The following is a 512,915-nucleotide window of genomic DNA, read 5'->3' as shown; positions in this document are numbered from 1 at the left end:
TGACCCGAAATGGCAAATCCATCTACCCTACACCACTAGAAATACCACGTTTATTTGTTTTTCTTTGGAAGCTCGTCGAGTAGGCAGCTTCGCGGTAGCTTCCATTCCTAACCTCTAGGCGTTGCTCGATACTATCGAGAGGAACATAAATATTTAGCGTGTGCTCCATATGACACAGCTGGAAGGGAAGAAAATTCTCGAGACTTCCCTATCATATAACATGTAACCTTGAACTTTGCATTACAAGTATCATAGCATTAATCATTTCGCTCTGTCCATGCAAGTGGCCGTAATGACCGATCTGTTCAAGAAATTGCTCCGCGTGAAACTCAATTACAATGTTGATCGTACATATGAACGTATAGTTGGTTAAATTACATCTTCCAAAGCAAAGGGGAAAATGTTTTCACGTATCGTGTAGGCGAAAGTTATAACGAGAATATAATGCTCTTTCTCGCTGTCGAGTCAGCTGGACGCTCGTTAGAATAGCATTTAAATAAGGACGGGTCCCGCGGTGATCAGGTATCGTGGTAATTGGTAGAAAAGCTGCCTGACCCGGAAGCCGCGATCTCTTATCTTGCTCGTCTTGACATTTCGAACGCCCCGTAAGCAGAAAATGCTTCACGAAAAGAAATGCATACGCCGCGCTTTGAGAGGGCCGACATGACGACCATTGTTCCGTTTTGCACACTCGTTCCCTCAAGCTCCTCTATGGTCAGTCGAGTATAGTCAATCTGGAGTAGCCCGAGGCTACCGAATTACAATGGAGAAAGAACCGCCTTTCTCCGGCCGTAGTCGACCACAAACAGACATCCAAGTCGGGCACAGGTGCATGCAGATAACCGAACCTGTACAATGTGCAGCACACAACCGCTAGAACTTATGTAGTTCCCCTTTTTCCTCAGCCACACACGTCGTTATCTTAAAAGCGTACTAGTTGTACGGCCAAACTTCCAGGAATCTAAGAAATTTCAAGCGGTAGAACATAAAACAAGTCGATAGGGTGTGAAGCAATGTTTTTTTTTTTTTTTTTTTTTTGGCAAATGAATCAACGCGTATTCACATGTACGTGTTTACGAGGCAAACGTGGCGTAAGTAGTAGTAACTTTACGGCAGGAAAATGTAATTAGGAAGTAACTCGGAGACATGAACGAATAACAAAGAATTAATAAATTCATCTAGCGCCCGCGGCTGTATGGAGCCATGCCGGGGAACAATAAACAGGAGCATATTTGCGCGGAAAAATATTTGCAATGTAAATTTCGCATGCGCAACGCTGTCCGCGGTAATATAGCTAAAAAATACGAGCTACGAGAAAAGTTGGACTAACAAAACGTGATGTTGAGCGCTTTTATTTTAAAGCAATACGCTGTAGGTGGTGGAGCGTTTTCCTCTTAACAAAAAATCGTTCTGTTTGTGCATGCACGTATTGGAAATTATTAACAATTGGCCCATATGCATTGAAAGATAAGTTGGTAATTATTCATTTGGGAAATATTCGGGACAAGCTGGGAAAATGCAATTCAGTTAAATATGAAAAAATGTATTGGGAACGGCATTTGAAAAGGATAGCCAATCAAATAAATAAAGGACGAAACTCGATGAAATTTCACATTTTCATTCTGATGTATTTTACATGACGTATGTAATAAAATATTAACAGTTCGTCAACGATGACAGAGACGCATTGCACTGGCCACCGGTTTACTCAACGGAAGTATCCTGTATCGGTTGTACCATTAAGCAAATATGATTCACAGACGAAATGAAGTTAAACGCGGTTGACGAACAATGTTGAAAGGATAACAACCGACGTCTGCTTTGTCGTTCGAATAACAATGTCCCCTTGTAAAATCCTGGTTATGTGGATGCGACGAGGAACGAAAATAAACGAGACCGAGGAATGGAGATCCTGTGTCGAGCGGACGTTGAGATGTGTGCAATGGTTCGATGTATGAAGGTGGTAGCCATGGCTACCTGTCGCCGAGAAATTGCACGTTTATGCAGATGTTCCAGACACCGGAAAAAAGAGCGACGTGGAAAGGATGCCGCGAATCGGAATGCGGCATGGTTTTATCGATTCCTTCCGACACCCGACAATCGACCAGTCCTGTCATGTAAAATGAAAACCACCCGACACCGGGTGAGGGAGGCAGCAGTAAAATATTTCTTTGCCTCTTCGCGATATCAAAGAACTCCTTTAAGTATGGATTTTAAAATATCTTTCGATACTGTTTGCTCTTTCGTATCTTTCCCTTCTCTTCTCTCTTCTTTTTCGTTTGATTTTCAGAAAAAAATTAGCTAAACCGATAAAACGTAAGAGCTAATCGTAAAACAAGCACGAGACCTTTTTTTATAGAAGTGCTCCCGAATGTAGTACGAAAATAGCGTTTTGTTTTTCCTCTTTGTGTACAAGTATAATTGACTCAAATTAACACAAACGAGTCGCTGGTATTGTTCGCCGATGCACGCCTACCGATTTGTTGTTCCGTGAAAAATTATCCGTTCAAAATAAAAAACAAAGAGTGGGCAATGAGAGGGAGAGAGAGAGAGAGAATGGTGAAGGATGAACAACGATAGGAACGGAGGGATGAGAAAATCAATCCGCGAACGCGGCCGAATTGTCCTCTACCGAGCGTGATTAGCGCGCGGTTTAGCCCTTGGCGTGGAACAGGCCAGATGAAACTCGCGACTAAAACACCCCCGACGTAACGAGCATTTATTTTTATTCGCCGTGACTAAGCGCGATGCGCGAGAAATACGTGCATTCTGTATGAATATTTACATTCCGCCGCCCCGTATAAATAGTACTCAGCGGAAAAAATGGGTTAAAATGGGAACACATCTCCCCGCAATAGATATCAACCGGAAGCGTCCATAAATCCACTCTCCGCGTTCCGCATTGCGTTTAATTCTTATCGATCCTAGCAGGCCACATCGCATATTTCTCCCTAGATCGGTGAATTTCGACGTGTTCACATTGAGAACAGCCTACTAATGGTTTAACACTGGTTTTCATTGCTCGGATGAACTTTGATCCCTTAGGATTTGCTTCCTCTGAAAACGATAGTGTCCGTTAGAAAGTACGTCGTATAATGATCGATCGATGCCTACTTTGTATTTGTTATAATTTTGCAATGATTCCTGAGATTTCTTCAACTCGTCTATTACGTATTTCGTGTCCTCTGCTTCCATTTGGGAATTTATACTGTCGCCGTACGTGCTGACGCATATCATCGCATGGGACTCGTTCTTTTCGGATCTCAGACTCGCCTAAATAGAATATTCATCGTGTACAAAGGAGAGACAGGATTTTATGAAATGTATTTCTATTACGTTCGATTGATCCGAGTTGGTAGGTTGATCAGAATATTCAGGTTTCTTGCAAGATAAATGAACCATCCCAAAGGGATAGATAAAGAAGAATGTCAAATTCAGAAAAAATTCTGCTGTCCTATGGAGAAACATGTCGCATTAGAATCTAATTTCCAAATGTGGAAAGTGTTTGAATTAAACTTAGGCTTCTTTGACTCACCTATTGCAAATCCTGACAGACTTTCGACCAGTGTCTGGATGCACAGGTTGCCTATATCGATTAAACACGACGCTCTTTGATTTTAGATCCTTTTCCAAATATTTTCTCATCTTGTGTGTCTCTAATAGAGTGTCCAATCCCCAACGACTTACGACTGGTATGCATAAGCCGATGATCCACTTAAAGAAACCTGATGAAAATTCTCGTTTGATTTTTGTAATCGAAAGATCAGATTGATCATTTATAATACCCAGTAACAGCAAAAGTAGCAGCAAAACGATCAAGACCAAGCAAACAAGCGTAATAACGTCAGGCCAAATTGAAGAAGGCTCGACTTCGCTGTCCGTTCGGTTTCGACTATTGATAAAAAGTGGGCCTGGAAAACCAGTAGTTTGATAATGTTCCTTTGACACAGGCCGACAATCTTTTTTATCGTGGGCGTCGGACAAGCATGAGCATTTGCAGTGTCCCACGCAAGAGCAACGATCCATTTTTCGTACTTTTATCTCCCTCCATGCTACTGGCTCGTCGTAACGACTCAAGAGTATTACTGAAGATGAAAAAGAAACGATTAAATAGATCTCTTTTTGTGATGATTTATTCATTTTGAACGAAAAAGATAATAAACCGTCAGAAAATTTCATAGACTAAGTCACGACATTTACCGGAGCAAGAGAATTCATTTAACGAGAGTCTGCCGGTGAGACTCAAAGCTACTTTACGATCACGATGGGACGAGATTGTCTTTGTCGCGCTCTCGGCGTTCAACCATGATACCGGAACTCCTTGTGGACAATCCGTAATCCGTGCTCGATAAGAGAACGAATAGGAGCCTTTGTTACTAATCAGCATCGTTATCACCGTGTAATTAATTGCGGTATTATCTACATGGACCTCGGTGAGTTGGACAGACGAGCTGAAATTTAATGAAAATTGTCTTCACCTTCATTAACCATGAAAATTAGTTTACTCGCGCTAAGCTCGAGATATTTTAAAGGTAATGTGACATGTGATACGACAGAAAATGGGGCCATTGTCATTCCGAGAAAATCTATATCCAAGTGGAAATGTTTCTGGGTCGTGTTCGACGCAAAGATTCGATCATTTTTTAAAAAATACTTGGGCAATAGGTGGCCAAAATTTCAGTGGAAACATCTCCTAAAAACGATCATCACCTCTGGAACTCACCCGACTTTGGGAAGGGCATTGTAGTCGTCCTTGAGTTCGATGTCGATCACAGACACGTGCAGCGAATGGTACTCCAGAGCGAGGAACTGGTGGCTTCCGGTTCCGTTCACCTTGTATTTGATGGCTTCTCTCGGCACCCGAGCGAAATTGCTCAAGAAGTAGCAACCAGCCCGCCCAGACTCCCGTGCTTCCTACCAGCACGTGACATTAGATCGAACGTGTACCTTTCGATAACACCCGACAGTTTACGGAAATGTTCCGGCACCTCGGGAAATATTCCACCCACCCTTCCGTTTCTAATCCGTTAATAAACGAGGCCGCTTACATTTCTCGAAATCCATCGTAATGCATACGTTTCAAAAATGTATGTATGTCTCGTTAGTTCCGTTATAACTCGAAAAATAATCTCGTGTGTAGTACGTAACCACATCGGCTGAAATGTTTCGCGTAACGCGGATAGTTTCACATAACGTTTCACGTGCAATAATATGAATCATGTTTATTTAGACGAAATTACGCGTACTTGGTATGCGCAGTTGCTACAATGAATTCACTCACGTACTGTCTCGCAGCTCATATAGTGTTTTATGAACGAATGCATTAAATTCGTGCATAATAAATTACATTAGCGCAGCAAATAATACGGTTTAAACTCCCCCTTACATGTCATAGTACAGTACATAATAGTGCATGTGAATTAGTCATTTGAAACAGTGCTGGTTAGATTTATTTCTCTTTTTCAACTCTATAACAGTTTAGTTATTCAACGATATTTGGATAGGACTGCAATAATAGGTACCCGAAGCATTCTAATTTTCAGTATTTTAATGAACTGGATGTGATGTATGTGTGTCATTTGTTAGATATCCAATCGAATATTTCGCAAGTACTACACAACAAACTAAGAATACGTAACGCTTAGGTATCTGTAAAATTGATATCGTAACTCTTTACGTGACAAGTAACTAGGGGCTAAAATTATTGGTAGAAAATAAAACGACAGTGGACAGGTTAATATTAATATTGCTTCGTTTATTGCGCTTGTCATACGTACGATGTCGTGTCTCCAGTAGTCCAATGGTTGATTTTTCAAACAGGTTCCACTGACACGTTCACACCGACCCGGTTGAGCAACGAATGCAGTGAATCCCACACCAGCTTTATCACACTCGTTTGCATCCTCGTTGATCTTGTCTGCCTGCACCACTAGGTACTCGCTTGACCATCCTGCACAATTTAACCAGGACTTTCTCTCGTACATTCTAATAACTAACCTGTTCGGTCTTTTTACGGTATTATTTTCAAAACCTTCAGCTTCTGAATACTTTGATCTTTTGCCAGAAAGCATAGACGGTATCAGCAAGCGATCTCTCGTGGGATTTAAATTGTATTCGATCTTCGAAGTCGCTCTCACATCGTTATAGGTAAAAGTCACCGTATTCTCTTTATTTCGATAGTATTTATCGAAGGTACCCAATCTGATGAGATAAACGTCCTGTGTAGCGTGAATTTAATGACTCCAATATCTCAAACGTACTTCATCTCATTGTCGTTGATTAAATTTACCTTATGATCGAACCGTTTGTCAAGTCTTTCCATAAAATCGATCCATCAGACATAGCACGTTTCATGTAAATTTGAAGATGTATCTTATGGACTACTATAGGTTCTTCCAACTGATACACAGAGTACCTGAAAAATTTCTCACGTCATTTTACTCTTTTATTTCGACGAGAAGAGGCTAGGCGTCGAGGAAGAAAGAACATTTTGAAACGAACCATAGATCACTGAAACGTAGACAGTGGGCGGATTCTAAATATTTTAATGGATCTACGTTAGGAGGATGTCTGTGATCCGAGCAATCCTGGCCGCCCCGAATTTGCGGTTCTTTCAACCCATTTTCGCCAGACGATTTTCTTGTAGATTCCGTGTTTTTCGTCTCTCCTTCCTTCGCTGAAAATTCATCATGATTCCTCCATTTGATTCTATAATCTACATTCGAAGGTTGAATCTGCTCCTCTTCCGATAGCATAAGTAAATTCCTCTTGAAAGGCCACTTGCTCTTCGCCTTTTTCCTATTCCTTTTGTTCTTCTCCCTCTTTCCCTTCTTCGTCTTCCTCTTTCGCTTTCCCCGACGTTTCTTTTTCAGATGCTTCGCATCCTTCTTTTTGCCACGATTCTCATGTTCCCGTTTCTGATTTGCCGAACGTGTATTACGTACAGCCGTATCCCTTTTTTCCTTTACACTCGATTTATTTCCGCAAACATCGTTGTCCTTTTTCGACGTCTTTTTCCCGCTCTCGAGATTCGATTCGAGGAATTGGTCATCGACGTTCTTACCCACGTTCTGCGGGAAAGATTCCTCCTTCGTTGGTGTTTCTTCTTGTATATTGGCCAAGTCGGCCGGGTTCTTATCAACCTCCAAATTCGTCTCGAATTCCTGTTCATTCGACCGATCTTTCCATTCGCTCGCCACCGGAGCATCTGCTGTACTCAGCAGATCCTTTTTATCACCTAACAATTTTCGATCATTCAGTTTGTCAGAACGTTTGAACGGTACCTCGCGTTTCAGGTCATCGCCTCTTATTACAGAATCGATTATTTCCTTTATTAAGTTACGATTCTCCCCTCTCGAGTTATCTTCAATCTCAGAGTACTCCGACTCATCGTTATCCTCCGAAGATCGTGTACTGTCTTTGATGCGAGTTCCTTCTCCCATCACTACCACCGTTTCGGTAGTTGCTGTTCCTTGTTTGCTGTCCGGGGCCGAGAATTCTTTCAAACTCCAAAACGTACGATTGTCAGGAACTATGATAAACTTCTTCAAATGTATCAAAGTACGACCAGTCGTGTTGCTCGAATTCCCCGTATCGGCCACAAGTTTCTCCAACTTCCTCACAAAGTCCGAAATCGCCAACATATTCTTCTTCTCGATCGACTCCTTGCTATCTTCGTTGGCAACTATACCTTGGGGTAAATTCGGCGAAGCCTGAAGCGCTGATTCCGCCTCTAATTTTGGTTTTGGATAGGACATCTGCGCCTCTATAACGGTTTCGTTGGAACTAGTGAGCTTCGTTGTCGTTGCTACCGTTGTTGTTGTCGTCGTCGTTGCCGATTCCGCTGCTATCACTATCGGTGGTTTTGGATAGGACATCTGCGCCTCTATCACTGTTTCGTTTAAACTCGAAATTATGGTTGTCGTTTCTATCGCTGGTGACGTCACTGCTGACTTTGGCGTTTCTGTCGCTGGCTCTGTCGTATTCGAAGAATCTTCGATTTTAAGATCCTGAATACTGAGAACCGTATTTTTCACCATGGATCCTTGATATTTGTCAGGAACGATGGTAGTCTCGGCTAAATCAAACTTCAGCGTGGTACTATTCAATACGTAACAGCCTACTTTCTCTACATCCGCAGCAGCGTCTGTGTCCTCATTTTCGAAATTATTTTCTGGCAAATTAGACTGGTCTAAGGAAACCTGAGACGAATCGTCCAGCAATTCATCGCTTATCTTCTTCGAATTGGCTTCGTTCGAAATCAAGGCGACTCGATTTCGATCTTCCACGTTCAAAGATTCGTCTTGCTCAGCGCCAGCAAACTTCTCGCGTTCCTCCACTTCAGTTTCCTTTGGAACGCACGTGGCTGATGCAAAGGATTCGGAATTCTTCTTCAAACGTTTAAGACTTCTCTTCCAGCTGCTGCTAACCTGCAACGATTGCTTCGACGATGTCGAGTCTTGTTTCGTTGGATCTTCGTTAGGTTCAATGGATTTCTTTTGCAAGTGGATCAGTTTTTGTCGAGGATCGTTTCTGTACCTGCCGGCATTTCGATTTCTAGCGCGCATCGTATCGAGGAAGTATTCTCTGGCTACCGATCGATCGTCGACTTGATCAAGAGGCGCGTTCAGAGACGATTCAACATCATAACCGTTGGGCAAAAAATTAGCATTGTCTGTTCCATCGGAAGCGAGTGTGTCCGACGCGTCAATAAAAGAATTCGCTGACTCTAATGGAAATCGATTGCCGTAGCTATTCGCTTTTCCATCGTAGATAAAGTCTTTCCTGAAAAATTCGGGGTCTGCGTTAAAACTGATGGACACCGGTCGACCGTACGCATCGCTCTCCAAATGAATTTTTCCAGTAAATGAAATGTCGAAATCTTTCCCATGTCCGTCCTCCTCGTTTTCAGCTTCGGCGTTCTCCAAATTTTCTTCTTCCATGGATCTCATCTGACCTTCGGTTCTTAGATCCTTCGGATATCTATCGAATTCATTGAGCAAACTGGAGCTATCGCTCACCTGATTGTAAGAATTATCGTTCTGCATATCGTCGGAAATCTTCGAATCATCGTCCGTTTCTTTTTCCAAAAGATCTCCCAATGCTGGATCTGAATCGTAATTTACACCTGCAGAACCTTCCACACTGTTATCGTCATCAGTCTGTTTTTCCTCCAAAAGTGTCCTGTCGTTTTCATCCATCTGTTCTCCGGGTAAGAAATAATCGTAATCACTCGACGACTCCTGCGAGGAAGGGAGCGATTGCTCCTTGTCGCCATCTTTATTTTTCTTCTCCCGTTTCAATGCAGACCTCGTGGCATCTCGTTTTTTCGTCTCCTTACGGTCTTTATCGCGAACCGATTTTAAACGCTTCCGGTGTTCAGACGCACCCTCATCGTACTCGATATCCGAATTATCATCCTTGATAAAATTGTCTTCGTCCTGCCGAATCTTCTTCTGATCCTTGTTAGATCTGTGACCAGCCTTGCTCTTGTCGTGCTTCAGCCCCTGAACGGAGAGCAAACGTCTGCCTCTTCGATTCGTTTCCGCCTCGCAAATGACGTTCTTTGTTCCACGATCCCCGACATGGCGGACTCTGCCCTTCGTGCAAGGCGGCAAGATCCTTCCTAGAACGCCATCAGTTGCTGGATTCAGAGAATCTTCCCTCAAGCTGTCTCCGTTCCTCGCGTTTTTATTCTTGCGCTGGCTGGAACTTTTACTGAAAAAAACACGGTCGTTGTTACTCTTCTGTTTGACAGTGTACTCCAGTGATTCAGTCGTGACGAACCATGGATGATGAATCCATTTGATGTCAGACGAATCAGGAATTTCACTATCGGACGCAGGTTCCCTGTTTCCCCTTACGTCTCTAGAACCGTCTACATTCTCGTTTGCAATTTTCACTTCATTTTGTCCAGCTGATGGATATTTCTTCGAGGACAGCCTATCTCTTATTCTTTCTCCAGCTTCACCCGGATCTTCGACTTGCACTTGTACGTAATTCCGCTGTTCACGAGAGAAGCTGCTAGTCACACCCAACCTTTCCTTCACGACGTTCATGTTGGCCGCCTTGAATGAAAATTTCATCGCGGAATCCGCTCGCGTCGATCGCTTTTTCCCGCCGTGATCGATCGGATTATCTTTGTACACTCTTCCGTCGAGCTTGTCTGTCTCGTGAAACGCCTTTAAATCCTGCTTTTTAATCATCGGAGCCGTAGTGCGTTTTACTTTCTTCTTTCGATCGTTTATCCACTTCTTTCTCATTTTGGACGGTTCCACGTTTCGGGAGATCGACTGCAGATCGACGAATGCCTGTTGAGGTGTCGGCACGGAAATCATTGGCGTCTCGTCGGGGAAGGTTACTCCCTCGATGGAAACCTCTTTATGAAACTCAGCGCCTCCAGGTGAAGTTGGCGGCGCGCTTTCTGTGGGTTTGACCACAGGTCGAAATGTTTGGTCCGTGATTTTGGTCATCCCGACTGAAGTGGTCGTTTCTTCGGTCGTATTTGTCGTCGTTGACTCCTTCAGCATGATCGTCGTGGTCTCATTGACCGTCGATGTCCTGTTAATCGTTGGTTTCAGCTGTTGAAATGCCTTCTCAATGTTTTTTTTTAGACCACCCAGTCTGTCGATTAATTTCGGAGACTTGGTGCCAAATTCGGGAGTTTCCGTAGAGATTGTACTTCGTAAAGATTCGGTAAGTGAGCCGGTAGCAATTTTGAAAAGGTCTACCACAATCAACGCTTGTGTCAAGTCGGATGTTTCGCTTGTAAATGACGTGGGATTCAATAGCAGCGTATCATCGTCGTTAGAGTCAATATTGTCAACGTACTCTGGCGCGAACATGTTGGATACAACTTGATTCTGTTCCTTCATCATGGATGAACCCATCGGTGGTGGGATCACAAGCTCGGGACTGGAAGTTGTACTCTTGTAATTGTCGAGCAACTGGTCAGGATTATTCGCAAACAGATTATCCTTTTGATTTGCTTGTACTAGTTCGTCCGATGCTTCGTCTTGAGAACCTACGTAAGAACCCTGATTCATGTTAAGTTTATTGTTGTAAGAAGAAGCCTTTTTGCGCAATTCATCCATTTTTTCATTCAGGATAGCTTGTACAATCTGCTTTCCGTTGACAGTTTGGTCAATTTGTAGAGGCGAGAGAGCATTTTTATTTTTATCGAAGTCATCTATTCTTTCATTGAGAATTATAGCCTCCGTTCGATCGGGAATTTCGTCAATTTGTCGATACGGAAGCGCATCCTCTACCTCTTCAATTTTATTTCCCTGTTCACCAACGTTAGTTGAAATCATCTCTTTCTCATGCACAGGATTAACGCTCACCGTGTTGCCTTTCTTCTCTGTTAGAATTGGTTTTGATCCCATCGTATCCTCTTTAAGGACGTCGCTTATGCGACTGAATTTGTCCTCGATCTGTTTATCCACGCTGTCCTGCTGACTAGTTTCGTCCCATGAAAACGAGTCGTCGCCCATCTTTTTCCCTTCTTTGCCCTTTCCATTTGTTATTTCTGACTTTTCATCGTTGGCCAATTTATCCGACCTTGATTTCCCGTCAGTGCCTCCCTTCAGGTCCCGGGCAACGTCTATATAGACTCGCACAACGTGACCGGGTTTCCGATTCGCCGTCACGAGTTCTTTGTCATCATCGGCCTTTTTGCTTCTCTTTCGTCGACCTCGGCTCCGGGACAAGTCATTGAATCTCTTCGATCTGTACCGCGCTGACCGCCAGTTTTTCCAATTTCGAAGCTGTCTGCGCGATCGTCGGAAATTTGTCCTGCTCCCATAACCCGTAACATCCTGTTTCTTCAGCTTTTTTCCTTCCCGATGGTCGTAGCTATTTCTGCACGATAAGTCCTTCAAGGTTCTCTTCTGCGGAGTGTAATTTTTTATCCTTTCCTCTTTCGGATGCTTCTTTTCACGCGCAGAAAAATCCTCCTTTCGCAAGGCGTTTCCACCTTTCGCGACCGTGTTCGAAATCAGCTTTCGCCTGTCTCCAGCAAAAGTTTCGCTGCAACTTGCGTCCTTCTTGTTACCGTTAGATTGAAAGGATCCGGACCTCTCTCGTTTCTTGTTAAAAGTCCCGAGTCTGGTCTCTCGCGACGTGGATGTATTTCCCATTACTCTATTTAAATTACCCTTCCCGATTTCCTTCGTTCGAGCTGGCCACGCCACAGGAGAACCATTGCTATTCAATACACCTGTCGACAAATTTTTTAAAGGCTCGTTTAAATGCATAGAAGGTCGAATCGCGAGCGAATCGATTGTCGACGTAACGGGAAACATTTTGTTCCTCTTCTTGCCCGACTTCAGAGGCGGACCTTTATTTCCATACGAGGATTGTGCCCGGCATTTCTTTCGTTCAGTCTTCTCAACGTCCTTCCCGCCATTAACCTCCATCGACTGCATTTCCGGCAGCAATTTTTTTCTCCACTCGTATTTCGTCGAAAGGCGAAATTGTGATCCCGAACAAGCTTCGTCGTGTATCGAATTTACACATTTATTTGGCTCGCTCACGAATGGATTTTTCGAACGTTCCCCTTCCTCTCGCGATAGCTTTTTGGCTTCCGCCTTCGAGCTGATCGAGTGGAATTCGCGATTGCTCGTTCCCTTTCCATCGCGCGAAACCTCGCACTGGTTCCTTCTATCTTCGCTCGTGGATTCTGAATTTTTTATACCTGTCGTCGATCCACCGCGTTTCGAGTTTCGCTCGCCCGCTACTCTTCCGCTTTTCGCCTCGAAGACTACGTTCGTCTGCGTCGACGCTCGATCTCGTTCAACGTCGACGCCCGACGCTACTTTATCTCTGCTTGGCGGCCTTCCAGCCACCATTTCCGGAGACAGGAACAAGCTCCACGTCGACGAAACTTCACCTTGCTTTCCTTTGTATCTTTCTCTCGCAATCGACTTGGTCGCGCCAGAATTCAAAGCCTCGTTCTTCCTCGACTCGCGCGATTCCTCGTGATTCTCTGTTCCCTTATTTACGCACGCCTCTTTCGATAAAACTTGATTGGATTTATGACAAGTTTCAGGTTCGAAAACGTAGGATTTGGGTGTCTGGTTGGCAAACAGATTCGCGTGTAGCGTGGCCGATTTCTTCCCGGACCGAGCTTCATCCCCTTTAGCCTGGCTTCGTGCCACCGAATTATCGTTCGAACTCGAGCACTTGCTTCCCGTCCGTAACCTGTTGCAAGGTTTGTTTATAGTATGGTTGTAGATTGACTTGGCCTTGCCATCCGAACTTTTGTTCCAGCCTCCGTATTGACGTCTGCCGCTTGCCTCCGAGTCGCAGGAACAACAGAAACCCTGCAATCGTTTCGTGTCGTTAGCTACGATCGTTGAATATTCCTTGAAGGAAACAATCTCCCTGCATCTTTACATTTAGTCCTCGATCATTGTTATTCGTGCATGGAAAACGTATAATATCTTTTTCGAATTTTAAGAAAAATTCTGAAACTTTCTAAGTGAAATAAAGTTGCGAAATTGGCAGTTCAAAGCGTAATCGACAGAGGCAATGCACAATTTTATTTTTGAATACAACGAGAAAGAATTTATGCATAAAGTTTACCTGACTAAATGGGACAGGTTTTCCACGCATAAAGCTTCGACCACAAGTTGGCTGCTCGGAATCTACATCGCACCCCGTGTAATTCGGGCTCCGGTTGTTAATCACTTCTTCTCTCGCCTCTGCGTTAACAACCTTGTTCAAAGTCGCGCGATCAATACGACTGTCCGCGAGATCTTGCCGACTACTCTGCTGGTATTTCTACCAACAATGGCTAAAAGGCTCCGCAGAACGTTGTTCAATTATTATTTATCATAATCTGATAAGAAATCGACAAGTTCTTCGCACGGCACGATAAATTACCAGCAGAGTTATCAGCCGTAAACTACGTTATCTTTGCGTGGAAAATTAGGCTACTCAACTCTCTTGATACTCACACTTTGGAATTTCAACCCGTACAATTGTAACACGGTTTCTTGACGAACTTTGATCACGTAGGGATTTTGCAGTGGAATTTTTTTCATCGTTATGGAGTCCAGCACGTGATCGATTACTATGAATTTCTCTTCAATTTCAGTCTAATAACAGTATTCCGTTATTAGAAAATGTTAATACGTAATTCGTGACATCGTATAATATTTCAATGTTTTAATATTTTAGAACACAGTAGTAAAAAGAAGAAAGTACTACTAAAAATGTAGTATCCTCAAAAATTCTATAAAGATCGATAAGCAGAACACCTTGCCGATATTGTTGAATCTCATGCTGATAACGATGTTCCTGATGCAGTTTGTTATCGTCCCTCGATCCTGTTCCTCGTCGTACCTACGTTTTCCACGAACGTGAAAATCATCCCCTAACGTTCTACGAAAGAAAAACCAAAAATCGATTCTGCCAGTCGCTTGAAATCCATCGAACTCTACTCTAATTATTCTATACTCTATTCTTTCCGTTCCGATAACTATATCACGCGACATTCACATTAATAATGCAAAAGTCAAGTAAAAACTTATTGTACTTCTCCTGTGTAAATGCGGAGCAACGGGAAACCGCGGCCCTGATCTCGATCGCCGGTCGATTCCATTCCTCCGAATCTTCGTCGATGTGTTCGCGACTTGTGAACCGAGACGGGCAGTCAGGATTTCTTGAGGGATGAAACCGAGGAACGTATTCGAATTGCGACACATAGGAGGAGCGGGTCGTGCTCATTCTGGGATAAGAGACGAGTGTCATCTGCACAGATCGATCGCGAAATGAATAAAGGAATTTCCCGGACGAGACTTCGGTTATCTATTCTCGAAAGTGTATTCGACAGTCGACGCGTTTATCGGATTACCCAAAGGATCAGGAGATGCCAGACAGCCAGTGACATGTTAGATTATCTGCCAGGGAACTCATCCTCGGCTACAGGCGCGCAGCCTCAAATTTCTCGTCATGTAAGAATTTTCCACGCGTGCAAGAATGAAACTGGATGGAAATTTCTTTCTACTTTTTTCTTCAAACAGCGATATCTCCTGACAGTTTCCGATTCGGATCGATTACGTTTTACTTGGATGTTCCGTGAGGTTAGAAGCAGAGGAACGTCGAGACACTCGTCTGTTTCCCGATCGATAGGGAAATCGAACGTTAACGTCACTTTGTTCTATATTCAGGAAATCATTATACTTGTAAATATATTACAATGTCAGTTGTATATAAACCATATTTATTTGCCATATCAGCTATCAGCCATTTACATTTACAACGGTGTTTGAATAACGTGACTTTATGCTTTCGATTCGACGAGGGACATCCGAGCGCCGTCCATGACAGCTCTTCTTCCTCTTACGATCCGTTAAATATCGTTGAACCAATAGAATTTTTCCTACGATCAAGATCATCGAGAAGACGCGCGTCGAACCGTCCCTCGAGTTGCTTAAGTACTGCTTAAGAATATCACAGATCGCGATTCTTGCGTAAACGCACTAAAATTGTAACAACCTTCGCTAGCCGTCGGCTCGCGACAATCGGATCTCCTTTCTGGAAATCCTTTTCGCCGCACGATTGGTTCTTTTCGCTCGAATGCGAACCATTGCGTCTCCGTTTCGACGACCAAGGGGAATTACGAGCACCACGACGAACAGCTCACCAATTTATGTTTCACAAGCTCGTTGATAAAACCAAGTGGGAAACCCACTGGGAAACAATCGCTCGACGAGAGTAAACGAAACCTGTGTACCTACCGTACGAGTATTTTGTGCAAGGAACATTTAGAAAGGGAAACGTGAAACGTGCGACGTTTCTCGAATTGTAAAGGAATCGTTGCAAATTTGTGGATATCTCTTATTTCTAAGGTGTTGATAAAAAAGTTCTGCAGATTCATAGGGATTAAAATGTGTAAGATAAGAAGATCGAAAGGAGAAAGTAGAGTTTGGTGTGTAGATGCTGTCGTCGATTCGCCGAGGGAAGAGTGAGCTGCTCGCCTGCAGCGACTAGACTCAACTGAAAGCTGAATTTCCATCGAGAACCGAGCGAAACGGTGTCACGAATAAAAAGCGAAGCGTTAATCGAAATTTGTGTCCGTACGGAGAAAAACCGAACGAAACAGGTGAATAGAAGCGCGCGCTAACCAGTTTGATCTCTCTAAGCCTTCGTAGAACCAGCGTAAGGCGAACTATCCGCGACGAGAGATTTTCCAGCCAATCTATTTTTGAAACGATACAACACGGACAGCTCCTTTACGCAAACTTCATTTACGTTAAGTTAACTAAACTAAACCGAAAAGGATCATCAGGGGATACGTTATTTACAGGCTTTACAGACTAACAAGAGCGAAGACAATCGGTGCGCGAGAAACTAAACGATTCGCTTCGTAAATGTTTTCAGTTTGCGTTTGTTAAGCCGTTTGCACGACACGGTCTGATCGACGAGATTTCTCTCGCAAAGTACTTGCACTTCGCGTTCCATCGAGGCCTAGTCTCGATCCTCCGAGAGTCACTTTCAACTATACTCGTTACTCGAGAGATTCTAGAAATTGTTCGTTAGCTTTTCTCAATTTTTAATTCGAATAGAGACGCGAGTCAGAGATATAGCTCGCCTTTCCTACAAAGTTGCGCGTTGATCACGTGTTCACGTGACTACAACGTGGCCGTATACTTTTATTCTTGTTTATCGAGAAACTCTGATCTCGCTAATAAACGACATGCTTTGTTAATTCCATTAGCAAACTTGCCGGTTCTCTACTCGCCTTGTCGCAAACTGAACGATCGAAGCGCTTTTTGTAAATTTACTTATTCTGCGTGTGTACGTGTACATCTTTATTAGTTTCCTTTTTATTCGTATTTTGCTCGTGTGTATCACACTCTCGTCTGTTCCGCCGTACAATTTATTGCTTTCACTATAATAAATCTAAGGTCCTCTAAAGCGTCATAGGGAGAGATATTAACATTAATGGCGCGTTTAAACGAGATTACTTTGACGACCGTACCGAAGATCGACATCTCCTCGGTTGGCCGTTCTTTAGACTCTGGAAACGCTGTAACAAGCTTATCTATCGGTCGATCCTCCGTCATCGCGAATCGCATCTTCCCAGCGTAATACTCGTCCAACTCTCGATGCATCCTTCTACTTCGATTCTTCAGTTTTCCGGATAGAATTCCTGCGAAATATCGATCCACGTAGTTGGCGATAAAACTCTAATCAAGATAAAAGTACGATATCTTGCAAGTATCGGTATTACCTGAACCGATTCCCTCCGACGCAAGATCGCTCGACAATTGCTGAAAAAATGATTAGCCCTTGTCGCTTAGAGTGTGTCCAACCACAGCACGCCATTTTCCGTATCGAATCCAAATGATCGAATATGTCGTAGATGAAATCTGTCGGTGCACGATTGTCCAAGCCTGATCATCACCATGTGGTACATTTGTTAGGGGGGTTCATTTTGGTTCCGATCGGACAACGGAACGCATCCGCGAATGCTTGAGAGTTCATCATTATACCGTTGACTCTAAACACATTTTAATGGGTGGTATTTATTTCTCAATAACGTTAAATTCTTCGAGGTACGACTGAACAGGAAGACGCTGGCTACCTTTCAGGCTGAGGTGTGTGATAATCGAGCTCAACGGAAAGAATGTAGGCCTCGGCAGTCATATTGGAACAGTAAGTCTGCAATATAATTCAGAAATAAGATTAGATTCCTACGATCCCTCTCGCATAGTTACAATTACACTAATTTCCATACGTTTCTGAGAAACTGAATGATTCAAAGAAGCGCAAAATGCAAAAATATATGTATTGAGATATGTATAATTTTGTATGCTAGACTAGATTAGCCGCGTGGTAGCGACACGCGTATGTGGGTATGAGTGTATGGAAGTATGTGTGTGCACAGCGTCTCGAAAAACAGATGAATGTAATTGTTCCATTAGTAGTGCGGTATAGAAGATGGTGAGACCAAGAGAGTGCTGAGACGCGTGCAAGTATCGACGAAGATCCTGGGAATCGTTTATTAAATAAATCTGAAACTATTTTAATATAAATCCTAACCCCAATCTAAGTATTCCTTTACTTTTATTTCGGCGATTAACCCTTTCCCTTCGGCAGTCCAGTCTGCCGAAGTACCGTCACTGAACGGAAACGCGCGCCAGAAATACGCATAGTGTGCGTGGTTGCTATATGTTGAGGTTATTAGATGTATGAACAGAGGAACGCGTGGATAAATTGTAAAGTAGAAAATATATTTTAATACAGAAGTGTAAGTACAAGTAGGAATATAATTTGAGCTGGTCCCGATCCGCACGCTAGCAGTGCTACCCTATAACTGAAAACCCCGAAGCCAACGTCGCCTGTCTACTATTTATGGTCTGCCTTCGTCCCAGTCTTTTGTCTATACGCTGACGATGGCTTCAGTGCTTGAGAAAACTAAAAAGACCAGATGTAGAGTTTTCTTAGAAGTGGTGACCATTTCAACACTGTATATACGTTTTCCTAAGTCTTAAATAACAATAATTCTTGTAAGAACCGTATATGAAATATCGTTTCACTATCAATGGATTTAATTGATTTTTTAGCATGAAACAGTATACGATCGTTTGGATGTTTGAAATATATTGCGCGAAACGTTTTAATGTCTCAACAATGAGTAACTTTAAGAAGTGATTAATCCAATATGTCAATAAAATCAACAGAAGATGTTCTGGCGATAACGAAAAAATATATTATCGACTACACTTGTATATGCATCATTTGGATGCTGGATATATGGGGTGCTGGACCCAGGAGTCGTCGCGTTAGATTAAGATCCACAATTCTCAACAATATGGAATATATAGAATGTATAACATTTAGCGCAATATATATGGCTACTTACGCTCTGAGCTCTGCTCTTCCAATTATATTCATAAAGATACGAATTCGTATAGTGGAAATCTTAAAATGTGGATGAAAGGCGTCGTATGTTTACCTGGGCGGCGCTTATGAAGAAAAGCTGGCTCGGCCGAAGTCCCTCTAATCCGGGAAGACTTCGATCCTTCCCGTTCGTCAGGGTGTGCCAGGTTTTATAAGAAATTTGCAAGGCTCCGATATCAGCGACATTCTCGTTCCTCGTCACGTTCCAGTCGAACTGAAAAACCATTCGAACGAGTCCCACCCAACTTTCGATATACTTACTCGAAGAAAATATGTGAAAAAATATTCTCTACCTGTACAGCAACGTCGTTCCCATAAAACTGAACCTTCCTCCAAAAGCTTCTGGCATAAAGCCTCGCGACGCATTCGATCCTCGCTTCCAACCTCTTCCAAGACTCTGGCGTGATCCAGAGCCACTGATCGACGTTCATATCGGGATCCAATGGCAGTCGACGTCGATGGAGGTCGAAAGCGTGGAGAATCTCGTGACCAATCACCGATCCTAGAGTCGCGTGCGCTGCATACGCTGGCCCAGCGTCCCAGGACCATGACCAAGCTGTCATCATCGCAAGTGGAATGCCTGAAATCGATGAATTCCCTCGTCACAATTCTTTGGACAAGCTTATAAAATGTTCAGAGATCCATTTTACCTATTGTGTTCGTCGAAGATTCGTAGTAAGCGGATACGCTATAGGGATGACGACGTCTGCAAAGATAAAATTAATTTTATCCCATTCTATTATCGATGGGTTTGCAGCAATAAGGAGACAGCCCCGATATCTAAAATCGTATTTATCGGAAAAGAAAGAGAGACATAGGTTCAAGAATGTAGAGATTTAGTACTACGAACATTAGCTGACTACGACGAATGCACAGTACGTTGCAAAGTGACTCGATTTGGATCGATCGCGAATTAGTTTGCTTTTAAATAAATTTTGTTGAGTCAGATTACTAAGAAAGTGGAGTAACCTCATTTATTTTCGATCCTATTGTTAGGATGTTCGAAGTAAGAAAATGCTCACTTTTCGGTGACGTTCCTGCGCAAAACCTTGTCGTCCACGGTGCGAACCTGTCGAAATCGTTTCAACACGGTGTGGAAGAAATCCGCCGGATCGATCTCCACCTACCGGAAGTGATAGATGGCAGTCACGAATAGCTGACGGAAGTATCGCTAGGAATACGTGCGCGTCGCATGCAAAGAAGCACGAGGAAGGCCTCACCTCGGCCATTTCGCGGGCCAGCAGGCTCTCATTGTGGAAACCAGGCCACACGTGAAATCTTCCCCGCAACGAGTTCAGCTTCAACAACGCCTGCGTCCTTGTCTCCTCGTCTAGCCAAGATTTCACCAAAATGCGCTCAGCTACTGTCTCTTTCACGCGTTCGAACAGCCCTCCCACCTGTTCGCGACACGACGCAATTTGTATCGCAACGTTTTCACCAAGACAAAGGAAAGAGAAGAGAGAAAGAGCAACGAGAGTAGAATAGAGAGAAGCAGATGCTATTTTTCATCGCCTTACCTTGTTAGCTAGGTTTTCTAAATACTGCGGCGTGTACTGCTGCACATACAGAGCACCCACGATTTCGCTGAAGACATCCTTCGTCAGCTTGAAACAGGACAGCTCCCAGTCCTTGCTCCCGGTCACGTTCACGATGTCGTGCAGGGTGTCCGTCGCGTACAACAGCAACAGTCCATTGTGAATAATCCTTCGTAAGGATATGCACTTGTGAGTATTGTTTGCGCGTTTAAAACATCGCTTTCTATCTTCGTTTTATTCGATCCACGACTTCGAAAATAGCTATAACTCTCGTACGAGTGTTCGTACGAAATAATAGCCTGTGAGGATATATATTTCAGTGGAAAAGAGAGGATAATGTCCTGGTGGCTATAATAATGAACAGCTGGCCCCGAAAGCATAACGAATTAGCGTTATCGATTCTATCGAACCTTGCCATTCCTCCGCCACAAGCGCGAGCTCGTTTCGACAAATTCGAGGATACGTATCTCTTTCTTGCCTCCTTGAGCTACGTGCATGTGACAGTATTAACGGAACTATAATTTCGATTGAAGTGAAATCATCGTTCCTATTAGTAGAAACTCGGTTCTGGTTGATATAGAGCGAACAGAGTAGCGCAGATGGGCGGAATTTTAGCAACGAAGGGTAATGGACGAATTAGGCACCGATTTACGATGCATGCTCGCTGTTGGTATCAAAATTTACGATCGTACCACGTTTATTAACCGCATACGGTACGCTGGCGTGCACTGCGTACGAACTTCTCTGCTCATAAATGTTACGCCAGACGCTGATAGCGTTCTCCGCGCTAACAACCTTCGCGACATTTAACCTACGCTACGCTTCCATTTTCATCTGCCCCCGAGCTCTCTACGAGATTAATTCTGGCGACGTTGCGACGGTTTAAGAGATGATTTGGAATATCATCTGGAAATTAACTGGCGCACACATTCCTACGAACTTGAAATAAAAGTTGCAAGTCGGACGTTGAAAATTTCAATTTCAAAGTAAACGATCGTAATTCGCGACGACTGATATTCAAAGCTGCAGCAAATGTGAAAAAAGCGTTCCGTATCCAAAGAACGCAACGAGTCCGAGTATTAAGGACGATAGATGGGCAGAAATTGGCGGTAGGATGCGAGCGTCTGGTTCTTTGTTGCGCGGAATACCTTCGGCAGTAATTATCGCGGTTTGCTGGCTGTATTCATCCTCCGGTTGTGTCTGTCTGTCTGCGAGAGATAATAGCGACGGACGAGCATAGGCTGCCAACTGTGACGTTTCGGAATCCCGAGTGTTTGCTTCGCCAACCAGTCCGTTCTGCTGATATTACCGTAAACTGGCAAAGTTCGAGTTTGATAATTTGTAGCTAGCCCGTGTCTTGCTCGTTACCCACTCGAGAAGAATGTGACAATCAACGATGAAACTACCCTCTTTAACTTTCCAAGACTAGTCGAATATTCGAAATAACTGTCCCCTTGTGGTGAGATATACAAAAGGCGAAACTATCAGTCAGCTTGACGTTATAACGTGCTCCGGAATCTGTTGCTTCGAATGTAAGCTTTACATCCGATCAGCAAAGAATTTCACCTTGGATTTGCTGGAAAGGCCGAATTCCACGTGTTCAACGACCGAATAACCCGAGTCAAGGTATCCGAACTTGATCCTCCGGCGAATACCGCATCCTGCTACCTCTTTTACAACGTGCAATTTTTTTCCTTCTCTCTCGATTCACTGAGCAGCAAACATCGTCGTGGGAACTCGACCGAACCGAGTAGCCAATTTACCCATCGAACTTTCTGCTTTCTAATTAAATTCGATGCTTCGTCGATTTTCTTGTTCCTTCGAGTCACTACCGTTTCCGATAGACGCTACGTAAGTCGAGTTACCGATATACTTTACGAATGAAAAGAAAGTTTCCACTTACCAGCAGTTCCACACTCGAGCGTTTTACGCGATTAAAAGTTAAACCTTTCTAATCGTTCAACAAGGATAATAAGCTTCGCAGGAATCACTTAAGGGTAGAGAACATCGTGTTGCCGTTTAACTACGTTGGTACGCGGCTAATACGCATGCATTATGCAAATTCATCGGCGGCCGCATCGTCAAAGCGAAGTCTGTCAACGTTTACGACGTTCCGCAATCGGTACGTGTAATCCAACCGGCATCCAGCGTGAAATTCAACCGAGCGTGGCGAGAACTTCGTTTAATGCAATCAGTACGATTTGCAATAATCGAGGCTTCTCCAAACTACTTGCAGCATGACTCGCTATATCCCCGCACATGGTTCAAACTATCCTAATAAAAACCGTCTACGGTCGTGTAACTACCATGGGAATCAGTTTGTAGGAATTCGCGATCTACGAAACTCATCGCGCTGAAATTTCGTATATTTCTTTGCATCTCCCGCTCTGCGCGAATATTCGGATGAATTGGCACACCGTTCACAAATTCCTCTTTCGATACGCTTTTCCTTTTTTTTTTTTCTTTTTTTTTTTTTTTTATTCGACGTTGAACCGAGAAATTATGGGAAGCAAAGTTTGCTAATTGACGCAACGAAAGGCGATTTAATCGCGTTTCGATTGCCGGTTGTTCCATAGCTTGTTTCGATTACCAACCGAACAAACACACATATCGACGATCTGGCAATTTGTACGTGCGGCTGGATATATTAATCCCCCTGACGAAGAATCCTCGTGGCGATGAAGCTTTCGACCGAATCGGTGGATCGCGCGGTGAAGATCGTTTTTCTCAAACCCCTTGATACGAGGATTAAACGATTGGCGAAACACAATCGCGAAACCGCATCTGCGTGACCGCCATTTCAATTGGCTAGCTCAGTCGTTTTTGAAATTACCACTGTTAATAAAACCTCCAACGAGCGTATCGTTCCTCTTTCACGAATTATTTTATAGATCATTCATCGAAACGATAATGTTATTCACGTTCTTGCTGGCGAATTCAAAATCAACAAGCTCTTCTAGCGTTTGCCCTCCGTTCAATGGATACTTCATTCGTGATCGAACGTATAAAATGTTAAGCAACTTGCAACAATTCCAATCGATCAGGTTGTCTGACGACAGCGTGAATTTGCAGCTCTCGATCCCAAAGGAGCAAGCTCGAAAACGGATGTATCGAAAGCGACGTAAATTTGAACGCGAAACGTTCTTCCGATCAACCAGTTGTAGCTCGTTCAATTAATATTCATTCGTTATGCAATTGTCGGATCGGCAGACCGATATTTACACGCGATCATCAACTTCCGCAACATCGACCACTCGTTATCGGCTTGTATTTCGAGCCAAAGATCAAAACAACATTTACATCGTATAACGTTATTTATGAGGAAAATCAAGGGAAACTGGGATAGCTGACAGTTGAGCTGAAACTTCCGCGTTCGTGAAATTATCATTAGCATACATTGAGTATTACCTTTGAATACATTCCGCTCGTTGACGAACAAACAATATACGAGGAAAGTGAAAATTACGTTTCAAACGAATGTTTTAATCGAATGAGTCCGCCTCGATAAACGAGTTTACGTCGAAAGGAGCCGTGGTATCGATAATTCATCCTATTTACGTCTGCTTTTACACTCGCCATAACAGTTCTGTTTAGCATCTATGGCACGACGAATCGATTGGTTCGGCTAAAAAATATCCGTACGGCTGCCATAAAGGGGAAAATTACGTTCAAAATGTGAATCTCGCAACGAAAAATGGTATGGCGATCGTAAAAATCACCGGCGCACCAACGATGCTCTCTGTCGTTATTTTTAATACCACGCCGGTAGTTTGGTTAATAAACAAGTCGCTATAATAATGGCGAGCGTGGTTTTACTCGTTTCTTTTTTTGAATGCGTTGCTTTTTGCCGCGGTAAACGCGCGTGCAGCTGCAAAACGGTAAACGTGTTCGCGTGCATCCGATCCGCGAACCATTTGCCCTTGTTTTAATTAACGCAATCGATCGACGAGTATTTTTGTTGTACAGAACATGATCCTAACGAGCAGGATTTATTCCCCAGACGCGGAAGCGTGATTATACGGCTGCACCCTAGAACCGTGAAATTGCAACTACAGCCACGGTGTTGTTATTTTCAATTTAGTTCATTTATTAGTCATTATGGGATCTATCAATCAACGTCCATGTAATTTATGGTATTTGTATTTCCTCTGCGTTTTCTCCATTTGATATTCTACTGGCTCACGTGTTTCATCGTTTACTATCATAATACTAATTATACATCTGTGAATCCTGTTATGTTAAAGTGTAGTTGATGAAACCATGAAGGTATGAAACCAACAGATGTCCTAAAGTCTATGAACCGGAGCGTACATTTTCTGCGTTTAAGGTTAAAGGAATGAGGGCCACGTACAAAGACGCGATAGATAGAACACGAACATTCCGCAGTTCTACGATCGATTTTGTTCTACGATTTGTGTAATCAGCTGTTAAGCCAGAAATCATGCGCCGCAGAGGTGTTCGATTAAGGTTCGCGGGTTCCACACGGCTAGGGCCTTTAATATTCCATGGGTCGGGCTTAATGTCGCGGAAAGACCAGCAGGAATCGAATTCGTACTTCCATGGAAGATACGAGCCTGCGAGATTGCGCTTGGCGCTGCATCTTTTCGCGAACGCGATAAATTATTTTCCAACCTTTTCACGGGGGATTTAAATTCCGCCTTATCAAAGCGGCGAGACCGCGAGGTTACGAGAATTTATGGCAGCTGTTTCGTTTCACTGCGATACCGACACCACCTCTTTTCAAATTTCAACGCTGAAAATACCACGCCAGCCCGCGAAAAATCCACCGCGCGTACGCTCTGATTGCCAGGTGCTAGTTACTCTCGAGGAAAGAAACTGGTAATCCTCGAATTTCGCGCGAGTGAGAAATTCTGACGGACTTTCCCAGACAATATATCGAGGCATAAAGTGGCGCTTACCTTCGGGAAAAACGATTCAGCAGTTTCCCAAGGCTGCGGAAGTAACGCGGAGCGGTAACATAAACGTAGACCAGTTGATCGTCGTAGCCGTAAGCAGGACGTTCCCGATTGCGGCTGTGATTGTAAAGATCGGCAGTGGCAGCGCCTAAAGTGGCGTTCAGCAGCGTCCCCCACCTTATCTAACCCAGGAACCAAGCACATCATTTTTCCTCTGCAAAATTGCCGATGATATCGCGGCACGCGTTAACGTCTACTCACATAACCGAAACTTTCTTGCAGATACGACATGTTGAAAGGAACGTACACCCTCTGATCCACGTCCACCCAATTGTATAGATCCTTGTGCTTCGGATAGATCTGCAGCGTCGAAGCGAAAACGTTATTCGATGGATGAAATGGCGTAAAAGGGAACAGGATTGAACGATGGACAAAGAATGAATGCGATTACAAAGTAAATTGTCAAAGGGTCAAAGTGAAAAACGCTTCAAAGATATTTAGAGAGCGATTCGTTATTGGGCTGTAAAAGATGTATCGACTCACCTTGCTGAGAGATAAACAGAACTGTAGCAGCAGATCGGTCTCCGAGGCGCGATCCTTCGGATCCATCGTCTTCGGCAGAAGGCCGTCAACGATCTTCTGAATCCTGCGTGACCTTTGCTCTTCCATTTTATTCTGAAAGCAATCGTCGACTGCGTGAGAACATCCGATTAATAGACTTCAGATCGGTGTGTATTTAATCGGCCACACGTGTAAAATCTGCTCGCCCACTCAACGAGGATAAGCCCGTGGATTCGTCAAAAAGATTCGAGTGTTCCTGCTCTGGTGGTCGTTAAAGGATCAGGATTGATGATCGTGAAAGGGAAACGACGAGATAGGCAGCCGGACAAATGCGTCATCCGTGACGATGGAGAAAGATCGATGGTTTGAACGTTTGTGAAAAGACGGCGGACTGATACTTGGAACGGCGAATCTCGAAAGAACTTGAAAGTTTCATCGCAAAAACTAAACCGCGATTGTCTTCGAAGATGCAAATCCAAGATCCTTCTTTAAAGTTGGAACATCTCAGACGTTTATTACTTGCTTCCATGATAACGACGAACCAACTTTTCCAACGCGGCTTTTCTCGAGGGGAAGGCCGGAATTACTCGAGTGTAAATAATTTCGCGGGAGATCGATGAGCGCTTCCGGCGCGACTCTGCTATCGGAGGGAACGCGTCAACGGGACGAAAAAAGAGAAATTGATCGAAGCTCACATTGATAGGGCCATTCAAGAACGAGGATGGCTGCTGGTTCTATCTTTGGCACGCATTTCGTCGGAATTTTTCCGCTCGAGGAAGGTTACAGCCCGTGCGCCGCGATTCGCCCCGGCGCCGGTTGTACTTCTCTGAATGTCCATGTATGTAGCATAATGGTACGACTATCGAACAGCTTCTTTTTTCCTGCTTCATTTCCTTCTTCTCCCCCGGCGAGCAAAGTTTCACGCGTTCCCCCGAGAACTGGAACAGCGCTCGCCGAAATGTCTTCCGGTAGCTTTCGTCGGGCCATTCTCGCCATCGTCGACACTTTCGTCGAGATGGTCTCAGAGAAGAGGTGTATTTAATAGACCGCGATTTCTTGGAATTCTCTTTGGACGTCTCCATGATCTCCATACACGATACCTAAATTTTACACGTATTCAAGACACGCGTTTAGAGAGAAATAATTTCCATTTGAATCGTCGGTCGACTGCAAGAGCGTAGATTTCACCGTAGAATTATTAGATTCTCTACGTTCTATCGTTTCTCTATTTCCGATATTTTAGCAAGTTCTCCATTAACGTTCTTCTCATTGAGACGAAGAACTACTTGAATTCTCATCGACGCTGGCGAGTAGCATCAGATCGGAGAACAAGACCAAGTTGATTGCTTGAAATCCTTTATGAACAGTTCACGGGCTGTACAAGTCCCGTTATTATTACCGGTTCGACGAATTAAAAGGAACACCGTGAAGTCGATGGGCATCGTTATCGAAGTCGTTAGCGTGGCACAAAGCTGCGGCTTCCATTTCCTTTCGCGACAGTGTGTCATCACGTGCGATCCACCCTCTGCTTTTCCTCCCTCTCTCTCTCCGGCTCTTCAGCTTGTTCGGTCGGCGTGCCCACTTTCCACCCCTGCGCCCCACAAAAATAACGCGACCCAATTTCTCCAAGTTTCCACGGGATCGAGCCATTGATTCCGTGGACGTGGGTTCGATGAGGCGAGATTCTCACCCAACTCCGTCTGTCCTCGAGTGTTCTCCAACGATCGTTTCCTATTCGCTGTGTTCCTCCTTCGGTAAATAAATGAAGTCACGGCGAAGAAGCTCGTCAGCCAAGCAGAGCCAGCGAATGGCATGGTAACTAAAGCAATATCCGTTGGTTCGTGTTTTATTCGCGCGGAACGAACGGCGGAATTGAATGCGCGGCGGGGGATTCCGGCGAAGAACCAAGCCGAAAACCGGTGGATGAAACGGAGAAGCCGAGGCTACCCGAAGGAAAAATTCATCTAACAGAAAGCAGGAACGTCCCAATTATGGGAAATTGGCGTTAGATATTCTGGAACCATTGGAAGATCGGTCGTTTTCTTCGTCGGGGGGAAATTTTACGGAAAGAATTTTCTAAAGAATTTTTACCTTTGCTAAATTTAATAAAGTTTCTGAGGATTGGTGTGGCAGAACTTGGTAGTTTGGTATCTTAGCTATAGCTAGCGTAAAGAGAAAGTAACAAGGGAGAAAGGAAAATGGACTGTAGCGATACAGAAAAGGATAGCAGCGATACAGAGACAGCGATTCTGCCTGGGGAATATTCGGAAAAAAAGTTCGATACAGCGACGCCGAAATCGAAACGACACCCAAGCGGTCAGGGCCGAATTAATGAGCTGGATTCGATTACTCGTCTCGATACCTGGCCAGATTTTTTTGTCCCGACCACGCGCTAAAGCGTCGTAGGGATTTTGAAAATTCAGCCCCAGGCTGCTCCGTGCTTCGGTGAATTTTTTTTTTTTTTTTTTTACAAAACCACGATTCGATTCTCTTCGTTAGTAAAAATTTCACTCAAATCGACAGAACGAAAGATAATTTGAAAAAATGATAATACCTGGAATTCCAAAGAAAACCTAATCTGTTGTTTTAGATTAAATTCGCGCTTAGTTTTGAAATTTAATTTATTTAAATTCTTTCTAGTTTCTGCAGACTAAATTTATTTAAATTTATTCTACTTGACTAGTATCCTTGCATGTTACGCGTTACACTGCGCATGTCGAGAACAGGTACGGAAATAGTAATAACTCGTGGAACAAGGAAGCGTTAATTAAGTAGACGCGTTGTCCAATTCTTTTAATAAACGTTTTAACGCTGCTGGGCTCGAGTAAATTAATAAGGTGAATCCGATAATTCCCGGCCAACGGTCGCGGTTTATTTGCACCGGTTAGAGCTTAACTACTTATATGTATTTTCAGGGTGACAGGGCAGCGCGGTGAAAAAGGTCCGACCGTCGCGTGGCGTTTTATTTCACAGGAGACCGTGCAAAACGCGGCCTGCAGATTAAGCGTCGGAATATAAAACGATGAAACGCGAATTTATTAAATCCGCGTTGCCGGCCAGTCTAACAAAACCAGTTACAAATGGCTGCTCGTCGTTTTCAGAAATTAAGCAAAATGATCCGTATCTCTCTGCCGTCATCTGTCCAATTGCCAAAAAAAGGAACTTGATGAAAGTGGCCGGTGTAATTAATTTCTGGGACGTAAGAATATTTTTAACCAGCGAGAGGACGCGATTAAAATTTTGTCATTCCGTCGGGAGTGCTGGTACGAGTAAACTAATCAAAATTATTCTTTATTGGAATTTTAAAATATCGAAGCTTAGTTGAGTCGCATAACCCAATCTTACTATGTATACGTGTCCTTTTCACTGTTCCACCGTACGAGACGAGATATTCTTCGAACAAAAGCCTTTTTCGCATGCAGATTATTAAAGATGTAGCACGACGTCGCATCGAGTCCCACAAGCAGAGCAACGAGGCCACCGACGAGCCCGGCAAAGTCATTAATTTAAATTTCAATTCGATTTCCATGTTACTCGTTCCCAGAAGCGACGGGGTCCGGCAAGAAATCGTACGGTCCAAACGAAGAACGGTGCAAAAGAGGAACGCGGATGACGTCGCCGTCCGCGTTCGTGATGATGCAAACGGTCACGGTGCATTTAGTCGAATTTCCAGCGTTAATTAAAGTGACGTAATCGTAGGACACGTGTCAGAGATGAAAGCGAGGAATCAGACATCGGGTCGGATATGGCTGGAAAATAAATTGAAGATGGATCGTGCTGAATGGTGCTTCTGTATGTTCTAATGCTCCTTGAAAGATGGAAAATAGAGAGCCGCCTCGGCAAAGGCTGACACGGACCAACCATAATGTCCTTTTCACGAGTCAATTTCGTTTCGAGATACGAGTCGCCCGTAGGTGAAAGTCGAGGAAGCATATTACGTTCAATCATTTGCTACGCATTTGTTACGCTTTAGATTAACACGCGCACTTTTCCACAAAACGAGCATGGAACTACTGTGTTATCGTGCTGAAAATTTTGGATCTTAATTGCCGAAATAATGGTATAGGACTACTACATTTACACTTAGAATTTATATTAGAATAGTTACATATTTATTTGATAAACGATTTCAAAGATATTCATCGATACACACTTGCACGCGTCTCACATTCTTCCATATCACACTGTTAACTGAACAGTTTACGTTCCTTTGTTTTCGAGACGCCGTGCATACACATACTTCCACACACTGATATTCACATACAAGTATCACTACTACGCAGCTAACCTAGTCTGGCACATAAAATCATATATATCTCAATATATCGTATTAATACTGTTTGCTCGTTTTGTTATTTGCGTATGGTAATAACTGGCGGGAAAAAGATCGCGCGCGAAAGTAATTGTTTCAGTGAGATTGTTTAACGAGTTTAATATCACCCTCGGAGTCTCTGGTCCCTCTATCAATTTTCCCAGTTCAAACATCATCGGCCGCGTAACATTTACTTTCCATTCGTTTTCTGACAGTAGAGCGAAACCGTGTCATTCGTAAAGTGGAGATTCGTCGAAAAGTCGCGGTCATATTTACCGCGATAAATCGCCGGGAAAAACTGCTTACGCAGATTCATACCGGATACGAATGTTTTTAATCCGTGGAATATCAGTGGTTTGCGAGAGCAAACGAGGCGACACGACCTCGCTGTGCATTTGCCCGGATATTCAGCCACTTTGACTGCGGATCGATGTTCTTTTGATTTCTCCTGACAATCAAGACACTGGTCTAGAAACGATCGATTCTAAAAACTTGGATCGAGAATGAAGCAAAATCATCGGCTAGAAACTAATTCTCAAGGTTTACAGAGGACCAGTCGTTTCACTGAACCACTGCAGAAGTGATAAAGATATCTTACCGAAAGAATTCTGCATTTCCACGATACATGACACATTTAATTACTGATAATTCGTCGTTCTGTAAACATTGGGTTGCGGGAAATTTCATTAAAAGCTGGCACGCGCGCCGGCAGATGTTAAACGAAACGGCGCGTAACTCGCCAAGCTTCATTAATCAAAATCGCCGTAACGTTCGTACGTCGATGCATCGAGGAAGCTGGTCGTCGCGTTCGATGGATTAATTCCACTGGATCGTTGTGTCCGGTGAATCAATTCGACGGTAGATGATACGAATAAATATAGATACGCTGGGAAAATAACGAAGTCGTATCTACTCTCGGAGGACGTTGCCGAAATTTATCGCGTTCGGTGGCAAAAAAATAGAACTTGGCAGATTAATTTTCAGCTCTCGGCCACCTTGCGATCTGCTCGTAAATTGCGAGGTGTGTTTCCTCGGAAAACGGAAGGTCCCTGGCGAGGTATCGCTGTTCGAATAACGTGCAATTTTTGAAGAGAAAATTCAGGCGCGAGAATACCCCCGGGAACGACTCGATATCGCCAAGTCAGAAAGCGTAACGATATTAATATTCATCGTGCGAATTAATATCAATGGCCACTACTCTGACCGGAATTCGAACGTGGCATTTATTAAATTTAATCGAACCCTTGTATCTGAATTAACGATCTCTCCGCCCGATGAAACGAGCGGCCAGAACGAGGACACTAAATATCGTTGCCGGTTACGTCTGCGCGTTTCGACCTCGTGATATAACCAACAGCCGATCTCTCGTGTTTCTTTCCTCCTTCCGTTGCGAACCGGCCAGCTCGATACAAAATTTATACGCGTTAATTGTTGGATTTATCGAATTCTCTATCTAAATCAAACAGATTTAGTGTGCTTATGTATACGTATACGTGTGTGTGTATGTATTAATATTTATGGATGAAATTTAGTGGTCGGTTATCGTAAATTATATAAAGGGCCACAATAAAATCCGTAAATTATTTAAGACCCACGAGAAGGATGTGCATACAATGTAAACCAAGTATCTGAAATATATGTGCTCGTAAAGATAGTCTATGTTTAATCAATAAACGAACCACTTTATACAATTTTTTAATCGTTTACGAAACGGACATTTCTCATTTATGCGAATAAGCCTGAGGATACCTATTAGAAGTTATAATAATTTCATTGATATATCTGCAGGGTTATTAGGCACATGTTTTATCGAGCGTCGTAAGATTAATAATGGTCTAATGCTTTCTCGGTATATAAATAAGCAAGAGGCATAAAACATGGAGGGAAGAGTAAAACAGACCCTTGAACTCTCCCTTCTTCCATGATAAATCACGCACCTGAGAATCATCAATCCATCCGAAACCACCATCGGTATCCTACGAAATTATACGGCATTGAAAAAGTGGTTTAGAAAATAAAGATGAAAGAAAGAAAAATAAAGACCGCGGAGAAGAAATATCGCAGAGAATGTCACGGAAAATTAAAAAAGTGGTGTTGTCAACGGGCTAAGGAAAACAATGAACAACCTACAATCAGATCTACGAGTATCTGGAAACATCGGTATGAATTGGGGTATTTTCTTTCGGTTAGAAATCAATCCCGAATCAATAAATTAATTTTCCAAAAACAACCGAAGGGTATCTTACTGCTCCAATCCCTAAACATCCATCTTCTCATTTCTTGTTCGATTCAAAGCGACAGATTAAGACGAATGGTAGAAATAACAGAAAAAACTACGCTCGCCAACTGCTTCACTTCCGAACTCGCAATGTACACCGAGTTTGATCTCCATTCGAGAATTTCGTACGAGTGGCCAGTTCGAGGGGATAGTTCGAGAGGATATCGGCGTAATTTCAACGGAAAGCTGCGATTTGCCGCGTGTACATGATAGCTGAAGCTAAATAGGCCAGCCAACGAGTCTGTCAGACTATTTATTCCATGGATGGACCTCTTTATTGCTATCTCGAGGAAATTTCACTGGATCACGACGTTGCTTGTCTGGCGTCGATGCTGCTTCAAACGATGTACTTTCACGAAATTTACCGATTCGTGGGAACAAAGGACGCTGGGATGCTTGTCGCTGCTGAAAAATTCGACCAGAACCGATAGAAAATTGCAAAAACGATATAATCGTTTATTAACGCCGACATATAGACTCTCTATGCTTCTATTCAGGTTCAATGGCTGATTAATGTCCCTAACTGCTTGTCATCAAAGACCGTGAAAAATGAGAACGATCCTCGAGCGGATTTGACTCGAGTTCGAACGACTTCGACATGGCAAAGTATCGTTCAATGGCGTGTTATCGTATGAATAGCTCGACAGGACTGTTGTTTCTTTGAAAAACGGTACTTGCTCAAACAATAGCCTGAATAGATGAACGTTATAAATTGTATTAAGATGAATTAGACAGTTCGCGTATTGTTCGTGCTGCTAATTTCCAGTTCACGTTGAAGGCACCTGTCGCTAGTTAATTAAAGCTACCTGTTTCCGCGTTATAATTTTCCCATGTTGGTTTTCTTTCCTTCGAGTATATTTTCCGAAACAAGCTGCTCGAGCGTGCTGAAAGGGAAACATCTTTTTAAGTATCTAACGAGCAGTTCTGGCCAGCCCCCACTTCATTTGCGCGGCCGCTGAATTCGCAATTTCGTTACCACTTTCGGTCCTTGTTTAATTGCAGTTGCAGAAAAGAAAGAATTTATCTCGTTCGCCGACTGAACTAGGCCGAGAGTTAAATTTGTTTTGCCGTGTACTGTTCCGTTCGTGTTGCATTTTCGAGGGAAACTCGCGTCACGAGCTGCGCTACGTTTGTTCCTCAGCGCGCGCCATTTGTCGGCCAACGTCGCCGGATGAATCAATTACGCAAATTAAATCCGACAGTTTCACCCGCGCGACGGTGGATACGTTTCTCCGGAGGATGTCGTTCGATTTTCATGAGTCGCATTGATTGATTTCCACGCATCCTCGATCCGGTCGCGTGCAAATTCCTCGGCCAGCCAACTCCGTCGCGATCTATTTAAAACTTCCATCAAATTAATTAACTGAAAACTACCGTTACAAGCATCGTCGCGTTGGCATCGTTAAAAATACAACGTTCCAAAGTTGAACGACCCCTTATCGTCGTAGACTCTTCAACCACGTCGCTTCTTAAGTGAAAGTCATGGCATCAAAATTAAAAGATCAATAAGATGCTCGTTATGATCTCTAGTCTTCTATAGTTCTTGGACGAAAGAGTGTTAAAATGAGGAAACGTGAATAAGCGATAAAATGGAAATTGCGTTGCTTCATTCCTGGAAGAATATTCGTAGGAACACGGTGGAACGAGAACGTGTCGAAGACAGCCAAAGTGGAAACGGTCAACGACTAACGCGACGCGGTAGACGGGACACGCGTTATCTGCGCTTTGTCACGACGATTTCCAAGAAAATTGATCTTCTCTCGAATTTTCATCGACTCGGGCTTATCGACCTTGCTCCCTTTCCCTTGTTCTTTTCACTCTGTTCGCATCGGATTCTCTATGAGATTGTTTGCCGTCCTCGTGTAGGCTTTCCCGTTCCATGCGCGCTGCTCTTCATTTACTGATTCATATTGCGAAATCGAGCGGAAGACCTCCCTTGGATTGCAGTCTCGCAATCTCGCAGATCGTTCCACCTTCTCTCTTTCTCGCCTTCGCCTGTAATCATGGAACGCGCGTTTCCTTCATTTTTACTCGACTAACTTCATGAAAATGCAGCACCCTGCTAATACAGTCGGAAAAGTCTCTGTTCTCTCGCTGCAGATTACGAGAGCCGGTCCTCCGTGTCTGGTTTGCATCTTTTCTGATTGTCCGATTTCTTCGTCGTCGATGTCCTGCAGAGAAGATGATACTGTAGTTATTTCTAAAGCATCGTCGCATCGCGCACCAGCAATTCGAACAGGATATCTGGCACACTCCGGTGCGCCTCTAGACGCTATATCCTCCCAGTAAGGAACGCGTGAACGTTGTCGCGTCGATGGTTCCAGGACAATGCGACTCAAAATATCCGATTACGCAAAGATTTCTTGACGACCGGTGAAAAATACGATTAACAAAGAGAATGATTTTACGCGAGAAAATAAATGGAAAATGTAGAGTTGAATTATTTGATACGGCGTTTCGTCCTCGATAAATTTGCAAACTTGATTAGTATATGTCGTAAATTGCTGTTGTTGTCCTGCATAAAATAAGTTTGACAGAGAGGAACGCGTGACGATTTGGGAAACAGAGTGGGAGCTAAAGCTCGACAGGATCGATGTAACGAAGTATAAATCGGCATGAAGTTATGCACCCTTCGAAAGAAGTGCAATTTTTTAAAGCTATGATTTAGTGCATTGATGCGCGAGACTGGGACGATCGTATTTCTGCGGTATGGCACGTCCTGAATTAAAGACACGGGGCTCAGCTTCATTCTATACAAAAGACATATATCTGAACGCGTTACACCGCGCCAACCTGTTCGTATGAAAGCTGCCGTACCGTGTGTTTTATTACGATATATTTTTCCGGACAGCGCAATAACTCTTGCGCGAATTTGTACGGCCGATCATCTCCCGGGAATCAGGTTGCCAGTAAAATTTTCTCCCAGCATCGGCGAATCTGCATGTTACACGATTCGAGCTTACCGAGAAATATTTGGCTTCTCTTTGTACAAACTGAGTGCAGTTAATTTGTGTGCGTTAATTTTAAGTTTGCCTCGGAGCAATAAAATCGTAGAAACTCGTGAGCTCAGATTTTTCGTTATTAAACGACACGGATGTTGAAAACCATGAGGAGTAAAAATTTGCAAGTTCTAATTAAAGGATGGTGACAGATCGCAAGCTCGGCTGTGATAACGAGTGAAATTGAAAAATATGACGTGCGAATATTACAAGCTCTAATTGAGAGTCGGGTAATAGTGGCAAGCAGCAACTTTTACCTACTGCAAATTACGAGATACCGATATGATATTAAAAAAGAAAAAAAAAGACGGGAAAGAATTGCGAATAAATGTAACAAGTTGAAGTGCTATCGGTGCAACCAAAGGAATTGTAAAGTCTGGCTAAAACACGATAGAACGTGGTCAATTGCATTTTTACATTCCATTACAGGAATTTTCAGAAACATTCTTCCTCCATCTGACATCCATACAAACGTAAACCGATCGTGAAACGACAAGGATAGCTTTCGCTGGCGGCATTAAGTATAATCTCGCGTGTATAACTATTCCAGGAGTCAAAAAGAAATGGGAACGCACACGCTCGTATATGGAACTATAAAATCTACACTCAGTGGAAACGTACGATCGCGAAAGGATTTTTATCTTTGGTCGCTATCGACGTCAATGGAACGTACATTACTGCAGTCTCCTAAATACGGGCTTCTAAGTGGTCGCAATTTCAACTGCTCTTTTCTCGCGACACGGTTAACTGACCGAAATCAAACGTTCGAATAGAATCGTCAGAGTCCCAAACAAGACAACTGGAATCACGATTTGTCTTAACTAACCAAATCGATGTCGTATCCTACATTCAAACAACACAAATTTCAATGTTCGCCAGTTCGGTACTTCTGGAAGGAAATTCCGATCGATTTACGAGAGACGGAGAATTTTTCAAACGGAGAAATTGAAATTTATCTCGACGTCGTCGCGTCGTGTTCCCAGCACTGATTTATAGTCGCTTTCCCGGAAGGATGGAAACAAGCGAGTGAATTAGGACAAAATGCAGAGCGAGATCTCGTTGTTGTGGAACTAAGAACTTTCCAGCCGAGTTGCTCGCCCCCTTTCCCTTCTCGTGTCAGTTTCCCGTTCTTCGTCGGACCAACGCTCCTCCGTACGGAGTTCCGTGTATCCAATACGATTTCAATGGAGGGTTCACGGTTCTTCGGCATTTCCCTGTGGGACATTCGAATTTTTGTAGCAGCGTCAACCTAGGGGGAAAGGTATACGACAAATCGTCTTGGAGGAAAGTTTCGGCAGCCTGGAGCGTGACGAGACGATGGATACATTTATTCGCCTGTCTCTGTAGGTCTTACGTTTCCTTAGAAATTGCCAGTTCAGTATAATTCATGAAAGCCTGACATTGGACAAAACGCTGTAACGGGATAAATATACCTAAGGTATTTGATGCGAAACGACCTTGCTGTATATTTTACTGGCAAACAAGAGGGTTAGTTCTACACCCGATATCGCGTCCAGCCGTTTTGTTGAACTTTGTGCTTCGTTGAGATAAGTAGGGTACATCTCGCGGATGATTCATGGACCCTAGTTTCTGGGAAAGTCTGCTTGGCGATCGCCAAGCAAAAGACGTCGTTGAACTTTCGGTCAACAATTTGAAATCGAGTCAACTTACAGTACATTCATGAGTCGTTTCGATAAAGATGGTTGCCCCTAATGCGCTTCGAGTACCGTTCGAGAATTCGACGTTATCAGCGAGTCACTTTACTGGCCAAGTTCGACGAAGAAGTTGGCACGAATTACGCGCATAGTTCACCGCGGTGCACCATAACTGTCTCGCGATACAACACACTTAGCTTAGAATTAATTCCGGTGGTGGAACCGTAATACTACGAGTGATTTGCTAAGATCGCTTCCGGTGGTGTTCGAGTTCGGATACCGTGAAACCTATGCCAAGGCATAATGCCAAATAACGCTATAACGAAGCGAATTATTGCAGGCGCGAGAGGATGCTGCAAATTTTGACGCCCACTCGATCGATGCTCGCGGAATTTTCTACCAAATTCGATTACACCTGCCGCATGAAAATTCCTATGACGTACTGCGCGATCGCTTGCATAACGATGAAACGTTCCGAATGACACGGCCTTCGTAAATGACGCTTTGACGAATATATTTTTCCACTAACAGGCTAACACGATGATTTGGATGAAATCCGCGCCCCATCAACATATCGAAGCAGTTCCTTTGGATTTATACGAAAAGCATCCGGACGCAAGTTTCCGAATTTAGTCGCGCTCGTTCCGATAAACCGAAGTAGAACAGATCGTTTCGTCTTTCCAATTTCTCCTCGATTTCTTCCTCTCTCGTTCCATTAGCACGGTAACTCTGTTTCACCGAAACAATCGTTACCTCCGGATAGATAACACGCGAAGTTTGAAGTTTCCAAACGTAATCTGATCCTGATACAGCGTTCGTTCCTGTTGCGCTTACGAATCCGCCTGAAAACTATTTTCAGTAACGTCGATCGAACGGAAGTTCGTCTGCAACTAGAGGAAGGGGTTGTCTTTGGCAGGAAAAAAGCGGCTCGGTAAACGTAACTGCTCCAGGCGAAAACTTCGATGCAGTTTATCTTTGGCCGAGAAGCGATTTCGTTATCGGGTCGGCGCTCGTACAGACGGCTGCTTTTTCCATGCGGGCAAACTTGTTTCGAATTTCTAAATTCCCTTTCGGTACAGCGGTTCGTCTCGCCAAAGACAGTTAATCGCTCCAAGTTCTACGAATAAATCTTACGCCCTTGTGTTTACCAGCGCTCGTTTTTTAAGATTTCTAACACTTATGCCACGTTCGTGTCGACCAAATCATTTCAGAGATCTTCACTGTTCGCTATTTGCAAAAGCCAGTAGCAAATATACTATCAATGAATATTTTTCACCACCTATTCATGCATTGCTTTCCAACAGCCACCAGGATACAGCATAGCGTTTCCTCTCGGAACCCTTACTTTCAACTCTCCCTTTGGATTTTCGCTCGTCACGCACTATTCACCCTCGAGAGATCCCATCCCCGTCTACGTACACTGTATATACACACACACACACATACAATGATCACGTATGTACGTCTCATAACGCTTGAAATATGCGCACACGTACTTGCACGGTTCTCAAGCGTCTTACAAATCCTCGCGACTCCACTCGCACGACATGACAGAGCTTTGTCGCGAATCATTTATAATCCTCCATCAACACTTGCCGGGCTTATGAATTCAAGCTTCTACTCTCGCGAATATTCTCGCGATCAATGAAACCGGCGAAACGATTCCACGCAACAGATATCGTTTCGCAGCGTTGGATATCGCGTTTCGATCCGATGATTTTCTTTCTTTTTATTTCTTTTATGTAAGTTCGCGTTTAAATAGCACGATATAACGGAGTACTCGACTAGGCTGGATTTATACGACGATACAGCCAACCTAATTAGGTTCCCGACGTTCGATCGATCATGCCAGGCCGCATACCATACCGCGAATACTTCTGGATCGGATCGGCACGGCGATCAGCGGTTAATATCGAGATTGAGATTTCGACAGCACTGACAAGTGGGTCACGTGTACCTGACGTCTCGAGTCACAGGCTTCTTCGCCACGCATTTACATTCCACGGAAAATGAGAAAAATCTGCATCCTCGGTCAGGTATTGTAAACTCCGTTGAGCGTCGATCTCGAGCATTGCAAGGTTACGTGTAAGACGAGTTACGTATTGCCACGAATGTTGGCTCGTCTCCTCCTTTTTACATTTCCTAATCTTATTGCTATATCGTACAGCACAATAGTACAGATAATTCTCTAATCAATTCTAAGCAATTCTGCAACAAATACAAAGATCGACACGCACAAATGTCGATTGAGATTCGTCGTTCAAGTTACCAACGAATATAAATCGACGCGTATTATGTGCTAGCCCTTAGCAAATGGGACGATTCGATTAATTTTTTCGTAATACAAGAAGCATCGATAGGTAGAACAGCGGAACAACGGTTTCGTTGAACTAAATACGTTTCAGGAAACTCGACCAATACGTCAGTCTTCCGAATGCAACCATAATTTGTACTCATCCATTACATCGAAGCAGAGAAACCGCAAGACCGGTCGATCAGTCATCGTAGCGAAACGCTCGATTGCTCTACTCCTACCCCCGGGCAAACTAGAACCAGTTCCCAACATATTAATTGATATTCGAGAGGGGTTCCAAGTGCCTGGCCATGGTTCTCGAAGACGAGAGCTGGAATCCGGGTAGCACGAAATTAATAATAATTTCGATCGCATTGGCGCGAGTTTAATTCGTATTGATCGGCTGCGTCCCAATTTCAAAAGGGTAGGGGGTGCAATTATCCGCCTCTATATGCTCACTGGCAGCCCACGATAAAGGAAATCGAAACAACAACGCAGTATACGCTGGAATCGTACACGAGCTCGTTTATTCGTAACGTTTGTTTAGTAACGTTTCGCTGCGTTCTACTCTCGCCGCGATCGAATCGCCATCGCGAGTAAATTTAGACGATGGAAAACGAATGACCGAGAGCACCTAACCGGCCACATTTTCGTTAAAACGTTGGAAGGTCGATGCTTCGCCGACCGAGATATAAAAGCGGATCGAATTAAAAAGACGAAGAACGCGAGGAAAAATAGCAGAGATTTCGTTTATTAGCAGCGAGAATTTACGACGGTCATGCCGTGGCCAAACTTGTTATCGAGTAATTCGGGAAAGTCGTAGAGCACGCAGACAACACGTCACGATCGTCCGGCCAAAACTGATAGCGTGATATATTGCTACCACGTTGCGTGGCACGGCTACCGAAATACGAACGTAAACGCGAGCAAAATACTCGCGCACATTTTGAAAAAACCTGTCCTTTCCTACAGAGGTAGACCCTATTTCATCATTTTGCTGTCGAGTTTCGAGGAAATATTTTTTCCATGCCGTCGACTGAAACGCATCGGTATTTTATTTGACGAAACGTCATATGTTCCGTAGGTTCGCGTGTAAAGATTGGCGTAGCGAAGGAAATTTGCTCGGCTGTCAGGATACAATTACTCACGTACCTTGATCATGGTGTAAGCTCGGCTTTCCTCGTGGACCGCCCTCTTTCGCTGCTTCTCCATCATCGAGTACGCCTTGGCCCATCGTAATCGTTCTTCCTGTGACACGACACAGTAGATTCAGCTAATCGTCGATTATCTACGCTAGTGGTTACTAAAACTATCTTCCATGATACATCGAGTCCATAACGGGAGGAAACGTAAACGTGGCGCGTTAAATTAATCGCGATATTCCTGGCCAATTTGTTTCCAGAACAAATATTTCCTTTCGTTTAAACGATCCGACGTTCGACTTCGTGCTAGGAATACGTTGCAGCGGAATCGACGGTGGAAAATTCACGCAGAGTCGCGCTAAAAGGCGTAAACGCTCAACGAATCGGCGGCAATGAAGCCTCGGCAGTTGTTTTTCTCGTATCGCTTTTCTCTCCACTATTTACACGCGGTGAGAAACACTAAACGCTTTAAACTCGAACCTCTTAAAATGGAACGGATTTCGCATTGCGCGGGGTTACGCGTCGTTGCCGTTTCAACGCCACGGCTGCAGCGCTTAATTGCCTGGCAAAAATTAGCTCAGCTAATTTCACCCTTTTATCGTGCACTTCCCAGTTTAACAGAGAGACACGGACGTTTTTATTGGTTGAAATTGCGCAAACATCCGACAGCAGAATGCTTTGACAACTCTTTCTTAATTCCTGTCTCAAGCTTATCGATTCGTTCGTTTCTTTATTTATCTTTTATTCAGTGCGCTGATTCGCAATATCTTCGAAACAGAGGATTCGTGTGAAAGCAATTATCGACAGCGGCGTGTACACGCCAACGTGTATTAAACACTTTGACAGCCACGCCGAAATCACATGTTTCGCTCAGGACACCACGGGAGTATTTTTATTATTCAAAGCATATAATGGCAAAATAATAATAAACTGATGACGTAAGACAACATTCTTTCCCAATGGACCGTTTATCTTATTGATGATCACGAGTGACCACTGTGGCGCCTTGGTAACAGCTGATAGCGACATATTATAACGAAGCTTCGTTTATTTCAACGAACCACTCGCATTCGTTGTTTTCTCATATGCAAAACGTCCAAAATATATCGTTGAAACGTGTAGAAGATATTGGTAAACAGTATTTGCTCATTCTACATACTAGGTTGTCCGAAAAGTTCCTTTCGTTATATGAGGAAATGATAGATGCACAGAATTTTTCCTTTTATATTATTTTATTGAATTGTATATGACCCACTTTGTTTTATTATTCCCAAATGGATCATACATAATTCAATAAAATAATATAAAACAAAACATGTTATGCATCCACTAATTCCGTATAAAGAGAAAGAAACTTTTGGGACAACCTGTTATAGTGATATAGTATGTGCACACTTCTGACTGTGCGACACGAAATGCAGAAGAAAGAAGGGCAAGCGTACCTGGCACGAAAATTTTGCAGAGAATGCTATAAAAAAATATTAAACAAGATCAAATATTGCTAAGAATCGGACCAAAAAGGTGACCACCTATTGTCCAGATTGTATTGATGACCCACACTTATGTTTAAAGTGTTTTAACACAATGCACCGTTAGATGCGACATTTGTTCTTTTTTTTTTTTTTATTGATGTTCTAATAAAAATGTTTAATTGTTCAATGAGGCACTTTTTATTTCAAAGTATCTTCTATTTATCGGTTATATTCAAAACACCCTAACTGCAAATTTTCATTCAATTTTTACAATTGTAAGAAGTTCAAGCGCTGCGGTTGTCAACGACCAACGTGGCAGTCAAAGTGTTAAAGAGACGAGACAAAGAAGTTTGTCTCCCTTGATCGGATAAGAAGCGTAAAACAACAAGGCTCGAACGATATAATCGCGGTATCAATTAATCGATTTTGTTAATGATTCGTAACGCGGATGAAATACGTCGACCGCAACACGAACGTTCCATTAATCATGGAGATCGAGCCGGTAAATCAGTGACAGTGCAGGAAATAGTTACTAACGAGGTGTTTTAATGGCACCGCTAGGAACACGATAGATCGTTCGCAGGTACCATCTTTATGGATAATACATGATCTTGCACGCGGTAGAACGCTTTAAAACGTAAATAAATAAAACGAGTAAAAAGTATCGTTTCTAATTGTCAGCCTGGATATTCAATTTTCGGACGTAGCTCGCTTAATAATGATTGATAAGCGAATTTCTTCAATTAGATGCCAGGTAAACCGATTAACTCGGCTCAAATAACTTTAACTCGTAGTATAATACAAACGAGATAGTCACGGTGCCAAAAATTGAATTTATTACGATTCGCGCTGTCGTCGATGGAATCGTAATATTTTTCACTTAGAACCGGTTTCACTTACCGATCGCATAATCTGGATATGAAAATGTTTAGGACAAACACGTTAACAGCGACTGCGACAAGGCCAGTCGCGTATCATGCTCATCGTAACAGTAATTCTACACAGTCGAATCGGACTCCGTGCATTATCATAATCGATATTTCGTTAGCATAATGAAACGATACTCTTGCTCGTTACGAAATGGAACGTCCGCACGAAACGCGACGCGGCACATCGATGTAATTTGCCCTCTGAAATGGCTACAATCGAAACAGGAACAGTCGCGCGATTAAAATTCTCCTCGCTTCCTGATACACGCGGTGTATCGTTTGTTTGTTTAAAGCAATTAATCGCATATGCAATTTCCCTCTACACGCATAACCTTTATCCGGTTATTGGCGTATTAAAAAACGATTAGAAACGGCGAAACAATTGTTCCCCGATCTGTCGTTTTATAATTTACCTTTTATACGCCTCTTCCGAGTACTCGTTAATTCCCGCGACTTCGACCAAACAGAATCGACGAACAGCATCAAAAATGGTCAAACAAAATGGGAAAAAGCATATTTTTACTGATGTTCGAGTTACAATGGTTCGACAAAAAATTTGCACTTTTATCACAGAAAACCTTTATCCACGTATTGTACGTGTTGCACGTACAAAACACTTTGTAGTTTCAGTATCACCGTAACGAGATACGACTGTCGCGATTAGATCGGTAAGATCAGAACGCACTCTGGAAATGTATATAGAAATTTCAGTAATTTCAGTCGACGTTCATAACCATGCTAATAAGATTGAAAAATGTTTCAATGACACGCGTGATGTATTCACAAAAGACTGCTACGAGCGCTCAGACATCTTCGCGGGCTACTTAGAATCTTGCGCAGGAAACTTTTCTTACGAAATAAAGTACGAACAAGACGACACTTTGACGAATAATCTCCAATTGCCAATCGTCCATCCAAGCGATCTTTTCGTGAATTTTCAAACGTTGTCGCTCAAATCGTTGAAAACCGACGATTTTGAAACTCGCGATGATAAGCAAATAATATGGAGAGGGAAGAAACGATGGGCGGTGATGCAGAAGGCGCCGGATCGGAAGGTCAAGCTGTGCGGGGAAGATGGAAAATTAGGAAGATAGTTGTTCGATGTGAGCCGAGGACTTTGGCGGTCGGCCAACCAGCTCCGACTATTTCGACGTACACCTCGCCGGTTGAAATTCCTGGCTCCAGTCTGTCCTACTCTTCTGTCTGCCCTAGCAGCCGCGTCTAGCGTAGTCCGCGTATCTGGCATCCAGCTAACGGAGCTACACGAACCCCGGCCGACTTCCTCTTCGTTTCCAGCCTTCCGGCTTCCCGATTCTGGCCGAGTTTCCGCACCCATTGCTCTCTTTGCTCCGCGATTTATGTTATTTTTCCAGCCACAGCTTATCACCTCTCGTATCGCGCTCGCTTCGTTCGCGCACCGCGGGACATTGACAGAATTATAGATAATCTGTTGGAAATTTCTGAACCTACGTTCGAGCTCGATCCTAACACTGCTACGTTCTTCCGGTAGCCTTCGACGTGCAATTCTACTTTCTCACATTTTCTACTTTTTTAACATTCAAAAGTATCTCAAGTTTGCACAAAATATGGAAAGATTCGTCTTATACGATAGAAATTGGTTTTATTTGAAAGCTTTGTTTAAGAGAAAGAGCAAGATCGAAATGTACAAATTCAACGAGGATTTTTCTTCTTCCTTCGGAAGGGAGCTGTTCCAAGATATTTCGACCGATCTTGTAAAAGATAGAGGGAATGCATCGATCGAGCATCGATCTGCAAATATGCTACATTTGCCGCGTCGATCAAGAATCGAGCCATTATTCATCCGCAACGAGCTCGTCACGAGCCGTAGCGTTTGATTGAAATTCAACGTGCTGATGGCTCCTTACCGACCGAAACGACGCCGATATTGAATTCGTGGCTCCAACATTATCGAACTCGTGCTTCCAGCCTGTGTTCATACGACAAGGATAATCTTAGCGATACAGGTGTAAGCGTAACAAGGACTCGCATAGACGGGACAAACTTTATCATCGTGAGAAGTTAATTACAAGTCGATTTCGTTTCATTCTCCGTGCTGAATCTACGTAATACCATGTTCATATTTCGAACTATTTCATTGTAAATCGCCAAAGATTAGTGGAAAAACTTGGCACACTTCCTACTATTATTAGCATAAAGGTAAACCCAATGGAATATGTTTACAGTAAAAGCAACTTTTATATATTTCCGATAAATATCTTGGAGCTTTCACGTGGCTTTCGAATTGGACCAAAATAATCGTCACAGACGTGTTTTGTTACAATTTTGTTTAGCACGTGCTTGTGTAATCTACGCGTGTGTATATAAAAATTGTTTGTGATAAATGTTCAGATACTTTTGCGAGCCAGTGTACGACAGAATTGTACGAAACAAGACACCGGTGAAACCGAACTCGATACCACAAACCCGCACCAACGAAAGCACGAGAAAGAGAAGAATATCAGAGTCCTGGGTTGATTTGTTTCGTCGGTGTGTCCGTCAGCCATTTTCTCTGCAACCGGTCTACTAACAGACAAGTTAAGTATCATCAGGGCTGGTACCCTTTCACGTCGAGGTTAAGTATTAAAATCCTCTCAGCCTTAAGCTCTTATCACAATCACAAGTAGGTTCGTCAGACAAAAGAGTCGACGCGTTGAGATGGGAACATCCAGCGGGAGCTGCGCCCCGATGCACCGTTTTATGCAGCGTGCCAAGCTTCCAGCGAATGTCCGAACGCCCCTTTTTCAACGTCTCCCTAGGCTTTTATTAAAAAAGTCCTGTCAGCCGCGGAAATTATCTGGCGGTTAATACGCCACCGTGCTTTAATTTATCATTCCGTAATTAATTCCCTGTGCGCGCGTTTTGTCCGACTAAGAATGGATATGACGTTCTTTGAAAGAGCGTTAACCAGAACGGAAATTCGACGAGAGAAGCTTCTTCCCTACGAGCGACAAAACGACGAATCTGCGCTTATGGTCTGCTGCTTTTAGGCTTTTCTATATTTCCCAGAAAAATAGAGAATCGACAGAGGGTTTTCGAGAGAGAACGAGTAAGAAAGACTCGTCGATCGAACATCACGATCTTGTTTAAGACGGTGAACAGCTGAAAACTACTCGAAAACCCTCGACTCAGCGAAGGAGCATCGAGAGACGCACTCGAAGCGTCTCGAGCCTCCGACTCCTCGTGCACGGACACCGTTTCCCGCAATATTCTCTTCATCCGTGCCACTCGTACTTACACTTCACCTTTTATAAAAAGCAAGCACTCGTTTTCTAAAAGATTCTTTGCAACAATTAAGCGGGGGAATCTGCAGCTCTGGCATAAGTCAAAGTTACAGGAAACAATGCGAGGGGCGAGATCGGTATCGCTAAACTTTAACGAGAAACTGAATCACATCGGGCTGCCGATCAACCAGTTTTCTTTAATCTGAAAAGGGTCGTCCCTCTTCTGGTCCAATGAGCCTCGCCGCTGTAATTTCCTCAGGCCTTGTAATTAGCATCTGAAATTCATGGGGTAATCCGATTCCGGCCAGACCTCCGCCGTTGACGAAAATTTTCTCGTCAAATTGGCCGGCGCCTGCTTTCTTCGTGACTCGTCTTCGAACCTCGCGCGCTTTTCGTTGGTTCGCTGTACTCGGGTCTGTCTTCAAGGGGATAGACTCGGAGGAAGATTTTCTACGCGACAAAACGAGAACTTACGGTCGACGCGTTTCTTTCTCGAGATCTTTTTTCAACGTCTTTTCCGTAGCCTTTCTTCCACGAATATCCTCGACGAGTACGCCGACCGATAAATTCTGGTTTCGTAGCACTCGACGGAAGTTGCCGGAAGGGACCTACCAGTTTACCGAACACGATCATCGCGCGAGACGTGATGACGATGGGAAACAGTTGAAAGAACCGGCCGAATAATTAATGCCTGGCACGTTCTCCGCCTTGGAACGCGGCTCGATACACGTAGCGCAGGATCGAACTGCCATCGTTCTCGGAAGCTTTGCGAACTTTCGCAGACACCATCATACACCGGAACCTTTTCCTGCCGTTAATTACAAATTAACTCACCAGAATTATTCGTAATCCCTGGCCTTGTCGCATAGAATATCGAGTATACTTAATATTTAGTTGATCGTTTTTAATATTAGGGGAGTGGAAGTACGATGCTTTAAAGGTGGACAAATTCTTTTAATCTGCAAACTTAATATAGAAGTGATACGATGGAAAGGAAATCAGTTGATCATCGTTAGTTAGGTACATCGTTGAGAGCGTTCGTTTTAGTCACGCTACAGTTACTTTCAATTCACTAGCTTGTACCCGTTGCGAAAAAGGGATCATCAATGATCGATTTTGAACGTTGCTTTTTCATAAAATCTCTATAGACCCATACGGTTCACTCTGCCCGACACACGTGTTAGACATTTTTATGGGTTGCTCCGCTCTTTTGAGATTCCAAGGTAAGTGCCTTGTGCGATCCCTCACAGTCCGCTTACCAAGAGGCATCAGTGTCTTTCGCACTCCGTGGCTAAATCCTTTAAAAACAAGGTCTCTGTTGCTTGGCTATGCAACGCCGTATCGCTCGCCATTAGCAAACTATCTGCCGCATCCTCTGAACAATCATATCGTCGACACCTTACACACTCGTAGCCCGCACGTAGCTCGGTGACTTTGAGTAGCCTGCTATCGACTTTCCAAACACTCGCTCAAGCTACCTGCCGCGTATGCCAAAGCTTTCACTGAGCCGTCATAAATTATGATAAGGTTAAATAACGGCGGACTAGCTGCCATCGCATCGTCAGGAAAATACGTTGCCGTTAACGAACGTGTAGCCAGTTCCACGTTCGATATAAAAAATACATACTGAAATTTGCAACCGCAGCTGCCTCGAGTACACGATGTTAACGAGCTTATGTTTCGATAATTAATTTATAGACGATTAAAGTACACTATTTAGTCACAGCTTTCATGCGCTCATTCGAGAAGAAACAACGCGAGAGCTTGGATCCAACCTTCGATCGATTTTCAAAGCCAAGCGCCATATGCACAGGCTTATGCTGTCAAATAGGCGATAAGCCTGGTATTAAACGGTTCCACCGTATAACGAAGACGTTTCTCCTGTATTTTTCACCCAAAACGTCGCGGGCACGTCGACTAAAATAATAAAAGTGTCGCAGCCGATCTCGGGCACGAACAATCGCATTTTCCGAAACCGTGAAGAGGATTTATGCTCGCGCCGGAACTCGCCACACATTTGCTTGAGGAATTAACCGACGTTCCTCCGCTTAATCGCGCAATCAATTAGCCCGACCGAGAAGTATTCGTCCCTGGAGTTTCGATAGCGCAAGCAAACGCGGCGATCCCGCTCGTTAATTTCCTGCGAAATCGATGGACGCTGCGAGATTAGGCAGATTACGCAGCGAAAATGTTGTTGCGCGGCTGAGAAAATGCAGGATAGGAATCCTGGTTGTAATGGCGGCGAGAACCACGTAGGAATAGCGAAGCTTGTTATGCGAGCGAGATATAGAAAAATAAGTTGGATAGAACACGTAGATAACGCAACGAGCATCGTGCGTAACTACGAGCTCGATAACTTTTGGATCGGCTCTCGATAGCGTCTTTAGACTAGAACGTTCCTTTGGTTAATAAATTAATTAGCCGATATTAATCGCCGAGCAGATTTTACGAGAATGCGTTTACCAACATTCTAATTTATCGCGTAATGTCGTCAAAGGAAAGCTTCCATGCACTAGAATTTACAATTAAGACTTATCTACGATCTTTGCAAGAAACAACGAGTTATCTACATCTGCTACTAAGAATTAAACAGCTACATCGCAGTACACGCTATAAATTCTAACATTATGAACTGCAACACTCACCGGGTTCTCCGCGAAGAACGCGTCTTCTTGATGTTTCGTAGGCAGGTCCAAGAAGACGGACGACCTAGATCGATCGTAAAGATCCACATCGACAAAGAAGTCGAAGAGGGGGGCGCCGTTCACCCTCAATAGCCTCGAAACTAGGGGCGTAATGTCGGCTGGTGCGATGCTCTTCGGGGGTAGATAGCCGCCGAGTTCGCGTAAAAGCTCGTAAACTGAAACAAGCGATCGTAAACAAGTTTTAACGAGGTTCGCGAAGCTGCAGCGTGTCGTAGAGTGGAATTCGTCGTGGGAATTCGGTGTCTCCGTAACAAAACGAACAGAGAAAGGAGGAGAAAATAGGAAGGAAAAAATAGACGCGACTAAAAAAACACGAGTTCCAGCGGTGGTTTCGTTTAAAAATCGATGCGTCGATTCGGCGAGCACGTACAATGAGAACACCGGTATTCAGCGGAGAATCAAGTTCGAATCTTGAAATATCGCTATGTCCTCCCTCCCTCTTTTTACGAGAGACTTTTCATCACCGACCTTCGTATCCCTTCTTTATCAACGTTACGCGGTCCAACATGAATGCAACGATAAACCATAAATGAAATCCCAGCACACGTCGCTTGACACGCGCGCCGGATCCGCGGTAAAGATCAACAGCGCCATTATCGAGTTTAACGATCTTCGTTTAACGCGAGAAAACCAACGACGACCTTCGGTTCACAGATACGCCGCTATCGAAAAGCTGTCAAGCTTCGGTGCAGTAATCCACGATCGTCGCGCACCTTTTTAACCAATATTTCCAGATATCTTTGCAATCGTGCTATAAAAAGAGAGAACGTTTCTAAATTGCCGTGGATTATATCGTTGAAGGTTGGTTGCCACTTTATTAGTTCTTGGTTACCACTTCCATCGGACTCTTATCGGTCGATTAACGTCGCGCTGAATTCCTCGTTACGTACAGTATAGCGACATATGACTCGAATTAACGCACGTCGGCCAAACGGAAGTCGGGTTCTAAGGGAATGAGAAAAGTGCCAGTAGCGTTAGGCTTGCGTGTGGCAAATGATACCGATCTCGGTATAATACAGCCGCTTATAATATCATTGGCTCGATTAATCTGACTGCGAGATCGCAATTCGTAATATAATTTATTTCGTAGCGTGCAAATCGAAAGGAACGTGTTTAGCGAAATCGTATTTCTCGTCTTGCAGTTTAACACCGTAAACTTAGGCTTCGATGCTACGTCCGCTGAAAATTGATTTCCATTTAAAGACATACGCTGCACGAGACCGATTCTATTCGTCCCAAGTCATCACGACAAACGAGAGACTTCTGCTCTTAGCTCCACCTTTTGCCAAGGACTCGTCCCTGTTCTCATTCTTCTTTTCTCTTCTCTTTTTATTATTATTATTATTATTTCGACGTTTCACATAGGGAAATCGTTATACGGCCGAATAACCGGTGAAGAATTTCGATCACAAACTCACCCCGTCCGCCTTCCTGGAGGAACCATTCGAAGCGCCATCAAGGGGCGAACCCGGGGCTCGGTGAATATATCCGAGCTCTCGAAATCTGCAAGTTCTCCGTTAAGTAAAGCTTCGCGTGATTTCAATCGCACCGAACAATCGCGCGCGCACCCCTCTTACATATACGAAATCGACATCAAGCACCGCGTCCTCCAGCCACAGCCCCTCTCTGTCCCCAAGCCCCCGACCATTCGGTTACATCTATATCTTTGCATGACGCAAGCTGCACACGCCGGCCAGATTGCTTTCGATCGACGCCCGAAATTCCTCCCTTTATTTTACACCCCGATACGCCCTCCAATCTCTTCTAGTCATTCATACTTTTCTCTGCTACGAAATAACTCAACATGTTCCGTTCTTACGCAACTTTTAATCTTTCAAGTGTTTCTTACTTTGCTACTTTGATTTCTCACACTCTGAAACCTATGGAATTGTGGTCATACGGAATGTCAACCCTTTGAGAATAACAAGAAACAGAATCTTGGTTATGTAAATGCAACCGAGAAATATAAATAAGGTCTCTTAAGAATAGAATGTAACAGAAATAAAATGTAGCAGAAACGAAATACGCTTCCTATAAAAGGAGTATCGTAACCTAATATCGTAACCTGGCAAATTTCAAATCGTTTTCCAGAAAGGAGCAAGAGACATTTTTATATGAAATTAGTTTCAAACGAAAGACACTTTGTTTCTTCCTTTGCATATCTAATTACAACTCCAATTTGCTGCCGATTTCTGCCAATACCTTTTTCCAAAATATTACGGATCCACGATATTAGCAGCATGTTTCCTATCGTTGAAATAATTATGGATGGACAAGTATAACATCTGTTATACATTCGTACAAGTATCTGCTCACGACTGTTGCTATTCACAACTATTCAGCTTTGAATACAACATACCCTTTCCAATTCTCTCGTCCCAAACAAGCATCGCTACAAACCATTCTACGCTGTATCCAATTTCAACTTTGTATCAAGCATCGCTCTATTTAGTATCTTTTCCCCACCCACGTAAAATCCTTGAACAGATATCAAACTCATTTCCCTAATTCCTTCGGATGAAAATGGATCTTTGCTCGATCGGTTTGCATTTAATTGTGACGCGACGAATTCCGAGGGTGGATGGCGCCATTGCGGATGGACGACTGAAGGATCGTCGGCGTGAATTAAGCCGGTCGGGCATGGATAATTTCCAAGCCATAGCTGGCCGTATCTCGATTGAATTCCCATGCCGAGGAAATCGGGGAAGACTGTGGGTTGCGGAAATGGAACTTCCGGATTGTTTCCATCGTGCGGCGGACTCGGCGTTCCGTGGCTGCCGCGTTTTCGATTCGGCTGCCGCGCGACGGCCAAGCCGAGTATACGTGCCACGATGTCTCGTTAAGATGCCTCTAATTACAACAGAACCCAGTGAGACCAACTGGCGACGTTGCGCAGCTGGAAATTAACTCGTTAACGGGGCTCGCACGAGGAAGGGAAAAAGTGGCAACATTAGAACCTACGAACAACCTACGAATTTCTAAATTAATTTCCTCGTACTTCGTCAACGTCGACGATGGAAAGCCGCTTTTCTCTGTCTTTCGACGTACAGAAGTCGTCGTCCGCATATTACAAACAGCAGGAAACTTTGAATTATTGAAAACAAAGGTTGAAAGCAGGTCATGGTGGAGGCATACTCTTGAGACTTTGTATGAAGCTTGAAAACTATTCTTAGTTCTGCAACATTATAGCGCAGCAATATTCATTGGTTTTTGATTCGATCAATCTAATAATATATCTAATATTCGATCAATCTAATAATATATCTAATATTCGATCAATCTAAAGATAATGTATTTCCAGTGCTTACATTATTTAGTTTCTTCTCTCCCTTGCTTAACTATTCTCTTAATTATTTCAAAGTAATCAACGTTACTAAACAGAAGGTAAACAGGCTTGAACAAACAACTAAACAGAAATTAAATGGGAACATTTCCGCTATGGCGAAGAGTAACGCGATCTATTAAAGCTGGTTCCCATAAAGAGGAAAATGCACGAAATCGATCGTGCAGCTGGAAACGAGGAAAGCGCGAAAAAGGATCGCACACGTACACAGAGGCGCGCGTCTAGCTTCGAGCTTTGCGCTTCTCAACCTTTCCATTCAGTTCTCCGGCAACGAGGAGACGCGAACTTGCCGCTTTCAGTGAAAAGTGTGCTCTTCCGCGTCAAGAGCGACTTTGACGAACACTCTCGCCCGGTTGCTATACGAACGTACGCGAAACATTCCATCCGTGTTGTCTCCTGTCGATGAAATATTTCGTAGAAACTTGTGCCAAACCCCCCTATCCACCGTCGCGGATGAAATTACGTCCTTTTCATACGTCCATCTTTCTTTCGTCGATCAAGAGGCGCTGAAACCTAAATACTCAGAACGACCGAATCGTGCTCGTTTCCAATGAGCCGAGAAAAGTCACGGCGGTGTCGACCGATCGAGATTGTCCTTGACACGATTCCGAGTCGAGCATTAACATCGCAGGGGGTTAAAAAAAGCTGCTCGTCGACTCTAACTCTCTAATGTACCTCGATGGCGTCTATATATAGAAGCACTTTGGTTCCTTGCTTTTTCTTCGCTCTGTCACGCTGCCAGTATTTCGCGCCCGATGCTTTTTCTCTTTCCGCAAACTACATTTCTTATATAATTTACTTGAACATCGATGGGATTGAATATTTTCATACACCGTACGTTTCACTGAATCAGGTCCAGATCCAGTTTCAGGTTGTCCACCGACGCTTTCGAAACTGACCTCGCATTAGCTAGATTTTGCAACTCTATTTGCAGAGCGTAATTAAACGAATACCATTAGTGAAACTATACAACTCGTACAAGCAGATAGTAAATGATCGTGCGAGCGACCCCAGGATATATAGTTTTGTGTATGGAACGAATCCATTCTCTGGCTGCGCCGTCAATTGCAGACAATCTGCTTCGAGAATAACTGGCTCTTGATATAATTCTCTATTCTGTATCGTGATACTCGGTTGAAACTGGTAAATAAAGCAAATAAACGAAATATAGTTGGACGAAGGAGGAAAAATTCGTAACCGCGTGGAACACGACACGGTGAAATAAATAATAAAATAAATCGTGTGAAAAAGTTGCAGACTCGTTCAGCCAAGTTCGACGGATAGGGAGAATAGCTAGGATTGAATGCAACAGAACAAAGTTCGAATCGGAGCATAGTTTCCTCGCGACATCCAACACCGAATAGTTTCTCGACCAGGCGGACAAGTAAATCATCCTGCGGACGTAGCCCGAGGCCAAATTGCCCAACCTTGACACCCTTGGCGACTTTCGACTCGCGACGCGCTCGTTTTCGTCCTTTTCTTATTCGCCAGCGGCTATCCTGCCGTTAACTATGCCTGTGCTGCGATTAATCTTCCCTCGTTAATTGGGTAATGGATCGTCTATCGTGCGCATGGAACGCAGGGTACAGGTGGCAAGCTAATAATCGATTTTTCGCGCTCCACCGTGCCGCGTATCCAGAACAGAGGAAACTACTCGATCGTCTGGCTCGGAATAATAACCGTGTCTATCTTAAAATAGAAAACGTTTCCTTCGAAACAATACCGCCGACGTACTACTTTCAAAGTTTGTAGCTCTCGCTATGGCAACTACTGCAACAGTGGCGTAAAGGGGAACGTTGCCGCCTATACAAAGTACGATAGAATTTGGCGTGCGTATTGCGAAAATATCGGAAACGTATGGAATACACGAGGCGAACTTTATTAACGCGAGCAAGAACCTTGACTGCGACCGCGAAAGACCCAAGTTCGAACTAATGGCAGCCTATTAGCCGCAATTGCTATAATGAGGCCACAGTTAAATCAACATCGAACGAACGGCGAACGTTTCTACGATGGAACTTGTTCCCTGAAAGTGCGCTACGATTACAAATTCTCCAAATAAGGAAATTTCTCTACTTGAACGTTCGAAACTCCGATGAAAGTTCGTAGAGTATCAAAGCTTGTTGCGAGCACTTGAGAATGAAATCCATGGAGAGACGAAAGCAAGGGGAAAGCTATCGTGTTACCGAGAGCCATTGTAACGTCCAAAACAGAGGCTGCTCCTATAGCAAAGGGCAGAGAGAAAGGGTGACTAAAGTCGTTGGCGATAGTGGCGCCTGGCTACAATCGTATAGAAAAGAGCAGAGGAACCATACGACCGCCTCCTAAAATAATGTCGGCAAAGGATGTGAAAGACATCTTCACGGAAAACGTTCGACTCTGCCGGTAATGCGAGTTCGCGCGAACACGAATATCGCGGCCTTCCTTCGAAGAGGATCGAATGTCGAGCACGCGGTCGACGCGGAGACGAAAGTGGGTCACAGATCGTGACCCCCGTTGGCAAGACGCACGCGAACTCGTGTTTTCGCCTCGTCGTTCCCCTTGGCTCCATAGCATGCGTGTACGCCTTTTTTCCTCGGGGTTCACCGTGTCGCCGTTATCGACGCCGTACGCACGCGATCGGCTCCGCTGCGCAAAAACCACCGCCGTCTTTTTACCATCTTTGCATCGCGGCTGAGAGCTTGAAAAACTACCTCAAGGACCCATCGCGCGGCCAATGACGTCATCAGATGCGCATTCGTCCGCATAATTACGCATCGGGGGTGTTTCCAACCCCTTGAGCGATTAAGCGCGTCAGCCACGTTTCGAGAGAGCGCACGCCAGTACCTGAACGTTTACAACGGTCGATGATTTTTACGCTCGTCCATCTCTAAAGAGTCTGGAAAGTCTCGTAGCAAGGTTTTCGTCGGAAGGATTATAGTTATTGCTTTATTATTCCGCTCGATTTTATTATTCCTTCGAGCTGATAGATACGACTGCTGCCGTTACCGACGCGACTTCAACTTTATGCTCTGAAAACTTTCAAGGTTCTGTAGAATTATTAAGACGGCCCGCGAGCGATATACTCGACGAAGCTCCGAACCGCTTTAAACGCACGGTTATTCCAAGAACACGTTCGCTGGATTTACGATTCATTTCCGCGAAACGAGCACCAGCTAATCATTCCACGTTGGAAAAAGTATTGGAAGCGTAGTGGAAGACGTTCGACGAACCAGCCTGGTTCCAGTAGTCGTTTCCGACTGTCGCGTGATCGATAGCCCGTCAACTATTTTTATCAATCGCTGCGGTATAAAAGGCAGTCGTCCAAGGTTGTGCTCGATACTACGGACTAATCATCGTTGTTTCCAACATCCGATAGTAGCGAGCAACCTGAACCGTTCTCCGTTGTCGGAGACTCGCAAACGAGCAGCGACCGCTCGCGTACACGTGCACACACGGGTACGCGCACACGCACCAACCAACCAGGCGTAATATCCACTAATTGTCTCGCGATTAATTACGCGCCCGTCCGCACATGGCCAACTGCGACCAAGCTAATCCGCCGCTGACATTATTATCCGGCTGATTGTCAGCCACGTTACCGAGCTTCGTGCCGGTGTCGTTTCGATCGTCTCGATTAGAAGTCATTTACACGAGCAATTTTCACGACGATACCAAGCTCGATTGCACCGTGGCCGAGTCGAACGAATGGCTGTACGTTACAGGAGTTGAGTTATTTAATAGCGACGGCCGAATCAGGAGATCTAATCTCATCAGTCAGGGTTGAAATTGATGTTAACTGGCAAAGCGCAAGCTACTTGGTCACGGAAAATAAAAATGCTTGCGGTATTTCGTAGGAATCGATAGCTTTTAGAAATTTATCCATCGTTCTCTGTTCGATATTAATAACCTCGTAATATCTTCGTTAAAACGCGTTTTAACGGTCGAAGAACGATAATGGAACGTGACGATCATCTTTCGCCTGGTCATTTGTTTTCATCCGAACAAAAATATCATCGGTGAAAACAAAAACAGAATAAACAGGAATCCAGTGTACCTCTCGAAACCTCGATAGATTCATATCAACGACGATCCACTGTATCTATATTAATTCGTGACAGCCACTTTTCTTCCGAGCCCGTGTCCACCATAAATAAGCGCAGCCGAACGAATGAATTTCTTTTTACTTTTGAAAAAATTCCACGCGATCCAGCGCATAAATCGCGGTCAGGTGGACGCGCCATCGATCAGAATTACCAAAAGCCACGGCGTCGAAGGGCTGGAAATCCCCGCGGCGAAGGGAAAAATTTGTTTCGACCGTTTCACGCGCGATGTCACTGAAATGCAAATCGCGGGGCGATAAAAAGGCAGCGTGCTGACCGCTGGCAAACTGTCCACCCCAAACGCCGCATACGCTCGGAGAATGCTCGCACGCGGAGCATAATCCTCGAATCAAGCCCGAAAACCAGCCGCGGGCGTCGCTAGAAAAAAAGGGATCGCCTCTGTACTGTTTCGCCGACAAGCTAATCGATCGCCATCAGTTCCATCTCTATCGCGCTGTACCTTTTTTCCCCCCACCTTCACCGTCTCTCTGTTTTTCCTCCTGCCGATGGCTTTTTTGCGCGAGTTTCAATTATGGTAAAGAATTTTTTGTCAGCGATCGCTGTCGACGCGTGGTCTGACGCCAGGTCCTCTCGAAACGAACCACAACCGAGCAGGCCGCAGCACTATAACCGCGGCCGGCACACAGCTGAAATTCTGGCGTTCAATTAAATCCGCGTTGACACGCGGTCAGAAATTAAAGCCGTACCTGGCCTCCAACGAAATATCGCGCTTCACGTCCCTGCCGTGATATATTTTTGCAATTTTCTGATAAGAAAACGCGCAGTGCGTTCGTGCAATGTGTGAAGCGCGGGTATTTATTCGTTTATGAGGAATTAAAAGATAGAGTAATCCACGGATATATACCTATGAAACAGCCGAACTAGATTTAGATTTCATTTTTTCAGCCACGTTCGCGAAGAGATGAAACCGCATGAACATTTATACTCTGCTAATAACTTACGGTTTTATATTTGCGGGGGATGGTTGGTTGAGTTGTTGTTTAAATGACGAGATTACTTGGTTTTGAAATCGTCAAATATATTTTCAAATATTATAAATATAATTCAGAACCAACTCTCGATACTAGAGCTCGATACTAAAATACCAATTTGCCAAAGACTGCGTATTGATCGCTAATAAAATTCGTTTATTTATACTGGTCAGGGATTTTGGTCAGCAGTTTGTTTATTATTACATTATGTATATCCTAACGATGTTGATACTCCGAGGCAAAGCAACAACATGATTCGAATTGTTCTCACGTGCCGCTACATATTTTTCTGAGACGTTTTATCTAGGATTTCGAAAGACTAGGATTTTGTAACGTTGCGAACAATTTGTCGATTAGAGAGACAACCACAAATAATTCACGGCGATCTAGTGAAACGGATGATCGTACGCGTACTCGTTTCAGAAGAACTCCCGAGTCGAGAGAGCAACGCGATTCATCGACGGCCGGCTTAACAGTCAATTAACGTTGAATGAACTCGATGCACCGCGGCGAGGATGGCGAACGAGTACATTTTTCCTACACAAAGCGAACCGCCGGCTTTTTGTTTCCCGCTTTAGACCAGCTCCACCAATTTCCAGGGTCCGCATTATCGCGGTGCACCGTGATGACAACGGCCTTGAAGCGTGTTTCCATGGGATATGCGAGACCGTGGTGAAACAAGCTCTGTTTCGATCGTCGTTCCGAATAATCAGAAGAGAGCAACGACTTTCAGAACGAAACGAGAACAAACGGAAGCCAAAGTCCTTCATCCAAGTTTTCGTGATACGCGAGTGCAAGTGGATAGGTAACGAGATTTCACGAGCGAAGCAATGGACAGAGACGCTGCGAATTCGTCCCTTGGTCTTTGTAAAAATCGCAGCTGCGATCGATTTCCAGCGGAAAGCCGGAAATGATCGGAGGGCTGTGTTTTTCAGGCAAACACGGTCACGAAGGGTATCAGGCATCGATTATATAACCGCTATCGATCCAGCTTTAAGAAGCTAACGTAGAATTGAATGATAGGTCGCTAGGGGATTCCCGGGAAGAAGCACGTGGCCATACGTTCCACGTTGCATTATGAAACGATAAGAGGATTCTCTCTACCTCTGTTCATCTGCCTCGTTCCTCGTTTCTTCCTTCGTTGTTCGATCGAAGCGATACGAGTACTGTTCCTAAAAGAGTCATGTCAATTTACCGTGGCTCACAGTTCCATGAAGATTTGCAACGCGATCGCTCCACAAATCTGATCGAAATAAGTGTAGTGTAAACGAGCGAAATCAGTTTCGTCGGAGTTTAACAGCGGTCGCTGCAATCACGTTTTAATCAAATATTCTACGCTAGCGATCGAATCGATCGCGTTCAACGACTGTCGGTATATTTTCGAGCAAACAATCGGTGCTATGGGACGGGTTCCCAGAGCGTAGCCAACAGGTTCTCGTCACGTCGCTTTGCGTACGCATCTCGCGTCACGTCACAATTATCCCATTCTAACCAAGAACCTCTCTTCGGCCGTAAATAGTGCGAATGTGTATCGCAGAAACTACCGTTACCGTAATACCGTAGCGTATGAAAGAATCGTCTCTGGACCATGGTTGACCATTCTAGCGTTATGTTTCCCTTTGAAGCTCGTAAATACCAGTACCATGAATCATACTGGAGCAAAAAGAAGTATTGTATTGTCGCGATCGCTTCGACAACAGCAACGATAGCGAGTATCGCCGTGATATTTCGACGAAACGAGGCTCCGTCGAATTCATCTCTGATTAATGCCGCTGGCCGCCGATTTGGCGCCGATACTGATTGATTAATCGCACTGTCGGCCGTACGGTATCGGCTCCACCGTACCCGACATTGCCTTGCTTCTATTCTTAGACCGCCTACATTGACTTTCTGGGTTAAAGCGTGCGGTCGTATCGCAGTGACGCGAGAGTCACGACCAACCTGCCTCTTCTCTTCTCTTCTCTTCTCCGAGTCGAATCGCCCACTTTTTACATCAGCGAAAAGTTTTCGATTGATCCTCGTGACCCCGAGACTTTGGTCGGGAGATAAATTTTATCTAAAACTCGACCCTATTCCGTGCTTACAATTAACCCTTTCTTCGGAGAAATGAATTTCCTTAGGGAAAAGAGGGAATCTGCTGGATTAGGGAAACTGCACGAAAATTTCAGCGTAAATAATAGCCAACCGCTTGGTCCATGGGAAACGCCCACTCAAAGATGTGGTAGCCGGAACCCTTAGTTTTACTAAATTACTGTATCGTTAACAAAGTAGATATAATTATCACGGTCAGATATTCGTTGGTTTCACTCGATTTAGTAACATCGTGATAATTCTAAAGTCACATATCCGACTATCTACATATACTTCTCGAGAATTATTTTATATCTTTGTTACACGATCATACGATTATACGATTTGCTATACAATTTCCAGACCCATTCTGTTTTAAATAATACGACAACGACAGTCGGCTCGTTTCTAATTCCTTTGCTAGAATGTAAAACTCCATCGACAGTACAATCGTTCATTGTCCGATGCAAAAGGGTAAAGTCAATTCTGGAGAGTCAACGAGATATGGTCTTCTGTTTCACCATTGTAACGTATGACCAAGTAATTCAATTATGACAGTCGGATCGTTCCTAATTCCTTCGGTAGAATGTAAAACTCCATCGACAGTACAATCGTTCATTGTCCGATGCAAAAGGGTAAAGTCAATTCTGGAGAGTCAACGAGATATGGTCTTCTGTTTTACCATTGTAACGTATGACCAAGTAATTCAATTATAACTGTCGGATCGTTCCTAATTCCTTCGGTAGAATGTAAAACTGCATCGACAGTACAATCGTTCATTGTCCGATGCTGTTGAGGTTATTAGATGTATGCATAGAGGAACGCGTGGATAAATTGTAAAGTAGAAAGTATATTTTAATACAGAAGTGTAAGTACAAGTAGGAATATAATTTGAGCTGGTCCCGATCCGCACGCTAGCAGTGCTACCCTATAACTGAAAATCCCGAAGCCATCGTCACCTGTCTATTGTCTATGGTCTGCCTTCGTCCCAGTCTATTGTCTATAAGCTGACGATGGCTTCAGTGCTTGAGAAAACTAAAAAGACCAGATGTAGAGTTTTCTTAGAAGTGGTGACCACTTCAACAGATACGAAAAGATAAAGTCAATTCTAAAGAGTCAACGAAATATGGTCTTCGAGGTTCGCTACGGAATAGTCTAGCACACGTCGCCCTTCTTCGCTTATTTTTCACGCATCGCATTCCCGTAATTCTTTGCTCTCACCACCGTTACAACTCGCTACCACCGCTAACTCTGTCTTCCGTCACCGAGTTATTTCTCCTTCCATCATACGATTTTTTCTTTCTCCGGCGTAATATCTTTCTCACCGCCGCATCATAATACGAGAAAAGATGAGAACGCGAGGAAGCATTAGCGACCGCCATCGGAAAATGCCCTCTTCCCTTTCACGGCGATCCCTCGCCGCACCAGCCTTTCTCGCGCGAACTGTTCCGACGAATTCTTCGTTATTGTTTGAGCGACGGAGTCGCGCGTGTCTCGCTGAATCCATTGTCGTCGACGAGTGAACGAAAAACCGGACGAACCGCGACGTCTCTCGATCCTCTCCGCCGCCGCGAGTTTTAAAGACGCGCGCGCGATTCAATGGAATTTAACAAACGCGGCCTGTCGTTCTGCAAGCTTCTAGGTATCATTTTGCCAAGTATTCGTATACTCGTAGCACAATGGAAAAGGCACGACGTGTCATCGCATTCGTATTTTATCGCCACTGTTTCGCTTTCAAGGTTTGACCAAGAATTGAGTAGTACGAGTCAATGATATCTGACGCTGACAAGGTAATGGCATGGTTGTACCGTTTCATTCAGTTTGTTTCCAATTGGAACACGGTCGAGCGTCTAATATACGCGTGTGCATTCATATTTTGTCACGATATTTTGCTTTTCGAACTTTGCATCAAGTAATACGAGTCAACGATATCGGACATCGTTGAATTAAGAACATAGTTGTGATGTTTCATTCAGTTTGTTTATACGCCGAACGTAGTGAAGAGGATACAACGTGCCAGTGAATTCGTATTTTGTTACGACATCTGCGCTTTTAGTTTGACAGGGGGGGGGGACAGTAGTACGAGTCAACGATATCTGACATTGTCCAGTTAATAGCATAGTTATGTACTGTTTTATTGGGTTTTATTGGGTTTGCTTTACTCTGAACACGGTGAAAGGGACACAACGTGTCACAGCATTCATATTTCGTTACAAACCTCTGATTATTGAAGTTCGACGTGGCATGAAGTACTCAATAACACGCAACACAGTGGAGTTAATATCGTACGTAGTACCGTTTTATCGAGCTTCATCCATCGCTGAATCGGAAACGACGTCTCGTAAAACGAAATACGTAATTTAATACTCGTCGATTCTAGTTGCTATTAATTCTATATCTATACATAAAAAGAGTCGGCAAGAAGGAAACGGCAGGAGTCAATAATATCCGGCGTCGATCGCTATCCAAGTGTCTACCGAAAGTTGCCGTCGCAATCGCCCACATCTGCGATTCCAATTTCCCTGTTTATTCGTACCGCTTCGTGGAAAAGGAACCCGGAGGCAAAAGCGAAACCTTCGCTATCGTACAAATTTCTGACAAATAATATTCCTTACGATGCGAAACCAACAAACGTATCGTTGAACATGCACTTTTCTTACGATGGAAAGTCGAGAACGTTACGGTACGAGCAAATAATTTCCGACGACGTAGCACGCCATCATCGTGCTTCTCGATAAAGACGAACGTTTCGAGTGTCGTATCGTTGGCGAGAAAGAAACTTCCAACGGGTAAAAATCGTCGTGGTCCGGGCGAACGGGAAACAAATGGCTGAGAAACGTTAACAAAACATTTATTTCGCGAGGAAGCCTCGATGTGACGTAAATCGCATAAAATATTCCCACCACGCCGTTCATAAATATTACGCGTTGCACGATACATCGGTGCATGTACACGCGTAATATTTGCAGAATCGGCGACGGTCGTTCGAGTTCGATCCGTGATCGAAAATGCTCGTTTTATTGGCCGCGAGAGTTTCGTGATTCCCGTGCGTATGAATAATCGATCAGCGTCGAACCGTGAAAGCTCGGCCTCGGGGATTCTCCGAAGAGAGAGTGAGAGAGAGAGGAAGGAAATAGAAGCGCGAGGAAAAGAGGCCAAAGAATGGAACATCTGTGTCGGCGATTGAATATATGAATGAACGTCGCGACAGATATATCATGGCTACGTTGCCGCACTACGTGTCGCGTACGATGCGGCACGAAACGCAACACGTGCACCTTTGCGCTAAAATTTATGGCGTCTTCCTCCGTTCTTTCTCTGAGATTTAATAAGATCTTGCGACGCGGGCTAGCTCGCAACTTACGATATCTTATATTTGCTACTGTAGTATCGTGGACGAATGGCCTAAGAAATATCTGCTGAACGGTAAACAATGTTGCGAGAAAGCCTAAGTGCCGATAGGCCCATCAATGTGTCGTCGGTTCTTCGGTAGAATAGTTACGCGGAAAAAAGATCTATGTGACCATGGCCATGGACGATTGCGGAACACGTACGTGGTGAGGCTATGAGACAAGACAAAGGGATGCTTAAGGGAGAAAGACGAATTAACAGACAGTGTGAGTTGAGAAGTCAGAGTGTTGTCGAGGAGGATGGTCCGCGTGAAAGAGAGCGTTGGGCCCGTGTTGACGAGAGTTGTGAATTAACTATTTAGTTGTCTTGGTTATACTGTATTGTAGTTCGCGTTAAATAACCATCGTTTCCTGTTTAATCCATTCTAAATAAATAAACAAATCCCACACTACTGTAATTGTATCGCGATTTGAAATTGCACTGAACGAAATGCGGATGATACGCAGAGATGTATAAGACATTTGAAGCAAAATATCTGCGTGTAGGTTCCATTTGGTCGCGTTTATAAAAACCTTAATTTGCATAGGTAATTACCGACGATTTGTCGAAAGCACGTGATAGTTGTACGTACATGGCGGAAGATGGAAAGCCAGAAAGATGCGTGACGAGCGATCGTTGGTGTAAATGCGATTCAGCGACGCGGACACACGGCGCACCGGTTTCATTCTCATCGCGTGAGGACGTCGCGAGCGAAGAGACGCGAATGTGACGCATCGTCCGCGGAAACGGCGTCGTTAACATGGACGCAACGACGCCTTGGCGTTATTTCCGGTAACGACACTGCATTTGTCTGTCACGCGTATCTCTTTCAAATGGAAAGTCGCCTCTACCGTCGCCGTATCGATCGACGGGTTCAGGATCCACTTACCGGGTGTAAAATTCACCGGTTTCTCCTTGAATTCCAAGCAACCGTTGTAAAACTGGCCCAGCTTCTCGAACACGCCCACCATGTGGCCCGTCCTGTTCCCCAGCAGCTCTGAGAAATGTTAAAAACGCGTTAATTATTAAATAGGTCGAATACGGGGCTGGAATTCGGTCGATCGCTGCGGGGCACTTTTCGTAAATTCACAATATAATTTTCGTTGGGAAATGTAAGACGTTTGGCGGTGCTACTCTACTTGAATGTTCATGTCCTAAAAGAATCTTAACGCAGTGAAAATATTTTTACGCGTAGAGTTGAAACACAAAATTATACACATCGACAGCGATTCTTATTTCGAAAGTTAACAAACTTCGTAATCCCGTAGAATGCTTCAAATTTTTATATCTCATCTGGTATTTGTTTCACCGAGCGAAAAGACACGATACTTTGAGGAAAAGTTCGATAGAAAATTGGAACAAAAGTTCTTCCCTATTTCCCTCGAACTTAAGGAAAGGTTAAGAAAGAAGTGAAAGAATCGATAGAGAAGATTGTAGGGTTAAAGGAAATACGAAATCGCGAGTAAATTCTTCGAAATGTTTCAAACGCACAGTAGGGTGAAACGATAAAAATGGTAGACAATCGTCGAGAAACGGAATATAGCATCGCGAAAGAACCGAATGTTTCCCGAGTGCACGCGAACTCTTTGTACCGAAATATTTTTCGTCGCTGCAGATGCACCGTGGCACGAGCAAATATAAATCACGGATTCATTGCTCTATAAAAAGATCGACGCAAACCTCGACCGACACTCCGGCCGAATATACCACGACTCGGCCATTCAAAGTTCGGAAATGGCAAAGGTTCGCTTGGATATCGCTAAAAGCGATTGAGGAGGTTGTCTCCGCCGAAATAGATCGAACGAGGATTCGTTCCGTTTTAAAAGCCGGCGTTACAGTAGTCGGAGCGGTTAATAAAACTAAAGAAAAATAGAGTCGCTGTAGGTTCGTGCTAAAAGCGTAAGTTCGCATTCTAACGAAGACAGACGCACACCGAAAGGATTCGGGAATCTGGCGAGCTGACATTTATGGAGATAAATTTTCAGTATTATACCAAGCTTTCCACCTATCGTTTTAATTAAAATCAACCGTCGATTCGAAATTCTTTCCTTTTCTTCGAATTCAACGATTTTTATACTTACAATTTTATACTTCTGCAGATCGATTTATGATAGCATTTCAGCCCGACTACTAGTAAATCACCGACAGCCGAACGTGCAATGGAGAAGAAAAGGAAGAAGAAACGGGAACGATGGCGAGCGACGAGGCGAACGTTCGACTTCCTCCGTTCGTCGAGGTCGTTCGACCAACGATCGTAGTCCGTATGTGGAGCATTGTGTCGAGTCATGGGACAACGTGCATGACACACTTCCGTGTGCACGTATATCGATTAACATGAAATATTTATAGTACGGCCAACCGAGTGGCCGATCCGGCCTTCCGTGAGGCCTTTGCTGACCTCCTACGGGACGTCCTCGACTTCCACGTCTTCTCTTCGTTCCCACTTTATTTCCACTTTATGAGCTTTTATTGCTTCGCGCTTTGCATTGCGCATATTCGCCGGTCAATCGTTACCGTCCTTGCGATCCTTGGCCATTTTTCAACTCGTTTCTATAAACTCCATCCATCTTTTCCGTTTCCACTTCTCCCTTCCTTTATTCTCTGTCTCGCGAGATTTTCCACGATCGAACAATGGACTTTGGCGGACGATAACGTCGTGAATCGAAGGAGGTGTCGCCAAAGACGATCTTTCGCCTTACTTTTACGAATCGAATTTACGAGTCGTTTATTCGACGATTACCACTTTTTCACAGACTCGGATACGCTTTTTCCATCCATTTGAAGTTTACAATGGTTAAACTCGACGATGATTGAATTTCTACAAGAAATGGGATGAAGATCCAAAGAAACTTTCGATTGATAATTCCTTCGAAACGTGTCAATTCCGCGGGAGATAAGACCGCGAATCGAGGAAAGCTTCGATTAATAATCTATGCGAAGACTCGTGACCGCGGCAACGTATATTGAAAATCGATATCACGTCTACGTTCTTGCAGTACATCCTCGCACTATGTGCCAGACTACGCGATCGTACAAGGAATTAGAATTTAATGCAATCAAGAGCGACGCAGTCCTGGGTATCCTGACCTGCTCAACAATTTAAGCGAAAGAAAAGCGCCGTTCCTCGATGCTTTATCGACTAAAATTTCGAATCGACTAAACTAAAAGCGAGAAACACCGAATAATGCCTCCTTAATCGATCATTATACACGACTAGGTATATGCTCGATATTCAAAGGTTCTCCAGAGAACCGTGTTTAATCGGCCAGTTCGATTGTACGAGCCTAGTCGGTTGAATTTTCACGGCAACGAGATTCCACGCGAGATTCCACGAGCAACAGTTATTTCCATGGAATCGCGCATAACCGTGAGCTATCCGGGAAACATGGTAAAACTGCGTTCGTTAATTCCTTCTGTATCGATGCTTTCCATTCGGAGCAGACCGCGGTTTTGGGATCGCTGATTGCGCCAAGTGAAAATCAGAGAGCCACGAGAAGGGAAAAAAGAAACGGAAGGAAACTGGAGAACAAAACGGGCAGCCGCACGAAATAGGTGAATCGCTATCTGCAAGCTCGTTACACGCCGTTTCGAGACGAGTTTCGCAGGCACTCGTCGCGACTTCGCGATTCCAAAGTACCAGCGGAAGTCCGCGCCCGGTTCTTTCGTTTCCAACTCTGTGCACGCTCGCGCCCTCCGCCCCTCCCTCCTTTTGTCGTCACTTTCTCGTGCCGCGGTTCCGTCTAAATGGAAACTCGAAATTTCGGCCCGCTAACCACGCGTACAGAAGCCTGGCCAGCTTTTGTCGACACTCCCGAGATAGCCCGGACCTGTTTTCATTTTCTCCATTTCGCCCAACCCCTCGTTTTCTTCAATTCATCCTTCTCTCCTACCTCTTCGTGCTACCGCGTTTTTGTTTCCCTACTCCATTCGTCCGCTATCCGTCCCTCTCTTGCGTGTTTCTAAAAATAAGAATAATAAAAAAAAAAGAAGAATAAAAGAGGAATAGGAAACGTTCAACCGCGTACGTGCTTCTATGAACGCACTACGAGGGCCAATGGGACGTTTGCGTCCGCGGAAAGATTTCCACTTGCCAAGTTGGAAAAGTATGTCGGTGAAGTTGTCCTGGCGCGAACGAAACCAAAGTTTCGACGATTGAATTGTCGTTAAGACGTTGCTTAAAAACCGCTAAACGCGAACGTGAATATTCAATCTACGGCAGTGAAAAGGGGCTGGAGAACAAAACGCGAGAACTCGAGTTCGCTGTAACTTTTTCTTTCCGGATGAATCGTGAAAGGTTTTGCGGAAGAAGTTTCCACGGCGATGGCAGTTTCCAGGCCATGCAACTTCCCGGCAAAGTCCACTGAATAGATTAAAACGCGACGTTTCAGGATCTTTGCGAAACATTTCTTTTTACAATTAAACGTTTGCTTTTCTTTTTCCTTTCTTCTTTTTTCTCCCTTTTTCTTTCGTTTGGCTTTTAAAATACATATTTACGAATAAAGGCACGAATCCAGGCGATGCATCGTGACAGCCACGATGCAAATTACGATCACATAATACGGGATTTTTTACGAGCAATCCGGTTAGAACGTTAACAGAGGCTGCTGCGTAGTATTTCAGCGTAACATCCCGGTAATGCGCCCGGACATAATGGCCGGCCCGTAATGTATTCCATAAAAAAAAAGAGACATTAAAAGCCGGCTGAACGCAAACTTCCCCACACCGACCGAATAATCTTCCATCTCCTCTCTTTATGGATTTCTTTGATAGTTAACAACCGCGCAATTAAGATCGCGATCGAAAATTATCTACTATCGAGTTCAGCTTAGAAAAGTCGATTGATCGTAGAAATTTTTTATAATCTTACAAAGCGATTGTTCATTTTTTCAAATTCATTTTTAAATGCGCTGGAAAATTATCACGGTCGATCCATAGGCCTCGTTGATCCTTTGCTTTAATAATATCGTATCATATTCGTACCGCCTGGTATAATCAATCGGACAGAGAATCTTAGCGCAGCTACGGGAATCGTTCTTATTTCAGCTACTAGAAAAATCGCGAGACAGAAGTTTAAACTGATGGTCTTAAAACTAGCTACATTCTCATGCTATTAGCTACATCTTTAAACGCTAGTAAACAGTAAGAAGTCTCGCGTTACAATACTTTCACAGCGCAGTTTCGCTTCGCTGCGGCAGCGTTTCGAAACGACCAAAGGAAAGCTACAGCCCCGCGGAATTTCAATTTCTCGCTTTATTACGTTTCGTTGCCCCAAAATAACCAAGCGGAAATCCTACGGATTCACGGATAGAAAAAAAAAAAAAGGAAAGAATATTCCAAGGCCACACGCAGTCCTGTTACCAACATTACAAAACGGTTTTGCTTTTCCTATCTCTTTCAACCTGCCTCTCCTCTGCCGGCCTATCTTTTCGTGAACAAATTACGAAAACGATCAACGATGCATCCAATTATCAGTGAATATTGCACGCAGTCAATCGACAGAGAATTACTCTGCCCAAGCTCATGCTCGATCGGATCCCATTGCCATTTTCAACAGGATCGATAACAATTACGGTTACGCACCATTAATAACATCCGCGCGTTAACAAACGGAAACACAAGACGGAGTATTCGACAGGGTGTCGAACTATTCCTTGACCAATCTCAGACACGCGTCACGACAATTTGCGAAACGACGAGGCGCTGGGATTCTCCGTGTCGCGTCGATCGAACACGCAATTCCCAGTTTAGTAGCTCTCCTAGCTCTGTCACTAGATACAGGTATATTGGAAAATATATTATTGGAAATTTTCGTTCAATGCTTTTGCCGGACACCCGGACACTTGAGGAGAAAATTATAGATTTCGGGAATTAAAGAATTCAAAGTTTCAGAAACGCAATTACGTTGGTAGCTCAGAGTTTGGAATCTCTCTTTGATTAAATCTATACCGAATTTACTATGGTAGTATAGCATGAAATTGATACTACGAATATCTATGGCAATATTCTTCAGCTGGAAAAATACTTTCTCAGAGCAACGGAATTCTAAGCTTTGGATTTTATAGAAAAATTCTTGGATTCTTGGATTCTACGGAGCGACAATTCCAATTTTCTATGTTGTAGATATTACGCCACCGTGTATAGTGCGGATATTCGCATTATCTCATAATGGAATCTTCGAAGTTGCTTCGTATCGTAGGGAATTAATTTTCTTGCATTGAACGAAAGAAGAACAAACAAAAGCGTCTATGTCGTGTTTCTCTAAACTAAACTTCGGCTACGAAGTTACCGTTTCCTGACAGATACACCGATTTGGTTGCACAGTCCCGTTCGTGGTTTCCTCGGCTCTCATAATCGTTTTAGGGTAATCGGTGTCCTCGGGTTATTCGCTACGGGTGGTACAAATGTTCGCGGGTCGTACGAGACGATTTATCGTGGAACTTGCAGCAGTTTGATCGCTTTAAATGGGGGCACCTTTTTCCGAATTACCAGTTCAAATTAATCGTTCGTACGTTTCCCGTAAGATCAGATTTCCACGTGCGTTCCACGTCCATTTCCTCGATTGAATCAATTCGAAAGTAACAGTGGTCGTTGCCAATTACACGGATGAAAAACACAAGGAAGTTTTGGCGAACACACGAAAAACGCGGATGAAAGTCGATACGGTGGCAGATTTTCGCGGCGCCAAATAAACGCGTATTCGAGAACGGTGCGAAAGAAAGGAGAATCTCGACAGAAGGTAATTTTCCTTGCGAAGAGAGAGAGAGAGAGAACTGAGAAAATTTATCGATGCAAACTATTAAGACTCGGCAGGGACGAGGCGAGTTTCAAGGACCATCGAACGAAAGGCTAATTAGAGGAGTTCTCTTCATTGCCCGGAGCTATGCCATCGAAACTGGGCTGTTTGCACCTCTAGCTCTGGTCGTTTCATCGTCTAAGAATAATTGATTCTCTCCTTCATGTCCCTTTCGAATCGAACGTTTGGTTACCTTCCGAATTTTTTGCGCCAACGAAACGCCAGCTATGTTGTTACGGTACTTGGCCATTTAATTATGAACACTGAAAATTTTCAGAATTTTTCACTTTTCTAACAAAGTAGAGGAAACCTGTGGCAATTCTAAAAGCAAAGATTACCAAGACGATGAGTATGTTTCTAACTTTTGCCTTTTTACAAATTACGAGTTCCATCGTTTTTAATACGCTCTGTATGCCATGCGTGCCATATATTTTCTGTCCTTGTTATTTTGCCAGGCATCCTGAATTTCCATCTTCGAATCTTTGAATAACGCGATGTTCTACGATTGATACAGAAAAAATAAAAATAGAAAGAATATAAAAAGAAAATCGCTAAACTTTGGGCGTGTTCAATGACGTTCGAATAGAATTGCCAGATCGCAGGAAATGTGAGGATATTCTTCTGGCCAGGGACAACGGTCGAAGAAAAATCGTACTGACAAAACTTCGCGTATCTAAATCATCTGGCGTACAAATAGAAAATAAACTGCGTCAAGCGTAAAGCAGTGTCACAGTTTGCGACCATGAGGTTTCTTTCCTGACACTCGGCTACGAAAATAATCTTCATAAATAGCGTGGCGTATGTAGAGAAGCAAAAGAACTGTATTCAAAGCTGGCGCGCGGTGTCTCGCCGTTTTTCACCAACTTTTTTTTCCGCCCAACTTTCGATAAGGGGGATTTATGAAGTACAGTTTGCCAGGAAATTCCCGTAACACCGAGTCGCCGTCGCTGCGGTCATAAACGGAACTTCCACGGAATATAGCGAGGCGCCGCTTAAGACCCTCTTGCGAGCCGCGTTCACGCGGATTACGATTAGCAGCGGAATTTCAAGCGACGACGATGTGCTACCGCGCGTCTCTACTTCCCCGATAACTTCAATTTGCATCCTGTTTCAACCGCCAACAGTCATCCAGGAGAAAAGTTCGCCGATAATTATTTGATACGTTGCTAACCTTTCCCGACATATTTTCCGCAAAATCAACCCGCTTGTAACTACATCGGTATATCTGTGTTCGATTTTACATCACGCTTGCGATGTTGATGAATGGTACAGTGGACAACAATGAGAAACGAAGAGAGTTCTTGCGGATGAAATTGGCGATTCAGATTGTAGCACAGACACTGTTAGGTCAGTGAAACCGGGGATAAAGAATATCCGACAGAGACGATGTTCGTAGTGATAAATATATCGCAAATGTATAAATTTCTATTTTTACGAACATAGTTAAAAAAATAAAACCTATGTAGAGGACTGTTTTATTTGCTAGATATCAAGAGTACCATGTGTTTTTAATATTTCGTGTATTTTTTCGTATTATGTGCGTTCGAATGATTTTACGAAAAAAAGGGAAACACGACGCTCATTTATAACTGCGTTCCGCACGGTAAAAAGACCAATCTGCGTTGCTTCTTTATTATCGAATATATTTTTTTCCGCGTAAAATGCAGGAAAATTAACACGTACCACAACTAGCATTTCGTTAAACAATTTCTCCGAAAAATCAGATATATAATATATATAAAATAACCCGCTATAATATATATAAAAGACCGACGACTCGCTCACCGCGAGTACAATGCGATTACAGGGATAAAAACGTACATACGTAATGAACTGTGGGGGAGGAGGGGGCAGCTGCTTGAATTTGAATTCCAACCGTATCCTTAATGCCTAAGAGCGTCTGAAACACGCCACGTTCGTGCCACCGGCATGTTCCAATTCGAGTCACCCTGTCGCGTCGTGTGTGCATACCGTGCACGGACGTTTGCGAATTCGTCGCGCGGAAAACGAGAAGAATACAGCGCCTCGTGGTCGAAACGCGTGCCCTCCGACTTAACGCGAAAGTAACGGTGAAAAAGGTGCATTGAGAAAACCGTTCCTCGTGCTTTTCCACGAAATCTTGGTAATCGTGCAACTGCCAAGGCTTAGCTTCTTAAGATTTCGACAGAAAATTAGAGCAAAGCTGGTGTAGTAAAATTAAACGATCCATTCTGCTCCGCCTCCGGGGATTCTCAGAATTGGCGAGATTTAGAAAGAAAATTATAGAAAAGGCAGGAGAATATAGGGCGGTAAGATTTAACAAACTCTGCTTTCGTCTACTTCTCATAAAATCTCCGAGTATCTCGATGGCTAGACTCGAAAAATCTCGGAGGAAAAATCAAAGGAGAGTTTCGTGGAATTAAATATGGACGACCCAATTTTTGCGCAAGATTCACGGTGGCTCGCTGCGCGGGCCAAGAAACAAATAGAGGTCAATTTATTTTCGTGGGGCGAAGCAAGTACATAAACTGCAGGCGAAAATACCATGTCTAGACGAGGTTGAAATAGATCGAGCAGGCCGCAGTGATAAAGCTAATTTCACCGGAGCCCGAGAGATTATCGAATTTGTGGTCAGAGTGTGTTGCCGCGCGTCAGGCTGGATCCGCCGCGTGCAATACGAAACCAACTTTCTCGCTTAATCAGTGAGCTTCCCTTCGAGGGAAGGAAAACCGAACAGTTCTACTGTCGGTTCGTTTAAACTTTCCCGGCAGTGGCGAACAATAGCGAATTAACTGAACTGTATCTTACGAAGAACTCTAAGAGGAAACAGCTTTCTGGGAAAAAGAAGAATTACCGTTGGCTGGATATTTTGGTTGAGACGCGACGTCGTCGTTAAGATTTTGCTATGCGATTCGGCAGGAATATGTTTTTAATGGCGCAATGTATACGACCGGTTGCTTCGCGTTATTGGGAATATAAAGCTGCTACGTCGTCGCGTCTCACCGATGACGCATCGCTTCTCTGTACCGAGCATGATATTTCCAAGCCGCAAGATGAGTGGCCAGAGTTACATTTTTAATGGTACAATGCACAGTCGGTCACTCGTCTGCATTGGGATTTAAAAATATAAATCTCGCAAATAGCGTGTCCTTAAAATCGCAACGACGTCGTGTAGCTCGTTTGCACCGTGCTTCGTATTTCCAAGACTCCGAACGATTTCACGGAATTAAATTATCGATTAAATTTTTAATAACGTAATGCACGAAAAATTGCCATTTCCCTGTTATAAATACAGGCGCAGTCACAATATCGCGAAGAGGTTGCATCGTTTGTTCGCATCGGCCTTTAACAATGTAAACCTAGCAAATCTACAACGTCATTCCTATGCATCAGGAAATCACAACGACGTCACACGACTCATCTATGTCGAAGTCCATTTTTCGAAGCTTATTTACGTTGCACGACGTTGAAAGATCGTAAATCGAACGAACCACGAGGAATTTCGACTCGTAACTCGTCTGGCTTATAGGGCGAACTTGACCCATTAAGCAGGTTGGATTAATCAAGTTTGTAACCCCCTTCTTTGTTCTTACGTAAATTTAGTAGCTAAGGCTTCGTCGCCGGGTTCCGGAAACTAAGACGAACGACGCGTACGCGACCATCAGCCTATTTCGCAGCGTCATAGGTTTCTATCGGTAGTACATTGAAAGACAAACAGGACGCTAGATTGCTCTATGCGTTTCTGTTATAATATAATTCGGCCATAAACGATTATCGATCTGAAACCGAGCATAAATGGAGCATATTGTTTGAACGAGATAGGGGCGAGCGAAAAATTACGCCGCGCACACCTGAAACATTCAAGCGGAAATCGATCGACCGAGACTCGCACAACGTGCACATACGGAAGACGATAACTGTCACGAGCTATAGATGTTTAAAGACGCGGCGATAAATATTTGGAGAGACCGCCCACGGAAACCGGGCTTACGGGCTAGGCACCGAGCAATCGGAAATTCGAGACGTCTGCCTTTCACAATCAGAATTTTGGTAATTGTTAGCATATCACATTTTAGGGGGCTAAAAAATCTCAAATCAAAGGAAAAATCTACGTCGTGATTATAAATAAAAATTGAACGATTGTCGCTATAGAAAAGAAGAGGTATAGTTGATCCATACTTTCAGCAACTTCCAAATACATTTTCAGATTTAAACTTCATCCATATATAGTCGTGGCAATCGCGTTTCGTCGCAGAGTTAATGAAATGTAAAAATCTTCTATATAACACACACACACACACATATACAAAAGAGTTTTCTATGATAAGCGTGCAGATACTTTGGCGAACTATCCGATCTCGTGGAAAGATCAAGGTGGAGAATCTGCAAAAGAAAATCTGCTGGAAGAAAAAAAATAGCCTAAACGAATCGTCGACTGGCATCGAGGCTGATCCGACGTGATCCCTCGCAAGACGGATCGGGCGAAAAAGACGTGTTTCCAAGGCGAGAACAGGCAGCCAGGGAGATTTCAGTTGATGAGAAAATTCGAAAAAATCCTGGCGCCAAGCGGTCGTATCCCGAACAAAAGAGGAGTTGATTTTTAACCCTTTGCCAAACCCCTCGTTTCGTTTCGTTTCGCTCTTCAGCGCGACAGTTTCTCCGCTTTTTGTTCGCCTCGCTTGAAAACGTCGGATAGTCCGAGATCCTTTTGGAGAAATAGGAACGATAAGTCACTGGGAACGATCGCGTGACGAGCGAGCAAATGCTCGGAGCACTCGTTTCTATTCCGAGCCGGAGACATTTTCCGGTCGAAAACAATTCCATAAATGCGAGGCGCCGTGATATGCTACGAACGAAAGATACACGACCCCGCGATCCGTTTCCTCGCATTAATCTCCATTCGAGCACGTTCTCGCCAGCGTAACTACGACTCGAAAATTTACAAGCCCGAGTGAGTGGCGTTCGCGCGAAAAAAATGAGCAGGAGAAGCGATGAATTATTACGCGGCGTGTCCATGTGTTATTCTTTGAGCACGCCGCGTGTTTTTTCATAGACTTCGTCCCTGTAAATCTTCATTTCCGTTGACCCTTTTTTTCCCTTCCATTCAGAACGTAAAGGGGAAAGGTAGTCCTGCACGGGTTACGAAAACATGTCCCCCTTAAAGGGAACAAACCGATAACCGAAACGCTAACTTAACGACATGACAAGAACTCGCTTAAAACACTGGAACAATTAATCTGTACCGTGTACATTACTGTACTGATTTTAATGAAGATGCTGCAACAAGAATAAATAGCTTGTTGATAAAAATCGCGGTAAGAAATACCTTCGCGGTGATAAAGCAAACTAGTTTGCAATTTGTTGATAATTCTGGCGTTAGGTTTCCGCTAAAATTATTACATCCAACGACGATTGAAATGGAAATAAACGTAGAAAGACAAAGTGGAAGGTATCTCCGTAAGAGAAGAAGAATGCGAAGCAAAGAGGGAAAGAGCGAAGTTCTGGCTTAAATTTTTGAAAGAGTTCGACAACTATCGTGCCTGCGGACTATTCGCCAACTTTCCAAGTAAAACAACGAGAAACAAAGTTACTTCGATTAAAAGACCAGCTGTTCGGCGCGTGAAAGTGTTTAACCATGTTCGCGGTACGCTCCACGGTAGAAAGAAATCGCGATTGCTCGCTGGAAATAAAAAAAAAAAAAGCGATCGGGTAAAACGTGTCGCGAAACTGGATATCAAAATTTCAGAGGGTGACTGGTCATTATCCAGGGTGAATTTAGGGAAAAGCAACGAAACTGGCCAACTTTTTTCTCTGTTTCCGTGGGTTGGACACTTAGCGGCTTGTTTTTCAACTCCTACGTCAGCGTACCGTGACGTATGCACGTCCAGCTCTTTTAATCGCGTGTGACCTACATAGCCGCGGCTCATCTTCTGTTTACTCGCATGTAGCCGCGCCGGATATATCGGTATCTCTGGATAATTCGCGTGCCGATTAATTCCAATTGTCGGAAACCTCGTTGACATTTTTCGCTCTATACGTCCGCCAGTTGATTTCAATTTGCAGCGACACGACCGCGTATCTCCGTGGCGTTCTGATTCATTCGAGTCGACGAGCGATCCAACTACGTTTGCCCGATAATTCCCGTGAAAAAATAGCCGACGAGCCCGATCAATCTCGGCTCGCTGAACCATTCGATTATCCTCGACGAGGAAGCCATAAGAAATAGGGTAGTGGAAGCAACAGATTACGAAAGGGATCGTCGCGGCTTGAAACGAGCGGCTATTCAAAGAAAACGTAGCAACGGAATTTTTAACGGCCACTTTTCGTCCACAAACTATTTCGTCCACTCTTTCTAAGGACACGGGCCCGAGCTGATTAAGGTCGGCCAAGTGGATGAAAAGAAGGAACCGAGGGAAAGATAACTCCGGCAGTCGCGATAAGACGGTGGGAAACGGACGATCGCGCGTCTCGGACAGCGTTTCGTATCGCCAGGATGCGAATTGATCCAAGCTCGCGCAAACAGCGACACGTTCAAGGCAGAAACTTTCGTACTGAATGGCTCGCGAGCATTTGGTTAATTGAAAGTTGAAATGACGGCGGGAAATTTGGCCGCGGTTCTGAATCAATTATCCATCCCTCGTCGTGCTTCGAGTTTCCCAACGATGGAAAGCCTCGGCATCCTCTCTCGTTTTTTCTCGGGTCGACGAGAAATTAATTCCAGCGCTCGAAATTCGGTTCCATCGATTGCCTCGGTGTAACGAGCTCGGCCGAACGTCACGGATAACGACGCTTCTCGGCGGAATTATTTTTATACGGGAAATATGTAAAAATACATTTATACGTGTAAAGTAGATTTTAATCGCAGGCAAGGACTCGCGTAAATATTTGCTGCTTCAAGTGAAACTTCCCCTGCGACTATCTTAGCCAGCGAATGGAGTTCCAAAGGTATCTTAATGGGAAAAAAACGAGCAACGAGGTTCACTCACTGTGAAGACGATCGTCGACCCTCGCCTGAAGCATGTTGAAGCTCGAGCTCGGCCGATACGGCTGCTGATCGCGAATGCCGCCGCACGCGAACTGATAAAAGTCCTTGCAAGGATCCACCCCCTTCTTCATGAACGCCACCATCCGCTTCGACGCTTCCTCGCAGGCTTTCGAGTCGCACAAGCCCTCCGGGCCATCCCTCTCCCTGATGCAGGCTTCGTCCTGGAATGGAAATTCTTTTCTTGTTTCTTTTTCTCGTGTTTCTACAATGCTTCCTATCTTCCTTTCTTTTCTTTCTTTTTTTTCCTCTTTTTTAATTGTACCGTAACTTGACAGCAGCGAAAAGCAATTCGAGCTAGTGTCAAGGATAGCATCAAAGATTAGACGGCATTACGAGGACAATTTTCCGTATTTCGAGACGGTAAATGAGGATACGAGAAACGACTGAAGAACAAAGTTTAAGGATTAACGAGAACATCTCGCCGAGAGACGAAGGATATATTTAATCGTATTATACGTTCAGACGTTTCATCGTAAAATTATTAACGCGTGCAGAGACGTCTTCGCGTTCTATTTCGCTAATTCGTTCGCGTTATGAACGTCTACTGTACTGGATCGTGAACGATCGAAGCAACGAACGTTTTTTTCCGAAAGTTGATTCGATTCCTCGGCGTGTAAAGGTGAACTGCTGTCTCCTTCCTCTTCTTGCTGGTTAACGCGTTGAAGTCGCGGAATATTTGCCAGCGAAATCTGGGATCATACGTCTTCCTCGAAAGAGACGAATGATGTGACACGAAGTTCGGGTCTCGCCGAAGATAAATAAGAAGAAAAGAGAAAGGGGAAGAAGGTGTGAAGAATCACTGGCGAGTTACGTCGCAAACCTATTCGACGAGTTGCTAAAAATTCGAGAACCTAACGAAAGGCCAGCCGTGGTTGCGTCCACGACTTTCATTGTCATCAATTGCTTTTCATCCGGACCGGATGGCCGTACGTCTTTTTGACAGAGACGGATGATCGTTCCGCCAATTGTGCCTTACTTCGCCAACAGACCGGATACGACCAAGTGAAATTAACGTCAACTCGACTCTCCAGAACTCTTCATTTATTTCCGTGGAAAGCAGCATCTAAGCGTAAGAAATCGTTCGAAATCGAATCCCCTAGTTGCGGTACTTTGATAACTCAATAGACAAGATTCGATATAAATTGAATCGGTCAGAGGGAAGGGAAATCTGACAAGTGCATGTTCCTTCGTCTTTTTGATTTTCGTATCATTTGCTAGTGAAAAACGTGTACTTTTCGTACAGTACGGAAAGAGGAATAATTTGTTGGAGGTGACGTAGGGACATGTAAATCGCCGTCGAAACATTTCACCCTTCAAGGAAACCTAATCTACATCGTCCAATTTAGCCCCCGCGAACCTCGTAAACATCATAGAAGCCATGTTATCAGGCAGTTATCTGCTATCGAGCCGCCAAAATAGGGCAAGTACGATCTCGACCCTCGATAAATTCTAGTATCACGACTTGTTTCACCACAACTCGTCGGCTTGTCTGCTCTACGATTACCTTTGATTCCCTATATCGATGTATCTCTTATTAATGTGTTCTCTGATTAATCGGAATTCCTCCGGACTAATCAGACATTCGTCTTGGGCGATCCGATAGGTTTGCCAGGCGCGACGTTTACTCGTCGAATTTCTCGACTCAAAGACGCGAAGCTTGTGAAATTCTTCGCAAAGTCGTCCGCGAAATTTCGGATTCTTCGACGCACGCGAAATGGAAGGAACCGCCGAAGAATATCCTCTCGACCGAAGGTTTCTTCGATACGAGGAGTCTCTTGATACGCGGGAAAAATGAATTCAGGATAAATAGAATGAAATTACGCTCGTAAGCTTTCAATTTATATTCCAGGCACGGCCTACCGCTCTCTATCTAAATCACATCTTGGAGAAGATGGCTGAGCTCGTTTCACCGTGCATTTACCTCGTCCCGACCTAACCCGCACGCACTCACCCCCGCTTAAGGAGCGAAATCGTAGCTACGACGAGCACGTTTCGTGGTTGAAGCTCGGTTACACGTAAGAAAGCGTTCCAGATGTTATGGAATGCAAACGGAATTTTCGCCCGCCTTTGATGCCACGCGTCGATCCTCGACGTGAATTCTAAAGTTGTGTGTAGGATATGCGTTTGCGACAAGGAATACGCTGTTCTCGTTAAACGTGTATTTCTCGTGGTTGTGATATTATGTTACAGCAACGTGGCACGAGGGATTTGTTCGCGTGGCATTTGGTATATTCGCGTTTCGTCAGTCATTGGTTAACTATTTTTAAATTTCTTACTTTTCCTCCTCTCGTTACCGACTATTTCTTTCTTAAGCAGTTGAATTTAAACTACCCCGTTAGAACCAGAAGACTTCTCGTTTTCATCTGCTGTGATATCCGTACGCGAAGTACCAGCAACATTTTTCCTCGATTTAGTGATTTTTAATTCGCGTTCAATTCGAGTAACACGTGTTACGTATAACCAAGCAGCACATATCGACTCTAACCCGAAATGTTTCGAAAGGATGGCAAATACGCTGGATTATCCAATGGACTAAATACCGTGAAAGAACAGGTAGTATAGAGTACCTGTTTTAATCAGACACTTCTGACTGTAGCAACTTTCGAGTTGGGAGTTAGAAAAGGAATGAAAAGAGGAAAGTTGCAAATGCACCGAACGAAGGAAACTTGAAAGAGTGAAAGAAGACGGGGCAAAAGGATGAGGGATTTCCTCGTCGATTCAAGAGTCCGGATGCGAAAAAATAAAGGTCAGGAAGAAGGGCGAGACCTTGATCCAGCGTAGGGTTGACATTTGCCTCGAAACCTTAGCTCGTAGTATGGCTTCGTCGCGATGCAGCACGTGCTGCTCTAACGACCCGGCTCGAACTTCCACCGGGAAAAGCATTCAACGACTCGAATCCATCATTTGTCGGCGACGCTGAATATTCGATATCGAATAAATCATCCACAGGATTCTCCATATATCCACCACAACGACGACTACGATCTTCTCGACGTTCTCGATTCTCGTTTACCTAATCCTCGTTACCTAGGATCGCGCAAACGTTTTCGAAGGTAAACTGCACGATATATATCCTATATATTCCGACGGCGTATAATTCACGTATTTGATTGCGATTTGAAACCAGTTTGATCAAATTAAGTTTGAAATTTTCATTTACATAAGGTGCCACCGCTTGAAAATCGTTTCAATTAGTTTAGCCTTACAGCTACGAATTCCAAAGATTCTCGCGATATTATACTTCGGCATCGTTTCTTGCAATTGGATTCTACAAGAAAATCGAGCTATTTATAAATCGTGGTCTGGTAATAACAAAGAACGCGTCTGTTGGCTTTTCATTTTTATACGAGCCAGCAAGAAGGTTTAAAAAGGCGAACAAAAATGAATACACAATGAGATTAAGATAAACATTGTTAGTTAAGCTGGAGATATTTAAGCGAGATATTCCTAGCGTGGAATAGCTGTATATAAGGCAAATGTGTTAAGTTAGGGGAACGTCAGCGGTATATTACGTCGATATAATCAATCCTCTGGCTACGTCCGGAAAATTCGAGCGGCAATCTGCTTCGAGTCCCCCTAACTACCACCGCAGACGTAATTGCTGCAAACTTATTAACAGGCTAAAACCGAGCGAAGACACGGCGAAAAAGAACCGTTTAATTGATCGTGGATTACCTGCAGGCTTTTCTTCTCCGTTTAATCCTCCAGAAACGGCGTTTAACGTCGCAAAGAAAATTTAACGACTATCATAGAACCGAGACGATTACGATATACGATATTTAATAAGATCTGATGCTGGAGAACGATTCGAACGAACGCGTCGGCCGAGCATCGACCGCGCTTTAAATAAAATAGAGCGTCAGCGAAAGGCGGCCTCGGTTCTGATAATTCCCCCGTAAAAGTGTCTGTAACGGGCGAAGGGATTTTTATACAGCTGGCCAGGCAAATTGAACCACTGTTTTATTGAAACGTATATATTGCGCGCGCCACGTCGAGTTTCGTACTATTCGCAATAAACTAGCCCCCGCGACGACTGCGTATAAATTCGTTTCTTGCTCGTCTATTTCGAAAGAAAGAGTCGGTGGAAATTCGCTTTCGAGTGAAAGTAAGCGCGAAATACTTTGCTGGTTTTTCCAACTTTTCGACGAAAGTGGAACGACAGGAATTTGACAAAAGAGAGACAAGCTGCGAATGAGATGGAAGCAATTACGGGGCTTGACTTTGCGGCTGATCGATGTATCAAATCCATTGAACAGAGTTCGAAATGCGATAGGTTTCCGATATATGTATGTATAACTCGAAATATGGATATTGGTATCGATTAATAGAAGTTTGTCGGGCATCTCGTAAATGCACGTTGATGACAGACTAACGCGTAACAGTCACTTCTGTCGGTGACAATGAAACCATAATTGATAACGTTATCCTGGAAATTTCGAGCGGCTGTTGATGATAAACTACTCTCCTTTCCGCGTACATCACTCGTTTATAATTTCTTTCCTTCTTTTTTTATATTTAGAATTTCTCAAACGGTGAAACACGTCGTTCGAGTAACTTTAAAGTTACAACGCCCCTTCGCCCCGCGGTAATATCTCATCGATAGAATTAATAAATTCTTGTCGAACAGACGGTCGTTCGAGGGAATCTATTTTTATATTGCACAGTTTATTCTCGCTTCTCCGCGAGACGATCGATCGATCGCGCGTTAACGATTACACCCCGGCCTTTAACCCCCTTTCGAATTTGCAAACAGCTCGTTTCGCGGCCGAGCGTCCAAGCTGGCAAATATTTTTTCGCTCGCTGTCCGCGAACGTACATTAACTGCCATCAAAGTAGCAACTCCTGGAGGCAACGAATCCGCGGGCAAAATTAATGTTGTCCGTAAAAGCAGCGCAATCTCAATAACCCAGCTCTGCTAACAATCAGTTGAAACTTGTAAACAGCTTCCTTCTATTAAAATCTCGTTCGTATTTCCTTGCGAAAGTATCTCGAATGCTCTGCTGCGAGTTGAAATAAACCGACTCATCTCGATAGATCGTTTAGGGAAGAGGAAACGCGATGAATCTGTTCGACGACGATCAACGTATAAACAGCTTGTCCAAGTGCATATTGAATTACGATCGCCGTATCCAAGGACCTTTAACTGAATTATAGCTTGCTTAATGTTAATTGAGAAGCCGCATAAGGATAACTGCGAACTGATACCAATTATACGGCCATTACTCATTCGAGAACAACAAGGGGTGCTACGCATTTAGCTCTGTTGAAGGTTTCCGGCAACGACCGTGTCAAATCCAATTGAGATTACATGCTCCGTGTATAATCGCGTTCTATGCTGTTGATAGCGACGGTTCGCATTCCAAGGAATCGCATTCAGATTCGAGATACTTGGTCGCAAAGACGCGAAAGAACGAAGATTCTACTCTGTTCGAGATTCCGATTTGTGTGTCGTGATCCCCGAGGGGCATACGTTTCAAAATATTTTCTGGATGATCGACGCGGTTATTGTATACGCGTATATTATTTTATATATTCCACAGTAACATTTTCTATAAATTGTCTTTCACAAATATACCGCGGATTTTTAGAATTTTAAATATACAAAAAATGCACATAATGCGTGTAACATGTACACAGAACGATTTAACCAAATCCTCCGTATTAGCCGAGGTGCTTTGAACTTTGTCATAATCTTATCTTCTGCGAAATTTCAACAACGAAAGCATAAGCACGGCCAGGTATCGTGAAAGCGTTTAATCAAACTTTCCTTCGATTAAATAATTAACTGAAGCTAAATGCATTACATCATGAAAACGTTTTCTACGAACGCCAATAGACTTTTCCGAGTATTTTCTTAGGCCCGATCCACATTACCTCTGACAATCAAAATAGGACACTTTCTGCGCTACCTGAGAGGTGGAACTATTTATTCATTACACGGTTGATAAGCAAAACGGTATGTTGTTGTTCCAATTATTTGCCTGTTACACGAGGATGAGCAATTTTAAAACAGATCGAGCAACGTTATCCCGAGTTGAAGGAAGATCGAGAGACACCAGCGCGTCTCAATAAAACACGTCTAGAAAATATTCGATCTCGTTTACATCTGGAGAAGGTCTCTTATATCGGAAGCGAATGGAGAGGAGAAAAACGCGAGGAATCAGCTAAAAGACGGAGTGCGACATTTTTCTCATTCCTTGGCGTGGCACGAGTTCGCGAAACCCTTCACGACAACTGATCGCCGAGATATATGGGCGAAATTTCCGTGGATAACCGCTCGTGTTTTGCTCGTGACGTCTCCAGCTTTGGCGACATGAAAGCGCGTGATATAACGCTTCAGGGAAACACTGCCGGTGAGGACATAAACTCTCACGGTCTGGCTCGCACGGACAAAACCTGTTACACCACGCTAACTAGCAAACAGCTTACAAATCGTCCTCCTTCATTGAGCCTCGACAGCAGCAAAGACAAATTTACAACGTACGTCGAAATTCGTGTGTTGCAGTTAAACGCGGAAATATCTTTACTTCATCGAAGTGATAAATCATCGCGAGCCAATGTACATTCATGGATAAGTGGTACGCGTATAATCGAACGTCACAATCTTTCAACAAGCTATTGGATAACGCTATGACGTTCGGTTAGTTACGTGGATCGCTTTCACGTGAAAAATCGAGCCTCTCAGAAGCCAAACTGATCGACTTCGCTTTTTATAAATCCCTTCGTTTCGTTACGATCGATACTCGAATTGCTCACTCCTCTAAGTTTATCCGTCGCGAGACGACAGCGGCGAATTCCACGGTAAAAAGTTTCCACGAAAGATGGTAAAATTAGAGACTGGATGAAAATTCGGATAGCGATCGTTCGACAAAATAAGCGAACCGATGCATCATGCAAAAGACCGGTGATAAAGGTACCGATATCCCAGCGATCGAAGCAGCCTATAGAACGCGAGACAAGACCGAGAAGCATCGGGTACATACGTCGCTTTATGGTACAACCTTCGTTTTACGAGGATACCAGCCGACGTCACGTTGAATCTCGTGGAAATATCGTTCGGAACGTCGATCGGTTTCCCCCGTGATTTCATTTTTCGGGAGAACGCGACACGTCGATGAAATTCTCTCGGCAACGTCTCGAAATTTCCATTTACTATCTCGTATGGCGCGTTTTATACCTCCTTAACAGACATTTAAACGCTGATTTATGCCTCTTCATCGCATTGAACAGCGTGGAAAAACATCAAGCCTCGAGTTGCTCTTAATTCGCTAGCAAGGAAACAACGATGCAGAAAGCACCGCGATATTCCATTGAATAGCGGAGAGGTCTCGCGCGGAATGGTAAAAACAATGGTGCGGATTTGAAAAGATGGCTGTCACTCACCACCGGTACGCATTCACGCGGCTGCTCTCCCTCCGGCAGCGTGGTGATGAGGAAGAGGACAGGACTGGTGACGAGCAAACTGGTGACAAGCAGCATCGCGAACGTGAGCAACGCCTTGTGCACGGCCTTACTTCGACGAAGCCAGTAACACGGCACGCAGCATATCCAAGTACCCTGTTGCGCGGCTCTCTCGACATGTACCTGAACAACCAACACGTTGCTTCGATTAACAAGAAAGTTGTAGTTGCGGAGTTTCTTGCTCGTTGCGGACAAAATTGCGCTTTGGATTAAATAGAGTTCGATACGAGGCAAGAGGGAGTAGAAGGTGTACTATAAAAGTTAGAAAACGAAAGACTTTGGAGAAAAGACGTTGGAGTACGTGAAATTGCGTTAACAAAAGACGGGTGAGAGCTTCTCTGCTGAATTCTTTTATTAGGACAGGAATCGTTTAAAAGGAAAACAGAGAAGGAATGGAAAAGAAATGTCGGGGAAATGGAATGTCAACACCGTACTGGATTATCGTGAAACGACGGATAAGTGACTGAGTGAAAAAGGAGGATCAAACACGCCGGAATGTCGTCATTTAACTTCCGTGTTATAGATCCTGCTAATTTCAACCGCTCGTAAACCGAGCAAACCACCAGCTACTCACAAACCAAACTGGCCAAATCCATTTTTCGTCAATTTTCTCCATTTCTTTACGTATCTACGTGCTACGATCGATGTCCAATCTTGATTATTTTCAAAAAATTCGCTCGTAAGCAAATACAGCGTAAATAAAAATAAATTTCAAGTTAAATTTAAAGACACCACGTTCATATTTCTCTGCCTTTCGATTGATAAAGTTGAACAAAAAATCGTAGGAAAAGTCGCGAAGAAAAATAATTACCATTGGCTCGTCTGGAAGGCCGGATCCCTCTTCCGTGCCAGGATTATTTCCGGTCCCAGGGGGACCGGTCGGCGCGGGCGTAGTCGCGCCGGGTCCGGTGCCCTGTGCGTGCACATGTGCGCCACCTCCGGCCCCAGGGGCGCACAAAGTGCGAGGACTCAGGGGTAGCCTCACGCTTGCCTCGCCACGGGATCTGCTCCCACCGCCACGGGCCCCGCGGCCCCCGTAACCCCGGCTCACCGTGCACAGAGCCACATTTGCCGGGTCCCGTGGAACTCCCTAGCTCTCTAAAGGCCGCCAATCTCGAACGACACTTCGTTCGCGATCACCAAACTTGCTCAGTACCCAACCCGTCACCGATACTGGCCCAGTAGATCAGTCGATCAGCACCCACGAGTCTCTCTCCCACTTCTGCATATTTCTTCGTTCCTCGTCGATCTGTCGAAATAAGAAAATGGAATCTTTTATATGTATAACTATTGATAGATTGTATGATATTGCTATAGCATGTTATGTAATATATTCAGTAACGAATAGACTGCGGATGTCTATGTATTTATGGGAAATTTAGAAAAATATTAGTACAAATATAGATAATACATAAGTAAGATGAACAAATGTGTAACTATGCTAAGATGGTCTATGAAATTTTCCTGCAATCTCACGATCCAGTAATTACAGCAACTATATAGACTCGTTAATTATTGGTATTTGGAATAATGTTTGAAGAATAAATTTGATATTTGGCTGGATAGCGAATAACGTTCGAACGATAGAGAACTTTTGTCTATTTAATGGTCGGTTTGATCCTCTTTCGAACACCGTGTAAAGATTAGATTCAGACCAGTAACCGCGACCAACTAAAGTACAGAGTTAAAAAGGAACCGCCGATAAGAATGGCTTTGCCAAATGTGCTCTCGGGTATCTTGGACACCTTTGGTTGTCTCCCTGGCATTGCAATTGTCGAGCTGATCTAGATAACGCGCTCTTTTGTCTACGTAACACTCTCTAACTTTATCTTGCATTAACGCTATTGTTTAATACGTGTAATCTTATCGTTATCCTGCCTTGACGAAGAAGAATCGTTTCAACTTGCGCGAATTATTACGTACTAATTAGCACATAGATAGATGGAATTCAATCCCTCAATGTCAAAACGTCAAGCACAATGGACACGAACAGATTACTATAATCGAGCTAGTGAACAATTAATTGTCTCGGACGTCAGGTTGACGTGCGTACCTTCGTGACGAAACGTAGGTCTCTCTGAACCGAAATTTCTGTCACATTGATCATTCGGTTCGTTTCTTCAAGATTTTGTACTAAGCTCGATTAATCGCGACGTTGATCTCGAAGATAAGATCGTTCAGCTAAGAATACGATGGAGCAGAGTGCGTGACACGGAATCATTTGCCCTGGAGAGTGTCGCGAGAGCAGAATTGTCCAGATTTGTCCATGCTTCTCTTTACGATGGAAATTCTTACGCGAAGCTGACTTCATAAATGCAACGTTCTTGCGTTGGTAACAAGCCACGTGCGATTTATTTTCATATCAAAGTACGATCGTACCGAAACGACTGCCGATTATATTTCATTATAAGGGAATTATGTTCGTGTTTAGCGGTGCGTAACACTGTGACTCATTTTAAATGGGACAAAAAATTAGTCCTCTGCTCGAACATAGATGTAGATAAAACAAGATTTATAAAAGCCAAGGTTACGCACGAATTAAGTCATTCTCCTATCGTAAGAAGCGATCTTAGGACTCTACTAAATCGCCTTTATAGAATCCTCCGTTTAATCTGGATTACTTCCAAGTTGTTTGCACCGTGGGATTTCTAATTTATGCGCATTTCTTTGTCGCAGCGAAACGCACCGCTTCATCGACCGAACGCGAATCGAGAGCATTCTCGAAAAAAAGAAAAAAAAAAGGAAGAAAAAAGAGGGAATAGAACGAACGAGTTAAACATCAAGATCCGCGTGATAAGCTACGACAATCTTAAAACGTCCACTTGCATGTACGCTTTGGTCACGACTAGACCGCCCTGCCTATCTCATTTATTTACAAGTAGCGTGATTGCCTTAACAATTCATTACGTTTCCTTCGTTGTTAACTTCTCAACTCTGAAATTTACATTCCAGTCGAAACCCGGCCAATGACGAGACCAGCCAACCTTTCCACCGACGTTGTCCTGTCCAACAACCTTTTCTGCTTCCTAAATAATTCCATTGGTCGGACCACGTGGTGAAGGTAAGAGAACAAATATGCTGGGAAACTTTGGCTGATTTTTCTTCCTACCGTTCAAATTACAAACAATACGAAAGTTTTAAGCTGGGCCAACAAGAAATCTGCCGGATAACTCGATAAACTAGAGACTTTGCGTATAGTATTTCCCGCACGAACGCTGAAATTTTCTCAACATCGCCGAGCTGTCTCTCGTTCCGCGAATAAGAAATAAGGTTTTGTCGTTGACTGAAAGTTGCAGCCGTCTGATAAGAAAAGTATAAGCTGTCCGACGTAAAACCGACCTCATTCTCTAACCAACACGCTGCAACTCGCCAGAGACGAATCGCTCTTACGCGGGGACAGGCTGTGTACGTTTGCTTTGCTCGATTGTTCGCAACTTTAATACGAAACATTCGATAGATCGTATCTATCAGAGGGAAAGCAGGTAAAAGGTAGTTTGTGTTTCGTGCATACGTATCATCGAGATGATTTCAAGAGTAGGTCGATCAGCAGTTGGTGGAGATTTGCCAGTCAGATCAACGTGTATCGAATAATTTGGAGCAGGGCTTACGCTAATATCGCGCGGCGCGATAAGGGATGGCCGATCGGTCGTCAGGATTTATGAAAATGACAGCAGACGCGTCGGCATAGTTTATTCATAGGAACGACAGCCACCGAGCTGATATATTCGCCGATTATTTTTTGCATCGGGATAAAAATATTCAGGGCCGATGCGAGATCACATTTTCCAGTCAATGGAGTACGTGATCGAGGCCTCGGAACCGCGGCGAAAAGAAAAATGTAAACGAACCGGCCGAGCCGAATCGAGCGTGAAACGTAAATGCAGAAAAGAATGGAAAGCGCACTTCCGCTTCGGGTCGCTGTTTCTCTTTTCGTATTTCACGCGAGCATAGAGAACGGCGGCTCTGTCTTCTTAAAGTTCGCCATCGAGTTACTACGCTTCGAATATCGCGTCTTTCGAAACGTTGATCTCGACCAACTTTTGCGCGGCCACCCAGAAAACTTTTCCAACGGAAGCGGATTTGCTTGTACGCAGTTTCAACGAGAACGCACCGATCGGCGGGACCCATTTCGGATTGAAAAAGTTTCGGCGCACCCACGTCCTCCGGTTAATCGAACCGATGCAAAGTTTCCAGTATTTTTAGGCTCCAGCATTTTCGTATCGAACGTGCTCTACCTTACGTGCAAATAAATTCCAAGGTCGAATCCCTGACTGATCCATGTTGGCGAATTTCACCAACATTTCGATCGACACCGATCGCTTCTTCGAAGAAACCTATACGTAGAGAAGCTACAGCAATTGTGTAAAGCTTAATCAATATCTGCGGAGTACAATACATCGAGCAAGGTATCGTATCGGAACATGTGGTCGTTTCAAGGGTAACGTATTTCTCTATTTCGCGTAGGACGCGTCGTCAAACTGTGGCAAGTTTGATACGCTGTGCATCTACGAACGTCATACGGTGCTATTTTCGCAACATCAAACGTTACATGTAAACAATTACATAAAGTCGCCGAGGCTCAGCTCATTAACAAGGTCGTTAGTGGGTACAAACTGGTGCGAGCTTGCTGGTTCGTGTAACAATTTTTTCCCAACCTAACGCGCTACGCTTACTATTTAGAACGTTATTTATACGACGCTATATAAGAAAAAGAAGAAACGAACGTATCAGCCAACTCTCAACAACAACGATTAATCTGCTATCTGATATTTCCAATTGTAAATTTCCATCTCGAGGAGAATCTGAACGTTTACCGAGTAACGAACTTGGTTATTTATTTATTGCAATTTCGGAGATCCGAGTTCGCTCGTTAACAACCACGAAGAAGATGAACGAAACCGACCGTCAATTTTCACTCTCGCCGTGTGTATCATTTCCATACTATCCTCTTTAAAACGGAGAAAGGGGAAAGAAAAAATGAAAACAATCGATCGTCTTACCTGTATAAAATCCAGCAACGTGTCGACGAAGCTTCGACGAAGATTATTTCCTGGCGATTTCACTGGTTCGAATGCCACTTCCGGTTCACTGGACGTCCGCGGGAACGAATGACCGAAGCGCGGTTCGCGTATTTCTGCGTCTAGTCGTGGCGGGTACGGGATAACCGGAAGTCGAGAAAACGCGGCCCTGCTTTACGGCTGGGGGTAACACGCGGACTGTCGGACCAGACTCAACCTGCAACCACCGTGCCGCCTCTCTCTCTCTCTTCCTCTCCCACTCTCCCTCTCTCTCTCTCTCTCTCTCGCTTCGCCCACCACCTCCCCATTCTATTTCTCCCTCTCTATCTGCCTCTCGCCCCTTCTCTTTCTCGTCTAGCGTCCTTCTTCAATTTTATCGTCTTCTTCCTTCCATCTGCCTTTCGAAATCCTATTCGCATTTCCTTTTTTCCTTTCTTCGATTCACTCGCTTCGTTCTCTCGCAACGAACGTCTTTCTCGCCCCATTTTCTCTATCTCGCTGTTTATTCCCTTGCCCTTTGTCTCCTCCCGTCTCTTATACAAATATTACCTTCTCTGTCTTTTCTTGCCGTTTCCCGTCTTGCTTCTGGCTTCGTCCACCCTCTCCTTCTCTCCAACATCCGCTATCAAAGCCCGGTCGCAACGCGCAAGCCCTCGATATTCAAACGTTGCGAGCATGGTCTACGAGCCACTACGAAAGCTCCGAGTGCGTTCCTTTTGTTCGCCGTGGAAACTTTGTCAGCCCGGTAACGCGGCTCTAAATAATGGCTTTTTTTTCACCGAGTACACACCCGCTACGAATACGCTGCCACGGGGAAATTACTCGTTGCTTTTTGCCAACCGGGAATCGTTGTTGCCGCACGTTTATCCGCTTAATCTCACCGACAGTCGAGATCGATTAGAAACTAGACGAGCTTCGATCGCCAATTGATCGCGTTGCCTGTCGTTGGATATAGTAGGATAAGGGCAGTCAAAAGTGTCCTTGAAGCGATTTCTCTCAAACTATGCACCATTCGATAGTTTAGCAAAAGAAATGATCGTCGACTTGTCTTCGACCCTTAACCGAAAGGCTAGTTTTTCAGGGAAAATTCGGATTTTCCCTATTTTTCCTATTTAATGGGATATAGAAATTCTGAGAAAATTCTAGGGCACGTTGATGTATGTCGGAGAATTCTTTTTGAATTTTTCGTTGCCTAATTTTTTAATGAATTATAAAGCATGTATACACATATGTTGAGAAAAAATTTGTACAATTATTTGCAAATTTTATTACTCGTAAATTTTGGCTCATAGATCATATGTCTTACTTTGCTCGATACTTTCTTTTTCTTTCTTGCGTTTGTTTCATGTTAGTCGGTACGGATCGTTCAAGCTCTTCCGAGTCCAAGTCCTCCTCAGAAGTCATACTTTTATCTACGTATCAATAAAAAGAAGGTAAGTAACGAAATAAAAAAGTAAATATTGTCTGTTACCATTTTCTGTTACCTTTCGCTGTTTCATAGGCTTGTCGCGAGCTTACGTCGTTTTAAACTATTACGAGCTGCTGTAATTGCCCGTTGCCTACTTTCCTCAACTTCTCCATTAAAGCCTGCATCAATGAAACAGTGATCAATGCAGTGCCGTTTTCTACGGAAAAAATAAACTTAAAAGAAAGTAAAGTAAAAACATTTCTACAATTAATGTGTCATCATTCGTAGAATTAGCTCTCTCTCTCTCTCTCTTTCTCTTGCCTCCAAATGTCCTTCCAATCTTTTTCCAAAATCGTTTGGTACTCAATCTTCCTCCTCGCTTGGTGCTTGAAATTTTGTCCAACGCGATTCAATTTTTTGCAAACAAAATATGTCACCAATAACTTAAACAAGCAATATAATAGAAAATTGAGCATATTGAAAATATCTCGAGCCGATGAGCCGGTCAGAATTTCCAAGGCTCCGGGTAATTTATGAAAAAACTCAGCAGCTCTCGGGTTATTTGTTTCTTTGTCAGAATGGCAACGCAAAGCTTTCTCCGATATGCTCTCTGAATCTGAAATGGTACGCTATATTGGACAAGTGTAACTTCAATTTCGGTCGAGTTTCATATCGCACATATTTGAAAATGATACATAGTTGATAAAATCAAAAAAAAATAATGCGCACCTCTTCCTCCTACTATCAATTAATTCACAAAGATCCATTTTTTAGTGATCGCTTCCGTAAAACGCCATAAACTATAAACAAACAGTGTACAGCGTACAATGGCTCTCGGCATAAAATCTATCACTCGTATCTGTACCACCGTTAGTGATAAAATAGCAAATGCTGCAGGCTGATATGCTATATATATGTAGCAGTTATCAGTGGCGCGAAGGAGGGTGAACAAGAGGGCACTGATATCAGTGAGCGCGAACAGAAGCGAAAATAGAGGGCATCGATATCAGTGGCGAAGGTAGAATTGGTAGGAAAGCACAAGATGCATGCGCGGAATACGACCGTGCGCGGATCCGATTCCTCGTGTTGTCGCCATATTGATCTTTCTGGCTTCACTCGGCGGACGCTGTCGAACTTTGAAAATCCCCTCGATCTTTCGACATTTTCCCGAATCGATCGCTGTTGCACGATAAAACGACGATATACGGGGCGAAAGTAACTTCTGCTCTGAAAAGCAGACAAAACGAAACGAAAGGCAACGAATCGCCGGCCAATTTACCAGCGATATACATTTTTCTGCCGAGAGTACGCACACGCACGGCCAACAGCGTGCGTGTGTATGTAGGTCGAGTTAATGAAACACCAACGAAATCTTATATTTCGCGTATCAATTTGCGCCGTACTCCTCTCTCCAACCGCGCGACCGTTTATTATCCTGATCCTGCCGGACGAGTGGCACTCGCGTATCCCTGAGTTTATGCGGCGAAACGAATGACATGCTCGAAACCGCGGTAAATGCTTTCATTTGTACGGAAGCAACAGCTCGAGAAACGAGTACATCGTTATTTCGAATATTCCATCGCGAATAATTGTTGCTGCGAAATTGCTCTCGATATGCTTCTGTAACTGACGTTTCAACCGTTCAGCCTTGAACCCGATAGGGATAGGTCGAGCTGTAAAGTGATTTGATCATTATATATACATATAATCTCTGTGAACATAAGCGTGTTACGTAGAATCTCCGTAAGTACAAATGTTTAACACATTTACCTACGAACACAAAATATCTAGCGCAATTTGATCGAAAGATTTTTTCTTCTATTTTCGATGATACCATTCACCAACGTTTCTCCATTGTTCATTCTTTGTAGACTTCTCGCTGTAACTGGGATCAATTTGTCTACTCCTAATATGAAACAGGGAATATGTACACACGTGTTGCAGATACTTATCTATTAACGAGATCCTGGTCACACGAGAGTTCCACGTTTATCTGTGATAAATAGCTTTCAAAATATGACTAGAAACGTGTAATTTAATCGTCCTGAGATCTCAAGATTGAACAGACTCGCGTTTAAAGTCACTTAGACCGGCATCAATTTTCATCAATTTTCAATTACTGTCGTTTTATTAATACAAACTAATAATAGCTACCTGTTACTTTTATCGATATCTTCCAACTGTATCGCACTTGCGTGAAATGAGATCAGAAGGCAAAATTAGGTTAAAGAGGGCCTCGTTTAAGGTATATGTTATAAATGTGCAATAATTTAAAAGTAGCCAAATACGTATGGCCGGTAGCGCACATTAACAGCCGTCTACCGAGGAAAAAATACTGCCACCTTCTATACCCAGAACGTTGTTATAATCTTGATATCGCGGTATTGTAATTTCGTGACGTTGAAGCATTATTACATTATGACGTTTCGACTTATATCACCGGAATGATGTAAAGTCTTTGTTAATTCAGGAGCTTGAAGTTTTCGAATATTTCTCCGCGTCTAGGCGAGCGGACTTGTACGACCGGAGCATTAATCGCGGAAGGGCTCGGTTGAATTTATGAAGCCGCGTAAATAACGTTTTAACAATGCCGACCCAATTATGCAAATTGGCAGTGCTCACGATCCGTTCTCGGAGCAGTTAATTACGCGGATCGATGGCAATCTGTCAAGCCTTGTGACTGGGAAAGCGCGAGCCATTTTACTCGTTACTCGTTACTTACAAAAAAAAAAAAAAAAAAAAAGAAATAAAAAGCAACCGACGTGACGCGGCGTAACGCGAGGAAGAAAGAAAGCCGCATTAACCAGCGGACCTGTCCGCGTCGCTAGAAACATTCGGATCTAGACTTCTAAACAATGGTTCCACGTCGTCAAAAGTTGGTCGTTTCTACCGTTAATTGGAGCACGGCGAGTTAACTGAAAATGATTTTTAGGTCAAGACTGAGTCGTGTTTAACTATCGATTTGAAAAAAGCAAAAAAAGGAAGGTGAGAAAGAGAAGGGAAAAAATGGTCGATGTTATCGCCATCGTCTTGGCGTCAACCAGCCGAAACAATCCATTAAAATATTCCATCTGGAACCAAATTCGGCGACGTTGTACAGTCGTCGTCGTCGTTCCCCTTTGGTCGTTCTATTTCTTTTTCTTTTTCTTTTTCTTTTTTTCAACGTTATTAGTGGAAACGTTCGTCGCGTTATCGATTGGATAGCTGTTTAGAGAGAAGGGGAAATTGATTTTGGCGAAAACAGAAGGAACGTTCGGTCGAACGGTGATTTTCAGATAGACAAGCCGAAACGAGAAATCGCCGTGTCATTATTTCACGGTTCTTGCTATTTTAATCTGTTCGCCATTCAATGGTGAACGAAACTCGATTAAAAGGAGAACGCGAGATAGCTTGTTCTTTTTGCCGCGAAGAATCGTTGTCGGAATGAGACAAAGGCACGGCCGATAAATGGCTCGTGATATTCCGTTCTTGATGCAGCTTTGTGCACGGCTGATCCGTTTTTCGACGGCCGATCGCTTTGTATTTTCTCTTTGTATTTTCGCATTGGTTCAATAAAATACATTAAACGCGTTACGAACGGAGCGCGACGTATGGAAGTTTTAATTTCGTTACAGGACACGTCGCTGCTTTCAGATTTTCCCGCCTGTTTCTATATTATTCCCTCTACGATGCAAATTTCCCCACCTTCCCCGGACAACCTGCTTGTATTCAGCGCTGTACCCGGATCAGGAAAGCCAAGTACCATTCCATTAGAAATTAAAAGTCATACGCGATTTTATTGCATACTGCACCCCAAACACCAAGTCAACATTTTTCCCCTTTACTTACGCTTTTGTGCCATCACATTTTTACATCTTTCTACTTTTATATCGATACCATACAAGAAATTCTGATTTTCCTAAAACCCGATAACTTTGGAAATCCATCGTTTAAGAGACTTGGGGTCCTTCTTGCTGGCTTTCCGTTCCCGTTATGCGTTGTCCGATTCGGAGTACTTCACAAAGCCTATCACTGGATAAAATCCGCGGAAATTCTCGTGTATATCATTCAAGAGTCAAAGTACACGCCATATCAGAGATTGGCGTTTGCTTGGCAGAGATCAACTCGTTTTCAAATCGATCACCGCCCCTGCAAATTCGACAAATATTTGGATACCCAATTTGTCTCGTGCAAAATGTCTCACGACAATTTTTTTCGTCACTCACTTTCTTATGTTCACGTCACTCGCATCGTTACTTTCAAACAACTCACTTCTCCGCTGTCAAACTTCCCTCATCTTGTTCAATCTCCGAACATAAGACAGACGTTCTCTACCATTCATATACCTTCATACTGCGATGGTGATTGCAGTTAGATTTTCACCTTGACCTAACCGTCCTGGCAGTTAGATTTTCACGTCGTTCCCCGATCTTCGTTTTCCCCAATATCAACGTGTCCAACAATAAATTTTTTCTTCAAGCGCATTCTTCGAAAAAATTGTAATATCAAAGATCTGTTTGATAAGATGAAAAACACAGATCTAGTTGCGCGTGTTTGCATATGCGGTAGGTGAAATCAGTTTTCTAAATTCTGTAACACTGTCGAAATCCAGTGTAAGTTTTTGTCCCAACAAAATGATACAAAGGAGACTCGGAGTTATTTCGACGACGATACAAACTATTACAAACGCGCAGTGTATCCCGTGTAATTGTTGTATTAAAGTTTAAATGTTTCGTGTTAATCGACGAGAGTCTCGTTCGTCTAAAATTACTATCCTTACCGTCTTAACGGGTCGTAGAGAACTTTAGCGCGAAACTTCGTCGATAGAAATTGTAACGGAGATTTACGACCTCCGTCGACTACGTCACACTGCGGACTTGTCTCGTCGCGGCGCGTTAAACAGCGCATAAAATAATATTATTCTTTGTACGCGCCGTCACTTTCTTTTCCATAAATTTGTATTTACGTATCAAGAGAAACACGCTATGACGATCTTTTTTTTTTTAAATCCTTTTCCTTTATTCACGCACCAATCTAATTATTTATAGTCTTTTCGCACAATTTGCAATGCTTGTTTTACCAGCATTCGCTCTGTCTATTTACTCGTTCCACTTATTCCTTCACATTCGTTCTCCTCGCTTTTACCAATGTTCCAGCCGACATTTGTCCAGTGGATGTGACCTGTGTAGTCGCCTTGGCAGTAGTAACACACAGTGTTTTACGTGTTGATTTTGACGTGGTATTTTTCAACAGTTACAAAAAAATAGTTTATTCTGTGTTTTCTACGTCGTTTTCTCTCGCCTACCATACTGCATCGAGCGTCACTCTCGATAATTTCGATCGTGCACTTTTAATTTCCTCTCGTAGCTGTACTCCAGATGTGCGCTCGATATCCACGTTGGTTTAATCTTCGTTGTGTCCTCAGATATCGTCATTTTATTTATTATCTTCGGTTTCGATTTCCCGCTGATTAGCCGATACAGTTGTCTTCTCAGCGTCTAAGCATTTCGTTTCTTTTGTCTATGGTACGATTATTTGCTTTTTTATATTGGATCACCCTGTAAGCAACGCAGAGTCGTTGATTTACGTATTACCAGATGAAAATGAAAAATTACCTGCTAATTGGCAATCGATCAACGATGAATTTTCTTGTATTTTTTTCTTATAATTCGCTGTCTTTTCCTGCGAAGTTTTCTATTGCAACTTTTTCAAACTCCGATAGTATACAACTACTCGCATTGTTTTGAACTTTACTCTGAGAAAAATCGTTTTACTTATGGAAGTACCCATTGTACGTACACCGCGCATTGATTTTTGCCGATTTAACGCGAAACATATATTCGTACTTTTCTATGGATTAATTGTAATTTTCTTTTGTATCGTCGATCAGTGCAGTAGCTTTACTTTATGCGTTAAATTTCGTACTATTGCGGAATCGTTGCCAATGTCGAGGACTATGGGATCTTCTGCAAGGGATTTTTGAATTGCTTGTTCAAGAATTGTGGAATTATCCTCAAAGAAGAAAAAATCTTCAAACCATCGGATTTCTTATTTCTTTAGATGATCATGAACACGCATGATACATGTCTATGTGTTAGATTGTCCGAAATGTTTCTTTCCTTTTATAAGGAAATAATAGACGCACAATGGTTTTTGTTTTATATTAGTTTATTGAATTATGCACGAACGTAACAATAAAAATGGATCATACCCAAGTCAATAAAATAATATAAAACAGAAATTGTTGTTCATCTATTATCACCTTATGAAACGAAAGAAACTTTTCAGACAATTTTACTTGCGATACAATCTACTTATTTCTTCCTCGATTGCCGCTAATTCAGAAAGTAGTAGGACACGGTTGGAACAAGTTTGCAGGAAGTGGACCTCGACGATGAATTATGCACGCGCGTGGACGTCACTGGCATTGGCTGAGGGCCGGGAGAACTTGCGAAACTCGAAACTGATCGATATAGATCCGAGCGGCGAAGCCGTACGTTTGAAAAGAAACGATTTTAACTGGGATCCGAAGCTTTGCTACGTCGATACGAGATATTCTACTTAGTTCTGATGCAATTAGAATCTGTTCTCCTCCTTCGGACAACGTCATCTTGTACGGTGTTTGTCTTGATTCGATGGTTTCTTGAAAACTGAAAGAAAATTCCTTCGTAGATCGACAGAGAACGGAAGAACGGTCCGAATCGATCGTAACGTTTTATTGGCTGATCCAAGTCTTCGTGATAAGAATAAAAATGAAGAGAAACGAAGCGGGCAAGAGTCACGATTATCCAGAAATCGTTCAACTTGGATGAGGAGGCGGCGACGTGAATGGATCGCGGGTACAGCATATAAAAACGATGCAGGCCAAAAAATAAAGATTTTATTCATCCACGTACCTACATCACGTACAGAATAAGATTAATTAAATTCACTTCAACTATATAATATGTATATTTCTGTTGATGTTCTTCCTCGGTGTTTATGCGCAACTTTCGAACTCTCTGATCTCTACGTATCTAGAGTATCTACTCGTCTTTTATCATTTCTTTTTTTCATATACTTTTTTTTTTTGTTTTTTGATTTCTATATAATATTCTTCTCTTTTCTATCCTTTCGTTTAACCTGCGCGTCGCCTTCCTTCGCGTTCGCAAGGTCGGGAATCCTAAAATTCTTCGGGCAAACGTTTATGTGCAGTGCGGCGAGCACCGGCGAGCAAGTTGACATTATATTTCGGCGTCATTATATAGTACAGCAGGTGCATGTTTCCTGTGGATAATTCGCTCGTTGTTAATTAACAGCTGTGCCTTCCACTCCGATTAGTCTCATTCTACGATCGTTACTGAATTACACGTTTCTTAAATAAAACAAGAGGCTCCTTTATATACGAGCACACACAGAGATCGTGTAAATATATAGAACGTTTCTGGAGGAAGAGTCTGCGGCGAGATTGGGAGCCCAACCTCGTGGCCACGGTCGCGAAAACGCGTAGAAACGTGAACGCACGCAATCCCAATCGCGCCATCGAGTCTTCCTTCTCATTGATATATATACGTAGATCTGAAACAATCTTACAATTATCCCCTAGCCGACAAGAGGCGTCGGTGTAGTTAATAATAACGAAACTTGCAAGAGTTTCCTCGATTGGTAATCAATCGTCGGCCGATCGTATAATACTGATGGATGTCCCTGGCGACGAGACTTTTTTGTTTTTCCCTCGTAAAGTCACGAAACGTCTGCCGATCTGGAGGGAGCATTTAGCGGATACGCGCCCTAGCGAAATAATCTCTTGTTCGTCTTACAAAAAGCACATGGAATAATGGAAAAATCACAAAACAGTATCAGCGAATAGCATAAGCAAACCGGCCAATCGCCTCCTAAAAAGTAGAACACCGTTTCACTTGGAACGTTCTCAGAGAAATACAATCGAACGCGATATAATAAATTAAGAAGAGCGTGCGACAAAGTGGATCGATTGCGTGCTTCGAATCAAACTGGTCCATGCGTGCGAACGTCGAACCGGCATTGTGTTCTTCTGCTTCTACGTATAGTTAAGAATTTTCTATACTAACGAGAAAGTCTCGAATTTCGACTCGCTACTGATATATATATTTATATAGTGTATCTCTTTCCGCGGTCATTGTTCGCGCGGTTGTTCCTCGTCTGGCGAATTATCGATAAATTTTGTAAAAAATTATCCTTATTATCGGAAGTACGCTGTGCGTCGTGTGGAGGATTCGACACTCGTGGATATGTAAGTTCAAGGGTGAATAAGTTACAGATAAGTACGCTTCGCGCAAATACTCGTTAGAAACTTGTTACTCGTCAGAAATGTCTGACGATCGGAATAGGAAATTTGTAGATGTAGTAACATCTGAAGCGCGCTAAAATCTTACCGATAAAAAGAACAGTCTGACGGGGTCGTTCATAAAAAAATCAGATCCAAGAAACGAAATGTTACGTAACCCTCTGTTCAAAGTTCTGCATGCAGATCGAGTAATTTAATGCTTGAGTCGCTTAATCGGTGTAATGTTTCGTTTCTTGAGAAATTCGCGTATATATAGTCGAAGATCTAACAATCTACGATTAGATATATCATCCAAAATATTCGTATCCTTGGAGAAACTTTCGAAATGCTCGTGAAATGCTTTCGAAAAAATCTTACAGGGAAAATCGCAAACGTTGACACGCGTGGACCGTCATTGTTCCTGTCTGCTCGTTTCCATGTTTCGTAATCCCTCCCAACTCGACACGCGCTAAAACACAGTTACGAATTCAATGGTTAATTGGTAATAAATGGATACGGACGGGCTCGTCGAGTTGCGAGGTCAATTCCAAATGATTATTGTTCCCAATTGAGACTCTTTGGCATAGCGTTCTTAAATTTGAGGATACCTTTCGTATATCAATACTGTTCGATATTTTGTTCGATATCTTGTTCAATATTCTGTTTGATAGTTTGCTCGATATTTTGTTCGATATTCAATGCTTCTTGCTTCTTTGCGTTAGCGAAAGGACATGCCTCGTGGAATGAAACTGAAATCGTCGGTTTCCCTAGCCGTCGAACTTCGTTTAGTCTCCTCGAATGCTCACGCAGCAGTGATTACTCGGAAATGAACAGTAAACGTAATTTATATAGATGTCAACTTCATAATTTCTAGATTAGTTTTTAATGTTGAACGAATCGTGTCAAATAAGATATCGACGAGAGATCATCGAAAGAAGTCGAACACGATATCGATAAACGCGCATGTTGTTCGCCTCTAATAAATACTCTAATTAATCACAAAGATAAAAACAACGATAATAAGTAGTACGACGAAAAATTATTCAGACATAAATAATACACGATATCACAACGATATCACAACAAGATAAATTACTCAGGCATAAATAATACACGATATCACAGGGATGCTCGCAAGGAACGTAACTGTTCAAACTTAAAATTCTAACGTAACTTGGCGATATCAGGGATCAGAATTGTCCATATACGAAGCTTCTTCATACAAGTAACCAACGAACGATTAAGAAAACGCAGCGTGATTGCGCTCGAATTTTGTTCCATCGCCTGTACAAATGAGATCCTTAAACAATAAGACTAGTCGCGTGAACATCTCTCGATATGAACGTATCTAGGGTCCTCAGGATCGTCGTTACATGGCTGACGATCGCTCCTCGTGGGCCTTTTTCACGATCGCCAATTTCGAGTGCGGATCAGCCGCCGGAAGCCCAGTGTAAGGGGGCTCTCTGGTGCCATGCAGCATCAGGGTCCATTCTTTGAACCAACCGTGTTGCGGAGTTTGAGTATTGAAGCTCACCTGAAAGAAATTTAGCTTTATCGACTGTTTAAAATATATTAACCTTTATAATTTCATTACCATTAATTAACTGAAACTTATTAACTGAAATTTTCATTTCGATACCTCCAACAACCAACTGCCTTGAGGATACTCTCCCCAGGTGTGAGTCGTCATGAAAGGCCATTTCGTAAAGCCATCTCTGTGATCGTCGTCGTTTATCCTTCGGCTAAGGATCATCGATCTGAAACCGATCTCTTCGTTAACTGTGACATTTCAGCTGGAAATCTTAGAACCATCTTAGGACATAACGTTCGACAGCCTGCACGAAACTGGTCGACGTACCTAGTTCCCATGGGAGAAGTTAGGAACAACTCCAGATCACCTCGGCGTGTGGCGTTCACGGAAATGACGGCCTGCACGTGTTCCAGATAGTTGACGGCGTACTCGGTACCGGCGCAGGCATCAGTCTTTATTTTCAACAAAATCGATCGATCGCTTGTCACTTCCCTGAAAAGGAAATTGACGGGCGTTCGTCGTCGAACTAGCGAAGGAGCTTAAACGCTACAGCAAATTCCCTGGGAAAAGGTTATCGAGGAAAACGTGTCCCGATGAGAAACGTCGATGCAGGAAAAACGCGTTAAACAGAAAAATAACATTAATGTACACTAAAGTAGACAGGGTGTAGCAGAATATAACGCCCTACAGGAGGAAATCAAGGAAGCCAAAATCGATACCTCGGTCATCCACGAATCATAATTTAGTAAGCGTTCACTGTTCAATCTACATGGTGTTTGACTCTCGAGCAGGGAAATAGAAAAGGACAAGGCATTCCACCCCTCTTAGTTACGAACCCCTGAGGCGGAATCGATAGCAGCACGAAAATACTCACTGACTTTCGAGCACCGAACCAGCCTCGCAGTGATACCGTGGCGGCACAGTTTTCCAATTTTTCGCCAAAGCGACCATCGCTCCAGCATCCAATACACCGTAACCGAAAAGATGATTGAATTCGAGACCAACTCCATTCATCGTCCAATGGAACCTTCCCTTGGCATCGAACAGCGAATTCCTCTTCGACGTTAGGACCGTCAAGTGTTGTACGTCACGCCAGGTCAACTGCGGACTGAAATTAGAATCAATGGTTCATTGTATGCCTCTCTTTTTTTACATAATTATATTCGATTCTATAAAATTTATTAAAAACTCTTTGATCTTCCATCGACAGATTCGTAACACTAATAAGCTTGTGGACATTGAACAAAAGAAAATCACACGTTCAATTAAATACGAATAGGTTGAACTGACTTGGTCCGATTAATTATCGAGCGCGCTGCTGTAGGAAATTCTTCGGAACTCGTTCGGTAAAAACGTCTGTAGCAAATTTAGGGGAAGGAAGAGAAACATTTTCGGTACATTTGCCGAGGAACCAACCATTTGCGAAGGAATCGATATTTGCCGGTATCAGTGGACGATCAAAGGAACTGCGACAAGAAAACACAGGACTCGGAAAGCACGCGAGTATCGAAGAGACAGCGTGGTGCATTAAACCTCGGCCTTTCAACGTCATATCCCCTGTTACTAGGTCACGTTTCACCGACTGCGTTCGACGAAACACGGAGCCCCCATTAGCGCAGCTTTTGCTCTCCGTAAGCTGCTGCTCTGTTTTTCAATTTTCACGACTCCCAACGACCAGCGCTCGGTTTGAATCGCGGCCCAATTACCCCTTTGAATAAGTTGGAATTTATCCTCGCTGTCGTTTCCAACAATCGTTTCTCGAAATTATCGCGATTCATTCATGCCTACAGGTACATTCTCACCCGGAGTATTTCGAAGCATTCCTTTCCTTTTAGTTGCTCTTATCGACTCGTGATTTCCCAGTAGAACGGATCAACGATATTTGATCCGAAATTTTCAAGAAATACGATACAACAAGATCTGGTCTAAATCTCGTACGTGGAAATGTGCGATAGCTATAATTCTGTAGAAAATTCTCTACAGATCTATAGTAGGGCGATTACATCAATTTTTATCGGTCGCGATGCTAAACATTTCATATCGAACGCGATACCTACGCAGCGTCGTTTACGTCACAATTTGCAATATCGTTCGTTACTGAACGAACGATAAAACTGTAAGCTGCATCGTATTTCAGGCAGATGGTACTTGCCGCTTTTTAGTGCTTTCGGATCACTCTCACGCTGATGCAGCTACAAAAAGTCTCAAAGCGTATAGCGTGATAATTTACAGCTGAATGGCTCTCTCCTAAATTGCAGTTTATTACGGGTGTTGCAGTGCGACGATAATATCACGAAATAATAAATTATTCCTTAAATTATCTTATCTTTCCTCATTTCGTTAAATCATTTCATTTCCTGCCGCGTTTTTATACAATATCGATTTCACCTCAAGTATAAGAACCAACTTCTCTTATCTTTAATCGATTTCTGTTTTTACCGCACTTTTTCCTCTCTATTTTATACTTTTAGTTTTGCAATCTACTTCTGTTTTTCTTTCATTTTCTTTTACTATACCTTTTACCTCTTCCATCGTTGTTTGACATCGGTTCTTCTTTTTTTTTTTTTTTTTTTTTTTACCCTTCCGTGCTTTCCTTTACATCACGCCCTTTTACCACTTTTTTCCCATCTTCTTTTACTCGACGCACTTTTTATCTCTCTGCCGTTTAACCTTCATATTTCGTTCGACCCTTTTCCTGTTTTCTTTCCTTCGCCATAAATTTCTTGTTATATTTTTTACAGTTCATTCACGTCGAGTATTTTCGATCCCTCGTGCGATTGCACGACAGTTGAACCTTAACGCGAGTTACGATCAAGGTACAAATTATAATAATATTATTTATTACGTATAATATTGTAGTAATATTAATATTACTTATTTTTCTCGCACTTTGTCGCTGCTCGTGCTTTCGAAATTTATATGACGTATATCATAATTTATTCGTATGTTGCATAGCAATTTTGCCCTCTACTTGCGAATTCTCTTTATACGCGTATAACAGAGTCACAATGATAGATACAAATTAACGTTATTGCTAATTATCTATCCACGTCACCATTGATGGAGAAGTATCTTCGGTATTTAACACCCATTGGTTAGCGTTCGCGTCGATGGCTATCGAAATTGCTAATTCACATCGCTTTATCGTCGATATTCGTGTAAAATTTATTTGCTCGACAGCGCGGTTAATCATTCATTTACCCTATTTCCCTTAATAGAAAAACGAGTATCGCGAAAATACCGAGCCCGTATCGTTCTCGTTCAGCCGTAAGCGCCTATCTATTTCCGTTCGCCAGCGAAATTTGAATATGCAAATTAAACGTTAAATATAAACGAGCAGAAAATGTTTTGCAATTAAGATTCGATCAATAATTCTAAATTTATTTCTAAAACATCGATCGAGCTTGCCAATTACCGTGAGTAGTTGTAAGCGTAAAGTACAAGCTCGAGAATGCTCGTGAATTGAATCGTGAAATCATCGAGAAAACGCTAACTATCAAAAATTAATCTCGTCGTTACAACGTCTCGTTATAAACACTTGCATAAATCATACGCCGCAAACGTCGAAATCATTGCTCTTTTATTCGCATTTATTTATTTTGCATTGTTCTTTTATTCGTAATTTTCTGACTGAATTACTTAATATCAAAGATAAGGAAAAAGTGTCCGGCTATGTTCGAACAGCAATGTAAATGCGTATTTAAAAACTTACGTCACACGATTGCTAATGAACGAATTTCCTTCGGATTAAAAGCAAGTTATCTGGTGGTACCAGTTGCAACCTTGTTGCAAGCTCTGTAAAATACGTAAGAATATATATCACTGTGTATATCATATCACTGCAAGGATATATAATACACAGGACAATCTGTGGCGAGAGGAGATCAAAGAATTCTTCGACATAATATTAAAATTGACTGGCGCACTTACTTGGCTTCGAGGGCAAGTGCAAACACTCCCGCAGCCTCGGGTGCAGCGGCTGAGGTTCCGCTGTGCGTCGTCGTGCATTTGCCGTAAAGGTCAGTGGTGGCCTGGAAAAAAGAAAAGGAAAATATATCGTCTAAATGCAATTGCAAGTCAGTAACCGCTTTCTCTCTCTCTTTCTTTTTCTCATTTACCGGCTGAAATTAGAACGTACTTTAACTGTTATTTGCATTTTAATGGTCCTACAGCACGTTTTAATTGTAATTACATTTTCAAAGCGTCCTCTGTATTCACGTACGTAGTTTGTCATGCGCCTGTTACCCCAAAGATTTTAAGCGATGGAATTTTGAATGCTCTTTTAGCGGGTTCCCTTCTCGACGCTCGGCTCGTCGTTCACAATGCAGCATACTATTTTTACGTTTCCAAGCGAGACCGGAGCACACGAGAACGTTGAATCGCGTACGAGCTAATCCGAGTATCGTACACTGCCATTATATGGGAATAGTTTCGACTCGGAACGATCGTAAAAAACGTGGATCGTTTTAGAAGATTGAACGTGGCAACTGGTACAGAAGGAATTAAACGTTCTATTTCCAAACGTTGTAATTTCCTCGAGTGCAATCGCGCGTGTTCCGCGTATATCGAGAAAGTTTCCGCGTTCAAAGTTCGCGTCCGATGGCGCTCATAACCGCGATAAAGTTGCTATAAATATCCGCCGATAATCGTTTCAGTGAACCTCCGCTTAAGACTAAGCACATCCTTGTTTGGTGGAGTAATTAAAAAATCAACCATTTCTAAATAGTCCTGCCAATTAATAGTTCCGGCAATTCCTTGTAAGAACTGAAATTTTATAAAATGTTTTTACAAGCGCGCGAAATACCTTCGCATGCTACGTTGAATTGTTTAAAATACAGCGATACAATTTGGAAGGAGAAGAAGAAAAAAGTAAATGTGAAAAGAATCGATTGAATCGAAATAAAAAAGTAATCCCTTTCTTTCACTTAACGCGCAGACGATCGGCATTGGAATAAATCTTATTTGAAAGTGGTCCGTGTAATCCGTGCCATGGGCGTCCACAACCGTTTTCTCTCCTTTATTTTCTCCTTCGCTCAACCGTGAAATTTTCATGGTACAGAGAGAGAGAGAGAGTGCAGGAAATCCGAGCGGCCGTGTTCATCCATAAAATCCCGGCTATCGAGCGCAAAAACGTTCAGGAACCAGGGCAAAATCTATTCAGGAACATGCTCACCGCTGATATGGGTGTTGTGAACGAAACGACGTAACACTTTGTTAACAACCAGTTTATACGAGATTATCGAAAACAGAGTCTTGTTATCATGGAACTCGCGTTTCGTCCTCGACCACGTCGGCGTAAACTTCCTTCGTTAACTTTCGCGTTTAAATATCGATTTCTCTCGAGTGTGCTTCATGAAGTGGTTGGCAACATCAAACAGTATCTTTTATTCGACTCAACGGTGCATTCGTTTCTCGAATCGCATCTGTTCTCTTCTTCTGCCTCTTTCCGTGCTTTTCATCTTTATGAAATGACGAGCTCGTTCGATTTTCCTGTTTCATAAATTCAAACGATCGATACATTTCTCCATTTGATTTAGCGATATACTCGGATCCTCGAATCACACCTGTTCGCTCCTTCTGCCATTCTACGTGGCTTCTTGTTACGGGATGACTGCTATTCACGAGGATCGCTCTCGTTGAGCCAATAAAAGAAAGGAACCACGAATAACAGCGGCAATCCTCCTTTTCACGAGAGGAAGCTTCCATACCAGAGGATCTATCAACGATGAGCGTCCATAAAGCAGCGGCATAAAGTTTACGAGCAGATCAAAAAAGCTTTCATGAGCTAAGGACAGGAATTTCTCGTCCACGTTAATCCCTGGCGATGAAAACGATCTTCTCGCGAGTTGCGCTTCCGCCAACAGCCTTTCTTTCAGCTGACATGTGCAAGTAGGCGAAGATATGGTTTAATATCCCATCTTGTTCGAGACGTTTTGCATATCGATCCAACGTCTCTGGAGGATAGTGTGTGTCCATGTCCTCGTATCGAATACCTATTCTCTCGTCCCAATTCCTAGAATACGTCAACCAGTCGCAAAAGCCCAGGTTGATCTATAATTTTCGAACATCCCATAAGCAAGATATCTCAGATTGAACGAGCGCAAAGTGTCTCGACACGACTAACCATCAGACTAACCATCTAATCTCGTCTTTGCTGCGCGAATAATAAGGACCGTGCCGGGGCAAAATTTCATTCCAGTTCGCGATCATCTTCCCTCTTCGTCGCTGTTCCTCGCCTCTGAAAGTAGGTAACCATCTAGGAGTTTTATACGATAGTTACTCTGGAGAGTACTTTCAAATTGTGTATACACTTAGGGCTAGCTTCGAGAATTCTTACTTTAAGATAGACGATGGAAAAACTTGCACCTTTTCTTATATGTTCTATAAGCAATTCTTCGTTCGCTGAAGCGAGTGATAAAACTGTAAAACAAAACACGCCTTCGCGCTCAGATGCGGTGTTCGCTTCACGATAAACACTTTCGTCGCCAACTGGTGATAATTTTTCTCTCAAATGGATGTCTATCACACAGAAAGACCCACGTAAAGCTAACAGGAAATTAAATTCAACCTTCGCATGCCTTTACGCACCGACGACATTTTTCCTGCCTTTTAAACGAAGACGCCTCTATTTATCAGGGGATACGTCGCGCTCCTGCTGAGCAACCGTGAGTTCTTCTATTTCCCCAGCCAGCATTTCGCCCATATTATTTCAGCAGGATGCTCCTCAATTCCCTGGACTAGCGTGATCTACTGCTGCGTTGAAAGTGGCCACGCTAAGCACCGTAATAACGCTGGAAAAATGCAGCGCAGGAGTTGAAACAGGTAATTCCCTCTGATCCTGCCATGATACATTCATAAACTTCTTATCTTAACTTCCTCCCACTTAATAGGTAAAACGAACCAGCCTTGTCGAGCCGTGGAATAAAATTTCGACGAGAGCCTTCTTACGATGTGACTTATACCCTTTATCGTGCGCCGAGTGAACTGTAAAAAATTGACGAGCTTTCTCCTCGTGTGTGCTTACGCCTACACGTTGCTCGACGGCAATTTATACCTCGTTATGCGATATTATACTTCCTACATAGATCTTTATCCCAATTTCGCAGCTCCTTCTTTCAATTCGCCAGTTCGTTTTTTCGTCCATCTCGCGAGCAGGAACAAGAAGGATCGTATTACGATCATCGATGGTTGTTGATATTTCCCAGCCGAAATACGATATTCGTCCTCGGTCAATTTATCTATTTCTTAGAAATAGATAAATTTCTTAGAAATAGATAAATTTCTGTGACCAAGGTCCGGTTTCGTCGACTTCCTTCTTCGTTTTCTTTTCTTCTTTTTTTCTTTAAATCTTAACATCATTCGCTGAAAGGAAGGTTCGTGAGATCGGAAGACGCAGATATATATATCGGGTGACCTGAGACCGAGGTAACACGAACTGCCACTGTTATCCACTCTAATTAGAGAGTGGCCTTTGTCTGGTCATTAACTAACAGACCGGGAACAAAGCAATTTTCCAAGTAGGTGCAAGCTGCGGTACGTCGAAAAATAAGAATCACTGAATCACTGTTTCTTCGTACAATGAACACGACTTTCAACGCTGTTTCGTCTTGCGTTGATTTACTACACGAGGGAACATATTAATATAATAAAGCAAGTGTGAAAATTGTAAGGTGTGTTTGATAAGAGAATATAGAAAGAAACGCGGGAAATGTCTGCGAGAAGTTAACATGGTTCATTCAAGTCGCACGTACCAGCGGAGCAACAAGATTCTTGGCTCGTGTTCACGAAATTAACTTATTTTTACTTGAGTTCTCGCGTATTTGCTCCGCGAAGCTGGAATTCTTTCTGCCGTGTTCCAGATACTTGCGAAATTGCGTTATCGTGACTTCGGCCGCAACTCGAATAGCAAATTCCACAAACATGGCTTGTAACTTCGTGTATGACGAGGTGGTGGCACGTTGCAAACGTTTCGCAAAAATATCGAAGATTCTAAGGAAACTTTATATCAGAAACATTGTCGAAAATTAATCGAAAGTTTGACACGTTTCGAAGGATAAATACAAACTTTCTATACAATAATCGCGCTGTTAAATTGTTAAAAAGAATATTGAACGTCGAATCTTCTAATGTTCTACAACGAATCAACGAATTCCGCAATACTTAAACCGATAATCCTCGAAACTCTTCAAAGTTCTCGTCTTATCCTCTGATTCTTATCCTAAGTCTATAAGACTTTCAAAATTCATAAATATTTGGAAAGTTCGAGGCATTAACGTCGTCTAAAGACCCTCCGTAATCCCAGTTCTATACATAATTTCCCATAAAATATCCCAGTTCTATACATATTTCCCGTAAAATACCCTAGTTCTATACGTATATCCCATAAAATCGTTAGAGCCCTCGAATCTCACGAATCCATTAAAAATCCCCTAAAATTCCGAGCAAGCTCGCACAGTCTGTGGTACGTTTCATGCCACTTACTACTCCAATATTAGGATCCTTAGCGCCGTTGCTGAACGTCGAGGCCAAAGTGCTCGAGCAGCTCTCATCGTAATGAGCGTTTTGCCCGTCGTTGATGGCGCTGTTAATACTAATAGTCCACATACTCGCTGCATAACCATCGCAATTGCAGTCGTCCTCTTCACCGCCGTCACCGGAAGCCCACACGTAAATGTTACCTAATCCTCTTCGACCCTGTGAAGCAGGTATATCCAGTTTACCAAACGTTAAACGTGTAAAATCTCTGTTAACTTATAGACAATTTAAATTCTCATTTAAATGACGCTCAAGTTGTTTTGCCAAAATTATAATGACTCGGCTCTGTTACTCCTCGTTACGCGGTTTCTCGGGCTCCGTATAAAGTTAAATTTAATTCTAACGACAAAGACACTTTGCGTTTAAAATTAAGTGAAAAAGTCAGCGAATAAAAATTAGTTTCATGCATCCATCCGTTACCATATCTTGACACGCGTGAAAGACTAATTCCACAAGCGTTATAAATTGTTTTAAAAGAAAAGCAAGAAAGATGTTAATTTTTGGGACATGCTGTTACGTCTTTTTCATTTTTCTTCGCAGATCTAATCCTTTCTTGACAAATATCTCGCAAGTAAAATTGCCATACGTTCCACTTCCGCGAGAACAACGATGAAGTTTCTCGATTTATTGGAATTTAAGAGACCAGTAGTATTTCCTCTTAAGAGTATTTCTCAAATATAACGAAGATCGAAGATCGTAGCGGAGAAACGCGTACACTTGGAGTTTATTTCTCGGTCGACAGCTACGTCCCCGAAGAACTTCCGCTCCCAATTGGCTGGCAGCGGGGCGTAACAACCTGTCAGAAATCGAATGTGTGACGACTGGTTGTTAAGGGGAAATTCCGAAACGGGAGACGTGGTCCCTGAAATATCCGTGAACAGAACGGATCTTGACACTTATCGATCGATGCTTCTGTCGTTCTCAGCGAAAGATCGTCATAGCGTGGCGTAATTGGAAAATGAAAGTTGCCGAGCAATTGGAAAAGTTCGATGGAAATTAATTAAGACTCGACGAGCGTGCTTTTTAATACGCGCTTGCTCGTTCGATATAATCCGAAAACACGAGAGCAAACTAATTTGCGACAAGAGAACGAGCGCAATACAAATAAACATACGAGATTCGATGAAATGAATTACTCGGCTAATTAGTAGTAGTCACGTTCACGCTACGAGTACGATAAACAGTTACGCGTCGATCGACGTTCCAGCTTCCAACGAGTCCTCGAACATCTCGTTCCGATTCTCGTAATTGCGTTCCAAATCTAATGATCGCCGCGAGCCATCGACGGCAATAAATACGAATCCAGATGCTTTTCTTCGAATCTGTCTAATCCTTGCCTCTAAATTACACAGTTAGAGTTATCGTGATGGAGAAAAGTGATCGCAAGCTACGTCCGTGGCTTTTACACGAATCGATTTCATTATCTCGGTAATTAAGTCTACTCGACTACGCCGTCTTTTGGATGAAAATTATCGACGCTTTCGTTCGCAATGACGTGGACACTGATTGGATTCGAAGCAATTATTGGCTACTCGTCCGTGGTTTATGGGAATTGCGGAAACACGAACAAGTCGGGTTTTCTCGGAAAAATCGAAGCACGTCTTCCGTGTTCTCCCTTCAGAGTTCGAAACACGTACTTATTACATGCTTGACAAATCCAATTCCACCTACGACGTGTATAACGCGACGTTCGAAAATTCTTTTGGATTCTCGATAACTTTGCTTGTAAGATAAATAGTACTGCCTTTATCCTGTGTGCCACCCACGATACAAACTTAAAATAGGACGATGATCTTGATAAAGAAGTGGTGAAAAAGATGGGAATGTCGCGAGTACGTTCTGTCGAGGAAAATTTTAATTACTCGATGGTATTAACGCTATACGCGAAACTCTGACGAATAGTAGCGAACCAAAGGATGTATTCATGAGCTTTCACGCAGAACGATCGATGGAGTCGAAGGATACTTTGTTTACAGACGGCTTGAAAGCACCGCTGAGCGACTTCCGTTGACGTGACGACCGTCAGAAATTCACGGCGCAATTACAAAGTTAATTAGGACACCGTTTCTCCAAAGACGAAGTTGGCGGATTAACTTTATTACCTCTTGACCTTTCTTTCCATGGAAAAACAAATTCTCTCGATTAAAGACGGAAGACGAAGAGAAAGATTTGGTAATTAAAAGAAACTTTGGCAGAAGTTGCATACGAACAGCGTTCAAACTTATTATAACTCGTGAAATATTGAAAATTGTGACAGGCCGAACAACGATAAAAATTATGCAATTAAATCGTCGTATAAAATTGTCAGGAGAGTGAACAGAGGAAAGCATGATAAGTAAATTAAACGTGGGAAATATAAATAGCGACGGAGGATGGAAATGCTAAGCATCAAAAAAATATCAAGGAAAATATGAAAGCTGAAATGTCGTAACGTTTTTAGCGAAAACACGGGAATCTCTGCGAACACGGTACACGCGTATCCTGGAAATTGCCGTATGTGTTGCTGGAGTACGTGATTCGAACTACAGAGGAAGCAACTTTGATAAAAGGGGGAGACACATATTCTTTACGAGAACAAATTTCACGGTGGAATTATCGTTAAATGAGAAACGTCGTAGAAACGTCTCGTAAATACTATGGCTTGCGTAAATTACATAAACCATAGCTTAAACTTGCGTCATATATACTTGTAAAATGGAGAAGCACTAAAGGTTGAACTTAGTCCCTCGAGTTTTGCCCGCGAAAGATTACTAGAATTCCAGAGTAAATCTATTAGGCACTTTAAGCCGTGTGGCTGAATCAATTTCGATTCATGCAGATATTTCACGTTTATTACTTTCCAAGTTATATTTCCTGTACTATTGCTCTGTCCAATCATATGAATGATTTTATCTCTTGTCTCTGTTTTTATAAGTACAATTATTTATCATACAGAGATAAAAGCTTTTTCGATCGACTCTTCCCTTTATTCAATAAAATAAAATATTCACTGTGCGAGAGTTAAATCAGATTAAGCAGAAATAATATAAAATAAAAGTTGTGTGCGATGCAACATTATTGAAAATATTAATAATACGTGTTTTATCAATTTAAAAAAAAAATATGTTGGAACAGCAGATGCATCGTAAAAGCTTATTACACAGATCGGAGGTAGAAAAAGAGTTCTCTATAATTCGAACGAAACATTTCATCGTACAGTGATGTGAAAGAAGATTCAATTTCATAAAATTTCGTAAAATCGTAGAATCCAGATGGGAGAAAAAATAATAAAGAATTAAATTGAATCGATTTTTGAAATTTCTCTTCGTGAATGCAGTGGAAATTCAGTAAAATTTAATAACGCGAATTGACTGAAAAATAAATCGCAAATGGAATATCACAAATTTCGTCCCCAAAAAATAGCAACGGATTAAATTGAATCGATTTTTGAAATTCCTTTTCGCGAATGCAGTGAAAATTCAGTAAAATTTAATAACGCGAATTGACTGAAAAATAAATCGCAAATGGAATATCACAAATTTCGTCCCCAAAAAATAGCAACGGATTAAATTGAATCGATTTTTGAAATTCCTTTTCGTGAATGCAGTGGAAATTCAGTAAAATTTAATAACGCGAATTGACTGAAAAATAAATTGCAAATGAAATATTGTAATTTTCGTACGCAAACTAAAAGTTCTAGGCGACAAGTTGGCAAAAGGCACCTTCGTTACAACAATTGCAATCGAAGTAACTGCAACATGATTTTCAGCGTATTCAGCCGGCAAAGAAAATTCAGTCGGTTAACTAACGACGACAAAACACATTAACTTCACCGTGGAAACCGATCCTGGTTTAATACCATTTGCCAACGTCTCGTTTTGTGCTCGAAACTAGCAACTAGATAACATTCGTCCTCACAAGATACAATATCAGAAACGGATTGCGTATCATAGAAACGAATCACGGCAATCGAAGTTTCTCTGTGTGTGCCCTGCTTGAATAGCGATACGTTACTGAAATATGGATGACACGTATCGTGGGTGGAGCGGCTGTCACAGTGTGTTTATCAACGTAAAAATTACATTCCGCTGTTTCCATAAAAGTTTCAAATGGAGCGCGCTGAAGTCCCCTCTCGTGAGAAATCAGAACGCTATGCGGTGATGGCTCGCGTAAAGGTCACCGCGGTTTCAACGTCAACCGTAGAATGAAATCCAAAACCAACTTCAAACCAACATCGAACAGTAAACGTGTCGAAACGACATCGAGCAGATCTATAATTTATTATATTCGAACAGAATTTCATCGGTGATACCAAACGGTTTTACCAATCATGTGATCGTTCTTTACCAAAATCTCATCGACAACGCAAATTAGTATATTCCATGGTGACGCGAATTCGTACAGCGATGAGCGATGTAATCACATGATGATTGCACAGGAAGAATGTAAAAGTTAAAAACAGACACGACCTATCGTTGTACTGTTTTCTTTTACGTGCTTTTACGCTCTGTGTCCCGACGATTAAAATTTCTTTAAAATTTATTTCGCAACATAAAATAACAGATCTGTTCAACCAGAAACTTTCCCATATTTCTCTATGTTCTATGGTTACAGAGTTTGGAAGGTAGCGATAAATAATTGAACAAGTTTCAAGGTACGGGGGTTAATCCCTCTTTCTCTCCCTCTCTCTGTGTGTCTCTCTCAAGACACTAAGAAGATCCTATGGGTGATGTAAAAGAGGGTAAAAAACGTGATACTAATACGCACCTCGTTAACGCCACGCACGATGGCCCTCATCGTCGCATTTCGCGGCCCATCCACAGTCTTTCCATCGTCCGTCGGTCCCCATGAGGCGCTATAAATGTCTATGAGGTCAGGTTCGTGTCCCATGCTGTTAGCTTCGATCAGGTCGGTCATGTAAGGCTGATCCAACATTCGGATCCCAGCGACTTTCGAGTCGTAAGCTACGCCCACGCCGCAGACGCCGTTGTCCCGGGCTGCTGCCACCTCGCCGGCGCATCTGGTTCCGTGGCTTTCAAGAAAAACAACACTTTAATTAGATCCACCGTGTCTGCTTGGCAGGGAAAATGTTTTTACTACAGATCCTCCGTGCTGGGAATCTGGGTATCGATTATCGAATAATTAACGGCGATTAGAGCGTGTAAATCGAATTGAAGAGACTCGATTAGTTCGTGGGTCTGGATTATCAAAGTTCGTAGAAACGTTAGAGCGAGGAATTTCATATCGTTTTCCTCCTTCGAATCGTCTACGCGGTAGTCCTCCTTCAGTTACTCGTTGCTTGTGCAACGCTGAAGGCAATAAACTGGTGAAGAAACAAGGCAGGTGAAATGAAAACAAACGATGCACGATATTTGAAAAGTTCTTTCCCTGTTCGTTCATCGCAATCATGAATAACGTATCGCCACGAAACGGATACAATCCTCTTAAATGAGAATTTATGAGCGATCGCGTCACAAGCGTACTCGCGTCGCGAACTCAAAAAGAGTCAAAGGAACGCCATCGTAGATACCTGAAAGAACGTTTAATGAAAATTTTATTGCGGCAAATTTGCCGCTGGAAAATTACCAAGAACGTTTACCGCTTAATAAGCTGCCTTTATTGCTCTGTACGTCGGGTCGAAACAGCTGCGAACTGAACAAGTGCATCTGGTGCCAGAGGTACCGCAAATGGGCCACGACAAATACGGTTTTATTATACAATCCGTGGCCAAGACAGTCTACAATTGCCTGTGATAACATGCCACTGCCGTTTATAACCTTTGCATTTTCTAATTAAAAGAAAATTAAATGAATATTCCCTATTCCATGGTATCCCTTCGATTCGAGCTATAGAACGATATTCATTCGAATCAAATTAATTCACATTTCAAAGGTTAAACGATCATTTGTCGTGTGACGTCTTCGCCATTAAATCTCAGCCAAGCGGGCTAAATTACACCCAAAGTAATTAACGAAAGGACGAGTGGAACAACAAGTCACGACGATCTTTGAATATACTGTGCGACTAAACTAAAAAGCAGGGAAGCCGAGACACGGCTATTTATCATAGAAATTAATCAAGCAAAATTCAAATTAATAATAATTACAGGGAACAGACAGCGTTCGTTAGAAGTTTGATGAAATTCATAATTTGATCAGGCTCGTCTTCTCGCGAGATTCTCGATTCTAAATACAACAATTTTAAGGATGCAGTACGTTCCTCAACTTACATTCTATCTTTGATTTTCTCTTCTAAAAGTCCATCTATCGTGAACACGGGCGGAACTACAAAACGTCCGATCAAATATTCCTCAAAGCAATACCGCGTGACTATCAGTTTCGCTGACGACAAACGGATAAAGCACGCGAAACGATATTGCATCGAGTAAGTGGAGGCGCAAACGAAGCGTTCAGAAGACAGAAAGCGAACTGCTGAAAGCTCCACGCGTACCACGATACAGCGGAGATATTGGGAAAGACGTGGAATCTCGCGATTCTCGAGTCCAAGTCGCGACGCAAACGTTCCAACGGATTTTATCGTTCGCTTTATCACGCCCACTCGATTCTCTTTCGTCACGTTCCTGAAAGTTTTAACGTCCAGCTTTATTACAGCGTTCTGATTGAGCCAATAAAATCGAGTAGTGCACGTCATAAAGAGGATATGAACGACTTTGTCGCAGACGTATCAACGTCCGAATCGAGGCGATTACCGTGAAACGCCCGTCTCATTTTCCATCAAGCTTTTCACACACGCGCGCACACAGAGTAAGAACGATGAATTACGTTAAGACGAGGTCATGGTGTAATGCCACATCGGATTGACAAATTTCTCGTAGAGACGGTGCAGAAAGCGTTTTAATCAATTCCTCGTTTATTCGCTGAATAAACTCGTTTCCTTCGATTAAACGAAGAATCGAATTATAGATACGCTCGCTGAATATACGAAACGAAGCGTGATTCGTTAAATTCTCCGCTCCGTTAGAAAATTCAGCGAACCATTAATAGAGTTGTGGACGATTGTCTAGAATTTCTTTCTTGATGAATTTGTTCGAACAGAGATCCATATTTCTCTGTCGAAACATGCAAAGCGGAAAGGTTAAAGGGGAAAGATTCGACAGAGAGATATTTGAGAAACGAAAAATGTTTCATCTCGAAGGACGAGTACCGATGGAAAATAGGCAACTCGTATGATAAATTCCCTTACTGAGATACTTTAAAGAACGCTGGGCGAGGAACGCTTTGAGTAGAACCGTTCGCTCGTCGTATTAGGCTTTTCACGGTATTTATTCGAGGTAGAAAGCTCTTGTCAACGGCAGGAACTCGCAGAAATTGCTGGAAAAAGATTGCGTAAGCCATCGCAGGAAATAAATGATGGGTTCATGGAAATATTTTTACGTAAGAGATACGACCGCTCGACAGCTATGCTAGGGAAATTATAGAAAATAATTCTCCAAGTGAAATTAAAATAACCAGTGGAATTGGAAAAGAAATACATTAGTCTCCCTCGTCGTGATATAGAAGGCGTTTGCGCGAAGCTACGCGATCAGTTTCTTTCCACCGTTTCACCGGATCCTCCTATGAACTTTAAATATAAAACCGAAGAAAGGACCGTTCTTTTCGATTGGCTAACCGGAAAGTCCATTTCTCGGTATCGAATAAAAAATTTCATCGATTTGTCCCGGCTGCAACATCGATATCCCGTTCCTTGCCTTCTTTCTCGGTGACCAGTGTCACCTTCAATCACCGTGGAAAAACAACATAGAGTTGAAATAAAAACTCGAAACAATTTCCCAACGTTAATAACCATCTACCCCAGCTTCCACGCTAATTGCTACCCGGTAATCATTAATTACGCGATCGTGCCGAGCTTTCGCGTTTCTCTCAAGTTATTATTAACCAAGGCCAACCCCTTTCTAATCTTGTTAGTAAAAATAGCCGGTTGTACTTTATATAGAAAATATTTAATCCCGTAAACTTCGTTAAAATTCCACTCTATAGATTGCAGCTTCACGGTAATACGGGTTTTGCATCATTTTACTCACCTATTGAACCAATCATCGGTATATCGTGGATACGGATAAGGATCGTTACTGCTGAAGTCGTAAGAAGCTTTGGCGTTCTAAAACATACGAAGGATTTTTCTTTAGTTTCGTTGAATCTTCCAACGAAAATGGTATCCTATTTCCTGATTACAAGGAGCATTCTAGGAATTTAAAATTGATAGAAGATCGACATCCTACGGATTTCCATCCCACGCCAATTCTTTTTTCTCTTTTTAAGAAGATGAAATAAAAATACGTTACGACGACAATTCGATCGGTAAGTATAACACGCCAGGGAATCAGTATTGGTCTGAGTAGCGATATTATTTAAGATGAAAGTTTCCTGGAGCTTTTCTAATGGATGAAAAGGTGAAGGAAATACGCTTATTTGCTCTTTCGTAACGTAACTTTCATTTGATCGCACTGCTGAAAGTTTCATTTTTGTAATTTCTATTTGTTATTTCTATGTACTTACTGCGCATTGTAAAAATTGTACTCTGGTGTTATCGACTGGAAATTATCCTTTTCTTACTGTCATCCATGTTGTCGATCAGATCATAACATTATTTTATTTTATCTGACTCAGAATCGAATTCTTGTTCTCCAGGTTGATAAGCAGTAGTTCTCTTAACATTGTCATTGCAATGTTCTTCATGTCAGCTCTTCCTTTTACACGGCTCTTGCAAGCTATGCCACTTCTATCATGATAAAAATATTACTAATATTTCATAGATAATCTCCTCGTTGTTCTTCACAAATATCACGTTGTCAAGGGAATTCTTCGCGCATAAAATATTTCGCAAATTTGTATAACGATAAATCAGAGTAAATCTCCGACAAAAATGACTAGACTTGTTGGCTTCATCAATTAATCGAACACAGAACCCACCAACATAATTTGCATAGCATGGAAATTCTTTCCTATTAATTTTACACCCCATAAATTTCTCGTATCCACAGAACGTCGCTCGACTATTAATCTTCGTCTTGAAAACTACCCCTTCAGTTCATCCCTTCGTTCTTCCCAATCCCCTCCCATGTTTCTCCTCTCGTTTTACCTCCATATCATCTCATTTTTTAACCTCTAATTGAATGACACTGATAAAAATTCCATAACCTTTAGATGTTTTAGTATAATGGCCCAACTTAATACTGACAAATTCATTGCCGTTCCTGTCATAAAAAGGACTCGAGCAAACTTTATTAAATTCGCTCCATCGAATTCCTTCTTTCTTATCTACGAATTTATTCCCCGACGACGTTGAACGACGCGATGAACATTGTATCAGGATGAAATGGTAATTAGTTTGCCGGTTTTTATGCTGGAAAATTCCATCCTTTGTCATTTAACGTCCAGCCAACTTTCTCCCTTATTGTCTCCTCCCTCATAAAGTTGACTACGAGCCTCTGTGACACGTGGGTGTTGCATTGTCCGTCCGCCTTTCAGCCTCCGATCTTTGGAAAACCCCTGAGAAACTTCACCCATTTATTATCTTTTCCCCCTTCACATGTTCACGACATCTCTGCTGTTTTTATTCATGAAACGTCTCCGCTGACTGTTTGCTTTAACCATATTCGACATCAACTCGACATTCCAGCACATAAGTCGAGCGTTCATCGTCGCCGCGAAACAAAATAATTCTACGTCGCTGTTATCCAAAGTACACCTGCCAAGTATTTGTTGTAATTTCCGTGCGTGAATTCTTCAACTTCTCCTTCAGCATCATTCGACACACGTTATCGTCTTCTTTAACTAACCGCGTTTAACGCGCTGACTTTCTTGTTCCTGCAAGACATCAAGTAGATCTCGAGGAGCTAGCTAAGCTACGTGATCTGAATCGAACGTACCAGACACTTCTTCACTCGGAAACTCGTGGCCGAGACAGCTCGTAAAACAGACTGTTCTTTCGCGAATAATAAAAATTATGTCCCTCCTCTGTCTTCGTTTATTCTCCGTAACACGTACGTCGTTGCCTTCGACGGACAATCTTTCAACTTTCAAGGCAACGACGTTTCTCTAGAGGCGCGTGCACGCCAGCAAACATGCTCGCTATCGATGCCTTCAAGATTCTTGTAAATGCTTCGTAATAAGACAGAGTTGTCGGAATCGGAAGGATATTTCAGTTCAGCTGAGCAATTTCGTCAGATTTCGACAAACGATCTACGTTTGAAAACAGACTGTCTAACATTCGTCATCAGTGGCGTGGCAAATGGTGAAATATATCGCGTGCGTTGAAGATTCAGCGGCTGTAACTTTCTACGACGATAGAATTTCCACTCGTTAAAACGGGAAAAATTGATATTCTCTCGTCAGTTGTAATATATCGCCGTAGTAATAATTGCATTTTAACTAACAAATCGCAACAGCCGAGAAGTTAAAACGTTCGAAACGTTCGTAATTGTCCCTGGTAGATCTGAAAGTGTGTTGTCCAAGCCGTGCGATACGTTTCCCTGTGATTTTCCATTGGGTCGGGTTTCATTTCCCAGGACAAAGACCGCTGATAAAGACACCTCGTCGCGTTGATTAACGACGTTATACCAGGGAACAATGGCCGTCTGCTCGAGTAGATCCTGGGTAGGACATCAGTGCGACGACTGCCACAAAATAGACGCTCCGCGGATTTTTATCGTCGCCCGTTCGTCGTGATAAAATGGTTACGAACTCGATTTGAATTTCAACGCGTGCAATTCAGTATATGCTAATGTACCTTATGAATGTGTTGCGGTTACAACAGAACGCCACCGAGATGTGGCAGCAAACGCGTTGAAAGGAAGGTAAACAGAATGGTCTTCCACGCAATTTTTCAACCTTTCAGACACCGACTTTATAACGAATTTCTATGTGTTCCGAGTATTTGCTTGGACCACGGTTACGTATAATAATCACCATACTTTCTTCTTTTACGTATAATGATCGTACTTACATAGTTGTATTTTAGATCCGGATGCATGTAGTCGACCCCTGGAACAAAAATAAAGAACCGACGTTTTCAAAATAGAATATGTAATCCGGTAGACCAAGGAATGAAAACACTAGAGATACCTCAAGATTACCCCAAGTCCATTAAAAGTTTCCGCGAGCTAATCATTCGAAGAGAGCTTTAAGCCCGAGTTCCGTGTAAAGGTGAAGCTTCTCTTGCAACACGACTGACCTTTTACTTTATGATTTCATTGGCGTATTCTCCGACGTTAGATATTTACATATCATGTTTGAGGGAAAAGACTGAAATACTTTGTAATCTTATAACGCGGAGTTAGTATTCCATGGTCTTATAACACGGGATTAAAGCTGGTTCCACTGAACGTTAAAACTTCTTAATTAATATAACTTAAAATAATAAAATAAAATGTAAAATATAATTAATATATCATCGTGAACCATTCAGATTGAGTTCGAATTTTACCGATACGTTGCTAATCAAATTTTCAAATTTTTCGTGTAATCCATGTGATATAGATATTCGTAGAAAAATGTATACATTCGAGTATCGAAAAGTTTCATGAAGTACCATAGATTTAACATACACGAGATATAATTGGAGTTTCTACGACTATTGACTCGCGAACGATGAAATTCCTGATTGTTAATCTTCTGAATCCACGGAACAACGCTTTATTCGCCGAATATTATACAATTCACTTTATTCGAACAGATTACCGGAAGATTAGAGCGAAATGATCAAAGTCAACCAAATAATGGAGCAATTTGTTTATCTAAAGTATCAACGAGTTTCGTGCGGCGTTAAACTCGTAATATTGCGTGATCGACAACGCTAACGGCGGGATATTATCGCTATGTTTGCCGAACGATGACTGTCGGGCGAAATCGATAGAACCGAGGTAAAGCCGTAAAAGGCTAAAATCTTTAACAAGCTGTATCACGAGATATCCCAGATTACAGTTTAACAGAGACGATATCGAGGCTCTGGACTTAATAAACGATCGAGATTGGCCATCAGTTACACGCCTTTCTATCAGGAACTATCGATTGCTATTTACAGAATGGCAATTCTTCTTTCATAGCGAAAAATCTTCTTTCTTCGGAAAAAGCAACAAAATACTCGAGCATTTTTAATTTCTATACATATTCAATTCTTATGAAACATTTAAATGAAATATTCTCTCTACTACTGTAACGTGTAAGTACATCGTAAAAGAATTATACTTAATTCAGTCGTGAAGTTATGGACGTCATAACAAAAGTTTTTATAGCGTCGTTTAATTTTCATTGGACGATAAGCAAAGACATGAATTATTTTTTGTCACATTAGTTTAACTATGTTGCGAGCTTAGTTTCTGACAACCAGCAAATGCATTATTATCTTAGGAGAAGTCGATGAGTGAAGTTATGACTGGCTCAATTGCTATATCACGAACAGCGATGTAGCGAAATTGTTATTTACCACGAAACGAAGTTTGTATTTTTAGAACGTTCAGTCAATACATCAACTGCCAGTGTAAACCCAACTTTTATTCGAATGTAGCGACTTCGATATATGATCCAATAACAGCCGCATTAAAAAAAGGAAATAAAAAAAAGAAAACAAGAAATCGTTGAAAAGTAAGAAAAAAAAGGAAAATCCATAGGCAAACGATGGAAACGCATATCTGTGTGTTCAATGTTTGCGAGTGGAACACCGTTGCGATATCGAGTAACAAATATTTTGCACAGAATCCAATCGGATATGAAGCCGCTCCATCCGGGTACATCCTTATTTATCCAAAAACGATAACTCGTTGAGAATCGGTTTCCAAAAATTGTTTACAGCGATGTAAAGAATAAAAAAGCCACGAGATGTCGAGTTTCGTGATTTTATAACCGAACAGAGCGATAGGATCATCACAGAATGTATCATCACAGAACCGGGCTTGTTACATCGATTTTGATCCACTAGCTATCGGCTATCACTGAATAATCCCTCGTCTCCGTATGAAACAATGTACGATACGTACGATTCAATCAATCCACGAAGTCCAAATACAGATTTCTCTTCGTGTTTCGTTCGCGTACATCGATATGCATGTTGCTAAAGCGATTACATTGTATCATTGTTATCGTGTTTATGGAAATAGACTAGAAGAATTTACGAACAAGATTTGCTACCCAGTTATTTTCTATTCTGCACGATACCAGTGAAGACTATTTTCCACAAAAGATTAGAAACGAATATCAGAGTATACGAGGAAACAGTGTATAACGATAATTAATGAAGCTATGTCGCGATAGCACCAGTAACTGATTACCTAGTAATGCTAGTCGACATGCAATTAATACAACTAACCTCGGGAATACAAGACATTCATGCGTCGCGTAATTTAAGTTAAAACGTTTTCTGTTAATGAGATTTCCAGATGCCAGGGCTAAAATTATGCCCGTTAAATCGCGCCAAATCGTCCTACGTATCCGTATCTACATGACCTAGAAAATACGTGTAATATGTATATGTAAAATAGTGATAATACGCTTCCGTAATTTAAACTACACCGTGATATTGTAAACGCTGCATTTCTATGCCAGTGTGAAAATCCAATAGTACATCTAAAGTGATATCTAAATAGTTTTAGCAAGTATGTTATACACTTCTGTCGAACTGTATAACATACTGTGAAGGAAATATAATCGATAAGAGAAATAGAAAGACTGATAAAACTCGAAACGGAAAGAATGCTACGAAATGTAATACGGTGCAATAGAGAAATTCCCGCAACAAAGAAGAGAACCAAAGGAACGAAACGATCAGCAAATACGGTAGCAGTAAGAGTTAGCGATAAGAAGATGAAATTAATAAATGGTACTATTACGCCATTATCCAAATAGTTTAAAATAAAGATATCCAAGTAGAATCTCACCATCGTCCATTATAGCTGTGGTAACGTTTTTTCCAGTAAAACCCTGAGCCCAGGCTGCCTTCACGTTCAAGTCTAACTTCGCTTTGCCACCGTTCTGTCCAGTGTTCTTCAAGTACCATTGATATTGGAAGAATGGATCCGACGGATCTCTATTACCAGGATTCATTTGACTCATTTGGTACGGTGGCACGAGATTATCCACGCTGAGAGGTTTATAGCCTCTCTTCACCCTCTTGAATCCAGGTTGTTGCACCGCTGCGTTCACCTAAAACATTTATTCGAATCCACCCTTACACCAACGCGAGAACTCCAACCCCTCGAAAATGCCAAGTAGTTAATTTCTCTTTTACGAGCTTCGTCGAATGATTAATGGACGAGATCATAAATAGTCAGAATGGTCAACAGAAAAAGGGTAAAATAGCGATAAAATGGCAAGGGGAACGTCAAATATTTCCCCTCGGTGGAAACCAAACGGTTTTCGGACAGGATAAACTATAGCAAGAGGAATGCGTCTAAAGACAGATTTCGCTCGTTTTCGTTTGACATTTCCCGTTCTATGACCTGAAGCAAACAATGGGAAAATAATGACTGTTTGGTTAGAGTTTCTCGCGTTCTCAGAATCGAGTAAAAGGGTCGGAAAACGGATATAGTACGATGGAAATTTACGAAAGTATGATAAAAAACGGAACGTTCTCTGCGAAGTGATCGATGACAATATCGCGGCCGCACTCCGCGCGATCGAACAATCGTAATTTACCCGATCAATCTATTCCCTATCCAATTATATCCTCCATGTCGCTGGAAGTTACATATTCATTTACATTCATATCGGTAGTCGAGGCTTTTCAAACCGAGTTCCACGTATCCTCCCACGAGCCAAAGAATACGTTCCTTCGGACTTTTCAAAGCGACCTCCCGTGAAAGCTATTATTCGAAATGTTACATTGATTTTTCTAAAAGACGATAACAATCTTTTATCGATGAAATTTACGGCGAACGGTTAAAGGGACGCTTTGGGAGTGAAATTTCATCCTTGCGATGCAGCTCCGTGCGAATAATAAATGTGATATAACGATGGGATGAAAATTCTATGAAAAAAAAAACGATAAAAACCCGATGTATTTCAAGAAATCACTTACCATCGGATCCACTTTCAACCTTCTCATGTGAGGTACAGATCTCTTGTTCCTTGCGTGTGGTAGGGCTTTATGAACGAAGTGATATTCCGTTCGGCTGCCCAATATCTACACAGACAGGAGAACAGCAATTTATATTCGCTGCCACTTCGTTTCGTGTCACTGGTACGTTGCCTCGATCCAATTCTTGCAAGATAATGGAAGACAATTTTTATTCGATTACGCGATAAACATTCATTGACACGTAATAAGAAAGCAGTTCTTGTTGTTCAATCGAATGATCATCTCTCGAAGAAATGGAAGTGACAAACAACTAGAGGAGAAACAGCGAGACAGTTGGTTGGCTAAAGGTGACTTGGCAAGCTCGCTACCGTCTCTCCATCATCTTGGAAGAGACAAAAGGATTCTAAGTGACCGGACGAAGTCAAATTCACCCGTTGTTTCGCAAAAATTGTTCGATATATCTTAATCCATAGCGGATGTGCGAGTAGGAGAATCCTTTCGAAACCTCGATTCGCTTAGGATATTGGAGCACGTAGGTAAATAACGTGATCTGATCGAATTATGCGGAAGCGAGTTAACCATCGAACCATCGTTTCGACGATCCATTCGAGCCAATTACGGACAGATTAAGTCACCTCGGTTACGGTACGCTCTGTTATCGGATTTATAAATTATTTACCCCTCCCAATCGTTAATTCGTCTGTTTCAGCTGATTGGAAAAAGGAAACGGTGAAACACGGAGAGAGGAAGGAAGAAGGAGAATAAAGGAAAATAAATAACGGAGAGAAGAATAGAGAAAAGAAGAAAGAAGAGGAAGAGTAAAGAATGAAAATGAAGAAACGATAGGAAGGAGAAAGCAGAGAAGTATCTTTTCCTGTTGATTCCAGGACTCAACGGCTTATGCGTTATCTGAACTTTTCACAAAAATTAGCTATTAAAAAAATTAGCTTTTTAAATTTGAAAGAATACTTATACGTTTTTTGATAAAACGTTTACAAAGAGAATAATTAATGGCCGATATCCTCTGAAATCGAGAAACTACACACGTTCGCTCCAATCCAATAATACCAGTTCTCATGGGACACGCGACACACCTTGCATTTAAATCACTCGTTTGCTAACAATTTTATCAGGATCGAGGAAGTAAAAGTAAAATTTCAATCGCATTTTAATCCTCCTAGTTTACTATTAAAATAATGTTCGTTCATATACTCGAGAAATCCGATCGTTGTTCGATAATTCGATACAAAGAATTGCCATAGCAAAGTTGAGAACTTCGACAAGAAGGAAAAGATTACAACGAGAGGCTGACACGTGGACGATATCGACGGAGGCCTACACGTGATCATATCACAAGATATCTTATTATTGATGATATTGGAATCCTCGTACATATAGGTGTCTTGAGTCGACGCATCTTATTCCATTCCATATCCCATTCCCGATACACAGCCACCTTCCAATGCTACTTATCCGCGCACAAGCTTGATTCTAACTCAAGGACTAGTGCAATTTTCTGTAAAAACCATCGACGAATTTCTCTCCGCATGATGCTAATGAAAAACTACAAACTACTTGGAAGCTTTAAAAAGTATTAGGTTGTCCGAAAAATTTCTTCCGTTTCATAAGGTGATAATAAAAGGTGAACAACAATTTCTGTTTTATTTTATTTTATTAAGTTAGGTATGATCCATTTCGTTATATTTCTATTATTACGTTCGTGCATAATTCAATAAACTAATATAAAACAAGAAACATTGTGCGTCTATTATTTCCTTACAAAACGAAAGAAACTTTTCGGACAACCTAATGTTAGTCACTAAACACGTATTGTTACGAAAAAACAAAATTGTTTCTGTAATTTTCCATTCTTAGCGATTTCGATGTTCTTTTAACGCACGACTATATTAAGAGAATAGAAAAGGGGGGAAAAGAACAGAGGAGAAGAATATTTCGAATTGTGATTGTTCTTGAAATCTAGCGTGAAATCTAGCTTTAGAAACTACAACAGCTACTGTAAGGAATATTAACTGACGACTTAAATTAAGATCCTAGTCGTGATAATTTAATACGATCCGCGTTATGAAAATTCTTCGTTAATCACATTATACGAGTCATCTTCCATTTTCAAGTTTCAAAGAGATTCTTTCTTTTTTTTCGTTCATTCAGACAGCAAATCCCAGTTTTCTCTGAGGCATGAGGAAAGGAACAGACGAGGGACATATTTTTTCAACAGGCTGGAAGAAATTAATAGGGTGGAGAGATGGATGGAATGGCAGATCGATCGAGCAATAGAGCCCGGTAGCTTTTTCGGTAAAAGGAAGGTGAACCGCGACGAAGAGAAACCAGAGGCCGGCAGTATCTTGTCATCCAGTTCTCAGTTTATGATATTCAATTTCCTTGCGTGTGTCGCGTCACGATTACCCTGCAGTCGTTCTCGATCAAAAACAACACTCTGAAATAACAACAGCGCGATCGATGCTCCGCAAGAGTCGATATCGAACCGAGCTACTTCGTTCATTACGCGGTTCCTCGGCAACTCTCGACGCTTTACCGCCGTTTGTAAATTTCCTTGAATATCGGCAGGTGAAGATACAACGAAGCAACGTTGATTAACGTTGCACTAACTTTCCAGTAGGATACTTGTCGCGAAGTTACAACGTGAAAGCGTTGATTCCTATCGAAGAGGAAATCAAAGGCGACCGTCGATGCCACGAATTTGTAAGATAAATAACGCGGTAAATGGTAAGAAACTTCTGTATGTAAGTGCGATCACCAGCCGAGGCAATATCGAGAGAAATCTGTTATCCGAGAAACGTGGTGGTTGCCACGAATTTCAATATCAGGAGGCGCGAATACACGTAGGACGTCAACGAGAGGTTGGTGGAAAAGAATTTTCTCATTTTGACGCCGATTCTCGTGCATCGTTGCTTTTATCCTGAACGCTATGAAACCATGTTTTCAATGAAACAGGTTATGATGCTTTTATAAAAGGAGGGATTTAGGTAAGTCGCAACAACGAAAAGCTAAATCGCCTCCTTTCAAACTCCGATGTTTCAATGCGTATACGAATTTGACCATAACAAAGTTCTGTCTTTTTCATATTCGTTTGAAACAATTTGGTATTCTTTTTCACTTTTTCCTTCACAGAGAATTCCATTTTGGATTTAAATTTGTTATCTCTCTGAAATTTATTGGGAATTTATTTCCATACAGAGTTCCTGGAAAAAAAAGCAACTTCGTTTGAGTCCGCTCGTTGCAGATGGATAGGTTCAACACGTGCAGCACCAAGAGATTAGAATTCTATAGCGATGCAGCGCCTTTGAAATCCTCAGTGACGATGAAGCTCTCTACGAACGTACAATGACGCTTCTAACGCTTTAATGGAGAAACATATTGCGTGCATCCCGGATTTTCGTCCACCCTATGTTATTTAATCAAGCTCCACTTCTGACGAAACAGAACCGGCCAGATGACCGATCAATCTGCGTGGACTTTATTTGGGTCAACGAATTTACCTGTTCCATTAACTGTCCTATTTTTACCATCGTAAGAGAAGTAAAAGCGCAATATTTGCTTAAATATATTTGTCAAATTTCTTTACACTTTGCATTACAACTATCCAAGTTAATTTTCTACTTTTACTATTTTTTTAACAAAGAAAAGGAAAAAAAGCAGATACTTGATCGTCGATTTCTCTTATTCAATAAAAAAATCTTAAATATATAATCGATGCAAAATATTTTCCAGCTTCCACGTAGATTTTCAGTCAGTCGATTTTAAAATATAATTAACAATAATCGAGTCTCGCTACGATACTAATAAAATTTCAAAATGGTCTGTTTAATACACGTAATATGTTAATTAAAAAAGTAAAACTTTAATACGTCGCTGTACTTATATCACGTATTTAGATACGCTTCACAGATCGGTAATTTAGTGTTCGAAAGGATCGTCTATATTTTAATGCGGAAGAAAAGAAGGAAATGGACGATAAATCAGAATTCTGATAGAAATAGACGTTTTATCTCGAGAGACATAGCACCATAACGTAGAACTAGTCGCCTCTTAATCGAGTTTAGCCTGGGCTACACGTGTCACGTAATCTAATTAGCAAACGTGCGCCAAGTGCGTAACATCGAACACAACATTACGTTATTATACATACGTTCATCGGATAAACCTTTCCCTTCAGCCACGGCTATCGCATATAGATACGATTTATCGAGCCGACGCGACGTTGTATTGGAAGCGTGCGTCGGCGAAGCTCGTGCGGTCAGCCCGAGCGAAGAAATATGGAAGCCAGCCGCTTTAATTTTCCCTACGGTTTATCGGAAACGTGGAAGCTTTTACACGACGTCGCGTCGTGTGAAACATCGTTACAAGCGTGCAAAGTTTAAACAGAAGAAAAAAATTGAAAGCCTGTGAAAACTTAATCCAGTTACGGATAGACAGAGTTGAAAAATCAATTTAACCGCACCAATGCATAAACCATCCGCGTATCTTTAAAACTATCGAGGAAAAATAAACAAAAAACATCTGGAGAAATATAAGCAAAGTTCTGCAAAGCTCCTACCTTCGGTCACCGGCAAATTCAATAGATACTATACGAGAAAGGTTTCTTTGAAAATGTAGTGGATATAATGCACTTGCATTACGCAACTTCAGATAAGAGAACCAAGAAAAATGTTAATGTATACGTCTCTCGAAGCTCAGAGTGACAGAACACTGTTGTTAAAGGACATACTGTAACCTCGATCTTCCATTTCCTACATAATTCTGGTACCGTTCGTGACACATACGTATATTACATACATATATATTAACAAAGCTACGGTAGAAAAGAGAGAGAGGAAGGAAAGTTCGCATAAACGACGTATGGTTAAGGAAGCGTGATGAACGTGTCTTGTTTAACATTACGATGTGTGCACAACTCTTACCGTGAAACACGTATACAACGCGAAACGTTTTCGGATTACTGGTGCATGAATAAAGTACGTTTTCGATGCACTCATCATCTCCAATTGTCTGTTTGACCTTACAAACTTAACTGCTGCGTGGGCGTTTTTGGATATATCGCACATGCTGGACATACTTAGAAAATTACCCTTAGAATGCACTGTTTCGTCAGAAGAATGGAAATTGCTTCCAAAATCGTGCTATTAAGTTTTAACTACTAAAAATCTCGCGCCAAGTTTCTACCATCAGGAAAAAGAGAATAGATTTTCGGGAAATTTATATAAATTTGTATGTACAAGTGGGAAGTAATTTTCTATTTAAGAAGGAAGAGGATATTCGCCTCGAATTTCGAGAAGTTTATGGACGAATTTTCTATTTCGAAGTTAGGAGAAATCGAATGAAGAGAGAGAGAAAGGAATATTTTCTCGTAGAATTTGAAACATAAATATGAAGATATTTTCGAAAAAAAAATTCAAACGCAGGCACGCCAGAAATTGGCCGAAAAATTAACAATCAGAAGCTTTAACATTTTCTCTTCTATAGCAATAATACTCTCTCAATTTTTAATATTCATAAAACGAAAACGATTTGTATCACGCAACTAATTAAGCGAACGGAGCAAGGAAATAAACAGAATGATATTAAAATAGAAGGTCGAGCCATTAAAATCAAAAGAAATATTCCATTCCATCGGCAGAGTAATTATTCTTTGATCAAAGTTCACGCATAAAGAGCTGGAATCAGTTTATTCGGCAAACTTGCATTTCTTCGGCAACGTTAATTAACTGGCTCATAATTTTCGTTTGCTCGTTAAGAGTCTCATCTTCTCAATCCCAACGAAAGTTCGTATGATTCCGGATACGAGAGTGTTACGTATTTCGTAAGTTTATTACCTATCCTTCCCGCGGAAACATTCAATCGCGCGCAAAGTATAATTTAATTACCAACTTCTATTGCAAAAATAACCATTGTAACCATTGTATCGCTTGAAAGATACTCGTATTCGACGCGAGATACGTATTTGCAAAATATGACTGATTTCATCGTAAGTTGGACCAACGATCTTCGCATTGGCCAATTAATAAACCAGGTGCACGGTGTACCTAACTATGGAGATTAAAATGAATCGATTTAGCGTAATCGTTCATCGTTGCATACGGGTAGTCACGACCAACGCTTAAAGTATTGCATTACGTACAGAAATAAACTTAAACTGTAATTCGGAATACTTTTATTGCTGGCTTACGCTTACGTATAACTAGACTGCGGATCTTTATGCAAATTCGTACTTTTATGAATACGATTAAAGGATTGAAATACATTTCGTTTTCATCGTCTAATGAGAAAAGTACTACGAAATGCGAAATACGAAGTTTAATATACTTGGATTTAATTAATTGATACTTAAACGTTGTAATAAATACAATAGCGTGGTAGAACTTCTTGTGGCCAGTGTAGCTGGACGAATATGCTTGAACAATCGTTTATTTAAATAACAAAAACGATCGATGTCTTAGATTATATTTAACAATGTAGCCGATTGACAAAGCGTTGCTCGTTTACACTTGCCAAAGTGTGTTAACAAACATTTTCTATTAACGAAGAAGTACGATATAGTTGGTCGCGATGTTTCTATCGAAGTTTCGCTCAGCCTGAGAACACGATTGCGTAAACGTATAGAAGATTGCCAGAGTTTGTGAACCGCGTTAAGTATAAAAGTTTTCCTTCTCTGTATCCGTTTTCTTCGGACTGTGACAACGAGAAACAACAAAGATGAATAAGGCTTCCGCCCTTTTCATATTTTTCCAAGGGTTTCGCTCGAGTTTTACAACGATAAATCGAAAGGTTACCGGCGTTACCGCAACATTCCAATCGATCGACCTATTTAACATGATTATTCCACGCGGCTTCTCTCGGCTAATCTTTTTATTATTCGCGGAAGGGAAACTGTCGCGTCTTCGTAAAGTTCCTTTGCTCTATGGAATTCGCTTTAAAAGGTATTCATAAGATATTACGCAACGATCTATCAATACGTGACCCGAAAGCCTTTCACTCGCTACTCCCTTTTTATTCCCTTCGCGACGATGAAAATCCGTCGTTACCAACGATGACAGTTCTAATCGGTGGCCGGTGGAGGCGATCGATCAGCGTGATAATCCAGCGTGTACGTCACTGGACGATTAATCGTGTGAGACGGTCGGGAAACCCAACGATCAGATAAAACAACGTCACAGACCGTTGTAAATATGGCGTTCAAGAAGAAATCGATTCTCTGGAAAGCGAATAAATTACATTACCTACACGACTACGGACCAACCATCATCATATTCACCAATATTTGTCAATTGATTTTCTAGCCAATTGACTTTATAACCCTTCACGTTGGTTGGCCAACCCGCAACAAAAGTTTCCGATCGGCTCACTTTCAAAACCATTTACAACTTCTATTTCACCGACTGTTCTACCAAGCAACTAACTACCTTTCGGTTAAGAAGATCATTCACCGATTGCTAGATAGTTAGATCGTAGACTGGACGGTATCTTAACACTTTACCGACCGATAGCTTATTAATCGATATTTTGTCACCGACAATCTTTTTCATTAGTAAGTAATTTGTAATTAATTAGTACTAGTAATAAGTAATTTGTAACTAATTTGTTCATTAGCGGTAATTTGTTATTTAGTACTAAGGTACCTTGCTCAGTTGCGTTGCTCTGTAAGCTCCCACGGTTTTATACCAATTTGAAAAGCTTACCGTTCGCGATGAACGAAAAGAATGGTATTGAAGAGTCTAAACCGAAACAGAGCCGGTGGCAGGGAGAATCTGCGCCTGAGATACCAGTCGGACGAGCGTATGCTGTTGAATCGCTAGCAGTCGGTAAAGTGTTAACGAACGTCTTACCGCGTAGGACAACAGACGAATCTGATAATGTATTGGGTCGTCCGAAAAGTTTCTTTCGTTTCATAAGATGATAATAGATACAGATTTTCTGTTTTATATTATTTTATGGAATAACGTATGATCCATTTTGTTTTATCAAAATAAAGATCACAACGTTTGACAAATTAGGTTTCATGTTTGTATGAAGATACATCGTGTCTGTAAAGGAAAGACACTTTTCGGACGAAAACGTACGCGACAAGACGTATAAGATTACGCGGTGTCGTGAAATGTGAAATGGCGACATTAACAAACATAACATGTTATAACGAACTATTAATTAAGACGTATAAATCTAAATCTGCGGCGTTTCAAGATACATGCAATTTCTCTAGGTCAACTTCTCGTGTTTCCTTTAACCGGTCTTTAAATATATAGAGGGTTGAAGATTATCATGCAGTAAGGCAAGATGTTGAGAATTTAGGTTTAGCAGCGTACTCTGACTCTCTGAAGTATCATAGCTCTAATTCCGTAATATAATACGTAACATAGTACAATATATAAAAATATAACGAATTTTTTACAATGACAAAGGCGGAACACTGTTTTATCAAAAATTACAATGGTCTAATTCGCAGCGCTGTGATTTTCAGCCTTCCGCATTTACTTACAAAATTAAAAAAGAGTCTCTTTAATCGAGGCATTATATTAGATATTACGGAACGAAAGAGAATGTTTACCCAAACTTCTCACATAAAATTTCTTCTATTCTAAACGAATCAATACTGGAAAATTTCACGTTGAAAATGAGCGTAACGAAAGTTTGACTTATCCTCGATTATCTTGAGAATTTAGACTTAGCCATGTACTCTGATTCTCTGAAGTATCGTAGCTCTAATTCCGTAATATAATACGTAACATAATACAATATATAAAAATATAACGAATTTTTTACAATGACAAAGGCGGAACAATCGTTGTTTTATCAAAAATTACAATGGTCTGATTCGCAGCGCTGTGATTTTCAGCCTTCCGCATTTACTTACAAAATTAAAAAAGAGTCTCTTTAATCGAGGCATTATATTAGATATTACGGAACGAAAGAAAATGTTTGCTCAAACTTCTCACATAAAATTTCTTCTATCCTAAACGATTCAATACTGGAAAATTTCACGTTAAAAATGAGCATAACGAAAGTTTGACTTATCCTCGATTATCGAAGATATAAAATACATCGCAATGCAGTGAACTGCTGCCTATACAGAGTGCGAGAAATACCTGGAAGCTCCGATATTTTGTTACTGCTCGTTAGCAGAAACAATTCTCGTTAGCTTCGACCATCTACTACGCGAAAATAAAACAGAATTATTCTTATTGACGATGATAAACGATAGTGTACGTTGAACTAAGTGTTACAAGGTACGAAGTAGAGCACAATTATCGGTGAACCGGTAACAAAACGAAGGAGCGGATTTTTCCAAGACAAAGAAGAGCCAGTAACTTTCGTCCGACGAACCCAATAAAAGGAAATAACCTCTGGACGTCACACCGAGCTACGACTAACGCAATTTATCCGACAAGATAGACCCTTCCTCCAGCGTTCCGATTAGAACTTGTACCCTCGAGTAACGTTTCGCAAGAACCAACGAAAATTTGAAACCTACCTTTGCCGTCTTGTTAGTCGTTGGTTTTCCCCCGTGAGCACTTTTCTCCTATTTTAATAGAACTTCGAGGAACATTTCTATCGTCGCAAAACGCCAGAAACGAAGGTTCTCCCCTTGTTTGAACCTCGCAAGAATATCTTTATCGTTACTCAATTTCATGCTTGTAATTACAGACTGCGGGCGAACTTCATGGCGAAAAGGTTTTCTTATCGTCGAACCAATTAATTACTCTAACGTACATATCCGCTTTTTAATTGTCTGGCCTGTTACGCGCGTACCGTTAACATCAGGCAGAAATTTTTAGTTAAACTACCCTCGGACGCGAGAAAATTCTCGGAAATTCATTCAACGAGATCGCAGGGTCTGAATTGAATTCACGAATACACGTGTCCCTTTGCCGAGCGCAAAATGAAGCATCGTTTAACGAATATTAATAAAATTAGTTTTCCAAAAAGGAAAAACATCTTGATATTTTGGTTCAGTCGTTGTTTGTAGCAACGAAAGGGGAAAGATTCGTCTGACGAGGGAATATTTCATTCGCAAAAGTTGTACCGTTTATGAATACTTGTAAATGGAAATTATAGTCCTTTATTCGCTGTCGTTCGCTTTCGTCGAAAATACACATCATTTTTCTGGTAAACGGACGCTCTTTATCGTATAATGAAAGCAAAATAGTTAGGGGAAATGCTAGCTATATTGGACAATGCCTACGCAACGTTTACCACGTAGGCGTTGGATCACGCCGCGTCGCTTTCACTGTTGCGCTGTCTGACCATAAACTGATGTTTTCACTTCGATTAAAGCAAATTAGAGATCCAGCTACGCTAGCCAATTAATTGACACTTCACTGGATATGCTAAGAATAGATAAATCTAAATAAATCTATGACGATGCGAGTATATTTCTCACGTTGAAATTTCGAAGAATTTTTTCTTTGAAACATGAGAAAATGAGTGAATGGACGCGGTACTAGATAAAACTCTTCTTCTTGGTACAAGACCGCTCTGCGAGAGCAAAATTAATCTTATCGTTAGTACGTATCCTACGTGTTTATGACGTCGACCAACTGTTTCGAACACGCTTTCGCGATAATGCGGGTGGTTGTTCGTGACAACGGGCCACGAAATCAATGCCTCTAGTAGATTCGACATACCTGCAGTGAATATCGGTCGTTCATGCGGCCAATTGATAACGATTTCACGTCGATATAAATCAACAGTGAACTGGAGCAAGGATAAACGGGACCAGCAGAGACTTTCTCAACGATTAAACCAACAATACGTATCAAGAAAGTCAAAAAACGAATTTTATACGATGATTCAACGATCATATCGATACGTTGATAATTTAAAAGAAGATATATAATTATAAAACGAAAAGATATATGTCTATATGTATGAGCCTCTCCGAAGCTAAACAGATCAACTCTATCTTTCTTAAATTTCTTAATTTCGTTACATAAGTACACGAATAAGTTATTAGAAAAATCTATTATCTCATACAAATAACAGCAAATTCAAATGAAAATTTAGAAAACAACGTTTACAACATCATCGCTTTTCTGTATTTTCCAATTTACGTAATTGATGAATGTGGCTTCTCAACGAGCCATGTAATAATAACATTCCTCTGTGTGCTTATTCTCTCATTAAAATTTAAATCAGAAACAGCGAGAATATCGACGCTAAATATGTTTGTTTACATCGTTCGATAACTTTATTGCTTCCACGAATTGTACGTTCGGTATGCATATACATATGTGTATATATATATACATGTATATATCTAAGGGGAAGTTCGACTGGAGCCCAAACGATAACATATACAGTGGCGTTCTTTTTAAACATTTTTTTATTTCTGAACAAACTTATCGATCGTTTAAGAGAAATTTCATTCTTATCCAAGCATGTTCACCCTATCCACGCTCCGAGCAACACTCCTTCACCCCAGATAAGCAATTTCCTTACAACGGTCGTGTACGTGCTACGTTCGACGATATGTGTCAGTGTCAAGAACTCGTGCTTTTATGGCCTAGCATTATTGCGTGGTAATTATATCGTGGAAATTATTTCACGATCAATTCCATCGTTCTCTCGATTTGAATACTATCTCACTAAAAAAACGATACTCGGCGTAACCGTATTTATTCTAACCAAAGTAAATTCATACTCTGTTCATGGATTCATTGGAAACAAATAACTCGCGTATCTTGTATTAAAATATAGACAACAAGGTTTCTTCGTCTCTCTCACAATATCATTATGATAAAAACGATTATTTTTACGAATAAAGGTCGAAAAACTTACCGGTCCAAGGTTGAAAAATCCATTTCTAGCTGCCACACGATCGGCAACATGTCTTTCCATAGGTTGTCTCATTTTCACGAGAAACGTGTTCGTAAACACCTCTGCACTGCTGCCGGCGCATAGGAGCGCGATCACCGCGAGTAGCATCGTGACAGGCCGGTGGGGTACGCTGATAAATCTCGCACTGTATCGGGCACTGTACTCGGTGTACGCGATGGTACTGCGATTTTCGAGCTGTCAACCACCTCCACGGAAGGGGAAGCCGATGCCTTTTTCTCGGTAGTAGTAGCGACGCTGGTGGCGTTACCAACAACGTTCGTGTCACTGGTGGTGAGGACGTCGGCAGGAGTGGTGGTAGAATCGTATGAGCTCGCCGAATCGAGGGTAACAATGCAAATGACACGTGTTCTTCCCATGCTCGTCGCTAGCCGACTAGCTTGCTACCGTTTCTCGATCGAACCGCTCGACCAATCAGAAACAGGTATGCGCGGCACTGCAACTTCTGATTCGTCGAACACGTATGGCGGGGATGGACGATAACGTGCGCGAAAATAAAGCGCGTAGAACAAATTGAAATATCACATATTCAAATATTTGAATATTCAATGCGTTTAAATTTGCTCGTATTATAGAAAAGAATTTATTACCGATCATAAAATTGTTTCACGTGCGCGAGTGGAAACACCGCAACGTGCTCGAGTCTGACGTCACGTGTGTATCGATTAAATACACGTTCGAGTAATGGCGCTCGACCACTAAACGTGCGCTATAACAGTTGCTGTTAAATATTTACGTGATCTATTATTATTTTTTCTTATAGCAGACTTGTATAAATTCTTTATTTTGTTCGTAATTGTTTATAGATATTTACTTAAATCTTTCGATAACCACGTTAACGCTATTGCTTTTGAACATACCTGGTTTCGCGCGATTTTCTAAGTGGTAGAAGCTTTTACTAGACATTTCTAAATGTTGTATCTTTCAGAAATAATAATTTATTTGAATGTTTTAATAATTCTGTATTCGTTAAAAGAATTCCTACAGCATAAAGTTTAAGTAGAAAATTTCGAAACTACAAATTTTTTACCGATTTTTTACCAATAATATGTAAATAGATTGTACTGAATGTGCTACTTTTAGTGGTATATACTCAATTGTATCAGGCGATGGAATGACACTACATAATGTACACTTACATGAAAGATAAATAAAAATACTTTTATAAACAAGTTTACAAAACGATTTGGCATTTATTCTGAGTTATTAAACTTATTCTGTAAAATTAGTACACATTACAATATATGTTACAATCAAATAAATATATTTTTTAACATACCCGTAGTATTTTAACATGACAAGTATTATTTACCATCCGTGTTCTCTGCAGGGTGATACTAATTTCTTTAAGAATAACCTAAGATTATTAATACGACTAGGTAATATTTAAAAAATCTTTCTGTATTAAAAAAAAACTTTTTTTATTTAATAGCTCTATATTTAGGTGCAGTTGGAATCACAGAGGAATGAACAATAGGCACAATAATTGTACATAGAACAATATGGTATTACGACATAATTTCATTAGTTCCTGTAGTTAAAGAATACCAGTCTTTCACCTTTTCACAGACTTTTCCTCTGGATTTTCTGATATAGTACCAATTGATCTCCTATTCGTATGTCGTAATTTTCTCTTTGCTTCCAGTCTCATCTTTGCCTCTAGCCGTTTTCTTTCTATTTCTTCTGGAGTACATCGTACTGGCTGAGACTCTTTCATGCTAGATAAATTGCTAGTAGATTTGTATTTAACAATACAATTGCCACCTTCTTTTTCGTTTAATCTGTTAAGTTCATGCGCATTTTCCATACCATTAATCGATGGAATATTATTATTTTTATATGGGTTCTGACCTGTTACAATTGATGATGAAGTACTTACTGATGAAGTCGAATATGAACGGACTTTTGATGCGTTTTTATTTTGATAAGAACATAGATCTGATAAACATTTCGTTTTAAAGAATTTTCTGTTTTCTAAGGAATTTTTACTAGGAAAAGAATTTTGTATTACTTTTTCATCAGTTATAGTCTCAACTTCGTCTACTAAATCATCTGTAAAAAGCTTACTTTTACTAGGGGTTACTAATTTTGTACCAAAATTACTTGGCATTTTTTTATTAATTATTGGATTAGAAATAAGTTTGAATGTTTTTTTGGAGTGATTTGTATTATGGCCTGAATTTGAGGGATTAAAGTCATATTCTGATAATCTAGACAATAATTTATCATCTTCTATGCAAGTTGCCAAACAGTCATCAAAGGAATCATCTGGAAAATCTGACATACTCTTATCTTGCAATGTTTGTTTTCCATGCGATACATTTGTAACATTATTCCTAATATTCTTGGAATTAAATGTTGAAATATTTATGGTAGCATTCGTTTTACTTGAATTATTTGAATATGTTTTTAAATGACCATTTGTACTAGCCAAAGAAGTTCTAGAGATATTAAAACTTTCGGAGCATTCACTAGAGGTATTAGATGTGATTAAACAATAAGTCTTCTTTTCAGGTGTAGAAGACAATTCTTTTTTCTCATTTATTGTAGATAATTCTATTATTTTATTCTTTTTATCTTTACCTAAGTTCAATTTTTGTTCAATTTCTTGACTACATTTCACCATTGAATCATCAATTGAATCATCAAATAAATCTGCATAACTTGCAGGGTTTTTGTTATTACTATTAATAGCAATAGAATCCATTTTTGGTTTACAATCCATTATCATATCGTCACTACTATTGCTATCCAATTCTATTACTAGCGTGCTGCTAGTTTCAAAGTTTGTATTATCTTCATTTTCAATATTATGATTATCACAATTTTGTTGCATGCTTTTCATCTTTTCACTTAAAGCTTTCAATTCTGCTGTCAGTTTTCCAATATTTTCTATATTTTCCATTTTCATCTGCTTCCTTTTAAGTGGCTTTTGCAGTAATGGAGAATTAGAGTTCCGTTTCTTTTGCAACTGTTTGGTTCTTTTTGGTGTTTCAATGAGACTGTTTGATGGTGTTTGTTTGTCGCAAGAACTTTTAGTATTAGATGTTTGCCAATCCCAAGCAATTTCATTACCTCCATCTTGAGTACAAGGTATTGAAGTTGGACTACACCGATAATATAATTCAGGAGAATCTTCTACATCATATATTACATAATCCTTTTTTTCATTTGGTGTATTATAACCACAAACTCGTGAATCATAAGAATGTTGAGGCGAATTATTTCCTATATCAACCTTCATACTTTGTTTAAGTGAACCTATAACTCATAATTTACATTATTAAAAGTTAATTAATTATATTTATAGAAATAATGTTAATTAATTACCTTCTTGTACATTGTTAGTTTTACAATTTTCTTGTTGTACACTACATTTTTTTTTTGAGTTTTTATATTTATTCATTATTTTTACAAAACTATAATATAAAATAGAATGGTAAATTAACTAAATCTGTCAATGCTATCAAATGCTAGTATCTTTATACTTATTTAAGAGTATAAATATTCGAGTTTTTATGTTTTCCTTTTTTAATTTTCGCGTAGACAGTATTTATTTTTGTTCTATATACTTTAAATTTAACAAAATCACAATAAAACTAACAGAATATAAAACTAACAAATTCCACAATTCTCTAACCTTACTTCAACCTTTCTTACACTAAGTGAAAGTAGTCACTAACAGCCTATTAATGTATTCCACTATCACAATTTATTACTCCAAGATAAATTCATAAAATATCAAGATCACAACCTTAATTTTTATAAATAATTATAACAAGTACTTTTCATGATTTATAAAAGACAAAAAAATAACGAGTCACGGTTATTTCATCTTAAATGATAAATTTAAATTTCCCGCAAAAATTAATATAATATCAAACTTCAAATGATAATACTGAAAAATATATACTTCCTGTCAGTAAATACCAATAGTTTACATCTCTAGGATAGTACCCATGAGGAAGTTTCTGAAAGTATCAATATAAAGTATACAATTATACGATAATGTTAAAAGAAAGTTAAAATAATTTAAAGAAATTTATTCTGGGCTTATAAAATAAAAGTACAAGATGAAGCTTGAATTATACAACGATATAGTGACAACAATTCGAAAATTTCGAGGTTTATCAAAGGACTGTAGGGATATTTTAAAAGAGAAGTATAGCGAGTAAGATTATTTTTGACAAAACCAATTCTTATTTATTATTCACTGTAATAAAGCATTAATTTTTCTTTTATTTAGCATTCCAATACATACATTATACAGTATATTGTCTTTAGAAGTACAACACAGAATGAAAATTAATCATAACAAGTTATTTGGTAATAATAAAAACTATTATGATACGTACGTATATTTTTCATTATGTTTTTAATATACTGAATTATATACGCTGTCATTATTAAATAATTTAAATAATAGTTACATAGAAGCTGTACAAAATGGAGAACCTGTTGGAATTTTATTGAAAATGGCAAAGGATATTGGTGCACCACCTGCATTATTAGCCAGAAATGTTCTTGAAAAACATTGTGGAAAAGATGAATCTAATGGTAATTTATATATGATTTGAAATACCTTACAACATTATGTAATTCTTCTTGAATTATAAAATATAACATATTTTTAGTTTCCCGAAATGAAGTTAGTAAACTATTTAAGGATACTACTCTCATACAGGACAAAGATCTTGCATATGAAGTCTATTTGGTAATAAATTTAAAATAGCTAATAAATTTACTAACTTAAGAAATAATTGTACTGTATAATAATTAGATAATGTTTTACAGTGTATATTATATGACAATTTGTATGGCCCTATATCAGATGCTGTGGGAACGTACGTATTATGCCATTAAGTATTTAAATTATTCAATTGTGCATAATCTTATAAATTAAATTTGTAGTTCTGTAGGTCAGGAATATGAATTAAAGTTGCAGAACTATTTAATAGAACGAAATCTTGCATTTCGTAATGAGAACCATTTAAGATCAAGGGGATATGATAAAACTCCAGACTTCAAACTTGAAGTACCAATTGCAGTAAATGGTTTTGTAATTAACTGGATAGAATCTAAGGCAAGATTTGTAAATACGGAAATACATCAGAAATATATCAAAGAACAATTTCTAAGCTACTGGAACAGATTTGGTCCAGGACTTGTAATATATTGGTTTGGATTCTTAGACAATCTAAATGAACCTAACGAAAAAAGATTTATCATCATGGATCATTTCCCAGAAGACATTACATATATGGATCCTACTTGTATTAAATCTACAACTTTGTAATCATAACAAGCGTAATTCTAAAAATTTTAATAATGCTAATATTATATGATACTCGTATAATAAGAATTACTGTTAAATATAAATAGATACTTTCTTAATGTTAACTTCTGATATTTTAAAGTTATTTAAAAAATATTCCAACAAGTAGGCGTCACGTTTTTCCTCTTTCCTTTATAACTAAACTACGGTTAATAATATTAAAGATCACAATTACAGTAGAAAAGCACATGGTATATCGCGCAAGCGAGCTAATACGTTTATTTATATATCGAGCTGTATCTGGCCATAGGCGCCGCTACTGTCGCGATTTCAAAGCCAGTATGCAGTGTCTCGAACAGCTTTCAAGTGCTTACTAATATAGCACAACAAAAAACCCAAAGAAATAAATATCAAAACGTTTTATACTTGTGAATCGGTCTGTAATACAAGAATAATAAAACGTCACATGCCTGATAAACACAACGTAATAACAAACCCAATAATGTTGTAAATGAACATTTCAAAACTAGAAAATATTAATTGCGCAAATTAAATCTTCAAGATGCTGTTCGATAACACCTGTCATTATTGAGAGTCATTGCACAACCAAAATTACACGAAAATTACCACATGAATCTCGTTCTTCCTCACTGTACTTGATTCCAAGAAACGTGAGACCGGAAAGATCGAGGTAATGTTTTGAAACTTCGCCAATAAAATCATTTAAATGATCAAATTGCACAAAAATTCATGACTGTACATTAACAATTTTTTTTTTTAATAAAAATTTTTTCGAAATAAGTTCGCAAAATAATTATCTACATCCAATTTCATAACAGTGGTGTTACTTGTTAAATGATTTTTAGTCACATTTGATAAAAAAGCAGTACTCTTAATTTTAAAAGCACTAAAAAGATGAATAAATAAATACAAATAAACAAACACTAACATTGAAAGTTAAGTGCGAAATTATCATGTGTCCTTGAAATATGATAACATTGATAAATTATCCAAAAAAAAAATACTTTCGTGGTAAATTTCAAATCATAACAACTGTCAGTGATCGTTTGCACTTATTGTGACACGTAACCTTGACCTATTTCACCCTCGTTCTAGATTTTCATAGTTCAAGAACACTTCGTATACACGCGTCGAATTGATTTCCATTCACAAATAAATTTTAAAAATTCTATAAACGCAATCGCATTCGATTTCTCAGCAATTTTCTTTCGAAAAAAGACGCAAAGGACCAATGATAACTTTACACTAATCTTATCGAGAAAAATCACGATTATTACGTTTCTGTTAATTCTTTAAACATTTTACTCGTCAATGATCTTTTTGGTGCTAAATATATATTCTTCAATTTCCATACAATATTCGCATTTGTAAAAGATTACACATTTTTTGTTACAAGAAGCAAGATTATCTATTTGTATAGCATCGTGATATATTTAATAATAGGATGGCTGAGAAAGTAACGAAGAATCAAAAATTGCATGAACAGTCAATGAAAACCGCAGTACAATCTCAACTCGCCAAAATAAAAAAGGAGGTGAAGTAACAAATCCTGCAAAGTTGCAGTTTAATACTTATAATTTGGAAAATAAACGGGCATTGATTGAATAAATCAAATTTCAACATCTCTATAGGAAGAAGAAGAATTATGGATATCAGGGGAAGAATTGTATACGGAGGGTAGCAGTGACGAAGAAGAATACGAAGCGCAATTACGATCGCGCCGCAAAATCAATAGCAATCAATCATCACGCACCTCTTCGGCTAATCCTAGTGTCGAACGACGATGTCATTCACCCGTTCCATCTGAAATCAAGTCGAAATCAGACCATTCTATGGGTGCTTGTAAGGATAATATTACTGAAAATCAATTTATGCTGAAATTTGTATCGCAATATGACAAAACCTCGTCGAAAGATTCGAGTCGAACGCCGCCAATGGAATCTCCAAGATCCGATCGCCTTCCTACGACCGAAACATCTATGAGTTCAGTTACAAAAGACTTTTCTGAACTTTCAACCACGGAAGACCAAATAGAAAACATGGAAATTTCATGGAAAGCAAACAAAGGTACTTTCGTCTTACCTAACTCTAGTGACGATATAAAAAAAGAGACGAACAAATGCTGACATATTGAGAAAGTTGCACTTTCATTGTTATATTCTTATTAATTCGTTCCAAAAGTGTTTATTCTGTTTACTATATTCTATATACTTACGTAAACTGTTTAACCTGGAATAATTCCTTAAATATTCGATTTGATGTTGCTTCTACTGCACATCTCAATATTTTTCGCTATATACTTCGTTACATATATACATAAGATTCGGTAAAACAAATTGTACTTAATTAGAGTTGTTACATAACAATGAAGAATTGTTCGGAAGTGAATGGGATGATGACATTAATATTTCAAATATTGCTGCGCAAGATGAATGTATACGAAAAGAAATTTTAGAAGTGGAAAATCTTGATAACGTTATACACGTAATGAACGATAAAGTAAAAGTAAATTGTTTGTTATTGTAAGACGAAACACCGATCATTTTTTTAACACTGTAAGCGAAAATATTTTAATCATACTGCAGAAAGCAATCGAAGAAACCGTATTGTATCAATATGAAAATCGGAAACGACTAGAAAAAATGTTAGAATCGAATCCATCTGAAACTGGTAAATTAGCAGAAAATACGCGGCAATTCTTTTACTTATGTCCCAAATATACAACGCTAAATACAGGTATGACAATAAAGTTATAATGCGCCAAAGAATTCCATAATAATATATTAATTAAGAGATTATTGGATATTTTAAATAGTATATATTTTATATCTATATATCTAATATTATGTTTATTTACATAATTAAAAAGTCTAACAAAAAAATTGTTTTTTAAAAAATTGCAAATGCTAGAATTTCGTAAATGTAACGATTCGAACATATTGATCGAGACGAATAATTATGAACGGCGACTATTTCAAAATAAAGATGATATAAATCTTTTAAATCTTGATAGCAAAGTAAGTTATATTAATAATCGTACTGTATGAGAATTACAATTTTTCATTTATTTTTCTCAAACTTTATCTCTTACCTGAAAGGATAAATGGGAGTTTATTGATTCAACTTATTATGTTAAAAATATAAATGATGTAATAGAAGATTCTAGTAGTAATCCATATATGATGAATGCAGAGATGAAAGAAATGTTATTAAAATTGGATAAAAGAGTGAGTTAGAAAAAGTTCAAATTAATCAAAACATTATTTTAAAGTAATAGATTTTTCAGGAAAATTTATGTAATAAACAAACATCTTTAAAAGAAAATGATAGTATATTTGATATAAATAATGCAATTTCGACATTTGATAATATATCAACAATAGAAAGTGTGCAGGACATTTATAATGATCTTATAGATGAAGTAATAAAGGAAACTCAAATTATTAATACATCATCAACTGTAAATGTCGCTGAAAACGAATTAAACATGTAAAATGAATCATTTTTCTAAGTTTATATAATTAACTTCATACTGTTACTACTTTGTCAAAATGTATTAAGTAATAGACATATTATTTACAATATATATGAAATATTTTTTTCTGTACATTATTCGAAATATACAGGATACATAATATTTAGTTTGTGGAGCCTATTCATACTATGTAATTAAGGAATTTTAAATTATAAATTTCTATAAACTCTCTATGGTTAAAATACAGGTATTAATATTTTTTGATTAGGTAATACTTTTAACAAAAAATTCTCCTAAAATAACAATTTTCTTTTACTGAACACAATATGTATTAATTCTTTTGTACAATTATTTCCTATACAAGCTATCTTTCATTAAATTTTATCTTTTTTCCTGTTTTTATCTGATATTGTGTATTTATCATAACTTTTTGTTGGGTCAAAAGGTTCCCATCGACTGGCAGGAAATATATGTTTATTTCTTTCATACCAAGATCTGAAATCATAACATAATATAATCAAATATAATTAACCATATACATACAAATATCACAAATAATGTTAAAATAAATAGTACCTAAGTAATACTTTTCCAGCGTGAGATTCTTCTGTTTCAACAGAAGCATCATGCATAACACGGATATCATCATGAACATCAAATGTAAAAAGAGGCCCACTCTTTCCTCTTGCCTAGCAAAAGAATCGACTATTAATTTTTCATTTTAACAATATCACATATAGGTATATGAACATGGCTTTCTTATACTACATTTACCTTTGTTACAATAAAATCATAAAATGTATAATGATGTGGCAAAATAAGATCTTCTTTGACATACATTAATTGATCAGCCATGACTGTTTTAAGTTCACTAAATTCACGTCTTAAAACTTCTAAACATCTCTGAAGAAGTTGATAAATGGAATTACCTACCAACAGTGCGAACTAATAACAATTAGTATACAATTATTCTTTTGATAAATTTAAAAAATATTATAGTTGTAATAATTAAACCTTTACCTTTTTTCATAATAACACTTCTTCTGTGTCCAGAACCATCCCAATAACTGAAAGTAATTTCAATCTCTTCTTCTTTTAATGCATTTTGTTTTCTAGCCCATTCTTGTCTTAATTCTTCCCTTAATCTGTTCTCTTCTTCTTCTCTTTCTCTATCAGGCAGAAAACTTGTATCTACATCTGGATTTTTCTTTATTTTTTTTATTACTGGTCCAATATCATTATCTTTTAATGTTTCTGCTTTTGATTCTACCTCCTCTTCAGAAAGTTCTACTTCATCTTCATCTAAATTAAACGACAAAGCTTGTATTTGTTTCTTCTGCTTATTTTTTTCAGCTTGCTTTGCAGCTAGGGCTCTTTCTTTTTCTTGTTCCTTCTCACGTTCCTTTTGTGCTAATTTTCTTTCACGTTCTTTTACAATATTCTCTTGTTTTGCTTTCATTTCATTTAAGGTGACTAAACCAATAGTAGAGGTTTTCAACTGTTGTTCAACTGCATTATAATGAGTTGCAAATTTATTTTCTATGTTATGAATCTTTAGGTCATCTTCTATTTTCTTTTTCCTTAATTCTATTTCTTGTTGAGCAATTTCTCTTTTTTTCATCAATTGCATTGCTCGGCCAGCTTCGCTGGCTGCTCCTTTATAGTGTGCCATATTTTCTAATGTATCTGAGAGAAATATTTTTCAAAAGTCTTGTTACTTAACACTGTTAAGAGCTGTAAAAAAGCACCATATTATATACACATCCTTTATATTAACTAAATCATCGCTAACTTTTAGCAAGATTGATTTCTACATAAAAAAACCAGAGATTGAGATTAGGTATAAGAATATATAACAAATATATTTCAACTATATGTGACAAATGTACTTTTAATATTTATAACTTGTTAAAAGGAGTGTATACTTTAAGAAGAAAAATTATTTTTATTACACGGTAAGTTTCTTACTAATAAAAAGTATGTAACTTACCAAATTCTTTTATTCATTAGAAATATTATTAGTTGTAATTTATGTATATTTTATAACGTAAATATTTCTCACTAACTTCATTAATTTCTCACTAACATAAAAAATATACAATCACAACATCATCCACACACTTCCAGATTCTGACTTGAACTCATGGACATAGAATATCGACTGTACAGAACATGGTGTAATGTATATTATGGAATATGAAATATGGAATTTCGTATCTCTCTACTAACAAGGCTCAGAATTTAGATAGTACAGATGTAATATGCAATGCTTTTTCGTATCCCACGTTTTGAAGGTCACTCGTTCATATAAACTGATATTTTATGCAACTATGTTTTTAACCTTAAAGTCGATGTTACAAGTTGTACAATAAGTTTGTGTATACCTCGTTTGATACGAAATCTATCCAATATATAGTCTGTGACCAAACTGTCTATATAATATATAACATATCTATAACGTATACAAAAAATATGTCTTGACAGGTTCATTATCACATAGTAACAAATTTGCATTATTTTAAAATCGAAAAAAAATTAATTAATCATGCCAGCAGTAATCGTCGGTCCTCCTCAACGTAGCGAACAAATGTGGCGAGCATTAAAAGCTCACATTACAAGAGAAAGACAACGGAAGAAACAAGGTAATCTTCTTTTCAGGAAATTGTCATTAGATTTTCACTTTTACTCTAATTTTTTATTTTTAATGTACAGAACAGGAAGCAGATGCAGAAGAAGAACGGTTAAGGAAAGAAAGAGAACGACAACAAAAACAAGATGTAATGACTTTAGGTGAAACTAGAGAACAAATATCAAATCTAGAAAATGAGCTTTCGCAATTAAAAGATGAAAAGCATCAATTATTCTTGCAACTGAAGAAAGTTTTAAATGAAGATGATAATAGAAGACGGCAATTGATCAAAGAAACAAGGTTTATATCATATTTCTTAAAATATATTGGAATCAAACAGTATGAAATGGTACATTGGTTTATATTTAATGATACATCATAATTGATTATTTTTGTTATACAGTGTATGTTCTGAAGTTTTAACAGCAGTGGGGGGATACCCTGGAGCAGGCCCTAGAGTAGTTCATCCACAATTGTTTCTTCCTTTACCAAGAAGCAATAGTCCACTTTACAAAGTAGCTGTAGGTGCACCAACACATACCTTATTACCAACTGTAAGTATATCAAATTTATTTATATGTAAAAAATTAACTTACTTATAGATCTTTTTTTCTAGGGGCCATTAAAGAGGACACATAGTCCATCACCACCTCCAACAGCCTCCCCATATCATGCTGGTTATGGATACAAACCAACACCTTCAATACCAAACTATAATCCTCCACCTTCCAGTAAGTATATAAAAATACAGAAGTAACAATTACAAAAAGAAATATGAAAAAAGAGAAAAGAGAATATTAAACGTAGATGTTTGTGCCTGTATAGAATCTGAGGAAGCAGCTAGGAGATCTGGCGATTCCCGAGCTGTTCTCTGGAACAGTGAGTGAATAAACCTTCTTTAATTTCCATGCTCTTTCTTTACAAAGCCATCAACAACAACGTTCACATTTCTGATCCTCAATTTTGATTATTATGCATTTTCTTACAGAAAACAATCAATACTCCGCCTCCAATTTTTATTCAGCCCCTACTGGTCAAAGTGTTTATAGTTATTCTGCTTCAACATCGCAACCGTCCCGCGAACCTGAACCAACTAAATCGGTATATCTCTCAGGCAATAGAGCAACGTTGTCGACACATCAATCTGGTATATAATTGTCTTTTTATTAGTCTATTAGTTTATTATAATTGTCTTTTATTTTTTATTGTCTTATTATTTATACAATACTATTCTTTTATTAGCATATGTTACAAGTTTGCATTCATTGGACCATAAAGGTGCCTATGCAGAAGATAAATTTTATTTAAGGCCAAGTAGTCATGTTACTGTTCATGGTGGGGCTATTCCAATTCAGCAACCTCCACAGGTATCTTTTTATATTTAAGTATTATATTTCCATAATAATGCACCATCTTTACAAAAAATTTGATAACAGGGTGCTAAAACTGGAGGAATTACATCAGGATATCCAGTAAGACCACCGCAACCCCCACCAGCTCCATATCCACCACCACCACCAGGTACATATGTTAGCGCCTCTGGTGCTAATGTTCCTGGACGATTGTTATATACCCAACCTGGAGCTCGTTATATCCAGAGAGAAGTTTAGAGTGTGACTGATCGCGGATACTTTTGAGATAAATTGAGGTAATTGATTGTATTATTTATATGTTTCACGATCATCACCATACAATATTATTGAAAAATGTTTGAAAATGGGTATATTTATCAATTTCATAAAAATATTGTAAAAAGAAGTATTTTATATGTTGTTACCTAAGCGCTGTAGTACGTGTAAAATCAGACTGCTATAGATATCTATAGATATATTGTAGACAGTAGGTGCAACATTTTTATTTGTATATATACTTTATTTTATATTATAATCGATTTTGCAGATTACAATAAAAAATATTCAGTTATACAGAAAATGAATATTAGTCATAATTTTGTAAAATTATAAAAAATAAAGTATAGTTATCACGCTTTCTAAATATAGAATTCAAATGAAAATGCATTGTATTATCGTAACAAAGCATATACATTATTAACGAAACTTAAACATTTGTAACAAAAAATATGTTTTAAATAAAATAAAGTTGATAGAAGTTTAATTCTTCCAATGATATATCTTTAATATGTAGAATACTAAACATTTTATATTTTATAGTTACTTACTAATAATAATAATATTAGTCTGTGTAGTTTGTCATGTTATGGTTCAAAGTTTAACTCCTAATATATCTTCGTTTTGCCTGTGTCTCGCTGTGTACAAATGATTGCGAAGGTCAAATATATCACATACTGTAATGTTACATAATTTACAAGGAATTTGAGTAATTCCAGTTTTCCTTGGATCTCTGTAATATTAAAAAGGAATAGAAAATAATTGGGAAATATCACTTAAACTTAATAGATGTTCCGCTAATTTACTTACTCAGTTGCCAATACTCGTAAATTTTTTATATGTTCTATAATTTCATGTATTTCATTTGCTTCTTCCAATTCTAATGCATTATGGAGTCTGTATATGCTATTAGTGATCATGGATTGTTTATTAGGCCGAAGCAACAGCTTTTCATTATACAAGTTCCATTTATCAAAATTATTAATTAATTCTGTAACTTGAATCTTTCTTTCTTTCTCAATTAAGTTAAACAATGCATCTTTTATTCTATTCTGACAGACAATAATTTCTTCCATATTGTTATTGCTATTAAATTGTTGATTAATTTGCATTCCAATATTCATCCAATGACGTAGTCTATTTATCTGATAAACAAATGAGAAAACTAAACAAATATACTTAAACAAGAAAAAATATTTAAAATAATACGAACTGCTCTTACAAATTGTAAATCATCTATAGTAATTTCGGTGTCAAAATAAAGTTCTATATCGTGTTCCGGATAAATACTATTCTTTTTAATAGGATCAAAACCTAATCCACATAATGCGCCAATATAACAGGTTCCAAAATCATTGCGTCTCAATTCCATATAAGGCGTAAAAATCAATACAATTAAGGCAGTTAAACCAGGAATACGCGGCATTAATGTTGTATTGTATAATGTTAAATTTTGACCACGTGCACTTTGAGAAATGGATGCTGCTACTAAAAGTCGTTGAGAAGAATCTTCAGGATCGGTGTCCAAAAGAACAGAATTCACCGAATTCATCGCCATTCTCACAGTTTTATCTCTACCAGCCCTAATAAGATGAATTAAATCAATTTCAAGTGGTGAAAATGGACCTCGTAATTTTTCTGATGTGTTGCATTCTGCAACTGCAGGAGGATCTGGATAGATATTGGGCATATCGTCTTGATCATACTGTAACTTTTCATAGTAATAACATTGTTCATCCGACATATCTGATTGTTGCAATCTTAAACTATGATTAAACCGTGACAAATAATTTTCCTCTTTTTTTATTGCAAGTGATTTTTCAAGAAGACACTGATTTACACTAATTTCGTCTTCTTCATTTTTATGGATTAAGTCAATCACAACAACGCTATTGACAACAGAATAAATTTCTCCAAAAAGTAAACCAGGTTTATTAATTAATGTCCAGAATAGATCACATGCAGCCTGTGACCAATCTTCACTGAAATTATGTGCTACAGATGGTCGAATGTTTGCTAATTTACATTCGAACGCTAACGCAGGAATATCAAAAATATCGCTATCATTCTTCAAACGTTTTAAATCGCGCAATCGACATTCATTTGAATAACCATAATCAATAAAAAATAGTCGTACTAATATTTCTGGTAATGATACATGACCTTCCACTACTGCCCGAAGATATGTTTTGCGATTGTTTTCTTCATATGGAGCAAGTACAATTGTGCCAATTTCCGGAGCCATTTTGAATGTTTCAAATTGATGTTGCATTTGTTCAATAGCTGATTCTATTTTATTCAGTCTTTTTATAATTGTAGAATTACGTTGTTGAGCCCAAAAACAACTAGGATTTTTAATCTGAAAATTTAAGTTATAGATTAACTTTGTATTTTGTAATTTGGTTAGAAATACGTACGTTTTGTATAATTAGAGGAATGCGAGTTATTCGTAAACCCGGTAATTCAGGTTTAATTTTATCCTTTAACACACTTTTAGGAGTAAAATAGAATTTTTGCTTTAAATTCATCTCATTTGCTCGTTGCAGAGCCATATCTTCATGTAAAATTGGTATCTCAATGGGGATATTGCAATGTCTCATTCTGATTGCTTTATAAATAAATGGAGATATTCCCCTTGATACATCTTTATGTTGTTTTTCAGACATTCCTTGAATGAACTGAACGTAAACGCGAGAAGAATTGTCAAAAGATACATGTATTTTTCCAGTAGACATCTTCAAATTCTCCTTGAAGATATTCTGAATTCTGCGGGCATATAATAGTCCAGGTTGTTTCAAAGGCCAACCTTGTAAATATACTGTCCTCAAGGGATCTAAACCACCTAGTAATTTTATTCCATCATGTTCATTCAATTTACTTTCTGATGCTGATACATTATTGATAAAGTAATTCGGATAAAATGCACCAGCAATTACGATTTTTAAAATAAATGGCCGTTCTGCTTCTGTCCAAACAACTTTATTAACACCGGCACTTTCTTGTATACCTAATTTTTCTAATCTACGCGTTAATTCTGTTACCAGCGCTTTAACTTCGCGCAACACTCTGATTTGTACAAAATTTCTCATTGCCCACTTTCTTTCTTCTGCGTCACTATTTAATCGACGATTAACTTTTTCGGCAATCCATACCTTATATACATTCATGAAAGTTACACAGTCACTGCAAGAATTAGCTGCCCAATTAAGTCTGACATTGAAGGCTAACAGTTTTTGTTGAAATGGATTATTAAGCATATCTTTTACAGACAAAGCAGCTGCGATAATTATTGTATCTTTTAAAACACTAAAAACGTGACCTAACATAATTAATTTCGATACATGGATATTTAGTGGTAGATTAGCCATAACTCGACCCAGATCTGTTAATTCTCCATCAAAAGGTTGTATTTCATTGATCTTATTTAGCAATGCTCCTGTTTCCTTTAATAATAGTATCGTGTTTTCTAAATTTCTAAGATCAGGTGGATCAAGAGAAAGTGCTAAAATAGCTTTAGGTTCTCCCATGTTTAACAACTTTGATTTGAGAACTAGATTTTCTAATGGAGCTCGTAATATTTCAGGTGATACTTCTTGAGGCAAAACATTCTATAAATTTTATAAAGTTTGAAACATTTTATATTAACATTATTACGTATTTAAAAAAGTTTTTTGACAGAAATTACCTCATAAAATGTTTGTGGTACTAATCTATATACTCTACCATCCATTACTCGACCTGTGCGACCTGCTCTTTGTTCGCAATTTGCTTTACTTGCCCATTTTAACTCTAAGCACGAAAAATTCGTATGTTGATCCGTAATAAGATGTTTTATTAAACAGAAATCAATTACTGAAAAAAATACAAAGTTAAATATTGCTTTATATACAAACTTTCTTTTATTGTAATTTAACACACCATATTTTACGTCAGGAACAGTAATACTGCTTTCAGCAATATTTGTAGATAAGATAAGACGACGATAGCCATGGGGTGGTTTTTGAAAAATCCTCTGTTGTTCTTCACTTGTAATTGAGGAATGTAATATCACTATATCCCACTTACTCTGTTCATGTTTTGGTAAACACAACAAATTATTAATTTCCTCAATCTCATTAATTCCTGGTAAAAATATGAGAATCACATGTCTTTCATAAAGATTTGTTTCTGAATCATACTTTGCATCATCAGCTTTCATGTCTACATCATCAAGAACTTTTATAAGATTAACACAAAATTCCAACATTTTATTTGTAATACATGGTTTGGTAGCAGAAACTTCAGGTATCTGTAACAAAGTAGAAATATAATGCAATAAATACATCCAAATACATTAAATTTTAAATATTTTCATTTCAAATAGTAACATGAAATATTTACCGGTCCTAATGTAACCATTTGACAAAGATAATAGATACCAACATTAAAAAATGTTTTCTTTGGAATGTCAATAATAGGGGCAGGAACAAGTTTATTTCCCACAGGTGAAGAAAAATATTTAGCAAATCTTTCTACATCAAATGTAGCAGACATCAAAATAACTTTTACTGAACGTGAATTTGTATATAATAGCTTTCGAACAACAAGGAGAAGAAAATCCATATCTTCATTTCTTTCATGAACTTCATCAAGTATGACATGTGTGTAATCCAACATGTTTTTGCTATTTACCAATTTATGTAAAAGTACCCCAGCAGTGCAATATGTTAGGCGTGTATCTTTACTTGTGTGGTTTATCAGACCTACTTGATATCCAATAAGGGTACCTATTGGCCACTGTCTTTCTTGGCTGACACGTTTTGCAATGCTTATAGCAGCAATTCTTCTAGGCTGCGTAACTATGAAATAAAATTATATATATTGTAAGAATTATATTTAAGTATCTATTTAAGAGTTCAACTAAATTATTGCAAGTACATAAAATTACCTATAATATTACAATGAAGTTTTTTTTTATAGCAGGAATCTAAAATAAATTGTGGTACTTGTGTAGTTTTGCCGCAACCAGTTGGCCCTTGAATTACTACAACTGAATTAGTTTCAATCATAGATACTATCTGATCTCTTTTACTATTAACTACTAAATTAGGATTTGCATGATAAACAAACTGATATGTTTTGTAAATGTTTAATGTTTGTTCATTTTGCATATCTTCCGTGACATATGTACCTACTGATACATTTTCAAAATTGCATTTATCATTTGTATTATGATAACTTGCAGCCTAAAAATATATTGAGTTAAATAAAATTCCTAATAATGTTCAAATTACAAATTACTATACCCGCAAAAGTTCTTCTTCTTCTTTTTGTACATATTCTGCTATATAATCTGTCCCTTTCTCTTCCCTTTGAGAATTTGTATCTGGCAAAAATACATTCTTAGATGGTAATCGTTTTTTCCGGCTCGTTGGACCAGGTAATATCACCGGTCCTTTATAAAAATTAGATAAATTATATGTATTCATCTTATATAAAAGATACCTAAAACAGTAAATATTTATATTTATTTTTAATTAATCTATACAAATACAATCCATATAACTGTTAAAATATATCTTGTGCTTCATTTTAATACCTTACAGTTTACACGCTTTTCGGTAACCTTTAACAATGCCCTATTTTTTTCCCTTAGTCAATAAATGTGCCCCAACAACTAGTTCGTAGTTCGTAAACATTAGCGTAATACATATCATAATACCACAGGCGAGATGATATAAGATACTCTGTAACAATAACATACCAGTGGGTATAAGTCTGGATAATGATAATACACAAGTAAATCAGGACTGATGAATTATTATCGTTTTAGTATAACAATCGAAATATTGTTATATTTTTCATCTATCAAATGTACGTAAATTTGATGTGATTTTAAGATATATTCATTCTTTTAACTTTCGTAAATTAATAATAAAATAGAAGGATAGGGGTTCGGATTTTTATTCCTACGTCCCTATAAAACATAACGGTCCTTTTTCAGATGTTCTTGGAGAACTGGAAGTTTGACAAGTAGATAGTTAGGTGTATATTAAGGTATGTAATATAACTCAAGTATTTTACGTTCTCAAAATAATTCTTTATAATTATATATTAATTAATATATTATACAGAAAATTATTATAACGTTTTTATCCCGTTAATAAGCGCATTTATCTTAAGTAATAAAATAAATACAGTCCTGCCGTGATAACTAACTGCGGGTCGGGTACGGTTTATTAACTTAATAAAGAAGGATTTATGTCAGGAATTTTGCCTTAATAATCTCAGTTAATGAATATGAAAATCTAATACTCAATTCAAAATACCAAGATTCTAATGTTTTAATACGTTTGTCAGGATTTAAAATGAGTAAGATTAAAAAGTCTACATATTAATAACACTGAAGCTCATTTACAAAAGTTGATCACTCGGAAAAAGTAGCGGGGGTAACAGTGATCAATTAGCAAAGTAAAATTGTAAACTAAATTTAAACATCAATTATAGATTATTGCAGTTATTATATTAGTTATAAACAAGTTTTTTTACACATTTTTTTACAGTTAACTGTTTTTCATTTTCTATCTGCCAAATAGTGTTTGCAGCCTATCTCCAATTTACAAACCGTTGTGTTAATGTAGATGATATCTGATAATATGAAGAATACAAACAATTACTCTCAATGTGGACACAAAACAAAAAATATACATTTACATAAAATGTCTGGAACTATAGAAAAAGAAGGGACAATGGACTTGTACGTAGCTTTATGTTATAATTTGTTTAAAAGTTTATAACATATTTTTTTCTAATTTTTTAAATATATTCATACAGGAATTGGTGGCTTTTATTTGGGATCATTGTAATACTTACAGCAGGAACAAGATTTTACAAAGTTACAGAACCACAGCATGTTTGGTAAGAACTTAGAGAAGAACATTAATAAATTATATTTATGTCTGACTCACGGGATATATCTGACATATGGGAAATATTGGATATTTTAGTTGGGATGAAACTCATTTTGGTAAAATGGGAAGCTGGTACATAAACAGAACATTTTTTTTTGATGTTCATCCACCTCTTGGGAAAGTAAGTGGCATATGTGTGAGTTTTTATTTATGCTATTGTATTAAAACTCTATATTATTATCTTTCAGATGTTAATAGCATTATCTGGATATGTAACTGGATATGATGGAACATTTCCCTTTGAAAAACCAGGAGATAAGTTTGAAAATGTTAAATATGTTGGTATGAGAATTGTAAGTGCATTTTAATATTTATTATATTGAAATATTGGGAAATACTTTATAAATATGTTCTATATGTTCCAGTTTTGTACATTTTTAGGTGCAATGATAGTTCCTCTATCATATCTCATTGTATGGGATTTAACAAAATCTATTCAAGCAGCTGCATTTTCTGCACTATTTATTTTATTTGGTATACATATTATATTTATGATACTTTTTTTATATGATAAAATAAGTATATTGCTAAATAATTCATGTGTTTTAGATGTGGGATTATTGACATTAAATCAATACATTTTGTTGGATCCTATATTATTATGTTTTATGATGTGTGCAACTTGGGGAATGGCTCATACAGGTTCTCTTCGTGATGAGTCATTTACATGGAAATGGTGGGGTTGGTTATCATTCACAGGAATTTCTCTTGCTTGTACAATTAGTGTAAAATTTGTTGGTTTGTTTGTTGTTTTATTAGTTGGACTTAATACTGCTTTTGAATTATGGAGAGAATTAGGAGACCTCACAAAATCTATGGTAAGCTTCTTATATGTATCAATCATTTAAAGTTAAGAAATCAATTTCACTCCTACACCTTTACAGATAAACGTAGGGAAACATTTGTTAGCTCGGTGCATTTGTCTCATCTTTATCCCGATATTATTATACATGTTGTTCTTTTACATTCATCTTACTGTATTAAATAAAAGGTAAACGATATATTTGTTGTATATCTACACGTTTTTAATGGATATACTAATAATTTGAAATATTTCAGTGGAAGTGGAGATGGATTTTATAGTTCTGAGTTTCAATCCTTATTAGAAGGAAATTCTTTATACAATGCAACAATGCCACGACAGTTAGCTTATGGAGCTACAATCACATTGAAAAATCATAGAACTGGTGGAGGATATTTACATTCTCATTGGCACCTTTATCCAGAAGGCGTAGGAGCTAGACAACAACAAGTACTAATCTTGTTACTTTATACACATATTGCGACAATACATTTTGATAAAATATTAATACATTTTTCCATCAGATTACAACTTATTCGCATAAAGATGATAATAATTTATGGTTAGTAAAAAAATTTGATACTGACGATATATCGTCGGAGCCAGAACTAGTAAAACATGGTGATCTTATACGCTTAGAACATGTTATTACCCATCGAAATTTGCATTCGCATAAAGAGATTGCTCCTGTTTCTAAGAAACACTATCAAGTTACGGGATATGGCGAAGTAAGTTTATCTTTTTATAATCTTAATTATTATTACTTTTAATTATACAATTATTTTTATTTTTATCCTTAGAATGGTACTGGTGATGCTAACGATATATGGAAGGTTTTAATAGGAAACGGCAAAGATGGCGATGTAGTTGAAACTGTAACAAGTAAATTAAAATTTGTACATTATTTACACCATTGCGTTTTAACATGCAGCGGTAAAACATTGCCAAAGTGGTTAGTTATGAAATTCTATATGTTTTCGAATGAAGAAGGAAAATTGAGAAACATTCTATGGAAATTATAATTTTTTAGGGCGTATAACCAACAAGAAGTCTCCTGTAATCCAAACATGAGAGACAAGAATGCATTGTGGAACATTGAAGACAATAATTATGCGAAATGTTAGTGTCCAATAATTTTAAATATATATATAATTAATTATATATATTATATAAATAAATTATATAAATAATAATATATATATAATATTTTGGTAATTAATAATCTTTTTTACAGTACCAAATGTCAGTTTTCAAGTATATGCACCTGGATTCTTAGATAGGTTTCTAGAGTCACATGCAGTAATGTTGCAAGGAAATTCTGACTTGAAAATTAAGGAAGGGGAAGTGTCATCGCGTCCTTGGCAGTGGCCTATTAATTACAGGGTAGGTTACATTGTTACAAGTAACGGGGGAAATATAATTAAGTCATAAATATATTGCAGGGTCAATTTTTTTCTGGAAACAGTGTGAGGATATATTTACTAGGTAATCCAATCATATGGTGGGGCAATATTGTATTTTTAATACTTTTTATCATACTATACGTCCATGCTTGCGTGAGACAACAACGCGATTGCGTAGAAACTCCTGCTGTCCTTAAACAAAGGGATAAAATATTAAATGCAGGAAAATGGCTTTTTATTGGTTGGCTCTTGCATTATGTACCATTCTGGGCAATGAGTAGAGTTTTATACTTCCATCATTATTTCCCAGCTCTGTTGTACAGTTCAATGTTAACTGGAACCACTTTAAATTATATTATCGAAAATTTACTTATTTTATTTCCAAATAAAGTTGGAAATGTTATATATCATACAATAGTGGGGATTGTTGTTTCAAGTAGCATATACAGGTTAGTACAATGCAATTGAATAACGAATATTTAATGGAGCAATTATATATTATTTATTCATATTATTATAGCTTCTACTTGTTTTCTCCATTGGCTTATGGAATGGTTGGTCCCTCTTCACTAGACTCTGACAGTCCAATGCATTCTTTAAGATGGATGGATACTTGGGAATTTTAATAAAGACTGTTTAAAAGTGTTCTAATATTTTTAAATTCACGAAAGAGTAATATAAAATGGTAAAATCAATACTTATATTAACAAAATATGAGAAATATATGACTTGTACATATCAATAAATTTTTATACGTATATATATGAATATAAAAAATGCCTTATAAAGCTTGTTTAATTTTTTCTCTCAATTTTTATGTTTCTAAATATTTTTTTATTAAAGAATAACTACATCCCAATAAAACGATTTTATAAAATTACGCTACTATAAAAAAAAAAAGGAATGCTGTATAAACACCCACGATGTCTGGCTGCTTTAAAAGATTTGGAGTGAGCGTGGTTCGCTCAGCTGATCGACCCGCGTGCTGGAGTTGCGCCGTTGCCCGTCCCAATTCTCTATTAAGCGTCCGATTAAGGGGAATCATGGTTCACTGAGAATTCTCTCTTTATCTTTGGGTATTATTTAGTTTAGTAAAATCATCCGGTCACGTCGAGTCACTCAATGCATTGAGTCACCATTTATACCAAGTTCCCTTGTTGTAAGCGCATTTAACCAGTGAATGGTAGCGCGTATCTTTCTGCAGTAAACGATCAATAAACAGCTCCCGGGGATTTTCAGTCCGTTGAGCGGCCACGAACGCAGTCTCACGTGAGATCAGGGATAGCTGTCAAAGCAACCACGTGTTCTTACGAATATCCGGTACGTGTTCTCGTGTTTATGTGTTCGTGTGAAACCGCATGACTAATCTTACCGATGATCGACCACCAGAGATATATAACAACCAACGAGTCTAGTGAAGTTCTAGCTCCGCTACCAAGATTCTTGTTTCTTCCTAGACCCACGACATTAGACTATAAAAATCGCGCGAAATTAAAGGCATCTGGCTCGTACGCCTGTGTTTGTGTGTGTGTATGTAGGCATTCGAAAATCTTATCATAATAGTGCTAAGTGATACGTATCGAATTTGATCGGCCAGTAACGTAGTTAGTCGTTGTCCTACTAACGTTGTCGAAAATATTCGATTGGCGACGACGGTGAAACTCGCGCGCTAATTTCGATTATCTGACAAATTCGTCTGTGGACGAACAGATTTAAAATGAATTGTTTAGGGACACTTGTTGCTGTACTAAGGAAAGATAAACAGCTTGAACTTTATCTATCTTGACTTACTGGCCGCAGCCTCGACCCTTCTGAAACGTAATCTATCCCGTTCCTGCGTGGAACATCTGTGGAACGTTAGGAACATATGTAACTACGTTAATCGGATGTAAACGTGTAGGCGTGTTGACACGCAAGCAAAGTTAACACGTGTCGTTATATGTATATATTTTAAACTGCTATGTTACTTTCACATTACCGATTTATTTTAAATTCGTTCATAACGTTTATTTTCAGAGATTTGATTCAGTTAGATATAACGTACCAATCGAGTCCATAAAGCACGATAATTAATCTCTGTTTTCCATTGTTTTAAACGACCACTTAACAGCTTTCCGTGCATTATTCCTTATCTAGATATTAAGTGATTCTAACTGAAATACAATCCTTAAGTTATTCGTATAGAATCGAATATCGGTTTGGGTATCCATCGTAACGCGTTCACTGAAAAGTAATTCGAATGCGTTATAAAAGTGAGCTAGCAAACGAATCGACAATTAACTATCGAAGACAAATTGGTGAGCGGTTGCGTTATAGAAAATCAATTTTTCATACATTATTTAACAGACTCGTTCGATTATCACGATACTTGGCTAATGTACCTCAAGTAGTATACGAAGCATTCGAACGGCTGTATCTCTCAATTTTTATTCGTATCGCAACGATTTTCTTAATAATTCTCTGGTGTTAGTTCTAAGTCACCAGATAATTTTCGCACTATGTTTTTTTCATTACCGTATTGTCGTTTAATTCATATTATATCTTCTATATCTACAATAAATCTTGCTTTCAATTTCCGCGCTTCCGATGGATTTATTCGAATTAAAGATTACTCATTAAAGTATTTCCACGGAATTTAAAAAATTCGTATTATTCGAGATTAAAATTTCTACGACGACGAGTTTCGATCCGATAGGAACGCTATTCTGTATCGGGGCACGGAAGCGCAGTCAAATAAGCAATCGCGTCTTGCAAGCGCAGGAAGCGCGGGAATTGGCAACGGTATTTGACCTACTTGGTCACGCGTATCACACGTATCGCACGAATCTTCTTCAACGTCTGAAACGAGCCTCGTAAAAATCAACAGCCAAGGTATAGTTCATGTTACTTCATTTCCTGCTCGCGAATTACCACGAATTGGAATATTTCCTCATTTATATTGCGACTGATTACTGGCCACGCGTAATCTTATCCACTCTATTATCTTTAATCTGATTCTGCAAAATCGCAACTCTATCTTTGAACGCACTTGTTCTTCCAATTAAAAACTAAATTCTTATCGATACGTATATAATTTTTTCTGCGCAGATTTTAGGATAACATACCTTCTCCGATCAGTCGAAGAAGTAGCTTGTTATGAGACGAATAGCAGGATCTATAATATGCGAGATATCGTACTAGTCATTTCGTTGGCATGGATCTTCGCGATACAACGATGTCTGTGCAAATTGGAACGGATTGCTCATCGACCCAACAATGTTCTCAACGACTATTACGCCTATCGTCACATCTCCGTTATCCACTTCGAGATTCCGGATCTCACGATGACTGCAGGATTCAAGTAAACTTAGAATAGCGCGAAAAGAATCGAGCCTCGACTATTATTTTGTTCTATATGAAAAATGAATGAACGTTGTTTATTTCTTTTAGGTTCACTGTAAAAGAAGAAAAGATTGGGGGAATAGGTAGATGCTCAGCTCGAAATGTTTCCGTGTTTCTGAAGTCCGGTAGCTTACCGTTTGTGAAGCCGGATGGATCGAAGATAGCTGCGAATCTTATGAAAGGAAGACGCCGATATTATTCGCTAGACATGGAAAGCAACGGGGATGAATGTATGATAAAAATCGATGCACCCGTGCCGGGCGATTGGTACGCTATTGCGTTTCGATCTTGGAGCGACCCTAATAACGGAAAGATCACGCAACAAGGTTGATCATCCAAAAAAAGATAAAATATAACGATCAATTAACGTCGACACGATGATAGCAGTTGAAAATACGTATTGTTATTTCTAGGACTTGGAGCATCATGCGATACAGTGTTGGACGCGGAATTGCTTATAGAATATCCCTCTGTATTCTTGTCAATAGATCCGAAATACGAGTACGCACTGTATATAAACGAAAGCTTGGACACGGTTGTGATGCAGTTGTTAATACCCGATGAATTCGTGGATTCCAGTTTTTCATTAAAGTCGACTTGCGGCGAAGAATGCAGGATCGCGATCCACGTGATTGCGGAGGATCACCTCACGGGAATGATAATGAATACTACAAACGCCACGATGTTCTTCAAACCCTATTCGAACGCGTTTCACTATGTTACCATCCAGTTGCTCTCCGGAGGGAGCTCTAACTTGTTCTTCCAGTTTCTCGACAATTCTTCCGATTTGGATCAAGTGAAGTCGGTGAATTTGATAAGAAAGTCCTTGCCTGACTTTTTCCTCTTCGATTACGAGCACCTGCGGGAAAATGGTACAAAACCATCGGCGTTTAATTTAACCTCAGACACATTGTCCGTCCTCAGCTTCGAAATCGGTCGAGTGTACGACGTCGGTGGAACTCTGACTCTAAGTTTGAAACTAGTTGACGCGAAAGACGAGGAGAAGAATAACGTCGTCGTGGTCGCGTGCATTTCATTCGGTAAGCAACTGAAAGTCGAATAATAAGATGGATATAGTCGTTAAAACAAATCCTGCTTTACCAGGTTATTACTCGAATATCACTGCTGGCGGAGGCTGCATTCGAATGGAGAACACGACAGCTGCAGACATTTACGTAAACCATACAGGACCAGCCACCCTTCACATTCCATTCCCGGAGTCAGGAATCTGGCATTTAAGTCTGAGAGCATTTTGCGTAGAGGAAAATTGCCAATGTATAGCAACTTGTCTGAATGAGACCGCCTGCGAGGACTGTGACTGCATGATCCCTTGTAACACCACAATAGAGAGTCGTATCTCTTCGTTACCTTGCATCGAAGGTCGCTGCAACTCTCGCGGGAAATGCATGCATTACATGAGCGGCGGTTTCGTATTCGCCGCGTGTTATTGTTCGGATGGTTATAGAGGCTTCGATTGTGCGGATGACACTTACGTTCTCGGTAATAGCGACGTAATAATCCGCGTACTATTGCTAACGTTCAGCAACCTGGCATTTATTGGTTCCGTTTATGTGGCCGTGCGTAGAGAATATTTTACAGAGGCGATGGTTTACGCCGCTGTGATGTTTTTCTCGACGTTCTATCATGCCTGCGAAGCTGGAGAGGATGTATACAGCGTATGCATCATGAGACTGAGCGTTTTACAATTCTGTGACTTCTTCAACGCCCTTCTGTCCATTTGGGTGACGTTGGTAGCAATGGCTTCGTTTGGACCAAAGCTCACTGCTTTTTGTCAAATAACTGGTGCTGTTATTCTCGCTATGAGTGCCGAAATGGATCGTACAGCTCTCTGGGTGTTTCTCCTGCCAGCTATAACAGGTTCTGCACTGATCGGTCTGTCTTGGGGCACGAGATGCAAAAGAAGGGGTACGGTTCTTTATCCATCGCGTCCTTACAGGTGAGTAGAATGTTTTAAGAAATTTATAAAGGAGATTAATTTTAAGTGAAATTTGTTTTCATTTACAGAAGCATTTATTTTCCGGCTGGTCTCCTTCTAGTCTCCCTCGGGCTTGTTTGTTACGCCTTTCTGCAGACAAAAAAGAATTACTATATTGTGCACAGTATGTGGCACGTGTGTGTCGCTATAGGAGCCATACTCCTTCTACCGAAGCGACAGTACATGAAATGATCGTTATATAAAAATGTTGTCTTATATTTACCAAGTGAAAGTTATTGAAAAGTGTTATTGTCTAGAAATGAAAATCTCATTGCCAATTTAACGAAAGAATCAGGTACAAAAAGATATTTGTAGCAATCGAAAGTGCTCGTAGACGACGGTACATCGAGCATATTATTGTAATTACCGGAGATCTTATTCTTGTGAAAATCTGTTTATAAGATAGGTAACTATTCAGCTACTGAATGTACATTGCGAAACAATATGAAATTCTCGACAATGTTAATTGCTTCAATGTTGTCTATCGTTACATTTGCATAATTAAGAAGTTCGAAACATGTTTTTATATCACGATTAAGATACGTTCCAGAATAGGATTATTCAAACGACGTTAGCCTTGATTGCTTGTGTTTGTTGAATTTATTAATGCCAACTAAATTACATAGCTTTAACAATACGTTTAACGAAGATTTATGTATTTTGCTAAGGACCAAAGAACTTCTAGGATACGTACATATAATTACACGTACAGAGTATAACAAAGAATGTTCAATATTTCTCCTGTAAAAGCGAAACTGCACTTTACTAACTTGAATATATCATAGTGCTGTATAATCTGTAATTAAGAACGAATTCCTCGAGAACTATCTTGGGGGCTTAAGTTCCAATTCGAATATCGACTGTTCGATATTTCACGTTAATTTTACCAAGTTCATTTTAATTCTCTTAGGAATCAACACCTCGCACGTGACTCATACATTTTAATAGAAAAATTCCATATTTATATACGCTCTAAAAGATTATTGTATCTACATTGAAGATTGTAGAACTTTTAAAACAGTGTACAACGCTGTACATCGTGTTCACATTAAAAAATAACAGATCGTCACGCTATGTAATTACATACGGTGTTGTTTGTCTTACACGAGGATTGTGTAAAGAATAAGTGTCTACGTCGAAGGAAAGTCGTCGCGTTACACGCTAAACTGCGCGAACTAGCGACTTCGTCATATTACGCGGGAACAATTTCACTTTTCTCGGTTCGCATGTGTATAAGATAGAATAAACATAAAAGGAAATTGTTGCAATTTGTTCCTTTTTTATTTGTTGAAAGATACCTGCGACTAATTTCATTTACGAATAATGTTTCAATTGCATCATGAGGAACTGATCGTATTTACGATAAATGACTACTCGATTACGTAAATGAAACCGTATAATATAATATACGGTTTATCATATGGCGCTAATGTATTCTTCGTTACTATCCTCTTCAACTTTACCTAAGGACGACTACATTTCCATACGGTCTATTACGCTTCAATGTCCGAGAATCGTAGCAGGATATTTTACCGCGTAATCAGAAATTTTCACTCTTAGCGATTACAACGTCCCAGTTCCTGTGGGCGTCGTGGTTCCTGTATTAACTGTGGCGATAGTGGTAATTACGTTCGATAATAAAGACAGTATCGTTTCCATGGAAAATCCGCAATGTGAATAAGTCCGCGAACAATTTCGACCGGCTCTCCCTGCCTCCACCGCTTCCTGTATCGCGGTTCCTTCCATGGCCGTTCGGAAAATCTGATTCGTCGTGATCGTATCGATCACGCGATCGAACGACGAGGCCTTCTCATCGTCGCTTAGCTTATTGGCCTCTTTCACCGACGAGGAGGCCTGTTGCGAATAAGTGCAGACGGCTCGTTGCATGCAGGATGTCGTGTCGATACCGTGACGAGCCAGAACGTCGTCCATTCTTGTCATGATTTGAGCGAAGCCGCTCTCTTCGCCTACGATAGAGACGATTATTTTGTATTAAAGCGAAATTCATGGTTTTTCTTATCTTCCTTTCTTTTAAATAAAGCTTTAAGTAATTTACTTCTTGCATAATGGCCGTAAGTGCCAGAAAGAATGTAGAGTAGTTTAGGTATGATGAGGATGGAACCTATTCCTATGATGGCGCCCAAGAACAATCCTCCCAGGTCTATCTTGGTCGGTGCATACGTTGATACTCCGTAACCCTGTGCCGATGTCTATGTTACTTAAATATCGACGAACGTTCGATAAGGATCAGATTCGACGAAGATTGCTTACGCTTCCTGTGCTACCAAGGTTCGTGAAGCCAAATCGAGGTTCTTGGCTGCGATCCGTAATATCCACGTCGTTGTCCACGTCACTCCGCTTAGTTGATGCCTCGCTGCGTAGCCTTGGCTCGGAAGGCATAGCTATCTGATCTTGGGACTTTGCGCTCTTTTCCAGATAGATCATGGAACTCGGTATGAACCTGTTTACGATTTGTTTCGCTCAGTCGTGAAAATTATTACTCGAAGAAAGACGAAGAGATAAAGAACTCGAAGCGAGCTTGCAAAAGCCGTTTGAGTTAGAAACTATCTTCGTATAATCACTTCAGAACTCAGGAAGAATCTTACCCTCCATCGTCAAACTTGGGGCTGCCTCCGACGATCGCCGTCAAAGATAACAAGAGCAGAACAGGCTTCCGAAAATTAAACGACATCTGCGACAAAGGGATTTCAAACAAGATATTATTCACAGTGAAAATTTTCTTTCGCGAATTTGCTACTTCTACGAAGCATACCTCCATGAAACGTGAAAAGTAAATTAGTCCTCGTGGGTGTGTCGTATCGTTCGGCTCTGAAGAAACTGGGGAACACCAACATTGCCCCTGGCATATATAGTCATGCACCTACTCCGAATCGTCACGACATGACAAACCATGGACATAATTGGAGCCGGTGGTTTCGCTTTCATTGTTAGATTTCCATGGGACGCTATCACGGTCCGTGAGCCGCTCGTCTCTTCTGAAGAAGCAGCGATACGCTAAACTGTCGCTACGAATCACTCGCGACGGTATTGTTGTCCAGCCCGAAATAATTCATCTTTCGCAAGATCGATAAGGATCTGTTAACGCGTTCACCTACCTCTTCCTAGGTCCATGAGGATTTCTTTAGAGACAACCGACTACGCCATGTTACATTGAGGAAAATGAGACGTTGTTTATCGTAATCGTTGTTGTAATAAAACCATGTCGGTACATAGATTTTATTTCAGTTAATCAAAGTCCGTGACAACGATCGACGACTGCGATAATCCAATTTCGTAAGTGAAATGGGAAAGGGCATTTCGTGATATTTTGTTCGTAAGAAGGCTGCAGAAACTTCGTGAAATTGAAACGCCATATACGCAGGTTTCGCGACCATGCGTTCGTCGTCTAGCTGATTTTAAGACGAGGAATTCGTTCTGCAGGTTGCTCTGGAAAATTCACGAAAGTCGAGGCTCGTATGCGTGCACTGACAAACCCCACATATGAATGCACACATAAATTAAACAAGTATTGCCAGTGTCTCTCAATCGTTATCCTGCTGTATTTCGGCTTAATTTTAATAAAACAACGCGTTGTATCGCGCAAGCTATGTGGAAAATCCTTAAACTAGACCGGCCTTAGCGAAAATAACGAAACGCCAGGGAATATGTAATTACGAAACGTGGACTCGCGCGAATTTGCGGAATTAGGCGTGACGATGAGCAACGGCTGCGGCGACGTTGTTTCGGTACAGTAATTTAACCAGAATTCTCTCTTAGGTTCGTTAATTCCGCTCGTCGGAATAGAATTTCCTACCTGTCAAGAGTGGGCTGGCTTCTGTACAAAAACTGCCAGCAGAGATCAAGGATTCCTCACACGTATTCCTGTGTTCGTTCCAATTAGTCGATTTACTAGCCACCACAGAACTATCGTAAGCATAACGAAAATTCTCTACCTTTGGTAATTTGCTTCAATTAGCTGTAGCAGCACCAGCTTTTACAGATCAATTTTTTTTTCTTTTTTTTAGTAGAACAATAAAAATCATGAGAAATTCGTTCAAATACTACGTTATATTATTATCGCTATGTTGTTTGCTGCACCTTTCTGAACCGAAGGATAACGTTAATGGAAAGGCAAAAACTTCGAGGGCACAGAGTAAGATATTTGGAAAGCATCCAAATGGTGGGCTGATCTCTTTCGATTCGGAACAAGAAGAACTTCGTGTAAGTTTCAGAAAATTCGGGTAATTGTTAACTTTCACACGATCCAGATAAAAAGTCTTCTTATTTGTAATAATAATTGTCCCAGATTGATTGGGCTGTGACTATTCCTTTCCTTTCGATACCGCTCGAGCATAAAATAGGCGAGAATGGTGAATTTCCATCGTTGTTGAACGTTAACACGAAAAGCCTTGGAATTGTTGGATTAATGGCCACCCTGTTTAGCGTAGTTTCGCCATTATTCTCGAAAGCGCATCCACAGTATAATTATCGTAAGTAAATGATACTATAATTCTCTATATTCATTAATAGTTTTTTCTTCTCTTATCGTATACAATGTTAGGCTCGGCGGATAATGGACGATGGTTACATATAGGGAATACTATTAATGAAATGATGTTCAGCAACGATTACGTGGTTCCGTGCATGCAACGTATCGTTTGTTCGATCGTTTCAGTAGCCGCGAATTCGGAGAATCCAACGAGTACAGATAAAATAATCGATGGATTATCAAGGTAAGATCGGAAAGAGAACACTCAGAAACTTGATATTACGAGGATGTTTTAAATTGATTTATCAACAGTCACAGCTGGTTCAAAGATGTTACAAATGGTACGATCATTCAAGATGCAGTGATTACCGGACGAAAGGGAAATCATAATTGCGCTTACATTTATAAGGATTGTTTAATAACGCCGAAGCTTTTAAGAACCGTAATGGACGAGCTTGGGATAATGTGACGATGTAACGCATACTCTCTATTACTGCACAAATACAGGAGGGAATGTTTTTGTACAAAAATGAAGGAACATCGGCTTTTCACACTTCAAACTTACACTTTACCACGCTCAAGGAAATACGTTATTATCTTGCGCGAAATATTTTCGCGTGCACTGCTGCGTGATCCAGTCATAATCACCGTCGCTTTAGACTTTCACTTTTCGTTAACTATTGTATGAAATGCTTAACGACTCTTCTGCGACAAATTAACGTATTTACGTGGTCCGCCGTCTTCGCAATCATATTATTTCAACTAGGACGCGAATACAATACAAAGATAGTTGAATAGATGTCCATTTTATACTATTGCACTTAACGCAGATACACGGGTCTTATTTTTAGTCTGATGTGATTTCTTGTGTAAAATTGCGTGGTTATAGCTACGGACTAGCGGTCGTTTCACTTTCATCTCGAAGTTTCCTCCGTAACTAGCGAGTTCGGGGAATAAAGCGGCGACAACAATCTCGCCGCATCTGCGGAACCCGACGCTTTAGCAAGATCGTGCGGCGATTGTTCCGTTTTATCGAAACATTCCGTCTCCACATTATGATCCAATAAGAATTGAACAGCTAGTGTGTTATTATGTAGCGCCGCGAAATGCAAGGGTGTCCTGCCAGAAAAATCCTTCTGCGAGAGGTCTGCGTTCGCTAATTGATACGACGTTAAACGTTTCACGTTTCCAACGGCTGCAGCGGCGCACATTTTCTCCCCTATTATATATGCGCTTCCATGTAAGTGTGCACCATTATGTATTAGAATATTAATGATCTGGAAAATCGAAATGGAAATATGGCATGAAATGAAATAAATGCGAAATACAAGGTTCGAGTGATATTATACCTCGTGATGATCGAACTCTATCGCGTCGGTAAGCGGTGTACGGTTAAATCGATCTTTGATGTGAACGTTCGCACCCATTCGTAAAAGACAGTGGACGACATTTAAATCACCTTCGCAGCAAGCAATATGCAATGCCGTGCGACCATCTGCGTTTTGTTGCGATATATCTGCACCCTAATTGAAAAGTATAAACTACTTTGAGAAAAGAAATTGAGTATCGTATGAATGGCTTAATTACACGTACTTACGTATCCTTTCAAGATTTCGAGTTTCACGACATCGCGACTCCTCACGGCAGCATTCAACATCGCAGGGAAAAGAATCGATCCCAATTCTTGACGTTCCGCCGTTGAAGAAAGTCTCAGAGATCTTGCAACCGCCTCCACAAGATCTATATCCTCGAGATACGGCGGTCGTTGAGCAGTTAATTCTCCGCGGAGATTCGTTTGCATCATTTGACGCTTCGTTTGTAAATCCCATTCTTTCTTCGATAATACGTAAGCGAGTTTAGTCAACGTAGCTTCTGGTGTCATATCGGAACCTGATATTACACCTGCAAATTTGTAAACTTAGATCTGCTGCAATTTTTGAATGGCGAATTTTTAATATAATTTTAAGTGTACCGGCTTCCTCGAGAAGTTTCCCAGGTGCGTATGAATTCTTAACGCAGCCTGTCGCGCATTGTGTAATATTGACGATGATGACACCGCGTTTTGTAGCTGCGGACAATTCTTTAATTATATCCTCTCGGTTCGTGGGCACGTTGCCTGCTCCATAGGACTGTAGCACCACACCTTCGATCGGGGGCTGTAGAAACGCCCTTACCAAATGCGTAGTCATACTTGGAAATATTCGTAGCAATCCAACATTTCTGTTCAAGGACGCGTATACGTGAAACTTTTCCAACGTAAATGGTCGGAATATTGCTCGATAATCCACTGCAATGCACATACATATATGTACATTACAGTGACGCTGATAAAACGGCACATATTAAAGACATTCTTAAACTACAATTGTACACGTTATGTATGCTAATACAGGTTCTCTTTAACTACATTTTCCGTATTGCAACAGTAGCTTGTACCGATGTTTAACACGTGCATATCGCAATAAATTAACATATACGAACACGTTATTTTATATGATAATGCTGATGTAACTACTAGTTTCCAAATATAGATTGCTGATAAAAGTCTTTGAACGTCATAGAATTGTAATATCATCTGGTACGTATTACGCTATCATTGCATGTATCGATTTGCATTTAGAGTCCCATTTAACGGACAAAAGAATATCTCGTGGAAGAAGATTGCACGAAACGAGCAAAACCACAGTCAATTAAGCGAATTGCATCCTGTAATTGGGTCAACTGCTAACCTTCTATCGTGATGTTGGCCTTAGCCAACGGTGGAAAGTTTGGTGAATCGAACGCCTCGAACGAAGTGGCCGATATTTTACAGGTACGATTTCCTCTCATCAAGTTTGTTCCAAAGTATACGCATACTTCCGGTATGTTGTAATTTGCAGCTATTATCAGGGATGACAGGAAGTTATCCAAACCGTCGCTTCTGCTGTCGAAAATTGGGACTTGAGAGCCAGTTAAAATAACTATTTTGCCCAAAGATTCGAGCATAAAAGATAGAGCAGATGCCGTGTAACTTAACGTGTCTGTCCCGTGTAGAATTACGAATCCGTCGAAACGTTCGTAAGCTTGCTAGAACAGCAAATATCGTGTTGAGTGTAAACCTTATTTAATTAGTTAGTTAGTTATTTCTCATTCGGAACTCTTTGTCTACAGTTTACAATAAAATAAAACTTATTTCTAAAAATATCCGGTATTTAAAATATTTATTTCCGAAAGAAAAGATATTAGCAGTATTTCAAGCACTTTAATGAGCGTTCTATGTTCTCACTTTATTTACATGCTTTCGTGTTCCTCTCATGTTTTTGCATGCATTCCCGAAAGAGGTCTTATGAATATATGTATATACCTGATTAAACCATACATATAGCATTTCCAACTATGTATACTTGCATAGTAGAGGTTACCTTGATATCATGGGCAATACGAATCCAATCGTCCATTGTCATGTTACTAGAATCACAGAGTGGCGAATATTCCAATACGTTATAAATGACACGTTTGCTGTCTGTCGCAGTCATTCTTGAAGAAAAACCAAATAAAAATAAATAGCTATTAGTTGGTCAGGTATCGTTACGAATTTATCAGGATTATTAACTTCTTCTTTTTTCCAATTATCAGATCGATTATGCACTTACGGAAGTACAAGCGGGCCCATCAATCCGAATCGTTTTTCCGCATAATCTCGATCGTACATGTGTGGATAATTTCGCAGTTTTTTCACGAAAGCGTTCGCTTTAGGGACGAGAACTGTAGTAAGATAATAAATCGTATTATCTTCACAGTTTTAACGACAACCATTTCAATCACAATTTCACGTGAAAGAGAAAGAGAAACGTATTACCTCCATCTTCATTTCTAATCATTCCAATGGTACCGCCGGTATAAAGAACGAGCACACGACTTTCACGGACACTTTCAATGGCCAAAGAACCAGAACTATTGTTTCTAAGGTACTCCATCCTCTTTCCTTGTGATTACCAACGTGATTCTGCAACTAAGATATACACAACAATGTGTACACATATGCATATGACAACAAACTTAATCCCCTATAGGGTTATCTCCATCAATTCTTGGAACCCATGGTTCGAGGTTTTATGTTATCTATGATCTCCACCGATGTATTGTAATTCAAACCGGTAACGAATTACCGGAATAGGAAAAGCATAATCTTTTTTAATTTTTTATTATACTGTTAGGAGAATTCCTTAATCGGATTATTGACAATCGTACAATCAAAACGATACCAAACGCAACTATATTTGACCAATAGCTTTTAACTAAACTAAAGAAATATGTGATATGTGATGAGGAATAAAAAATCTGACTCTACAATATCTTATTACCATAAAGGTATAAAAATAGAGTGCGTGAACGAGCTGAAAAAGCGATATAATTATAGAGAAAGAATATTGCATAGAGACCTCTTATGTCTTTGTATAAGAACACATACGCATTCGTAAATATGTAAGTACAACACCAACCAGCAAGCGACCTCAGTGTGCAATTTGATTAGACAATAGCCTCTATGCAGCGTTATCTTTTTATTCCCATATTGCATCCACTTACACAGTCACGTATGACTCGCGTACTCTATCTTTATATCTTTATGCTTATTAGACTTCATTTATTCTGTTTTATTCGCACTGCCTACTTCCCAGTCTTACCCTTGATATACTCACGGCAGAGTAAATAAAAGTCTAGGTCACCTCTTCGGATGTATGAACACGCACCATCTGGGTATCACTTACTGTGTTGTAATTGATTCTACCATGAGCGCTCTATGTGTCACGATAGAATGTCACTGTGACACTACGAAGTTTCCGTAAGGAGTGATTTGTTATATAATTTTTAGCGATTATACGCAGATCGAGGTCTCAATACATGTAATACTTTCCCAACCGATATAAAATATGGAGATTATTTAAGATATAAAACAGAAACCGCTGAGGATTAGTTCATTCAAAGTACGCATTTTTCACGGTCAGGTATAGAGTTTGAAAGACTGCTTGAAATTGGAAAGATGCATCTAATGCATGAACGTGACAGCTTTGTGTTATATTAAAATAAATTTCATCGTCGATTATTATATTGTCTACAATCTATCTAGCATAAGTAATTTTTATTTAATCTAACTCAATACACGTGCTTTAGATAATGCCAGTTACACATTCTTGGATTCACAACATTGCATCATGTTGCACTTGGCAATTTCTGTTCGTAATTATTATGTATTACTTGTACAAGATTTTCCTAACAAACACTGATACTATCGTGTAGTAAATTCTAAGTAGGCGTACAAACAAATTCTATGAATTATTATAAGTTATTTTTTACACTGGTTTATTTTTTTACAATTTATTTGTATAAACAATTACCGTTTATGTGTATAAGTATAATCCAATAATGCATCATCTTAAATTTACTTTTGTATTGACATTTGCTAAACATTTAAGCTTCTTAACAATTTTCAAGTTTCGGATTTAGTATTCTAAAAAATGCAATTTTTTAAATGTAAAATTTTAAAATAACAAATAGTTTACAAACGGAATACCTTTGATTCCATTAACTGATCAAAACGTAGTTTAACTATATCGTATGTAACCAGTAGTAAAGATCCACAAAGGGTACTCATTAAATTAGCAGTTAAGCCTCTATAAAAACCAATTGGACCATCTTTTTCTATGATAGTAGTGATCTGACGGAGTATTGAATAGTCGTACTCAGTAAACGAACCTTTAAGATTCCCATTGAAATTGTTTCAGAATTTTTTACTGACCACGTGTCGCACTGTCACGAAACTTCTAGAACCACGCCCGCTCCAAAGCATTTTTTGTCTAGACGTTGTGTCGAAGGGATAGGACACAATTGTCGCGATCCAAGAAGATAATTGAGCAAGAGCCAAGGACATAAAGAATGGTGCGTTCATTGTGTCACGATCTGTTGCATAATTGTTCAAATATGTTCGTTTACCAGTTGTATAAAGACCAAAGTAAATGGATCTACAAAATGCATTTAATATTGTTCATTCACATTACCATACTAGAGATTATAAATAAATTTTTATTGTCACGATATCTATTTGTACGTTGTCCTTTCATCTATCGTCAAACACTTATTTGGAGATAGAATCAAAAGTAATTGTAGGTTAAATTTTGTAAAATACAGGGCACCTAGTGTATAATGTAAGAAATAAAGAATCAAATTGAAATATTTAAATGTATAAATTCGTTCAATAAACGGTCAATACTTTTGAAATTGATTAATCAATTGATACAATTATTATTAAATACTCCAAACCTGTATAAAGATAGCCCGCAAACCGAGACAGACAGTCCTTGATATAATCCTTTTAAACCGTCGTTTTTGTAAATTTTGCATATGCAGTCACTGAATCCGTAAAACTCCCTCTTAACTATCTTGCTGTCGCCAACGTCTACGGTTATTCGAGTATTGCAGAAATGAAGGGGGTAGAGAACCGTACAGGAAGTTAAACCGACAGCACCGCCAGTCATGAAGGGCAAAACGATGTGACTGTAATTCTTCGATTCAATCATCTATGTTTACGCGCGCAAATTTCAGAATTATATTTAAAAAAGTATTTTTATTAATAATCTATCGGACAAACTTTTTGGAACATTCCGTAGTATATATTGTAAAAGGAAAAATTAATTGCTTGGGCTGGAAAATATCGACAAATATTGAGAACATTTCCGCGCCAAAGAGACAGGAACCCCTGTTCCTTAGGTATCCTAATAAGTGCATTTAAAACGCCAGAGTATGCGGATCGTTTCGCATGTCCTATTTGATGGCTACTCGCCTGTGTCTGTAAAATCAATTTAACCCTTTCAACCGGCGCAATCATAGTTCTAAATATGATCGCTAAAATCCCGGAAATGATGAAAGAAGATCCAAAATCAACGGCACCACCGAGTAACTGAGTATCTAATACATTGAGTAATTTAACGTCAATAGAATCAGATTGTTTTGCGCATTTGGCTTGATTCGCCATTAGTACTATTTGAATAAAAATATTTGTTAACCTATCTTCCTTGTAAAATCATATTGTTTAACATAATATCGGCTTGTTCCACTATACATAATAAGTTGTTCAAATATATGTACATATATTGGACTAACTTCATTCAATCAACCTTCAATACATATTAATGACAGTTTATATGTATGTGGTATGTATACATCATGTACATAGCGACCAATAATAAGATGTGCAAATAATACAGCTGCAATAAGCGACCAATCATTTGTAAAATGATTGTTATTTTGTTATATCACTTATATCGTAAAGTATACCGAGTTATGAATGAATATAACGCAATGTACTTCTGATAGAAGAAGACGATCACGTTCAATATGGTTCGAAGTGACATAAAAGAGAGACTCGAAGCTTATAGACGACGTAAACGAAGGGAAGAAATGATAGAGTCTATTAAGAATGTGATAAAAACTGTCCTACCGTGGAATGGAAATAAACCAGCTGAAGATTCTTCGGTGGCAGCACCGTTAAAATCCGATATCAAGGTAAGGTTATGTTACGTGTAACACGTGTAAGATACTGTAAATGTTATGACAGTGACTATGACTCTCCATCCAGTTATGGATGCTCTTTTATACGGTGTAAATAATATTGGAGGATATTATAACAAATACGTTTGTTACATAAGAAATAATATTTATTGTAAAATTTATACAATAAATCAATATGATTAAGGATGAAAAGCTTGCAGGATGACCAGGATGCGGAAAGTACCTGTTCAGATGATAGTGTAGACCAATCACAATGTACAATGCTAAGAATGGTGATATATCTACTGTATTTTCTTTTATGGGGTACCTTGTATATAATTGCGATTCAATATGAATTTGGAGCAGTATATTTTATTTTGTCTACATTAATATTTATTTGTCTAAATACTCGATCTAAACCAAAAAAATCGGGTGAACTTAGTGCCTATTCTGTATTTAATCCAAACTGCAAAGCTATCGAAGGAACACTTGATGCTTCTCAATTTGAGAGAGAAATAAGATATGGTATAGGAAACATACATTAATTTAAAGTTGTAGAACATTTAAATTGATCTAATTTATCACAGGTAAAAGATAATACATATTTTGTACTCACTTGTATGTATATAAATGTTTGCGTTTGTGTAATTCATAATGATATGCAAATGAAAAATAGGAACTCCAAAATAAAAAATTAAGCTAAGTATATGGTAAAAGTGTCAAAAAACATCAATGATAATTATTAAATGTTACCACAGTCATTTCAAAGGACAATTCCATATTTAACGTTTTGTACTTTTATATTTTTTCTATCGATCTTGTAAAAGTTGTATAGCATTTTCATAACACTTTACCACTTCGTTCATGTACATTATGATTTTGTTTGAAGGCTCATGACTCAATCTAAAAAATTTTGACCAATCAGTTCTGGATTGATTTTGCTTATCAGGACATAGAAGAATCCTATCCAAATCCATCAGTAAATCATTTAATATCCTTGTGTCAAGTGTGCTGTAACAAAAAAAGGATAGATTCTCTAGATTTCTGAAATGTTGTAATTTGTAGTATGTAAATATAAGAATTTTATGTAACTTGTAAAAATTACATACTTGATATTGTCAACTGTATCAATTTTTTTATTACAAATTTTAATGCTAGTTAACAATTTATCCAAGGTTTGCTGTACTTTCTCTGAAAAAAAGTAATTTTATTTAATGTTATAAAAGTCAAAGCAAGTATGGTATATAGTATGTAATATAATATGTAATGTATTTTGTACCTTTAACATCCAACAATTCAGTATTGTTTATAAATTTTAATACATCAAGGGCAGTGTTATTAAAATAACTAGGGTTCCATTTTATTATTAAAGATTCAGAGAACTTCCAAATAGTTTGACCAACTATTTGTGCTAAAATTATTTTACGTAATTCCCTCTCATGATGATTTTCATTGCATGTGATATTATTATTCTAAAAATATATGGAAAAGAAAAGCAATGAAGATTGTCTATTATATAAATATTTATAATTATTTTTACTGTTTACCATATAAGAGAGTACTGCATGAGGTATGTCCAAAGCTAGCCGGGAAGTTGTAACATTGTAAAATGTGTTGTTTGAGGACAATAACTGATTGTCATAAGAAAACCAGTCTTTTACAATGCTAGCAGATTCTAGAACCATAAACTGTACAATATCTGATCCAGATACAATAAAGTGGCCTTTACCTGTAATCAATTGAAATGCGTGTTTAAAATTGATAACCACTAACTTTCCTATGATAACAAACCTTGTAAAGCTTGATGGTCTACTACAATATAAGCCACAATCTTGTGAGGCAGAAAGCTGGACAACATTTCTGGACAAGGATTTGAAGATGCGGAGAATAAACAAAAAATAATAGATCTACGAAGTTTCCACGTGTATTCTTCTTGAATTTGATTGAAAATTTTTGCCAATTCTAAAGCGATCCCGACACCTTCGCCGCTAGCAGATAAAACTACGTACCTATCTGAACATTTACAGTAAGTAAAGTAATGCGATTTATGTTAAAAATAATGCAAAAAAGATAACTTACCAGGCTCTCTGGCTCCTCTAGCGGTTGCCACGATGTACGATTGATATTTGACGACCTTTTCAATAAGCGATAAATTCGATAGAATATTATTCACTTGGTGTATATCATTTTCCTTTAAATTGAAGGAATCCCATTTCCTATTTTATAAATATTTTAAGATAATATAAAAGTCGGATATTAAGATTAAAAATAATGAATAAACGTACATTTCAAAATCAGGATCAAGGGGCGCCCTTTCTAGTTGCTCGAGCATGAAACGTTGGAGATACTCCGTATTTTCTAGTCCGTTTCCCGCTAATTCAAGGCGCTTTTTTTCCGCACGAATTTCTATAGCTCTTTGCATGGCAAAACGGCCAAGTAAATATCCACCCAAGAAAGCAAGAAATCCAATTGATAATATCAACGAAAAACACATACGTTTTGTCACAAACTCGCTGGACTCGCTAAGCCCACGAGCCATTTGAAAGCTAAGTACCCGCTGCATATTGAATATTGGATACACTTTTAAATAATTTAACTGGTAGCAGTCATACTTCGTAACAGCCCTTTTTCACACGAATTACCGAATAAATAATCGAATTTGAAGAAATATTAATAAACAGAAACCATCACTTTTTATTAAATGATGTAAGGGATCATTAGGAATACCATCGATACATGAGTTCATTCAAAACTTATCAAATAAAAGGGTATCAATTTTTTACGTAAAACACTGCTATGAAATAATTGTTATTGACTAAAATATCGTGAAGATGATAGTAGTTTTAAGCGCGTAAAGTTCATTTTATAGTAAAGTATGTGTAAAGATATCTTTCAGTCGGACTAAGTGTTCACACAATGCAAATTTTCATGACTGGTCTTCCGTTGTCTCCGGTAGACCACTTACTTCAACAGTGCGTGGGATAAGACTGATATATTTGTCAGTCCGTCTCGTTGGCTTTCCACCTCTCTACCAACGCTTCGATTATTATATCCTCAACAGACATGTGCGAATGAAATCGAAAGCGAAACCCTCACAAGTTCATAATCATAAAATATTTATGTTGCTATTTATCATTGGGCATTTGTATTGGCAAAAACATGCTTTTTTTAGTACTGTACATGCAATAAAAAAATTTCGTTAAAAATATATGCTGAAAATGTTTTATGGTTACTAATAAATTTTTAATTACTTCCATTAAGTTAATTGGTATCAGTTTCACGATATTTTATCGAAACGTTCACACACATTTAATATTAATATTAATGTAGAAAAGTCCTCGTATATAATTTAGGTTAATTACTTTCTTTGTTAAAATTATTAAAATGAAATAAATTTCGTAGATGATATTTATAATCGTAACACCATGTAAATGTTTCGCGATGTTTGCGTGGAGCAACTTATTTCGGGCAATAATATGATGACGGTGTTTCGCTTATAAATAGTTTTCTATGTATTTCATTTACGTGCAAGGTTGTCTTAACTATAGATGTGCTGTTTCAAACTCAAACTACACAAAAGTATTTATCCAGATGTTACATTCCTCTATTCGCCTTAAAGAAAGAAAGAATTGTAGTAAAATACTTATAAATCTTGTTGAAAATTGTTCAAGTGACCCATATACTGTTTTATACCTTTCTCCTTACGCGGAAACTTCCATCAAGGACGATATCCTCTTTAATACGCAACTTTTTTATGCAATTATTCTTATATCACGAAAAACAAATTTGCAACTTTACTTTATTGTAGATCTTTTATTATTAATACATGTCAATAATTAAATAAGAATTCATGAAATGAAAAGAATTATTAGTGGAATCTGTGCAACGAAACAAATCTTGGTTTTATGTCAAAAACCTAAAAATAAATTTTTAACATAAAAGTTTGTAGAGATTTGGTTCCTTATTTTAATATCCAATTAATATGAGCAATTGAAAAAAGAAGAGGAGGAATAATTTAGAAATAAATAATTATTATAAATAAGTACGAACCAATAGCTTTTTTTATAATGATTTTGAAAAATACTATAAATGTATTGAAAAAAAGAATACACTTGTAACGTTAATGTAAAACATTACAAGTTTGGGATATGTAGATATATTTCACTCGAAGATTCCAAATTATTAGCTCATAAACTCGTTGCCCACGAAAATCATCATTGTTTGCTTGTAACACCATTTACGATTCGATTAACAAGAAAAGAAATGAAATAAAATGAGACAATACAAAATTTGTAATCCTTTGTATAAAAACATGATATAAAAAATTATCAATTTTATTAAAAAGGATTATCTTCTTATTTTTAGTTTTATCTATTTTCTTATATAATCGGAATCTCTATACCGGAAATCCAAATTTAATTTGTCTAGGAAGAGACACGAGGATACGAAACATGATTAATTCCATATTTTCATAGTCCCATTTCCCATTTCCGTAGCATTCGCGCATTAAGTTTGAGGTTTATTGAAGATGTGAGTATTAATAAGTAATATTATTAATTATTCTAAACGTTATTCGCGAAACTTATATTATTTTAAAATTTATATTTATATTACTTAATACATTAATTTATAGAATAAACATGTCAATGTTAGATTTAAAAATAACGTGTTCATATAAAGCTGTAAATATGGGACGTTCGTACAAAAAATGTAATGTACGTAGAGGCATGTTATTTTACCGTTTGGTGCAATCTCGTAAAAATAATTTATGGAGAAAAATAAAATATCCAAATAAATGTGATAAAATTGACAAAGTATTGTTGAAGGTATACGTAAGTATAATTGAGTAAATATGGGCATTAAAAAATAATAAAAAATGAAATTGCAGGATCGTATGTTAAATAATACGCGTAGTGAAAAGGTTAAAAGACAACGAAATAACTCTAAAGTACCATGTAGAATAATATCAGTAGTATCTTTGGAAACAGTTAAAAACCTATGTGTTCCTATAATGAAAGATTGGAAAGAGGTCTTTAACTATTAAATATTTATAATTTTATATTGATTTTAAATAGCTATGCATGACTATATACTTTTTTACACTGAAGGAAAATGTCGCAACCTATGACCCTTGGAAAAGCATTAAGGATAGAAATATTATACAAAGCTTAGTAGGAGGCACAAAAGCAGAAAAGAAGCAATTTAGATTAGCTGAACAACAAAGAATCCAAAACCTTGAAAAGAGAGGTATATTGAATTCATACCAAAAAACCAGCTTTGTAAGTTCATTTTTATGTTTATAAAAATGTTTTATCTTTTTATTAGAAATGTATGAATATTATTTAATGTTTTTTTTTATTAGATAAATAAAACGTCAAAGAAAGTTGTAGATATTACACAAGTTGTGAATGATTAGAAAAGATTATACCTAAATAATTTTAAAAATATTGATATTAACAAACTATCTATAAGCAACATTGATAAAAAGAACACTTTTGTGGTAAAAGATGATAAGGCAGGAGTCATAGAACAGGTAAAAACATTATATCAAATATAACAAAGATTACATTAAAATAAATGCAAAATATTTTGCAGGAATTAGTACAAAAATTTAAAAAATTGGTGCTTTATCACTTCACAAAATAAATTTTTTAAAGCTGACAAACTAAAAGAATTTAATAGTACTATTTACATTTGTAAGTCACGTTTTCCTAAGACTTTTTAAGATTATAAAATACTATGAGATAGGTATATATTTTATATTGTTCTTTTATTATTTCAATTAGATTTAAGAAAGTGCATATTTCCTGAGACATGCTTTATATAAAAATTGCCTTAATTATAAAATTTACATTCACCATATTTGTGTATTTTACTATATGTATGATATACATATGTACACTTTGAGGACTGAAATATGATATATTTCAACAACTAAACATTTGATATTAATTTTGTAATAATACTGCATAATTAAACATAATTAATAATATGTTAAACAATAAAAAGAATGATAATAAACTATAATAGCATTATTTATGTTTACATTGTTCTGTTTTCTTTTCATTTAAATGAATTTTTCTTTGTTTTACATAACTGAATTTAAGACAATTCAACTGTTATAGATGTAACAGGGATATGTAAATATTTCATATTTCATACAATTTCACTACAATATAATCTCATTAAGTTTGATGTGTAACATTTTAGATTAATCTCTAAACCCGATATAAGAAATAAAGTAAAATACACATACCTAACTATACATTTTATCTTATAATACTCGTCCAAAATGTTTATAAGACATAATTTACTCCAACGTTCCGTGCTTCAATTATTATTTTCCAATAATTCTGCTAACAACCACGAAGATGCTTCCTTGTGATGTTGTTTTATATGGTTTCTCAGATATCTTTTCTGGCCAAATTTCATGCCGCATTTGCAGTTGAAAGGTTTTTCTTCGTTATGTATCGCACGATGTCGTACAACTTCTCCTTTGACGGAAAACGTTTTACCGCAGATTTCGCAGGCAAAAGCTTTGATACCTGTATGTGTAGTTTCATGATGAGTTAGCCTCTGCCTGCTTCTAAAATGTTTTCCACAATATGAACATTTATGAGGTTTATAATCCGTATGTACACGATTGTGAATGTAAATTGAATTCAGAGTTCGAAACATTTTTGGGCAGTGTTCGCATGCGTATGGACGTTCACCAGTATGAATCCTTCGATGATCATCTTTCGCTCCTTTATTCGCAAACGCGCGACCACAAATGTCGCAAGCATATTTTTTTAATCCTTCGTGAACGTCTCGTATATGTCTAGCTAGGTCTTGTTCGATACGATAGGATTTTCCACATAAATCACATTTACATGGCCGTTTATCAAAATGGACACGAATATGGCGTAGGAATCCCCGTTTTGTAAATATGACCTTTTTACACGTTTCACATTTGTAAGAGACACGATCATTAATTATTTGTTTTGCTTTATTTACAAGTTCTGTTTCATCTGAATTTTGAATCGGGTTGACATCGGAATGTCTGTTTATGTGCTTTTTTAATTCACACTTCTTTGTGAAATTTCTCTTACATAAATTGCAAGTGTAACACGGAGGCGTTTCAATGTCCTGATTAAAAGATTTTTCATTATTCTTGTCTTTCTTTTTCTCGTTCGTGTATTCCAAAGTTTCATCTTCTGTGGCATCTTTTAATTTATTATAATTACTACCATGCATTGATATGTGAACCTCAAAATCCTTATCTTTACCATGATACACTAGCTTACAATACTGACAATAATGCATTTGAGCTTCATGCTCGCTGTTCATATGATCTATAAGGTACTTCATATTTACGAAAACAATATCACACTGAGCGCACTGGATGTATTCTACCTCTTCAACGTTTGTACTTTCGCTTTCGGCCGTCGATATTTGCATAACAGGATCAGACTCGCTCTTCCACCTGCAAAATAAACATTCCGATATCATGTCACCGAATGCGAAGTTTTATGCAAATTCTTGCTGTGACTCTTCAAGTAACGTCCTTAACTGAACTTTGCATTGCATACGGGACAAATTTAGGACCCTTGATTATTATGAGTACGTTTATGACGACTAATACAGCCTTTACTACGAAATTGTTTGCCACAGACATCGCAAGAATAAGGTTTCTGTTTGGTATGGATGAAAGTATGGTTATCTAATTCTTGTTTTCTCTTAAACCTTTGACTGCATAAGGAGCATTCATGCGGAAGAACTATTGAATGGAATGATTTGTGAACGTGCAGAGATGCCCTCTGTTTGAACGACTTCCCACAAATTTCGCATATATAGGGTCTTTCTCCTGTATGAGTTCTTCTGTGCTCATCTCGCGAAGCTTTGGAGGCCAAACATCGACCGCATATATCGCAAGAGAATTTCTTTATTCTCGCGTGAACGTCATGCACGTGTCTGTTCAAACCAGATGCTGAACGAAAACCTTTTTCGCAAACGTGGCACGTATACGGTTTTTCTCCAGTATGAATATTTAGATGAATTAAAAAATTGTACGAGGTTGAAAGTATTTTCTGACAATGATCACATTTATAGTACGTAAATCCATTGACCATCATTTTCGAATGAGCTAATTCAATTCGTTGTTCCAAAGTTCGTTTTGATGAAACGTGTTTTTTATATTTTTTAGAAGCAATTCCCAAGTTACTTTGAGATTCTGTTCTTTGGTTTTTGTTAATATTAATATCAGTCTCTGACAATACTTGTATTCGAACACCATCATTTTGGTGTTCATTATTAGACAAATTGCTTGACTCGTGTTTTACATCGATTTCAGTCATTTGATACTTACACCTGAAAAGAGAGTTTTCTCTATTATTTCATAGGAACCGCAAACTTATGATTAACTTTCTTATGATTAACTAAATAGCGTTTCTGTCGGAACGAGAGATTGCATTCTGTGCATTGCCACGGTTTATCATCAAAGTGAATTAAACGATGACGCTTTAGCTCGTATTTTATACGGAACCGTCGATCGCATATGTCGCATGCGTGTGGCTTTTCACCTGTATGTTTCTTTACATGCAACATGAGTAATGGTCTCGTTCGAAAGTTCTGATCGCAGTAATTACATTTAAAAGGAAACACATCTGAATGAGTGCGATTATGTACAAATAGAGAAGCCTTTTGTTTGAATGATTTTCCACAAATATTACAAATATATGGTCGTTCACCAGTATGAATACGTTTATGATCTTCCGCGCTACGTTTTGTTGAAAACATTCGACCGCATATGTCACATGGAAAATTTTTTATGCCTGCATGCGTATCTCGTAAATGTCTCGCTAGTCCTTGATTTATACGAAACTGTTTGCCACAAAGATGACAAGTATATGGTCGTTCTCCAGTATGTATACGCACATGCCAGAAGAACGTGTACGGCGAATAAAGATTTTTACCACATTCGTTACAATGATAATAAACTTTCCCATCGATTTCCATTTTGGCGCGCATAACCATTTCTCGATCGGCACATTTTAATTTTTTGTCCTTCTTTCTGGTAAACTCTGAATGCGATTCCAACAAATGTAGTTCGAGCAATTTTTTTTGTTTGACTGTATAATCGCAATATATGCATGGATACGTTTCAACTTTATTTTTTTTATATTTTTGGAACAATCTTAGATCTTTTCGATTTTCGTTTTTCATATCTTTATCTTCTGTTTCGTCTACATCTTTCGCATTTGATATAGTGCGTTCAGTGAAGCTGCCAGTTTTACATTGCAGTATATGTCGGGATAAGTGGTATTTTCTTTCAAAAATTCGTCGACAGTGTTTGCACGTATATTGATTTTTTATTTCTCTCAAAGAAGGTAGCATTACTTTCACCATTTCTGTCATGTTTAAATCTGTATTGTAATAACTTTCAAATGAATGATCACTGTCATCATTAATTTTTTCTTTTATACTTTCTTTAGAATTCATCTCATTCGCGTGCTGCCATGAGCAATATGTCGTGAAGGATTTCTTCTGAAGTAGACCAAACCTGGAAAAATAATAAATGTACCAGATTTGAATGCTTTCTGTCTATTGGTAAATTCAAATATCTGTGTAGAGCAAAATGATAAGATTGCATATTAGCATGCTCGTAAAGTTTCAATATGTCTGCTTTTAATATGATTATTCAAATAACGTTTCTGTCGAAAAGCGAGTCCACACTCCACACAAACGAAAGGTTTAGTTTCAGAGTGAATTAGCTTATGTCTAACGAGTTCCGATTTCACTCGAAATCTTTTCGAACACACGTCGCAACCATGATTTTTCTCTCCTGTGTGAGTGGTCACATGCGCTAACATTTCCTGTCTTCTACGAAATTTTTTATTACAATAAGAGCAAGGATGTGGAAATTCATCCGTGTGTAATTTACTGTGAATATATAAGGAAGCTTTAGATTTAAATGTCTTTCCGCATGAATCACATACATAGGGTCTTTCTCCTGTATGCGTTCGACGATGGTCTTCTCTCGTAGCTTTCGATGCGAAAGATTTACCACATATATCGCATGTAAAATTTTTTAGTTTTGCGTGTACGTCCTTTAAATGTCTAGAAAGACCACCAGAGTCCCTAAATTGCTTTCCACATACGTGACAAGTAAACGGTCTTTCATCTGTATGTATCCTCATGTGTCTGAGAAAAGAATCTTTTAACTTAAAACATTTTCCGCATTCGACGCATTGGTAAGATTCTTGAATATCAATGATAGCTTTATTTTTTATATGTTCGCAAGGATCTTTTGAATCTTTTGAATTATTAGAACAAATTTTACATCTTCCTTTCACTTTTTTACTTCCGTTTTTTGCATTTGAAGAATCTGTTGGTTTATACGTCTCGTCATCTAGTTTTAATTTTTTGATACTATTTGAATTATAGATTTGAGAAACCTCTTCCTTTATAGTAACATCATTGTCTTGTAGTTGGTTAGACATTATAGTAGGTTGATCAAGTGTCGAATTCATGACGGTAATCCACACTGAATCGCAATCTCCATTGTCTGTAGGTTTTCTTTCTTGTAGCTGGAACTTTTTTCTGTGTGGCTTCCGAAATACATTCTGCATATCTAGGAACACCTTAAACGGTGTTCGCATACTACCGGACCTGCAAAACAGTCAATACTTGACTCCGAATTTGCAGTTATACGACATAGGAGATTGTTCTTGTTCAATCCAATAATCAATGGCACTTGAGAAAAATAAGATTATTTTTCTTGACAATCCTTAATCTCACAGTCATACATCATTTTCTCAGGACGTTTGCATAGACCACTTGCAATAGTCTTTGTGTACAACAATATATAAATGCTTTGATCGAAAGAAATCACAGTAATCCTTGTTCCATACTCCAAATTGAAATAGTCAATATGTAAAGTAATTTTCAAAACATTGCTTCGTTCCATATTCATTATTAAAATTAATTTTTTGAAAATTTTAAGTACTGAGTGTAACATTATTTATATCGGGCATATTTTCTGCACGTTCAATTACACATGTTGCATAGCTCCAATAGTTGCATAGTCTTTCTATAGTTTGTTTTAAATAAAGGAAGTCATTACCTGTCTGAATCATTAACAGCTGAATTTCCAGAGACTTCATCCTTTACAGTTTCTTGCTGTTGATGCTATACATAATTAAAAGAATCATTTAAGGGATAATATGCACAGATAAAAGCTATTTGTAATGTTCTTATACTTACAAGTGATTCTGTCACATTAGGTGCAGATGTTGTATCCTGTGCAGAAGTTTCTAATCCTTCTATACCCTGTGAAATTAATACAGATTTAAAAACAATTTCTTTTTGGAATAACTAAGTCTTTGTATATACCTGTTTTTCTTGCAAAGCATCTTGCATTTCTAATAATCTTCTTTCTGCATTCAGACATCCTTCTAATAGTTCATGCCATGCTAATAATGTAGCAGCACAATGGTAACATAATTGTAATGGAAGTGCATCATTTTCAGATACCTATGAAAAATAATTTATGTAACATTCTATACGTACAAATAAAAGTAATAAGCAATAAAAAATAAATACATACACATATTGGTAAATATTTATGTATTTTATTGCATAAGTCATGTTGTAGACCTTCTCCTTCAAATATTGGGATTAAATGATCATTGACATTTGCACATATTCTACATAAATTAGACCAGGAAAGTTGTACATCAGACTGTCCTACTGTTGATTGCTCATTTGAAACTTCTATCACATTTTGTTGTTCATCTTGAACATCTGTTACTACAAAAAATCCTCCTTCCTCACTTTGTAATTCAGTATGTGTATTTACATTAACCATGTCTTTTACTGTTTGAATTAAAATTGAATGTTCTTCGCATGATTCCAATATAACAGAACCCTCAGAATCCATTGTACCTAGAATGTTAAATATAAAAGTTTGATAGAGCTGTTGTGACCTCTCTGTTATGAATGCAATATTGATTTTATAAAGATTCTGAAATAAAGAATATACTCACAAAAAAAATATTTTTATAAAAATATAAATGCAGTATTTTTTTTCACTTTACATACACGAATCAGAAATTGTAATTGAATCTTCGTTTGTGTTAGAATTTCATTTTCTTCCAAATACCACAAATACTATATTTATCAAAGCATCTGATACGTCATTCTTTAACAATTCAAATCCATTATTCCTCTGTTCTCGACCATTTAGGCAGGTGAAATATTTATAGAATATTTTTAGTTAGTAAGCATCATTATAAATGTTTACAAAGTTTCGGTTCTTTACGTGTCATTTTCGCGCCGATTAATTTCGTTGCACAATTGAAGAAAAAGTAAAGGATATCTTTATATGTATGTAACATATAATTAATTTATATAAGCCTATTTTAATTAAATTTTACTTTGTAGTTCTAATAATTTCTCAAGTTTCACGTAACTTTTTCCGACATGATGAGATGAGCAAGTTGTTATGAATAAACCGATGGAAAGTATTGTTCCGTCATAGTAATCACTACTTTAATTTCTAGATAAAACATGGAGGATTAATTCCTAGGGATAAATATTCAGTTTTCAACGCCAGCTAGCGATGGAACCATCAAACTAAGAAGAGCGTTTTAATCTTTATTTAAATTTCCGTATAAAATATATATTTAATTAAGGTACATTAAATGTAAGGGCATGGAATGCATATCCCGATTCATTACATTTTATTTTAAATACTTGAATTTGAAGATAATTTTACAATGCGAAAATATGTTTGCTTGTAGGTACATACAATCGATGCCTTTCGGTATCATTTAAATGTTTAAGACCTAAGAAGGCTGCATAGTACTCGGTTATATAACAATCAACAATAGATTTTTAACAATAATAAATATTTGTTTAGTTGCAATTTATTTTATATACCGACGTTTCGATGCTGTTATATTACCGAGTAACGATTGCATTATTTATATTCGGTGATTATAATAAAATAGTTGTACATAGCGATTGTTTTCTTACAATATTTTATTTATAGTAAATGCAGTAAGCTGACTAGTAAATTTTACAAATCACAGGTAGGAAGGGAGTGTTGCATACGCAACACGGAGGTATGTAATAACAATTTCCTTTTTTATATATACATCTGCTAATTTCACCGTTCCCGACGACTTTTACTATTGTTTAAATTCAACATTCCTCTTTAATTAAAGTTTACACGTAATTACGCTCAGAACATTTTAACGAACTTACTGCATAAAATTCAAAGACAAATTTTATTAATTGGAAAGAAATAATTTTTGATATTTTACGCACGAATTAATATCTATATCATCTTCAAAAACTTTTCAGTCACGCACTGTATTACAACATAATAAATATTTCGCATATACGAATACAGAAAGCATTTGGCATAACAGATTGTGAACATTTAAGTACAAGAACGATACGTTAAGTATATGTATATATTTGCTAATATATCAATAAGCTTCCTAACATTTCGTGCCTTCCCTCGATCTGTGTAAATGTAACTTCGATATACTCTCCGTTTGCTAAGATTGTATATTTATCGCTAGCCGCTTTACGAAATCAAGAAACATTTAAAACATATATGAACACTATAAAGTTATTTTTTTCATGCTTTTTTCGTTCAAACAATCGTGACTAATATTAATCTTAAAAAATAAGTGACATTGTTGTGCATTTTTTATTTTACACGACCGACGTTTCAAATACATAAAGCACGTCTATTTAAATAAAACTGCTGACAATATAAAAAATACATTACGATTGTAAAGAAAAGATATGTTTACAAAATAATGGCAGTATGTACCACTTCTTGTGTGATAATCTTGACTTACGACATCAATGTTTTATACATTTAGGATGGACGCAAATAACGGGCATTGAACCGATATGCTAGAGTATTTTTTTGCAAAACATCCCGCTTATATTATGACACAAGATGTAGATATAAACTCGGACAATGAAACGTGATGTGTGGCGTGTATATAAAAAAATAATATTGTATGAATTAAAAAATAATGTCTCTTCAGTTGATATAAATACATATATTAATTGTTCGAATTAACAATAGATATCTATACGAAATATTTCTACTAAACTTATGCAAATAACGCATACATTACACTATAAATGAAAGTTAATACGAAATGTGTGAAATTCAACGGGACAAAACGAAATGAACATGGTCAACACGCATTTAGAACCACATTTTTAAGTCTACTCGTTGTATGTTTAGGTGGATGAGTCAAAGTTCAAAACATAAACTGATAACGTACCTTTTAACTGATTATAACGTGTCAGGCTACGAATACAATTATGCAATAACAATATTCTTCGCTGCTACAATGAACAATAGCTTTCTTTGTGCTTAGTAAGGGATAACATTAAGACTTTCGTCCCATGTGAGATCAACCCACTGCGATAACATGTTATACATAACATTGAATGCCATTGAGTTAAAGATACTGCGTTCAACTGATACTTACGCCGTCATATGCGATTATATCACAGCAAATGAGTTGAATATATGTGTACCATGATTTCCTATTTCGATTTAATAACGCAATTGGAAAAATACAATTTTGCTCAGTTTCCTTTTTCGCGTGCAATGGTATAAAGCTTGTAAAATGCAAATGACACTATATCTCTTGGAAGAATAAGCTGTAAATCCTTGTTTAAATACTGACGGCATTATATGGATGGATAAGACCTATACGATTTTAATCTAATGGATTGGTACCTGCCAATCGTGTCGTCAAACATTTCCCATTTTCCATTTAGTAACCACAATCATGAAAGCTGTGGTACATGTCTCTTTCAAACTGAATGCATGTAACTTAATATTATCAGGCATATTACCGAGTCACGACTAAAAACCATTGTACAATTAGGTGTATACTGTACATATACATGTATACTGTATGTGTACTATTTCTATACAAATATGTTCTGTATCTTATAACGAGCTTAGTTTTAATTTATTAATCATTTATTCTTATTGCACTTTGAAAAATTGATCTCGAAAAAATTCTTAAACCGATTTTCTTTCCTAAGCTATATACTCGCAAAAATTCAATTCGTTGAATGTTTGTATGTAATTTTTTTAACTACTATATTTTACGTCTATCTCTAGATCTTTTATGGACGAATTTAGACTGTCGAACAAAATGCTAAATAAGATTACAATGAAAAACACATGCTAATTTTTTATGCGTCTGCCTTTAACTTGGCTAGACGGAAGGAGGCTGATATAAGCTGATACAAATAAATATGTTTATTTTAATTGAACAAAAATATAATTTAGATAGGAACATCTTTGATAAAATTGTTAAGAATGATAGTTAATTACTAAGATACCGTCTAAATTTCTGGTAAAAGATATATATATATTTTAATTAAATGAAATTAAGTGTTAAATCGATCTGTATAAAATTATATATTCGAATGATTAATACATAATGGTAAAATAAGTATGTCAAACTGAATATTTTTGTAAAAGTTGTAAAAGCTTCATCACGATCAATAAATTTGATAGTTTATTTTAAGAAGTGAACATTAATTGCCTGTTACGTAGGCCGATAACGTGAACGTTCTTAAAATTTATTCATTGAATTATTTATTCTTTAAAATTCCTGTTGTATCTTAAAACGATTCAATTTTAATTGGCCACGTGTTTTATACGATAGAACTCGCAAAACCTAAATCCGTGAGCGTTTCCTTTATTTTAAGATCATTCCCTATCTAGCTTTGAATCTTTGATGCTAAAGACTAGTTTTAAGGTAAAATTGTTATGTAAGAATATGAACTCGATTAAAGAGACCAAGAAAACTTCTTTAAGAAGGTTCGGGATATTATTCGTTGGAAGTATCGTATAACGGACTTTTTCTTTTTTCTACTTTATAATTGGTAAGCGAATATTAAAGCACTTTTCAAGCGTACCCAAAATATTAGTTTTATGATGATTTTCTGTGCTATATTTATATGGGAAACGTTAAGATTATATATACGTGGATGATTGTCCACTTGTACTGGGAAGTCCTAGAGCAGCCGTACATAGTACTTTTAACGAACAGACGTATCTATAACAAATATTCACACATTGTACAGCTAGGTACGCGCAGCTTTTATAGGCCTAGTAATTGATGACTGATTACATTTGCATTGTTCGCTGGTTGCAGCGTTAGAATATACACGAGATGTAATGTGGGGTAAAGAACCCAATAAATTAGGACCAGGTAGACTTCCTGCGAAACCGCTTCTTCCCAAAAAACTGTGAGCGCATTTGTATAGCCTCGTTTGTAGAATTAATATATCATCGAGATCTTGTTCGCTATTTAATAATTAGATTGCACGTTAGACAGTATCGCATATTAATAATTAACGATATAAATGAAATAAAAGAAACTAACTACGAACTTACCTTGCCGCGACTAAAAACTTTTGGAAAAGTCGATTCGGAACAGTACGTGGACGGTCGACTGTATCCGCGTAAAGATCTGTCTCTCGATTGTATAAATGTAAAAAGTCTGAGAGTTGCTTAGCCGTGACAGCAGCACGATCTTTATCACTCAATTTACTACTTGGTAACTATATAGAGAGAAGTAATTGAATTATAATATATAAAATTCTAAGCAATATACTTACACGACGTACCGTAAAAAAAAATGGGGTCCTTAAATTACTAGCCGACTGTTGAAGAAATTTCATCACAAGATCGCAGCATGTTGGATCCGCATTAGGCTGTGATATTTTACGTAATATATATCCTAAATATAAACCGAAGGCCTTTCTAGCTTCTCCAGGACTGAAAAATTTCGTTAATTATGTAATACATCATGAGTTTGTAATTTCTACGATATCGATCATATAACTTGATGATCATATAGCCAACCTAAGTTTATTTCCTTCGTGCATAGATTGCACCACCTGGCTCTTATACTTATGTTTATCTATATCGATATTCTCTTTACTACTACCACGATCTAAGCTTTGTTTGTGCCCTTTTACCAAAGCTCTCTCATATCTTTCGTATCTGTAATGTATATACAAATTGTATATTGTTATTTGACGATGGGTTTTTGAATTTTTTATTATTTTCACAGAAGTACCTAGACAATCTGTCTAATGTAACCTCGGGAATGATAAAGTCAGTAGTACGACTAGCCGCGGGAAATAATTGCTCGTGTAGCATTAAATTATGATTCGTATTAATTTGATGTGGAACTCTGCCTGGGCCTAAAGGGTCCGAAGCTATTGGTATACCCGTGGTTGGATCTGAAGATACAAAATAATATTCAATGCGATATTAATCAAAATAAAACTCGTAAAAATATTGCTTTCAAATATTTACCTAAATATTGTGAATACATTTCCCACGATTTTGGACTAGGAAATATACGGACGAATCCTCCTCGTCGATCGAATTGAGCTTTCGCCGATGCTACTATTCGTTGCTGTTCGGGCGTTAATCCTGATTTATTGATATTGCTTTTACTACCGTTCTTTTTTCTTTGTGACAATGTTTCGGCTGAATGTACTCTCCTACACTATAACCAAATAAAATCCTCGATCGATGACTCATAACACTCGAATATTCAGTCAAGAACTCACGATATAGTACTTACGTTAACTGTTCTTTTAGTAGAAGTTACTGTGGATCGGTTCAGGTGCGTGCTTTGCGGTCGTAACATTGGATCGATCGCAGGTATACCAACCAGAGTAAGTAAATCGGCTATCAATGCCGATTTCAATCTAACATCGAGCGGGGAATCGCATCCCAATGATGGCGTCAAATTCACTTCCAGTAACCATGGTTTCAACGTGTCATCGATTAAAATATCAAATCCAAATAGTTCTAGAACAGCAATAAACAATATGTATTAGAATGTGCTAGTCTATATCCTATTTTATATTCGACGAAGTAACAATTACCGAAACAAGCTTCCGGATGTTTGACAAATTGCTTGACTCCGCTGACGATTCCAGAGGCAGTCGCAAGAATCGATTTTATGATAATATCCTCTATGCGTTGCATCAGTAATTCCGTGTCTTGTCCCATTGAACGTAGATGTCTGAGTAACGCCGACAAAGTCCACTTATGGCCTACATCCTCCGCATCTGGATCTTCGCTCCTACAAGACAATTTAGAATAACGGAGTAATTCTCGTTCAGGCGGGACGTCTACAGTGGTGAAAACGGTTCTGCTTACTTTACGTAATCCACGTGGAATTTGTTGATGCTATAGTTGCACAAATGCATGCAGGGGTTCCAGATATACTGGTTGCCACCGTCGTACTTCACCGTGGCGAATCTCACTAAGCCCTCCTCGTACAGGTAGATCAACAGTGGATCGTAATTCGTCACGGCTACGTACAGCCGTAAGTCACATTTGTGCCCGTCGACTAGAAGCGGATTATTTATGTACTGTGCAACGATCACAGATTCGTCCGTAAGAATCTTTTCAGGCTGCAAGTACAGAACGTGCACGAAAATCAATTCTTACATATATACGTATGTAGACAATATATTATACATAGTAAATATACGGAAAGAAAGGCAACTACGCCTTTATTCTCAAAGTTGATTCTACCATGAAATAGAGTACGTAATAACGCTTGGTAATAGGAGCCTTCTTATCACAATATTTTAAGTACGACGGTGTGCTAAAACAAGCATGCGGGTGCAGGCCACGTTATCTATATTCATAGCTAGAAATTATGATGCTCACACTGTTAACAATATAAATGCCACGTCCGCGGGAACTGGCTTTTGGTTTGACAATCCAGGGCCCGCGGTACCTGAAATGCGCCGTAAGTAATTCCCTCGATTCGCTAGGCAGCAGAAACGTTTGCGGTATAAAGTCCAGATTCCGTAGACCCTTGCTGCGTTGCATCGCTTCTATGTTCTTGTACAGTCGATCCTTGCGGGTTATCTCGTACGACCTACGACAGAGATTTAAAAGATTGATTTCATTCGTACAGCTAAACAACTAATCGTAACGGCTAATAAGGAAGCAGCTCTACTCTGCAATTTAGTAATTTGTATAAACCAAATGAATCAACTCAAACTCTATGAAAATCAAATGGCTTCGTGAAACGCTATGCTATAAATTCATAGTCAACTAACATTCTTAGCGACAAATTTTTGCATTTTTGAGTATGAAACCTATACCTTTTTTTTCTTTTCCAATAAATACAGTTTAAATATTGGATAAAATATTATGCTTCCTTATTGCTGCACAGCCTCCGATTCTTTTTGATCGACGATGCAGTTATTATTTTCAGCAACGCATCCCATGATAAATATACAATGTGTTTCTTTATTCTCGACAAAGCTTGATTTATTCCCTCGAGTGATCCAGAATTGCTCGAGTTCCCTGGAGCTGTGTGTTTATTTTCCCGCCCAAACGCCGATCGGTTTTACATACCTTGGGAAATGGTTCACTTTCTGGTGGGGCATTAAATTCCGTAAAATATCCGGCTTCGGGTGATTCCCCATCCACAGAATGTTAAAATCCATCTCGTTCATGGGAACCTGGAAAAACGCATATCAACGAACACTTTAATCTGCACCTTTTACGACGATCATTTTTATTTTCCCCTATTTTACGATCCTATGTACGAGAAACAGCACCGGAAACGAACGGCAAAACTTCTGTCTTCTGTTTCGTAAACACTTCTCGAATTGAATTTAACGAATCGTGGAAGCATTTCCTACGATCACGCTGCCATTTTTAATATTCGTTCCGCATTGTCATTCGCACGTATTCTCATCGTCGACCTTGCGGTCACTTTTCGTAGGGACAATATGCGTGTATCTACGTGGATAAAATACTAATTATCATGGTGTACATGACGACGTGATAAGAGCGAGTCACGGTTACGGTAGTATTCGAGAGACCATGGTCTTTGTTATAATCGTACTTTCGTTTTCATTTTTTACACGGCTCATTTTTCCTTTGCTCGAGATGGATGCGATTAACGTGTCCATCTACGGACGATATAGCAGTAACTAAAAAGAACGAATTAAGAGTCCTTCTGCCAGGAAGAGGCGATTTCTCGATATAAGGTAGGAAAGAACAGAAGAAGAAGAAGAAAAGGAAAACACGAAAGTACCAATTTTAAGATTACTACAGCTATTAGTTCTTTAGTTTATGAAACGAACCGTATTATGTAAATTATCCTGGCGTGATTCATCGTTAATTAAATAGAAGAGGATAGACACCCAAGACAATTTAGCCAGGTTTGCAAATTCCCGACGTTTATTCTAAGTGATAGGACACCGACGAGATAAAGATGCCATTGTTCCTAAATATCAGCGATATTCGTTTTTCACGGCTGTGAATACCCAAATGAGTCAGCGGTGTTTTCCGTGTTGTAGCTGGAAATTTTACCCTGTCGAATCGCATCTCTAAATTTTAATCATTCTCCAAATAATGAGTCAAGCGAGTAGAATATTCCTCAACGATAATCGTCGCGATCTTTCGACGCGGCAAACGATCGAGCAACTTGCTGGTCTTTCCGGGACAATTGCGTTGAACAATGGTGTGAAAACGGGTAAATTAAACGTACACGTGTCGGGACGACAACCTGTCCGAATTGGAGCAGTGCCTAGACTTTTTACGACAGTAATTCATGCTAATAAGTGGAATCTGAGCGGCAGCCTTGCGCATTACCATCGTGACTTGGCAATGGCGGTTAATGGGATGACTTCCTTTTAAAACGGTCAGGTATACACACATATAGGGTGTATCATTGATTTTCACGTAGTAGAAAGTTTCGCACCGGTATTCGCACAGTCTACGTGCAATGTCATGGCGCCACGCTCATTTGCGTATGATGACCTAAGCTCAATAAGAAACATCGACGATCGCGAACACGTGATCTAACGCGAATGTAGATCATATCAATTGACTCTAATGAAGATCGACCTCATCGTAATTCGATACTATCCTCTTCGAGTCGTTCTCTAACCGCGAGCCCGGGTTCCAATAAAGTTTGACGCAATCGTTGCTGCCATAAAATCCTCGGCCACGCCAATCCCTCGACCGTTTGCCAATCGTCGATGCAATGAAAAAAGGTAAAACGTTTGACGCGCCACTCGTGTAAAATGTAAGGCTATATAGGTCATTGCGGACGCGCGTTCTGACGAATTCAATACGCCCGAGCAATCGGACATTCTTACGAGCGTATGCATCGATCATCGGACGTATCACACGTTACAACGTACATCCACCGTAACCGTAGTCTAATACAGTCTAAGGGCAGCTGCAGCAGATTTAGCGATACACAAGGATCGAGCAAGAGATAAGAGGATAAGACGATCATTAATTATATTCGTACGATTCCAAGTTAGGTCACGGATACAGACGCAAATTACAAAGTCCGCTAGGAAGAATACAAAGAAGGGTTTGGATAGACTTCCCTATGGACTACGTGACCATAGTCACGTCGGTCAGACTCATTGACTTTTCATTTATCGACGCTGTCTCTGCGTCTTTACTCTTTTATCGCGGTATAATGAATTTGCTTTCGTATTACGAACGCAGAGGAAATAGGATCGTTAAGCGATCGAAACACTCTGCATGCGAGGCATTGCACGGTGAATCCTCTCCTCTCGCGATATGTGATGTTTGAAACGCGACACCGAAAATACATCGTCGAACTTGAGTTAAACACTCGGTGCCGATGAACCCTATATAACGTTCCGCGAACAAAGCCACTGGAACTTTTATAAAGACCGGTGTATCCTTCGGTGAACGAAAAAGTCGCTGTCGAATGGAAACGTGCGCGCTGTGCCTAGCAAAGGAAACGACCAGCCAGGAACAAACTCGAGGCGTTCGACGCGAATGGTACCTCTCAAGGACCGTATTCTCCTCTCGATTCGAAGGTCTCTGTCCCCAGTCATCGAGAGAGTCTCGGTTTCAATAACGTCCATTCCGATTGATGTCGAGGATCTATCGGAAGGAACCGTGGACTTGTAAGGCGATCGTGAGCAATGCGGAAATTTAGGAACTCCACCGGTCAGGGACGTGGTGATACACGTTGCATACGTCTTCTACGAGGCGTCGGGTGGTGGACATTGAGGACCGGTTAGCTTTTCAGTCACGGACCTTCCGAGGCGACGCGTGACCCTCAAACCTTATCCCACCAGATCTGCCCGTGTCCTCACCTGTTGTCCGCCATAATCGCTGCACGAATATACCCGACGATGAAATATACCGAGAGCCCGGGGATCATTATACTACCGTCTCACCGCCGCCGTTTATGATTCCCGTGAACCGTCCTCCGCTTCCCTCTGGTTCCTTTTTTTTCCTCTTTTCATCTTCTCGCATCTCTTCGACATTGTTTCCCCTCGTTGCCGGCCTCGAGGCTATCCTGTTTTTAGGCCCCGACCAGGCCAGGCCTAGACGACAATTTTAGAATTGTCGGTCGACACGTTGATGGGCTTCGGCTTCGCGAACTTGAAACGTCGAACGAGCAGATTGGCAAATTAATTTGCATCGAGAAAATAACGCAGATGTATTAGAACGGTACGACGATAATAGAGCTCTGATGCTCCGTCTCTCTGACTTCGAGTATACGAATTCGTAGCCCAGTTCCAATTACTCTGAACCGAGACTTTCAGCGTAAATTCATTTATACGACGAAATTGTTTTTGTTGATGATGATCTAGAAACAACCGCGCAACTTCAACTTTTTCAACATCAGCTTCTATTATCCGAACTATGCAGCGAGAAGAACCGGAGGAGATAGTTGGAGAAGCTCTATGTACCATCGAAATCACTCGGCTATCTCAACCGATTTGTTCCGCATCTGTTAGAATAAATGCTCTGCATCTAATCGTACGAAATTAGTCAAGTTATCGTGCCGATGACTAACATATATAATTCCTACTGGCAACGATTCGAAGCGAGAGTGGCACGAGTCGAGAGCAACATTCTTCGTTCCTGACTTTGCTCGTTTTTTTGCTGCCTCGTCATCAAGAGAATCTTGAGTGGCCCGATGGCGATCTGCGTCGCGGGATCCCCCGTTGACGAGTGTCGCAATCACGCGAGAAAAATGAGGTCCATGGACTACAAGGCGAAATGTAATTGGCCCAGGGAAAAATTCAGTCGGTTCGCCATACGGAAACACTTTGTGACGTCGACGTGGAGAGCGTTTAAACCGCCGCGTCAGGCGTTTAAGGAGACGTTAATTAGAACGAAGCGACGAAGAGACGAGCGAGCTCGTTCTAGACACCGTTGCGTCGTCTTTCATCCTGTCTTCCTCCTTTTTCTCTAACTGCTCCCGAAGCGTGCGAGGTTTGCTTTCACCTCGTATCGATCGGCCACGATCCCTCGTAATTGCTCGAGAACCATGAACGCGACACCGTAAACTACTCCGGTTTTACGGCGCGGATCTTTTCGGATCAGCGAGCCGATCATTACGCAGTGGAAAGAAGACGAGCGCACCGGTGAAATTAACGCGAGAACCGCCAAATTTGGCAAAAAGGCTAGAGAAATTGAACGAATTTCTAATGTTTCTTCGAATCAAATTTTCTTCAAAGAACACGCGTTTTCTTATGATCTTCTACAAACGCGTAAACACTCGTAGTTTACTTATAATCTTCTGTGACGAACCTGACTAAAATATATTTGCCAATTATAATCGTCGATAATTCCAGTGTCAGACTAGAGCTCAATTCTAATATCGAAGGGACTTTGAGGTAAAAAAAAGGAAGCCGTGTTTACGCCTTAAATAGATGTCATTGATGTTGATTTACGAGTTCGCAGACGATGACTAATCAATGACTACGACGTTAACGTCGAAGGTGAGAATCATCTGAAAGATTCTATTAAACTGATCGACGAAAGGTATTGAAACAGAAGATGGGACGAACGTGTGCAACAAGAAGGCAACATTCGGTCGCGCTTTACCTCGTCGCTTTAACGTGTCGCTTTTACGTGAGCCACATATTGCGTTACCGATCAAGGATAACGAGCTTATACGTAGTTCGAGGGAAGAGAGAGAGAGAGAGAGAGAGAGAGAGAGAGAGAGAGAGAGAGACAGGGCGTTGGAATTATTGTCTCTTCTCGTCTTTCTCGTTTCCATTTGAAAGAATCGTACAATGTAAACGTTTTATTGGAAGATGGAGAGAAACTGATTAGGATTTTCCAGCTTCGGTCCGCTGCCTCACTCCTGCAGAATCAAGTACCTAAGTAAATTCAGGGGAATAACAGAATATAGAGAACGCAAAGAGACACGAGAAACTTCGGTCCCTTCGAGAATGTAAACAGACGAAAATAGAGTGGAAGCTCGCGAGGGCCAGAAAGACCTCGCTGCCAAATCCCGAAATAGTCGAATAATTCTCGAGCTTTTGAGCCCTGGTATATCGAGATGCCCTATAACCTCGATATGCCAAAAATATTTCAATGGCACCTGAGTTTTCCAGGCCAGAATAATACTCAGTCGATGACGGTACTCAGATTCACGAGGTACCACCGACCTCGTGCTTTTCAGCTTCGAGATAAATTTTTAAGATAAACTTTTGTTCCATTCGGTTAACGTAGCTTCAAAGGGTTTAACATTTGGTTTTCAACGATTCGGAAGGCGTTCGAAGGCGCTTCAAATGTAAATAACTTCTCTCTTTGCGTAATTTATACCGTGAAGCTAACAAAGTTGCAGTATCATGTATTCAGTATCATTGTCTCGGTTATTGCGAAGAAAATGTTTCGAGGCACACGTATTGCAGCTGATAAGCAATTGATTCAGATCGATTCAATTACGAGACGATGTTCTGCAGCTTCGGTGACATGGACACGCGTGTAATGCTTTGAGAGGAGCGTACGGGACGAGACCGCCCGATGACCCCGCAACGCAGAGGCGAATGACTGACAATTAACGCGCTTTCCAACCGCCAACTATGAATCGTTAATCGCTACGTATTCGCAAACTATCAACGCGAAGAATAAAAAAAAAAATCTCCTTTCTCCATGAATGACTGCAAATAAATATGCTCTCTTTCCTCTATCTATCAGTAGAGATCAAACGCTTAAAGAAACCTTCTATTACCATATTACAAATGATGTACAAAATATTTTGAAATTTCCAATTTCATCGAATAATCACAATAGTCGTATTTCATAACGGTGCTAACGAAATTTCAAATTATTTCCAATAACACACGTAACACATACGTAAGACTTTCCTAGAAGTGTCTTAACACATCCTACGAGCCAGTCATCAATTTCAATTGATGAAATCCAACAGGTCAGAGGTTCTACGCATACGGCTCCCCAGACAGGTTCGAAGAGGTTCGAAGAGGGTCAGATGAACGAAACGACGTGCTTCTCAACAGGAAACTGGTATTTTTCACGATAACGTGTAGCATATCGGAGCGCGTAATGCTGACCGTCACGAGATATCCTGTAATCGCGGTTCGGAGTGTCGGTAAATAAATAAAGTAGCATATTTTAAGGCAACTCTCGGACGATGAAGAACCGGAGAGCTGGCGGCTCGGCCACTCGGCCCCAGAATGGACGAGAGAGAAGCGTATCGTTGCGCCGTGAGCATGGTGTGGGCAAGCGGAAAGCCGGACGACGAGGTCGCGAGCCGAGCCGAGTCGAGTCCGCCTCAGCCATCAGACGCATGCGATTTCGTGGCGGCGGTAGTCTAGCACGAGCCGCCGCTCAGGAGACACCCGTAGGGGACTTGCTTGTTTCAAGGTAGGCACCTGACGCCACGTTACTCTTTCTTTCTTCTTTTTTTCTTCTCCTGTAATCTCTCCGTAATCGCTCGTTGCTTCTTCCAATTATTAACTCGCCGAATGGTCTCCGTCTCGTTTATCCGCTATCATCCTCGGGCGTGATTTTCGGTTTGTTTCGTGGAAATTAAAGGTCTATTTTCACGATGCATCGTGGAAGCGAGGGATAAACAAAGAGTTACGATCGATACTTTGCAGCTCGGACCTATCTACCTGCTATCTTCCTCGAATTATGGTATTTCGAGGGCGATGAGCACGCTTGCGCTGCCCGATACCGTTGCGAGCAAGACGTTCCGCTCTTTTGCTCGTCTTCCTTTTATCATTTTTTACCCGACTTTTTACTCATCCTGGTATCTAGTTAAGTTTGGGTTCGATTTGATGCCAGGTAAAGGAATTGAGAGAATTACCGAGAAGCATCGTTATTCGAAGGAAAGGGCGACTTATGCCGGAGAGATTTCGAAGCTGCCTTCAGAAACGTGCACGCGCTTGTTCGAATCTTCACTGAATTCATTTGAATCGGTTGAATCGGGAAATGGGAATAGGTTCATCGAGGTTCCGATCTAAAGACATTCGTTTAAAGCGAACGCGCGACTTATCTTTTTCTTGATACAATAGGGTCGAGTCAGAAAGAAAGGTCCGTAGCTGAAAGAGTTTGAAAGTTTTGTTTGGATCGTAGAATCCTCGTTGACGTAGCGACACGTGGGTTGCATACAGTCGAGTAAGGCCCACTATTCACCAAGCGTCGCTTCGTAGACGCGTATTAGACACGTTAATGCTAACAGTACGTTTCGATGGAACAGCGATCACTGTAAAGTAACGTGCACCTGCCCACGAAACGATACGAATCGTTCTCATCATGACGATTCGCGTTAACATTGCCAACAGCGAGGCGTACGTTGCAGCTGTAAACGAATGTAGTGATATGGGATGAAAGCATTTTCCACATCGCTTGACATTTTAACAACGAGACAAAGTGTAACATTCTGTACGCTTCGTAGACTGAACACAGAACCGGCGTAAACGTATCGTCACGTCTAATAAACTACGCTTACGCTTCTATGAGGCGACGCTTTGTGGATAGTGGACCTAACTGCTCAATTAGTAACGCATGTAACTATGTCTCGGCCGATCGAAGAACGTTGTATCGAAAGATAAAATACAGATAAGCGAAGATCGTAGTTGTTAATTATCCGAATCGATCAAGTAAATTTTTAATTACATAGGTACATAGTTTGAAGCGGTGTAGAAACACGAGCACCGAGTGTCAAGCGTCTTAATACCGTTACTAGAAAGTAGCTTCGATTGCTTGCAAGTAGAATGAACGAAAAAAAAAAAAAAAATGGTCCAGTGAAAGTGTCGCAGTAGTGTGTCGGATTCGGTTGTATTTGCCTTTATGTAACCGAACGTGTGAACGACTCACGGTGCCCGCCGCTGTTTTGCATATTGTACGGATTTCAATGTCCGCTGCGGCACGTGCATCACGCGGATTTCCAAGTCCAAACGCTCTCGCAGTTTCGCTTCTATGAACCGATTCAAAACATACTCAGGGTTTTATTAACATAACACGCGACGCAGTAAGAAAGATGGCATAGCAGCGGAAACCGATTGGATTTCGATAATTCAACTTCACCAGCTATTATCCAATCGTTATCGATCGCTATTTACATACACTTTCAGCCTATCTTTCTATCTCCAGCCTAACAACATCTTTTTGCTGTATCTGTGCGAATAGGTCTAGGTCAGACAACAGTTAGGTCTAGGTCAAGTTTAAGCACGGTGTAACAGCGATTTTCACTTTCGATCTTCTTTCGTTGAATTCATTTTATTTCTCTGTCAACCGGTTATTTTCTTTCTTACAGTATGCGATATTCTGTTTTATTATCTGTTTCATGATCGTGTTAAAATAGTTATTTCGTATATTGTACGTCACGCTCCCTTTGATCTTATACGCACGAGCACGCAGATGGCTATCTGTGGCTGCTAGCGAAATTGCATTACAGTACACGAGGCGTTAGTTAATTAACAAGAGGTCGCGCAAAACCTCGCTGCTCGCGGACCGTTCTCCAACGATGTTTTCGCAATTATACCGCGCATCGATGCCACCTTTCTGTCACTCTCGCAACAGATCCTCGATACTTGGCTACGCGAGCGTCGTTTATGCATGGAATAGAAATCGATGGAAATAAGCGTGTATTAGTGCGATAAAAACAGGAAAAAGATAATCACACGACACAGTCGACGTATCACAGGCTATAGAAATTATTTTATCGTCGATCTACTTACTACCGCGAGTTTTCCCAGTTAAAACTTGGAAATCGAATTTGGATTAATCTGGTGTTCTATGTTATGCAACGTAGAAAAAAAAATATGACGATTCGAATGATTTATAACGGATGCCCAATAAATTATAGATTCAAACAATTTAGTCAATTACGGTTCTTTTTACGCAACCGAGAGATGACGTAGGATCAGTTAGGTAATGAATTAACGTTTTTCCTTTTATCGAAATGGAAAAAATCAATGACACATGACAGAGGCTTGAAAGTATACGTATAATAACAGAGTAATGATTTATTGATAAAGAGAAAATGTATGTATGTAGTGTATCTTGCGTCGCAACATCGTTAGAATGAGACACGTTTTGAGCACGTTTCCTACTTTTCCCCGATTGATATATCGTGACATGTAGAATCATGAAGGAGAGACGAGCACGTGTAGTCTGCATATAAACGCACATTGCGTCGAACTTGGTGAGCTTAACGGGAATGTAAAATATCTTTCTTTTTTTGTTAGTAGATTAAAAATTCGTAAAGGATTATTTCTGTTTCAATATTTAAAGATCACTTGTTGGAATGTGCAGCTACAGATCTGTTTCTCAATTTTTTTAAATGTCAAGGCTTCCCTTTTTTTTGTCACAAGTTTATTGCGTCTAAAACACATTTTTTCTTCAATGACATCCCCAAATTTTCTTACCGATTCCTTCCATTCGAATACAAAATTAGAAAATCATAAATCAGAGTAAAATTACTTTCGTATTCGTTTGTTCCTTAAGGGAAAACATAAAACAGCGTAAAAATGTCCTTTGTATTTGCAATAATATTCAGATTTATTAAAAGATACAAAATTTATTAATGAATACTTCTCGAACTCAGAATGATAATTTTAATAGACAGTAGTAAAACAATGCGGGGAAAAAGCATCGGTGCATTCTGTCACGAAAGTTCGCAAGGATAACTATTTTTGTTTACTGATAATTATATAGGAAAGTTGTTTATATATAATATCCCTTTCCAGTAACATTTTTCTTGATAATATAATTTTAATAGTACTGCATAGGAATTCGTATAAAAACGAAACCGTGTTTCAAATGCAGTTAACCTCAAAATCATAACATTAATTTTATTTTTCCAACTGATGAGGAATGCATAACTTCTTTTACTCAAAATCTAACAAAGATAACTTTTCATATCATGTACGCACATTTCTTTATAATTAAGTTTACTTGATTCTTTAATTCTTATAATACTTTAATTCTTCTCTGCAAACATACTTCAATACATAATATAATATACAACATTAAAAGTGAAATTAATCAAAATTCTCATTGTCTATAACGTAAATACTATTGTGATTACATATATTATCATTACAGTATATTGACTGATATATCAAATATTACAGTGAATGAACAAGAGAAGATGCCTGGCCACCGTCAGCCTAAGTCCCTAGAGAGACTTAGTTTGGGACGTGTGTGTCAACAACTCGACGGGACGTGCCGCAGGCTGCAGGTGCTTTCACAAGAATCATCTGCTGCACAAGTATTGGCATACGCAAAGCAGACCATTAGGCCTTACTACATAAATGCCTTGCCAGCACGTTTGAGGTCTCAAGTTATCGAAGAAACTTCAAAAATGTTATATGGGCCTGCATCAGATGGATCGACTTTAATTTCTGGCCCAGCTCCTTTATATTTATTAGCCCTTCTTCTTGGACATGATATAAAACAGTTGAAAGTGAATCTCTGCTGTTACTATGGATGCAGCCATCAGACATCGTTACTAAAGCTACTTGCATCAGAAGGAATTGGACTTGAATCTTTAGAGCTGGCTCGTTCAGCTTTATTAAGATTGGACTGCAAATTATTAAGATGTGCTCTCTTAAATATGAAGAATCTGATGAGTTTAACTTTACGTAATATAGCCAGTGATGTAGTGCTTCAAGTAGTGGGAAAAGCTTGTCCAAAACTTGTACACCTGGATGTAGCTTGTTCCAGACAAGTAACAGATGTAGGATTGAAGCAATTACTGTTACAAGTAGAACTTAGAGACAAGGTGCCCCATACTGCGATGCAAGAACCTACTAGTTGGTCCCGTTTAAAAACACTGCTTTCAAAATTGAAAATGAGAAATTCTAAATCAGAGAAAAAGGAGAAGCAAGGAGTACTTTTGGAATACTATGAAAGCAGAAACTTTCTCTGTGATACGCTCAGAGTACTTAACGTTGCTAACACTGGTGTTACTAGTACAGGAGTACTTCTGGCTTTGGTACATGTTCCACAGTTGGAATCTCTAGCAGAATATAGCCATATGGGAAGAGTAGTAGAAATTATGAACAAAGGACTCATTGGATTTAAAACTCCATTTAGTCTAACTCAAGCAAGAAGTTGCAGAACAACACCAGTTCGTTTAGAACTTTTAGCGCAGGCATGCCCAAGAGTTGAAAAATTACATATTTCAGAGCCTCATCATCCTCCTGAGGCTTTGAGATTATTTCCCTATGTCACTTCCTTGAGTGTTCACAGTATACCATCTCAAAGAGAATGGTTGGAAGGTTTTTACGATTATCTTCGCACTAACGGTCACAATCTACGTGAACTTAATTTGAGAATAACGCAAAACGAAAATCCTATTCAAGTAGATTTAAAAGAAGTTTTTAGTAATTGTTCTAATCTTAGAACATTTACTAATGATGGATCAAACATAATTTGGACAGAAGGTGCTGATCCTCCTCCACTGAAATATTTGAAGAAAATTCAATTAGGCCGTATAGTAAGTGCTGTTGCTATTACAAAAATTCTTTCATTAGCACCAGAATTAACAGCACTACATGTTCATAGTTGTTTTGATCTCACTAATGAACACTTGGAAAAGTTATTAAATATATCGAACAAACACAGAAATCCAAGAAAGTCTGATAAGTGTGAAAATAGTTTAGTACAAAACCTAACATGTTTTTACATATACGAGGCCAGTAAGGTATCCGCAACTACTGTGCTGAATATGTTTAAAAATTGTAAAAGACTGAGAAAGATTGGAAACTTGGCAAATTGGGGTTTGGATTGTGAAGGTGTAAGGATGTTAAGAACAACATTAACTCGCGCAAATTTGGACGTGGATTTATGTCCAGGAGCTCATTGGTTTTGTGGTAATTGTATCCAATAACAGATCTTTTCGAACTTCCATATAATAAAAACAGCTTTTTAAAAATCTTGTCCATGACATAATCGGCTGCTGTTTAAATCTGTTATACTTTAATAGACTGTAAAATTGTCAGTATTAAAAATAATGTTAATAAATATAAGAAAATTTATATTTGGATAAACGCAAAGATACGTTTATTATGTAATTAAACAAATATAAACATAATCGCAACTGGTAACAGTAATTGGTCGTCTTAGCATCTTAAAACAAATATATTTTTGCTTCGTTTAATAAATTCAGATTTGATTTTATATGATTATATACTTTGTTACGATTATAAATACTAAAATAATATTCAAGAATAACATACTAAATATTAAATAAAAAAACTATATTACTATCTCACGTTGCAGTAACTTACTTTATAGTAATAAGATTAACAAGTAAATCAAAATATATGATATGAAATATATGGTTTCTTATACTATAAAATATAACTATATTATATACTATAAAATATAACTATATTGAGTTAAAAAAGTTCCGTTAAAGAAAGTAATGCCAGTAAATAAGTGACATCATAAAATATATAAAAAAAAAATAAATAAAATGTATTTGTCTTAAGTATAAGTTGTACTACTACTTTCGAATCGTATATTAATAATTACATAAAAATTTCGAGAAAAATTGATTTGTGTTGAATGATCCGATACAGTTCGAACTTAGTACATACGTATCAAATTGCAATAAAACATTTTTGACAAAAACATTTCGATTATCTTTACTTACCTCTGTTAAACCGTGTGATTGCAGCAAGAGATTAATGAGTTTAGTGTCCGTTTGAAAAATTTTGTAGGTCATATGCAATTTTTTCGCGGGTGGTTCTTCCGGAGAACTTGCTAATGCAGAGCATCTAAAGAATAATAAAAAATAACACAGATTATATATTCTGCAACAAATATTTCATATTATATACAAAAAATGCAATATAAAGAGGTTTTTGACTCACTTGAAACGTAAAATAGACTTGTTACCACTTGGTCCACTTAATAACCATTCGTTGTGTTGCGGAATTGCGTCTTTCGTTGTGCTGCAAAGTATTTCACAAGCTATTGCACACAGCGTAACTTAACAAATATACTCCGTTTAGCAATTTAGCGCGCGATAATCAAAATATTTGAAACGGCGGATACCGGAATTCGCAAAAATTTCATTCTTACAATGCAGCGCCATCAAAGTTATCGGACGTCGGTAAAAAAGAAACCATATGTTCTACATATATATTTCGATACGTTTGAAATTTTTTATATTCCAATCTGATTTTCCGCAAACTATATTAATGGATATTTTAGTACGTTCTTTCACAATTATTTATTTCATTCGAAAATAATTCGCTCTTTGTTAAAGATATTTAATCATTATACATGATGTTTTGAAAAAAATGTACGTCTTTTTTAATAAAACGAAATTTGAGCATTTAGGTAACTTACCTTTCCATCGTCTCCAATTTGTGCGGCTTATGTACAAGAGGCTCCAAGGTCTCCTCGCTGCTGTTCGATAATTGTGACATACCGGAAAGACTGGAAGATGACATTAATTCTTTCGGTCGTTTCCCTTCCAGTTTTCCAGTAGTATTGGTCTTCATTTGAGACAGCATGGTTTATCTGCAATGTTACAATAACGATCTGTTTCATTTTCAATCGTAAACTTGGCGAGGATAAAATTGAATAGAAAACTTTCTCGACGACGCGTCGCAGCGGATAATGTCAGTCTCGTTAGTGACATGTAAAAAGATAACGTGTTTAGCGTTAACGATAGAGCACTAGCGTAGCCATAGTTTGCGGTTTTCTCATTGTTTCGTTCAGGGGGATTTGCAAACGTGTTACCATCGCGTATTGACAGAAACGTCGATAACTTGCATTGAAACGAGTACGAAAGCCAACGGGACAAACTTTTACGGTTTGGCGTTAGCTAACATTCAATAAGTCGGCGGAATAAATAGACATACGAGTCGAAAGGGCGACTGTGGTGTACATAGAAGTATGAATAGTTTATTCACCTTATTCTGTAAGATTTATCGGCCGAATAAGCTTATCGTACGAAATAGGCTTGTGCAGGCTGATCCTAACGCGACAACGTGAAAGATTGTTGTTTAGTATGTAGGCTGTCACGGAAATTTTATATATTTTGCCCCGAAAGCCGCAACACATTGAGATATGCTGCAGCATGACATACTACATGATATTATAGATATTATGTTTGCGCGCTTTTTTCTTGACAATGTTATCCATGTCATTCATATTGTTCAGAATTTGTTAATCTATTTAGTTTCTTTTTATCATTCTGAAAAATTTAGTAACGTACGTCACCGATAACCACCGTGGCAGTAGACAAGTTAATAAAGAATTACGCATATTATATCGATCCGTGTATAGTTTCGTGCTTATAGACAAACGATCGATTTTTCAGTGCTGCGTTATCCTGCATTTTGCTCTTCTGCCGCCGGAATGTTAATGGGCAACAAATATAACCGCGACGTGGTTGCACCTTGAATCTTGCCAGACTTACTAAGTTTATATAGGTAATCGGATCAAGGTGCGCTATGAAAGAAAATTAAAAATTAAACGACTCGAGCGTATTCGACGTTGCGACCATTTGGCAAGTTGCATGACTTCGATGTTATTCTCGTAATTACGCCACGGAAATAACGTGTGTTCGAAGACCACGTCGAAGATATTCTAAATAGCATTGACGTTACATGTCTGAAATGTCGAACGCCACCACACCACGACCGGTCCGATTGATCTTTCTTCGAATATAAAATACGTCCATCGTTTTATAAACGACCTTGTTTATTATTTAACGAGCCGAGATGTTTTTTCCAATAACTCCCGCCTTTTTGCTTCTCTTCATTCTACTTCTGAACAGCCTGTAGCAGAATGATACAGGAATGTTCAAAATCGCTTTATTATGCGACCGCGACCTTGAGGAATCTCGAGTTTGCGAGTCGTTGAACTCGTTTCGAAACCGGTTGTAATTACACCGGATAAAAAGTGTAAATGAGATAAAAAATGAAATTGTTCTTAAAATCTTCTGTACGACGCTCCATATTAAATTATTTTCTTTTAGCGAGTTTTAGTTATTTCGCAACTTTTTTTTATTTCTCCGCTTTAAAAATCTCTATAGCGATTCAATAATGCAGCGAAAAAGAAAAAAGACAATAGTATTTTAAAAAGGGTGTTATCATTAAACAGATATATTTTAAAACGTGTACAGTGTACACGTTTGTTTCGTGCATTACGTACGCATAACACGTAGCCATTAGAAGCACGCACGTACTCGTAGGTGCTTACCGAAAAAAGCAGAATTTATCGTGTGGTTACGGTACCCCTTGCTATTAACCGGAATGAAAAGCAGGTGACAGAGGAATGGCCGGTGCATGAGTCACTATCATGATTTTCGTGATCGTTGTGATATGCATAACAACGAGGGCGGGGTTATATTCGTATGCAGGTTCGTTTATTTCGTTCAAATCGACAAAGCATCCCCGCATTTGCTTATTTTCCACAAGATCAATATGATTATGAAATTCGATTTTAATGATTATAACCCGAATTAAATTGAATTTTTTTTAAATCTTTATCCTCAGACTCTCTAACTTCAGATTCCATACAAAGGTGGTAAATGTACTACATGCAATTTCCGATTCATCATGTAGAAGCAAAATCAGCGATAAGAAGAGCCAGAAGATTTGTCGATTCGTTGCCAAAAGTTCACTTGACGCGTGGCAAGTGCAACGGACGCGAGAAAAAAGAATATGTGATATTTGCAACCAAGAGTTCGATAAGTGTCGAACAACGGCAAATATCGTTCAACGAGGACAAAACAAAAGCGTCGGGCTGGATTTGACAGATGTCAAAATTTCTAGTCTTTTCACGCGACATCTTTAACGCGGTAACACTCGTGAAGCAAAAATTAGCAATAAACGAAGACCATCGATCATCGAGCCCAGAGAAATTATTCACGACATCCTATCGAGAGACAATGTGAGAACACGCGCGCGTACCAATGCCAGAGATGGAAACGCAACGAGAATGGACGAACTTGCAATTACTCCAGAGCCCATTAGGAAGCGTGCCAGAATTGGTAACAAGTGCGATGCGCAGACTGTGGTTCCGACATCGTTTTCGATCGCAAGAATCGCATCCTTACCGGTCGAAATCATCTTGCAAATATTCTCCTATCTCTCCTGCAAGGAGCTTTACGCCGTTAGTCAAGTGTCCGTGCTCTTCAACCGGCTCGCTTATGACCCGTTTCTATGGCGAACTTACGAGGTACGATAATCGACCTAATCCTTTCTAAACACAGCAATATATAAGCTACGCTGGTATATACATATACACGGCTGCGCTAACGCTATAACGAGTAACTGAATAATCTAACCATAAAAATAAAAGTGCAATAAGTAAAAGTGTAGATCTCTTTTAGATAGCTCTTTCCATGCTAGTACTCCATGCAATTATACGTATATATGTATGTATTATTTATCGTAGCGTAGGTTATCATTTATTATAATTTGTCAACTATACGCCGTATATTGCTGGCTGGTTTACACTTTCTGCTACCTTATTTTTATTTGTTTCCTATCCTCAAAGACTAATTAGCTTAAGTTCATATAGCTAATTGAGTTTACATTTACCTATATGCTTAATCTTACGTTTACTTTATTAAATTTACGTTCACTTAGCTTATATAACTAATACTGGACACGTATATTATAGAACATTTATCTGCAGAATGCTTATTTACTATACTTGCTTCTTGTATTTATTAAATATATTATGAAGTAATAACCATCTGTGTTAACTCATATATTATATGACTTAGATTTGCATCTATTTGATACTATATGTGTATATAAGCAAATGCGTGTCCAGTGTTATTCTGTGCCCCTGAATTTATTTCACTCATTTCTGTAGAATGCTCTTATTATTTTCATTGTTTCTTGTGTGCAGTAAAATAGTCTTCTGGCATCATCTTCAGTTTGTACTGCCAATATCTCTTCCATTGTTTCTTTCCCCTATAAATGCACTGCTCTTATTTGTTCATACAAACGGCATTCTAATAATATTTGCTCTATGTTTTATGCTTTGTCCGTGTTGCACAATGTGTATATTTCCTGCTTCTTTATTGTTTGATTGTAATCTTCTTCTTTTTGTGATGTATTTTCTTTCCCAGTTATTGGTTCCCTATATTTCCAATAGTTCCCTATTGTGTGACATATATTCTTTAGTATCCTAATTTAATAAAAAAAATTCGCGTTTCTATCCCGTTTTTAGACACTTTGTCCCTAAGAAGCGTGGGACACACAAGAAGTTTAAGAAACGCGAGAAGGTTAAAAGTCGGGGAGTCCGCTGAGAGAAAGCTACGAATGGAAAGAAGCATTTGTTCGATTTCTGTTTTTTATTCTTAGATTTCTATCTTTATTCCTAGGTGACAAGCAACGAACAAGACACGGCCCAGGTGATCAAGGAGCTAAAGAGGATGCCGCTGCTGAAGAAGTTCAGCATAAGCGTGAGACCAGATTGCGACGAGATCCTGCGGCAACTCTCGCTGACGAACAAAAACTTGGAGGAACTGCACATTTCTAATTGCACAGGTTCTATTCGGTCTATGCATCGTCGTCAGCTTTTCTCTCCTAATTGAGTTTCTTTCTCCTTTCTTCCACCGACGTGGTCTAGTATTGACAGAGCTGGGAAGAGACAGAGAACCTTTGGCTCGGGTTCAAAAAACTCTGCCCGACTGAAATCTTTCTACCTCGTTTTTTATCCCTTTTCCTCTTCCTTCTTCTCTATTTTTCCTCTTCTTTCTTCTCGTTTCTCGTCAAATATGCCGAGTCCGCCGTTCTAAAAAAACGGCAAACATGATAAAAGAGAAATATACGAACTTAAAATGGAATCAAGGAGAGAGGGAAAATAGTTTGGCCACTCGTCAAACAAGAAACAGAACGCGGTCCTCTGTTGTTACCATTTCCTAATGGTGCATCACTTCTTCGGTCTTCTTTCGCCGCGTTTCTCTCTGCGAAACTTTGCTTTCATACCTCTTTTGTCGTGCATTTCGTTGGCCCTTTTTATACGTCTTCGTGCGCCAACAATGCCGCCACGCAGTCACAAAGGGGCAGAAAATTTCTATCGATTTGCGGGGTGCTCGTGTATGATTCACGGATAGGATGCGCCGTTTGACCTGGCAACCGTGTTTACCACGGCTTTGACGCAATTAGTATACCGAACACGTTCCGTTGCATTCGCCTGCAGTGCAGGAAAAAGAACGAACTCGAAACTATCATTTAAATCACACTCTTCCATTTTTTCCTCCATTGAGGCGCGTTAAATTCCCTCGATCAATAGGAGCGATTGACTCGAAGTCATCATTGTCGGAAGATCTGCATGAATTCCTCTCACGAGCGAAGCGATACAGAATGCAATTCACGTTTTTCGCAATCAGTTTCTTTCAACATTCCATCCACTACCACCACCACTACACCGCTCGTATTTTATTTGCGATACTGCGACGATAAGTTTCTAGGCAACAACATAAACGCGACAGTATTTGCATTCAATTTTAATGGTTAACGATGCCGGGTGCGAAAATACAGCCAGTTCGTTTTGCATACATCTCCATACTGACGTACGAACAAACGAACGAACGAACAATTTCCGCAAGAAAATTAGCAGAAAAAATGCACAGTGCAGTACTTTATCCAAGGAGGTTGATAAAAGTCTATTTATAAGTAATAAAACATACTTATTTCATAGAATTTCTTATAATTCCCTCTATTCTCTATTTTACGAGAACTCTACAAATAGTTTCCATCGTATAAAATACAGAATCGAAATTAAAATAAAGGAGTTTGGATCAGCTATAATAAGTTAAACTCGTATAGATCAATTACGGTCTAACAGTACCAATTGAGGATTAATCGTGTTCACTGTACATCGTACGATAGAGAACGCTACGACAAAAAAGAATCCGTTCGGTTGTCAAAATCGCGATAACGTCGCTATCTTCGAATCGATGATAGGGTAAAAGAAATATTCTGCTGCAGGTTCCACGTCGAAATTGTACCTACGCTCGGGATACCTGATCCGCATACTGGAGAGGTGCCGTAATTTGCACACGATCAATATACTAGGCAGCAGATTCCGCGGCCAGAAGTTCTATCAACTGCTGGGCGACATGGGGCCGCAGCTGAGGTCTGTCTACGCGCCAGCCACGAAATCCCAATTCTACACGTTCATCAAGTTCGCGAAACAGATCAGCGAGACCGATCGCTTGACAATCGCCTCCATGTTCTACATCAACACGAAAAGTTGGGCGCCCTTGTACTACTTTGTCACGAAAGGAGCGGATCGGGTTTGCACGGCTCTGATCAGCTATCTTCACAACGACATCCTGCTGAGCGATGCGAATCGATCGATTCATAAACTCTCTATCACCGAGCGTAGAAACACCTGACTAACAAGAATAGTTTTAGATCGAATCTATCGTTCTATGCCACGAATCGTACGTTCGAGCAACGATACACGATGGAACGATAAAGGTACGATAAAGTGAGAGAATACGTACACGTGATTCTGCGATATTCGCCAGCGAATATAATAAGCGTCACGTCGTTGTATCGTACAAATACATATGTACATAAATGTACCTTTGTGTTCTGTTTTATAGATTTTCTTTCACTTTAATCGTTCTTACGATCTAGAGCTGCAGAGTAATCACAAGGCGATCTATGTGGGTCGATCCGTATGCGAATGCTAGCCGACACGAGTGCAAGCTTCCGTGAGCTTTAAACGGGAAATCAAATGGAAAGCCTGGGGCGGTAATACGAGGCTAATGAGTTCTGAATGACGGGCTAGACGTTTTGTCAATAATAACACGACCCGCTTAATTCGAACCAATTACAACGAAAGCAAAATAAAAATTCAGGTGAACGTGTGACGCGAAAAAAAAGAGAGCTCCCTCGACGATGCTTCTCTCGGTGAAAGAACAACTCGTCGCTAATAAATCTCGACAGATCGAATGACTGCCTGCTGAATGAATGACTCCCAAGCGGCGACTCCGTAGCGAAGGAAAAAATATTCCGTCCTCGTTCAGGCGTGTTTCTATAGTTGCGAGTCTATTCAATTAAGTGGATTGTTAACGGCGCGAGAAGCTCGATTAATGGGCGTCGTTAATCTCAATTTTCGACGGGTAATTAAAATCAAACTTTCGCGAAATTCGCGAGACACGCGATCGACCACGGCCAGCTCGTCGATCGATTTTCATTACGCAAACGGGATAACAAGTTCCGCTAAAATGTTGGCGATCTTGGTTCGTCGACCCGGACGCTTCCTGTTCTATAATCATTTGCATAGAGGCAGCTAGCATGTCCGTTAATAGTCACGGTTTATCGGACGAGTGTTCGCGCGTTCGACAATAATATTTTACAGGTAATTTGCGGATGTTCCGGCACGTTTTCACGACGCGAGCTAGGAAACACGCGGCTCCTGCGGGTAGCAATTTCTTAACAATAACGACCGTGAACGTAGACTTCCGTTTATTAACAGCAACCAGCCGAGCTATTTTTGTAAACTCAACTTACGGGAACGAACGATTAAATGTCCCATTATTATACGATCTTTTGTTTCCTCGAGCGAGAGAATTGTAATTCGTGAAACAAGAATTCTTTTGAATATTTTTCTTTCCATATCCTGTATCTGGGTCAAAGTTAATTTTCTGGTTTCTTTCTTAATTTAATTTCCATTGAACTATGGTCGTCTTTCTCTGTAATTTGCTAAGTAACAATATTAGTGAATTGGTAAACGACAAACTGTATATAGGTTACGCCGCACTTCTGTTGCTCGATTCTATTTCCAATTTAATAAGAACGCTTAGCTATATCTCTGTCTCAGTAAAGGTAAACGTTAATATTGTATTACCCAAAATAACTCGCTTATTATTAGTAATTGCGAGGTATCAACAAATCTGATACCAGTCAATTTAGCTTATTCGTGGTTCTAGCGTAAAATTTCCTCTTGAATGGGCAAACGGTCCAGAGGGAAGCGAGAGGGCCGAGTGCCTTGTTGAAAGAAAGAGAAAAAGAAAGAGCTCGTAGCGTAAAATTATTTTTGTACGATTCCCGTTGTGAAACGCGGCGTACTCCGAGGAAAAGCACGTAACAACTGACCAGCTAAATGAACTGCGGTTGAGTCTTAACCCGCCTCGCACTTGCCGTAACGCTTGCCTCGCATTCAGAAACGAGAACAGAGAAAAGGCAGACGTATCGATTGGGCTGGTTTTCGATTTCCGGCGTGCACACGGGAACGCGAATGGCACGCGTATTGTTCGCATACAGAGGATCGCGGATCAGGAAGTGGTTTCGTTCGTTAAAACGCACACGACTTTCCTTGACTTTTCTCCGGCTATTCACGCAACCGTGCACGCATCGAAATCGTTAACGAGCCGCGAACAGTTATGAACAGCCGATGTTTACGTAAGTCGGAGCACGCGGAATCCTCCGTTTCGTTTCGCACCAAAAAGAAGATGCAGTCGGCGAAACGAACGTGAAAATTCGAATTATCACGAAACACGCTAACAGTCAATTAGAAATTCTAATCCGCCGATCTTATATTTATTAAATGATAAAATAAGCCACGCAAGTTCACGATAGATAATACGACGTACGCGTGTATGATGCGGCTATTGTACACGCGTATACGTATCTTTCCTCGTACGGTAGTTGATACGAGACTGTCAGAATACGATATTACCGTGTATCATATCGATGGTCATCGATAACAGATCTCTGTATCGTTTCGAATGATCGCGATACGATTAATTACTGCCTCTTTTAAATATACTATGGTACTAATTCTCGTTTGCCCATACAACAATTAAAGTGTGCTAGTATTAAGTTAAATTATGTCACAATAAAGATGTGCCTTCGAAGATACGTTTATTCGAACCTTTTCTTCTTTCCATCCATCGAGCTTATGTGCAAATATTAAGCCAGACCTTCCGAAGTCTGCTATATCCTTGAGATTATTTATTATGCTCGGTACTTTGAATATCCTATCTCTACTCGACCTATGGTAGAAATCTCCGTATAATACATACCCCGTTAATCTGACGGTCTTTTTCACTCGAAGGTCCTTGCGCTCCAATAAATTCGGATCGGCCAAGATCCGCAGTGCCACCTTTTGGGATAAGGTAAATAAGGGAGGAAGTGTAGGTCGAGCGTAGCGCACTTTCCAACATTCGAATCGATAAAGGCGTGACCCAAAAATGTACCTTCCCGAAGGAAAATGGGTAACGCGTGTTTAAACGTTGGACGAATGACGCAATTAGCGAGCAATTAAATTGCAAGGTGCGAGTTCCTACTTTACTTGGTAATGAACGCGATAACACCGAGGGCAGAGACACGCCTGTCCAACGTACGAGTCAAAACGAACGTGGAGAGTCGAGCTTGCGTTTGACATTAGTAGAAAATCTACGTCATTTTTCTGTGCCGCGTCTGAATTATGCGAAAAAGAAAAAACGAGTTTTGCATATTTTTGCAGCATAGCCTTTCGGTTTCGCCGTTTGCCAGGTCTGCAGTGCGCCTTGGCTGCTCGTCGAAAGCTTGTCGATTCAACTCGAGAAAAAGTAAGCCGCGCCGAGATATGGTAACCTTCGCCATATAACGACATCTGGAATTAACCCTTTCGAAATTAACGGGACTACGTCCCAAGGTAACTTTCGCGAAGATACGTGTACACTATCGTTCAAAAGTATCCGGACGCCTACCTTTGACAAGACGTGTTTTAATTGCAAATACGAAGGATAAAAATATTCGTCGTAGTTACTCGCAATAAAACGCTTATCACGCGACTAAGCTGATTTTTAAAAGCTAATACGTGACAATAAAATTATGTTTGTAACCGTGGAATCTTGTAGAATTATTGGATCGCCGGAAAGTTCATTCCGATTTACGTTTCCATTCGTTTACTGAGTTACATAGGTGCCATTTTGTTGCACAAGATTTCCCCATTTTTCACGCAACTTGAATATTCCACGCTTGCGGAACCTCTCAGGTTTTTCGGTGAGAAACTTTTCAACCTGATCTCTCACGTCGACCAAATCCCTTAAAAATCGAAACGAACTTTCCGAGCGACCCGATACTTTGGTACCTCGATATTTGGCTTCAAATATCAAACTACCACTTCTATTAATATTTCACCAGATATTTCATATTAGTAATATCGTTGATTCTCCTGCGGATTACAAGTTACTGGCTGAGATTCCCAAAGTCAGGGATTTTCCCAAATTTCTGCCAATCTGCTTATCCAGGCACTCGCAGCATGGAAACTTCGACCGATTTTGTTATACACAACCTCGTTGCATCTTACATATGCAGAAGCTGGCCTATCTGGCAAACTGAGAAGCTTATTTATAGCCTGGCTATTGAAATTCGACGATTGTTTGCTTTTTCAATCGAAGCGCAACGAGATCGTTGTATGAAAAAGTGAAACACGCGATACCTAACTAGGATACGATACGTGAATGAAAAAAGAAGTATTCCTTCAAATCACGTAACGAGATGGAATTATAGTAAAAGCGATTACGCGATTCACTGATCATTCTTTGAAACAGAATCTTCATTGAGTGGATGTAATTACATCTAAAATGTAGTAGGCGAGGAAGGATTAGCTGTGGGCATTGGTTGGTCGAGCTGCAGATGCTTGCGGGAAGCAACATTAATCAAATCAGCGAATGTCGTGCCGCGCTACTATTAAATCGACGTTTTACAGGCTGATCAATCGGATCAGGTTTTTTAAAGATGACTAGCCAGCCGGAACGATCGGTTCCACAATTTCCAAGGATCGAACTGGCAATCATTTCCGGCACGAAATGTTCCTGTAAAAATGGTGACGATTCTGGATTGGAAGGCAGGGCTCGTTGTAAAAAACTTACGATCTAACCAGCCGCGATTCTGTCGTAATTTCGAACGACTATTATGTGAATCATCGATTTCCTATGGCTTGGTATAGATAGGAGCAATCGAAGCCTTTGATGCTTTTTATCAAAGCTACTATGCATTGGCCAATCTGCCGATTATTATTTGCGACGATAAAATCTAGATGCCTGGAATTTTTTTATAATATTTTTCAATAGCTTCTTCCCTTTGTCATCTTCCCTTTGTTTCAGCTTTACGTCGAACGTATCGATTCAATTTTTCCACTGCTATCAGTTGACTGCCTTAGAAGCCATCTTTCGAGAGAATTCATTAATACACAAGTACGCGAATAATATTGAATTCTCAAAAGAAAAAAAGAAAAGAACAAGTTATTTAGTCGCATGACTTTGTCCGCTAGATAATCCCAAATTGCCAGGTGAATTTAAAAAACAGCGTTTGCGATACCACCCTTTTTCCCGCTTCTCGTTTATGTAGTCGATCGATGCGTCTTCCGACCGGCTCAACTAGTTTTCAAAAGCCACGCATTCGAAAGAGCATGGGACAAATGTGAACAGTGCAGCGAAAAATCGTAAAATACTATCTAACAGAATCGCTTTCGTTGCAGCATTAATGGATCGATTACGAAAATGACTGGATCTCGCTGGATGTATAAAGGAGAGAGGAAACGCAAGCGTAAGAAAAAGCAATTGACGATTCAATATCGAAGCTTTCATCGCATCGTTCATGCGATAATTACCTCCCAATAAAAGAAGATATCGAAGAGTTGCTTCCTATTTGCTCTGCGAGTTATCTATCTGACAAATCAATTAGCCGACCGGCAAAGCGTGAAAATCAAGAGAAGAAGAAAGTGTTCCTACCTTGATACGTTTGATCGGCACCTTTCACAACGGCACTTCGAACAGCACACTATCGATCACACGCGAAATAGAGGAGTATCAGGATCGTAAGACAGCATACAGGTAGCCGGTTTCAAGCTTACAGGTTATCTATGCAAATGCGATGCATCCTGAGCGTGGTGTTCGTGATCACGGCAAGTCGCACGATATAGACATAATACTCCCACTCATTCACGAGACTGCCAACAGGTATTTCCGATGGCTCCTTGGTCGAATAACAGAGTAGCTTGCAAACCGGGAACTGTGTAAACAGCCTTTGCCGGCCAGCTCCTTACTGTTTCGGCCATCGACTGGTCCGGAAGTACTCAACGGTACCCTGTTTCGTTGCATCATCGATCCGGAGACATTGTGAAGCTATGCTTTTCACGCTGGGCAATTAACTGTACACCCTGTACCGTTCCTCTCTATATGAATTTTGCTAAACCAATCGAAAAGCTGTGAATTGCTAGCGGTACAAGACTACTGCTATTTATTATATTTTATGAATTAATGCGTTCTCACTTGAATGTTGTAGCAACTTAGTTACACCTTTTCGAGCCACGTGGACACATCGTGACAGAGGACAAAGTTACATATGAATTAATTAAGGATGAAAGTTTCCGATAGACGATGACGCCTCTAGAAATCGCTATTTTCGATTCGTCTTCAAATTTTAATTTATACTGATTTTTAGCTCGTCGATCGAGGAGAAGCAGATATTCGAAAGTATCCTCGTAACGTGATTATCCTCCATCGATCGTCTGCGTTAGGCAGGCGAAGAGGAACATGGGTAGGTGTCACCGACCCATAAACAATAGAAAAACCAAGGGGGTCTAACGAACATCCAGCAAGTTATCGAAACAACAATAAAGAGAGAGGTCCAGTGTCAGAAAACAATAATAGCATGGCCATCTCTGAACTGGGCCCCCAACATAACCTCACCATAGGACCCAAATCCATAATATATGATAAAATCAGCTCTGTTATAAAATCTCTATCTAATCTAAAATCTAAAATCTCTGTTATAACACTATGAACCGCTACTCTGTTGGATTCGTACAATAAATTTTACTGCTATGTCTAAAGTTCGATTCTTTATCTTATTTATGAAACGTTCGAACTGCGACGCGAGGAGATCACCGGTGATCTGTCAATTTCGTGATTTCTTGTGTCTCTTACGTGACATAGGGATTGAAATTTGATCGATTTGGATAGCCTTCTCTCGTTATAGGTAAACAGAGGATTAACTTATCAGTCAGCGAAAAGCTTCTATAAATAGAAGGAGAACGCAGTTCTTCGAATAAAAACGTCATTTTGCCAACAGCTTTGTTCACCTTGCGTGGCTATTGAAACGATGTTTAGAACTCGCAGAGTCGTAGTTGGAACGTGTTTGTACGAGCGTGTTTGAATTGGAAGAGAATGTTGTCCTTTTTTTCCCTTGCAAACCAAGTGTTTTCTACTTTTTATGCCAGCGGGTGATACCCGATATTTTTAAGTCTAACGACCTACGAAGTTCTTCTAGTGTAGTAATGAATGTTACTAAGGTACGTATCGTCGTTTTACGTGATTAACCGACTGAATTTCTGACACTGTCTCGCCATGCGTATCCGACGTCACACGATCATGGCGTGCATTCTTCCCTTTCTTTCGCGTTTCTTACAAATTATTGAATTATTGCTCTACAGATACCCTGAATCACAAAGACGTATCGTATCGATCGTTTGATAAAAATTATTTCGCAGACATACCGCTCGAACATACACAAACGTAGAAAGAAACGGACCAAGGTCCATATCGGAATTGATCGTGTCGGTGTGCCGTGTCAGATATATCTACACGATTAAATTACAGAAATCGAAATAGCCATCGGAATAATTCCGTACTTTCCAAAGTATGGAAGCAAAATCGTTGTTTTCGATATATCAGAGATTAGCACGCTAATCAACTTGTGGCGAATAAATTTATGCAGATAAATCGTGTACCTTTTGCAACATCGAACGCTAATTACGTATTTAGACGATGAATCTAAGAAATTCATAAAGCGTCTTCCGAGACAATATCCGTGGATGATATACACGAAACGAACGAATTAAATTAGCAAAATTAGCACGAACAGAAAACGACTACATATATCTACATATATCTCCATGTTCGTGCGATAACCATCTCGGAAGTAACTTTCTTCTCATTATCCTCGCTGGATCATATCTAATTGCGAGTGTGGAACGGTTTCGCGTGGAAATGCAAGAAAAAGTAAATCAACTTATCGCGACGAAAGGAAAAATAAAAGTGAACCCTCTTTCTCTCTCGTTCTCTCGTCTTTCGCATCAGAGAATCAGTGCCAAAAAGAAATCTTTAATCGTTGCAAACTGCTCGTTATGCCTTCTGTTTCTATGCTAGCTACGTTTATTGAAATTCAGTTTACATCAACTAGGTGGAACGCGTTACGCCACTTGTACGTTCTCGCAAGCCATGATTAAGAGAAATCATGCTCCCTATTACCCTATAGAATAGCCGCTCTCTATATAAACGAAAAACTCTGCATGCTATCGGCCTACTCGTTAAAATGCGCTTAAAACGGCATCGTCTTGGCCCAATGAGCGACAACAAATCGTTATGCAGAAAACTATATACCTCTAGGTCAGCGTCGTTAAGCCTTATATACAATACATAAAATACATACATAGAATACAGATATATCTTGAATTCTATGAACAAATTCTTGATGTACGTTTTGGAAATTTACAAGAATATGAAAGGGACGATATACCTAGAGGTGTTTAGTCGAGGATGAAAGACACGGTAAACCGAATTCCCTTAAGTAGTTAAGGTAAAGGTAAACGAGGTGCCGTGCTGCTTCAGGCCAATTTACTTTTGTCGTTGCGAAATCTTGGCAGAACAACTAGCTGCAGTGGTATACGTCAAAGTGGCGGAAATTTTCCATCGTCTTCCGTCTACGAGTAAATCGTTTAAAAGCTATGGCAATTGTTTCCTTTCGATTTGATATAGAAATGCGAACGGTTTCGGCATTCAACTTTTTGCGCAATAAAAATCTTTGTAGGACAATCGACTAGCAGCTGTAATACGATTTCGTAATGCAACGAAACTTTTTAAAACTCTCGCCCTCTGCCTCTCTCTCTCTCTCTCTCTAAGAATTTCGTTCCCTTCCCTTGTCCATCCTTTAGCGATGAAATCAACGCGAAAAAATAATTGTCACGTTATCGATATCGTCGTAGACTTCCGTATTTTTTGGGTCATCTTCAATTTCGGCCATTATCTCTTTCCATCGCTGTCGAATTTCTTAAGTTTAAGATACAAACGAATCAAAGGATTTACAGCAACAAAGAAAGAAGTTGCAATATCTAAATTTTATTTATCGGAATAGAAAGAAAGATAAAATATACGATACATTTTGCATCCGGAAGTGCAGAAATTTATTACTAGAAATATTAGATAAACCACGAGTTACGTAGCGCGTTTAAAAAAGTGATTTGATTTTTATCGATTTCAAGTTGGCTTTATTGGTTTACTGAAATTACTGGAAAATGAAGCTGCCTTCTGCGATTGCAACAATCCCTTCGATTGTTATCGATATGCCACAGAACGGATTTCTTTCGTGCAACACGATTTCCATCAATTCGCAGTTACACAAATAACAAGCGAAATAAAACCGTGTTGCGCGCAAACGATCGTTTCGCGACGTTTCGCTTCAATTAGAATCGCTTAACTGCACGAACAGAGATTAGCCTATTCTCTAATGGCGAATATTCGTCAAGATTCGCGAACAATCAGCGTCAGACGCCTAACTCGACACGCGTTTGTCGTTTCAATCGGTTGTAAACGTAACCGACGGTGGTTTCGCGAAGGGTTTCCTCGCGGCGAATACACTCGATTGTGTCAGTTGTTTTCTGACAACCAAAAAGAGGGAAAAGAACGTGATAGAACATTAGTAACGTTGCCTCGGTAATACGGAGTTTCACCATTCCGAATTATGTTCTTTCTGTTCTGGTTACGACGCCGACACGATTTTCTCTTTTAACTATTGCACACTAGCGATTGAAGATAGGGCTGTTGCCAATGTGTACATCTCATCTTAATCATATTCCTTACGCTATTAATGCAACACGATAGAAACTGCACGCGCACTATAGATTTAAAAGCACGTCAGACAAAGTACGGATATAAAGACTCGATGCGTCACTGTCTTGGGAAAAGATTTTTCTTCGAATCGAGATTTGAGTTTATATTTATTTGATGTATGATAGTTTAGAAAGATTTTCATGTATACTTTCTTCTTTTATACAAGACCCTTGAATTTGACAAATGCGTTTGATTTATTTCCGCCATTTAATAATTCAACGTTATTGCTATGTTTCAAAAATCTAGTTATTTGTTTCAGAAGTAAATAGACTATAATTTATTTACAGTACGATCGTTAATAACTTCAAAGTTCCAGGTAGAAATGTATCGCCTTATTTCGACAAAATTTACGAAAATTATTAAAAGAAACCCATGTGATAGGACGAAAATAGATCGGCGTAAAAATAAACGATACTTTCGGATAGGGAAAAGGAAAGAAGCGGGTATCGTTGTTTGAAATTTAAACATTACATATCGTAATGTTTAATGTCGATATTGCATATAATAAGGTGAAGAATTATTCTGCAGCTCGAAAAATCCCCAAGATGGCCAAAAATCAAAAATTCATTGAAAACTAAGAACACTCGTTATCCTATTTGCGATTTGTTCGATTTAATATCGTCGGTCGACTTAACAATATGTAATGGATACGAAACGAAGAAAGACTTATGTCAAAATAAACAGGATCGGACGAAAACAAAAAATATAAAACCGACCAATGGTCCATAAACTCAGCTGAGAGGAAAAAGGATGCTTGTCACCCTGGCAGACGACGTGCTGGCCGCGTGCTCGACAAACACTATAAGATACGTGTATTTAAAAATATTGTATGACAGTACTCACTAGCATTCGTAAGGACGGCTACTTTTCGATGAACTTCTGTATGAATAACACATTACTATCAACGATTCACTTCAAATTATATCGGGATAAAGAGAAAACTTCGACAAACCGCAGCCATACCGTATGGCAGCACGACGAAGACTGCCTCTATCAACCGAAACACGAACTAATGTAAGTACATGCTCGAACAGAAGTTTCCACCTGATCGAAAAGTGTAGCCCCGCCTTTCGACCTGCCTGTACTTAAGGATTGGACATAGAATTTTGGTATATAATGTAATGGCGTAAATTTAATGATCTATAATATTGATTAATATTGGTCATTTGCTATATCATAACAATGAAAATGAAATTACTACAAATTTCCTATGCTTATGATATATTATTTATTTTGAAAAATTTAGCTATGTATAAATAAGTGGTCAGTCTTCAACAATTTTTTATGAGAGATCATTTCGTTCTTTTGGCATATTTGTCTTCTAATTCGTGCAGTTTAGAATCAAGTTCTGCCATAGAATATGTCTGAAACGTTTTATTTTATAATGAGTAGTTTTTGGAAATTAAATTATATGACTTAAAAGATATCACTTACCCTTTTCCGGACTGGTTTAAATGTTCCTTTGAGGTTGTTCATATCTTCTGCTTTCTGCAAACAATAATTAATGTTGGAGAATCAATAACACTGAACGTTAAATCGAATTTAATAATATTTCATTAAACTTTTACCCAAAGATCCTTGTATTCAGGAGATATGCCTTCTAAGTATAATATTCGATCTTCGATATTTTTCAGTCTTTCATATACATCTTTGGGAACAGGTCGATTTATTCCAAGAATTTTTTCGGTGGTTGAGATTCTTTCATCCAATACGGACGAATAATTATTATTTGTTTGGGTCGATCCCGACATCGTAGCTTTATGTAAAGCATGTTGATCGACTGTTTGAGGTCCCCAAGCATTGAGTACTCTATGTACTACAAAAATTTATGTTTAAATATTTCATCATTTATGGAGGATTACTACCTTGACCTACCTTTAACATGACTTTTAGAATCTTTTCTCCTAATAAGAATGGCATCTACTCTCGCGCATGAATTATCATTCTCATCATTTTGATCCCTATAATATAATATCATAAAATATCATAATATCATTAAATTACAATTATCGTAAATCGTTTAGTATTACGTGTTTTTTCGTGAATGTCTTATTAACTAACCTTTGGCAACAAAATTCTTGCACATTAACAATGTTTACTTGTTGACGTTTTCTTTCAATGAAAGACAATATTCTGTGATTCAGTTCAGCCGGGGTAGCACGAATCTGAACAAGATTTGGATCAATTATTACATCATCTTCTTCTTTTTCTACTTCTTCATCGTCATATTCTATTACAGTTTCTACTGTGTCATTTACTGTAATATTTTCTGATTCTTCTACATCAATCATATCATGAACTACACAAAAAACATAGTCACAAAATGGGTTAATGGTTGTAAAATCATAAAACTATGATTAACGATTTGTTAATATTCACATATATTTACTATTAAATCTTTTTCAAATTTTTTACCATTCTACAATATATTACATAAATATAATATATATTGATTTTATATAACTGAATAGATACATTTAAAATTTCGTAAAATTATGTAATTGTACTCAATGATTTCTATTTATTACAATTCTCTGTCTTTCTATAAAATTAAGGTATCGTATAAAAATATTATTTACTATTTGACCAGGTACACTCCTTATTTTCTTTCCATTGAACTTCTTGAGTATCATATACCTCTTTCTTCCAAATTGGAACTGACGCTTTCAATGAATTAATAGCATATTCAATAGCTTTTAATGATTCTTCCCTATGAGGAGAAGAAATAGCAATTACTACGCTTGCTTTGGATACTGGTACCTCCCCTAGGCGATGATATATAGCAATATGATAAACATTCCATTGAGAACGAATTTTTGAACATACGTTTTTCATTTCTTTTAAAGCCATTGGTTCGTATGCTTCATACTCCAATCTTAAAACCTTGAAGTCATAAGTATATGAGTAAACATATCTTTACATTTGTAATTACAATTTCAATGGATAAATACCTTCTTATTATCAAAATTGTCACGAGTAATGCCAACAAAACTTGATACAGCCCCACAATTAGGAGCTGTTACTAAATCAATTATGTGTCCAACATTTAACTCTTCTTGTTGCAATTTGACGATATCTTTTGCAGTACTCATTTTAACCTAAAAATACCGCATTCATATTGTAAGACATTTTATTATTAATTCATAATGACGTATTAGCTGATTAAAATATTCATATTAGAAACAAGACAAACCTCCACTAAGTGGTGGAATAACAGCAACTACGTCTTTTTCTGAAAGTACTAGTGTTGTATCTGAAGCAACAAATTCTTCATTCACTGCTAAGATTGATGTATCACGAATGCTTTCTAATTTAAATTGGCTTATTATTTTATCTAATAAGTCAACGTATGATAATTTTTGAGGAACAGTAATGTAACATTCTTTTTTTCCCGTTAACTCTCTTGCTTTTGCAAAAAAATAAACCTTCACTTGTATTTCAGCAACACTGTCATCCATTACGAAGTACATGCACACAATAGCAGCACAAACTCGCAAAATACTTCAGCATTTTTATCGCAAGACATATAATTATTAAGATATCCAATCAAGTTATATAATTAAATAATCATCCAAAGATAATAGATCCGTTATCTGAAACTCAGAACAAGGTTATATTTTTCTTGAACTGCATCATCTTGGACTACATTAATCAAACTAGTGTCCATGTGTGTTGTGGAAAACATTAAAAAATTTTAGTAATAAAATTAATAAAAAGTCACAAATAGAAATAAACAAACATCTTAGCTGATATTGTTAAATGTTTTAATACTTCTTATAATAAATTACACACTTGACTGCGCTATAAGCATATAGTCTAAACCATTCACTTTTAAGCGGTAGAATATAAAATAATTGAATTTGTAATTGTAGTCAAAATAAAAACATATTTACGAATACGAATTATCATTTTTGATATAAAAAAAAATGATATGACTCGTAAGTACACTATACTTATATATATATATATATTACAACTTCCAAAAAACTTGATAGAACGAAGGTATTCTATAGATCGACTTCAAGTACCTTGTATGATATTAAGGTCAACCGAGAAATGAGGTCAACGTAGCAAGGAATCGTACTGTTCCGCTTGCATAATATTCGATGCACAAGAACTAATACATATATTTGTTGGATTATTTCTACAACTCATATTTAGGGAATATGTTAATCAAGGATTACTTATTTTGTTGAATATTTTGTAAAAATTGTAATAATCTAAATATAATCGAGAATTTCAGAATATGTGGAAATCTAATCTGGTAGTTATTAGAGATGAAAAACTTTATAGGATGCAGAAGTAGCTATTTTATAAGTAATGTATTAACAGCGGTGACGATGTGTCAGTAAGCAATAACCTTGGATAAGCATTTAAATGTATGCATCGCGCGTGCAGCACAATGTGCGCGCACGCTTAAGTATAGATGGACAGCCTGCTAACCTAAAGTCTAAAAGAGTGCAGGGATCTAGCTCATTCACTCGAGTTGCTGTGGAACAAGGACAATACATTAAAGGAACTTATTCCTTTAACAGTTAAGTAACGCTCCTAAGACTTACTTAAGCGTCACAATCGAAAATCACATAACACGATAAACCGGTTATAGCAATAGTTATACATATGTTTATTTAGAGATGCTACCTCATCCGAACGCTGGATATGTGACGTAATAAGGGAAAAAAATTCCATGAGTGTTACTTAACGCGATCAGTTTTAAAGGATCAAACTTTTCGATTTTGGGGTAGAAAAATTATTATTGAAATTCTTTAATCAGTTTTTGTAATTGACGTAATGAATAATGCAACCAAAATAAATACACAATTAGCTTCGCGCTTGGTAATGCAATTATGGATATAACAATGTAACTATTGTAATGTGTATTTCACGTAGAAGTTTAGAATGATTTAGTAGCGAAACATACGGTGTGTCGTATGAGAGAGAAGTGCAATCGAGCGAGGTCGTACAGTGATTATATATTGAGTAACGCTACTAGTGCTACTAGTCCCATCGCTCGAAAAATTCATGACAACATATATGTTACATGCACCTACATAATTGGATCGGAGGGACAGTTGTGAGAGTCATACACGCGAACACAACAACCAACGTGTTCGCGCCTTTAGTTAAAGCAAATAGAAGAAGCCGAACAGGAGTATCACGAGAGACAGACAAATTTCATTTCATTTCATTTCTGATGATATAACAGATGATATAAAGATCTTGAAATGCAATCGTGTGCGCGTGTGTCCAAACGTAGTTTTGATTATCAGGTGAAGGTTTAAATAGTAGCCAGGAGCCACCTCGTGGCTTAAGAACAACATTTTCAAAGGAAGAATAATCCCGCGATTCACGAATTGTCGCTCTTGTCGTTTCAACGATGAGCTGATTCACAACTAGTAACAGCATTGCGACACGCGACTATGACTGAAAGCCTCTGTGTATATAGCATTGTTCACTCATGGATTTATACGATTAGTTTGTAATGCGAAATAAATTTTTATCTACGTATTTACGTATCGTCTGATATCGCTGCAACTTTGAACTTTGCCTCTCTTGATAATGAATCGTTTTAGTTGAAAAGAAAAAAGGGAATATGTATTTTTGGAAAGCAATTTTTTAAGGGGAATCGTTTTAGATACGATTTACAGTGTGCCAGCAATGCCGTTTCAGTCACATGTGCGCGCAATCGGTATTAGAAAACAATACCCACGAGTTCCAACGATGACTGCATTGTTTCTGCCCATTGCAAAAAATCTATTATGGTATAATGGATGTTATTTTGATCATGCATATTGATAATGTAATAACATTGTCAGTCTCTTCCGTTTTAATATATGTCGATAAAATATCGTGATTTTTTTTAAATTATTAATGTAGAATAATAACAACAACAGTGATATTTTTTAATCGATTATTTTCGTAAATTATTTACTTAAATCTCTACTGCGAAATTTAAAATAACATGAATTATATTTTTGAACATGTAATTCATTACAAACCCATAGGGCACACTATCTTCGTTGTTTTCTTAGATAAGACTCTGAAAAGTACCTCTTTCTTCAGACTTTAACCATATTAACGGATAAGAATATTATTAACGAACAGATGCATGTACATTACGTACACGTATACGTGATATATCCTATGATTTCACTTTCAAAGAAAAATGGCTGTTTCCCTTTCAACTGACTAGATGTAACGGATCCCATTATTTCCATATCTTAAAGCCAATGACTGTTTCGACAAACAGAAAGTTTGTTCCAAAGGTATGCGACGATATACATCGACTTCAATTCATCATCAAAATTCATAAATATTCTCAATAATTAATCCATATTTGAATAATAAATCGAATCAACATGCGATACCATAATAGCATCTATATTCGTTGATAAAAATTGATCTAAACATCATGCATGATCGTGATAAGCGACTATGATCGTAGTTTTGAAATCATCGCTAGGAAATCAAATGCATCTTATTCACTTGCACATGAACTATGATGTCATACTGCAGTGCGCACCAACAAGATTAACGTCCTTGACAGGAAAAATATTTTTATGATATAGACGGTTTTCTCTTAATAGGAACAATATCTTTTAAAATAGCGGATTAAATACATGAAATTCAAATTAGTACCGTTTACGACATCCTCGCATTACTTATAGATACATACGATAAATGCAACATGCCACGGTAAGTCGCAACTGTAACTGTATGATGGTTAGCAGTAAAATCAATCGATAGCGATTCGTTCAGCTAACTCTGATTCACGGTAGATCGGTCGTGATACGTATTAGAAACCATTAACACGCTTGTGACGAAATGTTAAATCGGTCAGATGAGTTTATACAGGTTGGGAAAAAATACAATAAATTATGTAATATAATGTTACATTGTTATTATCAACAGAAGAAGCGAAGTTAAATCAACGAGACTACACTTTGAAATTAATAAGAAGTATAAAGTGAGAGACGAGCGTGTAAATGCGTGTTTGTCGTAACGATGGAATTTTTGGTTAAAAGATGGAAGAGTATATGCATGAATGCATAAGGGCCCGAAATAAGACGCCCCTGGTGTACGTTGAACAGTACGTCCCTGCAGAACGGAGCCCGCGAGGGCTAGTTAGAAGAAGAGAGTCTAACTGGTGATCCGAAGTGGTACAAGAGCGAGGGAGACAGAGTGAGCGAGAGAGGAACGAGAGGGCCGAGGCACACACCATCGAGTATCAACCAGCTGGTTGGCAAGGCAGCCGCGAGCAGTCGCCAGTGAGACGCGGTACCCCGCGAGGGCTTTCGTCGTTTGTTCGTTCGTCTATACGTGTGTCTATATGTCCGTCATCTCCCTTCCGCTTAAACCTATCGTGGTCGTGCGTACGTTCATTCGTTCGTCCGGTCCGTGTGTGGTGCGTCTCCCTTCGCTTGCTTTGAACGACACTTGCCACCGGTCGCGACTATCGTCTCTGTGTCAAAGTACATCTCTCTCTTACTCTACCTCTCTCTCCTCGTTTCTCTTGGCGTGCCCGACCGAAAAGACAAGATGGCTGCCGACTCAGGAATGGAGACGTGTCCCTCCCCGGAGATTGCAGACTCCAGGAAGCGGCCGCTTGATTGTGACGCGGAAAATGGCGCGACGAAGAGGTCTCATTACGGATCAGGTATTTTAATTGCGCGTTGTCAATCATTTTTATCGACTGTCGCGGTCTAAGCTTCCCTACGCACCTTCACCAATCTTCCTATACATACGATAAAGTACACTCACAATGATTTTCTCTCTCCTTCTCTCTCTTTCTCTCGCTCTCTCTTTTTTTCACTGTTCTCTCTCTTGCCTGCGATGCTCTTTACTCTCTCGCACGGCTTTGACAATCTTGTCGCTGGTGCTGCTGTTGACATAGCGATCGCTCGCTACGACCGTTCCCTTTCGTTTCCCACTTCGAAGCCTGGCGAACGTGTACACGGAGGCGAGAACGCGAACACGGTGCACCGCACAGCGGTTCGCGCATCCTCTCGTGCCACGTCTCCTTCTCTTTTTCCGTCTCTCATCTCCCCTATTTTCCCTATTTCTTCTCTAATTCCTTGTCTCGTATCGTAAGCGCTAACTCACGCAACACCTGTAACGGTGTTTTTACGCGTTGACGGTCATTTTATTATCGTCAACGTCACCATTGTCATTGTCGTTTTCGTCTTCGTTGTCGCCTCTCCCCTCCACCCTTCCCCCTATCACCGTAATCGTCAACATTGTCCTTATTTTCCTGTTCGTCTTCCTTATCGTTTTTGTCGTCGTCGACGTTGTCGTTGTGGCTGTCTCTGCTGTCATCGTGGCCGTCATCGTCGTCATTGTTCCTGCGTGGGCGGTTGTGCCTGTGAACGTCGTTAATGGAGAATCGCTGCTGCGGTGGCTGTCGATCACGGTCCGTGACTCTGCAACTTCGTCCCTGTCGCGCCCGTTTCATCGGACGTGCAACCGCTAAGTTCGCGGCAAGACTCGCTGGAAGTGACCTACACCTTGTTCCATCCGTACGCATATTGTGTACCTTTTCTCTGGCATATTCTCGTAGTGCAGTGCCGCCGTTGTCGCGAAAGCGGCGTACTAAGGAACGCGCCTGCTACCCGTTGAGTGGCAGTTACTAGGATGTGGCGTATCGGTGAGTTGTCAGGCACACCGTTCCGCTGCCGAGGTTGCGGGTCAAGGTCGATGCGAACCGAGTGAGCGCACAGGGCTTCCATCTGTCAAACAGCTGTTTGCCTTCAACGCATCAAAACTTTGTGTCTTTCCGCATTGCACTTCCCCATCCTTCGTCCACCGATTACCCGACACTTTTTCGTGACTCGTGCTGCGTGCTCGTTGATATTGGTCTCCCTGCGCTCGCGTGCCCGTGAGTACGCATGATTTCGCGTTCCAACGATTTAGGAACCAATCAAAAGTCACAAGTTTGAACGCCAATCACAGTTTAACGTGTTAGTTTGGTGAAAAACATTCCAAAGTTGCACAAGAGCTACCTTTAGCTTTCAAGTTCAATATTGATGTTTCACTTTCGTTCGATTTTAATGAATTAGAAATTACTGTGATTTCCGTAAAAAAATTTGAAGTGCTTTTAATGTGTATATGTTTTGTAAAGATTGTGTTAAATTTGTATTTTTCTCTAACTGATTATGCTAGTGTAATAAATATCATTTCTTACTGAATTCAATGTTTTAAAAATTGTAACTTTTCACCTTTTGTACTCTGTTATGTACTAATTTATAATTTATGTGTCTTCATACCATCTGTCGTTCGATTAATGTAATAATTTCTTTTTTTTTTTTTTTATATAGGGGGAGATGGAACATATCACCTCAAAGTATTGGTCCCCGGCGTGGCTGCTGGAGCAATCATTGGAAAAGGAGGGGATACAATTGCCCAATTACAAAAAGATACAGGAGCCAGGGTCAAAATGTCTAAATCCCATGATTTCTACCCAGGTAGACTGAAAATATTCCCTTATGCTGTATTTGTTAGTACAAGGTGGTATGACAGTCTTTGCATACAATTTTATGCGATGTACAGGAACAACAGAAAGAGTGTGTTTAATTACGGGTAGTTTAGAAGCTATAATGGCAGTTATGGACTTTATTATGGATAAAATTCGTGAGAAACCAGATCTCACATTAAAGACAACCGTTGACTTTGAATCAGGGAAAACTACTGCAGAGAGGGACAAACAGGTAAAAAGCTTTGTTTACACACGTATATGCTTTTTATGTATGTTTAGTATACCAGAATATTTATACATGTACATTTATCAGATATTAAACAGATATTGTGTCATTGAATTTGCTTTTGTTAATAGTGACCTACTTATTAACTGCTTTTGTATTAATTAGAAATGCACAACCAAAAGTGTTCTTGTCATATATCTATTGATTGCAATAAGGAAAGCTAACATTTTTTTATTTACATGTAATGTTTAATATAATATTTTAGGTAAAAATTTTGGTACCTAACAGCACTGCAGGCATGATAATAGGTAAAGCTGGAAATTACATTAAACAAATAAAAGAAGAGTGTGGCTCGTACGTTCAAATAAGTCAGAAGGCAAAAGACGTGTCTTTGCAAGAAAGATGTATAACGGTAATTGGAGAGAAAGAGAATAACCGTAATGCATTAATGATGATATTAGCAAAAGTGGCAGATGATCCACATAGTGGAACATGTCCAAATGTTAGTTATGCCGATGTTAGTGGTCCTGTAGCTAATTACAATCCCACAGGCAGTCCTTATGCTCAAGCACCTACAAGCACTCCCACGTATACTTCTACGGCTGGCATCAATACAGGTAAGATTTCTAGTAACATAAAAAACGTGTAATATAGTTCCAGGATTAAGGTATGATAGTTGACTAAATTGTGACTTACGTTTGTTCACAGTGAGTCTCTTGAATGGTGCTGGATTAAGCTTGAACTTGAATTTAGGAGCTGCAATTACAGCAGGTACAGCACCAGTGACAACGCAATTGTTGGAACATATAAAACTAAATTTACGAACGGCAGGTTTTTCGGAACCTGCTGCTAGCGAAATTTTGTCTGCTATCGCTACACTTGCTAAATATAATCTTCTCGGAATGGGAATCGGAATGCCTTCTAGTATGGGTTACCTTGGAAATCCTATGGATAGCACTACAACAGCAAATGGTTCGAATAACAATGGCGGCGTATTTGGGCCAATTGGAACAGTTCCTGCTCTTGGATCTACGTCTCCCACACCACGTAATACACTTGACAGATACGAGCCTTTTGATCCATTCAGACAAAACAACACAGCTGCCAGTGCTATTCATCTAAACAACAATTCGTTTGGCCTTGGCACTAACCAGTTATCACTTGTAAGTAAGAGTCCTACACAGGTAGACGCCAACAACAAGGAGACCAAGAAAGTAGACATAGAAATTGCAGAGGTTATAGTGGGAGCTATTCTGGGACCCGGTGGTCGTGCCCTCATTGAGATTCAGCACCTAAGTGGCGCCAACATACAAATCTCTAAGAAGGGCATGTTCGCTCCTGGTACCAGGAACCGCATAGTGACTATCACGGGTTATCCTAATGCAATCGGCACTGCTCAATATTTAATTGAGCAGAGGATCAGTGAAGAGGAAGCAAAACGAGCACGTCAGAATGCCCTCGCCAATATGATCCATTGATTTCAAGTACAGCACTTTTGTTCATCCCCATTATTGAGCTCCGTTATTCATCTTTTCACATCTTGAGGTGATGCTGCGGTAGCTCTCTCTTCCCTTCTTGAAACACTCGTCCACTACCACCTACCACCCGTTGTCATCTATCGCTACATCACTATAGCGCTTGCATTCTCACATCACTGTTCATGCATCCATCATGATTCGTCAACATTTATCTATCTTTTAAGATTATTATGATATATAAATATTATATGTTAAATGATAACTACTACAATTGTTCTGTGATACACCACGTTACGGGACTTTATCACAAATAATACACGTACCACATCAGAGTTACATAATATATCTAGTTGTATGGTATAGGATATTGAAAGAAGGCATGATGAAATTATGATTACATTAGAAACGAAATGGCACAATTTGGCCATAGTTGTTCTTGGAAGGTCAAGACGACAATGTTACATGGGTAATTGTTTCGTTTCATAAAAATAAATCTATTTTTTCTTTTTTTTTTTTTTTTTTTGTATAGGAGCATAATCTTAGTACTAATATGAAAGATATTTTTAGTTAGAAGGTCATACAGAACTCACAAATTGAATGACTTCGATCTGAGGATTTAGTATTTTAATGTGTATCGTGCAGATCAAATTATATTCACTTCCATAAAATGATGTTGCAAATTATTGTATTGAACTGTTCCTTGAGCTATGAAATGATTAGGCCATTGAACGATTAACATGCTATATGAGCAAGATTTCTTGAGTACAGAGTAATACCTTGGCAAAACCAAAGATCTTACATATGTAAAGCAGAAATAACTTGGCTGGAGGATAAATATACATACAAAGGGAGAGCTATTCTATGTATAAACATATATTTATATATTTACAATGCTGGCTGGTCCAGTTAAATGAATAACATAATACTTTATTGCCAAGTTTTATTCTGAATCCCAAAGTCTTTATTTCTCAAAATCTTCATCAAATTATATCTTATAGTATTTAGATTAATGTACCCAGAAGTATATAAACATCAAGTCTCATTCTTCCTTACTCATACCTTAGGAACAGAGGATTCATTATATTAGCGTGCTAAGATAAGAATTACTCGATTCATCACTGAATCAAAAAGATCCTCTCAAGTAACATTTTGGTATGGTTAACATGCGTTGTACATTAAAACTTTTGTCTAATTATTTTTAGTTTCAAGGTATATCAGTTGAATACAATTTGAGTTAATGAGATACATTTCATGACACTTTGCAAAGCAAAAGCTGTGACATAGAAATTTGTTTTTGTCATTCCTTTATATTATAGCAGCATGAATATAATTATTTTTGTCATGTAGAGATATTTATATTTATATACATCTGTTTTCAATAGTTTAATCGTGAAATATTTTTTGAGCAAAATATTCCATTCGCTAGTGCTTTCAATTCTTTTCTATGCAATGATTAATGTATTCTGATGAAAATACAGCAAATTAAGGTTTCTACATACATACATATATACATACATACATACATACGTACAGTTCTATGTAAAAAGTGTCTGTCATGGTCAGCAGTCATGTCATACATCCTTGGGTTCTGTATGATACTGCTTTATGTGGAATTCTATTTAAGGCAACCAAATCTTTGACAGATTTTTAACAACTGCACCTTGACACTGAATCAAATCTTTAGATAGGGAATGGATTTTAGCTAGAAACTTCGTTTATGTTGATAATAATTATCAATATTATAAACAAAAGAGCAAACAGCTTATATTTCATTGCTAGATAAGAAAGAGGATACAGCATCTACTAATAACAGACGTTTCAAATCATTGTTTTTTGGGGGGGGGGGTAGGTATTAGGAAAGGGTGATATAAGGGATAGGCAGTAATCAATAATGGGTTTAGTTAAAGTATCTGAAAACGTTAGCTGTAGCGTCAAATGAAATATATAAGTGTACATGAGTACAATTCATAGCTGGAGACGCTGGCTCACCACTCTTTAAAAATAACTTGTATATTCATAAATATCGCATAACACGAGTAATAATATATTACACACAGAGAGAAAAAGAGTAAATATATATATTATATATTATATTATATATATAATATATATATGTATATAAAAGATGCATCTATATATACATGAAAAGTTCGAATTAGATTATTAAATAAAAGAGAATTCATATTATCTAAAATATAAATGACATATATGTGTATATGTATATGTATATATGTATACACATATATATTCTATATATATATACATATATAAATATAATATATAAAAGATATAATATAAGTAATGAAATGATATTATAAACATTGTTGACAAAATATTTGCGTCCGCGTACGTAAAACATGATTTTATGTTTATTCATAAATTGTATGTGAACTATTGATTAAACTTCACTGTGTTGCCCAAATACATTGAGAAAGAAGTCACAGATACGATAAAGATGCAAACTATTGTTAGATTGCTGTAGATAGATCTATTTGAAAAAAAAAAAAAACTTTAATAGAACATGTTACGAACGTCACGTGTACCATTAACTTAATTTATAAATCACTTTATTTTAATATAGCCATTGCGCTATTAATATTAATGGCAGCATAATATTTCTCTATTGCATCCGTATATGCAGTACTTTTTCTTCGCTAATTATACGTATCATCACATTAGATCTATCATTGGCGGTTTCTTAATTTTATCCTATCGTCACTTTCTCTCTATCTCTATTTTATAATTCACACTTTTTCTGACTGCCGGTAGGCAGGTGTGTTCCAATTGATTTGGACAGGCCAAGATTTTCAAAGGGAAACAGATTTTATACCATTTTCATTTACACACATCGATTCGTACTTTTCTCATTTATGACTCTCATATGATTATTTGTACTAATGTATCTAAATCTAGTATTGCAGTGAACTTGTATAAGTAGATGAAGGAAACAAATTTTTCATTCGATTTTCGTCACAAGAATGTTGACATATTTTGTGCTTGTTACAAGTAACATCGATATTATTACAGTGAAGTGAAATAGACTTTTCTCACATAGAATATTTCTTCTGTAACTCTTTTTTTTTTTTCTTTTTTTTATGTGTAGCATATATAAGCAACAAAACATGCGACGAATGATTGTATTCTGGTTGTCACGTTGAAAAAAAAAAAAAAACGAAAACATGCTTGATCATTTGAATATTCCATTACCAAAATTACAATGTTTCTAATATTATCGGTTACATAGGAGAATAATCCTTATAAAGGTTCCTTATGTCATTTCCTGTAATCGAAATCAAACAGCAATTATCATTTTTCGATTCGAACAGAGTCCGTACGTATGTGAAACTTGTAATATGCACATTAACGAAAAGAAACGGAAGGAAAAATAAGAACGAATAAGAACGTGTAAGTAAATCTCTTTCAAGTAAATCTCTATGACAAACAACTTGTAGGTAGCACGGGATAATTAGATTAGGTTACGGTTTTTCTCAGTAAACACATTCCTTAGTAGAACACATTATGTATAAGGATAGCTGTGATGAGGTTGAAATGAGTGAAAGAGAGAAAAGAAGGGAAAATAATTGGGTGAGAGGGAGATAGGTGTTTATCAGCTGCCAGTACGTGAAAATTGCCACGATACGTTGATGTATGTAGTGTGTAAATTCATAGAATTTATTTGTGCAGGGAAAAATAACTCGATGGCGAATAACGATTCATCAGCAAGGAGAAACGAGAAGACGTATCAGTTTTATTCTACGTGATAAAAAGATGATGTTGATGTTAAATGTTCAATTTTATGAGCATCGCATGTCGCAATATCCATTTTCCAATGTTATCGCTTGGAACGTTTGATAAGAAAGAAAAAAAAAAAAGAACTAACTCACTCTCCTTGCACCATCGGTAAGAAACGAAGCGATAAACATATTACAAGTTATAGTGATCAGCCAGTTTACTATTAGTATTTCCTTTAGCGGTTTATATACATCTCTCTGTACAATATTAGTATTTTATAAATATCGTAAATGTTACGGGGCTACGGTTCGCATGTGTTCATCGGTTTAGAAGACGTATAACGTAATAGGGAAAGAAATTAAAATACATTGAATCGTAACTATTAACGGTCGATGCAGAAAATTCCATAGAGATAAACGTCCAACGGGGAAGAACGATCGTTCGTATACGTTTCTTCTGGATTGTTTCACGTTTACAGATACCTTTATAGGGTTCACCTTTATACGGTTGCATATTATTGCGTTGAATTTTATTGTTCGCGTGTTGGACGATTGTTGCTTGAAATAACGATACGAAAATACCTCCATGCAATGTGGCAAAAAGGAAAAAAAAAAAAAGAACAGTATTGGTTGGCCAGTCTATGTTACCTACGAGTTGTTTAACGAGAGGACATCGTTAGAGTAATTAAGCCGGCAGTCGCCACACATTTAGAAGAATCTTATTTCATATGACGCTTTGTTTTGTACAGTTTGAGATATATTTCATCCGATCATTCTCTAGGTAATGAAAAAGAAAAAAAAAAAAAATTAACGATAATAAACATGGTGAACCACGGTGCCAGAGAATGGTTGTTGAGCTCCGTGGATAGTTGTACACGATTACTAAGTATAGATGTGTAGGTAGTGTCTTAAATCTCTTGTAAAAATCGTCATTACAGGTTCAACGTTTTAATCAATAAAAGGACTAATCGATAAAAGGACAAAAAAAAAAAGATATTTACAGAAATGGATAAAAAATGTATAATTATACTCTCGCACGTGGAGACGTAGTGTAGTAATCAGGGAAACTGTAGGAATTGCATTGATTCGCCTCAATTCTAATATGAACTATTGTTACAGTAACTATAATTGAATTTGACACACGTCGCCACGATGGTGTGGCTTGCGTGTCACGTTACTTGGCTGTGTGTGCTAGGCTACATCGTAATTCATGTTCCATCATCCATCACTCCACTCGCACAGACTCCATTTACCTGTATAGAACGGAAATAAATAGCGGAGGGGGGAGGGGGAAAGACAAATTAAAAAAAGGGGGGGAATTAGAGGAAGAGAGTAACGATGATTTATCATTAGCTACATATGTAAATTAATATTCCGATACGAACGAAAGGGAAAGAAGGAAGGAACGAAAGATCGAACGAGGGATCGCTACATATTCGATAGCAGAGAAAACAAAAATGAAAAAATTCTTTCGCACGACATTTACACACTCCACCCAATCACTTTAGTGCCATATTGATATCCCATCAGCCACACTTGTTGACGTTTTGACGGTAGAACGTGTTGTTAAAGATGTGTATATTCTGCGACTATGCAGGCTGTTTTGAATAAAGTCGGAATACGTTTATTTCTCATTACGCATATATTAAATCGTTACAAAGTATTATGAAACACACCTGTATATGCTTATTTAGTTTCTGCAGTGTACAAAGAATCGTTTTACAGCTGTCGAGGGATTTTAATGTTGATTATCACGATGACGAGATAGAGCTTATATATATATCTATATATATATCTATACAATATATACACGTATATATTGTGTCGATCTATACGTATTGATTGAAAACTCTAAGTTCGAACTTCTTATTTTATAAAATAATATATTCATGCATATTCTACGAGGAATTAGAAATTTTGTAAAAAATGCAACAGTTTCTTGAACAGGAGCAATGCGTTTCGTTTGGAAATTGTTCTTGTTGTTGTTGTCAAATCAGAGAGAAAGCTGACTTTCTTTTCTCCTATTGCCGGTCTGCGCTTGATGTTAGATTCGATACGTTCGGCGTTGAAACGCGTAGAACAAAAGTGAAGGATTATCGGACGAAAAAATCCTATGTAGAAGATATTTTCGTAGCACAAACCGCTTTTCTTTCGAGCCATTGTTTGTAAAGAAACGTTGCATTTGCACCCTTTAAGAATGTTATATTCTCGGAAGGTTCTTTTACTGCCACTTTTCGCAATCGTTCGCTATAATCAAAGGTATAAACGATAGAGCAAATTAACAATAGTCGAGGGAAATATAAAGAACGTAAATGTAAAGTGTAACGTTACATTAAGAAGTATTAATATACAGTAAGAGATACGATGATAGATGTCGAAGAAACGGTAAAAAAATGAAACGTCGAGGATGAAGAAGTAATAATAATAATAATAATCGATTGCATTGCATTGATCGACAATATAGCAAAATTAATTATTTATAGGTAGAGAGGACAAAGATTAACGAGCTTTATCAACAATTGATAACATAAACGAATTGTCTTGACTTGTTCTTCGCCAGATGTTCCCACTTTAAACGCTGTTGTACGTGAAATTTTTAACTGCTCTGTGTATTGCACAACATTTGAACAACATTTGCAGCATCGATTGGTTCACTGGATATTTTTCTTTTTCCTTTCTTTTCTCGTTTTCGTCGAAGCTTCGCTTTTTGTTTTTTTTTTCTTCCTCTCTCTCTCTCTTCTTTTTTTCTTTTCTTCTTGTTTCAATTCGCCGAACTTAAAATTTCACGATACACCTGCATTGCAATGCCCTTAAACGAGCAGAATAAGGAAAGAGTACACAACACAAAAAAAAAAAAAAAAGAAAACAATACAAAGCGGATAAAAAGAAAATAACAAAGTGGCTGTAAATATTTTATATATAAAAAAGAAAAAGATATATATAGAGAAAGAGAGAGATCTATCTATTATAGGGATACGCGTGGAATTAAACGAAAAGAGGCTTTTATTTTTGTCTAAAAAATAAAAGATGGACGATAATCGAATATAGCGAGACGAGAATTATAATTGGACAAGTTCAAAGAAAAGATAAAATATCCCGACGTTAGTCGATTCTAGTGCATAGTATTTACCGATAAAGTATTAAATATCGCGCCCATCGACACGTAATACAAATTTCGATCATTCACGAGCCCGCACTGTGTCTTCTTCTGCGTAAATCGAGCAGATGCTAAATTCGCAGATCTCCGATATCGTCGTACAATTGAAAAATACGCCACTTACGAAGCGATGCAAAAAAGGGAAAAGAAGAAAAAGAAAGGAACAAAAGAAAAGTGAAGCTTTCTCTCCGCGTACATAGAAAAAGAAAAGAACAGAATGAGACGAGCCTCGTTAGTGTATTCAAAATAGCAATGCATACCGATAACTAAATCTCTACAAAAAAAAAAAAAAGAAAAAAAAGAAGAAGAAGAAGAATCTTCTCATCGCGGATGGCCGAATGTCTGAGAAAAAGAGAAAAAAAAGAAAAAAAAATATGATTCAGAATATCTAGACGCAGAGCGAATAGAACCGAGGAAGAATTTATTCGACAGATAAACTATTTAAAGAAAGAGTAGAAGAAAACAGATATAAATAACTAAATAAATGATAAAGAGAAAAAGAGCGAACAGTGGGCAACTTAATAAGAGAGCACATTTAAACGACTAGAAGATTCGTTAACGTGTAATTAAAAGGATTGTACAAAAGTGTATGTAATGTTATTTTATTGGAGGTGAGACTTAGAGTTAGACTGTTAATACACGGTATATTATTTTGGGTAAGCATATGTAAAGAAAAAGATTAAAAAAAAAAAAAAGAAGAAGAAATAATGAAGTATAATAACGAAGAACTTGGATGAGAATCGTTATTGTTGAGGTAGAAGTAGCACATAGCAGCTCGGGGATTATAATGATGATTAAGGTGAAGAAAAAAAAAAAAACTATTAAGTACCTTGTTGAATATAAGTAGATTAATAATCGCTAAGTCGCGAAGAAAAAAAAAAAGTTGTGCACCGCGATGGTGCATGTGTGCACATTTATGTTCATTAACGACTTGTTGTCATTATACACACACGCACACATATACATACATACATACATTACATACACGCAGAGAGACACGCATACCCGTATACATATATGCATACACGTACAGAGGAACATTGTACACTTGTATAACGCGAAATGTTGCATGCCTATACACGCAAAAGAAAGATTTAAACAAAACGAAAAAAAAAAAAAAAAATATGAAAATATATAATAGAGGGTTTCACGCGAAACGCAGTGCCGCGCGTTGTGCTTTCAAAGGATTGCATCCGAATTACGATGCCGGTTACATTAGATGAAATAAATAGCATTATCTTCCACGAACATTTTGAATTTCAAGAGCAGCTGGCTGCGAAAGAGGTACCATAGTAGAGATTCGTTCGTCACTGATGGAACACGATCACAAGTATTGTACCTTACATTCCTTTGGCTATAAAGTAATAGTAAGAACACGACGACCGTGTGCCTCGTGCGTTTCATGCATCGCGATCACCGAGAAACAAACGAGATAGATGGGGGGGGAGGGGGAAAAAGAAAAGAAGAAAATACGGCTAAATTGGCATTCGATCGATCGATGATAATCAAAAGGAAGGAAAGAAAGATCCGTTTCAATTCGATACGTGGCGCGCTTTGACCGGCCGATTTAATTGACGCACGTATTGCACGGTCGATCATACGTTTTTGTTCCGTTTTTTTTTTTTTCTTGTTTGTTCATTTCGTCAGGATATATATTAAAAAGAGGAAACGGTGCATAAAAAGAGCAGCGATCGAAATTGTATTTTTTAATATATATCTGTATGTATATATGTATATGTATATATTACGAGAACTCGCCTGATAGAAAAAGGGTACTGCGATTCAGCTTGAAAAGTTCGCGAGAAACTATAGTTAAATCTAACTATCACAAGAAAAAGAGAGAATCTCTATTATTATTATTATTATTATTATTATTATTATTATTATTAAAGGGTATAGCGTGTTCTCTTGAGATGAAAGATTATATATATATATATATATATGTATACATTTATATACATACCGATTGGCGAGTAAAACTCTCTGAACGGATAAGAAAAAAAAAAATGAAAGAAGAAGAAGATAAGAGAAACTATAATAGGGCTGTTAATTATTGAGAATCATCTAAGCGATATATTAGAAAAGGGATATGCACGTGTTTGGATACGTGTGTCGATGCGCATCGATTGTCCGTGAAATGGATCGTACAAATAAACGATCCATTTGTAACATTGTTCTGTCACGGTCTTTTTTCCAAGAAAAAGAGACGAAAGTATAGAAGAAAACGAAAACAAAGAAAATAATAGGGAAATGTCGCGTGTAGCTCTGCATACGATAGTTCGGAAAAGAAGGACAGCAAACTAAGCATACGACGAGACACTTGTCCCTTGTGTTTTACGACTCCCTTCAGAACAAACGATTGTTATATTGTATCGAGCACAAAAAGCTGCGTTACTTTTTTCTATAATGTTACGTTCAATTGTATTTTCGCGAGAGGAAACGATTCTTTAACTTCGATTCTCACCTCGGATTTGAACGTTTCAAAAACGCTCCGCTTTTTCGACCTTGCCGAACCAGAAGCTATACCCATTTCGATTTCGTTAGACCGATACGAACGGGCTAATTCGAAAACTAAACGAGCAGGCGAAAGTTGCGCCGATTAATCGTCGAGCTGTTCCCCACTCGAGTCGATAGAGAGGAGTGTTTTTCGTGTTTTCCCTATCGACGCGACGAGAATCCACTCGACGTTCTTTTTTTAATATTCTCCAATATTCTTGTTAATATCCCTTACGATTTCCAAAGAAACGATTTTAATCCGACGATTAGCGTGATTATTCGAGGCAAAATTCAAACGACCAGTCAACGATCGGGAAAAATCAAAATGAATCCGAGATGTGCGGATCGATAAACGCGACGACAAGCGAGCATGCATCACACGGCTTGTAAGCCTGAACACGAGAAAGAAGACAAAAATAGGTCTTTGTTTTTTTGATCGACGACGCGAAAATGATTACGTTTTTATTTGATAATTTTTGCTTGTTATTAAAAGTTTACGTGACCTCTTGGGCACCACACTATGATTGTTATTGATGAAGTATATATTATACTATATATACATATATATATATTTTATATATGTATATATAATTAGTTCACAGCATTTGAATTTACTCTAAATAATTACTTTACACTCTAATCACATTTATTTGCATCCATAAATTGTTATTCTTTCATCATCAGAGTTATTCCATTCAATGTTAAATAATTATAAATATTAAACATAATATATTAACTATTTTCACTCATGAGAAAGCATCGTTACCTGTATGACAAGTGACCATAAGAGCATAATAAACAATCGCTCATTAAATGCATTCTGTTGTTCTTCATTTCATGACCTGGCCACACACGTTCCATCCATCTACTCCATCGATCCATCCATCTGTCCATTCAGTGTCGCTGTATGATCGTCATACGCATTCTCTTGTCGTTTTTTTTTTTTCTATCTCTTTCATTCACCAAAGACTGTTTCTCCGAGTATATATCGCAGAAGTTTCCACCGTAAAGGAAGAAAAAAAAAAAAAAAGAAACGTTCCTCGTCGATGGAACGTCTTTTCTTTTCCTCTTTCTCTCTTTATCTATTTACCGTTTCGTTTCCGATAACGGAGTCCAAATGAATTCAGTGCAATTGTAATTTTGTCGAAATTAGGAAGGTTCCCAATCGATTGATCGCGACACGTTCGTACTTTATTCTCCCGTCTGACCGGACACGGTCTCGCTCCACTTTATGACTTACGACGAAGCCTTCCAAATTTTGATAGAAAGCTCACGAGAGATGAAAACACGCACTTGATTAAGTGGTAGCATGCGTACCTGTAAATACGATAATGTACAATTTACAATTTTACGCGACTAGTCTGTAAGTTCTTTTATATGTACATACACGAACGGGAGAAACAGGAAAAACAAAATGCGTTTGTATATGCGATGTCAAGTTCACGTGCATGTCTTGCCTCTGGTTTACTCCCGCCTTTCGTCACGGAGAACCGCGCGTTAAACCGGAGGAACGTGCGAGTAATTCCGTAGGTACAATATTTCCGAAGCATATATATCGAACGACGAAGAAGCGCAGACATACCGTTAAACTCGGATTAATAATTAATGTTATCGTCGTTCTATTGTACTCGTTCTAGCTATGTGTGTCGGTTCTATCGCGAACTTTGTTGTTGCTGTTGTTCTTGTTAAACGTATCTCACGTTCGGAATAGCATATCATTCGGAATATATATGGCACTAAAGGAACCGACCAGATCGGTTACCCTTGCATTTCGTCAGCGTACAAAATTCGCCGTACAAAACAGAAAACCCCGTGCTGTTCTAACTAGTCAGTATAGATAAGGGAATGTATTTTTTTACACCATTGATTTGTAATAAAGATATTGAAAACGAAAGAAAATCAATCCAGTTCAGACAGAGGAGATACGAGAGCGCTTGTGTTATTCGAAAAAAAAAAAAAAAAAAGAATAAAAAATAAGGAGAACAAAGCGATATCGATGAAACCTTTGTGAAGCGGATCGACGTTTTTCCTTTTAGTTTCACGCTTCTAGCTGTTGCTCAGTTATTTTGCTAAACTCTGTTTCAGTTTTAAATTTCCGTCTACCGATTACGTTTGGAATAAATAATTGGGACGATTCGATCGTGATTATGCAAATTCTGTTGCCGGGTAAGTTGTGCATCCTATTCTTTTTTTTTTTTTTTGTTTCCTTCGTTTTGTTTATATTCATCTCCTTTTTCTTTTCTCTCTTTGTTTCTGTTTTAGAGCGCGGTGATTTCATTGCGTTAATAAACATCAACCATACTGGCTACAGTCAAAACGTATTTTTTATTCGAATGATAAGTGCACATTCACAAATGTATTTATAGTTTGTTGACAGCGTTTTTTTTTCGTTTTTTAGCTTCGCATCTACAAATTAATATACATACACTATGACACAGAATTTATTATTCCTGATAAGCAGTGAACGTACATAATTCATTTTCACTTACAAAATATCTATGCGTATCATACCGGTGATTCTTTCCTTGCTTAAGTTTTCATTAAGTATCGTTTGCATCCGTTATTATAATACATACACGCATTTGCTCCTACAAAGTTTCTTCACGCATCCTTTTACAAATGTGTACGCTGTTCTACCTAACTAAACTCTACTTAGGACCATCAGTAAAATGAACTCCTAATCTGGTTCAACCATTATTGCCCTTAGTTTGTCCGACTATACAGTGATACTATGTTGCGTACTTCCCCTTTTTTCCTGTTAAGTTGTTTGTAAAACAAATGTTCACTGATTCGTTATTACCGTTAGTATTCTAATTATTATTATAATAATCATTATTATTACGTACTTTCCTGCTTCGGGCTCTCACATGTTCGCGAACAAGCTAATAGTGAAAAAGCGCTAAAAGTATAGTTATCGGTCTCCCGAATTAAAAAGAAAAAGTACCAGTCCCCAGAGAAATGGAGAATTCATTTCTACCGCATCGAACACGAAAAAGATCATCGTTGGATGCAATAATATTTGTACACTAACTTCGCGAATTTTCCTCCTACGTTACCTCGAGCCAAATGTAGCTTGATGGTATTTTTTTTCTCTTTCTCTCCAAACATTTTTCATAAAAATTATCCATTTCTCTTGCTCCGATATTTTATTATTACAAAAGTAACAAATATCACGAGAGTTACAAAGAAAAGTTAGGCTCTCTTCCTCGCTATCGCGACACTTTGTTAATGTCCACTAGCATCTTACGTCGCATTGATCGAAGTGTTTCATGATACATGCCTCGATAACAGAGAGATCGACGAACAAATAAAAATCTCTTTTGTGCGATTACGCTCGAAGGGCACCACTTGTTTGCATCCTTTCCTTATGCGTGCTCTATAAACTTTGTAATATATGACATGCGATATATTCGTCGACACGGTACGAACAGCCATCTCGAAGATATGGCTGAAACTGTTTTCCGCATGTAACATTCCAATTTTTGTTGTATAAAAGTTATATACATATGTTATTATCTAATCACACGTTTGCATAATGCACATATCTAAATACGAAGTGTATGTTGCGTCTTTCTTCTCCTTTACGTTAGAATATAAATTATAAACTATCTCTATGTACGTGATAGACCGTTGCATGACAGAAGCATGCAAACAAACGTTCCCCCAACCCCCTCCTGTTCTTACATAATACGGTACTCTCTTAAACACTGCGAATTACCAACTGTTTGCCATCGTACGATTTCTTTATAAATCAAGGATAGTTTTTACTTCCGTAGAAAGTAATGGCAAGAAGGAACCCGGCAATAAGGAACAATGCCGAAGTTATTGATAAAGTTTACCACGCGATTCTGTTTCGTCTTGACTTTTGTTCGTGTTACCTTTGTTGTACAGTAAACGTATCATTTGTGTATAAAACTACGAAATATATGAAAGTTATACAATATAGGTGATACAATAAAAAATGTATCTCTATATAAAGATTAATCTTCACAATAAAATATAGCGTAAATTTCCAAAGTGTGCTCAATATTGAAACGTAAAAATATCCTACAAAATTTCTATTTAATTATTGTTTTCTATCAATTTGATAAAGTTGAGTAAAAAATCATTTTTGAATGATTTTAAAATGTAATTTCTTTGTCATGGAACGCTGAAAAGAATGATTCTATCTTAATAATAATACACACTTGACGAGCTTGTGCGACATATTAAAATCGAGCACACCTTCCTATTTTTTAACATTAAGAAAATATGTAAAATCGAAATTACCTCATATCTACTATTTGAAAATGTTCACTTATGGGCTGACATAGTACGGTGCAAAATGAAACATACTCAAGGTAAAGCTTTAGAAAAAGTAATTTGATTTGTACTTTTCATTCCTCGATATTATTACGGAGTTTGAGCAGATTGCATTCCCTTATTACACGTTTCCTCTTTATTTCTTTGTTTATTCAATGTGTATGTATGTGAGTATGTGTACCTGCGATGTTAAATCTGCTACTTTATACTCGGTAAAGAATTTCAAGTTATATTTAATATTATTTAATAGCAACACTTCTCCTTAATCTAAGTAAGCTAAAAGTAACTGAAAAATTACATTATTGTAAATGTATAAAAAGTAAACTTTTGATTTCAGACAACAGAACCTATTTATAATAGGTCAGTACGTTTTACAAAGTAATTGTAAATACTGTACGAAAACAAATTTTGTTAATTTTGATTCTGTGTATATAGAAACCAATGAAAAAATATAACAAAAATAAAAACAGGCCAACATTCTTATCCTCTGATTAAGTACAGAAATGGTACAGTGCGTTCTTTCACCCGAAACAGATATCATATTACGGAATTCGGTTTTACAAACAACTGAAAATCATCATAGAATTCGATACTCTACGTTACACTGTTTACCATTTCGGTACCTAAAGGTAGTTCACAAGTGATAAAAGGTGTATACTTCTACTAAACAAAAGAATTTAATCCTAGAAAACGATCAAAAAAAAGTTGTATTCGCAAATTTCAATTCACTAATTTACAACATATTAAAAATTAATTAATATACAACACTAGGGCGTATATTATTATCATTTTAACATAATTATATGCTAATGTCTTTTTTAAAAATCAAATTGCATCACCTTTTGCCACTACAGAACTACAACATATTGGACCACTCTCTTCCTATTTCTAATAAATTAGAAGAGGAAGAGGGTGGTCTGCCTTGCTTGCTACTTGGTTGCCTCTGGTGGGCAATCAGGCTGATTGTTTGGATGAGCAGCGGTAAAGGCTGGGTGATTCTCTAAATGACGATCTACCCTTAAAATCGTTGGGAAAGGTCGTAGGTCAACCAGAAACCTCCTTGCATTAAATATCTGTGGTATTAAGCAACAGTCTGCTAACGTGATTTCATCACCTACGCAGTACTTCCCTGCACTGGATGACAATAATTTTTCTACAGCTGAAACATAATAATCTTGGTCACATCTATGCCAATGTATAGCTAAACTCATACTTTTTTTCCTATTCCTTAACATACCTGTTAAACCTCTAGTAATCCAGTGTTGTGCCCATTCCTTCTTGCGTTCTTCTCCAACATAAATCAACACGACTAAATTTTGCAAGGGCTGTATACCACTAGCAATAACCTCGCAAATTTCTCTGACTCTTGCTCGTTTTACTGGATCTGCAGGCATCAAAGGTCGATGTGGTCTGGTTTCTTCTAGGTATTGCAAAATATTTAACTAGAATACAAAATTTTCCATACTTAGTACATTGTCATTGGATAACAAAGAAATACATATGAATGTTTATATACTTGTAACAGCACATGATGTAGAGAACAATTCGAATCATGTTGTTTTTTGCTTCAGAGTATCAACATCGTTAAGGTATACATGATGTAATAACAAATAAACTTACAGATAATACTTACAGATTCTATTAACGTGTGATTGTCAATATGAAGTGCAGGCACCTGCTCCATTGGATTGATCTCACGGAATTCATTAGAATGTTGTTCTCCACCACTTTTTATCAAGCTAACTGGTTTTATGTCATAGGGGATTTCTTTTAAGTTCAGTGCTGTTAAAAAGTACATGTGACTGTTTGTATAAATACGAAAGATTTATTTATCTTAAGAAAAAAAAAAATGCTTTTTTAGTTACCAATTCGTACTCTCCACGAACAAGAACTCCGCCAATAGGAGTAGAGTATTGGCTAAAAGTGAGAAAAAGAATTAAATTAAAATAATGTATATTCCGATACATTTTGCGATGTTTACTGATTTCAAAGCGGCACGTTGATGAAGGTCTATATTGGTTCACCTGAGACCGGCCGAGTAAAAACAGAGTCAAATCAAGAACATTTCTTTCTTGCGGTGAAAAATTGTTAATGATTCAAATAATAGAGGAAAAATTAAATTCTAACAACGCAGATTCCGTACGGATTTTTGTTCGCTGCTTAAAGACATGATCTCATCGCAAATAAAAGGATTGATAATAAAAGCAAGAGTTCTATATAACAATGTCGGATTGAATACATTAAAATGTTAATATGCTTACCTTTCCCATGACGGACATCTCGCCGGGCTTTGATGGACGGATTCGCCTACTTAATGATCTCTGCCCGATTACTCGAGACGACGCTGTGACTCGCGAATCTCTTCGAAATTATTCGGTATCCGTTCAACGCGCGAAATTACTCCTCCCTCCCCTTTTATTCGATTGCCAGACATCCCATTCCACTGTCTCATTCCAGTCTGGGGTTCACACAACCAATCGCATCCCACTTTCCGATAGGAACCAGTGCTGTACGATAGGAAAAACCTTCAAGGTTGACGTATCCGTAAATTCATACAGATTTATATGTATGCTAAGCATCGTTTCACAACCTAACTATTTTAGTAGAAATTATTTTATTTTAATCCGTATATACAAACATATAGTTCATGATTTTCTATCTAATGTAAAATATATTAATAATTAAAAACGTATTTATATTTTTATGTCTTCGCTAATAAAGGTGAAGATAAACAGTGACGCGTTTAACAATTAGAAATTATAATTTTGTTTTCTTATCGTATGTCTATCTACTACATATATGTATATTAGTAAGAATATAAAGATTAAGACATAAGAATGGAAATTTACTCCAATGTAAAGGCATGAGAATTGTTCATAATAATGAAATAAAAGATTTTAGACAGTTCCTTTTTTTACAGCTTATTTTTACAATAGTTTTTAATTTTTATACTTATTTTAACGATATTGGTGATTTTTGTTGAATAACAATTGTTCAAATATAAAATATAGGAAGTAATAAAATTACATGGAAATATTTTATATTGTTACAAAGTTGAAATTTAATAATATCGTAAATATTGACGTAATTAAAAGTTAAATTAAATTTTTACAAGAATTAAAGTATAGAATATGTCGATTTGTAATAATTCCGATTCTTGCTTATGCTGTGCGTTTACAATCCATTTTCGTGTTTCATAATGATAATCTGTATAATGTAGTAAGATGTTAATAATATGATCGTAAAATGTAAATATTGAAAAATATATACAAATTTGCTTTTAAAAATAACGTTTTGTAGGATTACTTATTCTTACTAAAATAATTGTATATACCTGACTTTCGAAGAAAGACTATATATAATAAGAGGTTAGACGACAAAGTAAGATTCCATTTTTTTAAATTAATTTCGCTATATTTTCGGATAATTTCATGTCTTTTATATATAACTGTGATTATTACAGAAGCTAAAATATGTGGAAGTTCTTTCTACACAAAATAAAGCAGAAACTACCAGCTGATAAGGTTACGAAAATTCGATTAAGTTTAGCTGCAATATATGCATTTTCTGCATGGAATTTGGTCATAATTACATTCTACCAATCAATTAAGAAGAACATACCTAGTACTGCAGAAGGCAGTACGTATTACAAATTTAACAATTTAAATTATATTTTCAACTATTATTATATTTGTTGCACACATATACTACATTCAATAAATTTGAAATCTTTGCAGAAGAAAATTTCATGAAGAAAATGAAAGAGACAAATGTAGACGTAGAATTTATAGAATTTAAAGGAATTGGTATAAATACTTCTAAATCTGAAGAAAATGAAACGAATGTCGTGTCAACATAGAACTTTAAGATGTTATTAATTTTAAGCTAGAGTAAAATGAATTTACAAAAGCGTTTTTACTAAATTCAATTTATTAATAGATATCCATATTACATTTATTCAATTCCTCTCATTCACATTACAGAAAATCATTGATAATATACAAATACTTTTAATTAAGGAAGAGATTGTCGCAAGGCAACTGCTCCAGAAGTTTCTGGATTTAATTCCTTTAATCTTTGTTCCATTTCACATAACAAAGCTGACCTAAAAGATAAAATTATTAATGAATTTATGTGATACATTATATAAAAAATCATTGTGTATGAAAAACATAAAACTCATCGAACCTGTATTCTTCGTAACGCATGACTACCTCTTCTAATTCTTGTTTATATAATCTAGTAAGCATAGCATTAAAGCAATCAAGTTCCGGTAAACGAAAGAGTTCCCATCGCAATTTACGATCTAATGCTACCGATGCCCTACTGTATACGTATAACCAATGAGGTATTTCTTCATTAAGGTAAGGATTAGCTGGAACTAAAACACTGTGAGAGTGAAAATGTGTGTGGCGTGGAGGTGATACAACGCGCACTGCTTGTATCTCATGAGGATAACATGGATGTTCGTATTGTGCTTGCCGTGTAATATGGCTACAAATAATATAATTTTATATAGGAATTATAACATGTATTTTGAATTTTTAATTACCACAAAACTTACTTAACATAATAAACACCATATTCAGGCGATTCAATTCTTTCCCAGCCTGTAGGTAAGCCTTCTTTTTCAAGAGGATGAGACCAATGAGTGGTTTTTGTGTTATGATCTATATAGTACTTTCGACCTCTGAGAGTGAAATCCACAGACCATCCAGGAGGTAAAGGAAGTTCTTCTTGCTGTTCATTCCTAGAACTTGATCTTTCTGAATGGCAACGACTATATCTTAAAAACATAAATGTAAACAACATGTCACACTTTGACAATTTTAGGAATGCTAAGTATAATACTTTTCTACCCTGTATTGTGACGATATGCAGAATGATTATAGTCGTCATAACCTGAATCAATGTCAAATGACTTATAAGGCATCTGTGGTGTTTGAACCCGATCTAAATGATATTCAGATCCAGCATACTGATTAACATAAGTATGAGATATGGCAGGTGAGAGTCCAGAATGATACATTGGAGTTGCAGTACGAGATGACATCCCATCTCTTGTACTAGTATTGACAGAAAGACTGGCAAATCTAAAGGAATATGTTGCATTTTGGTTTTAAATATACTTTGATTGCATATTTTGAAACATAAATTACCTTTGAGCTAAATCTGGGACAGAACTATTGGGAGTATACTTTCCTTCGTGACTTCCTAAACCTACTGCACTCATTGTTGTCTTAGTATTTCCAAACTTTTGTACCATGCTGGGTTGTTGTGGGATAGACTACATAAAAATTAGTGTTTATTTGTCTACAAAAATATAACATACACAATTGCTATTTACCATGGATGTAGGAATAGTTGGATGATTATTGCGATTCCTTGTCCTTCTATTTGGTTCTGTTGTCCATACATTAATAACTAAAAGTAAATAATAATTATAAAAAATAAACAAACTGTATTTTGACATTAAAAATGGTACAGTAGTAATGAAACAGTTAAAAAGTACAAACATTAAAGAAAAAGTATAGAAACTTATCAATGTTGTAAAAAAGTATGTCTTTTACAAACTATTTGTAACACAATAGTAATGACAACTTACTTGGCATTTCAGGCGGAGTTTCTTTTTTAACATATTTACCAACAACTCCCTCTTTAATTGTTCTTAAATCCTTATTTTTTCGAGATAACATAATGGGAATAAATATTTGATCGAACGACAAATAGATAAATTTTCGGTATTTATAACCTACAGATACGATATTATATTCATAAAACTAATGGAAGTGTATTTCGAGCATATAACTGTGTGCTCAAAAATAAAAAATCCATTTTACACGTTCGTACAAATTTGCTTTAATAGTGACTTGGGATAAATAAAACTAAATCGCGTACTTGACATATAAATGTATGTCTTTTCCTTCACATTACGAACGTTCATAAAAACCGAGTACATTGACAGCGTGTTAGGTATATCAATGATTTAGACATTAAACTTCCTTTCATTTCTTTTTGTTACCAATAAGTTCTTTGTTAACTCCGTTAAAAATTGTAAAAATTTTGAAAAATATTAATTGTATTTTAATAGTTCCAAAATTATTTACAACAGTCGATCTTGTTTATCCATTAACAAATTGTCAATATGACATATTTTTAAAATATGAATTTTTTCTTTAGAAACTAAGAGTTAATTGAATTTCATAAATCAATAAGCTAGTAACAACAAAACTAATATGTAATTCATTTAATAAATAACTTAAAAATTTCTTTTCCTATTTGTATAGATATATAATACACAATAAGTGTGAAAATTGTGTACTATGTCTTTTCCTTTCTTATTCTACCTCTCTATGTACTGTATTCTATTTTTATTTAAAAATAATTTATTTCCATAACCTATCTCAATGTGTCAATACTATATTATGCAACAAAATAACTTAGTCAAATAATCATTTGTTTACAAGATTGATATTATACATTTTTTACTATATAAGCTATGTATATATATATATATATATATATATATAATAAAGTAATATATTCTTTTAACTTTATTGCATCATCATTATATTTTTACAGATATCTTTTTTCAAATGAAACTTTTGTCATATTGTGCAAAACTTTTACCCTATTTTCGACGTTAACTGAAAATATTTTTAATTGCTTTAATAAAACACATATACCTTTGTAAATGATTGATAAATGTTAAAGATTAAGATATTTAAACGTATCTGGTAAAATTTTGGCAATATCTTCATTATTGTTTAAAAATAATAGAATGTGTCTTTTGTTTATAGTATCTTGTATTTCTTTTTATAATTTCTCGTATTAATTTTTTATTCTTCAAGCTAGAAAAAAAAAAACATTGGGTTACATTAGAACATTCTATTCATGTATCTTCAAGCAACAGCTAATTAAGTATAAATAATTATTAATCTTATTCACGTACTGCACTTATATTTATTATACGAATAGCTAACCATTCTTACGTATAATATGACAAGGATAAATTAATCAACTTTCATTTATGTTACTCTTTTTACATTCTAAAATCAACTGTACAACTGTTATGTTCCTAACAGTGATTAATATGAGTATCTGAAGTATATACCTATTAAGTCCATTTACAATGAAATCATATCCGCTATAATTCGGACTAATCGTATATATTGAGGTTGTTCATTTGTAATTTGCACGAGGAAAGAAAACTAATATAATCGCTAATGATTGCGTTGTAACGATAAATATGTATGATAGACTATCACAGTGTAGCTCGCGTTTGTAGTCGTAGGATCTCCTATTGTTCTAATCTTTTGATTATATTTGTTTTTTTTCTGCCGCAAAGTATGGAAGTACTTATTTGCAATGGTTTCGTATCCAATTTTTGTAATTATGCTGTCATACAAATGCAGTTTTTACGATATAAAAAAAATATTAATATATCGTTAGAATTCCTTATTGTAGTATATTTGGAAATGTACTAAAAACTAAGTTAGCCCAAACATAATAATTATTAAAATTCTGTATTACTGTCGGAAAGATAGATGAAATGCTTGTATATCTAAAAAGAAAGAAAAAGAAAAAAAAAGGAAGAAAGAAAAAAGAAAATAGGCCACGACAAAATATTTTAGTAATCTATAGTGTTACTGATGCTTAATCAAGCAGCGCTTAAGAAAATTAGAGAGTAGAAATAAATTAGACATTCGTTTAATAAAGTGTCTATTTATGCGTATAGAACTCTTATGAATTTATCCGTATTGTTTTTTTTTTTTTGAGTCACATTACAGCATTTACAATAATTATTTATTTCAATTTATATTTGAACTAATTTTCATGAAGTGGAGATAAACAGTGTACAATGTAAACAAAGTATGCTATGAGATGAGGTAAAACATATTTGACATAAAAAGAATGGAAAATAAAACATAACAAATATGTTAGATGTGTTTCTCAGCTACTTCATGAAAATATGAGCAAGCTGTCACTCATTTGTTAACCATCTATTTATTAAGAGCTACTATTGTTTATTATTATTATGCAATGGTAAGAAACTTTAAAAACGATCCCACGTCTTTGCGGTGGCCTGTGGGAGCACAGCTCCGAGTAAATCTTATGCATTGTATCTCTATTATTTATTATATTTATAAGCAATGGATATTTTGGTACAATTAAATTTTTTTATTGTATACTTGCCCCTCGCATCTTTATTTTTTTTATTTATTTTTTATTTAAAAAACAACATATATTTTTTACGTTTTTTGTTTCAATGAATTGAACCTTATTATTCAATAATATTATTTCCGATATGCGACGAGCATATCGTCACGGCTCTCTTTCTTTGAAAAAATTTATTCCGTTTGCTGCGGGCATGCAGTCAGCACAATGTTAGTATTTGTAGCACATCGGTCTGTACGTTACACGTATTTACCACAGTTCAGTGTATTCGTGTATGTGTAAATGTGTAATTTGTATCATCAATAGTACTATATTTTTATAATATATTGTATTATATATATATTTATATATATTTATATATTTACCTAATTTTATTATGTTTTGTTATAGTTATCATTATCATTAATGCGAATATATGATACATTTCAAACAACGTCCCTGCTGGCTCTGTTGGAGGTGAGAATCAGAGTAAGGTGGGTCAGTCGTGAGAGGACATTAGCCATTTAGAAACTGAAGCAAATGTCACATGCAAAAATCAATATTATAACAATATATTTTATCTATTTGAATTTACATCTTGATCGTCTCCTCCCACCGAGCGCAGCTACACCTTAGTTCAGAAGGGACTAAAACATCGTCGTATTATGTGCTGACACTGAGTACATTGTACAACTTAAATCATTGCTATTAAAGAAAAAGGAAAAAAGAAAAGTAGAAATTAATGTACACAATAAAAATATTAGAACTCATCAATCATTGCATCGAAGAAGAATAAAACTACTGATTCTTTCATTTTTCTCTTCTCCACTTCGCCCGTTAGGCTAGTAACTAATGAAAGAAATTACATTACATCAAGAATGCCATTGTGAGACACTTTGCTCCACTAACAACAGTAATTTTTGCATGTAGTGTATGGACAATCGATGTAAACTAAGGGCTAATGATTGGGTAATTTGGGAGTGAATTTCCACCTGTAATAATAATACGTTTATTGAATGTTATATATATTTATGCACTCAGAATATGAAATTATTTAATGGATATAGTTAGTTACCAGCTCAAGGGCGGGCTCGTGTCGTAGGTGTTGCTGTGGCAGGAACTGGATTGTTGAAGGTAGCAGCAAGAGCAAGCGCATTACGTCGTTCTACCTCCAATTCAGTCAGTTTTCTCCACAATTCGTCTCTTTCCTTTTCTCTCTTCTTTTCTCTGACATTATAAAATATTTCTATAGATTACGCAAAAAGCTACCGACGAGTTTTTATTTAGTTGTTTTTCGGAAAGAACTAAGCATCTTTTAATAGTTATTTCATTATTTTCGTAAAATGTAACACTACTTACTTTTGCCTTTCAGACTTATAGCTGGCAGTAAGTTCATCGAAGAGCTTGCTATTCATTTCCATAAATGTTTTTAAAACGTTATAAACAAGGGCTACGATCGTCTGATTCCAATGTTCCTTGCTAATTCTATACAATGCCGGGAACATAATTCCCATTATTACATGATTGTTTTCTTCAATTAGAGACATTATATATTCATTATTCCAATAGTACAGTGCTCTTTCTGCAACCTATGGATAAAGGAATTTTGTTGGTAAAAAAATTTTAATGATACTTTTGTGTTCTAAATTATCCTGTAAAAAATATCTCTCAAATACCTGAAAGTGTGGCGAAGAGACACAACGTGCAATTTGCCTGAATAAGGGTTCTTGTATTTTAACAAATTGGTTAAGTTCTATCACGTCCAAGATCTCTTCAATTTCACCAAGGAACATTACCTCCTTCTGGCTACATATTTTAGGCCAGAATTTCAGGAGGCCTCGTATAACAGGCTCTGTTAGGGTTGCATCCTTTTCAAGAAATTGTACCACACAATAAGCTAACTGTGCATGATATAACGATAAGCACTTTACTTTATGTAGTGGTAACAGCACCTGTAACAAAATAACAATACATAAATCACATTGTAAAATATATTTTCAATGTATATTAATTTACTCTCATTATATAATCAGCTTTCTTATTTTTATTTTTTTTTTTTTTTTACCTTAACTAAGAACTGTTTGTGCTCAACTTTTAAAGGAAGAGCAAAACCATTTATAATGCTACCCAAAATTTCAAGAAGTTCACCAACTCCATTGAAATGCTCAGTTTCATATACAAACCTATAAGAATAAGCAGTTAAAGAAAAAATGTATTTTATACATATATATCATATATTGCACGAATTTTGTTACTTTATTCAGATACCTCAAGAAAATGTTACTGATTTGTTTGCGTATAAAGGCTCTAAGACCAAGGAACTTCCCATAAATACGATGCAAAACAGTTTTCAAAAAATCCCTTTCCCTAGGATCCTCAGAATCAAATAACTCCAGTAACTACGAACAGATAACAAATATACTATTGAATCAATTAATCTATTATTAACAATAAGTGTTAAATATAGAAATATTATATGTTATAAGTTGCAAATTTTATACCTGTAAAACAAATTTTTGGTCAATAACTTTTTTGCCAATCGTAGGTTGAAAATCTGAAGATTCAAGAAAGCGTAAAAAGAATTCATAAACCAATTGCAAATGAGGCCAACTCGCCTCCAATGTTGGGTCATCTTCTTCAGGATCAAAATCGGGAGTATCACTAGGTGGTAATGTGCGAAATAGATTTGCAGAAATCTTCAACAAACGTATTATTATGTCGAAAATATTCTACGAATTAAATGACAGGTGTAAACATTATTCTTATGCTATATTTACCATTTTAATGATTTCGGGATATACAGGCTCTGTAAGGACGCCTCGACCAGCTGTGATGTATTCGACTAATTCATTGAGTGTACTACGCTTAATTTCTTTGCCTTTAAGATCCGCCATCGGATCCATAAAATCAAAAGTCACACAACATTGCCGGAGTTTTCGGATGAACAGATCTTCCTGTTCCGACGGTGTAACATCTGTAACATTTCAATAATCCCATTTAAATTAAATGCAATACACATTTTTTTATAAAAATTTTCTAACTTGTATGTATATCGCTATAAGTACCCTACTAAATTAAGTTTCATCGTAACTTACGATCATTAATGTCGTTATTACATAGTTCATAATATTAATAACTCGATATATCAGCTATGAAGAGCATCAATCCTAATGTAGTAGGATGAGCAAACCGTGAAGAGTTACTTCTAGTTTGTTTATGGACTGCAGTAACATCTTTGGAGTTGGTTTCGAATACCGTCAGTAATAAATTTATTCTATCAAACGGATCTACATGACCAATGAACAAAGAGATATCTAACTGAGCATTTTTACTCCTTTCTCTTTTCTTTAAATAAATATATTCGTTTCTTCTAAATTTCGATAATTTAACTTTCGATGGTGACGGATTTACCATGAAGTACAAAAGTGAAGTAAAGATTCTTACTAAAAAGTAAAAAAAAAAAAAAAAAAAAAAAAAGGAATTTGGAATGAGGCAAATAGAAAAAATAATTATCTTTTGGTATTTATTGAATATGTTTTTTTGCTTATAAACATGTGATCATAGACTTCTTTCTTGTTATTGTACCGGCAAATTGTTCGATATCTCAGTTGAGGTTATACATGTCAAGTGAGGTTATGGTATAAACGACGCGCGCGCGCCATGCGGCGCATATGTAGTCGAATGTTGGCAGCACTGTAAGCAGAATATAATAAATGTCTTTTAGAAGTGTTCAAGCGCCACAGTGATTTTTCCATCGCTTTTAAGCGTTAGATGTCTTTATTTTTCTTTTTCTAAAATGCAATGAAGTATAATTCTCCTCCGTTGCTACATTTTTAATTATAATCTCGATGAATCGCAGTCACATGACAATATATATATAGAACATGTTTTCCAAATATTTCAAGAGAAAGTAGACCGATCAAATTTGTTTATCTGTTACTCATATTAGATTTTCTGTTTTGTGTTTGATGCCTCACTGGCGTCAGTTCTAATCGTTAATTACCCGTCCGTTGATTTAAACGACTCTTGCTAATTTACTCTGCCTTGAGAATTCGTTTGCCTTGTGCACAAGTCAACGTTTATTTTTAAAATGTCTACAACGTCTTATTACCGATAAAACGAATACGTTCGTTTAAAAACTGTCGGAAAATACGTACAATGATTCATGAGTACAGTTGGGAACCTAACCGTGTATAATGGCACGTAGCAAAAATTCAAATCAATCTTTTTTATATTTTCCATAATCTTTTCTCAGCCATCATTAGTAATTCGATTCATGAAACTATTATATTTCATTTTACATTTTAGAATATGTAGGCGCCACGAAAGTGGAAGTTCGTTTCACTTAAACGTAGCAGTGAGTTCTGACCTAATTTATACTCTTGCATAATTGATACGCGATCGTGATGTCAGATGCCGGCAGGGGAACATACATAAATCGATATTCAAAGGAGAATCAATGAAAAAAAGACAGCTATATACAGAAAGGCAATGCATGATTTCCACCGAAGATTGGTGAAGTCATATATCGAGAGACGACGAAACGACGAAACGACGTCTGATCGCAGCCGCGCTTTATTGAAAATTTTTAACGAGAAAATAGCTGCCGCGGTATAAATTACTGAGTTCTATTAGCGTGTCTATTCGAGAGAGAGAGAGGGAGAGAGTTGAAAGTTCTCCAGCATGTTAGATGGAGATTTCATTCATCGGAGCGATAGAAAAGGAGAACAAGAGGAAGAGCGCAAAAGACTACTGCCTTTCCTCGGTGTCCTCTTTTTCTTCTCATCCGTCAACCCCACTCTCTGGCCATTTCTCAGTTCCTATTTCTTTTTGCTCGTAAGGTATTGATTTACCTAGGTGGTGAACTTTAAACTCGCATCACCACTCGTTCCCTCATTCATCTTGCGGCCTTTGATGGTAATGCAAGGAAAATTACGCTCGTCGCGACAAATTAGGTAATGAATCTTCTCTATGAGCTGCCATTTTCTATTTTTGCCACTGAAAGGACAAAAATTATCTTGTGATCCGTGAATGGGATTAAAATGTGCAAAACGGTAAATTCGTATGTCCTCGCGAAGCATTTTACACGCGTGCCTGCATTTGTACGTGTCTTACGTTGGATTTGAATTATAGATTAGGTCAGAATTCGTAACTCAGGAATCTGTAAGGTATATCGGATAGACAATTAAAACGATTAACAATCATATATAATCGATAACGTGCAAATGTATATATCTATAGCTTTTCAAATCGTAGATTACGCTATCGGGTAAGATAATTAACGTAGAAGGCCGTGACGTTAAAGCAATGTCGCTATTTGCTTGTTAAAGCGAGCTTCCGTGATGTGATACTCTATAACTGTTTATTATAATGCGAAATCTACGATCTTTGAAACGGATCAATAGCAACGTGTTTTATCAATGTGTAGATAAAACAATCGATTCGCAGATACTTGCTTATATCACGCAACCTTTTTCTTTAATCTTTTTATTCGCTAAAATAATAACTATTCGCCGATATACAATCCAATATTCCTTCATCATATCCTATCGTATTGTATTTCTCTCAATTATATTGTTTTCTTTTGAATTGGCCATGCACTGGTGCAACAAATCAATCAGAAAGTTCCCATTGAGCGTAAAAAACCATTTGGCTTGCACTTTATATTCTATCAGCCGCCGATCGCTTCACGCTCGATCCTCGCGTCAAGAAGATCTCGCCAAGTAATTGAAAATGATCCGGATCATCTGGAGGCGGAATGAATTAACGCGAGCTGCTAGCCGACTCGATGGAAAAACGTGGATAGTGGATGGTAAAAAGCAGTCGAGAAAAAGGGAAAGAACAAAGGGGAGGATGAAAGGGAAGAAAAGAAAGAGCGGAGGATAAAAGGAGTGAAAGGAACGGCAGTAAAATCTTAGCAGCTGATAAAGTTGAAAGGATGCTCGGAGGTGAATGCAAGGAATTACAAGACCGTACGTTCTTGCATAAAAGTCGTGTGTACACTGTGCACGCACGATCGCGAGTATGACGCTCGTCGGTCGAGTAGCAAGTCATTAAAACGTTCTCCTGGCGAAGATCGTTTTAATCGGTAATCGAGAAACGGCCGGCGTGACGTCTCCGCTACATCAGCTTTTATTTAATAACGTTACTCTCTTCAATTACGTTGGTCTGTACTGATCGTCTCGATTTTACCAGTTTATGTAATTGCACCGTACGATACGCGTACAAAGGAAAGAGCACGAAGGCGTGAAGTACGTGAGCACACGATGGATGAATGAAATTTCGAGGCAATGATTTTTGGCCGCGATCACGAACGTTAGTATATCGCTAAAGTGGCCGGTAAAAATAGCCGATAGGTGGCTCCCGGCGTACCACGATTCACGAGCTTCGTTCGAATATTACCAGACGCTATAATCGATTGCAATGGGAAACTCGTTTTTCGCGTTTGCCAGTGAAGAAGAAAAAAGAGTGCATACATAAGCCGTTGAGAAGTCACATGGATCAACCTCGTAAGTTGGAAAGTACAGAGAAGCGATAAAGTTACAAACACTGTCTTCCAGATTTACTTTACAAACTTACTATTCTTTCGAATTCTATTTACTTCTACTTTTAATTATTTCTTGCGATAAGCAAACTTATGGGAGCTGGAAAAATCGATAAAGAGTGGAGTTGGTCAGTTTGACCGACCGAGAAGCTCGTATACAGCGAGGTAAATGGAATATTCGCAAAGAGTTCGAGTCAAGGGTGTCCTGTACGAAATATCCACATATTTTAAAGGAAATTCTCTGCCGAATCGATGGTGATAATTGCATAGCTGCATTTTGCTCGAGACACCAAAGCGCACCGAGTCGAAACGACGATTTCGTAATTCACGGACGCAGCCCGTGCGTAACAGATGGCCTTTATCACGGCGGATAAAAAGAGACACATGATGCGATCTATCGATAAAGATGTAGATGTCATCTGGCGATGAATTTAGTTGGAAGCACCGATCGAAAGTATATAGAGTATACCATCGGACTGGGAACGCGGATACGCGTGAAATGCGCCACCATCAATTGCGATCTACTTATTGCGAACGCGTCGTGTGTGAAGTATAGGTGAAATCGCCAGCTGAATATTCCAGCTATGCGACCTTGCCAATGCGTTTAAGCGACGCGGATGGTAATCGCGCGAGCGCGACCGATGTTTTCGGTATGGCGAAAAACGACCACGAAAACATCGAGGGAGAATTAGATTGGGGCAAAGGCGATCCATTGATTCGAGCTTCGATCAGGTTATAAGGAATCGACCTTACATTGATCAAATTTGAGAACACCTTTAGATACAAACGCGAGACACGACTTTCGACTAAAACTGTCCTTCTTTCCCTCTCGTTTGTCGTTATTTTCACCAGCGATTGAGATTTCGACGTCGACGTGTTTCGATGGTAGAAAAGTGCCAGAAGAGGAAGGTAAGAGAGGAAGAGGGAGGATGGGAACTCGATGAACAAAGTTTGTTTGGTTTATTTGCAGATCGGCGAACGAGTCACGAAGCAATAATCGTTGTTTTCTTTATGCAATCGGATAGCCTCGATAATTTCGTATATTTCGATACGCGGCCACGGCACGAGGAGAGCCTCGATTATTTCGCTTCATTTATTTTCGTCTGCCGGCAAACATCGTCCGTTCCACTGGCAGGCATTCTCGACGTAATTAAAAACAGGAAACTTTTCTAGAGCACGATGAAACACGTCGACTGTCGCGGCTATTGGCAGCACCGGCGAAAATAATCGGAAGCGCCTCTCCGTTCTAGCTTTGTCGTTCGTCCAACTTCAATCACGATTAATTGGTTTTGCTTTATCGATGCGTCGCCCGTACATAATAATTATCCTCGGGGAATGGACCACGTTGTCGCGGGCCTAAGTAACTTTGCTTTCTACCAGACTACGCCACGTGGCCTCGATGAATTTATCGAATTATGCGATTCTCCCTCTCCTTCTGCCGCTTTATTTCTCTTGCCCTCTCTGTCTCACACACGCAAACGCGTCGGTGTAGCACGCGAAAGGCACACGCTTGTAACGTAATACAAAGGAGAAGAGGAGGACGTCCGGTTGTTGCCAAAAGGTAGCACGCGCCAGGAGCGGAAGATGAAGGAAGGAAATCATCGTCGAGATCGTCGAACGTCATTCGCGAATGACGACACCCGTGCCTCTTCTGCCGGACATTCGGAGAATTGACACTGTGCCCGGAATCGGCGGCTTGCGACTCGTCCAAAACATAATTAGGATTTCGCTAGCGCACCACGACGATGTCCGTGGCACGCGGTGCGCCGTGTCGCATGTCGGAAGTGCGATCTTATTATCCGTTATTAGCAGAGATCGAGTTTGCATCATGCGAATCAGGGTCGCGGGCTGTGTGTTCCGATCAAATGCAAGGGAAGCGTCCAGCGCTGTCACGTTTTTGAGCGGCCGCCTTTTTCCATTTTCGTTGTCATCGTTGACGTAAGAACAGAAGCTTTATTCTGACGTAATCTGACCGTTACGTTTATTCGCACGGATAATAGGATGCACGACGAACGACGAACGGGAAAATGTTAGCGAAAACGACGAAGAAGATTAGGAGTATGAAAGAGGCTTGTAGCGGAAAACGAGCGAAGCAGAAAATAGAAAAATGTATATGCTTGATGGCAGAAAGCTGCAAAGTTAGAATTATGCGTGGTCGGCGACGAATCACGTACACGATCATCTACCGATCTAGCGTGTACGTATTTATAATTTCATTCATAACACGAGCTGCACTTTCACGTACTCTGCCGACCGTAGTCGTAACGTTCGTGGCCTTGTAGCATGAATGCTGCTTTTACGACTACATTCGCCCACCGCATGATTCTTTGACGCAACGAAAGAACGTCGAAACGAGTATCGCAGCGATCTGGCTACGCTTTATTCCTCCTTTCCTCGTGCAAAATTACAGTCAGGCTACGACGCTCCAATTATCAATTTACGAAACCAAAAACGATCGTCGAAATGCGAATACGTCGATTCGACGCCGATCGTTTATACACTGTGTGTCACATTGGACAAAGAAAAGCCGAGGAAAGGAGAACAAAGCGGTGCCGGAATCGCGTCACGTACATCTGGCTCTTTCTCCGCTATCACCTCAACCGTGGCTTGCTCGAAGTTCACCAGCTACAAGAACAAAGACCATCGTAGGTCACGGAACGAAGAAGATAGAAAAGAAGGCTAAAGGAATACCGGAAACGATCCACCTGCTCGATTCTCGCGTTCTTCCCTTTAACGATTGTCGCTGAACGATCGGTGGTGTTACGAACCGGAAGCGAATGTTTTCAAACAAGGGGAAACGCGAATTTGCCTAACTTGAATCAACGCGAGCTAAACGATCTCGGATTACGAGGGTTTGTTTAAGGGTTATTTAATATTGCTCGCTTAAACGCACCACCTGGAGAAACTTTCATGGGCACGTTCAAGCTATTATAATTCCGTTGGCCAATTCACGGACGTGACACAGAAAATACAGGTCGAAATTGCTGTACAAAATAACGGATGTGACTGGAAGCACGGTAACGATATTTTATCTTTTAATACCAAGTGGTTAGCGGTGTATTTGACGTTGCAAAAACTGTGTCGGGAGCAGCACGAGGACTTCGTTTCGCGAGAAGGTACATGGTAAAGGGGTGGAGCATAGCGAGGTACAAACGTTCTCGGATCGGATGTCGAGGAAAAGCGGCAAAGTGTCGCGAACAGCGACGATCGAGAGGAAGGTGGGCGCGAAAAACAGAAGGCAATCTCGAGGCGTCGTTTTAATATTCTCAAAGAGCGAAGAAGAAAGAGGAAATGGACGAAGAGGTGGCGTGAAATCAGAGGACGGATGATCGCAGGTCTGAAATCGAGGACGAAGCAAGAGGCAAACGAGTAATTCGTGGTTTAGTTAGGGTTTCGGGGATGGGGGTGGGAGGCAAGCTCGAACGCTTCGAATAAAGGAAGAAGACCGGAGCAAGAAGGACAAAAAGAGATGGCCGGAAAAGAGAGGGTAGAGCGTTCGTGTGCATACTAGGAAGGAAGGAAGAGAGAGGGTGGTACTGGTAGAGAAGAGAAGGTAAAGGAGAGCGTTCGAGGCAGCCGGTCGCCGGCATTCCGGATCAATACTCCCACCGCCGTCCCTTCTCTGGGGGTTCGTTGGGTGGCCCGGCTCTTTCTCCTTCTCTCCCTTTACCTTTCACCATCGACCCTCTTCTTCCATGTCGCCCTCTCATCCTCCCGTTTTCCGCTTCTACTTCCAGCGAACGCGTATAGGTATCGGTGAATCTGCTTCGATTCTCTATCTTTCCTCCCACTCCTTACCATCTTTCCGGCATCTTTATATCTGATTTTTCTCGCGTCACCTGCTGATCAATTTATACCGTACATCCTATACATTGCATCGTGTTTTCCTTCAATTTCCTTCTCCACTGATTTCTTGACAAATATTGGAAACGATACAGGGTGGTACAGAAGGAACACGAATGGAACAGGAATCTGAGAAAATTGTGAAAACCAAGGAAACCGGCTTTCATATAAATCTGAAATTTTGCACGTTGCTCTTGCATCACCTTGTACTTGCACCTCGGTGCAGAGACAGAGAATGATTCACGCGTGTTCGCGGTAAATAATGTCTCGCAATCGACTCTGTGTCTGCTAATCGTTGAAAATTAACCTTTTGAGTGCTGTGGGCGCATATAGGTGTCTGGCGAAAGCTATCGGTGTGGACTAAGGACATATATATGCGCTTTCTGTAAGTGCCCGGCATGGGCTAAGGACGCATGTATGGGTTTTTCAATTTTTCCGAACACCTACGCAGAAGTAATACTATTACGTTTGTGTGAAATAAATATAAATGCATTCCTTACGGCAGTAAACAAATGCCAATAGTGCCTCGTTATTGTTGAAGTGATCACCACTTGTAAGAAAACTCTACATCTGGTTTTTTTAGTTTTCTCAAGCACTGAATTTTTCATACACAACTAAATTATTAACTTGTGTTATATTTACTAAATTTAGTTTTCTAGTTTATTGTTTTCTAGTTTATTACCCAAATTCTAGTTAACTGTAAATTTCAATGTTTATAATAAATAATTAAAAATAACTAAAAAATAACGCTCTTGAATCATTTAATCTCGTGCAAAAGAATTACTATAACTTATTACGATTTGCGCTTTGAATAATCAATCAACAGAGTTCAGTCTAACGAAAAAGTATTCCGTCCACAGCGATCGTCAGCGCTAGACGCGCGCCGTCCGTACGGACGACATAGGCCGCGAGTATTCAGCATTCAAAGGGTTAATAGGAAATTCGATCCTTCGACGACACTGTCACGAGAAGAATCGATGCGCAAAGTGATTCCGGTACGCGAGAATGCGCCGACCGGACTCCACGCGTGCCGTTACGTAATTCTCATTAGCAGAACGAGACGACATAACGCGAGACCGTATCTGAGATCGCGCAGGAAGGTCGACGTTCCGATGATGTCACCGAGGTGCTCTGCGCTCGGTACGCCACACGCTCCACGATCGATTCCGCGATTCAACCCTCCCGCCAGGATCTGGCTTTGCCGGCACTTTATTGCTTCGGCACAGTTAACTCCCGTCTCGTTTACGCGATACGTGACCTCCCGTATCGCGGTCCGATGCCAAGCAAACAATTTTTCCAGCCGGCTTTGCGAGTCTCTCTGTTTGGTGAATTATTCCAGGGCCAATAGGATTTAGGTGGATTTTATCGGCGATCGCCGATCTCGGTGGATATCGAGTCTCTAACTACTCTCAGCAACTTTTTCCCCCCCGGGAAATTGTCTTTATTGCTTGTAAATTCTATTCGATCTCGGTATATGGAGGTCAGAGTTCGCAAGCCTGTTTCTAATCTAGCCAGGCTCCAATAATATCGGAAGAAGAAAGAGCGCGATTAGTCGCAAATAAGCTTCGATGTATCCTGTTACGTTCATCTCTGTTATCGTCAAGCTCATTAACTTCAGGGTTTTCATCCGGTTCGCAAACCACGTGAGATATAAACTGTGAAACTAAGTGGTTTATAACGATGGAAAAGTCGAGACTGAGAGAAAGAACGAGAGTAATTCTGCATAAAGGATGAAGTTTAAAAAGCGGCCGGTTAACTGGAAGAAGTTGAAGTGAGCGGACAACGTGGTTGAAAGAGGGCGACCCGTCAAAACACGAGACGCTTTCACGAGACACCGTCTGTGGTTCCCTTTTTCTCGAAGATGGCCGCGACGCGAGCAGAATCCCTGACCTTCTTTAATTAGGAAAGCAACGACAAAGTTAACGGGCGAGAATTAACGAGGCCTGCGACCACGACGAACTCCGAGAAACGGGATCGAGGAACGTGGCGCGCAACGAGACCGTGTCTCGGATGACTCTATTAAAATTCTCTTCTATCAACGCTTCTCCTTCTGCTGTTCCCTCCTCCGCTCTCTTTTTCCTCGAAGAAAATTAACCATCGTCTATGACATCGTAAAACGTGGCACGCAATTTGTCGCCCGTAACGATCGAAAGGTCTCATTGTCATTCGATATCGAATACTATCTATGTACTTTCGATAATTGTTCGTCATTACGATGATATCATAACGAAGGAACGTCGAGAACGGTCGTCACCTCGTTTCCCGTTAACGAGCGTCGTTTTTTCGCTCGTTCGACCGTCATACATATTAATTTCGTTGGTGGACTAAAAGTTTCCAGAATATCGTTTAATTAGCACGAAGAGCTTCGGACTTATTTTTAACAAAATTGATAAAAGTAATCGTTCCGCATCGAGTTTCATTGAAATTCCTGGATGATTAAGGGAGGCGACTTTGCTCGAGCGACCCTTGTGCACCGACCCGTTTACCCGGGACCGAGGCATTCGAAATTACCATGTTGATTCAACGATGGAACGTGCCTGCCAGGAGACACTTTCGGATGATACACCGATTTACAGCGAATAAAACTTTATCGGTCAGTGTTATCGTTGCGCGGCGAGAGAAATTGCGAGAGAGTTAGGGGAGGATCGATCGATGTTTCCTCCACGCAACTTATTTTTACTCGAAAGAGAGTTTACTTTTTCACACTTTGCTTTCGTCCACCTTCTGCTCTCGTATTCCTCTCGTAGAGGTAATAATATCGACGAGAATCAAGGTGATCGTTTTAAGCGGCTCGATCCGTGTATTTCTGTATCCCTCGTCGGTGTTATTCTTCGAAGAACGGTCAACCGCGATAATCGTATTTGCTGCATAATCGTAAAGGTGTAACGTCCTCTGTCCGGATCGTGGCGAGTCGAAGGGAACTTCCCCACTGAAAGGATGTACCTTTTGCTTTCGTAACGCGCGCGTCACTGTTAAGACGTTGCTCTCTTTCTCGCTGGTTACGTAATCTTTCGAACACGCCAAAACATTACGAAACAGACACAGAATGAAAGTCCTCGAAATCTCTGTTTGCGTCCTTATTCGAAAATATTTTTGACTATCTTGAAAGTAAATCTTACTTTCGCAGTGAAATTTGGTTTCGGAGTATGAGAGACAAGTTACAGTTTAACAGAACCTGCCTATTTACTAACGTCTGACGTTTCACTCTGTCGCGAACATGGTAATTTGCGATTCTATGCTGGAACCATTGACCTCTCACCACATACAGTGCAGCATTCGCAGAGACATTCCGAGAAAGGTACGAAGAGACTAATTAGCGTGCGCCGGAACATTAAGGACTTTAGGACTCGACACTCTCAACGATTTAACTGATTTACTATGGTACGCGACACCGATACACCTAATTAAAATTTCCTCGTCTGGTATCCTTCGAAACAAACATTCGCGTTCGTGTAGATGCCGAGTAGATAGCGGTTTAACTACAGTAATTGAATTAACGATGGTATCGCGTAATCAGCGAGTATCAGCCTTTTATCGTGCTAGCTACGGCGATATAGCTTATTTCCTGTTGGAGATTTTCCGATTTTTCGCTGAGATAATAAAACAACCAATGTCTTGTTATCGACGCGTTATCGTCTCTCACGATTGGTAACAATCCCGTTTATCGAGGCATCCATAAGATTTTTTATTATTTTCGCGATATACGGCCCTCTGGATATTCGATCTAAAAAACAGTTTGTAACTTTGAAATGTTTGCGTGTTCTCTTCGTGCCGATGTCCATTAAGAAAAAGAGTATTAAAGTCAACGTTAAAATCCGAAGCTCGAGTATCTGATCGATTTGCTAATTGGATCATTAAACGTAGTAAACTGTCGCGTTAAACTCGGCCGGAGCTACGTTTTCTTCATTGCATTTTTACCATCACGATGAAGAAACGGACCCTTGACCGCGTGGTTGGTCCCAGCGACTCTTTCCGAGTAGAGCGTGTTGCGCGGCCAATAGATTTGGATGGAATCCAATCTTTGATTAAGGAAAAGGGTCTCGATCCTGTATGTGAATAGTTGTGTTTCACAGATGGACTGCTTCCAACTCCAAGGATGCTACAATGGATCGTGATTACGAAAGAAGCGGACCATCGGATGTACAACTCGATTTCACGAGCAAATTGCGCGTGTGAGATGCATGCTCGCGATACACAGACGTTCCACTTTTAATTCGATCGATAATAAAAAAGGAAAACGAGGAAAATATGTATCGAGTTAGGTCCTCGAGTTGGATCCGCTTTAATCAGCGTCGATCGTCGACAAACATCTTGAAAACGGTCGGCGTGTTTGATGTCTACAACGATCGACATCTCAGCACACAATTGTATTCCTCTGTAATGTATTCAACGAACTCGTTTCGTGTTCCAATTACTCACCACCGTCGTACCGTCGTATCTACATTTGCACAGCTTTGGTCAACCTCTTGTGTTCGCTCTAATACCAATTAAAACCATTGCCAATTTTTTCGATGTAAAGCTCGGTTTAAAGGTATCCAGGCTACAGAAAAAAATGTATAGAACTTTCTGAGACCTTCAGCAGTTCGAGAATACAAGTTTCGTGCAAGGACACCACGAAGAAACACCTTGCCGCTAGGCATCAAGCGCCCCCTAACCAGAGGAAGGAATTTACGAGCTGGAGGAATGTAAATCGATCGTGCATACTCGTAAACCGTCGTCACGATCTATCGGATGATCTTTCCGTCTATTATTCCGCTTACTTTAATTCGGTTTCAGATGCGGATCGGTTCATCACCGCGGATGAAGCCGTGTTTAATCCTCGAATAGACAAAGGCTCGATAAATCGTTCGAGGGCAGTGATTTATTTCTCAATTTTGCGATCGGTGGCGCGCGTTCAGCGGTAATTTACGACTGGAAAAAGGAAAGTGGCGTTTACCGGGCGATTCGTACTCGAGGATACTTAACGAGACTCGATGATTTTCCGCCGTGAATCACGCGTGTCGTTAATCGCGCCAAGGAACATAATTAGCAACCCACATCCCGCCTTTGTTCGACGCGATCGGCGAACAGATGCTTAATTGCTTTTCTCTTCTTTGCGCTCTTAAACTACGCCGTGCTCTTTCGAGGAACGTCATTTTTTCATCGTGCGCGGCGTACCGAGAGAAACAAAAGCGACAAAATGTAGAACTCAAGGCAATCGTGATGCCGAGACAGCGATAAATTCGCCTACCAAACAAAACACTTAATTCCCGATTGCAAATGGGCAATGCTCGTTACGTAATTGCCAAGATGACGATAATTTCATAAAAGATAAACAAAATCAACGGTTGAACGCTTGGCAGCTGACAGGGAATTCAACTTGTCGATGATACAGCCCATCGTGTTCCGAGGCAAACACTCGTGAAAGAAGCGGAGGGCAAAAATTGAAGGTAAAGTGTACGCGGTTTCCAATCGTTCCAACCACTTGGGGATTAAATCGAGTTCTACGTCGTGGATGTTCTCTCACCCTGTCCTCCGACACGATATTTTTGCTGACGATTGCGTACAAACACGAACACGGATTCTGCCGATGCCGTGGCACGCTGCTGCTCTTGCAATTGTAGCCGTATACTCCAACTCGACCAACAACTGTTGGATATCGGCTTGACCTCGACAATGACTCACGGGTCATGGTACTGACCGTTTCTCTTTCACCTAGGACTTTCTTTCCGCTTCTTCTGCATAACGAACGATACTTATGCACGTCTCAGCCCCACGAAACTCTTCTATCGATCACGGCTACTCGACGTTGCAATCCAAGTATCCGTTGCATGTACGTACATGCTTCTATACGTATCCTAGGCCTTAGAGTCATTGACTCCGTGATAATTTTCAATGACCTTTATCTATTTTTATGGCGCGGAGCTCTATGGTTTACAGACGATGCGTGTTCCGACGAACGAAACGTCTGGAAACCGAAATGCGTATATTCGATTGCTTTCAAGTATAAACATCGTCGCAATACACATCCGCTATAACCATAACTTAACGCGCATCCTATTTCTATTCCATCCGATGGTAGGAGTTCTTAGGAACGCGTCGGATTCGAGAAGCTTTTAGGCTTGATCAATCGCTGCGAGTAGACGAATAAAAATACCGAAAGAGCAAACTTGAGCGCCATGGCCATGAGCAACGATTGTTCGTGAATCATTGTACGTGTTTGCTTTTCTAACTATAAATACGGATACATGGATCGTGACCTCGTTCTTTCCTTAATTCTCAAGCACACTCGACCAACGCTCGGTCTCTCGCGACGCGTCGATGGTATCAATCAACCGAAGATTTTTCATTTCCGCAGAAAGCATTTGTGTACGAAAGCTTATGAATAACAATGATAAAGAGTGGTTAACGTCACGCGAGATAACTCGAGAAATGAACAAAGTAAGTCGATCTATAAAAGGAAGGAACTAAGCTCACGACTTCTGGTTCTCGCAATGTCAAGTCAGCTCACGTTGAAGAATTTCCTTTAACCGAGCAGTTCACTGAAAAGAATTTTCATATAGATACAATCTGTGTTGTAAAGACGTTTTGAAATTTCATTAGCACCATGGCAAGACACAACCATCGCGATTATATCGATAAAGTTCGAAACCAATCTGAAAATGTATGTACAAGTTGTAAGATGTTTACCGCGAATATATATTTGATGGAAAATTAGAACGAATAGCCATCTATACGGTAAACGTTAAAGACGGCCGCACTGAATATCGAGGTGAGATATATACTCGCAGCAAATACCTCGTACATCATCTACGTACATTTTCAGATTCCTTCGAAACTTTACGAGTATAATCAAGATCGCCGGGATCCCATTACAATGTTAATATAACACATACAGTACGTATAGTACATACGGAAAAGGTTTGTTAAGTGTGCAAATATTTTCGTGAGTCACTGTATATGTTCGAGGCAATTATTCACAGTATACGCCAACGTTTTACTGAAAATGAGCGAGATATTTTCAATAAATGTCTTGCAACTTCCGTAAACCTTTCTAAATTCGTTTCCAACTTTACCGCTATAATCGTGATAGACGCGTTTCGTTACGTTACCAATGGAATTACAAAACGTTTCCTATAATACCGCATTACGGTTTCTACAAGCGTTCCAATACCGAGCTACTTCTATATTACGTCTGTTTTCAATAAATTTCCATTTAAAAGGAACGAATAAATATGTGTATATATGTTGCACTGGAATCGCTAAATCGAAACAGCCGACACACAAAACAAACTCTGTCCCCTGGCAGGTACAAAAATGTGCGTAGAATGTCGAACGAATCGAGACCAATTAGCGGAATGGCAAAGAATGTTAAGCGCCGCGACACCATTCGTCGCCTCTCTATTCATGTGTTCTCCCCGTCCATGCACTCGCCGCTTTTCGCGCGATATTCCCTCTCCCACGTCACCGTTATTAGCGGCAGCCTGTTTTCTCCCTTTTAACGACTCCCGTCAATGTCAATGCCAGAAACGCGTACCGCGAGATTCTCTCTTCGAGTTTGTTTACGATCAGAAAGAGAGAGAGAGAGAGAGAAGTGGACAAAGGATAAAAAAGATGGATGCATATGTCACTCTATTAACATAATTATTGCGAAAACCTTGGAGATACGTACTATCCTGGCGTAAACTCGACGCAAATCGAGGCGGTTTGCCGACAGCGAGCGTGTCGTGGGCATCGATCGATGAATGGTGTTCTCGCGACCATAGTGGCGCTCGCCTCGAAAACCGTACATTTTTCACCGGAAACGGTTCAACTCTTTGACGGTGCAATAAGGCGATGAATAATTCAGAGCGAACGATTTAGAAGATAAGTTGTCTTATTATTCTTAAGGTCTGCTGCGTTTCTGATATCAGATTTGTTCGACTTATTAGAAATATGAATTTACTTTAGCGTTGAAGCACGTAAATTTCAAATATTTGTTTCATTTAACTCGTCGACGGTGTAATTAAATTACGAAGAATGTGAAACGAACAATTTAGAAAATAATTATGTAACTCGCTATTCTTAACTCTGCCGCGGTCCTCGAGTTGTTTATGTCTTAATCTTACTTTAGCTTTAACCTTAGTTTCGATCTTGCTTGAAACGAGATATCACGCGTATAAATAACAGGTCTTTCGTGTTTTGCTCAAATTTAGGACAATTTTCTAGCGATGAACGTACGGTACGCTTGAAAATGGCTCAAAAGAACCAGCGGCGCGTTAAAACGCGCTTTCCACCGAAATGGAAATACCGATCGTATAATAAGCAGATTGAGCGGATGGTGAGCTTGCTCCAGATATTCTGCAACGAGGTTTAAAGGAATTCGGCATTTATGAAGAGCAACGTGCGAGCAAGCGGAGTCATCGACGTACGAAACGAGTTCCAAAGGATTGGATGAAATTCATGGGCGTGTTTTATGTTCCGAGATTAAGAGGTGGGGGACAAACGGACGAGAATTCGAGAACGTTTCGCGTTCGTGGTACAACAGCCTCTTAATCGAATAACAGGTGTTCGAAATGGCCTCACCAGGACTGGTTTACGTCGATACTTCGTATCGTCCGAATCTCGATGCACGCCAACTCTTGCGCATCTGTTTGACACGTAAAAAAAAAAAGAGGGGTTATAAATATAGTGTGGCTTCGCGTTCATTCCCGCTCCTAGGAGAAGTTAAAAGTTGCTCGGCGTATAATTCACGCGGTAGCTTTAAGTGGTGATATTTTAGAAACAGTACCCGGTATTTATTACGTTGCCATTTTGAATTTTTCGCCTGAGATATGTCTATAAATACGTAGGCATTTATTTTCGAGTTACCATATGATGATTACAGGGAGAGGATGCAATAATTACAACTTTGCTAACTTCCTGATTTTTACGTTACTTAGTGGTGAAAAGAGGGCACTTTAATATACCGTGGCTAAAAAGACATAATTAAGAGGCGCAACCTACCCGGCCCGAAGATGTAAGCTCTTTAGCGATGGATATGAAGTTATATGAGAGAAATTAACGGCATACGGTAACGGATTTTAAAATTGTTTTCATATATATATATAGAAATAAACACAATTAACATAGAATTTTTCTAACGTACACCACATACCGCAACATTTTCTCACTCATTTTTTCTATTCTATTTTCCTATTTCGATAGAAGATTCCTTTCCATTAGTCGCGGTGATACAGTGCTCTCCAAGGAATTTTAACATATCATCGTCATTAATATCTGCGTACGAAGTAAAAAAGCAAGGAAAAAAAAAGAAGAAAAACAACTATAGTAAACAACTTGGTAAGGAGCAGACAGTAAACGACAGGAAAAGACACGCCTACGACAATTAAAGGCTTAAACGCATCATTCTAATGTGACCATTAAAACAGTTACACCACCATCTTCATTTCTTGTAATGATCGTTGAATCTAAGCGATTCGAGCATTGCTTGCGCTATAAGAGACAAACAAGGGGAAAAACAGAACATAGAAAAAAAAAACGACATAAAAGATTAGAGAAAACGAGGGAGAGAGAGAGAGAGAGAGAGAGAGGAAGGGAAGAAGAAGGCGGATACAAGCAAATAAAATCCGCGTTAAGACAGTAAGCAAACGAACGGCATTTGCGGTGTAAATGCGGCTTAAAGATTGACGCCGCACGAAACAAGCTCGCCCACTCTCATCGGGCGGAAAACTGCGCTATCATCCTTCTACACCACAATGATCTTGACAGTGACCGTAGCGATCAATGGCGCCGTCAATTAGGCGAATCGCGTACTCGGTGGCCAACGTATCGAGGACGCCGAGCCACGCGTTATCCTGGAAATTTGACGACTACTCTCAACGTCCATGTAACATGGTTCACGCGCTTCTTTCATTCTACTCTGCGTCTCAGTTCGAAAACTGGATATGACCCACTGAGGACTACGCGCAGAAATAAAACGTAAATCAAGTAAGTTACATATAACTTAAAAAAAAAGATAGTTTATCATAGCGATGTATCATCATATCCATTATACGCATCTAAACAAAATAAACAGCGAGAAGTTATCATAAAAAAGAAAATAATGTATAGATTAGTGAAAATTCTAATTCTCTAAAAGTATGTTACCATTTTCTAATTCTTCTTCAATTTTACTGTAGAGTTTCGCCAACAAAACCAATAGTTTCCTGAGATTCGTTTGTTTATTGTATTCATATGCAAATCGTGTCTTACGTTCTGGAGAAAGAAGAGATTAAATTATGCAATTCAAAATAAATAATGACTACACCGGTATTCAATAACTACGATACTATGAGGAGACACGCGAAGGAATTTCCGGGAGAGAATAAAATCATAGTAATCTTTATACACATGATATGACAAGATCGATCTAAGGAACATCTTCTGGTATTATAAAACGCTTTTCGAGAACTGGAATATTTGTTCACGGAGCATCGTTCCAGGAGAACGCGTTGCTTTATAATATCGTTGAACTAGCTTGGTTGCCTTCGCGAACGCGAACCCTTTTATCTCTTTGGAGCTGGTCGGGTTAGAGAGCAGGCCCCGCTTAATGCAATAACGTTAATGCATCACCAGACGATTTTTATTTCGTCCGCACAAAGCACGCTGGCCTTGAAGCGCGGCCGGAAACAAGGTGGATCAGTGTTATTGCAAATCTCTGAGCAGTGAATCGCGTTAAAGGGAAGGATGGAGTAAAAAAACAACTAAAGCTCATCGATAATCGTTGAATATAGCACTCTAACAAATAGGTTTCCAACGTTAAAGGTTTCATTTGTTGTCGAACGACTCTCGAATCGAATTTCTCGCTGAATTCTACTATCGTTACAAGCAGAGTAGAAAATAAGTAGTTAAAGTAAGTTAAAGTCGAATCGAACGCGATAAACGGAAGGGATGGAGAGGGGGGAGGCGCAAGACCCGTGAGAACCCTCCAGGAAACCGGAAGTGTACGAAATTAGTCCAATTTCGTGCGCGACAAGTGGAAAAACGTCGGCCACTGGCAGTGGCGACTCCACTCTCGAGGGCACACGCGTGCCGCAACGGGAATCCGCTAGGTGACTCGCGTGTGTATTCGCCGCTTAAACCCCGATTAGCCTGCTAGAGGGCCTAATAACGAGTAATACCCTAGCCGCGTCATCGAGATTAAACAGATTTCGCAACAGCTTGCGACCTCTTATGCATATACGTTCGGACTGACTTGACTGCCTATTTGGCTGCTGATTCCTCTTTAAAACCTAAGCAAATGTTCTAACATAGGTGAATTACCATTTGTACGAAACTCAATTCGTTCCTCAATCTACTAAATTGTTTCTCGTTTCCTTGATTTTAGACGAAATTGGTTCACGGTCACCGAGAATGTGCAAGGTTTAAGGAAGATCGTTTGAAATGGACAAACGACTCTATATATATATAGATGGCGTAAGGAAGTGGTAAGGAGAACGAACAGCTTGTTTTCTACTCGTCGATAAATCTGCGGCTTCTTATCTGTCAGCAGAAGATTACAACGATCGTCCGGCGATGTTGTAACAGCTAACAGCCAATGATATATTGGACGAACGAACATTGCTAGACATTTCTTCAATGACGAGTGTACCATGTGATCTAAACATACGACGACGCGTTCCTCGAACGTCATCGCTTCGACCCGTGATCCTCGGACACATTGGTCGCACAGTGTTGTCAAATTCAACCTCGAAGAACTTACTCGTTGGTAAATATTATTTACGCGTGTAAGTAGTACGTTCGGTTTAATAAAACAGAGCTGCTGTACGAGCCGAACTGTTATTGTAAATATATTATACATAAATAAATGAACGAATCCACTCTTGTCCCGTTGCTTTGTCTCGAATGGAATCAAAGGACTCGTAAAGCTGTTTCCTGATACTCAAAGAATATTTAGACACGGTTAACTCGTAATTATGAATCGTAATAATGCTGAATTAAATAAACATTTGTTGTACAGAGCCTAGAGAAGTTTTTCTAAAGGTCGTGTACTTTGATCGAAGGATGTAGAAGGTTTCAACGAGATCTTTTAATCAATCGAGGCTGATTTAATTTAGTCGAGAGTTTCGAGATCGGAAACACGGTAAAAGTTTCCCTGTCGTTTGTACCTTAACGATTAAAACTTCAAAATACTTGGGCTGCTGAGCAACGCAAACTCGTAGGCTGACACACCGGCCGCACACCTACGTGTTTCTAAATAAGTCTTATTCGTAGGTTGGCTGCACCGTGGAAGCGAAACTTATATCTTCCTCGATCTATCCGTCCGCCAAACCATTCTCGCTCGTATTATTATCTAAACGCGAATCTTCACCGCCAGCGAAGAAAACAACTCTCGTAGCGTTGCGAACCGTAAGCATTGTATATTAACTGTGTACTATTTTCGAAAGACTACACCTACCTACGAATGAAAAGTAATCAATCATGATAGCTGCTCATCGCACTTTTCATCATTGAGGAGCATCTACGGGTGAGCACTCGGCGACACCCCGCAGGACGCTTCAGCTGAAAATCCTCTCAAGCACTGCAATCGCCGGCAGGAGTTCCCCCCAAGTATGTAACCGGTCCCAAACACATTTGCCCGCTTTGGTCTTACGCCACAGACTATACTCTATGCAGCACATAAATCCCGCATGAAACCGGGCTTACCATGGCTACGACCCTAGTGCCAAGGTATTACGATTCACCACGTACTACCAGACCGTGCCTACGGTGACACGTATATCTTTGAATTAATAAAAATCATTAGTTTGTTTACAAGACGTATCAAAGTTATTGATGTAGTTATAGAATGAATGGATATTGGTTAGGTTCACGTCGATTCATCGCAACTATATTAAATATATCTCGATTCTTGTTTAACCGAAAATTACTCTTCCGTGTAACATGTGGCACCGCGTGTGTCGATACGTAAACGCACGTATACACACAATACTCGAGTGAAAAACACGTGCATATAGGTTATGTACGCGGTACGCGAGAAAGAGACGATGAGAGAAACCGAGCGTAGAAGTAAAGAGACAGGAACAAGTGTAAAGAGAAGGAGAGAAGCAAAGAAGACAGTAAGCTAGTGAACGAGCAACAGAGAAAGAGAGACTATAAGGACTACTGCCGTTTTATTGGCAGAGGTGAACGACACTGCCTACTGCAAGGTGGATGCCTGTATTTCGCATAACCGCTCGTCGTTGGAACGTGCTATGAGTTTATGGGTCACTACGTACTGTTTTCAAGCACCTTCTTACGAAAATAGTATGAATTCGTTGAATCGAAAATATGTTGACATCGGAAAGTCGGCAATGTTTGCCTTTATTATGCCTTGTTCATCTGTGTCTTGTAGTTAAAAAAAACATTATTTCTGGATAATACAATATCATTATTACATCATCTAATATCGATATTTCTTGTAAAAATAAGAATGGATAAAATAAGTGTTCTCGCGTTACAAGCATGCTCAAGATGATAACAATTACCAAATAACTGACTTATATTAAAACACGCACACGTTGTATACACCTCTTAATTTCAATGCATACACATACCCCTATGGGATTACCACATAAACGTGCAGCGACCTTTTCGAAAATTAAGAATTCATTTCACGTACAACTTCTAACTGCAAAAGATTGTACAGGTTATGTAAGAGCAATTCGAAGAACGAACAACAGAGAGGAACGGCCTGATCAACAAGAGTGGATTCTGAATTTAAGAATAATCTGATTTCGTTAACATTTGCTTAACGACTTAGCAATCAACAAGATAAAACATCAGAGCGAGCAATAACAATATATGACGTACAGTAACATGTACATAACGTGACAGAGATTTATAAAAACAGTGTATGTAAAAATACATACATATGTACATATATTTAAATTTTAGTTTTTAATTCATATAGAATTATGTGACTGCTTTCTAAACTCAATAATGAGCAATATTTGCAATTAAATTTTTCGGAAAATCGCCACTATAAAATACAAAATTTATCTATCTTTTGCGTTATGGTCATCGGCAGTTCTACACGAAATTTATATTGCAGGAAAATCGGTCGAGTAACGTGAACTGACCTCTGCTTTGCCGCTCCTCATCGATTTTCTGAACATACGTCAATACGAAGTACGCCAGACACGTATTCATGGAATTAAATACTACCTTCTTTTTCAATAGTCGATAAATAGAAATTTCTGTCAGTTTGTATAGCAGCCATGTTAAATATGTAAGGAATGAGAAATAAGATATTTTCGGTACAAACGTGCTTATCTCTAAATATTTTGAGGTTAGCTTCGGTAACTTTACGTTATCTTTATATCGAGCAATCTAATGTATAATATGCGAAAGCAATGTAAACTGCGCATTACTTAATGCTTTATCTGACATTAAATATTAAATATTAATATTGTATTGTCTTATGTTCAATGTATTTTTACAAAATTTGTATCAACTATGAAGAATTCATTTGATACACTCATTTAATTATTTGATCGTACAATTAGTAAAGGATGTGACAATTATATAAAAAAGAATTAAAGAAAAGATTAAAATGAAATGTATCTCAGAAATGTATATGTTGAAATCATTAATGCATCACCTGGTAACTTTGTTTATCACACCAGGGTATAATTCCATTTCATCTGTATATTATGATTGCTCAATAAAATTACATATATATTGCCAATTGTATAACTTCAAAAATGTTTGACCCTCGTACTTAATAAGTAGATGTATCATTATAATAATCACACTGTAAATATAATTATGTTAAATCTATTATATACAGCACATATTACTTCCAAAAATTATAAAATAACATGATCAAAGATAGTATATATCTTACATTCTCACATCTTAAAGTCATTGAAGATAGATTCGCTTAGTTGTAGCATAGGAAAGCTTATATTAAGTCAGACACAACATATTCGTATTATTATGTAATATCTCTGTATAATGGATCCACTGAATAATCCATCTCTGTATAGATGTTATAATATTATAGCTCATACTAACTACAACATCAACGATGTTCAAATAAAGCAATAAATTTAATAGTAATTCCATATATTTTAAGTGGTTACAAGAACGTATAAGAATATGATAACTTTGCTTCGTCTGAACTTGCTTTATATCTTTAAATTTAGATGAGTATTCAGAAAACTTTAGATGTAAATTCACAACATTACATTATACCCTAGAGATATTACTCAAATAAATCATGATGAAAAAGATTGTGAGTGTTTCCAATAGTTCTCATATTCACGTGTCTCAGTAGTATCTTTGTAATATTATGACAAGAATGTGAATGCAAGGAAAGTCCAAGGGAGTAAATAAAGTATAGAATATCTGAACTAACCTTTGAGCTGCGGTAATTGCTGTAGCTCAACATCTTGGGAGTTGCGATAACGAGATGAACCCTGTGATTTTTTGGATTTCTTCTTAAGAGATCTCTTGGCAAAGGGATCTATCCGGTCCACAAAAGTCGTCGACGACATGTTGAGATTAGCAGAGGCACTATGAGAGCTGGAGGGAAGTGAAATGCTGGAGGCACTTTCGTGCCTCGGCTGCACTTTTTCGGCGTTGGACGCGACTAAAGAAGATTGCATCCACCCTGAGGAGGTCGCATTCCGTGTCGAAGAAGATGAACTCACTAAACACACAAGGAAAAAGCAACACTACACGATTACGAAGCGCACGTGGTGTACTTGAACACGGTAACCTACTGGTTCAGAGGTTCCTGAAGCAGAGAGGGGTGAAAATTGATAGTAATGCGCGCATAGCACGAGGAGTTTTTCCGCGTAACAGAACTGAACGTGTTTTAATCGGAGGATGTTTGTCAAACGACGAGATCCATTAAGTTCACAGTTCGATAAAAATTCGTTGAACAATTTCTAGAGGTGGTTCTTGTATCGGTCGAGAAAAGGGGCGCGATCGCTTGTTAGGCGTTGTCACACGCGAACGCACGCCCCGTCGTACGTCGAATCTCCCACCTACACTGTGCAACACACAAGCGGCACCGTGTATTTTTCTTGATCATATGTGGATTATGCGTTACCTGAAACCACGACCGGCCGTTTGGTCTGTGGCTCACTTGTTCGATTTTTCTCCGTTCGAACAAATATTTGATTCACGCCACCGGGAGACTGTGGAACGGCTGGCAGGCTTACCGTACCGTGCCTGCGTGTCGGATACCAAGTCGTGAAACAAGCACCGTTACGAAATAGCTTGTAACTTCTTTAGAAACGGTGTTTCGCCGCGTGAAATCTATTCCACAGAATTATCTTCCTTCCGCACGCGGTAGCCGCACTCCGCTCGCGCAGCTAAACGCACACACTCACTTAAACGCTTCGATGAGGGACACTGAGGCTCGAACAGCACTCGGCCGCCATCAGCTGCTCGGACCGACGAGCTTCTTTCATTTTTGCCGGAACGACCGACAGACCGTCAGGCGCTAAGTCCTGCCGAGACCTCTTCCAACAGTGTACCTTTTATTACGCGTACACAAGATACTACAATTTCGGCATCTACCGCACGTAAAATTTAAATTAAAAAGAAAAAAGGATCCTTCCACCGTCGCCCTCTTCACTTATTGAAAACCCGTCAAGAGGTGCCTTGTGTGCCTGAAAATAGTAATGTGCACTCGACAATCATCGGCCGGAGATTCCCGATCAAACACGAACATCCACGATCGCCCTAGATCGCGCCACTTTACGAATCTTTACCGTTTTCCCATTGCGCCATTGCTTTTCCGCTAGAAACATTTCAATTTGTATTTAAACAGTCGTATCATTAAAATTGTTTTAAACTTTCGATTAAACGTTATACGTATTTTTATTTAATGTTCTTTTACTGCTGTTTATCGTTAATGTAGCATATCTTTTAGTCAATTGTTTTCGTTTCTATGAACTTGCCTTAATAAAACCTGTTAAAGCTATAATACATCTACATTACGTAGTTGGTACTTTTATATAGTAAAAGTAATATAGAAAATGAAAACTGATAAAAGCTTATGAATTTATTCTTAAAATTCTCTAATATGATGCATTATATATTATGCAATGTTAATATCTATATATCTATATCTATATATATATATATAACTTATATATAACTTTTATAGCTTTTAGAATGCATGCTTTCATTTTCTGAAATCATCTTTCTGTGTTGACATAAAATCATTTTTATATTCTTTGTATCATATTCCTTGATATATATTGTATTAGATATATGTATAGATACACATGATATTACCGATCTACCGTCAAATGACGTTCCATACCTAACGATAGTTTACAAACTTTATTATTAAGAAACGCCATTACGTTATAAAAACGAAGTTCTTCCATAAACAGCGTATTTGTTATTCAGAATAACATAAATCGAAATCAATAACATTATTACAAAATTATGTTATTATACCGTATGGATTGTAGTTCGAGTTCTTGAAATTTAACCTTAAAATGTTCATAAAACGCGTTTATTGATGTACATTTTAAAATTTGAAAAAGGTGATAAATATTATAAATATTTATAAATATTGCTTTCATATCTATTTCTTCATGTGCTCGATACCAAAGGCAAATGCTTTAAATTCCTTTACTCGATGTCCTGGATTATATTGTGGAAGGGAATTACTGCCTGATGGCAACTGGAGTGACTGTGGTGCATGTCCCCGAGGGTTCAGGGCAAACGCCACTTCGATATGTGTTTCTTGCGAAGACGAACCAATGCTCTATGATTGGTTCTATTTAGGATTTGTGGCACTATTGGTATTATTATTACATTGGGTTTGCATTGATATAATATCTATGAGACGTACTATACCAAAAAAAGTGTTTGCGTTACATTTGTCTGCTCTAGTAGAAGTTGTTTCTGCATCTGTGATTACTTTACAAGTAACCGATCCTGTAGGTAGTTTTGCAATTAGATCATGTAGAATTACAAAACTCTCAGACTGGTACACATTGTTTCACAATCCTAGCCCAAATTATGAAGAAACTCTGCACTGTACACAGGAAGCTGTTTATCCATTGTTAGTAATTACATAATTATTCCATTTAATTATTCAATTTAGCTCTTTTTGTCTGAAAAATTAATTAATTATTCAATCCTTAGGTACACAATGGTGTTCATTTTTTATGCTTTAGGAACAGCTATAATGTTAATAATAAGGCCAATTATAGCCAAGAAATTTTTACCAAAGAAAGGAAAATTTACAATTTATGCTGCTCTTTATTTCTATCCCATTTTAGCTTTATTACATGCAGTTGGCGGTGGTATAATATGTAAGTGAAGCAATGTACATTGTAAGGATAATACCTTTCCCATATTTTATTAACTCTTATTTTTACAGATTATTCATTCCCATATATAACTATAACACTGTCTATACTATTTAACGCAGCACATTTTTCATTTAAATTAAATCAGGTAATGGTCTCTGTATATTGTTCATATTTGCGTATGTTTAAATACTAAATATGTTTTATAAATGTTTCATGAAACTCTACCTTTTTTTCAGTCAATGAAAGCATTGTTGTTGAGCTGTGTATCAGATATAAAAAATGTAATAATTATTTTAAGTCATTGGATGTTATATGGATATGGTTTAGTAGCTGCTGCAACTTTCCGAGATCTCGGCATTCATCCAGCATTGATTGCTTTAGTTCCTTTACCTGCATTGTTTTATATTATTACTGTAAGATTCACAGATCCGCATAAACTTCATTTAGAATAAATACAATTATAAAACTTATTATTAACATAATTATAATAAGTCGTTCCTTTATAAACAATAACTAATTGATTGTAGAATACTATGTTTTCAATGAATCACACTTAATTATATTTTTCACAAAAGCAGTACATAATTACTTATAATAAATGCCATTACATAAAGATTATAAACAAGAGATTGTTATCGATCACTTGTAGACTTTTTTCTCTCGCAGCTAATTTTGTGGAACAAACGTCAAAACAACTGTACTCTTGCCCGATATGGGAACTTTGTTAGAAGGTAGTTTTGTTCTGCAAAAAAATAAACTTCATAAAAAACGGTTGTTTATCACAATATTATGAAAGAAATTGTTGATGTTCTATGAAAAACAAATAAAAATAAATTAAGTAATTGATAATAGTGAAATAACGTTACTTTATTGTGTCGCTGTCTTGCGCGTAATTAGGACTGTGCGCGACCATATTAACTTCGTCAGAAATCTGTGGTATTGTAGAAAAATCCACTATTGTAGGTTCTTCTGCTGATTGATACGCTACTAAGTATCCTGGATTGCCACTCTTTAACCTAGACATTTATTCAGTTTTAATATTCTTTTAATGAAAAACAAGAAAGAAAAATTGATTCAATTTTTGACAATGATAATTAAATTAATATTTTATATTATCAATTATTAACTGGTGGTTAGTCAATATTGCTATTATTTACAATTAATTTTACAAAACGCAAGCCTCATGCAATATGTTAGTAAGACGACTCACCAGTTCCTGCGTTGCATAGAAGGAAGCGTGGAACAGGGCAAATTGATCTTTGGTTAGTAAATTATACAGTACAATTTGTGTCAATAGTGTGAGGTGTATGAGTTATTTGGGGTTTAAGTGTAGCATCAAAGGATAATTGAAATGATTTATAGCAATTGTGAATTAAGTTGATTGAACTTTCTTTGATATAGATTAATACTGCAATTACTGTTTTATTCTTCAAGGGTTCTATACCATCCATTAATTTTCTGATACTATCCTCTTTTGTTTTAAGATTATACTTAATGTGTAAATGGATAAACATACAATACTGAAATAAGTAAAAATACTATTACACTACCTTGTATAAACAAATACGCTTCCATTGACAGTCTTAAACATTGTTTCTCCATGAAGGAACGTTAAGCTTTTTCGCGCTTTACATAAAGTTGCAAAGGCGTCTTTTGCAGACAAAGTATCATTCAATTTTAATACAGGTGTTCCAGGTAAAAGTAATGTCATAAGTGCTAAACTGTCTGCTATATCTGCAGGCATTCTCTCTCTCAAACTGAGGTTTCTACCATTAATCTGGAATGTAATATGATAATATAATATATATTTTAGAATATACATCTTGTAGAGACTTACATCCCAAGCAGGCCAGGAAGTGAAATTAAGCCAGTGGGAAAAGCCACGTTGTAAAGTCGTGGCATCTATATTACTATCTGCAGTTGTAAGAAATTGTGAATTTTGTGGAAGATCAATCAGCCTCTTTTTTTCATTATAAACTTGTAGAATGTCAGTTCCAATATCATCTTGGAGGGCAAAGAACCTGGACAAACATTTTGTTATGGAACTTTGCTTGAAAGAAAGACTGAATATACATGCTACTACTATAATTATTAAAGATAATTAACCCTTTATTGTGTGTTTCATTATGAACTCTTTCTTGCCATTTTGCCAGAACAACACCATTTTCTGGCCGATCTCTTGTATAAGCATGTACTAATGAATCATAGTTTTCTGCTTCAGTAGGTATAGTGCTCCTAAATTCATCATGAAGATCTGGATCCACAGTTAAATATTGAGTATTAGCTAAACGGAATCCACTGATCCCTAATTTTAACCAATGACTTAAAATATCCTGAACATTAAAAATTAAGTATTATTGAATTTATTTTTTACATTTATTTTTTAATCAGCATATAAGAGAAGCAATGACAAAATAACTTACTGAAAATTCTGTAACTACTACTGGATTATTGTAATTTAATTCAGGTTGTGTTGTTTTGAAATGATGAAGGTAATACTGTTCTCTTTGTTCGTTCCATTCCCATGCTGATCCTCCATATACACTTAGCTAAAAAAATTCGTATTATAGAAATACTACAAAGATACAAGGCAATTTTAACTTGAAAAAAGATATAACTAACCCAATTATTAGGTGGAGTACGTTTACCATCGGTAGTTATTTTTGCATCTGCCCAAACGTAGTAAGATGAGAATGGTTCTTCTTTCTCTACGGAGCGTTTGAACCATGGATGTTCGGTTGATGTATGACTTGGATCTAATTCTAAAATGATATATTGTTCTCTGCTTTTGGCAGCTTTTACAAGAGCCTCCAGATCGCTTGTAGTTCCTAATTCTGGTTTAATGTTTTTGAAGTCTTCTGTTCCCCCTATGATTTAAAATGCAATATATTAATATCTGTTGCCATACTAGAGTAAAGGACTACCTGTAAGAGCTGTTGGATATGTACCTGTTGAACTTTCTTTAACCATGGAAGCTAGAGAAATTGTATCTATATTTTGTGTTTTTAAAATATCTAACAAAGATTCCATGTCTTTCAAATCATGAGTGCTTGTTTCAACAGGATCTAATTGTACAATAGCACTCTTCTCCCACCATTTTTTGGATTTTGGTGCTGCACATTTTGGTGCCATTATCACAATAGCTGCAGCACCAGCTAACATGGTAACCCAAAGTAACCAGAAAGCAATGAATAAAAACCATCTTACTTTAACCCAGAATGGGTCATTAGCAAATTTCATGAGTTCCTCTTTTCCCATTCCAGAAAGAGTTGGCTTAGCTGTCTCAATATCGATCTTGGTATCTCCATTTTCAGAAATAAATTTTACCTATTCAAAATAAGCGTATGTTACATATAAAATCAAAAGACATTTAATGCACATATTTCTCTTGAATTATTTCCACAGGTAATTCCATGATCTATTTTTCCTCTTCGTGATGGTATGATGCAATAGTAAAAGATTCTTACTTTCGAATAACAAATGTAATACAATGTCCGAAAAATATAGAATACGTAAAAACATGTGATAATAAAACTTGAAAATCATTCGAAAGCAGATCAATTGACTTTTATTATCGAACAAAGAAAACTTTCAATCAAGATAAAAATAGTAATTAGCTATTAATTATATTTGAATAAAATAGAATAATAAAACAATAATAGCGATGAAAAGGAGATAGATATTTTTAAGTACGAATAGAGGTATCTTTTATTGATCGTATAAAGATTAAACGTGACTTCCAAAAATGTGCTCGTTAACATACCTCGGTTGTATCTTTCATAGGAGAGATTTTACTCTCGTCTTTAAGCATCTTTTCGTGAACCCCATCGTCGGTATCGTTCTCATTGCTTGGTTTTCCCATATTTTCGATTTTATCTTGTACACTTCCGTCCTCGTCCGACAACGCCTTGTATGTGGCGACAACTGCCGTTTCTTTCGCGTCCCCGTTAGCTTCGATATTATCTAAATTCAACCTCCCACTCTCCATTATTACTATCACACAATACCAAGGACGTTAAACGATCTTATGTGGCGGGGATGTGTGAAAATTCTTCTCTACTTAATGAATTTTCAATGGTTTTTCGACTCCGTAAGGTTCAAGAATGACTGGAGAGACACCTTCTACCCCACAGAGATATGTAGTTGGTTCTTACTCTCTTTTTGTCCCTGCTAGTATTTACTTATACTACCACAAGCATGAGGTATAAAGTAAAAACAGGGACGACCTTCGTCCCTCAAAATTACCATGACTTTACTAAGTATTTTAGAACAATACTTGAGATTTATAATATGTTTTACAAATTAAAGAATATCCATAATTTTCTAATGTACTAAACAAATATCCTTTATTTAGATTGTAATACTTCGGTGGAGATTTATGTTTATGCACCGTACTAAAAAATGTTAGTAAATTATAAGAAAATTAAACAGAAAAATTTGATTAAAAATTAAGACATATCTTCAAAAAACTTATGATTAAAAAAATATTATTTTGTAGATAAAGTTACTAAAGAATTTTAATTAAAAGTTAGTTTGCATAGGGTTCTTTACTGCCATAATCCAGAACTGATTTAATTCTCCCCTTTCGATCAGACGTTTCAACGACGAATAGAATACTTTGGTTGAAAAATAGCGCGAAAGATATTTTGTTGATTATTTACACCTTTTGTATAACAAACAAATTTATTGGTTATTTTAATATTACAATCGAAAAATATTTAGAAAATACTTTCAGATGTAAATAATATATAAAGTTTTCTATATATTCATACATAAGAATGATAAATAGTACTGTATACATGATCTTCTTAACATTTCTCATATTTAATATTTAAGGGTTTTAGAAGTACTTTGATCTGTATCCTTCTGCTCAACAGTAGCTTTGTTAACGTAGGCAAGGCATTAAACGATTATCTTATATCTTGCTGATAGAACGAAAAAATATACTATCTTTATGGACACATCGATTTTTTATTTATTGACTTATTCAGTAACATCCGATTGGAAATCCTGAACACCTTGTTCGTATTATATTGGTGTCTGGAAAATTTACTGAAACAAAGAGGGATTAAGGTGGTTACATAATTTGAGATACCGATTCTAGGGTGAACAAAATTCATAATTTTTGTTCAAATACTTACTGTATCTGTTATATTTATAGTAGCATCGTAGCATGGTTTCCATGCAAAACAGCAGTGAAATAGAATAGATAAAATAATCATTACTATCAACAATGCCCATAAAAACCAAAATATACACAAACGAATATTCATAGACACTGGATCGATTCGGTAGTATCTAAAATTATCGCTTGCTGATCCTAAAAAATAGTCTTTTTATATGCCTTTTAATAATATTTTTGTAATTCTATAAATTTCAATTGTAATTTAACGTTTCTAAATTCGATATTTTAATTTACAAACTTCCGGTCTTGAAATTCATGTTGCATATAGCATACGGATGCGCGAGCACATGCCTTATGATTGGTTCAATTTAAATTTCAGATTTTGTACGAATATTGCTCGTTGTCATTTTACAATTAGTTTACGTGTATATTTTCCATTTCGTGAATAGTGATGTCAAACCTGTGTCTTGTAATCTTTCTTTAGATCCACCGAATTGTACAGCCTCGTACACCGATGCACCGCAGGAAAGGTGAGTAGTAGCTGCTGATTCCATTGTTATAAATTCCTTCTGATCCGCTTCGTACTCTTCACTATCCCAAAAACCAACTAACGGATTTCTCGCATCATTACTTTTTCCGCTGCACGTTCGTTTGCTTTCCGATATGATAGGAATATTTATGTTTACACAAGTGGGGCGCAATTTGGGCTGACCGTTAACGATCGATGTTATAAAACAACGATTCTGTGACATTCTGTTCCCGATAAATATAGACACAACGAGATAACAATTGAATGGTGAAATTTCTTTTGCCGCCCCTATTATTGTTTGCCTTTCGTTCTTATCTTACGGGAGATACGTTAGACTTGATTTAACATATTTGCGTCCGTTCGAAGCCCTGTCGCCCTGATTAACAGGGAACCGGTACATATTGATAAACTGAGTCACAGATATATATATCTAAATATATCCAACTAATTATAAACGCACTGTTTGTGGCCACGAATTTAATAAACGATATATTTTCTCTGTTTACAAGGCAACGAATTGTTTGACAATTTCTTATATTTCTTATATGTATTTTGCCTTACTTCACACTCGTTTCTTCACACACATTTACGTATTGTAAACAATGATGATATTAAATTCATGCCGTTGCTATAATTATACTAGCAAGAGTACGGTTCTACTCATGATTTTAGTACAGATACAACTGGCTTCTAAATGAGACATTCACTTGGGACCATTGCTTAGCTTATTATGAGTCATTCAACACATTCATTACTTCATGAATGTATTTGGACAGTGGGAGTATTTGTGTTGTCATTAATATAAATTATAGCAGCACTTCATAACCATAATGTTAACATCTGAGGACAATGCCTCTATTGACAAAAATAGACTTCCTATTTATAGGATATACTTATATACTAATTCATGTAAAGCAGGGTGAATTGAACATACATTTGCTATTACTTTAGACAAAACCTCTTATTAATATAGGAACGTTTAAGTACTAATTATAATCGCTTTATACAAGTTCATAACTAAAATTTTTATTCTACAAAATTTGGATCAATGAAACGTTAAAATATTCAATAACACTACTGTGATGCTTATACTTCCTATTAACCATGTTACTGAGGAGGAAATAAGGGCAGAATTTTTCTCTGTTGTGCATTCAGGAGTCGAAGGAGTGGTACCAGATCCTCCGGGTTCTGTAGATGATTCACAATTGCATATATCCTCAGCTTTCAGGACAAATGCTGCATTTGCCGTGAGTATAACATTTTGTGCCGAAATATTTGACCTAAAAAATGGAATTAAATATTCCGAGTTATCTTTGGGCATTCGGCAGTTAATCCCTTTTGATATAAGACATACGCTTACGTAATGTTAACTGCATTACTGGATGCGATAATAATTTCTACCGGATCTTTTAAGTTCGGATACACCGACGTTAGATTAACTGTTTCTTGTCGTAGACCCAAGTTAATAACAACGATATATGTAGGATTATTTGCTAAAGATCTAATAAAAAATAATATTAGATACTTATTGAATATGTAATGTAATGTATTAGATATAATATACATATAAAAATAAATAAATATATATATATATATAATATACACAAATATATATATTTATTTATTTTTGATATTCTATAATTTTTATAATTTTGAATATTATATATATGTATATCATTGTGTTACAAACCTTTTAAAGACAAACACGCGGTCATTGTTTAAGGTTGCAAATTCATAATCTCCATGAGTGAATACTTTATCTTTTCTAAGAGTAGCAAGTGATTTATACGTCTTCAAATTGCTCTGTGAACTTTTTAGCTGTGCTTTGACGTTTCTTTCTGTATAATCTGGATGAACAGGAAGATATGTAATTTTATTAAGTGAAAATCCCGCTGATGTACTAGAGTCCCATTGCATTGGTGTTCTTGCAGGATCTCTGGAATAGTTTCCAAATATTTCCTTTGACCTCGAACAACCCATAGGGTCGATTGTTTCATTCCATGACATCTTCCTGTCCAGCATTCCAATTTCTTCTCCATAGTAAGTATATGCTTGACCAGGTAACAATAGACTAAGCATATGAAGTCCATCGACGCGATTCAATCCAATTCTTGAGGCTGCTCTTGAAGTATCATGATTGGAAAGCTAGAATTAGAAGAACAGATGTATTTACTTAAATTTTAGGCAAACAATGGGAGATGATCGTAGCAATATATGTGCTCTTACCACCCAATTTGTGTCTGCTTTATTTGGAAGTTTCTTAAACCAGTCTTCCAGAACATTTTTAATGTGTTCAGCAGTGCTTGTATTCTGAACAGAAGTAATAAACCGGAAATTAAAGGGTGGAATTCCATTGTGCGTAGCATTACCATAAAGCGATATCAACATTTCATCAGAGTCATAAGACTCTGCAATTAATAATCTGTGAATTAACAGTTGCAATATTTTAATATAAATACTATGGAATAAGTTAAGTCAAATTTGTAATATCTCTATACATACTTTGAAGGAGCATTATTCTCTTTTACCCAATTATCAATATATGAACGAAACTTGTATACAAGATCTATGCTCTCTGGCAGACCAGATGTATAGGTTCCATTCCCTACAACAGGCTCGTCTTTTAAATCCTTATCTTCATAAAGATACGACACTGCACCAATTCGAAAACCATCAACTTTTCTTTTCAGCCAAAAGTTGAACACATCCTGAAATACGTAAATAAGGTTTTAAGCATATATTAACTCCTTATTGAATTACAAAATACAATATTATCATAATGCAAATACTTTACCAATAATTCTTGTATCACATTTTTATTTCTCAAATTGAGGTCAGGTTGAGATTTGTGAAATTTATGATAATACCATTGCTGCCTTGTATCGTGCCATGTCCACGCTGATCCCTCTTTGTCATTGTAGGTGCTTATCTAAATCAAAAGAGAGCATTAGTAGGCATTTGTCAAAATTGTTTCAAGGATTATGAATAATTATTTACCCAGTTATTAGGTGGTATCTTGTTGCCATTTTGATCTTTGGAACCGTTTGCCCAAATGTAGTAATCACTGTATTGCTTATTATTTTGACTTGATTGCAGAAACCATTTATGTTGATCGCTTGAATGATTTGGTACTATGTCCAAAATGACCTTTAGGTCTGGAATGGTTTATGTCACTCAAAAAACTGATACATATTCAATGAAAAAAATGTCACTAATTACTGACACATACCACGTTTATGTGCTTGTTGTATGAACTCATCAAAGACCTGGAGATTACCAAACAGTGGATTTATCTCGGTATAATCAGAAATATCGTATCCAGAATCTTTCAGTGGTGACGAGTAGATAGGATTTAGCCAAATTGTGTCGATTCCAAGCTCTTGTAAATAATCCAGCCGGTTGGTTATACCTATGTAACATTTGATATTTATTTCATTAACTATGAATTAAAAATATGAATTAAAAATTAGAGATATGATATTAAAGTTAAATATTTCTAACATATCGTGTTCAAAATTTAGATAAATATTTTCACCACGTGTTTTTTATTTACGTATATTCCGTAGAAAGATGTTGTTAAAGTCACCTCATTGTGTTTCCCATAAATTCAGCGCGATCAATCAATTGAAAAATTATTCCCATCTAGCGATAAATTGATTCTGCGTTATCAATGGCACACGGGAGATCTGAAGTAACTTCGGTTGGTACCTTGACCAACAAGCGATAAACGAGCTCAGCCATAACACAACTCCGAACGCGAAGCTAATTTTTCACTCGTTTAGCATTTACGATACGCTGCCAATAGTTTTAAAAATAGATTTACGAGGCCATGAATTTTCACGACCATTGTACAGGCCTTATATTACATTTATCTAAATTTTCATTTTTACATGCGCAACTCTTTTTGTATAAGTTAAACGATAGCGAACATTCGTATAGAAGCTGCCTCGTTTATAACTCAAAGCGCAAAATTTTCAAACGCAATATCCCACTGTGGATGACTGTTATTTTCACTACAGATTTCGATAACGATACTACGAAATTATTATCTTTTACTTTCGTTACATGTACCCACTATCGAACACGACACTTTTCGGTTTATCGAATTTACGATTTATTTCGTATTTACGATATCCGCGAAACTACACATTTATGCAAGTTCATATTTTTACCAACAAAACTAGCCATAGTTTCGTTTTATTAAATATTACAACGAGTATTCTACGTTCCATAATATTTTATACACACTTTCCCGTGTTTCGTGCATCTCCGATATGCGTAAATGCTCGGGATGTAGAAACCACAACGATCAAACACACCTGTAGATTCCAATTTCCGGTTCATAACGTACCCTGCAAGTCACCCTCGCCATCTCCATCGCTATCCTGAAATCCTCTCGGCCAGATTTGATAGACCAAAGCGGTTTCCCACCATTGTTTGTCCAGCAACTGGGAGCTTGTCGATCCCACGGCCAGCAGCCCGAAAACCAACAGTAGAATTCCACGGAATTGATGCATTTCGTCAATCGATGTACAAAACTCGACTCTAGATCCGCGATTTCGTCCTGCTATATATATTTTTGGCAGAAACCAGGTTATCGCTTTATCTGCCGCTATCACGATGATTCCGGTGTCCTTATCGCGCTTATTCCTTGCCCCGTATATACTGAAAACGCGTCATTGTTTATGTTAAGAATAGAGAATAGAGATGTTCCTTTAATTCCTGTCGCTGCTCGTGGCGGATCACCGATCGCGATAGTAGTCTTTGTTTGAGCAAAGAAAGAGGAAAATCTAGTACCGATTATATCGAGAAAAGGGGTGTAAATCGTAAATTGTGTCGGGCATAACAAGATAAATATTAGGATATTTGGCGTGTCTAGACAAGATATGATATTTAATACAAAGCCAATGTATTTCTCCCCGCTTTCTTTATTGGGTCATCTCGTAAGCAAAGAGTAAGAGTTAGGCATTAAAATTGAAAATGTGGGAACGTCACTTGTTTAAGATAGCAGCGATCGTTTGGTAAAAGTAGGGCAACACGTTCGTCTTAAAAAGCTTCGCTTTAACAAGCCAAACCGTATTGAAACTAGCGAATGGTACTCTTGTTTATTATTTTTCTCGCGCTCGTGATTTTAAACGTTTTTCACGGCATCTGCGATTATTATTCCTGATCAGAGATTTAATCAAGCGAACTCGCAGCCAGCCGAAGCTGCATCGTCTTCACCGTAGCAAATTCATACAACGAAATATATTTTCTGCAACAATTTTATCTGCCTCAGGTATTTTCCTAAACGTCGCAACTTCCGTATTTTATACGTGGAAATTTCCTATGCAAACATCAGTTTCCAACACCTGACGTAATGGCGGTGTGGAACCCGATCGACCGATGTCCTAAACATTTTTAACGAGAGTTTAAACGATCAGATAAATCGATCAGCATCGATCGCTTCGCGGATAATGGGACGAAGATCACACGGAAGAAGTACGATAGGTGTATTTATTTGTTAATCTTCGAATTTTTACGTCAGTCTGCGTTTAAAAGATATCTCGATACACGACTTACCTTGTCGATAAGGAAACCGACTTACCTTCTAAATATTCTAAATATTGTTGCTGGATATATTAAGATGTATAAGCTCGGAAGATACGTTACTTTTCAATAATAAACGATCCATCGTGCGCTAGAAATGCAAATCAATCGATCGCTCACCGACAGCCTGAAATATCTCACGTTCCTCGTATTCCACTTTTCTTTCTTCTCTGTTTGCTTTAGCGCGCACCACGTCCGCTCGAAATCGTACCTTTGGCGTAACTAAATTTCATCGGTTGGCGCTTAATTAAAATTCCGCCTGCGACACGTGAAAACACGACGCGGCGCTGTTTTAATTCGCTCGTGGTAACATAAAGAGGCGAGGCGATGGCGTTTTCGCCATACGAAAAATCTACCACCTCCTTTCCCTGCTCGTATTTCAACGAGAGCCACCTGCTCTAACGACGCGATTCTCGCCTCGCGGTAATTCATTCTCGCGGTTAACCCGTTTGGCTGCGCTCGAACGGATCTCTCGAACGTTCACCTGACCAACCCTACCTCGGAATGCCTTATTGCGTCGCGTAACTCATCGCCTAAGCCTCTTACGAACCCCAATTTCGTATCACGTAGCTATGGATGATTTATTCGTCTCGTTTTATACGCACCAGTTATTGTAAATTGGAAGATAATCGATGCCATCCGAAATACCCTCTATAATTCGCTTGAGAGCACGCTATTGGTTAAGCTACTAGGGTAGGCGAACGTTTGAATGTTATTTATCGTGCCAACGCGAATTATTGGAACACGCTGCAACAAGCAATCGATAACGGGGTAAGTTCGATTATCCGATGCTTCTCGCGATCGTTCTATCGTATTGGAGCTAATTGGAAGATCGCGATGTTCGCTATTTCTTACACGCAGCTACACAGGCTTTCGTTTCTTAATGTTTTTAATCTTGTTAACGTTGCTCGTCGTAACCCTTTGCACTCCTACGTTGAGTGTGACCCTTCAGTTCCACGTTTCTTTTTTCTTTGTGAAACGTACGAAAGGAAACCAGGATTGCATCCTGGAAATTGTTTCGGGATATATCCCACACTTAAAAATTAGAAAATACAGCAATAGTAATAAAACTGGTATTTATGTGAATTTCTTTCGTCCTTTGTTTATTTAAATCGTCTTATTTTTTAGTTATAGCAAATTTTAAATTAAATACTTAAAAACGTTGAGAGCTGCCGGTAACGAAATTGAGATAAAATTCAGAGTGCAAAGGGTTAAAAGACTTGCACGCATCGAACTCGATAGGTCGTTTACAATTTCAATCACGTCGCGCTAAAATTCTTCACGTTAGTGTAAAATAAAGCGTCAGTAAAATCGGAAAATTATCAAAAAAACGTACTTATCGTGCTTTTTCCTCGGAACCAGTCGTTAGTCACATCGTACAACTCATCCGTCTCTGGTCATCGCGTAGCTGTTACGAATCGACGAAACGATGTTATCACAGGTAGGATAATAAATTTGTATAAATCGTAAAGTTTGTTCGTACTGTCGCAGTTACGCACCTTGTGCCGAGTTTCCCGATATTTTACATGTATTGTATTCGGTTATCGATTGCCAATGGTATTCGATTGCACGTTGCAGCTCGTGGACCAACAGCGGACCAGCTTTTGGGTAATCAGGCAGCGGTGTAATTCGAGAAACGATGGAAAATTGTGTTCTCGACGGAGAACACAGTGACAAGACCATCCTCTGTTCCCATTCAGATCTGTCCGTCTCTCGACTGTTCGTGTATAGCGCGGTATCGTTTGTTTCTCGACGTCGGAAAGAGAGAAAACTAACTGTATGCAATTTGCATAGTGCCAGATAAGCCAGCAGTCGATCGAATTCTTTTCTTTGCTTTTCACGTATACGCCCACAGGCGGACGAATAAATTCTTGCTCGATGAAACCAGCGAAGGACAGATTAATTCTTATTCGCAAGCCCGTCTCTTCTACTTGCAACTACTTTTTTAACTCGTGCAAATTTCTTACTTTGTCCAATATTTCCAGAGAACAGGAAGAACGTCTGGCGTTCGAATGTTTGCACGGGCTGAACGAATTATTGTGACTTTGGAATGCGAGGAATTTCGACAGCCAAGGACGGTCATTCCGGTCGTTGAATCTATTGCGGATTTTGTCAATGCCACCTAATGACAAAATCAGCAATCACTTAGTTGCCAACACAATACTTCCAATATCGTTTCGATATATAATTCGAAATCGATTAAGTCTACAAAGAAAAGAAAAACGAGCGGGAACGTTACGATAGTTGAGAGAATCGAAATGCGTCTTTCCAAGCAGATAATTCGTTTCTTCAATAATACTAATCGCGCATCTATACAATTAAAAATCAAAAAACTCGCGAAAAGTGGGAATTGATTTGGCTTCTCAGAGGCTCGTATTTCCTTTGAATGTTTCTTTTACCTCGGACTGTACAAACCGATATACTCCGTTAAAACGGGCATAATTCTTCGGTTCAATTTAATCGGTTAAAAAATCGAGGAAGGATTCCGAAAGACTTACGACGTTGACAAAATATTTAACTGTGATTCAGCGAGATGGAAAAGTTCCCCGAAAGGTTTCGTTGTATAATTCGCGAAATCAGTTTCCTTTATGCACGTGTAATACATTCGTCGCGTGTCTCGCGTCTCGAGCACGTTCTTCCGGGGAAATGAAGTTTGCCAATTACCTGGATTCTGGCTTTCAGGGAACGGTGATCGAGAAGCCTGAGCAAAGCAACTAAATTATTTCGATACGGAATATCGCGTGGTTCGTCACAGCGACAGAGAATGCACGACGAAAACAGCTAATCGCGAGTAATTGCGTTATTAAATTTATTTTAGGGATTAATTCGCCTTCTATCAAAGTATTTCAAGCGCGAAACATCGTTATCTGCTTTCTTGGTTTCTCGGGCTGACATCAGGCGATATCTTTGAGTCGCCTCTAATTAAAAAAGGCAATTGCTCGCGGTTTATTTACGTTTAGACGTAGCCGCTGCTTTCATCGAACTCGGTCGAGTATTTACGCGGCGGCGGAAAAATGAAGGAATTTCAAAATGAAACGCGTCGTTCCGAAGGACGGAAGTGAATTACGGGAAATTGAATGGTCACGGAGGCAGGCGCTCTACCTAAATTATCCTCGTTATCAGTGGTGAACGCTATTAACGAACGCATTATTCCGACGAACGTAATGAAAGCCGATCAAGTATTCGTACACATCGGCGAAACTTGTTAAGCGATGAAAATTAATTTTCATGGCGATGGCTGCTCGCGATGAAAACTCGGCGCGACTTTTCGCCCGAACGAACGTTTACAGTTCGCCTTCGATCGAGAAGAACCGGGCCGCGGCTTTTTGCCGCAATCGAATGCATCGAAACGCAGAGCAGAGCAGGAAAATAGATTGGTTTTTGGTTCTCTCGGCGGAATTTATTCGTCTGGATTTTCCATGTCTCGTAAAACTCACCGATGAAATGGCAAAGATAACGTCGAACCGGTGTTCAAGGAATGCTGTGGAACACGCGTTAGTCGTATTAGCCGCGAATAATTCAACGCGTCACGTTCGCTTATCTCTTTATTTATTCATAACAAGTCATCGAAAAACATATCACAAACGCGTTGCACAATTTTCAGGGAATTCTTTGTAAAGAAAGAAACGAGAGCGGTGTATTCTCCGGCCGAAAATGAGATCGAACATCGCGATATCTGGCGCGGTATTCGTGCAACACAGGAAACTACTTAACGATAAAACGAGCAAGTTCTCGGAGCGCGCCTCGTTACCGCCGCGCCACGCCATCGAGACCCCTTGTTATTTATCGCATAGACCATTTCGCGGCCATAATAGGTGAACCGTGTCAGTCTCGCGTCGACACCTCTAAAACCACCCTACATATTATATCGGCGAGGATTCAGCAGCGAGTAAGACCCATTGTTCCCGGAGACACAATAGGACCATTTCCAAGCCAATCAAGCATTTCTGCAAAACAATTAGTACTTTCGCGTTTGCACAACAGCCGGTTAATTTGTAAGCCGCGATGTACACGCCGCGATTATCGATTAATCCTTTTCACGGACGATCCTTCTCTTTTCTCCACCCTTTCCCGCTTTTTTCCCCCCTCTTTTTCCTTCCCCTCTCGCATTTTTCTCCGCCACGACAGCCGGAAGTCGTTTCAACGACGGAGCAGAAAATTTTCTCTTCTCCATTTGTTCCGAAACGATGGAACATTCTTGACGGAACGGCGTTCGTTTTAAGACAGTAATAACGCTTTTTCGTCGACTTGGCCGAATTTCGCGAATGGCGAACGAGTAAAACGGATGGCGATGTAAACGACGTGGGAGGGTAAGGTGGTCGTAAGACAGAGTGATAAACGGCGACGAAAGGTCTTAAGTTTACGAACCATTACGATCCATTAAAGTTTCACGGCGATCAGACTCCGGCATGAAAATTATTAAACAGTATTAGGCCACGTCGTTCCTGGAACGGGTCACTTAGCGGTGTCCGTAAACGTTCATTAAAGTTCAAGGTGTCGGTTAATGATTCAACGAATCCATCGGTCGGTCGGTGGGTTAGCGCAGGGGTTGGCGCGCTCGGTCGATTCGTTGCGAAAGTTTCTCACGGTTTATCGAGGCTCTGGGATTATTCGTGAAAGTTGAACGACCAACTGGACTATCAGGATCTCGTGAGGTAATTAAGCTTTGGCGGGCAGGAGCGTTTGCAAGGGGACATGGTCCGAGGCTGAACGTTTCGGAATCAATTGCTGCGCCGATGTAAATAACATTTAATGTCTGTATATTTTGCACTTTCGACTCAGTTACAATTAATTGATTTCTTAGTCGATCGCGTAATGCTGTTTCGGCACGCGTGATCCGCTTGCGGTCGAGCAACGAGATCGACCACCGACTACCAGGAAGAAAGAGTCTTTCATCGCGTACACGTAGAACGAGTTCTTTCTAAAATATCTCTTTGGCTTTGTATCTTCAGTTTGTCTGACTTCACGCGAGTTTCTTAGGATTCTTCGCCTAACGATTAACCTTTCCTTCAGTCTCCTCGATTTTTCCAGAGGAATATTTCTTCGTTGCGTCGAAGGCAAGCGGTTTCCGTCGCTTTCTCTCTCTCTCTCTCTCTCTCTCTCTTCCTTTCTCTCCCTCTCTCACACTCTTCCTCTCGCTCACATTCTAACTGCTCGTTCTCGCAACGAGCTTCTTTGGCTCGATTCTTTTTAGTTTTCTTTTTCTTGTCTGTTTTTTTTTCCTCAGGGGTTCTCAACGAGATCGTACATCAACAATTAACACGTTGTTCGTCCCTTCGTCGTTTGCGCGTCGTTCAAGGAGGGGGAGGGCAGACAAACGAATCCTCGAACAGTTCACCACGTTCGTTCGATCGAAGCGCGTAGAGCACTTGAATGGCCGCAAGCGACGAACGACGAATCCACAGTATATAATAATGCCAATAATAATGAGCGTAAGCATAAAACGGCTTAACGTCTTACAACGATTTGTGAAGGAGCCGGACCCCGGCTCTTTCTTGCTCTCCTGTACAATAGGAATTATACATAGAAGACGGAACATAAAGTTTTATCGCATCTCGTAGTAGAAGAACGACGCGGGAAGATCGATACTTTGCATAATGGGACACCGGGTACCCCAGGCTGCTGGTTATCTTTCAGACCTATCTTAAGTCGATTCCCTCTTACAGATATAGAATTTTTTTTCGGCGCACAGATACACAGTTTTGCATCTTTATCGAGTCTTTGTTCGCCATTGATTTTATCTCCAGTTAGTCCCATTTGGGTAGACGAGCCCGACGTTAGAGAGGCGGTTACGAGAGGCCGCGATCCTCAAAGTAAACGTATCGGGACGAAGAATTAAATTGATATGACTTTAGGGTAGGTCGGTTGCTTTGGAAATTCCAATATACCCGTTCGTAATAGATTCGAAGAATGTACACGGCAGATGGACGATAAGTTGCTTTTTTTTTCATCCTCTGACTTTTATGTCGTTTGGTATCCCAAAAACAAGCATCTTTATACGAAATGTAATACAAATCGACGATATTTCGCGAGCAAATCTACCTTCGTTGATACGAGACTCATCGATCGGACAAGCCAATTTGATAAAAGTTTTCCAATAAAATCGCGGTATTTAATGGCGAAGACAATTGTGACGTGGAATTGGCCAACGACGTGTTCAATCTCGAGATTGCTCTTCCGTAAAACGTTTATCGTGTTTTTTATCCGTGACCTTCGTTTATATCTTGTTCTGCGAATTTGTTGGTCGAAAGGGTCAAAATAAGTTGGCCGTAGTAACGACGAGCGCGACGCTTTGTTCATTACCGTACATCGCGTTATCTCGTTGTACGAGTGGGTTAATTGCTCGAGCCTCCTTGGGGAGGTATCGGCGGCAATACGATTACGCGATAAGTCTCGACCTTCCCGCCAGGCGTGGCTGCCTTCTCTAGGTTGGTTAAACAGTTTCTCGATTCAAGCGATATACAATCGTGCGAACGCTTTTACGAGCGCAACGTAAACGTAATCGCATTTCGTTGTATGGCGCAAAGGTTGCGGATAGCGTAAGTTCTTTGCGTGACGTATCGAAACGCGGCGAACGCACAGTTACTTGGAATTAGATGGAACAAAGCAACAGGAACGAAAAGGACAGCGGATGGGATTAGGAAGAGGGAATGGAACGTATAGCGAAATGATACGAAAGGGAAATAAATAAAAGGGCAAGAAGGAACAGGAGTAGCAATCGTTCGTATAGATTCAACAACGATTCGAAGCAACATCGTGGCAGATCGATCGCCTTCGATCGGAGGAACGAGAGGATAGAACAAAAAAACGGGATAAAAAGGGCGACAAAGATGGATAGAGTGGAAAGAACAGCGGAGAATCCGTGTGAAATGTCTCAGGGCACGGAGAATGTTTCCTCGTTTCTGCAGTGTTCGCTATGTTTAACCGTAAACTCTTTTTTTCTTCTTTTTCATATTTTTTCTCTTCTTTTCCTCTTTTACGTTACATTCAACTTCTCGATTTTATTACTTTTTTTTTTCTTTTTAAATCTTCGCTATGGGCTTAAGTTCTAGTCGGAATTCTTACGCGCTAACGGGACGTGTACCGTCCACCGTGGATCTTACGATTAGCAATCGATCGAACAGCGAGAATTATTCGAGGCCTCTGAACGACCTGCGAGGAAACGGTCAACGAAACGACGAACTCGAATATCGCCGATGCGAGCAAACGGACGAACCGTTCGCTCCAACTAAAAACCATATGCTTTACAAGTGCTCTATACTCTACTAACCGGTGCTCGTAAATATATTTCGACGATGGTCGAAGAGAGGAACTAAAAAGTCGAAGAAACAACCGGCGACGATAGTCGTACGGTTGTCGAACGAACGATCTCCTTCGATCTCGCATCGATGACACTCGTAAATCTCATAAAATCAGCAATCTTCATCTTCTATTTACAACATGGCTAATTATAAGATATCGATACTCTACACTCGTCCTAATCATCGGACAGATGTCCCTGATGCCAAGGAAGAAGAAGGTTTTACTTGTTTTTATTATTTGTTTAATTCTCCCGATCGTAGCAACGCACCTATCGTTAAGTTGTTAGGCAATAACGCAACAATACATATATACATCGTTTATAATTTCTACTGGCGAGCAGTATTTTGTGTTGTATTACGCTTATACGGTAGAAAACTCATATTCAATGTGCATCCACCTCTCCATTTCGTTCCGCACGCTTTTCTTCCTCCATTAGCACGAGTGCCGCTTTCCGAGAATATCACCTCTCGTTCTCCACCTCCACTCTTTTCCGCTATCTACTTTACAAAGTTTTCATATCTTACGGTACAACTTTAGTTCTCGAAATGTTTCTAAGGAACACGGCCCGACCGCCCTCTTATAACTCTTTTCTTATTTATATCGGCATCGCGAACGAAGAAGCGAGTCCTCTCTCTATCGGGTCGCCGTTGTTTTTCCGCTCGTCGAATCTCATCTTTTTTCTTTTTTGTTCTTTGCCTTCCTTTTCTTTTAGCGCGAGGACGCCGGGCCGTTGGATAACGCGCGACATCCTCGATTCGTTCATCGAGGACGATACTATCGCGCGACGCGAGTCCAAATGGTCCTACATATACTTTTATGTTTGATTAATAACGCATCGTCTTATGTTTCTTTGGTGTCTCTACGAGAGTCGTGCAAGCGGTGAGTAAAGACGTTGATTTAAAGACAAACGTTGATCGATAGATCAAAGAGCAGAGATCTCGTGTATATACGTAGATATATAGATAGGAATACATTTCTTTTTTTTTTTGTTTTAGTTATAACCTATAGCGTGTATAGTATTTTAGAGAATGAGAGATAAAAGTGTACAAGTATAATAGTTTTTCGTGGGAGTAAAATCGAATAGAAATCTCGATACGTTTAGTGGGTATAGTAAGTTTAGTACGTTTAGCTTTATGTGTAGAAGAGACATGGCCAGCCCCGATATACCGAAATATCTCGCCAAGGAGAAACGTTTCGATTAAAAGAAAATACGAGCGATTCGACGAGCTGCGGGAACGAAAGTTACGTTTTTATTTCTCACGCCAGTTCGTCGGCTCGTTTCGCGAGCCTCCGATTTGCGCGTGAATCGTCGCAACGATAAACGATAGTCGTTCGATTTACTCGCACTGTCGTCAAATTGCTGCACGTTTCGCGCACAAACGACTACTCGCCGAATATTCGGTTTCGAATTGTTTGGTCCGAATGGAAGGTTCTCTCTGTAGAACGTTGGTCGTTTCGCGTATGCAGTTGACTAATCAACGGACGAAAGTCGAAACTAGCATATACCGAAGAAACTATAGAGACAATATCGCGTTCAATAGACGATTTTTCTGTTCGAGTTTGCAATTACATGCTGGTCCAGACTGTGCGTATAACCGTGAAGTTTGATTCTTTGGATTAATTGATCGATGCAGATACCTTGTTCTAGTGATAATTTGCACAACAACCGAATTATAACCAGAAACCAACTGGCTACCACTGGTCCGCGCGATTTTTTTTTTATTTTTAATCGAACTTAGTTTATCCGCGTTTACGCTAACTATAAAATCGACTAGCTACGTTTTAGCTAATTTTTCGTTTGAAAATCACAGCAATTGAAGATGTTAGAAGTGAAAATAGTTAATCAGTGGTAGCTATCGATGTTAAATCAGTCTACTAACGCAGCCACATGATTCTACGTGATTGTCATAAACAAACAACGAAATTGTCCTTAAAGATATGCAACTCTGGATAATATACGCGTATATACAGGGTGGTTGGTAACTGGTGGTACAAGCGGAAAGGGGGTGATTCTACGCGAAAAACGAAGTCGAAAATATAGAATAAAAATTTTTCCTTCGAGGCTTTGTTTTCGAGAAAATCGACTTTGAATTTTCGCTCGGTACGCGTGCACTTTATGGCCTGGAGTCATATTAAATCAATTGTCTATTCTGAAGAAATCGCAAGTTGCAAGTTGAAAGAAAAGATTATTGTAGCCTTTCATACTTTAAAACAATCGAATACGTTAGAAAGTGTTCATAGAAATTTAATTAGAAGAGCGGAAGTATGTGTTCGGCAGAATGGACAACATTTTCAGCAATTTTTGTAATAATAAACTTTATGATTACTTCATATTATTTCATTATATATTCCTAATTTTCCGTTACGACAAAAACAAACTTAAACTGCTATAATATTCATCGAGACAACGATCTACAGTGAGATCCGTTATAACGAGACGTGATGAAGTGCACGCGTACCGAGCGAAAATTCAAAGTCGATTTTCTCGAAAACAAAGCCTCAAACGAAAAATTTTTATCCTATATTTTCGACTTCTTTTTTCGCGTACAATTACCCCCCTTTCCGCTTGTACCACCAGTTACCAACTACCCTGTATATATATACATAGATACGTAGAATTGATAACGATCAGAATAACGGAATCATCGGGGCCGTTTCCGATACGACTGAAAGTGATAAGTGAAGAAATGGAAATTGGTCTGAAGAATTCGATTCGATATATTCGGATAAAACGACGAAAATTCGTTCTGCAAGTCTTTTCAAGTCTTATATATATCTCAAGAATCTGCATCTACCGGCTTTGGTTCCTTTGTTTTCGATAACAACTAAATCCTACCGATCGATACTTTGTACGTAATCTAGAAATGCCAATTTCTAAACTAAAACCCTGCTAATTTCTATCCAACTAATCGTCGCGATCGTTCAACACCCTTGTATAGAAAATACAAAACGTATAAACACGTTGGCTCGGCGCCTAACAAAGTATCTTTTATTACATAAGTATTCGATTTAATCAACCTACGCGAGAACACTGTTCGCTCGATGCGTTTCTAGTTGTTCTAATTCGTTTAAATCGAGTCACCGATGGCCGATCGCCTCGAGGAGGCTCCTTTTGTTTCGTATTCTTTTTCTCCACAAATACGCGGTTCGTATAACCAGTACAAAGTACCTGGTACAAAGTAAAAGAGGGAAAAAGGGAAAGAAATCGGCGTCAAAGGAGACGTCGGTTCCGACGAGCATCGAATCACGCGAATTCGAGCTATCAATTTTGCTCGACCCGCAATGTCTCTCATCCCATGCGACGTATTTGCAATCAATGTTACTCGCTCGAAGGTATCTGAAAACCTTTGCAATATCAGCGGCAAATTTTAGCGAGTTTCTCTCGACTCTATGGAATTCCACAGAGGGTTTTCGTTATCGATTCGCGACGTCGACGGGAGCTGGGGCTGGCCATGCGAAAACGACGTTCTTAAATTCCAACAAATAGAGAATGTCCATCAAAGAGCAAAGCACATTTTCCGCTCGCTGTCGTTCGATTCTAAGTATCTACTTAAACAGCAAACATCGGCAGGCATGATTAAATGGAAAATCCTCGAGTGCCGCGAGCGAGCATTATAATTTCCATTACTTTCGGTTTACGAGGTTTTGCCCGGTGGTCTGCTTGCATTTTGTTTGCCGGGCTATTCGTTTCCGTTCGAGCGGAATGGCCTGGATCGTTTATTTTATCGCGAGTTCAATTAAGAAATTAGTTGTCCGAGTTTCCAATTTGTTGCAGTGCTATACAATTCGGTGAAAGAAACGCTGGAATTTTGGCCAGACGATAGGAGCACGGCACTCGGCAACCTTTCCCTTTAATCAGCGTTCGTTCTAATTCTAACGAGTGAAAAATACTTATCCGCGAGCTGTCGTTCGACAACGACACGAATTTCAAAATATTCCATCGAGTGAAAAAAGGTTGAAACTAATCGGTCGGTCCAGTGATCACGCGTCAACCGCGTGATGCAACGAAATCTCGTTTGTTCGCAAGGTTGGGGACGCTTCGCGACGATGCTCCTAATAGAAGAGAAAGAGGGGAAAAAAACAAGGGAAGGAATGTAAAACGAGGATGAAGATAGTGCCGCTTCAAAAACGACGCTCGGCGAATAAAACGAGCGAATTCAAACGACCGTCCGTGGCATAAACACGCGGCCATTGAATTCGCTTTGTTGCAAGTCCGCTTAACAGGATTGAAAGGATCTTGCACGAGAGACTGGATGAAGAGTAATTGGAATAAATGCACGAAGAAGAGAGATCGTCCGTTTCCATAAATTCTCGCCGATAACGCTGCTGGACGTGTCGATCGTCGAGGTACGCGTAGCACTTTTGATTGCGTCTGATCAATCGCTTCCATTTTCTCCGTGTGCGACTCGGTGCAACTGGCTGTAACGTCTATAAAACACCCTATCGATCTTCCCATGTACTTGCACCACGAAATTCTGTATCTTGTGAATTTCAAGCGAGCTTCCGGCTCCTGTGAATTTCAATCGCCGGTGATGAATCGCGTCCGATCGCGAGAAAAACGGCGCGACGCGACGTGCAGGAGACGTCGTTCCTCGAAGGGAGCGAAGGAGGTTTAGAGTTACGATAGAACGATTCCGTTTGTAATGGTACATACGAGCGAAAAGTTAAGCATCGAACGTTACACGTTAGTAAAATGGCTATGTTAGCGAGCAACGGACAGCTGTTTAGACGGCAGAGTTGCTCACCGAAAGCAAATTGAAAGGTGAATCAGGTACTTAGTAGCAGAACGTATTTTCACGCGCATACCGTTTCGAGACGATGAAACGCACGGTCGCGACGAAGCACCTCGTTCAGAACAGAAATCGACGAGTTTTCTTCTTTTCTCTCTCTCTCTCTCTCTCTCTCTCTCTCTCTCTCTCTTTCTTTCTTGGTGGTCTACGGTGACGTTTCTCTTGCGATCGAAAGGTTTCGATAATTTTCTCTTGTATCGATGACGATCGTTCGTCCAGCAGTCGAACCTCGAGAACCTGGTAACTCTTCGGATCCCATTTACGGTTTATCACTTCAACGCTTTGCTATTGAGTGTCGTCTACATACGTCCTACTGTATGTGTATACTTATATATGTATATGTGTATATATATATATATATATATATCTGTATATGTATGTATATATATTAAATCTCTTTGAACGGTTCTCTTATTAAAATATCTATATCGTATGTATACATACACTATATACTTCTTTTCTCCTTTATACACACATATGTATATCTGTGATCTTTTTGGCTGACATCGCGACCGTGTGTGGTCGCTTATACGATGCTTTCGCAGATTTTGCTTCTTCTGTTTTAAAAATTTGCTTCACCCTACTAACATCAATTTCCCTACCACCCCAACCCACCCCCGGAGCGAAATGGAGTGAAATAAAACGCGAGGCCCTCGGCTGGGTTGTGTAAACGGTTATACGGCGTACACTGGAAGGTAGTACTCCGCATAATTGGCTAAGGTTCACGAGGGATCGCGTGTTTTTTAACTCCGCTAGCGTCGTTTGCAGGCAGATCGAAGGGAAGAAACTCGACGGAGACCCCAATTTTCACATCGTGTTCCTTTGATTGATTTATTTTTTGTTCTCCCTCTCGCGAACTATCCCATCAGGGATCACCGAAATCGATTCAGAGATGCTCAAAAGCAAATCTACGCGCATGGCATTCGATCAATCGACAACTGTGCACCGAATGTCGTACTATGTCAAGATCGTTCCTCGATCGTTTCCCAACTGCGACCGAGTAGCTACGTACGAAGTTCAGATTTCCGGGTAATTTTCTACGAAGAATTTTTTAAGAAACGAACCGTGAAAGAAAAGATTCTCGTAATTTGAAAACAAACAGCCCGATTGAAGATCAAATACGCGTTGGTAGACTCGTTTCACAACGAAAGCTTGCGAGAGAAGGCTATTTCTTCGCAAGAGCTACACTCTTGCTCCTTCACGCGATAAGTTGGGAAGTGTAATTGGCTCGGATAACATCTCGAGCCTTGTCAAAGAAACTAATTCATCGTAGCCTTCGCTACCAGGGTAATGGAAACATCGAAGAAGAATGATAGCTTCGATTTTCTTATGTGCGTTTGGTATTCGTTCGTCGAGCACCAACCATGTGTCTGCGACACTTCGTATAAACTGTACTGCTAGAGTAAATGCTGTTCCAGCGGTAACAGTGTGCGTGTATTTTCCTTTGAATTTCCTTTCGACGTCGAGTTATTTGAAGCAGCCTTCCAACGACCACCAAGTGACTCAGAAGCTATCTTCAAACGACCTTCGAGTGATCTTACGGATCTTTCTTCGCCGGAGGAGCATCGAAGAAACGCGATGAAGATTTCAAAATCGAACATTCTATCAAGCGTACCGTGCAACATTATATAACATGATTTTTAGAATTAACGACCTCCAAGTGCCAGACTCCGTTTCTGCGGTAGATTCGGTTTGCTTCCATCTTCGACCCGACGCAAAAGGAAACGCGGTAGCACGGTGCGGATTGACGGAGTGTTCTCGCCGGAATTCCGGGTCGTCGGAGTTCCGCTTGACCATCCGGTGAATCTTTCCACGACTCTTCCGCGTCTTTTTACTCTGGCGCGCGCGTGCAAGCCGTAGCCGCGTTTTCTCTTGCGTTTTTCTGCCTGCAAACGACTTGGAATTCGCACGAATTGATTCGCTCCCCGTGAAAATCCGGTTCTCCTACGTTCTGCGTCTACCGAGAGATTCTTCCCAGGTACACTGCCCTTATTGGCCATTTCATCATGTCCTCGGACGAAAAGGGAAGCACGCCTATCCCTTGTACATCGTTTTGCAAATCGTTTAAAGGCTCTTTCGCAATCCGCTCGTAAATAACGAACACGATCATAATTTCTTTACGACTGGCCTCTTTTATCATTTTCCTGTTAATTACGCGCGATTCTAGGGAGATAAGGCTCGTTCGACGATCAGAGCGTGAATCATTCATTAGCTACGTCTGCAAATTTTAACGACCTTGATAATTTTTGTCGTTCCTCGGAGATTAATAAACGGCAGAATTCTCTGCTACCTTTAATCCACGACGGAAAGGAGAGAATCCAGGACACGTCGATGAGAATCCTTATCGCGAGACTGATTCGTATCGTGGACGTGTTCTCCTCGATTACCTCGGTGCACGGTGAAAATAATACAGTAATACTTTAGTCAGTTACAACCTTTGCAGTGTTAATTAAATCTCTACGTAACTATAGGTTTTTAGACGAGTGGCCATTAAGGACACGTTCAACTACAATAGATTCAGCCACGTGTCGGCCGGTCAATGTTTCGCTAAAATTAATCGAACAGTTGTTCTCACTGAGAACGTTTAATAAGTCACTGTGATTTTTCGAGTATCCGACGGATATCCGATATCAATGTCGAACCTCGAGCACACGGTCTCAGAAACTCACAATTGCTCGTGTCGATGCGGCTGTTTTTAACGCGTGCTCGCTTTTCTTCTTCGTATGCTTCTATTTTTTTTTTTCCTTTTTTCTTTTCCTTTTACATCGTACGTGCTCTACGTCGTTCTACTAATGTCCGTTCAATTGTTTTAACGTTACTCGACGCGTCAGGTGTTGAAGCGACCCTCGATCAAAGGCAGTGAACACCAATGAAAATTTCGACATTCGAACGAAGGCCGCCATACACCGTGCACGCGTCTTTCATTATGTTTGTCGCACTACCTAATTTAATTCTTAATAAATAGCAAACATGTTTCATCGTGGTAACGATCTAAGCAATCGTTGCGGCGAGCTGGCTTATTATCGAGATCGCGCTTCTATTACTTTCTATCTCTCCTTTTATTTTCCGTTCGAGAGTCACGGCTCGATTTGTTGCGAATAGGCAAAACCACGGTCGAAACGAAATACCCCATCAGCGTATTGGCTAAATCGATAAGTACGTTCGATATAACGCGATTAAACAGGATGTTCGTTTAAAAGGAATCTTGCCAGCGTCCGAGGGATTCTAATCTCGAACGTTTGCCTTCCTATTCGAAGAATCTCACCCCTTCGCGAGGGAGTCGATGAATAATTTGCGCTTCCACTGTACATTGCCTTGCTCTCGCCGCGGCTATATATCTTCAACTTATTTATCTACGTGTAGTATTCCTGTGTGAGGTCGCGATTCGGACTTTTCTCATGCAAATCAATTCCGATCTACGACTTCCTTCGATATAACGGAACTCTACGGCCGCCCGGAAAACTTATCGCGACCACGGGATCGCGAAAGAATCGATGAGCGTTCCGAAAGGAGCATCGTATGATAATATACGTTTATATAAAATTAGCGACATCGTTCTCTGGCGAAAGAGGAATGGCAATACAATCCGCTACTAAAATACCATAGAAACCTGTGTTCCATCAAGGACTAAATAAATACGCTATTTATACGTACGTGTGTCTGTGTATATAATATATGTATATAATATATCCATCTCTGATTTTTGTTATCTTGCATTCTATTTGATAAGAGCCGTGAACGTACGAGCCACGGCCGGAGACTAGAACGCGTTCCTTTCGTACGTCTTATTACGTTAAATTATGTTTAAGGCAAACTCACTTTATTTCCTCGCACACGTAAGCTTCTCCTTTGTCCATCTCGTATATCCTCCCTTCTCCTCTTCTACTCACTTTTCTCTTCTACTTCTTCCCTTTCCTGTGATTAACTGCTTTCCTATCTTTCCCAATTATTCGCTCCTTCTCACACATACTAGCGCTCTCCCTTTCTCACGCTCATTCTCTCAGGTACCTACGCACATGCACGCATTCGATAACGCCACGCGATCACGTTCGTTGTTGTTCATCCCGTGTGTGGGAGGGTGAAAGCTACCAGTGATTTTCCGGCGCACAGTTCAGACAGTTCGTTCGCCAGCGAAATCGCACCCTTTCGATTCCACTTCCCTTTTGTCCTGAAAGTAGCAACGATAAATCAGTTAGATAAAGAATTCCTCTCTTGGGCACACGTCAACTCCTTATATTCTCTTTCCTTTCTGCAAAGTAAAATGCGTTTGGTTCTGATCTCGCGTGCACGAAGCCGAATTCCATTCCTCGCTGTTTAGTAGACCGACGCGCCTCTGACGCTATATTTAAGCTCTTAGACCGAGACCGTGCCAAATATAGTAAGAATGATAGAATTTCCGAGCTACGGCAGAACTAGAAATCTACCTGAACTCATTCGCAATGGCAGTGCTAGCAGTTTGCCAATTTCTTCTACTATATCACTATTTTTCGCTCATATCGTAGGATGATCATATCGCGTTCCGATAGGAAGATTCGATCGATAGGAGTTCGGTTAATCGGGCATTAGCTACGATTTTGTTCTACTCCGATGGAGTTCTACCGCGCTGCACTGAGAGTTGGATAGAGTTCAAGGAATGCGTTCTGATTCATTGTGACGGGTTAAGCTGCAAGTTTACATTTACTTTTGACTGTAGCGTTTGACTGGCCAAAAATCTACCGATCGTGTCTCACGACGTGAAATTCCAGTCATTTTTGCAACCGCGTCTAATATCTAAACGCTCCTTGTCTTCTTATCTCCCGTATACAAAAGAAAAAAAAAAAAGAAAGGAAGAGAAGGTACAAAAAGGAACCCCATTGTAACAAGGTAACTTATTTGTAGCATTGTAATAACAAGGGATGTTTGGCTTCGTTGATGTTCGAAGGGAATCTGTGCACGTTATACTTGCCGAGAGAACGTTTCGTTGAGCACACGTCTTGGCGGACGCGACGAGTTTAAGATACACGCGGAGCGGTTGTAGGCCGATGTTTGCGAGCGTTGAACGGGCTCCTTTTAGAAGCCCTCGATGTAGCCGTAGGCCTCGAGGATCGACATAATGAGGTAGAACACCCAGAGGAAAAAAAGGACCAGCGACGTAACGAGCTTCGGTACGAAAGGTCCGCCGAGTTCGCCGCCAATGTTCTTCGTCCGCCTCAGTAGCAGAATCAGGATTACCAGGCAAGCTTCCGTGCAGAACAACGTCACGCAGAAGGCTAAACTGTTGCAAAGATTATTATTTTTCCTTTATTAATATCTTCCGCTAATACTTTATGCATAAATCTATCTGTAATTTATTTCTATTGGGATTATAACAGAACGTTATTCGAGAGGAATTCACAAAGAGGCAAACGGTTCGTTCGAGCAAAGTTCGTACAACAAGAGTTCGTGGATCTTCCTCGTGGCGAATTTTCACAATATTCCACGAGCATTCGTAACGATATTCTACGATAGGAGTTTATGTTTAAAGAAGTGGAATCAATGGGTGAGATTCCGGTTAATCAGGCACTAATTAAAATTTCCTTCTAATATACTACAAATGTATTTTACATATGACACAACTGTCGTCGCGTCGATCGAATTTATTTGAGCTTGTGTCACGCGAATAGAAAATAATCGATAATCGGAGAAATTAGGAAACTTCTACTGTACGAACTGTCCCGTTATACGAGCTGTTTGTTCTCTAGCGAATAAATGGAGTTTGAAAATATAAACGGGAACAATAGACGCGTCTCATAACAAACGCGAAGTGAATTCCCGACGTGGGTGACGTCGAATAAACCGGAAATCTCGCTGTATTTCGCTGTGGAAAATCGCTTCAAAGAGTGACACATTGATAAAGAGAAATAAATCATAGTCTCTTTATGTCAAACGCGCGGTACCCGGAGTCATGTTATCAGATAATGGATGCAAAGTCGAATCGATCGATACCCGAAACGCAAAAACGATCGAGAACATTATAACGCCATCTGTGCACACACCGTGCAACTACAATCCTTTGGTGCCGCTTGTTTGCGTCGCATCTGTTGCCATTCGAATGATTTATGGCTTAACAACCGATCGATGTTGGACAATTTCGATTGAAAAAAAAAAGTCAATTTATTCTTAGATCGATCGTTCCACCGTTCATCCGGATAACTGACCGTTGCTGCATCTAGGTACATGTTTGTTTTCACTGACGCGATTCGATTCCACAGCCGTGAAATATTCCCTGCGAAACGTTGGACTGGGCGGATTCGGGTTTCGCGGAGAGATGAGCTCGAATAAGATTCGTGATACGTTTTACCTCGCCTTGGAAATTCATGCAAGGCAGGTTCCGCTATCGGCAGCCTAGCTCTGGCAGGCGAGAAAATTGGGCGCAGCTAGAGAAACGCAGCGTCTTACTCGAGGGAATGCATGATTACGACCATGAGTTACGGTTTGTGGTAAGATCGAGCCGCGCAGCGTGCATTCTGTAAACCACCGCTCGCACGCGACCTAGAATATCTTGTATTTTTAATAAGACTTCAATATTCGATGTAGGTAACGAACATTGCATATGTATTTTGCAAATACTACATTGGCATACTGTTTTTGGACAAAGAATATCAAGCTAAATTTCTATTCCTATATCTAGCCGATGATTATTTATTTTCCTGCACTTTTGAAACAGACAGACAGACGTCCTGAAACTTTTGAACGGGGTTGTACATTTTCCCTATCGAACAGTCTGTGAGTGTTTCGTTTCTTAGACGGGATATCGTATTTTGTAATTCGAGAGAATCATGGCCCATGGGAAAAAATTGATACGAAATCGTACCGCTTCGGTCATCTACACGGTCGCTGTCGCGTTAAGAGCAATTTATTCGATTTTAAATCGTCAGATAAATTAACCTCCAAGGCTGTGAACGTTTTTACCGAACCCTGAAACCGTAAACCTGGCTCTTTCACGTCCGATGCATTTTTCAGTAGATGATATATTCCTGCGAAAAGGTTTACGTAACATCTTCGAACGCACCGAATCATAAAACTTTTGCCAAATATCTTCTTCCAAGCGAGGGAAAATAGGTTTCCTATCTACTACCTTTCGCGAGAAACTCAATCAGGTCGAAATAATTTAGGATAACGAGATATCCATCTTTGTAGTTTGAAGGTTGGAACGTAATTAACGTGGTTGGCTGAGAAGGAAGATCACTGTCAACGGCGAGTTCACGATATCGAGTTGAGTTTCTATATTGCTATTTATATCTATCGTATTAATTCCATCGAGAATACGGTTTTATTTATTGAAAGTCGAAGTTCTATTCAGTGGCACCTACGCGCGTCGATGCGATGATTGACAACGATTAGCGATAGAACGAGTTCCGTTACGGATTTCCAAAAAGAGATGTCGAACGGGGCCGGTATTTCGAAGTGCGGAAATTTATGCCTGGACGGCTCTTTACAGAATCGGGCGTCACCCGCGTTCCGATATTTCACGTCGTCGGTAATATCCGTATCGCGTATTACGTCCTACACAATATTCCTGCCGATACGTCACGGATAACAATTTTCTAGACCAGGACGCTGTCACCGGTGTTGGTCGCGATTCAGTACATAAATCGACGATGCACCGCGGCGCTGGCCAAGTTTCTCTTCCAATCTCGGATCAAATTTCTTGAGAGCGTTTCCACCGTACGAGATCGTAAATGGCAAACGACGCTCTGTTATCTGGCTTATGTCCTCGTGTTTTACCTGATATTGTTTCATTTCACGTCATCCGCTCTTATCCGGTGCCCATAGCAGCATCGATGCGTCGCGACACAGATGACTATCTCGAACTGCAAGCCGCGTTTCCAACGTTCCACGAAACAATCTCCGAATCGAGATTCATTTTAGGGGCCGAAAGCCATTCGGCTGGTTTTTTACGACCGGACTGCAGATGCTGGTCGAAAGACATCTGCAGTACGAAAACTATACCAGCTGGGACTGAAACTATTGTGTTTCGCCGTTCTACGTATATCATATAGGCTTGTGTCATGGCATGTAAGCACTTGTACGTGAAATCGATTAAGCTTCGACGTGTAAAGTGACGTGAACGTTTTCCACCGAGCCGATATATCGTACAGATCGAGGACAGCGGGAAAAACGTAGAACGTTAGAGAATCGAACGCGCATTCGTTTGGATCGTCGTAAACGAAACGATTTCCTCGGTGTCGTTCTCCATCGAAATTGCCCAATCGCGAAACTTCGTATTGTTTTCGCAAGTTTCGTTACGATAGATCGACCCCGTCAAACCTGTTCTCTCGTGTTTTCAGGCGAAAGTTCGGGAAGAGCGGGTCGAGTTCAACGAGGCTGCTCGCAGCGAAATTTTCACGTATCGAATCGTTCGCGAATCAACATAGCGAGACGTCGTCACCACCTTCGTTCCTTTATATTCGAACGCGCTACGATATTTTGAGAAATTACGATTAAATCCGATAAACACAGACTGTTTCAAAATCGATAATCAGCATAGGAATTTTTGCTCTTGGTCGGTGCTACAGTTACTTCCTTTGAAACAACCTGTACAAATGGGATATCGAGAAACAAGAATGAATCGATACTGACTTGCCCGGTTCTACCAAAAACTTTTCACCGTGCAAGGCATGGTAAATGGCTGCGATGCTCCATGCAATGCCGATCCCCAGGAAGACGTTCACCGCGTTACTTCCGGTCACGTTGCCCACGCTCGCATCGGCGTACTTGTCCTGGCAGGCGGCCACCTTGCTCGCGAACGTGTCTGCAATAAAGTCATACGCTTAGATTTTTCTTCTCTTTTCTTTTTATTTCTCCCCCGTTCTCCCTTTTAACCTCTTCTTCCATATATTATAGTTTATCGATTTCCAACGATTTCCGCTTACACAGACCACGCAATACGGCGCGTAGGCAGTTGTTTTTACTTTGATTTGTCGCGGATATAGGGAATAGGGAGGAGGTGATGCAGAAACGTGTGTCGTATGTCGAAACGAAACTCGGCGAAGCTCGTGGCACACCGCGATTTGCGGCAAAATCTTGACACAGCTAAACTACAAAAGCTTGACTACGGTTAGTTGCTCGTTTCGTTATAGAATCAGCTTTGAACGTCGTATTATTGCAATCGTGACCTACCTAGTGGTTCACGAAATATCTGAACAGTTTCAAAAATATTTTACCAATTACTATATGTGCTATACGAGACATTTTCAAATTTCTGTAGCACTGTAACGAGATCCAAGTGTCCTGTGTATACATACATTTTCAGATTCGTTAAAATTTTCACCAATATAATTACGACAGTTGTATCTGGTGTCAGTATTCATGAAATTTCAAACTGCTTATAAAATATACATGAAATACTTTCGCGAACCAGCGTACATGGAATATCGATATAGCGAGCGTGTAACTCGATCAATCGTTTCATAATACGCGTGACACGAATGTTCCGTAAAAAGTTACGATCCGTGACCGAGTCGTCAAGTCGACGACTCACAGAATGGTAGAGTTACGTGCGCGAGACAAAGATCGAGGTGTATATAGGAATGTACGCTGTGTGTGTGTTTGCCGGAGGTTAAGAAATAATCGTATTTCCGGTCTCCGGAAGTCTTTCGTGGCAGCAGAAATTTCGAGCAACTTTGCGCGTAACTCTTCGACCCTCCGCTTTCGGTAAACGTCGTTAAACCATCGACGAACACCGAGAAAAATTTCTCGTAAATTTCGTTGCCAGCTTTCTCGACGATCTAATAAATACCCGTGTGCTCCTGCTAGCTTCCGGAAACCTAACTCGCACAATGGTTTCGAGCAAAGTCGTTCGAGTTAGCTTACTTATCGAGAGTTATGCAGAGCGTACACGTTCCAAAAAGCGGATATCCGGAGCAAGCAACGGCGTTTAATCGGGAATATGTTTCGCCATATGCGTCGCCGCTACTTTCGTCAGTTCTTGTTATTGGCCGTTGCACGGGTCCTATCGCGACGAGAACAACACCGTGTACACGGATGCGCGAACCAGCTGACGTGAATGGCCGAAGGCGTACTTACGTATTCGTGTGTATATATGTATGCGCTCGGATTAAATCCTGTGCAGCCTGTGCACCGACTCATTTCAGCTACTCTTTAACCGACTATGTACATATATAGCAGGGGCTTTTCGCCTGGAAACTTTGACGCATTGGATATCGCGTATTTGGTTGGTCCCCGATGCTGAATACACGTTGCTAAGTTTGTGAAAGATAGAAACGGAAAGAATTAGCGACGATCGCGAGTTTGGTTTCGAGATGAATCTGTGGATTGATAAGCCGAGGTTTTTCAGACTCTAGCAATTTCTACTTTCATGGGAATTTCGAAAATACCTGATTTACTATCCTTTCAATCGTTCCTTTCCCTCAACATTAAATGTGGGTTAATTGGGAAAGTTAAATTCAGAAAGATCGATCGTTAAGAGTAGATGCGCGCATACGTGTTTGGGTTATACGTATAGGGTGAAAGCAAAAGAGGGTCCGGTTGTTTCTTCTTTAATTAAAACACCTTGCTAGGCGTACCTTCGAGAACTTTAATGGCAACAGCACGATTATCTCGGCTATCGCCGACTCGATTATCGCGCTAATTTGCATATATCTCGCGACTTTTAGGATCGCCATCTATTTCTTTGTAATTGAAAAATTCTCCGGAGAATCGCATCCTTTGCCACTCGTCCAATTTATGCGCGGAGGAAAATTAAGAAAATATACGATCGTACATGGTGCGTAGATACCGTTACAATTTCTATGACGTTCTCGGTATTTGTAAGAGCCGTTCCCAGCCGTCGAAAAATTCGGAATTGTAGTGTTTTCGAATCATTTGTCACAGGGTCGTGCACGATAGCGATTTTTCTTTGACTGTAAGACAGTCATGGATAGGAAATTAACGGGACGTTATGGCGACAACGTGTCCCTCCATTCGACGAATCTCCCATTCGCGCACATTGCGTGCTGGCCATTCGAATCAATTACACGGCCATTCGAACATTTCTAGGAATGTCCACGATTCGATATGGAGAAAATTTGTATAATTCACGGCTCGAGGATTATTTGGGTAACTATCGGCCTTCCAAGCGACGCGTGCCGTACTTTTACGAGCTCCGGGGTAACTTCCTCGCTTGGTAAAATCTCATCAATATTTATGCCCTGGTTACATGCCTCGTCCGAGCCAAGCTTCCCCGCATCATCGCCACAATCTTCGTAGATCGGAATTCTTCCTTATTGTCCTTTCCTCTCGAGAGAGATATCGGAGCTTCTGCTCGTGGAACAACCTAGCAATGGTGTTACGTCGCTGAAACGACGTCCATCGATAAGTTTCCAACACCGTTATGTCCAAACTGGCGTTCGTTGCTTGGAACGCCGAGCTTTCCCCTCGCCTTCGTGAATTAGGATCCGAAGGAATGTTATTCGAAGATGCTGCAAGGAAACTTTCGAGGATCGATGTTGGTTCTAGCGGAGATTTCAAATCGTACTTGATGTATCTTGTTTCTTTTCATCCTTGAGTCGCCTATTGTTACATCCGCCCATTGTATCGCTTATTCTAAGACGCATCTCTGTGAAGAATTGACGAGAAGAATACGTATCTACCGGTTCCTACGTTTTAACGCTACAACTACCAGGTCGAGAGATAAACAACTCGGTGTCGCGAGAAAAATCTTGTACGTTAAAAATACTGCATTGTTGGAGATTCGAACGATATCCCTGTTTTGTAAAATATGCTAACACAAGGTTCTTGCTTCTCTTACGTTCCCTACTACTTCGTACGCTTTCTATGTGATTTCCCTCGTACGAGCTTTGTCATCTTGTATTACGTTGTCCCAAAAGTTTCTTTCGTTTCGCGGGGAAATAACGTGCTACATTTTTCCTTTTATATTGCGTTCTGTTATTTATACCTTGTTCTATCACTACAAAACGGATCATACATCATTCACTGAAATACTATTAAAAAAAGTGTCTTTCTTTCGCAAACGAGTTTTTTACAACGGTGCACCTTCACACAAACGTGAAACCAAGTCTGTGAAATGTCGCGGCGTTTATCTCGACAGAACAAAATGGATCGTACGTAATTCGATAAAATAATATAAAACAAAAAACGTTGCGCATTTATTATTTCCTCATACAACGAAAGAAACCTTTCAGACAACCCAATATAAAACGAAAAATGTCGCGCACCTATTGTTTCCTTACAAAACGAAAGAAAGTTTTCGGACAAGTTACTATTGAGTTTAAGAGCATCTACGTTTTGAATTGAATCGTAAAGAATGACAAAAGCTATTACAGAATGACCATAGATAAGGAATAAAAGCTACAGAACAATTGCACGGGAAAATCGGACAGAACAGTACGCGTTGTCTATCGATCGGCTCCTCGAACGTTCTGCAAAGAACGTCGCCTTAAAAATCTCGCAGATTGCACCGTCGAAGACGTAAAAATACGCGTTTAATTTGCCAATGAACGGGATAGCCAGGCTATAGAGACGTCTTGATAATTCGGCTGGCAAGGATGTCTGATAATGGAAATGCGAGAAGCTTGTTCCTTTCCCTTGTTCGATCGAGGACGCGCAGCCAGGACCGACGATTGATCGAAGCTAGCGAATCGTTACGTTCGTTTCCGCGTTGGCGTTGCATGAAGTTTCATAGCCTCGATTTGTTTGCTTTGCTTCGATTCAGCAGCTAGTGATGGTAGTAGGCGACCAAGGGCGACTATAAATTCGAAGCTAAATAGAAGTTGTCGAAATGCAACGGTCGAATTATGGATATTAGGAGTCTTTAATAAACGTTATTACGTTCACCATTGGCAAATTATTCTCCAACGAATGAAATATGTATAGTTAACGTCGGTGTTTAAATAATGTGAAAGCCGGAGCTGGAATCCTCGATTTAACGAAATCGTTGTTATTACGCGATGACATTACAACGAATATTTACGCACACTGCCTGTGCACACTGGGTTTGTCCATTCCGGTATTCCCCGGAACGTAACATCGAAACGTAGCTTGTTACACGACGTAACGTAGTCGTTGAATCTTTTCTTCCGGACGAAATGTCTTCCTGAAGACATGGCATCGTTCGGGGAATTTTCACACGATAACGTGAAAAGGTTCATCCAATCTATCGGGCGAGAGGCATCGGGGACAGCGAGGGAGTGGCGCGACCTCGAGGTACGAGCATTGTTCGAGCTCACAAAGGCTAGATGCGATAAATTATCAGCGAGCACGGGTCTGCCGCATATCACCTCATATAGTAACCCCGTAAAATCCAGTCTGAATACGGGACAGGCCAGCAAAGGCGGAGCCGCGCAAGCTGTCACGATTGTTTGATAAATTCCCGTTACCAGTAATAATCATTTACCGATTTGCGATCTACAATCTGCGTTAATCACGTTCTTTCGCCTCCGATCGACTAATTGAATCTTTCTGAAAAATTTATTTTCATTACTCCAGAAGAGAAGCAGGAAGAAACATAGTTATGGCCTGCGATGATAAACGATGTTCCACGTAGGGCCAGTGATATTTTGCGCCGGATTCCGTGTTTTTCGCGGTTTGGAGCTCTGTAAACTCTGGTTAATCGTAGCAGTAGCGCGCGTAGCATCAACGAACTGGCGAATGGAGATTAAAAGAAATAACGAAGCTCGGTGGTCTAGGGGCGAATTTCACGGGTTCATCGACGAGAATAAACGTCTCCGGTGTCGACCTCGGTATGTTTCCCACGTTAAGGTCGGCTACCCCACGGAAATGAATAAAATCGTGCTGGTAACGCATTGTCGCGTGAAAACCATGGCCAGCGGTGTGCAAACGCGTTTATCACCGGTCTGTGTGCGTTGGGGTATGCATGTCAACAAGCATTCATCCCTGTTACACGCGTATGATTATCGGAATAAATCAGTCCTCTGTGCTTTTATTCAGCTACAGTGCACGTCCATTTGCATTTCCGTGGTCCACCGTTGGCTCGGTCGTCGCAATTATGCTCGTCTGCTGTTCGTAACGTCGCGTACAGTTTCGTTGCTTTTCGTTGAACGACGCGGAAAAAGAGGCTTACGGTAGGAGATGCGACACACGTTCGCGAGGAAAGTAAATTTAGGCCAAAGTTCTCCTCAAAGGTACGATGGCGGTTTAAACACGTTTAGCTTCTCGGCGAGATATACAATTTTCCGACGATGCTTTAAAAATATTGCGAGCCATTCATATCGTAAAATACGAGCGTCGTTGTAATTTTCAGATGTTGCGCGATTAGAGGCGAACCGGGCGTTAGATTCAATGGCCGAACGCGAGGATTCCAGCTTAACGCCTTTTATCATCGGACAATACGAACGGACAACACGACATATTATAATCTGCGCACGTTATTTTCTTTTATCAATTTGGAACGGGCCATTGTTAGCGATAATCGCCTGGGACGATTGTCATTAGCATACGAGGCAACGATATATCACGCGACGCGGTTTATTTTATCCGAGCTTCGCGTTCGTTTCAAAACTCACGATACTCATCGATCTCTGTTCTCTTATCGGTCGCATACGATGGTGTTGGAGCGACGTTCGTGCATTCACGACGAGGAAAATTTACGGTTGCGTCAAGACGATGTGCTTGACGCACGTCTACGTTCAGAAATATAGACGCGTCGTACACGCGGCTTCGGCGCGCTTGTTAAAAAGCATCTCTTCTCTTGCGAAAGAAATTTCCGGACCGGCTTTCCGACGAACAAACGAGCCTTGAAAAGGCAAAAAATTTCGAAAGAAACGGCAGTCGTTTGAAAAGCGGTGAAAGAGACCTGCTTATCGCGGCTTTTCTCCGTTACGGGCACAATAAGCTGATACTTGATTTTATTCAAAAGAGACCGCGCAGCACTGAAAAGGGCTGTCTTGACCGCGCCGTTACAAATTTCGCAGGGCTTCTCTTCCACCGCGCTGTCGACGAATAAACGCGTTCGAGCGAACCCGCCTCTCAATGGCCTCCTTCCTTTGAATAGCGGAAATTCATTCGGATAAACGGCCCACGAAATTAACCTTACCATCTTTAATTAAAAAATTCACGAGCCATTTACTTTTCTTGTTTCGATTCTTCAGCCTCGTTTTTCTTATTTCCACGTTGATAATCTCGCTCTTTCTATCTCGACGCGAGCAAGCCTTCTTTTTCTCTTAATCTCGATTTCAAGCCTTGTCTTTGTTTTATCCACGTCACGACCTTCCTAACTATTTCTCCTCTCTAGTTTCTATATGTTACAAAATAAGGTCGTATATTCGAGGTATGTCGTTCGAGAACGAACTACCTTGCCAATTATCGTCGAACCTAGAACAAGATATTCACCGACGGTTGTTTAAACGTATTATTTTATCGTACGACGTTTCGACAGTTACGAGATTACGCCATTTAAATTTCAAAGAGACTCCATTGTATTCGTAGACTAATGGCTCGAACTCGTGAAAATTGTATCGAACACAGGTCGTTTCTCTTTCCCGTTTATTTTCCAGATCTCGAAAGTCTCCTCGAGTAGCGTAGCCGAACAATTCCCTTCGTGACTTTCTTCCACTAGGAGTCGACCATCGTTCCACTGGAATCGCGAAAGGAGACCGTAGGGAGACCGTATTTCGACCACGCCAGACGAAACGTCCCACAAAGTGACACCATCTCTTGCAAGATTTATCGCGGGGTTCGAATGGATCCAGCCGACGTCGTTTCCCGGCTTTCATCTCGACATCGGTCCGTCCAGAATTCCGGACAAAAAGCAGCCGGACAAAGAGGGCTCTGAGCTCCAGTAAAGTACTTCCTCCAATCCATAGTGATAAATGTGTCGTGCAAATCGCCTGTTTCAAGGCGTTGCCATTAATTTACCCCACGTGGGCGAGCCGGGTCGTTTGTATCCACGCCTAAGCTTTTTATCGTTCTTCAATAGGCTTTCTTAAGGGCCTTTAAAAAATTCTGAAATGTTTATCGAAGCCTCTACCGCGTTCTACGATCAGTTTTTCAGTCGCGCGTTAAAAGAGTTTGCCCGTGGAAAATAGAAATTCCCTTTCAGGACATCCAACAGTGAAATTTCCTCTCGGAGTATAAACGACCGTTCGTAAAGTTACCTGAGTAGGTAAAATTATCTCGAAACAAGATTAGAGAAAAACTTCATCAACGAATCGAGCAATCCTTCGTGCAGAGGTTAAGAGGAAGTCAAAAGCTTTCTCTGTTCCCTCCAACATCGCACATTTCCAAAGTTATTCCGCATAGCGCTTGTAAATTCTATCCTCCGAGATCTTTTTCACCGAGTTACCAAGGACGAAGGATCGTTAGCGGCAGAGGTAATCTCTTAATTGTCCTCGCGTCTCTGTATTCAGCATCGGGGGTGTCCTTGAAGTGGCGCATACTTTTCACGCGTAAAACAGCCAGCCCGCAATTACCGCTAATTGCGTCCCATTCTCTCTCTCTTTTTCTAGCTCGTCATTGAAAAAGAACTTATAGCTAGTCAGGAGTTCGTCACGTAGAAAATTCGTTGAAAATTGTCGCGGACTGTGAGCGTGATATCCTTGCTCCGTGGTGTTTTTCCACGGAAATGGCGGTCGCGCTCGACTTACCGGGAATGCTGGTACCAAGAGCGACGAAAACCACCGCGGTAACCGAGTCCTTGATTCCCAGGGTGCAGCCGAAGTAGGATGCGACGTCTCCGATTACCGCCGTCACCACACCGATTCCGAATATGCTGATGACAAAGCACAGGTAACCACCGGCGATATCTGAAAACCGATACAGTCCAGTTTCAGTAAATTGCATACCTGCTGCACGTGGAAACTTATCGAATTGCCAGGACAACTATTTTCGCGAGGATTACAAACGGGAAGATTCGGCAAGATTCTAACGAGGCAAGAAATTTCGTACTGTTCGAAGAGAACGACATTTCGTTATTATTTGATACGCTACAACTTCGTTTATGTATACGGATTTGTTAGTTAAGTTAGTTAACAGTTAATTGGTATTCATATGGAAGCGATTCTTCATGCAAAAATAAGTCGGAAAAGGAGAGTAACGATTTTTTCGTTCAAGGTTTCGTTTTCAAGAAAAATTGCTTATTCTTGTTATCTCATCTCCGGAATATCGATTATTACCTTCCTTCATTCGGCATTTAAATCGAATGGTTTCATAAATAATTCACGAAGAATTATTTTATTAAACAACAAGCAGGAATCTCGATGTTGTTCATGTTTGATAATACAGACGCGAGCAGAAGCACAAGTTCCGTAATTCGAAACTTCCAGTTAACACACGGGTAGCTGATGGCTTTTCAAACTTTTCTATTTCGAAAAATGTTATCCTCTCCTTTACGACTTATCTTTGCACGTAGAATCATCGCTTGATTGGTACCATGACTTCGAAGACAGTCTGTACGTATAATAGTAGTTCGTTGATTCGCCCAATTATCTGTAATTTGCGTTCAGATAAATAGATTTCGATTAATCTCATGGCCAGAATCTGGAAACATGGCAAATCAGTTTTATCTAAAGATTTCTGATAATTTACATAATCGAACATTGAGTCAAAAACGAAGAAAATATGGTTTGCCTTACGTTTACAGAAAGACTTAATAGCCTCTAATACCGAAAAGAAAGTAAAAATCTGAAGCAGCAAATAATTAAAGAAACGTATAAATAGAGAAATAAATACGAATGTTATGTACTGGTAGTTAACGCACTGACGGCGCTAGTATCGCGACACCTTAAGCGTAAAATATACGTGAAAAATTCTCCCAAGCTGAAATTACTCCGGTTATTTGTATTCGCCTGTTGGAACAATCTTTGTTGCGCGGAATATACATCATAGTTTCGTAATTAAGTCAGATTAGCCGAGAAAGACGTCGCACGTTCTTGTTACTGATATTAACGAGGGAGAAGCAACGGAGTCGTTTGAATTAAATAACGCGCCGACGTTTGTTTGCGCGAAGCGTTGGCACACAGGCACGATTAAAGCGTTAATTAAGCTCGTCGGACGGTGGTGTATATTTTTCTCTTCGGAGTCCTTTCCATTTTGATTAAACGTTCGCATCACAAGGCGCATAAGCCGGTCACACGATTAATTTCTTTTCGCGATTCATCTTCCTTTCTAACGTCTCGACTCTATGGCATCCAAGATTCGTATTACATATTCGTCGTTTAATATTGAATTAGACACAAAATTAGATCGTTGGAGGGAATCGACGTTCGAAACAAGATTCGCAAACGCGTGCAATACACGTCGTGTTTACTCGAAAATGGTAGCAAGCGATCTTCGACACGATACGACACCGATGTGCCTTAACTTTGATCAGCGTACTGGAAACCGTGGCTGTGTTTGCTAATCAGCATAAGCTCTTCAAGTTCATGCTAAGTAAACGCAAGGGGATTAAGGATACCCAGTTATCTCAACGCCTGAGAATGATGTTCAGCCACTCGTATCTTGTCTGGAGAATAGATCGCTCGACGATGCTTAATTGGTGAAGTTTCGCAACGATGCTACTCCGTATTATTTGTCTCCGCATTAGCTCTATGAAAAACGTAGATATTTTTCCACCCCAATGGCGTCGTTTTTATTAATTTTTCACAACATATCTGGCATTCTTCATCTGGCCGTGAAACCAGTTTATCCTGCATCGAGCGAAGAATTTGGAACACGAGGTCGGATCGAGCTTCAATCATGTGGTCGAAGAGTTTCGCGAAGTTTCACGTACGGCTAGCCGCACTTTCATCGAGGCGATGGATCACTTGGATTTCCATTTGCTCGTCGTGGCGAATTATTTGTTCCCGACATTCCTGCCGGGGAATTGTAGCCTTGACGGTTCGCCGATCGATATAGATGAATTCCGCGAGGCAAATGGAATCGTCGTGTTACCAGCGCAATTTCCATTCCACACGTTTGTTTGTATTCGCGTACCCGTTCTTTCGCCTCCGTGTTCTTTTTCCTTTTTCCTGCCAAGGGGATTAATTCGTCGAACGACAACGCGGGGCTGTTTACGTTCGATTAATGCGTACCGGCTTTTTTCCACGTACTTTCTCTACAACCCGAGTCGTCTCGCGATCCTCATTGCCAGCGTCAAAGGAATTCCTCGAATTCGCTAGCTCCGGCTCTGTTTTTCCGAACGATGAAGTTGCGATAAAGGAAATTAGAACAGTTGGTTAATGAGGTGCTCGAGAGAGTCCCTTTGAATTAAACAAAGCCAACGAACAGAGCTACAAGGAAACTGTTGAACAGCGAGAGACGAGAGTCTCTGGCGTTTCGGTAAATTCCAAACTGTCCCGACGACAAGCGGAGGCTTAACTCTTGAACTTTAATAGAAGCGAGTTGCACGGCCGACGCGCACGCGCTAACGTTGCACCAGATGCACACTCGTAGACGCGCAAGTTTCTCGAGTCCCATTAAATCGAACAATGAGCTTTTTTGCGTAAGCTTGTCATCGATGTCAAACGTCCTGATCGTTAGAGAGTGGTTTATCGTGGCGAAGATCGCTTACCAAGCGACGCGGGATTAGGATTGAGATCGAGCGACTCGTGTAACCGTCAGGATTACGACAGCAATCCTTCCGCTGTAAATGCGTCTCGGCATGTCGAAGACGTCTCGACCTTAATCCTTCTCATAGTGGAACCTTGGTCTTCTTGGTTCACCGAAATCGTACGATTCCAGCTAGTTTCGTTTGTAACACGGGAACAGGGCAAATTTCGCATCATCATCATCCCGGTCATCAAACCTGACCGTTTACTTTATTGTTTACTTGGAAAGTCAAAGAGTCGCGGATAATCAGGGGGATTTTACTAAAAAGCTTTTCAGAATTCCGCAATCTTTCGGTTGAATCTGCAAAAGCTCTGTAGGATTTGGAAATTTCGCTAGAAAGTTAAGGACGTTTTTAGATCGAAAGGAGCTTTCTCTGAGATCCGCAAGATCTTTATAGAACCGGAATATTTCACAAGAATCTACAGACGATTCGGTAGAGTTTGACAATTTTATTAGAGCTGTTCTACGTTGGATGGCCATTTTATGGGAATTGGTGAAATCCTTTCTAAAACTAGGATTCTTTTTTATTAGGATTAGGCAAACAGAATTCTACTGAAATTGGAAATCTCACTGGAAGGATAATTCTACATCGCAAAAACTTTTCATTGCAGTTGGAATTTTTCGCTGGAATCTACAGAGATTCTTTAGGGTCCGCAAATTTTACTAGAGGTATGAGATCGCAAGATTGGAATCTATAGAAATTCCATAGAGAGCAGAAATTTAACTAGAACGTGTAAGAATATTCTACATCATGGAAATTCTCGTTACAGCACGTGAAAATTCCCCAGACAATGGAAAACAAGGGGAATTATGGTACAAGTTAATACGTGCTCGAGAAGATCGAGGATCGCGTTCACGCGTTTGATTACTTTTGGGAGATCGTTGAACGGAGCAGTCCGAGATGGATGGAATTGCCGGAGATCCGTGGAATTTTATTTCGTTCGACGAAAGTCTGGCTTCTCTCATCGTCTACGTTTCTAAAGTTCGTAAACAGGGTCGGTTAACCGCCACTGTTCTGGAATTTGTATCTGACGTCTGATCCTCTCGTAGATCCTCGAAATCTACCGACCCACGAAGGAACTTTCCTGCAGGATTTCCAAAGTTCGTAACGACTGTAGTTCGCTCAACCACGTGCGAATGCCTGCAGCACCGAAACTGTTCGAACAGGCCACGTACTCAACGAAGCAATTAATTTTCTTTTTCTTTTTTTTTTTTTTTTTTTTTTGAACAATAGCCATAGACGACGGTGATCGATTCCGTCGACGCGAGTTACGTGCTTTTAACTCTGCATCGAGCAGCATTTAATCTATCGACCCGGATTCTACTTTAGTCAGAAACTTGTGTAATAATTAAATAAGAGCGAAACGATTTTCATTCTTGTGAGTATACACGTAATTGTCGATAGAAATGAGACGTTGTATTAAGAAATAGAAGAGCCATAAGTAAAGAAGTTATTACGTCCAAGAGGTGGAATATTCGATCGACGAATTAACTCGTCCTCCGGTTAATAGGTTGACTGGCGACAAATTACTCGATATCGATAACAAAACTCACACGATTTTGAGAACACACTGAGACGACCCACGCTACTTTATTCTCCCATACCCGAATATGGTTAACGCTTCGATGGCTCTCACGCGTCACCGTTTTCCCAATAGACCCGCTTCCTACCATTATTGGCTTGTACTTCCACCCTTACAACCCTCTTTCTGTCACGCTTCTGAAAACTACCTGAGGAAATAATGGTACTACGGATATGATGATAGATGAGAGCACATGTCGCGTCATGTAGTCAGAATGGTTCCTTGAATTCAATTTCAAAATGTTTCTGTTGAGACACTCTTATCGTCGAACCAAAGTCACGAAGATAAAATCTTGCTGGAAGAAATTTCCAGTAGTCAGTTTCCATCATGATCGGCACACGGAGCGGTTTCAGCAACGTGGTTTGCCAATAAATCAAGCCGCAGGTTGACCATCGACGCAGCCAATACTCGGGGAGACCAAGGATCGATATAGCCACGAGTCGACCTGAGAACGGCGTAAATGAGATCAACTAACACGCGTGGTGGATCATCGATAACATAAATCATCTTACCGCGTCCAGGACTTTTGCCGATCGATCGACTGGAAGGGCGCTGATTCCATCGTGGCAACATCGATCGTCTCTCGATTTAAAATTCATGGCACGTGGTTGTTGTTTGCGGTCGCTTGACGTTAATATCCATTTAATATCCTCCGCGACAGAAACGACAATATTGCAGCAAGCTAACTGCACGTAATGACGTACAAATATATTTTACGAGTTAACATGGTCGAATATTGGATCTACGATGTGTCTATCAAAATTAGCGTCCAACTTTATAAATTGAGCTTTAATAACCCGAGACAGATTCATAGACGAACGCGTCAACCTATTACATTACTTAACAAGTATTTTACATCCGATTAACCATACTTTGATAACAAATAGCGATTCTCAAAATAAAAAGGCCAGGGTACGCGACAAACGCTTCTATCGATAGAAGTACTCGTTGTAGAGATAAAAACTTATCATAAACGTGACGCGGCTGAAGGAAGTTCGATGGATTATCTCGTTCGTATTGCAATAATCACTTCTCACGCTGTAATAAAACTCACGGTAACTCGACTTAGCTTAATTGCCAATAAACCTACCTTCGTGCCAGATAATCGATCGTGAAACGTGGTTTCGAAAGGTGAAACGTGCATCATCGTAGGTGTTAATTCGGCGGGGCCATTTCATCGGCCGGTTCACGCCCATCTTCCGATTAAAATTATTCGTCGGCGAGGACCCAGCCGACCTTGTACAACGTACATCGACGGCCAATTTACCTAACTCTCTGTTGCGTGTAGGCGACGAGCGAGTCACCCCTTTGGTCATCCCATGAATTACACCATATTATCCGTAGTAAATTCACCGAAGCGCAATGCGGCTCCTGCGTTCCCGCAGTTCCGCTTTGTGACGCCAGAGCCGCAATTTACCCGGCGTGTTAACGGAACGCCAATGATCGAAACGCGATAGTCGATCTTTTCTCGTGATCGATCGGAAATTGAACAGCTCGCACGGATTTTTCTCTGCGGCTGTATTGGATGTGCAGATTGACGTTCGAGATTATCGAGAGTTTCGCTCTGCAACGTATTTGCACGAGAATCTGACTTTAAAATAAATCGGTCTCTTTCATTTTGCGTATGTGGGAAGACTATATATGGGAAAAATACGATAACATACGTGTTACGTCCGGTGACTCTTTACGTTCGAGGCGGCCACCAGCTGTGCACATAGAATTAAGCGGATCCCAATAATCCTAAGGAACTGCCATAAAACGAGGCTTTTTGATTTATCGTTAAGGGCGTCAAGTGGCATAAAACATCCTCGAGTCAAGAGGTTCCTTATGGTTATTGCTCCATCAGGTAAAAATAGAGAAAACGTGGGTGTTCCCATGTTTCCCAAGATTCCACCCGCAAGCGATCAGTGGTGGGTCGATCACCACCGAACAAGAGTTTTCCTTTGCAACAGCATTGTCACTTCACTGGATCTACGACTACAGAACAGTCAACGTCTCTTTACCGGGGTTTCACCCTTCAGTCATTCACCTACTTATACCTTACACACTAGCGTAACTATCTTCTTTACAAGGTTGTTGGAAATATATATTTTCTTTGAAGTGTTGATCAAGTGTTATGCTACTAATTAAACCACCTCTATTATCCTAATCGAAATAGGGGATCGATCTGTTCGTGGCGTCGATTGTCTAATCATAACGGGAATTTACGACTCCTCGCGATCGCGTCTCTCCGCGACTGGTCGAATAAACAATACGCATTTTTCATTTTTTACAGACGAGTAGCTTGAAACCTGGGCATTTGGTCGATTAATCGCACGTTATCCAGATTGTCCTTTTATACGATTCTCCAACCAAACGTGCGTTTCCCCGTTCTTTTCGTAACTTTAAACATGTTGTCAAATATTCCCAGAAATGTTATCGCTGAAAAGTTTTCAAGCAACAAATTTTCGTTACCACGAAAACACAACCGATTCGGTGAAAGTCTCGCGTATACTTGACGAAAGCTCGGACTTCTTATTTCTGTTCCATCCAATTCATCCATCCGGTTATGGCTTTTCCCACCTTATTTGAAAATTTCGTACCGCGGTGTAGTAGAAAGGAAATTAGACGCGTTCACCGGTTAAAGACGAAACCACTCGGGTTTTTCTCTTTGTGGGTATGTCGAACTTGGAACGATTCGTGGGACGTGTTTATGGGTCGCTCGGTTTGTAGAATCACTGGTATGTTTAGCAGCTGCAGTCTCGTTAGTTTTGTTCGCCGAACGAACGTGACCCGATTACATCGTATAGATTATACTGAGCACACGTGGCACAAATCCCAATGCACTGTGGAAACACGATCCAACCGTGATACTGGTCCAGCTCTCTGCATTTCGACTGAACTATTCCTCGTTTCTTTATTCCTCGTTCTTCTCCTTTTTCCATTACCCTTCACGTTCGGCCGTTCCATTCTTCCGACTGTTGGAGGCCGGCCGGAACTTGACGAAATGGAAGCTCAAATTGGTTGAAAGATTTCTTCGCGCTTTGTGTCAAGGTTGCTCGTAGACTCCGGGCTTAAATTAGAAGCCAGCGACGAACGAATTTCGATCGTCTCGTTCTCCGGAAAATTCTTCGTCGTATTTGGACTGTCCGACTAGCTGTAAACGAGTATCTCGACGAAACGAAGAGACACGACGAATCCATAGTCGAAGGATTTTTTCGTGGTGTTTTGAAGATTTGGTAGATGCTGAGGTTGGGCCAGAGGCTGGAAGGCAGGGTATTTCGACGCGTAGTTTCTCACGGTTTGGTAAAATTGTTTCACAGATGTTTGATCCGGGCTGTATGTTTCCCCGCGGCGCAGCAAACAGCGACGAAGTGTCTGGCAAACACGCGGCGAACACGATTTGCTCAAGTCGGCAAATATGAGTCGTTAGGTTTAATGAGATCGACTCCGCAGTTCGAGGTTGAAAGATGCGCGCGTTACGTGGGTCTATCGCCTCGTAGGACAACGCGCAGAATCACGTTCATCGAAACGAATGTGCTCGTTGTCTTGGTAAATAATAAATCGCTGCGCTATCTTAAGGAAAAACAATGGCTACCGGCTTTCATATAGTTGGGAGAATTTTTTCTCCCTCGCGATATCATAGCAGATGGCAACTTCGATCCAGCGGATGAGATTGAACTTGCATGTTCCACGAAGTTTCTTGCGAACGACTTGCGAAACTCTCCTTCGCCATAAATCTCTGGCACGAGAATTATTATTCGAAAAAGATCGCGCGTCACGCGTGTCGTAATAAATCTTGTACAAAATTCGCAAAGAATCACGAGGGAGGCGCGTTCATCGGAATTTCAAGAAAAAGAAGAAGAGAACTCGCCGTGCACATGGCTCGTGACTCTGAAAACGTTCATCCAGCATGGTGTAAAATATCGAAACCGACGAAAAGAGTTTGAATAGGAGACGTAGAGCTTTGGAACCGAGGTTTAATTAGGCGGAATAAAGGTCGGAGAAACGAGTGGTTCGCAGATTCGACGCGTCAGCAATATTTTATCGAAGCGTATCGCACGTGGTACGACACGGGCGCGATTTTTGACTTTATTCCCATTCCTCGAGGGAGAAAGCCTCGTGTTTGTATCATGCACCGAAGCATTCAACGCGACGTTGATTTATAGGCGAAACTCGCCGCTCACTGTGGTTCACTGTTAGCTAAAGAACGGGAATAAACAAAGTCAAGCGCCGCGCCGGCAGCTTGATACAGTACTTTCGAGAGCTTTTGCCAATTCAGCAGGCTTTCGCGTCGTTGTCCGATTGTGCCCGGCAAAATAAAGCGCATTCTTTTTTCCTCCTTGCGGTCTTTCCGCTCCGCCTTCTTCTCTTTTCCCTTGGACGTTCGTTCTTTGGCCGGGCTTCTCGCCGTTCCTTTTTTCATCCCCCTTTTCCAGACCCTCGGACACGCCACGTTGCTCCGGAGACAATGTATTATTCACCTTCGCATACAACCTTCTTGGCCGTGTACAGCGACAGCCCTTTTCTCTTCGTTAATCCGCAGATCGATCCGTCGCGCGAAAAAATGCGTCGCGGACCTTCCCCCGAGAATTCCAGCGGAAAATCTTTTCGCGCTATTCGAATCCCTTTCAGCCTTTAAGCGACCAATTTCGAATACAATCCGACTGTAACGTCGAAGACGAGAGCAGGGGATTCTTTTCAATTTCCTCGTCCGCTCGAATATTCCTCCCTGGCGTATATATCCATTTTCCATTTCCACTGTGAAGCAAATAACGAAAATTCAAGATACAGTTTCCATGGTGGATCGTAGTTATTCGAGAAGTTCATTCTGGCAATCAGTTATGTAGAAGCGAGGAGAGTACCACCGTTCGCGTAGTTTCGCAACTTCCGGATTCCAGTTCGATGTCCATGGAACAACGATTCGGAAGGCTGGTGCACGGTTAAATCGCGAGAACAGAACAAAGAAACGGACTGTGCGCCATCCTGTTCCATTTAATACGGTTTTTACAGCCTGCCAGTAGTATAGGAACGTGTCGTGTCAGACACTACGACGAGCCCTTCTCTCACACACGATACGTGTTCCTGGAGCGCCGGTCGCGCTTATCCAAGCATTTTCCATGCAGAACGTCGCGAGACCGTGAAAGTTTCGCGGGGAAGCCGGGCGCGAAAAGAAATTTCGGTGAAACTTCCGAGGGAACTTGCGAAGATAGAAGTTAATGGCTTAACGAGAGCCAGGGCGTTAGACGTCACTCGAAAACGGATAAAGTTGCTCGATAGGAAAGTACAAGGGTGTCGCAGCGAGATAGCGAGCAACCTCATTTTCCACTTTCCGGATATTTGCATCTAAAAGTCGCTGAAACGATGAAATCACAGATTCTGCGACTGACTCGATTTCGCCACGGAACGAGACGAGCTCGACGACTTTCTCTCTATTTTATCATCCTTTAATGCGTTCTATCTACAGTGCTGTGTGCGAACGAACGATTTTTATAAAATTCTCCGTTTATAAAATATTAGCGCGATACGAAAGACTGCGTATTACCGAAATTGTCTCTATGTTTGAATTTGCAGCCTGTTCTTTCACACCATCGCTCCCTTTAAAGCTTTGAGAATATTTTTATAATATAACGGCATCAAAGATATCAGGAATTTTGGTTGTTTCGGTATCGGATATCGGGTTATCCTCTTTTTCGAATACAAAATTTCGTCGTCGTGTACGTTCGTTCGCGTCACGCTGTGACGGTATCGTGACGAATTTCCGCGATGAACAATATCAGAAGCATGATATCCACGTGAGCTAGATAATAGTTATTGTGACAGTAGTGGACGCAATGGTAATAACGTTGGCGGAATAGTAGGCTGTGTCAGTATGTTGGTCAGTGCTTGGAATTCGATGTCCTGTATGGAATACAGACAGAGGTGTTCGCGTGAATTGTACAGAGTCTCGAACGATGCGACGCGACGTAAACGCCGGGCTAATTGCATGGTACACAATAGAACTCCGCTCTCTCTCTCTCTCTAACTCTCTCTTCGTTTGATTTTCACTTCCTCCCACGTTGTGCTGCATTCTGTGCAGAATCTGATAGGAAGTCGGTCATCCCGGGCATCGAGCCTTTAAATAATATCCACGGGGCAATCAATCATTTAGCGCGCTAACGAAGCAAACAGCGATGTTCGTGTTTTTCGTGTCAGACTGCAATTTTGGAAAAACCAATTGATCGGAGTTGATCGAGCGTCGAATGGGAGACGAGAGAGGATCGTTGCAAGTGGAGAAGCCGAAGAGTTTTTAATCTTCTACCTACTTGTAGGATTAGCGAAGGACCCTCTGTGAGATTAATAAGAAAATCTCCGGCAAAAAGTCGTTCGTTTACTTTGCAAATCAGACGAGTAGCGTGTTCTAGCCACTTGAGAGGATTAAGCGTTTAATCGAAATGTAGCTAATCTTTGGTTTTTATTTTCGAAAAGAAAAAACACCGTTTCTCGTTCATATCTCTGTAATCGTCCAAATTTTCTTTTTTCTTTTTTAACGCCTTGTGCCTCGTGAAAAAATTTACCACGGTCGTCACGATATTCGTTTCTACGCTTGTACATGATAAAAATCGTAGTATTCGTTCTGGCTGCCTTATCACGTCGTACCTTGGCGCGTTTATTCTGCTATCGCGACATCCTGGGGAGAAAGGGATCGCATACGTTGCGGGCAACGTTTCTAGGGTGCTCCTGGCCTATTTCTTCTTCGCTACTACATGCTATCCGATCCTTTCAGCCACTCGTTGAAAGATTCACGATAAAACGTGTGACTGACGTACCGACCTATCTGATGCGTTATTCGTCTCGTGTTTTCAACGTGGGATACATTTCAGATAACGTTGTCCCCTACCTTGGTGGATTTTCTAACCAGCGAAAAAGAATAGGAAAGGAAAGGGGATGAAAAGAGGAAGAAAAACAGGAAAGTCAAGTGAATCTGATTTAATTTACAGTCGAAGCTGGGACGTTTTAAAGAGACCGAAATTACGTAGAAAAGTCATCGTTTCAGCCGACGATGAATTTCTTTCTCTCAACAAACGATGTTCCATTCTTCTTTCACTTTATTCTCAGTTCATTCCGCGAAGTACGCGTCTCGTTCGTTTCTACGGAGAAAATAAAAATACCGTATCCCGATGAATGACAACGCGAAAGAGAATTTACCGTCTCGTACACGGATCGTTACCGTTCCAGCCATTTTCGTGGCATTATTCGTTGCCATTACCCAGTCTATTCTCGTTGAACGTGGCGAAATTCAATTTCTTCCCTTTCCTTGTGCCCGTGTTACGCGATAAACAGCTAAGTAATAACGTTCGGAAACACGAGAAGATGCAGCCATGTACACTGCTATACGGCGTCTTAAAACTTTTTTCCCCTTCCAGTTATTTCGTTTCTGCCTTGCAGAGTGGGATCACGCGACTCCTGAAAGCCGAAGACAGTAGCCTCGTCCCTCTTTATACTCCAGCAGCCTTGGTAATTGATAAAATTACTTCGTCCGATGTTAAGACGCTCTAAGAAAAATTATTCGCAGAAACGAAGAGGGAATTATTACAATATGCACGAGCGTATCCATTCTCTAAGAACGCGAAATCGCAGACAGGCATCCCCTCGTTAAACATAAAACGACAAGAATAAAATGATATTTAACGATGAAATAGGAAGCAGAGAATAATTGAACTGTACGAGACGACGTCGCTCGACTCGACTCTTTCAAACTCCGTCACGCTCAACTCTGACTCTCGATTATTCCTCCACGATTCACTTCTTCGTTTCTCAATCATATCGCAGTCATAAACGTCTCGTACGTACAGCGTACATTCTCTCTGAGCGTATTACGATGTTTCGCATAAAGTTCTCGTTGGTAAAACGTTGGAATACTTTTGCTGTATGCAGACGCAGAATGAGTCAGCGGAGCGGCTTGTTTGCGGTCGCGAACGAACGTTTCGCCATTGACATTAATATAAAGGAAAGAAGATCGGTTGCGCTGGGAACCACAACCGGAATAAATTAAACCGCTACGTCCGACCGTTCAGGGCCGCGGATCGTAATTGCGCGGATATTTTTCTCAATTAAAAGCGTAATTCCGTTTGCCGGTGAAGTTTCCGAGCGGGCCAGCCGGCGGGATGCGTTTACTGTAAAAATGAACACCGGTTAGCAATGTCGATCGATATCCGGCAGCCTGCCGGGATTGCGAGGCCTGCGGAAATTACCTGCGGAAATTTCATTTCACCGGGTTAGGCTCTAATACCGGTCGAGAGCTATTGCTCTCTGTATACTAGATAGTAATACCGAGATATGCTAGACGTATGCTCATACTACTACTACTTAACGCGTTCGTCCAACTTTTTATCCGGCAAACTTCTCATCATCGCCGATTTTTTATGCCTGCGACGAAGGACACTCGTGATAGATCATTATGCGTTTTCGATGTTGTCGTTCACACAAATCATGATTTTGTATTAACGCTGGCTGGAATTCCCGCTAGAAGATAATTCCAGTTTCTCTCTATTTCGAATTAACAAACTAGAGAGGGTTCGTGTACGGGGGGCTTGATCATGATGGATCGTTCCCGGTTGACCATATTTTCGTTCAGCAGCGGTTACAAGATAATTAACGCCCTGATCGTCCATGACCAATGCTCTGGATTTTCCCAACACCGATGACAGATGGCTGGAAATATTCGTGAAAAGGGGCGTTGAGTCTTAATTCGACGTTAAATCCTAATTTACGGTGATGCGGCACATATTGCGTAGTCGTGGAATATCGCGTGAACGTGTGCGGTAGGCCATTCTTGCAACACGAGTCGGCCGCCGTGTGTAAGCTGGTCTTGAGAGTGAGTTTAAGCTGGAATGCGGGTTATCTGACTTACCTTCCTTCCCCTATTTCTAGCCAGGTTTATGATCCACTGGTTTATCATAAGCCAGCCTGGAACGGCTCTAATGAAGTCCAACGCGAGAGGCGAATAACAGGCAGTCAGCTATTTCGCAATTTACTGCCTCAGGAAACGGAAGCCTGCAATCGTCGCGAGTCATCTTTACGATTCCACAGTTGTTCTTTCGACGATTACCAATTTGACGAACGGATTATCATTTTTAGAATCAGAATCGGTATCTTTCTTCTTTTCTTTTTTACTATCTATTTTACTATTCTAATTAGCCTATTTATCTTATGACGATTATAAGACACTAGTGGGTTTTGTCCTCTACCTTTCTTCTTATTTACAGGTAACTCTAACTCGTTTTTCGACGATGATGACTGAACGTTTGAAATTAAACGAGGAGAAAGATCCCTGTCTTCGACAGTTGCAAAATAGACAGGAGTTCTGAACTAAGAAGAGCAGCAAATTTCTCAACGGAGTGATCACTTGCTCGAAAGAAAAGGTTGGAAGAGCAACTTCCGCCTGCTTACACGTACCCTAAGAACCTTTATAAGTCCATTAATATAAGTTTACGATACGTTTTATACATATTACACGAGCACATGCACGTTCCATCGGCCGCGTATATTGCTTTACGTGACACACTGTTCCATAAGACCCTCGGGTGCCATCGGTTTTAGTTTACGAAGCGAGCCAGCCCGTAGCGAGGATCACGGTTTTTCCTTGCCGCGTTCTCGATATAACTTCTCGGCCAACTCTCCATTGGACAGCTGTTAAACAGATCGTGTATCTTTGCATATTTAACGGTGAGATATCGATGCGACGTCGAGCAATACCACAGAAGAAATAGGACATTTAATAAGCGATGTAATGAGTTTCCGTCTGGCTTTATACGTCTCGCAGCGTCGAATTGGAGAGGAACGCGCATCAAACCTTTTGCATCGCCTCTACGCACATATGTTTGAAATAATCTCTCGAATAACAGGGCAGGCTGTGTAGTTGACAGGAATTACGCATAATTTACTCGAACAGGTTTACTCGACCGCGCACGTTTGCTACTTGTACACTCTTTGATGCCAGCTTTGTCCAGCCGTGTTCTACTTTCTTTTGACAGACTTTTATCTCTTTATTTTTCAGCGATATACCTTGCCTTTTATCTCGTTTATGCTACGAAAGAGCAACGTATGCAACAAAGAGATTGTTGTTTATTTTCGGCGATTCTTAATTTCTCATTTTGTAATTATCGGTACGAATAAACGAAGCGAAGTAAAATATAATTATCCAAGGAAGAATTGAGAGAAGAATTCAAAGAACATATCAGAGAGGATACTTGGAGTCTGTAATACTCCAAGGAGCATCTCCAAAAGCCGCAACGTCGGATCCGCGGTATTTACAATTCCACGAGGTCTCGGCGAAGACAGGTTCTTGTTGTTCGTTCCTCGATTATAATTATGAACGTACTTACATGCGGCCGGAGGGCATTTGCATCGCGAATTATTCCGCAGAACCGGAGAATGCGAAAGCGCGAAAGAGGAGTAACGCGAATCCAAACGGATCCGTAATTTGTTTTCCGTCGGTGGAAATTAGAATTTCATTACGGTTTGGTCACAGCTGTGGCCATTTTGTACATACACGCGCACGTATCGCGTGGAAACTTTTTGCAATCAAATTTTGGGACATCCCCACATTCGCGTAATCCGCGACTGACATAAAAATCACGTAATTTACGTCCTTTTTCCGAGCCAACTCCACCACCAAGCAACTTCCATTTACTTGTACAATTTTTTATACTCTTTCCATGTGCTCTTGCGTCTGCTGTATCCCTTCCTTTCTTCTTATCGTTTCATAATATCTTAGCCCTTTCGAGATTTCAATTTAACATTAATTTAAGATTAATTGAATTATGCAATAATACGGCAACGCAGACTACGATACGAGACTGTAGTTTTGAAGAAACTTATAAATTGATCGTCAATCTGTACCGTATTCTTAATTATGCCAATTATTTCGTTGAAATGTGGCTTATGTAAGATCACGATGCAAGAGGCGGATTCACACTGCTTTCGTATTTTTTAAACTATATTTATATAATCGTTATCCGTGTATATATATATACGTCTATTAATAAATGATATGATAATATTAATGGAAAGTTAGCTTAAGAAGAATCGCGTTATATCTCATCAGTCTCGTAAGTATCGAAGTAACCAACACGAAACACGCAACAGTTTAACGCATGTGCCGTGTTTTTCTCAGATAAATGTCCCTGTACTTTTTGCAAGGGACTATCCGTATGCCGTGTCTGGCTTGTAAACGTTCGAAATAATTTTGCGTGGCAGAATGAAGAGAGGGAGAGAGAGAGAGAGAGAGAGAGGGCAAAGTATCTGGCGAGTAGACAATGAAAGCCCACAAAATCTCCCCGGAGTAGCGATCCCTTCTGCCGGATAATATCATCGTGTCGAGCTTCACATTGTGGAGAGACTCTTGCCGACGTTCGCCGAAGACTTTCTTGCTAGTTAGGAGATACTTACTGTGAGTTAAAGCTCATCACAGTCTCAGAGACATCGCCTATTATCCGATCTCAAATTTACTTCGCCATTTTTCCACCACTTATACTCCTCGGATCAATTCCGCATTCTCTCTTGCTTTCTCAAAGCACATTCTAGATTTCCTATTTTCAGATAATCTTACTTATGCAAATTTATGATTTTATTAACGTAACCGGAGAAACGGTTCATCCATCAAAAAATAACGTCACCGGGCTACGGATTTTTATGCAAATTCATATTCTCGTAGACACAAAGAGAGGAAATTGAGTCTAAAGAGAGAGAGAGAGAGAGAGAGACTCGCTTAATTCTCCGAATACCGGAAGTCTACTTTAGAAATATTATTATGGCTATGTATTACAGTATCATTGAAATTTTTCATAAATGCGTTATTTCGAAATCGTAGAAACGTTTTAGACAGTTAGAGAATTTTGTACAGGACCGTGGGGATTGAAACTCGGCACCATTGGCCGATTCCTATGTTTACCTCGCCGCGCCACGAAGTTTCCTTAATCGTTGTTTCTACCACTGAAAGAAGTTATTTTTATAGAAAGCGGCTTCCGCTATTGCGATGCTTTCCTCCACTTCGTTTTATCGACTTTTTTCAAGGATTGTAGCGTTATTTCTTTGGAAAGTGTTTCTTTTTTTTTTCTGTTTTATACATATCGAGGGATTTGCAGAAAGCAATCTCCTGATTTTTCGAAGGTTGTCGAGCACATTCTCTCTTTCAGCCGGTTGTTTCGTGTAACTCTATCTCCGGTGATTGATGGTCCCGTCAGCCCGTGATCTATCGCGTTAATCACGAGATACCCCGTTACGGTTTCATTCTTTTTTTTTTCCCTAACAGTCATTAAACGGATCGCCGGCACTATATCGAAGGATCTCGTCGGTGTCTTAATGCCGTTTGCTGCCGTTTTGATTTATCGTTTCCCTTTATCTACCATCATTCTTCTTACGAACGAATGATCGAATTACTTGTTTCTCTTTCGACCAAACACATTATTTAGCCACCAAAGTGGATAGCTGTAACACTTCTTAAATCATTACGAACAAACAACAATGATACGCTGGTTCTTACAATTACCGTAAACTTCTACCATTTTCAAAGCTTACATTTATACCGCGAGATCTTCTTTATTTGTAGATAGAATTTCCGAGTCGTCGAATTCTAGGATTAATAGGAGAAAAATTGTATCTTATTACTCGATTAATGGGAAGATAAGAAAATCTATGAAAGTCGCATCGCCCAAGTTAGAAGCTCGATTACCTCTAACTTGATTATAATTATACACTGGATTACTTGCATGTGAAATTATATTATTTCTTCTACGAGACTCTCCCAAACGAATTTCTACTATAGTAATCAATGTCAGCCAGCTCTTTTTCCAATAATAATACTCCTTTCTTTCTATTTCTATTCTTTCGACTTTATCATACGCATACGGCTCGTACAATGACCTGTACCGTCTGGGTCTTTGTCAAAGAAAACGTGGGAGCAAAGACCAAACCGTAGAGGTACGATATTTCTGTCGATAATTATCAGGAGCGCGGCCCATGTGCATGTGCTCTTTATGTCGTGTTCGTTTGATGAAACGGGCTAAGGTACATCAGCCATTCGTTTCATTCGAGATTACGTCCTTGGACATTTTCTAGGACACTGCAGCAGCCCGCTTTCCCGCGCCAATGATCTTCACGCGGCGAGGAGCTTTCTCTCCCCTCGTTACGATCCGCGGCTATCTTGATCGTCATCCTTATCTCTGCGGAGATCTGCCACGATTCGATCGACAAACGCTGCTCGAGATAAAGAGGATACTTGAAAGAGGCGATATAGTGACGCTTGAGACAATTTTTTGAAATAAATCCATAGAATCGATCAACGATGGGATGGAAGCTGCCGGAACGTAAGTTAGAAACGAGTCGTAACAGTTCCCTTTCACAGTCAGACGATTCTTCTACTAATTTTAATTTAATTTTAATTTAGAAACCACGCCTCCGTTAATTTCTCAAATTCAACGCACATGCACGGGATTAATATCGAATTCTGAAGAAAGAAATGGCTCGTTTCCCATTGGGGAAGGTTCACTTCTAAGGATTATTTTAAGGATTAAGGTAATAACCCTGACGATTAATAAATTTCGCCGTCGAGATTAATCAACGTTTAATCAACAGAAATAAACAATATCGAATGCTTCGAGTGATCGCGATTCGATGGCCACGGATTGTAGTTAAATTGGCGTGATCAACGCAGAGGTAGACAACGATAATGTTCAACGATAGCCAGGTCCGTGATCAGCTCGTGCGAAGAATCCTTCAGCTAAATCTAGAGAGGCTATAAAGTGGTTTTTCCTGTGGGGCGGATTATGCAGAGGGGTCGGTTTCGATCGGGCTTCGATCGGCCGCCGGGTCGACAGCCACTCGATAAAAGCAAAGAGGGAGAGAGAGAGAGAGAGAGAGAGAGGAAGCGCGAAGAGTGTTCGTGACACGCCCTCGAGGTAATAATTTGCGCGGTCGCTGGCGTAAATTTACATGGATGCGATCGCGTTCCTAGAATACGAATTTCGGTGGATCACGATCCTATGAACGATCCTCTATTCCCATATATTCCCCTTTAGATTTAGAGTCCTTTCTGTCGTAGTAAAAAGTGTAATTTAATCTTTAATTCAAAGAATCATCGTATGAAATTGCAACGTATCGAAGTAGCGTTGAATCGCGTTGAACGCGTCTTTCCATGAAATATTTCCTAAACGCGCGTAGAAGAAGAAGAAGATGAAGATCTAAGTACGCGGCGTAAGCACCGAGTTTCTCGCTGGAATTTTTATTCTCGCGAGGGAACTTGTCGTGGCTGAATTTTCCCTCTCACGATCCGTTAATTTTATAATCCGCTGTCCCGCTTCACATTGGAAGACGCGAGGACTTCTTTCGCCTCTGCGGCAACCGCTCGTCGTCGCGGCGTTTTCTTTTCCATCGGTGAAGAACCGCGATGAAAATTTAAAGAGTCTCGGAGAAGGAAGATCCGCTAGCCTCTTAACCAGTGGCCAGAGACGCCGTGTTACTATGTTAAAAAGTCAATTACTCCCTAAGGCGATTACAAGGTTTATTTAATAAAGGAACAATTACAGATGAAAGAGAAGCAAGAACTTGGAAGCCGGTGCGACGAGATACCAGGTCGTCTTTCATTTTCCACCTTCAGTCTGAAGGATAGAAACGTATTTGAAAATCTGAATATCCGAAAATTTCAATACGCACAAATATAAATAAGCAATTGTCGAAACGTACAGGTAGGAATTTCACAACGTTTGCGATTGAAATAGAATTTTCTCTCTCGTAATGACGATAATCGATCGTGTGACAGGGAAAACAAAATTACTTGGAATAAAAGGATATAATTGGAAACTATTACACCGTTCGTTTTATTTCGTGCATTTAGTTAGCGCCGATGTGCAATATTTTTCAAATGGTATTTGATGAAAAATCGCCAAAGCGGCGAAACATAAACCTAGAAAATAACGGATAATTCGTTACACCCGATAAACATTTTACGCTTTAAAATTGTCTGAAACTAACATCGATATAATTTCTCATTTTGTAAAATTCCTACAAAAAATATTGTAAAATTATCGCTAAAGTTAGACGGAAAAGCGCGACGTTATTTATGGAATGACCTGTGACACGGAGCAAGTTTTACGACTGTTTCGACTGTTGTTACGCGATGTACGCGTTTTGACGATTTTACGATCAATCGATGACCATTGACACGCGACTAGGAACACGATTACGTTTTTTCCCTGCACCATTGTTACGAATCGAGAGTCGAGGTCGCGAGAATCCAACAACTTCATTACTTTTTTTCTGTACGATTTTATGACGCGAATTTTCCTTTCCTGGTAAATATCTGTTGGTTTTCTATAAACGCGTATAGCAACAAAATATGGCAAATTAATTGTACTATGGTATACGCACGCCATTTTACGATGCTTTTTCCCGATATTTCGTTAAACGGAATAATTATTAACGCTTGGGATGAAAAATCGTTTATGCTTTTTTCCACGCGGAGCTTATTGATTGCGGACGTGTTTTATCTCTCATGTAAAACAGAAAATCCCGTTTACATATTAGCGCCTCGTTTTCATGCGTGCATAAAGGATGGCAAAGTACTGCTTTTTATGCAAGTTAACCGAACACTTGCTCTTTATTGGACAGAACAAGCGTAAAGCGTCGATTTTACAATTCCCAGCTTGAAATTCGATCATATATCTGCGATAGGGAAGGAAGGAGCGATTAATTTCGCCGTTTTAAGTAATTTGCCGGCCTTAGTTACGGATTATTCGGGAAATTGTTCATTCAACAATTTCTGAAACGTTTGAATTACGCTCGATCGACAGAAATTTATTCCCAAATATTAGGAGGCTTGCGGTCAGTAACTCGAGCTCTGCGGCAACGTAGTTTAATTCCCAGTGGAAATGGACACAAACGGACATCAAAGTTGTCATGGGTTAGAGTGGCAAATTGCTATTCCCAAGCAAACTTCTCCCTTAGACATTAGAGACAGGCAAATATGTCTCTGCACAGCAGTTAAAATCACAATGTTAGAAACACCGTTTTTCAAGTTTGCGTCGTAATTTACCGCTATTTGTGTCATTTTCTTGCTATCGTAGGTTTATTTATTACTGGGACCTTATGGAAGTAAGTCATTTGTCTCTTGAAAATTGAAATATCACGTGTACGTATATGAGAAAAACACGAAATAGACAAAAAAGCTGGAGTCGATCAATTCGACTTCGAAAACGGTGTTTAATCAACGTCGATCTAACACAAAACACGATCTTTTCGTACTAACAAACGACGCGTTTCGATAGGGTTCGCTGCTTACAAAAATCCCTATAAAACGTAGCGAGTGGAAACTAGGAATTAGCTTCGTTGATTCTTCGAAATTGGAGCTCGACGTAGCGAGTAGTAGAGATCGATAATAGTCAGACAACTTTTAATTAACCCTTATCCTTTGTCGCGTAGTCCTTCGACGCTCGATCGTCGGAAGCGCAGTTCCAAACAACGTGAAATACACAGCGAACTAGCGGCGTTGACGAACGAAGACGAAACGATAGCGGTACAGACGAGAAAAAGAGCAACGGCCATGTGGAGGCAGTCTGGCGTGAGTTTAAACGACGAACTCGATCCACGGGGAAAACTCGATTTCCATTTCCTGGCAGAGCCCTTCTTGCAATAAAAGTCTCGCTGCCACGTTGAGGGTCTCTTGATGCTCTATATGTCCTTGTAACTCACTACCTGTCCACAGTAACCCGTCGCAAGATCTTTTCCGTGAGAGAATTGTGTGCCGGTACTTACCATTTGCCTGCGGCAAAATCCATGCGATTCTTCCGCAGGACAATGAAAGATCGCCAGAAACTGTCCTCGAGGTTATCGAGATCGCTCGTCGAAGTATTTCAGGTCGGTTGTCAGATCAGTTTTATGGAGCAAATGTGTAAGTTGACAGCGAACTGTCGGATAGAAATCCTCGCGACTTTCCACTCGTTCTATCGATTTAATCACCTGCCTACCTTTCGAGTTCCTTGCCGATAACGACGTATTGTAGCTAATTTAGCGGATAACGAGCGAATAGATCCGAAGTAAGAACGCGAACGTCGACTGGAAATTCGGTTGCACGTGACAAGAATACGCGCTGTGCGCGCAAAATCTTAAAGAACGCGGTTTGCTCGAAATATAGGGAATAAATCGTCGAGTTGCGATGATGAATAATTAACAGCCATAAAACGGAATAATCGCTGTATCCAGTTGATATGTTCTGACACATATTAATACGATATCCAATGTACCGTTTTTAGTGCACTTAATAATTTTCTGCAAGAATTCTCCATCTATGAAAGAAAGTTCGTTTCGTATCCTTGGAATCGTACCGAACGGCCTTCGTCAGATTTAATTCACTCATAAACAAGGCCACCATCTGCGATTTTTAATTTACAAAGCGGAGAAACTCGTGTCGCGGGGATACCAAAAATATTTCAGCACGTGCCTCGTACTCGACCGAGTATAAGTGGATCTCGCTTGGCTGTCGACAAGCATAACTTACGCGTGCCAGATGCAGCAACACCGCAGGAAACCGCCCTATCCCATTTCCACCCTTTTCCCCGCCAGAGGAGCGTCCATTCTTTCGAGTGCAGCTCGATATCGCACAACTTACCAGTTGGTGGGACGAACGCGAACAACACCTTCCACAATAACGTCAAGCCGTGCATCAGATAATCCAAGGAGGACGGTGAGATTGGTTCACCAGCACCTTCGCCCTCGTCCTCGTCGCCGCCGCTCACCGTCAACGCCTCCGTGAACTGTTCCTTCCACGAGCTCGTTCCTGAGGATACGTATTTAGCGATTATTACGAGTAGATTCATTTTGTCGAGCATCTATGGTGATCGAGTACTCTGGAAAATGAGAAATGTGGATAGCTACCAGATAGATTTCGGATTTGGGATAGGTCAGACTGTGATCTGTTTGCACGTATCGTAATTCAACGCCATCGAGTATTTTGGTATTTTGTAAAAAATTTCCCAGTAACGTGAATACCAGAGAGGAAGATTTGTAGAGTTGTAGAAATTTGTTCGGTGTTTTTCCTTCCCTGCAGATCCTAACGAAAATTTATTAACAACGCGTTGTAATCCGGCATTGCTGTTGAGTTATAGTATCTTTTTTTTACGAGAGCTTTGGAAGATGAAAAACGTAAACAGGGTGAGATAAATTTGAATTTGTGGAATTTGCTGGCAATGTGTCTTTCTCTTTCTGGAAATTCAACAAGAATGTATCGTAGGGTCGCGGCATCTCCATGGCCAAATAAATAGTTTTCATGGTGCGTAGGGTGTGCTTTCTACCTCTGCGGAATCCCTCGCCTGTCCTCGGATCCTGCAATTACGTCAAACCACCCTATTCGTAACGCGTAACATTCCTACACCGTTGCGATCCAACATCCGCAAATTATTTCCCAGGAATTCCCTTTCTAATTCTCGAATTCTTTCTTATTCCAGGGTCGTATCGAACCGCCGCTCAGAGAAAAGAATTTGGCGCCCGTCGATGAACTTTCCAAGCTTTTTCCTTTGTCTCGGATTCAAAGTTCCCATCGGGAAACTTTTTATTTCGCCGAGCGATAAATCAACGCGTACACCGGCGGTGCGCATTTCGTGGAGGGATTGCAGTGTGAAGAACAAAACGCGAAACCAATGTTTCGGACGTGGATTCTTCCATTTGGATTTTCCTCCTTTCCCCTGTATAATTTACGTGTTTGCCCGTTTGTCCATTCCAGGTAATTGGCGAGCGTTGGTTATCGCAATTTATTACAACGCCATAAATCAGCATCTAGCGAGGTGCTTTCCGCCAAAGAACGTTGCTGCGAGGACGTGTATCGCGTCCGATCGATTTTCCCCGCCGATAATTTCCACTTAGTCTTACAAAGGCTGGCGGTATACGTTACCTAGTCCGAACGGAATTTTTCTTGTCGAAGGTTGTTTAAAGGCTAACGCGTCCCGCCTCGATCAATTATTCTCGGTATTAGCCTCGGGACTGAAACGACCAGCCTGCAACCTCCAAGAAGTTATCTATCCAGATGAACGACTACAAAATAGAAATTAGCTACACTGGCTCGCGAAATTATGCGAACGGTTACCCTACAAGATTTGTACGTCCATATAGTATGTGTCGTATAAAACATTCTAAAACTGCATTGGAATTTCAACGAGATACGATTGTCATTTTGTTGTATTGACAAAACTTGGAGTGAATCTGAGAATATACAGGGTGGTTGGTAACTGGTGGTACGAGCGGAAAGGGGGTGATTGTACGCGAAAAAAGAAGTCGAAAATATAGAATAAACATTTTTCGTTTGAGGCTTTGTTTTCGAGAAAATCGACTTTGAATTTTCGCTCGGTACGCGTGCACGTTGCGTATTATACGGCCACACCCTGTATATACAAGTTCCATACAAATTTGTATATAGCGTAAACGTATGTTTCGTAAAAGATTAGTATTAGCATGAGCAACCAGCTGAAGTACAGATATATGATAATACTTGTTCGCAAATTTTCCAATGCCTCGGCGAGCCTGTGTTGCCTTGAGGAAATTTCAGACAAAATTACACAACTCTCGTACGTTTCTCCATATTTACGTTTTCACTTTGCCCGATATGCAGCTAAACGTTCGAAACAGCCGCACGTTTATTCCCAAAGGATACGCTGGCGTCTAGCACGGCTCGAGAACGTCTAACGAAACTTTCACAATTTTACGACCGATCTACGCCAGCGTGGTCGTAAAAGTTTCATTAATCCGTCGTCGTTTCTTGCTGTTATTGCGATTTCGCGAAACGGTTACGCGTTTCTTCGCGCAATTTGCTTATTTATCTATTTACGGGACACGCCTTGCGAGACGTTGCGTTATACGCCCCGTGAATAGATCAATAAGATGTTGTTGGCGTGCGATTCCAAATTTCTCATTTATATTCAAAATGCGATGAAACAAGTGTCCGATATCACGATCGTATCAGCTTGAAATCTTCGTGGAACGAGCGTGATCGCAAAATGGAAAAACGAATGGAAAGATAGAGAGACGAGGAAGAATGTAAAAAGAAGAATAGAAAAGAACAAGAATTAAGTAACGTCGAATTAGACAGGAGGAACGAGTTTCGAGGCAAGAAAACATCTTAGCCGATGTTAGAAGCGTTAAAGGTTGGCGATCGGAAGCACAGGTCTCGCAGGATTCGTTGTCGCGAATATGGTCGGCGTTTCTTGCGGGAACTTTCACGTTTCAATTTTCTCTCCCTCTCTCCCTAAAAAGAATTAATGATTCGTTCTGCCTGGAATACTCATGCTCCCGAAAGGTGGAGCTGCTGGAAGAGATTCCCTCGCTTGGTCGTCGTTGCCATACCCCGCGTTGGATTAAACCAACCACCAACCTGGTTAAACAATTTCGTTCCCCTCGTACGATACACGTTTTAAAGATCTCTTTTATTTTCTAGGCGGAAGGAAACAACGAGACCGGAACAAATACGTGATCGTCAAAAGACTCACGTCCACAGCAATTCCAGCGAGCAGATTAATATCTCCGAATCAATGTACCTCTGGTTTCTTCAACGTTTCGACGCCGATTACTTCGAGCAATTACGATACAAATCTGCCGATTTAACCAACTTTATCGGGGGAAAAAGGAACAGAGCAGCGATCCAGAGATCGTCGAGTAGAAAAGAGTGGGATCGAACGCGTTTAGATAACAGACTGATGCTTCGTATTTTCGAGCTAAAATTAACCTCGCCGAGGGCAGTCGAGGGTGCGCGCACAAAGGGTGCGAATTCTTCGGGACAGACCTTTCATCTTTTTCTTCTCCGTTCGGTCGAATAAAAATTGCTGGCCTAAATGGCCATTTAAGAAATTCGCAGGAAGAACAGCGAACGACGACCAATTTATGGAGCTCCTTCCGAAACATGTCCATGGCAGTGACAGTGAATTAATTAATTTTCAAGGAAATTGCCAACTAATTATTTTTATCGATATGTATACGGTTTTGCGAGAGAAAGAGAAGAGGCGAAAATTTGGCCAAGAAGTCGTATTTGATTCGCCCGTTGTGTATTTGATGTATTTACAATAATTTACAAGCGTCCAGACTGTAATGTACGCAGAAAGGAAATCAAATTTATTCAACTGTTAAATAGATTTTGCTCGTTCCGTGAAACACGGTGTTTGTCAAGGTTTTTGCTGCCGGGTAATTCAATTGTTTATGAAAATCGCGTGCGCATTCCAACGTACCGGAAACGTGGCGTTTTATCGACAGCTGCTAGCAAATGACGAACACACGCCTCGACTTTTTCCACATATTTCCCACCTATGTTTCGCGTTCCAGCATTTTTGTTTTCTCTGTGTTACGTTAATCTGAATTTCGATAGATTCCGCTATCGCGACAAAGAGGTGCGATGTAGCTGCAGTTTGTTGGAAAAGTATATCAAGCTTTAACATGGACCGAAACGCGATGAAATAATTCTTCGGTCTGCGTTCTACGTTTGTCGGATGAATAACGACACATTCGGCAAACTGGCGGAATCGCGGTAACACGATTCCCAGAGAAGCTTCATTGAGCGAGCAATCCTTCGAGCTGCTGGTTGAGATCGCAGTGAAACAGATTCCAGCGGGTAAACGCCTTCGCGAACTGCCAACATTTACATTTAAAGCAGCAATGCTGTGGAAGTTGTCGTCGCGTGGTCGCTGTCCTACACCCGCGTACATCTTCGATCCGAATTGTCAGGAGGGAAGTTCGTTTATTTCCTCTGATCCTCTCTACTGGATGATTTCACTAGCGAAATCGTAAATTTGTCAGATTCTGTCCCTCGAAAATTTACAAATAGTTTCGATCTAATTAAGTCGGAAATTCAATATTCAAAATAATCGAGCTAGAAGAACTTGACTCTTTGGTTTAACCTCGGTTTCTTCGAGTTTCATAAAATTATTATTTGAAACAAGGGCGAGAAAAATATGGAAGGAATTGCTAGAATTGGCAAATTTTAGTCGCAATATCCGGCGATCGATTCACAAGAGCGGAATACGTTGCAACGATCCATGCAGCAACGAGTAGGCGAGTCTGTCATCGACTGGTTTATTCTACCGTAGAATCGGCTGGTCCCTGGAAACACGCGTTCCGCAGACCTTGTACTCGACCCGGCACAAGCGTCGTTCTTCAATTACGAACGCGTAATCGAATTTGTTACGTACGTCGGAGCCGGTGGTCGCGTAACGAGCTCGTCGGAAAGGGGATTCTTTTCTCGATAGACGTTTCGTTCGCACGGTACACGACGGTTGCTCTCTGGAGATTTATGCGATAAAAATTTTCATCGGCAGTTTCTATTCCCATTTCTTTTTTTCCTTTTTTTTTTTTTCATACGTCAACTTTGGGAAAAGGTTGCAGATTAAAAGCAAACAATTTTAATCGGAAGCCGAATTCGAACGGCGTTACATTTAAATTTCGTTCGTGTCTCGGTTTAATTTCATTCAGCCGGTATAATGGCATCAAGCAAACGCCGCATGATTATATAAACATCGGAGAATATGGGAGCAACGACGGGCTCATAATACCGGTAAATTTGTTTGAACGTTAACGACCATAACAAATTAAGCGTACGCGGAAAAGGTTCACGGGTTAATTTTCTCTCTCGCCCCTGTTTCCATTTCCTTTTATTACCGGAGTGAATTCTTTGACGCAACTTACCCTCGATTTAATTCAACGGGGCTTCGTTTGAAATTAAAATTCTTTCGTCTCCGGTTTAACAGCGTAACCGGAATATTTTCTACAGTTGGCGCGGATGTTCATCGATTCTCCGTTACCATTGGGAATCGTCTGGAACAGCTATGCCACGCTCGAAAACAATTCCACTCACGGAATTAGACCAGACTGTCGGCTGTGCTCGATTAACGAAGATGTCCTCCGGCTCGACAGACACATTGCCCGCCAATAAATCAATCGGCCCGACGCGTCTAAACGCCAACGGTATTTCTCTCTTTCTTTGTCAACGACTTGTTCAAAGGACTTCGACTTCTCATCCACCCCGAATCCATTAATTTCGTCGGTTCTCTTTGTTTCGTTTCTCCCCTCTGTTCCGCTCCGCCCTGGCGGATTCTGCCGGATAGATCGTGAGAGGACGTTGCTCCATCTCTCCAGACGAAAACGTGAAAACGACGAGGAAACGAACCCCGTCGAAGGGAAACGCTTTATCGAGGCGCGAAGAAGGCGTGTCCCTGGCGATTTCCTCTCGCGAAAGGCAGGGCAAAACGTGAAATGCAAAACGGCCCGTCGAACAAAAGGAGTCGGCGTGCAATAGAACCGTGCCGATTTACCAACCCACCCGTGGTTCCTCTCAACTTTAGCCGCCACCGGATTCACCGGACTTTGCGCCAACTCAATCCTCCTCTCTCTTTCTCTCTATCTTTCTCTATTTCTCTGTTACGCTCGACGATACAAGTTTCAAACACAATATAACGGGACAGCGATCTCGAATCTAATATCAATAGGGAAATAGGTGAAACGATGCCAGCAGCTCGTACCATTTTTTTCCAACGTCTACCATCGCCTTCGTGTTGTAGCGCGTCTAGACAATAATTAAAGTTGCGGCATCGAGATAGTTGAGAAGGTTTACCATAGCGGAACTACGAACGCATATAAAACGAATTCTCTGTTGCATAGAATCGCTAAACTCCAGCTATCCGCTCTCGCAAACTTCACTGTACCAGTTCGAATTTCGTTTCCGTAGGCGCGGTCCAACTTCAAGAAGGTTCACGCGTTGATTCAGTGCGCGTACGCGTGTTTCCGCACGCGGTACTCTCGGTTTTATCTCTCTCTCTCTCTCTCTCTTTCTGGGTATTTTAACTTCGTTGGGGTATCGGAGAATTTCCTCGTTCCTTTTTCCTTTCATTCGTGGGCACAAGTATAAATCTGTTTACAGAGGAATGACGTTGACTGAGCGTGCAGGCAATATCGATAGCTACGAATTAATAAATAATGGAAGGGGAAGGGGATGAAAGGGGGTGGAAGAGAAATCAAATTAAATAAATGGATTAGTCTACGACGAACTACATGGATTAATATCGAATAAGAACAGATTGAAAATACGCCTATACAATAATTCTCGATCGACGAAGACCGGCTTAATTCTGATACACACGCAGATATTTCACTTGTATTATTTTGCCAGTTAAACTCACGTATAAGCTTCCTACCAAACTTTCTGGATTACGCAAACTTGTTACCATTTTATTTTTTGAACGAGCCTTAGTCGGTCTCTTGCTATGTCGCTATAAAACGAAACGTTCTATAATAAGTTCGTGACAATGATCCAACATCCGTTGATCGATAGTGATCACTGCTATTGGTATAAGTGCCTTGATACAAAATTATATTCAGTTTGAATACGTAAAAATCAAAATAAAACTCATCATATTATTCTTTTAGTTATCGTTGTGAAAGTCATTACATCATTGCAGAAAAAAATATAACATGAAGTAGAAATTGTAAAATAAAATTGTAAAACCGGTGAATTTGACTGATGTGGTAGTTCTAAAGTTTGTGAGAATTTTGTGCACCTTCGTACATCCTTGAAATATCAGACGTACGTTTTATCTAATTGATAGATAAAGGTATCAGGAACACGAGAGGTTACTGTCTCGTATGGTTGTCCGTTCAGGTAGCCTGTGCAAATATTAGGATCAGAGAGAAGCCGTTTCCGTCGACCATGTGGATAACTCAATTGGTTACGGTAGTTTGATTCTGCTGGCGGAAGAACCTTCTCGGGAGACCGTGTTGGCGATTCTTTCCTCTCGCCATCATTAACCCGTTCGTTATTATTGGTTTCTATTAGCTATAGGATATGTAGATAATTACTCGTAATGATTTCCGCCAATGGTTTCGTCTATCGCGTAAATTAAAGTAGCGTATAAAATAAATTCAAGGTAGATGGTAAGTTTCGAAAGAACGAAGTGAAATAGGAAAGAAAGATGATAAGGAAGAGGAAACTGCGCGATGTCTGAAGGGAAAAACAAGCATAAAAATAGATGTTCTTGCTCTCTAATTATTTTTCATTAGACGTAGTCTGGGAACACGCTTCCGTTCGTTCGTTTTCAGTGGAAGAATGGTAGGTTAGCGGTTTCTTAACCTATCGTGCTTTAATCAAGGCTCGTTCACGAGAAAATATACGCCCGAGTGGTGCAATAAGGAGAATTTGAAGTCAGAGCGGCGGATAATGCGGCGAACAAGAGACAAGAAACGGCTGAAATCATAAAATGCTTGGTGATCAAGGGAGAGATCTCGCTGCGAGAGGCGGAGAAAATTGGGCAGGCGAGTATCGAGCTTTTAAATATTCCACCCTACCGACTCGTTAAAACGCCAGAATAAGAAGATAATTTCCAAAGTTACGTAAAAATAAAGATACAGGCGACTACGAAGCGGAATGTTCCTCGAGACGACCAAGGGGAAGGCGATCTGAATGTCGACGTTGAAAATGTAATAATCTCTTAGGAGGAACGTGCGTGAGAGGATGGAAAAGGGGGCGTTTGAATTCGTTCGCGTTGCTGGAGATCAAGGGGCTGCAAGGGAGTGTCTTAGAGAGTTTCAAGCTGAAGAAGTATCGACTCACCGAGCAGAATGGAAGCGTTGGCTCTCTGCACCAGTTTATCCACCGTGTTCTTGAACTCCTTCGATTCTTTGATTCGTATCTGCGCCCTGGACACCTCGCCCAGTTTCGGTTTCCCAAGCAACGCCATTTTTTCTTCGGCAGTACGCTCCTCCGGCTGCTTCATTTCCGCCGCCACTGCAATCCCTGCCTCGGCTGAAAACACATCGCACCTCGCTGCTCAAGTAGTTCGATTAACAGTTCCGGGAAATTCGTGCCGCTGCCGGCTATACGATCGAGACGCAGGCGCCGCGTTAAGAAGACGAAGGAAAATATAGACAAGAAGAAGAAAGAAAAGAACCCGTCTCGATATCCACGTTAATTCAATTCAAACGCGATCGTTGCTCGTTTGTTAATTCACGCGAACTGTACAGCGAATTTCATTCTCTATTCATCGCGAGAACATCGAACGGCAAGAAACGACAGCTGAGAGCACGAGGAAAATCAATTTCTTGATTACCAGAAAGCAAAGACGACCTTACGAGCGATCCGTTTTATAAATCATAGCCGTGTAAAACGCGCCAGACTCCGATGCTAATTCCGCGCGCCAATGTCTGACCATATACCGGCTGTTATCACTTACGTGGCAGTATCCTACCGATATGTACCGCCATTGGCATAGCAGCACGTTGCTCTAGCTACGTTAGTTCGTCCTCGAGCGCACCGATTTTATGCCGTATATATCAGGCGAGCGTATATTCCTTTCTTTCTGAACTTTTACTCTTGCTTTATTTCGCCTCTACGCTCTAACAGCGAGTAAAATGTATCCGAACGAGGCCACGCGTCTGCTATGAATAAATATCGTTTGATTCGATAGGTTGCACGCTCGAGAATGTGCAAAATACATGGTTTTCCAACAAAATCGATAGGCAACTTAAGGCAAAGCTAGAAGCTCGAATGGAAACGGGGCAATTTATCACTAGCAAAATATCTGACGTACCAATCTGTAAGCAACGTCTTCCTAAGCGATACCTTGTAACTGCTGAATTTGCCGCAATTTACCTGGGGAAGCTACGTCATCGTAAGTTACTTCTATCGGCTCACTTTTTACGACCGTTGTAAATATTCCGGCTCGTTCCTCCCGCGTGTTACGTCCACCAGATGAACAAAATCCGCGCGCGACCATTGAATTCCAAGGGTCTCGCGCCATTCTTCTTTTTTTTTCCACCGCCTCTTCGACATACCATTCGACTCGTCCATTCATCCCTTAATTCAATACGAGCTCCGACGCAACCGAACTCATTTCCTCCGCGACGTGAAATACGAGCGGCTCGTACGCGTGTGTACATCAACCACGTATCGCGCGAGAGCGAACGCATTTATCATCGGCATGCAGAATGCATACGGTTCGAAAGATCGTCGTATCGATCCCGCCGTTGCGTTACGTCACGCGTTTCTCTTTCTACCGAAATCTTAGAGGGCGAAGATATTTTAGAAATAAACGTTAGGATTTTTGTCGCGTGTTTCTTTCTTTACAAAGTACAGTAACAAACTTTACAAAGTGTAACTTTGGTGTTCGTTTTATTTCTCGATAGGAAATTTAACGATAGGCTCGAGTTTGATTCGATAGAAAATAGATTAACGGGACAACGATTATGGTTAAAGGTATTTTTTCGTTCTTTTCACGAAAAGTTTCAGTAGGATAGAAATGCCAGTTAAGAAATGTATTGTACTTTTCGTGTATTGTGTTTGATGCATTATTATCGTATCTAAATGTATCGCTTTTGTTTCTGCCTATGAAATGTAAGATTTAATAACAGACATAATCGGATCGTTGGAAGTTAAACACGAAAACAAAAGCCGTATAAGGTTGCGATTTTATAGACGCTTTTCTTGGACATTTTCCAGAAAACTCCGGCGAGCTTCCATAAAAGGCTCGACCTATCCTTTAAATCGTGCTCTCTTGATTTCATAGAAGCTTTTATCCAAGCAGACAGATGTAGCTTCAGAATGCTTGTTCAGAGCTTCTTCAACGTCGTACACATAAATAGAAGTTCTTGAGATCGAAGACCAGAGATATTCGATGGAATATTGAACAAAGCATCCCGGAGTACGGAGAGCACGCGAACTAGGAAACTGATTATTCATTTCTTAACGCGTTGAATTGCTTAATTATTAATCAATTATTAGTTGTTAATTCGATATCTACAAGGCTGGTTCTTCCATTCTTCGCTGTTCGTTCTATTCATATTCGAGACTATCGTATTTGGCCGAAACTGTTTTGTGACAATCTTTGAGTGATCTTTGCAGTTATAACTTGTATTTCAATGAATTAATAGTCACGAAAAATTGCAAATTTGCATAAATATTCGCAGTCTACTAATAGCTGATAATAGCTTGTAACTCTACTAAGAACCACCGAGTTCTCGGCCACTGAAAAGAGAAATCATCGGATTCAGCGTTTGAATCGGCAATCTCGAACGAGTTAAAAACATGCATTAGGTCGTCCGAAAAGTTTCTTTCGTTTCATAAGGAAGTAATGGACGCATAACATTTTCCGTTTTATATCATTTTATGATCCATTTTGCTCCATCAAACTAAAGATCACAACGTTCGACAGATTAGGTTTCATGTTTGTATAAAGATGCGTTATTGCAAAAGAAAGACATTTTCCGGACGACCTAATACAAATAACCTTGTCTTTCTCTTTGACTCCTATAACTGGACTAGGCTGCGGATTTTTACGTAATTTCGCATTCCCGCGATGATAACCAAAGAAACGCAACCTGCATAGTAATCCATCTTTTTCTTCATTTTTTTTTTAATTAAATTACGACGAATACTTCATTCTGGTTATTTTATAAACCTTCGTACATCGTACGTGTCCTGCGGGTTCTCGCATCATGAAATTAATCAGAAACGCATAATAATTCAAAAACGCAATAAAAACTTAATCTAGTTGCAATTTGAAGAAATAATATTTCTCAGTAATTGAAGAAATAGAAATCGGAGAAATGGTCGTTGAGTCGTTACGGAAGCGGTTTACAGGTATCGACAGGAAGTTTGCGATCTTCTCGTCTCCCCCGGGATAATTCTCGTGAAGGGGAATCGATGTTACGTTCCTTTTTGAAGCGTGTGACTCGCTATTGCTCGACCTGTCGTCGCCGTTTTATCCGTTCTTCATCCGTTGAACGTGGCCGGGGTCACGAGCCTTCAATTTCTCGCCACTTTCATCTCTCGAACATCGCATATCCTCTCAGTTGAGATGAAATTCTTCGGATTCTCGCGTGTTCCGCCGGTTATTCAATCCTTGCTCTGTCTTCCTTTGTTTAAAAGGCAATATTTTTCTTGTCATCTTGTCACCGTCACGCGATGGTTAATGACACGCGTCGCGTTACGTCGACGTTCGCGCGGCAACATCGATTATACGTCGTCCGCAGCCTTCTTCCGGTTAAAATGTCCCTGGATTTTTTCTTAGAAAACTTCCACCTAATCGTTATGTCGTTACATAGGATGTCAGAAAAAGAAAGGTGAAATTTTACGAGTCTATAATTCCCATAAAGAAGAATAAAACACGCGCGATCGGCACAGGTTTTAAAACCAATCCATCAAACAAATTTCTGTGTGCTTTCGCGTTTGCAAATGACATTCGACGTCTTCCATCCAATTTCGCTATAAGACTGACATCCGTGGATCATGAGGTATTTTCTCAGCGGCTCCTTCCATGCGTCGTACATGTTCTATTCTCTGTCGTAAAACTGTCACATAGTTTATGGTTGACGAATAGATTCTTACAAAGACAAGTCCAGCAAATTAAAGTCTCCGGAATCTTACGTTACGGCGTCGAAAAGATCGATTTCAGCATCTCTACGTTTATTACAAACTTTCTACTCTTCTCGCAGAATGGTACAAACTTCCAAAGCTCTGGTCCTTATCGTTACCGCGTCAGTCGGATTATGCGAGGACGCGTCGGGTCTCTAATCGACGGTTACGTTTCACTATTTTTACAAATAAACTTTTACCGTGACCAGGAATACCGTTAATTTCAAAGGTTAACCGTCGGAGAAAGTTTGCGGTATTGAAAAACGGTGCAACAAACTTTCAGCACGGAAGGTCTCGCCCGTGTCAAGGCCTGCTTTGATAGACAGGTCTGCCTTTGTCAGTTATTTCCGCCAGGGATTTCATGGAATTTCCACTTTTTCCCAATACCTTTCCAACACACACACACACAGACTCACGCTGGCCTACGAAAGACGCAACGTTTTCCGAGCGGAATATTATTCCATTCTCGGCGGCTTTTAGCGTGCTCTCGCGTTACCATCGTCGAACAAGCTCCCTCGAAGAAGCTTCTTATCCCGTCGGAAAGCCTGCACCGTGTAAAAACCTCGGCAAATCTGATATCTCGGGTTTTCGGCTCGGGATTCAATTTCCTCGTATGTCCTCGAGTGTTTTTCGATGTCGCGGCGGCCACGACCGGGAATTATCCGCTTCGATATTGATTACCAACGAGCCCTCGTTCTTCCCTTTCCCGTGCTTCGATTCGCTGTTTCGTTTCGAAAAAGAACGGTGAAAAAGAAGGGCTTCCTGATCGCGAAAATGTCATGGGACGCTGCGCGGACTGACCTCGCCCAGTTATTATATTTATTTATAGTTATTCATGCTGCTGTATTTACTTTTTTCACCTACACTCGTTCACGTTCCAGACACTTTGCAACGTCCATAGATAGCACGTGGGTGTGATATAATATGGTAATTGGAACAGTTAAACAAGAAGCGATATTAGAGTCTGTAGCAGAGTGTCTGCTACGTCCTCGAACTTTAAAATGATATTTTGAAGAAAGGAGCATTGACCGTAAAACATCGACAAAGAATCATCAGAGCATCGAGAAAGAAGAAAGAAAGAATAGTATTCTAATTAGGAATTTATATTTACAGATTTGAACAGAGCTTTGCTTAAGATAGAAGATCCTGACTTGGAAAGAGACAAGAATTAGATAAGAAGAAATTGTCCACGCTATATAAAGTTTTCTCGATGAAAGAGCCGTTTTCAAACACCGTACGACGCTTACCACGTAAAGACGATTGGTCGTTTGATCGTTCACGAATCGCTGGCTTCGCCGCCCTTTCGACGTTTCATAAAGTCGAGCGTCCTTCCGCAGGCGGTTGTTTCTCGTTCGCGGGTCACAGAGTTTCACAGGCAGAAGCGTCGCGACGCGTTTATTTCGGAAAAATAGCAAAGCTGCGTGGTCGAGCGCCAGTCATCAACGATTCTCCAGGAGAAAAATACCAGCGTGGGCTTTCGCGCAAAGCGGCTGAAATGGCAAGTGTCGCGGCGACAAAATAATGCGCACAGTCTGACGCGTGTACAGCCGGTCGCTGATTCGTCGCCTGATTACGCGTGAATATCGTTCTTGTAATTATGCCACTGACATCCTAACTACATCGCATTCGTCGTTCGCGCGTATCGCGTTATTGATTCGTTTATTAACCATACGCTGGCTCGTGCTGTTTAAACGTCGCGCGATTTGTAAATGGCATGTTCGCGGAAAAACCTTGCGAAAGGCACGGGTCGGTCGTTCGATGTTTTTCGAGGTAAACGCGACGTGCCGCGTCAACGTTGCGAATCGCGTCCGTTGGAAATCGGTTTCCAAAAATTGTCACGTTTTTGCGATGTCTCTGGCAACGTCGTTCCTGGTTTTTTCGTTACACGTCCGCGACTACGGAGCCACGTTTCGAAGGTTTCCAACCGTAGAACGTAACGATGCGATTCTTCCGTTCCATTGACCCTGACTTTAATCACTTCGGGAAATTAGACTGGTTTTTGCCTTGCCAATCGAACTACGCTTGATCGAGTCTCTCGTAATCTCGAAAATAGCCGCGATTCGAATCATTTATCAAAACGACAAAATTCTATGCAGAAGAATTAGTACGATGATCGTTCACGAGGTTTATTAATATTCGTCGAATATATCAGGTTGTCCCCGAGCAAAAGTTTTTTTCGTTTCATAAGGAAATAATCAATTTTCCTCTATTTCTATCATCATACATAATCCAATAAAAAGAGTGTAATGTAAAATGAAATGTAATGAAATGTTAAACGAAAAATATTGTGCATCGATTATTTGCTTATGAAAGGAAAGAAACTTTTGCGACAAACTAATAGGTGTGCGATAGATAGACTTGTAACTTCCATGTGTATTTACAAATTTATTAGAGACTTTGCCAACATGATTATGACAGTCGTGCCTCAGTATGACGTTAGAAAAATTTCCAAATATTTTATATACACGCATTTGAGAGCTACCGTTCGGCTAAATATCAAAGCACGTGTAGAGAAGGACGACTATTAAGTACAATAAGCTTCCGAAACAAAGCTCTCATGCCGTGGAGAACATTCGCGGCAATGTTTAATCTCCCTTATTTACGAGCAATGGTCGTAACGCGTTTAATCGCGTTAGAAATGTCAGCAACCTAGCATCCAGCCTCGACACGACCCACAAACGCTTCTATTTATCATCCTTTCGAAACACGTGCCAGCCTGTCCAGGGAATCTCTCCGTAAAAACGAACAATCCCGCTATGATTCGTCGAGGCGAGCGCAATGGAATATCAGCGAATGTCAGGAGGCTAAGAATTTTCTCTCAAGGATATCGCGATTCGAAGGAAAGATAGGCAACGAGAAATATACTTAGAAGTTAAATGACAGGAGGGAGAAAATAATGAAAGAGTGGAAAATATACCGAGACGACCTAATCCAGCGGTTAAACAGAATCTCCGTCGATTTAGCGGTGGGTTCGTTTGCAGTCGACCTGAGATTGCCTTATTTTTTCCCTCCTCTCACTCCGGATATCCTTACAACGTCGTTTCGGCCGTGGTATCTCGAATTTCCGTGAAGCGAGCCGGCAGTGTGGCCGTAATTGCGAAACGCCGGAATCTCCGCCGCTCCCTGATTTCACCCTCTCGTTCTACCGCCGGGCCACGGTCAGTCCGTTCTCTTTTTAATCGCCGCGTTTAATGAGAATCGCGGAACAACGTTAAATCGAGAAATAAATGAAGGAGGGAGGGGATGAATGGTCGATTGGCGGAACAAGAGGAGAAAATGAGAGGACGAAAGGAGAGAAGACAAACGACGGATGAAACCGACCATCACCGCTCCTTCAGTTAAGGGGTGAAAGGTGGCAGGGCGGGGGCTGAGGTGGCTTGAAAGGAAGAAAATAATCGAACGATTCCGGAGAATGGTGGTGGTCGAGGAAGTCACCGACGAAGCGTATTAAAAAGGTGCTCAAACGTAACAAGTAGAGCGATTTATCGGCGTAAGGTGGAACGAGATTAATAATGGAAAAACGGGCACGACCAGCGAGGAGAAAGGAAATCGATTAACGATCGTTCGAGACGGGAGGTTCAAGGCGCAGCCACGCTGTCTGCTAAGCGATTTATCGTCTTTCGTATCCCGTGGTTTTCCCGTCTACCGAGGTAGATTAACTTTTGGCAGAAAAATTCGGCGCAAGACCTCGTTGTTAAGCTTTGCAAACGCGCATGGTTTCCTAGCGATTCTTTGAAGCAATTAAAGGGTTATAGCGTGTAGCCAGCCTTTGAACGGACGCGGACAGCCTTGTGCTGCCGCGTCCTAACAGGATTACGAGATTAAACGCGAACGTTGCTTGAGAACCCGCGGAACTCGGACTGATCTTTTCTATTTTAGGAATACGCGCATTTGCAAGCTTCCTGAAACCTTGGGCAACAGAGCCGCTGTGATTTTCCCCATTGGTCACCGTCCGCGTTTACCCTGCTTCGATTTTCACCTTCTTTCGACATTTAAAACGTCGAAGATTTAGGAGCCGCCTACGTTTCCACGAATTCTCCGTCTCCGATACTTCGGATCTTCCCTTCTGTCAATTCGAGCTGGAAATTACGGCAGTGTAAGCCAAGGTTTCGAAAATTTGCATCTACCTTGGTAATTAATTAACGTAGAACTTCCTTGACTCGAACGAATTTCGTACAACAATAAACGTGAAATTCGATGAAAAATAGCAATGGATCGAATTACAGCATTGCTGTGACGCTCGACCGTACGATTAATAAAAGTGATAAGTATATCACTGTTTTATCGGTGGTGGTTTTCTGAAATTCGAAATTAATAGTTTTCTCGAATTTCTGGAGCGATTGACTGGTTGCGCGCCAAGTATAGAAACGCGAGCATATGCACGTAAACGCATTAGGCGCATCGTGAAACCTAACCGCTACACAGTGGCTAATTAGTTGCAGTAGCGGCGCGATGAAAGCGGCACAGCTACGAGCACGCGTTCCTTTCAATTATACGCGCTGCTTCGACCAGACAACGCTAAACACGATGCACTCTTCATCAGGGCTAATTAATTAAACTGATGCTGACTTATTAAGCATTTATGCTCGTTCAGATATTGAAAACTCGCCCGAATACTCACAACTTCCCTCGTTATTGCTCATTTGGTACTCGTGATCGCGGTATATCGTTGTATACAGTACGTTTCGAGGACTCTTCGTGATTTTTTAAATCTACAAATGTACGTATATATAATCATTCGGAATCGAGATACATTTTCAACTTTCTGTTATGAAACTTTATTACAGTTAAAATCAACGTTAATTGAAATTACGATTTTCCGTCCGAATTAAATACAGTCTGCTCATTTTATTCTCAACTTCTGGTACCTTCGATGAAACGTTGAAGCCGGTCTATTCATTCGTAGGATGTACACGTCGTGCTCGAATATCAACTGAAAAGTTGTAAATGATTTTAGCATAGGTGTTTCTATGTAAATGTTCGTTTGGCGGTTACATCTGCTGCTATCTCACTGTACATGCAACAACATAGAGGTAGATTAATATTGGCTCGATCAGATGAAGTTTACTTGTTTAACCGTGTACCTACATTCTGCAAACATGTCTCTGTACGCGGAATTAGAAGCATCGTATTACATTTGTTTGACACAACGACATCCACTACAAATCCCCTTAGAACTTTACGCGACCGTGCAAAACTTTATGCGCGTACCTAATTTCTACGAGAAACATCTTGCTCCCATGCAGAGCATCGAAAATTCCAAGCATCAACATTTTCCGCTACTTCTGTCGAAATTAAACGGACATTCGCCGTCTCATTGCCACGCTTATCGCTATAACGAAAAGGATAATTATCTGTTTAAATTTGCGCGTTGAACATCTACCAGCTTCCACGTACTATGTACGTACGTTTCCAAATTTATTTCTCACTCGACGAATCTCAGAATCTTTCGTACAACACGCTATATATTCACAAAATTTCCAGAAACGTTCGAATACTTTGTCGAGTGTTACCGCGTAACAAGATTTATCGAGCGAATCGATCCGGATCTGTGTCGTGATAAAGATTACAACTTCTTCGTGGCAAAGTTAGCGACTGTTCCGCTTGTAATCGATCGACGAGTAATAAAAGCCATCGAGTGAATGGCTGGAATCGCGGGAACAACGAAATCGTACTGGCGACTCGGAGGGCGCGTTATCGTCGATGTAAAATTATTCGTTCTGGCAAACGGAGATCGATAAATCGTGGCGCATAGGTAACGCGCAAGTACGAGTCGGGAATCATTTTTCCGCTGTCGAAGTGGTACGCGGATCCGTTAAAGCACAACGTAAACGTTTCTGCCGCTCGTTTATCTTCATTTTTTCCCTATTCCTAACCGCGTCGAATATATTTTATCGATGACGTTGGGAAAGACGCATCGACCCAAGTTGTATGACCCGGCCAAGATATTCAAGATCCAAACTTTCCGGATGGCCGATCAAAATGTTCGATTAAATTTCCCTTGGTGGAACCTTTCGAAGGCCGTAAAATCTGGAATTGCAGGCCGAGCAATTAAGGGCGCGCACAATTGCTTCCAAGTCGTTGAAACTCTTGGACCGCGGGAAATCCTTTCGGAAACAGTTTTCCAACTTCCCTCGCTCGACTTCGACCGGTATAAGCCGCAAGGGTGGAACGTATCCACCCGCTGTATAGGAAATGGTTGTAACGCCGCCACTTGGTCGCTTCCGTCGCTGCTACGTGTTCAAATAGATCGAGTGGATCTTTCGAGAAGATCGAGATCCACGGACGTTCGAGTTCTGCAGCTACTTCGCGAAATTACCCCAACTTTGTCAATCCGAATCTTCTTGTTTGTCGCCGCGAGAGAAATAATACGATCCATCGTTGCACCTTCGTCGCTTCGTCTTTCGGTTGGACTATCGAACGATAGTCGTCGAGTACGCTGAACGAAAAAAATCTTTGGCTAAGCCTAAGCGAACCTTCTTTCTTAGATTGCGAGGAAAGAAGCTGAGACTGTCGTGCAGAGAATTAAACTAAGTCGTATATTGCGCCTAAGTAGCGAAATCTGAAAGAGAAGAACGGAGGATAAAACAAGGAGGGGATGGATTTTGTGGAGTAAGAGAAAACAATAGGAAGAAATCCATTTCTGATTTTAAATAGACAGACAGCGTCGTGAATCAGTCGCCTCGTAAACGATAGCGAGTGGATGTAAATTAGAAGAATAGTCACAGTCACGCACGTTCACGGGGCAGCTGGATTTATAAGCGAGGAACGTCAAAAAGAAGCGCTGGATCCTCTCTTAGCTGGTTTCTTTGTCTGGTCGTACGTGGTTGCCAGACGACAGAGGCATAGAGCGTAAAGAAGCGCAAGGAGGAAGAGTATAGCCGGATTAAGGTATAGGTTGAAGTATATATGTTGAAGTGATCACGGCTATGCTTCCAGAAAGCCAGCATTCTAGAAGAAATAGCGGTGACGTGTGCTAAATGGTCTGCAAATGGAGTCGATGATTACTCCGAGATCTCCCGGCCTGTTGGTAACCATGGCAATTGGTATTTCGTATTTTCTCACAGATATTATACGAAACAGAAACATTTTACTCTTCGTTTTACCCTGCATCATTTTCAACTTTTACTTACAGCTTTGCGTAATAGGTTTATATCTTAAAAGGCTAAAATTTTCGAATAACTGTCAGTGATAAAGAGCACACACGGAAACATATAGGAAAAAGTATTCCATTGGAAATTCGTTAAAATTAATATTCCTTCGTCATGGGCCGGCTATGTCCGGAGGCCGTTTATTTTCACGCAAGTTCTAATTCATCGATGAACGTGGTCCCTCGACAATGGGTCGACTGTGATCGTGCGGAAGTGCCGCGGGACTATCTGCGGTGGCAACAAGGCCGCAGCGATTCGATCATCGAAACGTTGGCTTCTTTTGTGTCGGTGGCTTGGCCTCGTCAAAGGGGAATTCAATAAAATGGTAATAAAAACAATTCCGTTGAGGACAAACCCATCTCCGTCTCTTTCGCACCCGTCTGCTTTCAACTTCGCTGGAAATATCAATTTTTCGTGCCAGCCACACGATTATGCTGGTTTCAGTAATTAGAAGAACGGCTCCTTTATCATATGAAATTACATTGCCAGCAACTTTTGTTACAAATATAACTATGCGTACGGTACAATTCGTTGCTTTGTCCTCCGTTTGCGAAATAACGCAATTTTGTATATACACGAGGGATAATCGTATCGATATATAATCAGTTCGCGAAACTTGTACAGTTTGTTTCTTCGACGATCGTTAAATTGCAAGCGATTAATTTACGATGCAGCATCGAGCCAGTTAGAGGATGAACAAAAGGGGAACACGAGAGACGGAATATCGGCTCGTAAAATTGGCGAAACGAGCCACCGGCGGCTGTGTCTGAAAATAACTTTTAATAGGCGAGCTTTAATGGCCGTTGAACGAGAAAGCGAGATGAACGGTATCTTCTCGAAAGTCGAGCCGCTCTTCTCTTCTGTAAATACCGAAACGATTCTTCGAACGTCTTTTAATTGCGTTCCTATCTCCTTCTCTCTCTTTCCTTCGCTCGCTCTCTCTCTGACGAGCTAACTCGATTCGTTCAATTTTAATCGATCGTGACTTCGGTCGCACGCCTACGTAGTCGTTCTTTTGATCTTCCTCGTTAAAATAAAGCCGCACATCGGGGTACCTGTGTTTCCAGTGGCGCACAGAGGGGCCGATACGCGACGCAATTCCCACGACGACGCGGGACGAGCTATTCGTTTGAAACGTCGACCGTGTTACACACCCGATCCACCATCGAGATTCCGGATTATCCGTTTCGTTCTTCATCCTTGCTTCGCTCTTCGGCCTGTTTCGAATCCCCTTTTACAATCGACCCCGACCCGCTCTTTGACGATAGACCTTCATATTTTCACGCGGCCAAACACTCGTTCGCTGGGATTTCTTTCTCGTTTTATATGTTCGCCTCGTTGATCATAGATCGGCGTGATTTTTATCGTCGTATAAAGCAGTGGACGCGACGCCGACGAATCGATTTGAATTTAAAATCGAACTTCGCCTCTTTCAAAGCCACGAATTCGCGGATCGTGCTGTGTAAACGGAGCCTGAGAATGTTCCTCCGCTATTCCTACAAACCGTTTCCTACAGTATATAGCGTTCATTTGCATCTTTTATAAAGCTGCAATCAACCTTCGTCGAACGAACTAAATACCATCCTGAAATTGTAAAATAAATGTAATTTCTAGATGAGAGGTGACCCGGCGTTGAAAAAACGTTTCCACGCGTACAACGAAATTTCGTTTATGCAACGAAATTTGTATAACGCCACACAGCACTCCGTATTATCGTATTCCGTTTACTCGCGTCCGTACCGTATCGAGCTGGTGGAAATCTCTCGAGCAGCAGTAATTTGAAAACTGGTCGCTCGTGTCTCGTACACAGGCTCGTGGAAATGTTTGACCGCGCGCGACACAAAATTTTTACGAATACATTACGCAACTCTTCGAAGTTTCATTTGCACTGTGTCCTCGTTACGGAGTTAATGCTACAGTTTGCCGCTGGTAGACTTCCAGCGAATAAGGGAAGATGGAAGAAGATGAAATGGCAAAGATAGCGATTGCGTAACGTAAAACAACCGACGCGAAGTCGATCAGTCGGCTGCCACAGCCGTATAAAACCAGATCGTAACTCCTACTTTTGAAGCTTCACCGGGGAAACTTCGTTTCTACAGTTACCTCGTCTGTAAGTGTCTCGTGCTCCACACGCGATAACGTAAAGCGTACTCGGCTCGTTTGCACTTTCACCGATGCTCCTTTACGTACACGAAAATGATTCCGGCGAAAGAACGAGATACGCTTGGCAGACTTTCGGGAATGAAATAACTTTTAACTTTTATCTTGATTCAAACGCCAACTCGCTAATTAAAATACACGGCGCAGGGGCGCCAAGAGCCAAAGTGTTAATTTCCTTTTCCGCCTAATTTTCCCGGTGTATCGCGGTTGGCAGAAACTTGAGAGCATTAACGACAGTGTAATTCGAGGATTCTATCTCTAATTTCGATCGGTATACCGTTGGAAAACGGCGGCGGAGATCTTCCACGACTTTGGAATGAATTTTTGTGGGTCGTTGAGTCATCGGTAGATTAGAGAAATTTTGTACATTCGCGTGAAGATTAAAAGTACAAAACTGCACGGGATATAGGAACGAACTACCTCGGAATGTGTAATGAGATATCTAGAGTACAAGTATCGCGGTCATGGAATCGGAAGAATTCGAAATTTTCGATATTTCTCGCATTGCTGGTGGAACGAAAATTTGCAAACGGATTCCTGCGTGGAACGTGGTGTATTCTACTTTAAAAAAGTGATATCCCTGCGCGTGGTATTAACGTAATCGCCAGAAACTGTAGCGCTCGTTACGCTAACGCAAATTGATAGATGAAACAAATCTCTGTTTTGGTTTCATTTCTTTAGCCTTTAGCCTTCTTTGCTAAACATTGTCCGCGTTATAGCTGTTAAAACTGCGTTTACACGTCGAGTTTATTTGCTTCCGATACGCCGATACTCTATCGTGTATCATTTTCCAGCGGTTTCTCGGATTTTCCAACGGCAGGTGCTCAGCCCGGTCGACACATCCGCTTCAACGAGCCCCTGATTCCAGCAACCGTATGTACGTTTACGCTCTCGAAGCGGCGATCTTCGTTCGTTTGCCCGATTACGATTAAAACGGTATTTATGCAGCGGCTCTATCGCCCCTGCACTCCGCATTTTCGTTTCAATCGGAATTGCAAGGATTAAACGCGCTCCGCCAGCGATTTCTTTCCCATTGAAATTCATCGATTCGTTTCAGTTTATTAATTTCCACGATGCTAATGCTCGCCAACGCTACGTGTTTGCCACAACCAATGCGATCAGGTCGCGCCAGATGTCGCTACGTTTTAAAACCCTTTGAGTGCTGTGAGCGCATATAGGTGTCTGGCGAAAGCTATCGGTGTGGACTAAGGACATATATATGCGTTTTCTGTAAGTGCCCGGCATGGACTAAGGACGCATGTATGGGTTTTTCAATTTTTCCGAACACCTACGCAAAAGTAATACTATTACGTTTATGTGAAATAAATATAAATGCATTCCTTACGGCAGTAAACAAATGCCAATAATGGCTCGTTATTGTTGAAGTGGTCACTACTTGTAAGAAAACTCTACATCTGGTTTTTTTAGTTTTCTCAAGCACTGAATCTTTCACACACAACTAAATTATTAACTTGTGTTATATTTACTAAATTTAGTTTTCTAGTTTATTGTTTTCTAGTTTATTACCCAAATTCTAGTTAACTGTAAATTTCAATGTTTATAATAAATAATTAAAAATAACTAAAATATAACGCTCATCTGAATCATTTAATCTCGTGCAAAAGAATTACTATAACTTATTACGATTTGCGCTTTGAATAGTCAATCGACAGAGTTCAGTCTAACGAAAAAGTATTCCGTCCACAGAGATCGTCAGCGCTAGACGCGCGTCGTCCGTACGGACGGCATAGGCCGCGAGTATTCAGCACTCAGAGGGTTAACTTTAACTTGGTTCGATGTGGTTTATCGGTATACTCGAAGAAAGCGATATGAACACAGCGAGTTCGTAGAATCGTAGTTAGAATCTGCGATTTCCGATCACCAGAATGGAATAATTGGAGATTCTTCGGGCTGCTTCAACGCAGATACCACGTCATCTTAAAACCAGTTCTTCCTTTGCGGTGTAGCGGAGAGCTGCCCGGAAGTCGCAGCGAGTAGACGATAGTCGCTTCATAAATTGAGAAGCAAAGAAACATGTGCCGAGTATTATAATTTTTTAAGAGTTTCCTTGGAATTTCCTATCTTATTTCCTTGCGATAAATGAATTGCTAACTATGGTAAAAGTCGGCTTTGCGAAGAATTTGCAATCGAATATTTATCCCAGTTTTAACGCTTTACGTTACCTCGCTACATCCTCCCTCTTCAAATATGCAGCGAAACTGTTTTCAAGTCGAACTTTCTTAAATCGCGTCTCGGTTCGTCGGTTCTAAACGGTCGAAATCGGGCGCTGGTCTGACTGACCGGCCCTTTCTCTTTGATCAGGGCAGTCAATTAATCCCTTAATGAAAAATACACAAACTCCGGTTAATTGCCTGCTTTCCAACGAGACGGGGTTTTTGGAAGGAGAGAAAACTAGCGGATTTACGTGGCTCGCTGTTCCTTTTTCAGCTGTCGAGGAAAAGCAGGTCTTAAGAACGTTCGGCTTAGACGGGTTTGTATCGCGTACCGCACGTGCGCCGTATTTTTCACCGGCTTTCAAGCTGTAGCTGCATTTCCCTGAAATTGTAACGCGCGAAACAACAAGGCGAACGGAGAAGAAACGCCGCAAGGGAACACCGTTCAACCAAATGGACGAGTTTAAATGTGACTCCTCGTTGCAGTCGCGATTAAACGATCGTAAGTGACTGGCTTGGAATTTTTCTTTCTCGCGCGGCCAAATTTCCAACAATTTTCAAAGAAATAATTCGCAAATGATCTCCAAAAAGAAATTGGTCCGAGAAATTTCCTCAAAAGTCCAATTCCTGTTCGAAATCCTCGATATCGTAAAAATAATACGAAATGGAAAGGATGTGTTTATCGAAGTATAATACTTCTGCCGCAGTTCGATTATTTCTTACTTCTGGTTGTAGTTGTTCGCCTAATCCTCGGGACCTTCGCTGGATCACGGCGAAATGCGAAGTTGAAACTCGATTCTCAAGGAAAAGTTTATCGCCGCCGTTGGTTCTCCAATCGTTGACCAATTGTTCCCTGCGCCGGCGATTCCGAGCTGCTCTTTATTGGTTCGTTCCGCGATAGGAAAACAGCAGAACAATAGGAAAGAAGTTGAGGGGAAAAGCTTCGTTCAATATCATTCCGCGAGTTCGCCAACGAACGAACCGAAGTGGAACCGGAGGGAAACTCGATTCACGGTGATTCGACGCGAACGATCGATAAACAGAGAGAAGAGAATGGAAGAAAGTGGACAACGGGAAAGAGAAGTTTGTTTAATCGCGGTTACGTTATTCCAAGACTTTCTCCAACTTCCATTAAATTTTGAATGGCACTGTCTTACCAGGGATATGATGGTCCTACTAAATCACCACGCCACTCGGCGATAATGCACTGGCACAAATCGGTGTTCTCGATTCCCTAAGCTCTCGGAGGTCAATTAATTCGATTGAATTTCTAGCGTCGCTTTAATTAACCTGCTCTTTCCCCGCCCCTCCAACCTTCACCCCCGCCTTTTCTTCGTCCAAGAACATCCCCCTCTTGTTCCCCACGAATAACGTCCGCCACGATACAATTTCCATCGATGTTTACTTCGTTTACTGCTTCGAGCCGCTACTTTGCTTTTTATTTCCTTTATTCGAGCTTTTCGTAGAATCTCGTGAACGTTTTGACGCGCTCGATTTGCGGCGGCAACGCAAGGTATCGTCAGGTACGGACTAAACGTTGATATCGGGCGACATCACGTTGCTGTTAATTTGAGCAAAACGAAGATTTTTAACAAAAAGCCTGAATTACCGATTAAGGTTACTAGTTAATTTATGCGTATTTTATGCGAAATTTGAAAGGCTTTATACGACTTCGCGTGATAATTACAACCTGACGTAATTTAATTTCTATTTTCTCTTTTTCGAAACGGTGAAACCAACTTCGTTACTTTGTCGGCTCAGCTAAATTTTAATGTTCAAAGTTTCTCAATTCGACGCTTAACGGTGCGTCTTCGGGATGCTGAATTTTATGCGGAAGAGGAGCAAGCACGAAGAGCGCGAATCGGTTTTGGGAAGAAAAAAGAAGGAACGTTCCATTATTTTAAAAGCAGCTCGAAGCAGAGGACGAGCAGGAATATTTTATACGTTCCTCGGGATGCCGGGGCGAGAAAAGAGAAGAAAATCCAATGTGGCTGCGGGTGATCGCGCTACCGTGAAATATTGGTCACGCCGAAACTTTTCTGCGTCTTTAATTAAACCGTGCTTATCGAAACTCGCCAACTTTCCCGCAGATTATCCTCTCAGCCTGAAACACGATATCTCGCTAATTACTACGATCAATTACCACGTTATTTCCGTGCAGTCTCGTTAATATCAATTCTCTCAGAACCGAATTTTCCTTTATCTTTTCTTTTCTTATAGCCTATGAAAAAAATTGTGATTAATGGAAATACAATTTTTGTGGACGGTTTTGTAAAAGAAACATTGAAATTTGCAGCCAGTTTTACCGAATACAGGTACGTTTTTCATCTGGTTAATTGATAACTCGCGAAAGGTGTGAAACGGTTAATGCAACGTTTCCATCTTTTTCCTTTTTCTCGTTTTTCCGTCACGTTGCATAAGAAAATATACGAGCGAGCAATAATATGGTAACAAGGCCACGGTCTGCGATAATTTACGCGATATTACATTAAACGCAAAAGTGAGGAAATATTACAAAAGTATCGAAAGACAAAAGTCGAGAACAACGACCGTAAACGTAATCGCATTCGGAAACAATTCGCGATTAACCAGCAAACAACGAGGATTACGATCTTCGAAATTTTCTGTCGTATCGTTCCATCACGCTTCTCCGTGCAATTAAACGAGTTATAAACCAAGACGCTCGCGCCTTCCAACGTCTATAAAAGCGAGAACCAGACCTCGCAGTTTGTCCACCATCCTCGGTTTCTAGCGAGCCGATAAAATCGGCCTTTAAGTTGATTCTGCGCCGACGTAATGCGACAAGGAACAGATTTTCTAGGTCGTCGGCGTGGTATGAGCGCAGGAAAGCGGCGCTCTAAAAAAAAAAAAAAGAAAAAAGAACAAAGCACCAGGATGCTCGTAAATCTGCTCCGTTGCACCGACATCCAGCTACAACAGCTTCCGTAAATTCGTAACGAAGAGTTATCAGCGACGATAACGCGAACGAGCACGTTGCGGTTGTTCACTTGTAGGAAGTGAGATTAACCTGAGAAATTGTTAAGAGCTTGTCAGATCAACTGCAACAATTATATCTGGGTCGAAACTTGCCCAAGGACGGATAAAATCTATATGTACGTACAGAATTCGCATAACGATGCGATAAAAGTTTTTATCATTATATTATTCTATTTATATTATACATATTTTCTATCGTAGTATCGTAACTACTATAATTAGTTTATTAATGATAAGTGGATCGAACAGATGTTAATTGAACGGAAAGTAATGCTTGTTGAACATGAACTAATCGCAGCAAACGTATGATAATTAACACAACTAAGTAATTAATCAACGATTCTCATCATCTCAACTCGTACTGCTGTTAATTCGTTTTCTGTCCCCTTGTCTTTTGTCTTAGCCTCACTACGTACATGCTCAGCAGCCGCTCGTTTATAATTCACGCGACACCCCCCGGGCCCCTCGTTCGTGATACCACACTATCGTAATTTCAAATTCCGACAGAGACTTTGAGTAAACGTCTCTGTATTTTCCTTATACAAAATTTGTCCAATGAGGCTAGAGAATTGTATGCACGACACACGTGATTCTTAGCTGGCGTTCATCATCTTCCTTCTGCCACTTTCGCAAATATTAGGTCGTCCGAAAAGTTTCTTTCGTTTTATGAGGAAATAATAGAAGCCAACGTTTCTTGTTTTATATTATTTTGTCGAACTACGTACGATCCATTTTGCGCTGTTCAGATAAACACCGCGACATTTCACAGACTTGGTTTCACGTTTGTATGAAGGTGCATTGCTGTAAAAAGCACGTTTGCGAAAGAAAGACACTCCCCGGACAATCTAATAATTTCCACAAATTCCAGCATCGTTATCTCGCACAAATGCAAAATCCTAATCGACTAATTATATTCTTGATGGTTCAAACCAATTGTCACATCTTGTAGGAAATGAGAAAGCGACCTATGACAATGGGAGTGTACGTGGAGAAGAATGCTCTTCGGCTGTTTAAGGGACTTACATACTTAGACGTGTTTTCGGCGAATTCGGCTGTACTTTCTATCGCGACCTTCCCTCGGGAACGCGCGTTTCTGGTTCGCAACCGTTGAGCAGACGAGAAACGTGTACATCGGTAAAATGTGGGTCACGCGGAGAAAGGGACGAAGGGAGGAAGGGGACGATCTATTCTGCCGAAAGAAACTGGACGAAAAGCGCTGGGGACAAAACCGGAACAAAGAGCAGCCGTATCTCTTTATCTTTCTCTGCCTCTTGTAGCGCATTTTTCGCGAAACGAAACAAAATTAATTCCCTCGACGGCTGGCTCAAATCACGCGCATCGTTCCTCGCAATTATACCATGGACGCTCGTCCTTTCCCCTTTTCTCACCCCGCGGCCGCTCTACTTTTTTTCCCTCGAAACATCTCCCCTAGCAGCGGGCAAGGATTCGATACTCGAAAAGTGGTAGAAAAGCGAGTCAAGGACGCAACATTGAGCGAACATCGAGGACAACTTGGACGTTTAGAAGAGCTGTGATGGACGGATTAATGGATCGGCTGTGTACGGTCGGCGGAAAAGAGTCCTTGGTAAAATTGCCGTCTGTATTGCTTCTCCGATGCGGTTAACTCGCAGCCGTACGCGACATGTCTGGCGGTTTTTCAAATGTCACAGACTGATTTACGCGAACGTTTCGCACGATAATTCCCATCGTTTCATCGAATAACCGACGCGAACGTCGAACGATACGAGAGGAATTCGTTTCTCCTATGTCTTTCGATCGATCGAAACGTGGTAATTAAAGGTATCGAAGAAACGATTGGTCGATGAAGAAACCGCGATTTCCATGCATTCGGGCAAACTGGAGCAAGGTCCTTTCTCGTTTCTGAAAGAAGCTCGAACCTCGAGTAAAAAGGCTCGATCCCTCGGCCTCTCCTCCGTCCTGCATCGTCTACTTTCCCGGCTCGATAACCATGGCTATCGACGACTACCTTCTCGTCCCGTCGTTTCCCATCAATTTCACTTTCACTCGGTGCACGGAGCATTTATTAATATCCATCCCCTGTCCACGGTACAAGCAAGATGCTGGTAGCATCATTGGACGTGATGACGCGAGATATTACGTCACTGTTCCATCGCGTTATTAATATCCATAAATCGAGCAGATGCGTGCGTAACGAGCGTTCACTGGGCCCTGCGTCTTCCCTCCGCGGCTATTAATACGCGCCCCGATGTTCCTTTTCGATTCTTCGGCCGCTCGACGCGCGCTCGTAATTTACGCCCACGCCGGCAGAGATCTTGAATGACAGCGTTTACGAGCGCCGCTTGCAAACAGGATACTTGGCAATTTGAAGCAGCAACCGCGAGAGCCGCGATAAATTACGCGTCCGTTTCGCTATCGATTGCTACGCATCGTGGCTCGTGACGGATGTCTGTTTTACGCGAGTCTCCATCTATTTTATCGCACTGACGAATGTGCTTCGGAACAATTTCTCGATATATCTTCTTATCGCTTTCTACGTTTCACTTTGACACGCGTTATCCAATCCTTCAATGAGATATTCGACGAAACATCGAGATTTGGTATACTTGCATCTAAATTAAGAACGTAGTATGTTTGATACGTTGCAGTATCTTTCGCAGCCACTGTACACGTTGAATTCGTTATCGGACATGTAGTTACATGCCATGTTGAGTCACGGTTTAGCAGCGTGTTTCTTGCCACTGGCAGATAGGTAACGAAGATATAGCCGAGAAAAATGAGTCTCTCGGCGATGTCCGTAATCGTGCACGTGAGATAACAATTTCAAAGAACGCTCTGTGTGTCGCGGTTCGTGGGGTCGTTTGCCAGCTCTTCCCGACCTTGCAGTTAAAAGATTCACATTAATTACACCTTTTATCTAACCGTGAGCAATTACGGTGATTTAAAATCACGACCTAATTAGGCGGCGGCTCTTGATAAGACGATCATTGATATTCTCTTTCTGTCTGATTGTCTTTGAAACTTATTGCAGATACCGCGATCGTTTCATCGCGTCACGATTCATTACAAAACGTATCTTCTCTTTAAATAACAACGATACCAGGATGTTGTAATAATTCAAACAAACATACGTTTGTTCACGCGTGAACGAATTATCGATAATAAATCGTTAGTCGCATTCTCTTAGGTCTTAGACCGGTTCGATATCCGTGACCTTGTCCGTTTATCAGCTAAAGACGATTATTTGCTAAATAATTATTAATTAACACAGCGATATTATTATCGGCCAACCTATTCTTTTTCCTCTAATCAGTTTTCGCGTCAGAGTGACATAATCTCGGTGAACGAACCTTCAGTGATTCATTGTCACCTTATCGAGGCCACAAGCTGTCTCTTATCGCCAGCTTCTCGAGACTGGCGCGTGCCACACACGCGACAATCGGTCGCGCTCTTACACATTATTGCCGACCATTTGCGTAATTGTCTGATGGTATTTGTCTCCTACTATCGCCGGCGTTCGCGATATGGAATGAGAACGCTCGTTTCAATGATGTAATTGTCACGGTATTCTTCTTCGAATCGATCTTCTCCTTCTTCAGGCTATGACTCGACAGATCGTCGGGCTATTGACCCACGATCTTTCGAAAAGCTACGAGGCAAGGGCATGATAAATCAGATTTCTTATCTTTCTTTTGCGGAAGATCAGATTTAATCGTCGTATTGTATTTGTTTTACGCGCTAAATATGTATCTTTCCGTCGACTTGGACATTTCTTCAAGGTATCATAATCTCAGCGACCAAAATAGATACACGTTTTAAAGCAACTTTTAAATGTAAATTTTACATCGAGTTAATAAGCTTATACGGCGCTACGATGCTACGCAAATTTCGATAATATCACGGTGTTCTCTGAACTTGGATGGGACAAAGTGCCACCAGACGCCAGAAACAAAGTGTCGCGTTTACCTTACCTCGACGCTTTATGTCCGCGGGTTTATTCTCTAACAGCGAAGCAACTCTTCGCCAAAAGCACGCTTGAAGACTACAAAGTACTGCAAACTAACGAGCGCCCACGCGACACTTAATTAGTTCTAACGATCGTATCGTCACCAGAGGTGGTCAATTACCGGTGTTGTTAGCATCGCGTCGCGACGCGGCCCTTGCAACCTCATCGTGCTATCTTCCCGCTAACTACACAACTTTACATCGTCTCTTATCTATCTACAGGAGCAAGTAGCAACTAAGTATTACATACTTGCTCGCTGGAAAACGCGAACGTTCGCGCCTCCCAGACGCCTATGTACGTAGCTGTCTACGAGGAATCAGGCGATACGATAAGAGAAGACACGTTATATCTACGACGCGAGGTTCGCGGGCGTCTGTTGTCGCGTTCAAAACACGCGATTTCTTCGTTATCTGCGCTACCCGCACATGCTGAGTCGTGTGGAATCAATTCGAATGGATACTTCGCCTTTTTCTAGATATTCGTCGTACATCGCGAATGCACAAGTACAGGCCGAGTAACATGTCAAACGAATGGGAGGTGACTACTTGTAGAAAAATAAGAGAAAAATATGCAATACAATTTTTCCATCCCAGACTTGGTTTTCGAGAAAATCAAGTTTGAAAATTTGTCTAATGTATTTGAAGATGGCTAATTCCCAGCTAGACAGAATTAAACAATCGACAGATGGTCGTTCTGCGTGTGGAAATAAATCGAAAACGTGGAATAAAATGCTTTGTTTCCGAGAGAAATAAATTTTAAAACTTGTCGTACGTTTGTATCTGGCGGGTTCTTAATTAAACGTGTTCAGTTTTCTTGAAAGTCTCGTACGGGAAGATTTTGTGTCTCTAAAATGGTAAAATGAGTATTCTCGGACCTGCTGCCGCGTTGAAAGTCGGTACGGTGTTGATTTTTCCTGTTTGGCCTTCGTTCGTCTCTCATTTGCTCCAACTCAACGCGTCGTTCGTGTGTCGAATCGAAACGATGGTAGAACATCAATGAAACGAAAAGATAAGTAATTAACGTTGCTCTTTGTCATTCGCATGCAATCCGGTTATATACGTCTCTCCTTCAGAAATATCGGATTTTGCTCGCACGTCAAAGCCAAAAGGTTTCAGAAAGATCGCTCTATAAATGGCCGAATAATATGATCTGTCACCGTGTGAAACTTCGCTGACACAAAAGTGTGTCAAATTGAACTGACGAGGGGTTAGGTCGTGTAACATAGGAGTCTACTAAATTTAAAAAAAAAAAAAAAAGAACTCGCAGAGACAAAAGATCGTTTCATGGAAATACGGTTCGTTTGTCGACCATTCATCTTAATTTTAATATTATCCCGTCGACGGTGACAGAATAATATCACTCGGGCAACGTTGCGTGGATCACCAAGGTGAAGTTTCATCTTCCGTCGACACGTTTAATTCCGCGGTCGCGATTATCGCGCAATGTTAACGCGTTCTCGTCAGCCAGGAGAAGCTCTCTGTGGCTGCGCGTCTGCGATACGCGACATCAATCTATCGCAACAGTGATCGTGTTAAAAACAGCCTCGATGACGTTTGCCCAACTTATCTTCCTGATAATTAGCGGTACATCGCGGTTATTGGCCAATTTTCTGCCGGTCGTGACATCGGTGTAAAAATTCCAAGAGGAAAATCGGCTAACTTGTATTTCTCTTCTTTTTTTTTTTTAATTTCTATGTGACATCGACGGTGATACGTTTTTACTGAGCCGGAAAATATAACTATTGCACGAAGCACAGCGAAACAAATCAAATTTTACGGATCATGCTGAAGCCTGGTGCGAGTTTTCCAGGGACTTCGGAAAGATCGCGATGTAACGAATCGTAAAGTACGTATGTAACGAACAGAAATTAAACGAACGTAGCTTTTCTAATCGACAACGATGTCGCGTTATCGGCGAAAGTTATCGACAGTTTCTCTGTTCGAAGCCGAATCCACCGGCCAGATATTCGTTTGAATCGAGTCATGCCTTTATCAAGCAGCACACATCGTTGCCCTTTTCGCCGACCTAATCGTGGCCCGGAAGGCATTTGCAGGCCATTAAGCGTGCTTTGAATCCTTCGTTCCGGTGAATTCTTAATCAACTTCCGTTCGACTCTCCAACTAACCATCCGCTCCAATTAATCAATTAATTACTCGAGAAGCGGTTATAAATGCAGTCCCCTTACGTTCGACTGAAAGCATCGATTATATTCACAGACAGCTGTTCGGAGAACGTTTCGGTTCTCTAGGTCGTGACACCAATCCTCGGCATCTTCGCTCTGACGTTATCCAAATTTCAAGACTCCTCCTCCTCCAAACAACTTTCCATGGGACCGGAGGAAATATCCTCGTCGAAGGATCTCTAAGAAATTGCGCGAGATCTCATTCCGAGGCGCGTCTTGTCTACGAGTAGTCGGAAATAAATATGTAGGTTGTCAAACTTGCGGTTGGTCGAGAACTATATAAAACAACGTGAGATTATGCACGAGAAAATACTTGTTAATGCATATGCATGAGTCGCCGCCAGTAGCCGGTGCACGTGTAACGAAGCTTCGTAATATGGAAATCATGGCGAGTGAAACCGACATTGGAAGCGGCAATTTCTTTCTCTTGGCGCAATTCCTGCGAACCTTGTTGCGCCAATTCTGTCGATTATTTTTCCTGCGTTACATCCCGCTATCCCATAAAATCGCTATAAGCGTCTTCTAATTTCTTTTTTAACGACACGCGTGTCCTGCCTCGCTCCTACGCGAAACGGAATTGTTTAATCGATGATAACATCTCAACACTGGGCGTTTCAATTTTTCAGGAAACCCTCGGTTTTATAGATTCGCCTATTAAAAAGAAAAAAGAGCACTTCGTAGTCATGGAAATTCGTTGGTGACAGATAGCTCCGCGGGTTTTCTTTATCGGTTCGGCTCGTAAATCTGGTTGTGCGGGTGATCCAAGAATCGATTGCGAGCTCGGTATTCCCAGGGACAGGAATTTCGTGTCTGCGAGAGCAGCAGCCAGCCCGTGCATTCCTTCTTTGGAAGGAGATGTCTCGTCCATCGACCAGCGACCCTCGTATCTTCGCTGGATTTTCGCGTTATTGCCGCGAAATCGGCGTCACGGGAATCCCGAGAATCGGACGAATCGATATCCTGCAGCAATAATACATCGCATCTTGACGGCTTCCTTTAGCGAGACTCGCCGCTAAAGAGCAGTCTTGCACGTTCTGGCATTCTCGAAGAATTCGCTCGCGGATTTTTAATTGCTTACGAGCGAAACAATGCGGTTACGTCAACGGAACAAGCGCGCTTTTCCAACCGATGTAACGCATAACTTTGCAATACGATTTATGAAGCGCGTTCAACGTCTATCAATTTAACGTCTTAGTTGGCAGGTTAAAAAAGCTTCGACTTTAACGACGGAAAATCGATGTACTCTGTACATCTCGGCCATTCGGTTCACACATCAGAAGAAATTTCGAACAAGCTTCGCGTTACTTTGAAATATCTTTCCCGATTTCCCGTTTCTGAAACTCTGTCCACGCGCGCATCCGTCAACATGTCGTTGTTAACCCGCTTTATTACGAATCAAATCTCACGGATGATCGAATTTTCGTAGCATTATTCGCGATTTAGAAACGGTAGTGGAAGATCGTGCCTTATAACGCCTGGCGTATTTCGCGAACATGTGAAGCGTAAACCGAGCTTAATGCGGCTGAGCCAACGTTCGAAACGAACGAGCGGAGTTGTTACAGCGGCATGTACAAGGCAGCTACTCTCTGCATCCGTTTCCAAAGATTCTTATGTATTTGCGGCATTGTGCCATTACGGAGTCGGTTTGCACGGCGGATAGCGTCTACTGGTAACCGATTCTACTCTAGTTCGTTACGTATTCCAATAGCTGGAGAAGCCGAACGACGCGTTGTAAATCGATCGAGCTCGGCTAAATGCTTCGTACGTTAAAACTTACGTCCATTCACGTTGGATCCAGTAGCGGTAAATGCGTGAAGCAGATTATATAATTAACGATTTATCTTGTTCGCTGTTACATGAAATTCCAGCGGACGAGTCTTACGAGCTACTCGTATTCGTCTGGAGTCTTTACTTTTGTTGTTGCCTTACTTTCTTTCCTTTTTTTCTGTCTTCTTTTAAAAAAATTTTTTATTTTCACGTCGATAAATCAATTCACGGAAGGATCTGATCGAACCGTTCTCCCATTTTTCTTCCTCGATCGATAACTCCGCCAAATGGTACGATTTATTATAGCGGCGTGGCAAAAACAATAGAACGCGATTCAATGAATACACCGGTCTTCCACTGTAATAATCTATCGACTGGAAATGGTAATTTCGCGACAGCGTGTATCGAGGAAGGAGAAGAGAGTTCTGCTCGACCTTCGAATATCAATTAAAGAAGTCCATTTGGAAAGACACCGCTTGCATATCATCGGCCACGATCGCTTCTAGTTCTTCGCCGATCTTTTCTTCGGTAATGGCTCATTTAACGGGTAATCGTTGCCTCGATTAGCCTCGAAAAACGATCTTTCTACCTCGAATCCGTCAAATTGGCGCTCTCATTAACCTCGAGATTTCGCACGATTAGTCAAATCGAAGGTTTTTTTCTCCAATCAGCTGTTAATTGCCGAATATGCGATAATTTAGATAGACGGCCAATTTTAAGAAAGAAAGGGGCAAAGAGGAGAAAATTCACAACACCTGCGAGTACTAATCTTATATTATTTTTATATGTTTAATATAAAATGTATGAAACTTTGGAAGAGGGAAGCCATATTACGGTGAATTTGTCAAAATAAATTTGTCTCGATCGCGAGAAAAAAATGATCAGTCGTTCCTCTGACAGAAAAATCCTATATTATATTTTTATTAATGCCTGCTAATATCGTCATGAATATTGTTACGATAGTCGGTGCATTATCTACAAATTATAAAGTGCGATACTCACCTCCTTGTAACTGTGGTTCGCCTAACTCGACATAGAACAGCGCGTCCTTCTCGTACGAATCCTCCTCGATGATCGACAGCTGGATCAGCTTTCTGAAAGAAAAGCGCAAGAGAAAATACCGTGAGATTAGTAATCGTGTAACAGGGTGGCTGAGTTGGATGTATGTTCTGGCGAGTTTGGCGAAAGTCGAAGGTAAAGTTGGACTAAACTTCGTAGCTCTAAAGAAGCCCGCAGCTTTAAGGTGCGCGCTGATCCTGCCTTGTCGCGATATCAAAAGAACTTCCGGTCTCGGGATGAAAACGCTCTGGCAACTTTTCCGAGTCCATTGAATTCCTTTCGGCGCCGTTGCATTTTATGCATCACCCTCCGGATAACTTACAAAATTAAGCAACTCTCGTTGACTTAATTTCCCATTTGCAGATAGCAAGAAGTAATTTGTATAAATTTCATAACTTCGATAAACGATTATCCTAAAACGAAGGCTCTCTTTCAAAGTAGGAAAATTATATAATTTGATATTTTCAACGCGTATTCTGATGAAATCCCATATTGGAAACCAATACGAGTCCGCGAAATGTAATAATTTTGGAAAACAAGAGAACCAGAGATACAATAATTGTTCAATGAACGACTAACAGATACGGATGGAAATTTCCCCTGTAATTGTTTTACGGATGCCGCGAATACGATTTCCCGTTGGATTGCCGCAAATTTAAGACACGCGTCGTGTTTGCGTATCGATTACGTGAAATTGATTAGAGAGATTTCGTTTGATCATCTTGTGGAATTAACGACGTGGAAATTCTGTACATTATGATCATTACCGTAGATCGTCTCGTAATCGGATCCAATAAGCGCGAGTTATGGTAACGTTACACTAACCGTCCGGTATCTATATCGTCGTAAAGCCAGCAAGCGAATGTAACGTAATATCGATGTCGATAATTAATTACGACGTATCGCGTCAACCGAACGACACCCAGCTATTCTACTCCCTTGTCGAGTAATGCACCCTCGTCCATCCAATACTTACTAATTATGCATCTTCTCGAATATAATTTCGACGAAAATTTCGCCGCCGAATGAAGTCGAAAGGAAATTTAATCGCACGCTTCTTGTCATAGTCGATTTAATTTCGTACAATTTTATTCGCTGGCTCGGTGCCTCTTTATTGAGGTTATTAGTTGTATAAACAGAGAAACGCGTGGATAAATTGCAAGGTAGAAAATATATTTTAACACAGAAGTGTAATTACAAATAGAAATATAATTTGAGCCAAGTCCAGGTCCGCACGCTACCAGTGTCACCCTATAACTGAAAACCCCGAAGCGAACGTCGCCTGTCTGCTGTTTATGGTCTGCCATCTTCCCAGTCTTTTGTCTATACGATGGCTTCAGTGCTCGAGAAAATTAAAAAGGTCAGATGTAGAGTTTCCTTAGAAGTGGTGACCATTTCAACACTCTTTACGCGTGAGATAACGCTCGATACAAAGTAGCATTGATGTCGAGACGAGAATAATACTAAGTACTGTTCCACGTAGTTTAGACAGTAGTATACGCGCGTAAGTATAATTTACAAGCCTATACGTACGTACATAAGCTTAGACCATATTCTTTTTTCAGCAGTCGTCTTTTAATTGTAGCAGGCAATCGAGGAATAAGTCTATTTGACCCGCGTACTTATTCGCCATACGGTAGATAATCAGAACGTCGATTTGGACCTCAGATAGAGGAAAATTCGGATAATATGGAAAGATCTATTGGCGTTCATAAATCGTGTAATAAAATCATAGAAAACTTTCGATGATGTTACGTTATACAGGTATTTAGGTTTAATGGAATATTTAGTCGGTTGGAAGTTTAATCGAATGAATCTTACGATGTCTGATTCTATTTACACTTTCCTATAATTCGTATTAAAATTCCGAAATAGTGAAGTTACGATGAAGTTCGGAGCATCTCGGATAATACGAAACTTGGGTTAAGCAGCAGTCGGATAACCGAAGCTGCATTGTATTACGTGTTTTAGCAACTGTATGACCGAACCTCGAATTAAATGCGGACATATAAAGTAAAGGCGCGTGTCTGATGGAGTTGGATATATTAAACTTGACCAAGCCTAACAAACGATGGCTATTAATGTCATTATTTATAATATTGTGACGTAGAGAATGTTCGTTAATGATCCTACGCTGCTCTAAAGGTTTTGTATTAAAAGTAGCCACTATTCTGACCTAAACATACGCGAATCATATGCCAGCGACGTTAGAGTCTGTCTAAAAGATCGCTCTTTTAATTCTGGATCTCTAAGAAATGTCGTTTACTTGAAAGTATCCATCGATCGATCGATTTATTCTAGAAATCTCGTTCAAAGCTCGCGGAACATTGAAAGAAGCGTTAATTACATGGATAAAGTAAACGTTAATTAAGCATCGCTTCTTATCTTAACTTCCAGGCTTGCCGATGTCGAATAAATTCGAAAAATACACGAGGAACGTACGAGAGGGTAGAGAAAAATTTTGGCAGGAAAGTTTCGTCACGCTCTTGGCTTGCACAACGTCGGAGTTCGTGACGAGACTTTTCCGCAGGCTTCGCCGCCTCTATGCATACGCGTTCATAATCGAGTAACGGCCGACAGGCTGAACGATCCGACCGCTTTTGCCAAATTAGACGTTCAAATTTGAAATTCAAATCGATCCAGAGTAGCAGCGAAATCAATTTAGCGTGCCATCTGGCTCCGACAACGTCGAATCTCGTCGACGCTCATCCTAAACGTTCCTCGTTGCATACATCGCCACACTTATAAACGCTTTGAAACGCAGCTCATCTCGTGATGCGTCTCCTTCGTCCGCGTAATCAACGCCCGCTTCCATTATCTGTACAGTTTTTAAAGTAGATTACCAGACGATGATCAACGATGGATGAACATTAGCAAGTAAAAAAGAAGATTGTTTTAAAGATAGAAAAGTAAGTGTAGTTCACGATTACCCGGAAGAAACTATATCACAAAGAGAACGTCTAGACTCCATGGAGGACCATAAATCTGAGACAAGCAGCCTGGATGGCAGATGAAGAAGAAAAACTATGCGAAGGTCGTCGAAAGCAAAGGCGTTTGATCCACGCGACGTATATATAAATTGCTTTAATATTCATATTCCATGCTAGTTATATTTTGTAGTTAAGGTAGATATAGCGAAGGAATCACGGTGACAGCGTATTTTTCATTCGATATCCATCGCTGTTCGAAGGCAAAGTGTTCCTGAAATAGCTCTGACCTTAGACTTGAAGCCACGTCGCGACGATAACCCGCTGACTTGGAGTGTACAGACACAACTTGCAGCCAAGTATATACCGCGTCGATCGATATCTACTCGGTCGTGTGCGATACTAACCATCGTACAGACCCAGGAAATAGATTGGCGCTCGCGTTAAATCGAAGTACCATCAGGCGAGAAGTCGAATTGTTCCAAACAATGCGCGAACTTGCTGCCAAGACTGTCAGCGTGTCGTTCAACTTTGAACTTTGCAAGTTCGTTAATCATTCGACGAGATCGACTTGGCGGCGTTTCATTTTTAAACGAGACTTCGCCATCTTCTTTCGCTCTTGCGCTTGCTCCCTCGCTGAAATCAGTTGGCGATACTATAGGTGGGAAGAAAAGCGAGAATTCGCGAGGATGATGAGCGATGAAAAAGGTCAGTGAGAGACATCAAATATTTAGAGTGGAATATCGATACCGTTTGATCGACGTGCATCGACGTGGAGATTTGACTACACGTGGCAAGGATGTGTTGTATGCGTGACGTCGTCTTCAGCCCTCGAAAGCTGGGTCAATTCTGACTCATGCAGATGTTTCACGTTTATTACGTTTCAGGATTCACGTTCACGTGTTATTATTCTATACGAAGCATTTTATTTCTTATGGAAATTTACTTATCGTATAAATTTACTTTATCTTTAGTTATCATAACGCTATAAAATAAGATAACCGAGAAGCCAGTGACTCCAAAGAAACGAAGCTGCAAGTGCTTCTGAAAATTATACTTTCTTTATTCATTCTAATAAAATTTCTCGTTAAACGTAGTTCTACTTATCTCGCTTTATATTTAATACACGAGAACCAGCTTGTAGCTCAACGTCATTGCGATACTTGCATTTCTACTCAGCCAAAATAGCGGAGTAATCGCGAGAATCAATAGTCCAAGTTTCCCATAGACTAACCGGGCTAACACGCCTATCCACACGGCAGTTCTCTTCGGATCTAATTTGCGGTGTTACATCAGTCACGTTATGAGTATTGTCCAACCGGCGACGCGTTCCAATGTTATTCACCGCTACAGCACCATGGTCACGGTGTTAACGCAAATGTGTATTAATCTAATTAGGTCTGTTTACGCTGACTGGCCGTTCGTCCTCGCTGTTCCAATGCTATTTAGCAACCTCGAAATCGACTAAGTTCCCTCGTTCCCTCTTGTGCCAATGGTACACTCTCGTACCACGATCTGTGTGGTCAAACGTCATTCGACAGCCTTCGAGCAAACGTATTCGCACGCGGTCGCGAGCTATTGGGTTGGCAACTAAATGATTGCGGATTTTGTCACTAGATGGTAATGACAAAATCCGCAATCACTTAGTTGCCAACTCAATAGACCGATTGCTGTTCGAATCGAATGTACAGAACGTGACCAAGGTATTCGAAGACTTGTCGAAACTTTTCCTAAATATGCCACGTGAGTTGTTCGAGACATTTTGAAATTTTGTTAGAAGCGTCATCACGACCAACGTGATTACGTGGATTACGCGACGAATGACAGGATTGATCAAATTTTAATAAAAAGAATCGGGAAATGTATATGAAAGTCGCACGAACCACTGATCAGAGTGTTGCCACTCGATGCTAATTAAAAAGATCATCGAGCAGTGTTTGAACGAACCGCGTAGAGCTTCGTTTCATCATCGACTCGAGATCAATTAATCGGTTCGAGAATAGCTTCTACGGCTTCCCTGCTGACGCTGATGCGGGTTTAGTCTATCGAATACACTGTAGTTGGCTTTTGTTTGGGGCAGCCGTTGTTTCGATGAATTTGGCGTGAGCCATTGATACGAGAGAATGGAAATCGAATTCGAATGTGAATCGCATAAGATTAAATAGAGAAAGTATCGAATCGTTGCTGAAATTTTCTACACGACAGTCGCGTCCAATGTTTAATTTGAAATTGATCATCATCGAATGTAAGAATTTTTTCTCATAATCTTTCTTTCGGATCTTCTTACGAAGAGTATGACAATGTTCGATCTCGTATCGATACGATAAATAAATAATTAGAACGCCGTGAAACGCTGTTTCATAGGAGTTTTCGCTCCAAGAGAGTAGAGATGCAAGAGGACCGAGTAAAAAATCGATAGGAATCGGTCGACGGAGACAGGAAACAGTCTAGAAGGCTACGTGTGCGATATTTTTATCGCGCTTAAACGATCCGTCAATACGAAAATTGTCCCTGTAATAGGGCAAGGCCGACGAATCGTTTCCCGGCTCAACCTTGACCAGAGGAGATGGGATACGAAAATTGAATTCTTGCAGAATCCGGTCGAGCTCCTCCGTAAATAGGAGTTCGTCCTCGGTGCTCGTAAAACTAGGCATAACTTTGTTTTTGCCGGTGACAAGATTGGAGGGACGAATTTTATTCGTCGATTACCTCAAGGCAGAGACCTTGATTACGATGCATCGTTTCGTAAATCATGACGAACCTTGTCTCCATGAGAACCTTGTAAGGATAAAGTTAAAATAAAATTACTTTCTCGTCTCTGTCGCTTTTACATTTTCATACGTGCAGCTCATGCAATTATTTCAAACTTATTATAGAAGACTAGTTTGTATTATACATATCTTCTGATTAATTAAATTCTCAATTTTTATTAATAACAGAATTTGCGCAAAGTTAGAATTTACATAAATGAATATACAATTTTAAATTAAATTTCGAAACCGGTCATCCAATCAGGCCTGGTAAGGTTAATGATATGTCGTATATTGCATACTCAAATACTCGTAAATAATACGTTTTGCACACTTGTATCGCGAAATTGGTGCACACTCGTCGCGGATAAATATTCCAACAGACTGGCAGGGAACATTCGGACCTTTCTTTTCTTCGTCTCCAATCTCGCAACTGGATCGACCGATCGACGATATCGTTGGGTCCGGTTTAGTACGACCGAGCCAATCCAATCTATCTGGAATTCGATTTAACATTCGCGAAACTCGCGAGAACGAGCCCGAGTGAATAGAATTGACAAGCTGCATCGACCTCTGTCTCTCCGAAACTTCTTGGATTTTTTTAACGCGATAAATCAATCGCTACTCTGCGGCCAAGGATTACTTGTTTATTGTTCTTCGTTAACGAAATCGCGTTCTTCAGCTTTTCCGTTTAAGAGCTTCCAATGTCTCGGCGATGCAAACTCGTAGTATTTGGAGCAGAATAGAATTTCTACACCAATGGGACTTTGTTCCACTTGTTACGTAAATAAATAATAACGGAAATCTCACTAACGTGTTACAGAATCTCATGAATATTCCTGTAGAATGGCGAGAAGAAAGAACACGGTTCGAGATAGCCGAAGTTCCTTCAAAGAGAATGTTCTTCGCGCGATCGTGTGATTGCAGCCGCGATGTCCAGAATACGTAGAAGACGTACATCTTCTTTTACTTTGCCGTAAGTACGAATCCGACAAGCTTGATCTCTTCTGAGCGAGTATCAAAAATTTAGACTTATCCTCCGAACAAAGAATCGAATTCAGCTGAAGACGTTGCGAGAGAATCGTTGCAGGATTCTTCAGAGTGCTACCTTGAAAACTGACTGTCACCCCATTAATCTTCTTTCTTTCCACGGCATCTCTCCTCCAATGGCGTATACTCTAACACAGCAAAGATTTTTCGTCCAAAATCGCCGAGCTCTATGACGTTTAAGCAAAAATTCTAATTTAAATTTTAATAATTCGTTCGCTTCGATCGATAAGATCCCACGTTTTGGCTGGTTTCGCGTCCTTCGATGACCAGGATTATTCTCAGATCTTGAACCTTTCTTAAACCTTGAAACGCTCGATCGTCGACGTCTGCTGCTCGAATCTACCTTTTGCACATAAAACACTGAACGACATAATAAATTGTCCCGAAATCTTGACGCGTTTTCATCTTCGGATTTTATTTTTTCTTGCTCCTTCAACACTTTCGGATATAGTTTACTTTCTCTACTTTCATGCTGATCCCTTTTCCCATTCTAGTTGTATACTATAGGGTGTACGATCCGAAAAATATGAACGTATAAAGAAAATATATAGATAAAAGTTAAGTGCTAAGGTAAAACGAGTAAACATTCGCGAATGCCTTTTCTTTTATTTCGATTCTGGAGTTTCGATCTCGTTCCGTTGCATCTCGCAGAAACTCGTCCCTAACTTACAGTTCAAAGCACGTGTTCGCCAGATAACGAGAAATCGATGGTCTCAGTAAGGACCCGGTCAAAGGCTGAACTTCTGAAAAGCGAAACGTATGCGACAGGAAAGAATTCGCGAAAACCAACGCTTTTATCCAGCATCGTCCTATCTGCAATTTCTGCTACGTTTGCGAGCAACGAGGATTATATTTCTCGCCGAGGACTCCCGTTTGTTTCCTGGCTCACAGATATTTTAATCATATTCCGAGCACGCGAACGTCTACGCTACTGTGTAGAATACTGCGTGGACTAATATACATATATTTTACTTTGTCCACGTAAAATTGCTTTCTCACGGGATCCTCCGTATAGTCGATAGACACACAATCCGCAGAAGTCGATCCGACCAACTCCGATTCTTCTGATTCACTCAATTTCATTATTTCGATGTGAAATTATCATCGTGCTTCACAATGAAACAAATAATTTACTTCCATAAATCCATCGCAAGAAAATGACATAAATAAAAATAAATTATACGTTTGGTATAGTGTAATTTAACATTCAGAGAGTATTCGTAGAAGCTGATTAGGTTTAAAAATAATTTGAAATAATTCCTGGAATATCCATGTTTCTTTACTTTATCCGTGCAAATTCACAAAAACCACTTGGCCATTGTGTATTTTCCAGCTCACGGTAGTGGCCGCCGTTAAAACAGCAAAAATGGTTTGCTCGTGCGCGAGATCCAGCCGAGATTTTTCGTGGATTATCCACCCTTTGCCATGTTTGCCATCCGACGGTTAATCAAAACGCTCTTTATCGTCCCTCTCCCCGCTTCTTTATGTCGACAGCCGTCACTTTGAAATATCACGGTACTCGGCTGGAAGTATAAATAATGGTGTTCTCGATGGAAGATCTCGCGCGGTAACCGCGATCCATTTCGATACACCTCCAACGCGATGCCCTATTTTCCTTCCTTTTTTTTTCTTTCTTTTCTTTCGCGTTCTCGTTGATGTTGGTCGCGCGTTTTCGCGGTCGAGAGACACTCTCGGCGAACCGCGTAAATTTTAAGACGAGAGTGTCCCCGACGCGGCAGCCTGGCTTTTTGTCATCGAGATTGCGTCAACCTCGGGGAAAACGCCGCTCGAAGGTAACACGCGTAAACCCAGGTTGACGTGCACTCGCGTTTATGGAACCTTCCAACACCGGCAATCTCGGTGAACACGCTAATGTACATACTATCGTGGTGTACTATCGTTCTGTATTATCGTTGTGTACGACCTCTTCAGAAGAGAGGAGGTCCAAATTCTGAATTTGCTACGCGGCCAAATTTCCTCTATCTGGACAGAGTTGCGGTTTTAGGTTCAGCTTGATCGTGATTGAAAACGTTGAACAAACGAGGCTTCCCTTTGATCTAACAGGGAAAATGTTCCACAAGCAAACGAACCACTCGACGAAGGATCAATCGCGAGATCATTTCATTTATTGCCTTGATCTATATTTAATACGCAGAGACGTTGCTATGATATCTTCGATTCCATACAAGCAAAAAGCTCCAACAAAGCAACGTATCAATTGCCAACAAGTTATTCGATAAAAGGAAGAATCAGTAGTGAAGCCATCGTTGGTTCTCTTTGTCGTGTTTTATGATTCGTTGCTGTAATACGTTCGATTCGATGGAAACAAAATACCAGAGGAAAGTCTGGCGAAGCAACGTGTCGATTAGCAACAAACTATTCGACGAAAGATCAGTCGTGAAGTAATGAACATCGTCGAAACATTACGACTGGAATGGGATCGCACTTGGGGAAGCTTTCATGGCGCACAATTACAAGGGGAACGTTACTCCGTCCATTAAACAGCGAACAGTGGTGCGGCCGTGCCGTAACTCCGTATTACACGGAACAATTAAACACTCGACAACGCGGAACTATCTTTTAACAGTAACAGACCGATGACGGGGCAAAAGTTCGCGTCAGTTGTCACGAGTAAGCTTGGCTCGCGCGACCCCTGTACTTGACATAATTCAAATCTCGAGAGTTCGAATTCTCCGCGGAGGTGCACACGCAGTTCGGATGGCCGAGCGGAGCGTGTGCGTGGATATCGTGTTAACGAGGGCTTCTCTAGTCGCATTCTACTCGTGGCCCATTGTTTCCACGCGAAACCGCGTTCCGCGAAGCACGAAGAAACACGCGAGAAACGTGGCTCGTACGTACCGGGTGTTCCAACAGATTTCGTTGGCATCGCCAGTATTCCCGGCTGTTCCAAGTTTTGGGTGGGGCGTTTAATAATTCCAGGAACCTTCGGAGCGTGAAGATTTATTGTCGGAAGACCGCTGCATAGGTGAATGGGCGAGGGATGGTAAGCAGATAGGGAAATTTCAACGCCGTCATAGAAAATTCATGGCTGAACCCAACAGCTCTGGCTAAGATCGAACCTGGCTACTCTCGATCGAAAGAAGAACACGGTATCGGACACCTTACTCGGACCTGGTTTCTGCTATCTGTAATATTTCTCAACGATTTACGTTTCGTTATCTATTCCCTTTGATTGCGAATGATCGCTAGCGAAGTCGTGGTCTCTGTAGTTGTAAATCTTTGTTTCTTTGATGGGATACGACGACTCATGCTTCGTTCCCATTTCGTAGATCTTCTTCCTTCAAATTTATATAATATCACACAAGTTATAGACTATTATTCCTGTGCTCTCTAATTGAAACCTAGCACTTTCCCATTCTGTAAGATACGTGCAAGTATTTGAAGTTTCTCGCGTCTTTTATTTTCTTCGAAGAAAGTTGTAGCTATTATACGACCTGCTACGAAACGATCACTCGATCGAACAAAGATATCGTAGAAAAGAAATTAATAAATTTTGCCCCTAACTTTCCCTACGAGAACTTCCTGTATCACGGTTTTTATTATCACATGACGATGTTGGGTGCAGGTCGACTATCATGTTCCAAGATGCCGTAGCTTGGAAAGTCTATCGTCTTCTCGGGCTGGCTGTCTATTGTCGCAGCTGCGAGACCCGGCCCCTCTGGCATATGTGCAGCTGCAGTTTGTCAGTCATGCTGCTTGCCTGGTATACGAGGCTTTAGAGCTCCCGAAGTAACGCGTCTATATACATGACTGTGCATAATATATGATCGTGACACATTCACCATGGGCTGTAGTTTCGCACATGGACACGCGCTGCCTATGTATTTACCAACGGGAAAACAACTCTGTTTTTCTTCCCTTTTTTTTTCCTTAATACAGACACTGTGCTTCCAATTGAATTTCTGATGAATTTACATTTCGGAAGAGGATCCTGCTGCATTTCCCTGGTTGTAGTCTTTTTCAGTTACACAACTTTCTCTGCAAGAACTTGCCAAGGATACATAGATACGCTGATAAGAAAACTCGAGAGAAAAATAACAGACGCATTTCTTTACGAGTCCTTTAAAAACAGCTGACAAATTGATGAAGTTTCAAACATACGATTACCAACACAAGCCACGTTCGTACCAACTTCGATATCGTAATATTACCACGAACAGAACTTGGAAAATTTTATAAATGCGTGTTCATCTCCGAGATACAAAGACAATTTTTGGAGATATTAGATTGATGCGACGTAAGAGAAACAGTAGGGAGATATGTAAATTTAATGGACATTTGGTAATTGATTGAATGTAAGGACACCGGGTTATAATTTCTGTATCTGATGTCACGAGAAAAAGATCAATCGGACGTTAAATTTTAACGCGAACGGTCACGGTTGCGGAGTTAATAGTCGATACATAGGTTCTGCAAGAATCGTGAAACACATCCAGAGAATTTTATTCGCGTTCATGGTTGTTACATATATCGATAGCCTACATGCATATCGTCTAGAACTTGGTTTTCTACTCGCGCGAGTTACGTCGCTTTCTTATCGACATCCGCGATGAATATAAAACCGTCTTCGCAGGGTCACGCGAGCGTAATGAAAAGGCCAATCGTAAATCGCGATGACCGACTCTCTGAATCGCTTCCCAACTGCGAAATGAACGATTCGCTTGCGAAAAGAAATCGATCAAAAGCGTCGACCTTCTCTCGTTTTTCCAGCTTCGTAGATATCGAAGAACGGCCATCGACGTTCGCTGTTCATCGACGAACCACGTGGAAAATCGCTTACAGACTTGCGATAAGACTTCGAGATTAAAATTTCCTTGCAGCGAACGCGCCACTTTGTGGTTTGTTCGCGATTTGCATCGCTGCTTTCGCAAATTGAAACATTTTTCATTTTCTCCACTCGCCCACGATCAGCCGTAAAAGTACGCCTTATAAAAATGATATTTTTATTTAAACAAAGCGTATAACACATTTACTTGTTAGTCTGTAAAGTGTTAATAAAAAAAAATCATCAGGATAAGAGTCTTATTAATCGGTGATACCATGATTAATGTATCCGATGGGGTTAGGGCGGACGTACATTGTTGCGTTACGCACGGTGATTAGTCGGACAATGCACGGCGTCTGGTCACGGATTTGATATTTATCCGTGGCCTCTTCTGTTGCCTGTGTGCGGAGCGATAATTAATTTCCCGTTTAAATAAGCCCATCGCGCGGCGGCTACCTAATTAATCAAGCTTCCTACGTCGAATGACGCTAACGAACTCGTGTCAGTGATGCACTTCGAAACGTCCGCAGAGATAATCGGCTTGAAAAGTAATTGTCGTTGTGTCCCCCCACCGCGATTAATTGATACGTCATATAATTAATGCGGCCGCATTACCGCTGCGCCTTAATTAGAAACGCGGCGTAGATACATCACGGGGACCTTTCTACATTCAAAGCTGCTGCCTATACTCGAATTGCGTTTTTCCCCTCGAAATTTCGTGACTCGAGCGTCCGATTAAATTTACGGCCGAACAATCGGTTAGAAGGGTTCGACGAACGGCTCTATTGTGATAGCGCGCGCTTAAATTTCAATAAATCGGTAATTCGCGTCGCAATTCTTGCAAAATGAGGAAACGATTCTTTCCAGGAATATTCTCGAGTCCATCGAGGACGAAATCAAATAGACCGACCGCGTGTCTTTACTTTTCAACGAAGCGACTTCTGAATACTTTTTGTAGTGACTGGAGCAAGGACAGGCAGAAAGACGTTATACATATTCACTGTTTATGGAATGTACATTTTGACAATAGATTTGGACCATGCGCAGCTGGTATAGCGTGGCCGAATCATTCGAATCGAGGCGAAGCAACTGTGTTGGAATTACGCTACCACGAAAAGAGGATCGACGATGTTTAAACCGCATCTCAAAATTCTTACAATTTCTAATAGAAAGGCAGAGACATTCTGCCCGTGATGATGATATAATCACTGTGACGGTTCGATGATGAAGTAACAATGGCCACGTCGCTGAATCCCGGTGAAAAGACGTCCAAAGAGGTTAATTAACTCGGGAATATTCGAGAACGTTGAAATTTCGCGGCAAGTTTCCAGCACGGCGTTCAGAAATTAACGAGCTTCCAGCGAAGTTTCGCAATGAGAGAGATCGAGGATACTTACAATGGCAGACCGCGAATGAAATTTATCTGATTCGGAGGCAACGCGTAAGTAGCGACTGCTCTTCGTCCGGCGTGGCAGTTCGCCGTCCCGGCGGCGGCTTCCGAATTTTGAAATTTTAAACACGACTTGCAGCCAAGATCGGGATTATGGCTTGGAAGGCAAACCCCCGGCGAATTATTCAACAGCGAGCGAATTGCTTGCCCTCTGTGTCTCCATTCCGAGTCACCGAAGAGACTTTCGCGTCGACGATCAAACCGTTGAGAATTTCCAGTTCTCGGAACATTTTCTAAATGTTTCATCCGCAACCTCGTTACTCTTCCTATTGCTTTCTTATTTCCCTCCATTCTTTTTTTTTTTTTTTTTTTTACCGATGATCGGAGACTAATGATATTCGTCTTCGAACAAGGCGCTAGCGAACGTACCCGAACAATAGAGGGAGAGAAAATGTGTAATAGAAAATATATTTAAGCAAATTTAAGTATAAATACAATGTGTATGTTGGTCCAGATCAGAAAGAGCAGATCAGAAGCCAGGGGTTTGTGACAACGACCATACCCAAATCCACGTCATTCCATACTACCTGACAGTGAACTGTTAGGCTTTGACCTGACCTTTGCACATGGCCCAACATTACATTTTCCCCATTACGTAGGGCAATCAGGATCTTCTCTTTGCCCCTCAACACCTACAAACGCAACGTATAAAAACTGCAAGCATTCGACCATGAGACTAGTCTTGTGTGATTTGAACAACTATTTTAACTTTGCCATTTCGTTGTAACGCTATACTTAATCATTTTCGTGAATAAAAGCCTACAAAAATATAAAAGCACCGTCAAGTTAAGACATTTGCATCGTGGCTCTGCTTAAGAGGACTGGTCCGTCGTAGGTGCAGTCTTCATGGAGTTTATCGATAATTTACTGTTCAAAACGATTGGTAGACAATGTCACTTCGCAAATACATCTTTGCATCTTACATTCTTTATAACAGAGGAAAAAAGAAAAAATTATTTATTCAAAAAAAATAAGGAATAAGAAATTAAATCATATTATTTCTCGTGGAATTCTTTAAAATGGTCGATACAATAAACTGATATAGGCGAGAGGCTGACAAACGGGTCAAACGTGATCTCTCACACCTGAAGAATACTTAGCGACTGAAATAAAAAGCAGTCGCAGCGCGCGTAATAATACTCCTTTTTACGTGACAGGTCCATGTCATTTACATTTGTAGAATTACGAAAAACTGTCCTGTCTGTACTCGGCTGCATCATCTGTGCAAGGCATGTTGCTAGAAAACTATGAGGCTGAGAGCTCCTTCAAATTGATTTAGTGCTAAACAATACTCGAAAGCTTCGAGGACTAAGAAAAGTAAACTTCAGAAAAGATGTGGAGTTTTCTTCGAAGTGGCATCCACTTCAACATTAACGAAACTTCCAAATACTCCGTGTAACATACATCGTTTTATTCGCGGTCGACGCAAAAGCGGAGAAAATGTTCGTTACATATTTTATTTGGCTTGTCAGCGAATCGCAACAATTACGTCGATTAAACGATCGAATCCAATTAACGGGCTTTTATATTCATAACAGCGTCACGGATAAACGATCACAGAGACACCACGCCCTTTAAAGCGTGACAGTCCACCCTCCGGCAATCGAGAGCTTCCGAGGGGTTGTCACGGCATTTATAAAAGCACTTTCGCCTACAGAGATACTCCAGACGTAAATACGTATCCTTTCTTCTCCGTTTCCATTGCTCTTTCTCGTTTCAATTTCCAATTGCCAACTTGTGCATTATCGTCGCTCCGTTATATCGCAACTTTCCTACCGCTTACTTTTATACCCACTTAAGCGATAGAAAAACAACTTTCGTCGCAAAGTGCGCTGCTTCTCTTTCTCCTTTCTTTCGCGCTTAAGAAACTTTCGCGGAACGTCCGCGTTTTTAAACGCCGACTTCGTTCCGGCGGAACGGTGTTTATCGCGACCGAATCGCCAGCGATGATATCGTTCGCGTCGTGGCCAAGTCGAGGTTGATCGTTCAGCGACGTGGTCGTTGTTTCCAAGAAGTTTACGGACGGATCATCGGGAAGAGTTTATGCACGAAAAGCGAACGACTAAACAGAGAATCGTTCGCGTCACTGGCCAACAAAACGCGCAGCACGTTATCGCGAATTTAGTCCGCCGCATGACGAGCGTTTCGAAGAAGGAAAAAAACGTACGTGGCAAATGGTTTGGATATACATTGGACGCGTATGAGCGTCGATAACGTGGCATTCTAGGAAAAAGTGGCCGACGTTGAATATCGAAAGCTGTCATCCAGGCATGAAAGTCCGTCCGGCTGTCGGAGAAACGCTCTCTCGCAGTATGGATTTATCAATCCATACAAGCGATAGCCACCTACGTGCAACGCCGTGTAACGAATTCTCTGGCGCACTCTTTCACCCGGTGCCACCGAGTTTGCTTAAATAAACCGTCAAATTTATCGCCGCGTTTTCGCCTCGTTTTCGACTAGTCCGATCCTGAATTTAACGACGCGCTCCCCATTCCAGACGCTCTATTTTTGTTGGTCGAACACAGCGAGTTAGCGAGATTTTCGAAAAGTTACTCGTTCGATTATGCAAATGGCGCATTACCGCGGAATATCCATGATAATCCGCGATTCGAACGGTAGAACGCGACCGGTACATCGACCGATAAATCCGGCAGAATTTGCAATAATCGTCGATGCCTGGCGGAGAGCGGCGCAGCGGAGAGGACGGAGTTAGGCGACACGACAACATGCCCCGCGCTCGTCCTATCGATTTTCCCCAGCGAAATTAGATCGTTGGACGTGAACAACGCGCTGTCCACCAGAGCTGACATTGATATCCCAAAGAGACTAATTCCACGTGCAATCGGATACGGCCGCGAAAGCGCACCGCTGTTGCATGCATCGCCATAAAGAAACGTCGGTCATTCCGTGAGCAACGTCGTTTTTTGTCCGGAATTTCCTAAGCTAAAATCAAGTAGTAATTTAATGGAAACTTTATCAGCGTTGTTAACAGCGATTCATCGAACAGCAATTCCGTTTCATCGCAAACACCGGCCGATTTCTACGTTTTTAATCCGTACGCCTAAACACGGTATTATTTACGAAATAACCGAGTACGGTATACGAAATGCAAAGAAATACAGGGAAACAGAGTCACGTTTCATAGATACGTTCGCGATATGCAAATGAAAAAAGTCTGAATTTTAAGATCGTTCGTGTATCGGTTCTAAGATCTATCGATCGTGTCGTTTCACTGAAAGTTTGACAAACAGCGTTCGTTCGAAAAATAATCCCATCAGCGACGATATTATGTTGATCCTGCAAGCACGATAGATGGATACAGCGAGCTGGTCACGTTTATTTCATATTCCTCGTCCGTAAGATACCCTTACAAGCCGCTTAAGTTCGCATTCACGCCGACGTTTCAGCTATGGATCGTCGTCCGCTTTCATTCCTCGTCCCGGCTTTTGGCTCCTTTTACCTGCAGAAAAGCCCGCTCTAAGCGAGTCTCCGCTAAAACCGCAGGGAGACAGTTGATATAGAAAATCAAAACTTATGCGACAGTTGGCCTTCGATCGTTAAACAGGTTCCTCGTAACGAGGATTCGATGGCGGACAACATCGATAAATGAACCTGAAATCGTTCGATGAAAAACGCTGTACGATTCGTTCGACGTACCAATTCCCTCTCTCTTTCTCTCTTACAGTTTTCTCGAATCAAGGAGTTTTATCACGCAAAAGTAAATGCGACTTCTTTCAATTCGCTCCTCCTTTTGTCGATTTTCAGATAGTTTTTCTTTTTTTATTTATCGCCCTCGTAAAGTTCTCATCTCACTCGTCAAGACGGTTTTTCTCAGATTTATCGTCCGCCATGGAATGCAGACGTTCGCCTCGTAACGTAATCTGCTTTGTATGACCGTAATCTTGAAATATCGTTACTTCCTGTCTTCTAAATACCCGCTCGTTATCCTTATTTTTTAACACGTCCAGCGTTACTGGCCTCGTGCACAGCGTCGATTCAACTATCTCAGATTGCAAATAATGCTCTCGTTGACTAGGTCGTCGTGCTGTTAAGCTTGCACTTTCAAATAATCCTGAAACAAATACGTAGTTCGCTCCGAGTATCCATTACGTTCTCCGGCAGATCTTTCTTCAACGATCTCGCGATACTCCGCTCGGAGATCGAACAATGTTTATGCCATCTCTGTTAGGTTATCGCGTTTCCTTTGCATCCGCAACGCCTTCATCTCGGTGTTACAATCGACGATGCCGTTTCGCTACCTCATTCTCTGGCGAAATTAACAGGAAACTCGGAACGAACGCGTTCGCGGGCAAACCGCGTCGAATTCGCGCAAACAGAGGAGGATCCTTGGCTGTTTATCTGTCTGATTGCGCGAGCGATCTTTGCACAACGGTAATCATCCGACCAAACACTTTCCATACGTACATTATGACGGATTTGAGGCTTAGTCTCGAGTTAATCCGTACAGAAATATACGTTGTAGAATGTATGGTATTGTACAATAAATAAGTAAATATATAGGTTCGATCCAGTAGCTATATATTTCTGTTGCGAATTGTCGATTAAAGAGCAACCGGTTAGGTCAAACCGATCGGTCGATATCGCGTACCTCGAATGACTTAACGCTCGAGGTGGAGGAGGTTTAATAGATCGAGTGTTAGAGTAATCTAGCACTGTATTTGCACTTGTTGTATAAAAGCAAAGTGTGATGTTATGAACACGGCGGTGGTGAGATCTTGTTGTACGATGTCTGATGATGAACTGTCCTAGTACGTTGCCGAATCTCTCCCCCAGCAGTTGAGTCTCGTCCGTTCGTCGTGCCTTCTCGACCGGAGTTTTTCCCTGACTTTTGAATCCTTGAGTTTACAGCTCGGAGAGGACAGGCAATTGGGAATTCCTCAAAGAAGGCAATGGACCTGTCCGTGCCAAAATTCCAAGCAATTTCCAATGTAATTTTTACGTGTAATCAGTGCAACGTGATGTAAGCATTATATAATTTTATATTATCGCATTATCGTCGAGCTTTTACGATCAGCTCGGATGCGAACATTCGATAAATCGGTTCGACGATTTCGTAGCTGCAACGCGTAGACGTTCGTAGACGTTTCCCGCTGAAGAAACTTCGGTAATAATTGCATAAGTGGATTCATTCTTTACAAAAATTGCGGAGAATGTGCAGATAAACAGAGCGGAAGATCGATCGAGTATTGTGTTCGCAGTTCATCGACTTGATCAGATGATGCAGTATGCGGTCTCTTGGCTGTCTGGTATTAGGATGATGTTTTTATATGTCAATGCGATAAAGCACACAGCGCTTTATGTTTGAAATCGCATCGAGAACAGTTCATCTTCTATGAAAAGAACGAGCAGAGTCAAAAGTCGCTTACTAACTCGTATCACGATATTGAATGACCCACCCTTGAAAGTCCATTCTCGCTCCGCCTTTTTTTGTTCTCTCTTACATTACCGACGCGCTATCTGGCCAGTTATTGCCATTCGTTTCTGTGCTCTCGAATACGTGGTCGAAGGAGATGGAAGAAGGGCTCCTTTAAGCGAAGACAAATACTTCGATTCCGAACAGTTACCCTTTTTGATTCCCTTTTAGTTCGGATGTTTCTTCTAGCTGATGTGTGTGTGTGTGCGTGTGTCTGTGTGTGTAGCTCATATATAGCTGATATATAGAACTCTCTTTCTGGATGGAAGCGACCGTGTGAGATTAGTGTGTTTCGATAAGACGACATTTGATGAGACAGCTTCCCTATAAGGTCGTTTAAGCAGACTAATTTAGCTTTGCTTCCAACGATAGTAATCGAAGAACCTAAGATGATTCGTTAGACTATAGACTAAGGCTGAGGTCGTATTTCGAGAAGAAACAGCTTGATAAATCTAAATCTTGATAAATCTTGATGATAAATCGAAATTTTGCAAACGATCGAAGTACGTTTAATATTGTGACAACCGATATTTTTGAATATTTAACAGAGTAGAATGATACACATTCAACTCAACTGAACTAAACAGGACAGATTTGGCAACGCGAAATTGATTGTCGAATTTTTCAATTCCTTGTTACGATCTTCAAACGAATCACGTTGTTACACGCCGTTCCACGAGGTGGAAATCGCAAGGAGAATCGATGGGAAACATATTTTTACATGATTTATGATTTCGGGAATCAAACAAGAGGCGTCCCTTGGAAGCTATAAGCGAATCCGCCAAATCTAGTGCGATTTACGGCAGCGGAAATCGAAGATTTATTCACGAACCCTATGCGTGTGTCACGAGGAAGATTCGAAACGTGAGCGTTCGCAATCATTCCCGAAAACCGTGGAAAATTATGACCCGGCCGAAAGTGCCGCTCGTAAATTTTGAACGTGCAATCAGAGGAAGGATAGCATAGAGCAGGATGAAGGGATGCAGCCTGTATACAGAGCGTACGCGTACAGAAACTGAGAATCACGAGCGTGGGTGCTTGGTGTTGATCGATCGATCTTAGCTCGAATCCGTTAGCCTCTTTTTCCAACGACACACGCACTCAAACGCGCGAAGAATGTCGTTTCTTGCGACGAAGGTGATCCGCTGAAGGTAATCTCGAGGTATGACGAATGATTCGTTGGATGCTCGGTTGCCGCGAACTGTTGTATACTTCGAAGTAATCTGGACACTCGCTTATATTTGACAAAATGTACTTTAACGCTAGAACTTCCACATCAGTCAAATTGACTGGTTTTACAATTTTATTTTAAAATTCCTACTTCATGTTATATTTCTTTCTGATGTAATGACTCTGGCAACGATAACTAAAAGAATAGTATAATGAATTTTATTTTATTGTTTATGTATTCAAACTGAAAATAATTTTGTATTAAGGCTATCTATACCAATACCAGTCCAAATGACTGGTACCTGTCAAAGTGTAAAAGGATCCTGCAATCTGTTTATCGAACCCCAATTAACCAGTTTCCTCGTTTTGTACAATTTCCCACGCGTTTTTAAAATGTTTACTGCGTATCATTCGATATGATGATATTAGTTTATTGAGATATGTATAATTTTTGTGCTGGACTAGGTTGAGTGCGTAGTGGAGATGTTTGTATGTGGATATCAGTGTGTGGAGATATGTGTGTGCGCGGCGACTGAGAAACAGACGAATATAAACAGTTCGGTCGGTTAACAGTCTACAAAAGGTCGGGTATGGAAGAAAGTGCTGAGACGCGTGCAAGTGTGTATCGATGAATATTCTAGAAATCGTTTATAAAATAAATATGTGTCTACGTTAATAGTAATGCCCAGTGTAAATTTAATGTCTCCATAACAATATTTCGGCCATCAAGATCCACAATTCTCAACATAGTTATCAGGAGAATTCCGGATCGATCGCTAGATCGCTAGATGCTAACACTAGAAATACCACACCAGTCAAAATGACTGGCTCTACAATTTTATAAATGTGTCAAGCCTCATTTAGGGATGCCAGATGGATTAATAATACCAAAAACCTACTACATAACATGGAATTCCTTCTATAAGAAAGTAATAAATCAATAAATATAAAAATATTCTATAATTACGTATTTTTTAAGGACCAGTTAAGGTCCTCCAGTTAAGGTTTTAAGATTTTCCAGTGATTTTGTTCTTTGTGATCGCTGGACTGGGCAATTTGATGCAAATTTAAAGACACTGCATGAAATATACAAAAGTGGGTGAAACACCATCAGCAGAGTATTTATTGCAATTTTTAATAGATAAAACGAATGTCCGTTTGAGTTCTGTTTCTTTACCTATGCTCGTAGAGATATAAATTTGCATAAAAATGAATACTGATCCTGTAATCCTTTTAATCCTAATGATCAGCCATGATTATGTAACTCGATAAAATTGATTCTTTCTCGTCGATACGCGATAATAGAATGGCGTTTGTAATTGTGAAAGCTTGCAAGCACTACTTTCTAACTTGACAAACTCTTTATCTTGAGCCCAACCGAGAGCGTTCAGACGTCTGACCTTTGCGGAACTCTTCTACTGTGCATCTAATCAAGCGTAGTATCGTTCTACTGTTACTACAAATCGAACAAAGTGTTCGAGTACTTACGAGCGGCGGTATTTTACACGATATCGTCGTCGACACTTATTTAGGCAGAAATCGCAAGCCTCTTTCTTCCGACGTCGATGCAGGAAAATCAAGCGACGTCGTAAGTGCTCGAAAATTACGAAGAATAACGATTCCACTTTGGAAAATCGTTGCTTGCAAGTTCCACGTCAAGATGTGGAGAGGTGAGAGAACAATTCCAGCTACTTTCGAGTAAGAATTTAGATTACCATAATTTCGAATGTAAATTGTGTCGTTAGGTATAAAGGGCGTGCAACGACGTTGGAATTTCCATGTGAAACACGAACTTCCTTATACCGTATCCACCAGGTATAATCTTGGACGTTTGGAAATCGTGGCACGAATCGGAGAAAACTGTGATTATATATATATATATATATATATATATATATATATATATATACATAGCGACGCTCGACTCAATGGGAATACAAAGTTACAAGTTAACAAAATTGATCAAGTGTCCTTCCAACATGACCACGCTGGTAATGATAACAGAAAGTACGACGAGTCTCGAGTGACCATATTGTCCAACCACTTCCTGTGAAATTTTCACGTTATTTATACTTCCTAATTGTTAGAATCGGAATTCTCTACGCAATTTTAAGTATTTGCAACGAGTTAAGTATTTTAAGTACAGTAAAAGCCATGAAAAAGAATTTCGTTTGTATCGACTACCGTTGAATTTCTTCTATCGCGTTCTATTATTTCCCATCGAAACCTTAACGATTTTACGAGCGAGCAGTTGAAGAATAAATTACTTAGACAGGTGGAACACAGTTGTTTTGGAGACAACAGGTAGTACGTTATTCAGTGGCAAGTAGCATCCAAAATAATCAAATTATAAAAATTGCAAAGTGCAAAAGGAGTAAATTGTAAATAAATATGTAAATGGGAAATTGCACAGTAAGATCGCTCGTGTATCAGCTTTAAGATCCATCGATCGGATCGTTTCATTGAAAGTTTGATGAAGAGCGCTCGTTCAATCATGAACCGAAAAGTAATCCCATGAGCGGTGGTGTTACCGCTGAATCTTCTCTATTATACTCACGCAAGAAGTGTGAAAAATGAATAGACATATCGTTAATAATTTTTCAATTTGTATAAATCACACTCCTCTCGAGTGTTTTCACCAGATTAACTTCGAGCGCGTGAAATTAATCATTTCGATCGTTCAACACTCTGCATTCGTAAAACACATCATAAAAGCGTGTCCAAGGTAGATTCTTAAAAGGATAGCAGCGAGACATATGATCCGCTCGTGTCTTTTCATCGTAAAAGCTATACACCCGTTCTTTCCAATTTAAATATTTTTAAATATTAATTTCTTAGTATCATAATATTAATATATTCATAATATTAATTTCTTGATATCAAATATTTGTTAAGCGTTCCACGGTAAATTTAATCCTTTTAACCGAATGTGTCAGTCAATAAGCTTCACGAGGAAATTTTTCATGACTCTGTAACGATGATGTCTAGTGGCGAGTCATCGCCAACAGTTGTTACGTGTAATAACCGTTCTCAATTATCTTTATCAATTATTATTTTCTTTATCTTGTTTATTTTCCACCTTTTACCCGCGTTCTTTGTATTTAAAGGACGGCTAACGAGTGTTGCCCGTTAAAAAATATTTACAATGTCTAAGAGCATGTCGACACCAACATGTTCGTCGACCTAACACGTCGCCTAAAGAAGAACAAACCATGTTCTTTAGAAATATGCATCCTCGAGTAGTGCACGCTCGGAGAAAGAAAGAACCTTCACACCTGTCCGAGATGTCTCTCGGAAACACGTCTCCATTGCGAAAACGTTAGAAGGCAACTGTCGAGATACTCGAGTCGAGCTGGCTCGCTGGCGGTAGCTCGCGCCGCATGTAAATTGCACGAATTACCGATGTGGGGAGCGCGTAATGAGTTCCGAGTTCGAGTCGAGTCGAACGAGTTAAAAGACATACACTGCGCGCCAACTCTGCTCGTGAAAGAGTTCGCCATCGAGGACTTTTCACTTTTCGGCCAAGTTTCCACGCCATTGACGTTCCATCGACCAAATGTTCCTGTTCGCGGCACTTTTAATGAGCGTCGACATCGTTAGGACCCGCTTCGAAACTATCCTCGCGTGTGTCACAAAGTTCCACGTATTACACGTAAATACATCGATGTTTGCGAGTTTCAGGATTTCTATGACGTTTCGATAGGCGAGTCCGCCGCGCCATATATTTCGAAACGCGAACGAAAGCTCGATAAAGCGAGCATGAATAACAAAGGAACTCGTGACGAGTTGAATTCTCTTAGGTCGGCCTCGACAGGCAGAAAGGGAAAAAGAAAACGCTTTTTCTTTTGTTCCGGCAACGAGACAGAAACGTATAATTTATACATGGCCATTGGATTAGGATTCGAATGTTTCAATATTCTGCAGCTTCTTTTAGCTTTAGGTCGGTGCATATGAAATACGAATTCGAAGCTGGAATTCGATGAAACAATATCGTCTATTAATCTTTCGTTAACCGATAATAATTGATTAATTTTTCCTTTTTTCTTGATAAGAAAAAATAGAATCGAATGTTAAGAAGATTTATAGTAAAAATATCGGAACGCACGTTCATCGACTGTCACGAATAATTGCAATAACTTGTATGATTTTCTTCTATCAATTTAAATTCGCAGAAACCAACATAAATGCTGCAAAGAACGTCGATCGTTTAACGTGAAAATTATTTTCAACGAAACTGCAACTACTGTATCAGCTCAGTTTCAAGAACTATATTAATTCTATAATATTTGAATTCTACAAGTAGCAAGAATAATTAAAGTAATTCGTTTGTGCGTGTAATCGCGTAGAAATTGATTCGATTAAATGTGTGATTACGACGATTTGGAAAAATTACGCTCCGATTAGGTCATACTTAAGCGACGTAGAAGCGCGTCGATCTGCTGCACGAACCTAATTCAATGAGCAAGGACAGTACAGAATTTTTGATCGATCCTCATTCGTCCACGGTAATTCATACCGCTCACGTTCCCGGATAATTGCGAATTCCAGAGTTCCGGCAAGTCAAATCTAGCGAAGATGTCACGCTGGGAAATTGGAATTCGTCACGGGCAGCTGCGACGTCGACTTAAAACACGTTCCACCGGTGATTTATCGCGCGAAGAACAACGCGTTCCGCCATGCGGCTCTGAAAACCGACGACTCTTGAAACTCGCCGTGTGAGCGTTTTCCTCTTTCCTGCGCGCGCAAAATTTATGCGACCTCGTGGAGTTCTCGCCTTCCTCGTGCGTGCGATTCTTTCTTAAATATTCCAACAGTCGTCTGGCGGTGTTAGGTTGGGCTTAGGTTCGTCAGCTTTCTTTGTCAGCGACGTCTAAAAGTCGAACAGCGATTAAATGGATTACAAGTTTTAGAGCAGCTGGTGTAACACGATAACCGCGTCGTTGAAAACTTGCTCGTCGTTCCTACGCACAGCAGCTGCGAGAAGCGTCGACACGCCGTTGTATTTGTCACAAAGTTTACGGTATAACCGATCAGACTAAAGTATGTTAACCCTTCGCACTCCTATATCCTATGAGTGTGACATCAGTTTTCATCTCAAGAGCCCCTTTGTCGAGTCCCATCTTTTTTTTGTGAAACGTGCGAAAGAAAACCAGAATTGCATGCTGGAAATTGTTTCAAGATATACCATACACTTAAAAATTACAAAATACAACAATAGCGTGAATAAAACTGGTATTTAAGTGAATTCGATGAAACAATATCGTCTATTAATCTTTTGTCAATCGATAATAATCGTTAATTAATTTTCCTTTCCTTCTTAATAAGAAAAAATAGAATTGAATATTAAGAAGATATATAATAAAAATATCGGAACGCACGTTCATCGACTGTCGTGGATAATTGCAATAACTTGCGTGTTTCTTCCTTTATTTATTTAAATTGTCTTATTTTTCGGTTAAAGTAAATTTCAAATAAAACACTTAAAAGCGTTGGGAGCTGCTGATAACGAAATTGAAATAAAATTCAGAGCGCAAAGGGTTAAATTCCGTATCGCTCGCCAGTATCTTCCTACGACCATAAGAATCTGATACTACGAACACGAAACATCGAATCTGGTGAAGAAACGCTTGATCGACGAATAAGTCTATGCGCGATTACGTTTTGTAGTCATTGCGCGTATTAACGAGGATTATTGTCGGAGATATCAATTTATTATCCGGTAGAAACAAAACGTTTCTTCATCCGTTCATTAAATGTTACACGATTTTTAGATGGGGCTAGCTAGGGTGAGCAGGCTTGTTTGCGTTTTTACGAGGAAAGGCTGGAAGAAAGAAGAGGGAGTGTCCGAGATACGAGGGTGTTTAGCACTTGAGAAGTTAACGGGGTTGCCGGGGAATGGAGAGTACGCAGGGGTGTAACACGCCGCATTTTACGGGCTTCCCGCCCCCATATTGGCCCACTTACTGGCTCGTGCTTTTTTTATTCGTCCGACGTCTCTCGATATTTTCTCGTTCCCATCGCGTCCCCCTGCTTTTCACTTTGTCAGTCTTATCATTGTTCGTTATCACAACCGTTCAAATCCGTGCCGCTCCCTCCGCCAAGATCGATTTCGTTATGCCAAGTAATATTCGGATACCGATGTCGAACAAGCATACTTATACCGTTCCGTTTCATTTCGTTTCGTTGCGTTTCGTCTGCGTGGAAATCCATTCGATTTGAAACAGACTTTGAAAAATTGTGGCGCGATCCGAATTGCTATTCAAACAACGTCGCAAAGGAGAGCCGGAAAGGGAAAGCGATATAAACGTCTATCGAGATATCATCTGTCGGGAAGAGGAACTCTCTATTCGATGGTACTTGCTTTGCAGGAACTCTGTTCCTCGGCTTTTCACCATGGTTCTCCGCTTTCCGGCGAGAAAACTGGAGAAACGAAAGCCGTTTGTCTGGAACAGAAGAGACGACGAAAATTCTATCTCGCGGGACGAGCACGTCGCCGCGACGAGTTTCGCGTTTCACCGGCGTCGCCGCTTTTCTGGCCGAAAAACTGCGGGGGCAAAGCTTTAGAAAACGTGGCGCCCGGAAATAAAACGAATCCCGGCGTCGCTCGCAGCGTTTCCGTGCTGCGCCCCCTGTCCCCCGCAATCTATTCGAAACCCCGAAATTTCCCGGATATTTTGTAAATCGGGCTTTCGCCCGTGTTCGCCCCTCTCCGCAAACCGTGTTCCATAGGATCAGAATCGTCGAAACGAGCCGCTTCCTTCGGCAATTTTCAACGAATCGTCCGGATGATACGCCCCGGAACCACCTGGCTCTCGCCAAATGAGAAAGCTTGTCCTTCTTCTTCGATCCAATTTAAGAAATACGCACGCTCCTCGTCGCCTACTTTTACTTTAATTCGGAGACGAAAAGAGAGTCGTACGAGATACGCCACTTATCTTTTACGACTAAATAGAAGGAGGAAACCAGTTTATTCCAACTATTGCGTTGATAACTAATTGATTACGGATTTTGTCAATACCATCTATTGGTATAATTTACTCACTCGTAAGCGCAACTGTATATTACGTTTCTTGTCTTGCGTAGAAATTGTCCCAGTGAAAATATCGCATCGAGTAGCAGTATGTTTCTACATAATTATAGACTTGCGACGAAACGATAATACGCTATACGTTAGCAATTTCTTCTCGAAGCCTAACCATTCGCGTGACAAGTGCGTCATTTTCGTCGCGAGCAGGAAGAGATTCGTTTCTCCGGCGGAGAGGAGGCAAGTGCTTCCGGCAAGATAAGCGACGTTGGACGTAGTTGGAGACGAGTGTAGTTCGCCCGTGAACGCGTGCGCTTCGCGGTTGTTCTTTCGTGACTTTCCTTGCTCGTGTCGAAGAGAAAGAAATTCGTAGAAAAGGAACGATCGAAAGTGCGCATGGAAAGCAGGATTAATGAGCTCGTAAAAAGACGAGATAGCGCGTGAAAGGGACACGACAGCGATTCCACGAAAGCGATCCCTTTTTATCGTTGCCTACTGGCCCCGATTTTTTCCTCATTTTTCTCTCTAATTTCTCCCTCGTTGTCTATTCAAAAAGGACGTTCGTTAAACCAACTGGCAATCGAAAAAATCGATCGACCAAACGCGAAAGAGCTTGAGGAATTCCAGTTTTTCGATGAATTTTATGACTCGATGGAATCTGGCGCATTTTTCTACATACAGGATTATCGATAAGATAAGATAAAATAATATGTACACGCTACTGAACCAGAATAAGTAGAAGAGAAAATATTAACATTCGTAAAAGAGTCCTGTTTTCTTTCGACGAATACAAAAGTCACATTTTCGTAGAACGTACACGATATATTTTCTCGCGTAGAACGACATGACGCTAATTAATAAAATTAAATAACCTCCCTTCGATTATTAGGTTGTCCGAAAAGTTTCTTTCGTTTTATAAGGAAATAATAGACGCACAATATTTTTTGTTTCATATTAATTTATTGAATTAATAATAGAATAATAATAGAAATAGAACGAAATGGATCATACTTAATTCGATAAAATGATATAAAACAAATTGTTGTTCATCTATTATCATCTTATGAAACGAAAGAAACTTTTCGGACAATCTAATATCACTACAAAATGGATCGTAATTCAATAAAATAATGTTATTTCCATATAAAACGTAAGACACTTTTGGGACAACCTGATGGATCGTTTAAAAATTGTTCGTAATTGAATTTGACAGGTTACAAGGAAGATTGCTCGGCCTGAAGCAGATATCCTACTATTTCAAAATCCCTATCTTACCCTACAGTTTCGAAAGCAGTTGCTCGAAATAAATTTAGAAATGTTTGATAAAGAGCTTAGGAAGAAGTTTCCTAGAACAGGAATTAAAAGAACCGAGGATACGCTCAAGTAGAACGAGACCGTCATAGATCAGACTCGCCGCACAAGGAGTATACGCGACGTACGACCGCGTTCACAGCCAACAAACATGTTTCATCGATAAAAGCGACGGATCCGATGTAGCTTTCGACTGTTAGCGCGTTATCGAACCACAGTTTTCTGGTAAATTTCTCCTCGTCCCGTGTTTTTCATTCCAGACTGCATTCTTTATCGACTCTTCCTATTCTTAGATTCTTCGCGCACCACTATGGGACTCGCCTTCACACTTCCACGTTCTTTGTGTCATTCACCGGCGGTCCGTCGATTTCATTTTACATACACGACAAATCGCGAGAATTGACGTTACTCGCTTTGCAATCGATCAACGAGGATACCGCTCTATTACGGCGGAATGCGTTAGGAACTGTGGCTAAGTAAAACATAGCTGTGACACGGCTTGGAAAAAGTTGACTTGTCAACGCTTTCGATTCAATACTCGGAAGTTTTAAAGAAACTTGAGAATGACCATGAATTAGCAAGCGTTCATGAACAACGCCCAAGGGAAGTAGCAGCCATTGACTAGCAAATTAACCAGAAGCAACCCGCTGTGTCTGGTTGACATTTCGAATTTAAAAAACAAATAAGCTTCTCAGCTCGCGCAGCGTTTAAACGACATCCAGCGAAAAGTTGATCCGCGGGAAGGAATGGAATTCTGGCGACCCTTAGCCCTTTCACTTTCGTTACAATTTCTTCGAGAGAAGCAACTTCTACCCTGAACTGTTGCCGACAGAAGCTAAACCGAATGACAGATTTCTAGCGATCAGAAGGCAATCCGAAGATGTAAGAATTTATTGCTGCGAGTACGTGTGAACGATCATGAATTTGTATTTTCTTTTCTAGAACGTTTCGAACAGCGGCTTGATTTTTATCGATTGCGAGTTGCTTTTCGTCAGTTTGCTCAACTGGCTGGAAAGCAGAGCCTCTTTCTTCCAACGTTCGTGGAATATTTTCCAGGAGAACTCCCCTTCGAATATGAAGTTTGCGTGATGAATCTCGAAAATGGTTCGCGTGCATGTTTGCGAAGGAGTGACTCTCCATGCTCTAATTATTCACTGGACGATTGATAATCGTCGAACCAAATACGATAACGACTGATCGTTGATTTACACGCGACGAAACAGCCGCTCCTTCGAATTATGCATCGTTGCCCCGCGTTTACCTCAACCCATCCAGCAGCTACCATTTAATTTATTCGATCGAGCCAGTCAACCAGCTTTAAATTCCATTAATCGCAGCCCACAACGGGACGCATAATGTTCGAGCCGGCGTTCTCCGATGACGTTTCTCGATTGTACCAACTCGCTGTAGCTTCCGATCATCGATCCCCTTTGGAACGCGAATTGTACATATTTCTTTGCGACTTTGTTTCCTCCACAGTTACTTCACAGTTCGTTGAAAAAGTAACGCTATCGAAGAAACGATACGAGCGAAGACACACAGTTACGTCACGTATATTAGTATCGTTGTGACTGCGTCTCTGCAAGTTTCGATACGTTCGCGTTATCAAAATGATGTAACGTCGTAATAAAATCTGCGCGAAACTAAAGTTTCCCTTTTCGGACGCCGAAAATACGTAATCCATGGCATTTGTTCCGCGAGCGAGACGTCAACGTGCAACTTTCTCTTGCTGTCTCTTTAAAAGGTATACCACACGCTTGGCAGCTGTGAAACGGCTGAATTTTTCTAACTCCGCTGTGTACGGTGCTTTATGTCCTGGCTACATCGCTAGATGACCCCTCTTAGATCTTTAATATCGCAATATCGTTCCCTAAGCGTGGTCTCTGGGTCGTTAAGAGCTCGTGTCGTGACACGTTACGAAAGGAGAAACGATTCGCTCGTGCCACGTCGAACCTCGACATCTTGTACGCCGTCTTATTGCCTACGTAGCAATAATAAGCGCTACTCGTAACAGATAAGCATCAGGTCCTCCGATTTTTAGACGGCTGGTCGTAAAGAGTCGCGTAATTACAAGGGTGCCTCGATCAGATATTTAATACGATCATAGAGCCACTGTGCAGTGAAATGCACGGTGTTGGACGGTGACCGTTGAAAATTCGATTAAGGTCAAGAATAAATTTCCACGCCTCCCTGTCGATCCCCGCGCCTCGTCGCTTCGAAACGCCATTCAACGAATAAAAACGCGGCTTGATAACTGATGATTGGCGAACGCCCCCAGCGAATTACCTAATGCAAAGCTCTTTACGGAGCTACTCGGTGAGAAACCAATTAAGGTCGTCGATAAATCTGCCTCGCGTCCATGGATTTCGTTGCGTTCGAAATCCACCCCTAACTTTCAGCCACGTCCTATCCCCCGGTTAGGCGTGTGCGACACGCTTCGAGTTTCAGCTCTATCTTACTTAATCAATTATCTATAAATACAGCTGTGACTCTGGAATTTTGTACGTCACAGGCGCGCTCTAATTTCCCAGAAAGATGCCAAACGTACGATGTAAACGATAAATTTCGCACAGACAACAGAAATTCTCTCATATTTTCCTCGCTAATGAACTAATAAACTCGACTACTAGCGATAAAAGAATACGATTGCAAAACCGACTCGAAGGATGCGGTAGAGTCAGCTCGCCAGTCGTTTGCACGTCCGCGTTTCAACCAACTTCTCGTTACATACGGTTCCTAGTTCTTGTAATCTAATCATTTAATCGGACCGTAATACGCTCGAGTATCTAAATATAGGTTAACTAATCAACCTGAGGCAAACTGTTGTCGGTATTTAACTACTGGCGCGATCGTAAACCTTGAAATTTTATGGAGACGCTTATGTGCAGCACTTACTCGGTCTGATTGTCCTCGAAGGTGAGCGAGCCCTCCGTGTGCATGTATTGCTTGGTAGGCTTGGCCGTTCCTTCGATGGTACGATAGGGGATGGTCACACGTCCCCTGGCACCGCTGTATCTCACCACTCGCAAAGCAAACTGACCAACGCTTTCCACCAGCTCGACGTCTCTTTCGGGGAAGCCGAACACGCCGCTGTGATCGTCGTCGAGGATCATCACGGTCGCCAAGCTAGGTGACACCAGCATGGCAGGCTGCGACGCGTTGCTCAATCTGTAACATCATCGTCGTCGTTGTTAGCATCTTAATATTGTACTTAGTATTGTAGTATTGTATTTAGTATAATCTCGACTAATTTCCACGGATAAAATGCACTTGAAATGAAACGCATCTAACTTCGTCGTTTGATCTTTTGGTATAAAGATCAAATCGGTGAAACCAACGATTAATAGGGATTGATATCAACATGGATAAAAGATAGATTGAAAGTGGGTGAAAGTTAATCCTGCGAAGTTAAACTACGTTAAATGTATCCATCCGATGTTGGGATGTTGGAAGGATGAGGTTTTTGTTTCTACAATAGCCGTGTTCGTGTTAAGTTCCTCGAGACTCCAGAAAGGAATGTGCAATTGCAGCGATGTTAATTTTAGCAGAATATTTGATCTCACTTACTGCGCCGAGGAATAAACACGTTCTTCCATCGTAACTTTGGAAATGCGATGAAAACGTCAAACTCGTGATCAAATTGCACCAAGTGTCCAAATAGTTATAGATGGTATGCGATAATAGCGTGATAAAATATTCCCATCGTATTTACTAAATCATTGAACGCCGGACTGGGTTTCAGAACTGTCTCGGACCGATTGTTCCGCCATAGGCATTCGTCATCGCGATGCATCGCGTCGTAACGCTGCGAGGCGTAGCTCGCAATGGAACATTTCCGCCGATCAAACCGGCCCATCTAAGCTAATTGCTTTTCTTCCGAGAGCGAACTTCGGATGGAGTCGGTCAGATAAGCGAGACTCGAAATAACTTGGAACCCGGCTGCACGAGTTCCGCTGGAGCTTAATGTACCGCGTTTCTTCGCTTCATCGGCAACAGGGGAGGAATTCTAGCGCTCGTGCAGCCTCGTTTCCCCTCCTTTCCCCGTGGCTTGTGGCATGAACATGTAATCGAGAACTAGTCCTGAACTGATATCTGAACGTATGAATTCGCCATAGACTCGAAATTCACTGTCCATAATTACTATCTCTCTTTCTCTCTCTCTCACACACTCTCTTTCTCTGTCCCCGATCCGGGCTTTCGTTCTAACGATCGCCGCTGCGAAATAAAAGAAACACCGTGCAACGTTTCGCTCGTTATCGAGGCCTATCCATCTTGTTCAACGGCAACACGAACGCCGAGGAAATAAATTTTCCCCCTGTGACCACTGTGTTTCTCGCGAGAAAGCTCGAGCGTGTCGCTAGATCGACGAAGATTATCGCAAAGTTAAGAAAATCGTTAGGACCCGTAGGATTCCTTGAAAATCGTCGTGTTTGCGCTCGTTTGCGCCGGTCTGACCTACGCCGATTTCGACCCTCGATGTTATCGGGTTTGCTTGATAGCGACGCTAAACGCGCGGTAGATGTTGAACTTTGTTGGCGCACGACGGAAGTAAGAAGTTCTAAAGCCTTCTAAGAAAGAGAAATACAAAACGAGGGATGGATCGAGTGTTTCGAGCGACCGTTCCAGGATATATTTTCCTTAAACTGTGACGGAATTGCGGACTGTCGTGAAGCAAATACAGGGGCACTTACAGACAACACTATTAAGGTTCGTTAAAGCCATAAACGATTATTATTCGTTATGAAACTTATAGAGAGATAAATAAAGACTATAGACTATAGGATAGAGACTGTATAGGGCTGCATAAACGGGAGTGTAGCGATTCTAATTCCGCGAACTAATGACTGACCTACCAACAATTCCGCTAAAGCGATTCTCCAAAGATCGGTTAGAAAACTTAGAAAAGATCGTTTCACTTGCATTTCTCAACTCTCGACGCGAGGCGAGCGTCGACGGAATTGACGGAATCTTCGAAGCGTACTTTAGCCGGGAACAGTCCCCATCCAGTTGACAATCTCGAACGCGATTACCTCGGAATACGAGCAAGAACGCTCTTCATAGCGTTATCATCTAAGCGTTTGACTATCGAAGATAGAACGAGTGTCGAATGCATGAGAAGAACGGAGCTGGACAGCGGGACGTTCGAGCGATCCACTCATGAGTTTTAATCAGGACGTTGCTACCAACATGATCATCAAATAAAAATAGCAGAAGTTACATTTTACGTTCTACATCGATGAACGACGAGTTACGTTTCACATTTTCTGTCATACGCAATTTTGTTATAAATGCAATTTTAAAATTTGTTATAAATGCAAATTTAAAATGCAATTTTAAATTTCAAAATTTCTCTTCTATTTGATTTTCAGGCTAAATACGTATCTCTCTGTACCCATTTCGTAATAGTAGAAAAATCTTTCGTTGCATTAAGAAATATTAAAAACCTGACGATATCGTGTCTTGATAGTTATATCTTCGGCTTCTACAAACCTGGTGAATTGTATTTTTAGATAACATAGGTTTTTTCGCTTTTACCTATTTTATTTTTGAATATTTCTTTTCGCTCATAAAGTAACCTGCTGCTAGTACGCGTCATCGTAGACACCTACACGGTCATTCGAATCTAGAACATCGTGGTTTCCGCTAGATGTTCGATCCGTAACTATTGCACGACTAGTCGACAAAATTCCAAGAATTCTTGCGCCCTACTTTTAAGACAGCGCGATGGAGGTAGTTTCGGGAGAGAGAGAAATTTTTGTCGCTCTTAATCCAACTAGCTGGTACTTGTGCCGAGTACTGCGGAGCATCGCTGCCGTATTTCAGTTGCCATTTTCGCGCGGTTCTCGTCTCTTCGTTGGATAAAAAGCCGAGTATTCGCGAGAAGACCACGAGTGCCTCGTAATGAACTCGAAGATTCTGCGAGCGACCGCGATCCCCGAGAGTAAATGGAACTTTTTCGTCCACGGTGTTCACGAACCACGAGTTCTCCAAAATAGCGACCGACCTCGAGAACTCTCGTGCGTGTTTATTTATGATCTGTCAAATGTTGTTCGTCGCGACGATTAATCGACGAATCGATGCTAATTGACGTACGGACGTGCGTTGGCGTCGGTGTTGGCGTCGATGAAACCGCGAGCAGACAACCAGTCCCTTTGTGCGCGGAGTTTAAGCGGTAATGTAATAGCGCGCGCCATCCGGACCAAAGTTAATTGAAAGATGCGCTGCCGGCGATTATCAATTCGCTATCGCGACTAGATCGTCGACCGGCAGACGCTCTCGAGTGTACGCCTGGTATCGAATCCGCTTCCTGTTTTTCACGGGGCAAATAGGGCGTTCTGGTTGCTCTTCCGCGAACGCTGATCGAGTCTCGTCGACCATATCTTCTCGTGGAACAGTCACAATCGAACGTTTAGAACGTGTTGTAATTTTTCCTTATGATCGTTCGAACAGTCGAACAATTGGCAAGACATGCGACGTCTGACGTTGGGTATAATGGACACGGTGTATATGGAAAAGCTTAATACCAGCTTAACCCCTTAACCTATTATTTACGTTCGAGAATTTTGCGCCGAAAACGTAAAAAAGCTCGCGCAGCCTTCGAGCCATTCGCACGACTTGTATAGTACGTACTACGGACTATGCCCGTAATATTTACGTTTGATCCGATCATCTACTACGGGCTGTCGCCGTAGTTGTAGGTTAAGGGGTTAATAATCTCAAGTTGACTCGCGTCCAAAGAAAAAGTCAGCATGTTTTCTTTGCAAACGTATGGAAGAAACGATATTCAGCCTGAACGTTAGCGTAGATAAGTTTGTCAAATTGTTGGGACATCTTACTCGATAAAATTCGATACGTCTGTATTCATAAATGAAAGAGCAACGAGTTAGAATCGTACGTGTCTAGAACTTGATCCTGTCTGCGATCGATTCACGCGGCCTTCGTAACAACGTCGTCGTATAAAAGCCAAACGAATTCTCTAAGACTTTTGTCTGGATCGTCGTGTGGAAAGGACGAAATCGGTCTAATCCTCTAATCCCCGAGTCATAGAAACAAAAGGAACAAGTGAGCAATCTCGTCGCTCGTTACTCCCTGATGATCCTTGCAACAATGTACATCCAAGTTCCTTTTATTTATCTCCATCCTGGCTGGATATTGTACCTCGACCTCGGCCCAGTTTCATCACGGTGTAACAGCGGCAAAAAAGGAAAACGTTTTCCAGGCTTCGATGTATACATTTCACGGAAACAATGAAACATTTTGTAATATTTCTCTCGTTCGTTTTTCCACGTCGCATAACTGAACGATTTTTCAAGGTCCGACATGTTTGACAAAAACGCGCTGTCCCATTGTTCCTTTGATTCCTCGTTTCTCCGCTTCCCGGATGAGCACATTCAGCGGTTGCAGGCAATTCATCGTTGTACGTTGGCCGACCAACCAAAAGTTTCACCTTCTTGCGACATTGCGTTCGGCCTTGCCCCGCCCTAATCGACTATCATTCCTACCCTTGAAATTTCCTTCCTGTTTTGCTTTTTCACGTTAACGCGTTAATCGCCACGATGATTGCCGGTGATCGATCTTACTAAATCCTTTGTTGCGATTAAAATAATGAAATTCATTTCATCGAGTAAATAATTTTCAACGATGCGGATCACTTGGATTGATGACATCGTCGGATAAAGTACGGTATAGTATTTTACAAAAATTAAACATTATGGTCTGGTACATCTCCATCTATCGAGGTAAATAAAATTCACGTGATAGTCAACGTATTAATACGGACAAACGTGATAAGTAAACTGTGGATTTTATAGGAATTTGTCTACAGGAGAACAGATCTAATTCGTAAGAAATCATAAAGTTTTGCAGCTTCCAACAAATATCACTCCGTTTCATATACATTTTCAAATTGGTTTCAAATTTCACCAATATGATATTAGATGTTTCATCGAAGTACTCTCGAAATTTCAAAATATTTCATACAACGCACATGACATGTCCGTAACAAGTTCCTGCAAGTGTTGAAATACTTTCGTGAACCGATGTAGGTGGCACGAACAATCCTACTTTAATAGAGATGACGTAAACTGCTACTTATGCTTATCACGAGTGATTCGTTCACGTTTGTTCCCAATCACGATTATACTTTCTACAGCGATCCGTGATTTCTCGTGATCGCCTCTAATTGTCAGAGGCCATAAACGTTCTTTACATTTTATATTAACCGTATCAAAGGAATATTAGGATTTTGAAATCTTCGAGAGACTGATATCTTTATGAGGAACATAAAGAGAGGCAAATGGAATTATTTTCTAGTTTTGTTATAGAATAAAATAAATTTATATGCGAACCTCGTCGAATTATTTTACAGCAAAGAAATAAAGAATTACGATCAGCCAGCGATCAGACACAGTCAGCCAATTCACTCAAAATGAAAGAATCACACGGTGACCGCGTCGTGAACGAAGTTACATTACGACCGTGATCGTGATTCTGCGGATCACCATTGATGATTTTCCACGCCATGTCCTATATCTCACTACAGTTGTAACGCTGTGCAAGTTCAAACGGATCCGAGAGGACGACGGACACGTGGTCGATCAATCGGTTGCAAACCTTTCGCACACCAACGACTTGCCGCCCTGCCACCTTTCATCCGACCGATTATCTCTCGAAAGCTTAATGCGATTTCGAGCCACTGATTCGTCTCTAGCTTTAATAGACAGCTAGCGTGCGCCACAGGAACACTCGTTCGAGTTTCCGCGTCGTCATTGACCGTGGCAACAAAACTAGAGGTACGTGTAGTTCCGCAGTCCGATCTCTACGCGTCCTTGATCTTCTCCACTGAATATCTTTGCCGCTCGTTCGACCGATATTTCCGGGATGGAAGTTGTTCCTCTCGCTTTTCCTCTCGCGTCGTTCCGCGAATCGCGGACGAGACAGATGAAATTCTTCGGTTCCGCGAACACGAAACTGCTTCGTCGCGGTTGCTACTTGATGCCGTGTTTGTTTCGATCTTATCCACTGAATAAATATCACAGGCTGTGGAATGTTTCATAGACGAAACTTCAGCACATGCGAATATCCTTCGAATATCGTCTTGGATTTTTTAACTCCGCTTGTTATTAATCTTGTAATTCAAAGAAGACTCGTTGGAGAAATTTTTACCGACGATAGTCGCTGAAGATTCGCAGCGGTGAACGACGAAAGAACGACCCGAAGAGAAAGTCGTGTGTTTTTCGAAGAATATTCATCGGAACAAGGATCGATAGGATATCTAAACTCGTTAAAATTTCTGATAGTTTACATTGCTTATCGCCGAGAACGTCCGCGGAAGCGAGTAAAGGCCCGTGTCTGCTAAGTTGGCGAAACTTTGCCCGTTATTACCGAGGCGATGTTAGCATTTGCCAAACAGATGCCTGGAATCGCAAAGTTCTGGTCGGAGTACGAACGAAGGAAATCCTTGCTAAATTTCAACGAAAACAAAAACGGGGTGACGTTAAAGCGAGTGGCAGTTCGCGTCCACTCGTCGAAACAATGGTCTCGGTGAATATAGTGTTCGAGTTGTGAAATGGGCGGGAAAAAAGAAGAAGGCAGCTGTACCTGATGTAGAAATGCTCGTCCTCTTCGAACAGCTCGTCGTCGATGACGGAGAGCTTGATGGTTTTCCTGGTCTCGCCCGGATCGAAGGTCAGAGTGCCCTTGGCGCTGATGTAATCGGAACCAGCCTCGGCCGAGCCATCTTCGGTGCAGTAGTCGACGGTGCACGGTTTGGTTAGGTCACCGCCAACTCTGGTCACTCCCACCTCGAATGTACCGACATTTTCCATCACGGTGTAGTGGCCAGGTTCGAAGAAGATTCTCATAGCGTTCACGTTCTCGATGTCGATGCTCTCCGCCTCTTGCCTTTGCAGCTCGGCCTTGACCTCGCTCAGGTCGCTCTGCGCCCTTTCGCTGATCTTCTTGCTCAGATTTCCTGCGCCGACCATCTTCCTGGTCGCCTGTACCCTGTAGAACGCTCTGCTCTTCGGCCCCTTTCCGAGCACCTCTTCGTGAGCCATCACCTCCAGTTGTTCCAGCGGCAAAGTGGGATGTTTCCTTCTTAGTTCTCTCAGAGTGTTGATGTAATCCCTTCTGGTCTGCTCAAACTCCTTTGCTTCGGGCGTGTCGGCGTCCGTCATGTTGTGGAAGTTGTCCTGCTGAGGTTTAATCTCGAGCTCCACCCCACCGTCCGAATCACCGGCCTCGGCCTGCACGATCACTCCTCTCTTGTTCATCCGGTAGCCTTTGTGTAGATACTTGTAAATGAGCAGACGTCGATCGGCCACGTAGGCCGTGAGAACCGTGGCTGGGAAGAATGAAAAGGTGAGGATACCTTCCCAAACCTCGAGCACACCAGGACTGGAAACCGCCAGGATCACGTACAACCAAACGTAAGCGAAGATGCTCCACGTGGCGGTCACGAAGAACACTCTCAGGTGTTTGATCTTCCTGGTCTCGCCGTTTGGTATCACGAACACGCACAGAGAGATAATGACGAAGAGATTGTAGGCAGCCGAGCCGACGATCGTGCCCGGCCCTAATTCTCCAGCCTGGAAGTTTTTCGCCCAGATCTCGATGATCGACAAAAGGATCTCCGGCGCGCTGCTACCCAGCGCCATCAACGTCAAATTCGCCACGGTCTCGTTCCACACCCGCACCACCACGATCTGCGGCTCCTTACCCTGGCGGCGAACCACCAGTTCCTTCTCCTTCGATGTGATTACCTCGATCGCAGCCATGAAACGATCGCTGATTATCGACACGCCGATGAACAGGTACAACAGCAGAAGAAAGTAGACAAATCCGCGGAAGATTACGTCGGAGAGGTAGAGGTTCTCCAGCGGTCCCCATAACGGCACCACTAGACCGGGCTCACACCGGACCGAATAATTTCCCGACATCTTTCTTCCGACTTTCTCTGATGCTTTTCCTTCTCTCCCGTACGACGGAAGCGCCTCGACCAACCCCGATTTGATTCAAGATCGAATCGCCGACCCCTGACCGCCGTGACACAAACAGCTAGAGCTGTCTCGAGCTTCGCTCCCAGAGGGTGAACAGCTTTCGACAATGACAAACGACTTTGATTCCGATCGTAGAGCGAACCGATCGCCCTCGTGGCGTCTGGTAACGGCGAATAGCCCCTCTGTCTATCCTTGCGATTTCGAGTGGAAGCCAACTGTCGACACTCGTGCAAACCCGCGTCTTCTCGCTAGCGGAGTTCTCACCACCGTTTCCTCATCGAAACGATATTTTCGGAGGTTCTCTTGTTCGCGGCTCTCTTTCCGCCTTTGCGTGCACTTAGATACCTCCCTCTTTGGATCTCGCACTCTCCTCCACACGCACTTCACCCTCTTTCTCCGTTCTCGTGTTTCTTACTCTTCTCGAACCACGTTCCCGGTGACGGAAATCACGGACGTTTATCTTCCGATTTTCCGTGTATATATGTACATGTACATGTGTGTATGTGTTGTGTGTGTGTGTGTGTGTACACAGCGTGTGTGAGTGTACGCGCGTATACGTGCCGATTATCCGACCGCAAACGAGAACTACCTGTCTAGGAACCGCGCGTGTCACCCTGACGAGCCGTGCGACATCGGAGAATCGGCTACCGAGGGAACCTGCCGATACCACCGCGGCAGCGAGCTCCCATCACGAAGAGGATCCTTCGAGCACGGGGCGACAGAACCGTACCGGGCCGTGTTCGAACGAACACTGAAAGAGGAGAGAGAGAAAGCGAGCAAGGAAGAGGAGAGCTGGGTGGGAGTAGAGTCTCTCGAGCTGCCTAGACGTGGCGGACCTCGCTTCCTCCCTCCTGTTCTAGCCATCGCTGCGTGTCACTCTAGCCCTCTCTCCCTCTCTCTCTCTTTCTCTCTTTTTCACCCCTTTCACTCGATTTTTCTTTCTCCAACGCAAACACGACGCACTCCGCTTATCTTTATCGGTCTCGCGTCGCGCTTCCACGATCGCAATATCCCTTTTACTTTTTAGATCCTTGTCTTTCCTCTTTTTCCTTCTCTTCTTTCTCCATTCGCGATATCTCTTTCTCTCGCATACGCTCTGTAGCTGTCTTTCTCTGTCACTGGCAGTCGTTCTCCTTGTCGCAGACGCTTCTCTGTCTCGCTCGTGGCGAAGCATCCCTGCCAGCATACCGGCTAAAGGGAGCGCATGCGTTTCCACCTATTCGACCACCCTCTTCCTCCACCCCAACTGACACCCCTGATCAGTAGGGACGCCTCCCACCCCGACATCTCGCTTCTCTAGGTGGCTTGGTCAACCTAGGCTAGATCTAACTGGATGGAACGCGCTCTTACGTCGCGTAACACTTCCTTCTTCCACGCGATACCAATCTCTTTCTTCCCTTGTCTTTCTCTTTCCTCTCGTCGCGTACTTTCCTCCCTCGTTGCTCCTCGAGTCCGAGGCGGCTGAATCAAACACGCGGCTTTATCATCGGCAGCACCCTTTGTCGTTCGTTTGAATAGCCCGCGTTGCGCTTTGCAACCTAAAATCCGCGAGGTACAAGAAAAGTCAAAAGACGATGCTCTCCAGTTTCTCCCGTCTGTGATCCATTGATCTCTCACAACATCGTTCTCCGAAACCGATCGATGAATCGAATTCCACTCGTCCGCTCGATCTTACGTGACCCTCGTAGCGGCAAGGAACGCGGATCTAGAAATTCCAATACCTACGGACGCCCAAGGATGAGATAGACGAGCCAGTGTCAAGGTTTCCTCGACGAGATCGTCCGAGTTCCATAAGCACAGCTTTTCTCTCTGCGCGCTGCAGCGACCGTAGGATCGTTGTTATCAGACAGCAGCTGTTTACGCATTCGTTTGTTTATCTTCGAGCGATACAACATGGGAACTTTGCAGGTATACTCGTATACTGGTTTCAACTTAAATCTAGCAGAACGTTTGATTTCAGTTGTAACAAGAAACGGAGGAATATCAACGGTGGGAAAGTATTTTTCTATTGTAACTTTCAAAGTATAATAAGAATATCGACCTTTTTACGGAATTGTACCAGGTGACTAAATATTTGATAGCAGTGGTTTCATGTGATTTTACGCTTTTAGATCGGATATTCCTCGTCGATGGTAATTCGCAGCTATCTAGCGATGTTTTTAAAGACAAACTTCGTCCAGCTTCTAGTTTCGTTTTCCTTTGCTATTCGACGATGTACGAGGAAAAAGAATCGCCTCCTTTTAACGGTCCATCGAACGAACGATTCTTAAGTGGAAAAACATTCCTTTCGTTTTTGCTGGCCCTTCTTTCAGCTCGTGAAACCTCGACACGCTCCGCACTCGTCCTAATGTATCTCGCTACAACTGATAAAAGGCACTCGGCAACGATGCTGAAGATCTACGGGTGGCAGGGGAAACGCGTGATAAATACAACGACGAAACATCACAGACGCTTATATCGCCCGATTCTTTCCTCTTTCCTCCCTTCGAGCTTCCCCGAACAACGATGAACCTGTATCGATACAATTGAGATCTTGCTGCGTCCACCAGGGGAACATTCTTCGTCGCTTCTTACGATCGTTCGAATTTACGCAAGACGAAAGTGGAGGCGTCAGAATTTCAGAGTAGCGCGATTTGCCAAGACTTTATTATACCGTTAAGAAGCGATCGATGATTTATCATAATGTTATACATTGGCTAACGAAGATATTTGGACATTTACCATGTACTATATAAATTTCATATATATATTACCTGTTTTATATATTTGAAACATTTTGAAATTTCATTAGCACGATGATGATACACGACTGGGTACATCGTACACAATGACTAGAAGAAGTATTTGTGCATGCTCTTATTTTCCAACGATTTAGAAACCATGCCAGTGCTTCGTACGGAATAGAAAATCTATTAAAACCTATTAATTGCAAGCTGCTATTCAGAGAGCTGCTCAGAAGACTCGGAAGAAACCACCCGACAGATTTACTCACGCACGGTCGATAACACGCGTACACACGCAGAACAGTGGTCGATTCTAGCGATCGTCGGTGAATGTACCGAAATCAACACGTGTTCAATAAAATTCAATTTTTCAAAAATGTAATTAGTTGTACTAAACTATTCGAGACATTTATAAAGGATATATAAAAAAAAGAAAGCTGTTTACGAGGTTTTAAGACGATAGCAAATTTCATATACCTACAGATAAAGGAAACAGAATTCGTTAACGCGAACTGATCGAAGAAATTGCAAATAAGATGAGTCAGCGCGATATTAGCCTTTAATGGATTAAAACGAAAGAAAATCAGCGTACGTTAATAGAACAAGCCCGGACACGGGAATATCCTTGAGAGAATATTTTAGGCGTCTGTGAAAAGACGAACAACGAAGGCGAGGCTACATTGGCAATTTGACGAGAGTAAGACTACCTTTGATAATAAAAATCGTTGTACAAGATCGAGTGATTTGGTCCAGGAATTTCGAGTAACTTGCGATAAAATATTCGCTCGGCAATCGTTTCCTTGCGAATGAAACTAAACAAAATTGTTGTACGTTCGTGGAACAAGTCCTCGAATCTCTTGTTGCACCGATCGAGATCCTCGAACATCGTGAAGACCATCCTATCGGTTATCGTTATCGGTTGAAAAAGGATCAATTTCAGCAAAACGAACCGCTCGAACGATCTTAAAGTTCGATAGGAATTTGATGACAAGCTCGTTAGAAGAAGCCTTCGATCGAATCCAAGAGTAACAGGCTACTCTAACTCAAGGACGGTCGTTTAAATACCTCTCAGAAGACAAAAAGACTCGCAATCTCTGAATCATTCTAACAAAGTTGATATTATATCAGCTTATCATAGATATTCTTGATCGCAATCGTTGCATACGCTATCGACGACCTTGCTCGTTCTCGTAAGAACCTCAGGTTGAGGATCAAATTGTCGTTAAATAGCTCGATCGTTTCAATGTGAAATATCTACGTGAAATCTAGCAGAAACATTCGACATACGAGAAAATTGAGGATTTGTATTCTAGTGTTGTACTGTACTTTTATACTTAACTGTAGTAACTATACGATAGTCCGTGACTATCATCGCCATCTAGAAGGATGCAACGAAAACAGTTCAACGCATCTTCACCGAATCGATAAGTTCTAGTGAAAGCGATCGAAAATAAACCATTGACCAAGAGCAAAATAAACGACTAATAGACAATTGAGTAAATAGAGAGACACGGACGAGATACAGAATAGACATAATACATGTAGTATCGGAGATATACGCTTTGTTACGCTGCGAGGTTTTAATATGGGTCGCGTTTCTGGCCGTTGCTCGCGGTCCTACAATATCGCAGACGGATCGTCTTATTTGCCCGACGAGGGGTATACGATGTATCGACGAGCGCATAGTTGCCGCCAAACAACGACTTCCACGAACATCGATTTCGGTCTGTTATTTCAAAAGAATGCGGCATACGTGATCATAGGCGCGAACGGTGGCGTGATCCGAGCAAAGTGGGGGTCGTCTCCCCGAGAAGACCAAGAAATGATTTAAGGTTAAACTAGTCCTTTTTGAAGATTCTAAGTGCACACGTCGAGAGGTCGAGTGTATAAAGCCGCTAAGCCGAACGAACACGTTGACATTGTTTATCACTGAATAATCTGTCACTCTCTATCGTTATATTCATCGTTATTACACAAACTATACACAAACTATATCACCCTGTTAACAAATTAAAACATCCTTACTTGTTCTTACTCTAGACCCATTTTAGCTACTACATACGTAACAATATTGATTAAATGCATAATGATACCTAACAGCTACTATTTCTTGATTTTGGTAAGAATAAAAGGTTATATGAAATGATTGAAAATGTGCGTGATATAGAATGCAAACTGTTTCCGATTTGGTCTCTGCGTGAAAGAATGTTGTTCTTCGAAATCATCCTTTTCCTTTTAATCGCAAGCTTCAACTTTCAACGCAACATGCCACGTTCGCTGTTTGAATCTTACAATCGAAATTTGTTTTAACGTTTTCATTTTTTTCTTTTTTTTTTTTTTTTCGATAAAACTGTGGGAAAAACGTATCGTTGGAATTCGAAGAAACGTTTGAAAATTCTATGATATCGGGAAACCTTACAAGCCGATTCTGCGTTTCGCTCGTTCATCTTTTGGACAATTTGTCAAACTGTACGATCTTACGCTTTGCTTCTATGATATTTCCATGCATTTCTCGATTGCTATATGTATGTATACAAATTTTGGTAACTCGAAACAAGTAAGATACATACGTAAACGTGATTGACGTACTGCGAATATTTATTTTATATCAATCATTTACAAAATACAAAGACGTTGTATTTGCAATGAAACAACAATAACGTTAATGTTTGAAACATAGCGGGAATGGCAATAAAAATGAGAAATGTAAAAATGTCGACGAACCTTCTTCCTCTACATTTCTTCTTGTTGCTCGATTCTCGAATTTCAGTCGTGTGAAGAGTAGTCCCTCCATTGAAAACCACGTAGAAACTCGCACGTGAAATCCTAAAATCCAAAGGAGCAACGTTTCAGAGACGCACGTAGGCATTTAGACGAAATAATACAACGAAAAGCGAATGTGTGATCGATACGTGACTTACCTCGAGATCATCTGGTACAGTATACGAAACGTAGATGGGAAGATATATCGGCATCGAGATCGTTAGTTTTCGTCAGAATCTATTGTGAATTCTTCTGAACTCTCGGTCAATATCGTGTTGCTCTCCACGGTAGGCAGCACAGGTTCTTTCGTATGTACCGTTAACGTATTGAATTTGAAGAACGAGAAAGGATTGTTCTGAAGATGCAATATAAGCTGTATTTCCAAACACTTATCCGTAAACAGATCATCGATGTCCACTATACTGTTATTTTTCAGCAAAAGATTCCATTCAATGGATTTTTTATGGTAAATTAGCATCATGGGAAGTACTTTGATGCGGTTATTCGATAAATCCAACCACTCTAGCGTCTCGATGAACTTCAAATAGTCCAAATTCGTCGCTCCCTCGATGTAATTGTTGGCTAAATCCAAGTATCTTAAGCTATTCAACGAGCCCATATTCGGCACAATTTGCAGCAGATTATGACTCATGCGAAGTTCCTTCAGGTTAGACAGTCCCCGGAAAACGTGTTCCGATACCGATCCTATGTAATTATGGGATAGATCTATCGTTTGCACATGCATTGTATCCTTGAATGCGTCGCTCTCTATGCTGTTGATATTGTTGCTGGACACGTTCAGAATATTCAACCACTCGAGCCCTTTTAACGACAGCGAGTGCGAATGCGTGCAATGTGCACCGCACAATTCTGTTATTCCGTTTCCGTTCAGAAACAGAACTCTGATGTTAGCTGGAAGCTTTTGAACCTGGCACGGGCATCCGTTCTTTTCCAACAGGAGGATCTCCATGGTTTCCGGTATATTGTCGAGGAATTTGAACGATTCAATGTAATTTTCCGACAAGTCCAATTTCCTTAGTCTAGGCGTGAATTTGTCAAGGGGAACGTCGAATTGAGAAATACTGTCACCTCTTAACGACAAGATTTCCAGATTCGGTAAATATCCAAATGTGTTTTTGATGCTGATGTCGTATTTAAGGTCGTACTTGACTCTCCTCTTGTTATTGTTTATAATCAGACACTGCAATGTTGCGTGGTAGCGGAGCCACGACAATTCTTCCAGAGGTATTATGTTGCCGGAGATGCTCAAAACTTCTAGCCCTTCCATCAGGTCGAACGCTTTATCAGAAATGTGCTCGATTTTGTTGTCATCGAGATACAACTCCCTTATGTCCGAGGTATTAGCGAAAACGTCTCCGATTCTTGTCAGGCCTGTATTGTTGAAGTTCAGAATGGTTCCCGGAATGCAGACTTTCGTACGAACTTTATAGGACGACATATGTTCGTTCATACCCGCAAATATTGCAAATACTATTTGCGAGCTGAAGAAAACCGGAAGTAAGATCCTCCACTGCATGAACAACATCTGCAAACATTAGTACGAGATAGAGGATTCATTGACTTTCAAAAGTCAATTAAGAGAGGAGGTTGGCGATCGATTTTCTACTTTTTTTTCCGTTATTCGGAAGATGGGCTTACCTTTTAAGAAGCGACAGCCGAGGAAAAAAGAAACGATCTTCTAAACAATCGACTGCTGCAACGAACAACGCTCTATTCTCTACTTCAACGCGTATCACCAACTTAGCACCTTCTGTTCTCAACATTTTAATTCGTTGCTTTATAAAGAAGCGATAATCATGCAACTCAACACTGTAGGGACTGCAGGACTGTAACCGAGCTTCCAGAGGACCCTGTTCTACGCGCAGATCGCCACGTGGTGCTTCCTCTTCTACATTTATTATTCGTTACGTAGATCGCGGAAGTTTAAACAAATTTTTATAAGAACGGATTAAATAAATGTGACAGAAGTATGTTTTAGAAACGTATTTTCTATCTTGCATATTTATTACATATACAATATTTGTCCGGAAATTAGATCACTTGTTTATCGTAGCTTGTTCAATCCTTGCTTGTTATAAACTATAACGACTAGCATGTGACTAATTTGTTGTTATAAGTAACTATTACTGTAATGTTGGCGATCGAAATACATACGTGCAAGTGTTGTGTGATAGGCGGTTACACGAATTTAGAAGACAGTACCGATTTTATTGCAGTGATATGTAAGATAAAAGCTACTGTAAGATATACTAACGAAATTGTATAAAATTTGTCATTTCTATATCCGATTAGATAATTTCTCCCGTACAATGTACTTCTGATACATTTTGTGTATTTACTATATAATTCTCACGTCTTATCCTCTGATCCTCCACTTGATCTTCCATGAAACAGTATGGCCAAGAATTTCGAACCGGCTCGAATCGTTCTGTTTGAAAAAGAAAGGAAAGATAAAGAAATGGAAAATTTTTTACTGACGAGACCACCGGAGAACAGCGTCTAAAAGATGCAAAAGATAAACTGCTACTTTTCGGAAGTCGATTAGAAAGTTGCAGGGCGATGAGTGCTGTTCGTTCGTTACTTTTTCGAACACGTTGCCGCGATCGTGCATACGTCGTCTCGCAAACACTCCTTCCTTGCTCGGGTTACAAAGATATCTAATGCCATAAGACATCCGAGTAACGACGGTGTATCGTTTTGGAATGCATCGTTGCAGATTTTATATTGCAATACTGTAACGACTGTAATCTAATGATAACTTTAACTGCTCTTCAGTGAGTAGTGAAACGAAATACTGATGAGAATATATTTCTAGCGAATGAGTTAAGAGGCTGCTGTGATAATCGAAATCCAAACGCTCTTTCGTAATGATGTTCAGCTAAATTAGAAGTTAGATAATCAACGAAAGTCCGAACGGCTTGGAGAAATGGCAAATTTGAAGAAACATGTATATTGCGTTGGTGAATGAAATGTTAGCGGATTTGAAAATAAGGAACAGTTTCACCTATCTTCAACACGCTAAACCAATTTATCGAATGTTTCTTGATAAACAAATCGTAAAATAGCATGGTAAAAGAAAAAAAAGAAAAACTTCAATCTGTAATAAGCAAACTGGTCGCAAGTTGTAGAGCTTTTCATCGAACGTATCCTCCTTTAATTTTGAAAATCTGTTTTCAAAAAAAAAAAAAAAAAAAAAAAAAAAAAAAAAAAAAAAAAAAAAAAAAAAAAAAAAAAAAAAAAAAAAAGAAAAAACGGAAATCTCTCGTACTTCGATCAAAATCGTTCTCAAACTTTATCAAAATGTTTTCAGACGTTATTTATGATATTCATTATCGCTTGTTGGAAGTTTATCGTCATTTTCACCGATCATTCGATCGACAGAGTTCGTAGCAACGGATCTTATAAATATTACGACGAAATATTGAACCAGGAAAATTATCTTTCGGGATAAGAATATTATATACATACGATAATTTTGCATAACACCTTAACGTGTAATGTTCTCGCAAACATATGATAAGAAGAGAGAAATAAACTGATCAGGTTTGAATTCTCCGAATTTATTGCAGCACTAAATAAGTGATTTTACTCTGGATATAATAATTACAACTGTTATTATATTATACTACATGGTACCAATTACAATACTGTTAAATTATAGAATAGCAACATTTCTAAAGCACGTATATAGTACAATTATTTGGCACACTTGATAATGTATCTAGATCTATATACGTGATATTATTATTTTTTATATACAATTCTTTCAAATAACTTATGTGAAAGATGGACATGTATTCTATGTTTATAAAATTATTGTACTGCAAATTTAGATATTTTAGCCTGTTCATGCCTTTGTGCCATTTCGGAGACAATGATTTTAATTTATTATGAGATATGTCTAAATATTCTAACATTTTCAGATTCCAAAACTCCATTGCGTCGATGTTCTCTATCTCATTTCCGCGTAGATTCAACGTTTTTAAAGAACTTGATCTAACGATACCCGTAATATTGCTAATGTAGTTATAATTTAACGACAATGTTTTCAAATTATTTGAACGATCTATAGGAGGAATCGTTATTAATTGATTGTTATCTAAATTTAAATTTTCTAATAAAACTACGTATTGGAACGCGCTTGTCGTTATGGTAATAATTCGATTATGAGATAAATCTAACGATTCTAAGGATCGAATATTTAACTCAGGCATATTGTAGATTGAACAGTTAGATAACGATAAAATCCTTAATCTTTGACGAATTGGATTTATCCAAAATTCCTCAAGAGGATTGTCATTCAGATACAATATCTCGATATTTCCAAAATTATCCATAACGAATTTACTAATTGAATTTCGTTCTAAGTATAGACTTCTCAAATTCGGTAAATAAGATATGGCAGTTTCGTTGACAAATTGGATATAATGACTGTCAGATAAATAAATATTTTTTAACTTTGGAAACATTTTTATCCACAAAAGACGAAATTCGTGGGTTATTCCTCTCCAAGATAATGTATCAACGTTAGGACAATTTATTTTTGCCTCGCTTAAAGTTGTTACATCGTTCGTTTCTGGTGTTACTTGAAAATCTATAATTAATGTTTTCAAGTTGTCGTGTTTTATCTCAAGTTTATCGAAAGAAATGTAGTTATAAGCGAGATTTAGACACTTCAAAAGAGGAACTTCCTCGAATGCATCTATTGGTATTTTTTGGATGTTATTGTTATGTAACGATATTGATTGTATCGTTTGGCTCTTTACCAAATCTTTAGGGATCTTTTCTAACCCCAGCCCGTGCAAATTAATGCTCTCTTCCTCAGAGCATACGACGAGATGTTCCTTGTTACTTATCGCGTTGTTATACGTGATCCACATAGGATCCGCATTCTGTTCCCAACTTATTTTCGGTATGGATTTTGTAATGCTTACGATCGTACTCAACAATATAATCGTTTTCTGGAAAAAAAAATAGAAAACATTTATGATAACGATAAACAGGAATATTTTGCGCTGATACTTTACATTACATATCGAAACGTGTCGATGCGAACAGAGACAAATGAAAACAGGTAACTTTGATGTATGATTATTTGTCTTAAGAAATAACATGTAAAACGACAAAGAATGATTGAATGCGTACCATAATGCGAACTTCGTTCTGTTTCTCCTGGCTGCAAACAAGAAATTACTGCAAATTTGTAGCTGTCTCCTCCTCTTATATGGATTGACGGTTGCATCAGCTTATTCGAAATAATCGGAAATAATAAATACATCGTCTATAAAAAGCATCGTTATCGTTTTAAACGTTTCCTGTTTGGGATTTCCCTGTCATCTTTTATGAATATGATCATTGTATATCCAGAACAAGGTATACTTTCAAGTTGTAACAAAGTACACGTTATTCCTTGCATCCCCAACTAATTCGACCGATTTTATACATTCCAGGAATAACTTTCGCAAAATATGTATTTGTCGTTCGTCTTTTAACCGATTAAATGAGAATTGTCAAAGCAATCGATACATCGTACGTAGCGTCAAAGATTTGAGTAATTGCAACGTTGAAATTCGAACAGATATCGAATACAAATATCAGTAATAGATGAAATTCGAAGAGATATCGAAAGATAATTTCTCTCCTTTCCTAGACATACTGCAAAATTCTAATTAAAAGCTGAAACAGTATGATATGATATTTTGCACGAATTTTGCATGCCAGGAGAAGAAAGAAGAGGCAAGAATAAAGAGCAATATACAATGAGTCTTTTTATTAAGCAATTACAATATGTTTATTTATACAGTAAAACCTGAAGCGTTTAATAATCACAATTTCTTAGATTACAAATCATTCAATACATGGTCCTGTAGTAGATGTCCATACCTCAACATTACACTCTATCTATCAATACCAGTGGTCTAGATCTTTACTCATCTCATTACGTATATTTGACTTACACTGAGATGTTACATTAACGTTTAGATAAATCGTCATATTTACTGGAAACAGTCGAGATAAACTGCCATCAATGTACGTAAGAGGGTTGCGTTCAAAGTGTAGGTGTTGCACGGGCAAATCAGAAGAGTAAATCACTGATTCCAACAAAGCGAATTTATTCCCCGCCAAATTTAGATATCGCAACATTTTCATAGATTCACACCAACCTATTGGTAAATAACTTAATTGGTTGTCATTCAAATATAGCTCTTCTAACAGCACTTGATTCTGAAAGGCATCCGCCTGGATGCTCTCGATTTTATTCTCGCCTATAAATAGCTTTCTTAAGCTGTGCAGATAGAAAAAGGTGTTAATCGCTAAATAACGTATATTGTTACGATTTATCGAGAGTTGAGTTATGTTTAGAGGCGCTGTTATGGGAACATTATCCAACGAATTATTATCTAGTACAAGAATGTCTAAAGATTTCACTGATCTAAGCATATCGAAATTGAAAGCTGATAAAAGATTGCCAGAAAGGTTCAAATACCGAAGGTTGGACATTGCTTCAATTGCTTTACTGTTAATGTACGAGATCTTATTGTACGCTAGCGACAGTTTCTCCAACTTTTCCAGACCTGTCAGATCAATACCCATAGATGACTCAAGACTCTGAATTGCGTTACGATCCAACGTTAACGACAACAGATTTTCCATTCGTCTAAATGAAAATTGATACATTTTGTTGTCACTCAGATCAAGGTGCGTTAATGCGGAGAACATATTTATCGACAAAGACCGTCTGGAATTTATTCTATTCTCTGATAGGTCCAAATATTTCAGTTTTGGAAAAGGATTATCCAATGACGATGTTAACTCTTCTATCCTACTACGTCTTAAATTCAAATATTCAAGTTCGGGATACACGCCGTCTATTGTTGTTGCATAACCTGAGTTGACAGTTTGATTACTGAGATCTAGTATTTTCACGTTTAAAAGATTACCAAAAGTAAATAAATTATGCGTAGAAATCTTATTATTACTGAGGTCAAGGAATTTCAAATTTGGCACGTTTTTGAAAACTCCATCCTTGAATCTAGAGTCGTAGCCTTTTATGGCGATACATTTTAGAGTCGGAGAAACAATAGTGTTTTCATTCAAGTTTGTAGAACTACTTAAGTATAATGTTAAAATTTCGTTTTTGCAGGTCTCATTCACGATCGTTTCGTAGTCGATAGGAATAATATTTCCAACTACAATCAACGGCGAGAAAATTAACACTATCGAGAGGACGATCGGCAGCTTCATCATGGAGCATTCCTGAAAGTAGAACATGTATGTTTGATCATTTCTCTCGTGTACAGGAACAATGTATTGAAATCTTTTTCTTGTTAAAAATGAATAAAGGATATTAAGAGAGTAGGGATACGCTATTCGTGGCAAATAATGTCGAAGTAAAATTGAAAGTAGGTAACCTAATCCCAATCGTATACGTAGGTTTTTTTTAGAAGGATTTCGCTAAAATACAAAATTGTAATAAATGACAATTATCGCATTATATTAAATTAAATTATCACATCATCAAACAATAGTTTTATTTATATTTATGTACCGTCCAGGACACCTTGTAATTTCTTCCTTCTTTTCGTCGACCAAACTAACTTTACGTATTACTAACAATAAATAAAATTATACTGCTGATATATTGCTCTACTATCTTCCCTGTTATATCTGTATCGATGACCTCACTCTTTGATATCATATCGGGTGAAGAATAAAATGAAGGAAGCTACAAGTTCTAATTTAACGTTATTTGCTACACTGAAATAAATAATATTTGCCGTCTGAATAAGATAAATGACAATAACTAAATTATTTCCCGTTTCTGCAATAATTTAATTAACAAATTGGTTACAATTAATTATTTAATTAACAAATTAATTAATTAATTAATTATTTAATTAACAAATAAGTTTAGAAGTTTACTACGTGATTTTCACATTAATACACACACACACGTATGCAAAAACTTCACTCTGGTTAGTGATCTCTACGGAGTTATTTATTTATGATTTAAACAGAAAACGATGGTTATTTAACGTAATCTCAATGCAGTAATGTCATATAACTAAGACAACTAAATTGATAATTCACAACTCAACTCACAACTTACAATTAGCAACTCACAACAACTCGACAACTTGCAACTTACAACTTAAAATTTACAACTTACAACGACTCGACAACTCATGAATAACGATTAACTCGCAACTCATTCGCTAATCACTCGCTACTCACTCACTACTCCAGCTACAACTCTCCCGCCACTCTAGCCGTAACTGACTAACGGATGCTTTTTATACCACGACTTTGGTATTCCTAACGTACATATGTGTTCCACAGATGTGGATGACCCATGGTCAAGAACAACTTTTTTAATTAGCCAGTATCGTAAAGGAGCACGGATATATGGCCCATCGGGATTTCCTAACTTTCCCGACTTGTCAACACTTCTATTGTTTTTTGCCTGTAGTTCATCAGGTTTTTCCCGACATTACATATACATATATCTACATTTACACATGTCACTTGACTCATCATACGCGTATCTAAATTCCAAAAATACCTATACGGTGTACAGTATAATGAATATAAAGAAAGAAGCAATCACGTAGAATATAGCTGCAGTTTATCTAATTGTGGAATAAATGTATATGCATAGATACATTGTATAATCTATAGATTTGTGTAGAAGAGAATGGTCTTTTCCTGCTATATACATCACTATACGATAATATGAAAATCATGTTAGGCTGTTTAATCGGCAACGTTTACACACGTATGTATCTTTCTAAAGATTCCTTGAATTTCTTTACCTTTCTCTTCCTCCGTCCCCATCACATTTAGGAACGTTTTGTGAATTTCAAGGTAAACGAGAAACTGATAATGAAACGGGTTTTCCCGGTCTGAGTTATTACCAAAAGATCCATTCTCTACGCGTTTAGTAATAACATATTTTGTAACGTGCTATTCGCTATATGTATATTACGTTCGTAAGGTAAAAAATTTAGAACCTTTGAGTATCATGATCCTTGCTCGCTATCATGACGCTATCGTTCTGCATGCTTTCTCAGACATAATCATATATTCTGTGGCCGTGTCATACAACTGCAAATTCAGTGTTTCCGAGAGTAAAAAGCAGATTTGAGAGCAATTTTGAGAAAATATAAATCTTTATTAATACAAAACACAGAATTATCAATTGCCCGTATCTTTATTTTGCATGAACAAGATTACATTTATGATACGGAAATATCGAATATCACAATGCACGTGAAACTCAACAACTCGAATATGCAGCAGGTATTTCCATGGAGAAAATATCTTTCGAAATATATCAAACATACAATTTCCTTCTTGTACAAAACATTCAGTCTTCTCTCGCATTCTCATCAGATACTTTCTGTAAATCTAATGTTTCTTCCTCGACAGCTCCTTTACGATCACTCTGTGTCTGTGTCCGTAGTGAATTTTCATAGTTATGTTTTATATGCATCCAAAGTCTCTGCGAAAGAGATGATATACATGAAAGTAATGTATAAAATGGAGTTAATCACGCAGTTGGGGAACTGAAATACAACGTGAAGAAAAGACAAATTATAGGAAATAAACTAACGGATCATTAATTACATATAACCTTATTGATCGAAAAACATAAATCCTATAGTATGTTATGTTATATAGAATATGATTATCTCCGAATTCTTTTTACGTGTAAATGATAGTTTCCAATAATTTAAGCAATATTTTACAGTTAATGTTAGAGAGAAAATTAACAGCGTACTCCTTCGTTTATCCATTCAAAAATACTTTCACAAGCGTGGTCATAAGCTCTTTCAAAAAATGCCGAAGCGATAACGATACCAAGAACGAAGCTAGATGTCCGCCTAAAAATGTAACGGTAAAGAAAACGAGAAATCATTTCTAATATCCTTCTTATAAAGCACTTTCGATGTAGTTATCTTTGTAACTTTAATCTAAAAAATAGGGAAAAAATGAAATCTATCTTTAAACAATTTAGATATCAGTTAATTGATCGATAGTTGTCAATCTTCGCATTTATGATAGCCGGAAAATCGAAAGTTTTCCACCAATTTGTAAATGATTGTTGAAGAAAGATAAATCGACTTTTGAAGTCGATTCAATATATAGATAATACACGTTTAATAATTATGTAACAAAGTATTATTTACATTATTTGATGTAGATGTAACTTGATTTGATGTAACTTAATTTAAATAGTACGACAATTATGTAAAATAATTTTTTATTGTATCATTATTGTTATTAATATCTAAAAAGATTATTACATTTAGTTGCTAAAAAAAAAAGTACAATTTACAATTTTGTACAAAAGTACAAAAAGTAAAATTTTAAACTATTATTCCTACTAACTTTTAATAATATTAAAGTCTTTTTCAAAAATAATTGGGCCTTGCAACACTTTTCGAGATAATCTAACGCGCCCATTCACCGGATCTCGTCCAAAATATTTTACTTTTATTTCATCTCCGACATTCAATCCTAGTACGTCAGGATGATGAATTTTACGTTGATCTAACTGCGAATTAGGTAATAACGTTGGTACCATAGAGGAATACAATGTAACCATGACCCCAGTCTCACGAATTTCAGTTATTGTTGCAGTATAGATGTTACCAAATGTCAATATTGGTTCCACGTCTTTTTGTATAATTGCATCTATCATTTCTTTGGCTTCATTCATTGCATTTTGATTAGGTGCAAATATAGAAAACGTTGTATCGCCTTGCAATTGTATCTATAAAAAAGAAAAAAATAATAGATTAATTTTTGTCAAAAATGAATCTTTAAAGTTTCTATTTCCTCTTTAAATTTACAGTAACTCCAGTTTCATATAAAATTTTTTTTATGTTCGAGCCTCCGATTCCAAGAAATTTTCCCCTTTGATGAATGGGTACTTCTATGGTATCAAGTATAGGTTTATTTTCTTTCTTGTTACTTGCTGGAATAGATAATACTGAATTCATGATATTAATAATTTGACTTTTAGCCGCATTTGAGTTTTCGATAGCTTTCATTATCACTTTTAAAGGGACTCCCGCTATTTTTATATCAGCTTGTAAAGCTGTAAATCCTTTTTTTGTACCCGCAATTTTAAAATCCATGTCTCCAAGATGATCTTCGATACCCTGGTCGTATAAGAAATAAAAAATTAAATAATTTCATTTTTAACTACATTCAAATGTTAATCAATATGAAATTACTGATATATCAGTTAAAATTTTGTAATCGTTATCCTTTAACTCAGTAGCATGAGGATTACATATTAGTCCCATAGCTACACCAGCAACATGAGATGATATTGGCACACCTGCATCCATTAATGCTAGACTACCACCACAAATAGAAGCCATAGAAGACGAGCCTTTAAGTGAAACACGAAAATATTTAAGTTACAAGTTATCTATTCCACAAGTAATAATTTCTTTCTTATTTAAGCAACTCACCATTAGATTCTAATACTTCGCTTATTAGTCTTATAGCAAATGGATAATCTTTTGGTATAACCGCTCGCAATCCTCTCTCTGCTAATGCTCCATGACCAATTTCTCTACGATTATATCCAGCAACTTTACCTATTTCGTTTACAGCATACGGCGGAAATTCGTAATGCAGAAAAAAATTTTTCTCTTTTATACCACTGCAAAAAATAATATTTATTCATATTGAATATATATTTTTAAAATATTAATAAATGTAATATAACACACCTAGATAGCATTGAGATATTATCCAATTTAAGAGAACTTTCTATACTGTCAAGAGTTATTGTGCATAAAACTTGAGTTTGTCCTCGTTGAAAGAAGGCTGAGCCATGAAGAGGCTGAAATAAATCAACCTGGCATTTTATATCTCTCAAGTCATCTGTTCCACGACCGTCACATCTAAAATTATTTACACACATTCAATAATTTTTAGTAACTTATAATCGTAATTAGATTTCTTTTTTATAAACAAAAACTACCTTATATTTGTTTCAAATATTAAAGATCTAAAATTTTCCTTAGAAATTTTATTAAAAGCTTCTGCAGCATTTTTAATAAAATCTGTACTACGATCTGTTATACTTTTTAACATCCTATCTCTAAGATCAAAAATAGCAGTGTCTCGCGAAATTTTGTCGTGAGAATGACAACTAAAAATTTTACGTATTTCATGCTCTGCAAAATTTTTTACAAACTCTTCCACATCATTGTTTAATCCACTGTCTTTGTTAATTTGTAATTTAGGTTTGCCAACACGATTTTGTAATTTTTGTATAGATTGTATAATTATTTGACATTCTTTAGCACCTATTTTTATTGCTTTTCGAAGTTCTGGCTCTAAAATATCATCTGCCGATCCTTCTATCATGACAATTAAATTTTTGGACATAGATGACAGTACAAGATTTAATTTACTTGTCTGAAGATCACGTTTCGTAGGATTAATTATATATTTATCGTCAATTAAACCAACTCTTACGGCTGCTACAGGTCCCATCCATGGAATATCCGAAATACTTAAAGCTGCAGAGGCAGCATTAATGCATAATATATCTGGATTATTAATTCCATCAGTAGCTAATAAATTACATACTATTTGTGTTTCATAGCAGTATTCTGGCTGAAACAAAGGACGTACAGATCTATCTATTAATCTGCTAACAAGGATCTCATGATCTGTGAAACCTATTTCTCTACGAAGAAAATTTGTTGGTATACGTCCAATTGCAGAAGCTTTTTGTCTGTAGTTCACAGTTAATGGAATTACAGAATCATTGCATGGTTCATTTTTCCTAACCACAGTAGTCATGACTGATGTATCGCCAAGTTTAGCAGTAACACTTCCAGATGTAAATCGTGCATATTTCCCACTTGATAGTGTAATTTCTGATCTGAAGGAATATTTGGAAGAAATAATAATAAATATGGAATGAAGCACGTAACAATATATTTTATTTAAATAACTATATATTTTCGCTATTATATTACTGTATTATTTATACATAACGTTTAGGTTAAGAAACATGTGATATATTTACCCATTAGATAACTTTATATCTATGTTTTCTACAGCATTGCTCGATATAAATTTAACTTGAAATGTATTTTCATTCTTGTTATGACTTTTCAAACGTAAAAAACTTAAATTTCTAATGTTTAATAACTTACTATGCCTAAACAGTGCCATTCTTATATCGAATTTGCTTTCATTGGTTCCAAAATTTCAATCTAATCATAACTGCCAACATTTAATAAGAAAAGATTCTATCATAGCAACTTTTTTATTAACTGCAATATATGATTATACTTTATCTTATTAATAAATACTGATATTTCCTTTCTAATAAAATCTGTCAAATCTCACTACATTTTCGTAATTGATAGTTAATGATATGTACTATCAGATTACTATATTTTTTTTATCGAAATAGTTACAAAAAATTATGGTACTTATAGTATCCATTAAAATTAGAATTAAAATTTAACGGTTATAAAAACGAGAAAGGAGAAGAAATATTACAAATTGATCTTTGATTAAACTGAAAGCTATAGTTACAAGTTACGATATAATATGTAGTTGTTGCGACAAATTCTGCGACATATTGATTGAAATTTTTGTATATTTAATACATGTGAATTCTGTGATGATTAACGAAATTGTTATTTCAATTTAATTGTGAAAACGAAAATATGGAAAATAGTATTTTTCGTATACTAAAACTTCGTTGTAGAAATACTCTGATCATTAAAAGAACGTTTTTTGAACCATTTAGATCACAATATCCGGTAGTATATGATAAACCTATTGATAAACACAAAAAATTGACCTCTTCACAGAAATTACGAAAAGTGTATGATTTATTTAAGAGTAACTGTAAATTGTTTATTCAAGAAATATGGGATAACTACAGTATATATCCATGTAACTTTGCAGTAAATGAAATTAATACTATATGGAAGTTTGATGGAACTCAAAAATCCTTGGATCAATGGATTGTAAATTCTGACAAGGATTATCATCATGGTTATTCAGCTGCTAAGTAACTATACAATATTTTTTATGCTGTTACATCTTGGAAAGATTTAAACTAATTCACAAAATGTCTATTATTTTTAGATTAGAACTATCGTCTTATGGCACTGGAATATTCCATGGTATATTAGATACCCGTGTGCCCAAAGACGGTCGAACTACAAATGCTGGCTACTGCAATATCACTTCAGCTCCAAGATTTAGATCTTTTGTTCGACGGTACTACTATGATTGGCAACATCATAATGAAGTTGTTTTACGAGTTAGAGGAGATGGTAGATGTTACATGTTAAATATTTTACAAAAAGGAAATATGGACATAACGCAGTATGATTGTTATCATTACGTAATGTATACAAGAGGCGGCCCCTATTGGCAAATAATCAGAGTCCCTTTTTCAAAATTTGTATTTAGTTCAAAAGGACAAATTAATGAAAATCAATATGCTATGTGTCCGAATTACACTACAAATTTTGGAATTACAATTGCTGATAAAAAGCCAGGGCCTTTCAGATTAGAAATTGATTATATTGGAGTTTGTTTCAATACAAAAAATTTCGAAGATTTTGCATATGAAACATATAAGGTAAAAGACGTAGCGGCCAATTTGTAATCTGTTTTTATAGAGGAATTACAAAATAAAAACAAAGTTTTTATTAATTTGAGTTGTATACATAGTAGATATTTAAATAACGTCTATTATACAAAGTAAATAATAAATTTAGAAACAATAAACGATGTTATTATGATCATTAATACATGTATTTAATTAGATGATTTTGTTGAAGTCTTTTTCCTTACGAATTTGTATGTATTTTTTGATATCAAATAACTTACACCTCCTGCTAATGTTGTTACTGCCGTTACATAACAAAAAATTTCTAAAGCTGGATGATTTACGAAATGAAATATGGGTGCAGCTAGTGTTCCAGCAACAAACGACAACTGAATAGCAGTATTAATTTTACTTATATATGTTGGAGCTAATTGTACTGTTGCATATGTAGGATCAAAATATCTGGCCAAAGTTTTCTGAAACATATTTTGTAAATAAGCATAATCATTTAAATATTTTTCTGTTCATAATGTTATAATCTATACATACCGGAGGAGGTAAAGATTGGTATCTTATGTAAGAAACGGCTGAAATCAAGGCAACATCTCTTGCAATGACAAGACACGTTAAAGGAATAGGAACCAATCCTACCCAGGCCAAAGATAGGAACAGAGTACCTACTAGTAACTTATCTGCAGCAGGATCTAAAAAAGTGCCAAGCTTAGAAGCTTGTGATGTCCATGTACGTGCAATCCATCCATCAGCTAAATCACTAAACCCAGCAATTATTAATAGCCACAATGCTATCTATAATATATGAACAAATAATATATATAATGAATATAATGAATAAATATGCATTTAATATTATAACATTTTACCTGGTAATCTTGTGACAAAATTAAGTAACTTAAATATGGCGATGTTACAATTCGTCCCATACAAAGAATATTTGGTACAGTCCAAATGTTTTCTTTGTCAATAATTACTTCTACTTTCCGTTTAGTTTGTTTAATATCTTGCAGTATCTGTAACCTTAATGCTTTTCTCCTATTGATATCTTCCTTTTTGACAATGTAATTTTTATGATTATTAATTCCATTAGAATATACTCTTGCATGATACACCAAATATTGCCTCAAACACCTTTCTAACCAGTACCTACTTGAAATTGTAGATTGTTTGAAGCGTAGTATTGTAAATTGGTTCATAATTGATTATTCCTGTTTTTAAAACGATACAATGGTAAAGGCAATGATAGTAAATTATCATTAGTAAAAATATTATTTTCTACAAAATTTAAAATTATTTAAAAACGAGTTATTAAGGAAGAAAGTAATATCTTCTGATTATAGTATTTATTAAGTTAACTAGTAATTATTAAATTAATAATATATTTATTATGAACTGTTATGTAATAAACGTGATTCAGCTTAATAATTACAAAAACTTTATAGTAAAAAAATGTATTATATGGTTTTATGAAAAAGAGATTTCATTCCTGAGGTTATGTTGTTCCACCACATATAAGGCTTACCTGTGTCAAGTTAAATATCTTTCGCCTTTGAATATAACGGAAAAGAAAAAACTATCGTTTTTGTAAAAATAAAAAGAAATTAGCTACATTTACATTAATATTATTATTTTTATTCTTAATTCTTCCATTTCAAAGATAAGTTGAGCTAGTTACAACCGATTGAATAATATTCATATCAGTTAAAATTAAGTTAGTAAATCGTAAACACTATAAAATCGTAGTAGGTTTTACGAGGGGGGAGTTTCGTGCTAATACTATTTCAACTAATGAAATGAAATGCATTTAAAATTGTACACAATAATAAGGAAAATAGTTCCTATTTTTTAAACAGATGAATTTATGATATGTTTATAAAACATTGATTATCAATAACGAGAACCATAATCGTTTTTCAATATTCACGCTTAAATTCTTATATTAAAATAATAACAGTAGACAGTACCTTATGCTATGAGAAGTACGCACATACTTGGTATTTCTTTACTTTACATTATTCTGTACATTATGTAATATTCAATATTTTTTATGATTTTTTAAATTAATTTTTCTATTCGTAAGTGATCTAGTTCGTTTATTCATAATCAATAATGTCAGTTCTTTAATTAACTTATTTCTCAAATGGTGTATGCAAAAATATGATCGCATCATTACGGTTAGATGATTAGGAATACGATAGATGAGAATATTTATTTAACGAGTAAAAGATAAATGTAAAGGAATAAAATATGACAAAAGAAAAAGATAAAATTTAGAATCTCAGTCCATTTCATCTAATGGTATGTGTATATATATGTCGTTGGAAAATATACTATCTTTCGTTAATTAAGTAGAAGATAGTTGTATAATTGTTCGCTAGAATAATCAATAAGTATATTCTCAGAATGAAAGAATGTACTGCGTATAAAAATTGAATTACGAACTTCATGTCAAAGAAGTGTAAATTGTGTTAAAATGAGAATCTCTGTTGAAAGAAATTTTCACCGTAAGAATGCGTGCCCATGAAGCGCATGCGTATAACTGGTCACAGTATTGCAGGCGCACGACTCGACGAGCAACAGAGTGCTGTGTACATCCCCGCCCACGTATTATTATTCGACTGTCTTATAACCACGCTTCTGGGTGATCGTGAACAACCACGAGTATTGGACAATTCCACATCGAGTGAATAATGAATTTATTATTCGCGGAAAATTTGTCGCGGCCTGTCGACAGAACCACGTAAGAAGGTTTTAATGTGACACAAGGGCGAGCATGATTCTGGCAGGATCAGACCATTTTCTGGCGGGTAAGTCCACTATCTTCTACTTTGTCTATAACTCTTTTAACGAATTCAACTGTTCAGATGTGACTTGGTACACTTCGATACGGAAACATTGACCTTAAAATATCGATGATCGTGAATCGATTCGTTAACGAACAACGTTCGATCGTGATAGAGTTATTAAAACCTGAATAGAGCACGCATCCCTTTCGACGTTTTTTCGCCATCTAAATACATCATGATGCTTCTAATAGTTTCTCGAATCATTCAACAATTTCCAATGAAACTAATTCGTGTGACGTGACAGCAATCCCTTGACACATTACCAGGTTCTTACATAAAATGTTCTACATACGTCGTTCTTTTTGATTAATCGAGAATGATTAGAACGTAAATGCATGCCACGGTTTCCGCATTGCGCAAATTAAAATTATTTCGAAATACATTCATTTTGAATAATGTCCCCTCCCCTACAGTTTTCTTTTCCCTCTCAATTTTTTACTGAATTACAACGAGTAACAATTCTGTCGATTCTTTATAGTTGAATGTGTGGTAATATCGTTATATCCAAGTTATCGTTGATAGTCGACGGAAATCAACAATTTTAGTTAGCATTTGCCTCCGTTTATGACGATATTTCAACGATATCTTCGACGAAAGGAGACGGATGTAAAGGATTTCGACAGATCTTTGTACCGTGATTCATTAACCGTACTCGGTATGTAATATCGTGCAGTGGTTTCCGCGATAAGACGAGCGGTGGTTAATTATTCCAGGTCATTACGACGTAATGTGTCGCTGCTGTTTTAACGCGTTCGATACATCAATGACACGTACGACCGCCGTTCGAGAGAAAGATTTAATCGGTGTATGGGTGAACGCCTTTTCTCCGTAGTCAATAAATAACTTATGCTTTGCCTGTACCCTTTTTGATCATGCTTTTTGCACGGAACCTTCCGTCCGGTCCGTTCCATCGCGTTCTTCCTTTTTTTTTCACGATTCTTCCCATCTCGTTTCCCTTCCCTCTATTAGCTCTTTTTCATTTATGATTGATTATTCGTAGGACGATAAATAATATATACGACCAATAGTTTGTTCCAACCAGTCATTCTCACGATCGATCGACATTACAGTACCTGTGGAAGCGACAGCATTTCTGGGTGCCGTAGCTGGCTTCGTGGTCCTCCTGTTGGCTCTGTTCTTGTATTTGTCACGCAAATGGTGTTTCACTCCACCATCCACGACCACCCTTTTCGGTGGCGTTTGCGTGCCTCTCTGCGAGCCTAACAACGGCTCCACCTCACAGATTGCGAAAAACATAGGTAGGTTGTCGACGAACGATCTGATCCTGTGCTTTTTACTGCTTACTTTGAAATTGCTGGAAAAGTACACACATAATACCGATCCAGAAGCAGGCGCGATTTTTCTATATGTGATCCCCGCTTCCAGTCCTTTCAAAGATCGTTATCAGCTACTTTGTACCTGAAATTAAACGAACCTAACCGAAAGTTGGGTTTAATGTTGAAACTCGGCAGGGAAGGCATTTTCCTATTCGGATCCAGAGACTAGTTCCGATTCGGAAGAGGACGTCCTTCGTCGACTGAATTCGCATTCTCATCCACCGCCGGATACTTTGACTATCCAAGCGGAGGATGGACCGACCATTCTGGGTTAGTTCTTTCTTTATCCAATTTTTTTTCTTTATGCTCTCTTTCATTAAGTTTGCGTTCGTTCCTCATCGATCGTGTATCGCCGTTTCAGATGCCGGCACTACCTCCAGCAGCTGCACGGAAGAACACTCGCCCAGCGATCAACAACAGGTGAATGAGAATAAAAAGTTTATAGTTAAAACGGCGTTGTCACGTTGCGCGATCGAATATCGCGTTCTCAATCTACACGATTGTCGCGTAAATAATTAACCGGCGGCCGGATATCCGTGCGTATTTTATCACGCAACGTTCTAACCGCATAATATCGTTGTTGGTGACCTATTCTATGCATTAACACGATACTTGGAGACATCTGATTCGGTATGCTTTTAAAATGAACTTTTTTTAAACGAATCGAATGATTTCGTTTGATACACAGTGTGTGGTAGAAGTCGGGGCCTCTGGTATTATTCTCGATAACAGAGAACAAGAGGTAGAGGTTGAGCAAAATGGTTCGACTACCAACGACGTTATTACAACAATGGGTACCATCACCGAAGAAGTGGGTAGCTTGGAAGTCGCTTTCCTATATGATGCACCGATGCGCGAGATGACGGTTCGTATAAATTTCATTGGAAAATTCGTTTACGATTCAATCGAAACCAACGAGTTTCCTTATTTTGTAGGTTCATGTGCTGCAAGGACGAAATTACCCGGAAGGTATAGGCGGTAGTCAAGTGCGGCTCGTGCTGTTACCATCGAAGAAGCAACGCCGTAAAACTCGAGTACGCCAGGGCACGTCTCCACAGTACATGGAAAGTTTTCTGCTTCCACGCGTAAATCCAGAGGACGTAAACGCCATGGGCGTACGTCTAAGAGTGTATCTATGGGGCGGAAGAATGCGACGAGAGAGATTACTAGGCGAAGCTAGAGTCTCCTTCGATCAGATCAATCTTCAGCTTGAAACTACGCTTTGGTTAACGCTACAACCTCCACCTTTTTCTTCGGTAAAACATCTATATGCAATAATATCCGTGGTTGTCTTTTTTCCGATCCTCAATGTCGAAGAAAATAACGGTAGAATGAACGTGATTTTCACAGGTACAAGATTGGGGAACAACTAGTAGTTTGACTCGTAGCGATTCCACGGGATCACAGCAATCAGTTCAATCATACGCATCACCTACTGCACGTGTGCCAACTTACGCGTCGCATACTGTACCTCCTTACGGCAGTAGTATGAAGGGCGGAAGCGTGGCAGAAATTTTAATAGGCTTGGCGTATAACGGGACTACTGGACGTTTATCGGTAGAAATAATTAAAGGATCTCATTTTCGGGGTGGCGGCGGGAACGACACGAAACCACCCGACACGTATGTTAAGCTCGCTCTCATGGATAGCAATGGTCACGAAATGGAACGATCGAAAACTGGTCTGAAACGGGCTCAGCCGAATCCTCTGTACAAGGAAACATTTATATTCCAAGTAAGCTTACAGCTAATTAAATAATTCAACTCGATGGAAAATTATTCAAACAGATATTCTCTCCTCCTTTTAAAACGAATCTGATTAAACGTTATACCCGTAATGGCTGTTTAGGTTGCTCTGTTTCAACTTGGAGATGTAACTCTCTTTCTATCGGTTTACAATCGACGAAGAGGCGGAATGGGAAGAAAGGGAAGAGAAATGATCGGTTGGCTCAGTTTGGGATTAAACAGTTCCGGTACGGAGGAGCTTCAACATTGGAACGATATGCGTGCAGCAAGACAACCGGCGCAAGTACAACGCTGGCACTCGTTGCTGCGTCCTTGAAACATCCGATCACGAAAGAGTTCCTGTAACGGAAATACATTTTACGATGTTGTTAACGATAACGATATGGTTTGACAGATAGAACACGGTGCAGATTACGGTCCCCGATTGCGTACCGTTATATACGACTGATCGTGTAGAAGAGCAACTGAATTTTTCAAGACAAACGCGGCTGTTCTTTATTGGAGATAAAGCCTGTACTGCCCGAACGGAACACAGAAGTCAATATGTCGATCTGTTGATCCTGCGAATCAGAGCTATCATAATTTTAGCACGTGGTAACTCTGAGTTCAAAACTCTATCGATGTACCAAGTACATTCCTTTTTGATACGCCGGACGGAGTTGAGGGTGTTTTCAACATACATATTACGTATGTATATTACATATGCAAACAAAGAAAGAACGTAAACGCATAACACATACATGATCCATACGCACACGTACACGTATATGTATATACACGTTTACCTACTTACATATACGTAAAACATATTTCAATTACACGTGCACACATACGTACACGTTACAAATATGCAAACACGCATTTTGTCGGTCCCAAAAGTCGAACGTATAATACATTAGCAGATGGACCGCGAAAACGACTTCGATTCGATATGTGCCTGAGCCAACTTTAATCGTTTATTTTTTACTTTGTGCCTTTCACCCTTTTTAGGCCGCGTGTCCGTCGACGGAGAATCGTCGTGGGATACCCAGCCAAGTCGAGAGCCCATTATGAACCGCGATCCTCTAGCCGTTCTCCTTTGGACGAGCTAACTAAGCAAACGTAACTTTTCCTCTCTCGCTCCGCGACACTTTCAGCGGAATATTCGATTTACAATGCTTGTTCGTTCGAATCGATACCACGAATCTTGTTGTTTCGATCACATGGTTCGAGAATGGATTGACGCGCGAAACGAATTAACCCCTTACTGCGTGGAGTAAGTATGGGGGCAGCGAATAATGTTTCGAGAGAAAGTCAAGGCTGTACACAATTTTTCTAATTTCCTACATACTCTGGTTTCGTTTGTTCGTTTCTCTTTTCTGCGTACTATTATTTATACATATATATACGTATATCCTTAATTTAGTAATACATATTTGATAGTATCAGCAAAGCACGTTGTGAAGTTTCATAATTCATTGTCGTATCCTTGATACGTGTAACAACGTGCTTACATTTACGTATCCTAACTTTACGAACGTTTCATGTATACAGGATATCGGTTAATCAATTAGTAGCGTCGAGGGGTTATAGTTAATCGATGGGATATAAAGGGGAACGTATACGAGGACAGATTCACAATTAAACGACGCACAATAAACTCGCAAAACGCACCTCGTAAACGCAGATGTGATCGTAGAGTTGATATTACTATTAAACTAGTAGTATACATTATCGTGTGAGTACGATAGGTTATGTAGAAATGTTTTTTCCACGCGTTTATATTAGAGGGAATTGGATACCGGACGAAGCAGGCGACTGATTAATGGATAAAAAAATTACCAGATGCTGTGAATCGTTTAACGCTTGACTTTTTCAAGCTTAGCGTTTAGGTGATTAACGATGATTAATCCATGCTCGAACTATTCTCTCGTTTTACATATTTAGACAATGTATAACGCGATTGCAAGGACTCAGAAGTTTCTTTTTCGTTTGTTTACTATGTATGTGCATGAATTTTCTCGTATCAAATGTGCAGACGTTCTTTTTACAATGCTCTTCTCAAACGCAGTTTTAAAGAGGTACTTTTAGCGCTTTCGGATTTAGCATAATCATCGATAATCGATAATATCGTAGTGATGTGCGTTTGTTGGTGCATCTCATCCAACTTTTAGCGTTTTCAGGAAGCGAGAAGAGAAAGCGACAGCGAGGAAGATACGTAGCGTGAAAGCGAGCGATAGAATTATTCTCTACTTTGAGAAAAGTTTTAAGCGTACCGGGATTTTAGCTAACGTTCTTAGGATACTTTCTCCACTTCTGAGTCTTGGTAACATAATTGTATATTGTACAGTCTGTTTATAAGCAACACGATATTAACTACGAGGATCAGAGATTTGCGTGAGAATGATGTAGAAAGAGAGTCCTCGGTCTCTCATCGCGGATGGGTCGAACCTGATGCGGGCAAGAACAGAATGTTTTTGAAATATTTGTGATCGATATGTACTCTTAATTAACGAGTAGAGGTTTTTCAGGGTAATTTCTATGCCTTTGATTGTTCTCAATTTGTTACAATATAGTTGTAATTGTATCGAACTATTTTAAAGCAAATGACTGGTTTTTCGCGGGATGATTCAATGGCGATGAAACGAAGAATGCTTGGCCAAAGACATTTAAGGCATTGATTAGACAGAGTGTACAAAGTTATTGAATTTTATTTATTCAACAATGTTTGGCAATTATGAATGTATGAGGTGAACAAATTCTTACATTTCGATAATTCATATTGTCTTGTTCTCTGATGTTCTATTCTATTGTGTCGCTTTCTCGAGTGCCCAGTGCTTACAAAGTCGATGAAAAAGGATATATATACATATATATATATACACACACACATATATATATATATACATATATATATACAACAAAAAGAAAAATCTTTAAAGATCGCGAGGATTATAAACAGACTAAAGTTGGATTTTTATCTATATTTTATCTACAGCACTCATTCTCGATAAGAATTAATTGAAGTTTGAACGTCTACTGCACAAAATAATTACCTTAATCAATGTTATTAAATTAATAATAATTATATTATATCTGTCGCGTTTTATAAAAGTGTACTCTAATACAATTAAACGAATAAACTTACAAATAGTTGTTACTGAATACATAAAGAAAAAGAAATAAAACTTGTCAAAGTACATATTTCTCTAATAGTTCTTGTTTTTTTCTTGCAAGTAACGCTTCCTGAATATCTTGTTGCGATGGTATTGCTTTTTGTGCAGTTGTTTCGATTTCTTCTTCTACTTCTGGCTGTTTCTCGTTTTGTGTTAGCCATTCCTGCACTGCTTTTTCCCTTGCTTCCTGTTCAGCTTTCTGTTCCAAAGGCGACAAAATTCCATCATCGTCGTCTCTGTAACCATAATAATCAGCATCGATGTCCTTCATTAACTCAGCGCGTGTTTTACGAGGTGGAGGCGGTGGTTCTTGTTCAAATAATTCTCTAACACCTGGTAGTTCTTTCGCTGCTCCAAAATATTTGTAACCACGGTTTCCAGGAACCTAAATGTTGTAATAATTACGTGTTACCTTTTTCTATTACTTACTATTTATTATTATTAAAAATAGAGCAATATAGCAAGATTAAAAACACGTTATACCTCACGACCTTCGTGGTCTAGCATACGTGGTCCTACTCTGGAATAATCAGGCCCACCTAATTCTTTTATCTGAGCCTCCCAGTGTCGTTTTTCTCTCAACAATTTATTAATCTCATCATTCAAATCTCGAATTCGAAATTCCCCTAGACCAGCATTTTGAATCTGTGCAACCTTTTTTGCAATTTCTCTAATTATTTGCATTCTCCACTTTTCTGCTTTTCGCAAGTCTCTACATTCAGAAGCTAAATATGGTCTTCTTTCCTGTTCCTTTCTGGCTCCTTCGTTGCTTTGTGCAGCTCTCCACCGAGCAAGAGTGGTCCTGTTAAAAAATGAATGTTTAAATAAATATAAAAAACAGAAGAATTTATAAATTATATTCAAGCAAATATCTTCTTTTTATGATACTTACATAGCCTTTTCCGCGTTCCGCGCCTGAAAGAAATAACATTAATTAAGTATATTAAAAGAATATAATTAATTTCTTGTAATATGTAACAACGTTTACTACACTTACCATTTTTTATATAAATAACAATGTTCAATAAAACAATTTAGTACTGTCCAAATACTTAGATATGTATAATCTGTAAGTTTTTCCAAGTAAATTTATGTTAATTTAGAATGTCTTGAACAATGTTATTGCCTCATCTTCTTATGTTATTTATTATAACAACGATAAATTTAATTTTATTTTGTAGCCGATGACAAATGACAAAGTATAATGTGCAGCACAATCATATAAACGTTTATGTGATCGTAGTTTATAGGTTATGATTCTGTTGTACCTTTAAGGTTATGTTATCGTATACACAACAACGAGTTTATCAGGTGCACGTAAAGTAGTTTCGTGTGCATCGAACAAAATAAATCGACAAAACCTCTTGATATTAAATGACGCAGTTTTTTATTGTGTGTATATATATATTTATACATGTTCCTGCCTAATTCATAATAGAGAAAAAGAAAAATCATGTTTTAATCATAATTTTTATTTTTGTTTATGATTGTTTTAGTAGAATTAGAGATTTAAAATAATTGTGTAATTGTAATATTCTGTCGTTAATTCGTAAAAAAGCAATATATAATATGAAACAATTATAGGTTCAATATTACTACTGTCATTGATTGTTTATAGAAATTGTCTATGTTAAACTAAATATTATAGTTCCATAATATGTTCTGAGATGGATAATGAATGCAGAATAAAATTTCGTTGTTTTATTCTATTAGCATTCCAGAATCCACGATGCTATATAGTATGTATGTATTCAAGAACAGGATTGGACAGAGTTCAGTGTGTTCGTGTGTTTCAAGTTCGAGTTTCTTAAGAATTCTAGACTTTAGACAAAGGAAAGATCGACGCATTTGTGTTCAAAGCGTTGAAGAGTACGGACGCTTCCATCGAACAGTAGTGATAAGGTAAAGTATATTAATATTTTCAATTGTATCTTAAATATCTTTGGGATAACATTTAATACGATAATATGATAAAGATTAATAAGAAAGTTTTTTTTTATTCAAGTCTGGATACAGGATAACAACATTTGATTAAAAATGCAGAGTAAGTAGTATTGTTTTAATATCATTTTGAATATTTTGATTAGAAATAACGTTGAAGATTAACCTTTTAATGCTAATTTAATGATACTTAATGAACATTTCGGGATATTTAATTAGGTATTATGTAGCGTAGAAGACACAGAGTCGCGTGAATTTGTTTATTTCCTTTTGTCTTTTCAGTTTTGTCAGTTTTTGTCTGGTCAGTTTTAATTTTAAGAAACGGTAGATATTTATTAAAAAATATATTAAGAAACGTTAACTGAACAGTGCTGTTTTTTATAACAATTTTTACATTTTAGATTCTTTAGATAACTTACTAATCAAGTTTCTTTCTTTTTTTGTAGAATTGGTATTTTTAACAGTCCTATGCTTTTACGGAGTGATAGCACAGAATTGCGAAAACAATAAAGAAGAACAATGTAGTGCTACAACTTTAGCTTCTTTTAATCAAGACAAAAATTGGAAATCAGCTACTTCCATTTATGACTTTCATGCTACAGATATACATGGAAAAGAAGTTATGCTGAATAAATATCACGGGCATGTTTGTATAATTGTTAATGTTGCTAGCAACTGTGGATTTACAGATAGACATTATAAAGAACTAGTACAATTGTATGAAAAGTATAGTGAGGTGGAAGGTTTAAGGATTCTAGCATTCCCATCAAATCAATTTGGTGGCCAAGAACCAGGCGATTCCACAGAAATCTTAAATTTTGTCAAAAAATATAACGTTACTTTTGATCTGTTTCAAAAAATTGATGTTAATGGAGATAATGCGCATCCATTATGGAAATGGTTGAAGAAACAGGCAGGTGGATTTATAAATGATAGCATCAAATGGAACTTTACTAAATTCATCATTAACAAAGAAGGAAAAGTTGTTGCCAGACATGCACCAACTACCAGTCCTCTTGAAATGGAATCAGAATTGCAGAAGTATTTCTAAGTTCCCTGCTTTCTTAATTCAGTTTTAATTATCAGCAATAGTTTGTCGTATATTGTAATATTTTTGACATCCTTTGCATTATCAATAGAAATAAAAATTGTTTCTATACAATGAGATTGAATTTTTTCTTAAGATTTAAGACACTATACATATATATGAAACAATATACAAATAAATAGTTTTCTCCGTAGTTTACAAACAGTTTTATTCATTTAACATTTTAACATTTCTATACGACATAGTACACCTTATTTATTATATAGATCTCTAACAATATAAATGTAGACTGTACAAGACGCGGTTTGATCGTTGGAACCCAACGAAATTACGACTTAAGTGTTTATATTAAATACGCAGAAAGTATATTTTTCAATCGGTAATGTATATATAGGAAAATATTACAAAACAAATCGACTTTGTTTTCGTAGCTATCTAAACGGTATTTTCACTTTTTCTTAAATCGCTATCTTATCATATCAAAATGATACTTGACCCCGCTATGTACAAATTTTAATACAACGTGCGCAATTCTACTGATCGAATCATATTAAATGATCGGTGCGATGAAGGAGTTGTAACTTTCCTTTTATCAGAACTTCAAAATACGTACACGAGTATACGTACAAGTATATGTATATTATTTTTAATCATCGTAGGTACTTGGTGATGTTCGTTCTTCGTACTCCACCCTCCATTATATCGATCGTTTCTTTCACCTTCGACGATGCCGGAAAAACCGAACAAACATATAAATAAATAAAACATAATAAATTATAGAACCTTAAACGGTTTCTTTGACGTTGCTGTTGATGGTGGCCATTTCGTGGTCCGTGTTTTTGTTCCTACCGTTCGATATCGTAACGATGTCTTCACAGGCCTGGAAATTTATAAAAGCTTGATTGCTTGTCGACAATTGGCATTAGAACGTACGGATGACGAATGCTACGAATGACAGTAAAACTGTCCACGATTATCGTATTAAAACAATGAGAGTGAATTACCCATAGTCTCTTGTTGTAATTCTACCTTGTAGGAAGGATTGTCGTACGCCGACGTGCTTTTACGGGAAGATATGTCAGCCTTACTGCTAGTTCTCCTTTTCATGAGCATCATTAAGAGGATCAGGGTCGATAGGATAGCGAGAGATGCGACGATAGCTACTACTACCAAAGGCCCGTAATAATCGCCCTCGTGAAGGGGCAACGATGCAAGTTTCCCTGCTGAAAAATCGGAACGTTCCGTTTTACGTTAGAATCGCTGTTATTTCCAGTGTTATTTAATTTTTTAATTATACGTGTACCTTGTTGCGATACCGTGGCCGGCAAAAGTACACCGGGTTTAGTGACGAAATCTTGCACGTTGCTCTTTTTTATTCTTCCGTTTGTCAGGTAAACTTCGAGCCACAAACGATACCTGGTACCCGGTTTAAGATCGCTGATCACCGTTTTCGGATGCAAGTCGCTCTTGGCAATCTTGAACGTGCTTGTGTCTTCTTTGCCACTGTCACTTTGATAAATCGCTCGATAAATATTCACGTATTTGTCTTCCGGGTAAGGTACTCCGGTCCAAGTTACTTCCACACCTGTCGACTTGATCGTCTTGATCTCCACTTTCACGTCGAACGAGTATGGATTCGGCTCCATCGAGGTAGTCACTTCAATCTTCCAGGGGAATATTACGATGTTATTATTACAGGACGATAATATTAAAAGAGAATTTACAGAATTCAGAAAGAATTCAGAATACAGAAAGAGAATTTACTAACTATGAAACTAACCTTATAGCAATTATTACGACAAGTATTATTAACCTCAACCTTCTGTTTCGTAAATTTATTTAACGATTTATTTTATAAATACTCACTGTTTTCTCGTTGACCAGCTCTGTCAATTGTCCTGGGAATGGAACGAAGAGGATTCCGATCTCGTAGGCGGTCGATGGCCGAAGATTCTCGATCACGTAATTCCTCACCGCTCTGTGGATCAACGGTGTTCCGGCGTAAACCTTGGCGTCGTTCTCTTTGTATCTCAACTGAACGCCGTCGATAAATTGTGACTCGTATTCCGTGAATTTCCTCCACATCACGTTGATCCACGTGGAATTTGTCTCTGTGACATGGAGCTCAGCGTCGATCGGTATTTGAGGCGGCAGTGTGGTCGCTTCCGCACGTTTCTCCAGCGTTCTCACGCTGTAGATTTTGCTGGTGGAACTGTTGGCCAAATCCTTCAGCTTCACCGTGATCTTCACTTTGTACTCGGTAGAAGGCTTCAAATCGCCCAGCTCGAACTCGAGCTGCGGAGTTGCGATCAGGTCGTTTGGTGGCGTAAATACTTGCGACTTCCAGGTAGATACATCGAAATTCCTGCGCGATAGAAAGGGAAAGTACATATATGTCGGAGATGAAAGAACACCGGAACCTTCCCTTTGAAACTTTGGGAAGATCCCTTAGTACTGTAATCCAGATTCCACCATAGCCGTATTAAGAAATTGTTGTCATTCGATTTGACTGTACTTATTTGAGATTTATGATAGTTAGCTCGGGCTCACGACAACCGGTCGCCGAACGTAGCCGCGGTCAAGGGATGAACGTTTTATCTAACAAAGACAGGAAGTAATCCTATAGCTCTCCTTAAAAGAAATAGTTGAGACGGTGCATGACATAGAACATTTCAATGGTTTCTGTCTCGTGGCTCGCCACACGCAGACTTTGTCCTTCGGGTAAGATAATTGCCAGATGCTAACATATCTTTACAGCATATGTTTAGCAGGCCAAGGACCCGTTTCGAATATTAAGTTTCAGTTAATTAAAGTCCTTCAAACAGACAAATAGTTTTTGTCCCATCTACGCGAAAATATGAGAAATCTATTTTTTCACGAACGACGCTTCCCGCCAGCAACTTTCTCTTAAGGGCGGCTAGCACCCTTCCCTAGCTAGTAACATGGAAATTGACCGATTAACAGTAACATAAATTTCCCTCATTTTCCGAACGAAGACTTTTCTCCACGAATCCGATGATCTCGTGTCCTTAGACACACCCCATATAGTTTTCCTCGACAGCGTCATCGTGACGGAGAGGCACTCTCTCGTACGATCTCATCAACGATTGACCTGCCATTCTTATACGTAGTGATTGCTTCTTGCATTAACATTGAGTATAATTTAGGCGCTAAAAAAGGGTAAAGTTCAGCATCCCGTTGATCGCGGATTCGTTATCGGACCCGAGACCATTGCCATAGTACCGAGTATCTAAACATTGTGATTAACTACCGACGCTGTAATACCTCTAACTTGTGTCAATAAACTCAATCATTGTTACACCGCATCGATGACTAATTCCAACGAAGATTCATCGAATACCTCTACCCCTAATCCTAACGTTAACCCGACATATATATACATATATATTATATAGTATGTATATATACGTATATATTTAGAACATCGCAAGGTTTAACAACTAAACTTTGTCTCTGTGAATACATAGACATTATAGAATTATAAGTATAGTCAAGCAAAGAATGTTATAACTATATATCATTTAAGACTTTGCTAAAAAGTTACGATAAAAATACGGAATAATATCGTCTCTAATTTTATGCCATTAGATTTTTTCGTGTGCACAATATGTGTCGATGTCGTGTGGTGAATTGATACAAAGAGTTGATTGATATGAAGACAATCGAGATGAAGTAACATTGAAATTTTATTGCTAATTTTATATCGACAGAAATCGAGTGCCAGTAGCAAATAATTATGTCGATTGTAAATCTATTTTAGTCTCGTATATCGTATTTTTATCATTTACTAACTTTTTAATAAAGCTCGGAATAACATACGTTTATAGGAATATTTCTTATTCTTCTAATTTCTGGATAATCTCTGATTAATTTTAATACTGATATAAAGTACGTTTTATCATTGGTGTATCGCAGCTCGACGCGTCCATGAAGTCCAACTAGAACCTGCGGCACCGTGAAAACGAGCCGAACGGTGTTCTCGTCGAGAGCCTCGAGGACCTGTACGGTGACCTCGTCCAAGGAGGAAGCAACAGGGTATCCAGGAATGGCACCAGGCAATGGAAAGCCCGCTGGCACGTTGTGCTCCATACCTGGATTTCACGAACAAAGGTAGTTATTTCAATCACAATGAAACGTCGTTGTATAGACCTGACGATTCCGAGTAGCACGAATAACTCGAGCGATAAATTAATAATATATAAATAATAAAATAAAATTATTAATAAAAAGTCTCTCATGACTTGTTCAGAGATTTTCAGAAACCTTCGAACGCGTTTATCAAATTGGTTTTTAATTTCCCCGAATATTTATAGGGACTCGAGACCATGCGGAAGAAACGAAAGTTAATGGAAGAAAAAGGCGAATCATTCACGAATTCCATAAAAGATTGTTGCTGAACAGGGACGAACCTGACTGGTTGGGCGTTTGTGCTGCGAACGGATGATTCAAGTACGTGAGTCCTGAATGCGGTATATGAGCGTCAATGTGTAGCGGCAGAGTGGCGGTTGCGCCACTCGCCACGTTATGGGGTATGGCTGGCTGTCCGGGATAATTTTGGAACGGTCCAGGATTGGGATCGTGTTGGCCGATATGAGCTAAGAGTTCCTCGATCTGCTGGGGAGAGTTCGGTATGTCTGACGTGTGTATGTGATAGGTCGTCTGACCGTTTTCGTTCTTCTGTGTGTAAATATGCGGCTTAGCGGGTTTCTTTGGTCCGTTAGCTGGGACAAAGTATCCAGGCTGTATCTGATTGTTGGATGTATGTTTCTGACTAGATATCTGTTGATGGATATCGTACAAGCCGGGGTGACCCTCAGGTGGAGCGTGTTCCAATTGAACGAGGCCTGGATGTTGAAGGTTGATCAGATGATACAGTTCCTCAGGAAGAATCTCCTGATCTGGATTTCGTTGGCCCTGTTTCGGTCGACCACCCAATCCTACCGGAGGCTTGTCGTTGGCGGAAGCTTTCTTCTTTGGATTTACCGGAACGATCACATTCGGGTCGACGTTATCCGGAGCGTTGAGCGTCGAGCCTCTGTAAGGTGGACCAACCGCGGCAGAGTTGTCTAGTTGCGCGTTAAAACCATCCTGTGGAACAACCTGACCGTTGTTGGCGGTCGCGATCGTGAATCCTGGCCCCATTTCTTGCTGCGGGTTCAACGGAACGAACTGCGGTTGATCCGTCGAATAGGGAACCTTTTGCACCGGTGGTAGCTTGTTAGGATTCACAGGCCCAGGGATGAATTGGTGATTCTCGTTTCCATTCGCGTTTACGTTTGCGTTCATGTTGACGCCCATCGAGGAGCCAGCCTTGTCCAAGAATTTGTCCGGAGCCAACGGGCCAGGGAAATAGTCGTCTTTATGTGGTTTCAAGATTGGCTCGACCGGTTTCTTTGCGTCCGACTTAGTCTTGATGGCCTTTTCTTTGAGACGTTCAGTTGGCGTCGAAGGTTTTTCGGTATGAGAGGATAAATGGAACACGTTCTCTATGGTAGGATGCGTAGGCTTGTAATCGGGACTGTATGGTCCGTTGTATGGTACGGTTGGGTGTCCAGGATCCATGGGGTAGTGGAAGAGTCCATGAGTGGTGGTGTCTGTGTGCGCGTGAACGTCTTTCGAATCTTCCCACAAGGAGGAAGTCGCTGGATCCAGTTGGTGGCCTAGCCCAGCCGAATCCGACTTGTTAATCGGTCTTTTGTTATCGTCGATCGTTTGCCGATTGAACGCGTCTGTGGCTAAGGGGCCGGGAAACGCGGGCGTCGCGTTCGTTCCTGCAATGAGTAATAAAGTCGATTGTCACAGAGGTGGTCGTCGAATCGTACAGTGTCGACCAGCCGTCCGAATTCTTCATGCATATTTACAGCGAGAGGTCCGAGTATGTACAAGCGTAGCCGTACAAAGCATGCATTTACAGGTTCTCCTTCCTGTTTCGACCGTCACTGTAAAGATTCTTTTCGTTCATTGTATCTTTTACGGGTGTTTGGGATGTTTTTCTTACGTTAAGTGTAAAAGGAGAGATCTACGAAAGGCAATACATACCGAAGCTAAAGTATACTGAGATGGAATTGCAACTGTAACGAATACGAAAGAACATGAGATGAAAGGGAGAATGTACAGTGTTTCGTTAAATTGAAAGTCTTCGTCGTTGAACGATGGAAAGTGCGAGACGTGAGAATATATTCGGGTGTATGTACATACACGTCACATTTGCACTGGAGAGTTCCAGTCAGGTCCGCATGACGGATAAGCGTTCACCTTCTACCCATAACCAATCTAACGTCTCCTCTTCGTGATAGCAATCTCCTCGATGCCACTAACGCGTGCGTTGATATCACCGCCACCAAGGAATCGAACATCAACGATTTACAGTACCGATCAAACAAATTTCTACTTTGCAAAATTACATCAGACAGATATACAGGTTGTCCCATTTTCGATTACTCTATCCGATAACTTTGATCATTTATTAAACAATAACGGATTTTTACGCAAATGTGGATACATTTTTAAGTCAAGAAATAGCACTTAAATACAGATACGTTTTACCTCTTAAAAATTGTATCGAATATCTTTTTGCACATTGTAAGCATTCTGCAAATTTTTGCGTATGTAAATTTCGCATAATCTTTCACGAGCCAGTGGATATAAAAATCCGCAGTGCAATAACTCCTTATTTAATCCAATAATTTCTTCGATTTAGAACGTCCTGTATATCTGCTATTTAACGAGGAAGATCAACGCACAGGTTTGCTTGAACGATCTTCCGGTCGTTAACGCGGCCCACGGAAACGGTCGCTTTGTCAGCTCGTTTCTTTGACTATTTTCATGTTTTCCGTCACGCAAGCGCGGATTTACCTGGCGACTGGTTGGATGGATGACTGCAGCTCCACTCCAAGCAACATTCGTCACCGGGTAGATGCATTAACGCGGCCTGATAAGACGGACAAGGTAAAGTAGCAGGTGGTAGAGCCGGGACCGGTGGACAAGCCGCCTGACAGGACACGTTTCCCATCTCGCAGTAACATCGCTTCTCGCATCCGGTTACGTTTGCCGGCAGCTCGCTCCAATTGTCGTACGTGTTGCCCTCGTAATTGCACGAGCCATTATTTCTGCATCGCACTTCCTACGATCATGAACATCGTCGATTCAGCGATCCCTCGTGTTATTATGTACACGCGTATCGTTCGCGTTTGTATACAATGACGTCTTAGAAAAGATCGACGTTGTCTCAGATATTCCTTGTACAAAATTCATTGATGTTGCATCGCGAAACTTTTTCGTTCGGATCCTGGGCTCTTAGCGAAATATAACAAACTTAAACGAGTTTCAGACGATCCGAGACTTACCTGAGGACAGCAGTGAGGAGGTTTCGGGACGAAATTCGGCGGCACCGTCTCCCAGTCCAAACAGTGAGGGTCTAGAACGTCGAGTCCAAAATCCGTGGGACACTCGATCGTCAAACACTCGGTTTTACCTCCTTCGGTGCAAGTGCAGAACGAGATACATTCGTCGTACCATTCCGCACCCATCTTGTACGTTTTCCCCATGTGACTACAGGAACTCTTGTCTGCCACCTTGTCCGAGATATTCGTCTTGATCACTTCCGCGGGAAGAAAAACCTGCAGTGCTGGACCAGTTCGAGTTCCATCCGTTACTCGCACGTAGTACGAGTGTGCAGGATCCAGATTCGATATGATACCCTCTACGTTCACGTATTTTCTCATGTTTACAATACCGTATCATCTATTACGACAATTACGTTCTTACGGCTAGTCCGTATATTCTCACCTTTGTCAGGTTTCTGCTGCCTCCATACGTGATTGTTGTCGGATATCTCCACGGTCACATCCTGCGGATTCTTAGCCGACAACTTCAGCTTGATCGCCGTCGAGTTCAGTACCTTCACGTCCGTAAGGTTTACGGCCAAGTCGGTCGAGCTTTCCTGTTTGATCTCGTGATCGCCCAAGGTAACGTCGCAGAGAGTGATCGTGCAACACGCGTCTCTAAAATACAGGACAACGAAAGCTGACAGAGCGAACGAACATGCAAAACTATTGTACGTTTTCACCGAAGCAACAACGAGCAACTTTTTGTTAATGTTCCACGTTTTTCGAAAAGATTGGCTAGTTGTTGTTCAACGTTTCTCCGTGTTTCTTCCTCGCTTGTCATCAGTAACGAAGGTTCGTTCCTGTTGCCTTTTCCGGTTTGTAAAGATTAGAGAAAATTAAGAAACACGCGACAGAAGCAAACGTTCCTCCAATTCGTACAATTTGTAGACTATTTCGCAGCTAGTTACCAGGAACAAATATCGCATTGAAATCGAAATGCACTGTCGCTTTACCGAGATCAGAGTGTTTCTACGAGTTCATATCTGTTGGCTGAGGAAACATACGGCGACAACAGGCAACGAAAAGTTCCAGGAAAGTTGGTTCTATGAGAACGCGTCTTAACTTCGAACTACTCGAATTCCAGAGCAAACTGTAGCGAAATCGGGAACGACGATTCTCCGTACCTTGGGTCGGTGAGCACGACGCAACGATCGTGTTGATTCGTCACCGAAATTGTGTCGTTCGGAGGACATCTTTGCTGGCACTTTAAATTGCCTCCCGCCTCGCAGATGCAGATCCTGGAACAGCCATCTTCCACTCGTTGCCCCCTCATTATCGTTTTGTTCCCAAAGACGCATGTTTCTTCCGGTTCGGGCGCTGCACGACAAGAACGTAAGATTCGATAAAAAAAGATGATGCCTGACATTTTAACATATCGAACTCACCTGAATCGGCGGCACAGACCAAAATGGCGCAGCACGCTTCCTCGTTGACGATCTTCTCTTGACAGAGCGGATCCTCGATTCCACGGTTCGCTCGAACGTACGGCGGGGAGCAAAGCGGCTTGCAGTCTACGGCTACGCCATTTTCACCGCATACGCATTTTTCCTCGCAACCCCTAACGATCTTCTCTCCGATGGTGTACGTTCGGTTTCCTTCCACGCACACGTTCACCGTTGGTAGCAAAGTCGAGGAGATATTTATGGCCGTCTCGTTGTGAGATGCCACGTATTCGCCGCCTGCGTGAAACATCAACGTTCGTTTCTTTCGTTGTTTGGAAAACGCTGAACAATGAACTTCTAATTTAACCAAAAACTAAGTCGATCATGTCAAAATTCTTCGCAAAGTTATCAATTTTACATTATCTAGCCACCTACTTGGTACTCGACGTCTCAAAGAAAGACATCTTAGTTTCATGAATTTATTTTTCACAAGCGAATGATATAAATAGTTGTAAATCCCAAGGGAAATTTGGAGAAATAATGTTTACGATTGTCGTTCTTCTGTGCATTTTTATTTATCGAATCGATCGTTGTACGCGGAAGAGAAGACACGTTGTTCTACAGTTTTCTCACCTTCGACTTCCTTGTCATCGTCGTCCATGCTAACATCACTCAGATCGGTGATGTTCGAGTGCAAGGAATTGGTCGGTTCTGGCGCCGACATATTCAAGGCTCTTCCTCTGGCCGCTGTTGTCTCCTCCACCGCGTGAACACCTTCAGTGCTACTCTCTGTGGACGAGGAATAGTCACTGGTCGACGATTCGATCGGTATCGAGAAATTCATTGCAGTTATGATAGGCTCGCCACGAAATAGAAAGGGTATCGTGACTGCCACGCTTCCCATCGATCTCGTGGTCGTTTCTTCGACCGATATCGACGACGACGACGACGATGACGACATCGGCATCGTCGTCATGGTGGTCGTGGCGTCGTTGCTTTCGCCGCGTTTCAATTCATCGTCTTTGAAGGTTTTCTGGTATTTTTGTTCGGTCTTGACCTTGAAGTCAATCGGTTTCTTCTTAGGCTCGATGGTGGTCTTGAAGTCCTGTTCTTTGCTCGGGTACTCCGATTTGCGGTCGATCGTTTCATTCCTCGCGTCACCGTGTAGCGGTTCTACTGCTGGTATCTCCTCGATAACGGCTCCTGAAAATTCGACGAATGTTCGAGATTAATTTTAACAAGATCGTCCACAATGGCCGAGATCTTGTAATTACAATTTGTATTTCGATAAATTCATAGTTCTAATTGTGGAATTTGTTTTATACTTCAGGCATTGTGTTCTACGATTGCCGATCGTTATCCGAGAATTGCTCGATAATGAACAATTTTTCAGATGACCCAGATACCGAATATTCGATCACCGACATCGAGACATATCGCATGGTTCGACGTTTAGGATTCAGAAATGATCTGTCGTTAAGTACGAGATTAAATTCGTTATCGTTCCGTAATCAGTGGTCTGTACCAACAAGTTGTGATTTATATCGTCGTTACAATTGTGACTTCGATTATATCTCGTGGCACGTTATCCAAATTTCCTTTTATACGTTCGTTTCTTATTCTAAATACGTACACAGCATTGGAATACCAGTTTGGCTGTCGAACGTACCGATACTCATCGAATCGAATCGTTACGTTTTAAGATTCGAAATCATCGAGCAGCTCCGCAGCGCGTTTTGTAACAGCGATTTATATCGACCTCGTCCATTACACGCTCGCGTTACTTTCTCCTCACTGACACGTATCTTCTGTGCTATCCATCTCGGCATAACGAACTCTGTACTACTATTATTATTACAATTATCATTATATACAGGGCGTACCGAACTTCCCGAGACTAGGATTACTTAACTGGACTCTATGAAACACTCGACGTACACGATCGCGTAAGAATGTTACATCTGCAGATCAAAGAGAAGAGACGGCGCAACATACGTTTGTTTTGCAACCACGCCGCGTTCATCCAAAGAACCTCGTCGCTCCTTCTTTTTATCTATGTTCATCGACTACGCGTCATGCTTCCATCGTTTCGTCATAAAGATTTTTAAAAGTCAATACACTACAGACAGAGGATTGTCTAATGCACGAGCGATTTTAGAAAAAAAAAAAAAACGCGTCCCCTTATAGTCGCGACATCATCGACCTCCTAAATTTTATGAGAATTTATGACAGTTTCAGGCGTTTTCGTTTCCTTTTCTTAACTCTGCTGCGATTCTAGAATTCCGATCTTCTTCTCACCTTAATAAACGAGAAAGATCTTTAACAATTAAGTTATCAAGAAAATTAGATAAAATTATATTTAAGAAGATATTTCACAAAATATTAGAAAATCACGGATATTAAAGACAACCGACCTATATTTCGCTTAAGTTTGAGCTACTTCTCGCGATTAAAACGAATTTACGCTTACGTTAAAAATGAACGCAGCAGGGTCGAAGCTGACGGTGACAGAAACCTGAACGACAGGTTCGAACGCTCGAGGTATCGCGTTTCCTAACAGATGTATCCGAATGCTATTAGAAGAATCGCGAGAAGAGAGAAGCGGAGAATCGCCGTTTTCATGGATGTTTCGCAACGGCATAGATTCATCAGCGATATTATGACGAGGCAGAAACTTTCCATCCGGGGCTGAAAACGCGCACGGGATGCGCTGTTACGTCAAACAAGCTGGCCGATCTCGTCGTTCCCATCCACCGTTTCTTTCGCCGATTTACCCGCGGTCGAGATCGAGTTCTTGCCCTGCAACGATTGGTCGAACCGCGCAAAAGTAACGTAACAGTATCGCGAGCCGTTTCTGCGAATCGACCGCGTCGATCGTTTAGATCGTCAGAGATTTCGCATTTAGGTCGCAGACGTGTACGGCGTCGCGTATTTTCCAACTTTGCAAGTTTCGATTCAGACGGAACGACCATTGTTTCTTCGGATTCTTAGTTCGTCGAGGAATCTTCACGATGGACACTTTAAAAGCGGATGTTTCGACCGGTTGAGAGTGGGAAGACGCGTCGGTTGGTCGGTTCCTATCGAAAGTCGGACCAGGCCATGAGTTTTATCGCATGAATGGGGAACCGTAACGGTGCGACCGGTTCACACGAGGCCACTGCTCGTCATCGGGATCCACCTGACGTCGGTGGCCGGTCGCTTCGAACACGGCGTGTAACGATTTTACGCGTAAGTAGGTGATGGTCTCCTTTTCCGCCCGGACGCATGCATATGCATCGACGCTAGCCCAAAGAAGGACCCAGCACCCTTCGTATCGCGTTCTTTTCGTTATCTGCTGCTCTTCCAATAGAATTTTTGCATGCACATAATGAGAAGGTCTAAAAAAGATATGTTATGTTCCATCAAAGAAAATTTCACCATACGTGTTCCAGTAAGCAGTACAGTTTTGTCCTCTGGAGTATGTTTAAAGATAGCTTTTCACGTTGCACATTAATTTTCTGCTAAATATATGTACTACTCTATTTTTATTGTTATAAAAGTCACGTTTTTTCGAGTCGTGGAAACGTATCGCGACAGAAAATAGGGCCCTAACTGAATTAATGAGGAAACCAAGGAAACGATAATTTTAATAGTTAAGACAGGTGATTAAATTTAAACTGTCAACCTTTGATTTACATTGCTGCGATCATTAGCCTGTCATTTTTCATAAAAAGCTTTTCCGAGAAGAAAGGAGGAAACGTGGAAACCTTTCGAAGCTCGTGTTGCGTGTGCTCAAAACTATCTAACTGCATCCTGCACCAAGTGTTTCAATTCGAGATCGTAGCCGCGAGATTATTTTCGAGAGCATATTTTGTAGTTTCTAATACAATCTGGACTAATTATTAACGCTTAATTTAATCGCACGATGATCGAACACTGACGCTGCATTGCTTGAAAAATCCTGTTTCTCGGATGAAAAAGATCCACTGCGCCCAAGGACGTCCAGTGCAACGATACTTCACAACCGATCACTCGATAAATGTTGTTGCATCATTCGAAGAGAACTGTGGCCGAAGAGTTACGATATATGTATTCCCCTAATTTTTGGTAATCCTGATTCGTTTCAAATACGTAGATATATGCCAAACGCGTTGTTTCTCATTCGAATGAAATGAAATACTTAAAGCAGATTTTACCAATGCTTTCGACAAACTTTTGCGTTTTACTTTTCTCCTAACAGATAATCGTTTGATTCTCACGAGATTTAGGTCGGCATACCTCTTCGAACATAACGGAAGATCGTTTCAAGAACGTTCCACCATCCAATGAAAATGGAGAACAGCTGGTTTGGACGTTATTATCGAGAAATCTGCTTCCGCTTACGAGCAACGATTCGGTTTCGACCCCGATGAGGCCGCGGGACAAGAAAGCTGGCCATGGAACGCGGAATTACTCATCGCGCATTAAGAGGATCTTCACTCGGCTTCCTCGTTGCCGGAAGTCGCGCGTTGTCCGTGAACCCAAGCCAAGAACGAAGCGTTCGACCGCGTTTAATTGTTAACCGCGCGCTCGACTTTCTTAAACGCGATTACGTAATTGAGCTTGAAGAAGAAAACGCTCCATCTACAATCTTTGTTAGTATTTTTCTTCCTGCATATCTTCCTCTTCAATTACCTCTGACTGATCTCGTCTTTAAAATCGTGAAACGTAGCCACCGAAGTTAGGTAAATCGGTCAGTGTCTGGTCACGAGTAATGTCGTTATCAGGTATATTTGTCAGCGTTTCGACACGTTTATCATCGTAAATGAGGTGTTGGTGGTTTCAATTTCGTGCAGGCTAATCGCGTTAACGCTCGAGGTATCCTCTGCTCGCAGTCACGGCGCGAATTTCGTTCCGGTTTTGCGTTCACGGAACCCTGGCGATCATAATCCAACGAGCAAAGAAACTCCTGGAGCAGCTTCTGTCGTTCCTCCCGAAGACCTTGAACCGCGCTGCTTCTCCGTAGAAGAACAGCCATTAGTGTAGCCTAGGTCGAAACAGACGCGATCACGATGGAGGAGGAGAGGAAAGCGTTTGAATTTTTCTCGAGCAAAGTTCAAATTGAACGGAATGTAAGAAAGTTTAGCCGATTGAGACCAGAAAAGAAATCTCTGTAAAACGTACTCGTTTCTTTGCGAAACACTCTGCGAAAAACTTATTTCTTCCACGTATAAAGTAGACTTCCAGGAAAAAGAGAAATTAAAAGTATTTCGAGTTTGAAAACGACTAATTGGTAGAAACACGAGGCAGCAACTTCGCTCCTTCATATTTCATGAGCAGAATGTGGATTTTTATGCAATCTCGTGTGTTTATCAATTATAACTAGATTCCACATGTTTATGTAATTTTATATATTTATGAACAACGAAGTGGAACCAGGATAGAATATTATTCTACCCAACCAAGTGTCATAACCAACACACACACACGGATAAATTTTAAACTCCTTTAAATATCCCAGAATAGGACAAAACTAAAGTAATGAAAATCAAATAGAGATTCGTTTCGTCCTGTCAAATATCATCGAGTACTACTGCACATTTCTGCACGTTACGCGCGTTCTACATATACGAATGTGCGCTCTTACGTTCTTTAATATTCCGCAAGTGCATAAATATTCGTAGTCTATTTACGAGTGTTCTCTGTGGAAAACGAAGAAAAAGATTGGAAAAAAAAGAAGGGAAACGAAACTGGATGGAAACAGCCAGAAGGTAAAAAGACGAGGGGAAAGGGGGAAGTTAAAATAGTCGGTCACCGAGCGTGCCTTTGACCATACGGTATTCTATCCTACTTGCTACTCACTGCACGATCATTATTTCGTTCCATACATCACGTTTCGTCGGTCCACTTCTTTTTCCTTTTTTAACGACCGATGAGTCGTTAATGAATACCTTTCGGTAGAAATCAAATTTTCATCTCTCCTTGCAAACGTAACAAAATAGACAGAGGTTTGTTTCATTAAGTTCGTCACGTTCCTCTTATATTGCTTTTAGTTGCAGTCTCGGGATCTTCTATGAATTTTTCTAATTCTCGTTATTAATCATCGCTGGAGAGAGAAACGCTAGAGAATAATTCATAAGAGAAAATTCGAGGATAGAATTTCATGGGAAGATGGGACTCTGTCAATCATGTGCACAGTGGCAAAAGTGTTTTCGAATAAACGGAGGTCTGCACGCGCTACTTGCTCGCCGGTGGTTTTGCTTCGTACGTTGCATTTCACTTGCCAACTCGTCGCACTTTTCCAGGCGACTTTTACGTTCTGCACGCGACTCCGCGAACGCTGGCTGCTCCCTCGCCTCTCGATCGATGCCGCTTTAACGTTTTTAGCGAACTAAATGATCGTTCGATTCTTATTTTCAATATCTTAAACGCGCCGCGATTCTCGAACTTCCCATGTTTCATTCTCGTTTCAGTTTCAACCGGGGAAAGGACTTTTAATGTCTTGAGGAATTGCTTACCGGTGTAATTGAAATGAGAAATTACGCGTATCGATAACGTTTTGATAATTTCACGTTTCTAAGATTCTTCCATAAATTGTCCTCGAAATTAGATGAAATTTATGATTTGATGAAAATTAGATGAAAATTACGATTCGATTAAAAACGAACGAAAAGAGGCGTAGTGCAGTTAAATCCACCGGAAACTAAAGATTTAATTCGATAAAAAACGTAGAAACAGATTCAGATCGAGGTCGTCGATCCCTTGTTGCGTGATTATCGAGTTTATCACTTGCTGCAGGCCGAGATATTCCACCGCAGCGAGCGGTTTACGATCCTTGTGCTCGCTTTTGTGCTCCAGTTGATCGACGCGCAATTAATCGATTCCACGGTTCGTCGACCGCGCCGCCTACGACTGAGGAAACGTAAATTTTCACCATCAGCGATCTCTTTCAAATCATTTTTAATATTTCACTTTCGAGACGATTGAGTAATTGTAACGATATCGACAATTTGGATCGTCCACGTCTGCCGAGACCTCGCCAAATCTATCGTTTGCTGTAGCAAAAATCAAACTGATATTATTTTTTTTTTCGTCATGGATTATTTCAAAAGGCGTAATCGATATCACAGTGGTCAAAGTCACCGGCCGATTTAAGAGACGCGCGTTCGATCGCCGGATTTTTGCTCGGTAGCATACCTATTCTAGAACCTGTCTTGCCGGAATGTCTTGGAAAAAATGCCACTTTTTACTTAGTATAACTCTAAGGTGTATGAAAAACAGGAGGCTGGGTTGGTGGCATTTCAAAGGCGGCAGCTACGCCTTGTGAAGGAATTCGTACATTCGGACAGGTGTGGTACGATATTCTAAACGACAGATAAATTTAGCCAGAATTTTTCCGGCACAAATTAAAGCAATTCACCTTGCAATTCTCATAGCCTGGACCGTAAAGAGAAATTTTGTCGATTTCTATCCTTATCGGTTCGAAACAATGGAACTCAAAGTCCTTCCAGTTACACTGTACATTATCTGTACTACATGTATTATCATTATTATTATTGTCGTGTATACTAAACTATATATATCAATTATAAACTATATATTTACTGGAATACGTAAGAAACTATATTGCTTGAACGAATTGTATCTCGACTCTTATTTCAGAGTTTCGCAATCTGGATGATCTGCGCTGCGTTCGATCGTAGCCATTGTCTACGTTTTCTTTTTCTGCTGGTATCGAACCTCGCGCAAATGTCGAGACTCGTGCACAACTAATGGTTTCAATCTCGAGGAAGTAATTGAAGAAATCACGATACCGGAATGCGAAAGGCAAATCGTATTGTCATCGACGCTTCGACACGGAATTCGCAGTTGGCGTGTTATTTACTTGTCACCGCGTCGCTAAGTGATGGAGGACTTGGTGGCTGAAAGTCGTCGAAAGAGGATCCATAGAACTTCGCGATGAGACTTTGCTTCTGCTTATATTACTCGCTCTTTTTGTTCAACGATTTTTATAGAGAAACAAAGTCTTTTCCTTTCGTGGAATCAGCTAAGATAAAGCAACTGCTTAGAGACATGTGTATGTAATCTTTTGTGCGTGTTCACACGAGACACGTTGGAATACTTTATTAAATAAACTTTCTAAGAGCATAGGCTTCTATTAAAGGAATCACACAACTGTTCAACTCAGTGGCAATTTCGAGATGGAAGACTTTTGGTAAGGCTATTAAATTCCCTCGGCTACTTTCTAAGCTGTTCCTCGGACAACTGTTTAAACTAGTAAAGAAAGAATTAGTTCGAAAGCAGTTGAGGGTCGGGTTCTGAACGAAGAATCATGAAATCGATTCATGTGTTTATACATATACATATATTTAGTGGATGTTTTTCCCTAAGAACGAAACAAATCATCGTACCTACTTGAACTTCAGTTGAATTTTGTGTTGTTATTTTGACAAATTTTATCAAATTTATGGTCGAAAGAAGTTGGAAAGTAAGTTTTGTCGCCGCTTATACTTGCTGACAGTCTGAACCATACTGCTCCAAGATGTTTTATTATTATATTGATATCTTATTTTTCTTTTATTATCGAACGTAGAAAGCAAGCGAAATTAACTCGTTTCAGCTATTATGGAATTTCTAAATTTCTCCAGAAAAATCTCAGCTTTTTCTGCAAAAAAAAAAAAAAAAAATTCTTCCCCAATTAGAAACATCCAACTGTCGGTATTATCTGTAGCCTCAATTACTTTTCACGCTATTGGAACTCGAAAGCGATTCATCGAGTAAATATCCAATTACATCTTTCGCTGTTCCGCGTTCGAAGGAAATTACCAAAATCGTGCTAACTTCTGTTAAAAAAAAAAAAAAGAAACAGAGGAACGTCTTTCCTTCTACATAGGTTTGCATCGTACTGTGCTTTCACTCCGTTGCTTCGAGATGCCCCGCCCTTCCTGTTAGCACGACGAATAATCGCAAAGGTTGAATAATAGGATCGAGCGCAAGTGTTTCGTGACGCAATCAGTTTGGCAAGCCCGTTTGGCCTCTCGTTTCAGAATATATAATCATTTTTACTATATTTCGAAACTTTTACAGGTCGAATAATAAATCGCGAATCACGCATCTCCCGTTGATCGTTCTTACGCAGGCTGTCCTTCTCCGCAGAATACTTTTTCTCTACACGACGTCATCGCCGACCGTAACCTATTTCTGTTTTTCTAATTCATTTGGAGTTCTTTCAGAAGTAGAAACTCGCATCCGTCTCCCTAAGAAGCCACGTTTTCCATTAAACAGGGATTGCGAAATTGAGAAACCAATCTATGTTCGAACGATCGTTCTTACCCGGGCATCGAAGTCACCAAGCGCCGGTTAGCCAGGTTTCCGTTAGAAACGCGTTTTTATCATTTCGATGACAGCTGCGTTATCTCGCGCGCCTAATTAAATAAATATCTGTAATGCGTTCTTCTGGCTTTTAAGATATGCAACTAGGTATTTTCTGATAACGATTTAATTGCGTTAACGACGTGCAATTGAAAATCGATGCGATTTATCGCGCAGAAGTTCGAAAATGAAATACAAGGCTCGTGTCAACTGAAACGTGTCCGACAGGACACGGCCAGGACAGAAACGGAGTCTAAATCTATTCAGAGGCTATGTTAACCACAGATACAGACACCTCGCGTTTTTCACAGCTATCTTTTCCACGAGCAGCGTATAATACGGACGCTCGCGTGAGAGGAACTTGAGTAATCGTCCACTGACTTCTCTGTTAGATTCGTTCACCCAAGAATCGACGTGTTTGCATAGAAGAGGGAACGATCTTTACATTCGTGGTTCACGCGATGCGTCGTTCGAAGGAATCGCGAACGCACGAGGAGAGAGTCACGAGACGGTCGTTGGTTATGGGACGACAGTTTCTATCGGTTTACTTTTTCCCTTGAGCAGCACTTGTCCTGTCTCATTGTTCTCGCGTGGCCGAGAATAGGGCAAGAAAGTTGTTCGGGGGAAAGTTGGGTGAACAGGTTGGAAAATCGAACGCTTTGGGCAAATAGAGCGACGGTGCACCGCGATAACTTAATTAACGTGCCCCACGGGGCATCAGTGTCCAGCGACCATTAAGTGAAAGTCGTTAATCAGGGAACAATGAGGCGGGAAACGCTATGATTCGGACTTAATTATTGCAATTACGGGGAACAACGATCGTTCTTGTTTCATCTTGCGCATAGTCGGCGAGATTCTCGCATCTCGATGAGGAAGAGAAATATTCTAAACGATCCGGGAAGTTCGTCCGCCTTCTATCAGCCTATCCCGGTCATTGTTTTTCGAGCACCGATGAACAGGTTATGCGGACGACCGGGGGATAGCGTCGCGAGCTTGTTTGCCGTAACAAAGATATCAGGGGGACTAGGCTCGCGTTAAGAATATAAAGGAGGAGGGAATACGTTCACTCGCATATTTATGGTACCGTTAACCAGGTTACTTCGCCAAGTACAGCGACCGCTTACGAGACTTTGGAGAAGCTCGTTAGTCTGCTGTTCACTAACTTCATCCTAGTACTCGCTTGTTTTCCTCGTGGCGTGTTTTACACGCGTACGACTTTTATTGCGATCCATGTAACCGAGTATCCATGTAACATTACGTCGGTATGAATGTGCTAGCGATTAGCCGATGTTTGCGGAGCACATCGTGTCCCGAATCGCAACGCCTCCACCGAAACAAAATTTGCAGTTCCTTGAAAAAATGGCCGCTCGTTGCCGAATGTTCCTTCAACGTAGGCAAAATGTTTCTGTAAGTTGCTGTTAGTTAGTTTAGTGTCTGGGAAGATTTAGCAGAAAGGAGAAGCGACAAACGCTCGCTCCACGTCGCTTCAGTGAAGACGAAGCTGAACGCGAATATTTCCTAACGATACTTTTCACCGTTGCACCCGTTATAGCGTCGTGTTTGACCGTTTGACCAGACACACCGATACGTTCCTTTCTCCAGTAGGCAGCTGGCGAAGTTAGGATTATTTCGTGGGAAGAATTATTGCTCAGGTGTCAAGCGTGAACGGCGGTCGACGCAGCAGATCGCGTTTACGCAGATATTAATACAGATCGGTTCCTCGACCGTGTAACGGTATCGGAAAAAGTAGAAAAAAGAAAAAAACGAAGAAAAGAACGAAGCACGTTTGATTCTTTGTCGATCTAATCGGGTTACGCGTTTCTCGATACAAGGTAATCGAGTAAAACGGTCACCGTTGCAAACGACAGTGTCCGAAGAGATGTGTACAAAGCAGATCGTTTCGTTCGATCGTTACACACGCGAACGCGTGAAATGGGAACGATTCTCGCGTGGGACCAACCGCGGAACATGAAATAGAAAGTCGTTGGCGTTACGCGAATTGAAAAAGATTATACGTATCACAGAGGCGTAATCGTCGTTTAATTAGCCTCTCCCCGCTAGAGAAGACGTTTAACTGGCCGGAGAACTTTTCCAAGATGGTGCAATGTGCATGTACGTGCTCGAATCCTCTCGCACGCCTTTCCAACCGAACCGAAGGACAAGCTTCTGCGATTACCTACTTCGGCATGCAATTAAAAATCTTCCGTTCTCGCTTTACCGGTCAGGACGAGTGTGGTTGTGGGTGTAATTTAGATCACACACGTGCATTTTCGTCTCTATGCCCTTAATCAACCAAGTATCTCTATAGCCGTAATAACTTTAACGTTAGATAATCAACGTATTAAGAATCTGTTTGCACGCGTTAACACCCCAACTCTTCCGTGTTTCTGTTCTATAATAAATTACTTAATCACCGCTCTTCCGTTGTTAGGCGCGAAATCTTCGACTTGAATGAACAATCGTCGCTCGCTGCATCGGGATAACCCAGATACCGCGTGAAATTCGTCGTCCATTGTTTCCTCAATAATCTCGTACATTGTGCGATCACAGGCAGTCAGAAGCCGTGTTGAGGCACGTAGAAAAAAGACGGAGAATTTGGTCGACGAAGAAAGAGAGGCGACAGGAAGAGGACTTGGGAGAAAGGTGGCTACACGAAATTCCATTCTGATCGGATCAGGTCTGGCGAGATCTAGCAAGCGAGTCGAAATTAACGAGACTAGAGGACATTTTGTTCGCTCTCGTTATCAGTCTGTTAGTCGAGTGATCTTTGAACAATTTGTTCCGAAACATTTGTAATTACAGAATTAAAATCGAATAAAGACAAATTAATTGAAATTAGATTGGAAATGAAAGCATGATATAACATGTTTTTAATGGAGAAGGTACGACATATTCAAAGACTGCAGGTCTATAAATAAAGAAATTGTTACGTCAAACAGATCGACGATTCGAACGACCAGCTAACTGATCTTCCTTGGTTAACAAGCTAAACCCATGACCGTAGTTAGTCACCGCGCTTGGCTGTTGACGAAACTATTTTCGGCTGAAGAGCTCGGTTGAATCATGTTTACCTGCCCACTGCTTCAGCCGTTCCATTCGTATGCACGACAGGCATCTCCGTTGGCGATCGAGAGAACGATAACTTGGAAAGTCAACAGCTTCGAAGCCTGTAAATTTTCTTCGTTAGGAAGAAACACGAAACGAAATTCTGCGGAATTCGTCCGATTTCGGTTCACCGCTACGCGAGATCCAGCGATCGACGCCGTCCGTCATCGTCAAAATGATTTTCGGCGACTTTTCGCTGTTTCTAGTTTGACCGTGTGTTCTCGCCTTTTCTCGCGCGCCGCTGTCGATCCACTCGACTTTATTTTTTCCAAGGCCGTTCGTGGACACGAATACGTGTCGACCAGTTTGCCAACTGGATTCAACATTACCGTTAACGCGTCTCGAGTCTCTGCTCCTCGCACTATACACCACCACGAGTCTGTTTACCTTCTCGATCGACCCACAGGACTGCCACGAGGAACACGTGCCGCCATTGAATCGATTTAGCTGCGCCACTTTCGATTGTAATTGCAATTTCAATTTTTTGTGGCTTTTAATATTCGTCGATTGATCGGTTCAGGCTGACACGATGTACAGTTTCCGATCATCGAGTTAGTGCCACGCGAAACTTTCGGTATTCTTCGTTCTTCTAACAAAATTAAAAGGAGCGCGAGTAAACTGTCTAATAGCAACATTTATCAACGTAAGAGTCGCGAGCTGTAAATCAAGTAATCGCTGTATGTTCGATGAGAATTTGAAGAGCCAAGTAGAATTTGTTATTTACCTGACAGTGATCTGTGTATCATACGCTTTTAATACGATGGCCAGGAGTCATAGATGCGATACCGACTAACTCTGATTTCTGAGACTTTGTGGAGCCATTCCTCGATTTATTTAAATATTCTGTACTTGTTACAGAGAAATGGCAACCGGTTTTGCGTTTCGCAACGTCGATGTCAATCTTGCTCCAGCGGATAGCGCAACGAATTCGAGCAACGAATTTAATCGATTATTCGCCACCGGATCGGTTTCGAAATGAGTCCTTAACCGAGTAGAAGTCCCGGATGTGGAACCGAGACGATGTCGCGCGATTTCCATTGACAGCAATCGCGTATCGGTCGATATTCGTGTTAGTGGGCGACCTGGACGTCAGGCGATTTCTCGAATCGATCTTCCTCCATCATCGGCGAAATCTGTTTTCCTTTTGGGAAAACACGTTCGAGGAAAAGCAGCTTCTTCGTAGAACTATCGCGTATCTGCTTCTTTTTACGATTTTATTCGCGAGGATGACATCAGTTCTCGAACGAGGACGTGATAGAATTTTTCGCCAGTTTCACGCGGTATACCGTTACGATCACGACGATCGGTCGCTTCGTGGCGATGCTCTCTTATGGTTGCGTTTCACGTCTGCTTTCAGGGTGTCGATGTTCCGTTACGTAACGACCTTTTGCTTATCGCCTCTTTTTATTAGGTCAATTACTTGCTCGATTCCATTAGATCGACCAAGCTATCCAAGATCGGCCAAACATTTCTATTGGCACGTTCACCAACGATCTGCCATCGGATGTTTGTTAGAAAACACTCGAGATTTTTCCAATCGAAGTGTGAAACGCGGCGCGCGTTTTACCTGAAAAAGACACGAGCGTCGCGGGAAAAAGCGCGAGGCGAATCGCAAGGAATCGAGACTCCGGCGCAGGTCGACAAGAAAGCGCGCGACAAATCACAGAGGAAAAACACAGCGACAGGGAAAACCAGCCAAAACTCACCAGTGGTGGTTTGAATCGGTGTCTCGACGTCAGCAGCCGACGACAACGCGACGACCCCGCCTATCAGGCAAAGTCCTGCGATCGCGCGCAGAAAACATCTTTCCTGGATACGCATCCTACCGCATTCTTCTATCACGGTTCCTCGGAAACGCTGTTGAAACACCAACCGTGCACTCACAGACTATCTTGTCACACGATCAAACCGTAGGTAAACGAAACAAAACTCGAACAAACGCACAAAGACAGCAAGCCTTTTAAATGCCAAACGATCGAAGATAGACTGTCTTTTCTTCTTTTTCTTTCACGAATTATCGACGAGTAGACGACTTTATTTAGCGTAATAGCAGATGGTCGAAGTCTTTTTACGAGTTGTTGCAGCTCGAAGAGGGTAACAACACAAACGAGGTACGCGCGGTTCGGTTCACTCGGTTCACTGGTTTGTTGCTGGTCGGTTCGGTCGCGATCCGTGCCGAGGCCGGAGGTGAAGTGCACCGGTGAGCGGGATCTACCTCCTCCTTGCCGGTGCTGGCGTTGTTGCCTCGCTTACCTTTCATTCCTCCTCTCCGGCCAGCCGGAGAATTCTCCACGCTCACCTTGCTACAGGCTCGCCACGCGATTCTACAGGCTGTTCCCGGAAAGCTGGACGATATCGACGCCTTCGATTCGCCTTCGATTCGCCTTCCACTTGCCTTCCACTCGTCTTCCACTCGCCTTGCACTCGCGTCGCTAACACTCGTTCCGAGGAAAGATCGATTCCTGTGGGACAGACGGCTTCCTGTTACGCTTATTTCCCCTTCTGTTTTGATCGTGGCTTCCTTGGAGATTTCTACTGAGGGTTGATTGTAACCCCAAAAAGGTTGCTTTCAATGAGATTTCGCTTGGATTGAGAACGATTATTTATGCATCTTGTTGGATCAAACAAACTTACGGAAGTAGATAGCGGTGTTAAGATGTGTACAAAAAGCGCAGTCAAATATCGGCCATCAGTCGATGGTTTGGAGGAAATTACTTTTAATTAGATTTGGTTTTGTTCGTAGCAAGTCGTATTCTCGCTATCGTCGAAGAAATCGGGTACGTTACGAAGATTATTATAACGAAGTATTGAAATAATATCGTGCAATGTTATACGTAATAATTGCATGTTATATATTGTGTAATAACGTTATTTCGATATTATATTTCGTATTATATATTTATAATCTTGCATGGAATAATTGTATTTTATAAACACGCATTCGCTATCGGAATATACCGGTCTTACCCTTCCGAGAAATTTTCCGTGAAGTTTCTTTGATCCTATTGCAACGCGCTAGGTCAAGCGTCCTCGCGTTGATCGCTGAATCGCGTAATTGCTGCCTTCTTATTGCTTAGCGAGTCGACAGAAAAACGTGCATGGCACAAATCGAAGGACAAGCGGCGCGATGTTCCACGGCCAAAGCGGCGAAATCGAAAGTAAATTGTCCGCCGTCGCGTATTTTCATCGTTGATCGATCGTCACTTCGCTGGCCGAATAAAATGTTGTGTGCTACGTTACAAGGATGTAATTTTAGAAACAGTTTCACCTTACAAAACAACGCGACGATACGATCAGAGACAATCGCGAACGCTCTTTCTCCTCCCAGAAACTTTTCTACTTTTTTTTTTTTACGAACCAATTAACACACAATTGTTCGAGCTGCACTGCGATGAGCACACGCCTTGGAATTACCAGCCGATGCAACGTAACACCTCGTTAAATGCATTTGGAATTCGTTTCACGGACTCGTCACACGTCGATCCCGTTTTTCTATGCCGTTCCCGTAGGACAGATATATGTGTTTTATTTCCGAATGGCAACAACTTCGTTCGAACAAACTCGTTTCGTATTGTGTATTTTAAATTAATTCGCACACGCAGCCATTCCGCAGCTCGCACGCAATACGCAATTACCGGACAAGATCAGCTCGAGATCTTCGGATTGGAACAAGACGTAATTTCAGCACCGACCTCGTTTTTAGAGTTCCTCGTTGCATCGCCAAGCTCGTGGTTTCTTCTTTGTTCGCTGAGAGGTGCAGCAGCTAGACAATTAAGAAATCAGGATGACTTGTAGACGAACAATCGTCTTGGCGAGGATACAACCGGAAACCTTTGAATTCTTTTTCCTGGAGACTTGTGAAATAAATTTCCCCTGTTGGACAGGGCGATGCGCGTCACGGTTCTTTTTATAGATTTCCATCCAGTTCCTTGTTCTTTCCAGAGAAAGTGTTAGTGGGTCAAGGTAGCGAGACATCGGAGGTGAGAGCGGTGGGAGAACGGAAGAACAGTACCCTCCGCTTTGTTGCTCGATTTAAGAAGATCAAACGGTTACAGTAGTCGTAATTCGAGTCGTGTTGGACGAGTGGAAAGTCCTGTTTAAAAATCGAATACCGGACGCACGTGGAACGCCAGTGAGTAGTTCAGAACGATGTTTCCTCGTAAATGAGTCACCCGGTAGACGGATCGGTCCGGTCGAGGACGATCTTCGACTAAGTTTGGCCGGAGAAATCTTTCGCGAGGAAAAAGCGAGCGGATTCTAACGAGGTTCTCGTACGCACGCGGCCTCACCTTCGTAATGATGGCGCGTGTTCGTGTTGGTGTCTTATGTCATGCAGCTGAACTAGATTCGAACTACTCGCTAGACGCTGGAAAATCGCTATACATCATCTTGTCCGATCCTTTGAATTATAATGGTTTTAGATAATCTTTTAACGTCAGGATTATATCACAACCGTATACATCTTACACCGTATACGACTTCGCACGAAGATCAAACTGTAAGATTCTCTCGCCATGGAAAACTTACTGACGCGATAACACTCACACTCCGGCACAAATATTCCAATGTCTCGAACATTTAAAAATCTTCAATAAAATTCAGTAATAGAACTTTTACCTCTAAACGATGGTAGAATTCGAAATTACGTTTATAGGCTACGTGTTGCCTATCAAAAGTTCTGACAAAACGATTAGTCATCGGTATGCGTTCCGGATTTTCCGTGGGGACAATCGGTTTGAGAATCATCGCGTAGGATTGCCACTGGCATCGTAATGAATCTGATTATTCATAAGCGATGCTGTCATTAAATGCTAATTAGTCGTCTGGTACTTTCGATATTGTAGCGTTACCGTAGGAAACATTTGCAACATTTAATAATTAATAAATTATTGCTCTTCCAAATGTTTATGAATCGAAGAAACGAGGAACGCAACGTAGAAAGTGTAACACGCGCGAAGAAGACCGGGATGAAAGCTCGAGGAGAGGCCGAGATTCGGTGAAAGCGTGCCGAATAATCTGCATGTTCACGCTTCCCGTTAATTTGTGCCTTGTATCACCGTGCATTATCAGCCAGCCGTTTTATCTCCCTCTTCCATTATTTATTACCTGTTGCACCGCGCGGGTGGAACAATGAACGGACACGCGTTTAGAAAACGCTAATCCGTTGCTATCCTCGTTTTATGTTTCCTTTCCAGCCGTTTCTCTCCGATAGTCGTACCTAACATTATATTGAAAATATTATCTTATCGTATCTAAGATACGACTCCCTGAATTTCATGTCGCTCTCAGTAGCTGATAAAAATAAAATAAAGAGGGATTAAAGTACTTTTGAGGAAGGTAGGTAACGTGCATCGTTATATCGCATGTAATCGTACGAGGTGTATGAAAATAACGAGAAAGTATTCTCTTGCTTTCTATTTCACCGTGATTGATCGAATCCTGCACATGTGTATTCATATTAATTTTAATTATAAGGTGTACTTCGATTCCTAGCTGATCTTAATTCTATTATCGTAACGATCTCTCCTGAGATATCTGCCGAATCTTTTTTAAACATTTTCAGATGTGCTTATAGACCAGACGAAAGAAGAAAACTTCTTCGATTAATTGAACAATTACTCTCTAACTTAATCTAAGTAACGAAGGTACACATGTTATCGACCAGGAGGAGTAATCAGGATAAAGTGATCGCGATATCGGCGCAATTTCTGAATGTCTTTTGAGATCCACATCCGAATGAGACTTCTCCGTTATAACATCGAGAAACGTGGTTTCCAATTTCATAAGTCCACCTAAGCACACAATGTTCGCAGATCACATTCGGTGGCAGCTGGATTGATATGTAGAAGTCCTTTTCATAATCTGGTAGGTAAAACTTGTCGTCAGGGTATCTGTCGTACAACTGAAGCGGATATTGATCGAAACACATCTCGGTCTCGAGATCGTTCGGTCCTTTCAAGGGGCACAGATTGAATTGGAAGTGTCCCAGGTCGTTAGCAATCAGTTTCACCTTTACGTTAATAATACTGCCTACTTTGTACCTAAAATAACATAGAAATATTAATCAACGTGGCTTTCGAGATATCTCGAAATTTGGAAATCTAGTTTTTAAAGCGTTCACATTATAAAAGTGTTAGCGCTAAGATATGAAATCATTCGTAGCATTTCGATAGAAAGTGGTTTTATCTACTAAGTGTTATAACGAAAATTATATTTTAGATATTTTATATATTATATATATCTCTTTGTATTTATTCCATATATTTTTGTATCCTTACATTTTTACATAAATGTACAAAAATCCGCTCTCCAACGAGGAAATGAGCTTACCTTTGGACGATCACGCCGGTTCCATAAAGTCCACCGTTTTCATTTGGTCTAGGTCGTGGCATAGCGTAATCGTCACCGCATACTCCACACAATCCATTATTTTGCGTGAACTGAATCTGTGAGGCAAAACGAATTGATTAATTTTTTTTTCATTTCTTGGTCACATCTCCAACGTCGCCTGCTCGAAGCCTTCATTTCTACATTCCTGTCAGGCGTGTTGCAGTTCCAACGTGTGAGGATTTTGTTCGTTCTCGAATCGAAATTCGTCTTCGATAGAATATCTTAATATTATTTGATTGATAACAAAACTATATCTAGTTTGCTTTCTATATTACTATATTTACAAAACTATATTTACTTTGCTTTTCAGAAAATTTCAGTTATTATTTCAGAGCAGTGAATAGAATTCTTACGGTCGGAGGAAAGTTCATGGTCGTTGAAATTCACTTCAACGGGGAATCCTTTGCGCCAGGCGCTGCTTCTGCTAATGGGATCAATCATTATGCCTTGTCCATGAATCTCCCAAAGTAAAATACCAAACAGGCAGATGATCAGTGAAAATTTCGCGAACGTCATCATCGACTTCTTGGCCGTGCGACTTCTCTTACGATCGACGTACTATGAACTGTTCTTACAGTTACTGTTCGACATCCTTATATAGCGTGACTCGTTGAAGTATCGCAAGATGTACAGAAACTAATGTTCGACCGGTGATTATCTTATCACGTTGAAGAAATTGCGTTCTATCACAATGCTTCCATTGTTTACTGCCTTTGGCACAGCAATATGTATATCCATGTAAGAAGAATTTTCAGTAATATGTTAATTTTTCATTTGAAGAAAGAGAAAAAAAAATTCCATTCACCGCGTTTGTTACTTGTGGTGCTCATGTATGTAGAAACTTTGAATAAAGTGAAATAAATGTTATACAAAAACTATCTGTTCAATGCATAATTCAATTAATGCAAAATTAAATTCACTTTAATATCGTGGAATTAAGTTTTTCTGCGTGCAACAATTTTTTTTTGTTGTAACCTCGATTCACAACTCGTGAATCTGATAATGGTTCATTCATTCTTTCAAGTAGATTTTATTATACACGAATATATGCATGAATATTCATGAATATTTGGCAATATAGGAAGTATAATGGACAAATAATATCTTCTTAATATCATACTTTTTATCAATAAAAAGACGAACGATATGTAAGTAATACTATCTTTGAGAACAAATGATAATATTTCACGTTTCGTTATAGTACTTTTCCCAATCATCACTTCCCTCGTAGTTTGCTGTTTCCTATTCGATGCCAGGCTTTCCTGTGTAACATTAACGACTTCTCTTGGGTTACAATAACATCGATGACAACGTACTTCGCATCTTATTGTGAGTCGCATGCGTTTTTGTTCCTCCGGTCATTCAATCATGTCGCAGGATGAAAGGTTCGAGCTGACACGAGCACGTTGTATTACGTAGAATTTTTGATGAGCACAGTGACCGCGGGTATTTATTATACCCATGAGTGGTAATATTTTGACTATGTTTTATTTATTAGTTCAGGCTAGGTCTTCTTGCATATCGCGTTTTTGAATATTAATAATAATACATGAATTATTAATTCGGGTGTATAATTTTGACATAATATTATAATATAAAAATAGTTGATTTAAATGATATAATGTTGATAATTTATGCATGTATGATTGAAATTCACAGTATATGTTTATTATCATTAATTGTAAAATCAGGGTATTTTCGGTATGATTATTTGCAAAAATGAGATTAAAATTAGTTCATGTATGAATAAATATAATATGAATATTCGAATAAATGTTGGATATTATATTACCATTGTTTAAGTATTTTCTAGTTTAGAAGTAGAATATTTCACGACTTCGTGGTATGAGAATTGTAATTGTAAGTGAAATTATTGGAATATTAATGGCGATACGTATTGCAGTTGTAATTATTAATAATACTTGATTTCATCTTCTGGCTTAGGATAGTATCATCGACGAGGTATCTACTAGTATAAAAATAATTTTATTATGTGTTTCTCGTGTCCAATGCAATTTTAAAAACTGGCAAATAATGCAAAAGACTTGGAATTGATATGTACATGTAATAAGCTTCATTAAATATAAACAAGCATCATACTTTACACCGCGTATTCGCTATTAAAGAACGCTATCGTAAGTGTTAAAACCCCTATTACCATTTTCGAGTAATTTTTAATGATACCGACTCAGTGGAAAATATGGTTACAATAGAATTGTACATATGGTGCTTAATAAATGGCACTATAACATTCTACCAGGGATTAATTTCATTTTTAATAAATACATACAAAAATAGATTCGAAATAGGCTTAAATGTAGTTATTTCGTGAACAATTAAAAACTTCATTCTATAAGTCTGATAAGACTAAATGCATTTTTGTGCCAAACATTTTGCGGGCCATCGGCCTTCGTTCTTTTCGTGTCACATGCCACGTTATCGATTCGGTATTGGTTTGAATTAAAACTGAGATCTATGAAATTATTCATTTTATATAACTGAAAAATTTAAAAATTAAGACTTATAAGTAAGGCTTAAAATTAGCGATAGAAATGAAAATTAAGACTTAAATGTAACTGAGACATGATCCGTCTCATATCACATAATAGTAACTCATTCGTAGCTCTTATCTAAGAGAAATTTTGATGTTCCATTTTACCCCACTTTATCCTCTATTTTTGTATAAAAAGGCGCACATAATAAAATTAGCTTAGACATATTTATCTTAAATTTAGCCAAAGCTAAAACACACCTATCCAACGTGCACAATACTCTACAAATAAATTGTAAAACGCATGCATCCCACTGGCTGTTAGCTGTTTAAGCTAAGAATTGAAATTAATTATCTTAACCCAAAACTTAAAAATAAGTGCATACTATGCACCATCCATCTCCTACAGAACGATTATACAGATTGCATAGATCTTTATCAGTTTGAAAGTAAGCATACACTACACGATATCTATCTGCCACAGAACTATTACACGCATGATTACATAGATTATATAATAAACCATAGCTTGGTCTACGTATATCGATAATGCACGTAGCAGTGGACAGAGAGAGAGAGAGAGAGAGAGAGAGATCCGATGAATGCAGTCGGAGGGTTTGGGCAGTTTGTGAACGCAACTCTAAAATAAGTAGAATTCGCGATGGAACAATATCGCAACGCTAACTCTTATAGGGAATTTAATGAAAATTACTATTTACTATATGAAAAAGCTACTTTAAATACTCTGATATTGCAACTTGCAATACTATAAAATTAATTGAAAACAAACATTTTTATAATCTAATTTTAAACAATAGAAAACAGGATAAATTCTGATATGTATAGTTCTATAAGAAATTCTAAAAATTCATAATAAAATTTGCAAAAAATAATCGCGATATCATAATTTGCAACTCTGAAGCAAACGGGATTATCATTTTATCTCAACTCTAATTCAAACCGTAATCATTTCCTCGCCATAAAAATAAAAAGCCGCGATGTTATCTTGCAACTATAATACAACTAATTAATTTATCGCAACACTGTTAGGAAAAATCACGAGTGGAGGACTGACATATCGCAGTGCAAACATTTAGGAGGTTGCCGATGAACGATGTCCGATGTATGCAGTCGGAGGGTTTGGGCAGTAGATATTTGCCATTTGCAAATATTCATACGGAATATTAACATGCATATTTATAAATAACACAAATATATTCTCAAGTGTATATGTTTAAACTAATTATTAAAAAACTAATTATTATAATCGCGCTGTGCAAGAAGACCTGTCCTAAACTAATAAATTTGAAAAGAGAATGTTACTTCTCACGGGTATAAAAAATACCCGCGGTCACTATGCTCGCAAAAATTTCCACGTAGTACAACCGGTCACCGTGCCGATTCGGACCTTTCATCCTACGACATGATTGAGTGACCGGAGGAACAAAAATGCATGTGACTCACCGTTCGAAGCGGAGAAACAGGACGTACCATGGATGCTGCGCTATCCTAGGAAAGATCATCAGGGAGACTAACATCAGGCAGAAACATAAGGTCCAATGGTGGAAATGGAAGTTGCGAAAAATCTGTTACAGAACAAAACACGATGAATGATTGCTGGTTATTTAAAAAGCTGGAGATAATGAAAAATGAAGGTTTATTAATTTTAGTAATTTTAGTAATAATAAAGATTGAAAATCTAATAAACTTTGATAAGTATAAAAACTAAAACTCTAATATGAAAGTTTAAAATATAAAAATTAAGAATCTAATGATTTTTTAAATATGTTAATCATTTTTTTCATAATTCGGTATTAAGACTTTAACGCTTATTTTATTTCAATAGAAGAATAACCTCAGAAAATGCTAACCTCCCAAATTTTCAATCGGATTGTGTTTCTTAATTGATAGTGGTTAAAGAAAAATATACAGAATAGACATAATTGAAGTACGATATGTAAAGTTACTTACATTTTTGGCTTTTGGTGCATTCTCAAAAGAGATAAAGAAGTTGAAACTGTGATATGTCTATAACAAAACATAAAATATCATCAATGTCGTTAATACATAATAAAAAACATGGAACTTTAGCAATTCAGTGATTTTTTATACGTATCAGACAGTTTTATTGTATTTTAATGTTAAGACTTTAAGACTTTATTTCAATTAAAAAGGACATTTACAACTTTCTAAATTATCAATCATTTTTATTTTATAATTAACAATATTTCAAACAAAATATAATAAATAGAAGAAATTGAAATACAATATATAAAACTATTTACATTCTTGAGCTCCTGGAGAGGCTTTATCCTCTTGAGGGAGGCACTGACTCTAATACCGAAAACGAATATTCAAAAAAATAAATATAAAAAGAAATAAAAGACTTCCGCGTTAAATTATGATCGCGACCGCTTAAATTATGATCGGCGAACAAGAACTCTAATATCGTGTACAAATTTAATTGATAAAAGTTTATTACTTTCGCGTGTGATTATCCGATCGAATTTGATCAAAAGTATCGTGATTTTAAAATATTGAAAAGAAATTATTGCGTAGCAAACACTGACTCTACAACCGCATTGCGCGCGGTCACAAATATTCCCTGAAAATAAAGCTTTCTAATAACGGGGTGGATAGGGAGGGTGGAAAAGAAGCTAAATATCGTTTTGGCAATTTTCTTCTTTTTCCTATCGGACACTTATTTAGAAAATACTGCTATTTTTTTACACTTAAAAATTGTTATTAAGAAATTGGAATAAGTTTGAAAAAGGTTATTTAGTTGAAAATTGTGAGATATTTCTCGATAGCGAACAAATGCTTACGAATATCGTGAATGCAATGTAATCGTTTGCAAGAATTATACTGTACGCAATTTGAATATATACTGCGAATTTTCGTTATTAGAATACGAAATATACGTTCCACTAATACACTATAGTCGCGTGTTATAAATATTGGAAAATATTTGCAAGAATTTAAAAGTTCGCCACTAAATATACTTAAAGAATACTGCACAAACGCGCGCGAAACCTTGTTTCGAGGTATTTCGATCTAACTGTTACTATTACTAATTTAGTTAATCGTCTTTACGTTCATCTTATTATTCCAAATAATCACAGTAAAACTTAAATTTTATTATGAAAGCTTACAAAAGAAGCTAATATTAGAAGTTAATATAGTAACAGTATTATTTAGTAAATAGACGACTGAATAGAAATTAAAATAGAAAGTTTCAGAAAACCACTTAATTTCATTATCTTAATGTTCAATGAATCGTTAAATAAACGTGTATTAATTAAACCATATTAATTACAAGAATTTATTAATAACGAGCAAAAACCTAATTAAGAAACGACGCCACCGAAAGCACGCCACCAATTGATTGAGGTTAGTAACGAGAGAAAGAAAGCGAAAATATTGACACTGCATATACAATTTCGTGTCATGCAAAATGAACATACGAGTCCAAACCGTTGTACCAATCTGTTTAACATTCTATTTTAGCGACTCTGAACTTTTGAACATATCGAAAAGTCATCTTTCTTTAAAAATGGAAGAAGCTCGAATAAACAGACAATGAAATGAAATCGCAGCGCGAACTCGTTCGTTCGCGATCTATCGAAAGAATGGACTCACGCAACGCACTCCTGCGCACAAAATGACTTCAAGATTCAGTGGAAAAGAAGAATAGATTTTTATATCTCATTCTAAGTCAAATAAGTATCATTGTACAGAATGGGCACAGAATGGATTCGACATAGTCAAGACATATCGCACGGTGTCCCACGGTATCCTACGGTGTTCAACGGTGTCCAACGGTGTCCAACGGTGTCCAACGTTGTCCAACGGTGTCCAACGGTGTCCAACGTTGTCCAACGGTGTCCAACGTTGTCCAACGGTGTCCAACGTCGTCCAACGTCGTCCAACGGTGTCCAACGTCGTCCAACGGTGTCCAACGTTGTCCAACGGAGTCCCACGATGTCCCACGTTGCAGTCCAGTCTAGATCATCCAAAATTCTTTTGGCGGTTTTGGAGATCCAAACTGGACTGGTGCGTAGTTCTTAGCTTGGTATCGTTTTCCAAAGATTAATCAACGGATTAATTTTTTGGAAAACGATGCCAATTACCAGGTCTCACCACGCGGAGGTGACTACGCAAGAGACCCGCCCATGGGTTATTTAACATTGCACATTGATCTCGACATTCAACCTATTGGCAGAATGCTGAGTACTGACTCTACTTGACCATGGGCCTGCGTAAAGAAATAGTTGTTTCGTACCCTAACTGCGAAACACATATCTCCAACGCAGCACTTACATGAATCTTTACAAACGTAGAACAAAATATACATAACGCGACATCTATCTCCCACACAACGATTACATAGATCAGTACAAATATTGTACAATAATTGGCATCCGAATTGGCAGCATTCGGTATCAAAGACACATTTGTCTAACTTGGAACGAATGAAAGAAAATGAAGCTAACGAAGGAACTAACAAACTTACGCGACGTACCCCCATGCGCCGGATAACCCGAAGGATTAGCGGAAAGCCCAAGTATTGACCATAACTCGATTCCTGTTTCGCCGTTCGAAACTTATACGAGTCGCGGTCGATGGCGCCGACCGATGATGCCAGTGATCCGCTGGTGATCCAGCCGTGGATCCAGCACATAGGCCGGCAACTTAACACACTCCAACTGAACATGTGGCATCCGGGGAGGGGCCGCTGAACAGGATTACGAAGGCATAGGCCTCAACTGAACAGTGGGGCCCACCCCCGCGGGCCCGAACAGGATTACGGAGGACGTGAAATTGCAGGTCCCAGCCCGAGTACCGTAGTACCAATCGGACAGGAGTGCAGATCCACGACTGAATCCCGAACAGATTCGCAAGCTTCAGCGGCGCGGCGACAACTCCCGCGATCCGGTGCGAACGTCGAGCAGTCGTCGAGCAGTTACCAAGACTGAGGTGTGCTTGGGCCGCCTTACGAATCCAAAGAGTTGTCCAGTGCACGTTGACCCGCACGTACCCGGAATACGCACGAGCGAGTACGTCACGCGACAGTTTGAAACAACTGAGCGATCGCGAACCGACAATTCGCGGATACAATTTTTCGTTCCAAGATGGATAAGTATCGTTGTACAGAATGAGCTCACAATGTACTTAACATAGATATCTATCTTACGATTAATTAAGGCTAAAAAGCACGCATTCCACGGCGTCCCCCGGTGTCCCGCGGTGTGCAACGGTGTTCCACGTTGTCCCACGGTGTCCAACGGTGTCCAACGGTGTCCAACGGTGTCCAACGTTGTCCAACGGTGTCCAACGGTGTCCAACGGTGTCCAACGGTGTCCAACGTCGTCCAACGGTGTCCAACGTCGTCCAACGGTGTCCAACGTTGTCCAACGGTGTCCCACGATGTCCCACGTTGCAGTCCAGTTTAGATCATCCAAAATTCTTTTGGCGGTTTTGGAGATCCAAACCGGACTGGTGCGTAGTTCTTAGCTTGGCATCGTTTTCCAAAGATTAATCAACGGATTAATTTTTTGGAAAACGATGCCAATTACCAGGTCTCACCACGCGGAGGTGACTACGCAAGAGACCCGCCCATGGGTTATTTAACATTGCACATTGATCTCGACATTCAACCTATTGGCAGAATGCTGAGTACTGACTCTACTTGACCATGGGCCTGCGTAAAGAAATAGTTGTTTCGTACCCTAATTGCGAAACACATATCTCCAACGCAGCACTTACATGAATCTTTACAAACGTAGAACAAAATATACATAACGCAACATCTATCTCCCACACAACGATTACATAGATCAGTACAAATATTGTACAATAATTGGCATCCGAATTGGCAGCATTCGGTATCAAAGACACATTTATCTAACTTGGAACGAATGAAAGAAAATGAAGCTAACGAAGGAACTAACAAACTTACGCGACGTACCCCCATGCACCGGATAACCCGAAGGATTAGCGGAAAGCCCAAGTATTGACCATAACTCGATTCCTGTTTCGCCGTTCGAAACTTATACGAGTCGCGGTCGATGGCGCCGACCGATGATGCCAGTGATCCGCTGGTGATCCAGCCGTGGATCCAGCACATAGGCCGGCAACTTAACACACTCCAACTGAATATGTGGAACCCGGGGAGGGGCCGCTGAACAGGATTACGAAGGCGTGGCCCCAACTGAACAGTGGGGCCCACCCCCGCGGGCCCGAACAGGATTACGGAGGACGTGAAATTGCAGGTCCTAGCCCGAGTACCGTAGTACCAATCGGACAGGAGTGCAGATCCACGACTGAATCCCCAACAGATTCGCAAGCTTCAGCGGCGCGGCGACAACTCCCGCGATCCGGTGCGAACATCGAGCAGTCGTCGAGCAGTTACCAAGACTGAGGTGTGCTTGGGCCGCCTTACGAATCCAAAGAGTTGTCCAGTGCACGTTGACCCGCACGTACCCGGAATACGCACGAGCGAGTACGTCACGCGACAGTTTGAAACAACTGAGCGATCGCGAACCGACAATTCGCGGATACAATTTTTCGTTCCAAGATGGATAAGTATCGTTGTACAGAATGAGCTCACAATGTACTTAACATAGATATCTATCTTACGATTAATTAAGGCTAAAAAGCACGCATTCCACGGCGTCCCCCGGTGTCCCGCGGTGTGCAACGGTGTTCCACGTTGTCCCACGGTGTCCAACGTTGTCCAACGTCGTCCAACGTTGTCCAACGTTGTCCAACGGTGTCCAACGGTGTCCAACGGTGTCCAACGGTGTCCAACGGTGTCCAACGTTGTCCAACGTTGTCCAACGGTGTCCAACGTCGTCCAACGTCGTCCAACGGTGTCCAACGTCGTCCAACGGTGTCCAACGTCGTCCAACGGTGTCCAACGTTGTCCAACGGTGTCCCACGATGTCCCACGTTGCAGTCCAGTTTAGATCATCCAAAATTCTTTTGGCGGTTTTGGAGATCCAAACCGGACTGGTGCGTAGTTCTTAGCTTGGCATCGTTTTCCAAAGATTAATCAACGGATTAATTTTTTGGAAAACGATGCCAATTACCAGGTCTCACCACGCGGAGGTGACTACGCAAGAGACCCGCCCATGGGTTATTTAACATTGCACATTGATCTCGACATTCAACCTATTGGCAGAATGCTGAGTACTGACTCTACTTGACCATGGGCCTGCGTAAAGAAATAGTTGTTTCGTACCCAAATTGCGAAACACATATCTCCAACGCAGCACTTACATGAATCTTTACAAACGTAGAACAAAATATACATAACGCGACATCTATCTCCCACACAACGATTACATAGATCAGTACAAATATTGTACAATAATTGGCATCCGAATTGGCAGCATTCGGTATCAAAGACACATTTATCTAACTTGGAACGAATGAAAGAAAATGAAGCTAACGAAGGAACTAACAAACTTACGCGACGTACCCCCATGCACCGGATAACCCGAAGGATTAGCGGAAAGCCCAAGTATTGATCATAACTCGATTCCTGTTTCGCCGTTCGAAACTTATACGTGTCGCGGTCGATGGCGCCGACCGATGATGCCAGTGATCCGCTGGTGATCCAGCCGTGGATCCAGCACATAGGCCGGCAACTTAACACACTCCAACTGAATATGTGGAACCCGGGGAGGGGCCGCTGAACAGGATTACGAAGGCATAGGCCTCAACTGAACAGTGGGGCCCACCCCCGCGGGCCCGAACAGGATTACGGAGGACGTGAAATTGCAGGTCCCAGCCCGAGTACCGTAGTACCAATCGGACAGGAGTGCAGATCCACGACTGAATCCCCAACAGATTCGCAAGCTTCAGCGGCGCGGCGACAACTCCCGCGATCCGGTGCGAACGTCGAGCAGTCGTCGAGCAGTTACCAAGACTGAGGTGTGCTTGGGCCGCCTTACGAATCCAAAGAGTTGTCCAGTGCACGTTGACCCGCACGTACCCGGAATACGCACGAGCGAGTACGTCACGCGACAGTTTGAAACAACTGAGCGATCGCGAACCGACAATTCGCGGATACAATTTTTCGTTCCAAGATGGATAAGTATCGTTGTACAGAATGAGCTCACAATGTACTTAACATAGATATCTATCTTACGATTAATTAAGGCTAAAAAGCACGCATTCCACGGCGTCCCCCGGTGTCCCGCGGAGTGCAACGGTGTTCCACGTTGTCCCACGGTGTCCAACGTTGTCCAACGTCGTCCAACGTTGTCCAACGTTGTCCAACGGTGTCCAACGTTGTCCAACGGTGTCCAACGGTGTCCAACGTTGTCCAACGTTGTCCAACGGTGTCCAACGGTGTCCAACGGTGTCCAACGTTGTCCAACGTTGTCCAACGTCGTCCAACGTCGTCCAACGGTGTCCAACGTCGTCCAACGGTGTCCAACGTCGTCCAACGGTGTCCAACGTCGTCCAACGGTGTCCAACGTTGTCCAACGGTGTCCCACGATGTCCCACGTTGCAGTCCAGTCTAGATCATCCAAAATTCTTTTGGCGGTTTTGGAGATCCAAACTGGACTGGTGCGTAGTTCTTAGCTTGGTATCGTTTTCCAAAGATTAATCAACGGATTAATTTTTTGGAAAACGATGCCAATTACCAGGTCTCACCACGCGGAGGTGACTACGCAAGAGACCCGCCCATGGGTTATTTAACATTGCACATTGATCTCGACATTCAACCTATTGGCAGAATGCTGAGTACTGACTCTACTTGACCATGGGCCTGCGTAAAGAAATAGTTGTTTCGTACCCTAACTGCGAAACACATATCTCCAACGCAGCACTTACATGAATCTTTACAAACGTAGAACAAAATATACATAACGCGACATCTATCTCCCACACAACGATTACATAGATCAGTACAAATATTGTACAATAATTGGCATCCGAATTGGCAGCATTCGGTATCAAAGACACATTTGTCTAACTTGGAACGAATGAAAGAAAATGAAGCTAACGAAGGAACTAACAAACTTACGCGACGTACCCCCATGCGCCGGATAACCCGAAGGATTAGCGGAAAGCCCAAGTATTGACCATAACTCGATTCCTGTTTCGCCGTTCGAAACTTATACGAGTCGCGGTCGATGGCGCCGACCGATGATGCCAGTGATCCGCTGGTGATCCAGCCGTGGATCCAGCACATAGGCCGGCAACTTAACACACTCCAACTGAACATGTGGCATCCGGGGAGGGGCCGCTGAACAGGATTACGAAGGCATAGGCCTCAACTGAACAGTGGGGCCCACCCCCGCGGGCCCGAACAGGATTACGGAGGACGTGAAATTGCAGGTCCCAGCCCGAGTACCGTAGTACCAATCGGACAGGAGTGCAGATCCACGACTGAATCCCGAACAGATTCGCAAGCTTCAGCGGCGCGGCGACAACTCCCGCGATCCGGTGCGAACGTCGAGCAGTCGTCGAGCAGTTACCAAGACTGAGGTGTGCTTGGGCCGCCTTACGAATCCAAAGAGTTGTCCAGTGCACGTTGACCCGCACGTACCCGGAATACGCACGAGCGAGTACGTCACGCGACAGTTTGAAACAACTGAGCGATCGCGAACCGACAATTCGCGGATACAATTTTTCGTTCCAAGATGGATAAGTATCGTTGTACAGAATGAGCTCACAATGTACTTAACATAGATATCTATCTTACGATTAATTAAGGCTAAAAAGCACGCATTCCACGGCGTCCCCCGGTGTCCCGCGGTGTGCAACGGTGTTCCACGTTGTCCCACGGTGTCCAACGGTGTCCAACGGTGTCCAACGGTGTCCAACGTTGTCCAACGGTGTCCAACGGTGTCCAACGGTGTCCAACGGTGTCCAACGTCGTCCAACGGTGTCCAACGTCGTCCAACGGTGTCCAACGTTGTCCAACGGTGTCCCACGATGTCCCACGTTGCAGTCCAGTTTAGATCATCCAAAATTCTTTTGGCGGTTTTGGAGATCCAAACCGGACTGGTGCGTAGTTCTTAGCTTGGCATCGTTTTCCAAAGATTAATCAACGGATTAATTTTTTGGAAAACGATGCCAATTACCAGGTCTCACCACGCGGAGGTGACTACGCAAGAGACCCGCCCATGGGTTATTTAACATTGCACATTGATCTCGACATTCAACCTATTGGCAGAATGCTGAGTACTGACTCTACTTGACCATGGGCCTGCGTAAAGAAATAGTTGTTTCGTACCCTAATTGCGAAACACATATCTCCAACGCAGCACTTACATGAATCTTTACAAACGTAGAACAAAATATACATAACGCAACATCTATCTCCCACACAACGATTACATAGATCAGTACAAATATTGTACAATAATTGGCATCCGAATTGGCAGCATTCGGTATCAAAGACACATTTATCTAACTTGGAACGAATGAAAGAAAATGAAGCTAACGAAGGAACTAACAAACTTACGCGACGTACCCCCATGCACCGGATAACCCGAAGGATTAGCGGAAAGCCCAAGTATTGACCATAACTCGATTCCTGTTTCGCCGTTCGAAACTTATACGAGTCGCGGTCGATGGCGCCGACCGATGATGCCAGTGATCCGCTGGTGATCCAGCCGTGGATCCAGCACATAGGCCGGCAACTTAACACACTCCAACTGAATATGTGGAACCCGGGGAGGGGCCGCTGAACAGGATTACGAAGGCGTGGCCCCAACTGAACAGTGGGGCCCACCCCCGCGGGCCCGAACAGGATTACGGAGGACGTGAAATTGCAGGTCCTAGCCCGAGTACCGTAGTACCAATCGGACAGGAGTGCAGATCCACGACTGAATCCCCAACAGATTCGCAAGCTTCAGCGGCGCGGCGACAACTCCCGCGATCCGGTGCGAACATCGAGCAGTCGTCGAGCAGTTACCAAGACTGAGGTGTGCTTGGGCCGCCTTACGAATCCAAAGAGTTGTCCAGTGCACGTTGACCCGCACGTACCCGGAATACGCACGAGCGAGTACGTCACGCGACAGTTTGAAACAACTGAGCGATCGCGAACCGACAATTCGCGGATACAATTTTTCGTTCCAAGATGGATAAGTATCGTTGTACAGAATGAGCTCACAATGTACTTAACATAGATATCTATCTTACGATTAATTAAGGCTAAAAAGCACGCATTCCACGGCGTCCCCCGGTGTCCCGCGGTGTGCAACGGTGTTCCACGTTGTCCCACGGTGTCCAACGTTGTCCAACGTCGTCCAACGTTGTCCAACGTTGTCCAACGGTGTCCAACGGTGTCCAACGGTGTCCAACGTCGTCCAACGGTGTCCAACGTCGTCCAACGGTGTCCAACGTTGTCCAACGGTGTCCCACGATGTCCCACGTTGCAGTCCAGTCTAGATCATCCAAAATTCTTTTGGCGGTTTTGGAGATCCAAACTGGACTGGTGCGTAGTTCTTAGCTTGGTATCGTTTTCCAAAGATTAATCAACGGATTAATTTTTTGGAAAACGATGCCAATTACCAGGTCTCACCACGCGGAGGTGACTACGCAAGAGACCCGCCCATGGGTTATTTAACATTGCACATTGATCTCGACATTCAACCTATTGGCAGAATGCTGAGTACTGACTCTACTTGACCATGGGCCTGCGTAAAGAAATAGTTGTTTCGTACCCTAACTGCGAAACACATATCTCCAACGCAGCACTTACATGAATCTTTACAAACGTAGAACAAAATATACATAACGCGACATCTATCTCCCACACAACGATTACATAGATCAGTACAAATATTGTACAATAATTGGCATCCGAATTGGCAGCATTCGGTATCAAAGACACATTTGTCTAACTTGGAACGAATGAAAGAAAATGAAGCTAACGAAGGAACTAACAAACTTACGCGACGTACCCCCATGCGCCGGATAACCCGAAGGATTAGCGGAAAGCCCAAGTATTGACCATAACTCGATTCCTGTTTCGCCGTTCGAAACTTATACGAGTCGCGGTCGATGGCGCCGACCGATGATGCCAGTGATCCGCTGGTGATCCAGCCGTGGATCCAGCACATAGGCCGGCAACTTAACACACTCCAACTGAACATGTGGCATCCGGGGAGGGGCCGCTGAACAGGATTACGAAGGCATAGGCCTCAACTGAACAGTGGGGCCCACCCCCGCGGGCCCGAACAGGATTACGGAGGACGTGAAATTGCAGGTCCCAGCCCGAGTACCGTAGTACCAATCGGACAGGAGTGCAGATCCACGACTGAATCCCCAACAGATTCGCAAGCTTCAGCGGCGCGGCGACAACTCCCGCGATCCGGTGCGAACGTCGAGCAGTCGTCGAGCAGTTACCAAGACTGAGGTGTGCTTGGGCCGCCTTACGAATCCAAAGAGTTGTCCAGTGCACGTTGACCCGCACGTACCCGGAATACGCACGAGCGAGTACGTCACGCGACAGTTTGAAACAACTGAGCGATCGCGAACCGACAATTCGCGGATACAATTTTTCGTTCCAAGATGGATAAGTATCGTTGTACAGAATGAGCTCACAATGTACTTAACATAGATATCTATCTTACGATTAATTAAGGCTAAAAAGCACGCATTCCACGGCGTCCCCCGGTGTCCCGCGGAGTGCAACGGTGTTCCACGTTGTCCCACGGTGTCCAACGTTGTCCAACGTCGTCCAACGTTGTCGAACGTTGTCCAACGGTGTCCAACGTTGTCCAACGGTGTCCAACGGTGTCCAACGTTGTCCAACGTTGTCCAACGGTGTCCAACGGTGTCCAACGGTGTCCAACGGTGTCCCACGATGTCCCACGTTGCAGTCCAGTTTAGATCATCCAAAATTCTTTTGGCGGTTTTGGAGATCCAAACCGGACTGGTGCGTAGTTCTTAGCTTGGCATCGTTTTCCAAAGATTAATCAACGGATTAATTTTTTGGAAAACGATGCCAATTACCAGGTCTCACCACGCGGAGGTGACTACGCAAGAGACCCGCCCATGGGTTATTTAACATTGCACATTGATCTCGACATTCAACCTATTGGCAGAATGCTGAGTACTGACTCTACTTGACCATGGGCCTGCGTAAAGAAATAGTTGTTTCGTACCCTAATTGCGAAACACATATCTCCAACGCAGCACTTACATGAATCTTTACAAACGTAGAACAAAATATACATAACGCAACATCTATCTCCCACACAACGATTACATAGATCAGTACAAATATTGTACAATAATTGGCATCCGAATTGGCAGCATTCGGTATCAAAGACACATTTATCTAACTTGGAACGAATGAAAGAAAATGAAGCTAACGAAGGAACTAACAAACTTACGCGACGTACCCCCATGCACCGGATAACCCGAAGGATTAGCGGAAAGCCCAAGTATTGACCATAACTCGATTCCTGTTTCGCCGTTCGAAACTTATACGAGTCGCGGTCGATGGCGCCGACCGATGATGCCAGTGATCCGCTGGTGATCCAGCCGTGGATCCAGCACATAGGCCGGCAACTTAACACACTCCAACTGAATATGTGGAACCCGGGGAGGGGCCGCTGAACAGGATTACGAAGGCGTGGCCCCAACTGAACAGTGGGGCCCACCCCCGCGGGCCCGAACAGGATTACGGAGGACGTGAAATTGCAGGTCCTAGCCCGAGTACCGTAGTACCAATCGGACAGGAGTGCAGATCCACGACTGAATCCCCAACAGATTCGCAAGCTTCAGCGGCGCGGCGACAACTCCCGCGATCCGGTGCGAACATCGAGCAGTCGTCGAGCAGTTACCAAGACTGAGGTGTGCTTGGGCCGCCTTACGAATCCAAAGAGTTGTCCAGTGCACGTTGACCCGCACGTACCCGGAATACGCACGAGCGAGTACGTCACGCGACAGTTTGAAACAACTGAGCGATCGCGAACCGACAATTCGCGGATACAATTTTTCGTTCCAAGATGGATAAGTATCGTTGTACAGAATGAGCTCACAATGTACTTAACATAGATATCTATCTTACGATTAATTAAGGCTAAAAAGCACGCATTCCACGGCGTCCCCCGGTGTCCCGCGGTGTGCAACGGTGTTCCACGTTGTCCCACGGTGTCCAACGTTGTCCAACGTCGTCCAACGTTGTCCAACGTTGTCCAACGGTGTCCAACGGTGTCCAACGGTGTCCAACGGTGTCCAACGGTGTCCAACGTTGTCCAACGTTGTCCAACGGTGTCCAACGTCGTCCAACGTCGTCCAACGGTGTCCAACGTCGTCCAACGGTGTCCAACGTCGTCCAACGGTGTCCAACGTTGTCCAACGGTGTCCCACGATGTCCCACGTTGCAGTCCAGTTTAGATCATCCAAAATTCTTTTGGCGGTTTTGGAGATCCAAACCGGACTGGTGCGTAGTTCTTAGCTTGGCATCGTTTTCCAAAGATTAATCAACGGATTAATTTTTTGGAAAACGATGCCAATTACCAGGTCTCACCACGCGGAGGTGACTACGCAAGAGACCCGCCCATGGGTTATTTAACATTGCACATTGATCTCGACATTCAACCTATTGGCAGAATGCTGAGTACTGACTCTACTTGACCATGGGCCTGCGTAAAGAAATAGTTGTTTCGTACCCAAATTGCGAAACACATATCTCCAACGCAGCACTTACATGAATCTTTACAAACGTAGAACAAAATATACATAACGCGACATCTATCTCCCACACAACGATTACATAGATCAGTACAAATATTGTACAATAATTGGCATCCGAATTGGCAGCATTCGGTATCAAAGACACATTTATCTAACTTGGAACGAATGAAAGAAAATGAAGCTAACGAAGGAACTAACAAACTTACGCGACGTACCCCCATGCACCGGATAACCCGAAGGATTAGCGGAAAGCCCAAGTATTGATCATAACTCGATTCCTGTTTCGCCGTTCGAAACTTATACGTGTCGCGGTCGATGGCGCCGACCGATGATGCCAGTGATCCGCTGGTGATCCAGCCGTGGATCCAGCACATAGGCCGGCAACTTAACACACTCCAACTGAATATGTGGAACCCGGGGAGGGGCCGCTGAACAGGATTACGAAGGCATAGGCCTCAACTGAACAGTGGGGCCCACCCCCGCGGGCCCGAACAGGATTACGGAGGACGTGAAATTGCAGGTCCCAGCCCGAGTACCGTAGTACCAATCGGACAGGAGTGCAGATCCACGACTGAATCCCCAACAGATTCGCAAGCTTCAGCGGCGCGGCGACAACTCCCGCGATCCGGTGCGAACGTCGAGCAGTCGTCGAGCAGTTACCAAGACTGAGGTGTGCTTGGGCCGCCTTACGAATCCAAAGAGTTGTCCAGTGCACGTTGACCCGCACGTACCCGGAATACGCACGAGCGAGTACGTCACGCGACAGTTTGAAACAACTGAGCGATCGCGAACCGACAATTCGCGGATACAATTTTTCGTTCCAAGATGGATAAGTATCGTTGTACAGAATGAGCTCACAATGTACTTAACATAGATATCTATCTTACGATTAATTAAGGCTAAAAAGCACGCATTCCACGGCGTCCCCCGGTGTCCCGCGGAGTGCAACGGTGTTCCACGTTGTCCCACGGTGTCCAACGTTGTCCAACGTCGTCCAACGTTGTCCAACGTTGTCCAACGGTGTCCAACGTTGTCCAACGGTGTCCAACGGTGTCCAACGTTGTCCAACGTTGTCCAACGGTGTCCAACGGTGTCCAACGGTGTCCAACGGTGTCCAACGTTGTCCAACGTTGTCCAACGTCGTCCAACGTCGTCCAACGGTGTCCAACGTCGTCCAACGGTGTCCAACGTCGTCCAACGGTGTCCAACGTTGTCCAACGGTGTCCCACGATGTCCCACGTTGCAGTCCAGTCTAGATCATCCAAAATTCTTTTGGCGGTTTTGGAGATCCAAACTGGACTGGTGCGTAGTTCTTAGCTTGGTATCGTTTTCCAAAGATTAATCAACGGATTAATTTTTTGGAAAACGATGCCAATTACCAGGTCTCACCACGCGGAGGTGACTACGCAAGAGACCCGCCCATGGGTTATTTAACATTGCACATTGATCTCGACATTCAACCTATTGGCAGAATGCTGAGTACTGACTCTACTTGACCATGGGCCTGCGTAAAGAAATAGTTGTTTCGTACCCTAACTGCGAAACACATATCTTCAACGCAGCACTTACATGAATCTTTACAAACGTAGAACAAAACATACATAACGCAACATCTGTCTCCCACAAAACGATTACATCGGTCAGTACAAACATTGTACAATAATTGGCATTCGTACTGGCAACATTCGGTATCAAAGATTCATTTGTCTTACTTGGAACAGGAGAGGGGAAATGAAACTATTGACACTGCATATACAATTTAGTTTCTTGCAAAAGAGACATACGACTCGTTGTACTAAACTTATGAAGTTATCGAAAATTTATATACTTCAACGTGACCACAATATGCTTCTTTTAAAAATGGGAAAACAAAATGTAGCCCGAACAATCAGACAATGAAAGAAAAATCATTTGGTAATCTAGCATACATATTTAATATGTTATGAAATGTTCATATATGTAACTGAAATGTATTTTCTGTAAATTTATAAATCTAAAACAAACTCATTTACTGGATTTGGTATATGAAAGAAACAGGCATCTTTAAAACGAGAACATTTTATACATGAAAAATAAACTGCTAATAATGGTCAATTGTAGATCAAATTACTCTTGATTAAATTTTAGCAAAAATAGAGAATCATTTGTATCTTTTTAATCGAAACTAGGGTTACGGTGAAAACAAGAATTTTAAGTAATTGAATTTAAACTGAATTAAAACTTGAAAATTTCATTTGAAATAACTAAGATGAGAGAAAACCCGATTATTATAAAATCACTTGCTTTGTCTTTTATCTTTTAACAGTATCTGTTATTTCCTACAACAACATAGTGACTTGCAACATAGTGAACCGAAAGATATGCACATAAATCATTGTGTTCAGAATTTTTGTTACAAATGAACGATGATCGCGAATGAACTTTTGTTTCATGCAAATAAATTTCGAATATTTATACAATTCTACATTACTGTTAAAAGAATGAAAATATTGCGGTCGAAAAAATTCTAAAAGTTACGGTTCTAAGAACGAACAATCACCAGCATTAATTCCAATAACAATGAATTAAATTTTAAAAAATATTTCAAGCCTTCATGGAAACATTAAGATATTTCATTATAATACTTTGTTGCGCATGAAATTGCTCACAATTTCATACATGTAAATATATTACATTCGTAATAAAGTTCTGTATTTTAGCAGTTATGGTAACGTTAACGCTGACAAAGGAATATGTCTTATAGCAGTATTTTCAGTAATAAACGTAGTAATAAGGGGTTCATTAATAAGGGGAGCTGAAAAAAATACATAGCAGTAGCCAGAAGGACTACTAAAATTCGATTGTGTTCCACTCTATATAAACCCGATCAACAAGCCGAAAGTGAAACTGAATATTCTTGTTTCGCAACGCCAATTTACTAACAATATTTATGAAGCAGAAAATTCTCAAAATAAAACGCGACGAGTGCTTCGTTATATCTGCAATATCAATTACTCTACTATTAAAAAAAAAAAAAAAAGAAATTCTGAAAATACCCGAAATTTGATACGCAATGCTTATAAGTATAAATCTACGCACTCGTATTTAAGCAATGCGCAACACTAATAGCGAGAGATCGAAGTGCAACCATTTAAGAGGTTGCCGATGAACGATCACACTTGCACAGCTCTTGCAGCTGTATCGTGTGATCCAGGAACAGTGTCCGACAAATACAGTCGGAGGGTTTGGGCATTTTGTAAACGCAACTCTACTTAAGAAAACGCGATCACTCATTATCGCAACGCTAACTCTTAAAGTGAATTTAATGAAAATTACTATTTACTATATGAAAAAGCTATTTTAAATATTCTGATATTGCTACTTGCAATACTATAAAATTAATTGAAAACTAACACTTTTATAATCTAATTTTAAACAGCAGAAAACTGGACAAATTCTAAAAATTACAAAAGACAATAGCGATATCGTAATTCGCAACTGTAAAGCAAACGCGATTATCATTTTATCGCAACTCTAATTCAAACCGTAATCATTTTCTCGCCACACTAATGAAAAGCCGCGATGTTATTTCGCAACTCTAATACAACCCGTAATTAATTTATCGCAACACTAATAAGAAAAATCGCGAGTGGAGGGCTGACATATCGCAGTACAACCATTTAGGAGGTTGCCGATGAACGATGTCCGACAAATGCAGTCGGAGGGTTTGGGCAGTTTGTGAACGCAACTCTACTTAACAAAACACGATCATTCGTTGCCGCAACGCTAAAGGGAAAAATAAGTAGAACTTGCGATGGAACAATATCGCAACGCTAACTCTTATAGTGAATTTAACGAAAATTACTATTTACTATATGAAAAAGAAACTTTAAATATTCTGATATTGCAACTTGCAAATTTATAAAATTAATTGAAAACTAACATCTTTATAATCTAATTTTAAACAATAGAAAACAGGATAAATTCTAATATGTATAGTTCTATAAGAAATTCTAAAAATTCATAATAAAATTTGCAAAAGACTATCGCGATATCGTAATTCGCAACTATAAAGCAAACGCGATTATCATTTTATCGCAACTCTAATTCAAACCGTAATCATTTTCTCGCCACACTAATGAAAAGCCGCGGTGTTATTTCGCAACTCTAATACAACCCGTAATTAATTTGTCGCAACACTAATAAGAAAAATCGCGATTTGCCCAATGGGACGATGGACCGATATATACATCGGCCAAAAAAGCAAAGACTACTACTACTACTACTACAAATACTAAAATCGAGCATAGTGACAAAGTAGTAACAATAATGACTTCCCATGCTCTGGATGACCCAGAGGATGGGGAGCCATTAGTAGTTGCCCTCTTGAGTGACAGTTTGTCGGGCCTCTTCGGCTTATAGCCTCTTCTTTCTTCGAGCGCAATGCCCGCTGTAACTTAAATCTAAGCTCGAGACTTCTAAATCGCAAACAAAAAATAACTTATAAAGGTAAAATAAAAATATAAACCGCGGAAGCTGATTGAAGTGCACATGGACTGACCAACAATCACAGCAGTGATCGTTGCTCACTCGCATGTGCGTGCTCGAGCAATAAACGTTCGTTTCGAGCCCATTCGCGACCGCGACCGCGAAATTCGAAAAATCGAAAGGCAAAACCAGAGACGAGTGCATGCTCTACTCGTGCCAGTTTCACCGTCGATTTTTCAAATTAGATTTCCAGAAACAGGTTGGTCACGCGAAAACGCGCCTACCCGACCAGAGACTGTGCCAACCTGCCCGGCCCTACCTACTTATAATTAACAGACATACCAGAAAGTATACTACCTATTCTACCTAGCGCTATATTTAAAAAATGGCAAAACAGGCACGCCAACACACTCGCTCCACGGTTCTCACACATAACACCCGGGCGCAAAGGTCCTACACTAGAGAGGACGTCCCGGGACGCCTCTGACACCCGAGCTTAATACAACATGCACACTCTAAGGTACGTACCTTTTTCCTGAAATCGACTGACGAAGGCTAGTGACCATTGCGTAGAACGTGATAAAACACGTCTGAGGAAATTACATTTTTAAAATAAATATAAGTAAACTTGGAAATATAATTGTAATTTACGGTAATGTTAAAAGCGTGGTTACATTTAATCGCCTGGATGATATTATCACAAATTGTGATTGTATCGAGAGCTAAATTGAATCGATATATGTCTCGACATTTTTAATAGTTGAAGTTTTAACGAATCAGAGAAAGCGACGCAATTCCACGGCCTAACAACACACACACATAACGTGGAAAATACGTCGTGCACGATACACTAATACATCGTCAGTCGCTGAGAAATTATTAAATTACTTAATTCTAGGTCATCGTGCCCAATGTCTTTCTCCCATTCAAGTAGCACCTGGGCACGTGAATGAGATCCTGACAATGGGCACGGAAAGGGTTAAACCTGAAAATCCTGATCTAAAAAGATGATTAGTTTATGTAATTTTTATTTAACGGACTAACCTTCTTTGATTATATATTTTACTACTTCGTTTCTGTTTAACTCTGCTTTATTAATTTAATAGTAACAAAGTAACTCTACTATATTAATTTAATAAATCAGAACAAAATTTTAATATTGCAAAACAGGTGGCGTTAATTGAGAAAAATTGAGACTCGAACAAATGGATTAATTGACTCTAAATATATTACTAAGAAAGAAATAATCTCAGGCGATCTCTTTATCAAAGCATATACTCGAAAGTGCAGAAGCAGTGCTCAAAATTATTGCTTTGATTCAAAAATCTGCCTGTCGCGAAATGTCTTCTTGCACGAAAAATTTCACACATTCTTGTACGGAAAAAATGAATTTTAACTCATATTTTAAATTCTAGTTGAAGTGAAATAAACTAACGTGACTTAATATTGTCACGATCAATTCATTACTTAAGATCAAGTATATGTATGTCATACAGATATATTCGTGTAGATATTTTTGCCATTTGCAAATATTCATACGGAATATTAACATGCATATTTATAAATAACACGAATATATTCTCAAGTATATATGTCTAATCTAATTATTAAAAAACTAATTATTATAATCGCGATGTACAAGAAGACCTATCCTAAACTAATAAATTTGAAAAAAGGATGTTACTACTCACGGGTATAAAAAATACCCGCGGTCACTATGCTCGCTAAAAAATTCTACGTAATACAACCGGTCACCCGTGCCGATTCGGACCTTTCATCCTACGACATGATTGAGTGACCGGAGGAACAGAAATGCATGCGACTCACCGTTTGATGCGGAGAAACAGACGACGTTACCGTGGATGCTGCGGTATGCCAGCGAATATCATCCGGAACCATTGAAAGTCGAATGGTGGAAATAGAAGTTGCGAAAAATCTGCTACAGAACAAAACACGATGAGTGATTGCTGATTATTTAAAAAGTTTAAAGAGTTGGAGATAATGAAAAATAAAGATTTATTAACTTTAATAATTTTAGTAATAATAAAGATTGAAATTCTAATAAACTCTAATAAGTATGTAAAATGAAACTCTAATATAAAAGTTTGAAACCAAAAGATTGAGAATTCAGTGATTTTTATGCATAGCAGACAGTTTTACTGTAATTGAATGCTAATACTTTAATACTTCGATCATTTTTATTTTGTAATTAACAATGATTGATATACAATATAAAAGAGTGAAAAAATTGAAATATAATACATCAAACTACTTACATCCTTCAGCTCCAGGAGAGGCTTTATCCTCTTGAGAGATGCACTGACTCTAATACCGAAAACGAATGTTCGAAGATATATAAAGTAAGACTACGTTTTCGCGACTTTAGTCAAAACTATAGTGATTTTAAAATATTGAAAAGAAATTGCGTAGCCAACACTGACTCTACAAACCGCATTGCGCGCGGTCACAAATATTTCCTGAATATAAAGTTTTCTAATAACAGGGTGGGTAGGGAGGGTGGAAAAGAAGCTAAATATCGCTTCGACAATTTTCTTCTTTTCCCTATCGAAAGGTTAATTTAGAAAATACAGTTATTTCTTTAAACTTAAAGAATTATTATTAATAAATTCGAACAAGTATGAAAGATAGTAGTTGAAAGTTGTGAGATACTTCTCGATAGCGAACAAATGCTTACGAATACTATGAATGCAATGCAATCGTTTACAAGAATTATACAGTTCGCTGTTAAAAAATATCCTGTGAATGTTCGTTATAAATTACAAAAATGTTATAAGTTAATAACTAAGGTGTTATAAATTAATGGCTTAAATGTTATAAATTAATAGCTTTAATGTTTTTAACTAGACTTTAAATGATGTTAATTAATGGTTTAAAAGTTGTTAATTAACAGTTTAATTGTTATGTATTAATAGGTTAAATGTTGCTAACTAATGGTTTAAATATTGTTAATTAATAGTTTAAATGTTATAAATTAATGGGTTAATTGATATTAATTAATAGTTTAAATGTTGTTAACTAATAGTTTAAATGTTGTTAATTAATGGTTTAAATGTCATAAATTAATGGATTAATTGTTATTAATTAATAGTTTAAATGTTGCTAATCAATGGTTTAAATGTTGTTAACTAATAGTTTAAATGTTGTTAATTAATGGTTTAAATGTCATAAATTAATGGATTAATTGTTATTAATTAATAGTTTAAATGTTGCTAATCAATGGTTTAAATGTCATTAACTAATAGTTTAAATGTTGTTAACTAATAGTTTAAATATTGTTAATTAATAGTTTAAATGTTATAAATTAATGGGTTAATTGTTATTAATTAATAGTTTAAATATTATAAATTAATAGCCTAAATGTTGCTAATTATTAGCTTGAATGTTGTTAATTAATTGTTTAATTGTTATAAATTAATAGTTTAAATGTTATAAATCAGTAATTTAAACGTTGTTAGTAAATAGCTAAAATGTTACAGCTTAATAGTTTAAATATTTTAAGTTGATAATTTAATTCGCAACAGTTCTTTTTGTTGATGTTCACAGTGCGAGAGGTATGGGATAAATGAGCTCGCGCTCGAATAGCATGTTTCTTATATACCATTGGCATGCACTTTACAATGTACTGAAATGTCAATTAAACGGTAACGGTTATTCAATATCTTAAAAGTTGGTTTTTTCATTATCATACAATCGTATTTATTAAATTTTTTAAATTTTTATTATAAATTGACGCTCTCAACAATCTATTATAATAATTATTTCTGTAATTTTTATATTTTTTATCAGCTAAAACTAAATGTACATTTCTGTGGTATTACTTTTTGATGTAAAACTGTTTTAATTTATATTCTATATTAGTTTATGACAAATATAATTTTATTATAATAGCCAAAGATGAAGTTGACCAGTGGTCAAGAACCCCAAAGAGAAAGAATTTATATAATATTTCAATTTGTAACAATTATTGATTTTTCGGTATTCTTTTACAAACATTTTCTACTTTGACGATCCATCATAATATTATATAACAATTTATCAATTTTCATAACTTAATTTTAAGGATATGACATTATTCAAAAATTAATTATTAAATATATAAATTTAATATGTTCTTACACCCACAAGTTTGTTTTATTTCCTGATAAGATCATGTTAAAATAATAAAAATTTTAGAATTTATACATTAATTAATAGCAAAGTAAATAATGATAATAAATTATTTTCAATTAAAGAAATTTCTCTTTTCATAATAATTCCGCTATTAATCCCCAAAGACTATTTTAAATTGTTAACATTTTTGTCACGTTTTTCTATTTATTACAATTTTTGAATTATTTTAATATATTAACTAATAATTGTATGAATAATTAAGTAATATAGTAATATACTAATACTATATTTTGTTTAAGAGTAGCAGCTACATTCGTGTAATATAAAAGCTTTAAGAACATAATTAAAAACACAATCTTATTCGTAATTGTTACTGAACATTGTCTTAAATATGTTTTCTATTCCTCAATTTCATCAGTTTAACTGTTCGAATACGTTAAATTTGCGCGCGCTCGTGTATACGAAAATCAAGTGCCCCTATTGGCGCAATATATTAGAAGTTTAAATCGAGCATGCTTATTGGCACAGAATATTGTCAAATGAAATTGAATTTTCCTATTGGCGCAATATATTGTCACGTCATATCGAGCGTTCTTATTGGTTCGAAATCTTGAAAAGTCGTAGTTTGAAGGAGAAATGTGACGCGGGTGACGTACTCTTGAAAATTGTGGAACGAAAATCTGTCTCGTCGAACGTTATCCTGTCATTATTAGTACCCTCATTTCGACTTTATCAACAGCTCTACACTGCTATCTGCTTCATTCAAATAGTACGTTCGTATTTAATCGGTTATTGATTATAATCTTAGTAAAATTAAATAGTATCCCGAAATTTTCTTTTACTTTCATCGTTTGTTTATATTACCGGTCTTTGAGGAAGAATTTGGGTCCTATTATTACTTTATTTCACTATAATTGGTTCCATTATTGTAAATTATTGGTTTTATCGTACGTTTATTTGAAATTGTTGGTTTTCTTTTATATAGATTATTGGCTGGTCACATGACTGAAAGAATAGGGGTTTACATCACAGATGCCACAAGCGATTAACAATCGATAATTCGAACTGATATAAGATGGACGTTATAGATGATTATTAGTAAATCGAGTCGTTTATGTCTCATGCAGATTTGGCAATGATTGAGGTATTATAACAAACCAAACATACGTACACGGTTATTTTTTCTTTTTATTGGATTAATAGTAATCGATATTTGCTAAATAATTGCTATGCAGCTTTCAATTGGCATATAATAACATCATTTTATAAATAGATGCATAATTTGTTGAAAATATTAAGATGAAAAAAAAAAGAAGTTAAAGAAATCGCATTTAAAATTGTTCACATATAAAAATATTTCGAGTATATAGATTATCGTTAATAATCGAATATACTATTAAGTAATTAATTAATGTCTTTGTATCAATATATAGCAAATTATGCAAATCATTTAATTGTTATTAGAAAGCAATCTATTGCGAAATTATTATATTTTTGTATATTAGAATGAGAAAATAAGTTTATTATTTTCTTGAAAGAATCTGAACAAGACGTATTTAAACGTATTTCTGTGCAAGATTAAATATACACTCTAAACATTTCAGGCATGTTTAGATAAGAAAGTTTAATTTATTACAAGCATTGTCGAATCTTTATAAAGTGCGACATAATATATTAGCAAAAACCATATTTCAAACTCTGAAAACGAACATTCACAAAATTCTTTCTGAAGAAAGCATTGGCGTTATATTTTAGAATATTAATAAATATTTGTAATAAATAATCGTGGTTTTCCAATTAACATTGCGAGTGATTACTTACGGTTTGAATTAGAGTTACGAATTCAAATTTCGCGTTAACAATTAGAGTTGCGAAACCAAATTTTGCGTTAACAATTAGTGTTTGCGAGAAAGTACTCACTTCGGTTTATTAGCGTTGCGATGAAAAGACGACTGCGTTTGCTTTAGTGTTGCGAATTATAAGATGTACTCAGTATTTCCTATTGTGAATAATTATTAGAATTTATTAAATTTAGAATAGAATTTCAATTTGTCGCGTTTTGTTTTATTTTAAATCGAATTGAAATGACATTAATTTTAAATTAATTTTAAATTGCGTAAAAAAATATAATCTAAAAATTTTAATATATTTCATCGAGATTGTTTTAATAACTTCTCCGATTAGCGTTGCGTTGATGAATGATCGCATTCCTATATGAAATGCCCAAATTTCTTCCACTGAGATTGTGGAAACCTGTTCCTGGATCACCTGATGCAACGAAGATAATTGCTAAAAGGTGATAAAGCATCAGCAGCTTCGAATGTAGCTGTACTTCGATATTAGTGTTGCGTACGAAGTATGAGTGCATAAATTAGTATTTATTAGTGTTGCGAGAATGATTAAAACACCCTACTGCGGTGTATGTTTCCGCGAATTTTTCATTTTTCTTTCTTTTTTTGTTTTTTTTGATTATCATTAACAAATTAAATAGCATTATAAATGTGATAAAGCACTCCTTGCGATTTATTTCGAGAAATGTCTATTTTATGATTATGGATTTAGTAAATTAGCTTTGCGAAATAGAAAAATATTTTTCACTCGCGGTTTGTTCGGGATTCTATCGAATGGATCGCCCTTCTGACTATTGGATTTATTTCTTTTTCAGCATCCCTCTGGGCGTTTGTTCATGGAAATACTGTCGAACAATATCTCTGTTCGATACTGATGAATATTCTTAATTTGTTGTTATATTATTTAAAATTATTATAAATGATTTTATTTCATAATTATATATATTGCATTTCAAGAAAAATGAGAGTTGATATATCAATATGTTTGAACTATATGATGTAAAAATTTCTTACTAAACGAAAAGAAAATGTAAAATAATCATAATAAATATAATGATAATATAAAATATAAAGGTAATAATTAAGTATCATTAAGATTTTGTTTCAATATTTTCATTTATTTTCATTATTTTTCATAAATTTTATTATTTTAGTTTAAAAATTAGATTAACAGTGACTGTTCCTTATTAGAGTTATAATTTTCTCGTCCATAGTATTTTTGATTAAGTAAACAAAATAATTTTATGACTTTCAATTTGATTTGCATAAATCAGTTCATTCGCGATCATCGTTTATTGTCAAGAATCTTGCGTAGAAAGTGTTGTTGGAGTGGTGTTCGATTCTTCGTATTAACGATAAGGTTTATCTTTTTGTTTTATCGAAAATAAGTTGCAATAAAATGTAGAAGAGTTTGAATTCTTAAGAAAGCCTTTCTCGATAATTTATGTAAAAATTACATGATGCAATAGAAGAAAAGGCCATATCTGATAACAATTGATATTGTACACACACAGTCATTGAAATGAAAGAAACGAACGATAGAATCGTCGGCAATCTTTAATGCAAAGAATAAAAGTTAAATTCATTAAATAAAAAGAAAGTATAAATGGACTAACGAATAATTCGGTAAAACAAACTGTGATTTTAATCGCTTTTTTTTCATCTATGTATTTAAAATAAATTTTCCATTTTCAATGAAGTCTATATTGAGGTATTCAAATTGAAATAATTAATTTCGAATCCAAATTGAAATATTTATCTTCGAATTCAAATTCAAATTGCTGAAAATTTGCATAATTCTGATTAATATAATAAAATGATGGGTATATAATAAAAGACTATGTTATTTTTGTAATTTATTCGTTTTTTTTTATGTCTAATAAAATGTTTCCTTCTCAGCTTTTACACTTTTTGTATTATATGTACTAATAAAATAAATAAGTTTGTTGTAGATCTATTAACTTCTAGGATATACACTTATATACATAAATAGCAGTTCAAGTTATAAATATTACATAAAAAATTCAGCAATGGATCAGTGGAATTTGGAATATGGATTGAAAAGTATAAATGAAATATGAATAGAAGAGATATTTAAACGAGAAGCGCTAAAAATCACGGAGCAGCTTTTAATATTTATCTGCCGTAAATTATAATTGTATCTCGTAAAATCGTGTTGTAAATTTTTTCTGGTTTAAGTTTGTTTCAGATACCATTGGAACACCAACGAAAGACATCCTGTACATATAATATTCCATTCCTTTTCCTGCTAATATTTAGATTTTTATATAGATAGCGTTTTTGAAGAAACTTAGATTTTTGCATAGATAGGAGGTAAATTTTTAGTTAAAGGAGTTTAGGTCTTTAATTAATCTTTACATATGTAATTAAAAAATGAAGGGGATCTCCAAAGAAATACGTTTAAGTCGCTAATAGATAGGGCTTATAAAGAAAGTGTTGAATTTTGCGTAGGTAAAATCTAAGTCTATCTGATCTAGTATCTAGAAAGAAACGTTTAGATTTCTGATAGATATAGGGCCTAGATAGAAAAGGTTTAGCTTTGATGTTTGTTCTCGGAATCTTTGTAGGAACTGTGGAGAGATGTGCATGCTATGTCAAGGTACAAATAATACATACGAGGTATTGAAGATTTTGGAAGGTATATTTATTCCAAACGATGTCCCCTTTCCTTTCTCTTTATTTTAGAATTATTATAGGTTTTTAGATAGGTAGGAATTTTAAAACTTTTATATCTTTGATAGGCAGTTTAAACTTCCAGTTAGATGGAAAATATTTTCGAATTGAGTGAATGTTATGGCTCAGTAGGATGTTTTTAAATGAAGTTAGGTTCATGGATAGGTAGGCTATTTGTAAATTGTATATTGTGTGGTGTATCTGTATGTGTGTAATAGTATGTACATATTATAGTTTTGGTTTCAACTATTCCATATTTTCATGGCAATATATTATGTTATGCGATTAATTCAAGATTTAATTGAAATTTTATTTTCAGGCTGGGTCTCCATAAGCAGCAACCTCCACGCGGTGAGATCTGGGTAATCATTGTTATTTAATGTATAATTATTAATTGCATCATATTATATGATACAATTATGAATTATACAGCAAGTAACATGAGCGAATTTGCTGCTATCGCGATTATGTTTTTATGAATATGAGATGGCAGTTGTTGATTTAAATATTTATGAGTAATCGGTGGTCATCAACGATTGTGTATTATTACAATTTCCTAAAAAATAATGCTGAACGTTGTCGCGTTTCTTTTTAAATAATCTTGAGTGAAAATTAATAAGATATTAATTTTGAATTAATTTTGTAGTATTGCTATTATTGCGAATAGCACGGGTAACATTTTGCTTGTAAAAAGATAGTAATTTCTCTTATATTCATTTTTTAGAGTCAGTTAATTGCACTATTTTCTCATCGTGGTTGTTTTAATTATTTTTTCAATTAGCGTTGCGTTGATGAGTAATCACGTTTCTTTAAGTAATGCTACGTTTCTAAAATCCCCAAAATTCTTCCACTGAAATTGTGGAAGTATGTTCGCGTTCACGGTTTAGGTACCTATTGTGGTCAAAAGAATTAGGTATCTAAACTCATCTATTGATATGATTTATGTCTCAGAGAATTTTACTGAAATCTTTGAAGTTGGAGTTTGTTTCACCATTGTGATATCACCGGAAGGAGAATCGTATTCAACATAGTTGATTCAACATTGTTGAGTTAGATAAGATGTATTTTAGATGAATTAAATTTATGATTAGGTAGAATATTTTTAAGCTAATATAGATATATGATAGGTAGATCTTTTGGAGTAAAATCTTGGTACATATAAGTAGGTATTTGGTTAGGTAGGAACATACTTACTAAGGCTGCTTGAAAGCGTTGCTTCCTAACAATGCTAATGTGTGTTGATCTAAGTACGTTAGTTTTTAAATAAAGTATACCGTTAATTAAGTGCATAATTAACTAATCTTTTGCGTTCCTTTTTTGTTGTACGTTTTGCGCTACGATCACGAGATCGAATATTTTGCAAACGCACACCAAGAGGAGGATTTGTTTGAAAATTG

General features: G+C 39.8%; 41 protein-coding genes and 7 long non-coding RNA genes across 113 annotated transcripts; 21 read left to right on the top strand and 27 right to left on the bottom strand.

Moving 5' to 3' along the window:
• Positions 1–15,209: 15,209 nt before the first annotated feature.
• Positions 15,210–89,314, bottom strand: LOC126921957 (neprilysin-1-like). 2 transcript variants are annotated; one of them, XM_050734051.1, is made up of 19 exons: positions 89,107–89,314; positions 84,918–85,355; positions 84,029–84,229; positions 76,587–76,806; positions 63,718–63,825; positions 48,892–49,106; positions 40,614–40,709; positions 25,907–26,038; positions 25,625–25,723; positions 25,367–25,545; positions 20,430–20,616; positions 20,133–20,309; positions 19,935–20,035; positions 19,563–19,618; positions 19,206–19,492; positions 18,968–19,126; positions 17,594–17,670; positions 17,240–17,509; positions 15,210–17,158 (listed from the first exon to the last, which is right to left on the bottom strand). In XM_050734051.1, exons 2-18 carry the CDS (start codon positions 84,918–84,920, stop codon positions 17,410–17,412), a joined length of 2,397 nt encoding a protein of 798 aa, XP_050590008.1. In that variant the 5' UTR covers positions 84,921–85,355; positions 89,107–89,314; the 3' UTR covers positions 15,210–17,158; positions 17,240–17,409. The 2 variants fall into 2 exon arrangements, with proteins under 2 accessions (XP_050590008.1, XP_050590009.1); XM_050734052.1 differs by lacking the exon at positions 40,614–40,709.
• Positions 89,315–97,371: 8,057 nt separating this feature from the next.
• On the bottom strand, positions 97,372–136,113 carry LOC126921960 (neuroendocrine convertase 2-like). Its single transcript, XM_050734057.1, is given in 13 exon segments — positions 97,372–100,329; positions 100,435–100,552; positions 100,654–100,818; positions 101,201–101,434; positions 104,257–104,357; positions 108,808–109,020; positions 113,608–113,872; positions 116,882–116,958; positions 119,806–119,843; positions 122,732–122,996; positions 123,871–123,975; positions 135,682–135,870; positions 135,873–136,113. Coding segments are annotated over 13 exon segments (2,160 nt in total). The 5' UTR covers positions 136,098–136,113; the 3' UTR covers positions 97,372–100,164.
• Positions 136,114–136,911: 798 nt separating this feature from the next.
• LOC126921970 (uncharacterized) lies at positions 136,912–139,533 on the bottom strand. The gene is made up of 2 exons (XM_050734079.1): positions 139,069–139,533; positions 136,912–138,999 (listed from the first exon to the last, which is right to left on the bottom strand). Exons 1-2 carry the CDS (start codon positions 139,142–139,144, stop codon positions 137,294–137,296), a joined length of 1,782 nt encoding a protein of 593 aa, XP_050590036.1. The 5' UTR covers positions 139,145–139,533; the 3' UTR covers positions 136,912–137,293.
• Positions 139,534–139,665: 132 nt separating this feature from the next.
• LOC126921990 (CDAN1-interacting nuclease 1) lies at positions 139,666–141,178 on the top strand. Its single transcript, XM_050734123.1, has 6 exons — positions 139,666–139,909; positions 139,985–140,089; positions 140,165–140,295; positions 140,373–140,452; positions 140,533–140,582; positions 140,650–141,178. The coding sequence occupies exons 1-6, from the start codon at positions 139,812–139,814 to the stop codon at positions 141,032–141,034; spliced, it is 849 nt and encodes a 282-aa protein (XP_050590080.1). The 5' UTR covers positions 139,666–139,811; the 3' UTR covers positions 141,035–141,178.
• A 30-nt stretch (positions 141,179–141,208) lies between these two features.
• LOC126921996 (myb-like protein V) lies at positions 141,209–144,671 on the top strand. 4 transcript variants are annotated; one of them, XM_050734135.1, is made up of 4 exons: positions 141,209–141,497; positions 141,576–141,704; positions 142,478–142,568; positions 142,666–144,671. In XM_050734135.1, the coding sequence occupies exons 3-4, from the start codon at positions 142,479–142,481 to the stop codon at positions 143,158–143,160; spliced, it is 585 nt and encodes a 194-aa protein (XP_050590092.1). In that variant the 5' UTR covers positions 141,209–141,497; positions 141,576–141,704; position 142,478; the 3' UTR covers positions 143,161–144,671. The 4 variants fall into 4 exon arrangements, with proteins under 4 accessions (XP_050590092.1, XP_050590093.1, XP_050590091.1 ...); XM_050734136.1 differs by having other exon boundaries at positions 141,320–141,704; positions 142,666–143,101; positions 143,385–144,671; XM_050734134.1 differs by having other exon boundaries at positions 141,320–141,704; positions 142,434–142,568.
• On the bottom strand, positions 144,574–146,880 carry LOC126921985 (protein FAM50 homolog). 2 transcript variants are annotated; one of them, XM_050734117.1, is made up of 5 exons: positions 146,500–146,880; positions 145,530–146,195; positions 145,284–145,438; positions 145,086–145,198; positions 144,574–145,004 (listed from the first exon to the last, which is right to left on the bottom strand). In XM_050734117.1, the coding sequence occupies exons 2-5, from the start codon at positions 146,179–146,181 to the stop codon at positions 144,884–144,886; spliced, it is 1,041 nt and encodes a 346-aa protein (XP_050590074.1). In that variant the 5' UTR covers positions 146,182–146,195; positions 146,500–146,880; the 3' UTR covers positions 144,574–144,883. The 2 variants fall into 2 exon arrangements, with proteins under 2 accessions (XP_050590074.1, XP_050590073.1); XM_050734116.1 differs by having other exon boundaries at positions 145,530–146,243; positions 146,500–146,876.
• A 36-nt stretch (positions 146,881–146,916) lies between these two features.
• On the top strand, positions 146,917–149,253 carry LOC126921979 (protein enabled homolog). 2 transcript variants are annotated; one of them, XM_050734106.1, is made up of 8 exons: positions 146,917–147,151; positions 147,222–147,438; positions 147,542–147,692; positions 147,755–147,869; positions 147,964–148,017; positions 148,127–148,285; positions 148,381–148,505; positions 148,575–149,253. In XM_050734106.1, the coding sequence occupies exons 1-8, from the start codon at positions 147,055–147,057 to the stop codon at positions 148,746–148,748; spliced, it is 1,092 nt and encodes a 363-aa protein (XP_050590063.1). In that variant the 5' UTR covers positions 146,917–147,054; the 3' UTR covers positions 148,749–149,253. The 2 variants fall into 2 exon arrangements, with proteins under 2 accessions (XP_050590063.1, XP_050590062.1); XM_050734105.1 differs by having other exon boundaries at positions 147,946–148,017.
• On the bottom strand, positions 148,778–154,478 carry LOC126921953 (probable ATP-dependent RNA helicase spindle-E). 2 transcript variants are annotated; one of them, XM_050734045.1, is made up of 10 exons: positions 154,345–154,478; positions 154,052–154,250; positions 153,694–153,991; positions 153,147–153,604; positions 152,685–153,054; positions 152,452–152,618; positions 151,184–152,374; positions 149,989–151,125; positions 149,577–149,911; positions 148,778–149,499 (listed from the first exon to the last, which is right to left on the bottom strand). In XM_050734045.1, the coding sequence occupies exons 2-10, from the start codon at positions 154,232–154,234 to the stop codon at positions 149,361–149,363; spliced, it is 4,278 nt and encodes a 1,425-aa protein (XP_050590002.1). In that variant the 5' UTR covers positions 154,235–154,250; positions 154,345–154,478; the 3' UTR covers positions 148,778–149,360. The 2 variants fall into 2 exon arrangements, with proteins under 2 accessions (XP_050590002.1, XP_050590003.1); XM_050734046.1 differs by having other exon boundaries at positions 154,052–154,131; positions 154,350–154,471.
• A 6-nt stretch (positions 154,479–154,484) lies between these two features.
• On the top strand, positions 154,485–158,709 carry LOC126921958 (protein O-mannosyl-transferase 2). Of its 4 annotated transcripts, none has more exons than XM_050734055.1 (16): positions 154,485–154,619; positions 154,750–154,802; positions 155,387–155,502; positions 155,580–155,663; positions 155,753–155,837; positions 155,905–156,009; positions 156,082–156,190; positions 156,266–156,534; positions 156,601–156,707; positions 156,776–156,968; positions 157,043–157,246; positions 157,319–157,470; positions 157,549–157,637; positions 157,753–157,901; positions 157,961–158,370; positions 158,442–158,709. In XM_050734055.1, the coding sequence occupies exons 3-16, from the start codon at positions 155,387–155,389 to the stop codon at positions 158,545–158,547; spliced, it is 2,178 nt and encodes a 725-aa protein (XP_050590012.1). In that variant the 5' UTR covers positions 154,485–154,619; positions 154,750–154,802; the 3' UTR covers positions 158,548–158,709. The 4 variants fall into 4 exon arrangements, with proteins under 4 accessions (XP_050590012.1, XP_050590010.1, XP_050590011.1 ...); XM_050734053.1 differs by having other exon boundaries at positions 155,342–155,502; XM_050734054.1 differs by having other exon boundaries at positions 155,309–155,502.
• Positions 158,710–158,905: 196 nt separating this feature from the next.
• Positions 158,906–164,566, top strand: LOC126921963 (transmembrane protein 8B). 3 transcript variants are annotated; one of them, XM_050734064.1, is made up of 6 exons: positions 158,906–159,241; positions 161,009–161,261; positions 161,351–161,628; positions 161,716–162,342; positions 162,407–163,259; positions 163,328–164,566. In XM_050734064.1, the coding sequence occupies exons 2-6, from the start codon at positions 161,083–161,085 to the stop codon at positions 163,488–163,490; spliced, it is 2,100 nt and encodes a 699-aa protein (XP_050590021.1). In that variant the 5' UTR covers positions 158,906–159,241; positions 161,009–161,082; the 3' UTR covers positions 163,491–164,566. The 3 variants fall into 3 exon arrangements, with proteins under 3 accessions (XP_050590021.1, XP_050590020.1, XP_050590019.1); XM_050734063.1 differs by lacking the exon at positions 158,906–159,241 and adding an exon at positions 159,251–159,451; XM_050734062.1 differs by lacking the exon at positions 158,906–159,241 and adding an exon at positions 159,458–160,792.
• LOC126921988 (uncharacterized) lies at positions 163,875–166,204 on the bottom strand. Of its 2 annotated transcripts, XM_050734122.1 has the most exons (5): positions 166,072–166,204; positions 165,905–165,990; positions 165,570–165,759; positions 165,355–165,496; positions 163,875–165,265 (listed from the first exon to the last, which is right to left on the bottom strand). In XM_050734122.1, the coding sequence occupies exons 1-5, from the start codon at positions 166,075–166,077 to the stop codon at positions 164,862–164,864; spliced, it is 828 nt and encodes a 275-aa protein (XP_050590079.1). In that variant the 5' UTR covers positions 166,078–166,204; the 3' UTR covers positions 163,875–164,861. The 2 variants fall into 2 exon arrangements, with proteins under 2 accessions (XP_050590079.1, XP_050590078.1); XM_050734121.1 differs by having other exon boundaries at positions 165,905–166,077.
• A 1,135-nt stretch (positions 166,205–167,339) lies between these two features.
• LOC126921991 (uncharacterized) lies at positions 167,340–168,715 on the top strand. Its single transcript, XM_050734124.1, has 4 exons — positions 167,340–167,519; positions 167,605–167,788; positions 167,860–168,031; positions 168,100–168,715. The coding sequence occupies exons 1-4, from the start codon at positions 167,340–167,342 to the stop codon at positions 168,254–168,256; spliced, it is 693 nt and encodes a 230-aa protein (XP_050590081.1). The 3' UTR covers positions 168,257–168,715.
• LOC126921968 (L-asparaginase-like) lies at positions 168,061–175,388 on the bottom strand. Of its 8 annotated transcripts, none has more exons than XM_050734071.1 (9): positions 175,262–175,388; positions 171,626–171,778; positions 171,420–171,531; positions 171,189–171,303; positions 170,517–170,853; positions 169,760–170,074; positions 169,385–169,689; positions 169,137–169,310; positions 168,061–169,064 (listed from the first exon to the last, which is right to left on the bottom strand). In XM_050734071.1, the coding sequence occupies exons 2-9, from the start codon at positions 171,741–171,743 to the stop codon at positions 168,702–168,704; spliced, it is 1,839 nt and encodes a 612-aa protein (XP_050590028.1). In that variant the 5' UTR covers positions 171,744–171,778; positions 175,262–175,388; the 3' UTR covers positions 168,061–168,701. The 8 variants fall into 8 exon arrangements, with proteins under 8 accessions (XP_050590028.1, XP_050590031.1, XP_050590032.1 ...); XM_050734074.1 differs by lacking the exon at positions 175,262–175,388 and adding an exon at positions 174,085–174,255; XM_050734075.1 differs by lacking the exon at positions 175,262–175,388 and adding an exon at positions 172,536–172,609.
• Positions 172,603–174,050, top strand: LOC126922002 (uncharacterized). The gene is made up of 2 exons (XR_007712622.1): positions 172,603–172,751; positions 173,550–174,050. It is a non-coding gene; the product is annotated as an uncharacterized LOC126922002 (long non-coding RNA).
• LOC126921999 (uncharacterized) lies at positions 174,590–177,056 on the top strand. The gene is made up of 2 exons (XM_050734140.1): positions 174,590–175,326; positions 175,533–177,056. The coding sequence occupies exons 1-2, from the start codon at positions 175,159–175,161 to the stop codon at positions 175,854–175,856; spliced, it is 492 nt and encodes a 163-aa protein (XP_050590097.1). The 5' UTR covers positions 174,590–175,158; the 3' UTR covers positions 175,857–177,056.
• On the bottom strand, positions 176,093–178,587 carry LOC126921976 (transferrin receptor protein 1). Its single transcript, XM_050734099.1, has 7 exons — positions 177,597–178,587; positions 177,391–177,527; positions 177,103–177,324; positions 176,859–177,040; positions 176,591–176,783; positions 176,421–176,502; positions 176,093–176,322 (listed from the first exon to the last, which is right to left on the bottom strand). Exons 1-7 carry the CDS (start codon positions 177,872–177,874, stop codon positions 176,121–176,123), a joined length of 1,296 nt encoding a protein of 431 aa, XP_050590056.1. The 5' UTR covers positions 177,875–178,587; the 3' UTR covers positions 176,093–176,120.
• Positions 178,588–179,102: 515 nt separating this feature from the next.
• On the top strand, positions 179,103–181,338 carry LOC126921997 (uncharacterized). 4 transcript variants are annotated; one of them, XR_007712620.1, is made up of 7 exons: positions 179,103–179,841; positions 179,945–180,137; positions 180,200–180,340; positions 180,420–180,590; positions 180,674–180,844; positions 180,907–181,007; positions 181,098–181,338. XR_007712620.1 is itself a non-coding variant. In XM_050734139.1 (6 exons), the coding sequence occupies exons 2-5, from the start codon at positions 179,952–179,954 to the stop codon at positions 180,725–180,727; spliced, it is 540 nt and encodes a 179-aa protein (XP_050590096.1). In that variant the 5' UTR covers positions 179,103–179,841; positions 179,945–179,951; the 3' UTR covers positions 180,728–180,844; positions 180,907–181,071. The 4 variants fall into 4 exon arrangements, 3 of the variants coding, with proteins under 3 accessions (XP_050590096.1, XP_050590095.1, XP_050590094.1); XM_050734139.1 differs by lacking the exon at positions 181,098–181,338 and having other exon boundaries at positions 179,945–180,125; positions 180,907–181,071; XM_050734138.1 differs by lacking the exon at positions 181,098–181,338 and having other exon boundaries at positions 180,907–181,071.
• Positions 181,065–188,895, bottom strand: LOC126921971 (zinc finger protein ZFP2-like). Of its 7 annotated transcripts, none has more exons than XM_050734085.1 (6): positions 187,338–187,866; positions 186,899–187,236; positions 186,685–186,825; positions 186,556–186,621; positions 186,416–186,471; positions 181,065–182,776 (listed from the first exon to the last, which is right to left on the bottom strand). In XM_050734085.1, exons 2-6 carry the CDS (start codon positions 187,229–187,231, stop codon positions 181,642–181,644), a joined length of 1,731 nt encoding a protein of 576 aa, XP_050590042.1. In that variant the 5' UTR covers positions 187,232–187,236; positions 187,338–187,866; the 3' UTR covers positions 181,065–181,641. The 7 variants fall into 7 exon arrangements, with proteins under 7 accessions (XP_050590042.1, XP_050590041.1, XP_050590038.1 ...); XM_050734084.1 differs by having other exon boundaries at positions 186,416–186,480; positions 187,338–187,865; XM_050734081.1 differs by lacking the exon at positions 181,065–182,776 and adding an exon at positions 183,522–184,852 and having other exon boundaries at positions 186,416–186,480; positions 187,338–188,895.
• Positions 188,896–188,990: 95 nt separating this feature from the next.
• On the bottom strand, positions 188,991–224,515 carry LOC126921721 (tubulin polyglutamylase TTLL5). 6 transcript variants are annotated; one of them, XM_050733517.1, is made up of 16 exons: positions 224,349–224,515; positions 207,986–208,159; positions 207,505–207,585; positions 207,285–207,408; positions 194,759–194,865; positions 194,060–194,273; positions 193,541–193,797; positions 193,264–193,463; positions 192,957–193,186; positions 192,683–192,878; positions 192,441–192,606; positions 192,224–192,364; positions 191,977–192,136; positions 191,753–191,919; positions 191,487–191,662; positions 188,991–191,411 (listed from the first exon to the last, which is right to left on the bottom strand). In XM_050733517.1, exons 2-16 carry the CDS (start codon positions 208,150–208,152, stop codon positions 191,395–191,397), a joined length of 2,403 nt encoding a protein of 800 aa, XP_050589474.1. In that variant the 5' UTR covers positions 208,153–208,159; positions 224,349–224,515; the 3' UTR covers positions 188,991–191,394. The 6 variants fall into 6 exon arrangements, with proteins under 6 accessions (XP_050589474.1, XP_050589470.1, XP_050589473.1 ...); XM_050733513.1 differs by having other exon boundaries at positions 188,991–191,662; XM_050733516.1 differs by having other exon boundaries at positions 188,991–191,662; positions 191,986–192,136.
• On the top strand, positions 200,529–207,264 carry LOC126921736 (uncharacterized). Of its 3 annotated transcripts, none has more exons than XM_050733550.1 (2): positions 200,529–201,037; positions 204,757–207,264. In XM_050733550.1, exon 2 carries the CDS (start codon positions 204,774–204,776, stop codon positions 206,514–206,516), a length of 1,743 nt encoding a protein of 580 aa, XP_050589507.1. In that variant the 5' UTR covers positions 200,529–201,037; positions 204,757–204,773; the 3' UTR covers positions 206,517–207,264. The 3 variants fall into 3 exon arrangements, with proteins under 3 accessions (XP_050589507.1, XP_050589509.1, XP_050589508.1); XM_050733552.1 differs by lacking the exon at positions 200,529–201,037 and adding an exon at positions 201,069–203,825; XM_050733551.1 differs by lacking the exon at positions 200,529–201,037 and adding an exon at positions 203,895–204,547.
• LOC126921770 (uncharacterized) lies at positions 210,503–216,373 on the top strand. Its single transcript, XM_050733626.1, has 3 exons — positions 210,503–210,829; positions 211,989–212,154; positions 213,601–216,373. Exons 1-3 carry the CDS (start codon positions 210,590–210,592, stop codon positions 214,008–214,010), a joined length of 816 nt encoding a protein of 271 aa, XP_050589583.1. The 5' UTR covers positions 210,503–210,589; the 3' UTR covers positions 214,011–216,373.
• Positions 224,516–224,709: 194 nt separating the features above from the next.
• On the bottom strand, positions 224,710–231,407 carry LOC126921756 (molybdopterin synthase catalytic subunit). Of its 2 annotated transcripts, none has more exons than XM_050733608.1 (9): positions 231,267–231,407; positions 226,699–227,098; positions 226,457–226,603; positions 226,085–226,388; positions 225,567–225,804; positions 225,381–225,466; positions 225,074–225,321; positions 224,940–224,993; positions 224,710–224,869 (listed from the first exon to the last, which is right to left on the bottom strand). In XM_050733608.1, the coding sequence occupies exons 3-9, from the start codon at positions 226,595–226,597 to the stop codon at positions 224,798–224,800; spliced, it is 1,143 nt and encodes a 380-aa protein (XP_050589565.1). In that variant the 5' UTR covers positions 226,598–226,603; positions 226,699–227,098; positions 231,267–231,407; the 3' UTR covers positions 224,710–224,797. The 2 variants fall into 2 exon arrangements, with proteins under 2 accessions (XP_050589565.1, XP_050589566.1); XM_050733609.1 differs by lacking the exon at positions 231,267–231,407 and adding an exon at positions 227,534–229,438.
• On the top strand, positions 230,772–252,006 carry LOC126921742 (RNA-binding protein Pasilla). 6 transcript variants are annotated; one of them, XR_007712532.1, is made up of 8 exons: positions 230,772–231,162; positions 232,820–232,966; positions 233,052–233,209; positions 233,469–233,820; positions 233,912–234,366; positions 246,151–246,231; positions 246,328–251,748; positions 251,831–252,006. XR_007712532.1 is itself a non-coding variant. In XM_050733570.1 (6 exons), the coding sequence occupies exons 1-6, from the start codon at positions 231,045–231,047 to the stop codon at positions 234,443–234,445; spliced, it is 1,239 nt and encodes a 412-aa protein (XP_050589527.1). In that variant the 5' UTR covers positions 230,773–231,044; the 3' UTR covers positions 234,446–234,577. The 6 variants fall into 6 exon arrangements, 4 of the variants coding, with proteins under 4 accessions (XP_050589524.1, XP_050589527.1, XP_050589525.1 ...); XR_007712531.1 differs by having other exon boundaries at positions 246,151–251,748; XM_050733570.1 differs by lacking the exons at positions 246,151–246,231; positions 246,328–251,748; positions 251,831–252,006 and adding an exon at positions 234,437–234,577 and having other exon boundaries at positions 230,773–231,162.
• On the bottom strand, positions 246,249–250,777 carry LOC126921772 (probable maleylacetoacetate isomerase 2). The gene is made up of 5 exons (XM_050733628.1): positions 250,629–250,777; positions 250,233–250,284; positions 250,001–250,149; positions 249,605–249,809; positions 246,249–249,526 (listed from the first exon to the last, which is right to left on the bottom strand). The coding sequence occupies exons 1-5, from the start codon at positions 250,644–250,646 to the stop codon at positions 249,297–249,299; spliced, it is 654 nt and encodes a 217-aa protein (XP_050589585.1). The 5' UTR covers positions 250,647–250,777; the 3' UTR covers positions 246,249–249,296.
• Positions 252,007–252,279: 273 nt separating the features above from the next.
• LOC126921754 (scaffold protein salvador-like) lies at positions 252,280–254,120 on the bottom strand. 3 transcript variants are annotated; one of them, XM_050733605.1, is made up of 7 exons: positions 253,973–254,120; positions 253,715–253,791; positions 253,527–253,634; positions 253,227–253,460; positions 252,932–253,153; positions 252,556–252,861; positions 252,280–252,472 (listed from the first exon to the last, which is right to left on the bottom strand). In XM_050733605.1, exons 1-7 carry the CDS (start codon positions 254,003–254,005, stop codon positions 252,382–252,384), a joined length of 1,071 nt encoding a protein of 356 aa, XP_050589562.1. In that variant the 5' UTR covers positions 254,006–254,120; the 3' UTR covers positions 252,280–252,381. The 3 variants fall into 3 exon arrangements, with proteins under 3 accessions (XP_050589562.1, XP_050589560.1, XP_050589561.1); XM_050733603.1 differs by having other exon boundaries at positions 253,527–253,654; positions 253,973–254,114; XM_050733604.1 differs by having other exon boundaries at positions 252,932–253,147; positions 253,527–253,654; positions 253,973–254,114.
• Positions 252,977–254,220, top strand: LOC126921795 (uncharacterized). Its single transcript, XR_007712543.1, has 3 exons — positions 252,977–253,088; positions 253,201–253,374; positions 253,985–254,220. It is a non-coding gene; the product is annotated as an uncharacterized LOC126921795 (long non-coding RNA).
• Positions 254,221–255,712: 1,492 nt separating this feature from the next.
• Positions 255,713–283,526, bottom strand: LOC126921740 (serine/threonine-protein phosphatase 2A 56 kDa regulatory subunit epsilon isoform-like). Of its 2 annotated transcripts, XM_050733564.1 has the most exons (10): positions 282,619–283,526; positions 282,252–282,545; positions 259,302–259,498; positions 259,026–259,220; positions 258,793–258,923; positions 258,590–258,707; positions 258,201–258,476; positions 257,884–258,113; positions 257,600–257,751; positions 255,713–257,516 (listed from the first exon to the last, which is right to left on the bottom strand). In XM_050733564.1, coding segments are annotated over exons 1-9 (1,590 nt in total). In that variant the 5' UTR covers positions 282,620–283,526; the 3' UTR covers positions 255,713–257,516; positions 257,600–257,603. The 2 variants fall into 2 exon arrangements, with proteins under 2 accessions (XP_050589521.1, XP_050589522.1); XM_050733565.1 differs by lacking the exons at positions 282,252–282,545; positions 282,619–283,526 and adding an exon at positions 279,309–279,448.
• On the top strand, positions 274,617–281,580 carry LOC126921796 (uncharacterized). 5 transcript variants are annotated; one of them, XR_007712546.1, is made up of 6 exons: positions 274,617–275,942; positions 276,077–276,859; positions 277,051–278,164; positions 278,238–278,618; positions 279,125–279,259; positions 279,339–280,935. It is a non-coding gene; the product is annotated as an uncharacterized LOC126921796 (long non-coding RNA). The 5 variants fall into 5 exon arrangements; XR_007712544.1 differs by lacking the exon at positions 277,051–278,164 and adding an exon at positions 280,944–281,580 and having other exon boundaries at positions 274,622–275,942; positions 279,339–280,743; XR_007712545.1 differs by lacking the exon at positions 277,051–278,164 and having other exon boundaries at positions 274,624–275,663; positions 275,757–275,942; positions 279,339–279,669.
• Positions 283,527–284,026: 500 nt separating the features above from the next.
• LOC126921763 (JNK1/MAPK8-associated membrane protein) lies at positions 284,027–285,650 on the top strand. Its single transcript, XM_050733619.1, has 4 exons — positions 284,027–284,927; positions 285,011–285,180; positions 285,249–285,325; positions 285,417–285,650. Exons 1-4 carry the CDS (start codon positions 284,455–284,457, stop codon positions 285,630–285,632), a joined length of 936 nt encoding a protein of 311 aa, XP_050589576.1. The 5' UTR covers positions 284,027–284,454; the 3' UTR covers positions 285,633–285,650.
• Positions 285,651–285,716: 66 nt separating this feature from the next.
• On the bottom strand, positions 285,717–289,328 carry LOC126921735 (neutral and basic amino acid transport protein rBAT). The gene is made up of 9 exons (XM_050733549.1): positions 288,944–289,328; positions 288,129–288,507; positions 287,803–288,047; positions 287,604–287,729; positions 287,287–287,513; positions 287,018–287,201; positions 286,731–286,957; positions 286,047–286,196; positions 285,717–285,922 (listed from the first exon to the last, which is right to left on the bottom strand). Exons 1-9 carry the CDS (start codon positions 289,166–289,168, stop codon positions 285,847–285,849), a joined length of 1,839 nt encoding a protein of 612 aa, XP_050589506.1. The 5' UTR covers positions 289,169–289,328; the 3' UTR covers positions 285,717–285,846.
• A 380-nt stretch (positions 289,329–289,708) lies between these two features.
• Positions 289,709–291,159, bottom strand: LOC126921782 (uncharacterized). The gene is made up of 3 exons (XM_050733652.1): positions 290,766–291,159; positions 290,322–290,500; positions 289,709–290,232 (listed from the first exon to the last, which is right to left on the bottom strand). Exons 1-3 carry the CDS (start codon positions 291,055–291,057, stop codon positions 290,230–290,232), a joined length of 474 nt encoding a protein of 157 aa, XP_050589609.1. The 5' UTR covers positions 291,058–291,159; the 3' UTR covers positions 289,709–290,229.
• Positions 291,160–291,769: 610 nt separating this feature from the next.
• On the bottom strand, positions 291,770–298,521 carry LOC126921728 (maltase A3-like). 5 transcript variants are annotated; one of them, XM_050733532.1, is made up of 10 exons: positions 298,391–298,521; positions 295,186–295,499; positions 294,064–294,243; positions 293,832–293,989; positions 293,629–293,763; positions 293,337–293,542; positions 293,061–293,256; positions 292,525–292,979; positions 292,195–292,335; positions 291,770–292,114 (listed from the first exon to the last, which is right to left on the bottom strand). In XM_050733532.1, exons 1-10 carry the CDS (start codon positions 298,504–298,506, stop codon positions 291,880–291,882), a joined length of 2,136 nt encoding a protein of 711 aa, XP_050589489.1. In that variant the 5' UTR covers positions 298,507–298,521; the 3' UTR covers positions 291,770–291,879. The 5 variants fall into 5 exon arrangements, with proteins under 5 accessions (XP_050589489.1, XP_050589492.1, XP_050589490.1 ...); XM_050733535.1 differs by lacking the exon at positions 298,391–298,521 and adding an exon at positions 297,760–297,916; XM_050733533.1 differs by lacking the exon at positions 298,391–298,521 and adding an exon at positions 296,422–296,915.
• A 2,641-nt stretch (positions 298,522–301,162) lies between these two features.
• Positions 301,163–424,025, bottom strand: LOC126921719 (sodium/calcium exchanger 3). 5 transcript variants are annotated; one of them, XM_050733506.1, is made up of 9 exons: positions 419,986–422,628; positions 413,281–413,553; positions 382,427–382,518; positions 355,211–355,423; positions 347,246–347,413; positions 325,099–325,257; positions 317,117–317,288; positions 313,461–313,769; positions 301,163–312,683 (listed from the first exon to the last, which is right to left on the bottom strand). In XM_050733506.1, exons 1-8 carry the CDS (start codon positions 421,323–421,325, stop codon positions 313,565–313,567), a joined length of 2,622 nt encoding a protein of 873 aa, XP_050589463.1. In that variant the 5' UTR covers positions 421,326–422,628; the 3' UTR covers positions 301,163–312,683; positions 313,461–313,564. The 5 variants fall into 5 exon arrangements, with proteins under 5 accessions (XP_050589463.1, XP_050589465.1, XP_050589464.1 ...); XM_050733508.1 differs by having other exon boundaries at positions 355,211–355,402; positions 419,986–422,623; XM_050733507.1 differs by lacking the exon at positions 301,163–312,683 and having other exon boundaries at positions 313,460–313,769; positions 419,986–422,629.
• LOC126921810 (uncharacterized) lies at positions 316,444–317,317 on the top strand. The gene is made up of 2 exons (XR_007712566.1): positions 316,444–316,552; positions 316,825–317,317. It is a non-coding gene; the product is annotated as an uncharacterized LOC126921810 (long non-coding RNA).
• Positions 424,026–426,688: 2,663 nt separating the features above from the next.
• Positions 426,689–428,780, bottom strand: LOC126921749 (leucine-rich repeat-containing protein 15-like). Its single transcript, XM_050733591.1, has 3 exons — positions 428,531–428,780; positions 427,030–428,417; positions 426,689–426,934 (listed from the first exon to the last, which is right to left on the bottom strand). Exon 2 carries the CDS (start codon positions 428,415–428,417, stop codon positions 427,092–427,094), a length of 1,326 nt encoding a protein of 441 aa, XP_050589548.1. The 5' UTR covers positions 428,531–428,780; the 3' UTR covers positions 426,689–426,934; positions 427,030–427,091.
• Positions 428,781–430,431: 1,651 nt separating this feature from the next.
• LOC126921747 (leucine-rich repeat-containing protein 15-like) lies at positions 430,432–435,262 on the bottom strand. 7 transcript variants are annotated; one of them, XM_050733581.1, is made up of 3 exons: positions 435,218–435,262; positions 432,038–434,149; positions 430,432–431,853 (listed from the first exon to the last, which is right to left on the bottom strand). In XM_050733581.1, exons 1-2 carry the CDS (start codon positions 435,245–435,247, stop codon positions 432,797–432,799), a joined length of 1,383 nt encoding a protein of 460 aa, XP_050589538.1. In that variant the 5' UTR covers positions 435,248–435,262; the 3' UTR covers positions 430,432–431,853; positions 432,038–432,796. The 7 variants fall into 7 exon arrangements, with proteins under 7 accessions (XP_050589538.1, XP_050589544.1, XP_050589539.1 ...); XM_050733587.1 differs by having other exon boundaries at positions 435,128–435,257; XM_050733582.1 differs by lacking the exon at positions 435,218–435,262 and adding an exon at positions 435,063–435,195.
• Positions 435,263–436,053: 791 nt separating this feature from the next.
• LOC126921804 (uncharacterized) lies at positions 436,054–436,779 on the top strand. Its single transcript, XR_007712560.1, has 3 exons — positions 436,054–436,192; positions 436,322–436,555; positions 436,644–436,779. It is a non-coding gene; the product is annotated as an uncharacterized LOC126921804 (long non-coding RNA).
• Positions 436,085–436,929, bottom strand: LOC126921786 (cytochrome b-c1 complex subunit 9). The gene is made up of 2 exons (XM_050733658.1): positions 436,674–436,929; positions 436,085–436,394 (listed from the first exon to the last, which is right to left on the bottom strand). Exons 1-2 carry the CDS (start codon positions 436,809–436,811, stop codon positions 436,260–436,262), a joined length of 273 nt encoding a protein of 90 aa, XP_050589615.1. The 5' UTR covers positions 436,812–436,929; the 3' UTR covers positions 436,085–436,259.
• Positions 436,085–440,235, bottom strand: LOC126921724 (polyribonucleotide nucleotidyltransferase 1, mitochondrial). Its single transcript, XM_050733522.1, has 8 exons — positions 439,956–440,235; positions 438,897–439,808; positions 438,643–438,816; positions 438,379–438,572; positions 438,136–438,296; positions 437,749–438,060; positions 437,285–437,669; positions 436,085–436,394 (listed from the first exon to the last, which is right to left on the bottom strand). The coding sequence occupies exons 1-8, from the start codon at positions 440,102–440,104 to the stop codon at positions 436,369–436,371; spliced, it is 2,313 nt and encodes a 770-aa protein (XP_050589479.1). The 5' UTR covers positions 440,105–440,235; the 3' UTR covers positions 436,085–436,368.
• A 182-nt stretch (positions 440,236–440,417) lies between these two features.
• Positions 440,418–441,724, top strand: LOC126921766 (complex I intermediate-associated protein 30, mitochondrial). The gene is made up of 2 exons (XM_050733622.1): positions 440,418–440,957; positions 441,035–441,724. Exons 1-2 carry the CDS (start codon positions 440,608–440,610, stop codon positions 441,561–441,563), a joined length of 879 nt encoding a protein of 292 aa, XP_050589579.1. The 5' UTR covers positions 440,418–440,607; the 3' UTR covers positions 441,564–441,724.
• Positions 441,582–443,459, bottom strand: LOC126921765 (probable cardiolipin synthase (CMP-forming)). The gene is given in 5 exon segments (XM_050733621.1): positions 441,582–441,719; positions 441,722–441,982; positions 442,056–442,313; positions 442,388–442,729; positions 443,044–443,459. Coding segments are annotated over 4 exon segments (897 nt in total). The 5' UTR covers positions 442,718–442,729; positions 443,044–443,459; the 3' UTR covers positions 441,582–441,671.
• Positions 443,460–444,063: 604 nt separating this feature from the next.
• On the top strand, positions 444,064–450,641 carry LOC126921745 (synaptotagmin-14). 2 transcript variants are annotated; one of them, XR_007712533.1, is made up of 9 exons: positions 444,064–444,328; positions 445,438–445,626; positions 445,840–445,974; positions 446,066–446,124; positions 446,393–446,569; positions 446,640–446,960; positions 447,055–447,438; positions 447,553–448,136; positions 448,440–450,641. XR_007712533.1 is itself a non-coding variant. In XM_050733578.1 (8 exons), the coding sequence occupies exons 1-8, from the start codon at positions 444,295–444,297 to the stop codon at positions 447,763–447,765; spliced, it is 1,512 nt and encodes a 503-aa protein (XP_050589535.1). In that variant the 5' UTR covers positions 444,064–444,294; the 3' UTR covers positions 447,766–450,641. The 2 variants fall into 2 exon arrangements, 1 of the variants encoding a protein (XP_050589535.1); XM_050733578.1 differs by having other exon boundaries at positions 447,553–450,641.
• LOC126921771 (pre-mRNA-splicing factor ISY1 homolog) lies at positions 450,122–451,890 on the bottom strand. Its single transcript, XM_050733627.1, has 4 exons — positions 451,602–451,890; positions 451,497–451,519; positions 451,088–451,406; positions 450,122–450,989 (listed from the first exon to the last, which is right to left on the bottom strand). The coding sequence occupies exons 1-4, from the start codon at positions 451,602–451,604 to the stop codon at positions 450,621–450,623; spliced, it is 714 nt and encodes a 237-aa protein (XP_050589584.1). The 5' UTR covers positions 451,605–451,890; the 3' UTR covers positions 450,122–450,620.
• A 417-nt stretch (positions 451,891–452,307) lies between these two features.
• LOC126921778 (uncharacterized) lies at positions 452,308–453,707 on the top strand. The gene is made up of 3 exons (XM_050733646.1): positions 452,308–452,506; positions 452,610–452,648; positions 452,992–453,707. Exons 2-3 carry the CDS (start codon positions 452,642–452,644, stop codon positions 453,594–453,596), a joined length of 612 nt encoding a protein of 203 aa, XP_050589603.1. The 5' UTR covers positions 452,308–452,506; positions 452,610–452,641; the 3' UTR covers positions 453,597–453,707.
• Positions 453,708–453,784: 77 nt separating this feature from the next.
• Positions 453,785–479,248, bottom strand: LOC126921705 (putative epidermal cell surface receptor). Of its 2 annotated transcripts, none has more exons than XM_050733464.1 (13): positions 476,526–479,248; positions 463,018–463,587; positions 462,388–462,681; positions 462,127–462,319; positions 461,403–461,617; positions 460,961–461,316; positions 460,470–460,737; positions 458,024–459,385; positions 457,507–457,705; positions 455,460–455,958; positions 454,897–455,257; positions 454,598–454,816; positions 453,785–454,473 (listed from the first exon to the last, which is right to left on the bottom strand). In XM_050733464.1, the coding sequence occupies exons 1-13, from the start codon at positions 476,638–476,640 to the stop codon at positions 454,466–454,468; spliced, it is 4,659 nt and encodes a 1,552-aa protein (XP_050589421.1). In that variant the 5' UTR covers positions 476,641–479,248; the 3' UTR covers positions 453,785–454,465. The 2 variants fall into 2 exon arrangements, with proteins under 2 accessions (XP_050589421.1, XP_050589420.1); XM_050733463.1 differs by having other exon boundaries at positions 454,623–454,816.
• Positions 457,592–482,087, top strand: LOC126921803 (uncharacterized). Its single transcript, XR_007712559.1, has 3 exons — positions 457,592–457,724; positions 457,928–458,063; positions 481,520–482,087. It is a non-coding gene; the product is annotated as an uncharacterized LOC126921803 (long non-coding RNA).
• On the bottom strand, positions 480,220–481,728 carry LOC126921793 (uncharacterized). The gene is made up of 3 exons (XM_050733665.1): positions 481,569–481,728; positions 481,150–481,279; positions 480,220–480,860 (listed from the first exon to the last, which is right to left on the bottom strand). Exons 1-3 carry the CDS (start codon positions 481,726–481,728, stop codon positions 480,494–480,496), a joined length of 657 nt encoding a protein of 218 aa, XP_050589622.1. The 3' UTR covers positions 480,220–480,493.
• Positions 482,088–484,996: 2,909 nt separating the features above from the next.
• On the bottom strand, positions 484,997–487,518 carry LOC126921807 (uncharacterized). The gene is made up of 3 exons (XR_007712563.1): positions 485,986–487,518; positions 485,672–485,728; positions 484,997–485,286 (listed from the first exon to the last, which is right to left on the bottom strand). It is a non-coding gene; the product is annotated as an uncharacterized LOC126921807 (long non-coding RNA).
• Between the last annotated feature and the right edge of the window lie 25,397 nt (positions 487,519–512,915).

The sequence above is a fragment of the Bombus affinis genome, chromosome 11 (assembly GCF_024516045.1).
Source record: "Bombus affinis isolate iyBomAffi1 chromosome 11, iyBomAffi1.2, whole genome shotgun sequence".
Lineage (NCBI taxonomy): Eukaryota > Metazoa > Arthropoda > Insecta > Hymenoptera > Apidae > Bombus > Bombus affinis.
This window is presented reverse-complemented; position numbering and strand designations above follow the sequence as displayed.

What these genes read in the sequence shown, in the direction of transcription:
- LOC126921724 (XM_050733522.1), bottom strand. Translation starts at nt 440,104, where the DNA reads ATGGCACTGTTTAGGCATAGTAAGTTATTAAACATTAGAAATTTAAGT. An exon ending in CGAAGTATTAGAATCTAATG is followed by an intron (nt 438,297 to 438,378) that starts GTGAGTTGCTTA and finishes TTTCACTTAAAG; the next exon opens with GCTCGTCTTCTATGGCTTCT. An exon ending in AAATTTTAACTGATATATCA is followed by an intron (nt 438,061 to 438,135) that starts GTAATTTCATAT and finishes TTATACGACCAG; the next exon opens with GGTATCGAAGATCATCTTGG.
- LOC126921754 (XM_050733603.1), bottom strand. Translation starts at nt 254,063, where the DNA reads ATGTTATCTCGAAAAAATAAGGATTTAAGAACAATTAAAGAGGGAGTT. An exon ending in AACTCCGCCTGAAATGCCAA is followed by an intron (nt 253,792 to 253,972) that starts GTAAGTTGTCAT and finishes ATTTACTTTTAG; the next exon opens with TTATTAATGTATGGACAACA. An exon ending in TATGGTGTTTATTATGTTAA is followed by an intron (nt 252,862 to 252,931) that starts GTAAGTTTTGTG and finishes TATTATTTGTAG; the next exon opens with CCATATTACACGGCAAGCAC.
- LOC126921958 (XM_050734055.1), top strand. Translation starts at nt 155,387, where the DNA reads ATGATATCTGATAATATGAAGAATACAAACAATTACTCTCAATGTGGA. An exon ending in TGCACTATTTATTTTATTTG is followed by an intron (nt 156,191 to 156,265) that starts GTATACATATTA and finishes CATGTGTTTTAG; the next exon opens with ATGTGGGATTATTGACATTA. An exon ending in TAGGAGCTAGACAACAACAA is followed by an intron (nt 156,969 to 157,042) that starts GTACTAATCTTG and finishes TTTTTCCATCAG; the next exon opens with ATTACAACTTATTCGCATAA.
- LOC126921770 (XM_050733626.1), top strand. Translation starts at nt 210,590, where the DNA reads ATGGACGAACTTGCAATTACTCCAGAGCCCATTAGGAAGCGTGCCAGA. An exon ending in TTCTATGGCGAACTTACGAG is followed by an intron (nt 210,830 to 211,988) that starts GTACGATAATCG and finishes CTTTATTCCTAG; the next exon opens with GTGACAAGCAACGAACAAGA. An exon ending in GCACATTTCTAATTGCACAG is followed by an intron (nt 212,155 to 213,600) that starts GTTCTATTCGGT and finishes ATTCTGCTGCAG; the next exon opens with GTTCCACGTCGAAATTGTAC.
- LOC126921985 (XM_050734117.1), bottom strand. Translation starts at nt 146,181, where the DNA reads ATGGCACACTATAAAGGAGCAGCCAGCGAAGCTGGCCGAGCAATGCAA. An exon ending in ATGATTTTATTGTAACAAAG is followed by an intron (nt 145,199 to 145,283) that starts GTAAATGTAGTA and finishes TTCTTTTGCTAG; the next exon opens with GCAAGAGGAAAGAGTGGGCC. An exon ending in GCTGGAAAAGTATTACTTAG is followed by an intron (nt 145,005 to 145,085) that starts GTACTATTTATT and finishes TTATGATTTCAG; the next exon opens with ATCTTGGTATGAAAGAAATA.
- LOC126921749 (XM_050733591.1), bottom strand. Translation starts at nt 428,417, where the DNA reads ATGTTGTTCATGCAGTGGAGGATCTTACTTCCGGTTTTCTTCAGCTCG.
- LOC126921991 (XM_050734124.1), top strand. Translation starts at nt 167,340, where the DNA reads ATGAGAAATTCGTTCAAATACTACGTTATATTATTATCGCTATGTTGT. An exon ending in GCATCCACAGTATAATTATC is followed by an intron (nt 167,789 to 167,859) that starts GTAAGTAAATGA and finishes ATACAATGTTAG; the next exon opens with GCTCGGCGGATAATGGACGA. An exon ending in ATAATCGATGGATTATCAAG is followed by an intron (nt 168,032 to 168,099) that starts GTAAGATCGGAA and finishes ATTTATCAACAG; the next exon opens with TCACAGCTGGTTCAAAGATG.
- LOC126921968 (XM_050734071.1), bottom strand. Translation starts at nt 171,743, where the DNA reads ATGGAGTACCTTAGAAACAATAGTTCTGGTTCTTTGGCCATTGAAAGT. An exon ending in GTATTGCCCATGATATCAAG is followed by an intron (nt 170,854 to 171,188) that starts GTAACCTCTACT and finishes TTGCTGTTCTAG; the next exon opens with CAAGCTTACGAACGTTTCGA. An exon ending in GAAACTTCTCGAGGAAGCCG is followed by an intron (nt 169,690 to 169,759) that starts GTACACTTAAAA and finishes ACAAATTTGCAG; the next exon opens with GTGTAATATCAGGTTCCGAT.
- LOC126921721 (XM_050733513.1), bottom strand. Translation starts at nt 208,152, where the DNA reads ATGCTGTCTCAAATGAAGACCAATACTACTGGAAAACTGGAAGGGAAA. An exon ending in AAATTGGAGACGATGGAAAG is followed by an intron (nt 207,586 to 207,985) that starts GTAAGTTACCTA and finishes AATACTTTGCAG; the next exon opens with CACAACGAAAGACGCAATTC. An exon ending in CACGAAGGAAATAAACTTAG is followed by an intron (nt 192,137 to 192,223) that starts GTTGGCTATATG and finishes GAAATTTTTCAG; the next exon opens with TCCTGGAGAAGCTAGAAAGG.
- LOC126921971 (XM_050734081.1), bottom strand. Translation starts at nt 187,231, where the DNA reads ATGGATTCTGAGGGTTCTGTTATATTGGAATCATGCGAAGAACATTCA. An exon ending in ATAAATATTTACCAATATGT is followed by an intron (nt 186,826 to 186,898) that starts GTATGTATTTAT and finishes TATTTTTCATAG; the next exon opens with GTATCTGAAAATGATGCACT. An exon ending in GCTGTTAATGATTCAGACAG is followed by an intron (nt 184,853 to 186,415) that starts GTAATGACTTCC and finishes TTATTTTTCCAG; the next exon opens with GTTTGGTCTACTTCAGAAGA.
- LOC126921740 (XM_050733564.1), bottom strand. An exon ending in TCTCTTCGCCACACTTTCAG is followed by an intron (nt 258,114 to 258,200) that starts GTATTTGAGAGA and finishes CTTTATCCATAG; the next exon opens with GTTGCAGAAAGAGCACTGTA. An exon ending in TATAAGTCTGAAAGGCAAAA is followed by an intron (nt 257,752 to 257,883) that starts GTAAGTAGTGTT and finishes TTATAATGTCAG; the next exon opens with AGAAAAGAAGAGAGAAAAGG.
- LOC126921763 (XM_050733619.1), top strand. Translation starts at nt 284,455, where the DNA reads ATGTGCTCGATACCAAAGGCAAATGCTTTAAATTCCTTTACTCGATGT. An exon ending in AGTTGGCGGTGGTATAATAT is followed by an intron (nt 285,181 to 285,248) that starts GTAAGTGAAGCA and finishes TTATTTTTACAG; the next exon opens with ATTATTCATTCCCATATATA. An exon ending in TTTCATTTAAATTAAATCAG is followed by an intron (nt 285,326 to 285,416) that starts GTAATGGTCTCT and finishes CCTTTTTTTCAG; the next exon opens with TCAATGAAAGCATTGTTGTT.
- LOC126921996 (XM_050734136.1), top strand. Translation starts at nt 142,479, where the DNA reads ATGGCTGAGAAAGTAACGAAGAATCAAAAATTGCATGAACAGTCAATG. An exon ending in TCGCCAAAATAAAAAAGGAG is followed by an intron (nt 142,569 to 142,665) that starts GTGAAGTAACAA and finishes ACATCTCTATAG; the next exon opens with GAAGAAGAAGAATTATGGAT. An exon ending in TTCATGGAAAGCAAACAAAG is followed by an intron (nt 143,102 to 143,384) that starts GTACTTTCGTCT and finishes GTACTTAATTAG; the next exon opens with AGTTGTTACATAACAATGAA.
- LOC126921990 (XM_050734123.1), top strand. Translation starts at nt 139,812, where the DNA reads ATGAAGCTTGAATTATACAACGATATAGTGACAACAATTCGAAAATTT. An exon ending in TGGAAAAGATGAATCTAATG is followed by an intron (nt 140,296 to 140,372) that starts GTAATTTATATA and finishes ACATATTTTTAG; the next exon opens with TTTCCCGAAATGAAGTTAGT. An exon ending in ATATCAGATGCTGTGGGAAC is followed by an intron (nt 140,583 to 140,649) that starts GTACGTATTATG and finishes TTAAATTTGTAG; the next exon opens with TTCTGTAGGTCAGGAATATG.
- LOC126921997 (XM_050734137.1), top strand. Translation starts at nt 179,952, where the DNA reads ATGTCAATGTTAGATTTAAAAATAACGTGTTCATATAAAGCTGTAAAT. An exon ending in TAATGAAAGATTGGAAAGAG is followed by an intron (nt 180,341 to 180,419) that starts GTCTTTAACTAT and finishes TTTACACTGAAG; the next exon opens with GAAAATGTCGCAACCTATGA. An exon ending in CATACCAAAAAACCAGCTTT is followed by an intron (nt 180,591 to 180,673) that starts GTAAGTTCATTT and finishes TTTTTTTATTAG; the next exon opens with ATAAATAAAACGTCAAAGAA.
- LOC126921963 (XM_050734064.1), top strand. Translation starts at nt 161,083, where the DNA reads ATGCGAGATATCGTACTAGTCATTTCGTTGGCATGGATCTTCGCGATA. An exon ending in CGGAAAGATCACGCAACAAG is followed by an intron (nt 161,629 to 161,715) that starts GTTGATCATCCA and finishes TGTTATTTCTAG; the next exon opens with GACTTGGAGCATCATGCGAT. An exon ending in TATCCATCGCGTCCTTACAG is followed by an intron (nt 163,260 to 163,327) that starts GTGAGTAGAATG and finishes TTTCATTTACAG; the next exon opens with AAGCATTTATTTTCCGGCTG.
- LOC126921988 (XM_050734121.1), bottom strand. Translation starts at nt 166,077, where the DNA reads ATGGAGGTATGCTTCGTAGAAGTAGCAAATTCGCGAAAGAAAATTTTC. An exon ending in CCCAAGTTTGACGATGGAGG is followed by an intron (nt 165,760 to 165,904) that starts GTAAGATTCTTC and finishes AATCGTAAACAG; the next exon opens with GTTCATACCGAGTTCCATGA. An exon ending in ACCTTGGTAGCACAGGAAGC is followed by an intron (nt 165,497 to 165,569) that starts GTAAGCAATCTT and finishes ACATCGGCACAG; the next exon opens with GGTTACGGAGTATCAACGTA.
- LOC126921976 (XM_050734099.1), bottom strand. Translation starts at nt 177,874, where the DNA reads ATGCAGCGGGTACTTAGCTTTCAAATGGCTCGTGGGCTTAGCGAGTCC. An exon ending in AGACCATCAAGCTTTACAAG is followed by an intron (nt 177,041 to 177,102) that starts GTTTGTTATCAT and finishes AATTGATTACAG; the next exon opens with GTAAAGGCCACTTTATTGTA. An exon ending in ATGCAGTACTCTCTTATATG is followed by an intron (nt 176,784 to 176,858) that starts GTAAACAGTAAA and finishes ATATATTTTTAG; the next exon opens with AATAATAATATCACATGCAA.
- LOC126921772 (XM_050733628.1), bottom strand. An exon ending in TTCGTGGAGAGTACGAATTG is followed by an intron (nt 250,150 to 250,232) that starts GTAACTAAAAAA and finishes ACTTTTTAACAG; the next exon opens with CACTGAACTTAAAAGAAATC. An exon ending in ATCACACGTTAATAGAATCT is followed by an intron (nt 249,810 to 250,000) that starts GTAAGTATTATC and finishes TTTGTATTCTAG; the next exon opens with TTAAATATTTTGCAATACCT.
- LOC126921735 (XM_050733549.1), bottom strand. Translation starts at nt 289,168, where the DNA reads ATGGAGAGTGGGAGGTTGAATTTAGATAATATCGAAGCTAACGGGGAC. An exon ending in AGCGTATTTGTTTATACAAG is followed by an intron (nt 286,197 to 286,730) that starts GTAGTGTAATAG and finishes ATAAATGTCTAG; the next exon opens with GTTAAAGAGTGGCAATCCAG. An exon ending in CAAGACAGCGACACAATAAA is followed by an intron (nt 285,923 to 286,046) that starts GTAACGTTATTT and finishes ATTTTTTTGCAG; the next exon opens with AACAAAACTACCTTCTAACA.
- LOC126921953 (XM_050734045.1), bottom strand. Translation starts at nt 154,234, where the DNA reads ATGAATACATATAATTTATCTAATTTTTATAAAGGACCGGTGATATTA. An exon ending in AAATGGTTACATTAGGACCG is followed by an intron (nt 153,055 to 153,146) that starts GTAAATATTTCA and finishes ACTTTGTTACAG; the next exon opens with ATACCTGAAGTTTCTGCTAC. An exon ending in TTCCTCTAATTATACAAAAC is followed by an intron (nt 151,126 to 151,183) that starts GTACGTATTTCT and finishes TTAAATTTTCAG; the next exon opens with ATTAAAAATCCTAGTTGTTT.
- LOC126921786 (XM_050733658.1), bottom strand. Translation starts at nt 436,811, where the DNA reads ATGATTTCTCGTTTTCTTTACCGTTACATTTTTAGGCGGACATCTAGC. An exon ending in TTGAATGGATAAACGAAGGA is followed by an intron (nt 436,395 to 436,673) that starts GTACGCTGTTAA and finishes TCTCTTTCGCAG; the next exon opens with AGACTTTGGATGCATATAAA.
- LOC126921728 (XM_050733532.1), bottom strand. Translation starts at nt 298,506, where the DNA reads ATGACCGTCCTTGGCTGTCGAAATTCCTCGCATTCCAAAGTCACAATA. An exon ending in GAGAATAATGCTCCTTCAAA is followed by an intron (nt 293,257 to 293,336) that starts GTATGTATAGAG and finishes GTTAATTCACAG; the next exon opens with ATTATTAATTGCAGAGTCTT. An exon ending in AGTAATGCAGTTAACATTAC is followed by an intron (nt 292,115 to 292,194) that starts GTAAGCGTATGT and finishes TCCATTTTTTAG; the next exon opens with GTCAAATATTTCGGCACAAA.
- LOC126921736 (XM_050733550.1), top strand. Translation starts at nt 204,774, where the DNA reads ATGCCTGGCCACCGTCAGCCTAAGTCCCTAGAGAGACTTAGTTTGGGA.
- LOC126921957 (XM_050734051.1), bottom strand. An exon ending in GGTCGACGATCGTCTTCACA is followed by an intron (nt 63,826 to 76,586) that starts GTGAGTGAACCT and finishes AACATTTCTCAG; the next exon opens with AGCTGCTGGGGAACAGGACG. An exon ending in CGTTCTTCGCGGAGAACCCG is followed by an intron (nt 40,710 to 48,891) that starts GTGAGTGTTGCA and finishes GTCGTGTCACAG; the next exon opens with GAAGAACGATTACGATGGGC.
- LOC126921793 (XM_050733665.1), bottom strand. Translation starts at nt 481,728, where the DNA reads ATGATGACGTTCGCGAAATTTTCACTGATCATCTGCCTGTTTGGTATT. An exon ending in CAACGACCATGAACTTTCCT is followed by an intron (nt 481,280 to 481,568) that starts CCGACCGTAAGA and finishes ATTAATCAATTC; the next exon opens with GTTTTGCCTCACAGATTCAG. An exon ending in ACCGGCGTGATCGTCCAAAG is followed by an intron (nt 480,861 to 481,149) that starts GTAAGCTCATTT and finishes ATGTTATTTTAG; the next exon opens with GTACAAAGTAGGCAGTATTA.
- LOC126921742 (XM_050733567.1), top strand. Translation starts at nt 231,045, where the DNA reads ATGGCTGCCGACTCAGGAATGGAGACGTGTCCCTCCCCGGAGATTGCA. An exon ending in ATCCCATGATTTCTACCCAG is followed by an intron (nt 232,967 to 233,051) that starts GTAGACTGAAAA and finishes TGCGATGTACAG; the next exon opens with GAACAACAGAAAGAGTGTGT. An exon ending in TACGGCTGGCATCAATACAG is followed by an intron (nt 233,821 to 233,911) that starts GTAAGATTTCTA and finishes GTTTGTTCACAG; the next exon opens with TGAGTCTCTTGAATGGTGCT.
- LOC126921782 (XM_050733652.1), bottom strand. Translation starts at nt 291,057, where the DNA reads ATGTCACAGAATCGTTGTTTTATAACATCGATCGTTAACGGTCAGCCC. An exon ending in AGAAAGATTACAAGACACAG is followed by an intron (nt 290,501 to 290,765) that starts GTTTGACATCAC and finishes ACTATTTTTTAG; the next exon opens with GATCAGCAAGCGATAATTTT.
- LOC126921771 (XM_050733627.1), bottom strand. An exon ending in CGGAACGCGGAAAAGGCTAT is followed by an intron (nt 451,407 to 451,496) that starts GTAAGTATCATA and finishes ATTTTTTAACAG; the next exon opens with GACCACTCTTGCTCGGTGGA. An exon ending in TAGACCACGAAGGTCGTGAG is followed by an intron (nt 450,990 to 451,087) that starts GTATAACGTGTT and finishes TACAACATTTAG; the next exon opens with GTTCCTGGAAACCGTGGTTA.
- LOC126921979 (XM_050734105.1), top strand. Translation starts at nt 147,055, where the DNA reads ATGCCAGCAGTAATCGTCGGTCCTCCTCAACGTAGCGAACAAATGTGG. An exon ending in CAATTGATCAAAGAAACAAG is followed by an intron (nt 147,439 to 147,541) that starts GTTTATATCATA and finishes TTTGTTATACAG; the next exon opens with TGTATGTTCTGAAGTTTTAA. An exon ending in CAATTCAGCAACCTCCACAG is followed by an intron (nt 148,506 to 148,574) that starts GTATCTTTTTAT and finishes ATTTGATAACAG; the next exon opens with GGTGCTAAAACTGGAGGAAT.
- LOC126921756 (XM_050733608.1), bottom strand. Translation starts at nt 226,597, where the DNA reads ATGAGTACTGCAAAAGATATCGTCAAATTGCAACAAGAAGAGTTAAAT. An exon ending in CTGAATACAAGGATCTTTGG is followed by an intron (nt 224,994 to 225,073) that starts GTAAAAGTTTAA and finishes TATTGTTTGCAG; the next exon opens with AAAGCAGAAGATATGAACAA. An exon ending in TTAAACCAGTCCGGAAAAGG is followed by an intron (nt 224,870 to 224,939) that starts GTAAGTGATATC and finishes AAAACGTTTCAG; the next exon opens with ACATATTCTATGGCAGAACT.
- LOC126921766 (XM_050733622.1), top strand. Translation starts at nt 440,608, where the DNA reads ATGGAAAATAGTATTTTTCGTATACTAAAACTTCGTTGTAGAAATACT. An exon ending in CATGGTTATTCAGCTGCTAA is followed by an intron (nt 440,958 to 441,034) that starts GTAACTATACAA and finishes TATTATTTTTAG; the next exon opens with ATTAGAACTATCGTCTTATG.
- LOC126921747 (XM_050733581.1), bottom strand. Translation starts at nt 435,247, where the DNA reads ATGGGTCATCCACATCTGTGGAACACATAT. An exon ending in CACATCTGTGGAACACATAT is followed by an intron (nt 434,150 to 435,217) that starts GTACGTTAGGAA and finishes TTCTACTTTCAG; the next exon opens with GAATGCTCCATGATGAAGCT.
- LOC126921745 (XM_050733578.1), top strand. Translation starts at nt 444,295, where the DNA reads ATGATTCTGGCAGGATCAGACCATTTTCTGGCGG. An exon ending in GGATGGACCGACCATTCTGG is followed by an intron (nt 445,975 to 446,065) that starts GTTAGTTCTTTC and finishes TCGCCGTTTCAG; the next exon opens with ATGCCGGCACTACCTCCAGC. An exon ending in CGCCCAGCGATCAACAACAG is followed by an intron (nt 446,125 to 446,392) that starts GTGAATGAGAAT and finishes TTTGATACACAG; the next exon opens with TGTGTGGTAGAAGTCGGGGC.
- LOC126921970 (XM_050734079.1), bottom strand. Translation starts at nt 139,144, where the DNA reads ATGAATAAATATAAAAACTCAAAAAAAAAATGTAGTGTACAACAAGAA. An exon ending in AACTAACAATGTACAAGAAG is followed by an intron (nt 139,000 to 139,068) that starts GTAATTAATTAA and finishes TATGAGTTATAG; the next exon opens with GTTCACTTAAACAAAGTATG.
- LOC126921719 (XM_050733507.1), bottom strand. Translation starts at nt 421,325, where the DNA reads ATGTCGGGAAATTATTCGGTCCGGTGTGAGCCCGGTCTAGTGGTGCCG. An exon ending in TCTTGGTACCAGCATTCCCG is followed by an intron (nt 317,289 to 325,098) that starts GTAAGTCGAGCG and finishes ACTTTATTGCAG; the next exon opens with ACACGTTCGCGAGCAAGGTG. An exon ending in TTTTTGGTAGAACCGGGCAA is followed by an intron (nt 313,770 to 317,116) that starts GTCAGTATCGAT and finishes TCTTTGCAACAG; the next exon opens with TTTAGCCTTCTGCGTGACGT.
- LOC126921705 (XM_050733463.1), bottom strand. Translation starts at nt 476,640, where the DNA reads ATGCGTATCCAGGAAAGATGTTTTCTGCGCGCGATCGCAGGACTTTGC. An exon ending in ACCGATTCAAACCACCACTG is followed by an intron (nt 463,588 to 476,525) that starts GTGAGTTTTGGC and finishes TCGAATTTTCAG; the next exon opens with GAGCCGTTATCGAGGAGATA. An exon ending in CGATGACAAGGAAGTCGAAG is followed by an intron (nt 462,682 to 463,017) that starts GTGAGAAAACTG and finishes TGTTTCACGCAG; the next exon opens with GCGGCGAATACGTGGCATCT.
- LOC126921999 (XM_050734140.1), top strand. Translation starts at nt 175,159, where the DNA reads ATGGTTCGAAGTGACATAAAAGAGAGACTCGAAGCTTATAGACGACGT. An exon ending in CGTTAAAATCCGATATCAAG is followed by an intron (nt 175,327 to 175,532) that starts GTAAGGTTATGT and finishes AAAAGCTTGCAG; the next exon opens with GATGACCAGGATGCGGAAAG.